Below are 576,716 nucleotides of genomic sequence, written 5' to 3' on the forward strand. Positions count from 1 at the left end.
TTTCAAAGTTTAATGTCCAGTTTATTTGTTTACAGTACAGAAATATCATTGGAGGGAGAGATGCAGATACATACCATGTTCTAAATCCACAGTGTGACGGACAATATCCAGCGACTGACGTATTCAGCACAGTTGACAGCCGGTATCGCGTCTCCAATGTCGAGATCCTGTACACGATGTGTTATTGATTTATTTTTCTGTTTGTTTCAGAGAATGATTAATAAACTCGTTATTGAACTTATCTCTTTGTGTGATCCTTCTGTATTTCGTTTGTTTGGACATTCGTTATTTGTAAGGTCCGTGTTATGTTGTGGTCGCCGTAGGCAGACTAAAAGGTGGACGTCCACGCATCGCAACGCCAGCGGAAGATAGGTACCTTTGTCATTGAATAAAGAGGGGAAAGTTTCTTTTGGCATTTAGTGTAGTTCTGATTGATTTCTGGTTTACCCTCACCCCAGGAATCCCATATGTAAACTTATGAGAAACACTCAATACTTTATGGCCAAGGCAGACATTGACTTGATATTTGATATTTTGAGATTAAATATTTGAAGTTGTTCATGTAAAGTAACACCATCGACATTCTGTGACCGGTGGCAGTATCCCTTTATTTTGTTCGATTTTTGCTTCCTTGCAATTTTCGACCAGTCTTTGGCTGTTCCATAACAATATACACAGAGTGTCATTCAATTCTGGATATTTTTTCGAACCATTTAAACGTTCATTTAAGGGTCAGCCATTGCAGTAGATTGTGCTAGTGATATGATGTGAAGCACATTTGTCAAGGCAAGACACGTGTCCGATTGTGTCTTCGAAACATGCATTTTCTGTGAAAGAAGTAATTCCTTGGTCTCTTCGAATAAAAGGACAAATTGCTGTTTTCCAACATTCTGTACACTGTGTTTCGTTGTAATACTGGGATGACAGGAGAATGAAGAGTGATATAAGAAGACTGCCCAGCACAGTACGCCTCCATTTTATGATTTTAAGCAGCTGTCAGCTTGATCATGGCACCACGGGGTAGAAGGAAACACATTTCTGCTTTATTGGTCAGACCACACACATATCAGCAAGCATGTACGCACATGCATAGAGTGAAGTTTGTATTTTGATTTCTGGAAAAGCATGTTACCATTAAACGCCGTTGGTTAACAGTCCAGTTTATATCGAAAGTCCGGATATTGGGATAGAACTTGTCATGGACGAACATCGGACACATAATACTCTCTAAACTGGGACCATAGGCCTCTCCCCGACCACTGAATGTCAGTTAGGCCACATGTAAAACTAGTCTTGTTTCTAATTACAGGCCGACCCACACAGTCGACCCGACCTTAAGATTTGTTTCATCTCTTACACTAGAGAAAATGCAACTTTGACTCTCAGAATTTTTTACGAATCTTTAATACCTCTAAACTTTGATTTTCTATTGGAGTTAAGGTGTAAATCATCCCCGAAATCAAGGAGTTTGGGGTTTGAAATAAAAGGACTGTTAAGATATAACAACCCCCATCCCCACTCCACTCAATCCATATTTGTTTGAAAACGTTTCGAAACAAGAATAATTTCATTCCGTGTCCGCACAATGCTATCTTGTACAATTTCATCAGCACCAATGCCTGGTAAATTTGGGCTGTTGAAGAAATGATTATTTACACTCGTTGTCAGCGATACGCCCCCTCAACCACATGTAATATACATTTCACCCTTTTTCTTACAAGTCTATTGACCAAATAGCGGTAGCGCTACACCAGTGACACCAGTTGAACCGATCACTAGTGGTACAAGAAACCCAAGGAAACTGAGAGTTATCTCCCTTCCGATTGTGCCGGTCGTCGCGTAGCTACCGATCTCTGCAAAACGACGCCATTGTTGTTGCTTGTACATCTCTGCCATATCACGCCATTGTTGGTCAGTTTCTACCTTGTAGTTTGACGATCACTTGAGCTTTTCTCCATACTGTCCAGCAGTTACGTTCAAGGTACCAAATGAATCACACTTTAATGAGTTTGTTTCAGTGTCTTGTTAAATCTGGCGCCCAGCCGATGTGGTATCTTTACTAACGATGTTAGCATTTTTGTTGTTCATGTTTGGAAAGACCCGTGACAGTACTACGTTGATCAATATACTTAAACGGCTTCTTTGATACAGTAAACGTGTTCCTAATGTTTATAACATCTGAGTTTAGAGGTTTACTTATGATGTCGAATCCTGATCAGGGGCTGATGTGTAACTAACATTCGTTCATCGCCTAAATGCAGGAGATTCTATTGCATCAAACAAACATTGATACAAATACATAATAGTACGTCTCCAATGCCTACTTATACATAACTATGGTAAACAGTGTGTTTTTTTATTTCAAGAATTCTCATCACATCTCTACTGCACAGACGCCATGTTTCACCTGTCGCTCACCCCTGCTGTCACTCCCGTCCAACGTCGAGTAGGTTTTCTTGGGTTTTAGAAACAAACAGTGTAAAAGTAAAATAATGAAAGAGAAAGTTGTATCAGCTCCTGTCGGGATCTAACATGTAAGTTACTCAGCATTTGTTTTCACACAAATATGCCCTGTGTTCAAGTGTTCATGTTCCATAAGGTGTTAGATCAGTCCCAGTATGCAACACAACCTTCGTGTCAGCCATGTCTGATTATTTCTCTCATTCCACTTCCCTCCCCACCAGCGTCCTTGTGTGTTCCACCCTGAACCCCTGTCCAACCTTCCCACCACCCACATCTCTGTCCCCGACCCAGTTCCCGCCTCTGTTTCTGTCAACATCACCGGCCAAGTTATTGTGCCTGACACTGACTTTGTGGAGATAGATCTCGGAACTGAGGCAGACACACTACCCCTCTCACCCCAGTCCTTCCTGAGGGCCTTGCTGTCCCGTTTCATTCGTCTGGTTAAGAGAGTCTTCACCTCCAACAAAAACGACCTTTAAAGTGACATTTTGTGGGATAGTTGTGGCAATTTAGTCACAAACAACACCTGTTATTTTTTTCCATTTGGTTGTTATTTTGTCAGTAAACCTGGTTTTGTTTGTTCAGATTGTTGTTTGCTGCATTTTTGTTTTAAAAGTAGGGGCTATGTTATATGATGGATCACAATCAAGCATAACCCCAAGCTTCCAGTGACAAAACAGAATCCGACCACTTAAATTCCCAATATATTGCTGTACGTATTGCCAAATTGATAGGTGGATCGCATTATACTGAAGTGAAGTTTATTTGTCAGTACACAGCCCGATCAAGCATACACGCTACAGTTCCAGTTATTACAAACCACAAGTGATTTATAGCAGGAATGAAGCGTTACAGTTTACAGCCTATTGGGGTATTTAGACAGTCGCTGATTGTCATCGTGTTCAGGGTGGTGCAAGATCATCTCGACCACAGGGCAGGCATCCGCTTGTTTGTGATTAGTTCAGAATGACGTTAGATTTTTAACATTTACATTCTATGGATCCGTTTCCAGTTGCTGTGAGTTCGGAAACTTTCCAGTTTCAAAGTTTAATGTCCAGTTTATTTGTTTACAGTACAGAAATATCATTGGAGGGAGAGATGCAGATACATACCATGTTCTAAATCCACAGTGTGACGGACAATATCCAGCGACTGACGTATTCAGCACAGTTGACAGCCGGTATCGCGTCTCCAATGTCGAGATCCTGTACACGATGTGTTATTGATTTATTTTTCTGTTTGTTTCAGAGAATGATTAATAAACTCGTTATTGAACTTATCTCTTTGTGTGATCCTTCTGTATTTCGTTTGTTTGGACATTCGTTATTTGTAAGGTCCGTGTTATGTTGTGGTCGCCGTAGGCAGACTAAAAGGTGGACGTCCACGCATCGCAACGCCAGCGGAAGATAGGTACCTTTGTCATTGAATAAAGAGGGGAAAGTTTCTTTTGGCATTTAGTGTAGTTCTGATTGATTTCTGGTTTACCCTCACCCCAGGAATCCCATATGTAAACTTATGAGAAACACTCAATACTTTATGGCCAAGGCAGACATTGACTTGATATTTGATATTTTGAGATTAAATATTTGAAGTTGTTCATGTAAAGTAACACCATCGACATTCTGTGACCGGTGGCAGTATCCCTTTATTTTGTTCGATTTTTGCTTCCTTGTAATTTTCGACCAGTCTTTGGCTGTTCCATAACAATATACACAGAGTGTCATTCAATTCTGGATATTTTTTCGAACCATTTAAACGTTCATTTAAGGGTCAGCCATTGCAGTAGATTGTGCTAGTGATATGATGTGAAGCACATTTGTCAAGGCAAGACACGTGTCCGATTGTGTCTTCGAAACATGCATTTTCTGTGAAAGAAGTAATTCCTTGGTCTCTTCGAATAAAAGGACAAATTGCTGTTTTCCAACATTCTGTACACTGTGTTTCGTTGTAATACTGGGATGACAGGAGAATGAAGAGTGATATAAGAAGACTGCCTTTCAAGAGACGTCCCAGCACAGTACGGCTCCATTTTATGATTTTAAGCAGCTGTCAGCTTGATCATGGCACCACGGGGTAGAAGGAAACACATTTCTGCTTTATTGGTCAGACCACACACATATCAGCAAGCATGTACGCACATGCATAGAGTGAAGTTTGTATTTTGATTTCTGGAAAGCATGTTACCGTTACACGCCGTTGGTTAACAGTCCAGTTTATATCGAAAGTCCGGATATTGGGATAGAACTTGTCATGGACGAACATCGGACACATAATACTCTCTAAACTGGGACCATAGGCCTCACCCCGACCACTGAATGTCAGTTACGCCACATGTAAAACTAGTCTTGTTTCTAATTACAGGCCGACCCACACAGTCGACCCGACCTTAAGTTTTGTTTCATCTCTTACACTAGAGAAAATGCAACTTTGACTCTCAGAATTTTTTACGAATCTTTAATACCTCTAAACTTTGATTTTCTATTGGAGTTAAGGTGTAAATCATCCCCGAAATCAAGGAGTTTGGGGTTTGAAATAAAAGGACTGTTAAGATATAACAACCCCCACCCCACCCCGCTCAATCCATATTTGTTTGAAAACGTTTCGAAACAAGAATAATTTCATTCCGTGTCCGCACAATGCTATCTTGTACAATTTCATCAGCACCAATGCCTGGTAAATTTGGGCTGTTGAAGAAATGATTATTTACACTCGTTGTCAGCGATACGCCCCCTCAACCACATGTAATATACATTTCACCCTTTTTCTTACAAGTCTATTGACCAAATAGCGGTAGCGCTACACCAGTGACACCAGTTGAACCGATCACTAGTGGTACAAGAAACCCAAGGAAACTGAGAGTTATCTCCCTTCCGATTGTGCCGGTCGTCGCGTAGCTACCGATCTCTGCAAAACGACGCCATTGTTGTTGCTTGTACATCTCTGCCATATCACGCCATTGTTGGTCAGTTTCTACCTTGTAGTTTGACGATCACTTGAGCTTTTCTCCATACTGTCCAGCAGTTACGTTCAAGGTACCAAATGAATCACACTTTAATGAGTTTGTTTCAGTGTCTTGTTAAATCTGGCGCCCAGCCGATGTGGTATCTTTACTAACGATATTAGCATTTTTGTTGTTCATGTCTGGAAAGACCCGTGACAGTACTACGTTGATCAATATACTTAAACGTCTTCTTTGATACAGCAAACGTGTTCCTAATGTTTATAACATCTGAGTTTAGAGGTTTACTTATGATGTCGAATCCTGATCAGGGGCTGATGTGTAACTAACATTCGTTCATCGCCTAAATGCAGGAGATTCTACTGCATCAAACAAACATTGATACAAATACATAATAGTACGTCTCCAATGCCTACTTATACATAACTATGGTAAACAGTGTGTTTTTTTATTTCAAGAATTCTCATCACATCTCTACTGCACAGACACCATGTTTCACCTGTCGCTCACCCCTGCTGTCACTCCCGTCCAACGTCGAGTAGGTTTTCTTGGGTTTTAGAAACAAACAGTGTAAAAGTAAAATAATGAAAGAGAAAGTTGTATCAGCTCCTGTCGGGATCTAACATGTAAGTTACTCAGCATTTGTTTTCATACAAATATGCCCTGTGTTCAAGTGTTCATGTTCCATAAGGTGTTAGATCAGTCCCAGTATGCAACACAACCTTCGTGTCAGCCATGTCTGATTATTTCTCTCATTCCACTTCCCTCCCCACCAGCGTCCTTGTGTGTTCCACCCTGAACCCCTGTCCAACCTTCCTACCACCCACATCTCTGTCCCCGACCCAGTTCCCGCCTCTGTTTCTGTCAACATCACCGGCCATGTTATTGTGCCTGACACTGACTTTGTGGAGATAGATCTCGGAACTGAGGCAGACACACTACCCCTCTCGGGTAAACTGCACTTTACGGGTCCCCGGAAGTGTACTTGTCAGACATGCGCAGAAGCCATATTTACATCGAAGCGAGCACTAACGCTGACGCCTTTTTTTGTTCAATTCGTTGACTAACTATCGCTACTTTTTGGTATTGTTTTACCTTAAAATAATTAGAAAGGGGGGTTTTAGGGGGGCAATTGCCCCCCTAATTTATTTTTATCATGATACATATTATTTATCATTTATTTTCCATTCCTATTAAACAAAGAAGGTAAGTTTATCTCATTTAATATCAAAACGCTTCACTTACCTTATAAGAACAAATCTCCGCTTGAATTAAATTCATCGTCATTTTCTTTATTTTCAGTTTCAATAATTTTGAAATATTCATGGGGCTTTTGGGGGTCAAACACACGGCGGATAAACGTAAGAAATGTAAGAAAAGGATCATCAGAACAACGTAAATATTTCTTTCTCACGATGTACTCTACAAAATAGCTGTCATACAATCCTTTCGCTGTTCCATACCTGGGCAGGGACGCTTTCACCGCTCTCCATGTACTCTCAATTTTATTAGTGCACGCACCATTCTCCGCATTCACAAACTCCTTACTGTGATTCACCGTCACATGCTCATAACCCATTTCATTCAGTCTTGAATACGCCTTCCAACAATCGGAATGAATTACTGATCCCGGTCGCACCCACTTTCTAAGCACACTCAAAAGGGTATCTGCATCACGCTTCTCCACAACTTCCAAAAACATCCTATTACTTTCTTTCTCGATACCCCCAAACACCCACACACCATCCACTCGCCTTCCTCGGTGAAACTTGCGTTTCCCAAACTTACTCTCATCAATCTCCACTTCAATCCCTGGCCCTCCTATCATCTCATTCTCCTCCTCCATCACAAACAAACACACATCTCTGCAATAATTGAACCAATCAACCAAAGTGTGATCAGAACCCAAACGCAACTGAACTTTAACAAAATTCTCTCGCACTTGATAAACCCAATAAAATGTCAATTTCATGATTTCAGTAACGGACAAATGAGACTTAAAAAACCAAGAATCACGCCTTGCTACAATTTTCTGGCTACATTTCTTATTAGAACAACGCCACACATAACCCTCACTCCGACTCGAATCCTTGCGTTTTCCCATACTCCCACTTTCACACTTCACACACTTCCCACTAAAATCTCCAATCAAACCAAACGCTTCCAACCAATCCATCAACTTTCTCTCATCCCTACACAACTCATACAAATCATCATACACCATTCTCCTAACAGCCATTGCTAAGCAAGTGAAATGAACAAAGTTTAAATCAAGCGACAAGCAATAATACAACTCACCAACCGTGCGCGTTAAAGTTGTGGCATTCGTAGTAACCCACTACCTTATTTGGAACATTCGACACGTGCGTCCAGATTTTAACCAATCAGAGAAAAGGAACGTCATGGGGATTTCCCTTCCATTACTAACGATTGCATTCGTGTTTTGGAGCTTCACCAAAATTCGTGTTTAAAACTCTCGTCTTTTAGACGAAGTTTTAAATTAAACTTTTGCCAGTAAACACGAAAATGACCTTTAAAATCGTCTAAAATGCCTCCTAACGGAGATCAGCCCGCTGTCGCGTGCTTTTCTTGTATATTGGACGCGCTGCGCGCGTCGCTTACTGCCAAAGGCAGTAAGCTCGCGCCGAAGGCGCGAGCGTGCTCTATAGAATACATTTCTACTTCCGGGAGCCTGCCGAAGGCAGGGACCCGTAAACTGCAGGTGTCCCCCCCTCTCACCCCAGTCCTTATTGAGGGCCTTGCTGTCCCGTTTCATTCGTCTGGTGAAGAGAGTCTTCACCTCCAACAAAAACGACCTTTAAAGTGACATTTTGTGGGATAGTTTTGGCAATTTAGTCACAAACAACACCTGTTATTTTTTCCATTTGGTTGTTATTTTGTCAGTAAACCTGGTTTTGTTTGTTCAGATTGTTGTTTGCTGCATTTTTGTTTTAAAAGTAGGCGCTATGTTATATGATGGATCACAATCAAGCATAACCCCAAGCTTCCAGTGACAAAACAGAATCCGACCACTTAAATTCCCAATATATTGCTGTACGTATTGCCAAATTGATAGGTGGATCGCATTATACTGAAGTGAAGTTTATTTGTCAGTACACAGCCCGATCAAGCATACACGCTACAGTTCCAGTTATTACAAACCACAAGTGATTTATAGCAGGAATGAAGCGTTACAGTTTACAGCCTATTGGGGTATTTAGACAGTCGCTGATTGTCATCGTGTTCAGGGTGGTGCAAGATCATCTCGACCACAGGGCAGGCATCCGCTTGTTTGTGATTAGTTCAGAATGACGTTAGATTTTTAACATTTACATTCTATGGATCCGTTTCCAGTTGCTGTGAGTTCGGAAACTTTCCAGTTTTAAAGTTTAATGTCCAGTTTATTTGTTTACAGTAGAGAAATATCATTTGAGGGAGAGATGCAGATACATACCATGTTCTAAATCCACAGTGTGACGGACAATATCCAGCGACTGACGTATTCAGCACAGTTGACAGCCGGTATCGCGTCTCCAATGTCGAGATCCTGTACACGATGTGTTATTGATTTATTTTTCTGTTCGTTTCAGAGAATGATTAATAAACTCGTTATTGAACTTATCTCCTTGTGTGATCCTTCTGTATTTCGTTTGTTTGGACATTCGTTATTTGTAAGGTCCGTGTTATGTTGTGGTCGCCGTAGGCAGACTAAAAAGTGGACGTCCACGCATCGCAACGCCAGCGGAAGATAGGTACCTTTGTCATTGAATAAAGAGGGGAAAGTTTCTTTTGGCGTTTAGTGTAGTTCTGATTGATTTCTGGTTTACCCTCACCCCAGGAATCCCATATGTAAACTTATGAGAAACGCTCAATACTTTATGGCCAAGGCAGACATTGACTTGATATTTGATATTTTGAGATTAAATATTTGAAGTTGTTCATGTAAAGTAACACCATCGACATTCTGTGACCGGTGGCAGTATCCCTTTATTTTGTTCGATTTTTGCTTCCTTGTAATTTTCGACCAGTCTTTGGCTGTTCCATAACAATATACACAGAGTGTCATTCAATTCTGGATATTTTTTCGAACCATTTAAACGTTCATTTAAGGGTCAGCCATTGCAGTAGATTGTGCTAGTGATATGATGTGAAGCACATTTGTCAAGGCAAGACACGTGTCCGATTGTGTCTTCGAAACATGCATTTTCTGTGAAAGAAGTAATTCCTTGGTCTCTTCGAATAAAAGGACAAATTGCTGTTTTCCAACATTCTGTACACTGTGTTTCGTTGTAATACTGGGATGACAGGAGAATGAAGAGTGATATAAGAAGACTGCCCAGCACAGTACGCCTCCATTTTATGATTTTAAGCAGCTGTCAGCTTGATCATGGCACCACGGGGTAGAAGGAAACACATTTCTGCTTTATTGGTCAGACCACACACATATCAGCAAGCATGTACGCACATGCATAGAGTGAAGTTTGTATTTTGATTTCTGGAAAGCATGTTACCGTTACACGCCGTTGGTTAACAGTCCAGTTTATATCGAAAGTCCGGATAATGGGATAGAACTTGTCATGGACGAACATCGGACACATAATACTCTCTAAACTGGGACCATAGGCCTCTCCTCGACCACTGAATGTCAGTTAGGCCACATGTAAAACTAGTCTTGTTTCTAATTACAGGCCGACCCACACAGTCGACCCGACCTTAAGATTTGTTTCATCTCTTACACTAGAGAAAATGCAACTTTGACTCTCAGAATTTTTTACGAATCTTTAATACCTCTAAACTTTGATTTTCTATTGGAGTTAAGGTGTAAATCATCCCCGAAATCAAGGAGTTTGGGGTTTGAAATAAAAGGACTGTTAAGATATAACAACCCCCACCCCCACCCCGCTCAATCCATATTTGTTTGAAAACGTTTCGAAACAAGAATAATTTCATTCCGTGTCCGCACAATGCTATCTTGTACAATTTCATCAGCACCAATGCCTGGTAAATTTGGGCTGTTGAAGAAATGATTATTTACACTCGTTGTCAGCGATACGCCCCCTCAACCACATGTAATATACATTTCACCCTTTTTCTTACAAGTCTATTGACCAAATAGCGGTAGCGCTACACCAGTGACACCAGTTGAACCGATCACTAGTGGTACAAGAAACCCAAGGAAACTGAGAGTTATCTCCCTTCCGATTGTGCCGGTCGTCGCGTAGCTACCGATCTCTGCAAAACGACGCCATTGTTGTTGCTTGTACATCTCTGCCATATCACGCCATTGTTGGTCAGTTTCTACCTTGTAGTTTGACGATCACTTGAGCTTTTCTCCATACTGTCCAGCAGTTACGTTCAAGGTACCAAATGAATCACACTTTAATGAGTTTGTTTCAGTGTCTTGTTAAATCTGGCGCCCAGCCGATGTGGTATCTTTACTAACGATGTTAGCATTTTTGTTGTTCATGTCTGGAAAGACCCGTGACAGTACTACGTTGATCAATATACTTAAACGTCTTCTTTGATACAGTAAACGTGTTCCTAATGTTTATAACATCTGAGTTTAGAGGTTTACTTATGATGTCGAATCCTGATCAGGGGCTGATGTGTAACTAACATTCGTTCATCGCCTAAATGCAGGAGATTCTATTGCATCAAACAAACATTGATACAAATACATAATAGTACGTCTCCAATGCCTACTTATACATAACTATGGTAAACAGTGTGTTTTTTTATTTCAAGAATTCTCATCACATCTCTACTGCACAGACACCATGTTTCACCTGTCGCTCACCCCTGCTGTCACTCCCGTCCAACGTCGAGTAGGTTTTCTTGGGTTTTAGAAACAAACAGTGTAAAAGTAAAATAATGAAAGAGAAAGTTGTATCAGCTCCTGTCGGGATCTAACATGTAAGTTACTCAGCATTTGTTTTCATACAAATATGCCCTGTGTTCAAGTGTTCATGTTCCATAAGGTGTTAGATCAGTCCCAGTATGCAACACAACCTTCGTGTCAGCCATGTCTGATTATTTCTCTCATTCCACTTCCCTCCCCACCAGCGTCCTTGTGTGTTCCACCCTGAACCCCTGTCCAACCTTCCCACCACCCACATCTCTGTCCCCGACCCAGTTCCCGCCTCTGTTTCTGTCAACATCACCGGCCATGTTATTGTGCCTGACACTGGCTTTGTGGAGATAGATCTCGGAACTGAGGCAGACACACTACCCCTCTCACCCCAGTCCTTCCTGAGGGCCTTGCTGTCCCATTTCATTCGTCTGGTGAAGAGAGTCTTCACCTCCAACAAAAACGACCTTTAAAGTGACATTTTGTGGGATAGTTGTGGCAATTTAGTCACAAACAACACCTGTTATTTTTTTCCATTTGGTTGTTATTTTGTCAGTAAACCTGGTTTTGTTTGTTCAGATTGTTGTTTGCTGCATTTTTGTTTTAAAAGTAGGCGCTATGTTATATGATGGATCACAATCAAGCATAACCCCAAGCTTCCAGTGACAAAACAGAATCCGACCACTTAAATTCCCAATATATTGCTGTACGTATTGCCAAATTGATAGGTGGATCGCATTATATTGAAGTGAAGTTTATTTGTCAGTACACAGCCCGATCAAGCATACACGCTACAGTTCCAGTTATTACAAACCACAAGTGATTTATAGCAGGAATGAAGCGTTACAGTTTACAGCCTATTGGGGTATTTAGACAGTCGCTGATTGTCATCGTGTTCAGGGTGGTGCAAGATCATCTCGACCACAGGGCAGGCATCCGCTTGTTTGTGATTAGTTCAGAATGACGTTAGATTTTTAACATTTACATTCTATGGATCCGTTTCCAGTTGCTGTGAGTTCGGAAACTTTCCAGTTTTAAAGTTTAATGTCCAGTTTATTTGTTTACAGTAGAGAAATATCATTTGAGGGAGAGATGCAGATACATACCATGTTCTAAATCCACAGTGTGACGGACAATATCCAGCGACTGACGTATTCAGCACAGTTGACAGCCGGTATCGCGTCTCCAATGTCGAGATCCTGTACACGATGTGTTATTGATTTATTTTTCTGTTCGTTTCAGAGAATGATTAATAAACTCGTTATTGAACTTATCTCCTTGTGTGATCCTTCTGTATTTCGTTTGTTTGGACATTCGTTATTTGTAAGGTCCGTGTTATATTGTGGTCGCCGTAGGCAGACTAAAAAGTGGACGTCCACGCATCGCAACGCCAGCGGAAGATAGGTACCTTTGTCATTGAATAAAGAGGGGAAAGTTTCTTTTGGCGTTTAGTGTAGTTCTGATTGATTTCTGGTTTACCCTCACCCCAGGAATCCCATATGTAAACTTATGAGAAACGCTCAATACTTTATGGCCAAGGCAGACATTGACTTGATATTTGATATTTTGAGATTAAATATTTGAAGTTGTTCATGTAAAGTAACACCATCGACATTCTGTGACCGGTGGCAGTATCCCTTTATTTTGTTCGATTTTTGCTTCCTTGTAATTTTCGACCAGTCTTTGGCTGTTCCATAACAATATACACAGAGTGTCATTCAATTCTGGATATTTTTTCGAACCATTTAAACGTTCATTTAAGGGTCAGCCATTGCAGTAGATTGTGCTAGTGATATGATGTGAAGCACATTTGTCAAGGCAAGACACGTGTCCGATTGTGTCTTCGAAACATGCATTTTCTGTGAAAGAAGTAATTCCTTGGTCTCTTCGAATAAAAGGACAAATTGCTGTTTTCCAACATTCTGTACACTGTGTTTCGTTGTAATACTGGGATGACAGGAGAATGAAGAGTGATATAAGAAGACTGCCTTTCAAGAGACGTCCCAGCACAGTACGCCTCCATTTTATGATTTTAAGCAGCTGTCAGCTTGATCATGGCACCACGGGGTAGAAGGAAACACATTTCTGCTTTATTGGTCAGACCACACACATATCAGCAAGCATGTACGCACATGCATAGAGTGAAGTTTGTATTTTGATTTCTGGAAAGCATGTTACCGTTACACGCCGTTGGTTAACAGTCCAGTTTATATCGAAAGTCCGGATATTGGGATAGAACTTGTCATGGACGAACATCGGACACATAATACTCTCTAAACTGGGACCATAGGCCTCACCCCGACCACTGAATGTCAGTTACGCCACATGTAAAACTAGTCTTGTTTCTAATTACAGGCCGACCCACACAGTCGACCCGACCTTAAGATTTGTTTCATCTCTTACACTAGAGAAAATGCAACTTTGACTCTCAGAATTTTTTACGAATCTTTAATACCTCTAAACTTTGATTTTCTATTGGAGTTAAGGTGTAAATCATCCCCGAAATCAAGGAGTTTGGGGTTTGAAATAAAAGGACTGTTAAGATATAACAACCCCCACCCCACCCCGCTCAATCCATATTTGTTTGAAAACGTTTCGAAACAAGAATAATTTCATTCCGTGTCCGCACAATGCTATCTTGTACAATTTCATCAGCACCAATGCCTGGTAAATTTGGGCTGTTGAAGAAATGATTATTTACACTCGTTGTCAGCGATACGCCCCCTCAACCACATGTAATATACATTTCACCCTTTTTCTTACAAGTCTATTGACCAAATAGCGGTAGCGCTACACCAGTGACACCAGTTGAACCGATCACTAGTGGTACAAGAAACCCAAGGAAACTGAGAGTTATCTCCCTTCCGATTGTGCCGGTCGTCGCGTAGCTACCGATCTCTGCAAAACGACGCCATTGTTGTTGCTTGTACATCTCTGCCATATCACGCCATTGTTGGTCAGTTTCTACCTTGTAGTTTGACGATCACTTGAGCTTTTCTCCATACTGTCCAGCAGTTACGTTCAAGGTACCAAATGAATCACACTTTAATGAGTTTGTTTCAGTGTCTTGTTAAATCTGGCGCCCAGCCGATGTGGTATCTTTACTAACGATATTAGCATTTTTGTTGTTCATGTCTGGAAAGACCCGTGACAGTACTACGTTGATCAATATACTTAAACGTCTTCTTTGATACAGCAAACGTGTTCCTAATGTTTATAACATCTGAGTTTAGAGGTTTACTTATGATGTCGAATCCTGATCAGGGGCTGATGTGTAACTAACATTCGTTCATCGCCTAAATGCAGGAGATTCTACTGCATCAAACAAACATTGATACAAATACATAATAGTACGTCTCCAATGCTTACTTATACATAACTATGGTAAACAGTGTGTTTTTTTATTTCAAGAATTCTCATCACATCTCTACTGCACAGACACCATGTTTCACCTGTCGCTCACCCCTGCTGTCACTCCCGTCCAACGTCGAGTAGGTTTTCTTGGGTTTTAGAAACAAACAGTGTAAAAGTAAAATAATGAAAGAGAAAGTTGTATCAGCTCCTGTCGGGATCTAACATGTAAGTTACTCAGCATTTGTTTTCATACAAATATGCCCTGTGTTCAAGTGTTCATGTTCCATAAGGTGTTAGATCAGTCCCAGTATGCAACACAACCTTCGTGTCAGCCATGTCTGATTATTTCTCTCATTCCACTTCCCTCCCCACCAGCGTCCTTGTGTGTTCCACCCTGAACCCCTGTCCAACCTTCCTACCACCCACATCTCTGTCCCCGACCCAGTTCCCGCCTCTGTTTCTGTCAACATCACCGGCCATGTTATTGTGCCTGACACTGACTTTGTGGAGATAGATCTCGGAACTGAGGCAGACACACTACCCCTCTCACCCCAGTCCTTATTGAGGGCCTTGCTGTCCCGTTTCATTCGTCTGGTGAAGAGAGTCTTCACCTCCAACAAAAACGACCTTTAAAGTGACATTTTGTGGGATAGTTTTGGCAATTTAGTCACAAACAACACCTGTTATTTTTTCCATTTGGTTGTTATTTTGTCAGTAAACCTGGTTTTGTTTGTTCAGATTGTTGTTTGCTGCATTTTTGTTTTAAAAGTAGGCGCTATGTTATATGATGGATCACAATCAAGCATAACCCCAAGCTTCCAGTGACAAAACAGAATCCGACCACTTAAATTCCCAATATATTGCTGTACATATTGCCAAATTGATAGGTGGATCGCATTATACTGAAGTGAAGTTTATTTGTCAGTACACAGCCCGATCAAGCATACACGCTACAGTTCCAGTTATTACAAACCACAAGTGATTTATAGCAGGAATGAAGCGTTACAGTTTACAGTCTATTGGGGTATTTAGACAGTCGCTGATTGTCATCGTGTTCAGGGTGGTGCAAGATCATCTCGACCACAGGGCAGGCATCCGCTTGTTTGTGATTAGTTCAGAATGACGTTAGATATTTAACATTTACATTCTATGGATCCGTTTCCAGTTGCTGTGAGTTCGGAAACTTTCCAGTTTCAAAGTTTAATGTCCAGTTTATTTGTTTACAGTACAGAAATATCATTGGAGGGAGAGATACAGATACATACCATGTTCTAAATCCACAGTGTGACGGACAATACCCAGCGACTGACGTATTCAGCACAGTTGACAGCCGGTATCGCGTCTCCAATGTCGAGATCCTGTACACGATGTGTTATTGATTTATTTTTCTGTTTGTTTCAGAGAATGATTAATAAACTCGTTATTGAACTTATCTCCTTGTGTGATCCTTCTGTATTTCGTTTGTTTGGACATTCGTTATTTGTCAGGTTCGTGTTATGTTGTGGTCGCCGTAGGCAGACTAAAAAGTGGACGTCCACGAATCGCAACGCCAGCGGAAGATAGGTACCTTTGTCGTTGAATAAAGAGGGGAAAGTTTCTTTTGGCGTTTAGTGTAGTTCTGATTGATTTCTGGTTTACCCTCACCCCAGGAATCCCATATGTAAACTTATGAGAAACACTCAATACTTTATGGCCAAGGCAGACATTGACTTGATATTTGATATTTTGAGATTAAATATTTGAAGTTGTTCATGTAAAGTAACACCATCGACATTCTGTGACCGGTGGCAGTATCCCTTTATTTTGTTCGATTTTTGCTTCCTTGTAATTTTCGACCAGTCTTTGGCTGTTCCATAACAATATACACAGAGTGTCATTCAATTCTGGATATTTTTTCGAACCATTTAAACGTTCATTTAAGGGTCAGTCATTGCAGTAGATTGTGCTAGTGATATGATGTGAAGCACATTTGTCAAGGCAAGACACGTGTCCGATTGTGTCTTCGAAACGTGCATTTTCTGTGAAAGAAGTAATTCCTTGGTCTCTTCGAATAAAAGGACAAATTGCTGTTTTCCAACATTCTGTACACTGTGTTTCGTTGTAATACTGGGATGACAGGAGAATGAAGAGTGATATAAGAAGACTGCCTTTCAAGAGACGTCCCAGCACAGTACGCCTCCATTTTATGATTTTAAGCAGCTGTCAGCTTGATCATGGCACCACGGGGTAGAAGGAAACACATTTCTGCTTTATTGGTCAGACCACACACATATCAGCAAGCATGTACGCACATGCATAGAGTGAAGTTTGTATTTTGATTTCTGGAAAGCATGTTACCGTTACACGCCGTTGGTTAACAGTCCAGTTTATATCGAAAGTCCGGATATTGGGATAGAACTTGTCATGGACGAACATCGGACACATAATACTCTCTAAACTGGGACCATAGGCCTCACCCCGACCACTGAATGTCAGTTACGCCACATGTAAAACTAGTCTTGTTTCTAATTACAGGCCGACCCACACAGTCGACCCGACCTTAAGATTTGTTTCATCTCTTACACTAGAGAAAATGCAACTTTGACTCTCAGAATTTTTTACGAATCTTTAATACCTCTAAACTTTGACTTTCTATTGGAGTTAAGGTGTAAATCATCCCCGAAATCAAGGAGTTTGGGGTTTGAAATAAAAGGACTGTTAAGATATAACAACCCCCACCCCACCCCGCTCAATCCATATTTGTTTGAAAACGTTTCGAAACAAGAATAATTTCATTCCGTGTCCGCACAATGCTATCTTGTACAATTTCATCAGCACCAATGCCTGGTAAATTTGGGCTGTTGAAGAAATGATTATTTACACTCGTTGTCAGCGATACGCCCCCTCAACCACATGTAATATACATTTCACCCTTTTTCTTACAAGTCTATTGACCAAATAGCGGTAGCGCTACACCAGTGACACCAGTTGAACCGATCACTAGTGGTACAAGAAACCCAAGGAAACTGAGAGTTATCTCCCTTCCGATTGTGCCGGTCGTCGCGTAGCTACCGATCTCTGCAAAACGACGCCATTGTTGTTGCTTGTACATCTCTGCCATATCACGCCATTGTTGGTCAGTTTCTACCTTGTAGTTTGACGATCACTTGAGCTTTTCTCCATACTGTCCAGCAGTTACGTTCAAGGTACCAAATGAATCACACTTTAATGAGTTTGTTTCAGTGTCTTGTTAAATCTGGCGCCCAGCCGATGTGGTATCTTTACTAACGATATTAGCATTTTTGTTGTTCATGTCTGGAAAGACCCGTGACAGTACTACGTTGATCAATATACTTAAACGTCTTCTTTGATACAGCAAACGTGTTCCTAATGTTTATAACATCTGAGTTTAGAGGTTTACTTATGATGTCGAATCCTGATCAGGGGCTGATGTGTAACTAACATTCGTTCATCGCCTAAATGCAGGAGATTCTACTGCATCAAACAAACATTGATACAAATACATAATAGTACGTCTCCAATGCCTACTTATACATAACTATGGTAAACAGTGTGTTTTTTTATTTCAAGAATTCTCATCACATCTCTACTGCACAGACACCATGTTTCACCTGTCGCTCACCCCTGCTGTCACTCCCGTCCAACGTCGAGTAGGTTTTCTTGGGTTTTAGAAACAAACAGTGTAAAAGTAAAATAATGAAAGAGAAAGTTGTATCAGCTCCTGTCGGGATCTAACATGTAAGTTACTCAGCATTTGTTTTCATACAAATATGCCCTGTGTTCAAGTGTTCATGTTCCATAAGGTGTTAGATCAGTCCCAGTATGCAACACAACCTTCGTGTCAGCCATGTCTGATTATTTCTCTCATTCCACTTCCCTCCCCACCAGCGTCCTTGTGTGTTCCACCCTGAACCCCTGTCCAACCTTCCTACCACCCACATCTCTGTCCCCGACCCAGTTCCCGCCTCTGTTTCTGTCAACATCACCGGCCATGTTATTGTGCCTGACACTGACTTTGTGGAGATAGATCTCGGAACTGAGGCAGACACACTACCCCTCTCACCCCAGTCCTTATTGAGGGCCTTGCTGTCCCGTTTCATTCGTCTGGTGAAGAGAGTCTTCACCTCCAACAAAAACGACCTTTAAAGTGACATTTTGTGGGATAGTTTTGGCAATTTAGTCACAAACAACACCTGTTATTTTTTCCATTTGGTTGTTATTTTGTCAGTAAACCTGGTTTTGTTTGTTCAGATTGTTGTTTGCTGCATTTTTGTTTTAAAAGTAGGCGCTATGTTATATGATGGATCACAATCAAGCATAACCCCAAGCTTCCAGTGACAAAACAGAATCCGACCACTTAAATTCCCAATATATTGCTGTACATATTGCCAAATTGATAGGTGGATCGCATTATACTGAAGTGAAGTTTATTTGTCAGTACACAGCCCGATCAAGCATACACGCTACAGTTCCAGTTATTACAAACCACAAGTGATTTATAGCAGGAATGAAGCGTTACAGTTTACAGTCTATTGGGGTATTTAGACAGTCGCTGATTGTCATCGTGTTCAGGGTGGTGCAAGATCATCTCGACCACAGGGCAGGCATCCGCTTGTTTGTGATTAGTTCAGAATGACGTTAGATATTTAACATTTACATTCTATGGATCCGTTTCCAGTTGCTGTGAGTTCGGAAACTTTCCAGTTTCAAAGTTTAATGTCCAGTTTATTTGTTTACAGTACAGAAATATCATTGGAGGGAGAGATACAGATACATACCATGTTCTAAATCCACAGTGTGACGGACAATACCCAGCGACTGACGTATTCAGCACAGTTGACAGCCGGTATCGCGTCTCCAATGTCGAGATCCTGTACACGATGTGTTATTGATTTATTTTTCTGTTTGTTTCAGAGAATGATTAATAAACTCGTTATTGAACTTATCTCCTTGTGTGATCCTTCTGTATTTCGTTTGTTTGGACATTCGTTATTTGTCAGGTTCGTGTTATGTTGTGGTCGCCGTAGGCAGACTAAAAAGTGGACGTCCACGAATCGCAACGCCAGCGGAAGATAGGTACCTTTGTCGTTGAATAAAGAGGGGAAAGTTTCTTTTGGCGTTTAGTGTAGTTCTGATTGATTTCTGGTTTACCCTCACCCCAGGAATCCCATATGTAAACTTATGAGAAACACTCAATACTTTATGGCCAAGGCAGACATTGACTTGATATTTGATATTTTGAGATTAAATATTTGAAGTTGTTCATGTAAAGTAACACCATCGACATTCTGTGACCGGTGGCAGTATCCCTTTATTTTGTTCGATTTTTGCTTCCTTGTAATTTTCGACCAGTCTTTGGCTGTTCCATAACAATATACACAGAGTGTCATTCAATTCTGGATATTTTTTCGAACCATTTAAACGTTCATTTAAGGGTCAGTCATTGCAGTAGATTGTGCTAGTGATATGATGTGAAGCACATTTGTCAAGGCAAGACACGTGTCCGATTGTGTCTTCGAAACGTGCATTTTCTGTGAAAGAAGTAATTCCTTGGTCTCTTCGAATAAAAGGACAAATTGCTGTTTTCCAACATTCTGTACACTGTGTTTCGTTGTAATACTGGGATGACAGGAGAATGAAGAGTGATATAAGAAGACTGCCTTTCAAGAGACGTCCCAGCACAGTACGCCTCCATTTTATGATTTTAAGCAGCTGTCAGCTTGATCATGGCACCACGGGGTAGAAGGAAACACATTTCTGCTTTATTGGTCAGACCACACACATATCAGCAAGCATGTACGCACATGCATAGAGTGAAGTTTGTATTTTGATTTCTGGAAAGCATGTTACCGTTACACGCCGTTGGTTAACAGTCCAGTTTATATCGAAAGTCCGGATATTGGGATAGAACTTGTCATGGACGAACATCGGACACATAATACTCTCTAAACTGGGACCATAGGCCTCACCCCGACCACTGAATGTCAGTTACGCCACATGTAAAACTAGTCTTGTTTCTAATTACAGGCCGACCCACACAGTCGACCCGACCTTAAGATTTGTTTCATCTCTTACACTAGAGAAAATGCAACTTTGACTCTCAGAATTTTTTACGAATCTTTAATACCTCTAAACTTTGACTTTCTATTGGAGTTAAGGTGTAAATCATCCCCGAAATCAAGGAGTTTGGGGTTTGAAATAAAAGGACTGTTAAGATATAACAACCCCCACCCCACCCCGCTCAATCCATATTTGTTTGAAAACGTTTCGAAACAAGAATAATTTCATTCCGTGTCCGCACAATGCTATCTTGTACAATTTCATCAGCACCAATGCCTGGTAAATTTGGGCTGTTGAAGAAATGATTATTTACACTCGTTGTCAGCGATACGCCCCCTCAACCACATGTAATATACATTTCACCCTTTTTCTTACAAGTCTATTGACCAAATAGCGGTAGCGCTACACCAGTGACACCAGTTGAACCGATCACTAGTGGTACAAGAAACCCAAGGAAACTGAGAGTTATCTCCCTTCCGATTGTGCCGGTCGTCGCGTAGCTACCGATCTCTGCAAAACGACGCCATTGTTGTTGCTTGTACATCTCTGCCATATCACGCCATTGTTGGTCAGTTTCTACCTTGTAGTTTGACGATCACTTGAGCTTTTCTCCATACTGTCCAGCAGTTACGTTCAAGGTACCAAATGAATCACACTTTAATGAGTTTGTTTCAGTGTCTTGTTAAATCTGGCGCCCAGCCGATGTGGTATCTTTACTAACGATATTAGCATTTTTGTTGTTCATGTCTGGAAAGACCCGTGACAGTACTACGTTGATCAATATACTTAAACGTCTTCTTTGATACAGCAAACGTGTTCCTAATGTTTATAACATCTGAGTTTAGAGGTTTACTTATGATGTCGAATCCTGATCAGGGGCTGATGTGTAACTAACATTCGTTCATCGCCTAAATGCAGGAGATTCTACTGCATCAAACAAACATTGATACAAATACATAATAGTACGTCTCCAATGCCTACTTATACATAACTATGGTAAACAGTGTGTTTTTTTATTTCAAGAATTCTCATCACATCTCTACTGCACAGACACCATGTTTCACCTGTCGCTCACCCCTGCTGTCACTCCCGTCCAACGTCGAGTAGGTTTTCTTGGGTTTTAGAAACAAACAGTGTAAAAGTAAAATAATGAAAGAGAAAGTTGTATCAGCTCCTGTCGGGATCTAACATGTAAGTTACTCAGCATTTGTTTTCATACAAATATGCCCTGTGTTCAAGTGTTCATGTTCCATAAGGTGTTAGATCAGTCCCAGTATGCAACACAACCTTCGTGTCAGCCATGTCTGATTATTTCTCTCATTCCACTTCCCTCCCCACCAGCGTCCTTGTGTGTTCCACCCTGAACCCCTGTCCAACCTTCCTACCACCCACATCTCTGTCCCCGACCCAGTTCCCGCCTCTGTTTCTGTCAACATCACCGGCCATGTTATTGTGCCTGACACTGACTTTGTGGAGATAGATCTCGGAACTGAGGCAGACACACTACCCCTCTCACCCCAGTCCTTATTGAGGGCCTTGCTGTCCCGTTTCATTCGTCTGGTGAAGAGAGTCTTCACCTCCAACAAAAACGACCTTTAAAGTGACATTTTGTGGGATAGTTTTGGCAATTTAGTCACAAACAACACCTGTTATTTTTTCCATTTGGTTGTTATTTTGTCAGTAAACCTGGTTTTGTTTGTTCAGATTGTTGTTTGCTGCATTTTTGTTTTAAAAGTAGGCGCTATGTTATATGATGGATCACAATCAAGCATAACCCCAAGCTTCCAGTGACAAAACAGAATCCGACCACTTAAATTCCCAATATATTGCTGTACATATTGCCAAATTGATAGGTGGATCGCATTATACTGAAGTGAAGTTTATTTGTCAGTACACAGCCCGATCAAGCATACACGCTACAGTTCCAGTTATTACAAACCACAAGTGATTTATAGCAGGAATGAAGCGTTACAGTTTACAGTCTATTGGGGTATTTAGACAGTCGCTGATTGTCATCGTGTTCAGGGTGGTGCAAGATCATCTCGACCACAGGGCAGGCATCCGCTTGTTTGTGATTAGTTCAGAATGACGTTAGATATTTAACATTTACATTCTATGGATCCGTTTCCAGTTGCTGTGAGTTCGGAAACTTTCCAGTTTCAAAGTTTAATGTCCAGTTTATTTGTTTACAGTACAGAAATATCATTGGAGGGAGAGATACAGATACATACCATGTTCTAAATCCACAGTGTGACGGACAATACCCAGCGACTGACGTATTCAGCACAGTTGACAGCCGGTATCGCGTCTCCAATGTCGAGATCCTGTACACGATGTGTTATTGATTTATTTTTCTGTTTGTTTCAGAGAATGATTAATAAACTCGTTATTGAACTTATCTCCTTGTGTGATCCTTCTGTATTTCGTTTGTTTGGACATTCGTTATTTGTCAGGTTCGTGTTATGTTGTGGTCGCCGTAGGCAGACTAAAAAGTGGACGTCCACGAATCGCAACGCCAGCGGAAGATAGGTACCTTTGTCGTTGAATAAAGAGGGGAAAGTTTCTTTTGGCGTTTAGTGTAGTTCTGATTGATTTCTGGTTTACCCTCACCCCAGGAATCCCATATGTAAACTTATGAGAAACACTCAATACTTTATGGCCAAGGCAGACATTGACTTGATATTTGATATTTTGAGATTAAATATTTGAAGTTGTTCATGTAAAGTAACACCATCGACATTCTGTGACCGGTGGCAGTATCCCTTTATTTTGTTCGATTTTTGCTTCCTTGTAATTTTCGACCAGTCTTTGGCTGTTCCATAACAATATACACAGAGTGTCATTCAATTCTGGATATTTTTTCGAACCATTTAAACGTTCATTTAAGGGTCAGTCATTGCAGTAGATTGTGCTAGTGATATGATGTGAAGCACATTTGTCAAGGCAAGACACGTGTCCGATTGTGTCTTCGAAACGTGCATTTTCTGTGAAAGAAGTAATTCCTTGGTCTCTTCGAATAAAAGGACAAATTGCTGTTTTCCAACATTCTGTACACTGTGTTTCGTTGTAATACTGGGATGACAGGAGAATGAAGAGTGATATAAGAAGACTGCCTTTCAAGAGACGTCCCAGCACAGTACGCCTCCATTTTATGATTTTAAGCAGCTGTCAGCTTGATCATGGCACCACGGGGTAGAAGGAAACACATTTCTGCTTTATTGGTCAGACCACACACATATCAGCAAGCATGTACGCACATGCATAGAGTGAAGTTTGTATTTTGATTTCTGGAAAAGCATGTTACCGTTACACGCCGTTGGTTAACAGTCCAGTTTATATCCACTGTACCAATAAATTGAGTTTAGTCGTTCTTTAATACTTTGTTCACACAAAAAAATAGGAGACCAAAAACGTCAAATGTTAAATAAACGATAAGATGTTTTAATGTAGAATTTTGGGGCTGATGGAAATCGGCATCGAACTTGCCCTCCTGCCTCTTTCACCTCTAGTTCTACTCATTTTCAGTAGTGATTCGTAAGTCATTCTCGTGCCGTCACGAGACATTCACATGTTTTACTCATTCATCAGCGCGATCCACATTATCCTTACTGTGTTCACTATAACCCTCTTCTGTCATGAAAGCACAGAATGATTTTTTACAAGCTCATTCCACACAACATGCTATCTTGTAGATTACGGAATTGGACGATCGTGCGAAATGATATCGGGACCATTTGGCAACCGTCATTAGATTGAAGCACGAGGCACCAAGTCTACCCGTAACCTTCGTAATTCTCCGCAGGAAAATTCGACTCTCTCCATTCATTTCCCTGACATCACAGATGACTAGCTAAATTTGCACATTGTGCAACAATGTGGACGTAGCTCAGTGGGTTAGCTTTCGGACTAACAATCCGAAGGTCGCGGGTTCGCGTCCGACGGGCTCTCAAAAACTGGTTGCCTACGACTGAGAATGTCCTCACGAGAAATTGTGGTGCTGAATTCTAAAGGTGCTCCCATATATGTTCAGGGATTTATAATGTAGAAGTATGTATTGACATGCACAATTAGTGTCACTAGCTGTCTAACGTTCTCAAGATTATCCAATACGTATGGCTAAGCGGGTACCTGAATCGCATTATACTGCGATTATTATAAATTATATTAAATATTACAGTTTACAGCCTATTGGGGTATTTTGACAGTCGGCGATTGTCAATGAGATCAGGATGGTGCGGGGTCCTTCCGACCATAGGGAAGGAATACAGTTGATTTTGATTTAGTCAGAATGACGTTGGATTTTCATAATTTGCATACATGGATCCGGTTCTAGTTGCTTTAACCACGGAAACTTTCCAGTTTTAAAGTCCAACGTCCAGTCTATTTGTTTGCAGAGAAGTGCCATGTTCTAAATCCATGGAGGGACAGACAATGCCCAGCGACTGACGTATTCAGCACAGTTGACAGGCGGTATCGCGTCTCCAAAATCGAGATCCTGTACAAGATGTTTTTCCAGTTGCTTTTTTTTATTTCAGAGAATGATTAATAAATTCGTTATTGAACTTCACCTCCTTCTTGTGTGATCATTATGTAATTCGCTTGTTGCTGCCTGAGTACGGTTCCTTAGAGGAGTGACCCGGATGAACAGATCTTGTGCAGGAGTTGTCACTTGTGGTCGTCCGGTCCGGTTTGCTGATGACGTTGCACAAGATGTGTTGAGGTACTAAGATGATGGCCAAATTGTCTAGCTACAGCTGTTGCTGAGCTGCCAATGGTCATTCCCCTCGGCTCTGACGTTAGTGCAGGCATCGATGGTGTGGCCTTTACAACCCGTTTGGCCGAATGTTTCGTGTGGACGTCAAATTGCATGACATCATCTCACGTGGTATCATTACGTCACCATAAACGTTCCATAAACATGAACGCTTACTACTGTGGGATCTGATTTTCTTAAACTCGCGTTTCTTTTGCTGATCTGTAGAATTTCCTTTATTTGGCTGTTCCAAATATACACATATTGCTAACTGATTTCTGGTTAAGACTCAGCTCAGAAATCCCATATCTGAACTAACGGGAAACACCAGTCAACTCAGACACTGACTTGATATTTTGGGGCATTAATGACTGAGACTAAGTGCAGGTTGGTTTTTCGTACGGACAGCACTGTCCAATATGTGATCATGTCTGAAAGAATTTTTAACGTAGGACTATTCTACTTCTCTTGTTCGGTTTTGGCATACAGTTGTAAAGCTGACAAATATGAGATTATACAAATACTTTGACTTAGCAATCCACACCCATATTTACCAAACCTACAGACATACAGTTTACAGACATCGAATAGAATTGGAAAGTGTGCAATACTAATTTGGTTAGAAAGAGTGAGTTAGTGACTGAGTGAGTTTAGTTTTATGTCGCAGGTATAATCCAGCTATATGGCGGCGGTCTGTATATAATCGATTCTGGACCAATCCACTGATCAACAGCATGAACATCGATCTGCGCAACGGGGAACCGATGACATGTGTCAACCAAGCGTGGGTTACTGAAGTCCAATATTCTGACCCGGACCATCACGATTGTAATGGACTCTGACATATTACATATTAATTGAAACGCTGCTTAAGTACAATGAATCTATGGACGTGACTAAAAATATTTTCATTACAATTTTAAAATCACAACTCCCCGTTCAATCGTTGATTTAAGGAAGCTGACATGTTGTGATATGTGTTTTTTTTACGGTCAACAGGTCGTGTATCCTGTTTTATACGGTTCAAAAGACCGTGTATCCTCTTTCAAAATTATTTATTGGTGTGGTTCCCTGCGTATGCTGTGCGGTAGCATCTACTGCACAACTTTAAACCAGCAAACTTGGCGGACATGACGAGTATTTACTGACAACACACACACACACACACACACACACACACACACACACACACACACACACACACACACACACACACACACACACACACACATCATCATCATCATCATCATCATCATCATCATCAACAACAACCAACAGAGCAAGGGAGGCAACTCCTACGCGTGGAGCAAGACCATCTACGACAATATCGCATCATTGAAGAACACGTCCACCTACAGAATAACGGGCCAACGGATAGTCAGGTAGGTATAAATATGTAACTTTACAAAGATAGTTTATATTTTCACATATATGAAGGGACTGAGAACATTGTCTGCACTTCATGATTTAGTTTGAATCAGAATTCAGCGCAAAATACTCAACGTCATTTTTTACGCCGTAATTTTGTTTCGACAAGCCCCACACGGGGTGCAGCCTAAATCGCAAATAAATGTCATTTTCTGATTAGCTGAGCGCTTTTATATTATTATCAATGTATCCCGCTTGCAAGTGAGTAACAACACTTCAATGTATATAGCTGAGAATGCCCAATTCATTTGGTACTTCGTGGTAGTAATTCTTTATCTCGAATAACATTGAAACACTTATAATGTAGGGAAATTACCGATGTTTTGCGAATGCAACTCGATGGAAGGGAGATAACTCTAAACCCGTTTTCTTATCGTCTGCAAAATCTCGCAATGGCTACAAAAGGTTTTGTACCTGTGCTCCAAATAATTCAAAATTAACATTGAGGTGTTCGGTGAGATAAATACATTGTTCACTGGTCCTTTGGGGCCTATGGGTTGATGTACCCTCGATATTTCTGTATTTTTCTACGGGCTTGGGAAACAAACATCACATCAAGGGTACGTCAACCCATGTGCCCGAGGGACCAGAGTACAACTTAAAATTTATATAGAGCGACGAGATGGCATACATTGTCACGCAAAGGCATTGAGTATTGAGACTTGTTTGTGTGGATGGGTGGGTGGTAGTTTTTGCATGTAAATTCTGCGCATCTACTGTACAACGTTAAACCAACAAACTTGGCGGGCATGACGAGTATTTACTGACAACACACACACACACACACACACACACACACACGCACGCACGCACGCACACACAGACGCACACACACACACTAAAAAAACCCAAAGCGACCCAAAAAATCGGGTGGTTAGATTCCTTTCAAATCAATGACATCCAAAAATCCAAAATGATATCGTCAATCCGGAAATTAAAGTACTTACTAAACAGTAATACATTCAATACTATTTATAAGATATTTATCAGACCACAGTTGGAATATGCTTGTGAATTATGGGATGGTTGCACCATAGAACAGAAAGAAAATTTAGAGAAACTCCAGTTAGAAGCTGCCAGAATAGTTATGGGTCTACCCAGATTTATCTCACGGAAAATTGTACATTATGAAACAGGATGGGAAAGGCTGAACGAACGAAGAAAAAGAACAAAACTTTGTCTACTCTATAAATTTCAAAAGAACTTAGCTCCTGTGTACTTAAAAGATATTACTCCAGATAGTGTGGGATCAAGATCTAATTATAACCTTAGGGATGCTAACAATATTATCTTATCCTCCGCAATGTTAAAACGTTCGTATGATTCCTTTTTTTCCCATCTACTGTAAGAATGTGGAATATTTCTGACACCGAAAGAAACCGACCTTCATTGCAAAAGGTTCAAGTCGTACTTAAAGTGCGAGCAACCTGTAGCTCTATCCACAGGCAAACTGTAGCGCAAGTGGGGTTGCGCAGCGTAGAGAACATGACCAGTCTTCATATATGCTTCGCGAACATCATATTACTCGTGTGGAATTAGAAAACTTGATATTATACACACGAAGTTGAGATATAGCACTAGTCAGCTAAATTATGACATGTATCGTTTCAACATGAAAGATTCTGCTTTTGTTACTGCGTCAGTTTTTGTGAAAATGTACAACATTCAAAGACATTCAACATTCAACATTCATCAATCAACATTTTGTGTGATCACATAAGTTGTGCCCCTTCCTCCCTGTATATTTCCTATCTCCTCTCTGTTTTTTAATAAGATGTATATAACTGAAAATCTCGGCAGTTCCAGGTACACTTATATGGCTACACGTGACGAGAATGATGCCAGCTGTCGTTGTCAGTTATGGGGAAGGAAAACATTAATGGAAAATATTAATTTACATGTATATTGTGTGCCGTTTGTACCCTAGTTCTAACAAATGAATAATAAATAAAGGAATTGAATAAAGGATTTTTTTAAATTAAATATTACCAGCGTTCGATATATCTGCCTGTCCGACCGCCCGGGACGCGTTATTTTTAACAGGACTGCCAGCTTCTCAAATTCACCTGCAAGACGCGGTCTGGGTGCGTGTCTGTGTGATGTCTTGACCTGCATGTGTGGTGTCATTGTACAACAAGGTTGTTTACTTTTATCTACATCACTGGACTTGCCACGGCCATGTGTTTCAGGGCGCGTTTAGGACGGTGATGTCCAGCCATTTCTCACTTTCGCTTCTGCATTGTAACTGTCACTCCACTTCTGTCCACACGCCTCAACCTCAACAAATACTGTAGATCAGACTGACAGTTATCCTTGTTTTTATATAACATATTCAAACATGAGATTAACACCGTGTATGCATATTAATCAGTGACCTTGTTTAAAGATAATCCCTTCACCCTACACAGTGCTGAGTCACCGTACATGTATTGTCTGTGCAGATCACGTGACGGTCATATGACTAGGAGTTATCTGGTACGATAAACACGCTTGAATTTTATCGTCACAAAGACAGAGTTGAGTTCACCGGTCACAGCTATGATGAAGCTTCTTCTTACCCTCGGACTTGCTGCACTGGCCACGGCGCAGATCCCTATCCCCAGACGGGAGGTAGGATTTGTGTACAACTCAGGGTCTGCCAGCGCACCTATACATTTAGATTTCTACATTGATCAGATGTGCCCCGACAGCAAAATGGCATGGCCTACCATTCTGAAGGTCGCAGATAGCTATGGGCCAAGCGTGCTTCAGCTTAACACACATTTGTTTCCTCTGCCATACCACAGAAACTCCTTCTATGCTAGCAAGGTGAGTCGGGTGGTGCATCCATTCAAATCGGGGCGTGGTTGTGATTTATTTAAAGATAAGGTAGATCTAACAAGTTAAAACTAGTTAAGTTTTCGTTTACTTAAGAGTGAGTGAGTGAGTGAGTTTAGTTTTACGTCGCACTTAGCAATATTCCAGCTATATGGCGACGGTCTGTAAATAATCGAGTCTGGACCAGACAATCCAGTGATCAACAACATGAGCATCGATCTGCGCAATGGGGAACCGATGACATGTGTCAACCAAGTCAGCTAGTCTGACCACCCGATCCCGTTAGTCGCGTTTACTTAAGAAGGATCGCTGCTATCCTGACTATAAATACACTGACCACTGATCGACATCATGAGCAAATCCACTCTATGGGCGTATGACGAAGGTGTCATTGCACTGGTTTATTGTAGATTTATAAATTATAAAACTGTAGATTTAACAACAATATAATAATGACGTTATGTATAAAGTGCCTGTTTCAACGCACGTATGCATGCTCAAAACAGTAAACCGTTATTACCCCGGATAACCCAAGTTGCTAGTGAGGCGATAGAAAACTGCCGGTCATGACTTATCCCACATGGTACCCATTCACTGCTGGGTGAACAGAGGCAATTTATGAACAAACTCACTTTCCCTATGTGACAAAAACATGTGTCACATGTGCTTAGGTGTGGGACAGGACTGTTCTAGAAACTCCCATTGGCCAAACAGTCTAACATTGAATGATGTATTGTACAACAGTTGGAGAGTAATGAGACTTTACGAGGTTAGAGGTACCCCAAGAATTCTGGGATATCAGTGTCAATATATCTTCTCTAAAATTGATTTAAACGGAGTGAGTGAGTGAGTTTAGTTTTACGCCACTTTTAGCTATATTCCAGCAATATCACGGTGGGGGATCAATGGACTTTACAGATTGTACCCGCGTGACGAGCGGTCGCCTTAACCACTCGGCTACCCTACCGCCCCCGAGATAAAGGGACACAGCCACAGAACTTTTGAATTTCACTGTATTTCTTTCTGAAATATATTACATTCAAATTCATTGTCAGTTGGTTGGTTATCGTTTTTGGCTTAACGAAAAGCTCAACCACTTGGTGGCGGTCTGCCAGTAAGCGGACAGGCAGTCCAGTGACTGACATCGTGACCATCGATCAATATATTTCGGACACCATGACGTGCATCAGTATAGTCAGCGAGCTCAACCACCCCATCCGATTAGTCGCATCCTGCGACAAGTATTGGTTGCTGAAGACGAGCTATAACCCGGATGTTCAGTTCTAAGACCAAGTGGCCACAAGGGTGGACAAAATGAGATTGGCCAAACCCGTTGGTTTTCGAGATTCAAATGTGCTGCTCGTCCAGAATGTTCCACACCTTGTAACGTCCAGACGCTGACTGATTCATTGGAGGCTAATGAAAGGTTTGTCCGCGGAAAGGTATCAAATAGGGTTATAACATGGAGTATAAGTTTATATGCACAAATAGATTAATTAAGCAGCCCTATATTTTTGCACTGATTGGTTTTCAACACGTACAGAACCACGATGGAAAAAACATAAGTTTTTCTTACCCGTATAATCCTTTGGCCCATTTGGAATCCATGTTGATGGTAGGATGCTGCAATCACCCACTGATTTTCATACAAAATCGTGTCTGTACAAGCATGGCCCTGGGGTGTTTAATGTTGAACTAATTGGTGAATTTGAACGTTCAAAATATTATTTTGAGTTATTTTTACACGATTCAAGGTCAATACCGAGCGTAACCTCTATGTGACTGTACGACAGACACCACTCTCCTCCACATACCCCTTGCCAGCCTCCCGATCCTCTCACGGGGCAGTCTACAAACCCATTTGGTTTCTTAAAGGTAGAACAGATGTAGTTCACGTGCAGTGCATGACGATGAGATTCTCTCACATGGTCAGTGTAGCAAGTCGGTAATATCCTACACTTGATATTATCCTACTCGCGGGCTACCTGAGCCCCTTTCACTCACAATGGCAAGCGCCAGTGGGCATCACTCATGCATCCTAATACGGGTCAGGTGTCATTTCAGTGCTCAACTTATCCTTGTTTGCCAGTAAGGTCTTTCAAACATTACCGTTTGATTTAAGAAAGCTGACACGATGCTGATTGGAGGTGCTAACGTTCACTGCTCGTGTATCCACTGTCAGCATGGTTTGCTTGTCCCACAGGGTACCCACATCGTCAACCAACAGAGCAAGGGAGCCAACACCTACGTCTGGATCAAAACCGTCTACGATAACATCGACTCCCTCTCTAACTTGGTCACCTTCAACATGTCGGACTCACAGATAGTCGAGTAGGTACAAATATACAACTTTACAAAAATGTTTTCTGATATGCGAATTTGTTTATATTATTAATGAGATATGAAGGAATTTGGAAATGCCGGATGTCTATATTTCATGATCAAGTTTAAATCTTAATTCAGCGGAAACAAGCTCACTGTCGTTCGTTGACGCCGATTAAGATCACGACGTAGTTTATTTACGTTTCCACAAGCTCCACACAGAGCAGTGTAACCTAAATCATCTCAGTGGCGAGGGTACAATTGTGACCGAAAGGTGATGATGGGAACATTGAAACTTGATGTTTGTGTGAATAGGGGTGACGTTAAGTAACGCGTGTAGCGGTAGAACTGTCTAATATCTTTATGTCTTCATCGTGTTCGTTCAAATTTGAAATATATGAATGAAAACATTGTATGTTTACCCATAATCTAGATTTTAAAAAATCATTGAACAGTGATTCACGTCCCTGTGAAGGGGGTTTTGGACGAAAGAGCAAGTCATGTGGTTCAGGAATTGTGAGACCACAGGCAAACTGTAGCGCAAATGGGATTGTGCAGCATAGAGAATAAGACAAGTCTTCTTATATGCGTGCGAAGCGAGCTGATGCTGGCAACGTACTACCTTCGCTTCGGATCGAACACTATTTCTCATGTCAAAATAAAATATCGCCACGGTCAAAGGTACTCTCCAATTTCCTCACTTGGTTGTGCTCTCAGATTTCCTACCCCATGTTTAACAATTACTCACGTGAAATATGTTTTATTCAACATTTAAGCGCCACTCGTTTAAACGCCTCTATTACCCCTGCTAGCTTCCGGTTGAACGATGTGACGGAACAGGAATAAGCAGAAATTGAAAAGAAATACCATATTGCCTAATTTTATCATGAACCTGTTGGAGTTTATTCGTCTTATATGTCGTTGCTATTGTTAGGATTTTCGTAACATCTAAAAACACTTCTGGCGTAATGGGCGAATGAAGCAGGGGAGGTAACTGTAAGCATTCCATATGGAATAATACCCTCCTGTCCCTTCACTCCTTTGAACCGGAAGCTGGAAATGGGAATAGGGGCGAAGAACGATCTGTTGTACCACGAGTTGCGCTTAAAATGTTGAATAAAAATATTTCACGTATAATTGTTCAACATGGCACTGGAAATGTGAGAGCACAACCCAGTCAAGTAATGGGTGTTTTGACATGAGAAACATTTTTCGAACCGAAACGAGGAAAGTACGTTGCCAGCCTTTGCTCACTTCGCTCGCATGTGAGAAGAGTGGTCATTTTCTCTATGCTGCGCAACCCATTTACGCTACAGTTTACCTGTGGTGAGACCAACTATTTACATGCTGCTGTATAAATTTCTCCCACACATTTCAGTAAATATGCTAATATCGCCAGTGGATTGGGTGTCCCGGCTGACACGTTCAAGTCTCTCATCCAAGACGAAACAATCGAGATGGACACCAGGACAGAGTGGAAGTACTGCTGTACAAGTAAGAGCCTCGTCTTATTGTCGTTTAGTGTGCGTGTATGCGTACACGCGCGTCCCCGCCCGCGCGCGCGTGGGTACGTGCATGTGTGGGTGTGTGTTTTTGCTATAGACATGGACACCTGGATGGAGTGGAAGAATTGCTGTACAAGTGAGGGGCCTGTCTTTTGTCGTTCAAGGTGTGAATATGCGTCCGTTTGTGTGCGCGCGTACGCGTGCGCGTGCGATGGAGGGCCGGTGGGGTAGCCAGGTGGTTAAAGCGTTCGCTCGTCACGCCGAAAACGCGTTCGATCGCCCAACCTATTTCTGTCGCACCCCGTCGTGATGTTGCTGGAAGTTGCTAAAAGCAACGTAAAGTCATACTCACTCACACACGTACGCAACCAGTATTAATCCGGATTAATACAAGCAGCAACACGCACATGCATGCACGCCAGAGTGTGGGTTCAATATTTTTGCTTGCTACGATTAATTGAATTTGACGTTACATATGACCTGATATCCTTGAATACTTTAACAGGGGGCGTAGCTGCCACGCCCACCTTCATGCTGAATGACATCCTGGTGGCTGCCGACCCAACCTGGACCGTAGATCAGTGGAAGCAGGTCATAGACCCTTTGCTGGTAAGTTCTGACTAGTACCGAGCCCTCCTGGACAACATATAATATGTTACATTTGACCACACTGGCATTGCGTGTAATCACCCACAGCTCATATTTTGGTAAATCGAATATAACCCATGCGTCCATTACCACGGGCCTCAAGATAGCAAATTATCCGCCCTTGGGCCTAGATTTCCGAAGCTCTCTTAGCGCTAAGATAGTCGCAAGTGCCATACATTAACATTAACTTACGGCTATCTTATCGTCATGGGAGCTTCGAAAATCTAGGTCCTGGTTTCTTCAAGTATTTGCTACGCGACACGGTCTAACGGGCCCAAATGCCTGCCTCGTAGTACGTTTGGCGGTGTCAGGAAGACGACCAATGAGTACGTAAAGCTCTAAAAACGGCCTTTTTGATGGAAACGTTGTCTTCAAGTCAACAATTGTTAATCATTTACTGTTTCCTCTTCTCGACTCTACAGTAGTGAAATGTTTCTGCTAATTTGATATCATGGGATGATATAACATCCCGTAACCGGACTGGATCCGAGTTTCTACATGTGTCAGTTTAAAGAGGATGATTAAATTACTATTGTTCGACAAAACTACCATCCCAGCTCAAACATTTGCGAATATCCCTTTCATCCGAAAACTTTATTTGTCTAAATACCCATTTTGTCCTTAAACTTTGTCTAAATATCCTTTTACTCCGAAAATCTTATTTGTCTAAATATCCCTTTCGTCCGAAAACCTTATTTGTCCATACCCGCCGTTAGTCTAAAAGCCTATTTGTCCAAATACCCTGTCAGCTAAAACAAACAACCCCCACCCCCACCCCACAACTTTGTCCAAATAACGCGTTATTAAAAATACCCTATTTACCCACATACCCCGACAGTCAAACTACTCTGTCCACAGACCCCGTTATTAAAACAGAAACCTATTTGTCCAGATATCCCTTTAACCCGTAAAAACCCCATCAGTTCAAATACCCCATACTGCACTGTAAAAGAGGCTTAATCTAGGATCAGTTTGATAGTCGTGATAGCATTATACACTGAATACCTTTCCTTTGAAGGCCAAGAGACCCTAACCCCCGGCACCAAGACGTTTGAGCATGGCTCCGAGAAGGTCGTGTGCTGCAGAGTCGGAGTGTTGATCGTACCTAAAGTTATATGTAGCAGTTGAAGAGGCATCCTGTGGGTGTGCGTGTGTGCGTGCGTGCGTGCGTGTACGTGTGCGTGTGCGTGTGCTGGAGAGTTGCGTGTGTTGGGATAAGTTCCATAAATATGTTCAGGAATAAACCATAATGTAAAAATGTAAACAAATTTCTGTCTTCTGTTTCATATCTTAGAGTATAATGTCCGTTTTATGCTACATCCCCGCCCCGTTATACTGCCGTAACATTGTTAAGATTGGCGTAAACCATACTCTCATGGGAGTTGACTGTCTCGAGTCTCCAAGACCCCTCTGATACCACGAACATCGATCCACTGATCATATCCAATTTGAAATCGTTTCGGGAGATTTCGTAAAAATCAACATAATCATCTTCAATATCACCACCCACAGAATATCCAGCGTACTAGTCTCAGTTGTGTTCTGATGTGTGTTTGTTGTTTAACACCGCACTTAGCAATATTCCAGTTACATGGCGGCGGTCTGTAAATAATCCAGTCTGGACCAGACAATCCAGTGATTAACCAAGCCACCGAGCCTAACCGCTCGATCCCGTTTGTCGCCTTTTACAAGCATGGGTGTCTGCACACCATTTGTTAAGCCAGACCTTCACGGGTCTCTACTAGATTTGCAACAAAAACGTGTTTCACTTATCGTCACTGACGTCCCAAGCACTGCTGTCACGGACGAGATACTCCTATTGTTTTTGAAAAACTGAGATATTCTGGGATCACTCGAGGCCTGACATCGAATCACACGACAGTCGTTTATGGTGGCAGGTTATTCTGAACACAACGGAAGTTTTGTTCGCAATTTGATCTGCAGACAAACCAAAACATTATGAAGTCACATTAGCTTCACGACTAATAGTACCCCAATCACATGACAGTCACATGACTAACCGAGTGTCATCTTGCGATAACAACACAGTCACGTCAGTCATATTGCAAAGTCACCGGTCGTAACTATTGGATTACAAATCCCATGATGTCCGCATGAACACCTATCATATATGCATAAACATCCCAAAGTCATCCCATTCAGGCCGAGGCAGTCACAATGGCGATTTTGTTCGTTTTCTCGCTAGTCCTGGCTACGTCTCTTGCCCAAATCCCAATCCCGCAAAGGGAGGTGGGGTTTGTGTACAATTCTGCCAACCCCAATGCTCCGGTGCACTTTGACTTCTACATCGACCAAATGTGCCCCTACAGCAAGGAAGCGTTTGGAACTGTTCTACAACTAGCGAGCGTTTACGGGCCGGAAACACTTAAACTGACGATCCACCTGTTTCCCCTGCCGTACCACCGGAACTCCTTCTACGCCAGCAAGGTAAAGGTCGCGGCGCTTGCGCACAGTCGCCAACATCACCCTCACCAAACATGTCCAGATACCATCTATTTCCGAATCGTTTTCAAAAGGAATCGTATTTATTCCCTCCTGAATCCCAAACGAACTTTTATATAAATACAAATATCAATTTTGAAAGAACATGTCAATTCTACAAAGGCATATTATCCGTACTGGGAAACAATGCAATATTTTCGTGGGATTGTACTGGGAATTCATTAAGCAGCGTTTAAACAAATCTTTTCTTCTCTGCTGATATTTGTGAGTCTTCATGTAAAAATTAGCCCACCTGCAGGGCCCCGTTCCTCAAACGATCGTAGTGCTACCACGGCCGTAAGTGTGTTAAAGTATGGAGTTACGATCATCTTAGCTCTACGATCGCTTTGAGTAACGGGATATTTCACAAGCTAGTAAAGTATACAGGGTCTAAATAAGTGACCCGTCCAATGATTAAGTACACGTTGTTAGGACGACGCTGAAACGTTTCAATCCTCTTATATACAAACAACTTTACAAAACAGTTACAATTCATTGAATTAGCACTTTCACGATCGGCAGACAATTTTGTCATCAGTTATTGAAAAGATTATTAAATTTCTATTTATATTCTTTACAAATTGCGGGTGTTCAATGTTCGTTACGAGGGATTGTCTAATAAACAATGGATTTTCATTGACACCATCCCTGCACATCTACACTAAACGCCATATGAAGTTACCCTCCCTCCTTTATACAATGACGGAAGTACCTATCTTCAGCTGAGCTTCTGATATCGATGCGTAGGCGTCCAATTCTTGGTATGTCTACGGTGATCCTATCGTCTGTCTGTAGCGCTAAATAAGTCTTATAACCGTGACACGGTTGGCAATTGCGTTGTGTGTCTACTCCGTCTACACCACCCCAATGGCTCTGTCTCTCTCTTCACCTGTTAATCGGGGCATAGTTCTCATACTTGTGTATCATATCATGCATCCTAGGCTCTCCTTATACCGGACAGAATCATTCTACTCGTCAGCTTGATGCAAATACAGCTCGAATATTGCTATGTTTTGGCGATCGATATTGCTACAATGTCTGGGCACACAGGAAATGGATAAATGCTACTTTACAAACAAAAATGTTAGCCAAAATAATTTTAGATGTTCTTAAACACTTTTTCAAGCACGTATTTCTATTTTTCTCTAATGCAAATCGAAAAGTAATAGAAAAGTATCAAATTATGCAAATTGGCAGAAATGTTTTAAAAGACTGAAATCATGGGAATGGTTGTTTTACAATTGTCCACACTCTACAACAGCTGTTCCTTGTCTTTTTGACAGTTGAAAATGGTGTCATTCTTCTTTATCTTTGTCTCAAAGCAGAATTTTATTTCAACCTATCTTCAGATCATCTAAATCACTGTTATTGGTTTATTTCGGCATGGTCGAAAATAGGACAATTTAAGTCTTCTGAAAAAAGATGCATTTCACCTAAATATGAATGCATTTGAGAATATAATTATAAATATAAATATGATTTGCACTAAGCTGTGTTGTTATGCTTTCTTGTAAACTAATACCATCTAACACATCTTTGATATTTTTTCAGCAATGCATGTTAAGTTAGGAGGGTGTGAATGTTTTGGGGGCGTTTAGTGTACACGTGCAACAACTGCGTATGCTCCTCTGTTCCAATACATTATTGTATCAACAGTGAACAGTGATAACACATTTGTGATTAATGAAGCGTCAATAAGTGTACTTTCATCGAAGGGAAATGTGTGAGGGCAAGTATTATCATGAGTAAATTACTGGGCAAACACTGTTTTAATGAAAGTAAACAGTCAAGATGTTTTTTTGGAAACGAGATCAAAGTTTCGGACAGACTTGCTGTATTGCCTTCTATAACGCCCATATATGCACTATGATGCTGGCGTTTCGGCACCAAATAACACAAAGCATATGGTAAATGTGTGAAGTATATGATCTTAGTTTACAATTTCCACACATTTTAACCATGCGGAGACTCAAAGCCGGGTACTCGGAGGTGTCTAGCGAACGCTTTAACCACAGAACTCCCGCGGCCCGACGGCACACCACTGTTCTGCATGGGTAAGTAAACGAGGACTGACATGACCCAATCATGCTGATATTCAACAGGGTTCGCACATCTTCAACAAGGTGATGGACACTGCCACGACCTTCAACTGGATGAAAACCATTTACGAACGCATGGACATGTTTTCAAATAACGCCACCGTGAATATACCGGACAGCCAGATAGTCGAGTAAGTGCTGGTACCAGTGTTACCTGACCTACACTCAAACGTCATAACTAGACTTTGAACCCACTTTTAGCAGCTTCTAATACAGATAGGGGAAGCTACTCTTCACTAAACATTGTATTATCCTTGAGCCAAGGCCTGTACTATGAATTTTGTAATGATTCACCAGACAGGGAAAGCATTGTTGAGTGCCTGTTCAAAGTAAGATAGCTTCGATAAGACGTTGACTGAACCATCAGTGCCGCTGATGAAAATATATTTTTTGTGGAAAAATCATCAGTTCCTAGGAAGCACCACCCTCGTTTGTCCAGTGAGCGAATTAATACTGCTTCATACCGCATTGTGCCTGAACCTCGACATAAAGTGTAGGAAGACGGTATTATTGAAGTTTAAAATTAAAATTCATTTGTAAATATCATTTTCTTATGAAACAAAGAAGTAGAATTCAGTTTAACCAGAGTTGTTGTGGTGTCTATTTTCACTTTCACTCGAGAAAATTCGGATCGGCTGAAAAGAAGGTCATTGACTTAATAGGTAACGAGACATCTGTTTCGGTAAGTATGATATATTACGGTGGGTTAAATTATAGTGACTGTAAAAGAGCATCCTTTAATTAACTTTCCTTGTGAGTCCTTATAATACACATCGTGTTTGTTTCAGTATGTTTGCCAATATTGCTGACAAAGTCGGTGTACCGGCATCACAGTTCAAGGCCCTGATAATGGATGAGAATATCGAGATGGACACGAGGGTCGGCTGGAAGTACTGCTGTACTCGTAAGTTTACCATACTTTCTCTTATAAGCCCGAAAAGGTGAAGTAAAATGTGATTGTTCATTCAGCAGTATTACAGCTATATGGCGACTGTCTGTAAATATTCGAGCACTGACCACACAATACTGTCATTATCAATATGAGCACCGATCTAAGCAACTGGGATACGATGACATGTGTCATCCTAATCAGCGAGTCTGACCACCCGATTCCGTCAGTGGCCTTTTACGACAAACATGTGCTGCTTTTAACCCGGATCTTCACGGGTTGTCATGAGCAGCTGGGAGTCAGTGGGTTGTTGCTTTAGAATATACATAGATGGGAAACTTTGCCCAGTTGTTAAATCTAGTGACGAATGGTCTTCCTGATATCTAACCCTCAGGAGGTGTTGCGCATACTCCGACGTTCATGATCAACGATGTAGTTGTTGCCGGGGAGCCCACGTGGACAGTGTCTGAGTGGAAACAGGTCATCGACCCTCTGCTGTCTGGGCCACCCCTTGTCCGGCCACTGGAGGTAGGGCCGGGTGTAAAGATAACATGCACCTGACTTGGTAAACAAGCTTTGAGTCTCAGTGGATCTTATCCACGCTGTCTTAAAGTTAATGCTGATATGTTAAGGAAATCACTGATAGGGTAAGAAAAGATGATGACGGATGGTGATAAGGATAATTTGACGGCGATGTCGACCACACCACGGAAAAAGGTCCAATTAATATTGACTGTATTGATGATTGTTGTTGAGGAATGACGGTAACGATGGATGATATGTGTGTGTGTGTGTGTGTGTGTGTGTGTGTGTGTTTGTGTGTGTGTGTGTGTGTGTTTGTGTGTGTTTGTTTGTTTTTATATCAGCAATATTCCTGATACATGGCGGTGGTCTGTAAATAATTGAATCTGGACCAGACAATCCCGTGTTGATGGTGGACAATGCCGAAGATTATTCTTGATAATGTGTTAGGGTGACGATTGTTGATGGTAAATCCTAATGACGATCGGTGATGATGAATAAGACGTGAAGGATTGTCAGACGACCGCTGCTGGTGGTAATGATAACATGATGATGATGATGATGAAGGAGATGAAGGTCTATGGAGATGAAGAAGATGCTGATGCTGCTGACGCCGATGATGATAGAGATGTAGGTCAATGGAGATGAAGAAGATGCTGCTGTTGCTGACGACGTCGATGATGAAGGTGACGATGACGATGGCGATGATGATGATGATGATGATGATGATGATGATGATGATGACTGTGTTGTTTCTATCTTTCAGACCACCAACACCACCTGCCCTCCAGGAATTAAGCAGTGTGAATTCCTCCCCGGCAAGATAGAATGTTGCAAAGATGGAGAGTTCTGTATCCCCAACGTCGGATGTCGGTGCTGATGTATGCCGTGACAGACATCATCATTCTAGAACTGTCAGTGATATAACTGAGCCGTGTTGTTGACATTACAATATTTGTCTGCATCTGAATTTACTTTCTTTGTGGGAAGGCTCGTTCCTATTTCTGAATTCACCAGTGCATAGGAGGGTGGGGTAGCCTAATGGTTAAAGCGTTTGGTCGTCAGTGGTTCGATTCCCCACATGAGTATAATGTGTGAAGAATATTACTGTGTGCCCCGCTGTGGTATTCCAATTATGAGACTGCGGCCTGTAAATAATCGAGTCTGGGTCAGAACGTTTTGGCCGATTCCCCGTTGTCTTTATGTTGGTAGAATGCTCTTATGTCTTTGCTCGTTATGCTCTTATGTCTTTGCTCGTTATGTTCTTAAGTCTTTGCCACTATTCTTGGGGCACATGTTTATCAGTCAGCAATCTGCTTGTTTGATGGTTTGAATGCTTCACGCGATAATCACTCGACGTGATACGGTTCTGTACATACTTGTATTATTCTGCTAATATTTGTACAGCGACAATATCAAGCTCATCTTCTCAAAGACTCTTTGTTTTCACAAGATGATTATTGGATGTCAATCTCAACGGCACATCGAGTTACCAGTCTCAACTCCCTGGGGATCATACAACGCTTGCAGCCACTATAGTCTGTTTGCAGCAAAACGAATCGATGAATTTCACTTTAAACAAAACTGTAAATCGAATATAGCAAATTATAGTAATAATGTTACCTTGCCAGTTAAACATTTAAATCTCAGAATTGTATTCACGTTAGGATAACAGTTGATAAACAAACGATCGTAGTTTCAAATCGGGGGTGGGAGAGGTGTGTGTGTGTGTGTACGTACCGCACGTGCATTTGTTTCTCTGTTCCAACTACTGCGCGCACACCCTTGTAATACAAAACAAACAGAACAGATTTGAACCAATGATCATTTGCTGAACATCTTTATCTTTAGTTGAAGTTTTAATTTGCTTACTTTTATTACTTAAAGTGAACTTCATCGGTATGTTTTCACTGCAATCAGAATATATGCGCGATGAGTTAACGTGACTTTCACATCCATACGAGGTAGCCATATGCAGCTCGGTGGGTGGGCTAAGACATATTCAGAGCAGGTGCGATTCCATGAAGTTTTAAATGGCGAGGGTGGTGGTGTGTGTGCCAGGGAGTTCGACCCCACTGAAACCAAACACTCCTGCCACCCTACACCCCCTACCCCGCTCCGAAGGGCATACGAATTGTAATCAATCAAAGTAGTTGTCATCTCTCCATTCTTGTCGAAATGAAGTTGATAAAATCACCGTCATTCGCGCTGCGGTATAAGGGAAGTAACTCGTGTGGCACTATCTGCAGGAGATGTCGCACGCCCGCAATACCTGTGCACGTGCTACTTGACAGGTGAGCGAAATATTTCTTCTGATGTTTGCTTACACGCAAGTCATGCAAGGTTGAAATGTTAAGCCGTAGCTTAGGTTCAACAGTGGGTATTCCTAACACCTGGCAGGTTGTTTTTACAGTAAGACCACCTGAAGTAGTTAATCGCTTGATTTATGCGATCCCGTTTACATGGAGACTGAGCTTGCTCTGTCGTCATGTGAAATTGCTCGTTCCCAACAGGGGTTCGAACGCACACTCTCAGAATGATTGAGAAACCTAATCTCCACATAGGCTGATACGGAGTGCGTGTGCAGGTGTGCACTTTAGACTAATGGTTAGTCTCTAAATATCTATAAATTAATTTTGATGGTAACAAACCAAGCCATAGAATGACAAAAGGAGCCCAAGGAAGACCAGAGATTCAGGAAATCTAGACTTGCTTCACTTGAGGCTTTAGCATTAGAGTAGGGAAAATAATGTGGTTCAGGGACTGGAGACAGACTACCATGTCTGCTTATACTGGCCCAAGAAGTCCTGGGTTAGAATTGATCTTCAGTAACCCATGCTTGTCATAAGAGGTGACTGATGAGATCAGGTGGTCGGGCTTGCTGACTTGTTGACACATGTCATCATATCCCAACTGCATAGATCGGTGCTCATGCAGTTGATCATTGGATTGTCTGGTCCTGACTTGATTATTTACAGGATGATCCATTTAGCAGGAATTCTGATGAGTGTAGCATTAAACAACAAGAAATTCCATGCATGCCATATCATTCAAGGACTGTGAGACAGACTAAGGTGCACTTCTTCCTATAAGTTTATTAAGTGACTCTTTGAAACTCTCATGAAATGGAATGATCACCCTCCTCTTGTCAAGAGTGTACACCCCGCAACCCTTGCATATAACATACTGTGGTAGTTATAGTCATATATGAGTTATGTGTGAAGTTTAGTATAAAACATTGGTAAAAAGGAACTTTCAAGTGCCTTAATTTCAGAGGCGTTTTTGGTTGAGTATGTTTTTGCCATGCTTTTTGCAATATTCCAACAATATCATTCCAGGGTACATCAGATGTGGGCTTCACACACTGTACCTATGTTGGGATTTGAACCCAATTCATCAACAAATGAATGCTTAAGCAATGTACTAACTCCCCTCCCTACGGACATTTGGAAAAGCTGAAACTGCATAATGGCTGCTAAAGCTTAGATAACTTGTACGCAGCGATAACTAGTCAGTATAGTTTAAGTGCAATATTAGTAATTCCTAAATATCTGACGACTTACAAAGCAAGTGATCTTAATATTAACATTATCATAACTCCCATACGGTATGGCAGTCTTAGTGGTAAAGCTGTGTTGTACCCAGGTACAGAGACTAAGGTAAAGCTGTGTTGTACCCAGGTACAGAGACTAAGGTAAAGCTGTGTTGTATCCAGGTACAGAGACTAAGGTAAAGCTGTGTTGTACCCAGGTACAGAGACTAAGGTAAAGCTGTGTTGTACCCAGGTACAGAGACTAAGGTAAAGCTGTGTTGTACCCAGGTACAGAGACTAAGGTAAAGCTGTGTTGTACCCAGGTACAGTGACTAAGGTAAAGCTGTGTTGTACCCAGGTACAGTGACTAAGGTAAAGCTGTGTTGTACCCAGGTACAGAGACTAAGGTAAAGCTGGGTGTAATGGTACTCCTAATACTGTGTTGATAAATAATTTGATAAATATGCATTGATCTTTGACATTTCTATGTTTCATTACTTACAAATTGATTTGTGTATCATACCCCCTTCACACTTTAGGTGGAATAAGCTGGAAGGCTGTCGGAATGAAAATTTTGGAGATTCCTGAAAATTTGTACTGAATCCTAAAACTTACTGCTACTGAATTGGGGTCAATTCTTGTAACATGCTCAAATGTTTAGAACATGTTCAGAACTTTCGAGGTACATCTGAAGTGGAAAAACACTGAACAGCATTTTAGGTGCATTCTAAGTATTCTTACTGTATTCTAATTCAGTCTGAATATATTCGAGGGATGGAATTCACTCATTCAATATTTACTCTAGTGTTGTGATTGAAGTTTCAGTGACGTCATGTTTGATTGTTGTCTAGTTCCGTGATGCAGATACGAGACAAAAACAAAGAAAGCACCCCCTAATGTTTTATTGGTATAGTCCTGTTAAAATGTAAAACATCAAAGAATAAGGTATTCTCATTCTTCCCTAACACAAACTTCTAAAATGCCTGTTAATTGTTGATAAATTGAAATGGAAAGGATGAAGAATATCTCTGTCTCAATGTATAACTCCTACTTGAACATTTTCTCGGTCACTATATTATGATTAACAGTGGATTAAAACTTGCTTTGATAATTTTATTTATCTTTTCTATCAGATACAAAGACAATAACTTATCAAATGTTTAGATGTGAGGAAGGTAACAGCATTTTTACTGGAATGTAGTTTCTGTTCTGTTCCTGTTAAACAAAAGTACGTAGAAAACCTGCAGAGAGCAACAAAAATGTAGAATATGTACACAGTCTCAATGAAAATAGCCCCACAATTCACAAACAAAGACACAATCCCCATGAAGTGTGTTTGAAATGAACAAAACTGCCGCATTTTCAGTGAATGCAAACACAGAGAGTCAAATCGACAGCAAGAAAATGGGTGCACATGTACTCAGTGTGTTGCGGTCTCCATCGAACATGTGATATAGTGTAATCATTATGATTCAGACTTGATAGAAATTGTGTTTTGTTTGGGTGCAGGGGTAACTAAGTGGCTACAGCATTCGCTCGCCAGACTGAACACATGGGTTCGAATAACCACATGGGCACAATGTGTGAAGCCTGTTTCTGTTGTCATTGCTGTGACATTGTTTGAATATAGCTAAAAGTGGGGTGTTGGGATAGTCAAGTGACTAAAACGTTCTCTCATCACGCCGAGGACACGGGTTCAATTCCCCATATGAGTACAATATGTGAAGTCCATTTCTGGTGTCCCCCGCTATGATGTAAGTGGAATATTGCTAAAAGCGGTGTAAAATCCAACTCGCGCTAAAAGCAGTGTAAAACAAAACTATCTTAATCACTCCCTCACATTGATTTAAATTTATATTGTAAAATATGCGAGTTGCACATAACTTGTTTAAAACAAGGATCGCTTTATTAGATTGGGACCCTGGGCCCCGTTTCACAAAGCTCTTGTAAGCCTAAGATCTCGTAACTTTTCTCGTAGCATCCGTAGCTCCTGTGTTACAATATAGGAGGCACAATGGCTACAAGAAAACGTACGAGATCTTAGGCTTACGAGAGTTTTGTGAAACGGGACCGTGGGTAGTATATACATCTGTGTAGACAGGTGAGGGACGAATGGCATTAATTGGAACAGCATGTAACCATTCGTTGGTTCACAGTACAGATTGAAAGCAAACAGGGTGCTGTAGAGCTTGGGAAGTAAAATTACTTTTGTCCAGATTTACAGTTGTGCAAGTTGTTAAAATAGTTATGTTCCAAACCCAAGTTTCAAGATGTAGACAAGTTTCCAAGCATGTTTACTTTTGTAATCACATTATGTATTCCCACAACCTGTAACTTCTGACTGGTTGATAGTGTTCAACTTGTTGTTCCAACCAACAGTGGAGCAAGTCTGTCAGCCCAGGGTACCACCGGTTTTTTTGACAAAACATTTTGAGGTGGTGGGGTTAGAGGCGGTGGAGTAGGCGGTTGAAGCGTTCGCTTGTTATGCCGAAGACCTGGATTGGTTCAGTTCTCCACATGGGTACAAGGTGTGAAGCCCGTGTCTGGTGTCCCAGCTGTGATATTGCTGATATATTGCTAAAGCCATAGTCAGTCACTCACTAAGAAAACATTCATCCAGATTACATTTTCACCATTTTCCCTAGAACCCTGAAGCCTCTGCTTCAGCTCTGCATTCCTGACAATAAAACATCTGAGGGTTTATTTGTGGAATTATTTCTATTGAACCTCATACATAATGCTATCTCAGAGACCATATGTTAGTCCAGGGCCCCGTTTCACAAAACTCTCGTAAGCCTAAGATTTCGTAAGTTTTCTCGTAGCCATTGTGCCTCCTATACTGTAGTTTTGTGAAACGGGGCCCAGGATACCACTTTTGCTCAGAAAAAGAGGGGCTTTGTAATTTTTACAGAGGAACATTTGATGCACTTAAGTTGCACTTTCAATGACATGCTTTCACAACTTGTTTTCTTCGTACAATTTAAATTTACAGCATTTTAGGGTAAGCTCATTCATACCGATCCAAGAGACAAGAAGATATCTCATTGATCCAAGTCTGAAGCTTTACACAACATGGTGAACAAATCTGCCAGCCCTTCAACAATGTCATCTGGAAGTAAAGTTACATTCTGAAAAGCACCATGTTTTTTTCTGTTCCACTGAATGCAAACTTGCGAATTGATCCCTGAAAAATGTACATAGAATGTGTTAAACTACACAAAAGGAGAGACACATTGAACAATACTCAGATAACTTTTGAAGAGCTGAAATAAGTCTAAAGCATCATATATATTTTTGAAACTACCCAGCTTGTTTTGACACCAAAAAATCCAATAAAGTAATTTAAAATGTGTGCCCAAAATGGAATAATAAATAAACTCTAACAACTTGATAGGTTTTCATTTGGAATTTTCTGATTTTTCCCGAGTAAGGACTTTGTGACCATAAATGAATTTGTAGTACTGATACTTAGATTTTGGAAACTTGTGTTTGGAGCTGACGTTTCAAGGAACTGTTCCTGTTCATCCACAGTGTTGTCATTTGAAAAAGTCTAAACATGAAGGTATAATTTATCTCTCTCCGACTCACGTCTCTGTCTTTGAATATAGACAAGTCCACACAGCTTATAAATAAAGCATAGTGTATGGTCGTCTGTATTTACATGAAGCCTGCTTGCTTTCAAGAAACACAACATTTTATCCGATACCCCTTTCATCCATCGTGGCACATGTAACACTCAAAACCCACTCGTAGTGTTTCATGGCCATTCCAGGATAGGAAATTGGCCTTGATTATAGGTTCCAAGATGTGCACTTAGGTATTATTGTATGCTCCATCAACCGGTGACCAAGGAGGGGAATAATGTTAGATTGTATGAACTAAAATATGCGTTGTATATTATACACGTTTTTCAGTGTGGATTGTATGGTGATGGTTTATCTTTACAATATCCAGATGTCTTGAGGTGCTCTGGCCTTGGAATTTTATGTTTTAAGGATATGTTGATACACCAATGGTTTATTCATGATAAAAGAATTGTCAGTATTTTATAAGTTTGTATGAAAATAATTTCAAATTACTCTTCTTTTTGTCATATGTATTCAAACATTTAGAGATAAGATCAGTTAAAAAAACAGTTCAATTTTTTGTGGTGCATTGTTCTGCTGCCATGTTAGTGAAAGTAGTGTTTTACTTGTATCTTATTCATATTAGTCTGAATGGAAATATGGTCACACTCAACAATATTCCAGCTATACGGATCAGTCTGTAAATAACCCAGTCTGGACCAGACATTCCAATGATAAAAGGCATGAGCAACAGTTATGCAACTGGGATCTGATGACATGTATCAACCAAGTCAGCAAGCCTGACCACCTGATTCCGTTAGTTGCTTGTTATGACAAGTATGGGTTACTGAAGATCAATTTTAACCCAGATCTTCTTGGGCCAGTGCAGATTTTGCTAGTCTGTCTCTCAGTCCCTGAACCAGATTATTTTTGTTACTGCCAAGCCCTCTCTGCAGTGCTAAAGCCTTTAATGAAGCAAGTCTAGATTTCCTCAGGTTCTGAATCTCTGGTCTCCCTTGGGCTTCTTTTCAGTTTGTATGGTTTAGTTTGTTACTGTCAAAATTATATATATTCAGAGACTAAGCATTAGGCTACAGGTATGTGTGTGTGTGCAAGTATCTGTCATAAGTTGCATAGCAGGAAGATTATGATATTTTGTACTTGTGTTATTTATGGATTATTGTCAAAAGTATTGGATGAAGATACAGTCCAGTATTCCCCATCCCTGTCTTCTCACTGTCTTCACGTAACAGGCGACTGATGAAATCAGGCTTGCTCACTCAGTTGACACATATTATTGTTTCCCAGTTACGCAGATTGATACACATGCTGTTGATCACTGGATTGTTTACAGATTTACAGATTATTTACAGACTGCCTCCATATAGCTTGAATATTATGAGTGTGGCGTAAAACTAAATTCACTCATTCACAGACTTCACCCATCACATCATTTCCCCAAGGGGTGGTGGGGAGCCATGTGGTTAAAACATTAGCTCATCATGCCGAAGCCCCAATATGGGTACAGTGTGTGAAGCCCATTTCTGGTGTCCCCCACTAGTATATTGCTAGAATGGAATATTGCTAGAAACACTCACTCACTCAGTATAGTATACTCACTCTCGCATCTCCACTTACAGTAGGTGATTAATGTCATTACTGTCCATCTATGCTGTATCATGATTTGAGATAATATCCTGAAGTTATGGTGTTTACTTTAGGTTTAATGACAGACTAAATAACAATATTCTGTGATTTATATATAACAGGCAAAATCACAGTAGTGTTAATTGTTGAAAATAACAGCAAGTTACAATATTGTGTGAATTATGTTTATGATGACAGCATTGTGTAAGTCATGTATGAGAGATTAAATGTCATCACTGTATGAATATTTTCTTATGACAGAAATGACAATTAAGTGTTTATTATGCACTATTTTGAGAAAGATTTATCATAACAGACAAAATCACCTTATCATAACAGACAATGTTTATGCTATGAAAAGTAACAATGTGTAGATTGTTCAGAATGATGGGCTTACTATTGTGTGAACTATCAGTGACAAACTGTATGTCACCCGTAAAGGTCCCGGGGTAGAATAGGAACCCATTCTTGCCATAAAAAGCGACTGTGCTTGTCATAAGGGACGACTAATGGGATCAGGTGGTCAGGCTCGCTGACTTGGTTGACACATGTCATTGGTTCCCAGTTGCACAGATCGATGCTCATGTTGTTGATCACTGGATTGTCTGGTCCAGACTCGATTATTTACAGACTGCCGCCATACAACTGGAATATTGCTGAGTAAAACTAAACTCAATCACTCACTCACTTACAAACTGTATGTCTCTATTGTGTGAACTCTTAATAATGACAAAATAAATGATAGTATTGTGTGAACTATAAATAATGACCAATTATATGACACTATTGTTTGAACTATTAACAGTGATGAAATACTTGACACTACTTTATGAACTAATAATAACCAATTATATGACACTATTGTATGAACTATTAATAATGACAAAATACATGACACTATTTTATGAAGTATTAATGGCCAAATATACGATACTATTGTATGAAGTATTGATGATGTCAAAACAATTGACACGACTGTATGAACTATTAATAACAAACTCTATAACAATATTGTGTGAATTATTAAATAGTGTTGTGAATTGGTTAAAGTCCCATGATTGATGATTGGTTCTTTACAACTGATAAATCCTCAAAAATAATTAGCTGTCGTTTATAGAAAATTCCTGGTTATTTTTGGTAATGCACAAAAATGTAAAGAATTACAGGCAAACAAGTATAAATTGGACTGGTGCAAAGAACACGTTTACGAGACGTAAGCAGTGCATGGCAAACCCATTTGGTTTGTGAACGGGAGAACAGATGTATCCTAGTGCATGTGCAGTGCATGATGATGAAATTGATTCTGTGCATAGCTGCACACGCCTTGTTCAGAAGACTCTCTTATGGTTGGTGTAGCAACTACACTTGATTGCAGACAAAGTGGGGCCCCTTGGCTCACATCGACAAGCGCCAAATGGGCGGCACTCATACATACTAATACAGGTCAATTGCCAGGTCATTGCTCAATGTTTCCCAGTAATTTTTATGAGTTGTTTTGCTAATAGAACAAAATTCATATGCGTATATTTCCCGGAGTGTTAAAGATAAATTCAATCCTGACCTGGATTGAGCTGGTAGTGCTTTCAAATTGTGACAGACAAAATCAACCCTGTGAAAAATATTGTTACAGCAAACAAGTGTTCCAAACTTGATTGCGTACGAATATGGGAAAACATCATCAAATGCTTAGTCACTGTGGCCACTGTCTTGATTATTTCGGTTAACTGCATCACCACTACTATCAATAACGACAAACTATACCACCCATCAAAAGTTATTGCTCTCTTGAAGCATTCACTTTGTGTGTGTGTGTGTGTGTGTGTGCGTGCGTGCGTGCGCGCAGGTGTGTGTGTGCGCAGGTGTGTGTGTGTGTGTGTGCGCAGGTGTGTGTGGGTGTGTGTGCAGGTGTGGGTGTGGGTGTGGGTGGGTGGGTGTGGGTGGGTGTGGGTGTGTGTGTGTGTGTGTGTGTGTGGGTGGGTGTGTGGGGTGTGGGTGTGGGGGTGTGGGTGTGTGTGTGTGTGTGAGTGAGTGTGTGTGAGACAGAGATTAAATCAACTACGAATTTCATTACTTACTTGAGGGAATCAGCTGAAAACCTTATGCGGATGAAATGCACAAGGATATTGTGTCAAATTGCTTAAAAGCATGTGCAAATATTGTGGATGTGAACAACTGCGTTTGGATTTAATATTTTGTTAAGAATTTGCCTGTTATCACCAAGTTTCATCATTTATTGAACTCAAGACAATAATCTTTTCAATGTTCCGAATTTTTTTTACAATACGTTGGTTCACATGTAAACAGTACGTTTAAACAGTATAAAATATCTTGCAAAATCTAGTATAAAACAATTGACGGATAAAGGTGACTACAATTACTCTACTGAGTCTAAAAGTTTGACTGCTAGTATATATGACCGAGACCATATAATTTATTATATAGTCTTTGATATGACGGTATTGTGTGAACTATTAATAATGACAAAGTACATTGACATTATCGTGAACTATTAAATAGAGACGAAGTTAATAGCACCATTGTGTGAACTATTAATAGGGACAAAGTAAATAACAATATTGTATAAATTATATACAATAATAAACCTGTCTCTCATGTTATTCATTTGTGTATTCGGAGGAGTCTCCACCAGAAGCCTCACAGAAACTACAATGCGACCAGCAACTCTGTCTCACTGCAGACATCTAATTGGGTAATTTAGTATTCTTTTACAGAAGTGAATATTGTTGCTATGCAGATGGTGAACAGCCTTTGTTGTGAACTGACTTTATAACAATAAGTGCCACAGCTGCATTGAAAGTTGACACTTGCCATGAATATGTACACGATAGCTGATGTGGCTTCGTGCAGCAATCACTCAATCATTTGAAGGTTTGACAAAGGTGGTGCATATTAAAACCATACACAGTTGGTTGTGAGAGTAATTTTATCTGATTTTGAATGTCATTGTCATCGTGGAGAGTGGCATCCTTGGTCATACTGGAAAACTGGAATTTTCTGGTTTTATTCCCAGGTTTATCAGCATTATATTTTGTTTATGTGTCTCACTGACTCACTAACTCACTTTTTCACTGACTCACTCATTCCTTCACTCATTCCTTCACTCACTCCTTCAGTCACCCACTCCTTCACTCTTTCACGCCTTCATGCACTCACTCCTTCACTCTCCTCACTAACTCCTTCACTCACTCTCCTTCACTCATTCATTCCTTTACTCCTTCACCCATTCCTTTACTCACTCACAGGCAGTTCAATACTGCCTTCAGCAACTCATGCTTGCCATAAAAGGCGAATATGCTTGTCGCAAGAGGCAACTAATGGGATCAGGTGGTCAGGCTTGCTGACTTGGTTGACACATGTCATAGGTTCCCAATTGTGCAGATCGATGCTTATGTTGTTGATCACTGGATTGTCTGGTCCAGACTCAATTATTTACAGACCGCTGCCATATAGCTGGAATACTGCTGAGTGCGGCGTAAAACTCTACTCACTCACTCACTCAGTCCAAAACTAGTCCTATGTTGTTACAAAAGAGGCTTTGAAGTCGCTTGTTTGTTAAAGCGCTCACTCATCATGACTAGTATCCAGGTTCACTTCTATACATTAGTACAGTGTGTGAAACCCATTTCTGGTGTTCCCCATGGTGATATTGCCAGAATATTAGAAGTGCATACTTACTTATTGTGAAAAGAACTGTTGGACGATGCAGACTGTTTTAGTAGGTACTTGTAAAGACTACATACAGATCGGTGTACAATTAGTCTGGAGATGCATGCATGATCAAAGCTGATATTTGGTAAATACTGTACATGTATTGCCAGAAAAGAATGTTCAAATTCAACATTTTTGTTTATTTTTCAGTGTTTTCATTTTTTTCTGTAAAATAATATTTGTGAGTGGGAGATTGCTGCACATTTCGCAGCCATTAAAATAATGCATCTGAAATATATGTTTAAAAATGCCCCTAAGTATGTTCACAACTGTCCTCTTTACTCTTAATTTTCATTTAAGGATAAATGTCTGTCGTTATGGTTTTTTTCTGCCCGGAATGTGTAGAATGAAGATTTCTTATCACTCAGTTTAACCTTTTTAACCTTTTCCATAAAAAATGCCCCCAACAACATGTAGAATAAGATGAGTTTATTTACAACAAGGGAGACAACTCTAACAGGCTTAATGTAAAGTGAGGGCTCCCTCTAGTAGCTGGACCCTTTAAGAGAGCACCATTCGGGTTTGTGCCAGAGCTTGGATGTTGTGGAGTTGATTATTGAAAGCGTGTCTTGCGGCAATGAAGTTCAACAAACGCCATTTTGTTAACACATTTCTTTCGGGTAACTTGTGCCTCTTCCCCATAGAAGCTCTCCTTTATGCTGTTGCAGTTTAAATAATGGCACCAACTGAAACCAGGGGACTAAATATCATCTTGACTCAGTTGATCACGTGATGTGTATTGGTCAATATCATCGGCCAGCATCAAGCCTGGTAACATGTTTAAATCAATTTATATGCTTAATTTAATGTATTTTTTCATGAGTTCATCTGGTTTTGATATGACCAGTGAAATACTTGTATCAGATGAAATAGAATTAAAAAAAGTACAAATTGATTTTGAAAAAATTGGTTTTGGGTTTCTCAGAAAAAGGATAATCCAAGGTAGTAAATTGAAAGATATTTTTTTTAAGACAAAGATAAAAGTAATTTAAGATTTTGAAAAAAATTAATGTAATTCTTCCAGTGCATGGCTGTTTTTGTGTTAACATTAGCATGGTGTATCTAGGTCAGATTGTTTTATTGGATTTGGAGGAAATTTGAGCTATTTGAAGTGGGTTACTGATTTTTAAAAATCAGATTACATTGTTTACATCAATCTGGAAATATTTGATTAATAATCCGAATCATACGGTATTGGCTAAAGCTTAAGGAAAAACTGCAATGTTGGCTTGGTGCATTTGATCTGGATGATCGAGATAAAAGTGAAAATTGTCTTTGAAAAAATCCAATGATTTGGCTTAACTCATCGTTGAGTGCATGCCTTTGATGATGGGGCAAGTTCATCATCATCTGCGTGCATTGCTTCAGATGTGAGGTGTTAGCTGGGTCATGAGGAGGGTGTGGGAGAGAGTGGGCGGGGACAATGAATACAAGTGGATGTGGGTTTTGGGGGTGGGAATGTGGGTGTGGGTGGGTGTGTGAGAGAGATGGAGGGAGATAGACTAATGCCTAGTCTCTAAATAGATGGAATTTTGATAGTAGCAAACAGACCTGATAAAATGAAAAGGAGCCCCAGGGAGTTTCAGAATATGGGGAAATGTAGACTTGCTTTATTTAAGGCTTCAGCATTGCAGGGAGGGCAGTAGGCTGTAGGGCTTTGGTTAAGAGAGAGAGATAGAGAAAGAACGAGAGAGAGAAAGAAAGAGAGATAGAGTTGGTAGGGGCAGGTGACTTAGAAACTGTGATGAGTATGTGTAGGGTGTGCGTGAGAGAGTGAATGTGTGTTGTATGAGTGTATGTGTGGAATTGTGTGGATGTGTGATTGTGTCTCATGCCTATCTCCTTCAATGTGTGACCCAACTGATTGTGTCTCATGCCTCTTTCCTACAATGTGTTACCCATCTGATTGTGTCTCATGCCTATCTCTTACAATGTGTGACCCAGCTGATTGTGTCTCATGCCTCTTTCCTACAATGTGTTACCCAACTGATTGTGCCTCATGCCTATCTCTTACAATGTGTGACCCAGCTGATTGTGTCTCATGCCTATCTCCTCCAATGTGTGATCCAGCTGATTGTGTCTCATGCCTATCTCCTACAATGTGTGATCCACCTGATTGTGTCTCATGCTTCTATCCTACAATGTGTTACCCAACTGATTGTGTCTCATGCCTATCTCCTACAATGTGTGACCCAGCTGATTGTGTCTCATGCCTATCTCCTACAATGTGTGATCCACCTGATTGTGTCTCATGCCTATCTCCTACAATGTGTGATCCACCTGATTGTGTCTCATGCCTATCTCCTACAATGTGTGATCCACCTGATTGTGTCTCATGCCTATCTCCTACAATGTGTGATCCACCTGATTGTGTCTCATGCCTATCTCCTACAATGTGTGATCCACCTGATTGTGTCTCATGCTTCTATCCTACAATGTGTTACCCAACTGATTGTGTCTCATGCCTATCTCCTACAATGTGTGACCCAGCTGATTGTGTCTCATGCCTCTTTCCTACAATGTGTGACCCAGCTGATTGTGTTTCATGCCTATCTCCTCCAATGTGTGATCCACCTGATTGTGTCTCATGCCTATCTCCTACAATGTGTGATCCACCTGATTGTGTCTCATGCTTCTATCCTACAATGTGTGATCCACCTGATTGTGTCTCATGCTTCTATCCTACAATGTGTTACCCAACTGATTGTGTCTCATGCCTATCTCCTACAATGTGTGACCCAGCTGATTGTGTCTCATGCCTATCTCCTACAATGTGTTACCCAACTGATTGTGTCTCATGCCTATCTCTTACAATGTGTGACCCAGCTGATTGTGTTTCATGCCTATCTCCTACAATGTGTGATCCACCTGATTGTGTCTCATGCCTATCTCCTACAATGTGTGACCCACCTGATTGTGTCTCATGCCTATCTCTTACAAGGGTGGAGTGTAGAAATCTGTGTAGGACATTCCGTGAAGACAGCCAGCCATGGTGAACACAGTGTTTGAGTCACACAAGGAAGCTGTACATATTAACCTTGTGTCAAGGAGGAGGGCAAATAGGGACACTTGTTTTCAAAATGTGTGAGGTGCTGGCTGGAACAAACCACTTACTACTTCAAACATGATATGGTTGTTGTTTTATGGTTGTTATCAGACAGGGTGGCCTCTTGAAAATGCGGATTTTTAATTACAACTTCAGGACTTGTTTTTTCACATCTTGGCCATTGAAGTGCACACCGAATGACTGGCTGCAGTGTGTGGTGGTGTCGCTGATACTGTAATGTATGTGATAACACTGAATATACATAACTATTTGTGCAGGAATTTATGGGATGCTAATTCATGCAGACTATGCGCATAACAATTGACAATGGACACAACAAAATTTATTAGCGCATCCGAAAGGATGAAGAAAAAGTCTGAATACTTTTTGTAATTTTAGTCTGCTACTAGCTGGGTTATGGTATCATTGGCAATGTAATTACCATAACATTACTAACAATATGATGATCATGATACACAATACAGTAACTGACTTGCAACAATATTACAACATGTTATTAATAATCATATTTAAGTGTCTGGGACCCCCAGTTTGTGGTCCAGGATCCCTGAAAACTAGGGGTATGTATCCCAGGGACTCTCGAATACAAGACTCAAGGTAAATCCCTCTTTGTGTCTTTCTTAAGGTGAGTCATCACTTCATTTGATTACAGAAAGGGCTGATATGTTTCAATATGAAATGTTCTAAATGAGTTTTTGAAATTGCTTCCTTGTAAATACACATGCAGAAGATGTCATGTGACACTTAATACTGATGTGGGCAGTATTCAAGATATATCAAGGTGTGGTGTAAATTATCTTGGCCAGGCAAACTATTGGTTGATGATATGAACAATTATCTCATAAGATAGGCGTAACCAACCAACACACCAAGCCTGACCAACCAACTCACTAGGTCAGACCAACCAACTCACCAAGTCAGACCAAAGAAGTTGCCAAATCAGACCAAGTCACCAAGCCCCACCAACAAGATCAAGTCAGATCAACAATCTCACCAAGTCATAGCAACCAACACACCAAGTTTGACCAACCATCTCACCAAGTCTGACCAAACAACGCGCCAAGTCAGATCAACCAACTCACTAGGTCAGACCAACCAACTCACCAAGTCTGACCAACCAGACCAACCAACTCATCAAGTCTGACCAACCAACTCACCAAGCCAGACCAACTAAATCATGAGTCAGTCCAATAAAGTTCAAGAGCCTCACCACATGTTTTGGTCATATGTGCCAAGTACACGCCTCCTGTAGATAAGTACCAGAAAATCTCCCACCCCATGAAAATATTACTGGACAGTGTCCATAAATCAGTCGTACATATTGCCCAGAGGTGGGGGGTGGCGGGGATCCTGGCCATTCACCCCAGAAGAATGACTCTCCATATCAGCATTACTGTCCCCTTTCCCTCTGTCACATTTATTGCAGTCGTTTCCTTCATGAACATGGCACATGGTCCAGTGGACAGGCACAGGTCACATACCAGGTGAAATGAAGCAGTGATAGGTGGCAGTGGTCAGCATCTTGACCACTCCGATTCCAACGTTTCACATATTCTCCACATAATCTGTCTCACAGTTTCTGAAAAGAGCACACTCATTAGTCCTTGAATATATGTAATTTGGCTTGTAACTAATTAATCCATTTAAATTGAAAAGGGCTCCCAGTGAGTTGGGAACCTGGGGAAATTAGTCTTGCTTCAATTAGGGCTTTAGCATTGCAGAGAGTGCTAGGCATCAGGGAGAGTAATGTTGTTCGGGTACTGTGAGGCAGACTAAGTTCCTGGGGCCCGTTTCACAAAGCTCTCGTAAGTTTCCTCATAGCATCCCTACCTCCTATACTGTAACATAGGAGGAACCAGTGTTACGAGAAAAGTTACGAGATCTCAGGCTTACGAGAGCTTTGTGAAATGGGCCCCAGCCCTTTCTGCTCACGTCCAGCCCTTTCTGCAATGGTAGAGCCATAAATGAAGCAAGTCTAGATTTCCTCAGGTTCATATCAGTGGGTCTCCTTTTCAATTTAAAAGAAATATATTTTCTATAAAAATTAGATATATTGAGAGACTAAGTTTTAGTCTAACACCCATGTTAACCTGTGAGGTTGAGAGTGCAACTAATAAACAATTTAATGAGGTACGAAATAGGTGTTCAATCATTTAAATTGATTACATTTATTATTTTTATCAAACTCATGTATATTCAGAAGTTAAGCATGCATGTTATTCCCCACACTGACGAACAGGCTAAGTATGTAGTCTGCCTCAGCCCCTGAACCAAATTAGTTTATCTCTACTCAGCAAGTCTAGATTTCCTCATAATCTCCCAACTCACCAGGGCTCTTTTGTAACTACAAAGGTGTTTATTTTCCTTCTTTTCAAACTTTATGTCCAGTGGGGTAGTCTAGTGGTTAAAGTGTTTCCTCATCACACGAAAGACCCAGGTTCGAGTCCCAGCGGTGGTACAGTGTGTGAATCCCCTTTCTGGTGTTCCTGCTGAGATATTGCTGGAGTGTTGCTAAAGTAATGTACGCTCTTATCAAAACCTATATATATATTCAAAGACTAAGCATGTGAAGCACATGGTGGAGATGATGTCTCTAGACTTGCACAAGCCTCTGAGGTAATAATTAATCATTTAAATGATAATTTCTAATATATTTCTAATTTTATTTCTTGTTTTAAGGATTTTTGTCCTCAGAAAACCCAAAGGCAGGAGGGAAAAAAAATAAAAATAAAATCACCAATCAGAGTAATAGTCCATTTAAGTACTCCAAGTATTTTATTTTTGACAACTTATGAAGTGTATATGGGGTAGATAACAATCTGAAACAAGATTTTCTTATCAGTTTACATTTTTGGCCAATGAGGATTTTATTTTTTGAGCGTGGGAAATTCACTTTTGTTTTTTTCTAATTCTGGAAAAAAATACAGCAGGCGGATCTGTAAAACAAGAAATAAGATTGGTCTGGCTTAAAAGATAAATATCCCTCTAACAGTTCTGAAATTGTTTTTCTTAACCACTTTTTGCTGGTACTAGTAAAAACCAAGGTTGTGGGGTTGATGCTTACACTAGCAGACATGAGTCAACCAGTCCTTTTGCAGAAAATAATGGTTCTTTCAAAAGGGAATGTTTGCATTTATAGCAGCCACAGAATTTCTGAGTGCTGCACTGGGATTCAAACCACACACCTTCTGATCCAAAGTCAGACGCCTTGTCCACATGACCAAAGAGATTAACCCTGTCAGCAAGCTGACAAGTTAAGGATGTCATTTGTTGGATGACTCAACGCCCTGCTACACATTTTTATGCTCATACTTTGTATTTTTACTGTTGAGAACAATACCCGTAAATATCTGGAGTAGAAATGATTTTCAGTAACTCGTCCTTGTTGTAAGAGGCAACTTAACGGGATCGGGTAGTCAGGTTTGCTGTCTTGGTTGACACGTCGTCAAATTACTTATGTTGATGCTTAAGCTGTTGGTCACTGGATTGTCAGGTACAGACTCGACTATTTACAGACTGTCATCACATAGCTAGAATACTGCTGAGTGCAGCATAAAAGTAAACTCAATCATTAGATTGCAGTTTGTATACAACAAACTAAATATTGTACGAGAAGTATGTGGTGGTGTGTGGTCACGTGCAGTGCATGGGTCACAATCAGTCCGATACCCTAGTCATGGCAGAAATTTAATAAATAAGTAACTACGAATGTTTGAATCACAGACTGTTCAATGATAAGTCACATTGTTGAAATTTATCAGCACCATCAGTTTAATGTAGAGGGACAGGATATGCCAGATCATATTGCCTGATGCAGTAAAACTATGGAATTTCCAAAGTTCTGACATTCAAAATATTTATACTTTATCACAATTCAAAACCTCAATATTAAGACCAAATAACCAAACTAGTATGTTATTCTTCACATGCATTAAATACACCAAATTAAGACAATAATCATATTTCTATTTAAAGAGGTTTAGTATCAACACTGTCGACGATAAAAGACTTGACTTCAAACTAAAATATTTAATTCAATTACCTTAATTGTTTGATCTTTGTTAGAGATGTAAAAGAGCCTGACTTATTCATTTATTGTATTTATAAGAAATAACTCCCACTCAGCTAGGCCTACACTCAGCATACTCAGGTAAAAGGAAACCTCATCTCAGAGGCTCAGAGACCCTAAGTTTTGGGGTCACGTGCTAATATGAAGAATGGTAATACAATGTTTTCATAGCAGTTTGCTTGTTCTGCTCTTCTAGTACAACTTAATGAATAGGGAATATTGAAATTTTGTTTCCGCAGCTGATACCCGAGGTGGGATAAGTGATATGACAATTAACCTTCTACACCTCAAAGAGCTTGGGTTATCTGGGGTATGTATGCCCTAAGAGCATGTCCCTTCTGTGTGAATTCAATGCTATATTATTATGTATAAATATAAACTATACTAGTTAGTCAATCAGAGTAACAGTAGATTGAAATATTAAAATGCCTGACATCAAATAGCTAAAATTATAAATGACATGGAGGGTTGTTCAGATGTCAGTGAATGTGATAAGGTGTACATCATTACATTTTGTAATTTATATGGGATGGGATGTGGTAGCCTAATGGTTAAAGCGTCCGCTCATCATGCCGAAGACCGGAGTCTGATTCCCCACATGGGTACAGTGTGTAAAGCCTATTTCTAGAGTCCCTCATCATGAAATTACTGGAATATTGCTAAAAGTGGTGTAAAACCATACTCACTCACTCATAATAATTGATGGTGAAAGGGTGTAATAATGATTTTACAAGGTGTGTGTAGTGGGGGTGTCACCCTTATTGTTCTAGGGAGGTATGTTAATCAGCAATTTTGTGAATAAAAATATGTAAAAAATTCTACTTTTTAAGTGTGAAAAGGTGGGTAGAGGGTGGGTTGTTGATTTCATAGATGACATGTACAAGGGTGGGATGGGTTGGGGTTGGTGTGGGGTAGTTGTCACTTACTTTGTATGTAAATTTTAGAGAGGTCATTCACATTGTACATGCTTCTCCATAAAAAATCATCATCCCTCTAAGTCACAAGTTGTGAATCGCCCTTTATTCTTGAAAGATGATTTAAGTGTGTCAGGAAAGTGCTCAGGGTTTGATAGTACATCTTAATATTACATCTTCAGCTGCTTGTTTCAAAGTATGTCTGGATGTGACTTATCACAAAATTTCAGGTCAGGGAACTATTGGGCGCAAGAACAAAGCAGACTAACAATTTGTCTCTGAAATGAACATGCTTCACAGATATAAAAGTTCTTAGTAAAAAAAATTATGATATAATGAAAAAGAACCCTAAGACTTTCTTCATTTTCAGAAAATCTGTGGAAATCTAGACTTGGATGTATTTGATTCAGGGTCTGGATGACGACTAATACAACTGGATACCATTGTACATATTGTCAAGCTTGACCTGAGCTACTTTACATATTCATGACCCGAGAGGTCAAATGGCACAAATGGCTGGTTGAGTTAATTTCATTAAATAGGGGAGCAGAGAATGTTGTTATTGTTGTGTTCTGGTGAAACATATTTATATGGATTCATAACAGAACTTGTCCTGGAAAACAACTCTTCTGAAAAATCAATCATTTCACGTTTTAAATGAATTGTTTTTACACTCATAAGCTATCAAGTTTGGTTTACTAACTTTAAAACGTAAAGCCAGTTACTTTTAGAATTTGATTCACTGCTGGTGTCCGTTGTCTAAATGCCTGAATAGGAAATATTAAACCATCTTTAGTCAATAGTTTAAAGAAAGTTAGAACATTCTTGACACTGAGATGTGAAACAGAGACTTGGTTGTTTGGACATGTTGACAATCACCTGACTAAGGCACACCCCTTCACAATAATAGACCCTACCAGTTGTGACACGGTCATGCAATGCATTAGTATTCACTCAATCAGGTCAGGCAGAACAACCAGTAGTTCTGTACAAACTGGCTTCAGAGTCCCATCTGTGAGTGAGTGAGTTTAGTTTTACGCCGCACTCAGCTACGTTACAGCAGTGGTCTGTAAATGATTGAATCTGGACCAGACAATCCAGTAGTCAATAGCATGAGCATCAATTTGCACAATTAGGAACTGATGACATGTATCGACCAAGTCAGCGAGCATGACCACCCGATCCCATTAGTCGTCTCTTACGACAAGCATAGTCGCCTTTTATGGCAAGCATGGGTTGCTGAAGGCCTATTGTGCCCCAGACCATCTTCTGTAATTTGTATTATTGATTAAGTGATAGTTATTGTTGGGTCACAGTGTTTAGTGTTTTACAGTTTCACATTTTGCATCATTGGTAAAAGTGTTTTTAATGGCACGCCTTTAAGGTAGCACTTTTGAGATGCCTCCCTTTGGTGTGTGTTTTTGACTGTTGGTAAACACGAGACTGATCGTGAACCTTCAATACTTCATTGGAATGCTCAAGATCAGTGACCATGTGTATATATAAAGGCTGGTTGTTGTGTTGACACTGACACATGGACTTACATTTGGAGTTACACTGGAGTTGTGTCATCATTTGGCCTACCTACATCTATCTGCCTCTTCGTCACTGCCTATTCCTGACTACTCACTGAGTAACATTATGCATAACTGTTTCACTGAAAACCAAGACTTTGGTGAGTTGATATATCTGTGACCCATTGCTTTAGATTTGTCTCGGTTGCATTGTACTAGAAACCTCGATTGTGAATTGTTGTATCTTGCTCTTTGGACAATACATAATATTGAATATTTTAGACTTCTCCGTGTTATTTTTTGCTGGTTCGTAGGGAATTTCTCATGCATTTTGTCGTGGCAACGTATTTACCATAACTCTATGAACAGTAGGTTTACTTTCATCTTGTTGAACATCTCACCTGTGGCAGACAGGTAGTTGACATTGTCAGTGATGCCCTCGTTGGCTCTGTCATCACGGACCAGGCTGGAAGTCTTACTCTAATTTGGCTGTATCCTTTATAAGAGAATGCTGGTATCAATACTTGCGAAGGAAGGTGAGTTAGGAGCATCTTAGTTAAGCATCAATTTCTTCTGTTGGACGGATACATTGAAATATTTCATCCCCATCTCATGTTCTGATAGTATGCCGTAGATGAATGACTGCTTTATCATCTGTCTAGAAGATAGTGACTTGAGATAGCTACCTTTTGTTGTGAAACATCTGATACAAGCAGGCAGACATAATGGCACAGGGGAGGGGAGGGGAGGTGACTCAGTGATTAAAGGATCCACTCCTCACACTGAAAACTCGAGTTTGATTCCCCACCTGGGCACAATGTGTGAAGCCCATTTCTTGTGTCCCCTGATTACTAGGGGAATATTGCTAGGAGCATTGTAAACTCATAGTCACTCACTCACCCATGCTTACTGTGAAAGGTGACTACAAGGTACAGGGTGGTCCGGCTCACAGAATTGTCATAATATCCCATTTTCGCAGATCGATGCTTATGTCGTTGATCACTTGATTGTCTGGTCCAACTCAGTTATTTACAGACTGCATCATACAGCTGGAATACAATCTAAGTAAACTTAGCCACAGTGTTACTCGTTACACTCCTACACTGGGTCTAACAAAACCTAGTAGGAGGTCACGTCAGGTAACCTTTGAGTGACCTATGACTGTCTGATCAAATGCGAGACAGCTAAATGGATTTAACCAATTCGACAACAGCTACTGTTAAGGGTTTGATGAGACTTACAAAATACAGCGGTCAATGACAATTATCTCTCAACAAACGAATATCCACATATAACACTGATATTTGACTTGCAGTATATATGCTTTTTGGTTTCTGTTACCATTAATAGGCATCTGCTAATATTTCTGCAGACTGACATCCTTGAATATTGCCCAAAACGCAATTTTCAGCAACTGTTTATTCATTGTTTTGGTGTGCCCTGTGTGCATCACCCGGAAGCGACCGTAGGGTAATTAGCATTCGTAATCATTCCTGTACAAACCTTTGCATGGGTAAAAGTTCAAAAGATATGTACGAATGTCCCATATGCGAATTTGGTAAGCTGTGCTCTCATTGGTCAATCTCAAAGGTTACCTGACGCAACCTCCTACCTGGTTTTGTTAGAACCAGTGTAGGAGTGTAGCGAATATCACTGGGGCTAAGTTTACTTAGACTGAGCTTCAATATTGTTGAGTGCAGCATTAAACGACAAGCAAACAAACCAACCTCTGGGTTGGTAGCTATCCTTATGTGCAGAGAACTCCTTACAACTTCCAAACATCTTTGTTCTCCATCTTGATCTCAATATTTCAACCTCTAGGCTACAACACTGCCCCTGAATAGTAAGAAAGTTTTGATAGTTTCTGCTTTGTGCAAAGCCAATGTCACAAGGGTATAAGAATTGATACTGAAATATCATAATATAATAAAGAAGTTGTCAGCCATTAAGTACCACGTGTTTCTTACCAGGAAAGTGTATGTACAGTTCGCATAAACTGATTGTTGACCATCTGTTCTGACAGTATGTCATGTGACATATGTACAGATATTTACATTCTGTATACACCCTGGCTATAGGAGCAAAGCTGTGGTTAATAAATAATTAATTAGATCCAGAATCTGGAGGTCTGTTGACCGGACACTTATTATAGGAAATATGGTATTTAGTAACAATTCAATCATGAGGAGCTGATCTGTTAGTAAAACAATTCTGTGCATTATGCAATATATATTGAATTAAGTATTTGTTGGTTTCACATTAACTTTTGACTCCCTGAGTGTATATGCAAAGCATGTAGAAATATCTGCTGGCAAACTTCCAATGTGGTTGTATGATTACCAATAGTGTAAATCCACTCAAAATAAAGTAATTAAATGCATGATTGTTTATGTGACAACTGTTCGTAGCTGACGACATTTGCTTATGCTTTCAACTATTGTTGTCCTATTTAGGCTGCAGCAGAAATGTGTTTTTGTTGTGAGAGGGGATGTACGGGAAGGATGATGGTGGTGAGATGTGTTTATACAAGAACTGGTTGACATAAATTAAGCTATTTATTTCACTACTCCCGATTTTTGGTTCATAAAAAACTTGAGATAAGTTGCATTTGACATAAAACTATACATTTGTTTTCATTTTCATTTTCTTTAGATTGTGTTTAGATTATCGGTAGAGCACCACCAATGTGGAAGTTGGCCACTCGATATTTTTACACAGTGAGTCGGAAATTAATGTGAAGCCAACGAATAGGCAGAAGGGGAGGTAACTGTGAAGAATACATGTCTGGTCCTGACCAAATTATTTACAGACTGCCATCACAAAGCTGGAATATTGCTGAAAGCAGTGTGAAACAAGAAACAAGAAACAGCAAACAAACTGAGCATCTGGAGGGGACTGCATTAATATATAACAGGTGCCAGTGATTTTGAAGAATGTGTCACAAATACATATTAACAAATGAGTACTACATTTTCTGCAGTCATGAATGTGAAGTGGGTTCTTTTACTTATTACCCATTCTCATTTAGACTTACACTTAGTCAGTGAATCTGTGCAATTTGGGTAGACGAAAAATTATTCATTTAAACTGAAAAGGGACCCGTGAAGGTCCCGGGGTAGAATAGGCCTTAGCAACCCATGCTTGCCACAGAAGGCGACTATGCTTGTCGTAAGAGACGACTAACGGGATCAGGTGGTCAGGCTCGCTGACTTGGGTGACACATGTCATCGGTTCCCAAATACACAAATCAATGCTGATGTTGTTGATCACTGGATTGTCTGGTCCAGACTCCATTATTTACAGACCACCACCATATAGCTGGAATATTGCTGAGTGCAGCGTAAAACTAAACTCACTCAATCACTTAAACTGAAAAGGAGCAAATGCAATTTGTGTTGAAGAAAATAATTCCTTTTAAACTGAAAAGTAGCCCCAGTGAACTGGGATCCAGAACCAGATAAAATCTAGATTTGCTTCTTCAGGTCTGTACCATTGCATGAAGTGCATGGAAGGAAAATATTGCAATTTAGGGACCATGAGACAGGCCAATTCTCATCCTAAAGGCATTGTTATGAAGAAGCAAAGCCAAACATGTTATATGTTATGTAAGGAAGTTTATTTACTTCACTGAGTTATAATGTTACCTTTGTAACTAAATCAGGTTGTCAGGGTTGCTGACTTATTTGGAACGTCTTCTTAGCCCACTTGTGAAGATTGATGGTCATGCTGTTGATCACTGGATTTTCTGGTCCAGACTCGACTGTTTACATATTGCTGACATCTACTGGAATATTGTTGAGTGTGGCATAAAACTAAACTTACTCACTCTAATATTATTTACTGTTAATATTGCATAACTTTATTACATTACAAGACCGTGAAGGTCTAGGGTAGAATAGGCCTTCAGAAACCCATGCTTGCCATGAGAGGCGACTGTGCTTGTCATTAGACTCGACTAGCGGGATCAGGTGGTCAGGCTCGCTGACTTGGTTGACACGTGTCATCAGTTTCCAATTGCGCAGATTGAAGCTCATTTTGTTGATCACTGGATTGTCTGCTCCAGGTGTAAAACTATATTCACTCACTCACTATTACATTATAAAGTGACTCCCTTCAGTTTGTTAGTTTCAACCAGCCAATCAGCTTTGAGAATTCCATGCTGTGCATTTATCAAAAAGACATTATACAGGATCTTTTTGTCTGTGTGGGTAAATAATCCAACTTAATAACTTAAAGGACACAGGAATAGGTTCAGCACATTATATCTCTTTTGGGTTCTTAGCCTGATAACCAGCAATCAGTGAATCAGTTTCTTTTGTGCATTGACTGTCCTTTTTTACGGCTTAACATGCCACACTTCTCTAAAAACCAACATTGCATTTCTCTCAATACTATCTATCAGCCCCCAGCGAAGCAGCTAGATATTTTATTCTGAAGAAAATTGCATATTAAGATTGAAATATAAAGTTTAAAAGATTGAATGACTTAATGCAACATTATATCGACCATCGCGCCCTGCACCGACCAAGCAAACCCCATAGAATATGTTTGCTTGGTATGTTCATTATGAATATGCCTTAATCCAACATGAGGTCATTTCAGCAAACAACGACAGCGCTGTGTGTGACAGTTTTCGATGTATGGAGCACTTGTTTATTTCCCATATGTGTTGTCTGGTTAGAAAATCGAAATTTCATTTATAAGGTTGTAAAGGATAATATGCTTTTTATTTTATCAATAGGTAGCTACAGTGAGTGCATATTGCCCACTATACATACATGTATTACACACCAAAATATTATCAAAAAAGTGTGACATTGTGTCTTTAATCCAAGTAACATCACTTTCTATCACTTTGGTTTCCAGCTTCTTTACATTGTTATAATTGACGGTCAGTCTGAAGTGTGCTTGTGCAATGGTGTGACATTTAGCTGCTTCTGTGTAATTGTAGAACTGACATATGACTTCACTTATCTCAGCTATGAATGTTGTGAATGGCTTATTGAATACCATTTAAAGTATATCTCGGTAATTTTCAATTTATTCTTGTATGCTCTTTTTATCTAAATTGTTTAAGACAAAACCAGCATGTGTGTATACAGGATTTAACCAGAGGCTATTATAAACAGAGTATTCTAAATGATGCCTCATGTTATTCCATATTTATGAATCGAGTGAATGGTACTTGTTTTCTCTTGTTAAATATCAAACCATTTACCCATATACAATATACTTTGTATTTTATTTATTACTCATCCAACATTAGCAATGTAATATTGAGCAAAAGACTTCTTTCTTAAAAATTCAATGAGTGTGGTGACTCTTAGCGTTTTGTGAGTCTAATACTGTTGTGACAGAGGTATTAGCACAGGGGATCAAATTTTGTTTTTTAAAAGCCACCTGCCACAGGCAATTGACTTTAACAAAGTAACTTGTCCTGACTAATTTTCCAATTGCCCTGATTTCATGACATAATCATGATGATGTAATTTTGAAAGAATAAATCAATATGGTATCTGATGTTAATTTTTACTTAACCATTTATTGAAAAGTGATAAATAGCCAAGATAGATAACCCTACTTTATTTTCATTGCAATATTTAATAGCTACATTTTGAGCAGATATGAAAGGAAATGCAAGTTTATTTGCAGTTTGAAAGTGTAAGTGTAAATTGTCTAGTAGCCCCTGGATAAGAAAGATGCCATTATTTGATTACATTTGATTACCAAAATGAAAACTGATGTGTCCCGGGCATCGGGTGATGGTTTTTTTAACTGCTGTAGCATTGTAAATCACTCCGACATCATGTGTAGGGTATCATGTGATGTCCTACGTATGGTATCTTTAACCGGTGAGTAATAACCTATAGTACCCATGAAGATCTGGGTTGGAATTGATCTTCAACAATCCAAGGTGGTCTCAAGGAGTAACTATGCTTGTCCATAGAAGAATAAAGTGGATCTCCTTTGATGTCCTTGAGGATGCATGTCAGGGTGTCCTAGTTACATGTATCTATGCTCATGATGTCAACCATTGGGCTGTCTGGTCCACCCTTGGTTATTTGTATATTACTGAGTACAACAGCCAAACTCTATGCATAATGTTAAAAAATTGAAATAATGTCTGCATTATACAATTTAATTTTGAATCTAACTCCCAAGTGTTGCATGGATAAATCTAGGTGACAAATTTGACCCTACCAGGTGATTTTAAATGATGATTAATGTGTATTTATAAACAGTATGTTGTAAACACATCATTGACTTCATAAAGTAGGCAAATTTAACATAATGCTTCAAGAACATTGTTTTGTCTCTAAAGACCCTCTTTTGCATGAAGTAGTTTACAGTCAGTATTGAAAGTGAGTAAACTGGTAATGTATGAAATTATTGGCAGTTCTCAAAAATCAAAAGACAGAATATGTTTATATAAGTCAAAGAGAGAGAGTGAGTGAGCGAGAGAGTGAGACTAGGAGGGAGTGAGAGAGGGTGAGTGAGACAGAGAGAGATGCTCATATGTACAATAACAATTATCTTTGACTTTGGCATTTAACCTGAAATATGTGCAGTTAATACTGTGGAAACTAAGATAACGAAACATTAAAATTTCATTAAGTTTTAGTACTTGTCACATTCACGTATTTTGATATGTGATGACGTTTTGCATTTTGTGACAGTGAGACTTACCTTTTCTTCATGATTAATTAAATCGTCTCGGAGACATTTCAGCACTGTTAATGATTCTGTGATGGACTTTGATGATGGCGATCAACATTAATATTAGATATTGTGCTGCTAATGTCCCTAGTAATGGACTGTTATTGATATGTCAACATTGAAGGTAGACATTTTATTGCATCTGATCATGATAGTCTATAACATAAATGATATTATTCAATACTTAAATTCATTAGACTGAACATTATTACACTCACATAGTTAGAAACGTTGGTTGTTTGGTTTGTTGTTTAATGCCCAACTCGGCAATATTGCAGCTATATGTCAGCTCTCTGTAAGTAAGTTTGGACCAGACAACCTAATGGTCAAATGCATGAGCATAAATATACGTCAGTAGTAGGATAAAAAAATATGTGTCAACTAAGTCAGCAAGCCTGACCACTGGATCCTGTTAGTCGCCCCTGATGATAAGCATGTGTTGCTGAAGACCAATTCTAACCTGGCTATCCACTGATTGCCATCAAATCCTGATGAGTCGAATGCCAGTGTCTCAAGTATTTTGCATAACTCGAAGTACCTGTCAGTCCTGACCATTTTTACTACCATCATAGACATACCCATGTCTCGAATACATCGATAAGTCGAATTTATTACTTTGTCCCCAGCGATTCCACCCATCAAGATTTAACAGTATTTAGAAAAGCATTGTCTTAACTCTGACGAGTCGTTATAAGTTGCTGAAAGAAAACTTTAATATCAAAATTGGGTGGAAAATTGAGAAAAGTGGTTAAGCTAAGTAGTGAAAGGATTTTCTTGTTATACCCAAGTTTGATTCAACAGTATAGAGTAGCTGAGTGGTTAAAGGGGCACTGATGCGGAGCAATTTCCGTGGATTGGTGTAAACTTTTGTTATTGTTTTTCTCCCGTGAGTACCCGTATGATATCCCAGAATTCGTGACCGGTTCGTGACCTCTGCTGCGCAGTCCTTATGTGCAACTGAGAGTTAAATTATGGACAGATCAACTAAGGTGAAGTCATTTTTACTTCATTACAAATGTATTATGAAAATAGATGAAACACTTTGAAGGTTAATCATCTGCCAGTGGTAGAAATGCTAAAAAACTATTAGGACAGAAAAATAACAAAGCCAATGTACGTCTCTGTATTTTGTTTCATAACCTTAATTAGTTTACTGTCATATCTGGTCATACTTACAGTAAATTTCTAACATGACAGCAACATTTAAACATTGTATAGACTGTCAATAGGGATCCTATTTCACACACATACGCAATCTAGTGTGTGTTTTCTGTCATATAGATTCTGCTGAATGCTACAACAAATAAATTAAAACAAAATGCAAATAATGAATGTAAAACAGACTAATTTTTATAGCAACAATGTCAGGCTACTGCCTTGTTCAGGAATGTACCCATCACTATCCACATAAAAGAATGATATTCAATCCATCTGCAGCTGGTAAATAATCCTGCTCTGTGTCATGACTCTTACAACTGTCTCATTTGCGAAAAAGTAACACATTGTTTCACGCCTTTCACATTGGTGAAAACCTGATAAACCTCTCATTGGTCACCCAAGATAGCACACCTGGCAACTAATTTTATGCTGTCCGCCATTCTAAGTAATTTAGTTAACCAATAATGAGCAAACAATCAATCATCGCAAGGGTGGTTAATTCTTTGAAGGGAGGATGTTGTTTTTACACTCACACTTTACGACAGGGTGTAGTCAGTATAGATTAGTACATCTACACACACTCCCTTTTGACAAATCCGCTGTAGAAGGGATAAAAGTAATTAATCGGTTAATCCTTTGATCGATGTTTGTTTTTGTAACTCAGCTGATAAACCCTCTTGCATCACTTACATGCATATATTACATAACATACAATACATTTGCCGCTACAGACCTTAATTTATAATATTGAGTATTTACTCCAGACAGGAGAAATGCCAAATGGGAACCTTTGTTGAGTAACCAAAGTGGTGTTACTACTAATTATACCTGTTATAAATTCATTAACTGACCATCCAGAGAAAGATGACAAATAACATGTGTAGGTTTACACCATCAAATGCGAGTTACAGCAAGGAAGATGTAATCTCTGTTTCGCATGCAGTCTGAGAACATTTATGGCCCGAAACTGTTTTGAGGATACCAACGGAACTTTGTTACATAAGGAATACATATAGGCACTTGCTGTGTACTTGGGTAAATAGGTGTAATAAGTTGGGGTTTTTCACGTAAGAAGATTTTCAGATTTCTCTACCAAAGGCAAAGTCATCGTTTTTAGCTCACGAATTCAAGTAAATCAACTGTGTGTTTTTAGTATCATAAATAATAAACCAGGGTAGCTACCATAGCTACCAAAATTTACGTATGATATTTGCTTTCAGAGCTGAACCAACACTCAAAACTATCTAAATATGACGCTTTGTAGTTTTTTGGACTGAAACAAATGGCTTGCTACATGCCTGTAGACGTTATTTTTTCACATAACATGATTAAATATCGAGGTTAAAAACACAGAAATAGGATCATGTAGGATCAGTCACTATACCATCCAAGCATCCGAAAAAACTACACTGCTGGGATATTTTGTTACGATCAGACAAGGAATACCATGGATATTTTTAAATAATGACATATGATGGGCATCCGGCCTCCTGACTGTGAAAAATTCTGCTAGTATGGACAGGAGCCCAGTCCCTTTGTCCGTCACGGTCGAGGGAGCGGGCGCTGACCAATTTGCAGTTTGGTTTCGAAATTAGACCATTGGCGAGAAACATTATTCACTCCGCATCAGTGCCCCTTTAAAGCATTTGCTGATGACAGTGAAGACCTGGGTTCAATTCCTCACATGGGAACAATGTGTAGAGCCCATTATCTGTGGAACCAAATGTACTATGCAATACTATGTCCCCTTGCTGCATCAGGATCTGCTGATCATAGGTTCTGTCCCAAGCATGCCTTGGTTATAAGCCTTTTTGTCAGCACAAAACTCATGTTGATTTGTTCACTAAAGTGGACAACGTCTAAAACCTGCATAGATTCAGATTCTGGTAACTCATGAATCTAAATGTTCTCAACTGGCGTCACCTATCTTACCATTGTTCTTGCATGATCCCTGATTCTTCCATTGAAATTTGTGTTTTAAGTTGGAATCCTTAATAGTTTGAGAGGTTTGTTGCTCTTTTTTCCTGCAGAATTTGAAATGGAACCAAAAAGTCCCCTGACATATACTTAAAAAAGCGTAGTGTAATATGTTTTAAAATGCGTCACTGTATAAAACTTGTGCCAAGAAATAATTGCTGATTCATCAAAACGTGGGAATAAAATATTGAGAATAGCATCCATACGTCAAAATTGTAAAAATCTAAATGTAATTTGAGATTTGTGTTGTTTTTGTAGTCAGAATTCAATTACTTTGTGACAACATCTTTTTATTCTTTGGACCCAAAGCAGTTTTGATGAATCAATAAGTGGGAACGAAGTTTGCTGGTTTCAGTACATGATAGAGGTAGTGGAATTTTTGAAAATTTAGTAAAAAAGTAATAAATAGTTTTAAGAGCAAATGGTTCATTTCTGTAGGAAATATTTGAAAACTTATCCTGGAGATATAATTAGATAATGTAACTTTTTCTGAGACAATTCCAAGAAATAAGTCGCCTTTGCCCATTTCTTTGTCTCAGCAGTGTCACAATTCCTTGCAAATATGTCAATCCCAGAGTGGTGTTTTTCTAAGTTGAAAATTACCTTTTCACCCTGAGTGATGTTTTCTATATATAAAGTCCTTCAGGGGAATTAAAGATGATCTAAATCCGCAGCAAGCTTGTATTTGTCAGGCCAGTCACGAAAGGTTGCTTAGTATAAAAATGAAGATGGCGACATATCGGAACAAATTGTGGGCTCTAATTACACTCCGTGAATGAAAAAGCAGAGCTGATTGATTTCTTGTCCCGTTTCGAAGCACTGTTCTTGTCGTGGCAATTTGTAAAGGTGTTTTCAAAAAGACTCCTGCATATTGTGTGCAGAAAAAAGTTAATGAGAATTTGCATGTGCTTTTTTAATGGTTTTATCGAACACTTGATGCCCCGCATGCAAATGAATTTCTGGAAATGCTCTCAATTTGTTTTTTATTGTACTGAAGATGAATTTAAATTTCATTGAATTTATACTTGAGCGGTTCTGCTGCAGTGCACTTTAAGTAAATCAATCGTATTTGAATACTGAAAGCTTGTGTCAATTTAAGCATTATGAAACTATGCATAGGAAAGTCGCAGAGCAGGGGTTGAATTTAGCAAGTTAATATGACATGTTTCTTGTGATGGCAAAGAATATTGAGAGTTTTTACGTAGATTATCATCGAGTAATTTGGAAAAATATTTGTTGTTTTTTTTAAAGAAAACTAATTATCGGGAGATTTTTGTGAATTGAAAGATGATGGAGTTCAAAGTATAATCATACATATTAATTGCTTTGGAATCCTCCAGTGGTTCTTTCTGAATATTGTTTCTTGACTGGAGAAATAGGTTTGTGTTGGATTGAGAAGACTGAATATGACTGCAACATGTTTGATAGAGTATGATAAGTTTGGGCATGATCACATTTTATGTAGGATGTGATCACATTAAATTACATATGGGATTGCTTATGCATGGAATATCAGTAGGTAGATACAGAAGAAATTGTGTAGGGGTACAGAACATTTTGTTAAGGGCACATAGCAGACTGTGTTAGGAGCACAGAGCAGGTTGTGTTAAGGGTACAGAACATTGTTTTAGGGCCACAGAACAAGTTGTGTTAAGGGTACTGAATATTGTGTTAGAAGTACAAAACAGATTTTGTTAGTGATACACTACAGATTGTGTTAGGGGTTACAGAATACATTTGTGTCAGAGATTTACAGAACATAAGGAGGACTGGCCCAAGTCATCACATTGAAGGGGCCTTCCTGTTGAAGGAGGACTAACCCAAGCCATCACATTGAAGGGGTCTTCCTGTTGAAGGAGAACTGGCCCAAGTCATCACATTGAAGGGGCCTCCCTGTTGAAGGAAGACTAACAAAGCCATCACATTGAAGGGGTCTTCCTGTTGAAGGAGAACTGGCCCAAGTCATCACATTGAAGGGGCCTCCCTGTTGAAGGAGGACTAACCCAAGCCATCACACTGAATGGTTTATTTGTGACGGCATTCACTTCTATCATCAAAAGATCATTGTAACTCAGATGCATGTCTACAGTGAGAATGTGCTGGCAGACGTTTCATGTTGATGAGGAAAGGATGTTGTCTTTTATTTATGTTATGACCATAGAATTTTCAAGTGCAGTCCAGGGACTCGAACATGACCAAAGAGGTTTTCTTCGCAAGCATGTACAGTGCTGATGTGACTTCAAATTTCACTCAGTTTGTTGTAAATATCTGATATACATTGAAAAGGTGAGCTTCAGAGACTTACCAGCATTTATCATAGGAACAGGGGGCAGTGGAGTGGCCTAGTGGTTGAAGTGTTTGCTCATCATGCTGAAGACCCAGGTTTGAATCCCCACATGGGTACAATGTGTCCAGCAAACTTGTGCTGTTCACTGTCATGATTTTGCTGAAACATTGCTAAAAGCGACAAAAATCCAGACTCACCTACTCACTATCATAGGAATATATTAGGTAAAGAAAACACATGGACCATGACTCTGAGAGGACGTCTGGTTGTCTACTTGCTTCAGATGTATTAGATTTAAGCAAACTAAACAGGATTCACAATATAAAAAAAGAGAGCAAAATGTGCATATGCATTTACAGTTAAAATATCTCGTTACCGTGCATCTGCCGTGCTGACTCTGGCAAACCAGCATATGTATATGGAGAAGAGTTTAACATCAATGCAAATTTCCCAAATGTGTTATTTTTCTTATTGCTTGAAGAAAAATATCTGAATTTCTTGCCATTTTGGTTCCAAATAAGTGATCCGGTATATACATAACACAGATACAAATTAAATTAACACAAATTGATAAATAACAGCTTAACATCCTGTGAAATTGACAAAATGATTTTTTTTCCTTATAGAATTAGAAAAAAATAATCTCAAATTAGACCACCATGACTCTTGTGTTTCAATGAACAGGAAGCAGAGATTTATCGTTTTAGCCTCGCAACAGATCTCATTTGTTGAATCGTGGCATGTTGAATATCAATCAAATTCAGTGTTACCGAAAAAATGAAACGATCCAGCATTGCCGACATTTAGTCGCCTTAATGGCTGGTCGATCCCAAGCTATTCATTTTTATACATTTGCTGCTCTAATAAGGGAGGGAAATACATGCAGCCATTGGAGAATACAACTCCCCACAGGGGCTTCACTGGCAGACTCCTCACAGTGTTTGGGAAATGAGATTGGAGCTTATTCATTTGCCTCAAGTTGATTGATCTCCCTTGAGAGTAATGGAAAACTCCTTATTGTTCATAAACGTGTGATGAAATAATATTGGCGATAATGCTGGGGTTGAGATCAGGCTGAGTAGCACAGAGAAAGAGTGAGTGAAGCAGCACTTACACATGAAACGGGTCACATTTGACTTTGGATATGATTAATGGTGGTTGGTTCTTTGATACTGGGTCTTCAGCACTGCCTTTTGGGTATTGTTAGACAAATGTTGTGGCAGTTAAAAATAAAATTGCATGGGTTGAAAATATATTACACTATTGGCTGAAAGTTGATTTTGTGATGGCTATTGTATGGTGCAAAGGGGAGATAACTGATGACACCATTAGTAGGGTAAGGTTTGACCTCATCAATGATGTGTAGAAGCAGTTGAGAAATATGGATCTCTGGAATGACAGTATTTGGACATGGAAGTGTATGGCTGGGTAATGTATGAATCACTGGTATACTGTGGGAAAATAATGACTCCCTGGGTAGCAACTATAGGACTAGATAAATCGGACAAGTGCTATCACATGCATGAAATATTTGTCTCAAAGACATGGGACCAGTCTGTTTTAGGAAATACTTGGTTCTGTGACTAGATATTATGTAGCTCCGTGCATAAGACCTGTGCAGATGGGTAGTGAGATATATTTGGCTCCGTGACTAGATATTATGTAACTCAGTACATGGAACCTGTGTAGATGGGTGGTCATATATATTTGGCTCTGTGAATAGATATTATGTAGCTCAATACATGGGGCCAGTGCAGGGGCCAGTGCAGTTATATAACGAAATAGCTTGGGCATGTGGCTTCACATATACAAACTATATGACACCACAAATCTTTAACATTTGAATGTGACATCATCTGCAAGTGTATACAACTTACTTATGAAACTAAGCTAAGACGAGGCAGTAAAGGCTAATTAAATATATTTGGGCAAGTGTTTTCTCACACGTCATGAGATCAAAATGGTGTTTTGACTCTTACTTCCTGTGCAAGATTAAAAGAGTGAGTTTAGGTTTATGCCACTTGTAGCAATATTCCAGCAATATTAAAGTGAGAAACAAGGGGCGGTGGGGTAGCCTAGTGGTTAAAGCGTTCGCTCGTCACGCAGAAGACATGGGTTCGATTCCCCACATGGGTACAATGTGTGAGGCCCATTTTCTGGTGTCCCCTGTCGTGATATCACTGGAATATTGCTAAAAGCGGCGTAAAACCAAACTCACTCACTTAGTCACTCACTGAGAGACAGCTGAAATGGGCTTCACATAGTGTACCCATGTGGGGAATTGAACCGGGGTCTTCAGCCTTACAGATGAACTCTTTAACCACTAGGCTTAATAAAAGCCCTGTGCTATATTGAAGGATGATATGTTTTAGTTTGAGCTAACTGCAATGGATTGGAAGGAATATTTCATGTACTCTGATTTCTGGACCTGAAAAAAAATGGAGGGCTGCTTGTGATTTGACAAGGATTTCATTTACTTTTGGAAGAAGTGAGTGAGATTGGTTTGACCTGATCGGAACTGTTTCAGCTTTATCATGGTGTATAGACTTGATGTGGGAAGAGAAATCTGAAGACTGTAGGCCTGAGACGTTTACTCTTGTTTGGTGCTGACTTAATATGAAGCTGGGATTTAAACCCGTATTGTTTCAGTCACAGCAAAGGGACATAACTCTATGCAGGAAACCACATTATGTGAAATGACTGGGCCACACATCTATAAAATTGAGGCTAATAATGCCCCTCATGTTGATGTTCAGATAATTCTGACTATTTCTGGACTGATACATTCATACCCTGACTGAAAACAGGTCTATCATACCTCAGAGAGTATACTAGCACAAGTCTCAAGGTCCTATCATAATTTATGGCTAAAAATGTGTGAGTTTAGCTTTATGCTACACTCAGCAATATTCCAGCTTTTATGGTGGCGTGTCTGTAAACAAACAAGTCTGGACCAGACAGTCCTGTGATCAACAGCATGAGCATCGATCTGCGCAACTGGGAACTGATGACAATCAACAGCATGAGCATCGATCTGCGCAACTGGGAACTGATGACAATCAACAGCATGAGCATCAATCTGCGCAACTGGGAACTGATGACGTGTCAACCAAGTCAGTTTATGGTTATTCTAATTGTGTTTGATTTATTTTCATTCTAATTGTAAATGTTTGTCATTATCATTATTATATGTTCCTAGTCATCATTGCGTCAAATGTTTATAAATCTTCATAGTGTTTAATATTTATTAACATACTAGTGTTAAATGTTTATAATCTTCCTGTCATTAAATATTTATTAACATAGTAGTTTTTAATATTTATTATGATACTGGTGTTTAATATTTATTGTCATGCTTGTCTGAAATGTTTATAATCTTCCTGTAGTTAAAGATTTCATAACATACTAATGTTTGACATTTATTATCATGCTAATGTTTAATATTTATTGTCATGCTAGTCTTAAAAGATAATAATCTTCCTAGTATTTGATATCTATTATCATAGTAGTGTTAAATGTTTATAATCTTCCTAATGTTAAACATTTATCCTCATGGTAGTGTTTAATATTTATTATCATACTAGAGTTGAATATTTATTGTCATGCTAGTTTAAATGTCTATATTCTTCCTAGTGTTAAATATTTATTATCATACTAGAGTTGAATATTTATTGTCATGCTAGTTTAAATGTCTATATTCTTCCTAGTGTTAAATATTTATTATCATACTAGAGTTGAATATTTATTGTCATGCTAGTTTCAATGTCTATATTCTTCCTAGTGTTAAATATTTATTATCATACTAGAGTTGAATATTTATTGTCATGTTAGTTTAAATGTCTATATTCTTCCTAGTGTTAAATATTTATTATCATACTAGAGTTGAATATTTATTGTCATGCTAGTTTAAATGTCTATATTCTTCCTAGTGTTAAATATTTATTATCATACTAGAGTTGAATATTTATTGTCATGCTAGTTTAAATGTCTATATTCTTCCTAGTGTTAAATATTTATTATCATACTAGAGTTGAATATTTATTGTCATGTTAGTTTAAATGTCTATATTCTTCCTAGTGTTAAATATTTATTATCATACTAGAGTTGAATATTTATTGTCATGTTAGTTTAAATGTCTATATTCTTCCTAGTGTTAAATATTTATTATCATACTAGAGTTGAATATTTATTGTCATGCTAGTTTAAATGTCTATATTCTTCCTAGTGTTAAATATTTATTATCATACTAGAGTTGAATATTTATTGTCATGCTAGTTTAAATGTCTATATTCTTCCTAGTGTTAAATATTTATTATCATACTAGAGTTGAATATTTATTGTCATGCTAGTTTAAATGTCTATATTCTTCCTAGTGTTAAATATTTATTATCATACTAGAGTTGAATATTTATTGTCATGCTAGTTTAAATGTCTATATTCTTCCTAGTGTTAAATATTTATTATCATACTAGAGTTGAATATTTATTGTCATGTTAGTTTAAATGTCTATATTCTTCCTAGTGTTAAATATTTATTATCATACTAGAGTTGAATATTTATTGTCATGCTAGTTTAAATGTCTATATTCTTCCTAGTGTTAAATATTTATTATCATACTAGAGTTGAATATTTATTGTCATGTTAGTTTAAATGTCTATATTCTTCCTAGTGTTAAATATTTATTATCATAACAGACTAAAATTTCTGTAATCTCAGTAAAGTACTGTTGGAAATTAGAAAAAAAAACTGGTGTTTTTTCACATTGAAATCTAAAACTTATGTAGTTAATATGTGAAATTGTGAAATATCTGTTAAACTAAGTTTGTCCTAAATACAGTGGTAAGGATTTAGCAAATGTAGCTAAAGTACTTTACTGAGGAAACACTAGTGCAGAAATAAGCAATGCATGGCTTTAGTGTGCAATGATATTGCATTACACTTTTTAAATGCCCATTTTGAAATTAAACTTACCTTCATTATAAATGATACCTGATATATATAAACTTTACACTGAAACTAGTAAGGATGTAGATATCATGGAGTCTTACTATCACTATTAAAAGAAACTGGTAGGAGGGGCCCTCTTGAAAGCAAAAACAACAGGCCAGGTGTCATAGATTGGGGTCAGGCTAGGGGATAGAGATAACATCTGAGATATGTTAATTATTTAGGGGAGTTAAACCAAGGCAGCAAAGTGAATGTCGTAACTATTTACAAATAATATCCAGTCCTGTCCATCTTCAGGTTGTCAAGCCACCAATATATACTATATATAAAGTAAGGGATAATGAACTTTGGATTTGAACTTTGAACTAATGAAATTTGGATTGGATGAGTAAAGTTTATCAAACGTTTCAAGGACAGACAGACATTTATGAATGCACCATCACTTCCCTCTATTACCACCCCTATACACAACGCATGATATGCAGGAGCACAACACGGTAGCCCCATACACGTGCATGGGTCCCACTCTTGATTATTATGTTTTTTCAAGAAGGTTGAGAAATCGCTTAGAACATTAATTTTGACACTCATTTTGCATCACATGTTTGCTGGTGTTTGTTTCTGGTCATTTGTTTTAAAATGAAAATCGTATGTACATGCAAATTAGTTGCCATACACCAATCATCATTCAAAAGCGACTACATTCCAAATAACTATGGTTGTAAGGAAGTGCAAATGGGGATGCACTCTCAAAACATTCAACAATATCATATCAACATTCATTGACTCTGATACATCTCCTAAATATTTTTAATTGTAAATAGAAAAAAATGAAGATCCCATACTTATTTTGAAGGATATATTTTGAGACATTTCATATGATGGCTAATTTATGCTTTTCTTTGGGTATCTCATTTTATTATCTCAACATAGACGTTATGAAAGAAAGATACACAAACTGTTAATCAATAAAAAAGGCATATTGAACACACATGGACAACATAAAATATCATGCCATGTGAGCTGACGGTCCATCGTCATACCTGGCTGAGCTACCTAATTGCCTCCTGTAGTCTGAACTATTGTTTTCAGCAACTATTCATATTATTAGCCTAATTTTATGAATAAACATGCTTTTCTGGATATCCTATTGTGTATCCCATTGAACGCGCAGTTAGACATGTATGCCATTTAAAATTGTGTGAATTTTATAAAAACAGAGTAAGAGCCAAAAAATAGGGTTTTTTTTCTATTTCTGACAGTACTTTAGTGTTTAACATTCATTATGATGCTAGTATTAAATATTTATTATCATACTAGTCTTAAATATTTATTATCATACTAACATTAAATATTTATAATCATTGTTATGTGTTCATATTCATCATTGTGCCACATGTTTATGATAATCCTAGAGCTATGTGTGTATAACCCTAGTGTTACATGTTGATACATAGTCAGTGTTGTGTTAATCACGTTTAATTTTCCCAATTCACTCTTCCAGCTGGGCGGTGGGGTAGCCTACTGGTTAAAGTCTTTACCTGTCACGCAAAAGCCCTGGGTTCGATTCCCCTTGTAAAGCCCATTTCTGGTGTTCCCCACAGTGATACTGCTGGAAGATTGATAAAAGCAGCATAAAACTAAACTAACTCGCCCACTCACTACTCTTTCAGTTCATCCCCCATTTTCTCTTCCAGCTCATATCAAGCAACAAGACACTTAGCATCACCCTCATCAAGATGGATGTGTGTGTGAGTCCCAGCAGCATCTCGTCAGGCAGGTCATTAGAGCATGCCAAAGTGTTGTAAGTAAACAAAACCCCACCAGACATTTCTGTTGTATACTCCCTGGGGAGAGTAGTGCATGCTTGTGGTGTTTTCTGCATGTTTGACATGGATGGTTAATTAATGAGACATGGCTGGTGGAGCTTTGATTTAAACTAAGCTCATCATTCATTGTTAAGTTTGAATGTTGTACTGTCAAGCCACACATGCTTAATAAAACGTGACAATATTTAAATGTGTGCATGTTGGTGATAGGAGGTCTATGAATATTTATTGCAACGATGTCCTTGTCCTTGTCACCTCTTCATTGTCTGTATGGGTTGAGGAGTTCCTGCATCAGGGATTAAAGGGACATGGGGCAGATGATGCTTCAGATCATGCAGATTGGCAGCCCTGAGGGACTGAATATCATTAATGTAATCAATGTTAACTGAAATGGTGAAGTCAATTCTCTGACAAGGACAGTCATTCTAGCCAATCACTGCTAGAAGTGTCTCTTTCCAGAAAATCTGCCTCTATAACATAATTCAAAGTGCGGAGCCTATGTTAAATAAGTTCACAGGAAACGTGTATTTTACTAATATATCAACATATACTCATGCAAACAAATAAAGAAACACATGAAAGCACAAGTGTTCCTTTATTCCCAGAATGCAATACATACCATAAAACTTGGAAAACAATGAAGGAACACTTGTACTTTTGGGTGTTCCTTTATTTGTTTCCATCAGTATATTTAAATTCAGAATTCATTGTAAAAATGTTCATTCACTCCATCCAATACATGGGTTGGTTTTTTTTCAATAGACCACTACTTACTACGTTCATTCACAGATTGGCATTTTAGAGATAACATTAACTTGAGCTTCGCTTGCAATATTATTGTTATTAAAACATGGTTGTTCAATTAAGCATATTTTTCAAAAAAATACATAAACAAATTAAAATTTATTACATTTTTACTTACATAGTTTTTGCATCCTTTCATGGTGGTCATGGATGCCAAGACCAGTGTTAGGGCAAGGAAAGACTTACATTTGTGGTTGCTGCTTCATGTTTCTATAAATGCTGTTCACCCCATATTATCTGTGTCCTGTTTTGTAAGATTTATATATAATTACTTACAAAGTATTGTATTTGCAAACCCGTGACGCTCCAGGGTAGAATAGACCTTCAGCAACCCATGCTTGTCATAAAAGGTGACTATGCTTGACGTAAAAGGCAACCAACGGGATTGGGTGGTCAGGCTCGCTGACTTGGTTGACACATGTCATTGGTTCCCAGTTGGCAGATCAATGCTCATGCTGTTGATCACTGGATTGTCTGTTCCAGACTCGATTATTTACAGACCGCAACCATATAGCTGGAGTAGTGCCGCGTGTGGTGTAAAACTAAACTCACTCAGTCACTATGTATAAATCAGTTGACATTTTGAACCCTGCATCTTGTTTTGTTCCAGTAATTATCTTGTTTAGGATCCATTTAAAATGAGAAAATGGTTGTCAGAATTGCAGATCTGTCTGTCTATGTATATGTAAGGACACTTCCCCTTTGCTTTGCCTAAAACTGTCTTTAGGACCTCCTATTGCCTGCATTAAGTGTGTCTTTAGGACCTCCTATTGCCTGCATTAAGTGTATCTTTAGGACCTCTTTTTGCCTGCATTAACTGTGTCTTTAGGACCTCCCATTGCCTGCATTAACTGTGTCTTTAGAACCTCCTATTGCCTGCATTAAGTTTGGAAAAGGAAAAGATGGGTCACTGTGCCACTAAAGGACAGAGCAAGATTAACTGATCAAAACAAGGGAGAATTTCACCTGTGAATCCTGCAGATTTGGACTGAAGAGTAGAGGAAATATAGGTTTTATTTTATCATCAACAGTTTGGGACTCTTTTAATCTTAATATAAATTTTCTAAGGGTCTTTAAGAGCATGAATGGTTATTTCATCTGCTGACCATGTTGCATTGATTTATATATCAGTCAGTCTATATTCAATGTGGGACCCTTTTTGTTTATGTTATTCTCCAGGGTCTTGGAGTATATGATAGGTTATTTAATCTGCTGACCATGTTGCGTTTATTTATGTATCAATCATTCTATATTAAATTTGGGGCTCTTTTGTTTTATTTTATGCCTGAGGGTCTTGGCAAGTGTTGATTTTATGTTGTTATTGTGTTGATTTATGTCTTTCAGGTACAGAAAAAAACATTTCCTAGAACACATTCATAAAAATATGAAGAAAAGGAGCCAAGAGACTTTCTTAATTTTCAGACCTGAAACTGTGGTGATTTAGACTTGCCACATATTCTAGATTTGAATGGCTCTCTTAATATATTTGTTGCAAGGTCTGTAAGACAGACTACCAGTTTCCTTGATAAGGTGTTTGTGTGTAAAAACATTCTATTTTTTATCATGGGAAGATGAAACTGCTAAACCTCCAGCGCTTGACTGAAGATCTCATGCATTTGCCAAATGGGATGGTTGAATGTAGAAATGGTTGAATGTGTCATCAGACTGTCAGGAAGCTGTTCCTCAACCAATAACAGTCAGAACTGGATCAGTTACATACTGCCATAACACTACAGAAATAGTCAAGACCATCATGAAATATTCACTCACTTCTTGGGTCTGTTGATCATTGATTCTAATGTGCAATATTGTCTCATTGTACTTAACATACTGTGGATTTTATAAATGGCAAATGTCACAGAGCATGGAAATGATATACCAGTATCTGAAGTGCTGTTCGTAACACAACTTGATCTGTGTGAAATGTCAAGTCACTGTATTTGTCTTTAAATTTTCCTGTGACTGGAATGCTGGTTTCTCTGGCTGACAAGGGTCTCTTTCTGTTACAGATGATCTAGTAACTGGTTTAGCTGTTGGGGGATAATGTTTGTTTTCAAACAGCTCAAACGAGGCCTGAAATGCATCCAAGCTGGATTTTTAAAAGAAAGGTAGGTATCATAGGAATTTGAAAGAAATTAAACTTAGTGCCACATATACGAGGGAATATCAAAAAGTTTTGAGCCTTGCCCTGAAAAAGCAAGATTTTGGAATTCATACTGCTATATTTTTCAACATAATCCGCTTCCAACTTCACACACTTCTCCCATCTGGTTTGCCAATTGCTGATTCCTGATCTGAAGAACTCCATATCTTGGTCCCCTTAAAGACCCTCCAGGACAAGAAACTTTATTACTGCTCTATATTCAACCTTGTCCATTTTCACATTCTCTAGGGGGTATATCTCTTCTACAAGGCACTGCCAGTGAAGAAATGCATCCAGCTATGTGATCCTACCGGGAATATGTAGCTAGGACACTAATATACGTTAGGTGCCCTGCCCATTACTGTTTGTCAAGTATACATATGCAAGACTCAAAACTTTTAGATATCCCCCCGTATAACTAGTTCAATTACTAGTAACAGCGACTAATACTGCAGTTAAGCAGTGTACAAAATTTACGCTGGTCCTGTGGTCCCTGGCTTGTAAAAATTCATCAGGACCAGTAAGTTGTAAGGTTGAGGTGGTCCTGGTGGCCAGTTAATGTTGCACTGATAGTTAGGTAAATCTACTTTTGACAGGAGTAGTAATTATTGTCCTCTCACGGGTCCTGTGCTCTAGTGGGATGTTTTGGAAAGTTTACTTCCCTGCACATGCATTCAATACCACCAGGTTTCAAATAACTTGGACTGAAGCTCTTCAACAAGCAAACCAGGTACCACAACCAAAAATGACCCAATTATAGTGTACAGGCTACAGGTTAGACTGCATGATAGAATAGTTAAATGTTTCTTGGGCACATTTTTTCAAAGGTAGGACTGTACTGATTCCAGACAGCATTAAACATTCTCACCAAAAAAGCTGTTATAAGGACTATTTGTTTGTTTGAAATATTCCTGCAGTCTGTCAGTTATTGAGTCTTGACCAGACAATCTAGTCATCAACGGCATTAGCATTGATCTGTGCAGTTGGGATACGATGTTGTGTCAATCAAGTCCGCCAGTCTGACCACCTGATCCCATTTGTTGCCCCCCACGACAACAAACCTTGAACTGAGTAGGAGATACTGTCTTTGGGACAGTAGTGTGTGGTAGGTTCCTCTTTAAGATCAGATCAGAGTTCATGTTATTTTCTGATTTCCCAGACAGTTACCACACGTTTCAGGCTAGTGATTATAGTGATATACTCATAGAAAACTAAAGAATTAATTGAGTCTGAGAAAGTATAAGTGTTAGCAAACTTTCAAAAACTGACATCTTATGAATGCACCAACCCTAAATACAATGCACTGGAATTCTTGATTTCTTGATTCCTGCACAGACAACACTGGTCATAAGAAGTGCAAGTGTTGATGCACTCACGTACTACATCAACACTAACTCCGATACATTCCCAATATTTTTTTTAATCAAAAATATATTTAAAATGAATTTCCTTACTTTTTTAAGAGTATATATATATATTATCACAAACTGTATACAGTTTCATTTGTCTCGGATTTATCAAGTCGTGACACTTGGTCCCCAGAGAATCTTAACTATCTGTACAGCATCAGACATTTTCACCACATTCCTTGGTATCAACAACCATGAGGCGTTCAGTTCAATTAATTTAAGATTTTATTAAGATGTTTCTATTGTGTCTAGAAACACTGTATACAGTATATACAAGTACATATAAGCTTCGAGGATGACCTCTGGATCAAAGGTCACCGAAACTGCCTCTCAGGAGGAGAAAAAACATTCTTAGAGCTGAAATCAGTCTTTAATATATAATGGTTTCATACCAGTATATCAAAATAAAAAAGAAATTCATTCTAACTAGTAAACCATAAATTCCTGGTGCAGTGAAAACAATATTTCAGAACACGGCGACAAAAATAATTTGTCATATTTTACAAAACTTAGTTTCACATCGATCCAGGCAGAGATTGAGTCCATTCTTTGAGACACCAAATTTACCACATGATAAATAATATAAATTATACAACTTTGCCATCTTTCAAATGTCATTGCATTTCACAACAATTCTGCACTTGGTTGCAGCATGTACACTGCATTCTGGGATTGCATATGATGCCGACCAAATCACTCAGGCTACCTCCGTAAAACAGTTATCTTACTTCGACAACCAATGGACAAAACACTTTGGCAGATACAGATGTGAGGTCAGGAATGACCAAGATAAGAGTTATCTCCCTTGAAACCTCTTCTGGTTTCAAGTATACCTGTGCCATTTGTGCATTATTAGTGCATTTTTAATGCTTAAGTTGTAGTAAAAGTTTGCACAGATGAATATGTCATATGTATCACACTTTAACAGAGGCCACTATTTCAGCCACACTCAACAAGAAATGGTTTTGACCAGTAGAGTTTGTCTTTTGGCATGAGTTAATGGAATAATTCCTGAGGGAAAATTCCTGTTTTCACATGTTTACGCCAGTGATTCGTCCGGCTTTGTAAGCACTTGATTTACATGTTGCCTGAGCACTTTCCATTAGGAATCGGTATGGAAGTTTGCATATTGTTTGACTTGTGTTGCCTTCACGACTGTGGTCGTCCCGTTTCACAATTAGCACATATCCGACCATGGTATGAACACAGACAGCACATCCACAGAGTATACACGATTCCACATACACACACGATTGCACATTTAAACTTTGCAACCAATGATTTTCTGACCCATCACAATAAAAAAGCTGACACTACCGCGAGTGACCGTCGGGATCGGTTGAACTCGTGTCCCGTTTGTCTTTTATTTCGCTCGTACTGTCAGCTGGACTGCATCCTTTTGATTTGCTGCTTGTTGGCGAGTTGTTATGACTACGAGAATGAGTTGCGGAGGCAGATGGTATCAGAGGCGGGGGAGCCCCAGGAATGATGGCAGGGGATGCCGTCTTGCTGCCGGTGTGGTTGTGGTTGTGGTTGTGGTGGGAGTGTCCATGACCACTGTGGTTCACTGCTGGACTGATTGTCCTTGAGAAAGGAGGAAGCCCCAAAGGGTCAGGTGTCCTCATAGGCAGCTTGCTTTGCTCAAAGGCGAACCTATCATACGATGGAATGCGGTCAAGATACCGGCTCCTCATCTCCATTTCTTCTCGCATAATCTGCTCCTTGAGACGTTCCTGCTCAATCACAGCCATTGGGGAAGTGAATCTCAGGGCTGCCATTCGCTCTCGATCTAAGTCTAAAGGATTCATGGATAAACCTTTCTCGAATGGATTCCACAAAGGTTGACTATGAGGTGGCCGATCCATTGGAAAATAATGTGGTCCAAGCACACGATTTCTCTCTAACATATTAAAACCAACCATCGGGTTGGCTGGAGGCACATGTCCAAGGCCAACTAAATTGTTCCTCAATAATTTTTCACGCTCAGCGTTCATGTTATTGATATTATTCATAAACTCTTCATCTCTCCTTTCCTCTTTAACTTTTATACTCTGCCTTTCTAAACTGCTAGTGTCTGATTTGGCAGAGTCTACACGGCCATTTCGCATCGGTGACCTTGACCTTGATCGAGATCGCCGACGCTCATGCTCTTTAAATCTCTCCCGAGATCTTTCAATGTCCACAAAACTGTTAAGACGTTCTCTTGACTCGGCATTCCGACGCTCCCTGGAAGTAGAAAACACAAATGAAAGCACCATACAGAAAAAATATTACCTCCTCACCTGTTTCTGAGAACATCGCAGAGTATTATCTTTGGCAGATGCCTCTTTTAAGAATTGGGTTCTCATCCTATCACAATGTCTCCAAGACCAAAAACAGATTTCACAAACTATGCTTTGCTTTGCGATGTCTTTGAATATTTCAATATCTCTCAGAAATAACCAATTCAGCTTCATAAGACTCCACAACATGGGAGATACCAAGTTTATCTCACCTTTCCCTTTCTTCTTCTCTCCTCCGCTCATTTAACTCCCGTTCTCGGTCCCTCTCCCGTTGTTCCCTTTCTCGCTCACGTTCCCTTTGTTCCCGTTCTCTCTCCCTCTCTCGTTCAAGCTCGCGTTCCCTCTCACTCTCTCGGTCGAGATCCAACTTCGGCCATGATGGGAATGATGGAGGTGTTCGATGCAGACGGTTCCATTCATGAGGGGGTGTTACACCCGGTATTGCAGTGACGTCACGACCACTACCAAATGGACTACCTCCTGAAAGATACAAAACAACTGATGATACATCAAGTAAAAAAACCTAAATGAAGGCAGTACTTAGGTATATGCTGGCTCATGTGTGTCAGTATGCCATAATTGCATTTCACTAGTATTAGATTCAGCATCATGGGCACCAGCATCTTGCGAGTCTTTAGTTTTACGCCACTTATTACCTGATATGGGCTCTAGACATTTTATCCTTTTATCCCAAGCATCAGACCATGCATAAGTGTAATTGGTATCAAAGATCTACCATGAACGTGTGATCATTCAGTTGGTACACCGTGACATTCATTAGTCACCAAGCTTGACCTCTTGATCCTGGTAGATGCATGGACTGTTGTAGATCAATTTTAACCTAGATTTTCAAGGTGTTGTCAAGCTCTTACACAAAAATGAGTTTGAAGTGAATGAACTACTTACCAAGGCTACCTAGGCTACCAAGCCCGCCAAAGCCAACAGAACTTGGATATGGGGATGGCCTGGGGAATGATGGAACGCCTGTAACAACAAATCCAGTCATCAATTATCTCCCTTTGACCAGTTCATCCATTAACAGTCAATGAAGTGGGAAAAAAATAAGCCAAAAATACTTATCAGGTTCACAGTGTTTTACCATGCAGCGGTTTGTCATGGATATATATAGTTTAATCATCCGTTCTATGCACTGACAGGCTGGCAAACAAACGTGCATTCTAAAATCTATGTCAAATACAGCTATGCTAACCTTTCTTTCTGAAACATGTTCTAAGAATCTTTAACAAACTAGACCACTTCTACATACCTATATGAGGGTTTAGGAAGCTGTTTGAACCGTGGGCTTCTAATAAACTTCTGGAGTGAGAACCTGAAAAATAGAAGAACATTATTATTTTCAAATAATCCATTAAAGTGAATCAAATCAAATCAGTGGTAGCAAGAGTTGTATACTCCCAAGGCAGTTAAGATTGATAACACGATACACCGTTGAGATTGACATCCAATGATTGAGGGATAAAATATCAGTCCCTTGAGCATGCACTAGTTGCATGGATATGTGCACTATATAAATAACCTATAATAATAAATAATAATAATGAAATGTTCAGTGCTTTGATAGCAAGACTGCAATGTATCTGAAGTATCTTCCAAAGAGACATATCTAAATCAAAAACTTTTGTAAGTAAAAGTATGAATACTGCATTGGTACCTACTTTGGATATTCAAGCGAAAGTGGCAACATACTGTGACAAATTCTTTACTCCCAAACCCAAGTGAAAATACTTACAATGCCAGACACTCATAACAAAATCTTAAGACCATGCTTAAAAGAACTCTTCGTGACTTACTCAACAGAGAACCTGGGTTGCCTCCCGCTATTTCTGGGGGTCTGGGATGGAGGGTGGGACCCGGCATTAGATGACTAGGGGGGCGCAAAGGGTCACCTGGTTTCACCTCCATGCCTTTTGTTGGGTCACTCTGCTGCTTTTGCTGATGATGGTAAATCTCCCATGCTACTCGTACATGGACTGCACACCATTTTCCGGACTTCTACAAAGAAGAATGGAAAGGGAGGTAATTATCTTGGTTTAAAAGCTGTTTATTGTTTGATAGGCATTTTAGCAGTTGGTGATTCAATAACGAGTGAGCAAGTTCAGGTTTAGGCTGCTTTTAGAAATAAATATTCCAGCATTATCATGGCTAGGAACACCAGAAATGGGTTTCACACATTATACCCACATGGGGATTGGAAGATTGAATAATGAAGCATATGACTTCAAGTGTAACAAATTACTGCATTGAGCATGACTGCATCCATAAAGTTGTGTGCTTCATAGTTCATTTGTTACATATATACTTCCACTGCATACTTTATACTACTTCAGCAGCAGGTTGAGATGAAAATGTCTCAGCTAACAGAATAATAACAACAGTGGTCCACACACTTGGTGCATTGGTACAAATTCAACCAGGTGTGAGCTGAGCAATTACCGACCAGCAAGTCTATGGAACAACTGATCCCAGTTTTCATTTCCTCCATGAAACAAATATGGCAGAAAAGGGATCTGGATCATTTAATTGTTTCTGTCTGCATTCCATACTAAAACTCAATTGTGATGCAACATTTGAACCCATAAAAACAGCCATCTCCTTAAACGTCATTACGACGTAGCCCATCAATAAAACAAAAATATTACAATAATTTGGCAAGTGAACTCATTCATCACTACGGAGCTACACCACCAAATCATTACGTCCAGCTATCACGACTAATGATGTCTCTCAAGGCTAGGCTACATTCCCCGAACGCAGACACAATTCATGATACTCTTCATGCAATCATGTAAAGTATATCAATATCTCAATACCATCAACACGAGTACAGTTGCTTGTGATCGCATAGCTTTTAACGATTTCCATTGTACTCCATTTGAGATGGCACTTTAGAAAGAACGAGTTTGGAAAATGTTAATTTGTTGCGAATCATTACTTGCATAGCCGTTGGTTCCAAAAGAAATGCTTAGCCCAACCCCGATGGTCTTTGACTCAACTTGGAGAAAACATCTTTGCTTTCAGAACGAGTTTCAAGCACTAAAAGCTATCAGGGACAGAAGGGTTTTCAAGTTGGCATAAAAACGTCCTCGACAACCATCATTTTCTCCCCGAGGAAATCCATTAAAGATTTCTTATTGATTTCCCTGTGTAACATGTCATCGTTTTCCTTTGATACTTCTTCCACGTCTATAGGAAGATAATCAAGATCTCTCCAGAGATTGGCAAAAAATAAATTTCCACCATCCTTGCTACGCAGGATTAATTACCCTTACTCAGTGGTGATAAATACCCTCCTTGGGCAATGCGTGGAGCATTCACAAGTTTTTCTCCTCCTCTTTACCATTGAAGTAAACACAGAGTGTAAATCAATATTCAAAGACGAGCTCTTCGGATAAGGAGACATGCATATTGCCAGACGTAAATTCCAGGAAGATATTCGGTAGTGTATGGACTTCAACCTGAAGGGTCCTTGCGTTTTGATTAAAAAAGTTTGCAACTCGTAAAAATGTGTTTTGTATGCAAATTACAAAGTGAATGAGCCTGAAGGCATAAAGCTGACAGTCTCCGAAGAATTCTGATTTGAAAGAAATCAAGTCCTCCTGGGATCCGAACTCCCTCTGAAGACATCTGTTGGAGAATTTCAAAGAAACTGCATCGGGATCTTTGTAAAGCTGTCGTGAAGTCGTGAAGCTTCATGCTTTGTAACCTGGACATCATGCACCCATAAATTGTATTACTTGTATTCTCGCGAAAAAATATATAACAAAATTAGACTGTTAACCTGAAGCTACTTGTGAACACAAATTTGTCTTGAAACAATGATGCCATGCCTTAGAATTGATTAGTTTGTTCTTGATCAAGTTTGGTCCATTGTTTTTCCTTCAGTGAGTTTTTACATAGATATTTTGAATTTTTTTTGGACCATTCTTGTACAAATGGTGAATTGTTGTAGCCATGTGCGAGTGACACTACTCTGTTACAGGTCCATTCTGTTGGGGGAAACTACTGTAAACTCAATTCCACAACATAGGTTGATGTCTAGAGGACTGAAAACAAAACAGGTTGTCATGGCTGGAGCTAGTCAGTGCTCTTGATGTGTCAAATAGGCTCTGTGCTCTCTTAGGTAGAGCATAGGTCAATGAGTGAGTTTGGTTTCATCCCGCTTTTAACAATATTCCAGCAACACAATGGCAAGGGACACCAGAAATAGGCTTCACACATTGTAACCATGAGGGAAATCAGCATGACGAGTAAACACTTGGACCTCTCAGCTATCCCACAGTACCTATAGATCAATGACTGCCAGGGTGGGTCATCAGAAGGATCTATGCTCTCATGGAATGAGCATAGCAGAGAATGCATGTGTTCAGGGTACAGCATGGAGCTCAGATCAATGACTGCTGAGGTGGGTCATAGAGGATCTATGCTCTCATGGAATGAGCATAGCAGAGAATGCATGTGTTCAGGGTACAGCATGGAGCTCAGATCAATGACTGCTGAGGTGGGTCATCAGAGGATCTATGCTTTCATGGAATGAGCATAGCAGAGAATGCATGTGTTCAGGGTACAGCATGGAGCTCAGATTAGCACAGCAGAGGGAAGTTGCGTTCCAAGCACTGTAGGCTGTTCTTGTGTCATACTCTTAAATGCTAACAAAGTTTGTGTTTTCTTAGTATTTGAGACCGTACTCAGCAATATTCCAGCTATATGGTGGCGGTCTGCCAATAATCAAGTCTTGACCAGGGAATCCAATGGACAAAAGCATGAAAACGGAACTACGCATTGCCAGACAATCCAGTGATCAACAGCATGAGCATTGATCTACACTCTGTTATCTGAGTAAACAAATACATCAGACTGTAGATTTTTCTTGTCCCGTAAGTCCTCTATTACTGCTACACTGCCACAATGAACTTTAGGTCCCTTCCCAACTCATTATGAATGCATGCAGCCACTCATACAGCACTGTGTGCATCTCATGGAAATTAAAGCAGTAAAGCCCAACGGAGTCAGTAAACTAGCTACACACCACTACCATAATGAGCACAACTAATGACAAGTTATATGACTGTAAGAGGAATGAAATGACAGCCTACTTTCTGCTGCGGGAGTGAAGTCGATGGTGGCAGTGGCTTGTCTCTGTCTCTCAATGGAAGTAGGACAGACGACGTTGACGGCTGCATCGACTGAAATGCAGATAGGTGAAACATACATCAGAGGTGTTTAGCAATCAGGAAGCCCTGGTGCTATACAATTATTGAATGGTGTGTGAAATAATTTTGCTAACCAAAGTCCAGCACTATCAACTGGAATTTTAACCATTGTGTTTTTATGTGCACATCTTTGTTTAAATAAATTAAAGGTTTTCCTACTCCTTTATATTTAATAAGTCAAAATTAGTAATTAAAATTCATATCCATAGCAAATTGATGTTGCAAGACCATCGTTACTCTCCTTCATAATATTGGACTCAGTGTTCGCAATTTGGAATTAACCTTTCTGAGGACAAAAATTTCTGGAATCATAAGTTCATAAAAACCAGTGAAAAGGCACATGACTCTTAAGGACACAAGACCATATTTTGAGTTATAACACACTAAGATCATTGCGATGTTGCTGGATTGTGAACAACTTCCTAAAAGCAATGCTCCCAGTTCTCAAGATAACAATCATTCTTTAAATATTTCATACAAGGATGTTCCTTGCCATGTTCAATCCCAGCAGATGTTTTATGTCAGTGATACAGACTTCCATACTGTGTTTTGTGCTCAGAAATATTTGTTTCACAATTACAAGAAGTTTTGTCAAAAAGGCTACAGATTTTTGTTTGGAATGAAGACCTCAGGGAAATGAAAATATTGCTGTACTAACAGAATTTGTTATTTTTTTTCTTCCAATAACTTTGAAGTGTCAGATGAATGGAAGTTTTTTTTATTTCCTATGAAAAACAAAATGTGTTATTATGGTTTAAAACAACATTGCAGTGTGTCCATTGACCTATTTTAAGAGTCGCTTCAGAAGATAGATTCTTCAAAACTCATAGAAAGAAAGGATTTTTGGAAACATTTTTCGCTTCCTCTTCTCTTCTTCATCATGTCTTCCTGAACACTTATTATTCTTTCCTGTGATGAGATTTAAAAAATTATTTGAAAAATAATTACAGTCGCAACTAAATCTTAATAAATTAGAACAAGATGCAATTAATTAACACTTCTTTGAAGAAATAAACATTGTAGAATGAAAATAAGCTCAGCAGAAAAAGTCGATTATAAAACAGTAATACTGAACTTGTTACTCAAGGGTTTGGATTTCATTTCGGAAGAAAAAAAAGGAAGATTTTTTTTCTAGTGTTACAACCGAGAAAACCCACGGCATCAAAGAATTCAGCAGCTTTGTGTCACAGATAAAGATAATCACGTCATGTTTTCTGAACTACAGTTCTGAATCTCTGAGCGGACATCAAAGTGTCTGGGGAGTATACGAACAAGAATCAATTTCAACTTGTCACTTTGATTCATTCACATTTTTTTCAGCAAGTCTTTGAAATTCCAAACAAAGTGCTAACATTAAAGTCACCAGTCAACACAGTTAGCATTTGATCTGCTCGGCACCGATGGGAACATCAACCAAAAACATCCTCCCCCCAAAAAATCCAGTATTTCTCAAGTTGCCAATGGAGTAGTGTTTTGAAGTTTTATCTTGCAACAAGGAACAATTATATCGCCTCTGCATCCTTTGATAATCAAGTTTTCTTTGATGAATATGTCCAGTCACTAAGCAGCAAGTGTTATGCTCTCGTTTTCCTTTGTTTTGAGATGCTATCGATGTAGGAACATTTGTAATGAATATACTCTCGTACTCGAAAGGCTCCATTGATAATTGTTACAAACATATTATGGAAGGCGCCTGTTATGTTTTCCTTTTACTCAAAAAGCTGTGATAATAATCTCAAGAAACACTTATGTCAGAAAGAAGTTAGGCAATTAAGTACTTGGGGAAGTAGGCCTTTTAATGTCATACATTCCTTTTTGAGACTCTTATTTCTTAATTGCTACAAGAGCAGAGATGTAGGAAGATGTGTATTTGGTTTCAGGTAAGCCAGAATCTCAGTTCTAAGAGAGGAATGTTTTCTCAAATTAAGGTTTCTAAACATACTGCAGTGCTGTGACTTTCATTCAAGTGTGTACCCCGTATTGTGTCTGAATTGACTGTGAGTGAATATGATTTTATGCTGCTTATAGCACTATTCCACAGTGGAGAATTTGTTGTCCAAAGGTTCCTGAGCATGTTCTCAATTATTTTGAAGAATTCTTTGATTCTTTTTGTTGGATAAGTCTTTCTTCAAAATGCCAATGATCATACAAAACATATCACATGCCACCACAGACATGACAAAGAAATAATAGAGTGACAGGCTGCTTAACAAAATAATAATGTTTCTCGGGCACATTTTGCTAAAAAAAAATTAGGAAGCCGTTAGTAATTTTTTTAAAACATAAGCAAAAGTGATTTCTTCCAAAATTTAAAATAACTGGATATATAGCCCTCAGGTCTCATATACACATAATTAGGTGTGTTTTATATCATGTGGGATATACTTCAAATATTTTAAACTGACAATAAATATATCTGATGTGAATATCTCTCTAAAATGATGATCTGATGCTTGAGAAACATTTTCTAATTTCAGCCTTACACTCCACAAACCTAGCATGATGGTATGATGAAGCAACTATACCAATGTCTTCCATTTACACGATGTTATGAGCCGCATCTAAAGGCTTCTACTGATGAAGTTGAGTAATAACCATGATGTACTCACCCTAACCTTGGGTTGGAATGCACCATGCAGCCCTGAGGTGAGGTGATTGGCAGTAGGTCCTGGGGGGAGCAGAGACGAGAACCCTGGGTAGGGTGAGGGCATCAACTAAATGAGAAAGAACACAATCATCATCTGGACTGACAAATACAAGAAAGGTAAGTGCACTGGCTTGCTTCCCCATCAACGTTGCTAAAGACTATTGGGATTGAGTGTCAGGATCAATGAACATAGGTCAAGGCTCATAACATCAACCACTTTGTTGTCTGCTGCAATATGACAACTTACAGGCCACGTTCATATACTTACAACACTGCCATGTTCTTTGTTGAACTAGAGCAAACACACCCTGGAGTGAGTTTGGTTTTATTTCACCTTTCGCAATATTCCAGCATTATCATGGCAGAAGACACCAGAAATGGGCTTCACAAATTGAGCCCATGTGGGGAAGAAAACCAGGGTCTCAAGTGTGACAAGAGAATGCCTTAACTACTGTACTCCAACACACCCTGGAGGAAACAAACTAATGTATTAACTGGTGAAGCACTTTAACCATTAGGCCATCACTACTAATGCTGGTAGATCACTGGCCCTTTAAGTGATGAAATACAGCAGAAAAATGCAGCCAGACCAGGTCAATATGGTGCCATGTCTGAAGCAAACGGCAGGAGAATTCCCTAAATGCCATTAACAGTTTGTATAAGGGAATTTAGTGATAACATGACCAACAAATAGCAGATGGCTTCTGCATCAATACAAGCACAGGGGCTTGTATCGCTTTGAAACGGCGTTCGAAAGACATATAGATGTATAGACCCTACCCTAGTACTATATAAAAGGAAAGGGATGTAACGAGGAAACCACCCCCTCCTCGATCAAAGTTACATGTTACCGCGTAAAATATTTTTAAGGCCCCATCGAGGCCAACGGATCGAAAGCCAGATGATTTCCCTACAAAATGAGCTATAAATGGTCACAATCGGATCATTCTTTCAAAAGTTATACGCTACGAATCATCGCAAACAGCTACCTCCGCAATTTCACGCCAAAATCATGGATCACCCAATACGGCGAAAACTCACCTTTTAAATTCGTTTATTAATTCCAGCCACGTTGGCAGCACCAGCGCTGGGCTGGATTCGATCGGCCGCGGTATTCCGAGGGTCGGAAAACTTATTACAACATCTACATGTCATTTTTTCGACAGTAAGCAAGCATTTTCACCAAAATAGCCGGCAATCCTACTCACATGTCGGCCATAAGCGACCTTGACATTCAAGTGAACTGAGCAGATCCGCACAAACAGACTCGGGCCATCCGATTGGCCATTTCCACTGTATATTTTGTTTCCAACCAGTCGGATGGCCCGAGTCTGTTTGTGCGGATCTGCTCAGTTCACTTGAATGTCAAGGTCGCTTATGGCCGACATGTGAGTAGGATTGCCGGCTATTTTGGTGAAAATGCTTGCTTACTGTCGAAAAAATGACATGTAGATGTTGTAATAAGTTTTCCGACCCTCGGAATACCGCGGCCGATCGAATCCAGCCCAGCGCTGGTGCTGCCAACGTGGCTGGAATTAATAAACGAATTTAAAAGGTGAGTTTTCGCCGTATTGGGTGATCCATGATTTTGGCGTGAAATTGCGGAGGTAGCTGTTTGCGATGATTCGTAGCGTATAACTTTTGAAAGAATGATCCGATTGTGACCATTTATAGCTCATTTTGTAGGGAAATCATCTGGCTTTCGATCCGTTGGCCTCGATGGGGCCTTAAAAATATTTTACGCGGTAACATGTAACTTTGATCGAGGAGGGGGTGGTTTCCTCGTTACATCCCTTTCCTTTTATATAGTACTAGGGTAGGGTCTATACATCTATATGTCTTTCGAACGCCGTTTCAAAGCGATACAAGCCCCTGTGAATACAAGGCAATAATTCTGTGCAAAGACAGGATATACTCACACTTGGCCGATACAGACTGTCATATGCCTTTGGAATTTTATCAAACTGAAAGAGAAAAGCACTAAATTAGTCAAGTTAAAATTGAAACATTTTCATAGAAAGAACAACTTGATATATGACAATCATAGCTATTTCCCGTTTCAACCTTGAGTAGTCAATGACAGAGAAGCTTTCTGCGATATCCAAGATAAAATGAAAAAGATACCACACTGTACGAAGACCAAACAGTCTCTTACATAATGCAAAGACCCAGTAATTCTTATGTGGCACTGAGACTCAAATATTCCTTTGCGTTACATTGTTACATAAACATTGAAATGGTCTCACATGATACCAAGATGAAAATCGTCTCTCACATACCAAGATGAAAATATTCCCTCAAATTACATGAAAATCCAAATAGTCACAGGTAATATCAGGATTCAAGTATTCTCTTATTTGCCACCAAGACCCAAATATCCTAACAAGATACTGAGAGACCCATACTAATTCCATGAATACATTCTGAGATGCACAAAAGCTTGATCATCAAAGATGCTAATGGACAAATGCATCTCATACCAGATGAGGGGGTGGGGTCGGCACGAGTGAGGGTGGTGGCCCCAGGGCGTTGTAGTGTTGATGCATGTGTTGATGATTGTGAAGATGCTGATGCTGGTGATGAGTTGTTTCACTGCGGATGTAGGGGGTTGGCCCGATTGGCTGACTTGTCTCACGGTTGTGGGCTAGGATACGATTATTGAGATCCTGATGTAGAAAATCTTGATCTGGAAAAAGAATGACATCATGGAATTGGCATTCAAAATCTTCAGCTATGACTAACTGTTGACAAATTTTCAGGATAGTGCCACGTGACTATCAGCTTGTAGGCGGAACCCGGAAATATGGATATGTTCTCTTTAGAGATATGATTCTGTTGCAGAAGTCCTGAACACGAAGGACGCCATGGACTCCATGAATAAACCACTTTCTATGAGAAGTGAATATTCTGAACCTTTCTGAAAGATTCATCACCTCACTGCCATGTATTAGTTCAATTTCTACTTACACCTTTCACTGGATGCATTTTACCTCCAATCAATATGGCTGACTGGCAACCATTATACATAAATGTTTTTGAGGGCTGATTTTATCCGGACAATAAATCATCATTTACATTTACTGGGAGCAAAAAAAACCCCCCCAAAAAACAACCATCCTATCTTAAGAGCACATTTTAAATAACCCATTTATACATTTGAATAAATTCCCAATGAGCAACATATGCATATCAAGTAAATAAGTTATTCGTCAAATATACCATCCCAAGGCGCTGTTATATCAACAGAAGCATCCCATCTTAATATACTGAACACATAAAAAGACCCTTCATTGTTGTTCAACTTGTGGGCTGCCACTCTAGAAATGACATATTAAGCTCTTAATTTCCTCAGGGATGTCATATCACTGTAAGTAGAAAAGGAACCAATCCAAGGCGGTGCGGTGATGAACGGAAATCTCTATCAGTCTACCGCAGACCTCGCACCACATGCCATCGTAGATAGCTCGCTCGACAGGAAAAAACAAAAACACTTTCACTCCCATTACATCCTTGTGGCAAGTTACTCCACAATAACTTCTCAGCTGTATGTAGTCGGATACAAATATAAAACAAGAAGGGTATAGTAATTCTCTTGTTCTTCTAGAAATTCCTCAAGATTACATGGGGTGGGGTTTCTATTGCTAAGCTGTCATGATATTAAACTGTAGGGTCTATTTATATATATGCTTTTATCAACATGAAATCTTTCAAAAACAGTAAAAATCAAAATAAAATATCTCAGATTCATTACCATTCCAAATCTTGTAACAAAATCTAAACTACTGCTGCTACCCTCTCCAACATTAGCAACTAGTCCAAAGCCTGAATCTACCAAGTCAAATTCAGTCTGTTTAATATCATTAAAAGAAAAAATACATGCTATGACCAAGCAAACAGACATGAATTTATCCAATTCATTTATTTCAGAATGATGATACAAATTTCCTCACGGTATATTAACACTTTTTGCATCAATCCACTATATATATGGTAAAGTCAATTGGAAAAGTCTACCTCAACAAGCGAAGTACCGATGACAATTCCAAGCTGATCTGTCCACTGAAAACAACTTGCCTGATGAACATGGAATGTCTAATACTTCAAAAAAAAACCCCACTTTGTTTCCTTCCAAAACATTTGTGTCTTAGCACAGAAATACATCAATTCTGGAAAAACACTTTCTTCACTGCAATTTATTTCTTTAACCTGCAGAATACATATCGTTAGCAGTTGCTATTTTCATTCTTCATCTCAATGACTTCCACTGTTTGTGCTGACATCTCAAGAATAAGAAGCTTTCAAGATTTCTAGACACATTATTTTTTTGGTTTGTGCTGTGAGATCGTTTTCCCAAGCTGTAAGCTATGAATCTGCATTGTTTTCTAAATACTTGTGACAACAAATCATTATGTTTCGGTTCAGTAAACGTCAAGAAACTATAGACGTGTTTCACTGGGGAAAATACAACAACTCAATTTTTTCCAAACAATTCATGGCGTGAAAACAATCACTAAAGTTGCATGACATGAATTTTATGTTCTATTCATCATACTTTCAAGTAACATGTGTTCACAAAATAGGAAACCAAGACACACTGATATGTTTCACTGCCACAAAAACGTCAAGTAAACAGTAAACTGCGAATCATGCTGTTTTGAACAATATTTCATTTCTGATAGAAACAAGATGACAACTAATCTGATTCAAATCCTGAACCCAGTTTCTGGTGCACCCAAGGGAAGTAACTCTCCATAGCAAATCATAGTACCTTAGATGACATTGCCACCTGTGCCATGGGTAAACAAGATTACTATCTAATAATGCAATTTACCTATATTGTAGGCATGATTACACACAAATTACTCAAACAACCTCATCTCAGAGTTTGGAGAATGTACAAAATTAGACTCAAGGACCCATACTGTAGGGGGGGAAAACCTCCCTTGGTAATAGTACTAATACCTTCCCCAGGGGCTAAACTTACGAGAAAAACATCCCACAACATGGTGTACTGCCAAATAAGTACCCCAAGTTGCTCTTATCCGACACCTGATCAGCAGGGGGTATTTTACACAGACAACGTACATCCAATTACTTAATCAGACTTCTAGTTGATCTTAAAAGCTTTGTTGAAAAACTAACCAACGGGTAGTGATAAACAGACTTGACTGTAAAAAGATCATGTCTGGTTACGTTGTACACACTACCAAGCACTTAACCTCAAATACTATTATCCTACCATCGCTGAGGAGAGCTCTCACCTTCAAATACAATTATCCTGACAACACTACATTATTTACAGGGTTGAGGAGGATCAGTATCAGACAAATGGATTACTGTATACGACGTAATAACTGACCCACCTCACACTCTCTCTCCATAACCAACAGAAGGTGATTAGTTGAATATTTTTTCACTAACGGGTGTAGGGTGGACGAATCACTGAAGCATTCACTTCCCACATGCTCTGATACAGATGGGTAAAGAGAGCGAAGCCCAATTCTTGCTTCCCATCCTGAGATATTACTAAAAGCTGTGCAAAACTAACTACATTGCCAACAAATTCACAAATACTGATATGCTTTCATTCAGTGCTATGGTTGTTTTTAGTTTGTAAATGTGGTCAGAGAACACAAAACATCTGATGAACATATCCTTGCAGCATTCTGAAGATACATGACTGTAGGGAAAATTATGTGTCAATGAAGTCGGTGAGTCTGACCACCCAATAATCTCGGTTGCCTCTTACAACAAGCATGGGTTACTAAAGAGAATGTCCATGATAAGACTTACAACTTCCTGAATTTTAAAAACACAATTTTGACACAAGTTTTGTAGGCATGAAAGTACCGAACGACCCTGTGTTTCTGTCCAATTACTCAAAACGAACACCAGATTGCATTTAATTTCAGGTAACATATGCTGAGGTCGAAGGTGTCGACAGGCACTGCGGACATGTGACATTACCCAGCTGTGTGTGCCACAGATAGCCCACTCTACATGGCTGCCTGCTGGCAGACTTGCTATCATTGTTTGTTTAAAAGTTTCAAGAGTGAGGGTGTGTATTCCCAGCGTGTGTGTGTGCCAAGCACTTTTCCAACCTGCCATAAGTGAGGAGGGGATTGAAAGATAGAGAGCTTTCTGTCGCCAAATGAATGAATTATTCACGCATACAGGGCCATATAGCTATGTTAGGAGCACAGGGAGTAGATGAGGACATTTTGAAAAATCTAGGAGGTGCAACAAATACGAGAAAGATCTAATAATGAAAGAAGAAAACAACGACAAAGATTTTGTGTTATAAAGTTTCAGATGTGGTAGGTGCTTTTAAATAAAAAAAAAAAAATCAAATTAATAACAAAATCAAAACTTTTTCCTGTGTTTTTAGCGCTAATTCTCTATGCCAGCATATGCAATGTGTGTCTATAATGTCTTTGAGTTCATAAAGCTGGTAACAACCAGTCTGAACCCGAATCAGTGGGATTGACCGATTCAGAACTGTCCTTCTGTCATTTAACAACAAGTCAGTTGATTTTTAATGAAAACCCAAGGTGAATCTAGACTTCAAATTGGTGGCATTAACAAGCAGGAGAATATTGCCCCAAAACCTTAAGATGACTATCAGAGTTTAAAATTGAGTTTGAACCTGTGATGCCTTCTGGTAGCATTGACAACGTGGTCACCTGCACGGAAATATGGATGAAATAAATCCAAGGATGACATCCCAGTATCAATCACCACCTCAGTCTGTTAGGACCATGGGAATGTTGTTCTAGGATTTTCTCTATCAAGGTAGGTAGGTCAGAAGAGGCAAACTGGACTGGGTTGACACACTCGCTGACATGGTTGATTGTACCTTGATGGTCATCATGTCAACCACCACTGTCTGATTATTTATCCAGATTATTTATGGACAGCTGGTATATAGTTGGAACGGTTTTATTTGTGGCATTTAACATTCCAGACATATATTCAGTTATGGTCTGTAAATAATCGAGTCTGGAGCAGACAAACCAGTGATCGATATTGTGAACTATAATCCATGACAACGTACAATGCCACGATATATCAAGGTACAATGACATGACATCAAGGTACAATGACAGAACTTTAAGGTATCATACCGTCATGCAATTCAGTGAGTCTGACAACCTGATCCTTCAGTCAGTGTCTTTAGAATCGGGCTTAAGTAACCCATGCTTGTCATGTGAGGCAACTGATAGGTGTGGTCAGGCTCCTAATTGCTGATCAATGCTGATGCTGTAGATCACTGGTTTGTCTGGTGCAGCCTTGATTATTTACAGACTGCCATCAAATAGCTGAGTGCAACGTGAAACTAATTAATTTACTCAGCATAGATTACTTCTAACGCAAAAATACAACAGGGCATTTGTAATAAAGCAGAATGTGGATTTACAGAAAGAGAGAAAAAAATATATGTGAACTCACTTCTGATGATAGGCTCGTTGGCAAAGTGGCTGGCTGGAGCTGCAACTGGGGTGAGAGCGGTTGACGTTAGCGGTGGTGGTCCTGGAGGTATGGGGGGTGCAAACATGCTGTGTGAAGGATGGGGTGGGGTCGTATGTTGGATGGGGGACTGGGCGACACTGTGAGGGGGGAATGAGGGGCCGTGGGGGTGAAGGGGATGGATGCTGGGGGAGTGAAGGCTCGGGGAGTGAGCGAGGGGATGATGGCCACTGTACAGGTGGTTGCTGACTGAACTGAAATAAAATCAGAAAACTGTTACACATGTTGCAAAATATATAACTGTTAAGGAAGATGCTGTCAAATTTTACAGCTTCATCAAAAACGTTCTAATTTGACTAGGGAGATAGGAGTTCAATAATTTATCTTCAGATAATATAAAAAATATTTTGGCTGGTCATGGGAAAATTGTCATTGAAACTGAAACATTATGGCATTGTAACAAATAAAAATTGGCATTTAAGGAACATGTATCATGACACTGCACACCATCATTACTTTAACCGAAAGCCTACAATGTCATGAAAGATACTTACGATGGCCAAAGAGATGGCTTAGAGAAGGGCAACGACCCTGGGAATAAATTATGATGAGAGGAGATTTCTCTCTCCCTCTCACGTTCTCTCTCACGTTGCTCCCGTTCCCGCTGTTCCTTTTCTCTCTCCCTCTCTCTATCACGCTGATGTTGATGCTGATGTGGGTGAGGAGTGTGTGGATGAGGATTACTATGTGGATGGGGATGGGGATGGGGATGTAGATGAGGTGCTGACTCGTCCCTCCTCGGGGTCTTCACTGGTGGAGGGGTGACCTTGACAGGTTCTCGTGACACTACCACTGGGGGTGGGGGTAGTTTCTGCTTAGGAATGGGTACAGGTGACTGGCGTGGGGGAAGAGGTGACTGGCGTGGGGGTGGAGGCGGCGGTGTTGGCGTGGGTCGGCGGCTCAACACCGGAGACACCAGAGGCCGTGATGGTGGCCGACATATGGTAGTTGTAGTCAATGCCGGTGATGTCGTTGGTGTACTACAGGTTGTTGTTGTTGTTGTTGCAGTTGTTACACTGATTGTTGTACTAGGTGTTGTTGTAACAACTGCTGTGCCGTTACATGTAGTTGCTGGTGGTGTTGGTTGTTGAGGAGGAGGAGGTGTGAGAGGGATTGTCGGTGCAAGTCGCTCACTGGATGAACCTGTGAACAACAATGATGATGTTTAATGCAAAGTCAAAGTAACATTAAAAATAATACATGCCTTCTATTCGTGTCTTCCCTTCTTTGTTTCCTAATATAGTAATCTACAGTTCCAACATTTGTCTCTTGTTTAATACCACACTCTGCAATATTCCAGCTCTAAGGCATCAGTCTGTAAACACTCATGTCTGGACCAGACAACACTGATCAACAGCATGAGCACCAGTCAATCAACTTGGACATGTGCTACAATGTGCTACAAAGCACAAGCAACTGATCCTGTAAATCGTCTCTTATGACAAGCATGGCTTACTGGATACCACAGTCTATGGAGAGCAATACTAACCAGGTTCTCTGTTTTAGCAAACTCAAAGGGGTCATTTTAGTTCTTTACCACAGTTCATTATCAGCATTTCAAGAAAACTATGCAAAAAAACATTCATAATAAAAACAGTTTATGGCCGGCACATGATTAATTCCACAAAGACACGTAGCTTAAAAGTCTTAATAATCAAATATATCTTATTTGTCGTTAAATTAGGTAAGGAATACATTTATCATGAAACTCGAGACATCTAGGAGTACACTATGCTGTTTCAACAGGCCTTGATCTAACCATGTAAAGCATGCATCAGTGATAAGTTCAATGTTTATGCCTACATGCACAACATTTAGCGACGTGGATGATGTCACATACTAACCGAGTGGATCCATGATCATGTTATGGAACAATGGATTGTCTGGAATGTATTTGATTATGGCAGACAGCTGTCATACACATGGAATATTGCTCAATGCAGCATTAAGCAACAACCAGAGCAGGTTAGTTAGCAGTTTGTCCTAATTCCAAAGCAATCGTAACATTCAATATGGTGGACCAGATGTGAGTGAATGAATGTATATGGTTTTACACTATTTTTAGCAATATTCCAGGATTATCACAACAGGGTAGACCAGAAATGGGCTTCACACATTGTACCTATGTGGGGAATTGAACTCGTGTCTTCAATGTGACAATCAGACACTTTATCCTTTGGGCTACCCCACTGCCCCTGTACAATAAAGAGGAGATCTGGGATCCGGTATAAAGTGTTAAAATGTATGATACTCAGTATCATAATTCATTTTTTGTCGACACCCCTTAGACAGACACATCTAAAGACACAAACATCGTTACAGGTTAGTTTTTTCAACAGAAACGTATCCATGTTTGAACAAATAAACCTGAAAAAAGACCTAACAACCTGCTCCTGTTACAGTACATCTCTTTAGAAACACTCCATGTTGTTCGCCCTGGAGACAAACAGGAATAATTCATCACAAGTTTCCACATAGCTCCATTATCAATCATGCTGCCATCACTCAAAACGAAAATAACTTAAAATCCGACTCCATCTCCCAAAGTCTGCGGGAGTATTTATTATTGTTTTCACAGGTTTAATAATTCTGAGAATGAACTTGTTTGAAAGGCAGTATTTATTTGTGATGCCCAACTCCAACCATCCCTTATTTGTTTGTCTTTCCTCCTACGTCCATTGCCAACCTTCTCCAGCTGCCGAGAACACCAGGCAGAAAAACACAGCATATCTCCTGTGCAACACTATAAACGCTTAAGCCGGAATGACAACCACAGACAAAACATTGCAACAAGACAAAAACGAATCTGTCGAGAGACCCTACAAGTTGAGACTTATTTATATCCGAGAAAGAGATAAAGAGCTTGGGAAAAACTTTCCCAAAAGCATGCTTAACAAAAATAGGCGCAATAGGTTGCGAGGCATTCAAAACAAGTTTGATAAAGAAAGCATAAGCTGTATAACAACTACACAAGGTAGGAAAGGGTGTAATCTGCCAACTATGCCAAACTGGCGAGAATGCCAGACAATCTCTCGTCAAGATGGGAAAAAGTTGGGAAGACATCTTTGTAATTCACATCAGTGAAGGTGAACGAAAAACATGCTATTTATCACAGAGGGGGTAAAAATACACCACCAGGGGAAGCTGCTGCTTTGGAAATTCGGTATCTTCAAGACTGTGACTTGCAGGAGATTTGGAAATTCTGCAGTGTAAAACATTATCTGTGGGCTATCTGCAATGCCGGTGTCAGTTATCTCAATCCTTCTGACGGAATCTGAACAAGTCTATCTTCCATCACCGACACCCAAAAACATGCTTTGGCTCTTGATATTGTTGTGGCATATCTTTTCCTGATACCAAGTCCATGGTTAGAGTGATAAGATGTTGAAAAAGTTGCTTGTATCCTGCTGAAATGGGAGCAAGGAAGAAGCATTTCTTGTCTCATCTAGTGCAGGAACCCATCTGGTTAGTTCATGGTTTCAAGGAAGGAAAGTGCACATTTTCAAGAAATGATGCCATTTTTTATGCCGCTAATTATCTAATTTTTCAAATAGTTTGTTTCATGATCGTTACTTTTCTCATAATCACCTTTTATTTCACTTGTCTTCCAGCAGTTTTTTTAAAACACTTGTTTCAATGTGTTGTAAAATTTGGGATTGGATGAGCCAAGTTGATACCCTATGATATTGACTTCTCTCCTCGCGACGGCAATGCTGGACTGATATGTTGGCATTGGAATGGGAATTCGCAAATTTGTTTCAAATTTCAATTGCACCAGTTCTTCCTTGATCCCGAAGGAATTATCCAAGGAATTAAAAAACTCCTTGATTCCTATCTTTTTCAAGTAATTGTTGAAGTAAAGCAAGTCTTGTGGAAACATTCAAAACAAAGCATGTGTTAGTCGGTTGGGAAAAACAAGTACCAAATTGACAGACACACAATCTATGGGCTTACGTGGAGTCAACTTGTTGTTTTTTCATCTGATGTAAGCCGATAAAGCATTTTTTCAGTGAATTCCTGAACACTGTAAATTGGATCTATAAAACAATTTTTACAGATGACTATTTTTAAGAGACGAGCTGCTGATATTTACTGTCATTTTTTTTCTCCTGTCTATTCAACTGCAGACAAAACAGAAATACACTTGTTGGAGATCTGAAAAACATACAAACCCATCGTACTGATCTGTAAGACAATGACCTTGAACTTGCACAAACTATTTTGAGTTACCTTAGCCATACAAGACAGTTTATTACCCAAACATTCCATGAACTTAGTCAAGAAGTGCTTAGTGTATCTATCTGCAAGGCATGTTTGGCGAAATACGTTTTAAAGAATAAGATTATTTATCAGAGATGTGATGTAGCTTTTCAGCTTCGAAAAGGTTCAGCTTATTCTCCCACTGGTATCAGGCACTGAGGTTTTCAGGATTTTGGTAACCATTTGAATCTATGCTGATCTCAAAATCACCAAAACATGACAATCTTGAACTCACAGTTAAAAAAACAACCCAAACTATCCTAATTGACAAGCCTAAAAAATGAAAACACAACTCCAGAAAAAAATGGCACATGCTAAAAACTTCATGTTTGCCTTATCTGCAATGCATCAAACTGAACCAACTTGTTTCAAAAGCATGCCATTTCATACAAGGCATAACAAAAGCAGAATGAGATTTATTTGAAGTGTTATAATTATTTAAATCACGATAGTGATAAAGCTGGTATGAATGTTTCAGCATCTTTAGGTTACAATGTCATTGAACATCGGTTTATATCCAAAACATGTCCATATTGAGGATATTTGTAAAGTCGCTTTCCTCTTAACTTGGTTCAATTGCAAAGGTTATCAGCATAGAGTGAAAACCCAACATCACCATCATCCTTGAATGTGATAATCCCTATATTGACCATCAACTCTCTCTCTAATCCCAACAATCCAATGAGAGGCTTTGCTGAATTTCAGCTATGTCTTGAAGAAATCTTCAACGGGGCTTCTCAGGAATCCTCGGGCCAGCTCTTGGCATTGTCAAACTTTCTTCAATCCTTCAATGAATGCAACGAGTTTAGCTCGATCCTGCTACAATTAGCTCAGAGATTACCACGGGATCAAACGAATGAGCAGGGCTCCTTATTCAAAGAGAAGACGAAAAACTGTTTCACTTTGGGTTGCTGTATGTCGAGTCCCTTATGCCGAGAGGAAATCCCTTTCGATTTCAGCAGCAATTGTGGCTTCTCATGGTGGTGAGACGACTCATCCTCTTGCCGCATGTGTCAACAACAAGCAGCTCCAAGAGGAATGTCATAGCTTACTGACATAGGCAATGATGTAACTGCAATGCGAACACTTTGTGTATCGTAATCTCACAGATTCTGCCTCGGACTCTTCTGCCAAGGAGGTAAATTCCACAATTTGAAAACTGCCAAATGCTGAGTGCTACTGGTGGCTTGCGAGTTTGATTTGAGCATTCTATACCAAGTCATTCAATGGCTCAATGTGGAGTAAAATGTTTCGAAAAAACTCCACATGAATAGAGAAACGTTAAATTCCAATATGTCTTTTTGTGCTTGATCAAAGACCTGGTGATTAAATCTTTGCCAAGATTAAAGCCTGGGGAAAAATGGCCTCAAAAGGATCATGACATATTCAAAATCCATATAAAAATACTGACCTTTGGAAAAAGTCAGGATTGTAAAAGCATCATGGTTGATGATTCTTTTGAACTTTGTTGAGTTTAAATAATATTTCTCCAAGATTGATGAGCAAAATAATTTGAAGCAGCATTTTTAAGAGGCAAGAATGCATCAACATAGCCAAAGCATTTTGCCGGCCTTTGTTGTAAATGCAGGTTGCCATGAAATGGGTTTTGAGAGCTATTCAAGATTGCCAGCAGCCATGCCTACAAAGTGAATTAATGATAAACCTTGTTAAAAGTGCCATACTACTTTGTACTGGGGGGATCATCTTCATATGGATATAGGACATATTGCTTCTCTGATGTGGGTCCAATTTTCTAAGATTCCAAACCAGAGTGGATATTTGTATACCAAATCATTAATCAAAGCACACACTTAAAAATATTGACTTCAACTATAGATATACTTGCGTGCAATGTTATCAGATAATGTATTTTTGAAATACCCTGTGGATTATGACTGTGCTGGAAATCATCATCTGAGACAAAGTACCTATAAAAGTGATAAAAATGCTTCATAAATGATGCAAACCATATGTGTTCTATGAATCATATTAACATACACTTGTTGCCAATAGCTGTACACTGTGAAATGTTAAATTACAATCGGTAATTACATCTACTGACTGCTGTCACCTACAATAAAATGCTGATGTACCACCACAGGATAGACAACTCTTATGTGCTCAGTGGAAAACAAGTCTTACCAGTGTTATGTATTATGGTGCAAACTGAGCTAGGAAGTCTTTCAGATGCTATATGAAATGTTCTCACATGAACTCCTTTCCATTCCATGGATGGTTTCCATGTCCCCAATTATGAACAGAATCATTGCAGCTTTTTCTCCATCCAGGTTTATATCCAAGATTGGCAAAAGTATCCGGACAATGGTTGCTGGCCTGTAGAATAGTCCCACCACAAAGGCAAACCAGTGAAATGAATTAAGGCAAGCATGTGCGGGGTGTGCGCTTAGCGTTCCTTGGCAACTCTCCACTGCTGTGACTTTGCTGTGGAACCATTCCAGGGACATGTAATCGGTGTTTGTTATTGAAAGTGACAGCAGGGACCCTGATCTGGTGGCAGGGATGTCAGCAGACTGACCACCTCCATGATGGACTGTCTGGCCAGGACAGGGAGGCTCAGGATTCTCCCTGTTAGGCCTATCCAGGCACCCTGAGGAGGCATCAAATCATCTCCCCAGCTTGTTTATTGACTTAGCTAATTATCTCATTACACACTGGCTTTCCAGGCTGCTGATGAGCTGTGTAAAGCTGCTGAAACAATTGCCAAATCTGGAGTCAATTAGCAGAGGTGTTGAGGCATGATTTGTTCATTAGCAACCGGCAAGGGCGGCCATCTTGAATTTGGGCAAGCTTTACCTAGGGGACCTCCTGTCTTCTCATGGTTACTGAATAAATTGGACAGTATTGTTATGAGGTGACAAGGGAGGGTTATCAAAGAAAATGTGCTCATTGGAGGGATTTTATTTGATAGCATGGTAACTGGGAGCTCTGGGGAGATTATTTGATGGCTAGGGCAACAGGGGACCTCCAATTTTCCAGCTGATTCCGGATGGTTGAACCCTGCTGGGACCAGGTGCAGGATGATTGTCAGAAGTCTCCTCACCAAGGAGGAGGCCAAGAGTAGAGGTGGCAATAAAAAGTGAAATTGAATGACAAATCAATAAATAACAGCCCTCCTCTAAATGAGGCTTGTATTAATCTTGGATAACATGGCAATTTCCCGGAGAGCTAATTGTGATGAACCTCCAGCTACTCATTTCGTCTCATGTCAGAAATTGAAATGGCAGTTCCAAAAGCAATGAATTGATGGAAATATTTGGTCACTTCTGACATCCAGATCAACATTTTCTGGCAACACTTTTTCTGCTGCTTTACCCCAAATGTTGACTAGAAGTTGTTATATGGAACAAAAGCAAAGTCGGTTTTCAATAGTCAGGCCACATACCTTGATCTGACAGGAACAAACTGCTGATCCGATAGGCATAACAAGGTCAATGCAAAATGATATATGACAACAAAGCTATGGCCTGGTATCCCTTTTCTATGGATGAATCTTTCCCTAGGTTGCTCAGACAGCAATATCTGTGAAGTCACCCTCATCAGCCATGACAAGTATTTTTACCCATCATCACTGTGATGCCATTATCAGGCTGATAATGAGAAGCTCGGTGAATTGTTGGGGGCCAGCTTTCCACTCCAGAAAGGTCAGGGGAGCGATGTCTCACATTTACACATTTGGTGGCAGCCATGGTATAGCTCTTTCCAGGGCTCCATCAAATCAAAATCACATTCCTCCAGCCCAGCGATCCACCTTTTCCATGGCTTTATCTTAATCAGATCGGGATCCTCTCCACTAGAAAATTGCTGCAGATAGTTCTCAATCAAATCAGGCTATCCCTAAACACTGCTGGAGCACAAGCTGTCTTCAACAACAAGGGGAGGGCTCACGTCTGACAACCAAGCTTCTCACTTTCTCCACTCCATTTAACTCATCTCAGGGGCCTCTTGACCCAATACAATGGCCGCATCGACACAAGCCTGGCTCTTCACAACGATTACATTCACTAAAATAACTTCCTTGGCACCAACGAAAGAAATGCTTCCTCGGGCAATTTCCTTGATTTATTTTGTTGCTTGGGAGAATTCACGTCTGGTCAGATAGTAGGGTCTACTCTTGAGCAGCAGTCATCAATGCTAGAAATGAATGGAGATTTGTTCCAAGGGTTTTCTTGTGGCTGTTCGAATTCTCCTGAGCTCGGATGGAGCCTTTTATGCACATTAGCCCATTCCTTTGATATTGGTCTCAACGCAAAGATCTGGGATTAACACAGTACGCTTGGCTACGCCCTGACTCAGAGTTTGTTTAGGCCTAGGGAGGCGAATATAATTCTTTTATATGCTTCAGTACCTCAGTGACCAGTCAAGCATAGGTTGAAAGCTTGTGTACATCAACTATCAAATTAATGCTCGGCACAAGAGCACTGAGTATTGCATTAATGGCTGTGGAACAGGGGGTACTTGACTAAAGATTAGTGACTGACATAGATAGCATTTTGTCAGAGCTGATTACAAGATGTCAATGGCACATGGTGCATAGTGCTATTCAAACACTAATAAACACGAGAATGAGGAGTTGGGGTGGGGGATTGGGGAGGTTGGGGGCAAGGTTCTTGAAGGGGGTTAAAAAGGATACAGGAGACCTGTTCTCACACATACTGCATGTTGTCACTGTGTTGAGTGTAACAGGACAACCCTTCCCACGATCACTAATCGCAGCATGTCGGAGGTGTCATGCTTGCTATGACATGCATGACAAACTGAAATGTAAGGTAAACAGGTCTTACTCATGCATATGCCCCACACAATGGTTAAAATATTCAGATACTTACGATTATGGTTGACAGTTACGGCAGTGAAGAGATCAGATCCAGATTCTGAGACCTGTAAATAAAAGAAACAATTTTGAACAAAAGAACCATGAAATACTTTTGTAAATACCAAAACAATAATTTTAACATAAACAATGCATTACTCTCTTAAAAATCTAACTACTAAACAAATACTGAAAAACAACAAAATATTCATAACATACAGTTGATTCTTAAGTGTTTCTAGGACTTAGTCCTGCCCTACAATGATGCACATGTGATACATGTGGTCTCACCTTAGGTAAGAGTTTCTAGGACTTGGTCCTGCCCTACAATGAAGCACATGTGATACATGTGGTCTCACCTTAGGTAAGAGTTTCTAGGACTTGGTCCTGCCCTACAATGATGCACATGTGATACATGTGGTCTCACCTTAGGTAAGTGTTTCTAGGACTTGGTCCTGCCCTACAATGATGCACATGTGATACATGTGGTCTCACCTTAGGTAAGAGTTTCTAGGACTTGGTCCTGCCCTACAATGATGCACATGTGATACATGTGGTCTCACCTTAGGTAAGTGTTTCTAGGACTTGGTCCTGCCCTACAATGATGCACATGTGATACATGTGGTCTCACCTTAGGTAAGAGTTTCTAGGACTTGGTCCTGCCCTACAATGAAGCACATGTGATACATGTGGTCTCACCTTAGGTAAGCAAGTTTGTTGCCTTTGCTCATCCTACTACTAACCTACTACTGCCTCATAGGCAGTTTGGGTTATTCGGGGTAATATTAATCAGATGGTGTACTTTGCGCAGAATATGAAGCCTGGAAAGGCTCTTTTGGGTTATCCGGGGTAATGATAATCAGATTCTGACTACAGCGTCCGGTGAGCAACTAGTCAGATGGATACTAGGCGCTATATAAGTGAATTATTATCATTATTATCATTATTATATTTGTTACAGTTAAACATACAACACTGGGAAGGCCTAACATTAATCTGTCACTCTTCAAGTAGCTCTGCTGATGTTCAGAATCAAATTGGCAATTTAACACAGTCAACCTCTTAATAGTTCTATATTCAGAATATCCATTGAATTGCATTAAGCTCTGTAGAGTCGTTCCTCTAATCAGACAAGTGACAGACGCAGATGTTATTTGTGAGGTGATTCACTTTCTCGAAATCAACACAATTAGATAAAACAAAAAATGTCGATATCACATCTTTGACAACTTCCTTTCGGGAACATTGCATGTGGCAAACACCAATGCTTAACACGCGACATTGGGCTGAAATCCTCTGCTCCATCTAACCAACTCCACATTCTTCAGGGTACTCAGCAAACTGACATCTAATACTATGATCTAAATGTAGTTTCTGACAGGCGATAACGAAAAAAAGTTAGCAAGCTTTTTGTGCAAATGAAAACTGAAAGTTGTCGGATTTGGTGACATGTCTCCAAATGGGAACGATCACACCTTGCTCAGTGCGGCAATTTTCTCTCCAGGTGACAAAGTCTCAAAACGACAGATAAAAAGCGATAATGTATTGAGAGAAGGCTTCCCTCAGGGTAGAATGGTTTTGTTGAGATAATAAAGGAATCTGATACATGTTGCTACGCATTAATTCTATCGTTGCAACGATCTAAATTGACTGGTTGATGCTAGCAGTCAGCTGACAAGGATGGGACAGTCTTGGAGGCAATCGACATGAACAAAAACGGAAAAAAGTTCCCTCGTAATGTTTTCTCAGGAATTGATGCAGAGAGTAGAGCTGATAACTGACGCCATCGCTTTAATTGACTGATACTGTCATGCTTACTAAATGAATAACTGACAATAAATAAACGGAAATATTAGAATTTTATAGCAGTGAATGTCAACCTTAGTTGAATACTATCTCTATTTCAGTGGTTGTATCTGAGCTGTTGAGAAGAAAACCAAATGGGGAGGCCATTTTTCAAGTGGTTTGGATTGGCGATAATCTATTGCAGTAATTCCCATGTCAATCATTTGATTGCAACATATCACAACTCGAACAGGATTCCAGTTTCTTCCATGACACAGGCAAAGGCACCGATGAGAAAAGTACAAAATGTTATCCAAGTTTGTTTTTCTGTCTCTTGACAAGAGTGAAAGATCAGCATGCTGTACGTAGATAACCACGCAGGAAGGTCAGAGTTCAAGTGTGATGGTGGGAATGCACATGTGACGATGACAACCATAAAACAATACAGTGTATGATACAGTGTTGCACGTGGTGAATGATGTGTCAGTACTTGTCAAAGTTAGTCCAGATCAGAGCCTGTTTTTGCAGCCTACAGAAGTATTTCAGCAACATAATTCCTCTTTAAACCCACCAGTGGTTTAAACAAACTCTCTTGCATTTGCACCAGAAACTATTAACACTGTTGTACATCATTAGTTTCATTTGCATAAACACAACCAGTTCTGTACCTCTTCATAACAAGGTAATGGTTTTATCTTCAGGCATTATTACATACATAGACATTAAATAAGTTTGGTTATACACTGTCTCAGACACCAGCTATTTCTGTCAAATAAAGCATAAAGGGTTTTTGATTTATATATATTTTTACATAAAAAATCTGATTCGATGAACTGGGAGGTAAACAATTTACACATAAGCCAATTTAATCAGGTGATGACTTGACTAATTCAAGATTTAGATAACGATTAATAACGTCTTCAAAATTAAGAAACATACTTGATTCAATTTGAATACTTCAAATGTGGAAGAAGTGGTGAAATATTCAGAGGAATTTACTTTCACATGACTAAAAATTATTTGCACAGCATGTGGTGCCCTCTGAAATGCCTGAATAGATAGTTTCATTGTTGTACACAAACCTCACACCTTTCAAATACTGGGAAGACATGTCTGACACTGTCGTGACATTAACACTGAAACATACATATATTTGAATAATGATTAATTTCTTAAACGAAAACTATTTCGAAGACGAACCATTCAAGTTTGAATCTTCAAATGAAGACGTCAAGGTATGATGCAACATTAAGCCGCGGGCTATCTCTCACCACGCTCATCAACACTACTACATACCGTGATATATGTATGAAAGCTAGATCCTCCAAGTCCCCGTCATGTAGACACGCACCAACAAGATCCACTTGAACTCACTCAATACACATAGCCTCTTAAGTTTTCAAAATGTCACGGGTCACGCTGACACAGTATCAAAACAGAGCTGGCCTTATTTTCTCAATGATTCTGCTGTGACAATTTACATAGCGAGCTCATGGAGGCACGCAGTCCTCTCGTTTTAGTGTGTTGCCGGCACACAGTGAAAATCTCCTAATAAAACCTGACTCACACCGTAAACACCATAGGCCATCACTGAATATTTATACCTCAGCCCAGGCCCCGAACCTTGATGCAAGAGAGGTCTACGTGAAACGTCTTCCATTATTCACAGTGTGTACCGACCAAGCTGTGTCGACAAGAGTCTGCGGTTGAACAAGTACAACTACCAAAGCCTTCCAAATAAGACCCAGTCTCCTTGTTCTAAAGCCCACGCCTCTGGGTGGTATATTTCATCCGTTATGATAATTACCCCAGTGGCGCTACAAGATCAAGGGACAAATTGGCGATTACAAGATGAAAAACTTGGCTTGCCGCAAAACAACACAGAGCTTCCACACTAGTACCTGTTGACCCTCCCAGCTATTTTCCCCTGCTAAGCTAACTGATATTTTCAGCCTTATCTTCAAAGGTCATCCAAGCAGATATGAATCTCATTGTAACTTATCCGAGCAACTGCTCTGGGTCTATAGGGCTTGCTGTGTTAGTGATAACCTCATGACTTGTAGGCTTTCAAGGGAACCCAGGATCTGCCTATAAGCCCATGTCAGTCTTCACACATTCTCCCCTGGAGAACTGTATAGGACAAACCTAAGTCAGCTGAGGACACACTTGAACAATACAAGCCACTCAAGTTCAAGGACTCAATTATACTAATAGTAGCACAGCTAGTTACATACATTATCAACAAAAACAGCCTCAATTCGGCAATCTCATTACCTTAAATTATGTAATTTATTTTCAACAGCCTTCCTTTGTACATTTTTCAACAGTTGATTTTTTTATTCACCAATCATTTAATTGAAAAAGGGGAACATTTTTGGATGGCTGAAAAAAATGTCCATATTATTCCATTACTGATACAATCTCCATAGTGAATAACAAACCCATTTATATGAAAATTACTGCCAATATGTTACACAATTAATGAATAATCAGGACATAGAGAGACAATATATCATGGAATAAAACGAAACAATTATGGAACCATCCCATAAAAAATAAATAATATACAAATACAAAGAAGGAAGGATAATGAACAAACAAACAATGGTGGGAGATTGCAACATCTGATGGTGGGATGGTGTATGTTACACTTGTTAATAGCTCCTTGTCTAAAAGTGACATGACAGCTGTGATGCACACAATATACCACTGAAATTGATGCTGTGTGAAACAGCAGTTACACCATGGCTAGTTGAAATGAAATATACAACCCCGAGAAATGAACTCGACAAGCAGTGTCAACAGTGTGCACCATCCGACACCTGACATCCACCAGGCGAAATCCACACCTGTGAAATGTAGCACAGTAGGCTCAAATCTCGTCAATTACCTGGGGTTTCAGGCAATCCCAATGCAAACTTCAACCCAATCTACAGGTGACAGTATCTGCTGGAGAATTAGCCAAAGCTGTTCTATTTCTACACTGCCTGAATATCGTGTTATTCAACATTCTTGCCCCAAACCAAAATAAAACCTGCAGCTGTTCATCAAGGCAGAGCAATTCAAAATCATGAACCACCTTCATCTACAATCATTTACTGGGAGCATGGAATGCAAGGGATTCCTCACAAACACCATTAAACCTCTTTTATATTTTTCACTGTGACATTTCACAACATTTACCGGAAAAATATACACAAACCCATTACCTTTGAAGAAAAACATCTGTTGGAACTTAAATGACAAGGTGGACATTTTTCCAAGGAGTTTTACTTTTTTCACAAACAGCAAAGCAAACTCATATTTCTAAAATATTCACAATCACATTGACTTATCTTGCCACAAAGAATTTTCAGTGTGAAAGAACCTCATCTCCATTTTGTGAGCATCAAACATGATGCAGATTTCACAAATGTCATGAACATCAAGCGTAGATCATCAATGTGAAAATAACCTGAAGATACTCTTTGAAGTGACATTAAAGGAGACATATACACAACTCAAAGTAGGCCTTTACTGTTGCCTTTGTCCATTCCGACTTGCGCTGCAGGCATATGAAACAGACTACATTCATACTAGATACTGCCCATTTCAAAACAGATGCCGTCATATTCCACAAACATTACACAGTTGCATCATGTAAAAACATTATACTTTTCACAAAAAGATCCTCACTAACCATCTGTTGCTTGTTTTCAATAGAGAGGCACCACACAATGAGGAACACTACATGAAGGATTGACTCGGATGGAGAGAAGAATGGACCACAGAAAGATTGAAATCCAGTGATATCACTGAGAGGCCACAGTCAAATATAAACAGTCACCTAATGCCTTGTTGACTCTGATGGGAAAATTTCACAAGAGTCATTACGAATCAGGCACCTGATCTTCATTATATGGGCTGTTAAACTCATATATAATAACTCATAATGGAAAAAAAAGAGAGTAGAATCCTGGCTAACTCATTCCTTCTGCTTGAGGGATCCAAGGTTGAAAAATGTTCAGAGCAGAAACGACTTTTGAAAGTTCTTACACCACTTTCTCGTCTCAGATTGTTTCGATGCCATTTGGATTACACACAACCAACCACACCTGCGACGAGAGATCAAAACAAACTTAATCCACTACATGCGGTGTAATCGGCAACATATTTTCCATGGGTTCCTTACCCAAACTTTAATTTCCCCAATTTTTCATATGCCGGTCTCCAAAGCGGCTGTGTAAATTCAGGGAGTCTGGAACACACATCATTTTCCCCTTTTGCTACTTCAGGAGGCCTCTAATTGGCAAAGAATTGTTATCTTGCCATGTGTGCTGTTGACCTGGCGAGCTGTTCGCCAACCTTCCGGAAATGGCGAAAAAGATACCCCAACACCAGTTTTCAAAGGGATTTGTGTTTTCGTCAGGCTGATTTTCATTTGTTCGCTGCAAGTGTTGTTTTCGTTACTGGAACAAATCTTAGTTGTGGGCTGACTCTTGAATTCAATATATACAAAACACCATGCATCTGGGCTGCCAACAGATGGTGCCGGTATGGGCACACGTGCGCTCTGGCCTCCTGGGTATTAGGAATATTGCAGACATTTTGGGTCTCATGAGTTCCTTTCATGAAAAAAGCTGCAAAATCTGTTACACATTTTGCTTCCAAAGACTGAACCCTCTTCCGTTTTTTTGGTAATAATCTTCTTTACATTACCACCACCAAGTGACAGAAGGTGGTTATAATGCCACATATTCCCCGGACTTGACCAAAAAACATCAAACCTAAACCAACAAACAAGCATCTATTACTCAACCGATTCTTCCAAAAACAAACGCAAAAATTCCTAAATGATTACAAAACCTGACCTACAACATAGACATGAAACATGACCGAAAACAAACAACCCCAAGGAACAATTCTTACAAACAGAAGCATCCCAAACAGAAGCTAAATTCCATAATGATTACAAAATCTTTGACCAGAGAACTTTGATGTGCAACTTGAGCAAAAGAAAACAAGCAGAGCCCTGTGAGATATCCATTCCATTTGAAAAGGTGATTTCCCGTAGACATTTCCACATCCTTCAAAGATCAGGAATCACTGGGTAAACTGCAGCTAATTCTGGGGGTATCTCGGAAGGGAATGGTTCACGGGATCCTGCATTGTTTGTTTCTTCAAGACTAGAAGACACCTTCAGGTGTTATGGTAATCTAGGATGCCAAAGCTGCCATCACCCAGCAGAGAACCAACAACCAAGGTGTGGATTTCTTCATATAAACAAACCAAGATGGCTTCCATTAGAATTTGAAAGACAAGACCTGCATTAAAAATTGTGTAACTTTACAAAATATTTGTGTATCATATATATTTCATGAACAGGGACACACAGGGCAGCCCAGTGATTAAATCGTTTGCCCACCAAGCCAACTGCCTTGGTTTGATTCCCCACACAGGTACCTCAGCTGTGATATTGCTGGATTGTAAGCTATGACTAAATCACGCATTTGAAAATGTAAATGGAGGGTAGTACAGTTGGTTTGTTATCCGAAGTAAACACAACTTGTTGGCAAGGTTTTTAAAAATCAACTTTTTCAAAAAATGAACATCTGAAAAGATGGCTATCTTGGTAAAGCATGACTACCAGATGAAAAATTGTAACAATGGCTTGTCTGTTATCCTAGATAATTCAACCACAAGTAAACAGATTAATGTGCATGGAAACCTGCACTGAACAGAGTTATCTCCCTTGTCTTCAAACAAAACTAAAAAAAAAAAAGAAAAAAAAAGGGTTAAACCAGAGACCATTCTTTTCAAAAGATGAAAGAAATGCCATATCAAAGTTTGTCATGATACGGAAATCTTGTGCTGCAATTTTGGCTAAATCTGCACTGTTTTATGACTTATCTTGTCAGACATAAATTCATGATATGATTCATATAAGCAAGCAAGTAATATATCACATTTTATCTTATTTCACTTTTCACGAGACAAAAATAGGTTTTATCTTAACTGACATTAACATATGCTCCAGTGACACACGGCAAAATTTATTAACTGAGAAGCTATATGGAATACAAACAAGGTTTGTTAATAGGCTAGCTCCGAAAGATTTATGGCATATTTGATTTAATGCTTGGCGAAACAGCTACTGCAAGGGAAATCAACATCAGTCTTATTCATATCAAGTGGCACTTGTCGATAGCGCTAGGAACTGAATGAGCTCCACTGTGATAAGCACAAGTAGCAGATGGGTCTATGACTACCATTTCAGTGTAATAAACACCAAACTTAACACTTATTTATCTTATGTCAACGACAACCAACAGTTCATACTGGAAGGTCACAAGCAGAAATCCCTGCCTTAAAACACTTTCCTTTGATGAGACACTTTTAAACACTGGACACATATCTAAGGTTTTGGCTCTAATCTTTCCACAATTGGCACATCCAGTCTAGTCAACAAGTTTGCAAGGCAAAGCTATAGGTGGAGATTTTCACAAGTATGACGGACTTAGTGTTTCCTTTGTTTCTTTCTTTATGACTGAATTAATGTTTTCTTTTGCGAAAAAATAAAGAACTTCCTTTCCATTAAACAATTTGGTAAGCCATTCAGTCCCCAAAACACCATTTTTTCCGGTCCTTAAATCCTGTTGTGGAGACAATGTTATCTACTTTCGGTAACCTTTAACAGGTCAAGAAGCATGAAACTGGATGGAATAATTTTTATTTTTAATACACACTGACACTACTTTCTAAACAGATGTATTCCACATTTCGTCATCTTCGAATTTTTCATGTTATCTTTCAGTCAAATTCAAACAATTCATCACAAATTCCAACCAGCAGCATCAAAATATCAAACAAATCTTGAAAACTGTCAAATTCCCATCAGCTTGGAGTGAAATATTACTAGAATGTTAAAAGCTCAACTTATGTAAAACGCTTTTATCTTCACGTCGATCAGTCATCAATCAAAGCATTTGGACAGTTATGCCACTGCCATTGAATGCAGGGATACATGTAGACCTCCATACAGATGTTCCACCAGGTGTCTCTTGCCAAAGGAGATGAGGGAGGGAAGCCGCTCGATAAATACCCTCCACGCATCCCGCATCGAATCCTATTACAAGATTAACAAACTGTACAAACAAGGCTTTAAAACTCACCAACAGATGGAAGCAACACTAACCCAAGGAAAACATGTTCCGCAAAACACAAACTTTTTTCTCAAAGGATTCAGAAAGCTTTTGTATGTTTCTTTTCTACCATAGCGAATAGATAACAAGTTAATTATTTCTCCCTGTTGTGTGGAGGCACAGTTTGATTCTTGTTGTTTTAGTTTGTCGGTGTTGGATGGGGCTCAATGACATCTAAACCTACTGAACTTGGACGCCATCTACACTGTCTGTATTGTAAGCATAATAAATCTGTTTGGAAATGCTTCTTTGAAGCCTTAAATTTGAGTTCTGATTTGGGGAGATTTAAAGCTATACAGCAAGGGCTTGTTTGGATGGAAAACTGCCTGTTATCGTTGTGAAAAACTGACTGAACTCTACTGTACTATCCAGTTCACTGTGCACACCAAAATTACAAATCCATTACATGTAGCTGATATTGATGTGAAAGAATGAAACGAGACAACCTGACTGACGTAAATGAAACAAGCACCAAATGGAAACCAGATTTCAAGCAACATTAGCATTTATTTTCACAACATACATCAAAAACTCAAATCCTTTTTCAAACATATAATTTACAGGGTCGAGAACGAAGATGAAAATAGTATTCTGATTGACGTTTATGAAATAGACACAAATCCCAACGCTGTTGCCAAATGGCACTCTCTTAAAGAAGAGCTTCTCCTTCAAACATGAACACTCATCCCCATGACTGAGTCTCTAATATAAGGAGGCCATTGAGAAGTGTTATGAAGCCAAGAGACTTCGCATTCTGGTTGTTCAAAGAGGCGCGAAGATGCTACCTACCTCCCATCACCTCCTGCTGCCTTCTTTACCACACAGTGACCCTCTTCTCTGCTGTGTAAGTGGAAGACTTTTATAGTTCCTTCGAGTAATTTAGGATGAGAAGCAGAGGTGTAGCATTGGAAGTCTCTGGGAATAAGAGGCACTGGCTTGTACATGTGTGTTTCCTATAATGACTGCTTGCCTCAGTGGAGGTCGTAGTGCTCTGAATTAGATCTCATCGCTAGAGTCAATTGGCAAGAATGTTGCGAGGAATGAAAAACACATCAGCTGAGGGCCTGTTGCAGCAATTACATGGAGGCAGTGTTGGGTCTTGTAGACTGGAGGCAGCCCAACTACCACAGGATAGAACATTTCGCCTGCCGACATTGTTGATTCTCCAAACATGACCCTCGAAACAATCCAGATGCATAAAGGGGCATTGAATCTCACCTCCAGCAGCTTCGAGAGTCGCCTGGGAACATTGTTGTTTCAAATGATCCCCAGTTTTGTTTTTTCCTTGGCTTGATCTACCGATAGACAAATGGCAACAGCCCAGTGCTGGCATTAGATCTGGTAACAGACAGGAGGGAGAGATAACACGTTCTCTCTGAGTGCCTGTGCGGCCGCTGAGATGTCTACACCTCGCACCTATCACTGTTTGCACATACAAAGCATTTCCAGGGGATAACTCGCGCACTTGTTCCCAGAAAGTTGCGAGATACACCATCAGTAAAAACAAGGCACAGCGGTGAGAGGCAAGCTTCGGTGGTGGGAGATAGGGCCATCTACTCGGGAGGAGCTCTGACTTACTCCAAACAAGCTATCTGGAAAGCACAGCCAATTGGATAAAAACAGGATCCGGGCAAAATTTGTAAATTCACAGCTAATGGAGATAAGCCTTCTAAACAACATGCCATTAGATTATCTAATGGGTGCTCGAGACCTGCCAACTCTGTTCCGATAATTGAGAAGATTGCTTCAGAGTTTATCTTGAGAACAGGCGGCTTTCGTGTAATTTAAACATTTGACAATCTTTCAATTACAAGCAAATCATCCCACAGAGGACATGCTTGTCTCCCTGAGTGGCAAAGGCAGGGGTTTGGAGTGTGAGACTTAAGTATCTACTCATCACAGTCAAGCGGGGTGAGGCTGCGAGGGAGGGGGGTAGGAGGTGGGGGTCCATCCTACCAGCTGCATAATGCACTTGCTTACTGCACAACTGCATGGAGATAAGGGTACGATATATACTTTTTACCCTGATAATGTCCATGATTGTCTGCCATGGCATACTTCTATCAGTGTGCCAGTACGTTGAGTTGAGGGACATCAGGGGCAAGATTCCGCAGGAACGATATGTTTTCAAGATGTGTTAAGGGAAAATACTTGGAGGGATACTGTCATAGATTGTTAGAATCACCAACGTGTGGCAGAGTTTCCTACCATGTGTTATTGCACTCAGTTGAAAGAGAATCTGATAACAGACATGTTATGCTGTGGCATGATGAAGGAAAGAGGCTTTAACTGTTGCCATTGAATGGCATTTTACAGCCTTTTACAGTCAACACTGACCCTTAAAATAAAATTCACAAGAGCTGCGAGCCAATACTTCAACTGGACCATATCCACGATTGATCATTGAAGGTCAGCTTTGTGATGGTTGCTGTCTACACGAAGAACTCTTGCCAACCACCAAGATTAGAATTGGTCTTCAGTAACCCATGCTGAAAACAAGAGGCAACTAACGGGATCAGATGGTCGGGCTCGCTGACTTCATCGTATCCCAATATTGCACAGATGGGACGTTCACAATGCTGATCACTGGATTGTTTAGTCCCGACTCAATTATCTACTGACAGTTGTGATATAGCTAAAAAAAACAGCTGATTGCGCCATTATACAACAAATACCGCTTTCAGCAATATTCCAGTAGTAGATTTTCACAAGAGATATCAGAAATGGGCTTCACAATTTGTACCCATCAAAAGTGAAATCAAACCAAGGTCTTCAGTGTGACAAGCATACGCTTCAACCACTAGGCCACTTCATCACAATGTACATTTATCTAGTGAAAGAGAATCAACAACGCCCTAGATTATTTAACAGCATCTATATCAATGTACAACAAACAACAGCATACCAAATGCACTGTGTTAACCCAGCTGTTTAGGTGTACACTGTATGTACATTTCATTATATAAGCCTGTGTCACAACATGTCAGCTCAGCATGCAATCAGCAATGTACGATTATGCATTTGGGAGATACTTATTATGAACAAAAGTATAAACTGAATCATAAATATTCATGCATGACTTACGCCAGATAATTACAAGCATCATTACCATATGCATGTATGTATGAAGTTACATTATAAATATTCATCTGCAACTTGCTCATTTCACAGATAACAATCAAATACCAACCCATGGTATCATTTACTTTGAAGAAAGGAAAGAAATCATTCAAATATTTCCATTACTACCGTGAAGCCGCAGCTGCTTTCCTTTGATATGATGCAAGATCATATGACTCACTTCGCTCATGATCAGAAAGAATACATACATACATACAACTTAACGTTGTAAATAATTATTTCTGCTTCATGCATGGAATGCTTAAGAATGCAGCTTTATAAACAAACCAGCCATATGGTTTCCAATGAAAAGCATGGCGTTTTTATCATATGTAAGCAGTGCACCAGGGTTAAAACCACAGTATTTTGTCAGAAATGTTTTTCTTCATATAATATTGTTACTGCCCCTTTCTCACACATGGAAGCAATAAATAAGAATATGACGTCCATAGAAATTCTCCCAAAATGCATGCAACCTACCGCGGACAAAACTCCACTTAAGAGGAAAATGGAAAAACAATGCTTACACATTAGGACATGTTGGTGGCAATTTCAATATGGCGGCTAATCTGACTTACATTTGAGAGCGGCCATTTGCACCTGTGAGCAATACTGACAAAATACATGAACACATTTTTCTCGTTTTCGTAAAGTCTGCGCAATGTGCGTAAGAATTCTGCCGAAGCAAAATGTGTACCTTGTTAGTTGCATCTGAACAATTTATTTGCCACATGTGGCCCTACGCTACACCCAAACAAAGCTAGCGCAATGGAGTACGAAATATTCCCATTCAAAATAATTTTTCTAAAAAAATTTGAAACGATCCCAACACTCTCCAGCTGGGCCGTGTTCAAGTTTCTGCAATTACGATTATGGGCCTTTCATGATGAGTAACAAATACTAATTGTTTAACAGGTGTTATTGTCAATTATGGAATTTGCAACAAAATGTTTGGCTACAATGGGTGATAAAATATGCCTTTCGCACAATTGCAAATCAAACAGATGATTAATGAAACATGTTCGCCCAAATGGCACATAACACAGTCCTGAAACACATCAAGCCATCCAGACAGAAATTTAAGAGTATCATAAATATACCAACAGATGCCTACATAAAATAAGCAATACACATTACACTAGTGTAGCATTTCATGCATTAATCAATAGTGTTATTCAGCTAGAGAAGCCGCATCGAGAACACATTAAAACTGAAACGTACAGGGACAGTGTATGACAAATAATACAAGAACTCCTAATTATGCTCATAACAGATTTGGTAGCTTTCAAAACTGATTCTTTCCTGAAATTAAGTTGAAAAACAATCTGTCAAAGTCTCATCTGATTTATTTTTTGATCCATTATTAGAAACAAAAGGCAATCAAAAATACTTTTTAAATTCAAAATTGAAATTGAAAATATTTCTTTGTACGGCAATGTTGAAACTTTACACGAACTTGCAACAAAGCAATAAATCACTTGGTCTTAAATGCCCAAAACACTGCGTAGCAGTTTCATGTTGCAATGTCAATTTTAATCCAAGCGAAATAAACATGAAAGGAACCTTAGCGTGGAATGCGCTTCTCCTTGATTGATCTGTCGAGCTCCACAGAGGTGATATTTTAGCATTTCTCGCAAATGAAAGGACTGGCCCAATTCCCAATGCATTGAGATTCATCAGCTAACTCGGAAATCAAATATGGCAGCCTTCTTTTTTGCAACTTACATAATGACACAGAGAAGCAAATGGGAGCATTTAAGAGTCATAAACGTGACGAAAGTAAGACAGTGTTGTGTCAGGTTCGTTTGAACGCCAGAACGTCATCGATGACCGACAAGGCTCTCGTTTGGCTCTGGATATGGGCCCATAATCCAGAAAGTGGCACTTGTCAATTTTGACGAATCGTTCCATTTCAGACCTGTCATTTGTCTACCAATGAAACCGAACAGTTTCAGATTGGTGACACAAATGCAACAGAAATTTTCATCTAAGTGGAATGACTAATCCCTTGTCAATAATACCAGAATGAACATAAAATCGCACCAGGCTTACAAAATCCTTCAGTTCCTGCACCGAGGACTGCTGGGTAATGTCTGTGCATGCATAAAGTAAAGCATGGTCGTTTATTGCTATTTGACAGCGTTTATGGCCTCCCCTGGCGGGCCTATCTTACAATGTCCATTTTGGCTTTATAGTTCTCTGCTATATGGGCCCTGGATGCCGGTCTGTACGAAGGATTAGTTTTTTGACAAGCAATTTCTTTAAAAGCCGACAATAAAACCCGTTTGTTTGCAACATTATTTCCAAGAATGTAATCCCGCCTTTGTGAAAAGAATTCACATATGCCCCTGCACAAGGCCCCTGGATTACTATGGGACATTTTTATCGCCCACCCAAAACTTTCTTAATTGAAAAGCAAATCCTTTCCAGCGTTTATGGACAGGTCTGTGTCTCTCAAGCAAGACTCAAGTGGCAAGCGGAGGATCATAAAGTATCTGGTGCAAGCAAGTCATAATCACAAGCAGAGACATAGATGCTATAAAAGATACTATTTCCACTGAAATGCACGCAAGCCTCCTCAATTACGAACCAAATAGCCAGGCATGAATATTGAAATAAAACACTATGAAACCCTGATAAAAATGGCAATAAGTGGAAGGAATAGCCGATAAAATATATTAATGTTTTTCCATTGCTTCATGTCCAATCCATTTCACTGGGGCTAGAATAACACTGTGATATCATTTTATTGATTAGCAGAGCTGATGATCTTCCTTATTTATTGCTGGAAATGAGACTGTTACTCTTGTGTGCTTAAACTGAAAAATTCAGATACACACAGCAAAAACGGAAATTCATCAATATCATTTACACAAATTATCCAACAAAATGATAAAAAATTAGCTCTGAAGAAACCCAATCACTCTGGAAAAAAAAAAGCATCAACAAAATTTGTCTTCGAATGATGGATGAACATGGTTCCCTCCAAATTCATGACATCCTCAACACATAAAACAAAATCAACACCTAACACAAACACCAATTTGCATCCTTTGGGCAGCAAAGAGTCAATAACATCATATTAACAGACTCTATCCTCTGAACTCCAGGGCTCCCTTGGGGCCAGGAATAAGCTTTGAAAACATTGCACCATCGGCTGTTATTGGAAAATAGTCTTTCCTTTCCCCATACGCTGGCCCATTACTTTTTGCTTTCATTAAGAGAACTAGATCTAACTTAATTACTCCCCAACATGCAAAGATAAACCCTTGATCTGAGAGCTCCCTAGGGGACAGTAGCAGTTATCTATCACCTAATCCAAATGCATGCATGGGATGAAGCAAGCCCCTGGAGCTGGTCCCCAGATGATGCGAGGCCAGTGAGAGACGGGGAACATTATCCAAGTCTTCATTGAACTGTTGTTGAGGACAATCCCTTACTTAAAGGGGTTGATGACTACAAGAGCCATCATTAAGATGTGAAGACAATCTGGAAGGAGTTTGCCATAAATTAAATTTAAATCTTTACAATACATCAACAGCGTTCAGTTTTAAAGTTGTACTGCATCAAATCTGTGAACCTGATTTGGCATCTGTGAGGACAATCATGGCAGTTTACATCCTACTTTTGCAACGATTTAGACAAAAGAAAAAGGTGGGTAAAAGGAAATGCTCTAGTTAAATATATGACACCAGTATCAACATAAGCTATTCACTCGTCACAATACACATAATGTAAATTCTCTGACACCAACACAAACCGCTACTCGTCACAACACACATAATGTAAATTCTCTGACACCAACACGAACCGCTACCTTCACTAAACTTCCAATCACATTAAAGTTCTGACGTCTGTAGAACATTATGGGGGTCAGATAAAGTGAAAAAATACTCTTTCTAATCCCCTTTTTGTAATCTGGCACCATTTATGTTGCATCCAAATTGCTTAAAAACAAGGACAAATCTATAACAAAACATGCTTCAAAACAAACCTATCTATTGTCATCTCTTATTATGAAGATCCTCCACTGCAATTACGCAAATCCAGAGAGTGATTATCTCCTGGACTTTTTCCCCTAGCCTAGGGTAGGATGTCTGCAAGACTGGCCTATATATCAAAAGGAGGGGTAATTAGAGGGTTTGGTGACATATCACTTCTCGGCCAGATCAAGATGGCCGAATGGGACTTGTGGATTGTTTCCTAACATTACAATGGATGGATGTACATCAAAGGAAGGAAGAAAAAATTACAAGAAAAATCTGATGCGGGACCAAGATGAAGAGATCTGGGGGTCATCTTGGAAGTTTCAGACATGAAACTGGAGCTGAAAGACAAGAAATTGGTCATTTCTGACACAGAGTCTAGCAGTCAGACCACCTGAATTAGCAGCAGACGCCATTTTGAGATGTCTCAGTTTGGTTTAACCAGGGCTTTGTGTAGGAGATTGTTACTAAAGGATCAGGACAATAAACAATACACAGACAAAAACACAACATTTTGAGCAAACAGCAAAACAAAGGGACAAAGCCTGTCTTATTCTTAATCCAATCTAGTCGTCAAAAGAATCACAGTGAAAACATGAGCATCTCGCAAGTAAAGAGAGCCGAAGTGCTTGAAGCTGATTCTGACAAGTTTTGAATGCATTCCCTGCGCTCGACAGAATCTGACGAGGTAGAGCACACAAGCTTTAATGCTTAAAGCAAGCGGAACTGTTTGTGCCCTGGGCAATAAAGGAAGAAACTAGTTGATTCTACACCTTACAAGGCAGGCAGTGTGTGGAGTGCAAGCGAAGAGGGCTGACTTGCCGCAAGCTGGGTTTTGTGGCAGTAAACATTGTGTGGATGTTACGCTAACATGGCAGCATTCTGTCTCTCGCTGGGCTTCTACACAGAGAGCCCAAGTCAACAAACTCAGATAATACTTTTATCCCAAAACAAACTTGGCCCTGATGTGTTGACCCCCTCAAGAACACAGCAGACGTAAGATCAACTAAACGTCTGTCCCTCAGGGCATGCTGTAGTCACACCTTGCAGGCAGAACTATCCAACTGGAACAAAGTACCTTTGGCCTCACGTCAAACTCCTACTTCAGAATCAAGTAGAATCCAAAAATCCCAACACTCAATATGGTCGCTCATCCAATTACAAGTAAGCTGAATACCAAACCCTTACACACAAATCTACTTCAACACTGGAACTCATATAGCTACTGCTGAAAAGTATTACCCTTACAAATTTATTGATCTGTAAGTACTTGCAAGAGTTCAAACTCTGACCTCTGCAAAGAAAATTCTCACAGTGTACAAGATCAAACTTAACTAAAAACATGACACATTACAAAATAAATACATCATATTCACTACAGCCCCAAATTTTCAAACCTCTTGTCCTACTAATACCAGACCCCTCCAAGAAAGGTAGTCCGGCAACACTTCGGTCTCAAGTCTGAAGCTGAACATTCATGGCAAATAATGAATACATCAAATCTAGCATAGCATTGTCACCCCCTGACATATGAAACCGAAGGTCCAGATTCAAGTTTGTTGCCTGTCAAACTCCAGGAAAAAAATTAATAAAATGCTGAAAAATGTCCCCTCCCCTGCTGTCATTACATAATCATATATGAAATCCACTTCCGACATATCACCTACACCTCTTTCTTAACAAAGCACTCAAGACACATCATCACTCTTAGCATGAAGTGATGTATTATGTATATCAAATACTGCACCCATCTTTATCACTGTAGGTAAAAAATCCCTGTATCCAATTTTTGCGCATTTTAATGAAATGTTTCAAGATTCCATTGATGTTTTATGAGTTTCGGTTCACCAAGGGATCACGATTTATCAAAAGCAGTCAAATTTAGCACAACAAGACCCATCCATCCAAATCCAAGATAGCCTCTATGTGGTAGGTCTTTCAGATAACATTCACTCATGATTTATCTTTAGGAATAATGAGGGGTGGCCCAATTTAATTGGGATTATGGCACGTTCCACCGACACTTGACACCATCTTCAACCAACAGCAAAGCTTCCTGTCATCCACAAGATGACACTGGGCAAGAGAAAGGGGAGATGTATGTATTAAGATCACAGGGTTGTTTGAAAACTGAAATGAGAATAATTCTATTCCTCCAACACAAGTGTCTAAGTTCACAGTTCAAGTTACCACAAAAAGAAAATCCCATTCTCATGAGAAACTTTCACAAATTCTTTCTGAAATGATTTGAATTTCAAATACAAGATATCCAGGCCTTGAAATCCCTTCAGTGTATTTTTTGCCTTTTATACTTGCAGTGTCTACAAACCTTTAAACATTATCCGCTTTTAAGATTTTCTACAAAACGACTTGAGATGTGCTACAAAAGGAAATCAAAGCAGGATCGAGTGTAAGTTATGAATAAAAAGAAAACATTTCCATAAATACGACCCTAGCGTTACATTTGATATGCACTTTAATAATCCCTCAAGGAAACGAGCAAATAAGATAAGTCAAAATCCATATCATAATGACACTTGTGACTGACGTAAAAAGACGAATATCCTTAGATTTCTTGGCAACAAATCTTAAATCAGGTAAAACTTTGAGATGAATGCTGTTACTCAGTTGCTACAGGCTATTATTGAATTTCTTCCACAAGAAAGCCAGCCAGAAGCAATGATTTTATACCAATTACAAAGTATTTGAACATAAACACAGATCAAAGCCAAACGCTAACTTCAAAGAGACATAATGAAAGAAAAAGTTGGGGAAAAAGTTCCATCAAAAGTATGATGATTGTATTTTCCTTACAGCTGTTTAATGCTTTTTGTGATGCTGAAAGTCATGGTTACGCCAGTAGAAAAAAGGCAACCTGCACTCGTCCAGGAAAAGACAAAAAGGCCTATAGAGTTTTTGTCACATTGATCAATCTTGAAATGGATGATGTCTTTCCAATAATTGTCATTAAAACTGTCTAAACCAGATAAATTATTCAAGCATTCGTTCTGCCAAACTCTGCCCGCCACATCAATTATTAGTAGTGCAAAGACTAGCTTAACTCTGCTTTGATCAAGACTTAAAAGAAAAGATTGCGTGTAACTATTTCCCAATGTTTAAAGAAAGCGTGTCGGAATCAGTTGATGGAGGAGCTAATGTAAAGATAACAACAGTGCTCTGTGAAAAATTCTTTCATTTAAAAACTGTTTTCATGAATTTTTAGCTCAAATGACGACTGTAATTTATTTATGTTCCATTATCCAGTATGAATAATGCTGTCATTTTTTAAACATTTATATTCATAAGCTGAACAAAAAGGCAAGACAAAAAGTAAACACAGCAATTACTCTGATGCACATTTTGCCTGTTTCTGAAATACGTCCCTAGTGGCAACCATTTTCTCAGAGAGAAACAGATGTCAGATGTTGTTATATGTGAACTTACCTGATGAAAGTAATCAAAACCTAGTTATAATCCAGAATTATCCAGCAAGACACCAGGATGTTGAGCACAAACTCCAATGTCAGGGCTTTGTTCAGAGCCAAGCTAGTATAGTACTCCTTGTTCGAGGTGGCCGCAAACAAAAACCACCAAAAAAACAAGTAATATCCATGTCAGAGCTGCAAAAGTTACTTCAGATCATCCTCACTGGAGAAAGCTTTAAGTTTCATCCAATTCTCATTCAGTAATTATCCAAAGGAGGCATAAAACTCCAGAATTTGTCAGAGCCCAAGTGACTCCGTCTGCCTAGGCGTCTGCTATGCATCCAATATGGCTGCCAGCTACTCGCATGGCCTAGTGTTGGGCTGGGAGTGTGTTTGAGCAGCTGGTTGTAGGCTATTCCGGAGTATTCAGCGGTGAGTGTTCCTCAACACAAGAACAGCCTCTCAGCGTGGGGTTGTTTGTGCTCTACAGCCTCTCCACGCTCACCAATTTCAATAGGCACAAACTTGCCCACAAGTGGCGATCATTTTCTCTGCTTCTACACGGACTCCCAGTGTCAACATGAGCCGACCCCCGAGTCTCAAAAAGCTGGAATAATACTATTTAGGGGCAACACTCCCCATTAAGACCTTTGATCCCAGAATAGCACCCTAGATTGTCTGGCAAAGTTGTTGGGAAAACAAAATCTGTCATGTATTCAAGGGCTGTAGGCACTCACAAGGGTTGGTCTGACAGCCTCAATGGGCCATTAGTCAAGTGTGGTGAATAGCCGAGCAGTCACCGCACAACTCCTTATCCTTCTTAACACACCTGATCATAAAATTGCAATCGGCACTGCAATAAATCTACTGGCAAACACTAGTCCAGCTTTGGAGGTAAAACAATTGTTCCCAGCTTAAACAACTACAGCGTGCAATTGAAATTTTCCAGGTACTCGAAAATCTTTCTGAAGGGTGATGAAATCTGCATGCATTCCCAAGCATCAACAAATCTCTCATCTCTGACATTTTTGTCTGGCTGAATCACCCCAGAAAACATGGGACATCCATTATGACACCTGCATCCGTTCTCTATCATAAATACAGACAAGAAGCTGTGAAAACTCCAGAGCTAATGTCTTTTTTGCGCCCATGGAAGAAAGCAATCGGAGCTGACATGCTCAATATAATAAGGCATCCTCTGCACATGCTAGCAAGGAGGTAAACAGACTCCCTAGACAACCAGCTTTACGCCTCACAGAATTTTAAAGAGGTGTTTCCACTCTTGTTTCAGAAAGAGAATCCCATTTAGGTTTCTTTTGGCCACCCAGATATCATAATCTGTCAGTGTTTGCTATGATATCTCCATGTTTGTTCACCTGGGCACAGCAAAAAAATAAAGGAATTTCACATTGATAAGATCTTCTTAACACATGGCCACTTAAGGATAACTTCAAAATGTCAACAGATGTTTAAAGATAACTTTTAACTGATCAAAATAAACCTACAGTTTTTTATCCATGTTAACAAACTTCACATACAATGACCAAATGTCTTATTATCCACATAACAAGAATTGTCATTACCAAAATCTTTCCATATTCCTTTTTCCATCAATCACAAACACAAACATGACTCAATCTGAGTTGTCTCCCTTCCCTTACACCCAAACCATACTACCAAGTTGAGAACTGGTCCAGTACTCAACAATAACAACAAAATTTCTAAACAAAACTCACTCAGAATAACATTTCTATTATAACCACACCCATAACACTAACAAATAAACTAACTCTCTCCCACACCACCCCACAAGAAGAATCAAAACAAACCTGATCTTAAAGGACAACATGACTACCAGAGGGAGCCATTTTCAAAATGGCTACCACCAGTGACATGGAGTGGATTTCTATCGTCAGACAGTAAAGCACTGAGGAAGATAACATCAAGTTAGTCTGAGCTGAGACAGTTTATCAGCCATGGGTCTCCCTCTCTGTCAGTGAAGAGACCTGCATCTTGGTGAACTAGGAAATGAAGGAGTGGAGGTGTGGACGATCCGAACAGGCTGACATGAAACATACAGGGTCCCAGATATCCTGTGCGACCTTTTGATAATGGGCTAATCAGGGTAGAGCTTGTGTTTCCATCTATACAAGCACAAATGTGTTTGTAACTGATAGGCCCATGTTACTTCCATGGCTAAAGAAGTATCCCACTAATGTCATGTTAGTGCTGACTGCAGAGATACAGAAGTATTCTGTGGGCAATTGTTTCATAATCTTGCCACTTATATTTCAGTTTTAAAAATGGATAGAATTTGAATGAAAAACTTTGAAAAAAACCCCCCAAAAAACAACCCCTAAAACAATATTTCATTATTTCAGAAAACTTCAACCTCAAACCAGTATGTATCAGTGTTGAAATATTTTTCTTCAGTATAACTCTTTTCCAGACACCTTCAGATTGTACAATTTTCAAAAAGAATATTTCTAAAATTGTAAATAATCAATCAACTGGAAACAATAGCAGTCAAATAAAGCCTCCACTCAAAGTAAATACAAAGTAGCTCACAGGATTTTTGTATGGTATGAAACGATATTATCTTGTTCAAAGGGCCATGGGGGCATTTGGGGTGGAATCATTGAACCAAACCGCCCTACTACAAATGGAGAAGGGTTGAGTCACTCAGTCGCTTTGCTATTTATATGAATTGAATCATTCCCTCTCCACCGTCTATGCTTTCATAAATTACAAACTAATATCCCATAAACCAGCTGGATTCTGTCTTGCCGCTTGACCTGATCGAAGAATCTGGAATTAATGTTTTCGTCACTGCAATTGTTAATGGTATTGCACTTTTTGATACGCAAATAACATAATAAACAACACAGATGTGGCAGTAGTTTAAATCAAATTGCCATAAAAACCTTTCGGTGCAACAAGAAAGTGGAAAGGAGATATTGGAAAATGCATTTGACCTGATTAAGAAATCTGTCGAATAGAAAGGATTGTCAATGTCACCGAGTGACTGGTCTTTGTGATTCTAACAAAAACGGTGCACTGAGCGGGTTTTGTTCTAAATTTGTCCTCGTGGACTCTGGTCGCACGCGTCGGCTTTGATATCGAAGACCCGCCATCAGGCTGAGACCAGTCTGAAGCTTTCAGCTCAAATCCCAGGGCAAATCGAATTTGCATTGACAGGAAAAAGCTTCATCAATTTTCGTCCGTATTTCCCCCGATGGCTTTCCTCCATTTCAAATAATGAAATTATGTGTCCGTAATTTCTCTCCCGAAGCATCAAAAGCTGGCCATGTCACGGTACGATACGAAGGTTCTCCCCCAGCTTAAAGCAGTGAGCAGCAAGCCCAGCATCGACACGATCAAACTGGTGTGTCTTGGTCGCAAGCCTCGTGGAATATATTTCACTTTCACCGATAGCTCCCTGATTGCAGGCAACTTCATAGGATAATATGTGAAAAGCCAGGCAATTCAATTCATACAATAGCTAGTGGCCCGTGGGACTCGCGAAACGATAAGGGGAGGATTTCTTCAGCTCTCCGCCCTAGGTCGGCCACAATATCCTAAATTGAAGTCTAACACTCAGGGCACAAACTGGGAAATTACAAAAACACGCCACTGTCTCGGGGATAATTGAATACATTTAAGCAATTTCAGTGATATTCCGACAGGATCTATCGTCACTTTCTTTCTTCCGAACAAAATCCCTTGATCGATAGACTGAGAGAAACGGATTGTCCTAGAGGATGCCTTCTGACCATGTAACCCTCTTGTCGATTCACCTCAAGTCTTCTGGGATGTACAGTCTTATGGTAAAGACTGCACTAAAAGGTTATCGATATTATCAATCCTAAACGCACCATGAATAATGATTGAACTGTCATAGATCTTTACATTTTTCTTCATGTGGCATGCTGTCATTTTGAATCATTACATGAAAACTTATCTGTATGGCTTGTTTATCCAGCATTTCAAAGGACTGAAATTCATCAGTACTCAAATTGCACCAGAAGGTTTGACATTCAAATTCATCGATCCAATACTGCAAATATATATACAAAAACATCATTGAGGTCTGAAGGAAATACCATTTGGAAAGATATATATTATTTATCTTTCTATAATCATGTACTTTTTGTTATGGTAATAAACTTGAGGCATCATCATCATCATCATCATCATCATCATCATCATCTCGATTGGTAATGAGTAGTAACAGTTTGCTCCTTTCAAAACATATCTCAATAAACTATATAATTTTGTCACTACATGACACTGCTGACAAAACTCTCAGCCATAAAGACACTGTCAACCTTACTATCATCATTAACCGAAGCCAATATTAAGAATCGTATCAGTTCAGAATTCTCCCGTATTAACCAAGTCTTTGATATTCACTCTTGTCCGCTAGCCTAGGATTATAGAATTATGCTATAAAGAGTAAAAATCCAATGTTGGTTGTCCTTACTGACCAATAGCAAGCAAAAACTATCCCCATTACTTCAAAGTGACAGAAATACACACACAGAAAACATTTCTTTTTGTTGATACAGGGGAAGCTGCTAACTCTAAGAATAGTGAAAAAAGGCTGACACCTATCCTCTGACTAGTCTAACCCTATGATGCCGACAAAGGCACATTCGTGAAGATCCAGGTTAGAACTGGTCTTCTGTAAACCATGCTTGTCGTAAGAAATGACTAATTGGATTGGCTGGTCAGGCTTGCTGACTTGGTAGACACATGTCATTGTATCCCAACTGCATAGATCACTGGATTGTCCGGTCCAGACTCAATTATTTACAGACAGAGCCCATTTAGGTGAAATATTAAGTGTGGTATTTAACAACCTACCAACCAGCCAGCCACACTGCCCCCTAGCATGACTGCTGTCCTCAAATTCTATAGCCATGTGGCTGACCAGTCTGGCCCTGCCAAAAGTGACCACAACAATTACCAGACCACAAACCCCAGATAAGGACCATTGTAGTCCCTAACACAAGATCAACAGCATCTGGAGGACTCAGACTGCCATAATGTTGCTTGCTCATCTAGTCCACACTTGGAGTGGACAGGACTCTCAGTACAATGTCTGGCCAAGTGCTAATGAGCTCAGACTAGCAGTCAAGACAGCTGAGCTCCTGTCACCAGCCACAAGCTTATGGTGTCACTAAAAGAGCTGTGTGTTCAAGGTTGCTGGATGCTGGAATTAGCCCACCTTTTGTGCAGATTCAGACTTGTTGGCAAATGGGTGAAGGGAGGATGTATACGCTTCCTCAGTGTCGGTTTAACAAAGGGAAGGTCTCTGACTCTGGAGACAAGATTATAGAGTTCACATCAATTAAGTTTATGCTGGTCTACATAGTCTGGTCTTCTGGGTGGATGATGTCATTACACTGGCAGAGGTCATCACACTAAGTGTGTGTCAGTGATGAGTCGTACTGTATAGCTTGGAACAGTTTTTCATTTCCCATACATCTTTGAAGTCAGTTTGGTAGCCTAGTGGTTACAGTGTTTGCTCGTCACGAAGATGTACCAGGTTTGATTCCCGACATGGGCACAATGTTTGAAGCATATTTCTGTTGTCTCTTGCTATCATATTGCTGGAGTATTTTGCTAAAAGGCAATTGAAACACTGGATTTGAGAGCCACAATGACTGTCCATTATAGTATGAGGTTGTTCCAACTCCACTTGTAGCAATATTCCTGCAATATCGTCATCAGGTAACTTCACTACCAACCTTCAAAAACACATCCAAGTTGGGAAACAAACCTGAGTAAACAGGGACCAATCTTCAAAGGGAAAAGTATCAATTCTGATCCTGTGAAAATTTGATAAAGTGTTGAAACAAAACAAATAGACGATTTGGAAATTCACTGACAAATATTTAGTCTCTGAATAGGAAGAGTTGCTAAATTATCTTAATAATTATAATATCTATATAATGAATATAGTACAGAGGAGTGAAGAGTAGGGCTGCGCAATATTACTGGTTTACCAGTATATACCGAAATGAAAATGATACGCATTGCAATACGCTGATAATTTGACATTTGTAACAATCAGAAATCTTTAGATATTTCCATACCTCTTACCGCAAGCCAAGTTAGGTTCGGTCTGAAGTTGTGTTCTTCACTTTCATTCAAGTGTTTCCCTAAGTTTTGGATCTGAATCTTTAAAATATTTACTCGATCTCTGTTATGTCCCGACTAGGTCAAACTACTGTCTGAAATTTTGAAATTTCAGGTGTTTTTTTTTTTTTTTTTTAAATTGAGAGTGGAGATTAGGTTTCTATTCACGTTTTATCAAGCATAGCGATGTTGTGATTCTGTTTTATAAATCAGCATTAACTCTATTATAAGTATATTAAAAAAAAAGAGTAAAAAAGCATCTTCTTGCAATATATTGCAATCCATATCCCAACATATGCTTTCGCATCGCAATATATCACAATATGAAAATTGTTTGCAATACCCACCCCTGGATTTTCCAAATCTTCATTGTAATACCTGCAGAAATCTAGACTTGCTAACTAATACAGACTTGTATGGGTGGTTTGGGATATACCTGTTTCAGGGTCTCTTGTGACAGGATTTGTTAATTCCCTCCTATAAAAAAAAAAATCATCGAGCTCTCATCAGTCCTCCAAATACTTCTAGACACGCACAAGTTGTCAAGACAAAGGTCTGATGTCTCACCTCAAGTCAGCTTCTGTCAGGCGCCATCGTTTGCAATCAACTTACCACAGTGTCTGGACAGAGAGATTAACACTGCCAGTATATAATGGATCAATTATTTTAATAAATGCATTATCCCTTGCCATTATACTTCTAATAAATAAATTTAGCTTGACAACTCTTGGCAATTACCTTGTGGTAATCACGAGGGGCCCATCTTGGGATTCCCCTTAGTGAACTTCACTTAGAGTCCAGTCCCCAATGAATGGCATTAGTCGATATGTTAGCTCCCTTGTCCTCGGCTACGCTAGTCACCACCCAAACTGTAATCACGATAATGATGGAATTACGATGCATAATGCGTGTGTCGAGTTATCCATTTGAACGGACTAATGGTATCAACACAAGGGCTGATTTTATTAAAGACTTATAAAGCAAGAAAATTTTCAAACCCCATCGCTTGCTGGGCCCAGGGGAAATAACTCTGTATGGCTGGAGGAAATGTATCATCAACATGACAATTTGAGTACGATTTTTGTGTTTTTGGGCTCCCAAGGGAAATTAATTTGGGGATCTCTATATCAAATCCGCAAGGAAATCTCCCTTCAAGAAAGATGAAACAATGTTTGCTTGTTACAAATTCATAAAGAAGCAAATATCTGAACACAGTGACCAAAAATTAATCAAATTAAACTGATGAAAATGACATATCTAAACAATTAGAAGACAGATCACTCAACTACAAAGTAAAGAAAAACATTGTCAAAGGAAGATGCCCTAGATTCCAGATAAACGAGGACAAAGTGAAAAGAATTTTCTACTTCAATATGAAAAAGAGAACTATTTGATAAGAACATTATCAAAGGACTTGGATGTTCTTTGTCCTTTTATTGGGCAATTTGAATTTGCTTTTTAAAAAACTTATTTGATAATATCATCAACAGCTTTCAAGATTAATTGATGTGACAAAAAGCAATACACCAAAATTCCATTAAGATGGAACTGAATGCAGTCATTACTATTTGTCAAATTTGTTTCTTTTTACCAAAGTTTGTACATTGAGTTGTCTTTAATGTCATTACTTTGACAAAGGAGATCATTATTACCAACTTCTAAGTGATAAAGTATCTCAGATCATAAAACAATGCTTAGGACAAAATTTCAACATGCAATTAGGGAATACAAACCTAAAAACAAATCAAGGACCTACAACCTCTGTTCTGTGAAACTTTCCAAAATACATTTTCCGCCCCAGTAAACACATTTCATCCTTTGTGGTTCTGTCACAGCTCACTCATCTTTAGATGTGTCTCCTAACAAATCAAACCCTGTATGTATCTTAATTTCCTTCAAAGCTGGCACAGAATCCATCTGTCATTGCATCAACAGAATCATACAAACCAATCAAAATCACAGATCCTCTAAAAGCTGATGTCTGCTTGTCGTAATCAGGGACTATCAAATTGCAGTCCATGAAGAGTGTGCTGTACCGGGGCCCACAAAGGCTCTAATACCATGTCCTTCTCTAATGATCCACATCACCAAACTATCAATGCCAGTGTGACATGGCGAGCGAGCATCAACGTGCCACTTGACATCCACAAACGTCATTTATCATCTTTTCATGGAGTTGACAGGCCACGCACATTTCGAAAAAACGCATTTCATCTCCAACAAATGAAACCCGCAAACACTTACACAAAATGTCAGGAGTTTAATAGTCCAAACTGACGCCTCTAAAAGCAACCGTTGGGATATTCTCCACCAGTTTCCAGTGCTAGCATTTGGCCTTTGTGGATTGTAAGGAAATGGTGTGTGCAGGGATCTTTCAATCTATGGAGGTAGTCGTGTGCATGTCCTGGCGGATCACTTGCCCGACCATCGGCCCCCACGCTCGCATCATTATCATTGATTGAAGGGGAATAAAAAACTCAATTAGCTGGACTGGGTGAGTAAACAGCATTTTCTCAATCCAACTCATAGCGAGCTCATTCAAACAAAATGGCTTCCTTTCGACCGGGTCCAAGTAATTTACACAAAATTATTCCATTTTTCCTGTGATTAAACAACAAAGTTAATAGGGAATTTGGATCAACTGCACAAATAACTGTTGCTAGGCAGCGCTTCTTCCCAAGCACATAAAAAGAGTGGCATGAAACATATTTCGTACAATTTGCGGAAGTGATTATTCTGATGCCTGCACCTGTAGTGCGGTTCTTGGATGACAGCATTACAGAGATCAACTCCCAGGGATCTCATTGGGCCTTTGTTCCCTTTTCCACATCCCTGGGTATTCCTCATCACAAATTAATTTCCATTTTGCGAGGAAGACGGATGATGTCAATAAACGCCACCCAGTGACGAGACAATGATAACAATCAGCGATGCATGCTTCACTCGCTAATTACGCACGGATAGTGGGGATGTCAAATTTGTGCAATTGTCAACCAACCTCTATTGACTCATCATCTAATATTGAGATATATTTGCACTTGAAAGCATAACTTCATTACAAGCTAATTGCTGCCTGGGCCACGAGTGGTTATGACTACGTTTAACTTGACAAGTTCAGGTCTGGTACAGCCTATTCAAAATTAGCCATACAAGAACAGAACGAAGTTAATCACAAGCAATTCAACAAAGGGAGTTTACATTGGGAAAACAAATCGGCAGGATTTGTTACAACGGGGTTTTTTTTGTTATTTGTTTCACGGTTAAACAGGTCCATACTTTGACAAAAGGTGATGTTAAGCAGTCCAGTTTTGTGAAAAGGATAAAATGGAATTTGATTTCAGCACTGAATTACTAACTAGTTGAACCTAATGCTCCTCCTCTCCCCTCCCCCATAACATTACATCAGAATTACAATATGATAAATAAAGACAGACGTTTTCATGATGATGATGATACACATAATACTCCACAACTGTGTAACATGATTTGATGCCAAACTGGCATGTTTTAAATAAAGCAACTCCAGAATTATTTTAATAATCATCACACAAGCACCTGTTGAGTAATATGCCACAAAATGAAAATGAAACCTTACCAATGATTGATAACGACCAATAACTAAGCACTGAATAACATGTTATTGTGCATCAATACTGAAGCACTATTCACCTCTCCACTTAATATATTATGTCACATCGCACTGAAGCTTGAACCTGTTCTTGTAGATGCTACCTAAATGCAAAACATTATGTTCTGACATGACTGAAAATATTTCTGATTGTGTAGAAATTGCATTATTCAATATTCAAGTGCCAACACATACATGCAAGAATACATGCACAAATGAAACACTCCATATTTCCTTGATAGTGTTGTTCGATAATATCATCCTGCAACAAACATCAGTGTTATTCCCAGACAGTCTCTTGCACGGACTACTTATCTGCTTTCCTTCCTCATGTTGTCTAGTATCCTGCCTCGGAAACTGACAGTTTGGTTTATTGATGTTTTGGGTTTACTCACGATGTCATTAAATTTTCCACACCAGATTTGATTCTTTGCAGTCCAGTTATATTTGTAAAATATTACAGAGACAGCATCAACCTACAAAACTGGGATAAGATGACATGCAACAACCATGTCCTGACCAAATAATCTTCTTAGATGCCCCTTTCAAGAAACACACTCACTCTTATGAATAAGCGGAGTTTTTTGCCGCTTTTAGCAACATTAATATCACAACAGGGGAAACAGAAAAGGGATTCAACCCAGGGATTGTACCCATTTTGGAAATCAACCCCAGACCTTAAGAGAGTTAAGTGAATGCTTTAACTACTAAGGTACCCACCTGGCAATCACTTAACTTGACACTTGACATGTGATGGTAAAACACAGTTCATTAAACAGACATGTAAGTATCAAAACATAAGCTTTGGGATTTCAGCTTAATAATACCAAAGCACACAATTTCAATGTTTTAACTCACGACATTGTCATGCCAAAGGCTTGGGTTTGATGATGGTCAGGGTTTGATTACCCACATCGGTACAACATGTGAAGCACATTCCTGATGTCACCTGACATGATATTGCTGGAATATTGCTAAAAGCAGCATAAAATCCCACTCACTCACTCACTGACGTGACAAGGAAAACAAATCCTCTGATGTGTATTGGTTACTTAGAAGATCAATGACTCTCACAAGGACAGCCAGATATACACACCAGGTGTGAGCAAGCCAGAGCAGTTAGTGACTCTTCAACAATGTGAAACCAACGATTATTAGATGTTTATATCACGGATCAAACAGTGGACAGATTGATGTGGAATTGATCTCCATATTGTCGCAGTGCGCTGTAACTCAATGTCTTTCTCTCACTGGACCACTCATTGATTGGATATTGAACACAAGTATGTAACAAGTTACATATGAAATAGACAAGCAGGATTTTCACAGCTGCTGCAATAAATGTGCAATCTGACGAAACACATTTTAAAGTGCTTTAACATCAGAGATACTGATGGCAGTGTATCATATTCATTATGCTCTCGTTAATTGATCGAGGCAATATGTTCTTGTGTGTTGAAATTAATGTGCAGTTTTATAGATTTCATGTTAAGTCCAGCTGTAAATTTAAGAATTTACATCACAAATGAATAATTAATTTCTATTACTGTCAGTGCAATTTGCTTTCAGAGCATTATGGCAAATTTATCCCCATTCTGGAACATAAAACACAATGAAATCTTCTGTTTTTTAAAGTCCAAAGGTAACAGCGAAGCATAAACATTACAAACAAAAAACTTCATCCCATTACTCAAAACACTGACAAACCCTTAACTTTTCCTTGATTCATCATCAATTATCCAAAATAACAAAATCACATACATCAAAAAGGCAAAATAAATCACTAATCATATTTTTCCCCAAACTATTATCATTTAAAAAAATTCATCAATATTTTAAGCTAATAATCCAAATCAGGAAATTATACCACCCTGAGGAAATTGATTCCTTCAAATCTGTGACACACACATTTACCCCAATTGAGTATGTTTCCCTAAAAGACCCTTGGGGATGGTACAGAAGCGATTTCACATGTGGAAAGAGATGTCAAATACGATACAGCTATCTTTCCCACTCTAACAGTGATATACAAAAGCACATCTAATCAGAAAGCAGGCACTTATCATACAATATTCATGATCTAACACAGTGTCCCTGACAAGTTCTATTTCTGTACCTACAGACTACGCAGTGCGTTAATCTCGGCTACAGCTAGCTACCTGTTGGGGGCTGTCCTGGTTGCATGGTTGACTTACAGAAGGAGAATCTTCCACAACAATGTAGTCCGGCACCTCAGCTTTGGTATCCACCACTAAATCCATACTGAGGAACACGACTCTTCAGGTCACTTGTCAAATAAGTAATAATAAACGTGGGTCAACGAAGAGCGCCCCCTGTTGACAACCCAAGAAGGCTCACAGAGAAAGCAGGGTGAACAAGCTATGGATTCCTGGATGTGGAGGAAGTTGCTGATAGATTGGCTCAGTGCATCATCCCCAGTTCTGTGTGCATCTCATCTTCGCTGAATCTTTCAACTGAGAAATTACTTGTCAGGCGAATAGCCCTACTCCGCTATCATAAAACTCAATTTATCAGTGGGACTGGTCCAGTTATTGAGCTGCCTCCAAGCATCAGACTAGCAGGGGGAAATAATGCAGCTAAACATCAGGGACTTTCATAAATGATTAAAGAAGCAGAGAAATTGATAGCAGTTAGACGCATTGAGCCAGAGTGGCAAGGGAGGTAACTCTATCTGACACAGACCACATACAGCTGGTTAAAGGGGCAGAAGGACTACAGAGGGGGGAATGGTGCACTCCATGATTCATGTAGTAATTTGTGGTGGAAAAGCCAAGGTCTACATTCCGCTGACACCAAGAGTTTTATTGATTAAGGGATCAGTGCCTCACTTGGTTTTTGTGAGCAAGCCACATTTTCTACACCATCTTCATAAATTTATCGACATCTTTTTCTGCTTGCAGCAAAAGCATGTGCCCTTACTGGCATGCCAATTCAAAATGGCCGCCTTGAAGCAGACACAGCTGTCGAGCATTCGACCCTCTTGATATTCACAAGATTTCTCGCCAGCAAAATGAGCTAAACTACGGCTAAATTTCACCCCATTGAAAGAGTGACTGTTGACCTGCCTGCTCTGTTTACTTAAGCTTCCCTTGAATGTTTGTATACAGAGCCTTGCTCTGATAATGTACAGCCTATAATTAAGTTCAGGCAAGCAAACACAATAATTACACTGAACTATCTAACTATTTATTAAATTAAAAAATTAAAAACTAAACCATTTAGTAATCATTTAGATGTGCATGACTTGAACTTCAATTTGTTTCCTTTCATTAACTTTTACATTTATGTAAAATAATTACATCCGACAATTTGATCAAATAAAAATAAAGAGTTGGGTAATAAATTCTGTTTATGACAAAAATTAATGCTCTCTGAAATGTCATATCTGAGAGTCACTTTAGCAGAGTGGTTCGTATTACCCATAGTTCCATTCATCACTTTTAATATTTATAGCCCTAATACATCGTTTGTTTTGTTCCACAGCAGATGGGGGGACTACATTCCTGTTAACAGCACATTAGGCATATTGAAATATTCTTCATACACAATCATGCTATCATCTGTTGACAAGCATTTCCATCCCAGTTCCTATCAAACTACAACATGCATGTCAAAATGAAAGCAAATTACCTATGTACATACACGTCAATAAAACAGGTCTGTTTCGATTATCGCAGTGACATGCAATTACCTGTAACAGGTAATTGTGAATTTCACTATGTCTGCAGCTAATGGGTGTTGGATTTCAACAAAACGGACCATAACAAAACGGTCCGAGTTGGCAGCATTGTTTTTCCGAATTACAGGAAATACACTGAAGTAAATTTCACCAGGACAACATGTTGTAAGTGTTGATTTCAGCTTGAGTGGCAGGAGCAGGTCTGCTATAACAACAGTTCCTAGGTGTTGATTGCGTTATGAATTGCTTATTGCAGATCTATTGCAAATTGACATCCAGGGTGCAATTTACTCCACGTTGTAAATATTGAACGAACTGACTGCCAAACCATAAATAGCGCCCACTTAATGGAAGCAATTAAACCTAGCTTCAGGGTTCGCAGTTCTTTGATACCAAGAAATACTTCTGAAATGCAGTAAAGTTAAAATAAGGTCACGTCAGTGCAGGGGGAGCTATGGGAAACCTGTTCAGGCCGCTGGCTTTGAATACAAGCGTTTGGATGGGTTTTTTTTCACACCATATGGATTTGATTTTACAAATACCAAATACTTTCTCTGCCGTTCTGGTTGGGATTTACTTATGAAGTGCACAATGTTTACAAGATATGAGATTAATTTACTCAAGTGCTGGATCATTATTCAAGTCTGCCATCAAATTGTCAAAAAATGGAAAACATATTTTCTTCAAAAGGGACAGCATGACATCAGTACAGCTAATCTTTATCTGAATCACTCAAAGATGTTGATAGACTTTTAGATGAAAAATAAATTAAAAACAACAAAGTATCTTGTCAACAATGTATCAGGTTGGTGAACAAGCAAATCTGGTTAAATTAAGGTTACTTTAGATTATTTTAGAATAAGTACCACTTTGGGGAAAAGTAAGACCATTTGTGAGTGCTGATAAACCACATAATGAGTGAGTGAGTTTAGTTTTATATCACACTCAGCAATATTTCCGCCATATGGCAGCGGTCTGTAGATAATCGAGTCTGGACCAGACAATCCGGTGATCAACAACATGAGCATCAATCTGCGCAGTTGGGAACCGATGACATGTGTCAACCAAGTCAGCGAGCCTGACCACCCAATGCCTTTAGTCACGTCTTATGACAAGCATGGGTTGCTGAAAGCCTGTTTTACCTGAGCACCTTCATGGGTCCCACATAATCAGAGTATTGGATTTAAACCCACTCTCGCTGGTTCCTGACACCTCCTAGGAAAGGGAACTCTGCACAGCAAAGAGCAACACCTCAGTAACATTGTCACTTTGATGACCAAGTACAAATAATGGAATATTCAAAGATCACAATTGTAACTGCATAGCTCATTTTTATCATCCTGGTTTGCTGGTCCTGTTGTGTACCTGCCTCCATTCAACTAGTCCAGGTTTGAATCCTTGCAAAGTACATGAACCTAACTACAAACTAGGGGCTGTCAGATTTGATGATCTGTTCAAACTTTAACTCTCCTCAGTCATCTCAATAATGCTGAAACAAGCATCAGTCACTTTCAACTCCACAAACAGTTCACAGCTTCGAGTAATTCAGCCTTATTGTAAAGACTATACCACTGAGTTAATAACGTATAACATTCCTAAATCAACTAATAACATATCATTTTCTGACCCTGCATATTTTGCCTGACACTGACATAACAACAGAAGGACTGTTACTATACATTTCCTAATATCAGTGGCAATTATTCGTCTATTTCAATCCCAGATGTGCTACAACTCTGTACCCAGTAAACTTACACACAGAATCTATAGTGTCACTTTCATGCACTATAAAACCCCCCACCATTTCCCCCTTGGGATAACAGAAAGAAGTCTACTATGTAGGGCCTGGGTATAAACTACCTTCTCACATGCAAAACACCCAATTGGGAGTCATTTATTTGCATTTCGCTACAGGTATTTATGCTTATTTAATTTCTTGTTAGGACTAAGGTAAATATTCAGTTTCATGGAGACTGAAATGTCACTGTTGCAGACAATATTCATTCAGAGGTGAATAAACTTAATTAGGCTGTGATACGTTGGGCTGTTTGTCTCAGGCCAGTCACGCCATTTAATAACGTTAGTGTAAGACGAGAATTTGATGAATAATATAGTGTCTATGATGCTGCCCCTAGGGAGTTGCAAAGACCATAAAACTCATCATCATCATCATCATCATCATCATCATCATCATCATCTGGCGTTGACGATTGACCTTAGGTAATTTATGAGTCTCACTACTGTTAATACAGAACATCATTTGATTCAATATCAGTTGTGGACCATAATTCTCATTACCCTTACGATCATGAATAATAATAATCAACACCCTTCACAAGATAACACCAGATTAATGGACGTCAACTTCATTATTGTGGATAACACGACATTTCGGAGTGTATGCTTGCTCCTTCATCAGTTCATCACCGAAATGACTCCTGACTTCACCCTCAATATGCTGTTGCAAACTGTCCTACACAAAATCAGTTTACCCTCTAAACTACATGGAGAACTTAAACATTGCTGTCACATTGTACCTTCCATACAGTGACTTCCTTCAGCCCATTGCACAGAGATGACATATTTGTCCACAAACACAAACAATACCTCATCCCAAGCATCTCTCAAATTCACCAAACTTACATTTTTCAAAATTCTTCAAACTATGAGGTCCAACAAATACTTGTAAATTTCTCCCCAACAAAACACTGTTTGAAAACATAGGTGTGAGTATGGGATCAGGGCTGACAGGGCTGTGTCTATCACTAGCGGAGTACGTGAGATACACTTGTTGTGTACCTGCCTGGCGTGTGTGTATCATTCAGAGGTGAGCGATACACATCCAACATATCATGTATGGTAAACACCTATATTGAACTCTTCTTATGAGAATCTTTAAGGTCAGTAGGTCAAAATGGAGCATAGATGAAGTATTATTGTTCTTGGGAGTCCTCTAGGTCACCACAGATGGTGACTGTGAAAGAATTCCCCTCACTGAATAGTGGTAGGACTGGGTGGCCATAGGACTGGTCAGTTCAGTATGTTGTGTTTAGTGAGGTGAGTTGTGGAGAGTTTGGTGGGTTTGGAGTGGAGTGCATCTGGTGGCAAGTTTAATATACTGAGCTGATGAGATGAGGGAGATTTGGTATGGTGAGTTTGAAAAGGTGAATTTTGTGGTGTTTTGAGGTGAATTTGAGTTTGATGAAGCAAGAGTTGCTATCAAAATACATTTAGGGATTACATAATGTAATTTAACATGTTACAATTTCAGTCAACTGAATCTGCAGCAATAACCTCACAGGCAGTTTTAACACAATAACCATCCTTTGAGCTTATTTTGAAAACAGGATCTTACCTTAATTTGGCAGTTTAATCCAGATTAGGTGTTGCCCTATATCCACAATAAAAGAGTCACAAAAAATGGGCATGTTGACCACTACATATTTAGTTGACTGATGAGGAGCAAACATTGTTTATCTTCTGTACAGGTCCAAAAAGGATGAACTTCATCTAGAGATCAGTAATGTAATCCTTCAGCATGTAAACCATGAACCAAATAGTCCTCATAAAGCAGCAAACAGAGAGTTCTGTTAGGATTAATACCATCACAGTTAAGAACGTCCCCAGCAAATGGTTCCTTCACAGGACACTATTCATCACATTACCAAACACATTGAAGCAATAAAGATCCAATGTCCAGACCTTCAGCAGTCTCCTCCAAGTACAATCCACAATGACTTACCACCGTCTGGAGTGTCCAGCCTCCTCACACTGACCAGTCTTCACCCAATTACACTGCCTCACCACCAAGGGAGGTAATCAGGGATGGACAGAGGGGCGTGGCAGTCATTCAGGCGTGTGTATCAGCAACATTCAATCTGACAGAAATTACACCCCTGAACGATGTAACTTTTCTCAAACCTAATGCAACGGTTGTAATTTTCTGTTTGACTGATCTGGCAAACACTAGGTTATAAGCTTTCCCCACGGCTGGTGTCCCGCCCTGACTCCATTACAGTCTACCTGGACCTTATGTGGCTCCCCCTGGTGGCACATCAATACCTCCGCCCTGGAATAGGGAACAAATTCAGGTGCCTCTCATTAAAGCCCATGATATACCTTGCCTGAATCTGATCGTTCACTAGCTACTAATCACCTCGCAATGGCATCCCATGGGGGATAATTTCATCCTGGTCTGCCAATCAACTAAAGGCGAATTTGATAAGATAATGGCGCAGTTATCAGTCGATGAATCACTAGCGTATCAACAAATTATAGGAATTAGTCTTCTTCTAGAGCAGCAGACAAAATTCACCATATCTAGAGATGAGAGAGCGTGGCTTGGACAGACGACCCAAATATAGCGTGGTGTCTTATTGTACATGAAACAGGCCTAGCTATGTAATGACTGATTATAGGGGCTCGTTAAGTGTCTTTGAAATTGTAGCTCGTTAACATTCAGCCCGCTTGCAGACTCTTTAAACGTTGGATTAGAGAACACACTGCTGTCTGCAGCTGAAAGTTTCTTTGAACGTGTTAAAATTGACTTTTACTTCAAATTCAATTTGGAACCGCACCGTATAATCAAAGGGCGACTCCAGAGGATCAAATTTGTTCATGTATTTTATAAAAATCTATATTTCCATCTAAAGTGAAAGATGATGGCACACTTACTTTTAAGAACTTTGAGTAACTGAGTGAGTGAGCGACTGAACATAACAGTCTACAATATCATGGCTATTGTATGGCTACCTGCAGCCCCTTGGCCCTTTTGCATAACACTATTTACTTGCATGGGCAAAGAATGAACGATAACTGTAAGTCACAAGAAACCTGAGTGGGCAGGAAAATATTTTCCCTTTAAGCCACTGAATAATGCCAAGAATGGTGTAAGCATTAGAAAGAGTAAGTGGTGGACTGTAATGCTCTGAAAATACAGGAGCTGGACTGGGTGCCACACACTGTGCTTTGGACTCAAACCCAGATTTTATTTTGATGGAAAGCCTGAACCATGTGGCTACCTTACAACATGGAGGTGAGATTGTGAAAAAACAGTAAGATCATGTTCCCTTATGAACATTGAAACAAGCATTAGTAATCATGCTCATCTACACCAACCAGTTGCTGATAATAGTGCAAATGCATACCAACCACATAACACCCCAAATAGCATTCATAGCTGGTCCAACACTGGCCCAACGTTTGCCAGTGTTGGGCGAACTATGAATGCTATCTGGGACCAACAGTGATGTGGCAGGGTGTGACATGCCATGTCAAGACCGTTACTCACTAAAAATGTACAAAAACAGAGATGAAACCTCTGAAAAGTTTCAACCAAACTTCCTAAACAAAGGAAACAGAACAATGAAAACTACCTGTTCCATGCTATTGCCTTGTTCAGTGTAAGCCACCAGGCAATCAGACGCCAACCTGCCTGCATACCCTACGCTGACATTCATATTCGCCTCAGTCTCTACATTAGCATATATGCAAACTGATGGTGTTACTGGTGTATATTGATATTCACAACACAAATGTTCATCACACCACATATCACTACACACGCTGCCATGCCCTGTTAGTTTACATAAAAGCCTCAACAACAATACAGTAGAATATTAAATAATATTTCTGAATTTTTCACCAACCATTGAATCTTGCCAAGAATAGCAATGAGCGTTATTTCCAACAAAAATGTGAAAAATATGCAGAGTAATTTATGGTGCAACAAAAAACACCTGGCTTGAAATTCAATATGGCTTCAAATACAAAGCTGATCCTCTTCATCAGATAAATTAAATTGTCAACAAGAAAATAGGTGCACCAAATCCACATGGACTAAAAAATTTGACAAACGAGGCCAGCTTTTAAAGAGGTCACATCAAGATGATAGAATCCTTTTTACCATAATTTCGCCTTTCATGCCCAATGGAATCTGTTTCAACCAATAATCGAGACTGATTATTCCACAGTGTTGACACCTTATACTTTAACAAAACCTATCCCTACAAATCTAATGTTCACATCACATAGACTTCCAATGATGAATTGCAAACAAGTAATATCATTAAAAATTATCTTCAGCATTGTCTTAGCAAACCAGTTGTGTTCCATATGCATCAAATTGGAGCCAAAGATCTCTTGACATACCAGCACCTAACTAGTTTGACAATTTTTTGGTCTATGTTGTTCAAATTATTGGAAACATTGCAAGCAAAGAGACCAGTATTTATCCTGGTGAGATATCGCTGTGCTTGCACTGTCACCCAACATGACGACGGCTGTGCAGGATGACAATTAGATGGTGCCGATGGGGTTTGTCCTTTGGGATAATGCTGAATCCACTTGGGCTGTGAAATAACAAGTGTATTTGCTGCTCAAATTATAGACCTCGGGGAAATTCTATGTGGAGGCAAATGAAATTTATTGGAAATTCTATTTTTCTTGTTGATGAGAGTTCCTCGCGTTGATTGTCGCCCCGGTGTGCAGTGTACGCAAATTGGATCTCGATTTCACTGCGAATAATGCAATTTTCATGCAAACTGCTCGGGAGTCTTGGCACAGGGTACTGTTGTAACCGTGACCCCAATCAGCATCAGCGATGACTCCCCAGGGGCCAATAGGCCCATGAATATCAGGGAGACTCTCAGCAGGCTACGATCAGTGTCATAAATTGTTCCTAAGCCCTTGGGTACATTCATACCAACACAGACAGATACCCTCAAACACCATTCCATCTCACGGCCATGGACAAGGTAAAATTTTTACAACTCCCAGTACACCAGCGAGCACCACACCGTGTATGGCAGCTAAAACAGGTTTCATGGCAAATTCATCATAAAGAGGCTACTGTGGACAAGACGGGCCTCACGAGTGTCAATCAGCCAATCAAATCGGGTCTCCTCGCCTGTGATCTCTGCATTAAAACTGTAGTCTCTCACACACATTAACATCATCTGAAGCGACTTGATGGCGATCGCTGTATCTGCAGCCTTTGAAGAGTAACAGGGAACTATCAAATCAAACACAACGTGTTAATATGTGGATCTATAAATAATGTGTTTATCAGTCGTGGCTGGTTGGCAAGTTTAACACCTAATTATCGCGTTAGTGCTAAAGCTTCGAAATCCAATTGCGCGTAATTACCTAACATAAAGGCTTGATTATCTTGTTCGGTAGTGTTAACAAGCTTTCTTATCTCAGACTCTTCAAAGAGACACATATATTACTGGCGGCTGAAGGCTCACTTTCAGGAATAAATACCACATTAACCAAAAACATCCACGATTTCTTCAGTTTCAGGAGCGGAATGCAACAGCTTCTAAAGTTCAAGTCAAAATTCTTGATTTATATCTGTCAAGCATAAAAACTCAAGCCCTGTGTAAAAAAATCAAATGAGCATCCATGTTGAAGTGCGGCGAGTGCATTTGGATGAAAAGATAGAATTTAACATTAGCTGTTCGTAAAATAAGCTCCTACCAAATCAAATTAAGTTATTTATAAAAGAACGAAAACAATCTGAGACCTTTAAACGAGATTAAAATCTCTTCAAGGTTAGGAGTTTGTCTTCAGTAATATTTCTTGAGGCTAATTCATATCCAGATTACAAGGCACTGTGAAACAAAGACTGTGACCTGCACTTTAATAACAAATTCACAGGAGCTAAATTGCTTTTATTCTTAACCTCTGTAAAAAGCAGAACCGAGATTACCGAAGCCTAAATTCCTGTTTGATTTTCAGTAATGTAATCTTGGTTGCTTGTTACAAATGTAATCATCTCTTACAAAAACCACCGAAGGTCAAAAAAGTAAGCAAAGTTGGATGAACTTGTTTAACAAGTCACACAGCGTGAAATGAACACCTTGTGATCATTCATGTCATATCTCATCACAGAATAATTATCTGTTAAAGAAATTTAAATACATAAAAATGGTTGAAAAGATCAGCCCATTTTCAAGGAAAGTTGATCATAGCACATATCTCACAATCACTATTTCAAGGGAAAAGACAAAATCTATGCAAAGAAAAAGAATAAATAAAACATACAGGCATCAATAGCAATAACAAACACACCTGTCAATAACAAGGAGTGAGACTTTCATACGAGCTAGGGTTTCACTGCCAGAAAATGTCAGAATCAAAGTACTGATTATCGATTGATGACAGAAATATGAACTTATCAATTTTTTCTTAACTTTTCTTGGGTAGCATATCTTATTAAGGTGACAATAGGACTACTCATTTAGCATAGGTAGAGACAAATAAACTATGTACACCAGTAATTCAATAATGAAAATTAGACTGATCAAATCAGTCTAAAATTAATTTTTCAGCCTACTTACTGTCAATCTTACCTAGAGGGCTTTTAATTAACAAAAAAAAATAAAAAATACAAAAGTGAATAAATGTAAACATGTCAGTGATTTCTCAACTTTGAACCATTATTGGTAAATTCGAAAAAGTATAAACATAGAAAAATTACTCACATATCAATATAGCGATAAACACTGACTCTTATATGAGCATTTAAGTTGCTTATTTCAAATGGTTGTAAACATCAGAGGTGATATATATACCTGTCTTTGACCTAGCTATAATCTCCGAACTCTACAGCTGCACTGACAGGCAAATCTACTCACAGGTAAATTCTCTTTAACAGGTGTAAATGCCATTAGGGAAGGTGTTAGGCCACAATGTGATAATAAACCTGCTGGAAGAATAAAATCGCACCCCATAATACAGAACCAAAGCTTTATGAGATTTAAAGCCATCTGGAAGATTAGGCAGATTTGGTGTTAAACTGTTCCATCTGCTGAACCGAAATCTGATCTGGTATGTGTTTGAAATTGACAAAAGCTGTCGTTATTAATGTGTAATCAGATACCTTGATTGTCTAAGCATATTTCACAGATCCATCACGGGGAATACAATAATACTATCTGTTAGCCCGATAACCTGTTTTCATCAATTCCATGACATAAAAATTGAACGTATCTTCTTTCAGAGGCCATTTAGTCTCATTACCATCTTCAGTCAACATTTTATGGGTGTCATCAGTTTCCCCTTTCTCGATGCTATCATCATCATTAATAAAAAACTAGATCATTTACAGAATAATTTTAACAATAACCCAAGGAACCAACCATCTCATTATACCATTGCAGTATACGTATATGATTTTATAACATTTTATCACAAAATGGAACCACTTGAGTACCATGCGGAGAATCAAACCCACATTCTAACTGTGATGCCTGAACAATAGGGCCACCTGATGCTCTCTTAAAGGGATAGATAAAAATAATCACAAAAAAAATGTTATCCTTCATGAAATTTAATGAAAACAATCATAATCCACATTTTTATACAAAACAAACGAAACTATCATCATCACCCCATCAAATCAAATCTAATCAGAGATACAAAAATGCAAACTTTTTCCTCTCCAAATTTGCATAACGTAAATATAAAATAGTCACGATTTTGACATTCACTGCGAACTGGCAAATTCTTCCAGAACCATGTGCCTTCATACACAACATAAGAACTAAAGCGCTCATTTCCTTCTTCCTTAAAACACTAAAGTGGTTCCAACAACTTCGTTCCTTTCATTCTGTCGTGTTTGCTGGACTCCCTGAGGAGAGGAAGAACACTCTTAGCCTCAACAACTGAGACAAGTGGATGTGCTACAAGATGTATGCTAACTGATTGCAGCACAACTTTCAGCAAAGCAAAGCATCAGGAAGCAATAGTGCTCGCACAATAAACTGTTAATGTCCAGTCATATTCACAAGTTCAATTCTCTAAGATTATTGAAACTTTTTCCACTCTATTGCAAACCTGTACATGTACTTCACTCTTTTCTGATAAACAATACAAATACGGAGATGTTAAAAAATGTCACTTCCATTCTAACAATAAAATACTTCCTCAACTTTTCAATCTTGCTTTCAAATAACATGTCATGTTTTCAAAAATCTAGCCAGTTGTTCAATATTTTTTTTCATGCACACACCCAGTTCAATCTTCAGGATATAAATAATCAAACCGGTATGTATATTTGAAAATGGAAACTCACATTCTGTTGGCAGAAACAATATCCAGGTCAGCGATGTTCCAGAAATCGACACCATGGCCAGACAACTGGTAATTTCATATTCATACGTCAATATTAGTCCAAATCCTGCAATTTGCGAAGCCAGGGCTGGGAACCTGTGATACTGACGACTGATTGACGGCAATAAGCACCAAACTGACAGCATAAACCCCTGATTCAACATGTACATGACAGTTATGCAATTCTCTTAGCTGAAATGGACGACATAAACCCCATATCAGATTGAAACTCCCACGAGCCAGCATGACTGTAACCTGTATTACACATTACAACATGGAGAAACATCGATAACAACCGGCAGATATCTGACGCAAGATGGATCAAATACATTTCACTTACATAAACACCTTTCATGAAATGTGTAACATTTGCCTGACCCTTGCTAAAGTGGAATAACACTCATATTAACCCCCTGGTCATGGTTTAAGTGATACTTACATGAACTAAACATATGTAATAGCACTTGCAACCAGTCACTCTGGACTAATCAGCTGGATCTGTTATGTACTTAATGTGCTATTGACATATAATAGGCCTGAAACGTCATAATCATTCTTGACATGTTTCCATACTTGTGACAATGGGGATTAAGAGAATTTAGGGATTTCAGACTTGAATTCCATGTAAAACCAATACAGAAATCTTTCTTATATCCTCCATTTTATATAAATATTAAACGTAAAGCATTGTAGCTGGCAATTTTTCACATTGGAAACAAATATGCACACCAGTGAAAGCCAGTAATGAATAATTTATAGTGGCAAACACATTGCCACTCAGAAAACATGCTTAACTCCAAACCAAATACAGAGATTCATTGAAAGATTAATTTTCTATATAATCTGCCCTTAAAGAAGTGTCAGTGCCCATCTTAGAAACCATAAACCAATCCATTCTTAAATTTCAAAGATCAACGGCCCAAAAAATTGTTTTCTTCCTTGAATCAAAATGGAACAAGTATCTAATGGCAACGGATCCATTACTACAGAAGAACGAGTTGCTGGGAACTCTCTGCCATAAGACAGGAATCATTCTGATGAATTTAAAATATATGAGTACTTTTCTCATTTTGTTGGAAGACAATGAAATATAAGATTACTGAGAAATAAGATATTCAAATTTATCTGCTATATAAGTACATGCTGAGAAGGAAACATATGGAAAATAATTATCTTCCAATTATTTTCGTTTTAATCAGAAATGGTAGATAGGAATGATAAAGTCTGAAGGTAATTTGACCACAGTACCATTCTGTACACTTGTGCAAATCTTAGAACATCTCTTTTTCTAAAATCTTTCTCTTTAAAAACTTTTTCAAAACTTTTCCCATTCCCTTTTCTTCTGCCATCTTGTTTTAATTTTAGACTGTCTCCTCCAAACTAGCATTATTCACCAATCATCCATTTCCCTATCTCAAAACATCCTTCATGTCATACCATCTTTTATTTACACATTTCAAAACAACCTTCATGTCATACCCTCTTCCTTTTTCTCCACGTCATACAATCTTTCATTTCCCCACCTAAAAAAATCCATCATAAGATAATGCCTTCCATTTTATCCCACCTAAAACCATCATGACATCATATTCCCCCCTATTTCCCCACCTCAAACCATCTTGACATCATTATTCCCTCCTATTTCCCCACCTCAAACCATCTTGACATCATTATTCCCTCCTATTTCCCCACCTCAAACCATCTTGACATCATCTTGACATCATATTCCCTACTGTTTCCCCACATCAAATCATCTTGACATCATTATTCCCTCCTATTTCTCCACCTCATACCATCTTGACATCATTATTCCCTCCTATTTCCCCACCTCAAACCATCTTGACATCATTATTCCCTCCTATTTCCCCACCTCATATCATCTTGACATCATATTCCTTCCTATTTCCCCACCTCAAACCATCTTGACATCATTATTCCCTCCAATTTCCCCACCTCAAACCATCTTGACATCATTATTCCCTCCTATTTCCCCACCTCAAACCATCTTGACATCATTATTCCCTCCTATTTCCCCACCTCAAACCATCTTGACATCATCTTGACATCATATTCCCTACTGTTTCCCCACATCAAATCATCTTGACATCATTATTCCCTCCTATTTCCCCACCTCATACCATCTTGACATCATTATTCCCTCCTATTTCCCCACCTCAAACCATCTTGACATCATTATTCCTTCCTATTTCCCCACCTCAAACCATCTTGACATCATCTTGACATCAATATTCCCTCCTATTTCCCCACCTCAAACCATCTTGACATCATTATTCTCTCCTATTTCCCCACCTCAAACCATCTTGACATCATCTTGACATCATATTCCCTACTGTTTCCCACATCAAATCATCTTGACATCATATTCCCTCCTATTTCTCCACCTCAAACCATCTTGACATCATTTCCCCACATCAAAACATCCTTCACATAATACTACATTCTATTTACTCATTACAACCATCTTGGCAACATATTGCCTTTTATTTCCCCAATTCAAACCACAGTCAGTTTGTCTTGCATTTTATTCCCTTCCCCTAACTGTCAAGAATCTGCCAAACAACAACTACAACTAGTACCTGTTTATCAAACCCTTTTTTCCCAGGATTCAAGACTAATTTACATCCACTGGAATTTCATAAACATGACTTCTTTCTATTGTCAGCTGACACATGGAGAAAAATATTACCCTGCAGGAAAAACATGCAGCCATTATTATAACATGGAAGTCACAAACAAGCCATTTCTTCATAACTCCCTACTAGAATAGGCATACACATAAATCATAGAAATACATGTTTAACCTTATTAATAACCATGGCTCACCATAATAATAGCCAATGCTATGTTAACTGCTGAAGAAACACGACCTTGGTTTAAGTCAACATAACCATGAGAGCAAGCACACATACGCATCTCATTGGCAATTATTATCGACACACCAATAACACGACAGGTGAACGGTTGCTCTGTCCAATATTATTCTACTTACCTGCAATGTACCAGCCATTAAGAGCAAAAGACGAGAATATGTTTCATTGCATGAACGATCAAAGACAAATTATTGGATTGGGCTATTACAGTCAACCGCCCATAGCAAGATTGAACTGAGAATAGCTGAGAAAGCCCAGTTATGTACAGATGAGAAAGCGTATGTTCGAGGGAGGTGATGAGTTATAATAGCACTTGACATGCTCATATGGACAGCTTAGCATGGAGAACAGCATTGTTTGTTTGACATCAGACAGTTTATTTTCATAAAATTATTTCTTAACTGTACATGTGTGATGTAAAAACGTTTTATCATTCATGCATCTTTTTGTTAAATTATACTGTATCAAAAGATCAGAGATTTTATCATCACTAATGTCTTATCTGTATAAGTAAATTAGGCTAGGTTGAATATAGGGTAAGGCACATAAAAAATGCAGAAAGGCTGTGAACAATAATGATTATTTCACACCGATCATGACACATTCTAGACTACACGACAAAAGCTTTAGAGCAGGATGAAAAGAAAATCACCAAAAAAGACTATCTGTCCCACTTCACTGAGGCTCCATTACTACAAAGCCCAACAATGCAAGGACTGAGGGAGCAGACGGCCTGTCCTCTGTGGTCAGCCATACAACACACTGGTCATTTAGTGGACACTCAAGCCAAGCAGGGTCAGCTTGAACCTTGCCATAGAGACGAGGAAGGGTGATTCACACGCTAGCCCTTTCACACTCGAGTAGACATGGCCGATACTGTACACACTTTGAATGCAATTTTCTGTTCATCCCCATGTCAATTTCAGAAATGGATGCGCAATACACAACAAAACAATTTCTATCTACGACGGACAAAAACTCAGCACCTACCTGGTCATCTTCACTCTCACTTTCACATTCAGGCTGAAAGAGTATGAGACAAAGCTCATTAATATTCACGGAGCACAGTAAACAGGGCAAAGCATGATGGGTAAAGCTGACCTGCTAAAATATTGATCAGCTTCTATCGGCCCGCAATTGGCGTAACACGGAGCTACGCACGGCCTCTCCAGTTGTCGGATAACATGGGAGCTCTTCATTTATGTCAACCATTTTCATCCTAATTGTTTGCCAACATCGGATGCAGTCTGATAGGAGGTCGGTGGTGTGATACTCTTCTATCTTGGTATGATTGATCTGTATCTATCAGACCCATTTACACACAAATAACCATTAATTTCTGACAATGAAGTCAATACTGTTTAGTGAATAAAGGAGCGAGATTGCAATATTGATGTGTTAAGTGTACTCCCTCGGTCTTGTTTTCATTATTTCAATATAAGCCAGGTTATTTCATTAGCATATATGGATTCATAACAATTAAGCACTCACTTGGCAGTTCAGCTTTGGAATTCTTAATAACACAATTCTCTTTCACAGAATATTTTGTACTATAAGCAAAGCCTTTATTTGTAACTTCTTTTCCATTAAAGAATACTTAGTCTTCATTGTTTGTATTTTTACTTCTAAAAACACATTGTTCCTATCATAAACTTATTAATGATTTTAATTTTATGTTACACACTATTTAAAAAGCTAGTAAAAACTTACTGAATCTTTTCTACAATATTCAAAAGTTGCATTAGTTTACACAAAGAACTATTTTTTTTTCGCCATATTTCTCATAAGCCAAAAATATAGTATCACTAGAAGATTTAATGTAAAAAATCCTATTTCAATATAAGACAGAAAACCAAATAATTGGACGCCAAATCAAAGGTCAAAGTATTAAAAGAAAATACATCTTAAAGCCCATCAATTTAACTGACATGATTCATCTCTTAAAAATCAAGGAAGAAACCAAGCAAACTTCTTGACATAAAATGATTGCGGAATCAAACTGCGGCACATAAGCGAGATTGACAACATCGTCGTGGCTCCAATGTCATTTGTCAGACTCATATCAAAGAAGAGGCATTTGAAAACAGTAGCCACGATCATTCCGCTGCTCTCACTTCCATTAACTGGTATGCTTTACTGACAAACTATCAATTTTAATCTGATATCCAATATGGTTCTTTCTCTGATCTCAAATGATTACTTTCCCGGGTTAAAAACTTCGATCGGAACATGACAGCTTGTAAAGAATCTTACATTGATAATAGTATTGCTGATTTGATAAAAAAAGTCGTAAAAGCATGTTTTGTCGGACCAAATCATTTCTCAAACCAATACTTTAAATAAATTTTTACTTTGAAAGTGAAATTTTAGGCGCACATTAGATCTCTTGGTTGAAAGATGGAAAAGTATTTGATCAAAATGTTTTGGGGGCATTATGTTATTTTTTATGAAGATTAAACAGTTTTTTAGGTGGGACATAAAGTCGGATACTTGTGAAAAGCTGGTCATGAAACCACTGAAGTGAGTTGTATGGGTTTCTTGTTACAAAAATCCAAACAATGTTGTCAGAAGGCCACTGCTGTTTTAAAGTAAAAACAAAGAATCTTACTGATTAAAAACTCAGGTAGTAATGACATACAAGTGTATCGAAAATATCAGTGTCTTTCTTTTCAAAATATCAAGATCCTTGCAGCTGGAAGTTTCATAAAGATGCTTGAAACCAAAAACATTAAATATGAGTTTATTTTTTCAAAAATTGAGAAGACTTAAAATCAACAATAAAAACCTTTACTGGCTTACTGTTTGAAAATATTATCAAATAACAAGCTCCTCATGTACATGCTGAGATGCTGAAAATTGTTTTTCAGAGTGTACGAATCAAATATAACAACTTGACACCATTTGGTAGATTAAGACCTACCATTAATTGCAACTACCATCATTGCTTTCAAAACTGGAGTACTTCATTTAAGTCATATTTTCCAATTCACACCCACAGCACTTGATCTTGATATAGTACACGTCAATTCATCAATTATCCCACCAAATACCAATGACATTAGTTAGGATCGTGTTCCCTTCAATTATCATCACCTAACCAGACCTTGCAAACATGGTCTCCTTTTGCGGGTTTGTAATGATCGTTTGGTCATGCCTGGCACCCACAACAACCAATCACAGAGCCATTCTCCTGCGCTTCCTGCCTTTGTCATGGCAACTCCCTGTACAACCGCCATATTACTTCCAGCCGGCAAAAAAAGCAATTACGTCTGCTCCTGGTGCACGGAAACGGACAAGTTTTCCAGAGTGGTGCAATTTCCTGCGATGTGATTGGTGTTTGGAAACGACTGTTTGAGTTTGTCTTGTCGCTGGCTGGATGTCTTCAAACAGACATGTCGGTGGTATAGTTGGTGCGAGATAAGGTATTATGACTAGGACAGTGCTGGTCCTGACAATCGATGCCTTCGCTGTCTGTGGAGAAAGACTTCTTTCTTGACCTTGCTCCGTACGACCTTGCATCAGTTTTGACAACTCTCCCCAAATACCTCAACAATGGAATCATAGATCATGGAATCACAGATGAGTCTGTTAGAAAAACAAAGTCTAAGAGAGCTAACTATGACTTTGCAATGTGCAACAGAACCGGCAGGCCAAACTGCCATTTTGACTTGATATGAGCACACTATCCCATCAGGAGATTAAGACCACATGGCCCCTTAGTTAACCTTGATGGCTTCTTCAAATGGGTCCAGATGTGGTGATGTCCACAATAGGAAGTGTCCTAACAAAGGAAGCATGTAATAAATCAACATATATGATATTCATCCAAATTCGTCCAAGTTGACACTCTCCAAGTAAACAAACAGATTTCAAGACTTCATAATTCAAATTTGGCAAGACTACTTTCAGCTGAAATATACCTAAGCTTTTGTTAATTCAATATCATTATTTTTCTGAAGGTTAAGTCATTAGAGTGTGATGAGCCACTACTGAGTGATAGAGTCTTGGATACAACTACCTAGTTCCCCAACCTACTACCTATTACCAAGTTCTGGAGCCAATTCCCAAATCCCAGAGCTTATTTCCAAGTCCTGGAGCCAATTCAAAGTTCTGGAGCCACCTACCAAGTTATGGTGCCTATTCCCAAGTCATGGAGCCTTACGTCAGTTGCTGGGTACCATTTGGAACCCAGATTCCCCATAGGATGACAGCAAGTTTTGGAAAGTCAACATGACAGAGTGAAAATTCTGCAGTTCACATGTATTCATATTTCACATCTGAATTGGACACAAGACTGTATTCTGTAATCTTTCACTATACAAAAATGCATCATTTAGTCTTTGATTCTGGGGCAGATTGAGAGTTTCCAGTAGAAAATGGAGGCAATATTTTATCAATATCACTGCAGGAGTCACCAGTAATGAGTTTCATTGGATTTGTGCATGTTGGGAATCAAACAAGGAACACTGGGTTGATGAGCAAACACTCTTACCACGAAACTACCTTGGAGTTGCACCATTAATTCAAAGGCTGATTGATTTAACTGGCATCTACCTTCAATATTGCGAACCTCAGCTTTACATTAATGTCAACACGTCAACAGTCCCATTACTTGTGGAATGGATGGGCTATGTATCACAGTTATAGATCAGGGGAATTTTAGTGCTGAGAAATGGACCAATGGGATTTGATAAGGGTCAGTGACAAGTGGTTTTGATTAACTGAAAAAAAGTAATAGATGACATTCATTTATCTACAGCATGAACACTAGGTACCATATAAGGAAGTTCTCTTAACACTATAAAATACCTATTTCTGGGATGGTAAAACATTTGCTGGTCTGAAAATCGATAAAAGGTGCCAATACCATTAAAATATTTTTAATTCCCATTGTCCTGATATCCATCCTCAATATCTCCAGGGTATACATTCCGATAAATCTATGGCATGGCCCGATGAATTTATTACCTCTCTTGGATATCGAGGATGGAGGAAACCCTTTTCATATGTACCAGTATGTATTTATGTTTGTCCCAAAAATGTTTTCAGTTGTTTCAGGGTATTTTAGTCATGTGTCGGTTCACATCACTAAAAAGTCTCAGTTTCAACAGGAAAAAGTGGTAGTGGGTTAGCATAGTGGTTAAAGCATTCACTCGTCACGCCGAAGACCCGGGTTTGATTCCCCACATGCGTACAATCTGTGAAGCCCATACTGGATTCCTTTGGCATGATTTTTGAGAGACATTACTGAAAACCGCAAAAAACATACTAACTCGCTTTACCAGGAAGAGAGAAGGAACGGTGAGAATAGTGAGAATAATGAAATGGTGTTCATTTCCGTTCACTTGTAATTCAGTATCGAAACACATTTTATCAACACTGACAACCAACTGTACTCGATACCCAAAACTACATCCGCGTTCCTGTCTGTAGAAAGTACAAAACTTTCTATTCACACTGCAAAAAGCTTTAAAACAAACTTGTCCTTCCTGAATAAAGCAAACTTTAAACTTGACCAAAAAAAAAATCCACTTCAGAAAAAGATCTCTCATAAAGTTTTGACAAGCTACTGTCATACTGTATATCCTCGGCAAATATCACCCAAGACCTCTAACTGAACAACATACATTGAGACAGCTATATGACAAGCAGAGAGAGGCAAAAACACATCTACAAAACAAAACGAAAAGAAGGGATATCAGTTTGTTTCTTGAATAATAATATCTGTCAAGCTCAGAGCATATTAACAATTCAAAAGAACTTGAGTGTCAGATTTCAGCTTGCTATCTCAGCTGCTTTGTTGGTTATTTTCTTATTCATCTACAAAGTCTACATCAAACTTGAACAAGTCATCAAAAAATACCCATCATATACTGTTTTTTTCCGAACCAATCGTCCTGAAGATTTGGTATGGAATATATTCCGAAAGAGGAGAATTGCTGAAATAGATTGTTTTCAGGGCATTTCATGTGACATTGATAGACAGGATGACGCACAACTCATGTCGATTTCACTAACGCAATCAATTTCTTTCTCAAATTCACCACAAATATGTCAAATTTCGCTGAGATGACTGAAAAACAGCTGCTTTAATTCAATAAAATAAAAATACCACTACGGACAAAAAAGACAGCTTTCCTGTTGAGGAATTACAAGAAACTGCCCCTTCGTCAATAGAAACCACTTTTACTCTCTAATCCCAGAACCTGTAGCTGAGATTTGTGAAATATTCCCTTCATTTCTATATTGAAAAGAACGCCACTTGCCGTCACTGAGCACAGTTTGCTGTTAATATTATCCAATTGTCTTCGCTGGCTTGATGGCTCAAGAAATGTAAGATGTTGCAAAAAAACAAGACAGGAGCCTACTTAAATCAGATGCGAGCTGAACAGAGCTCCTTGTTGGAGTGCAGGGAGTCTGCAAACACGTCGCAAGTAGACGGAATTGACGTACTTAAAGAAGACAAGTCCAAACAGAGGGTATCTGGGTAGAGGGGTTGTAGTACTTACAATGTATCCTTGCCCCGAGCTGGAATGAGTACTGGCCTGAAATGAGAAGGATAGAATATAAATACCATTGCTTTTATTCTCAAGGCTGCAGTGTTGAACGAGTGTAGAATAGAAGGACTGTTACAAAGTTCTTGAATCGTAACTGCTTGAAAGCTCTTCCGAGTGGGAGTGGGTATGCCGCCTGAATCAATGAACTGGGTAGTGTAATTGCTGTCTTAATTTTGAAAGGTTGTTTAACTACCTCTTAAGCACTGCGTTCTCTTCAAGACAAACCACTGAAGACTAAGTGGAAAGCTGTCTTGGACGTGGTTTTTCGCTTGCTGCCTATCAATGAGCATGCCAAGATCGGAATCGGGTCAATAATTGAATTTCGACAGGAGTGCTTCACCCTTCAACCCCCCTTGTTCGTTATTCGAACTGTGAGTGTTGATATGGAGGGCACACATGCACAGAATTGAAGTCGTGCGGCCATGCTGGGGCCCAAACTGACTCGAACATGACGAAACAAACGGAGCTCTCATTTGCTGGGCGGCTGGGTGAGCGTGCCATGTTTTCAGTCTGAAAGCAAGGTATTGATTGATCGATGTCTGCAGAGAAGCATTCTGGGTAATTGATGAGTATCCCACCTCTATGCTTTCAACAGAGAAATGTCCTGCGCGGAACAGTATCTTTCTGGACGATTTCGCCCAGTTACAGCCAAAATAATTACATTAATGCCCCTTGCTATTAATACCTCTCAACACATTCTCGTACAATGGAAACATCGTGGCAAGGGTTGGACGCATCCGATAGATGCTGTGAGATGTCTCTAGCCTCTAATTCCATCATTGAGAGCTGGTTCTCCCTGGTCAAAACATATCATGTCCAGCAATCAATTTCACACTGTTTCCTCCATACTGTGAGGAAATAAACATTGCTGTCGGTCATAATTTGTTGGTGATATTTTCCCCGATCAATAAGTCAGACGGGCATAAAATTCTGCATGGCCCTAATTAATTGTCAGCTCTCTCGCAAAATAACATATTGTGTGGAGATTACACTTTTCGCAGACAGTAATTGTGGTCCATTATCCATTGTAACAAAGCCAGCAAGCTGGGAGATAAAAGACTGGGGAGAGTTGATAGATGTGACCCGACAACCCCTAAGGATAACAGCTTGCCCTTCTATAAATACCCTATTCACAGCAGCCTTTTACACAAATATGGTAGAATACACTTCCATGCTGCATTTTACCCTTCATATTTTGTTTTGACATGTTAAATTTCTTCGATGCCATTTTACTGTTGGCCTATGACAGTGAAATCATCTATTACAAAAACCAAAAACGTCAGAAACTAAGCTGACAAAAGCTATATTCTTGACAACTAGTTTTCACAAAGTTAAAAATATGATTAATTCATCAGAATTGAGAACACACAAGAATAATCATTTCTATCAAAATGCACAAGTGTATTCAAAACTTATTTTTTATCTCTTAGCAAAAACGTCAGCAAAATTACTAAGCCACATTTTCAAAGCTCTCTTAGCACTAAGATCGTCGTAAGTGCCATACATTAATACATACTTAGGATTATCTTAGCTGTGAGCATTGAAAATTGAGGCCTTGGACATTAAATAGAAAACAAACTATTCTGCTGGAAACAATCTTCCATGCAACCGTTAGTGTTAGTATACTTCAATGCTGCCCAGCTGTTAACAAAGGCAACACACACTCTAGCAAATATATTGTCAGAAGAAATTGTTAATTTGTAAGTGTAACAGCTAAAATGCCATGACCAATGTGTGTCACCTTAAATCAAAGTCGACTATTTTTCACCACATGTTGCCAGAATCGTTTTTCAGTTTTGCCAACAATCAATGAACATACTGTGCCTACGTTAAAATATTCTCACACCATTTCATTATTTTCCTGAACAGCTTTTGATTAAATCTGTTTTCAAATATCTTTATCAGCCAGATCAATAAGCACGCCCATATAATAATTCTCATGGGACGCAGTGTATTATATCACATCAGGTCAACAATAGCGACAGAATTAGTGAGTGAACCTTGCAGCGACTTAAAAGCTAAACAGCAACAAACAGGGGACATCAACGCAGTGTTCAGTCCACCAAGATCATTCCTAGATGATGTTAAAAAAAACTGTGGAATTTAAAAGACAAGATAGCTGAATGAAACGCTAATTTTAACTTGAGGAGTTCATCCAGAGAAGACCCACAAATTTCAGAAATTTTTTTTGTTGATTCAAAACATTAAATCTAGCTATGCCACATTAGTCTTAAAAAAAAAAAATAGAATTTGACGTCCATTTCTGGGAAACCAGTTCCATTCAAGAATACTGATGCACATCATAATGGTGCTTATCAATAAATAGAGGGGTAATGAATATTTGGGGGACATTTTCATGAAAGTGTGTGCTCTTTCTTCATTGCAAAAACAAATATTCATGATTCATAACAATATTCTTCAGTCTACGCTATTTGCACACCAAAATACTAGATAGTTGAAATATACATGAAGTTAGCACACAATGTACTTCATATGTCTGCTCCGTGATGACCAAGCATGTGTAATAATAAATTTCAAACTCTTCCATTTTTTCCAGCTTCGTCTCGAAACAGATGTGGATATATCCATGTGTGAACTCAATGTATATTTTAGCTGGTTGGTCTTCTGTGAATGCATCAAATATTGTTTTTGAGCACAGCAGTTTTCATTTTTAGCTTCTTTCATTGGAGTGAGTGAGTGAGTGAGTGAGAGTGAGTGTGTGCAAGTTAGCAGATGTCAGAAGCATTCTTTACTCACGTCACTCAATCTGTCCCTTGATATACTCCTGGGAGGGCCATTCGTCTGTGGCTCTTCGTCCTCTGGGGCAGGGCTTCGGGTGTGGTCTACAGTCGGCGAGGGCTGATCACTTGTAGGGGATGGGGCAGTACTACAGTTCTGCAAGAAGAAATGACAATTTCAGGACAGTTGTACACAAGATCCACAGTGGAAAGTGGTTCATAACATCAGACTAAAAACATCTATTGTGATGTGTTAAACAAAGCGATTATAAGGCTACGACAGCTATAAGTTCCAAAGATGAACAAGATCTGATGCAGTCACAGCGCTAAGACTGTTTTGTGAGACTTGACCCTGCTCCACGAAGTTGTCCAGTGTTGCATAACAACTTGAACCTGTGAGTGAACATTGTGTTATGACATAGCCAATAATATCATCAAGCCTATCCATAACGAGGTATGGACTGCGTAACAGTACACATCTTTGCCACAGTTCTTCAATACAATCAGATAAACCACCTGAGATATGCATATCCTGCTATACAATTCTCCTTTATCAGCGATGTTCAATTTCTCTTCATGTTACCTTCATTAACAGTGAGAGAGTGAACTTAATTTTATGCCACTTTTAGCCATGTTCCAGTAATATCACATCAGGGAACACCAGAAATAGGCTTCACACATAGTGCCCATATGGGGAATCAAACCTGGGTCGTCTTTGGCATGACAAGTGAACGCTTTAACCACTAGGCTATCTCCCACCACTTCATAAAGGCCGGTAACATATACAAGGTTTTACTTCAGTAATTCACAATTCACTCCAGCTGACCTCATAGCCTCAACCCTCCACCACATCCTAAAAAACTCATCATCCCTGGATCACCCTTAATATTTAAAAAAAAAAACAAAAACAAAAAAAAAAAAAACAACAAAAAAACAAACTAAAAAATACATAAAAAATAAAATGTTACTAAATCACTGACCTTTTCAGCACAGGACTACCCAGACAACTCACACTATCAAATAACCTTCACAGTAACTACTTACGCCAACATTCCAACCCTTCAGCATATCAGTTTTATACTGTACACCTGATAAAAAGCACCTAATGAGTCATAAACAGAGCAAATACTCGGCATCCTTATCCCAAGATCTGCACCAAGACCCATGAAACCAGGAATTAACAAAACACCAACAAAACGGGAAGAAACGCTGCACTCCTGCTGAAACCTGTTTCCACAATCCGTACATCTACACCGAATGATGCACAAGTACTTAATCCAGAAGGTGAACAAAAATGCACATGTCTGAATTGTATTGAGTGAGCATGTATTTACACCACCTTGAGAAGCAATACTGGGGCAACTGAATCCAAAAAAAAGAAAGGACTTCCATATGAGAAGTCTAGTGGTTAAAGCGTTCACTCTTCACAGTGAAGACCTGGGTTCGATGAGTGAAGTCCGTTTCAGCTGTCCCCTGCCCTGTTATTGCAGGAATTTTGCTAAAGGTGGCATAGAGTGAGTGAATGAGGTTAGTTTCACGCCGCACTCAGCAATATTCCAGCCATATGGCAGCGGTCTGTAAATAATCGAGTCTGGACCAGACAATCCAGTGATCAACAACATCAGCATCGATCTGTGCAATTGGGAAACGATGACATTGGACAACCAAGTCTGCAAGCCTGACCACCCGATCCCGTTAGTTGCCTCTTACGACAAGCATAGTCGCCTTTTATAAAAGTGGCATAGAACCATATTCACACCATAGTGGGGAGTACCATACAATCATAGTTGCTGCTGTTGAAAAATTTCATTTATGACCCTAAGTTCTTATGAATATGCCTTTACCATTTTGTTATGATAAAAAATCTCCTTTGAATTTGAGGCCAAGTGGACTCCACTTGAAAACAAACAAATCACAGAAATGATTGAGAAATTAGTCCCCTTAATTACAGTGCAGGCCCCGCACTCACAGCCACAGGACATGAATATTCATACACATCCACTAATTTGATGGCAAATTGCCTCTTTTGTGTGGTATAAGAGACCTGCAGGTCAAACAGGGCAATTAATAACCAATGGGGCAACAAACAGACTTCTCCTGACATTCTGTAGCAATATAATCGTTGAAATGAAAGCTTTTGCAAGTGGCTGATTCAAATAAACACACTTTGCAAGACACTGTTTCACAAATATATAAATGAGTGAGCGAGTTTGGGGGAAGGAAACCCCAAGAAATGGGCTTCACACGTAGGGATTCGAACAAGGGTTTTTGGCCTGTCAAACAAACATTTTAACCACTTGGCTTCCCCACCGTACTAATATGTGCATGAAGTACCAGTGGTACTGCTGAATGAGAGATGTGGAGAGTTGTTTAAAGCTATCCTAGTTATACAGTATCATTTTGATTGACAACAACACCTGTACATAGTCATAGTAATGAAAGCTGGGGTCTGGCTCTGTCTTGTCTGCATCAAATTTATTGGTTTTCTAGACAACATTGGTCTATGTGGGATCTGTGTTGGGTTAATATGGAGAATGCTGAAACTGTAAGTGTGGTGTGAGTCTTGGAGTGAGTGTGGATTAGTGTGGGGTGGGGTCGGTCTGTGTGTGGTCTTCATGGAGAGGGGTGTCTCAGTAGAGTGTGCTAAGTGTTGGGAGTGTCGCTAGGGTGTATTTTGAGTGGTACTTTCTGTCTAGAGTGGTGAGTTGGGGGTTGAGGTTAGGAAGGCGAGTTCAGTAAAGCAAACCTTTTTAGAAGTATCATCAATGCAAAAGTGACATGATTTCTAAATCAGACTGATCAAATTTTAATGTCACAAAAGCAATAATAAAAATGCTCTTTCCTTTTATAAAATGCATCTCTGAAGTTGTAAAACCATAAAAACATTCCAAAAATATCATGATATCAAAACAGATACAATACCGAAGTGGACACACATATTGCCTCAACCCTACCAAAAATCAGCATTTCTTGACAAAGCCTCCTTAAGCCGATCCCAGGAAACAGAGGAACAATTATTGACAAGCAAAGTGTTATTCGGTGTCGGATGATCGGGGCACAACAAAACGTGAAGCCATTAATCGAGTCCTGAGTCGTGATCTGTTCGAAGCACTGCAGGGAAGATGCAATTAGATTAGTATGCACAAATACAGACCCCAACAATTCATTGCTAGCTTGTTATCGCCCATTATCACTTCAATTCCTGAAAACTGGTGTTTTTGGAAGTCATTCGGTTCCCAACGGAATGTGATTATTCTGATAATAGTAATAAAATTGCTTCCTAGCAATAGTATGCATCTCCAGGGCACTGGAGCGCTGGCCCAATCTGTTGCTTATCAGCCGAATAGCACCCCTAGGATTCGTAATCTATACCCATAATGCAATATTGCACATGGAGGTTAATGCAGAGGATGCTGGTATTTCATATGCATTTTCATAGCTGTGAAATCCATTAATCATTCTGTAACCCAAGGCTAGGCTTGGGGATCCCACTGATCAAAACTACATCAAATATTCATTACAAAGCCAGGACATGACCAACAGGGAAATGTAGATTGAAGACATATTTAAAACAGATTGCACAAGGTTTACAAATAAAACAAACGGCAGTGTTTAAGTAACACATTTTAATGCTGAAGAACAGAGTTCTTCCATGGCAAAATATGCAGCTGTAACAACTGGAGGCGAGCAACCATTTTGAATCATTCTGTATGCTCAAGGGAGAGAACTCCAAACAAAACATATGGGTACTTTGCACCGCACCATTTGACACATCCATCAGCAATGAAGCTAAGGAGTAATTTCCAACAAAAAAACATAAAATTACAAATCTTTGAGCAAATACTTTCAAACATTTACACAACTTCTAGATGTAGAGGTTCAGCTACAAGAATTAAACAATTTTATCATCCAATGGGGTGCAATACACTGGTGACAAAACACACATCAACAATCGCTACTTTACCATGAGATGCTGGAACACGACAGACAGTCAAATCCACATGGACAAGACAAAGCAAGCCATTCCATGTCAACGCATCAAACATCCTTCCATAAAGTGCTAGTCCTACCTTGTAGAGAAATATTAACACTTAAAAAAACAGTCATATAATCTCCGAATCCGTCCACTTTACAGCTCACGGGAGAACTGCCAAGCAAGCCTTACCTAACCACGATGCTAAATGCAAAATGGCGTTCACAGGCTATTAAGTCCTAGAGAGCATGAATATTCACATTAGCACAGAAACCAACGAGATAGGGCTCGATTGCTTTGATCATTCTATAAAGCTTGAATTGGGCAATAAAAGTGTGTGAAATCTCATATGTTTAAAACGTGTGGTTTTAAAACAGCAGAGCAAAACACTTGCATTCAAAGAAACGACCTCAATAAAATCGTTTTCGGACTTCTTTACAAACTAGGTCCCAGAAGCCTGCCTGTAATCTGCATATAAATTGCACATGTTAAATCACAGACTTTATCAAAACAAGATTGGGCTATAAAACTGCCATAAATCCACAGCAATCCCCATAACTGCATGCCCCATGTGTACGAGGGTTAGGAGAGTCAGCGATACCATGAAAAACATCATTCGGCACAAGGGAAATCATATAGTTCGTCTTTCATATTGATGACATGTGAAAGCATTCAATAAACAAACACATCAAAAAGAAAAAAAAAAAAAGACAGAAAGAAAGAATATACATAAAAGTAAATGAAATAATAAAAATATATAAATAAACAAAAGATGAGATCATGTTGCCTCATTTGTCATCTTTATGTAAGTGTAATTTTCAAACTCCTTCATTAATTAAAAAAACATCATTCACATTTAGTTCTTCCTTTATACTGATGACTTGCATAAGCATTCTATCAGCAAACACACAAACAAAAACATACATAAAAAATAAAACTAGAAAATATTCAAAAGAAAATTATACACAACTGACAAGATCAGGTTGTCTTGTTCGTCATCTCTATGTAAGCATACTTTTCAAATATTATCAATAACAAAATGATAATATTTTCTTGAAAACTAAGTACATATTAACACCATCAATACTTGTTCCAAACTAAGTATGAAGAAGTCAAACATTTATAATGTAATTTTTAAAAAAAGGTCTATAAGGAAGGCACAAGTAACAGTGCCGAAACCAGTGTTGAAAGACACTTGAAACTTCCTGTCAGAAGCGATGACACTTGTGGTCTCCAAATAAGTGAAGCCTCAGCTGGTTGGGCTAGATAATAATCGTATATGCAGCCCACAAATTACTCTTTAACACCTACTGTAGACAAGGAGCTCCCAATCTTGTAATTGTCGTCAATAACTGAAGCGAGGGAGTTATGTCCCAAGGCTGGAATGAGTCAATTGGCAGCGTGAGTTGGCTACATCAAGCTTTGTTACAGGCGTGTGATTAGCGCACCCCTACAGACACACAGACCCAATCAGGATTAACAACCTGGGCCATATTTGCCTGAAAGATGCCTTTGCCAGCGGCCTTTTTCACAATCAGGCATGATCCGAATCTGTCTGGTTGAAAGTAACAACGATTGACAATTTGTTCTCAAATGTAATTTTGGATTTAGTATGAACAATTGACAAACGAAGACAATTAACCTTGCATTGTGTCTTGAGGGCGATGAAGAAATCGTCATATCAGTGAGATGGCCAAGTTGTGACTTTGTTTCTTGTGAGATGACCTCAAATCGATACATAGAAAGGTCAACCAACAAAGGGCAGAGTCAAAATAGATGCTAACGGCTTCATTACTCAATCTTTCAATGTCACCTGCCAACAGATGAGCGAGTTCAGTTTTACGCCACTTTTAGCAATATTCCAGCAATATCACAGTGGGGCCCATCAGAAAAGGGCTTCACACAAAGTGCCAATGTGGGGAATCAAACCCGTGTCTTCTGTGTGAAGAGCTGATACATTAAACCAATAGGCTACCACACAGCCAATAGTTAGCAGGACTTTCTTCACTCATTTGTTTATGTAAAACTGAGTATTTCAAAACATTTCACATATTTACTTTGAGTATAATACAATTGGATGCAAACAGGTCCCATTTAAGTCCCATTGAGTAATGCAAAAATTATGGCAGTTTGAATCATGAAACTGATCAAAATCATAGATTGCATGTTGCTGATGACAGACATTTAGTTCCAGTCAGTGTTTTACAGTCTTCATTCTGATGTTGGAATCCCCATCTTTGAAAAACAGTTAAAAGCTTCTGAGCATGTGCAGTGATACAACATCAGTAAATATCTTGGAAATCAAATGAACCTCTTTGCCAGATTGTGGACTCCAGGAAGAATATGAATTACTTCAGGCAGTCCCCTGGTTAACAACACAGGCAAACCTGGTGAAGAATGTGTGAAATGGCAATCACAGCAGACATTACTTATACTTGGTATTGAACTCAGACCTCCTGTGTGACAAGCGATCCTACCTACATGAACATTCCAACAGATTATTATCAATTACATCGGATTTACAATTCAGACAATCAAATATGAATGCTTCCCTTCACAAAATGTTCTCCCCATTGGATTCAAACACAGACTTACATCAAGAACAGTAAACGCTTTATTCACATGACCACCATGCACCATGAGGAAATTGAAAGGGTTTATGAGCAGAACCATTGCCAGATGAAATGTACAATGTGATGTCTCATTAAAGCAATGTTTCATATTGGCCAAACTTACCACAAACTTACACAAAACCATAAAATCAAATAATCTCGATATAAATATATGCTTTTACTTGAATGAATGCACATTATTTATGTGAAAACAAAGATTAAAGAGAAGCTTGGATAATGTGGAAGCCTGTGTGCATGTGTTTCCGATCTGCTCCCAGCAAGAGACAGGCATAACTTTCTTTGAACACCTGCAAGCATCATGGCTCAAGCAAGCTGTGGCCATCACTTGGCGACACACCTATCTGAACTATCTGTATCAGTATCACCGCCTGTACTGGTATATTGTGTGAGTTGCATTTTACACCACTTTTAGCAGTATTCCAACAAGTTCATGACGGGGGACACAAGCAATGGGCTTCACACATTGTACCTATGTGGGGAATTGAACCCTGGTCTTCGGTGTGACGAGTGAACGAATGCTTTAAACCCCTTGGTTACCTACCCACTATCCCTCTTACATATCAAAGCACCACTACAAAAGCTGTTCAAGGTGATGCGACATGGGCAAATCCCCTCAAAACTCCCCCACCTCAAACACATTCGGATGAATCAAACCTAGCAAAATGGACAGGCTAGTCTGCTACCACTTTTATTTCCTCAGAAGCTATCATCTTCTGAAGATGTAATTTTATGCCGCAAATAACGTGTTTGTCGATGCAAGGTTCATTTCCTCTTCCACGATGCTGTTTGGTTGGAAGGAGCTATTTATTACCAATAAAAGACCATTCCCTCTTGTCCTCGATTATTTGATGATCCTCCACGAATGACCTATCTTCACACAGCTTCGCGCTCCAAACAAGGTTTCGCTTCTGCGTGTTTCCTCTATTTTAACTCTGACATTGAAGATCAATGAACGATTTCACTGATCAAAGGAGCTGGCATAAATTTGAAAAAGCCTACGACAGAATTGATTGGAAGCCAATGGTGAATAACAAGACCCAACACCTTGTATGCTCTCTCCATTAGACCCTTCGGTGCAAGGCAAGCAGTGTCCGACTACATTGATTTTCACGAATATGAATCGATGAAGGGAAATAGCTAATTATGACATTAGGAGGCAATGCTAACATTTTCCAAGCTGAAACTTCAGTGCAAGTTTCAATCAGAATCAATACTACCTTAAGAAACCTTTTTCGGACCACATCCACTTTTTAACGTTAATTTTCTCCTCGACTGTTCGACTTAATTTGTCTTGCAAGAAGTTGTGATAAACATCCTTGGCCCTTTCCCACGTAAGGATGAGAAAGGGTTATCTTAAGACAGACAAAAACTTATTCCTTTCCAATCCGATTAAGTTGATAAATGTGGTCTTAAAGTTAAAACTTTCCATGAATAAAAAACTTAAGTGACATGCTCAGAATTTCAAATTCAACTTTCATCAATTATTTTAGGGCGAATTATTAATGCTGTCAAAGATATTAAATTTTTGCAGATAAATCTCAATTAATTGAAGCTGATCAATCATGAGATTGATAGTTATTACCAATTTTTCAAAAACTAAAAACCCAACATTGATATCTTTTCCTCTTAGGATGCTAAAGACAATATCAAATGTCTTAGCTTATATAAGATGCTGCTTTATGTGTTCAAGAATGAACAAAAAGAATGATTCTCAGTTCAGTCACCTGTGTTTACAGGCAGCAAATCTACAGTCTACTCATTACAAAATATCCACACAATTTTTTTCCAAATCAGTGGAATTATTTTTGGTAACCATAGAAACAGTCCAAACACATTAGCTTAGAGACATTCGGCCTATTCTGTTACAGAAATTGATATTGCTTTTTTCAGCCATTAATCCATTTTCAACCTGAAGCAATTTATCTCTGCTAAAGAAGAGATTGTGCAACATGATTTTACAATGACAATTTCCAAGTGAATTTGAGACATACCAAAAAAAGTTCATCTAATCAAATGATGTTTTTTAACCAAACTGTTTAAATTTGCACACCCCAAATGAATGTTTTTAACAATACTGAATGGCAGCTGTAGGAGGTTGAAAGGGTTATTTTTTTATATCATTTTCTCAAACTCACCCTGACCAGTAAAGCAGAATGTTTTTCAGATAAAAATCAATGGGAATAACAATGTTTTTTCCCCACTCATAAAAATCACCTAGACTGTGAAATATTTTCAATCCCTGGTAAAAATATTATAAACATAACACAAACAGATTAAAATCTTTGCAAAAGAGAAGGTTTTACTTTTTAGACTGATGTTTTTAGCCGAACAGTCATGTAAAATAAATTGCCCTCTCTTCATAAAGTCAACCTTAATTAAACATCAAACTTGATCAAGAGATTTTAAAAAATCAAGACTTTTAGTGAATGTTTCAAGTGATATTTGCCCCACAAAAACTGTAACACCAAATGATTGAATACTCAATGGTGGTGGATGCTGTTCATGATTCATCTTGTCGTTTACTTAAAAGCCCCTCTTCCATCAATTAGTCTCTAGCTCCATTAACACTTCTAAATAACTTCACTGAAAAAACTATGATTTCCTACAAGGCACATTGTCTCATAAATATTTTCAACAACTAAAAGGAAAAGAGTGTTCAAGGACTCAGAAAAAAGATTGCTCTAATTAAGGTCCATCTGAACCAATTCTTGGTCAAAGCACAGGATGATGCAGTTTCTGAAATTATTATAAAATGAAAACATAAAGAACACTGCTTTTTTAACAAGAACCCTTTCATTTCAAAATTTGGTGTTAAATGTCATTTATCTTATGTAGTTTCAAAATGTTCATTACTTCCAAATCCAACTATTGAACCACTGGTGAACAAAACATACAGAGTTATGTCCCTTTGTTAAACTTAAAGGGCCTTTGACGGTATGAGAGAGTTCTTAAAGTGACTGTAAATGCTATGAATTCTTTGCATGCCAACAATATCTATCAAAAGGAATAGTTCTAAAGCATTATGTATTATGCATATGCACTGACTTAGTGCATGTGAATCACAGTGACAAATATATCAAACAATTTGTTGACATGGGTTGATAAGAATGCTTTCAAACGTTTGGGAAAAATATGGCAAACACGCATGCATACATGAAATATTTACTTTAGACTACCTATTGTGACGTAAATCAAAGTACCATATCTACACATCCTAACAATGCTCAATTAAACTTCAACCGAGACTGTCAACACAAAAAATTGCAACAATGACATGAAGTGCAAGCTATCTTTCAGGTAAATAACAAAATGTACATTAAATTTTAAACAATAAAAATAACACTTTTTCAGTTATCTCCCTTTATCCGTCAGAATTCTCACAAACGAACACACAGCCACTGTTAAGAAACAAACCTCCCTGTTCTGAATTTCACAAAGCTAATTGCAATACGGACAGCTTTGATTGTTCAGAATAATCAACAGGAAAAAACTTTCACATTTGAAGGGTTAAACTAGCAGTTGTCATAACTGACTAGCTAAAGGTGCACTCACCTTATCCTTTTTATCTTAAAGGTGCACTCACCTTAACAAAATGGCTGGTATGTCAAATACCTTAAAAAGGATACGACACACACTAGAGTACATAATAAATACAGAACTGAGCCGACGGTTATCAGGCATTCATGCCAAAACAACAAACATACCAGTCCAATTTATCACAATCTGACATTTGCACAGCTTGTAGTGATTTTAAACATTATCTTCACCAACTTTCTAAATAGACATTTCACTGTCAGCAACACTGAATCAAATCATCCTAAAACATCTTGTCAGAATGTTAAAAACTTCCTTCATTTCAACACTAATCACTCTTTACTCAAAACCAGTTTTGCGTTTTTCAAGTTGAAGATCACATAATAAATGTTTATTTCCCCAGGGACCTGTTTTATCTTAAATGACTTGATCTAACATTCAGCCATAGATTTTCCCATTTTTTACTGACAATTATTACTGCATTATATTAAAACATGACTATGAATTCACATCAAGGTCTTAGAGACACTGAATGCAACTTCCTTTATCCGTCTCACTTTAGTTTATCCAAACAAAGGTAAGTAGTTTTTACATGCATGTATTTACTTTTCCATGGACTTAAGTTTGTTCACATTAATGCTTACATTTCAGAGGCAAACGTAGATGAATCTTTATACAAAACGTTTTGCTTTGGCCTTGTAAATTTAGGCTACCTTGTATATGTTAGTCCATTCGTCACAAACTTGCACTTTTCTACATTTGAGTCCTAAGGTATACTCTGCAAATATTTCACCTTTCATTCAGCCTGGTGCATACCCGCAATTGAGGCTCATTTCACATGCCTCTGACCTTGACCTTGCAGCTGGGTAAGCAGCAAACAGGGTGATTCATCAATCTGCATGCACTCAGTGTATCTAGTTTAATACCGTACTTGCCTTAAAAAATGAGGAGAGGGATGCAAAAACCATGTACGAGTTAAACTTGTTTTCTGAGATTGAGTGGTATTTGAACATTGATAAAACTAAATACATTTTAGACAACAGTCACCTCTGCAATTTATACTTTTAGTAATACACTTTTCTGCTTTTAAAAAACTTGCCACATACAGATGAAATATACCATGTCATGTTAATGCTTGGTCATGACGTTTATCAGGAGGCACTAGGAGTATAGTCATTAATCAAGTAAATATGGTAAATACATAATAATAATTATTTATGTAATGCAGATTTGACTGAAATAATTTGAAAATAATGTAAGACCTTATTCAACCTTTGAAAGCACTAAAAAGGTTTCACTTGTTAAAAATAGGAGACCCTAATGAAAGTGATGACACAAGGGGGGATAACTTACATTTGAGGAATCCAAGGGAGACTACTCAGGTTGCAAGCAGCAGGGAGGGATCCATTAACTTAGCACAGAAACAAACAACTCCAGGGAGAAAAAACAGACCTCACATTTTGTCTAATGAGCTGCTGTGTCAGGAAGCCAGAATCAACAATTATTGGAGAACGGTATTTTCAGGAGTAAACTGTTAAAATAAACAGTCAAAATTACCACCATGTATTTATCTAAACATTAAAGGTGAAAGAAGGGCTGTTAACAATCCAACTCCTCAGTGAGAATAAGAAGGCTCCAAACACTGCAGGAACCCAATGCAGCAGTATACCTTCTCAAGATGGGACACCTATACATGAACGACAAGACAGGCATGTTCGGAGGGTACATGACTGGACCACTTTGCGATGACATGATTGGTGTGTTTATGCAATCTTGTACATTACAATATGTGTAGCAACATGCATCTCACATGCACAAATTGATTACATGATGGCGGAAACGTTGTATGCACCAATCAAGGGGAACATGTGTGTTTTATCAGTGCGTGCAGCTGTCAGTGACTTGAAGTGAAGAGCTGCTCTATCAGACATCGTGCTTGCATTAACTTGTCAATTTCATAATAAACCTCATACCTTGCAAAATTGAAATTGCTGTCAGTTTCCCTTGGCTATGAAATATAATTTTGGAAAGGTCACATCAGATTTATGATCTTAATTAGACATCACATGTTATTTGCACCTTGATCTTCCCAGATCTTAGTAGCGTTTTTCGTATTTCAAATATACCCCCGACATTGATAATTATAATACCTCCACATTAAGCATCAAATGAAATATCTACACGGCATTAAGAAAATAGGATCAAAACAAGGTATACACACGAACATATGAAGAGTTTACACCAACATCTTCACTCGAAATCAGCATAATTTGAATGCATAAGAAGGAATGATATTCAATATTTACTACAAATAAAGTCAACACTTCAAACCCTAGTGACTGCCAACATACACATTTTCTCTCCATAACGCCAATAATAATCAAGAAACTAAGAAGATCAAAGATAACAGATTTCCACAAACAGACCTTTGCAATCATGTCATCATTACCTGGTCTAAACACACAATATGTCTGAAGAAATGTTTCTTATAACAAAGCAAAGCTGTCAGCCTTAAAGTCCATGTTGTCCCCGGGGTAGAACATTGGGAGATGGGTACAACAGTATCTAGCTTCCGGTAGCCACAACCAATAACAATCACTTCTTCCCAATACTTGTAAATCTCTCCGCTCATCTATATCCTCGACATACTGAAATCCACAAGATTTTCCTTCTGAAATGTTTGGTAAATTTCGAGAGGGCTTATCCGTTTATGACCACTCGTGTGTGGAGGTGTAAATCTTAAACTAACATAGCTACCTGCCTAATCCTGTTCCTATGAAGATAGCTTGTAATTTAATGACCTATTGCGAACTGGAGAACTGAAGAGGTCTTCCAAACAGCGCATTAGCCTGGCGAAGACCTTATCCTAGTAGCCTCTCTTGTTCTATTGGCTGATAAGAGAGTTGGATAGGCCCCCGTGGGGAGTAAAGAGGGGCAGCTTAACAGAAGAACACATCTAACACTCTCAAGATGGCTCATGGGCAAGTTCAGACCCATGATCAATAAACGGCTCTGATAATACGGTAGTTTTGTTTGGTAATTGCTTGTCATAAACCCTACATTCGTCCCCAGGTGTACAAGGCGAAATTCAAATTTTTTGCCAATGCTGGGTGGGGGCATCAGTTGCTCTGGCAACCAATTCACATGAATAGTGGTTGTTTAAGTGCCGATCTTAAAATGCCAGGCAAGACCAGAATCACGAGCCACAACAGGAGGAGGAGGACTTTGTCCCTCTCGGCTGAATTAAGCTGGGCTCATAGAAGCGACTACTTTCACTCCACGCTTGGGACTTGTTCAAATTTCACGCACACTGCTTCATAATCTGTCTGCCCCTTGAGAGCAGCCCTTTAGCGAGGGTAAGATTGACAGAGCTGTGGGCACCGACACTTACAACTCTCACTTTAATGACGATCAATGAGAGATCTCCAACGAGACCTAGCAACGTTGGAGAGGCGTTTTGTCATAAAACTCAGCCATATTGTCCCCCGTCGCGTTCTTCCTTGACACCCTGTTCCGATCACTTGAAAGAAAGGCCCTTAAGATTCCAACCCTGGGTACGAAAATGCAAAGACAAAAGTCAATATGGTCGCAAATCGTAAGCCCACTTGCCAAAGCATGAGTCATTTCTTAATATCACAATGCACTCGTGTCCTCGCTAATACCTTTCTCCATTCTCACACAAATTTATTAAGAGTGCAAGGTTTATAGACATGAGTAACACACGGCAAATACTCTGGATGTAAGACGACTCAAATCCACATGAAACCCTGTTTTGGTTTACTGCCTATTGTAAGTCTGAAGGACCTCGACCCCACGCTGTGTATTAACTTTTAATCTCAATTGTTAAACCCATAGAGCTATCAGCCTAATAAAAGCCTCCTGAGATCAACCTGTTTCGCATGTCACTCAATGGAGGAATTTCACACTAACATGGAGAACACGGACAACTCGACAAATGTATCATATGACAAAAGCATGCCAAGTACTTGAACTGGCTTTTGTAAACAAATTGTTCAAAGTCAGTCAATCCCAATGTCGCCAGTAAAAGAATAGCCAACAAGAGGTTAGAATAGATTCAGCTTGTACAATCTGCCTACAGTTTAACAAAGCCCTTCTGTAACTGTTCCAAAAATACCTCACTTTAAATAACGTTTGTGAGTCAGCATTAAATGACATTAACTTTTTTAAAACAAAAAACCCAAAAATGTAACATAAAAAAGATAATAAATTAGTGGCACAAGCATGACGTAAGGTAACCACCAGCATCTATTTTATTCATATTTTTTCATGTTCACATAAATAACGGACCTATTTTTGCATTATAAAACAGGGTGATAGAATAGCAAGAACTATCACTTAACTGTTGTACATTGGTACATAATATTGCAAAGGTGGTTATTTAGTAATAACTAAAAGGTTTCAGTTAGTGACTTGGGTTCGATGCGGCTTTCAACAGTGTTCACAGCATTTCATCATATCCCTGTGGGCAATCGAACCAGGGTCTTTGGTGTAATCAGCAAACATAATCATTGAGCTACCCTAACACCCCTACACTTTGGGGAACCCCTGACGACGCTTAGAAATACAATTTGGGTAAACCAGGATTTGAACCCATAATTTTAAGTTCCAAGTGTAAGAAAGGGATAGAACTCTGCACTGCAAATTGTTGTATGTCTCCAGTTAAAAATAGAAAGTATTTCTTAATCGTGGTTATTCTAACCTTACAAATGGGATCTATTCTTCTTTGTGTATTCTTGTGTAACACAGCTTTGTTTTCAGCCTTTCCATCATAAATCATTAAAAGTAAATCTCTAAATTTAAGGTATAGAAAAATAGGTCCCGTCCTTTCCGAAACCTATCCCCATGAAGCGCCCAGAATAATCCTTTATTGTCAAAGATATACAAAAACATACCAACTACAAAAGAATATGACAGCATTGCCAGGTTATTGTTACAATTGAATGAACGCCAAGACAAATACGTAACTCTTGCCATGTCGCAGTAATCTCATCACCAAACACAAACAATGTTTCCACCCTCTTAACAAATGGTTACCGGTAGGGAAGTTTCATAAATGTCCTCATAAATCTATTCATGACCATAAGAAATTAAAAAAAATCAAAAAGTTCACCCAGTTCATCTAAAATTTGTACAAGTTCATCTGGTTGTTTTAAGGACAGTTTTATTGCAAAACTTCCACATGAAATGCAACCTAAATCACACCATTATGAACAACCGTAACAAATTATGGGACTCTAAATAATTCCCGACTTTTCTCATGTAATCATAAAAACAGTTTCCAATTCCTGAGCTTCTTTTTTGTTGCACAGCAACCGGACAATAAATATTCCATAAATTTCACAAAATTCAATTTTCCATGTCAGATACGAAAGGCTGTGTTCAGCACAATTACATATCTGGATCATTTCACATCACAACCATAAAATCAATCGGTAGGGAGAGTTACATTTAAAGTGATCCCAGTAACCATTTCAGAGGGAAATGCATCGTCCTTGAGACAAGGAAAATTACAGCCAACTCTCAATGCAAAGCTCAAATTGTTCATGGTCTCCTAGAAACACTTCACCACCTGCCTAACTACAAGTAAATTGGTCTCAAAACCCTGCAAGTGACTTGCATTAAGACATGTAGCTCGACCGTTTCAGTGTGCCCTGAAGGGTTCGTGAAGCTTGCACCATATCCAGCAGGTTTATCTGCTCTGTTGTCAAATCTCAGATCCAGGGATAATTCACAGTGAAAGAAGCCAATCGATCCATGCTTAGGTTACCAACCAAGTCCATCAATAAGCCATACCAGTGAGGTTATGAAATTTACTTGTATCTAGCGCACCCTGGTTATGTCAAGGTATTTTATCACCTGCTTGGAGATATGCGGGGATAATTAAGTAATGATGAGCCGTAGTTATCCTAGATCTGCCCCCTGCTCGCGCTATGCTCTCTCAACGCAGCAATCTACCCATGTCTGGGCTTGTACTGCAGTTTGCAGGGGGATTTGAATGTCAAGTTCCGAGGAGTCGCGGAGAGAAATTACATCGAGATGATACTTGCCACCTCAATTACCTTCTTGAGCTTCTCCTTACCCATACTGCACACCTAGCACCGATGCTCCCGATAAGGTATTTCACTGTTAATAACCCTCCTATAGCCTATCGGGGCTCAATGTCCAACATACACAATCAAGCGCATTGCTCAGAAACAATACAACCTTGGAGTATTTTAATCCCTATCTAGGAAAAAACAGTGACACGTATGGACCAAGTTTTGATACACTGGGCAAACAGGGCACATTGTGCTGATACAAAGATCTAGTGAATGTATGTTTGAGAGCCTATAAGCCTTTGTTTGATGGAACAAAGATACGTTTATTTGATGGAGTACTCTTAGGCTGAATAGAGGTAAATATCAAAGGCAACTCAACGTCAGGGTATTTAAATTGGCTTGTTGAGGTTATTAAGTATTGCAGGGCAATATCTTTGATATTATGGATTGAGTAATAAAATGGATGATTATTATAGCAACACCTCTACCACAGCAACCTTCAGACAAAGGAACCTCAAGAAGTGCTGTGACTTTTGATGTAATAGATGCCATTTCTGTCTGGTTCATCACAGTAATGACGTTCCCACATGTCTAACCATCCAAATAACATTTATCACACACCACCATTGTGACTATTCAGTTGCCATTTTAATCTTTTCAACATGCATGAGACAATGGACACTGTCATGTTTCAGGGTGATTGAGTCATTGCATGAACAGTGGACACTGTCATGTTTCAGAGTGATTGAGTCATTGCGCGAACACTGGACACTGCCATGTTTCAGAGTGATTGAGTCATTGTGTGAACTCTGGGCACTGCGTGCGGTGTGTGCCTGCATGTGTGTGTTCAGCGTTATGCACGATGGGTAAGGACTTGCTCTAACAACTAGACTAACCCCACCATCCCCCCATGCTTCAGAATTTCTAATTGAATGTAACCATGGGGAATGACAATGACTGGGAACATGTCAGCAAAAATTTCAAAGGTAAAAATTAGGAAAGCAGGTTCCACAAAATGCAATACTACTGGTATGTTGTAAGTTATACCTTATTCAGCAAACCCAAAAGATAAAGACCACAGTCTATCATTTTAAATCATGATGTTCATTCTAAAACAGCCAAGTTGTGATGTATCAGTCAGGATGTTGTCTATCCTGATATTGCTTGCTAATGCCAAGCACCCATTGCTATATAAATGTTTGAAAAAGTACACTTTCTTACCAAACGGACAATCAACAATCCCTTAAATCTTGGAAGTCGAATGCCTTTGGGTGCATTCACAAAATTAATCAAATTTACCACATGGGACGCCAAATCCCCTGTTATTCCAAGCGCTTAGCACTAAAAAGAAGACTGTCATCTCCCTAATCCACATCCAATTGGATGTATTGTGACCAAGCCTCTCTCTGGCACACAAAATGCCTCAGATGTAGGGGTGCCTAAATCCCAATAATCTCTCGGGGAGGTTTCTAAGATTCATGATGCATGCTGGGATCAACAGAGATCCGATAATGGAGACTCGACTAATTTACATAATCCATCGCATAGACGCCACTGAAAAAGTGAATTTTCCCTCCCCAGTGCATGAAATTTTGCCTTCGGACTCCACCAAGGAATTACGACTTGATACGAACATAATCAAACACAAAATGTCCCCTTGACGCAGGCGTTAGAGCTACAACTACAGATTAATGTTGTTTCACTCAGTTCAGAACATCAAAGTGGGACGTATTTCCTCTTAGGCTTTTTTCCCTGCAAATTTGAATCATTGCTTTTGAAATTTCAAATAAAACATTCTTTTGAAATCTCATTTGATTTGGAACCGGTTGGGAATCCAATTAAGAAATCATTTTTACCATATTCAAATCAAACAGAATCAAGCTTTGCAGATGGTTATTCCATCATCAATCCAAAGCATCAAATTGATAGTTTTTCTTCAAAGGTAGTTAGGTGAACTCTGCTGCAAGAGCAATCTCAGCCATTAAGGGTCCATAATTTTTCAACCAATCAGAAGGTCAATTGTGAAAAAACCAACAACATTGACTTGTGGCATTATTTCTAAACTGAATAAAATATATAAGAAGAAACAAATCTACCTCAAACTCCGAGAAGAACAATCCTGGAGACAGCAGACACAAGTTAATTCACATCGACTATCCACGCTGTAGTAATGCATATCAATCTCGCGTCCTTACAGTTTTTCATGACAGGAAGTAGCATGCCTTTACTGCGGAGCTACCACTGATGACCGACACCCTATGATAGGGACCGAGCTGTCCTTTTCTGATTACTCCTAGGGAGCGGCTGTGACTTTGTACACGGTGTTCAGCCTAGACAGGGGAGAGCATCCAGGGTTACCCAGCAACTGAGAACTCTCCAAGCAGCAGAGGAGAGAATCCCCAGTTTATGAAGTAAGGCTATGGGTAAATCATCTCCATAATGCTTCTAGTGTAAACACAAGAGGCATTGGGAGTCAGTGCTCTGTTGTGTTGTCAGCGTTTCCAGATCACATCTGACACCCATTTCAGACCTTTGTTGCTGTTGTCTTGATAGACAATGCCTTTTTCTTACCTCCCTGTCTTGAGAGCTGCAAATACAGCGCGCAGCAGACGCATAAATCAACAATCACAAAGCCGACAGTAATCCTCGAAGTGTGGGAAATGTTGACGAATATCTTCTGAATTAACCTGGTTTAGGGCCAGGACGATCCCCAGCAACCCTCCTGCATCAATGTTCCTATAATCCATTAATTATGATTAATACGTCGTGTCAGACAGATCACACCACTTCTGTAGCAGTAAGCCTCCTATTCATACACAATGACAGATGGCTTTTCATCAAATTTGCACTGTATCCAAAATAGCTACCCCTGTAAATTCTTCACTGCAGAAGGTGACTACAAAGAACAGTAGAATTCCTGCATGAGTCCCCAGTATGACTGTAAGCCGTGCAACATTATACATCAAGTCCCTTGTCAGGATCAGGGTTGACACAGGCCTCGTCATATCCCCCAACAAAGCTGTGTTCCAAACCCGGGATCATTATACATGCATTATGAGCAAAAGCGGGATATTTCCGCAATGATTAGGAATTAAATGTGTGTTGGCACAGAGGCAAACAGGAGAAACGTAATCTGAATGCAAGCCTTGGACCAAAATGCTTGATGCTGACTGACAAATACAACTTAACACTGAGATGACAAAGGTATTACTGGTGTCTTTTGAATCATATTACATATGTATTTGCTCGGAAACGGCTTCATGGCACATCTCCAGGATGAGTTGTTGCCGAGTTGGGCTTTATGTCAAATCAGCATTATTCTGCGAGATGAGAACTAGGAGCCCCTTGGCAATCTTTTAAAAGTGACTTTGTTCAGTAAGCTATTCTTGTCATGGGACAAAATTAGGAAAGAGTGGTAGATGAAGTTGAATTGTACAAACAGTCAGAAAGCCTGGTGCAATGTGTTCTTCCCTGGTATGGCTGGTGTTCACATCATCAACCATCGGTTTACTAGTTCCAGAATTTTGTTGGGTTGGTTGGTTGGGGTGGGTGGGTTGTTTGGGTTGGTTGGTTGGGGTGCGTGGGTGGGTGGGTGAGTTAGTGGTTAGGTGAGTTAGTGGGTGGGTGGGTGAGTGAACAAAAGCATGAACAAAATTAGTAACCAGTTCTAGTTCAACACACATGATTTGGTCGTTAAATTTTGTTCTTACAAATTACAAAATCAGCACTAGCAATAGGAAGACATTAGTTAGCTTGAGCATAACATAGTTACAGGCAGCAAAGTATTGACTTATACCTTCAGAAAATCGATACAGTATCACTGCTACATCACATAAACACATGGTATCATCTCGTGTGAATTTACATTGCAGCAATCAATCGTGACAATACTAATTAAAAATCTAGGACACAGTTTGCCAAGTGATGTAAATAAATTCAAAGTCACACATAGCACTTTGTCACAGGTTTCAAATATCGTTTGCAATATCCTGTCATTTGCTCACTAGACACTAGGAGAAACCTTCATCTGGCGTCAAATGCCAATCAAATTCTGATTTGTACCATTGTTACGATGTTCGTTCATTTCAAATCATACACCATGTTAAACTCTTTCTGACAGTCCGACATTAAGGCATGAATGTCCAGGCTTAAAAACACCTAACTAATTCACTGTAAATTTCCTTGGAGCTGATTAATTTAAATGTTATAGTAATTAATTGCAGAACATTACCAACAAAATGACATCAAAATTCACTTTAAACTTTTCATTTTTCTACAGGGCATGATAATTTAATCTGTTTCAAATATACCCTGCCAATATTGCAACAAAACATGACACATTTGACGATATAATGACACTGCAAATTCAACGCACATAATCTGAATTCTAAAACGAATGCTGACAGTCATTAATATTACATTTCACCTCGTCATCTTCATTTTGCATGCTGTAGAGCAACCTTTAGCATACAAAACGAAAGAAAAATATTGAAATCAGTTCTTAAATGTAAATAAGCACAGAGATTGCACATTGGTTTTATTATCAAATGTATCTAAAACGAAAATTCAATGCTACTTTTGTTTCTCCTACAGATCGTTTATTACAGTTCAGTCAAAGTGAGTGAGTGTGTCTTACATTGCACTCAGCAATATTCCAGCCATACGGCAGCTGTCTGTAAGTAATCAAGTCAGGACCAGGCAATCCAGTGATCAACAGCATGAGCGTCAATTTGGGAACCGATGACTTGTGTCAACCAAGTCATTGAGTCTGAGCTCATGATCCCCTTAGTCACCTCCTCCATAAGTTGCTGAAGTGTGTTCAGTCAGTTTAAGACTGTTGACCAAATATTGTTTTTTCCACATGGTATGACAAATAAAACTGATTTTTAATGACTATTTAATTACAGTGACATCAAAAGCAAAATAAATTCCAAGTAAAAACATAGCTCTATTACTGAGGGAGTTCGACTATATTATAAAAATATTTTGGTGTGTAAATGTCATCTTAAATCCAGAATGACACCGACACTGTTAAATTGGACCACACATAATGATCTTTAAATTATTCAAACTGGTTGACAGATTGACAGACTAATTGACAGACAAAACTATTATTGGACACCAGCAGCAAATGATCTAGCAGATGTTCTTTTCATGCCAACCACTAATATTCTAACATATATTACATAGTATACACAAGCCTCCAAACCACCTTTTTAGTGTAGTGGAGAGCGGATAGTCACAGGTTTGATCCTTGAACGTGTCATTAAAAAAGACATGGAAATACTTGTTGTTCCCTTCCTGGCGCTTGGTATTAATGGGTACGAGAAGGACTGGTTGGCTTGGAGTCGTGAGTAGGGTTTTCATGCGACATGGTATCAGTGAGCTAGCACTATAAAACCAGCTTTAGTCTGGGCTTGTACAAGCAGCCACACATACACATGCATGCACATCATCATATGACATTAAACCCCATTTCACCTCACATAAACCTCTGAACAACGCAAACCAGTGGTTGATACAAAGAGCCACAACCCAATGGGAATGATGACCCATACAATGCTAGGTCACACTGTTCTCACTGCTGATCACAGGCCTAAATCAGCATCCTACAAATCAAAAACTGAATTTTGTAAAAATCCCCTTACTGACATGTCACAATTACCAGAGCGTCTTATTTCACAGGGTGTCAATAACAAATCTACGCACATTTCAACAACATCCTGAGTAGATGGTCCTGCATCTAACCCTTCAAGCTGTAAATCCACGATGGAGCTGACATCAATGGGACAGGCAGTTGTATGTGTTTGCGTTATAGGGCCTATTCACATCTCAGCAGAGAGGTAATGGGTAATACTGTTTATGGCCAAGAAGGTGGCAGGTTGTTAATAGCCCTATGGACGACTGTCAATGATAAACAAGCAAGGCAAAGCTCATCAAAGTGGGTGAAATTGTGTAAATATCTCCTGGTGAACTACTTGCAAAGTAGGTGGGATTGGTCTCCAGAAGCGCTTATTTCACTTGTGACTTTGCAACAAAACAAATGCTAAATTGGCTTGTAAGAACTTTTGGGAGGTATGAGTAAGCGAGTGAGAATTCTGATGACATCTGGGAAGGTAAAGGATAACAACAATTTGTAAGAAAACCACCATTATGAGAATCCCTATGGCCTGCTAATTGTAGGTATCTTAGCCTATGAAAGGATCACATTATACGTATCCCTGCCCATGTAAGCATCAAATTGTATGTATCCCGGCCAATGTGAGGGTCAAATTGTACATATCCCAGCCCCTCTGAGGATCAAATTGTATGTATCCCAGTCCATGTGAGGGTCAAACTGTACGTATCAGAATATCCCAGCCCTCTCCACAGCCCAGGCATCTTCCCTGAACCATTTATCAATGGCTTCCGTGCAACCCAAAAACACCTCCTGGATATCCCCGTTTCCACAAACAATCTTCGTGGAGTGTTTGTACAAGATTAGTAGGATTATCTAGATGAAATCGCAGGCATCAACATATCAAAGCGTCTAACCATAGTATCCCTGGTCTGGGTATATTGACTATGGGCTCTGGTAGTTGCGAGCCTAGCGAGGGCCTCGCAATCCGTCGTTACACACCGATCACTAGGAGGTCCAGGTGTAATCTCGTGCATTAACCACAACTCCTGTTATTAACTACATGGTATGATTGCCAAGTAGCCAAAAGACAAATTATCAAAACCACTTTGTCTATGGGTGCGAGGGTGACTGTCTCGGAAATTACTCTAAGACTGAGCTTGCTGAGAGGGTGGGAGGTAAAAAGCTTTCAACATTGGCATCCAAATGAGCCATCTTAGAAACAACATTTCAAATTCTGAAATTAGTGCTTTGTGTATGATAAAAACACCATCTTAAAGCAGAAAATATTATTTGATCAATATATCATGAAATAATAACTACAAGAATTTCTCAAAAGTTCCCAAAATTGTAAATGAAGAATCTATTAAGCAATTAGCTTGAAATACAACAATGTAATGGAGGTTAGCAATGTGTTCAAGGGAATATTTCTGAATCAACTATACATGTAGAAAATACCAAGAGAACAAGCTTTGGGTGCCACAGGCTATTTCTGAGACATATTTACATACAGAAACTTCTGTTCCTTTTCTGATGCAGTGTATCCAAGAGAATTGAGCATGAGACGGAATCTGTCAAAATAATTTCCCAAGAGATCTACAGAACTCCTACACCCAACATGGCTGTCAACAAAAATAACAGAACTTACCTCAGCCTTCTGCATCACAACTAGGATCCGATGAAACAATTGATGCTCTCAAACTACCGCTTGTCAATTAAACATGACTATAGATATCAATTAGATGAATGTGTAGCATATCTCCATTGATCCCATGACAACTGGTGCCAGGGGGATTATGGGATACATCAGAGCCAGCTATTCGCCAATACAATAAACATTACTGGCAGCGATCTCACTATCCTCGCTACAGATCTCCCAACTAATGGGGTGCCAGCTTCAGACTGTATACACTGCAACAATAACACTGTGGTGCTTCTCTGCCTTACACGTGTTGTATCTTCAGCTTCAAACAAAAACGCGTTTCTATTCCTCGCATGCCTCCTCAAGCTTGTGAAATTATCCTGCACCTATATAAACCGACAGTTCTCACAAATAAGCTATCTGCGTGAACTGAGAATAAAAGATCCTGTAGGACAAGCAAAAAGGTTCCCTCAAGCTAGAAGTTCTTTTCAGGTATACTGAAATTCATTTATGGTTGCAGGTCTCAGTCCTCTTGTTTAAGGTGAGACAAATGTGTTAAAAAGAGGCAATTTGGCCCTGTTCAGAGCATAACTATTTTCCTGCTTGGGGGAAGAAGATTTGCTGGTATTTTAACTCAGAATGACCCAAACGTTAGCACCTGCTGATCTGGCTTAATGTTATGGAAATTCATACCATGATAAATTAACTTGTCAGAGTGAATGTTAGAGGAGAGGTTCCTTTGACAGAGAGTACAACTTGACAACATTATGAGAAGGACAACAGGCTGAGGGGTAGAATGTCACGTAGGTTAGTCCACAGGCTTAGGGTTTTTTGTAGGATCCAGTCAGTAATTTATACAATATGGTTCTCATGTTTCGGAGACTTCTGACAGCTATGGGACCATCTTCATGTTAAGTTTTTACAAGCAAATATTATTTCCTGTCGATAGGAGTTGTGTTCTTGGTATATATGCCTGCAACCTGCTGCTATAGGAATCTCGGGGATGCAAATTACTTAGTTGCTGAGTTAAGCACTCCAATCAAATGCATTAAGACACATTCCGGATGTTCGTGAGCTATTATACATAATATGTGTGTGTGTCTCTGTGTGTGTGTCTCTCTGTGTGTGTGTGTGTGTGTGTGTGTGTGCGTGCGTGCGCGCGCGCGTGCGCACACTTGCGTATACATAGAGTGGTGAGCACACAGTTGTTTTTAAAATTTTAAATTCAATGCTGATAAAGCATGTGGTGCTTGTGTATGTGACAAGTGTAAATGTGAGAGTGTGAGAGTCAGCAGTGTGGTAAGGGTGTGTGTGGATAGAGGGGAGCAAAGGGCATGTGTGAGGTATGGGGTGGGTGGGTGTGCGTGTATGTGTGTGTGGATAGGAACAGAACAGGGCATGCATGTGTGAGGTGAGAGTGTGGGGTGGGGGAGCGCCGGGCATACAAGTGTGAGGTGGGGGATGCCAATATTGGATGTGTGAGGTGTGGGTGTAGGTGTAGGTGTAGGTGTAGAGGTAGGGGTAGGGGTGCGGAGGTCTTAACATTGGATGTAAGGTATTGATGTCAGTAATGTATAGAGTGGTAAGGCGGCAGCTCATATTTCTTTCATTTTACACATCATTTGTGATATTTAGAAGCACTGGCCTTATTAAAGCATCATATTTCTATCCATAACATGAAAACTAGCTTGTAAGTTGTTGAACAATCATGCAAACAATATTTGGAAGATTTGTGACTGTTTATCAACTCTGCATATTCAAACTACCTCATAAAAGCATGTGAACAATAAAACAAGACAAGCAAGTGATAGATCTCGTGAGCACTGTTGGAATGTCATAAGGAACTAACAAGTTGCCATTCTGTAGTCTCTTTTGATAAGATATTAACCTCGAAACATCTACAGTTGAATGGAACATGTGAATAAAGTTAAATACTACTGTCTGACATTGAAGAAACATTCCAAAGAAACATTCCAGATACACATTTTTAACACATCAACAACTGACAGACATTCAAGCTTCATTAATGAAACCAAGGACCAGGTATGTGTTCAGGTCATAGAGAATGAATGGGCTCCAATATTAAAAAATCTTCGGTGATTTCCTATCTGTCAACAAATCCCATATATCTCAATCATATTCTGTCATCATAGGTCACATCATGTCTCAGAAAGGCTGACACCATTTCATACATAGTCACCACAATATGTTCCGTGTCATTAAGCTATTGCTTTCTACTTAGACCTGTTAGACACATGAATCCTAACGCCCCTTTAACAATAGCCATCTAAAGACAGCCAGTCTCATAAAAATATGACTCCTATACAAAGTTCTAATCTTACACGTTATACCAACAGAGCACAAGAAAACTAAACTCTTCATTCTAATGGAACTGTTGAAGCAGTGACTAAGCTCCTGCATTCAAAGACTTCTCCGTGAATACATCTCTCGGATTGTGGAACCGAATGTGGCAACTCCACACACTACAAAACTATGTAGCTAAACACTAGTATGGCCTACTGGACACAACAATCAGCACAGTCCCACAAATAACGAGTTCAGTAAGCGCAGTACATCCCTCCCTACTACACTGTCTGCCATCATAACATGCCAAACAATCCTAACCATCAAGAGCCATTCAAGAAACATTTCCAAATACCCCCAGGGAGATTTCCGTATTGTGATTCCATTCCCCGATCATAGATAAAATCCTAACTATATCCAGCAATAAATGAATTAATGCGTTCATATCTCATCAATACCATGAGCTACATGACCTGATCATCCATTTACCCCATACCGCCATGACACCAGTTGCCTGTCACACACAGGCTTCACTCTGTAACAAATGTTACGTTGAGTTATGCTTTAACCACAAAATCATTAACATAAAAACATAATTTCAAAAAAAAAATCAATGTAGCACTTTTAACTCTATCATAAGTATCAGAACATTTACAGAAGACATATTCAGCTTCACCACTATGACTATTCAAAAACATAAACCTGTAATTTTCAAACTGAAATCGAAGTAATGCTTAGAACCAGTGTTCACGAATGGTGTTTTAAAGTAACAGGCCATTGTCTGACCCACTGAAAATTCACTGGAAAAAGAATAAAATCAAACACACATTTCAAATTTAACGGTTCTCATGATTGGCATTGTTAGCATTATATGGTGACAAACATGATAAACATAAATTCATAAACAGTGAACATTTGTCTCATGCCACAAATAACAACTTCAGACAAACTTATTGGGATATATTCAGTCAGACACTGGGGTCAGCAGGTTGGCGACTTCTGTCTGACTGTTGGCAAATCTGCCGGATTTGTCAGAGAGTCAGACACTATTCATGAACACTGTTATGACTCTATTGTAATCACAACACTTTTTTAAATAAAAATGCAACATAAAGTTTAACTTCTACTGCTATTCCAAAAATACATAAAGACATTTTTTGTATCAAAACCTTAAAAAAAATTAATTTTTCTATTTTAAGCATCTTAACACTCAAAAACAAAATGCCATATTCAATTCAAACTTTACCACTATTCATAAACGTAAAAATATAATATAAATACTTAAGTGAAAACAATGATAATAACTCTATTATATATGTCTTAATACTTAAAAAACAAAATGATATATTCAGTTCAGTTACTATTCATAAATGTAAAAATATAACTTCATAACAAAGTGAAGTTATGGTTATGGCTCTATCATAAGTATCTCACCATTTCAAAGGCTACAGTATTTGTCTAGATGCATCGGTTTAATCAAAGTACTGACTATTTTCAAACAAATCAATTCAAGCAGCGACAAACTCAGCTTTAAAAGTGACATCACAAGTCCCTAGATTCCTGAGCTAATATCCTCCCAAACAGATCTTTTATTGATTATCTAAGAATAACAATAACCTAATTCTTCCCAAATGTCTTTCTTCTAGTTTCACGTTTGTTTTATTTCAGTAACACGGTTTTAATGGTTCCTTTATATTTCCAGTTTCCAAAGGCTGAGCGCAGTGACTTCATTCTCCCTCATTGCCAACCTTATGTCAATGCAGGTAATTGTCAAAAAGTTGCCATGGCAACCTAACACATGTACCCGGCTCTGGAGTTAAGTCCACAATCAGAAGTTATTAATCGCACGAGCAGCTCACAAGAAGTCGGATTAGGCATTGCATTGTTCATGATCGCTTAGACGCAGCTCACTGATACGTTTGCAAACAATAATTAATTGGCGCAAAAGTAAAACATGCGATGGTAGATATTGATTGTAGAAGCGCAAAGCAAGGATGAAAGGCTTGTAAACAGCTTTTCAAATCTGGAAATCAAGGGGGCAATTGCTTCTAATTTGGCAGATAATGGGGTTGCTTTAATACAGCTCAGCCAGCAGAACACATGAACATGTTATCGAGGATTAACGATCGCTAGACTGATACAACACGGCTCCGGATGTCAGCGCTGAAAAACAAAACTTGCTTTTTGTCTGTCCAAAGGATCATTGTTGACAAAGGATCATAATGAGCGCCTACAAAGAGCTTGTCTAATAAATCGAACTCACCACCTTCAACTAAAACGCATCCTAGGCATAAACCCTGTGAGTGAAGTTTTCTCATTGAACCAGATTGCGACAAGATCAGCTCAAACAGAGGCATCTTTACAGTCCATTAAGCTTAATTACGACAGTTTACCAGCTTGGTGCTGGCGATTTGACAATTGGACGAGTAAGAGATAAGATAAATGCCATTATAGATCGCAGAGTGTAGCTCGACATGAACAACACATGCACAATAGGATTTGAAAACATGGAAACCAGTGGGGCTTTTAACATCAAGAGCCTGAAAGCATTTTGCGCTCTTTTCTGATTTTTCAAGAACTTAAGGGCCGAGAATGAACTACGGTGTACCAGTAAGAGAGTTAAAACTCTCCTCAGGAAATCTAATCTATTGTTTTCTTTAGATATTTTATTGAAAATGGACTCGCAATGCTGTTGACTATAATTAAGACCACTTGATGCTTAACAGAGTACAATGCCAGTTTTCTGAGAATAGCTTTTCTGTGCAGGTTTTCAAGAGTGTTGGAAGGTGTTACAGTGCATGCAACTAACTGGAAGAATGTTTTTATTCACTATTGATCAATAATAAGGATATTCAAATGGATAGTCCATAAAAGAATCGCAAATGTCTCTGCCTGCGGCTTAATTTGTGAAAAGGGAGTGTCTATTGCTTTTAACAAGGGCGACTCTGTTTGTTAGCTTGCGAAAAAAGATTTAATTTGAAACAATCATGCGACAATGTTGATTAAATGTTGATGCTGACTGAAGGTAATGGGCTTTGGCATTTCACTTTATACTCTACAAAACTGTTGAGATGAGATGAAGGTCACATGTCATGTCTGATGTGGACTTTTCCCTTCTACATTTTCAAATTAATTTTGTAAAGAAATGATCAAATTTGGTTGCAGAAAGTAAAATAATGCTAAGGTTAAAAAGAAAGAAAGAGAAACATGACCCGATAGTAGAGTTTTATTGGGCCAATTCAAATCTCAGTCAAATATGGCAGTTTCTAAGGACAGTTAAAAGTGAGTCGATACAATATTTTATTTGATTTGAAAAGTTTAACATTTTTTATCACAAAATGGCTGCTCATCAACCATTATATTTCAACAAACCAGACTGCTATACAGTTGCATGATGACTTTCAATAACAGATATTAACAGTATGTACATACACCCATGACACATTGTTGGCAATTTCTTTAGCGTTTATACAATTGAGTGAGTGAGTGAGTTTAGTTTTACGCTGCACTCAGCAATATTACAGCTATATGGCGGCAGTCTGTAAATAATCGAGTTTGGACCAGACAATCCAGTGATCAACAACATGAGCATCGATCTGCGCAATTGGGAACCAATTACGTGTCAACCAAGTCAGCGAGTCTGACCACCCGATCCCGTTAGTCGCCTCTTACGACAAGCTGAGTCGCCTTTTATGGCAAACATGGGTTGCTGAAGGCCTATTCTACCCCGGGACCTTCACGGGTCTAGCGTTTATACAACCATCTCTCAATTAGAGCTCGAAGTATGGCCAACTTGAATACTACTCACACTGACAACTTATTTGTCCGGAAACCCCTCTTTCGGGTTGATGTTTTAGTGAACACAATCAAGCCTTAAGGTGACCTTACTCTGCCCTACGGTTCATTAATCCAGCAATGTGATCATACAGTTGATTGCATTAAAAATGGTAATGTCGGAGTAAACAGGATTTTACTGGTCAGTTACCGTTTTCCCTCTGTAAGAAACCGGCCGTCCAGGTAAGCCAGTTTCTAAGTGAAAAACAGAACTCAGGGTGCTGTTACACTGGGTCCCTCGTACTGTGACAACCCTGACTGTAGCTATTCAATGCTTCATGGAAAGGGTCAGCCAATGGGGTCGCCTAGTGGTTAAAGCATAAGCTTGCCATGCCGAAAGATTCTGGTTCGATTCTCCTTATGGGTTATATGTGTGAATCCCAGGTCAGGTATCTGCCACCATTATAATGCTGGAACATTGCTAAAAGCGGCATGAAACCATTCTCACTCATTCACATAAAGAGTAGCATGGTTATGCAGAAATAGGTCTAAGTGCCATAACAGTTCTAAGCCTATCATCAAGCATGTGAGGCTCTACCGTGAAATACAACAGGCATCTAATAGATGCTGGGTCAACCACTTGCATGAAAGTAATCGAGGCATGAAATAGAAGATAAAAGGTATACATCACAGCATGGCAGGTTTTGAAGTTGAAGTGAAACAAGCCTGCCATTAGTACGATTCATGAACAACGAAACTAGCATTTGCAGCACAATATTCATTTCAGAGAATAATTGTGTCCTTCCTTTTCATTGCATCAAAGCAAGTGTCTGAGTTATCTGAAAACATACAATATGTAAATAAAATGATGAAATCTTAAAATCTTGCCTTTAACTGAATGTTGGTCTGCAGCTGATTTCACTGGTTCCACAGTCATCCTTCCATAAACTAACAGCCAGGGCATTGAAATCTTTGACGCAAACTTTATTTCATCTCAAACACCCCTCCCATGAACAAATCGTCCCACAGACATGGCACACATTCTCTGTGACAATATCCTGGCAGCAAATGTGAGGATGCCACAATCGCTAGTCTGTAGCTATACGATGCAAGAATCACATTCCGCTATTATCGCACTTACTAAGCAATGTTGTCGCAAAGTTGATATTCCACCATAGTATCAGCTGTATGCTGTAAACAGTGTTCGTCCAGTTTGCCCCTCTTCAAAACGTTACCTACGTTGAATAATTCAAATCAACTCAAATTTTCTCAACCTCTCTGAGCTTAGGTGAAAGTTCATATGAAATTCCAAGGAATCCAGGTCAAAATTGGGAAGTAGAGATGTCGGCAGGCGATGCCTCCTTTACAGATTATCTTTTAATCTATCAGAAGCGTGGCAAGATTAACCCTTTGCAACACTTGGTATCATGGATATTTACAAACTCAAATATCACGAAGGGTTAAACATCTGAATATTACTCCAAAACAGCCCTAAAATATATAAACAGGGAAGGCTGAAACTGGCTCATCATTATCAAATTTATAAGGTGCAAAAGTTGCACGCCTGCTCTTGCCACCTGTTGAAAAATAGTTCAGCTAGACCTGTAATGATTCGAGTCAACTCGCATGTGTCTTGTGTATGTGTTGGCAAGTATTGACCATTTTTGCAAACAACAAAAGCTTCTGTTGTTAATAATTATTCTCCTAACATTTTTTTTCAGCAGGAATGCTAAGTAGATTTATTAAGGGCCTATGGCAGAAGGCATTTACTTTCATTTATCATCCGAAACTGTGTTCCAAAGGAGATATCGCTTTGGCAGTAGATTTTGCACAATGCCCTGTCAATCCTATGACATCATGAACTTGATGAAGTCACAATGCTATGACATTGTTGCACTGCAAATCTTATGCCAGTGCTGAGTTCAGAGATGTACAGTTTTCATTGAAAACTAATGAAGAATGATTTTGGATGATAAATAGAATCTCACCCTCGTGTCTACTAGCATAAATTATATATTTGATACCAGTAGACACGTGGGTAAGATTATCTATTCACCAATTACACTTTCAAAAATTGTTCACATTCTGTATCATTTGTCTAATAGAGAATGTCTGCAGTTTTTTTAATCAAAGATCATACTTTGGGCACATAAACAAAATTCATAGTGTAATTACTTTACTTCTTACTTCTGAAGATCTTCAGTCAAAAGTTACAAAATACTTACAACCGAAGCAACTGAATACCAGAGAAATTGTACCAATAACAGTTTCCAGGAAATACAGACAAGGAAGATAACTCTTGCCTGACAATGGTATAAGAATCTATGTTGTTACATAACATAATGAAGTTGTCATCCATAAAGTGTCATGGCTTCCTTATTATTTAGCAACTTTCATCACACAAATGAAACAGATCAAGGAATATAACAATCAGGAGTTACATCCCCTGCATCTCATTTTCTAATGGCTGAGTTATTTCAGTTCAGAATTTGGTAACCCTGTTTCAAAGCTGTCACATTTGAGCCATATCCTGTTACAATGTATTTTCAACGCCCCCCCCCCCCCCCCCCCGGGAGATCAGCCAATGATATCAGCACTGTTCCATCAATCCTCCTCTGCACAAGCACTTTTCTGCCATGGCTGTGCAACAATTTGGCAATTTATATTCACATCATCGCCAGTTATTGATCCACCATAAAGAAGCATTTTGTACTTTGCATCCCATTCAATCATCAGCTTTTTCCAACAATTAAGTTTTTCAGATTTCGTAATTTTGATTAACAAGACTTTTTACTGATATGAAGCAGAAAGAAACAGATTCTCTTGAGCTTTCAAAAACCAGTTCCTGAGAGTAATTCATAAATGTCTTTTTCAAGAGACAATTAATTGTCTTCTTTTTAAGCCATTTACCTATTTCTGAAATGCAAAAATCTCTTTCTATTTAGGTACAACTTATACGCCATTCCGACTCCTGTCTGCAAATACGTTTACTTTTCAATCAACTGGACTCGTATTTGAGAACTTAAAATTCCAATCAAGGCAAATTCAGCTACTTCAAAATTTTTGCTATTCCACTTCAATTCAACGTTCAATGTTGAATTTTTCTCATGGAAAACTAGAAGAAGTCTGCACATTTTCCTCTCTGATTGATTGCTTTAAGTCAGAGAGCATTATGGGCACTTATAAATGCTTGTATAGAAAGTTGCAAACACAGATTAAAAACACTGACTGCAAGCTCATAGTATGCTATGTGAATGAGAGCAATTCATGACATCTCCTTCAAGCTGTTGATAGCTTATCACCCATTTATAACACATTTATGACAAGCCATGTTACTGGCTCCCCCTTCAGGCCTAGTTGGGAACTACAGGCGTTGGCAAGAAATTAGATATCTCCACAGATAAAAATGTCTTTCAACTGAATTACACCATCCCTGGAGCGCATGTAAATTCTTTGAAACACATTCTTAGATGTAGGATTAACCTGTTCTCCCCACACCTCCCCCCTCCAGCTTGAGGTAGCTAAAATACTGAAATAAATGTCATGAAGTGTTAATTAACCTCATAAATTTATTACAAATCCCTGTCTTTTACATCAGGCAAACAGCAACTAATAAACCTTCAAAAACATAAAACCCAGTCATCTTTTGGGTCACTAATGCAAAGCGTAGAGATGAAAGAGTATTACTACTGTTAATTTCACCCAATCTGTAATCCCTAGCTCTAACACCATGCTGCGTGAGACAGAATATATCACAACAGTCTTCCCCTCCTCTGACCCCGACCACCTCCAGCACTGATCCTGCTGGGCTCTGAAGGAGCTACTGATACACCCCCAGTTACGTGTAACACAACCTCCCCTCCTTTTTACCTGTCAAGTTAATCCCTCTCACCATCTCCTGGGTAGGTAGTTGACAACAAATCAATGAGAAGGTGAGAATACAACATGGTGCACAAACGACCTTGGTTTGTTCAAACCTCAGGTACTACTAGAAGACATGACAGTCGTCTTATCTTTGAATTCTTAAAGGTTAATGGTCTTTGAAATATAAAACTCACAAACACATTGCCTGGTTAACAGATCCTATAGTACCATGGAAATGATTATACATGATCACTGTAAGAGGATCGAAGCCAGAAATAACGCAATATCACAGCTCATATCTACCAACTCAGTAAATGATACATCAAGCTTCTCAGATCAGATGTCTTCAAATCAAACCAACATATTCTCAAGCACTGGGGTATTCTCTCTCAAAAGGAATTTTTTTTCCTTTTTGTGTGGCCATGCCACAAGAACGGCAGCTGTTTTGCCTCTGTACAAACACAAGTGATGTACATAAACATATCAGTTTCTGCCATGCAATTTCACAGCTAATAAGATCCCTGTTTGACACAAAGATTGGATTCTTCCACCAAATTATCACTACAGCAAACAACAGGCAGATAGTATTAAATTTTAAATGAAACACAAATCCTTGTAAACGCTGTAAGTAATTTCTCAACGTGACAGAACCCCTTAAAATTCTCGTAGCAATTCAGACGTCTATGTACTAACATGAGTATCCCTCATAGATAACAATCCACTCCTGAAGGCAGGAGTTTATTTAGCGTCTCGCCAAGTCCAGTAAATCACATATCGGAAGGTAAACGATTACACCATTCTCTTTACAAGAATTAACACTTCCCCATCGCTGGGAGGCCTTCTCAAGGGGTGCCCACCTATTGGTATAAAACTCTCGTCATTGTAGCCAGTGAATCATCGTCTTGAATCAGGTATAAACAACGTTTGGACAGGACCCTCAAATATGATCAATTGTGGTAAAGATACCAGCACCAACTTGAAGAGTGATAATGAGTTGGTAGGAAGACACTAGCCCGCCTTTGGCCTACCTGCAAGGCTGTTGGTAAAGAAGTAGTGATCTTCGCTCTTTGCACCATGTATATCTTTTAAGAAGGTAACAACAGGTGCACCTCATGGTATGGTGTCATAAGTGTCGATAGGTGCTTCGCGCAAGCCACGGAGCTCGGTTTAAGCAAAGAGCTATTGATACACTTTCTTGAGGCTGTATTCATGAGCAAATTGCTGTGTTTACTTTGAAAGAACCATCCAAGGTATTGTCGTTGCTTAATGAAAGGCTTGGCCAGGTTGTCTTGTCACGTGTGTATGTCTCATGCATCAATTTGAAAACAGAAATCTGCACATAACCAGCCATACTGTTACGTTTTACGAGTAATCTGAATCAAACAAGACAAGAAATTTATTTATCCCACAATTTGCCAAAAATACTGCTGCTGGTAATATAATCTCATAATGGAAATTTCTAAAAGCCTTTCAACTCCACTTCATAGCAATAATTGTATTCTTCAATTGAGGGACCTTTGAAACAGAACTGCAACCATTACGAACATTTTTCTCTAAATAGATTACACCAACCCTCAATGGAGGAAAAATACAGAAGTGAAGCACTGGAAAACAATCCAATCCCAGTCTACAAATTTCCCAAGCACTACCTGGTGTCTGAGTTGTAAACTAATCTCCCAAACATGGGGAGATAATCATGCCAGTAATTGATATTGATCCGAGGGACCTTGTGTATGTTACAAGGGGCCCAGCGGCAAGACCAGGAGATAATTCTCATATTGACATGTTGTCAGTTGAGACTTTCATTTACACGGAATTTATGATCCATTGTCAGAGGACTCTCTTTCAATCATAAAACCCTAGGGCCTCATGGAGGGCATTTGCAGATATGTGGGCTGACGAGGTTACCTCCCCTTGGACCAATTTCATTTCCATTTGAATTGTTTAGTGATGCCTCCATAACGTCTGTTATGTAAAGCTAGACAAATGTAAGCCAAGCATTTGAATTCATTTTCAGCCCAATAAACCAGTTAAGTACAATGTCAGTATTTGTATATTAATGACAGCCGCCCATCCCTGTTGCCTAGTGTATCATCTCAGAGAGCTCTGGACCCAGGTGATGAGCTTATGTTAACAACAGCAGTCATGCAGAAAAAGAGTTATTAGATCTTGATAATGGCTTTGGCTAATGTACATGTTATTGACGAGCCACGTTCATCTGATATGGACATCGACAGTGAAATCAGATACCTTCAACAATGAACATTAATGATGATTAAAGGGCACCAACAATAAAAGTGATGATCTGTCATCAGTGACAGTCAGCCAAATTTTGAAACAAGTGGTTTACAGCCTGCCATTCTGCGGGCAGCACTTAATCGTTAATGATCATGGTGTCAAATGCCTGAATCAGATGGATTGCAGAATATGTCAGTTTGATGGTGATCATCTTTTTGTACAGTCTCTGATGGGCACCTAAGCCGGAAGTGGACAGCCATCAGGAAGAACATACAGATGTCAAACAGACATTATCAATGTCCATACAGAAATAAATTGTTTGCACACTAATTAAGAGGAACTGGTGCAATTCAATATGTTGATGTCTTGTGATCTAACATACAGTTAGAAATTGATACTAATCAATAATCACACTATCATCAATATTTTAAACAGCTGTTTCATAAGCTTTTTCTGAAAATGTACAATATCATTCACAAATCAAGTTTAATATTCAGACATATTTTTTCTGCAAAGAGTACATTCAAACACAAATAACATATTCATCAATAGCACTGCCAACAAAGAAAAACAGGCAAATCATATTTCAAACAGCAATTGATGAAGATGGGTAAGGTGCTCTCAATTGTGGGGCAAGTCTACAAAAAATTCAAAATGGCCACCAGTTCGCGTCTGCTTATCAGTGGGGAAATCAATATGCAACTGTTGTCTATGAGAAGAGACCCTCTAGGCAGCAAGTGCAGATAATCTGCAATTACAGGCAAATAATGATAGCTCAGACGCAGCAATAAAGATGCTTGAGAACTAAATCTTTCCCCCTAAGCTTCATTAGACAATGAAACATTAAAGCCTTTGCTGCTAGCCTGGTCTGTCTTGTAAATTTGAGCTGATCAGAGATTTCGGAGATGGTATTGTCTCCGGCAGACAGACAGCACCATTTCCCTGACTTGTATGTGAAGCTGAATATATTTCCACACATCAATGAGGTTTTGCATTAATATTCAATTTAGAAAATATTCGCAAACATCAAAAGCCATTGTAATTCTGTCATATGCATCAAAATACACATTTTTTTGTATTTTTTGTTAGCAATAAGGCAATGGTCGGTTGATGTTCCTGTAAATGATCTCCAGGCATATCAAAATGTACTCAACTGTGAATGTACTTAGTGCGTGAGTGAGTGTTAGTATGTGAGTGAGTGATTGAATGTATGTCCTTATGACACCGTCAAAATAAATTATCACAAGTCAGAACATGTTAAACCAGAAAAACCGACACCTGACAAGATGAATACTCCACAATTTCATAGTGTATATTCTGAATGTGTCCTGAAAACGTGTAAATAGGAAATATTTATAAATATAGGTTATCCAACATCTGAACGAGGCCTGTACTGAACTCTTTGATCTCTGACAATAAATTAACAGGTTCTGATTGTTTTTTATATACTTCCCATATTGTAATTTTTTTACACTACATTTATAATAGTAAATACACAACAGACTGTTGCTAACTTCAGATAAATACACTAAATTTACAATAGTAAATTCACAACGGACAGTTCAGACAATTTCTGTTACTAACTTCAGATAAATAAAATCTGTTGTGAGATATGCTAGAATTAAGCCCTCAGCACCTAACTGCATGTCTGAACAAGTCAGATAACTTCTGGATTAGGAAGTCAAACTCATTGACTAGGATAAGTGCAAGTCACCATACCCAGAAGGAATGAGGTGTTTATCAAATCAACCACTGGTTTATCTGTCCAATACATTACAGACTCCATCAAATGCAAGCTGCCATTGTGTAACTGGAATATATATACAAGTAAAACCACAACAAATGTGTTCTCAAAGTTCAACAATGTTTCCTATGTCAGAGAAAGGTATCACGCACCACTCTGAAGGCATCATTGGTTTGTTGTACACCACCCTCAGAAATATTCCAACTATGTGTCAGCCATGTGTAAATAACCGAGTCTAGACCAGACAATCCAATGATCAACACCATTAGCATTGATCTAAGCAACTGGCTAGCTATTCTCCAAACCTTCGTAGTCCTGTGAAGTTCTTAAGCCCATTCTTAACACATTGGCTACGATCAAAGTTAAGAATTCTTATGGCTACGAATGCTTCGAGAATAAGGGCCCTGAGATATGTTGGATATGATATCAGTGAGCCTGGCCACCCTTAAGTCGCCTTTTACAACAACGCATGGGTAACTGAAGACCAATTCTACACTGTATGTCACAGGTTCCAAGACATGAAGCCAAGATGCCAACACTGTGTTGCTGTTGCCACCATGTACTCAGATCAGATATTATGGCGAGCCCAAAAGGCTTGTCACCTAACAAGCAACATTTCAGACCTACACTCTCTGACTCCCATGATATAATACTGTTGCCCCTTGGACCGAGGTGCACACAGGCCCCTGACTTCATTACCAGCACTAGTGAGTGAGTGAGCTGGTTTTGATGCTCTTTGAGCAGTATTTCGGCAACATCACAGCAGGGGACACCAGAAATGGACTTCATCCCACGTGGGGAATCAAACCAAGGCCTTTGGCATGATGAGGGAACACTTAAATCACAAGGTTACCGCAGCACATCTAAACTGCAGCAACAGCAAGTAATACCCTGACAGATTGTGAAGCACTTTCTGCATGGAACTAACACCAAAGGGACACCTGAAATCAATGATGCATCAAAGAATACTGAATATGAAAGTTCGGTTAATTGCTTTTAACAGTATTCCGGTTCTACTGCAGCAAATAACCTCAGTGAGGGGTGAAAGCATCCAGCAATGCAATCCTCAAGTGTTTATCACTTTGGTGAACAACACAAGCACAGGTATGGCATTGAGAACCACCCCCAAAATATATGGTGTGAACCAGGATTCAAACCTACACCAGTGTATTTTCCGCTGCAATTTTAAATGTGATGACTATAACAACTGTGCCACCCATGTCTCACAAGTGAAAATGAGAAAGTTCTGCACATCCACAAAACAATCATGGATGCCAAACTTGTTGAAATTGAAGGATTTTTTTTTTTAAATAAATAAAACTGAATTTCAGAAAAAAAATAACAGTAGAATGTTATGCATTTACTTCAATTTCCTTTTTTCTCAATGTTCATGACAATTACAGAAGATGTGCAGAATTCTGAAGATAAAAATCAATCTTACCTTTTTCTGGTACTTCTTCTTAATCGGCTTTTGTTTCTCCTTTGGTGGAGATGGCGGCCTGGAATTGGGCTTCTCGGGCTTAGGCTGGCGGATCCCATTTGTGTTTTTGTAAGATGCCTGAAAGATGAACAATGTACAATAACATAAGCACATCCAGTTCTTCATAACAATGCAACTAATATCATAAGAAATTATTTTATCAAATTTCTTAAGAATTTTAAATATTACCCAAATAACACTAAAGTATCTGTAATGATACTTTTCAGCTTTTGAAACCAATCTCCTCAAAATGTCACCAAGTGACTTCTTTCATGTAATGATCAAGACTATTATAATACAATAGATCACATCTATGAATATATTAACCTATGGCTAGGCATCTCATCAATCAACAGAACACATCAAACAACACTACACAGCATTGTAACAGTATCTTGTCGACAAAGCCCTGGAACTTAGTTGTCAAACATAGCTTAGCTGGCATTAAAGTCAGGCAGAGTTACTTCCCTTGTTCAGTAGCTGAACAGGTGCTTGGCTATGATAAGGATCAAGAGTGGGCTGCAATCAATACCATTTCTGAACACTTATCTTTTAATTAACAAGTTTCCATTTGAAGCAGCATTAGGTCAATACGGGTATGTAGTACATTTTCATACCAATTTATCATGTCAGCAAAAACTGTGAGTATAATGAGATAAATGTTGAGATTGGGGTCATTAATTCTGATTCAAAGAAAATGTTAATCTTGTGGTTGAGTTTCCAATGTGATGAAAAGAATACAGATAAGATTTGCGAAATAACTCTGAAAAGTTTATGTTCCTGTGATTAAATGTCTCAAAATGTTCAAAGATTAAATCAAAACAAATTTTCCAATCCCCGTACAAGAAGCATTAAAGTGGCAATTCATGACAGTCCCTTTACCTCGTCCATATCTAGGTATAATATGGAAAATGAGACAAAATATTGAGGATACACCCTCTCACGCCAGATTATTGTCTGGCTTATGCTACATTATACATCAATAACTACATTGTAAGTCTCCCTCTCATTGCTTAGACTGCAGCTATTCCTGTTCGGCACATTCTTGGAAATTTAAAGGGGCCCTTTGAAAATCTACAAATCACTTTTAACAAACATCTTCATTCCTTGCTACTGACTGCTTCCATGACACCATTGAAGACACCATCGAAGACACCATCAGAGACACTATGGCAGAGCTTATTAATGACATCAGTCACAATCATCTTTTAACTGTCTATCTGGCAGCACATAGTATGTACTTTGACATAATGTACAGAGTGACTGACTGAATGAGGGTAGTTTTTACACTCGTAGCAATATTCCAGCAATATCATGGTAAGGGACACCAGACGCTGGTTTTCCACATTACCTATGTGGGGAATCGAACCCAGGTCTTTGCCGTGACAAGCAAACACTTTAACACCAGGCTACCCTGCTTCCCTTTAATGTATAGAGAAAGTGTGGAGTTCTTTCCTTTATTTTCATGTGCATGTTAGTTTCTCTGTGCAGATCGGCCTATTTAAGCAATATCATGCAAACCTGGGCCCTTTGTTCTCGAAATGTTTGTAGCCCTAAGAATTCCTAACTTTGATCATAGCCCATGTGTTAAGAGTGGGCTTAAGAAGTTCATAGCGCTACAAACGTTTCAAGAATAAGAGCCCTGCTTTAGTCTGGAGAACCATGTTAGATCATACAGGATAAATTTTTATGGATAGCAACTTCTTGAGTTTATTTTCACGACTTTTCGGGGCTTATCGTCGTGAAAATAAACTCAAGAACTTGATATCCATAAAAATTTGTCCTGTCAACTTCTAAATGTCTTTGAGTGAGTGAGTGAGTGAATTTAGTTTTACGCCGCACTCAGCAATATTACAACTATATGGCGGCGGTCTGTAAATAATCGAGTCTGGAACAGATAATCCAGTGATCAACAACATGAGCATCGATCTGCGCAATTGGGAACCGATGACATTCGTCAACCAAGTCAGCGAACCTGACCACCCGACCCTGTTAGTCGCCTCCTACGACAAGCTGAGTCGCCTTTTATGGCAAGCACGGGTTGCTGAAGGCCTATTCTACCCCGGGACCTTCACGGGTCTAAATGTCTTTGAAGAATCACATGTTAGATCATGATGTCACAAATTGTATAACAGAACTTCTATCTGAACTTCCCTTAAGGAAACCTAAAAGCTTGACAGACGTATTTATTTATAAGGTTTTATTATTAAAATAAATGAGCAATAAATAAAAGGTCTGGAATTTGGTTGATTTTGTTCAGTGTAGCCTGCGAACATGAGTCATAGCTCACTATAGCAATGGTTGTCCGGTCGAGATTCAATTATTCACAGGCCTCAATTGCTGAATGTGGTGTTTACGTGATATCAAGATTCCTACGGCTTACTGAATTATGCATAATGTATCTACATGAATTTCAAAAGTCCAAAGCCATCATCATCATCATCATCATCATCATCATCATCATCATCATCATCATCAAGATAAAAGAAGATCATCATTATATGCAAACGTGATCGATAACTGATAATTCCATGAATACTCTACTAATTATCCCCAATATTACATTTTACCCCAGTTAGACTTCATCATCCGTAACCCATGCTTGTCGTAAGAGGCAACTAACAGGATTGGGTGGTCAGGCATGGTGACTTGGTTGACATCCCAATTGCATAGATTGATGCTCATGCTGTGAATCATCGAATTGTCTCGTTCTGACTCAATAACTTACAGATCACCATCGTATAAATGAAATATTGCAGATCAAGGCGTAAAACTAAACTCACACCAACATTTTTCGCAGAGCCCTCTCGGGCATATTTGGTAATATCACACACATTATACTCTCACACTCCAGCATCAAGGGACATCTGCGTCAGTGTATTGGGTCAATTAGCCGTAACTGCCACCTGGTAGACTCATCCAATATGCAAGGATTTTCCTTTTACAGATACTTGGCGTCATAGAGTTGATTATCACATACATGAAGCATATAAATGCAAGTTCTGTCCTGACTGTGAAACCATTAAAACATAACACCATGGCAATGTGGAGGCCGTCCATCTCCAGACTTTCACTAGCCAAGTGGTCAATGCCATTACTAGGAGGACAGTACTGCTGTAATGTGATCAAAGTGGATGACTCCTGTTTCACTTAACTGCTTTGTAAATTTATCTGTCTTGACCTGAATGATGTCAGGGGAAGATGGAACTGTAGTCTGGTCCTCACAACAGAAGACGATCCAACAGGTCCTCACAATCACAAATTAAGAGCATGTCCATAGACTTCAAACAGGTCCTCCCAGTCACAATGTCAGTGGATGTTTGGAGAGTTGTGACAGATCATCTCGGTCAAATGTCGAAGAGTTTGTAACAGTCAGAACAAGTCTGCAGTCACAATGCTAGAACATGTCCTCACAGTCACAATGTCAGTGGACGTTTGGATAGTCATGATAAGTCATCTCAGTTGAATGTCAAAGAGTTTGTAACAGTCACAACAAGTCTGCAGTCACAATGCTGGAACAGGTCCTCCCAGTCACAATGCCAGAGCATGTTTGGATAGATCCTCAGTCACAATATCAGAGAGTGTCTTCAGTCAGAAAAAGACCACAGTCACGAGGTTGGATTAATGTTGGCTACCCCCTTATCATGAATGGAGAACACAGACCAAGACTTGTTGTGTCAGCGAGTATACACAAAGCAGCTAGTTTCTTGACTGAAGTTAGCCCTCTGGACGGGTCAGCCATCTTATTACATCTTCCCTAATTGTCCAGTCTGCTTTGGCCAACTCTCTCAATCAAATCTTTCTACAAGCACTGATAGTGAAGACCAGACCAGACTCCCTTTGGAATGCTCTCATTAAGTGCTACTACACAAAATCTTCAACAGTCAGCCATAACTTAATTATCTTATTTTCATCCTGTCTTGACCAAAACAATTAGGCTACATCATTATATTGTCCCCAGCTATCTACAAGGAAAAAAGGAAAATCATGTTTTCACATCTTTGCTGGTCTGTCTCATGTTTTGCACAACTTTTCAATTTTCAAGCTACATGGAGGCAGCCTGTGCATGATAGCTTGGACCAGACAATCCAGTGACTGACAAATTGAGCAAAGCCTTCAAAGTCCACCCAAGATTAAACCTCCACATCTTACAATCAATGATCAATGAAGACCAATTGTCATCCCTATCTATATATAGGACTTCTTTCCTTACTGGAAATACACCTCATACCTAGGAAGAGTCCTGAAGATCCTGTTAGAATTGATCTTCAGCAACCATTGCTTCTTGTAAGATAATACGTGACTAATATGATGGTCAGGCTCACTGACTCAACTCGTGTCATTGTAAAAACATTTAAATACATTGATACTCATAATGTTGATCACTGGATTGTCTGGTCCAGACAGGACAACTTACAGACTGTCGCCATATAGTTGCTGCTGATTGCTGCATAAAACTAAACTCGCTCACTCATAGCTAGTAGTCCAAGAAAACAGTCACTCTTCATGAGAACCACATCTATCAGAGTATGAACACACCTGGCTTTTAAAGCTTGTGAAAAATAAATAAAGTGCTTATTCTCCCTGAAAATTAATTCATTTACCGTTGCTCTGTGTATTTGACACAATTCAATATTTTGCCACATTTTATCTAACACAAGAATTCAGATGAGCCACGTTAGATCTTATTTGTTAGAGCGCTGAAAGTGCAGCTTCATTCCTTTTACTAATATTTATCATTACACATTTAGTCAGAAGGTTGGAGGCAAAAAGAGGAATACATGGACTCTACAAACGTTTTTCAAACATCTCAAGGATTAAGTTTGATTGGTAAGGTCATAAAAAAATATATATGATGATTTATTTGCTTCAGTTAAACAAAAATCCTTTGGATCATTGTTATCTGCACAGTGAGCTTCACCATCAATAAAAATACTCTGCCATTCTTATTCTTTCGTTGTGAAATAACGATTATTTAAGTCAGTAGAACTATGCCAAGCAAAAACAGATGAAAGACCTAATGAATAATGACATGAAGTACAAGTCGTTCTAAAGAAGACCGCATTGACATTTCAAAAGTAAAAACAGAATACCAACAAAAGTGCCTTCTATTGCTTCTATCTTGCTATTCTCAAGTAATGGCACACCCCCTTATCAAAATCAACAGAATGATATACTCGCACAAGATGTGGCATGTCAACACAAACCAATTATTAGCTGTTTAACTTTATCTAAGGAAGTGAAACACACACCCTTGCTCATAAATCAATCAATCCGAAAATAAATATTTTCATACCAACGCCTTCTCCAACCTTGTGGATCAAATTTCATAAACACGTATAAACATTTTCCAGGTTCAATTTCACTTTATTCACTGTGAATCTTTCTCCAAATGCACTTGAAAATACTTTGGAATGGGAAAAACATTCTGTTGGGACAAAAATATGCCAGAGAAATGGACGGTTAGATCACAAATGATGAAAATCACAAGACTTGTTGCATTAGTCAATAGCACAACTGACAACAGGCATCCAGAAATCAAACCTGTCCCATATGTGTCTTTATTGAAATAGACAACAAATGGGATGAAAAACATATGGTAGGCCTTTCTCCCTGCAATAAACATGATCTCCAAGGAATTCTAAACATCCTTCATCTCAGACCAAACTTATCAGGAACAGTGCAGAATAGCCTAATGTGCTAAATATTTGGCAGTTTGGAATAAGAAAAAGCTTTTTATAGCCATTTGCATTGTGGTTAAACTCCCTTGGGGCTCAAGTCTTCAACTCTTCAGAAAGAAGGTGAGAAAATCAATCTGCAGTTTCCTCCGGCTCCCTGTTCCCACTTAGAGATGTTGATTGAGAATTCCAGTGTCAACTAATAATTTTAAACGACACTTGAACAAATGCTCAGATACAGGTGAAAACAGTGAACATTGATCCGACTTCATCCATAAATGAAAAATATTTACATAGCAAGTGCAGCCTTATTGATCAGTATGCTGAGAACCATATCTGCCAAGATTAATGCAATAGTCTCAGTGTTTATTGTTTTTCCTCTCAATCCCATAATAATCCATTTACGTTCAATACTTGGATTTCAGTTATTCCATGCAAAAGAAATACATTTAAACAAAGCAAATGATTAACAGCAGAATGTTCAGTTAAGCACTTATAAAAATAAGTCGGACTATGTGAAATTTACACACAAGAGCAATACTGAATAATATTGAAAAAATTCGTCAGCAAAGGTCAGGCGGTGGCAAGAGAAGATTGGAAAAATATCAGCCTTAACTAAATCAAAGAGAATATTCAACTCTGATATTTATTATATAATGCAGACGATGAAAGAGTTTAAGTACAAATGATCTAGGAATTGCTGTAGGAGACAGACAACCATCCAACCAGGAGTGCAAGTGAAGCATTAAATCTCTTCTCTGGTGGTCTGGTTTATTTTGACAGAAGAGTACCAAATCTTTCAAACATCACAGTGTCAGGCCCTCAGCTCAAAAAAGGCTATAAATGGACAAAGAGGAGGTAACTCCATGCCATGTGATACCTAAAGGAGAAACACATGTCGGCTTGGATTGACATGTGTATTGATTTGTGAACTATTCATAGCATGTTCATTTCATTTACGCTGAAATTGGCAAGTATTTTAGCTACACTGCTAACAAGTGCGTAAACTTACACCCTCTGTTTCAGCAATTAAACTCTTTTTGCCTTTTGGAATGTGGAGACAGTTAAACTAAGCGAATTTTTTTTAATCATTCAACAAAATCAATTGTGAAATAAGGTAGAATACACAATATTATTTGAGAGAGAAAACATCCATTAACCTTTATGTAATTTCTGCAAACAAGCCAATAACGAAACATTATCATGAAAATATTGTTTCTGAAAATGACATTTTGGGATGTTATAGTAGATATAGGGTAACACTGAGCACAACAAAGAATGTTAATTTCTTGTATACTCATTTCTGCTATAACTAACTTTCATATTTCTTTTGTGCATCAAATCACTCTGGAATATAGCAGCAATTAGAGGCAATCTGTATGTCAAATTTGGACCAGACGATGCAGTGATTGACACCATGGCCATTGATCAATGAAACATTGATCACACTCTATGATCATTAATACTGTGATACTCAATCTAGTATCAAACAATACATGTATTTTGCTTTCATTCTGTCCAATATTACAGCTTTAAGAGTGCCTGTAGTTACAACTTAGTTTGAATAACAAAACGATTTACAAACAACTGGTTTAAATGTTTCAACAACCATTTTACTGATTTAAGAACCATAAATATCTTTGATAATGTCCCTATGTCTACTACACACATACACCAAATCACCTCTATTCTTCATTTTTAAATAATGACAACAAATTCTGCAACAGCAATCTGACAATGGGGATTAACACTGTGACATGCAAAGATTCTTTAAAAAAATTCTTATTACCTCCATAGTCATCTCAAACTGCAAATGACAGATTTCCCTTTTTACTCCAAACACTATATCTAATCCCCTGATATTTAAAAAAATGTCTCTACAAAAATCTACTCCATTTATGGCTGCAGTTACAAACTGATCCCCAGCACCATGCCTTGGAGGTTGAATATTCCTGACTTGTGGCGACAGCAGGCATCAAACACTGTTTTAATTTCTCATCTCTTTCTCCCTGTCAGTCAAGATATCACTCAGAAAGACCTTTAAGTGAGCTTCTTTTCCCTGCTAGACTTCCCAGCCTTACAGACTGGACTTTTCTGATTATTAGGCAAGATGTGATGTTGCCATGGAAACCAAAACAAAGCCAGGAAGAGGCTGCTCAAGGATCAATATGTCCCCAGGAGGTGTTTGAACGAGGATCTTGGATTTAAGATTGTGGCCTGTTTGTTTTCTACTGATTCATCAGAGGCGACAAAAGGAAATTACAAATAAAATCGTGGCATTTCCACACATAATTTACTGACATTTTGGCAGGAAAATTAATGAAGTCAAATTGACAAATTCTTATGAATGAAACATAGGTGAGACAAACCCCACCATAGTAAAGGTGACACAATGAAAGGGAATGTACAGAAGATGCAATGTTGTTAATGCACAACATGCTCATCTGAAGAAGATTTCTCAAATATTAACATTTCCACTTCACTGAATGGCATGAGATTTCACAAATAATCACAATGACATAAATTTTCAGTTATTATTGTCAAAAGTGTATTGACACAGACCTCTTAATGTTTGCTAAACAGGTGCTTTGAGGCATCTGACCGAGGCTCAATGTACAGCTCAAAACTAGGCAGAGAGATTATTTACTGCAAGCGCCAGCATTTGCATAAAATGAAAATATTACGGCATGACATTCAGCCGTACAGAGTGATAACATGTCAGACTGACCTTGTTCACATGCAAATTTTCAAGGCCAAAGTCTGTAATGGTGTCATGGAGTTATCTGCCCTTACATAAAAGTCACAGGAAGAGTCAGTTGCTTTTACACATTAAACTTCAGTAATAAATATCTTCTGCTAACCAGTAAAAAATTATTATGTGATAACAGTGTGTGCCCAAAAGTGCCAGTAAAGTAAATGAAATGAAATTTTGTTGTCATAAACAGATAAATTGGATATGAAAGCATTGATCGCATTGAGCAACAACATATTTCACAACATTAAGAAACGTCTCCTGGAAAATTCAATACAGTATTTATCAAAGGATCTAACAACATATAAAAAGGACTTGTTGACGGGATAATCTATTGGTAATGTGACAATGATTAATGACAGTAATGCAATAGAAATAGACAGCATTGTCAGTCAACCTCTCACAGAGACTTCAGTTCCAGATACAAAATCATTAAAGCTGTAAGGATCCGTAGGCTTTTAAATAAGTCTAAGAATTCTTTCATTGACTGTCAGTTTGTTGGTGCCTTGGAGGAGAGTGGAGAGTGAGTGAGTGATTGCGTGAGTTTAGTTTTACGTCACACTCAGCAATATTCCAGCTATATAGCAGCGGTCTGTAAATAATCGAGGGTGGACCAGACAATCAAGTGATCAACAGCACGAGTATTGACCAAAAATTGGGAACCGATGATATTTGTCAACCAAGTTAGCAAGCCTGAGCCCCCGATCCTGTTAGTCACCTCTTATTGACAAGCATAGTCGCCATTTATCGCAAACATGGGTTGCTGAAGGTCTCTTCTAGCGTGGACCTTCATGAGGCAGGTGAGCGGAGACACATTAATGGAACACAGAACAAAACAAGGGGGCTGAATGAGTAAAGTCTTAAACCACTTTTATCAATATTCTAGCAATATCATGGCGGATACATCACAAACAGGCTTCACACAATGTACTCATGTGGAATCGAACACTGGTCTTTGCCATGATGATTGAATGCTTTATCTACCAGACTACCCCTCCACATCAGTTAAATATCAGGATTAATAAGGAGCATATCAAGGGTCTTATCAAGGATCTACAAGCAAACACAAGACATGCAGCCAGGTCTCTGGCATGATAAGAAAACACTTTAATACGCATCTCCCACCCTTAACTTTAGAAATGGACACCAAGTAAAGTCATCATGGAGTAATAATTTACACAAATTAAATGATTAATTATTACCACATATGACATATTAGGATTCCAATATTAGGCCTGTTGTGACCATAATAGTCAATTTTCTTGATACAAGACTTTTATTGCACAAACATTCTATTCTATAAATTATTACTCATTGACAGAACCTACAGCTTCGCTGAGTGTTTCCCTTGACAGGTGATGAGTTTGATTGACAGGTGAGGCATAGAGGGCAACATGTGACCTGCCTAACGCCCCCACACTGGATCCAGGAGGGCTAAGCACAGTCACTGAGGACAGGAACAAGCTGGTATATGGAGCAGATTTATCACACCCAAAGACACCAAAGCTAAGGTCAAAGTCGGAGGTAATAATACAATGACAGAACATGGGCATGTACAGACAGGTTTTTTCTGTAATGGGTCTTATTGTTTTTGAATTATTTCATGGTGTATTTCATAGACTTTTATGGTTTGTGGAAAATTTGTGGCTAGCAATATTGTTGGAGAGTTTCTGGAGAGATCTGTAAAAGGACCAGAAGAATCAGTACTGCAATTATGGAGACTGCAACACAGAAAAGTAGTCACAGTGGTTGTGAATGAGTGTGAGTGAGTGAGGAAACAAAATTTCTGAGATGGTGTTCTTCAAATTTTCACCAGTCAACAAAAGAGTGAGAGAAAATACGAGACAAAAAAACAAGAAAGAGAAACACATGAGAGTGAATGAGCAAACAAAATTTCTGGAATGTTCTTCAAATTTTCACAAGTCAATGAAGGGGTGTGTGTGTGTGTGTGTGTGTGTGTGTGTGTGTGTGTGTGTGTGTGTGTGAGAGAGAGAGAGAGAGAGAGAGAGATAGAGAGAGAGAGATAGAGAGAGAGAGAAAGAAAGTCACCTATCAAAACCAAACCAAACCACAAAACCTTGGTGGATTCAATCCTAGCCCGGAAACCGTACCAGAACCTCCTCTTCCTCAAAACACAGCACGACACAACCACACACTGAAAGTCATGCATAACATCTAAACATACACAAAGCAGATGAGGAGACAGCCAGACTTTATAACCAACTGCATTCCTGATTATGTTCCAAACGGTCTTCCATTATTACTACATATACACCGATCCCACACATGAATAATTCACCAGACTCAGACCACATTCCAATTCAGTCCCACAGTCTTCCTCTTGCATATAACCCTGTGTTGAAAACAGCATAATCCTTTCTAATGATTTTATACAACAGTAGCTGAGAGCATACATTTCAAGTCTATTTCAATTTACGTGAAATAAACAATTCCCCTGCTGTGTCTTTTTTATTATCTCTGCCCTAGCTAGCAATTAGGCTCGGATGGTAAGAGGAACAGGCAGCTTGTCTTCTCTAATATAAAACACACAGTTTAAAAACATTTTCCAGTGTTGTCATACCTTGTTAGAGTGACAATGTGGTAGGCTTGGAAATAGAAAAAGTCTTAAGTGTTAAAGTTACATGAAATATTTATGCGACAAAAACACCATGCTGGCAGAGACATCCAAATTGCTTTGTTGATAATTAATTTAACGCATCAGAATTCAACATTAAACTTGATACTTTTTTTTGACATTTCAAGCAAATGTATAAATCATTTAAACATTCCTCTATTTGATGAATCAGGCATGCTTAAATATTTTATTTCAAGAGCACAGCTTACGATTTTTAACATTTCGGTGAGAGAATAGTATCGTTATTTTTTTGTTGTTGATGACTGAGTGAATAAGTTAAGAGTGTTTTGCTTTCTTCATCTTCATGAGAAGAATCATTATCTTCACTTCTGAATACAACTGAAACTACAACAGTGCAATTCCAGGCCAACTCCAGTGGTATAGAGCTGGCCCTATTGTATCAGCTACGATATACAACAGTGCAATTCCAGGCCAACTCCAGTGGTATAGAGCTGGCCATATTGTATCAGCTACGATATACAACAGTGCAATTCCAGGCCAACTCCAGTGGTATAGAGCTGGCCATATTGTATCAGCTACGATATACAACAGTGCAATTCCAGGCCAACTCCAGTGGTATAGAGCAGGCCATATTGTATCAGCTACGATATACAACAGTGCAATTCCAGGCCAACTCCAGTGGTATAGAGCTGGCCATATTGTATCAGCTACGATATACAACAGTGCAATTCCAGGCCAACTCCAGTGGTATAGAGCTGGCCATATTGTATCAGCTACGATATACAACAGTGCAATTCCAGGCCAACTCCAGTGGTATAGAGCTGGCCATATTGTATCAGCTACGATATACAACAGTGCAATTCCAGGCCAACTCCAGTGGTATAGAGCTGGCCATTTTGTATCAGCTACGATATACAACAGTGCAATTCCAGGACAACTACAGTGGTATAGAGCAAGCTATATTGTATCAGTTACGATATACAACTGAAAATACAACAGTACAATTCCTGGCCAACTACAGGGGCACAGAGGTGGGTGTATTGTATCAGTACAATTCCTGGCCAACTCCAATGGTACAGAGCTGTGCATATTGTATTAACTCCGGAATACAACTGAAAATACAACAATACAACTCCTGGTCAACTCCAGTAGTAAAGAGCTTGGTGTCGTGACTGATGATCAGCCTAAGACACTATACCAGCAACAGAAGGAAGTTAGCTGAACAAAATGGGGAGATGGCATGTCAGAATGAAATGAATGTTGTCAGGTTACAAAATCTCTCTTGTACTTTGCATGGCATGCAATCCTTAGATTACCAGAAGAGGCAAAAGCTCCAAGTTGTAATAGAGTGGTAATGTTTTCTCAACAAAACATCCACACATGAATTTTAAACTGATTCTTGAACTCCATCTGAACTGCACATTCATTCACAGCTTTAACAAAACATGGTATCAAAACATTCACAAATACCAACTTTAATTTAAAGAACCAAATTTTATTCGTTTAATCGAGCCAAATTTAAAAACTTCCACATAACTACACTTGCTTTTCATGTACATATTCTCTAAATTAATTTTGTTAAAAACAAAAACCCTAGATAACCAGATTTCTTAAAAACAGTTATTCATATATCAATTCAAACCACGACACAAAAATAATCAAGAATGAAATTAGGAGATCAAAATTTACAGCTCCTGCTAAATGGTATTTCTTGCCACATGAAATATAAAATATTGCTGTCAGTGCTCCGATAGGCTTACCTAAAATTACTATCGATTCAATGTTGTCAGTGCCATAACACGCTCCGATTTCCTGAATAAAGCCTCATGAATATTCATAAAGCATATTCAGTTTGATCAATACTGCTGAAGTAAGCAGCATACCATATCACTCCATCAATTCCTTAGAAATAGATAGCTGGGGAAATAAATATCCACGTAATAGCAACGATAAACAAAAAGCATGCAGATGATGAAAGTTCTGTCAAGTGTAAATACAATCACTGACATGCCTGGATCAATATTAAACACAAACTGATGACAAGGTATGCATGAGAACAAACCCGGCAGTCAAGGAGGTTTGTATTCTCCTTGGTAAAGAAATATACATCCAGGTAATGAACGACCTAGTAAACACTATTGACTAGTTTCCGAATCACTTGAACCTATTTCAGCAAACACTGCACATCCCATTGCCAAGACTAATACACTGACTTGAAAAAACAGAAAAGAAAAATAAACAATTCCTACAGCAATAAAAACACCAGAAAAGCAAACATGTGTTGACAGTTAGCTTTGCAGTATAGTAACAAATCCGCCTCATACAAAATCTCGATCACTTGTGCAATCTCTTTCTTGCTAAACATCCTCCTCAAATGGGAGAAGAGTCACCAATATACAGCCTGACTCGCTTTGCTTATATGTAAACACTGATCATTCCACCCACAGCAAAAAACATGCCTTTATATTCGCCCACAGCTCTTTAAGCACATCACAAGACATATGCTGATTACACAGAAGTAAGGGCACAATTATGACTTGTGGTACTACCCAATTGTCAGCGGGCTTCAAGCCCTAGCATTGTGATGAGGCAAGAGAGTGAGCTACACTCAGCCGTGTCTCATGCAAGTTTGTCTTAAAGGGCCAGTCGGACAACCAGAGCGGTCATTGTATCTCTCTCTGTTTTGAGTGTCACCAAGGAGGGATTTGCTCCCTGGTGCCATAAATAAGACAGATGACTTTTATAGGAGCTTCTTGATACAGTGTTTGGCTGTCTGTTCTGAGAAAGTGCACTGTCTGTTTCGATAAATCTTTTTTACTCTACTGCAGATCTCTTACTGATGGCACCTCCCACCTTCTCAAAGGGAAACACAGTGTTGGTTACATGTTAAGTCATTAAATTCAATATTTGCAATTAAACACTTCACCTTGGAAGACAGATAAAAAAATCATTAATTTGAAATTAATTTTAATTTAAAAATATTATACTTAATACTTAATAATGAACATGTTCAACTTGGAACTGATTATTTGATGTATCAACAATTCGCAATGACCGTAACTTAATCTAATACCTGAAAAGACTACAAGGTAAACCTCTATCACTCAGGTAGACCTGTCTAGAGAATAATAGCGTCGTTATCTTCATGTTACTGAATCCATTATGTGGTTGCAATAAAGTCAAGCTTTGAATTAATTTGCTTATCACAGTCAGGAGTACACATGAAGCAGGCACAAGTGATATACTTCTACACATTAAATATCAATGACTATACCATTGTTGTTTCGCAATAACCGTCAAATTAACAAATGTTATCAGTCAGCAAGTAAAAGATGAGTGAGTGAGTGGGTGAGTGAGTGAGTGACATTAATGTCATGATCAGCCCCACTTATATACTTGACCAAGTCAAAAGTCAAAAACATTATCCCACTGAAGAACAAGTTCATGGCCACAGAGTTCCTCAATTGTATCTCAACACTGAATTTGACTTTTCAAGTGCGCCAAAATCAAACACTTCAATTAATCCTGACTTGATAGATTTTTTTTAACCTTGTGAAAGACATCTTCATTTGCATGGATGACAAGACAAAATCATAAAAGATCTGGGATAGAATTATCAGCTTATGGTGAGAAGCAAGTAACAGGCAAAGGTGGTCAGACTGGCTGACTTGGTTGATTGTATCCCAAATGCATGGATTGATGCTCATGCTGTTGATCACTGGATTACCTAGTGCAGACTTTATTATTTACAGATTGGTACCATATACCTGGAATACTTCTTAATGCGACATTAAACAAAGAAAGCAACACACAGATACACACAAGGGGCTAGATACACACAAGGGGCTAGATACACACAAGGGGCTAGATACACACAAAGGGCTAGATACACACAAAGGGCTTTCATCATTATTGGACTTCCAATATTCTTCTTGACATGGTTAGAAACAGTTTATTGTAGCCAAATTAAGACAAATACAAGTTCAGAGCCTGATGCATGACTAAATATGCTGAGTAAGCAGATCTAATAAGACCATTTCTTCAACCACAATGTGACCAGATTAATATCTCATATCCAACATGAGCATAATTATCATCATTAAACATAACATCATCTCAATCTCTATCATCACCATCTTTATTCATTGACAAATTACCACTTTAGTGGATTGTGTAACTACAAGCTTAAGCTCTGAAAGAACAATTTAGCAATGAATCGATTACAAGGAAAGTTCATTTTTAATAGAAAATCCAGCTGACGGAACTATAAAAACATTGGTGAGATTTTCATGTGTTAAAATGTCAATAAAGAAGAGTGGTGACAGATTATCAAGGTTTATTGAGCTAATTCCCCTTCTGGACCACACTGTGCCCAAGCGCACATAAGGAAAGTGGACAACATAGCATGAATGCTTGAACACTTAAAACATCTGGGCATGTTTTGAGTAAATCCAGCATGCAGACTTAGTGATGACTTTCTCTTCACTCCTGGGGCAGTGGGGTAGCCTAATGGTTAAGCATCATCACAACGATCCAAGGTTCCATTCCACACATGGTACAATGTGTGAAGCACATCCCCTGCCATGACATTGCTGGAATATTGCTAGATGTGGCATAAAACCAAACTCATTCACTCGCTGCACTTCTGTCAACACAAAAGAACACATCAATTCTCAAAACTCCAGAATATATCTCACTTCTTTTGCAAATGCTTCCAAAGAGAAAATAATAAAGACAGTTTACCCAAAACTTTCAAGCAATCCCTTAAAATTGTTCTTTGTGTTCTACAGCAAAAAAATTACTAATATAATTTATATAGTCTGTATCAGTTATTATACGCCAAGAAACAATTCCAGGACAACTATCTGATAAACATACCTTGATCTTTAATCTGTTCTGAGCTCTTTTAAAAGTTCAGTGAAACCATTTCAATAATGAACTCAAAGCTTACAAACATTATGCTTTCCATACCACTGTTAAATAATTTATTTCAAACCCAAAGACATAATTGCTTTATTTATCACTGAATTCCCACATATCACCTCTTTATGTTCAAAACTGTATGCAAAGTTTCTACCATATAACATTACCAGCACAGGCCACCCAAAGGGTTTGTGTGCGTCAATGGTTGATTGACATCTCACAGCGTTCTTGTCAACTGCGATCATGTCATGCTTATAACCAACATGGGGGTTGTGTATCAACAAGGGGTGCTGTGAAATGTACATGCTGCAGGGAAATAAACCTGTCACTTTGTACAAGGGATATCTTGGGAGGAAGCCAAACTGAATACGTAACTGACAGTTGATTGACAGGATGGATATTGATTCGGGCTTAATTTACATTTGTTTCCTCATCTTTTTTTTTTAAAAAACGATGGTAAGAAATTATCAAAAAGTAAAAACATATTTTAAATTTATGATCTGATTCAGAGCAGATATTAAGTTTAAAACATCCCCCCCCCCCCTTTTTTAAAAAAAACCCCTGAAAAACAATTGTCAATATATATTTATATTTTATATTTATGATTGATTGGGACAGAGCAAATATTGAGCTTAATTTCTATTCTCTACCCCACCCGCACATGTAAACAATGGGAAAAAAATTAATAAAAAAACTGAAAACATTCATATTCTATATTTATATCATACCTTTGGTACCTACTATGCTTATATTTGTAGTTTACATAATAGGCACCCAACCTTCAAACATTAAATATTTCACACACAACTTTTGACTGTTTCATCAGCATAGGGCAGCAACCTATGGAAGCATTTCTGGGTTTGTATCCCTGTTACAATGAATAGAACCATTTGTCACTCATCTGCTCAATCCTTCAACATGTAGGCGAGAGTTAGATCTTCAGCAATCCATGCTTGTCGTAAGAGGTGACCAAGAGGCATGAGTGGTCAGACTCGATGACTTGGCTGATGCATGTCACCATATCCCAATGCATAGATCATTGTTGATCATGGCAGTTGCTGGACTGTTTGGTCAAGACATGCACATTAGAAGACCACCCTTGTATAGCCTGTCTACTGCTGAGGGTGGCTTAAAACACAGGCAAACCCTTCAGACATCATCCATCTACATTCGTGGGTCACTGTACCCTCAGGATGTAACACTAATTCCCTACTGCATCATGGGATGAGCTGAAGTCGAGCAAGAGGATGATTAGCCAAGTGCAATCTTAAACAATTTACTGCCTTAATCTAATCAATTCATCAGAAAAGCTAATTGCAAACTCTTAAATACAAAAAAAACTTGGTGCTCAACAGAGCATGGTAATGTATTGCCACAGACAAGGTAATTGACGCACCACAAAGGTAAAGAGGTGTCAGTTGTAATGACCTATTAACACCTGCTTTCATGTCAATACACTTAATTAAGTGTCAGTAGGAAGTAGCTAGCACAGGCTTACACTGGGAGTAATTATTGATCAGGTATTCTGGCAATTTTAATGAAAGGGTCTGTGCTTCTACACTTAATTACTGCAGCAAGACTGGGATCTGTTCAGTGGAGATTGGCTCGGTTATTTCTGTTGTGAAAGCAGTGTTACTTTAGTACAATCACAACAAAGAATGTTCAAGTGAACACGATTTTATGCCGCTTTTAGCAATGTGGGACACCGTACCTATATGCGGCTACATGACGAGCAAATGTTTTCACCACCAGGCTACCCTACCACCCTGTATGTTCAAGAGGTGCTAAGTGTCATATCCTGATGGTACAGATCAATGCTCATGATGTTAATCCCTAGTTTGTGGGGTGCAGATCTTTTACAGACTCTCAAATAGCTGGAATATGCTACTTTGGTGAGGAGTTCAGCCCAATATGACTCCACATTATTATCTTTAATACTGCTGATTGGGGTTAGACAAAAAAACAAACACAATTACATACACAAGGCTGGGGTATCTGTAGTGGTCTCCCATCAGATAAGCATCATAAGTTGCTAAAAATTTCTTGCCATAATTCATTCCTAAACATTCTCAGTCAAATAGTAACATAAGTTATGAGCAATCTTAAGCTGTCACCTCATCTTGACCCCACAGTTTAAAGAGATTAATATTTTTGCACCAAACCTTTTTGGTACATATTTCATTCTCTTAGAAAACAATACTCCTTCGGTCATTCATTGAGTCTTGACAGTGCTGTCAGGAGAAGGGTGAGGAGGCTTGCTGTCAATGATAGCTGTCAATATATCACACTGAACTGTGAATTGTTAGCAGGCTTCAGTCTGGCTCTTGTTACAAATTAGCTTTCGGTGTCACAATATGGCTGAAATAGTAACCGAGTGAGTTTGGTTTAATGCCACTTTTAGCCATATTCCAGCAATATCAAGGTGGTGGAAACAAGAAATGGGCCTCACATGATGTATTCATGTCTAGAATCGAACCTGTCTTTGGTGTGACAAGTGAATGCCTTAATCACTATGCTACCCTACTACCCCTATAGTCTGTCGTACAGACCCTGAAGTAAATATATCCAAGAAATCCCACGCAAGTCTAGAAAATGAGGTAAGTCTAGATTTCCTTAGCTGAAAATGGAAGAAAGTCTCAGGGATCCATTTCATTATATTATTTTTTTTTCTCACTATGAACGCTTTTCAGTAAAATATGTTCATTTCAGAGACTAGTTGTTAGCCTACCGCCCCTATAACAGATGAAGAAGCAATGTTCATTTCAGAGACTAGTTGTTAGTCTACCGCCCCTATAACAGATGAAGAAGCAATGTTCATTTCAGGGACTAGTTGTTAGTCTACCGCCCCTATAACAGATGAAGAAGCAATGTTCATTTCAGGGACTAGTTGTTAGTCTACCGCCCCTATAACAGATGAAGAAGCAATGTTCATTTCAGAGACTAGTTGTTAGTCTACCGCCCCTATAACAGATGAAGAAGCAATGTTCATTTCAGGGACTAGTTGTTAGTCTACCGCCCCTATAACAGATGAAGAAGCAATGTACCAGCAGCATAATGGACGACAATGTGCTCACAACACACAAAATGCCCACAAAAGTATCACATCCTCTTTCAACTCTCAAATGCTATCACCCTACCACAGTCCTTGGATATTCCCCACAAATGCATCTCTACATAATCAGTATATAATCTGGAAACTGATCACAAAAAATATACTCCAAAGATGTTGACAGAACCTTTCAAGATTATTATATCTAGCTTCCAGTAACATAAACCAGCACGGTTTTGTTGTGTTCAGTACATAAAGGCCAGGGAAATATTTGATTCGTGAGAGAGCTTGTGGGAAAATGTTTACAATAGGATGGGTGCTTTTTTCCGGCCTTCTATCATATGATAATCAAATTGCAATGATCATGGCTGTCGTGTAATGGTCAGGGGAGTAAAGGATTGTGCAACTCTTCCACACGTTCTATCAGAGTTTTTGACCAGAATCGATGAAGATATTGACTGTTACCGGAACAAAAGATGACTCAATTTCTGCAAGGAATCCACTACAACTCGAAATCAATTTTGCCAATTGAAATGGAGCAGATTTATTTCAAATCCCGCTTAGTCACATATCATGCAAAGTGACAACTCGAGAAGGCTTTCCTCAATACTTAATAAATACACGACATATGTTGTATCCATTATTTTGCACAGCTGGACGAAAAGCAAAATGCTAATTTCAATTTGAGAACATTACCATGGCTGGAATGACAGTCTTCGGGGGAAAATGTTTCTGTGAAAGTATCTTGAAATATTCCATACCACTTCCAGATCTGCAGACATTCTTTCTATTAGCACAAACTTGACTTGGGAAAAGCCATTTAAATAATTTACAGCTGAAAAATGATGATAAAACAATATGATCACATCTCATAGTTCCAACGAGTCAACAGACACATCAAATAAAATCCCATAATGCACCTCTGACTTCCACAAACAATGGACAAATCCTCTCAAATGTGACAGCGAACTGGCGTAAAGAGCAAGAAATGTCATCGAAAGTCCTCTGATGGAGAAACTTCCTTGTAGGTGTTTCCCATGATGCCTTGCATAATTCCCATGATGCAACCTGTTCTTGCTAATCCTGTGTCAAAGCAGCAATTTAGCAGCCATCTTGGCTAGATTTGTTCAAGAGATGACCCCTGCACTCTGTTGGCAAGCATGTTTGGGATACAGCAAACATTATCCTTGCCTAACGTTTAGTCAGGGGCATATGTTGCCTGCCATGGCGTCGGTGCCAAAACTTGTCTGACACCCATCTGATCACAGAGGTTGAGGGTACACTGCTTAGATAAAAGGTCGTATTAATTACTGGTGAGTTAGTAGCACCTCGCAATGGGGGTACATTAATGTTTCCGGGAATTTTTAAAGTGATTGTCTATGTTGCAATCAAAGTTTCACTTATGATTTTGTAAACAAACACCTTTTCAATTTTTCAGGGTTTTTGGGGGTTTTTTTTAAAATTTTAATGAAAATCTCAATATCATGTTTATTCATCCCTCAACTGTGCATAGTGCATATCACATGCTTCAACATAATGCAAACATTCAAAATAATTGAAAACCATTCCCTACTTTTACAACCTTCACATTTTGTCACACAGGTGATTAAAATTTTGCTACTATAAATCAAAACCAACAAAAAACCCCATGAACACAGAAATAACCCATCACTCATCCTATCACAAATTTTCACAGCAAAGCCATTTTTTATTCAGAATACTAATGTTTTCAATACAGATAATCATAACATCATTCCACTTTTATTAATCAAAAAAGAGCTTTCAAGGTGGACTGTCAAGACAGAACTATCATAAATATTATAGCAGAAAAAAACAAGAGTGGCATATTGATCGGACTGATGTTATGTTTTGTCAGCAAACATACAAGAAAGCAGAGATGTAGGAAATAAAAGATGGAATGTGTTTTTCTATCCTAAAAAATGTTTATAATATTTCACATGGATGCTTGGCAGACCAATGACTACTTCCATGTTATTGCCGTCATCGTTAAATTCATCAGGTCATTACTTTCAGCACTTATCAGCATGGGAATAAAAACAAAATTTCAAGTGGCTATAAATTTATGTTGCAGATCAAATGAAACTTCTCCTGCTTCAGCATTAACACAATAATCGTGTCAAGCAATATTTACAATCAATAAACACATGGATGAAAACATAAAGCCATAAATTAGATACTGTATCGTTTCATGGATAACTACATGCTTTAAGTACATCCATTAATTTTTTTTCACATATAAAACAATTTAAGAATGTACGTTATCACAGTGACCCATCTGTAACGACAGATAGCAAACAGAAAATCTACAATCTTTGCTTTCATCATGAGATGAAATAGGGGAAAAGACATTATCATTTGTAGCAGTTATTGCTTGTGGGTTATCTTAGAACTGCATAGCTTCCAATGGATTCTGTTTGATCCTGTATAGAAGTCTTCTTTCTGCCTTTTGTTATAAATAGCAGGGATGTTTATATTACAAAGGCCATTTCAGAGCTAGGCAGTTACAGTCCAATCCACTGGGAGTGTTCCGTTTCCTGTGAAAACGTAAAGCTGACTTTCTCTCCCTCCACCTTCTAACAAATATCAAATATTTCATGAATCACATCATTAAAATGCAAACAGTCCGAAGATTGGATTCACACTTGAAATCAAGCAATTAATTCTTGCCCTCTGAAGAAAATCTTCTAAAATAACATGAAAGACTCGCCCTTGCCGGAACTATCTCCAAGTTGACCTCTCACAAGGTCAAGGTCAGTTCACAGTCCTACAGGCTGATTGACAGATGCTGTCGAACAAAGCTAGGCCTATGGCTGCCTTGGAAGCTAAATCCTAGCAATGTTTTCAATGATTCTTGCATTAGTACAGAATAAATAGAAACTGAAGATAGGAGCTTTAAGTCATACAGATTCTTACAAAGAGTGTCTGCTCGAAATCTTTTTTTAAAACCGCATCTGTCTGTGGATGTAAATGTAAGCACATTTAGATCTTTTTCCAGCAGACTTTGTTGGATGCTTGGTAGCCCTGCCATGGGTCAGGCTCAACTGTTTCAGGAAAATCAAATATTGATGAAGATCCTTTGCTACATTGACTGAGAGGATTTCCAGTGCTGTGGCGGGATTCCTTTTCAGTAAGCTAGTCTCGCTATTCAAGGTTCACTATGCACTACCAAGTCTCTTTCCCTTGATGTAAAGCAAGCTGAAAAAGCGTGGCTAATGTTTCTTTTATTCATAAAATACTGTGTAGCATTGAGCATGACCAATCCACAACCTATACGAGTGATAGGAAAGTAGTATCACTCATAGGCCTCAATGGATTATGAATATTATCAAAATCTTCCTGTTAATATAAATTGTCCTGCTTCACAGCTTCACAAATCATTTGAAAACAGCTGAACTTTTCTTTTTATAAAATTATCTAACCACATCTAATCCCCTACTCAACATCTGTTTGCTGTTCATGGAGCTACCTGATAGTTACAACAATGAATGTGACCTGATGATGCACGCTTCATCTTCCTGTGGAATAAATATTGATATTGACTGAATTCCCTTGATGTTAGATTTTGATTATTGTCTTGATGTCAATGCAATAGGAGTTTTGATGTTGGGTATGTTTGCCAGGGAACAGTAAATGTATCTTACCTGTGTTATTTTTTTGAAAATTACCTCAACACCAGCGTCTGTTTCCATGTAATAATTTTTTAACATTGTAACTATCTAACAATATGGAGGCCTCAAGATTTAAACAAACCATCAGCAATCACCTTCTCCTCGCAGGTCAACATGTGAAAATTTGGGTAAGAACTTATCTTCTTTAACCCATGCCTGAGCTAAGAGGCAACTTGCAGGGATGTGTGGTGAAAGACCCTGGAGACCCTGTAAAGATCAGGCTAGTATTGCCATAAGCCACCCATACTTTTGATAAGTGGAGACATGTCATCATATCCCCATGAAGTTGATATCAGTCACTAGATTATCTGGTTCTGATTAGAAAAAATATACGCTGAAGTACAGCTCATGGCTTGGGCAAAACACAATGAATATAATAACAGGGTGCCACTGTGCCAGCAGATCCTTCAGCACATTCAGGCAAATGAGAGACGTCAACAAGATTGGTTGTTCGGTCTGTGGTTTAATGTTGCTCTCAGAAATATTTCAGCTATAAGGCTGCAGTCTGTAAATAGTCAAGTCTGGACCAGACAACCCAGTGATTGACATCATGAACATTGATCTATGGAACTGGAATACAATGACATCTACCCGACCCCTTTGGTCACCTCCTAATACAAGCATGGGTTACTGAAAATCAGTTCTAACCCGGATCTTCACTGGCACAGATTGACAAGAAAATCTGACATGTCTAATAACCACATATCAATCAGAGACCCAAAGTCCTACACTATGAGACATCTTCAATAAATCAGCAAGTTAGCACTCTACAATTTCAAGAGTCATCATATCTGTACTGTTATCAAGGGAACCGAGATGTACCACCAGAACTGCGTTAAGACAGTTATACTCATCAGATTCAAACGCTAACAGCAGACAGCAACAAAGCATGTAGAAGTTGTCTTGCACAATTTTTTATGACGATGAAGATTGCAGCGAACCCCAAAAAGAGACTTAATGATAATAAAACTGAATTATGAGCTTATCTTTCCTAATTACCTCATTACATTTCTTCAGAAATGTATCCAGCAGTACTTCACTCACAGCTTGTACGACATCCTTTCAACAAATACACAACCTTTATTGACAAACACAGCCACGCTTACAAAGAAGCTATCAATCACATAGTTTAATGGCGGGAAATCGGGTCTTCATCGCATAATCCAGACTTGAACTGCAGCCGTCATAAAAAAGCTGATACGACTAATATTCCCATAAAAAAACTGCAAAAGCATCAAGCCTTTTCCAAAACGCACCCATCCGTTTCTTTCCAGTCTCTAAGTGGAAAATATCCTTCCTTTGTGGACATAATAACACAGCTACTCCCCCTGTGGAGGTGGTAATAGGCTAGCGTAATATGGACTGCTGAATCAAACGGGTTCCTTCATTTTACACTTGTATGGAGCCTTCGACCTTCGCCCCATGCCTCCAGCAACCGAGACCTAATGCGCCCTAGGAAATGACATTCGCTATCCCGTTTATGACTATCTTCATGGCCGACCATGAGGGCGCTCAGTGAAAGCATCACCACACCAGGAGGATTCACTGTCATTGTTTCTCCATCAGGGCTGGGGAATTAGACAAAGCTTTCAGTATCAAGTAAATCCTTGTTGAGGATTTTCAAATTCTTCAGAAGAATTGATCACACAAGTTTTGCCTTTTGAAAATGTCTTAAATTAATATTTTCATTTATTTGAAGCTCCCTGCATGTGACAATATGGTTATCATGCGGATTATGAAGACTACAGGGGGCAACCAACTCACTGGCCTAAGCACTTCCAGACAGAATGACAAAAATGTATAGGAAATCCATTCAACTTCAGAAATATCTATTCATGATGATTTTGTACCAGTATTTTGATCTTACATTAGAGTCCTTGTTTTGTGTAACCATGGCAACATTTCAGTTTTGGACTGAAAAAGCATGAAATAAACAAAACAGTGGTTCATGTTATATGCTTTGTCCGAAGCTGTGTCAGTATGATGGGCAGTCAATGATCAAAGAACTATCTGTTTATACCACTCTATTTTACATCACTGCCGAACCACGAAGATCTGGGTTAGAACTGATCTTCAGTCACCCATGCTTGTCGTAAGAGGCGACTAACAGGATCTGGTGGATAGGCTCACTGACCTCGTCATCGATTCCCAATGGCATATATCGATGCTCATAATGTTGATCACTGGTTTCTCTGGTCCAGATTTGATTAATTACAGACTGCTATCATATAGCTGGAATATTGCTGAGCATGGCATAAAACTAAACTCACTCGCTCTTACGACAGTCATGTTGTTTTCTTTGCTTGTTGCTAAAATCCACTCCGAAATAATGCATCCACATGACAGTGGTCTGTAAATAATGATGACCTGGAGACCTTCTCCATTAAGTCCCTAGAGGGTTGTAATAGACAGAAACAGAGTGACAGCACATTGTAAGAGGAACAAGGTACTGCTTTGAGATAATAGAACCATCACATGTTCTCCACTTGTGGCAAACACAAAGAAACATCACCGTCTCCATAACAGTCGATACAAGAAGTAGAAACATATCATCTTCAAACATATTTCTGGTTTCGTACTTAATTTGAATTATAATGAATTTCTGGCAATGTTTGTTACTAACCTCATACATTATTGAAATAGTTTAAACTTAAGAATTGTTAATTCAATTTCTTCCTTTCTTGAATATACAGTACAGATTCATAGTCTCAAGCTGCATCCACACATTGTCGCCGTTAGATAACGTAAACTTGGAAATTCTTGCACACATGTTCCATGGGAATAGTTGAACAGGTATCCTTGAGAATTAATGATATATAAAACTATTTCCAATATGTTGTTCATCAATAACTACCTCCAAACAGCTGCGATTCATTCTAACACATGTCAACTTTTCCACCTACACAATAACAACAAACCAAAACAATGGTCCAAAATCGTTATTTTCCACGAAATTGCAAAAATTTCACCTGAATCAGTTGACAATAATGAGGAAATGTCCACTAAAAGTTGCAGCATCTCAAAATACTAATTTGGGGCTGAATTATTTGAATTTGAAGCTTATATGCAAATGAGCTAGCTGACTGCTTGCTATCCCACCTCCTCAGTCTGAAGAGCTCCACTGATCACATGACCTAGATTAGGCAGGCTGGAGGCTGTGAATACCAGAAATCTATACTGGGCTAGCTGTGATGGCTGCTCTGCTGCAGGAGACTTTGTTTGGTTACTCATCTATTAATCACACAGATGAATTCAGTTATTAGTTAGGTTATTCATAAACTTGTTAGCTTTGCAGTGGGATGTGTTTTAGCAATGTGGGACTTTTAATGAGTGTTTATTTCAGGCTTAATTCTTTGTCAGTGAAAGAAATGGCTAACGCTTGCCTGTAATTGTTTAGCACTTTCTGACGTGCTCATTGTTTACTCCCAATGCATTATAATGATGAAGTTGATGTTTTTAAACAGTTATCCAAAACACCATTAAAACATTTACACTCATGTTGTTAAGTGACTTACAAAGCTTCAAACAGCTGTCCTTTTGGGAATAGCTTCTATGTTGTTGTAATAGGTATTCAGTAAATTCTTTAAGGAATAGTCATTTACGTCATGGGTGTTTGTGATTGGGTGGATGCGTGGGTGCCTGAGTGGGTGCCTGGGTCGATGCCTGAGTGGGTGAATGAGTGGGTGCCTGAGTGGGTGAATGAGTGGGTGCCTGAGTGGGTGGATAGGCAAGTGCATGACTGAGTAGATGGATGGTTGAGTGGGTGCCTGGGTGGATGGATGGTTGAGTGGGTTCCTGGGTGGATGGATGGTTGAGTGGGTTCCTGGGTGGATGGATGGTTGAGTGGGTTCCTGGGTGGATGGATGGTTGAGTGGGTTCCTGGGTGGATGGATGGTTGAGTGGGTGCCTGGGTGGATGGATGGTTGAGTGGGTTCCTGGGTGGATGGATGGTTGAGTGGGTTCCTGGGTGGATGGATGGTTGAGTGGGTGCCTGAGTCGATATATGGTTGAGTGGGTGCCTGGGTGGATGGATGGTTGAGTGGGTTCCTGGGTGGATGGATGGTTGAGTGGGTTCCTGGGTGGATGGATGGTTGAGTGGGTTCCTGGGTGGATGGATGGTTGAGTGGGTGCCTGAGTCAATATATGGTTGAGTGGGTGCCTGGGTGGATGGATGGTTGAGTGGGTGCCTGAGTCGATATATGGTTGAGTGGGTGCCTGAGCGGATGGATGGTTGAGTGGGTGCCTGGGTGGATGGATGGTTGAGTGGGTGCCTGAGTCGATATATGGTTGAGTGGGTGCCTGGGTGGATGGATGGTTGAGTGGGTTCCTGGGTGGATGGATGGTTGAGTGGGTTCCTGGGTGGATGGATGGTTGAGTGGGTTCCTGGGTGGATGGATGGTTGAGTGGGTTCCTGGGTGGATGGATGGTTGAGTGGGTGCCTGAGTCGATATATGGTTGAGTGGGTGCCTGGGTGGATGGATGGTTGAGTGGGTTCCTGGGTGGATGGATGGTTGAGTGGGTGCCTGAGTCGATATATGGTTGAGTGGGTGCCTGGGTGGATGGATGGTTGAGTGGGTGCCTGAGTCGATATATCGTTGAGTGGGTGCCTGGGTGGATGGATGGTTGAGTGGGTGCCTGAGTCGATATATGGTTGAGTGGGTGCCTGAGTGGATGGATGGTTGGGTGGGTGCCTGGGTGGATGGATGGTTGAGTGGGTGACTGAGTCGATATATGGTTGAGTGGGTGCCTGGGTGGATGGATGGTTGAGTGGGTGCCTGAGTCAATATATGGTTGAGTGGGTGCCTGGGTGGATGGATGGTTGAGTGGGTGCCTGGGTCGATATATGGTTGAGTGGGTGCCTGGGTCGATATATATGGTTGAGTGGGTGCCTGGGTGGATGGATGGTTGCACGCACGCACGCACGCACGCACGCACGCACGCACGCACACACAGAGAAGACTTGAAACAGACCAGCATCCATCTTCTTCAAAAAAGGCACTCAGTCTTCTATGACACGTCCATGGACCAATTATTCTTCATAATGCAGCCATAGTTCCCGGTCCACAATATCGCTATTCAACTAGGAAAATACTTCCAGATAAAAACACATCATCTCTTCAAGCCTTAAGCCCTTCAGAAGGCCCTAATTCATTTGCTGCTAGTAGCACTTGACACCAACATCCATCCAGATAAAACCACAAAGAAACAGTAACCAAATTTATTTCATGCTTGGTAATCAAAATACTTCCAACTATACCAACATCTTCATGATCTGGTATGAACAACCGGTAGCTTGTCCTTCTACCTTGAGAAAACATTGTACCACACTATGTCTACTTCCTGTCCAAGTCAATTAACCTTCCGACAAAAGCACTGCTTCTTCCCTACACAAGACCAGGACTCCACCAACACATAAGGCCTGTCTTGAGAGAGCCACGCCAGAAATTCAACCCACTTATCTACCAAGGAGCTTCAATTTCTTTTCACACCTGCAAAAGATTTTGGCGTCTGCCTTTTGTTTGCCCGACCTTGCCTTCGTCCACTCCCACCTCCACTGCCAGCAGCACAGCCTGGTATCACAATAGGGCAACTCGTGTTTCACCCTCATGTGCCATTAGGTGAACAGATACCTATCCCTTCTACAAGATAAGGAAGCCATGCTGTGTGTGCCTCATAGTAAAAGGTATTTGCATTTTATTTGCAATAAATCTGGGCTATCTGTTTCTTTGAAAGGCCAGTCCTCTGTAGTCCCCACCTACTCACTTTTTTCTTTTCAGACGGGGGTCAATATATCTTCATGCATTTTAAGCACAGAATTACCTTCCAACATTTTGGTTATGGAAAGGATGGCTGATGAAAAAAAGTGATTTTTAATGAAAAGAGGTTTTCATTTATACTTGAACTGATTTTTCAGTCCTGTTAATGCAGCTACCAGGTCACCTTCAGGCCATGGCACATGACCTTTACCTTACCTATTTTGACGTTGGTTTCAAATGAGGTTGTATTCACATATTCTAATATTGATCAAACACACTGACACATTTACTTCACATATCTACTGATTCACATATCTACCCATCACCTACACATAACGCAACATCTCCTGCACTGATTGTAATATTGATAAAACATACCGACACATTAACTTCACATATCTACTGATTACCTTCCCAAAGATATATGCCTCTGCATATCAGATACATCACCTCTGCACATCAACATATCACCTGCACGTATCATTACATACACCTTCAGATATCTTCACATCACACTTATAAATTACATAACAAGACAATGTCAGCGAAAGAAAATATTTACCACCACCCTTCTCCTAAAACGCATATATATTCCATCCAAACAAACAGATCCTGAGCAAGATGTTCCGCAACACTGATCCTGCTGACAAATTGATACCATCCCCTCACCCAGTTGAATGGAGGGGACCTCTCAGCACTCAGACCAAGACCCGATGCACAGTGAGACACATGGAGACACGCTGGTAAAAAGTATTCTCGAGCAATTCTAAGTCTGCGATTACGTTGACGATAATCATCTCCCATATTATCTGACTCTTCCAAAGGCAGTCTACTCTCTAAATGCTAGCCACGTGGCTCAGGAGTTGTTCTCACTCTAAGCCACACAATAATTAATCCTTGTCGAAGACCATCATCAAGACCAGTGAAAAAAACCTTCATTGCTGCAACTGCCTCAAGAACCATCTCTCAAATCACACAGTCCAGCACAAGTTACATAAATCCTACACAAAAGGCAATTTCCACTGCAACCTGACCCGCTCATAACCCTGAGATCAATATAGCTGCGAGCTAGACGGCATGGTTAGGGATTCCCTGCTGCAGCAGTCCTGAATGTTCCCCGAGTCACAACACTCCATCTGCATATCCAATCAAGCGCTACCACAATGGAGAGGACTGCTTTCTCAAGCTGGTCTCAGATGGACTAGGGCTCCCATTGATGGAGATACGATTAGGGCTCTAGGGTGTTCTTGGCTGTAGTCGATCTCAACTTATAAATTTATGATTAAGTTGATTGTCTGAGAACAAAGGACTGCTACATTTACACGGCTGTGTGTTGTCGGAGGGAACACTTTGTATGTACATCTGTGAATTCAGAGAAAATCCAGCATATTTTCAGAGGATCTGATTCTGGAAATTGATCAACCACTGTTGGTATTCCTTTCTAAAATATTCTCTTTTCTATCTTTCAGCTTTCATTTCAAGCAAAGACACTGAAAGATTTATCAGTGAACATACAGTTTGTAATAGCTGTTCAAGTAGCAGAGTTGAGGAATGAACCCATATGAAAGCTGTTTTATGTCAGGGTATAGTAGAAACAATCCAGATAAACAAGAGGTTGACAGCATGAGCTTAAATCCACACCAATGGAGTATGCTTGCATCTTATTTATGGCATACAAATTTCTCATGACAACTATGCCTGGGACAGGCCATTCTAACCTTGAGGTTCTCAAACTGATAAGAGTGAGTCAGTGAATTTCGCTTTACATCGTTCTTAGAGACTGCAATATCACAGGGACACCAAATGAGGGCTTCATACATTGTACCCATGTGGGGAATCAAACTTGGGTCTTCAGAAGGACGAGTGACTTTTTCACCACCAGGGTACCCCAACACTCCCAAAATGATAAGACAATGATAAGGATTAAGGAGAATGATGATAACAGAGATGACTAAGAACAATGACACTCGAGCTGCTGATGATGACAGATTGGAATTTGGTCACTTCCACATAACCGCCCACCTCACTTAAAACAACATTACCCTGACTGGATCATGACCCAACATGAATGTATTCATAACTATTACATGTCTAATCTCAAGGTGGCAAGAGGTTTGTCAACAGACTACTCTACCGTCTCAATGACATTCATAAGCTCGCCAAGCCTCATAGTGGACTAGATATTATCTCTCGTTCAAGTAGCCTGTTCATTCAGGGTAAGCTCAAACATCCCGAATGTGTGCCTTATCTTGCCCAACTGTTTTTTCTACAGCTTGTTCACATGGCCACACTATGGCTTAGATATATTTGTGGGTAGAGGACACACGTTTCTTAGTCCAAAAAGTGCCCCGCCCAATTCTCCCACTATTGAACAGACAGAATATGTTTCCTGCGCCCCATGCTTGTCTAAAGTTGACTCATGGCGATCAAGTTGTTGAAATGTGTGACCAAGCTCCAGACCAGAAACCTAGGCTATTGACGAGGCCTGACAACCGTTTCATGACACCTGAAAGAATAACTATCAGATGCAACATTCAACAAACATCCTTCATCTATGTTGATGCCCTCAAATTGGATGACATTGTGACAGTCACAATTATTCCATGGAAGGGTTACCAGGCCATTTATCAATTATACTTATGTTTTTGGTAAATAAATCCAAATTGGTTTGATATCTTGCAATCCATTCTCTCAACATTCAAAACAGTGTGTTTAGTTTTTTGTCGCCTTCGGTAATATTCCCATAGGGGACACCAGAAATGGGCTCCACACTCAGTATCCATGTGGGGAATTGAACCTGGGTCTTAGGTGTGAGGAGCAGACACTATAATAACTAGACTACCCTACTGCCCCATTCATAACATGAACACAAGACCAGTTTGACATGGAAAATCCAGAACTGAAAAATATATCTGAAGGGTTGACATTTCTAAACTACATCTGCAAAAAGTGAAATAGTGTTTGTGATTTCTCTTGTCTTCCAAGGGCACAAGATCTCAAGAATGTGTTTCATCATGTGCCCGAGAGCTCACATTAGGCTGAAAGAGTCTTCCAGCATGGCCGTGAAAACACAATTTGTGCAATGCTTACATACAAATGTCCCTGGTAATGGGAATCACAGCAAGATGGCCTGGAGCTCAGACCTGTGTCTTTGATGATGAGAGGAAGCCGTGTGGCGGCCATGTTGTAGCATGATTCTGTATGGAGGACAAACATGGAGGAGGAAGTCTTAACATGAGATGTTTGATGGATTAAACTATCCATGTGGGGAAGCACAGATGAAGTCTATCAACAGCCATATACAGATTGTTGATGTTCCAGCAAAATCATGGGGCCATCTCAAAATCAGTCAGCGTCCGGTTCCCCTGCACAAATGGTTCTGATACTGAGACAGTGAGTGAGTGTAAATATATGATTCTGATACTCTTCCTGAGTGTGTGAACAAGTGAGCGAGCAAGTTAGCTACCTTATTATTTGAGAAAAAGACCACAAAATCAGTGAAGAAGGTCTTAAACATTTACTTTATAGCCAAAGACTACAACAGCACAGCAGCACCTGACCGCTGCAGCCAACAGAATCCTGTTTGAGTTCACTGTTATTCAATAGCTACTTTGATGAGTGGCAAAGGCTGTATTCCAGTGGAACATGGTGGCATGCAAAGAAGCATGTCTGGGAGAAGAAAACCGATGACAAGACCACTAATCCATGGTGTCAAAACAACACACAATCAGTTATGTCACACTGTCGCCACCATTTCTTTAAAATTGCATAAAGACTAGAATGAGATAAAAGGAACCTCCTTTTCCCATGTACCCCCAGGGAAGTATAACCACTAATGTGAACACTTTTACAATAGTCATGTTTGTTGTTGAACACTGCACTTTGCAATATTCCAGCTGTGCAACGGTGTTCTGTGAATAACTGAATCTGAAATGGACGATCCAGTGATCAATGTCATGAGCATCAATCATTGCAGTTTGGACACAAGTGTCAACCACGTCAGCGAACCTTACCACCCAATCATGTTAGTTGCCTTTTATGACAAGCATGGGTTACTGAAGACCACACGGATCTCTGGTTACTGAAGACCAACACGGATCTCTGGTTACTGAAGACCAACATGGATCTCCAAGAGTACAACAGTAGTGAATGAACAATGCTCTAATTAACCATTTCATTAACAACAGGTAGACTAAGCACCAATCACATAATCCTAATTCATGGTCACATAAATATTCACATAGATGCTTAAACTACCGATAATATCAGTTTCAATGATACAAGATCTAATATAAACAACATCAACTACTAATATAAACAATATTAACTCAAATAAATCTCATCCTTTCTCCAAGAAGAAAAGGCGCATCATCAAAGTTCAAAATCCAAAACACTAGCTCTTTTCAAACATGCAGAACACCTCTTGACAAAAAAACCCCAACATTACAAGATTGATTCCATCAAAACTAAATTGTGCGAACATATGACTTCTCCCCTCATTTCTCTCAAACTGACCATTTGTCAATAGCAGGCGTGTTTAAAGTCTTAAAAACTGCCAGCAGCAAATCAATTCAAGTCAAAATTTTCATGCTGTAATTTTCCCAACCTAACACAGCCATCACAGGCCTTCAAGATAGTGATAGCTTTCCTGAAGGAATTCAATTACTTAGCCGAGCCATGGCCTTCAACCATTTCTCATTTAAAACATACCAGGCCTATGGCAGCTTTTGGAAACATTTCTGTAGCTGCTTTGTTGACACAAGACGAGCAAGGGCTGCTGACGAAACAGAGAGTGAATGAAGTTTTACACCGCTTCTAGCAATATTCCAGCAATATCATGGTGGGGGACAGCAGAAATGAGCTTCACGCATTGTACCCATGAGGGGTCTTCATTGTGCCAAGCAGATACCCCACCTGTCTCTCACAATCATTGAACCACATTTATTTTCCAAAAAGCCTAGCCTATATGAACATACTAGGGCTCCTTTTTAAGTTAAATGGGTTTACTTGTTTGTATCAATATTATATATATTCAAGGACTAAGCAGTAGTCGGGAAAATGTTGTGTACTGTTCTATAGAGAACCGGCTCCTCAACCACTTATCACAGCAAATACGGTAACTATCCTCTGTGTACTTACGTCCACCAATGGCATTAGAGACCTATATTTCGTTGTCCAAGAAAGCTCACGACATACCTTGAGTGTATCAATTATCTGTAAATCTGTAAATCTGTTGACTGACAGGGTGCCTGTTACACGTCAGCTTCCCGACTAATATACTTGTACATTTAAACTGCAACTCAGATAGGAACTGACAGACTGATAATCCAGCTGTCTTGTCTGTTGTATGAGAGGTTCTTCCACAAAAACAAATCATCCTAGAGATATCAAACAATTTTCAAACTTTTTCACCAACTGAAAACCCCACACGCTCTTTTTATCCCAATTCTCCAAGTCAAATTTAAAATTGCAATTTGATAATCTCAAAACAAAGGAATTGTTTTTCTGGCAGCACAGCACTTGTTCAAGACTTCAAGTGTGTCAGAATGAGTGGAGAATGTCACTGGAATATGTGAGGAGGGAGAACAGAGAACACGTTACAATGTTTAGCTACAGGGACTGATGAAGTGCTGATAGCTGCTCATTTGAGTACTCTCTCCACACCTTAGAGTGTCGACTCAAGTTCGTGCCCTTGTTTTCAGAAATAAGTTCCTCAGGAATAATGTTTCAGCATCAGCCATGGATCCAGGGCCAGACACTACAGTACCACTGTATTCCGAAGTAAATGTTATGTTGGTTGGTTTGTTTGTCCGCAATATTCAGAAATGTGGCAGAAGTCTGTAAATAATCTGGACCATACAGTCATGATCAACGTCATGAGCACCGTTCTCAATAGTTCAACACAATGGCACGTGGGTCAACCAAGTCAGAGAGTCCAACCACCTGATCCTGTTAGTCGCAGAGATGCCAATCCCAAAGTGCTGCAAATTGTAGTTTCAAGGATCAAAACTGGTAGTTTGAGTCTTGACCACATAGTTAGTGGTCAACTACATACTTAAATACAGGATAGATTCTGAAAAAGATATCATGACACTAATCAAGAATAAAGCTTAAATTTCACAAACATCCAACAGCAGATTCCCAGTTCATCAGCAATAAAATGTATTTAATAAACAAAACTATATGTTTTTGTCTACAGATCCAAATTTTAATTAATTGTCTTCAAATTTCTAGTGGAATCATATTGACATAGTTTCAGGCTAAAATTCATAGCAACTACAATATAATCTAAGATGTTGACGTCTCTGCAGTGGTCCCTTATGACAAACAAACAGGAAAACTTTAATAATTGTTTATATCAATGATAAAAATGGAGATGTGGTTCACAAGGAAACATTTTATCAAGGGAGGATGAATTATATGAGTCCCATTTTGAATTACTTGAAAGGCGAGATAGAGACATGAACTTAGTTACAAATTTGGTAAAACAGCACTTTCACTTCCTTGAAACTCTAAGCAACATCCCTTTCCCACTGAAACACTCCCTCAAATTGAATTTTCTATCTATACAACACACTGTACCCAATGTTCCAACATCAACCCAATATAAATACATCTAACAACCAACACATATCTGTCACCATTACAAAAACCGAGCATCAAACCTAAACATTATCTGTCCATACACAAACACCCATATGCAGACTAGTGTCATTCTTAATCTAGAATATTGCCATCAAATGTAATGCAAGCCCTTCAAAACCAAATATTTTCCTCCTCATTTTTAACTTCTCAAAACATACAGTGCCAATGAACAGCGAAACGAAGCCATTGAAGTCAATAGAATGTAGTGAGACCATCTTTCACTATTGACAGTGCTAATGTCCACAAGCCTCACCTCGGGCCAGACGTTTTTGTCACCCTGCTTATGAATCAGCCACATTAAAAAAAAGATCTATCAGAATGAAACTGGAAAGTTAAAAGCAGTAGTGTTTTGCAGTAGTGTTTTGTCTTATAATTCTAAACTAAATTTAGAAAAATGATAAAAGCAACTGTCACAAAACATAACATTCTGCAATTACAACTTGCAAAAAGTTCACCTTAAAACCAAATGCATGCAATTAATTAAGTTTGTTATAAATAATCTCTTGCTTACCTGTGCTTAAACCTTCCAACATGACTATTTTGATGACAAAATTGATAAAAGCTCTAACTCTGCAAAGTTTAAAAGGACAGGATTTTCCCAATCGGTTTAAATTAAATAAATGGCTTTAATGATATTCATCAGCTTGAATAGTCCAATTATGAAGATGATTACCAATTTCAGTCATTTTTTCATTTTGCTAATGACAGGTCGATATTTAAAAATCTCATTAATCTGCAACAATTACAAAGATTTTTTACACCCAGTTCATTGCATTCAATCTTGAAATGAATTTATCATTATGTATTAAGACTCAACTTGGAGGATAAATGATTTAATCTAAAACAAACCAAGCCCTCTCACTGAAATAACATTAATTCACTTACCCAACACAACACATGGGCATTTTTTGTTAAACAAAATAATTTCACAAACCTACAATCATAAAGTTTGGAACATTGAAATGAAAGCGGTCTTTCATCAGGCTATTCTGCGAAATTACAAATATGTAGGTGTTTGCCACGAATGTGGCAATGTCCCTGTAATATTTTTAACATATTCACTACTTTTTACTTTCAGGTCACACACAGAATGCATGAAACGACTGGCGTCTGCATAATCGTCCAATGTTGGCCATCGACAAAATTGAAGATATTGGTTGCATTGCTTTATGACATGTTACGATACCATAAGTTTGGAAAGTGAACAAAATGCCGTGGTCACATTGCCAATAAGATCAAGGTCACCAAAATCAGCTGGTGTCTGTGTAATCCCAGAACGTGGGCTCTCAATAAAATTGAAGACCATGGGTACAACAATTCATACGATATCATGTTAACAAGAGTTTGAAGAGTGGTCAAAGACTGGGGATGCCATGTAGATGACGTCAGGGTCTAGGTCATCTACATCGACTGGTGTCTGCGTTTAACCCCCAATGTAGGCCGTCACCAAATTTGAAGACACTGGGTATAACAGTTCATAAAGATAACGTGTTAACAAGGGTTTGAAAAGTGATCTGAGAGTCGAGGTGACCTTGAAAATAAGGTCATCAAAATTAACTGATGTCTGTGTAATCCCCACCAGAGAGGGCTGTCACCAAATTTGAACATACTAGGTACAACAGTTTATGAGATATCACATTAACAAGAATGGGGACGTATGGACATACAGACGCTGCTGAATACATAATCTCATGGCAGGGGATATAGTATTGTGATGGGAGACAATGAAACTAAAGATTTCCAAACACAAGAATATCATTTTCAGAAACAGCAAAAAAAACATTCAACCCAGCTATAATTGAAGTTCATGTTGTTTCACAAGCCTTCACAAAACTTGAGTAGCCTTGGGGAAACCAAATCCTGTGAATATCAGTGGGTCAATCATTATAACCTGAATCCCATCCATGAGTCAACGAATACACATCCTTCAATTTGATCCCTGGTCCATCATTAAGATGTTATGAAGAATTGGAACCTCGAGCCATCCTGATGCTCTCAATAAACACTCTTTAGTTCTCTGTTTTCAATGAAATGGATAAGGGGTTTGCTACAGTCTTTCTTCCAGCATAAAAAAGTCTTCATCTCTCCATTTATTTAGGCTCTTAATCATTGGGTTGGCAAAAAATGACTTTATTTTAAGATGACTGGTGCCCATTGACTGTCGATTTCTCTGACCAGCAATTTCTTCAGTGTGTAGCTCTTTCCTACGATGGATCAATAGCTGGTCTATTTCTCCTCACAGTGACAAGAGTTTGTACAAACATGCCACCATTTAACACGAGACAATGCCAAGCTTTTGGCCTCATTAAAAACAGGAATCAAACTAAAATGAATTATTTCTTTCTCAATTTTGACTGCAAATGGGGAAGGGGCTTCCATTTAGCTAGTTCCTGTTGAATCAGGGGGTGGAACAAAATGAAGATGATTAATTTTCACCACTGGTTTAAAATCTTTCAATCATTGTGAGACCCATCCAGATGGTTTCTGGTAGTGTTAACCTAACAACTCATTGTGGTTGGATGCTGCATCAATATTTAACCAGGGATAAAAACATAAGCCCTTAAATTTAAATTTGATAGGACTTTATGCTTAATTAAATTTGTCCTTAACTATTTAAAAAAAATCTGCAAAAATTTAACAAAAAACTATTATTCAAATCTTAAAAATAAGTATCGATAATATTCATTTTTTATGGCTATATCCATACAAAGAGTAAGAAAAATTTATTAATATCCAAACATTTAGTTTCCAGATAAAGACAGATTATCATGACCATATTATAAAAAATTTAATCTAAATGAATATAATACAGAAACCCTTGATATGGACACAAAACATCTTTGAACACAAAATTCAGATAAACATAGTTGCATATAAATGGGATGGTAAACATAAGCAGTGTTCAAAATCATATAATATACAATTCAAGAGATCCTCTCAAAATGTCAAGGTTAAACTTGACCCTCAACAACCTATGATCAATCACTTGATCATCTAGTTATTTTTCAATTATTTACACTCTGATGTCAGGGAGCTGGCATATTGTTTAGTGCAGCTTTAAAAATAAAGAAAGAAAAAATCATAACCCTAAACATATAAGCATAAGTATGGGGGTATCAAGATTAAATTTGGAAACATACCTTGCAAAGCAGAAACACCCTTTAAATTTTTACGGAGATTGTATGAAACTGCATTCCACACAACTATCGAAAACTGAGACATGGACATAAATGTTTCATCTGAGCAGTGTTCATCCAAAGTCAGTATTCCTGTAAAACCAATTCCAAACAAATTCAGACATGTAAATAAGTGCTCCTTGAATAGGTGCCCGCTAGTATTCTTCCGACAGGTGACACTTTTTACGCTGTGATGAAATATTTAATGATGCCCTAGAGGTACAAACCAACCTCCTCTTCACTTGGGACATGAAGGACAGTCTCGATGCACAAAGCTAGCCAGATGTGACTCTGTACAATCATTGCCATGAATCATTGATAAAAGAATTTTGTTACCAGGTTGTCCTCAGGGGATCAGAAATATTGATTCAATACACACTTATAACAACAACAAATAAAAATTTTTAAAAATTAAATAAAGAGGTTAAAAACACCAATTAATCATTATTATTGCCATTTTCATTAAGTTTTTTTAAGCATTAGTCCTTTAATAAAACATAATCCTTTAACCAAATACACAATTACCATATTTTTCCTCTTCAAATTTCAGACAAAACAGCTGACTAATTTTCATCTGTTTACATTTCTACAAATTTGTTTATTTTACATAAGACCATACATGTGCTAAACTGCAAATACATAAAATCTTTCAACAGCAAATTATGCGATACAAAAAATCAAAGCCATCCGTTAAGAGTAATAATGAGAAACCTTGAGGACCTTTGAGCATCATCTGTTGAAAATTAGTCTAAACACGACCACAGCTGAGAGAAAATTGAGTGGAAATGCTTCAGGAGATATTAACGCGATAAGACAAACATTATCAGCCCAAAACACAACAGGGCATCCTTGAGATGGTCCCTCAACCCAGGAATCCTGCAGCGAAGAGTGGGCATGATCAGAAACAAATACACCATAGGCAATTGGACTTGGGAGGAGGTGGGGTAGAGGAAGCTGATATGTTGGTAATATCTGGGTTTTATCTCAGTCTCAGCCTCTCGCCCTCCAATCATATATATTGTCAATATCCGAACACTTCACAGTAACATGAGGATCCATTGGGTGGCCGATCAATCAAATTAGATCGGTACTGGAGACGGCTTGTTCAAGCTAGAGTTATAATGTGTGCGAATCCTTCAGTGATCCTCGGTAGACACTCAGCTCAGGCAAACAAGGGGCAAACATGGGAACAGCAGAACAGCTAGTGGTAAATGTGGTTTTCATTGCATGCAGTTTGTTTGGAATGTTGAGGGTGCTTCCTTGGTTCCCTACGGTGAAATGCCTGATCTTTATGATTGATGGGATGGTATGCATTGCAGATCTGCAGTAAGGATTTGTTGGGTCCACTGTAACACAGGAACAAGTTTCACCTTGCAGCAATTCAGGATGGATCTGTTCTGACACCAGACAGCAATAGTTCGGGAGGTTTGCATTTTTTTTGAAGATGAATCAGATTCCTCAACAGATGGTCTAAGTCAGGTGATCTTACATTGTAAGTTCACAATGCACTACTGATTGTACATGAACTGGATGCTGTGAACCGATTACTGGCAACAGTTAAAGCATAATGGTAAGATTTTCAGTTTCGCTTTGGATTCAGCCACAGTCTCTGGCAATATGTTTTTTCAAAAGTGAAAGATCAAATGAAACCACAAATCACCAACTGAATGAGTGAACACGCAGTTACGGCAGTCAGCAACAATGCATCCGTATCTCAGCAGCTTCTGAGGCGGTGAGGTAGCTTTGTGGTTCTTGCATTTGCTTATCACTCGTCGTGCGGGTTCGATTACGCACATGGGTACAAAGTGTGAACCCCATTTCTGGTATCCCTGCCGCGACACAACTGAACTATTACTTAAAGTGGTGTGTAACCAAACTCACTCATTCAGTCTTGTAGAGGTAGTAAAATTTACCTCTACGGCAAGAAAACCATCAACCATGTCCAGAAGTGTAACCAGCTGATCCTGATACTCTCCCCACCATGGGCTGCTTAAAAAAAATGAATCTCAAAAAGTAAGCAGTCATTTTTACGTTTTCTATTTAGAAACTTGACAAAGAGCTTTGGGTTGCTTTTCTTTTCTTGTTCAGTATACATGTACCTAGAACACCCAGAAGGCACTACCGACTTAATCATCTCCCAAGGACCAAGGTGCTCTTCACAACCCAGGCTGACTGACGTCTGGTACTTCTTGAGTTCAACCAGCCAACTGATGACTTATAAGCAAGTTCACTGATATTTATGAAGATAGCACAGATGCTAGTTTCCAACCAGGACCAGAAATAAAACATGCATGCTTGTTTACCAACCTTAATAATAGTGCGAATCAACTAAATTTACATCAGGCACTGTCTGGTTGGTGAAAAATGATAGAAAAAGTACAGTTTTCATGGGGAGCATTGTCAGTGTTATCTCCTGGGAACATATGTTCTGTCTTGAAACTGACTAACAAACAAGAAATAAGTGGAATTCTGATGTACTGTGATATCAACCTGCACTGTACTGCAGTCAACCTTCATGGAGACGTCACTCTTGAGCACCAGCTGCGGAACATTCTGGAGGTCAATTTGTAAGGTTTACAAGGAGTTTTGCTCATGAACATCTCGGTTAGAATTGGTTTTCAGTCACCCCTGCTTGTCATAAGTGGTGACAAATGGGATCAGGATGTTCAGACACACTAACTTGGTGTATTGATCAATGTTCATGATGATGTCAATCACAAGGTGGTCTGGTCCAGACTCGATTATTTACAGTTATCTGAAACCTTGCTTGTTGAAATAAATAAACTAAACAAACAAGGTATTTGGCAATATTCTTGCAACAAGGCAGGGGACAACCAGAAATAGGCAGCAAGTATTTTAACCAAGTAGGGAATTCAACCATTCAAAGTGGAAGCTGGTGATCAAATGAGTGAGTGAGTGAGTGAGTGAGTGAGTGAGTGAGTGAGTGAGTGAGTGAGTGAGTGAGTGAGTGAGTGAGTGAGTGAGTGAGTGAGTATTGTTTTACACTACTTTTAGCAAAAATCCAGCAATATCAAATCAGGAGACAGAAAAATGGGCTTCACAAATTGCCCTCATGTGGTAAATCAAACCCACATCGGTGACGAGTGAACACATTAACCACTAGACTAACCCTATTCTCACAAAATCACAACAAAGATTTGAGCACTCTCCCTACTAGTGGAGCAGGATGACATGCAATTGGCGATGTCTCACCACTTGTCCTGGTTGGGTCTTACAGAAATCATCCTTGAAGCCTAGCCTTCTTATACTTACATAATGCCAACCACGTACTATTTAAAACTCTAATGACTTTTTCTTTAATGCTGATCAGTTCACTTTCATTATCAATAGGACACCTCTTCAGTAAATCACGATGAGCACCACCATTGGGAATGTCAGAATTAAATTCTGATGATGATGACTTCAACAAACTTGAAACCAACTGCAGTTATAATTATTCACACAAAATGTCAACGGAGTCCTATGGATTCTGAGATGGTGAACCTTTCAATTCCACATCGTGAAGCACACCTTACAAATACATGAAAACTGTCCGAATTCAGTATCATGATGGGTCGTGCTTCAAGCAATGGCTGTTAACTTACTTACACACCCACAAAGCACATAAAGAGAATCCACCGTTTAAAACTCAAGTTAAGACAGAAATATCTAAATCTCTTCAAGCGTGATAAACCATCAAAAAGACATAAAGTGAGCTGTTCAAGACAAAATTGAATTATTATTTCTACAGGATTCATGAACTCTGGCAACAGAGGCCAAGTCCGTAGAAAGACAGAACCTATCCTATTAAAGCAGAGCTAATTTATGACACTAACTGGGAAGGGAATCCATTAACGAAATCCAATATTTCACGCAATAATCACAGGTCCCGACACATCCGATTGCATCATTTTTGCATGTACTCCTAAATCTGTCAGTTTTCTGAGCTCGGCAGAACGAACAGAAAGAATCCCGTAGGAAGTTGTGCTTTCAAAACTCACAGGAGCGTCAGAAAAGCTAACGAGAGGTTTCCGATGTTGATTCTAGAATAGCGTTAACGTCTGAGTTTCTTTGGTAGTCGATACGGTATTCTTGGGATAGAGACTGAAATTGGCTTGATGTGAGGGGCTAGTTCTCAGGAGGCTATGGGAGTAAATTAGTGTGTCAATGATGATTAGTCAACTAATCTCTTTACAAATTTGATATTGGGATCGGTGTTGCTGCCAGGCTTGCAGTTCCATTTAATGGTGAAGTAATGGCACATTAATGTTCAGCAGGATGAATGAGTTGTGAAACAACACAATATTATCAGGCTTATCACTGTCATAACAAGGCTGTAATTGCTAGCAACAAATTTCATGCCATTTCAAAAATGATTCTCAAATTAAAGTCGAACCAAAATCAAAAGTGCTTTTTCAAGTCTACTGAACAACTACTGACCTCACACAATATAATGTAACTGTTTTATTATTCATTAGAAATAGAAAAACAAACATATCAAATTACATCAGCTACAAAACATATCAGAAGTCCAAACATACATTAATATGCAATTAGTTTACTCTTAAGAAATACCACATTCAGGTATTTCTAATCTGAATTTTTAATATTTACATAACTTATCACACGTAACTTCCGATAAACCTGCCAAAGACATGTGACTACAAATAAGACAAAAAACATGGAAGAGTTATATGATAAAATCCTATGTGATAAAATAAAACAGCAGCCATTTTGTTTCCGTAGTGATGCCATAGCAACACCTACATGGACTGACTTCTCATCAGTACTGATGTAATCATTACATATCCATTGTAATAGCCAGGTTACAATACTGCATCCCAGAAGCCTCCATCAACATGAATAAATGCAAACCAGAATACCCTAACGATTCCATTCACACGTAATGGTACAGAATATGTATCCATGTGAGTTTCAAAGGAAACATTTGCTTGATTTAACATCCATTTGAGTGAAAATTGAATAAAATGCTTCATACTTCCTGAAGAAAGAATTACCCATATTTCCCTGATGATGGAAATATATTGGTTAAATTCATTGCCTCAAAGACACATAGAAACCACCCTTTGCACCAAAGACTTTCAAACTATAAGCATTATCCTATAAATTGTTCAGACTTTCTGAGCCTTTCAAAGGCTAATGGAAGCAAATTTCTATTCTAATTCAAATATTAAAGGGATAGATGTGTAATACACGTAAAAATGCAGTCTCTCGTTTCACTGATCTCATTGTGAAAAACTTTGCTTGTTTCAGACATGTGCAATGCTTTTAAGAAAGATCCTTTCTCTAATACCCATCTCTGAAACAAGCTTGCCCTGTACTACATACAACATTCAGTAATTCTATGTGAATTCTGTGGATAATCAATGGGATTTCCTTTTTTCCTATTTTAAAATAATACACAGCAAGAAATATGAATCTGTGTATATCCCACATATTTCATTTTGCTTGAGATTCGCTTGAAAATGTTACACTATTCTAATATATAATTACATATATAATATATACATGTTTATCAAATGCATGTTCTTACCATCAGCATTAACCAAAAATAGAAAATAATATGAAGAAATGAAAATACTTAAAAAGACACACATGCTCATTTTTGTGTATGTTGAAAGAAATTTCTTTTGTTAAGATTATCACACAAAACCTTATGTAAAATCAGACAAAGGAAACCAGACATAAATGATTTTCCCATGTATGTCATCATCATCATCATCATCATCATCATCATCATCCATGAGTCCATATCTATATCATCACTTTTCTCATCATCTCAATCAAACAATCAATCATGAGTCATCTCTGTATCTTGAGGATTGTTGTACTGTGCTGTAATGGTGTATTACCATAATGACTTCAGGTTGTCATGGAAACCTGAAATGGTGATAAATATCAACAGTCACGCTGACCCAGATCAAGCTAAAAATGTCACACCTGTCCCTACCTGTCCCTGACCTTGATAATAATTCCAAACACCAGCACTTACCTGCAAGAAGAAAAACAAGAAATAAGCGACATTGTTCAATACCACAAAACAGCAATATGTCAAACAATAAAATTTAATATGTGATACTGATCATAAAAGTTAAGTTTTAAAAACAGCACATAATTAAACTTTCGCCATTTACAATGACATAAAACCTATCAGGTTTCACACAAAAACTACCAAGGTAATTCCTAAAAGTGGTTAAATGTATTAACAGCACATTAGCAATATTCAATTCCCATATAACGAAAAACAGTTTCATTCAAATCACATAAAAAAATGTAAAAATTACCTCATGTTAATCATACATAAACACACAATAACAATGTACAACAGCTGATAATTTTTGTACTTTAACCTAATACTGACAATGACAACAAGACTACAACAAGTCCTCTTAAAAGAAATGAGTGTAAGACTTAATACAATAATTCAATAAAGGAACCCTTGAGTCAAAATATCTCAAAGTCTCGTAATCAAAAGACGATGAGATCAGGCAGCTGGGGCTGAGACAAGGATGGGACTAGAATGTGGGTGATTGTTTTACAAAATATATGCTTTAGGGTGTGCAAGAGAGATTAATTATCTATCAGTAAACTCCTAACAAGCCATTACCTCTGCTATCAGACTCGTTATAGTTCAAAGCATCTTCCATTAAGCACTGGGGGAGGTTTATCAAGAACCCGCTGCATCTAGACTATCATCTCATTTTCCCTTTCATTACTTTATGTGAGAAGAAAACTGGTTACTCTTGAAAAGAGAAGATGAAATGTCAACATTATGTGTCATGGTTTTTTTCACAACAGCAACTGATCAGAAGACCTGAAGATATGTTGAAAGCACATCACTGCATTATCGTCATTATCACCACCATCGTCATCAACAGCAACATCACCAACATGATATTGATTATTATAACTATTCATCATTGCTATTTTACATCAACTTAATAATACTCCTTGTATTCATTGTTATTGCTTTTACCAGACTAATACCAACATATTCTGTAATCATCATCATCATCATCATCATCATCATCATCATCATCATCATCATCACTACTATTCTAATCCTCAACACACCACCACCACCACCATTGTTATCACTCAACATCACAGACTCCATCTTATCAACAGAAGTAACATTGCTGTCCATCAATCACATCCTGGAAACTCCTCACACCCCAGTTGTCTTCAGTTATGTTTCATATCTCTACTTCAGCACATATTCTTCTGCCCATAAAACAACACGCAAATATATTCGTCAGATGAAGAGCGAGCCTCAAAAGGTCTTCACCTCCTAAAACATTCTCCCCAGTCATCTTTGTCAAGACAATACTGTCAGTTCCCTATTGGCTTCGGCCGACTACCAGCCCATACAAACATAGGTAACATCATGTATAAACAGATAGCTGGAGAGCATGACAAAAAACAATGTTTAACTCTCTAGCTGAGAAATGATCATATTAGCTAGCACTTCTTTACACACATCTTCATTGTTTCCTAACTGCCACTTAAAAAACCTGCTTCACTTCAACTGCAGTAATTAGGACATACAGCAGAAGATAAAGGCTGCTATGCTGCTAAGTGATGACGCTTATTGCCAGCTCGGCAGGAAGAAGATATAATTCAAGATGGAGGATTATTTCAGGATTGCTTCACTTTTTCCGCCAAAATAAATCTGGCACATATTGTTTTAACTATTTGTAGTTATTTGCTGTGAATTGTTTTAATTTTCTGTAGCAATATTTTAATGGGTTAATAATTTCACTGTACATTTGCATTCTGGGAAAGAAGGAACTCAAATGAGATGTAAAAAGAATTAAACATGGATCGGGTGCACGAAAAACACCAGCCATGTCTAATGAATCTTGCCTGACTGGTTTGGTAGTGGCTCTCACCAAAGTTATCTGAATATATGTTGAAACTTAAAGGCATGGGCACCATTTAAAAAATCTTTCAAAACAGATGGCTTTATTTTAAAGGGAGGTAACTCTAACATTAGGAGATTTCTTCTCATATATTAAAGAATGGATCCTGACAATTTCAGGGGATGAAATTTCATAAAATTCGGTGGCAAAGGTTCACTGTCTGGTTGAGTAAGTTTTACACTGCTTCTAGCACTGTACCAGAAATATCACGATGGGAAACACTAGAAAAGCGATTCCCACATTGTACATTTTGGGGAATCAAACCCAGGTCTTGGCTGTGAGGAGCTAATGCTTTGACCAATTGGCTATGAAACTGCCCCTACACAAAAAGATAATACTCCTTGTATTCATCATTAAAGCATTTACCAGATAGATAATAAATAACACTATGGCAAAGCACCATAATGCACGCTATGGATATAAATGTCCATGTCACTGCAACCAGATCAAAATGTTAACTGTCAAAACCAATCTGATAATCACACAAATCCTTCAGTAATAAAACAACTCTACAGGTGATGTATTCGATGATAACATGCAAAACAAGTTATAAACCACAACCTTATACAGTATTCCACTTCATCAGTGTGTGAAATATACACCTTGTCGCTGTTATCAACAACCATGGATATGTACAACCTGTCACAGACATCAACAACTGACAGATCAAGCTGGAGACAATCAATGCAGAGAGCCTGCCTAATTAGCTTGGAAGCATTATTAGCTCCAGCTCGTTATTTCCCCTCAAAATGTTCGCTGGAGTACTCAATTCCCACTGCTCAAGCATCAGAGGTAGGGAAGCCATGAGCCACCTAATGTGATATTTACGAGTCTGTGTAGATTGCGATATTCATGAGGCGACATAGATTGGGTTATTGTTCTCCTGCGATTTCAATTGCCTCATGGAAGACATATAGTGACTTAACACAAAGCCTGGGGAGCATAGTCCACAGATCCCATTACAAAACACTACAGGAATTAATTTTTTGGGTATTTATATCTGTGATGAAACACTAATGTGATTTCATAACTTTTTTGCCTTGAAGTCTTCACATTACTAATCTAACAAGATTATCTTCTTTCTTCAGCAACTCAATTGTCTTGATGTGAAAACCATCAAATAATGTGCAAAACGCATGGTTTAATACTAAATGGTTTAATACCAAATGAACTGTGGAATTATTAAACCTAATTCAATCAATATTGCACTGTGTTCGTGGGACAACTCAACCAATTTAACAGCCTATTCATTCCTCAGATTATACACGACTAACAAAATAAATCAGGTCATAAATTCCACTGAATTGATTCAGGCTAGCAACAACTGCTGCTTAGTCAACAACTCTGACTTCTGAGGGTGACAGCCATGTTGAAAAGCCACCAGGTATTCAAGAGAAACACAATAAATTTTCATAATCTTGACACCCATGTCACTTGTGGGAAAGCCTTCTAATCTAACAGCCCATTTTGGTTACCCTGAAACCGAGTATGTTCTCATCACAGCCAATGCACGCTAGTTTACACTTCCGAATGAATAATTGTCTGAGACAGAATCCTCCGAACGCACTAATGTCCTTTATTCATCCTGTCTGTAAAATAATCATAAGGAGCCAGGAATCTTCCTCTTGGTAAGAGTGACTCCTAGTTGAGACACCGCCATATCTCTTGCAGCTCTGTCCTGGTAAACTGGCGCTATGTCTCAGCTCTGGATCTGCCAGTACAATAAGCAAGTTCTATTCAAGGGTTTCAGCGAATGGCCTTCTTTATACAGCCTTAAACACACATGGCTACCCTCACTTAATGTGAGTGTAAATCACCCTGTACCTATTACAGCGGCTTATTCTGTTCATGAGAGCCCTTCGTAACTAAGAAATTGGAGTCCAGCGAGATAGTATCTGAGAAGCTAACACGTAATGTCTTTTCCCTTGGTCTGTTCCTGCTCTATTGATAACATGGCTGCCACCTTGTATATTTATGAAGTCCCCAAAACACAGCCACGATTCAACGTGAAAGTTACTGTGTGTGTGTCGCGACACTTCAAAAGCATTTCAGAGCATGGCCTCACAGCACACAATCAACCCCCCTAGATGGCGCTTTGTGACTGGAATAAAGGCCAGTGGATTTATGAGACTTGTTTGCACGTCGATATCAAATCATTGAATTGCATGTATCGTATATAGGTGATCAGTCTTGCAATAGACTTCCAATGCCAGAATTGTATGCAGCACCCAATATCATACGAATATTGCTTGTAACGTTATCATGTACAGCTAGATCATATCTACAGTTCAACCAGTGTCTTTCAGATTGACGATTTGCGAGATTGGGATCGACTGCAATTTACTACCAGAAAGGGACACACAACAGATTTGTCTGTGAAGATAACGCAATTTCCTCTACACTTGACCTACAGGAGATGAAGGGCTCAGAGCTTTTAATGTTCATAAACAAATGGCCCACTTGATCTCTAAAGCTATCACCTCAATGTTTCACTGAAATTGACAAAACTAAAACACTCTTATCTAAACACAGCGATTGGCATGTGCGCCAAAAAAGCTTATGGCCATTACGGTTTGTTGGTTGTGCTCCCTTGAGGCTTTATCTAAGACGAACTTCATATTTCACTTATGAGTTATGAAGATTGATAGGAGAACGGGACTTTCGAATCCTGCCTGTTTTCACACCCAAGTAGTTTGTATGTCTTACGACCTTGCCGTTAGCTCCCTTGGAAACTGATAGTCAAGTACATAGATCAATCTTTTTTTCACATTTGTGAATGTTCTTAAGGCACATTTGTCTACCATAAAACTTCCTGACCCTGAGTTATTTATCATATATTTATTTCACATTGCCATTGTGTAAATGAAACATACTCAGATCTCAGCAATAATACTGTTCTGAGTTGGTGAAAAAAAAAAAGAAGACAAATTATTTATGGTCATTGTCTTAAAGTATGATGTCAGAATAGAGACTTCTCAGTACAGAAACTCAGTGAACAAACACATCAATTATTTTAATCATACTTTTTCATCATACTATAAAATCCCATTATTTCCTTAAATGTGTGAACGGTCAAAAGTCTGATAGAGCCAGCCCTTGGATTCCTTAAAACATATGCTAATGAGTGAGCGAGGGAGTTTAGTTTTATGCCGCACTCCATATGCTAATGGAGTAGGTGAGTGAGTGAGTGAGTGACAAAAGAACTTATTACAATGTTTGAGACATCTGAGGGAAACAAGGAAATTTGATTCAGGTTAAATTAAAATTAAAAGCTGAATGCCATTACTGGAGCAAGTGGGTGAATGTGTGAATGAGTGAATGTGTGAACGAGTGAATGTGTCAACGAGCAACACCCTGAAGCCTCCCAGTCAACAGACTCTACAAAACATAAAGGCAATGTATGATCATGCGTCATGAAGGTCTATCTAATATGAAAAAATTTTGCTCCACACGAAAGAAGCCTGCCCACATAACCCCAACCATGTGTCAGTTACGGTAATATAGCCAGCAACGCTGCCTAATTAACAGTGCGGCCTCTTCCCCTCTCGTCCTGCTTCCCTATTGCATTCAAGACGATGGCCTTCTTCAGCTAATCATCAATCAATAATCACCTCTTACATAACCAGTACCTCTTCATAACCCTCTGCCTCTGAATCAGCCAGTCAATCGAGGACCACTTCACTGCCAACACTTCATAACAAACAAAGGTCATGCTAACAGGGGCTTCAACAAAGGGCCTATGTTGCCTAAATAAACCCCTGTTTGGTGAGCATACCAATCCGTCCTACCAAAAACATAGGCAAACATCCCTGGTTCTTTGGGGCAGGGCCCGCAACCATGGAAATAAATATTATCAGAATCCTCAGACTGAACCAAGACATAATATTTTTGTCATCTTGCCATTGTTCTGTTCTGAACCTTTATCAATATTATCACACAAGTGAATATGGTCTCAAATACCTTTCCACATGATACAAAGTGGTTGTCGTGGAACATAAAGATGTGCTTGGTGTCAGCATTTGGCTGTTCAAAGTGATTGAAACACAATGCTTCGCCTGATGAGATTTGCAATTGTGTCAATTTGTCACATCAGTGATGGCCGCCCATTACCCCCAGCAAGCATGAACCTGACTGCTTACAACACTTCCAGATCACTGGACAACATTCAGTATCAACAACTATTCACAACGACAGTGTTGGTCAATAAATGACTGCATTAAACTTGTCTTACTTCATTTGAGCAGGAAATTGGTAAGAAAACGTTTTATTCAGAGTTTCAATGAGAATCGTTGGCTTTGTTTACAACAGCAATATTTATGTATCCCTGTCAGAAAATTGTCCTACTTTCAATCGATTATACCTCAAACCTTCACATATATACTGAACAAAGATGCTAGGGATATTCAGAATTTTAAGTACACTTTGATTTGGGAAAGATTGAGGACAATATTCACAAAATATATCTCCCAAACACTGCTAGTCTGTAATTTTTTTCAGTATAATTTAGAGTCCATGGTCAATAAAATTTAATTTAATGACTGATGATATCACAACACCACAATATGATGACAAACAAAATACTTTTAAATTTTATGTGAGTTCAGTCTTCAGATAAAAATTAAAATGCAAAAAATTCCAACCAAACTATTATAAGTGATCATGAGAATCATCAGCAACAATAGACTGGAAAACAAAATATAATAAAAAAAATATAAAAACTTTCAAAGTTTCATTTTCACTATTTTCTCATATTTCCCCTAAAGAACCATTTTACCATATGTTTAACATCAGTAAAAATCATTTCAAATACGGACAAAATAATTTAAAAAAAAAAAAAAAAAAATGACCCCATTAAATAGGACTTTCAATGACTTAAGTCTTGAATTACATTGATCAAGTTTCAATTCGATTCAATTTATAATGTACATATAATTCAAAAACATTCCTGTATCTGCCTCTAACATTAAAGCATCTTCTTCACCAGCCTGGAAATGTCAGCGCATCAAAAAAATACCAAACCTGCCTGGCTCTTATAAGCCAAGATACTTCATTTGCTTTTATTGATTTTTTTGTCTCAGAGTAAGAGAGAGCTAAAGACCAACTTGAAACCAGAGACGCAAAAACACTAAGAAGATATTCAGAAATGATAAATAAGTAATAACTAATTGAGAATGTGATACAAATTTTTACCATGAGGAGCCCAATCAATATCTGCAAAATTCTGACGAACTAAATATTTCACAACACAGCTGATTGGCACAAACACTTGTTAAACATTTCACTAAAGTGCTTGTAAATAAGCGTGAAATTGTTTTATTATCACGACTATCTGACAGGCACTTCAAAGATGTTGTGCCAGCTGCCTGGAGGCAGTGAACCATGTATGCTGAGGTCTCGTGTTGTATTGGTAGACTTATGGAAGGCTACTAGTGGTAACTGGGGGTATTCCTATGCTATAATCATCCGTATCTCTACTAGATCAGACAGCTGGGAAATAACTCAAAGAGCTATGAATTCATTTTTCGCCTGAATATTGTCACCACATTGGCAAAATGTGAAGTGATGACTGATGAGTTGGTCATGTTTGACCTGATGAGTACCTCACACGTTTTATTGGATGATTGTGGTCATCAAATTTTTTCTCACCATGAAGGTGAACATGTTTTATTAGATTACAGTGGTGAGCACGCCATGTTTTATCCGGTAACACCTCATGTATTATGTGATGATAAGGGCACATAGTTGTATCTGATAATGGTTGTGAGCATGTCATGTCTTCACTGATGATGTGGTGAGCACAAATTTTATCCGATGATGGAGGTGAGCAACTGTCTTATAAAAGGACAATGGTTGGTCCCTCTTCTTTCATATAAGGATGATTGTGAGATCGGTGTTCCTTATGACCAGATTGTGTTATGGTGTTCCTAGTGACGAGATAATGGTCTTGTGACCAGATTGTGTTCTTACTAATGAGATGTGTTATTGTGTTCCTATTGACCAGATTGTGTTAGTTGTGATGAGATTGTGTTGTGTTCCTATTCTCCAGGTTGTGTTCCTCATGACCAGATTGTGCTACTGTGCTCCTAGAGACCAGATTGTTTTCCAAGTGCCCACCCCCTGCCATTCCAAACATCCCCCAACCCTCCTCAACCCACCTTGTTAGCCCGACACTGACTGAACCCACACAACACGATCTACTCTGAGTGTCATCTCCTCACTGTAAGTGCACAGCCAACACCTAAATCAATCATTTGAGAAGCACCATGTTGATTTGAAAGCAAAGCCAGTCCATCCCTATTGATCAGAAACTGCTCCTGGTATCAACAAGGCATCTTCATCCAACAGTATGTTGAACGAGCCAGTCAGACACCTCTGCCATGCCTGACACCTGAATAATGCATACCATTGGTCCTGACATCATGCTCTGTGCATACCAAACTCTTCAAAGGACAGCTGATTGGAGGGTGCACTGCATGTGAACATCCAGCATGCTGAGGTACTGTCAGTACCCCGAGATATCAACTAGGTAGAGTCTATACTCCATTAGAAAGTTCGTAAAGTTTTACGCCAGTATAGGAGAAGTCTTTGTTAAAGAGTCTTCCTTTGATATGTTAGTTAATTTTAGCACATCAGCAATATCATGGCGGGACACCAGAAATGAGCTTCATTTAATTGTATCCATATGTGGAATCAAATCTGGGCCTTTAGTGTGATGAGCAGACAGTCTAATCATCTGGCTGCCACACTGCCCCATTCGATTTATGAACATTGTGTGGTCAGAATGACAAACAAATTGCGTATCAGTGATGTTGTTTAAATGTTTGTTATTTGACTTCACTCTCAGCAATATTACAGCTATATGATAGCAGGTTGTAAATAATCATGAGGTCTGACAGAGAAAGCCAGTGACAGATATTGCATACTCATGAAGGGAACTCAGCTCTTGAGCGTAAGTTTTATGTGGTTTTAAGCAATATTACAGCAATATACAAGTGGGGAACACCAGCAATGGGCATCACATATACCCATGCAAGGAAACGATCCCAGGTCTATGAGCAAACGCTTTAACCAATTGGCTACCCCACTGCTCCTATAATACAAATACTAGACCATTTTCTGACTGGACAGTAAACAAGAATACTCAACTAGCAATCCATTCTAAGAATTCCAACATTAGGCCCTGAATTTTAGCAACAATGACTCACAGCAGACACAAAACACAACTACACTTCCCAGGTAGTAGAGGCAATCTGAAGTAATGGAAGTCACCTCATTCTTCCTGCAGGTGATAGGCAATGAAGAATCTGCACAGGTCACAGGAGCCTATTGCACAGCATGAAGCATCACAACCCATAGAAGACTCAATTATTCCTCAATGAGTACAAAGATGCCGGGAAATAGATTTCAACTTGAAAACAGTCTTCGCAGCGAATACTGAAAGACATGGATCGAATCCAATTCTGATTTTATCAATAATGAAACATTTTACAGTTTATGGTAATATAAAAGCACTTAGCTCCGATGATCTATCCGATATCGCTAATGAGCATCTAGGAGCAGAGGACAGGCAAGCTGCAGGAATCACCGATCTCACTCACAATCATTGCTGTGAACAAGTCTGACTGGTATAACCAGCGGCGGCAGTATTCCCATCATCGAGCCCCGTTCTCCGGTCGGGAGCAGAGTCTATACAAGTTGTGCGATTAACTACAGACATTGCAATAGAAACCATGAATATTTTGGTCAGTGCTACACAGTGCTGATAGATCTGTCCTTAAATTGAGCTGGCTGGGATATCGGATCAATGATCGGAAGCAATGTTCGGCAATGACATTCATCTTAGAATAGCCAGAACACGACTGGAAGCTCCGCAGCAAGGACGCAGCCACTCTCCTACTTTAGCACCTCCTCCATCCACGTCCTCTTCTCATACTTGGTCTTCCATCAGTAGTGGCCTCTCATCTTGCAGGGCCTCTCTCCCCTACATGATTCATCACCATGAGGAGACAACTCATGTGTTCACATAAGCAAGTAGCCTACATCAACTGTTGGCCTACTGAATTCTTCTGATAGCCTACTGCCTAGATATACACTTTCCTGTATCCCTGTGTAAAACTAGAGCACTGAACAAATAACTCCTTCTGAATTGAAGAATAGCCTCAGTGAGATAGGCAATTCAGTACGTGAAGAAATCTAGACTTCATTTATACAGATAGTATTGCAGAAAGGGATTGGCAGAAGGGGAAATGCATTTAGGGACTGTGAGACAAATCAGTGTGAGACTAGGATACTGTATTCACGTGTGGGACTTATAAATGGCAGCTCTGTGTTCATGTAAGAGAACAGCCAGTTCCTTCTGAAAAAAGCCTTTTCTTGTATTCGAATTAAACAACAGAATATTTTGTGTTCATTGAGGACAGCAGCTTATTCTCTGTTCCTGAGAGAATAGTCATCCTACAGAGTTCCTCTATAAGATCACCTAATCCATGCCCATGGTCAGAAGTGTCTGCGTTCATCTGAGAACAGCCTACTGTTAAAATAGCCTACTGTACTACCATGTGAAAACAGCCTACTAAGTGTTCCTGTGCGAGGGAGTAAATGACTCACTGTGTGTTTTAAAGATGGAGAGTTGTTTGCCTACTCCCTAGGTGAAATACTGGCCTCAAAGCAGAATACATCATTCTCCATGTCCTATGCAAGCATAACCTACTCCCTCAACATGAAAGGACAATTACCCTTATGCTGGAGATGAGTAAACTATCCATATATTTCTGTGCTATAAGATACCCTACTTATAGTTTCAGCTCAAAAAAACAAACCTAAATCTACATAGTTTTTCACACTTTGAGTAACTATCATTCAAATTTAACATCCAAATCAACTTCGGTACAAATCTGCCAACATGCCACGATCTTTATCAATCTTTTACACCACAATTTCATCATCAACTAAGAAAAATACTACCAGCATGTCCCAACACAGACACCAAGACAGATCAACGAACATACACGCTGTAAAAATATCAACGCAAGAAGTTAACATGCAGGCGAGTAACAGCAAATTCAGAGCTCCCATGCTGCACAGGCAACACATGTTTACATGCTCAAACCAACAACAAATCCAGGCTGTTTTCTAATGCCTTTCACCTCTTCTTCAAGGTAGCATCGCGTCTCCAGCAAGGAGAACACTCGGATTGAATTATGATGGAGGACTAGCTACTGCAGGCATCTGCTTCCAGTGTTTGCTTGTCCTGGTTCATCACTTGGTGAATCTAATGACACTGCCATCATAATTCCATCAACATCCCGTCACAACGACTTCTCCAACACTCAAACATCTTGGGCAACATCGCAGCAATTTGAACATGCTGGGGCCTATCAGGCAGATCTCGTTTTCCTCATTGCAACAAATAGCCAAAATTGCATGTTTGTTTTGTTTTAATTAGGCTAGCTTTTTATCTGCTGTAATTCTCAGTCATTTCACTATGTGAGGTCATAACAAATATTGACTTTACAGTAATTTTTGTTAATGTGTTGGTATCAGATTCATGCTACCTTTTCAGCATGTCAGTGAATGAGTATGATTTAACGTTAAATGTTACAACAGGTCACCACATAGCCCAGAATGTTCAGGGAAGTGTTCAGGGAAGTGTTCAGGGAAGTGTTCATAATGAGAGGCTTATTAATTATCCCGACAATGATGTGCATACTTTTATTGAGCTAAACCTCCACACACGAAAGTTCTGCTAAAAGCGCTAACATTATTACCCCTGTCAATGGATCAGTGAGGTACTAGAAGCTAATAATCATTGTAATGATTAGACCCTCTTATCCCACTGGGTACCCATTAACTGCTGAGTGAACAGTCATGTTTGAACAAACTCAATTGCTTATGGTAAGACCATATGTGTCACATAAGCTTGGTTGTGATAGACTGAAGTCTTAGAAACTCAAGAGTCAAGATGCCAAACACGGTCACCCATACAAGGATTCTCCATGCCAAACATTGCTCAACTTCAACTGATTTGTGGTCTGAGCACTATTCACAGAACCACATGTTGCAACAACTAGTACATCATCGTTTAACATCTAAAACTAGTTATGGGGCATTATAAAGATACGACTATTACATGAAGATCCAATATAAAAAGAGCTATGGTTAGCTCGCAAGCTGTCCTGCAACCTAGGAACTGGCCACTTGGACACCTCTGGTACCGGCTTGGCACCTCATGAGGATTCTCACCTTCCCTTCACAGAAAGCAGTTGATAGCATGTTTAACCAAAATTGACATACACAAACATTACACCCTAAAATAGCTGTGAGATTATTAAACATCTTTCACATCAAACATACATAGTCTCCATGTTGTTATCTTGAATAATAAAAATGTTCAATTCCTAGCTCAATTTTCAAAAAACAAAATGGACAAGTGTGAAGCTCTAACTTTCCACTGAAATATATTGATCAAATACGCAATAGCAATTTCCTGCTCTTGAAAAGTTTTATTGGCAATTTTTCATGGAGATATATGGAGTGCAAGACCACAGTGAGTCCCTAAAGACGAACACTGCTCACTTACCAGCCAAAACCTCTTAGACTTTCAAGTCCAATGATTTCTTCTTCTATAAACAGATGACACGAGGCAGCTGGACCTACTTTCAAAGATTCAGGCTTCAAGACAATTTAATTTCACATTTTGACTTCTGTAATAACTTTTGTGTCACCTACAGTGAAATCAAAGAAGCCTCCCATCAAATATACATGAAACACTTAAACAAAACAAATTGAACCTTTCACGAACTACTTTTTCATCAAGATACAAGATTACTGGAGTGATTTTTAAAATTACAAATGTATTAAATTAACTTTTGAGTCTTTTAGAAACACAATGTAGGATTGTTGTGGGATGATGTTTTACAGAGTTTGTTTGTTGCTCACTGCAGGAATATTTCAGCTGTGAATCTATAGCAGAATCGATGTCAATCCAGTGATTGACATCATGAGCACCTATCCTGACAGGTGAGCGTGTGAGTGAGCGAGTGAACAAGCTAGCAATGGGGTTGACAGGTGAGTGATAGAGTGAGTAGGTGGGTATATAGAAGAATGAGTAGGCAAGTGAGCGAGTAAGTAGGTGAATAATTAATCGATTGAGTGATCTGCTGCAAGTAAACATCTTAGTAATAACATATTCCTACCTGTAAACAATAAAGTCTGGACCAGCGGTGACAAGCATGGGCAACTAAAAACCCATTTAGACTCAGTATCGGTCAGGCAATTGATATAAAAAAGATCAAGAAACGGAGAACAATCTCGTCTCAGAATAGCCCCACAACTACAATCACTTGTTGAACCAAGAAACATGGTCAAACACAGACAAACAAATCAAATTTTTTATCAGAGCCATTGAAGTCCAGTGAGCCAGGAATACCAACACCTGGTGGGGTTACTCGTACAATTACAGACCTGCTCCTCCTCCTGAGTCACCATTATGGATTTGTGGCCTTCAACCTCACGCTGCAACACACAGTACTCTGGCTCCCCTGTCGCTAGTAACAGGAGACTAGTTTCCCCATCAGCTAGCCGCCAGCTAGCCGCCATCACTAGCCTCCTGCCATTGAGCTGACAGATGCCTGACAACTCAAGATGTACATTGCAGGTAGAGTCTACGCAGGGCCAGAGCCGCAATGAACCCTTTTATACAGCAAACCTGAGGGGCACTCTCATAAAATATTCAGCTTTTATCTAAAGGGGATTTTTTATTGAACCTGGAGATTTTATTAAGCTCATACAGGGATAGAACCTAACAGTAGATCTTTGATTTTTTTTATAGATTTTTTTTAAAGATTTTTTTCTCGAAGCACATGTTGAGTTTCAACAGTTTTACGACTTTTACAAACGCAAAGGGCATGTCATGACAATTCAGTGCTTTAACTGGATCTGGTATAAAGTTTACAAGCTCCTATGAAAACAACTGACATTCTGCTCTGTCTCATTCTGTTCAATTTATTGCCTCATATTAACTTGAGAATGACCAGTTGGAAGGTAAATGGATCTAAAAGATTGGTTCAAAGCTCCATCCTGACTCTTAAGCACTAATTGTGAATCCTAATTTCACCTTTGGGTTATTCCTACGTTTTTTGCAACTTGTGTTAACCTACTTATTTAAGATAGGTCAAACATTTTCAATAAGGCACACAAAGAGGTGTCTCTCTGAGGATTCAGCTTTATCTTCAACTGAAAAAATGACTTGAGTTATTAATTATTTTGTCAGCTATCTATGTATCCATCAATTCTTTCTTATTTATAAATACATTTATTAATCTATTTTTCATTTTATCTATTAAATTATTGATCTATTTATTTACTCAATAATCTATTTTCGTGTAAGTATGTGCTTCAATTTACCAACTATCATTTAAAAATAACACATTCCAAACCTTGAAATTGAGTTATTCGGGGTCTTTAATTAAGCATGAACTGAGCATGGAATATTTTTATATTAAAAACTATTGATTATTTCATCAATTAGTTCCAGCACTGCTTTTATAACCACGGAATCTAAATTCACTTTCTTTGTATCCAAGCAAGCATCAGCCTCCTACTGTGTAATAACCTTGCGCATCTTTATGTTCTTTTTCATAACAGCTATCTCTATTGTTGAGCTAATCAAAACGTTTTATTGTTTCGGTCATTATTGCCGTAGCATACTAAACAGCAGATGGCTAAACATTTGTTACATCCCTTGGGGTCTCAACAATTAATTTAATCCAAACTTAACGTCATTACAGCTCTTCAAAGATCAATAACTCATTGTTAATTGACATTTATGACAAGAGAGACCTAAATCTAACACCCATCACTTTTTTTAACTACTTTGTCAATAACCATCCAATATCTGTCCGTAGCTGTAAAAACTCTTAATTCTCGGTGTCTCACAACAATATTAAGGTTCAGTTGATTATTCCTCAAAATGAGTTCATTAAATTCAATTTCAAATCAAAAAGTATAAAATTCACGTGAAATTATTTTTATTTATAAAACAGACAAATAAAACCCCAAACTTTTCTTAACACATATTTTCAGTTATGAATTCGCTTCTTAATCCCTGAATCAAATACTTATATGGTTGGTTGTCTTTAAGTTCATGCTTGTCTGGTTCAGATCCAATGATTTACAGATGATTTACAGATTGCAGCCATATAGCTGGCATATTGCTGAGTGCGGCGTAAAAGTGAACTTACTCACTCACTTTAACCTGATGCATTTGTTTATCAGGATAAAATTCAAAGATGATGTCAGCAGCGGCAGCACCACCACCACCACCACTATCAACTTCACTAGCATTTTCTGTCTGCCTCGTCAGATGCCAAAGTCCAGTATTAACATTCTGATTGGTCCAGTAAGCTCAGATATCATTAGTCCATATGGTAACACTAAAATGTACATCAAATTATTTGCACAGCCAAGTTCAGACTGGTAAAAGATTTTTGGCAGCAATAGCACCTTTATCATTATCATCAAGATAACTACAAGACTTGCACAAGTCTCGAAGTTATAAATAACAGTATGAACTATAACTTCCAACAAATATGTATAAAGTGAGCACACTGTCCCTTTTACAGACAGGTGTTCTTAGTCCGCTTATCTAGACGTGCTTACTATACATCCATAGGGCTTAGGACTAAGTACAACCTTGAAGCAAGGCTACATCACCACCATCACAAATAGTTTTACCATTTCCCATTATCATCTGTACAGTTTCTTCTCTGGCAAAGCATATACTAACTGGAAAATAACCGTACATGCTCCACATTAATCCTATTTTCCTCAGCACCCAAAACCACCTCCATCAGCTTGGCATCCTTATCTACAGTCTCCACAAGATAGGCTTCCATCCCCTGCACCTTTTGGCATGTATTCCTACTTTTAACATCCGTAAACTTTGATGGAGTGGTATTTCTCCCTGAGCTGTACTTACCACAATCGATGTCAGCATTAAGATTGCAGCCTTGCAAAAACAAACATTCCAGTTGAGTTTAGAATTACTGTATACAAGAGGAGACTGATGAAGGCAGACATGTCTGTGGCATCTCACAGTAGCAGCAGAAGCAGCCAGAAAAACACATGTACAAGGAGCAGCAGCATAACAGCAACCACAATGCTGGCAGCAAAAAACATGTGCTTTATATTTTGTGGCACAATTCTTTAGATTAAAGTCATCATGCTGTCATTTATCACACTGAGTACTGCAGCAAAGCAATCACATAAACAATGGCCTAATATATCACAAACTATGGCAAGCTCAAAACATCACTATTAGATCTAAGGTAACCATTATCAATAGATGATGATGTCATTAGAAATAGTCCTCAGCAACCCATACCAAAGAGGTAAATAATGGGATCTGGTGGTCAGGCTTGCTGACTTGTTTGACACATCACTGGATCTCAGTTGCATGGATTGATGTTCATGATCTCAGCTGCATGGATTGATGTTCATCATCTCAGTTGCACGGATTGATGTTCATGATCTCAGTTGCATGGATTGATGTTCATCATCTCAGTTGCATGGATTGATGTTCATGATCTCAGTTGCACGGATTGATGTTCATCATCTCAGTTGCACGGATTGATGTTCATGATCTCAGTTGCATGGATTGATGTTCATGATCTCAGTTGCACGGATTGATGTTCATGATCTCAGTTGCATGGATTGATGTTCATGATCTCAGTTGCACGGATTGATGTTCATGATCTCAGCTGCATGGATTGATGTTCATCATCTCAGTTGCACGGATTGATGTTCATGATCTCAGTTGCATGGATTGATGTTCATGATCTCAGCTGCATGGATTGATGTTCATCATCTCAGTTGCACGGATTGATGTTCATGATCTCAGTTGCACAGATTGATGTTCATCATCTCAGTTGCACGGATTGATGTTCATGATGTTGATCACCTGACCATCCAATCCAAACTCTATTATTTACAGACTGCTGCCTCAAAGCTAGAACACTGCTGTGTGCTGCATCAACAAACAAAAATCATTGAAAGAACACCATAACAAATCCTGGACTAGTGCAAGGAGCTACGCTAAGTCCTTCACTTATTTGAGATCTCGTCCCATCATGAAAAGATCCAGTCGACTGCATGCCTACATGTCTGTATTAAGCTCCTTTCACTCTATAACATACAGTTTTTATACAATACAGGTTGGATATAATTCGAGACACATTGCAAGCCTCATAATTTGTAATACAAACCCTCAGTACACTTGAGCAGGTCCGACCCTGGGTGGTTGTGTGAGTCTTTGTCAACCCAGCATTCTATCACTGCACTGGAGCACTTGCGAAACATTGCTTTGTTTACCTACTGACTTCAATGGTTTGATTATATTTTTATTGTCATTGTAAGGAGTTATGATTACTGCAACCAACCTATTCTGACGGTAGGCTGATGGTTCTCACATAATCTCGTCTGTCAGAATGTTTAACATGCTGTTTGCACAGCCTTCTTTCCCCCTCTGGGCTATTAGTCATTTATTGTTGCGTTTACAGTGATAGAGTACTAATGTAGTTTTCATCTATCTCAGCTTGTTGGTCGTTATCTCATTCCACTGTAGACAAGTATTCATGTTTGTGTAGATAGCATGTACTTAGATAAAAAGACTTGAGTCAGTGTTGGATGTTATTTTGCTAGATTACATACACATGCTGCAGGGTTATATGTGTGCTGTAAAACAAACGTTCCACATGGAAATGCCAGATTTTTTTTACACTGCTCATCCATTTTAATGATAACATACAGACTGAACTGTCATAAATACTTTTTGATTGGCAATGGGAAATTTTTAACACAAGCAGTCTTCTTTGAAGGAATCGTAAATCTTTCCTAGTCTTGGGAGAGGAACATGGCTGTCTTAGACAGCCAGAGACAAACTGGTAGTACGTCTAAACAAAGTGGAACACATACTCACTCAGCTGAGATTATCAATTTGTTGTTTAATGCTTTATTTAGACTTGTACGACACTAGCCTGTATGTAAGTCAGGGCCAGACAATCCAGTAACAAGAATTCACACTTAGTTACCAAATTTGGCCACACAAACCACATGGTTGCCCCAAATACCTGCAAAAGTTTGGGACTTATCTTAACATGGAATCCCCTTAGGGTGAAAGGTTTTCCAGACAAGCAGGAATAAAGAAGACTGATGAAAGAGCTGAATACACAAAGTTCTTTACAAAGCAGTCGCTTGGAACATATTACATTTGGGATTACATTCTCTCAGCAAAGGACAGATTCTTGTACTTTTAATGGGTTGAGTTCCATCCTGGATTAGATCCCTCATTCATGGACTCAGCTCCTCCTGGACAGCTTACACAATCAGCAATCTAACCCACTCAGCCCCCATACCTTAAACAAGACATATCTTATATGCACATATATAACTAGTGCAAACTTACTGAGTGTGGTTTTCTGCCACTTTTAGCAATATTCCAGCAATATCACGGCAGGGGACACCAGAAATGGGCTTCCCACACTGTACCCATGTGGGACTAGTGTAAAAAATGGACTGTCATCATTTTAGTCTCTTGCACAATGATATGTGTGGAAACTACTGAAAAAAAAAATAATAATAATAATATCAATATTAACTTGTGGTAACAGACTTTCTATCATTTGGCCAGCAGAGCAGTTCTATTAAGGGTATATTCGAGATGCACACATATAGCAACATTTGATAATGTTCTTACAATAGCAAAGTAATTCTTGGTTAACTCTCCTCAGGGAGCTGAACAGAACCTAACACAGTAATCAACACCACTTAGGATAATGGCAAAATCTGTTAGAAACATGCTTGTAGCCAGCCATGGGAAACGTTATTATTTAATTCAATAATGTTCCTGCGATTACGGTCAAGTTGTTGGAGTTGGGGAATGGCGGGGTTTGTGTTTACAGTGTATAGCATCTGCCATTCCATCTCAGCGTTAGTACGCAGCTTGGCCATCACTTGCATAGCTGGTGGCCTCTGAATCACAACACTATCTTACCAGTTCTGGGCGAAAATAAACACGAGGAACAGCCAAACAGGTCTTAGTTCCTGAAGACATGGGGAGAGATTGGACTTCCAAAGGAGAAGGGAATTTGTTCAGCCTCTGATTTGATATACGGAGCTGCAGGCTGGGTTTGCTGCTGTTGTGTGATATTGACCTGGGGGTCTACAAGGATTTGGGTTTTACACTGCAGGAGGATGGCAAAGGCTGTTGTTAGTTCTGTGCCACAAACTGTGATCATGATATTCTTGTAATGTGGAATTCTTTCTAGTGAAGTTCAGTGCTGGTTATGGTGACTGCAAGTTTCATTATTTTTAAACATAAAAACATGCTGTTTTCCAAACAACAACCTCATGGATAATATATCCTTGCAATTACTTTTTGAACATTGTCATCAATCCTTGCAATTTCTTTTTGAACACTGTCATCAGTCTTCTTTGTTCATCTTTCACCCCCAAACAACACCTCATACGAACTGTATACATCTTGAAAAGAATCCATAACACCCATTTTATTACTGCCTTTTTTCATACTCTTTTCCAAACAACTTGATTTTTTAACTGTTTTCTTAGCAATTCTTTCCTGGCTGATATATTCTCCTACCTTTTCAGGCAGTGTTTTGCCAAAAACTTCTCATAAGAAAAACACAATAATATTATCTCAAGCACTTGTATGTCTTCTGGCAAACTTTCGTTAACGATCTTTTAGCTTATTTGAACAAGTGAGACATCAACTAAACATGTATATCTCCCAGGAATAATGCCTCACAACCACCGCAAAGACAGGGTTTTGATGATAATCCACTGAATGCAGGGAGTCTGTCAGCTTGGAACCCAAGGCGTATCACTCCAGTGCACATGTAATTTTGCAGCCTCTTTAGTCTTATTACTGTTTCAGAATAACATTAGTCATTGCTAGGTCTCAAAAAGCCTGACAGGAGAGATAATTCTGGGAATTATCAGGCAATGATCTCTTTCTTGTTGGGGGGCTTGTTTATTTCATGCTTAAGCTGTCAGTTTTACCAAGGCTACAAACATAAGTAATACCTTGCCAGGTACGTGTTATTAATACTTGCAATGGACGCAATGGAAACTTGTATTTCAGACATGTCTTTCCCCTTATCAATGAAGCTAAAGAACTGTGCTATGATCCCAATTAGTTCATCAAAATGCAGGTAAACGGTCACGATGACAAAAAAAACTACAGTACAAGATAAGGGCGATAGGACGAGCCTAGCAGTTGGAGCATTTGTTCATTATGCCCTAAATCCTGGTTTAATTCCCTGTTTGGTGCAGTGTGCGAAGCCCATATCTAATATTGCTGAAACAGTTATTAAAGGTGGCATGCGAACCAGACTTACTTGATTAAGTACATACTGTTTCAAACTAATGAAGACACTTTAAGCAGGCAACTTAACAATACATTTAAAAAGACCAATAAATCAGAGACCGAGAAATATGAAATGGATTTTCATGAGCAAACAGCTCTTGGCTCCAGTGTGACACAGATGGACAATATGGCTGACAGATGGGTTGGCAGCTGGTCAAAGGTCCATTTAAGTTGGCCAGGTAATGTTTTCATTATCATAACAAACCCCTTACTCCTGAACCTCATCCTGATCCTCATCCTGATATTCACTCTGAACCTCATCCAGATCTTCATCCTGATCCTCACCCTGAACCTCATCCAGACCTTCATCCTGATCCTCATCCACACCTTCATCCTGATCCTCACCTTCATTCTGATCCTCACCCTCACCCTGAACCTCATCCAGACCTTCATCCTGATCCTCATCCACACCTTCATCCTGATCCTCCCCCTGAACCTCATCCAGACCTTCATCCTGATCCTCATCCACACCTTCATCCTGATCCTCACCCTGAACCTCATCCAGACCCTCTTCCTGAATTTCATCCAGACCCTCTTCCTGAATTTCATCCAGAACTTCATCCAGATCATCATGCTGCCCCATTCTAATCCCTGAAAAACTATTTTACACCCACCTCCAAGCCCTTACTACTAAGCTACACTCCCAATCAGAGCAAGTTTGCATTCTTCACTGTTTTCAGACGTTCTGGAAACTGGTTCTGGAAACTGAAACTCTCTGGGATCCGTTAAATCCCTCAATTAAAATACTGTTGCCAGTGTCTATTAAAACTACTTAATTTCAGGAACTCTGTCTACTTGCAACCCAAACACAACCACTTTCCCTTCAACAAAAGGCCATACAATCCCCCAGTTCACAACAACATCCATGTTGAAGGTAGATCAATCCCAATTAACCAATCAAGAGAGAAGAGACATGCATCTCAAAAAACTGCCAGATCTCCACATTTCTGATTAAATCATATGCTTTAGTCTCTTTAGATTACTTTCTCCCAAATCACAGTTTCAAAGACAAACTTGACAAAATATTACAAAACTTAAATTAAAAAGACAAACTAAATGATAATATGTAAATTTTAAGTGAAATTTGAATTCTGTAAATGGATCAGCAACCTTATTTGTTTATCTCAACACGCACTCCAGGTACACAGGCTTCCAGTATGAGGGTAAACCCTGTACAAGCTAATACAAACGCTTGAAGAAATATGGGTATCAATTTCAGTCACAGGTATCAATTTCTGATGCAGGGAAGAATTCAATATGCGCTCCAGCTCGTACACTTAACCTTTAAAAAGTTAAGAAAAAAAACTAGTCCAAATAACTGACACTGAAGCAGGGTTCCTTCATCTCAATATGTCCCCTATTAGCTTGCCTGTCCCCTGGGCATAGCCAACCTCCAAGCTGGCAGTACTACAAATACCGACAGGTCTGACATCCATCAGGATCCACAGGCATACAATCATCAGCATCTTGACTTCACTGACAACAGAATCCAGGAACCCATTCCCCAATCATATTACTGCCTAGTCTTAAAACAGTCAGAGCCGTGTGTTTGGAAACATGATAATAATTCCATCACACCAAACAATGTAGTCCTCGTATTCTTCGCCAATACCGAGTGTCATATTTTCCTCCGAATGTCAATTACAGAAAGACGTGATATTCAGTTTTATGTTTTATGCTATCGACTTCCACATTAAACCAGCACCGTGGGGCGTTTCAAATGATGCCATTTGATTTCCAATACCTTCAAAGCTGTTGTTCTCTTTTAACAAATTGACCATTATCATCAGGACCAAATTCCTATTACCAGAATTTGGGGAAAAAATGCAATAATGACAACGTGGGAATTTATGGACCAATTTCAAACACTACAAATGATTTTGTCATGAGATCCATCAGCTAAACTTTCTTGTTGTTTCACACTTATAAGAATTGAAGGATGGTCATGTTATATGTTAGCAGAGTGACAGCTTTTATATCAATGGAGCTGGGAAGTTCCGGGTTATAATATTGATTTTCAGTAACCCATCCTTGTCACAAGAGGCAACTACCAACATCGGATGGTCAGGCTCACCGACTTGGTTCATACACGTCATCGATTCCCAATTGTGCAGATCGATGCTCTTGCTGTTGGTCACTGGATTGTCTGGTCCAGACTCGATAATTTACAGCACGCCGCCTTATAGCTGAGATATTGCTAAGTGCAGTGTAAAACTAAACACACACTATTACATCAATGCATATCATCATCTGTCACATAAAATCCTTTTTTATCAAATATATGTCACCTACAATCTACAGATCGAGTGTTTCTTATAATCATATTAAAATGCTTATAAATGAAGGCTTGATATCATCACTAAAAGGCTGAAATAATGCTGACATGACATAAATCCTTACTCATCTCAACTATAATCGCATGAGGACCCATTCCAGCCATCACTGCATCAAATAAGTATTTAAGCAACTAAAATAGAAAAAAAAAATCATTTAAACTTTACAAAATTTTTACCACTAAAATTTTCAGACGCAACACACACAGAGAAAGGATTAACGTATGTCCATATTAAAATGAACAACCAGTGAGCACAAATCCACTTCACTCAATTCCTTCCATGAAAATATAATTCTACATAAGTCTCCATTGTACAAACACAATTTATATCATAGTTAATATAGTCAACCAAGCAACCTGACACATTTTTCCAACTATTGTAGATTTCTAAATTGACATTTTGTTTGTGGCAGTTGTGGACATACAAGACAGCTGATGGTTGATTGATGGCTAAACATGGAACCTGTTTACAAAGATCAGAATCAATGGCCACCGCTTGACATTTTCTTCAGCTCAAGGGGAGTAATTTTGAGACAGACTGAGATTGTGGCAACTTATAATTCGACACCTTGCTGGAAAGTAGGGTCCATCTGAATAGTTCTTCCGCTCTGGCCAGGAAACAATTAACTATGCCTTGAGTAGCACAGAGTGTTTCCATGCATATTGCCATCACACCCGGTGTAGATTAAACCTACAAACATTTTAATAATGTGCTTATGACCCCCTGGCTACATGCCGACTTAAGATCAAAGCACAAGGATGTGCCTTGAAGCACATAATCCCAAACATAGCTTTCTCTGCATGGGTCGGACAAAACTTACCCATGACATGACTCTCAAAATTTCATACTTCATGAACCCAAACCTAAATTCTGATACTTTTCTTTAGAAGTCATTACTCCATGAATTTAAACCACCAGCATATGGTTCAAATTTGAACTCAAATAATTCTCTGTTTAATACGTAACCAAATATTTTAAACATAAAAAATACATTAGTGTGAAAACATAAAATTGATAATATTTACATAACTGATGAAGTAGTAGGATGAAAGAAATATATTCAATGTGAAAAATTAATCCTACTATTGATTATATTCGTTAAGGTAATATTGCTACTTGGGTGAGTGAATGTTCCATCATGTACTTACAACCTGCTGTGCTGGAGTGAAAGTAATATTTTTCGTTGGACAGAAATAAACCAGCTGATTGATTCTGGCTGTTTGTATTCCTTTCAAGCTGCTATGACATGTATATCAACACCATATACAAGTCTTCTCTACTGATTGTCACTTCGTGATCCAACGTTACAGGGCTGATGTGAGAGCAGCTCATGCTAATGAAGACAATGAAATTCAGACTTTGAGTGTGCTTTGTATAGAGACGTTTATCTGTATGCTTCGGTTTTGAAGCTGATGAAGAAGGCTGCATCAGGGAATCTGTTCAAAGAGTTTGACATGAAAAGCACCACCATATTAAGTAAAAATTTAAGCAATAAATCTTCAGCAATCCATGACTGTATTAAGAGGTCTAGGAAGATCTGGGATCATGACTGACTGTTTGGTCAGAAAGTCACAGATACAAGTTACACAATTTAATGCTTGTGTCAATCACTTGACTGTCTTGTCCAAATTTGATTACTTCAAACCTGAGGCAGAAAACAAACCAAATTTTCCAAACCAATATTTTCATATCCATGCCACGCCGCGCTCTGCCCTCCAAATTAAAAATTATTTAAATATTTATTCACAACATATCTTCACATATTTATTAAGACAGAAAGGATACCTAATCTTTAAAATAAAAATTACACCCAATACATGAATCTGATTTTCACTATTAGTCTGTTGCCTGAGCCTAGTAAAGTTTGGTCTTGTTAGTTTCACCACTAACAATATTCCTTATTAATAACACTATTACTTTTGAAGATGAAGCCAACAAACAAGTTCAGGCAAGTGAACTCAAGAGCGTTCTGTAGACAGCCACTCTTTTCTTCTCTTTAAGTGGTATTCGCATTTGTCTTTAATTTTCCAAATTGAATTGAAATAAATCATCCTTGAATCATTGACCTAATCGATTCACATTCATTAACAGTGATTCAAAGTTCATACAATGTTCATTTAATGGATAATTTTTCACTCAACCCTTTCACAAACTAATCTTTCGTGTTGCTAGTAGGAGTTGGAGAAATACCTAAATCTACTTCTTCAGTCAATATTTTTGGGTTGTCAGGTACTACATACACAAGCGGATATGACAAAAGGTACACGTTTGTCTTCCAAGGCAGGCGAATTACAATAGGAAGACGCCCAAATTACCCATCAGTCTTCACTGTGATGTGACATTAAGGTCAATAGGCAAGATAATGAACGGCAACACACAAGGGAGGATGCACACATGAAAATCAACGATCCTCTCAACAAAGCAATACAACTAATAGACGAGAGATTGGACTTGATAAAATAAACCTCTTTCAACAACCTGACGCATACGGCCACAGCAGCTGTGTCCGGCTAACTTGTGCACGGAATCAATCGGGAAATCCGATTTTGTTTGCATATTGTAGGGATATTGTAGCATGTGGAAAGGGTACAGTGAAATAGCTACCTCCCTTTCGATCAATGAGCCGGGAACAGTATTCATTTGTCAGGATCTTTCCATTTCCATCTGTGAATTACAGCATCAGTTTCAAATACAGCACAACCCATCATGGAATCTTTTCGTAATTTACATGTAAGCATGAATGCATTGGAAGCCAAGATAAATGAGGGAAATAAAGCGAATTTGCTCTGGGGAAAATATCTCAAATTTCAGTAACAAATCAGTTTACAACCTCCAGAACCCTGTTTTACGATGCAAACATGCTCATAAGTTAACTACAGGATGAAGAAAGGGAATTTGTTTAGAATTTGAGAACCACAGCAGGAGTGTTCAAGTTTGGTTTTACGCCACTTTTAGCAACATTCCATCAATATGACAGCTGGGGGACACCGGAACTGGGCTTTACATTGTACCAATGAGGGAATCAAACCCAGGTCTTCTTCCAGTGCCGAGGGAATGCTTTACCCACTTACAACATCCAGAAAGACAGACATCTGGAGGTGTTTCAGCCACTCAAGATGCTATCAACCAAGACTGAGAAATGACATGATAATATTCCAGTGAATTAGCAAGGTAGAAAAACATTCCATAATACATTCTGTGAACAAATCACACAGATTCCATGTGATTCAGCTATGCTGCTTATCACACATGTGATAAATGTTCTGTCAAACCAATATACATGTGAACACCAGGTAGATGTACCATGCAGAACGTTCTGGGAGGGTGGTTGTAGGTCTGGTATGGTTCTGGTACATGTCACACTCAGTGCTTATCTCAATATGGATGTTTGATAAAACTTACTAGGTATTCATTACAAGCATGGCCAACAAATAGATGTCACACACTTGCATCATGGTCTGTGTATCAAGCATGTTTCAGGTCGCTTGTCAGATATGTGTCATTAACTTACATTCTTCCATTCATGATAATGTACATAGAGATCAGCCTCGGATACGTAGGTTTAATATGGAAGAGCAATTAAAACACAAACTACTTGTTTACAAGTAATACATATGCTTCAGCAGTTCAATTACAATTACTCACTCACAGCCATACTTGATGCACTCAAAGCATTATACGTATATCAAAACCATGTCTAACAATGGTGAGTAAGAGCAGTTAGAGTCGTGGTTTCGTGTTACAAGTGTCAGATAAAGCATGTTACCTTTGAAAACTTTATGTATTTTGAAATAAACTGCAAATGCTAATTTGCAAAGATGAATATTTAACACCTCGGCAAATTCACAAGAGGGTCAACTGGTGCAGCTCACCTTTCCTCTATGGGATAACGACAGGTAACCTAGGAACCTGTCAATCCCTCAGTCAAAACCCAGCATCTACTGAGAGCCACTGATTCTGCAATAAGCCAACATTTGTGTGAATCTGACGCCTAGCAGCAGTCCATAAGACATCAGGTTGGAATGAAGACTGAAATCTTTTGGCCAGAACAGACAGATTTGGTTTTGTGAATATATGAATACTGATGCACAAAGGAAGATGTTGGAAGTTATTTTGCAATACAAACTTTCCTCATGCATTTTACTGCATTCACCTCAAGTTCTTTAGTGAAACTCCAAAGAGTAATTTAATACATTACTTATAAAGAAGAAAGTCTTGGTTCTTCTCTAAAACGGTCATTAGAAACCGACTTTTTATCAAAACTATATATTAAATCAAGATGTTCTTACACTTTTAATTAAAACAATTTAAAAAACAGGGGGAAATCATCTGCAAACATAATTCCAAAGAATCTCAACTCGTTATTTACAATTGGTGTTTCCCTAGGCTGGTGGTAAGAATTATCAACATTCATCATGGAGGTACAACATGGAATGGGTATTAAAAAAACATGACAGGCATTTTACCTTGCAATAAACTCAGGCCATGTGCACTAATATGAAATTAACATGCGACTCATTAACGTAATGCACTTCACCAGATGCTTCTCAATACATGTCACTAGCATGTTGATATCAATTCAATTTTTTCCACCAACACAAGCCACATGTAATGAGTCTAGCTGTTACATGGTATGCAGATCAGACCATCACTTTGTCAGACTTTACAAGCAATTAATCAGTCTTTCATCAAGATAATCAATTCGTCTATCGCCGGCCCGTCACATCTTTTGCTTGATCAATGAACAACCCTTGTCCATTCCCTTAGAACATCAATGATGATATTGATGAGAAATCAACACCCCATTTGTAATCAGCGAGTCTTTGGGGGAGATGATTAATATCAATAAATGAACTTGATTGGAATATTTATTTCTCTCAATCGTTAAGGCATAGTAACATGTCCAAGGTCATGAAAGAAAATCTGCACAATGTTCTTTACATTTCATGTATGCTAAGCATGGTTTGGGGAAAAGGCAGGTATACAGATGAACATTTCTTAATGAAGGATGGCAGTAGACTGAATCAAGAATGAGATTTAAACACTTACACAAGCTAACACACAGTCACTTGGCTAACCTATCACATCCACATCCACATCATCATCATCATCATCATCATCATTCTATAACTGTAACTAAAAATAGCTTATAATAAACTTATAACTTTCATATTGAAGTCTCTTTTACGAGCTTAAAACACGTTTATTCATCAAAGCAAAGACTTAACTTAAAAATCAACATCATTAAGACTCAAAACAAAAAAACACGAACCAATTCGCAATTAAGCTAAGTGTTCCACATCTAACAAGCCTCCTGACCTTACGTTATCACTGACTAGATAACATCTTACAACACAGAGAACATTATCAAAATGGAAAAAATTCCATTACTTCATCAGACCACCAAAGCCTCAGCAGGTAATGACAAACAGTACGTCCATTTCCGTTACTAGTAGCCGTGACGCCTCCCTCTGCTTCCAACCATCTTTACTCGTCGTCCAATCTCCCTTTCTGCTCATTGCGATCGCCGATTCAAACAGCCTCACATTCTCAATTCATCTGAAAATTCCTCCTTTGTTCTCGACCTCAAATGACAATCGACTAATTGATTCGATAATGGTTCTAAAATGAGAAAATAAACTATTTAACGGTGACATCCTCGGCAAAACTCTCAGCTCTCAAGGTATCTGCCAAGGCAGACAGGTAGCTAATAGCCTTCGATTATGAGAGCCCTATTTTTAACCGAGCCAGACTATCTTAAATTGATTTTCTTAGTCCTCTTCCTAACCAACTGGAGACTGACCTATTTAGCTGGATAAAGAAGTAAGAATCCTCCAAGAGAGAGGAGTGGTAATCAACTCGTAAATAGCACCTATATTAGGGCATTTGACAGCTTGAAACGTACATGCTCCATGCTGTTTTCCCTACAACATGCTATTGATGATTTATGCCGAGATGAATTTCCGCACTCTTGGTTCTGTAAATTAGTAATTGTCACACATGATTGATAAAGTAAAATAGTCATTAACACACATGATTGACGAAGGAAATGATTGGATGTGCAATTCATCAATCCATCAACAGCTCACTTGAGCCCACTTTGAAATTCAGTTTTTGACTCTAATGCAAAAATCAATTCAAAATGTATCCAAAACGCATTAAAATTACATCAACAAATCCTATGAAAATACATCAAATAGTGCAATCAAACTGCCACTTGACTAAACCTTAAAACTTAAATAACAAATTCAACACCGAAAAAAAAAAGCAAGAAAAAAACAATCCACAAGACAGTATGACTAAGATATGTACCAAATTAACCTTCTTGTAACCATAAAAATCTTTTTTAACCTCGAACATTTTCACACAAGATTCATGTTAGGCCATTCAGAAAGCATGACAAAACATCATCTTTTTAATCTTATCGCCAGAGCATGAAATATGCGCCCTATCTGCCTCTATTCCTTATCAACAATTTGTAAGCTACATGTTAACGTCCTATGCAGGTTACATACAGGTTACAAGCAGATTACAAGCAACCCAGCAAGCTGGCTACACTGACGGAATTGTTTTATTGATGTTTAACATGATTTCAGATTGCCTCCTTAAACACACGGCACTGCTACTTGGAGGTAATTTGGTGCTTATTTATCTCTTTATGCAACTGATATACCTGAGCAAGCACCTTGTGGCTCTGACTCATGCAATATGTATGGATACGACCTATGACAAAGTCATATACACGTCGCTGTATCAAGTCGTGACTGACATGCTTATAGACAATGTTATGTATATCATAATCTTTACCAGGCAGTGCAGGTGTTGCGGCCTCGGATTATGTATGCTGTGTTGTAACAGTGTAAAACATAGCTGCGGTATATTTCACATGCTGAGTGACGCTGCAATAGACGACGTACATAACGAAATGCAACATGCCTGAAGACACATCATTAGTGTTGTATACACTGAAATGTCAGAGAGAGATGAATATGATAACAAATAAGGTGTGTATAGTGGCAAATAACCACTATGTGCCATTAGTAATAGTATATATGACGATTTCATGTGAGTGTTATTATTTAACATAGCCTGTTACAAACACTTGTGCTGCTTGAACATGACAAATTCAAAATAAATGCTGAATGATAGCAAAATGTTTACATCTATTAGTCTACTACTGTGTATTACAAGATAAAATGATAAACACCAAAGATAACCCACTCTATCTCTATTCTTCCTTACTTGTTAATCTCTTCTTTCAATCATCTTTCACTCAAATCTTGCACTCAAATCACAATAAGTCAATCACATATCTTCCTCAAAACCAGAACAAATAAACTACCATTACTAAAAGTACTTGAGCAACACATTGTATAAATCATTTATACCTTAACAGTGAAAGCCACAACTGGTGTATATTTCCCTCCAATAACAGAAGGCAGGCATGTATACACTGTAACCTCCTCACATTGAAAGGGACAACTGGTATATATTTCATGTTCATTTCACTCAGATGGCAGTCAACATGAGTGTGGTATAAATTGTTACCTCTACACAGTAAGGCACAACTGGTGTATATTTCCATTTGATAGCAGTAGACAGTCACATGGTGTGTTTATGTGGTGTCACCTTCCAGCGTTGGTGACAAACGAGACAGTGCTTAGGTTGACATCTAAACCACCCTCTAGCAGATATTAAAGAAAGCTACCTGACAAATCCTAATTATCCGTTACTCATGTCGCCTGAAACTACAGTCATAACACGTTCTGTTCTAGTTATTGCCACGTTATATCTGATATGTTGATACTCTTGCCTTGAGCTTGTTCAGGGTTTACTCCATGAAATTCCAGTACATAATGGTTGACTCTGAAAGGACTGTCTTGCTGCTCATTACCAGTATGTTAATCAGAATATTTTACTAGATGTTGATTCCTACTTCCTGCTCAGGTACAGATGCCTGTTTCAGTTGTGAGTGAAAGAATGAGTACAGTTTTATGTCACTTTTAACACTATTCCACCACTGTCACGGCTGGAGACATAAAAAATAAGCTTTACACAATGCGGGGAATTGAACCCAGGTCTTTGGTGACCAGAAAGTGCTGAACTACAATGATACCCTACAAGCTTGCTGTCAGTTTGGGTTAAGAATAACAAGTGACTGACAACATCATCACGTCTTCCATGTATACTGAATGTACAGAACATACAACAGTTCATGGTACCAGAACTAAATGTTTATGATACGCCATCCACCAACATACAGTCAGTCCCACAAAGCAGCACACTATGACACTTCCACCATCAGAGTCATGTAAAGTTCTGTGATTACAGGACTACAGAAAGTATAGTTCCTCCCTTCCGGAACCCAAGAAACCCTTGCACCATTACACAATAAAACAACTTCAAAGCTGGGACAGTCTTTTTCAAAGCTTATAAAAATCAACCACCAATCAAACAGACACTCACTCTCATCACAATCAAACACAAATAATCAGATGATGACATAAATAACTTAAACATAAACTAATAAAAACAAAACACAATTAGACTTGTTTTTTCATCCCTTTGCCTAGCCATGCAACAAGCATTAGAATCACCCAGAAACCATACAACAGTTCCCAGTTTATTTACTTTGGGGATTAACTATGATGGCTGATCAGCAAAGAAGCTGGGATGCTAGTATAATGATGTTTAGCCCTGGTCGGGGGCAGGACTGAGCTGTTTGAAGATGCAATGAAATCACACCTGGGCCGTCATTGGGGCAGGTAGGTAGGATGATGCAATTATAACAGCTTTGAAGTGTGCCGTATGGTGACTGATTACTGGGGCCTTGCTTCCCGTTTGGAAATCTTGATGGCTTTGAAGTGTGTAAAAGGGTCGCAGTCAGTATCAAAATCATAACAGCTTTGAAGTGCATTAAAGGAGAATGTGAATGGTTCTTTCCCATCTCTAAATCACTGACCCTGTAAAGAACTGCATTAAAGGGACCAAACCAATTTCTGACTCGTCACTACTTTGAAGTGCATTCTGGGAGTGTGTGTCTTTCTTTGTTAACATATAAACCTGTCTTTGTTAAGATATCAGCCTACCAGTACACCGAACCAGTAAGTAAGGGATGGGGTACGGGAATGAACGACTTACTATAACACAGACACAACATCTGACAAAGGCTAAAGAAGGCAACCCATAGTATGAAATTTAGATCAACATTCCTTGAGAGCTAACTACTCATACTATTCATTCGTCAGTAACCAAAATTGCTCCATACAGAGATCCCTAAAAATATAAAATGGAGGACATTCCGTGCCTGAGGGGGTAATCACTTCCATTGCTCCCCCCTAACAGTAACACCCTCTCTTCTATATCGTAAATCACTAAAAGCCTCTTAAAAGTGTTATTAAGAGCCTCGATAAAAATGTCCATTTGTAGATGTCCAAACATGTCCATGCACCCATTTAACTATAGCCACTCCGTTGTAACCAGGGCACAAAGGAGTTTATTGACCCTTGAGAGTCTGTCTGTCTGCTACCTATGAAGGGCTCCAATACACACACAATACACAAATGTCATATCTGAAGGGCTGCATGTTCCTGACACATCTACATGTACACTGGGTGTTACTCTATTGTATGAAATGTTGGATAAAAGCTGTATCGCTTAGGGAGAATTTTATTGTTACTGCCATTACCATGATTTTGTCATCAATGAAATATGTTTTATGATTCGATGTAGCTTCTTGAGGAATGCTGAGTGAGAGGAGCTTTCTGGCATGGTGCAGCATCATTCAGAACTGAGCAACCAGTACAAGCTTCTCCTGATTTTTGCATGGTGCAAATACAATTGCAACAGTAATCTTGCTGGCATTAAGTCCATCAACTATTTTTTTACACAATAATTTTAAAATAATGGTTATAATGCTAAACTGGTTAGGCTTCCCTTTTTGGGTCATCTAAAGTGGTTTCGATTCATCTATACTTCGATCATGGTGCTTTTCTAGTGTCCAAGAATATTCATATCATGAAGAAAATTCCCTCTTTTCACGGATTTCAAGCCTCTGTTGTAGCCATTAATCTGGTGCATAATTACTGCAAATGTTTCTCTGCCCAATTGTGTAGAGTAAGATGTGATGAAGATGAGGAAAGAAGTCACCAAAACAAGATTTGGGGCACATACTGTACTCCAGAAGATTTACCTTTCCATCCCAACCCCAATCATGAATATACTCTGACTCGTCCTTACATCAAACCCTTCATCCTCCATCCAGCATCACCTTCACTTCATCATCTGTCCCTCAATCGTCACCAATCCTTCATCGCCCCCGCCTTTCATCATCATCTGCAGAGATTTAAAGGCCAGACTGGATTTTTACTAGCTGCCAGCCAGCAGGCCAAAGGCTGTCTCGACACTGATGACCCCTCCCTTCATCAACCCTTTATCCCTTAACCTTCAAACCATACCCCAAACCCTTATATCACCCAGCTTCATCTCGCAATGCACCATTCACTACCCTGTGTCAGTCTATTGTTACTTCCACTGAACTATTAATCAAATGTTGATCACACAACACCCATTTGTCAAGAACCTTTAAAGTGGATTCTATTTCACATGCGATGACAATTCCATGTCATTATCAATATCACCTCATGCAATGGCTTTCTGAAATGAACACTTCATATTTAAACAGAGGGCATAAATTGTTTACATATCTTTTCAATAAAACCTGGATCATTAAAGAGTAACGGCCTCTGGCAGGTAGAGTCTGCAGTGCATTAAGCTACAGGAATGAGATGTGTTTTGCGCATCTCGCTTAACGACAGCATTCAAGTGCAAATAGACAGCATTAATTTCCTCATTGACTGCTTAACACCTGCCTCGTTAATTACTCGAGTTTTCCCAAAGCACTGTGTTGATTGCCCTGCAAATTCACATTAATGGGAGATGATCAAGTCGTTAATACCGAACTAAAACAGGGAATAAAACACACTTGGGGTAAGTGGGGTTCTGGAGCTTTACATGCATATGTTGACAAAAGGATGTAACACAAATGTTAGATAAAACAATTCAACCAAATGCCATTATATAAAAACTCTGGAAAGAGTTCCTTCCATTCCCTCAGAGGTTGCTTTAAGGAAGTGGTTCAAATCTATATATTGTACTAATTTGGGAGGCTTTTAGTTATTTTTGTGAGACTTAAGTAAGTTTTGTGCTAGGGTTTGTTAATAATTCTAGTATATATCAATTTAAAATATTATTTGGGATGGGGGAACGGGAGGAACTCTTACCCAAACTCCATTACATATTTATATCAACCACTAAGGTCCAGTTTAGTACTGATCTTCAGCAACCCATGCCGGTCATTAAAGGCGACTGACAGGACAGGTGGTCTGATTTGCTGACTTGGATGTCACATATGAATTCTGGAGATCGATGCTCATGATATTGATCATTGGGTTGTCTGGTCCAGACTTATATACTTATAAACCACTACCATATGGCTGAAATATTGCTGAGCTCAGCATTAAAACACAAAAAGGCAAATAAAATGTATTATATCTCATGCAATCACTTCAGAAATGGGCTTCACACATTGAACTCAAGTGGGGAATCAAACCCGGGTCGTCAGCTAGGCTACCCCACAGATGCAGTCATCTGTTTTGATCCCAATAGTTGTTGAGGTCGTCTTAATCATCATTAACAAATCCTACACTTACCGTCATCCTTTGGATCAACAAATGCAGCTGTAATCGTTAATGTCATCTTTGTCATTTATGAATGCACTAATCATCACAATCATCAATTAATGCAGCAGTAATTGTCGTCATCGTCTTTATCATCCCTGTCATCTTCATCATCAATAAATACAGACGTAATACTTATCTCCATTATAAAAGCTCCAGTAATCATCTTCATCATGATTATTAGATGCAATAATCATTCCAAAACATCGTAATCATTGGAATTATTACCGCTTCAGTAACTACTACATACTATCACATAACTATAGATTTTCAGACCTCATGAAAATCTTAAATTATCAAGATAACTGCCATTCATAATACAACCTGTACATAATTAGCTGAGCCAATAGTCGCCATCATGCAGTGAGCTGCATGTAGAGATGACACCATGATGGAGGAAGCTGCTGCACAACGTCTACAACTTTATTATCATACCCTGAGTCTATCCCAGCCCAAATATCTGCCTATCACAACACTGTCAACAGCAGCTATCAACAAGCACTCAAGGAATGTCATCCAGTTCTAGCTCACCCTCTGCTAAGCTCAACAAGCACTCAGGGACCATCTCAAAAACTGCCATACAATTTCATGAGTTGAAAGGTTTGTAAGAAACAAAATACTTAGAATTTTATCAAGAAACAATACTGAGCATTTCACTATGCAATAATACTAAATAGTTTATCAAGAAATAATACTGAGCATTTCACTAAGCAATAATACTGAATAGTTTATCACACAATATGGAGTATTTTATTGATAAACAATACAGAGTATACTACCCCAAAGCAATTTTGAGTATTTCATTGATAAACAATGTTAAAATACTGAAAACAGTTCACCTCTTGCACCAAACTCTGAAAACTCATGAAACAATGAATATGAAACATGTAAGCACAATATGCACATGATGTTAAGTTACACGAGCTGTTAAGGGTTTGACACTGCTTTTATCCATTTTCCAGCAAATCAAGACATGGAAACAGGACATGGGCTTAAGACATTGTATCCATGGTAATCACTCATGAAACACTCTAAATCACTAGGCTATCAACTGCTGTCAAACAAACAACAGCTAGGTGACAGAATAGTCAGAATTCCGATTCGACAGTTTTGATCCCCACATTTCATCCTGGGCAGCACATGGAGTGAGATGACACCATATCAATAACATGTTTGTGAACATGGAGACAACTTCAGTTCAACATAAAACATGAAGTTGGATAAAATTCAATTCAGTTTTTGAGATGCCCCCTTGTATCTTGATTTGACATCAATTTTTCTAGTCTGAAAACAAAATTAGAAAACAGTAGCTGTCAAATATTTTACATGACATCTGTCAGAAGTTCAAGACCAAAGATACTTCTGTGTCCAAATAAGAAAATACCATTTGAATTCTTTTAGCTATTTTCTCTTCAAATAACACATGAAATTGTAATTAATAAACATCATGTAAATGCTTGAAATTCAATTTCAAATGTATTTTTCAGATGGAATTTAATTTTAAGCTGAAAATTAATCATGTTACATTTTCTTCACAAATGAATAACGTTTTTAAAAGCATAAATGTGTTCCTTGCTTGATGCCAATCTCTGGACCATTACATCTTTATGACAACAGTACGTAAACACATGACCAGACCACCTAGTGGTCGAAATAATGAACATCGGTCTACCCATCCAATTTCATTTTTTATTTTGAGGGTTTTTTCTTAAACTATGCACAGCTTAGTTCTATTTTGAAAAAGAGCTTCACATGTTGTTTTCTTGAAAAAGTAAACAATGCAATATGAATAATATTCTGTTAAAGGAAGCTTCAAACAATGCATACACTTTATCAAACACTGAAATATTATTAAAATCAATCAATAAACAGCTACGTGTAAACCTGAATAAATAATGTTCGTTTTTCAATACTTTTCAGTTTTCTTGTAAACAAGCCTTCTAGACAAATTAAACCTCACCGAGAATGTAAATTAAAACGCTGAATGTTGTAAACTCATTAAACAAGGACGAAGGTTTCTTAATTTGAAAGCAATTTCATTTACAGCCCACATCTTACCCAGGAGAAATCTAGTCCAGACTGGATAAATAATTTATCCTAGGCAATTATTTATCTCACTGGTTTCTTTCCTACTGGAAATCATTTACCAGTCTGAAAAAAAAATACCCTTTAATCTTGGAGTTGTAATTTCAAGAAGTGGCTAGCTCCAACATCTACAGAAACTGAGGAGAGATTGATTGGTATTAACAGAGTGAAATTATATGATGAAATATTGATGCATGAAATATCCAATATGCAATTTATTCTCCATGAACGTCTTGAGTCTGTCTATAAAACATGAAAAATAATTGATAAATGGGATCCTCAAATAATGGCTCAAAACCAAGTAATTGCCATTGGAATTGTGCAACATATCGTTTGAGGACTTGATTTAGTTACAAGAAACTTCTTATTTGATGTTAGTTTCACTTTTTTGGGGCAAATATGTAAATTTTAAATTCAAGAAACACTAATGAACTGACTGAATGCTTTTTTTTTAATTCACAAGCTAATTTCGTTATTAATGGCCATATTTTTATTAAAAATGACAACATATGAAACTCTTGTGTGTTCTTAAGAGTGGTATCTTAAGTCTGCATTGCGTCAAATGGCTAGCCCAAAACTCACACATAATTGGAAGCATTCATTAACGTTATTCCTGATATCCATTTTAGCATCTCCCAAAATATCTGAAGATCTAGTGTCTTCAGCAATGAAGGCTTTTTGTAAGCTTCAACTAAGGCAGGTACAAGTGGTCAGGCTCACTGACTTGGTTAATTTGGGTCACTGTATCCCTATTTCATTGATCATGACGTCAGCCTCTTGTTGGTCTGTTGTGAGTTTCTTCATTTACAGAGAACTATCATACAGTTGTAATATTGCTGATTTGGGATTTTTCTATAGTTGGAATATTGCTGATGAGAACCTTAAAAAAACAAACAGGGAAGTTTCTGTCACAGGAAGCCAGGACAAGCCATTAATTTGTGGAAACTAAGGACACAATACTGAATCAAGGTACCCCAAAATCTTGAGTCTTGTAAATAAAGACCACTTACACTTCGATTTTCAAAGGTTGTACAAGAATGTTATTCACCCTTGTACAACTGGACAAAATCTTTTTCTATTATTTGTACCAAAGCCCCCCAAGCACCTGCAAAATGTCATTACATGCTTGTATAGCACAAAACTGGTGAGAGGGAAACATACTACCAAGCATAACACACCTCACTCCATCTATCATGGCCAGAGAATGAATAGGAAGTCCCAACAAGAAAGGCGAGCATGACAGTTACCAACATGTGAGGTGGTGGGTCTCCCCAGGTCACAGGCAGGGATACAGGAGTGCCAAGCATGACATATATTTGTTTGGTCAAGTGGCTCAAGGCGTTATGGATACAGGTGACTGGGGGATGTACAGGTGTGGAGGATTAACAAGGACTGCTTCTCTGGCAAGCTATTCCATGATATTCTTCAACATACATCTCTGTCAATCTTCTGGAGGGTCTTCTCTCAAGAAAGCAGTCTTGAATGTGTGTACCAAAAGGGTCTGTCCCAAAAATATACTGAGGGCAACAAAAAGGGAACAACACTTCATGTTAATGTATTATGTGATTTCCTCCCACAGCGCTAAGGAACACATGAATTTAATTAGAATCTGTATAGCATGTTCCAAAGTTATCTTTGGATGTGCCCTCTACTTAGACTGAAATGTACCTGATTTCCTGTGTTAAAATATACTTTGTCACCGGAAGGAAGCATTGTAGCAGAGTAACTACCAGGGATTAGGATAAAGAACTTTCACAATGGGCCATTTTCAGGATTATCAACCAGTTTCTGTATTTAGGAAGGGCCACTGCTCATATATCAAGAGTAAATTTCAAAATTTTAATGGGCCATTTTTAATTCTAATGTGCAAAATGGCCCATGGCCCCTGCCTTTCCCAGTCCCTGAACTACTATTGAAAATGATTTCAAATAAGGTTATTCACTGCTTGAATTCTGAAGACAAATTTCATGTGTCAGATTTCAACATGCTAATGCCTTGGTATGAAAGCAACATTGGTATCCATGTTAACGTTACCACAATAAACAAGTTCACACATACAAAAAAAAAAGAATTTTTATCTTTCAAACATTTCAAAGGAAAATAGACACTACCAAGATAACCTTATCTACAAACAACAGGCTGAAAAAGGCCAAGGAGGCCAATGGGGGTGAGGAATAAACACTAAAGAACCTTATTAACTGTATTTATATATAACCTTAAAATGCCCCCACATCAATTCAAGCCAACAACTTGCAATAAAGTCATACCAGCCATTGCAGGGCCTGTTTTCCAATCACTTGGGACAAGGGATTGTTTCCAGAATAAACTTGTAATTTGACATCCAGCATCAAACCCATGTTTCCCTTCCATATGCTAAGTACACTAATCATGGCAAAAATAATTTGCAGCAAATCAGCTGACTCACAAGCTCTAAAACCCCTAGAAGGCTCTTCTAGTTCAATTCCTCCCCTTAAAACCAACCCACATCACCTGGGACTAAATTTCCTCAAGTGTTGTACATATCTTTGTTTACACAGCCTCTAAAGCCAGGGGATTTTCCCTTCAGCACGTTCATAACCCTCAATAAAAACCAATTAAACACAAATGTAGGCCTATAACATGACAAGATCAACTTCACAACGATCAACACTTTAAGTGGTTTTCTGTGGACTAATCGATTCTTAAAAGATTTGGGGCCAGTCTTGACATCATTGTCTTTAGGAAATAGAGTAAGATTTGTCATCATAATGTTACGGCTGTGTCAAACCGCTCTTGTGACTTTCACAACTGGAATAAACACCAATAAATTGAATTTTAACTGCTTATTCACCAGGGGATTTGGAATTGACAATAATCATTAATCAGCTGATTTTGTAACGAATGAATTTCCTAATATTGATTAAATGGGAAAGTAATGCAGTATGATTATTATTTTTGACCATTTGGACAAATACACAAATGCATCATAAACCCCAGTTAACCTGGCAATTGAACATATGTCCAGCTTTTATATTCATAAATTATAAGCGAAACTTATTCCCATACAAGATTTTAGATTTAAATAGAACATCACCATGAAGCAACTGATAGGTAAACATAGGTTTAAACAAAGCATCCATTTCAATGCTGAAAAAGTCTAAACATCATCCTTCCCTTATAATCTCGAACACCACATTCACCATACAGTATCAGCACTGAGATTGACTATCTACAAAACCAAACCATGTTATCTCCTCACAAGATACCAAAAGAACAAAACCCTACTCACTGTAGTTGTGAAAATATAAAGACACATCATATCAAGGCTGACATTTAGAACAACACATTTTTGTGCAAGCTTTCTGCATGTGTTTATGCTCTGTGTAGTGTGTTCATTTGAAACACAAATGCTGGACTTTTTAAAGTTAATCGAAAAGCATCCCTCATTCTTTAGCAAGACAGGTCTAAAAGCACACGCATCTGGTGTTGTTGAAATACTGCAAAGAACATGATGATATGTGAAGTGTAAGTCCAATTATCTCCAAAAAATATTTCACTTCACTGAAACTAAAAATATGTTCGTTTCCATTCTGCGCATCATTATGTCGGATGCACAAGCACAGAAATATCCATTCTGACAGCTTGCTGTGGGCACTGAAACAGGTGGCGCTCTCCCTAAAGTACTGCTTGGGAGAATCCGACAACTGTCTGGTTCCAATAGTTCTTGCATTACCATATTACAGGAAGTGAATATTCATGGAATTCCCCCCTCCATTGCAATGAAACACAACAGTGCTTGAAGGTCCAAACGAAACATTTGTATGGGTCTTTAATCAAGGAAATACAGTATGTATCAGGATGTTATTTGGAACAGTTTGGTGACCTGCAGGAAACGTCAAGGAAAATCTTTAATTTGAATTCTAAATCTTCATAAATGTCTAACTGATGATTGGCCTTTTCGAGGTGGTGTGTATTACAACTGATTACATGATAGGTGAAGAAGAAACTAAAATGCTTCGCTTAACTTTACTACACTAAATGCAATGTCATACAATATTGAAATAATTCTGAACACAGGATGATGTGTGCCCAGCCATGATATAGCTGGAATATTCCTATCAGTGGAGCAAAACCAAAGCCATTCACTCGCTGAACGTTTGAAACAATCATTCTAGAAACAATGACATTTTCTCCTATTTGCCATCCAGAGTGACTCAGTTTTGAAATTCTTGAAAAATCTCTATTTACATTAAATTTCCAAACTGCATCAACAACGACTGATTTCACCTGACATAATCAAAGAGTGCATACAACAGACAGGGTTGGTTTCAATGCCACTGTTACATTCCACTGAAAACCAATGAAAACCAAACACATCACAGATGCTAGTGTTTCTCATTCAGGTCCCTCGTAACCTGTACGTTGTCAGATGCGACAAAATGAAGCAGACTGTCTTGTGTTGACAAATACGACAAAGGGGATTGGATGGTAAGGTCAGATGAGACAAAATGAAGCAGACTGTCCTGTGTTGTCAGATGCGACAAAGGGGATTGGGTGGTACAGTCAGATGCGACAAAATGAAGCAGACGCCATGCATTGTCAGTTGCAACAAAAGGGACTGGACTGTCCCATGTCAGATGTGACAAAATGGATTGACTGACCACATGTTGTCAGATGCAACAAAAGCGATCACCCGATCATGTTTTGTCAGATGCGAAAAATGGATCAGAATGTCACATGTTGTCAGATGCAACAAAATGGATGGGGTTGGCATGGATGCTTTCAAGTCATTTTATTCCAGTTCCACTGCATGATGTTCATTATGTCCATCACTAGATACAAATAATTACAGATTGCCATAACAAAGCTGAAATATTGCCAAGTGTGGTGTTAAAACAATATACACCACTTACTGACTTACTTATGATCTTAGTCCTAGCAACACCTCAACATAACACTAAATTCGTATCTGGTGTATGATTGATTATATTTGCAGCAATTTCATATAGAATACTTCATCATGAATCACCAAATTCAATTTGATAATCCGCAACTCCCTTGATTTTCATGTTTTCATACAGCATTACTTTTTTCTATAATAAACACATGGGACTGTTTTTTCAACAAATTTTAACTGTCATCCACAGTTTGAAAAGAAATATTCTCACATCTAAACTTCCAGCTCACTACCGTGGAAGACTTAGTTAAATCTGGACACACACCAGCAAAATCCAAACCATATTCCTGCAACTTACAAAGTTGGCTTCTCCAGTGAGGATTGGAAAATCAATGAAATATTTTTGAAAAAAAAAAGCATGGTTCTTTTAATGAGCAGTTGAGCCAATCACAGAGACAGTAGATATTGCAAGCTGTCAGAGATCAATACTCTCCGCTGTATATTCATTTTATTGCAATGCATTGGAAATTTATCAATACAGATAGAGTCCATCAAAAACAGTTATTTTACATTTGTTCATTTGTTACTGAATAAACAACATCTGTTCACGACAGTGAGTCGTAATTATCATGTCTACTGGCAAATAGATCAATCAAAACTTGTTCACATCGCGGGGACATCTACACAAGCTTCACACATCACACTTCTCCTGAGTACATTGTCTACTGCAGGTTAATCACTACAATGGCTGTTTTTATTAAATCCAATTGGACACAATCACAAATTAGGAGAAAAACTGACAGAATCTTGGATCAATTACGATCTATATCAGTGAGTAAGTTTAGTTTTATGCCACTAATTTTAGCAATATTCCAGCAATATTACTGTAAGGGACACCAGAAATAGGCTTCTGTTTTATATCATTTCTTAGCATATCATCAATTCTACCGACACAATCCAAACTCATCTGTTCAGGGTCATATCTATTTTTTTCGCAATCAGTTCATAACTACAGATAAATTTAATAATTAAGATAGAAAATGGACCAACATAGTCCCCAGTTGCAGATGCCACAAGGGTTTTAAGTAATTGTCCATACATGGCAGAAACTGACTGATTTCTCAAGGGGAGGGATGTTTATATCAAACTTGTCAAGACTGTCGTCGTTAATTACAGCTTTACTTTCTCAAAACAGAAAAATACAATGGCATACTTAGAACAGAATGACTGACAGTTGTATTATTAATCGACAATGAGCCTGTGTGCAATGTTCACACAATCACTTTTCCTCGTAACTTCTCAAAACACTGTTCCCTTCCTCTACACAAACAAACCTCATGCAAACATCAGAAAACAATTTCACATAAACAAATTAGAAATCAAACCTTTGCCAGGGTATCACTGGGGATTGCGGCAAAAGAACAATCGTCCCTGTAGCACACAATGGCAATTTAAAATTATTGGTCCTCACAGGAGAGTTTTGTTCCATCACAGACCAGCATTCAGGCAAGACCTTCCAGTTCCATCTTTTAACCACTTGACAAGCTAGTCTACTGAAGTTATACCACTGCATTCTTAGTAAAGCAGAAATGTTGTTTTTTTTCCAATTAGTTCAACTGCATTAAAGCAGGCATTAATCCAATCTTGAATGTTATAGGAACATATTTCTCCCAAAAGAAATATGTAAATTCAGAATGATTCTTGTAATTTTCTGCAATGTCCACCATCCATTGCACATTGCATTTCTTCATTAGAGTGTTATTTCAACTGAAATGTCTTTGAAATTTCATACTTTTCGGACCAAACCAAGCCACATGTTGTCCTAATTAAGCTTTTCTGTAGACTTCTAAAAATTAAAAAATTTGTTTCAACATCACCTTTATTCTAAATGTCTGTTGTCAGGTAAATATATTCTGAATAGGACTTGGCATCGCGATGTTACAGTTTACCCTAATCTTAAATGCCAGTATTCTGTGTCATATCGTGAGGCCAACAGGTCACAGGCTCCACAAACTGCTGTCCTGTCAACTGATTCCAATTACAAGCAAATAAATAGCTTTCCCTTAGATGCTACTTGTGTGACCACTGATCTAGGCCCGTAATGAAATATAGCAACCACGGGGGATGAATGCTAGCACTGGGGAACCCAGGACACCAGCCGACAACGACAGAGAGGCGGCCCACTCTTCAGCTAACAAAACCAGTGAGTCAGAAAATGGTGAATGTCATATTCAGACAACATGCCCGCTCTCCCTACTCAGTTCCCACTGCATGAACAAACACCGAGTCCTCCTCTCCATGCAGGCTTCCCATAGGCTTCACGCAAGTCACTGACGCCTTTTGGCGTTTGGGTTTTTGCTTAGCACAGCTACAACAACGAACCATGCAACACATGCACTACACATGAACCAACGCTGATGTGCATCAGCAGACGCAGATGCATACTGAGCGAATCCCTTGCTGTTGCCTCACGTCCCCCTACAAAGCAAAGTGTTTCTACTGATGGGCAATAGTGGCTTGGAAATGAAAAGCCTGCTTAACAATAACCGAAATGTTAAAAGCGTTTTAGAACCATTACTGAAAAAAATCAATACTGTAATGACCCCATTAAACAATTAACGAAGAAGGAATACACTATATCATTACACAGCGCCAGAATGTTATTAGATTCTTCAAAGTATTTACAAGTTACACTGAATATCCAGCATCCATCAGGTACTCTAAAACTTCACTTTCAAAACATGGGTAAAAAGGACAATTTCAATTTCTTTCATAAAAAGTCAACTAAAAATTCAGACTTACTTATTCTTATAGAAACAGTTTAATCCTTATCTCGCTACATATATCAAAGTATCGCAAGAACGCAACATGTAAACGTCTCATATGAACAGTATTTCAATAATTAATCTGCTGGAGAAATAAAAAGCAGCTTAAATTCTTTGAAGAGATTGATATTATTGAAGATAAGTAAACGCCATTATCTGCTTATGTAGATTCCAGATTAGCACCAGATACAGTCCTTGGTGAAACAGAGAAGAAAGCCTCAGATGTGAGGGATCAATACTGAGCCCAGCATGGAATGTGCAGCATGATTGATTTACAATATTTCTTTGTTCTCATCACAAGCGAACATGTGCAATGGTGGGGGTGTGGAAGTGGGAGTGAGTGAAGGAGCGATGGATTGACTGAGAGAAGGAATTGATGGAAGGATGAGTGAATGAGTAAAAGAATGGGTGGAGTGAGTGAGGACAGATTGAGTGAATGCTTAAGTGAGATTGACAGGATGACTGAATGAAGGGATTGATATGTGAAAAGAAAGAATGAATAACACACAAGTGAAATAACTAAGGGTGAGTATTAAGAGACTGACAGGATGAACGAGGATTAGGACTAATGAAAGTGAAACGGCAGGAACATGAAGTGAAGGCAGGAAATCAGAGGGTGATTGAGTGAAGGTATGAAGGCATGAGTAAAGGAATATATATAGTGATCGAAGAACTAGGACTGAATGAGGGTGGATGTGGCTGCAGGAATGAGTATCTGACATTAACTGTAAACTACACATCCAGAGACTATAAATTGTGATCAAATCTAACCTTCTACTGCCCACAATGGAGTTCAAATTATTTGTAAAATCCCCTTAACACAGAGCAAGTGACTTTAAGAAAGCAACTTGTCCTGACTAATGTTCCACTTGAATAATTTTTATGACATAATCATGATAATGACATTATGACAGAATAAATCAACATGGAATTTGATGTTAAATGTTTAGATATCTGTTTTTTGAAAACAGCAAAGAAATATAACCCTACTTCTTTATCACTGTGAAATTTGCTGTCTACATTTTGAGCAGATACGAAATGAAATCCAAGTTCATTTGCAGTTTGAAACTGTAAACGAATGTTATCTTGTAGCCCACGGAAAAGAAAGCCTACTTGATTGCCCGAGATTAAAACTGACTTGTCCCAGGTGTAGGGCGATGGAATTTTTCAAACCCTGCCATGTAGGCAATAAAATGACCACTAGATGCAAGGATCATGTCCGATCCCACACCCCTTGAAGAATAAGCTCCATTCATCTAAAAGAAACAATCTGCAGGTAACATGAAAAACACATGACAAAACACTTCAAGGAAATAAACACATACTTCCACGGAAGATCTCCTTGGATAACCCCATACCGAAATACACTCAAGCCCTGGCCTTGAAGGAGTCAAACATGGATGATAGTGCCCCAGGTGGGTGAAAGGTCAGCTAATACATGACATGACGTTCAGCTACCAGCTTCAACATTTGACATGTACACTAGGGATTAAATCATTCAAGTTAAGCAGCTACTAGGAATTCAAAAGCACTTGATATCACATTCACAGTATTCAGATCTATCTATTCCAATAAAGTAAACAAGGATGCATTTGCAGTTTGACTTGTACTGCTTGTCTTTGGGGTTGTTTGATGCGTTTGACAGTTTGAGAAGTTACTGGGTTGTGGAGCAAATACAACATACTTAATAACTGTTGCCATTTCTTTAGATCGCTTCAGTGATAGTGACAGATATATTGCTGTCTTTTTTAAACACCACCAGGAAATTAGTGTCAGAATGTTAGACACTTGTCCTGAACATCTCAAATGCTGTCTGAAAAACTGCTCAAGCTTTTCTTGATTTTCAAAAGCTATTCTGACATGAATGAATTCCAGATTCCAGCATGATCCTGTCAGAAACACAAATATGTTTAACAATAAAAATAAACACTAAATTGTTACCCAATCAAAACCAACACTGAACTGTTACCCAGACTGATACCACACATTTTACCTATTCAGAAACAAACACTTGATGTTACCAAATAGAACCTTTACTGACATGTTACCTAATAACACAAAATGTTATCTATTCTGAAACAACCAAATCAACAACAAATCCTCAAATGTTATACAATCAGAAAGAATACTCGAATGTTACCCATTCAGAAACACTCAAATGCTACCCAACCAGAAACACTCAAATGTTACCCAATCTGAAATAACGCTGAAATGTTACGAAATCAGAAACAACACTCAATTGTTACCTAATGAGAAACACCCAAGTGTTACCCAATCGGAAACACTCAAATGTTACCATTCTGAAGTAAAACTGAACTGTTACCAAATCAGAACCCTAAAATTTTACCCAATCACAAACATTCATATGTTAATCAATCTGAAATAACATTCAAATGTTACCCAATTAGAAACAACACTCAATTGTTACCACATCAGAACCAACACACAAATGTTAGCCTTTCAGAAACAAGACTCACTATCTCTCACAATACTCCAAAAGCTCTAGTACTAATGTACACCAAACAACACATTCAAACACTACAAACACCATTCCAAAAGATCTGCAAACAAGCATTGCCTGACAACTGAAGACACAACAACTCATAAGGATTAAAGCAACCTTCCGTTTCCCTGGTACCCCTCTGCTATCTTATTCCTCCACACAATTCCGTCAACTGCTTACTACACCAGTTGAGCGAGCCAGGACAGGCTGGTTGTCAATTCATGAAGAATCCAGGGAAAGTTCACCTCACACCTGCGAGAGTTATTTGCACAACAAGTAGAAATACACAAATCTTTCCAAACAATTACCGGTGTATTTTGCCACGGCTGGCGTACAGGGCACCTCAGTGCAAAGTCGGTCTCAGATTTGGGTTCAGATTGAGGTATGTAATGTATAAGCTGATGAATAAGTAGCATGTCATCCCTGGCTTGAAAACCAATGGTTAATAGAATGAGCACCATTTAAGTAGCATGTCTTAAGTACATTGAAAACCAGTGGTTAACAGAATATAAACCATATTAGAAGTATGTCTTCCATAGCTTGAAAACCAGTGGTTAATAAAATGAGCACCACATTAGTTGCATGTCTTCAGAAGCTTGGAAACAAGTGGTTAATGGAAGGAGTACCGTTCAACAGGACAGGTTCATAATTGTTAGTGTTTGTTGTCAATCCACACATTTGAGATTCAATAATCAACAAAAGCCAGAGTCTAACCATTAATTCCTAACAGTGTGTTACTTTTCCCGACAAAATTAGGGATCTAGGACGACCCAGGTTATAATGACCTTCACAATAAGCACAAGGGTTACTTTGACCTAGCACACACTGTTTACAAGGGTCTTTTTTATACAGTCATACCCATGAAGGTCAGGGGTAGAGTATGGCATTAGCAACCCATGTTTACCAAACAGGATGGCTAAGAGGATTGGGTGGTCAGGTTCACTGACTTGTTTGACACAGGTCATTGTATCCAAATTTCCCAGATTCATGCTCATGCTCTTCATTACTGGATTGTCTGGTCCAGATTTGATTATTTACAGACCGTTGCCATACAGCTGGAATATTGCTGAGTGTGGCGTTAAACTAAACTCACTCACTCAATCCTGTAAAGTAATGACACTGCACTGTAAGGTTGAACATTTGGAACTGAACATTTCTTTGTCAAGTATTTATATACTGAGCAAAAATAATGATCTGTTTATTCATTAACAGTCTGATGAAATATCAATCACTAAAATACCAACATCCCTAACTTATTTTGTCCAGTATATTAATGTACACATATTATATATATATATATAGATATGTGTGTACGTGAGTGAACATATTCGTACATATCACCAGCACATTTCTGTGTTGAAAAGGACGTGCCTGTCAATCAACCTCACTACACCAAGATACTATCTAACTTTATCACCACTGCATCCAAAAAACCACTATCTGCCCTTTCATTCAACACCAGGCTTAAATTCAGTTTAGTTATTTCCCTTGGAAAATGTCTCCATCGATGTTACAATGACGATCCTTACCGTGCAGTGTTCATCATCATTTAGACAAAGACTGCGATACCAACAACTCACTGTATAAACAAAACCTGCGGAAAAAATGCTAACTGTTGTTCACTGTCAACAAGATAAGACTATGCAAACACGAAAGTAATCACGCACAGCACAGACACTGGGTATTTCAGGTAACTCAGCAAGGAAAATAAACACTGTTGAACAAAGCAGTGACTCTTGCCTTGCTCCTGCTAAAGACAACTCATATTGTTTTGGAAACTGATCACGTTCATAGCTCTGGGTTCAAAACGATCCCACTTCACAGACTTGCTTCCTCCAAATTGACACTTCCTGGAATGTTTAATTGACGTACATAAATTGAAATGGACATGTACAGTGAGCATCGAGGAAGCAGCTGTTTGTTCAGCAGGTTGGTCGTTTCTTTGATGTCTCCATGTACACCATGGTGAGCACTGAAGGACTTAAAACATTTCAAATGTGCACTTGTTACTTGAGTGGCAGTTGGTCTGTCAATGAAATCAACATGCCCTGAAACTAACAACTTGAGAAGAAGTGCTAGGGTTTTGCAGAGAAAGAAATAGGTGCTAGGTGAAAAAGACAAGATCCTTTGTAACTGTTTATCACAGATACATCAAGATGACACAAGTTGCATCTTCTTTGAGTAATTTCCCATCTTGCCCAAAAGAACCTAAATGATCTCTTGCTGCTCTTTAAATGAGTATAGTTTTACGCCACTTTTGTCAATATTCCAGCAATATCACTGCAGGAGAAACCATGATTACCTTCACAGACGCTCCTGCCAGGAATCAAACCCAGGCATTTGGTGTAATGAGTGGACTCTCTAACCACTGGGCTAACCACTTGCTAACATTTCAAGATCTAAGTCCAAAAAAGGACTAAAAAGATATTTAAGATTAAGATGGTTTTGTCGCTCGTATATAAGTAAGTCATAAAATAATCCAGGATAATTTAGAATCAAACAAACAAAATACAAACAAAAACAGATCTGTGAGAAAATACACAGGTAAAAGCTAAGGTTAACAGAACAGAAGCCCCTAAAATATGCCGAGTTGGTGAGATAAAATAACAAACATCCCGAAGGTGTACATGCATATCATTAAGAACTGATAAATTACTTATGACTTAAAGAGTTCAGATTCACGACCACCAGAAGGTTGTACATGTGAAAAATTAATTTATAATCAATGTTTAATAAAAAAAATAAGTAATTTGGTACACCTTATCCAAAGAAAATAAAATTGAAAAATTGAAAAAAATTAAATTAAGAAAAAGACAATCACGATGATGACATGAAAGGGCAATGTAGTGAAACCTCAACAGTACAACATACATCATTTCTGCGATTATCGAACACAAAAGGTCTCAACTTCCATCTGAGATTAGGACGTCAACAAGAGGATCATCCCTTCTGTCACTGACAGTATCATGAGACTAGCGATCCATCACAGTCCTCAATGACGGGCATTATACATAGGCTTACAGGATGGACGGCTGCTACACATCACAGTAAATGTCACTTGTTGGCTTGATACATATAAGTCATGCCATTTACAGCCTGCATCTCTACCTGCAACAAGGATACACTACATTGGGCGTGACTGGTCCCAATAAGGATTCAAGTCAGAATAGAACCCTGCCTTCACTGTGATAAGCTAAGAACTATGACCACTCACCTTCAGTTATATTATGGATTATTCATTTATCCTTCAGTCTGTTTTTCCAAGATGGGCTACAGACAAAAACTGTTTTGAAGAAGTCAGATGCATACAGTGAATACCAATATTTCAGGGCATGTATATTTCTAGGCACATAGATCTCAGCAATGGACGGGGCTGTATATGACTGGTCATCAATATTGGGGCATGTATATTCTAGCTATTGGCCACAGCTGTATGAATAGGTTTCATTTTCAGGTCATGTATATTTCAGGAACATGTGGTCACTACACTTCAATAGCCAGATAGGTTTCAGCGTCATCTGACACAGGAACAGTTCTAATCTGAGATCCCTTTAGATCTTAACCCAAACTATCAAGTAGGTCCAATTAGGTCACCATCAAGTAACTTTCACCAAATGAATATTTCATCCCTTTCCAAATGGCTGCTGGCCACACTGAAATACTTTGTCTGTACTGGAGCATACACAGCACCCCTTAATGAGACTGATGAATTGGAAATAAATACAATTCCAAGTAGTCTTAGACGGCACTGGCTTCTCAGGGTTAGGTATGGATTTTTACACTTTAATTTGCATTCCTGAAACATAACATGGTAGCAAATTGCCTTATTAAGTTAATGCTAACTTTAAGGAATGAGCCTTCTTATCCTGAAGAGGACGTCCAGGACTGTTTCTGGGCAAAGATATTTCAAACAAACATGTATTTATGTTCTTGCAACCTCACAAGGATCAGTTTCTCATTGTGCTGCTTCATGACAGGATGCCAGAATTATTGCCAATCAATAATTATTATGATAAGGAAAAGGTCTGATGGTGAAACATTCTGATGTTCTTGAAAGTAGCATAAATGTGCTTGATTCAAATCTTATATGAATGATAAAGTAATTTATGAATCATAAAGGTACAAATGCCTGATGATGTGAATAATGCATTTCAGTTATTGCAATTGATTGTTGTATATTTCAGAACCTGTAACTGTATATTTTATGTAATGATTGTTAATATCATTTGTGTACTTTATTGCCAACTGAACATTTCAAGCACCAGTGACTGTTATTGCCACTTGTGTGTTACTTAAAGCATCCGTTTATTTAATAATCTCTAATAGACAAATGTATATTGCCAGCATTTGCAAATGGCAATCACATATTCCATGCACAAGATACAGGCAAATGTAGACAAGTATTTCAACAAAGCATCTGTTTGCTGTATATTTGAATCACCTGTTATAGACAATCATCAATTTCAAACAACTGTTTAGCTGTGATAGTCAACTGTAAATTAGTATACATTTACATTTTCCAACACAAGCAAACACAGATGAACCAGCCACCCATTAGCCTGGGCCTCCTACAATGATATTATGCGAAAAAGAAATGATGCTTCTGCAACAAACTGAGCACGCTTTTCCTCTGAATCCTGAGCTACAATCCTATCACACAGCCAATCTGATTCATATGTTCTCAATTGTGTAACTTCATTTCCCACAGGTTGCCCAGCTGACATGAGCAAAATGACTTACTTCCATCCCTACATCCTCATGTCCTGTGTACAGTGAGGGACAATCTCAAGGGCATAAGAATTTGTATCCCAAATGAACATATTTGCCTTCCACACAGGCAACTGAAAAAAAACACAGCTCTGATCAATCACCCCAGTCTGATTTATCCCTCGCCAAATTTTATTTAGAGGCTTCCACATTTTTAAAAAAAACAAAACACGAGGCACGACAGAAGATGGGAGACAGTCGTGAACTGTCAGGCGATATCAATGATGGATAACTGATCCTGTCCCACTCTCCACTGCTGACTACCAGACCTGATGGATGGTCCACATGGATCGGGCAGTGTTGGTTTTCCCAATCAATATTCACCCTGAGATTGGAAGTACATTGTGGCTTTACCCAGCTCTGATGGGGCCCCGTCTGTATTACAACCAGCCAGATTGTTTCAAGATGCAGCTTGTCTGGTCATACTGTTTCAGGAAGCTTCTTGTCTAATCTGATTCTTTATAGAAACTTCCTGTCTAATCAGATTGTCTCATGAAGCATCGCATCTTGCTAAATTGTCTCATGAAGCATCTTATCAGGCCAGATTCATTTCATGAAGCATCTTGTCAGGCCAGAGTGGTTTCATGGAACATTTTGTCAAACCAGACATTCTCATGAAGCAATTTATCAAGCCAAATTGTCTCAAAAAGGATCTTGTCAGGCCAGATTGTCCTCTGAAGCATGTTATCAAGCCAGATTGTCCCCTGAAGCATCTTGTCAAGCCAGATTATCCCCTGAAGCATGTTATCACACCAGATTCTCTACTGAGGCATCTGGTCAAGCCAGATTATCCCCTGAAGCATCTTGTTAAGCCAGAATGTCAGCTGAAGTATCTTGTCAAGCCAGATGTCCAATGAAGCATCTTGTCAAGCCAGATTATCCCCTGAAGTATCTTGTCAAGCCAAATTGTTTCTAGATTTCTCATCCTGTCTGGGTAATGAAGCAACCTTTATTGCTTACCTGTCATTTCTAATCCACAGATGAAGGAATGGGGACATGGCAAAAATAATTCCTCAGCACCACCAATATACAAAGGCCTTTCAATCAGAAAAAATTCTGCAATAACAATTAAACAACTACCAAAATGAATACTACCCAATCATACCAAAGTTTTTTCAACTAGAGAATAAACTTGTCAGGAATGTACCTTGCCATGGTAGTAAAGCCTAAAGCAGATGGTAATAACCCTCAGTATGGTGCTACTGGCTGTTGGCAAGACTCAGCAGGGACTTATAACTTAGCAATGACTGCTGACCTGGATAGTCTCTCTGAAGCTACTGGTGCATAGTTCATTTACAGTTCCTGCTATTAACTCTGTAATATACAGTGAATGAGTTTTATGCCGCACATAACAATATTCAAGCTATATGGCGGCTGTCTGTAAATAATCAAGTCTGATCCAGACAATCCAGTGATCAACAACAGGAGCATCAGTCTACACAATGGGGAAACGATGGCGTGTCAACCAAGTCAGCTCGCCGGACCATCCGATTCTGCTAGTCACCTCTTACAAGCAAAGCCACCTTTTGTCACAAGCATGGGTTGCTGAATGTCCTATCCCCAATCTTCACAGGTCTAATATGCATCGACCTGTTGATACAAAATGTGCCTAATGTTATTTAATGTCTACTGAACCAGTTATCAACAGCGTGAAACCATGTGTTTATTTCACATGTGCAACAGGAAAATTGTAACAGCATGTGTTAGGGAAGACACTGATCCTTCACAGAATGCTATGCAATAAATATCTATCTATATAATAAACATCTGACTTAAACCTGTTATCGATATGTTTGGACATCTATTACACCAGTTAATTGAAACATTGTCTATTTCACTAATTTTTTTTGAGATTTATAATCTTCCATATTAATAAATAATATTATATTGAAAGAATAATATTATTTCAGTTTGTCATGATACTCGAGAGAAACATTATCAAAGATACAGAAATGATATTTTTCAGACATTTTCCCATCAATATTCACCCAATATTCATAGTTTCCATACTTGTGATGAATATCTATTCAAATGACGTTCAACATCTGTTCATCATATGCTATTGAGTTGGATCACCACTGAAAAAACTGTATTAAAATGTATGCATTTTTCAAAGCATTATATTCAGGCGCAAATTGGTAGTAACATGATTTACAGTATATAAACTGATTAATGAATACTACATAAAGCAACTAAACAACAGTTTAAAACACTTTATCTTTATATCATCCTATCAAAATGACAATTCAATTCTTAACAAAATACCACCTGAAACAAGAGCAAACTCATTATTCATTATACAGTTTTCATTTGCAATTAACAATACAAACTGAAATTGACTTATTAGTTGCCATCTATAATCAACACTGGTAAAATGAGCAATTCTTTTACAATTAACGATTCATGCAGTTGGATGACTGTCGCCTATCTATTACCCTGTCTGTGTAACTGAACAATATACCGTGCTGTCAAGACTAGCTGGGACATACATAACACTAGATTGCACAGTGCCAGCAAGCATTCGCATCAGGTTGCTTCCTTATCTTCTCAAGCACTTCAGGCTGATCGGAGATTAACCCAGCGACAGGATAGAGTTTCAATTGTTTGTTGAATTTTTTTTTGTGTTAAACATACATTGAGATTGTTTGGTTACTGCCAGGGACAAATGGCAGCTTATCTCGCTTCTTTATGGAACCTGACGAAAATTGCCAACATAGCAATGATTGGATGCCTTTTTGTAATGAAACCTGCACTTATTATTTTTCCCTTGAGGACATGTATTCTAATGCTAAGACTGTTATCAATCAAAAATCATTTGCTGGGTTTATTTTTCTGAGATTACTAATCCCAAACATCTTGATTTACCAACTGAAGAGTAAATTAATGTAAAGGTCAATCAAAGGGGAGATCACTCTAATTTCAAGTATTCCTGTTTGGACTGCCAAAGATATTTATCACTGTGGGTACAGTTATGCTTACATATGAAATCAAAAGCACAAAAGCAATGGAACCTGAATTTATTTCCTTGATGTTGAGGACATGTTGAAGAAAATGTCAAGGAGACCAGCCTGTTCTAATTGAGAGAAGTAAGTTACTCATAATTGCAGAACAAGATGGCGGTGCAATCAACAAGACCACTTCCGCAAAAACAAGATCAGCAAGTATGGCACTTCAACACCACAAGTACATGCAACTCCCAGCTTCCACCGACGCCTGTTATGTACAACCTAGAACCAATGTGCATCGCGATATGCTTGCAATATGGGCCTGCTTAGCTCATTAAGGCTTGAAGGCCTCCACAGATTGCTGTAATGACTGGTTTAGGCTGCTGACTGGAACACTGACACTGCATATACTTTGAAGGCTTTGATGCATGGGTTAAGCTGGTACTGGCCAGGGGCCCGTTTCAGGAAACCCGTAAGCCTAACATCACTTAACTTTACTTGTAGCACTCGTCCCTCCTATACTGTAACACTGGAGGTACGAATGCTTACAAGAGTTCTGTGTTTTGCTTTGTAACATAGAGGAAAGGTTGAACATCACTTTCCATGGCTGTCCTACCCCTGGAGCCATGGGGATTAATAGTTTAGAGATGTGCAACAGTATGGTGGCGACTGACATTGTCTGCGTAGAGGTTTTTATCATAATTATTTATGATCCCACTTATTGTGTAGTTATGGGGATTCATGCACTGACTGATGTTTGTCTGAATGTGATCATGGAATGAATGTGATCAAGATCTGATTGTGATCATGGAATGAGTGTGATCATGTTGTGACTGTGATCATGGAAGAAATGTGATCAAGATTTGAACAAGATCATGGAATGAATTTGATCATGGTGTGACTGTGATCATGGAATGAGTGTGATCATGGAAGAAATGTGATCAAGATTTGAACAAGATCATGGAATGAATGTGATCATGGTGTGATTGTGATCATTTTATGAATGTGATCATGGAATAAGTGTGATCATGGTATGATTGTGACATGGTAAGAATGTGATCATGGGAACATGTAGCATCTTTACACTCCTTCAAAACGTGCTAACAGACAACCATTTCAGAAACAATGAGCACACACAAAAAAATTATTTTGAAACAATCGACAAACAAATATCAAATAATACTTTTATGCCAAGTCATAAAATATTTTGACACTATTATCAAACACACAAAAACCACCAATACTTCAGAGATGTATTTTTGTGGAAAACATCAAAAGGTCGACTGAATAACAGCAAGCATGTAACATGCATAAACTACACTCCATCACAATCCCTGAACAGTGCATCTAAGCTTCTGTTTAGTGCAGGTATTTTGAGCTGGAGACAAATTGCGCTGAAATCTCCTAAGAATGACAAAACACTCCCACCACTAGCCCCCAATTACTGTAAATTCTGACCTTCTCACACACATACAACAGAGATGAAAAACCCGCCAACACAAAACATAATCCCTCCAAGACAGACTTTCAATCAAATGAACACAGCACATTCTATTCGCCAGCAAGGAGAGGAATGTTCATTTTGATCCCTGTGTACATTCTACCCTAAATTGTGACATATACAACATCAATCCATGGTTTAAAAAAACAATATGCATGGGAGGTCATTTCAAGATTATGCATCAGCCGAAGAATATACACCAGCGTTACACCTCATTAACTTAGCTTAATCACATGTAAACAGCCCCCAGGTGGAACGCTGAGCTGCAGGGATGAGAAACTGTATAGAGGCATGCAATAGAAAAGTCAATTACAACGTTACATAACAGCAACACTATATAACACAGAGGGAAGTGCTGCAATAGGGGTGATATTGACAAGTCAATGACAACATTAACCCCTGGGATATAGAAGAAAGTATGCAAGAATCAAACATGATGTTATGAAATTTATTACATATTAAGTTGCTAAATAAACTGTGACTTGTCAAGAAATAATAAGTTTTTGCAGATGTGCTTTGAATACATACTGATGAGAGCTCATGAGACCTGTCTTGCATGGCTGATACAGACTTGACAAATTCTTCAATATTTGCTTGTTTGCATTATCAACAAAAGGTTGAATCCCATTGCTATTTTTTCTATAAGCTAATTTGGCAGAAAATAAATATTAGCATAAATAACATTATAATTTTGTCTATTGTTGAGTTAAAAGTCTCCATGACTCTCCCTGTTACAAAACAAAGCAAATTCAGAGCAGTATTTCCTGTCAGTTTTAAATTTAAAGTATCCAAGAATAGAAACCAAATTCATCCTCTGATATACAATCACATAAACTGAAACAGGACACTGCCCTGGTTTGAGAGGGAATCTGTATCAAGTAATACCATTGCTCTGATCATGTTCCATTGTTTCACAGCAATATTTACATGTTGCAGCCATTGCTAAACATTACAAGATGTGTTAGGGGCAGCAACCCATCTTCAGAAACTTGTACATTGCTTTTTTGGGCAGAATCTTTACCTAAACAATAACACTACTTATTAAGTCATCAGCTGTTAAATTATTACATTAGATTATTTAAAAGATTCTGTTCATTTGTTTGTGAGGTGTGGTGAATCCAAAGGTTTGTTGCTAAACCCTGCACTAGATGACATTATCCTACAACTGTTCAATGGTACATACAAGTCACATGTGGTTGAGATACAATGATGCTCAATGACGCCCAATCAACCAAGTCAACAAGCCCGACCTCTTGGTTCATATGACAACTTACTACAAGCAGAGGTTCTTGGGAAACATCTTTGACTCAGAATATCTGTGACAGAACATCACAAATAGTGAGTTCTGCGCCACTTTTACCAATAATCCACCAATATCACACTATGGACAGTGGGAATTGGCTTCATGCGTTGTGTCAATGGAGGCAATCAAGTGGCCAATTTTACCATTGAGCTACCCCGTCTTCCAAAAATTCATTTCACTGAATATTTTTTATAATTTCAAGACAAAAAAATAAGAATGTAAGACAGTGGTGTTTCATTCCAGTGTTAAAGTTCTGAGACTTTGAACATTACTGACGCATTTGGCTGTATCTCTTCCAAAGTACACATGAATATGTTGCTATGACAACCAACATATGAGCATCTATTCAATAACATGAAGAGCAGACAGGTATTGTCCCTTGGTGATTGCAACATTTCATAACATGTCAGTAGACAATATCACAACATCAGCAATCCCTGTGAAACAATCTCGAAATGTGATCCTTCTCAGCTTTGAAAACTGGTTTCTATGAAACGGAACATTATTCAGTCATTCGTGGGCAAGTTTCAAGCATAAGCACCACACAAAACTGATATCCCGAAAGATTAATACAATTATTTATTTTAATATACTTGACTTTGGTGTCAACATTTGAGTTTCTCTCACATAAAACTGATTAGCGATCCATTTACAGAGGTCAATCTCTCTATCCAGTGTTTGAAATAAGCACAAAAGTCAAGTGGTCCGTGTCATAACCATATTGTTGAAGGTTCAGCATATTGGGGTCCCTGGAGGTCCTCCTTTAAATTTTGACAGCCAATAACCTGCAATGAGTCTGAAAGCTTCAATACCAACCCACATGTTCAATAGAATTTGCTGAAAGAGTGTTAAATATTTCACAAACAACCTGGAATCAGCACTAGGTTACTTGGAACACAAGGAAGAGTTGTATTATATGTTTGTATCTATTCCACCATTATAATATCACAACAAACCCATAAATATGAAATCTGTGATGATGTGGGTTAGTACTGATCTTCAGCCACCCATGCTTGTCATAGGAGGTGACTACTAACAGGATCTGGTCTTCAAGGAAAGTGTCGCCATATCTTGTGTAGATTGATGTTCATGATATTGATCACTGGATCACCTGATCCAGACTCAATTACTTACAGACTACTAGCATAAAGCTGGAATATTAAAGTGTAGTGTTAAACAAAAAAACAACAAAACAATTTTTATACAAAGAGCTTTCATCATTATTGGAGACCCAGCATTAAGCAACTAGCACTGCTGTTTAACTTATCTCACAATGGATGTCTAAGGCAGCCTCCTACAAACAGTGGCTTCTGACTACCAGCCTCACTAAAGAGAAAATAGTTCCTGGGGTGATGTATGGAGCTAATATGTCACAACAGTCCTCACACGGACATATTTCACATTCAGGTGAAGAAAACACTGCCACAATCAGACCTGACTGACAGAAACAATTAACAATGTACAGAGGTGTTTGTTAAACATAATAACACTCATGCACAATGCAACATTGAGGATCAGACATACAAAAAATATTCTTGTTTCCTCGACCAGGTCTATTCTAGTGTTGTGCTGTTAATATCACACACTTTCTATACAAATACCAGGAACATGCCAGCCCAGATAAAAAAGACTTCTTTTCATTATCACTCAAAAAATATACAAGGGGAAGCTGTGCAATAAATTTCCACTCTACACAAAGATGTGTTTACGGGACAGATGTTTGTGGTAAGTGCATTATATTAATAAACACTCTTTACTTCATGAAGGTAAAGAACTGCTTCACCTCATCTTGAATTGTGGTAACACACTGACTCTAACATGATAGGAACTTTTCGTGGAAACTTATTTATACCGTACAAAAAACACTTCTGCCCATAAAATATCAGTCTGAATTTTCTGAGAATGCAACCTGCAACATATTTTGTCAGAGGCAGTATGACATATACATGTCAGCCTCTAAAATTCATGCACATGTGTGCGACTGAGACAGCAAAACTAATTTGTAAAATGGGCCGAAGACAAGTAAAATGCAAGTGAGGGTTGTCGGCAATGACTAATAACACAGTGCTATAATTTACCAGTTTTCATGCAGGTCAACCTATGAACACTGAAAGGTTGAATGAAGTTTCGACCTACTCTTCTGGACTAGTCAACAAACCTACTTTTTCTGATGACTCAAATCCCAGACAGTCTCAATCAACAGACATGGCAATACTTCACTTTTAACTCACTCAATCTCTTGAAGTAGGCTAAACTAGATAAAGGCAAGCAAAAAATGTCATTCATGATTCAATGACATGTACGTCAGCTTGAATCAACAACTGAACTGACATAGATCTGATACCAGAACAGTTTCCCTGCGAGAGATAAAGCAGTAATCAACTATTACAATACCACAGCAACATACAATACTATCAATGACAAACTAATCATTTGTAAATGTCAACACAACAATTTAGAATAGATGGACTAAATCAGAAGCTTTTGTGACAATACTTTAATACCTCATTATTGACTCTCATGGTGTGGAGAAATCTGGGCAAATCATACGTCGAAAATTCTTAATCATAATAAAAAGCACTTCAACATGGAGACATTAATTGTAGAATATACCGATCCTGTAAGCGAGACAATACAAAACCATCAAACACTCACAAACAATATTGACTGAGCTAAGCAAAATGAATGCAAAAAGTTTCGATGACTATAAGATCATTATTGGTAATCTGAGAGATCATTAAATCATTTCAACACATCTCGAAATTTCACATACAAACACTCGATCAGAAAAATGTGTTCTTCAAATAACAAGGAAAAGCAAATAACTCAGAAGGAACTACACTGAAATAAAAACAAATATGCATGTAATGTACATTTCAAGCTGAAATTGACACTCTTATCAACACAATATGCCTTAGGGCACAGTGATATACACATGTTGTATTTCAAGATAAAACTTTATCATGCTGATTGTATAAATTAAAAACCAGCAATGAATAGCCTGAAATAACACCAAATAAACATTTATTGATTACTCGTTCATGTTTGGAAAAATCGTAAAAAACAGCATATATTTATTGATTGCGACTAGCAACAGATTAAAGTGGCATATTTCCAGCTGGATAAAGAAAACAGGCTATTGTCATTTCAATAGCAAGGTGTCGGATAGACTTAACAGGTTGCCACACAAAGCAAGATTTGCTAGAGAAACGACTGCTCAATAACAAGTCACTGATTCTATTCACAGGACCAATGAACTGCATACACTGCAAACAGTGGTGTGCTGTTACACAGGATAGTCGATTTCTTGCCAGTCCCTAGATTATGTATTACTGGATAAGGCCAGTTGTTGATTACAAAAGCTGGCTGCTTCACTGGCTTAGGTCTGACTGGTGGACCTTGTATCGCCATGGGTCAGTGCAAGTGGGTGGGAGGACATTATGTAATGTTAATTACTGTCTGCCATTCACCTTTGAAATAACACTTTGAAGGGGCAATACACTTGATAAACACAATTAGCTATTTGATTGGTTTATCAGAATTGGTTGTCTGAGACACTAAATGGAGAATATAGTGAAATGAAAAAGTTAAGGATAGTGAATATATTGGGGTATATACTTATGTGAACATAGTGGCTGGAAATGGCAAAATTTATTGTGGTACTAAGAAGCAAGTGAGTATAGTTTTATGCAGCACTCAGCACTATTCCAGCTGTAAAGCAGCGGTCTGTAAATAATCGAGCCTGGACCAACCAGTCCAGTGATCAACAGCATGAGCATCAATCTACCCAAATGATAAGCGATTACGTATCGACCAAGTCTGACCACCCGATCCAATAAGTCGCCTCTCACAACAAGCATGGGTTACTGAAGACCAATTCTAACCTAGATGTTCACAGGTAGTACAAAGGACCACAGTTCAGTCATTAGATCTTGTCAAATACTGTATCAAGACAGTGTATTTCTAGAATTAGCTTTGACTGTTTCTATTAATCCTCAAACAGCTTGACATTTTTCATCGATCAAACATCGGATTAAAATTATAGTTTCAAACACAAAAACATTTCAAAGTACACACTTAAAAAATTCAAAGAATCAGTTACATGTAATGCTAACCAGACAAGTACAGTATCTACCCAATGGTTAGGGTGGAAATAACCAATTGCTAGTGCACTATTAGTTATTTCCACCTGAGTGACAGGGACGTTCATAACAAATCATTCTGACAATAAGGATCAGAAAAATACCACAGTAAAACTTGGAGATGGGTGAATATATTATGGGTTAAATCTTTTAATTGGAAAGACTGACAAGATAATTTCACAGAAATATCTCCCAAACTGTGAACATTCTATGTTCAGTGTTTATACATTACCGTTTAAAAACAAAGGAATCTTATGTTGAAGATGTTGTAATGTCTCGAAGTAGGGATTCTAAATCACTTAACACTAAGGTTATGACAACCCCTTGATCTAACCTTAATGGAGGCCAAGTATGTGATTATCAACATCTTAAACAAACTTTTCGCTACAGCTAATAACGACACAGAGAGCTGGCCCGGCACTGAGGACTATACTGGCATCAACTTTCACCATGGCACTACCATAACATCATCACAATGTTTCTGCAGCTGTAGAGATAGCACTGTTTGTATTCTAAACAGTAAAAACTGAAGTCATTGTTACAGGAGAGTCGCTCTAAATAACAGTGAATTCCTGAGGCACTTACAAATAAAGAGTCTGGTCTGGGGGTCAGGGATGAGGTGCTTGGATGTGATACATACCAAGAGAAAGGAGCATGTGTGTATGAAAATTCTATTTATGCAACTAATTTTGTCAATTCCCCAAAAACTTGAGATTTACAGATATATTTAAAGACCATTGTCACTGTTTCTACATGGAACATCTGTGCAATAAATATCTCGCATCAAGTATACACCAGAGAATGAAATATCTCTGGATCACATAAATTGTTAATTTGGGCAATATGAATAGAAACTCTCCTATCCATATCATATATACAGATGTCATTTACACAGATAAATAAATAGCCAATATATCACAGATGGAAAATAATTTAGACAATAAAGATGGAAATTACAACATAATAACCAGACCCTGTTTCCATGTTAATGTTACGCCCATTTCTGGAGTCTCCTGCTGTGATACTGCTGGAATATAGTTAAAAGCCATGTAAAACAACTCACTGGGTCGTGAGTTTCAAGCAGGGTTTTCATACCAGGTTTAGTGCTCGTCCTGGCTTAGTTGAACCAAGACCGTTGGTCTAACTAAAACGGTAATAAGAAAAGGAAGTTTATTTTAAATTGCATTCAGATCAGGTTTAAATGTATTAATCATGTTTCACTGATTTTCCACTCATGAATTTGAGAAAACCCACTCTAAACTAACGAACACTATGTCAACAGGGCATTTTTCTAATTAGCTGGTGGGAATAAAGGGAAGGGGGTCATCAAGCTCATATGCTTTAGTTTAATATAGCAACCCCTAAATCTTCATTTAATCAAAGATGACAAGCACGACAGGCACCTTCTGACTTACAAACACAGGTGGTATAGGATACGATTCAACTAGCGATTTCGAGGGCACGATATGGATAATGTTACAAGTATCTCAATAGGTCTTTCCTTCACAGACCTGTCTCTACTCATTATTTACAACAGAACATTATTAATAAGCTATTTTAAGCCAACTGGAGAGCTGTTGACTTCAGTGAGGTGGAGTCTGTCAGCTTCATCCAATATTCACATACCATTTTCCTAACAAGGGTCAATGAGTCTAGTTTCACGCTGTTTTGAGTGGCTCCTTCTGAACTGTATTCAGCTGTTTGATACAATGTACAACTCAGGCAACTTGTCTGAATCAGATAAAATTCTGAACAATAAGCTCAGTAAGTCAGTCCACATAAAGTATCCAAAAGTTACCGAAAATAATGGTAAAAGACATTTTGGCTTGTATACCAACCTTTAAGCACAGACTGCTAAGTACATAGTGATTATCTTTATCAATAGGTACATGAGGACAATAAGTGAAGTGAACACTGGTTTAACATCACGTTACAACTGTTGCACTGCACAATCATGAGTGTCTGTTCATGTTAGTCCTGACTAATGCTGTTTTTATGGTGCCATCAATTCAGACACCATAGGGAAATAACTTAGGTACGGTATTCACACATTGGAGCCTAAACTAACCACTAGATTACCTTGTATTCTTTTAAGTCAGTTGAGTGGCATCTAGAAATTGTGAATGATAAGAATATGCTATACGCTATACAGCTACTCTGAAGCACATCTGTTGGGACAAATTGAGATATTTCCCTGGTATATATTACATAGTATACCACAGCGACACAACTTTGATATAAGAGTTTATCCAAAATTCTTTTTCAAAGTTACATACACATCAATGTTTAAATTAAACACGGTATAAACTAATATCCTTGACAGTCTCTGTGAAAGAAATCTAACTGAAAGATAGTCGCACTACATAAGCATTGTTACGTTATGCATGGCATAAGGTCTTATAAATTTATCATTCTAATTAATCATGAAAGTTGAAACAGCAAGGATCCCCATCATAGACCTTAGGTAAAAGATGAAGATTTTGCAGTCCTTTCATACACTGAAGTACTGTTCTTTATGGAGTCCCGGGACCATCTTAAAATACAATATTTTCTCCCTATAATACCCCTACTAGCAAGAAACACAAAGATATTTTGGATTATGCCTGTATGATCTATAGATCATTCTTGTCATTGATTAATAGAGAACACCAATTTTGAAGATGATTTTACCATTCTTCAAATACAAGATGACACTTGCAAAAAGCTCTTCAGTATCAGCACAGATCTTAAATAACGCAAGGCCTGTGATGTTACTTCATATGTTCAGATAGTTAGGATGCTTGTACATTTAACCAGATAATCTAATCATGGCAAAGGCAAGGGATTACCAGTAGGTAACCAGGATCTTTAAGATAACTAGCTTAGTAGAAAAAACACACTGACGACATGAAATCTAAATGTATATGCAGTACAGCATAAAATGTCTGTATACTAAAGAGCACTTCACAGGCAATTTGCATGTTTGAATGTTCCACATGAAAGTAAACACTGTGGCAATGAATCAGCTTTGAGAAAAAACAATTTTATGACACTTAAACCTTTTCTGTAAAATCAATTTATGTTTGTATACCTCTTTCCTCCTGGTTGACATGGCAAAATAGCAAAATACTGCAATAGCATATCCACATGACATATTCATAACTCGCTTTTTCATTTTGCCCATGAATTTGTATTGACTTAAGTAGAGTCAATACTGTTATTGCAAATCAATTTTTCTGCCTATCTGATTATGGGTTAGGCATTGCTTTCATCAAACCAGCGGTATTTGCAAAATCAATTGTTATCAAAACAAGATGTCAATTAAACGCAAATAACTGTGAAGGGTTCAAAATGGACTGAACAGTTGTAGACAGGTTCATTTGATTGATAAACATGAACACAGAGACAGGTGTGTTATGTATTGAAACTGGTTTGGGGGTCAATTCAAATTCATATACTGTCGGGAACACCTCGATAGACTATTTCACACTAGTCCCCTTGTCAATTTCATGGAACTACACACTTGTGATGTATACACGTCCAAGGTGAAATGTACAACGCCCATGATTAAACACCATCGAAATCAGACATTAATGAGGCGAATTAACTCCCCTGTTCAGATTAATGATAATTGAGGTAGTCATCACGGATGTAGAATGAAGGAGGAGATATGATTTTTAATCCTTAAGTCTAAGTATCTCTACAGCTGATCTGTTGGTCTTTGATAGACCTCTGAGCGCCTCACGAGCCAGTTGAAACGTGCCCGGAAATCGACAGCCAGAAACTGACACTAGTACACACAAAAGACGGGAGATGTGTGCAGGTGCGCTAAAATAGGATGGGGGGAAGCGATCGATGATTTAATCCAATCTCCCCCTCAGTTTATAAACAAATGTTGTACATACCAGAGCACGCACGTGTATTTCGGCCATATGGGCTCGCTGGCAATATTACCGTCTTTGTTGTATGTGCTTGCGATCTTGGCTAGAGCATTGAGTGAGCACTTACCTCCAAATCTTCTAGGCTTTTGAAGCTGACGATAGCAAAACCGTCGATGATATCCTCTTCTACCGAACTGTTCCTTCGTCTCCTGGGCTTGCCACGCCCCTTATCCTTGCTAGTGCGGGGTGGGGATTCATCCCCCTCGTCCCCACTAGCATCTTGTGTACCCTGTTTTTCCTGCTGCAACTGATATGCTCTCTCACGCCGCCTGTTCCGCTGAAAGCGCTGTGGTTTAGGTTCGGTCTCCATCGAAACTCCGTTCTAACTGGAGCCAAACCACACAAAAAAATGCCACATCAGCTACTACAGAGGTTTAGCTAGACGATACGGTACTCCAAAATGGAAATATATCCACTTAGCATGTAAAAATCCTCAGAAAACTGAAGCGATCGTATCTTCCAAGTGAACACGATTGTTCAAATGGCGGAGCACACAATATGGCCGAACAACGCAGCTGTCTCCTTCCGCTAGGGCACAGCTAGATATAGTGCGCTGGTGAATGAAAGAAGAGCCCAGTTTCTACATCGTTCCTTTGCTGTTCGCAAACTTGGCCGTTGGATTTTTACTGTTTATATTCCTTCTCTGTCACAACCAAGAGTTAGTTATAGATCGACAGGATTACCACGAATCGTGCGTTTAAAACTTAGACGTGAAAGTTGGGCGTTAAGCTATTGAGCAGATATCTGGAGACACTGTCGAGATTCGTTTAAATTGTGTCTCCTCTCAGACGCATTTTTGCAGTTTCAATAAATCTGTAAATCTTTAGTAAACCCACTATTTTATTTCTTTTGTTTATTTTGATTGTTTGAATAATTTATTGATTGTTATTATCGTATGTAGTTTATATCCATTATTGCAATCAGCACAAAAATGAGGCCAATATTTATTTAATTAAGATGAAGAAGTAATTCTTCCCAACTAACTTGAAATTTCATTTTGTTTTTTCATTTGATTGAGATGAACTAGTTATCATTTAGTCATCCATCATGAAGGTGTAATTATCTCAGAACACCACATGTAAAAACAACAAACTATTCTTTTTAAAAATAGTTCTTTTTGTGTTTATTTCATTACACCATGTAAAGTAATTTAAATCCTTACGAGGGAGTTACACAAACGGTTATTGATTACCCCGTCTGTTCAATCAATCAGTCACTTCGATTAATCAAGGGTATCGAGTTATAAACAATAGGCTGATAAGACCTAGCGAAGTGCAAATATCGATGTGATGTAAATCCAGCGTTATAATACATTACCAGTATCATCTGTATATGCAACTTGAGGATGTATCTTTCAGAGAAGATGGCGTGTGTGTGTGTGAGTGTGTGTGTGAGAGAGAGAGAGAGACAGAGAGACTGTGTGTGGCTGTTTTATACATTCAGGACAACCCCTAAACCCCCCCACCCCCCACCCCTACCCCCCACCACCACCCACCACCCCACCCCACCACCCCATCCACCCGACGCTGGACACACGAGAACAAAAATGGATGATATAAGAAGTATCTAAAACATCTATATACATATCCATTTACTATATATATATAAAACTCAAAACTATAATCTATATAATCACTTGCATATATATGCGGTCTAAAATGTAAATTTGTTTCAAGGCGAAACTATATACCACATGACTAATTATCTGCCATAAAGGACTTAAAATTGCTTATGTATCCATGATTTCGTTTGTTTGTTTTATTGAAGGTTTGTTTTGAGTTTCAAAGAGCCCGTGCTGATATTATCAAATGACACAATATTTATTGCAGCTTATTTTATTGATTTATTATTCCCCAGACAAAAGCACATGCCACATAAACGCAAGCCTCGACGGGTTCTCAAGTACTCGTGTTAACGTTCAGATGGAATATATATACAAGCGTTTTATCTTTTGCGATTCATATTACCTGTGATGTGATAATGTTTGCCTTTCTTTACTATCTGAAATCTGAATGAATGTTCGTAAGATGAGCTGTCATTGTTTACAATGACAACCATGGTATTTAAAGTGGCGTAGTAATACACGTGTTTATTTCAGAGTTGTGAGGAATGACGATTATAGTACAGGAGATTATTGCCTATATTTGTGCTAAGCTTAAAACCAGATCTCATCATACTTAAAAAAAGACTTCTTTAGATAGCATGTTAACAAATTTAGATAGCATGTTAACAAAATGCTGTGACCACTGTAAACGAACAATGACAGATGCCGGTATTTCAGACAGTGTTTTTAATTCTATCCATTTACACTTTAATACCCACGTGCGAAATTCTGTGAGAGCTTTTACATATTTACGTAAGGGTTATATCATTGCCACAAGTTTCAATATACTTTCTGGTAATTAATGACATTATTTTATTTATTTATTTTTTTTTTTGAGATGTGCCATAAACTGATAATGGAAGGGGTAATTAGGGTATGAATATTTATAAGTCTTGTCGAGGTAAAAGTATGTTGTATTCATTGTACGTGTGTTAGGAGGTACATTTAAAGCATTAATTGCCAAATAACAGTTTCGACATCTGGGTAATTGGTCACAGTTACAGTCACGTGTTCGTCAGGACGTGACATGTCGTTTGGATATTCGTATGACTTTTACACTGTTCACTTATTTGTACGTGTGAAAAGAATAACTGCTGCAGCCGGGATTTGTCGCCGCTTGTTGTTGGTTGTGTAGTGGTGATTGTAGTAGTGCTGATGGATGTAACAGCGACGATGGTAGCGGTCCTCGTAATGCTGATGACAGTTCTTGTAGTAGTGATGATGATGATGATGATGATGATGATGATGATGATGATGATGGTGATGATGATGATGATGATGGTGATGATGATGATGATGGTGATGATGATGATGATGGTGATGATGATGATGATGGTGGTGATGATGATGATGATGATGGTGGTGGTGGTGATGATGATGATGATGATGATGGTGATGATGGTGATGATGGTGATGATGATGATGATGATGATGATGATGATGATGATGGTGATGATGGTGATGATAGTGTTTGTAGTAGTGATGGTGATTGTGAGTTTAGTTTTACGCCACACTCACCAATATTCCAGTATCTCTGGACCAAACAATCCAGTGATCAACAACATGAGAGTCCATCTACGCAACTAGGAACCGATGCTAAGTTTAACCAAGTCAGGGAGCCTGACCACCCGGTCCAGTTATTCGCCTGTTACAAGCATGGGTTACTAAAATCAGTTCTAACACGGATCTTCACGGGTGGTAATGATAGTGTAATGACGATGATAATGATGATGATGGTGGTGATGAAAGCGTCTGTAGTAGTGATTACGATTCCTATTGTTGTGATGATAGTGGTGGTAGTTGTGGTAGTCGTCTTGAGATTGGATGTAGATTGCTGGTGGTCCCGGTTGTCGTTTCTAGAGTGACTGAGTTTAGTTTTAGCCCACGTGGGGAATCGATCCCAGGTCTTCAGCGAGACGAGCGAACGCTTTAACCTCTAAGTTACCCACCCTCCTCAAGAACAATGGTGGAAGCATGGTGGAATGGTGGCAGTGGTTGCAGACGTGATGGTGTTTGTAACGGTGGTTTTACAGCAGTGAAGATGATGCTGATGATATTGATTACGACTCTGCCTTTGTTTGATGGTTCTTGCCGACGGCATCAAAATATCACTGCGATCTGCAGTCAACCGAATCTAAGCCTGCAAACCGCCCCCTAATGTCTGCTGCGGTTACAGGTACGATTGGCATCAACTGCTACAAACCAGGGGCCCGTTTCACCAAACTCTCGCAAGCCTAAGATCTCGTAAGTTTTCTCGTAGCCATTGTGCCTCCTATGTTGTAACACAGGAGTTACGGATACTACGAGAAAAGTTACGAGATCTTAGGCTTACGAGAGCTTTGTGAAACGGGGCCCAGTTCGATACCGGAATACCCCAAGGTGGTTTGGCTGTGCCAGTGAGTATTCTTGCCGTGGTGATGAGTTATTGCAGCATTTTAAGTGTTTCATGTTTATCTGCCTTTTTAAACAATATGTATACAAAGTCTGAAACAACTATATCACCTGACAAGAATCCAAAAGTTAATTTACGTACTATATTTTTATATTGAAGAAGGTCGATGTAATGCTGATGGACAGTTCAATCACATCACCACTGCAATGTCTAGTATCAGCTCCACTATTCCCTTCATCACCAATACGATGGAGCCATTATCACCACATCTACCACGACGTATGTTATCAGCTCCATCGCCACCATCATCACCACCACCATCAACATCATTTCCACATCACAACTACATCATCCGTCCCCCAAACCTCACAATATGACTGCATTCTTCATCACCATGCACTTCAACCGCGACGTCCATCATCCCATCATCACCACCTCAAGCATCAGCAATACCACCTCAAGCATCACCAGCACCAGATTAATCACCACAAACCATAACATCAATACATTATCATTACACCACCCCTACAGCCATCGCCAACACTACCATCGCCAACATAACCATCACTGACACTACCATCGCCAACACAAACATCGCCAACACAAGCATCGCTAACACAGCCATCGCCAACACAGCCATTGCCAACACAGCCATCGCCAACACTACCATCACCAACACTACCATCGCCAACACAAGCATCGCTAACACAGCCATCGCCAACACAACCATTGCCAACACAGTAATCGCCAACACTACCATCACTGACACTACCATCGCCAACATAACCATCACTGACACTACCATCGCCAACACAACCATCGCCAACACAATCATCGGAACACTACCATCGCCAACAATACCATCGCCAACACTACCATCGCCAACATAACCATCACTGACACTACCATCGCCAACACAACCATCGCCAACACAATCATCGGAACACTACCATCGCCAAAAATACCATCACCAACACTACCATCGCCAACACAAGCATCGCTAACACAGCCATCGCCAACACAGCCATTGCCAACACAGCCATCGCCAACACTACCATCACCAACACTACCACCAGCAACGCTACCATCACTGACACTACCATCGGCAACACAGCCATCGCTAGCACAACCATTGCCAATACTATCATCGTCAACACTACCATCGCCAACACCAGCACCAGTATCACTAACACTACCATCGCCAACACAGACACCACCGACACTACCATCGACAATACAACCATCGCCAACGCTACCGCTTCCATCATCATCACAGTAATCACATCTATCACCTCAACCGCCACCAAGACATCCTCAACCACATCCTCCTCCTCCTCCTTATCATCATCATCATCAGCACCAGCAGCAGCAGCAGCATCACGAACATTACAACCACCAACATCATCATTATAAAAATACGTCTCACCACAACTACTATCACCAACTACATGTATTTGTCTGACATAAATAGACTGTAGACTTGGTTTACCATAGCGCTACGGGCGAGCTTTTGGCCTCTGCCACTTTAGCAATTTCTGGTGCACTGGCGCGACGACTATAGTTCTGAGTTTTGAAAGGGGATGAGTGACTGTAGCTTCCGATCCACGTTTTAGTAGCTCCGGTGGTATTGATGGTGTCGATGACGATGGGAATGGAGATAACGATAACGGCGTTGGTGGAAAGTGTAACGATGATGGCGGTAGTGATGATGGTCGTTGTGATGATAGTGATGGTGGTGGTGGTGATGACAGTGGTGGTGATGAACATTATGTAGGCGATGAGGATGGTGCTGGTGAAGGTACTAGTCCCGATTATATGATGGTGATGAGGATTGTATAAAAAGATGTGCGAATGATAATGACTAGTACTGATGACGGTGATGGCGACGACGACGACGATGACAACAAGGACGACGACGACAACGGCGACGAGATGACGGTGATGGAGTTAGTTGTCAAAGGTACAACACCAAGTCGACCTTACCTGAAACCTTAACGTGGGCATTGAATGTGTAAAACACCCTAAGACAAATAACGTTCAAGTGGCCACATGTTCGTATCTACGTATTCCTTTTGCCGCGGATGAAAACTGCTAGATCCTTGCAAGAACTGTGTATTTATTTTCCTTACACTCATGAGAGTCACAATTAACGACATGTCATTTGACACTCGGTGTGAACGACGGCCAGCTAGCTTTTCTTCAACAATTTGAACAAATTTCCTTCGGAGCAGGAGTGTCCCTCAACCGTAAAACTGTATTTTTCTACAATTCTTGTAAAAACGTTTTTTTAAACTGAAAGTAAGATAAGCAAGTCGACCCCAGCTGAAAGCCTTTATTTTTTTTCTAGCTCTACAAACACCACACCCTTAAAATCGGAACTTATTAGGTTGCACTCGGTCCGGTTACTATAAAGTCACGCTGAATCCCTGAAATGGGTGTGTTTGAATGCTTTAAGCCCACGTTTCTGTTAAACGCTTCCTGTGCGAACTCAGAGGTGTCATTTTCAACCCAAGATACATGTCACCCGAGCCGTGGGCTAACGCCATCAAGAGCGCATACCCCAAGTTTGGGTTTAAGGTCGCCATTGTCACCTTGTGGGTCAGGGAGTGTCAGCGAATAGGGCCCTCGCTGACGCGGTGACCATGGAGCGGGCTGATGATACCCAAGTATTGTTTACCTTGTATTGTTGGTTCTTCTGTTGTATTGCTGTAACCTTGATTCGGAAACGTACAAAAGTTCTTGGTGGCCGCTTTGAGTGTCAAGACATTTCTGAAACAGTTTCAAAGAGTCTCGTGCTTTCTCTATAAACTTGCCATAGACTGTAGTCATAGTACATCAGACACTGTTTGGTTCGTGTACGGAGCTGTTGAAGTACTGAAGGTTCTTGACGGTGATAGTGGATGGCGGGAGATAGGGTATGGTTTATGTACCGGTTGATGGTAACTGCTGGGCAGGAAAGTTGCTGAAGGTAATGGAGTAGGATGGTGATTAAGGCGGGATTACTTTAGGGATAATGTTGATTGGGCGAGGGGTATTTGTGGTGTTAGAAGTAAGTTATTGCTAAATTTGGTGGAATAAGAGGATGCCGGATAAGATGAGATAGTGAAACTGTGTCGGGATGGGGTAGGGGTGTTAATAGGGTGAGAGTTATGTGGGTCTTGAGGGGATGTGATGCGGGTATTGCTTGTTCGGGTTAAATGGGATCTCGGCGTTGTTGAGACGAGTGGTGAATAGGGGGTGAGGGTTTAGTTTGAGCGGGTAACGGACGTGGGTTGACGGTGTTGCTGGAGCGGGGATGAGGGTTCAGCTGGAGGGGGGCAGGGTGTAGCTAGAGCGGATGACGGATGTTGGACTGAGGGTATAGGTGAGAGATGATGTGGATATGAAGTGATGACGTGCAGCCTATAAAACAGAGAATATGAACCAAAAGTTGCGATAGAGCATGAGGCTACAATATACAAACCCTTGATGCATCTGTGACGTTGTAACCTCATGTGTCTACAGAGTGGCAGTGAAAGTGCAGCATATCAAATGATAAGATTGTTTGATCGGCATTAAGGAAGGACTTTACGAATAATTATGTTAAATGAAGCAAATGGTTTGATTAAACAACAGTCTTAGATTGCAGCTATTCCAGTTATATGAAAACAGTGTGCAAACAACCGAGTCTGGAATTTAAAAGTTCAGTGACCGACGTGATGAACATTGTTCCTTCCATTTGGGATACAATGAACTGCAATCCACCAAATCTCTCGGCCTGACTTGCCAATCCAACAAGTCTTCTCTCAGGACATGCATGGGTTACTGAAGACTTATAAATATGGGTCATTGAGTGAGGATATCAAATCCACAATTTGTCGCGTTTATCATAAACGTTTCTGGCATTCTGATTGATGGGAAAAGTATCCTGAAACGGCCATCAATTGCCAGGCACCTTTTGTACACATGATAAAACCTCGCCCTCCATCCGAAACACTTCCATTTTATGGCTTTAGGATTACCAGAATAATTTTCACATAACACTTTACCGAACAAATCCCAGACAATTTAATTGCCCGTGATCCCACAAGGTCGAAAAGGTCTGAAACACGGGGCTCAAGGCATCCAATACAATCTACACACCACCTCCGTTTAGAAAGTCACTGTCCGCTTACTGGTGTGTAGTTGTGCCACTCGTAACCCTTTTATGTACCCTCGCCCGGCAAATGCCACTTTAAACAGATACCATTCATCTCGAGCGTCAGGCTAGTTGACATATGAATGATCACTGTCCTGCCACATAACGCCTAGCATGGTGGACATTGTAAACAGGTTCAACCCAGAACGAGGCTACGACAGTACGTCACGGGACTGACCTTCGCCTACAAATACGAGTTCTCACGGAAGCGTGTAAAAGTAGTTCCTGTTTGACGTGAAGTGAACATTTAGATTTTCGATATATTATCAACACTTTTCCGTCTTGTTGTGTTTCCTGTTAATGGTACATTACTTATGGGAGATTAGCTGAGTCTTCGCAGTGGTTTCCCAGACAAGCGATGACCGCTGACCGCATCTACCGCGCGGACGTCATCACTGGCTTGTGTTAGCGAGATTACTTAGAACTACACTATCGTTGCTGTTGTAGTCAGTCTCACAGTCCCTTGAGAGTGCTATTTTCCTTCTGCCCATAATTTTAACAGCCCTACTGGTATACACTGCCCCTTCTACTGTGACAGTAATCACCTCCCTCCCATCACTACCGCTAATGTTGCTGCAGATGTTACTACCGCTGTTGCTGTTACTGCTGCTGTTTCTGCTACTGCTACTGCTACTGCTGCAGATACAGGTTAGAACTGGTCTTCAGCAACCAGCACTTATCGTAAGAGGCATTTAACGGGATCGGGTGGACAGACTCACTGGTTTGGTTGACAATCATTTCATCATATCTCAGTTGCGTAGATTGATGCTCATGCTGTTCATCAACGGATTGTCTGGTCCAGACTTGATTATTTACAAACCGCCACCATAAAGCTGGAACAATGCTGAATGCATTAACTACTACTGCTGCTGCTGCTGCTGCTGCTGCTACTACTACTACTACTACTACTACTACTACTACTACTATGTCATACTGCTACGTCATGCTACTTCCACTGACTGACCACTTCTTGATCACTGGCTTGCTGCTAAGTGTTGCTGTAACGTTCCAGTGAGACACAGATTATACCCCACGTCTTCACCCGTGACCAACAGTTAACGCCTATATTAACACCAGTCCACGTAGGCTCAGTATTATTTGTTACGTATAAAACTGAATCTAAGTAAACGCTCAGTATTATTAGTTACGAATAAAACTGAATCTAAGTAAACGCTCAGTATTATTAGTTACGAATAAAACTGAATCTAAGTAAACGCTCAGTATTATTAGTTACGAATAAAACTGAATCTAAGTAAACGCTCAGTATTATTAGTTACGAATAAAACTGAATCTAAGTAAACGCTCAGTATTATTAGTTACGAATAAAACTGAATCTAAGTAAACGCTCAGTGTTATTAGTTACACTACTCAGTAGTATAGCGAATTATACTGAGTTTAAGTTTACTTACACTGATATTAACACTGTCCCTCCAACCATATTGAAGGCAACTCGTGGTGTGCCTTTTACAATACCGACATCTCCCACTGCTGTAATATGATCATGCACGCTAGATGGATAGCTGTTGCAACTGGGTTTCAGGTATGTTCTGTCTTTGAGCATTGATTCAATCACACTGCAAAAGAAATAAGGATTGTCATCAGCTTTGTAAAAAGATGGCGCGATTGTTTTCATTATTCTAGCACCAAGTGACTCGCTGTCAGTATTATCATACTACAAATGGCTATAATCTATCTCCTCCTACTTCTACTACTGCTGCTGTTGCTGCTGCTGCTGCTGCTGCTGCTCCTCCTCCTCCTACTACTACTACTACTTCTACTACTACTACTACTGCTACTACAGACTCGGGGCTACCACCACTATTACTGCTACTACCGCCACATTGCTACTACTAATGTTGCTGCTACCACTACTGCTACTATTTCCATTGCTGCTGCTTCCATGACAACTAATTCTTCTTCATCTGCATCTGCAACTGCCATTACTGCAAGTCACACCGTATTACTGTTTGATCTAGTATTACAGTGAGACTGATCCTTCACTAAGAGCTAACGTCACCACCACAACGAGGTGAACTCTGCGTATACCACTTTGAAACGGAAATTCTCGATATTGTATGCTCCCCGGTACTCCGGTATGTTCTATCTATGGCCGTAGATTCATCACCTCGTAAAGGAAACACACAACATCATCATCTATTTAAAAAAATGCCGGATATGTAGTCCAACAGATCGTTAGATTTTGCTCAATTGTACAATTGTACATTAATCTTATCTCCCTGGATCGCAGGAGACACCATCTTCATTTGACGTGTCAGACACGGCCCCACTTGTGAGCAACATGTCTCAAGTCCACCACTGTGAATGGGTCACTGACCACTGTCAGCTAACTGTCATATTTGCTTGCTCCCTCAAGGGACAAGGGCAACTCTTTTGACCTAAGTGCTATAAACAAGTCATGCGGACAGAGGAGTTACGTCCCCTTGGTTGTAGCCCTCCCCATATATCACTCTGTCTCTCTCTCTCTCCTATTCTCGTTTATGAAAACGAACCCAGGCACTTTCTTCGTTTTCAGAATTTGACAGTGGTAATCTAAGCCTGACATACATTCTAGACATGCATGGGCTTTCTTGGCTATATTTGTGTCAGGAACTGTACAGCAGACTAGATGCCTGTATTAAAAAAACAAAACACCTGTAGTCTGGGACATATATAAGCAACGAAAGCACCAGCACTCCTCTTTAATGCGAAAATCTGGTTATGTGGACTGTTTCTTGTATATATAGGGTACGCTCCGGATTAACCAGGTTCCTTTGTACGTTAATATGCACCTACTCATCTAGGATACCTCGCTTTCTTTTGTAAGGCTATTACCTATGATTTGTTAATTCGGGGCTTTTTCAAAATACGTAAGAGGTGACTAACGGGATCGGGTGGTCAGGCTTGCTGACTTGGTTGGCATATGTCATCGGTTCCCAATTGCGCAGATCGATGCTCATGTTGTTGGTCACTGGATTGTCTGGTCCAGACTCGATTATTTACAGACCGCCGCCATATAGCTGTAATATTGCTGAATGCAACGTGAAACTAAACTCACTCACTCACTCATTTTTCAAAATATAATTTATGGTGGTGGTGTGGTGTTATTTATTATTATCTTTCCCCGTCGCCTGCAGCCTGTCTGTATGTACTACTGCAAGCAAATGTTATGCAGGTGCTCCTGTTACAAGTTGCTAAGCTGCTGATCAGCTTACCAAGTCTACTACCTGTATCTACAAAACCACCTATACTATCCCGAACACTACGACACCTGTAGCACTCAACTCAACTCCTATTGACCACAGAATCTCATGGTTACAGCGCGAGCGTATGGCAGCCGCGCCATACACAAGAGCGCGCGCGCGTGTGTGTGTGTGATATCTATACAAACATATGTAGCGTAGGCGCGATCTTACAAATATTTCTGCCTGTTCCGTTACTTTAATCCATCAGTATATGTTACACACACTATGTAAAATACAGTGCACATAACTCAATAAGTCATATTCCAATTCAGATTTATCATTTTTCAAAATTTGTGATAGACATGACGAATTAGGCACTGGTGCAGCTTATATATTGAATAAACTGTGCTACTTTTAGAACCGATGGCGTTCATAACATATGTTACATGATTTATGATATTCTGATATTGCCGCGACAACTATACTTTCGTCATACGGTATTTGTAATGTAGCATTTGCTATGCACAACAGGACGTAGTTGCATTGCCAGCAGCGAGATTCTTGTAACGAATCCTTTCAATGCCATTCATCAGTGACGTATAAGAATGATCTATTTACATTCAGTGTATGCGGAACCAACATCTGTCTCCATGAGTTTCAGCTTGGGTAACAGTATGAGCATCGAGTGGTGATTCACCACTGGCATCTTTTAAGTGAACGCTTTTGATATCATATTGGTGTTACCGGGGGGTGTACTGGGTGGGTGTGGTGTGGTGGTGTGTGGTAGGGCGTTGGCAACTACCAGGGACGCTATCAGGGTACATTGAGGTGAAATATCTGAGGTGATACATCTCAGGGTAACATCGGGAGAAATATATCAGGGTACCTTCAAGTGAAATATCGGTGTACTATCAGGATACAATCACGAGAATTATTATGGGCACTATCAGGGCACCATCGTGAGCAACATCAGGGGTAGTACCACGACAATATCAATATAAATATCAGGGGCACTACCACGACAAATCCAGAAAAAGAATATCAGGGGCACTATCAGGACACCACCAGGACAAACATCACGGGCACCATCAGGAGAAAATCAGGGTCACTATCAGGTTACCATCAGGAGAAATAGCTGGGGCACAATAGGTTAACCATCTGCAATAACATCAGGGGAACTAAACTTATTTGGACACCACACGGAGAAATATCCGGGGCAGTATCAGTACCCCATCAGGGGGAATATCTCAAACTACCATCATCAGAACTATAAGGAGTACTATCAGGAAACATATCGGGGCACTATAAGGGTACAATGAGGAGAAATATCAGGGGCACTATAAAGGTACAGCCAAGGAAAATATCAGGGGCACTATCATAGTACAATCAGGAGGAATATCATGGACATTATGAGGGTACAATCAGGAGAATAACAGCGGCATAATGAGGGTACATTTAGGGGTAATGTGAAGGGTAGACTGTACAAAGAAAAAGTGTAGTTATTAAAATATTTTTAGACTTAAAAAAAACTAGGCCAACCAGACCAGGAGAGACATAGGTGTTCTTGACGTGCTGCCTGACAGACCGCCACTATCTAATCAGTTGTTGGTAACATCTGGTTACCGATCAATTCATCGACCGCGGCTATACACTCTTTTTCTCGTTTCAGCTGAAAAATGAAATTCACATTTTTTGAAAGACTGATAAATAGTGAATGAGAAGTTAAATGCAGAACCACAAAGCGTTTTATAATCAACGACAATATTAACACGACGCAACGCGCGTGGATGTTGTCGTTTGCCTGTAATTGCTTTGGCATAAACACTTGTCAAAGCGGCCTTAAAACAATTGCACACACCCGACGCCATGAAAATTATGATATATTTTTGGCTTGTTTCTGTGTGAGTGCGTGCAGTTATATGGTATAGGTCTGGTGGGGGTCTGTAAATAATCGAGTCTGGGCCAGACAATCCAGTGATCAACAACATGAGCATCGTTCTGCGTAACTGGGAACCGATGACATGTGTCAACCAAGTCAGCGAGCCTGACCACCCGATCCCGTTAGTCGCCTCTTATGACAAACATAGTCGCCTTTTATGGCAAGCATGGGTTGCTGAAGGCCTATTCTACCCCGGGACCTTCACGGGTCTCTTTAGAAAGATGGTTGATTGTACTTCTCGTGAAGGTTCGTTACAACAGTATTTCGTGATAAGGGTGTTCTATTCAGACATGGTTCTTGTATTTCCGACGTTAGTTCGTTATAACGGTAAAAATTAATAATAAAGGGTAGTGTGACGTAAACCTAAACTGACTCACTTCCTTGTTTATACAGATAATATAGCGTTCTCTCTAGGACGTCGTCTCTCGGGGAGTCTTTTCTGTAGGCTCTGTGTTAATGTGTGATGAATTGAGCGGATGGTTCGATTCTCTGGTCCTATCAGGTCAAAACAAGTTTAAAAATGGTTCTTGGTGTTATCCTGCCAGGTGCTAGTTATCAATGTTTTTATATTTTTGTGTGTGTGTGATTTAACGCCGCACCTAGCAGTATTCCAGCTAAAGGATCGACCAGACAATCCGGTAATGAACAGCAAGACTATCGATCTAATCATCTGAGGTACGACGATATGTGTCCAGCAAATCAGCGAGCTCACGACAAGTGTGAGTTACTGATGATCTATTCTGACCAGAATCGTTACGGATCCACAGCAGTATAACCTCAGTAAAGTACAAGCGTCCACCAGCTGACATGTACCCTCTTGTCTGAAATAGTCTTGAACGCGAAGACATTAAAGCCCATGTCACCTCTTTAATCCTGCATTTGTATGGGGGGAGTATTGGTGCTGACGTCGTGGTTAACGTTGTCGACGTGGAAAATTTTTGTTATGCGTTCCTGATGTTGGGTTAGCCTGTGTACATATACACCTTAATATTGTTAAACACCTTTTGGCATGTATATCTGTGGATAAGAAAATACACAGGTTGTATTTCTTCCAGTAAGATAAAAATAATAAAATCTTTTCATGAAGCACACTGCAATACAGGTGTGGTATCAGCAAAATGCGACATTGTAACAAAAGATAGGGACGCAATGAAGACCACTGCAGACGTTACGTATGACGCTGGAAGGTCAAGGTAATTGAACGCAGCAATCTGTTTGCCCATATGCCGACAGCACGAAGTAGTCTGTTCACTGGACCCGTGAAGGTTCCGGGGTAGAATAGGCCTTCAGCAACCCATGCTTGCCATAAATGCGACTATGTTTGTCGTAACAGGCGACTAACGGGATCGGGTGGTCAGGCTTGCTGACTTGGTTGGCATATGTCATCGTTTCCCAATTGCGCAGATCGATGCTCATGTTGTTGATCACTGGATTGTCTGGCCCAGACTCGATTATTTACAGACCGTCGCCATATAGCTGAAATATTGCTAAGTGCGACGTAAAACTAAACTCACTCACTCACTCTGTTCACTGAATCGGCTCACTCGATGATCCCCCTCATGTGGCAGCTGATGACGTCGCATCCGGTTGCATAGGTGAATAACCCGCGGATGGCGATCCTCTTGGGTGTTGTGACTCTGGGACGTCCACTTCTGGGTCGATTGCATGTCTGACCTGTCATATTGGAAACGTTAAATAGCCGAATTATGGTTTGCGCATGCTCAAGACACCCTTCTCCACTTAATCTCCGGCAAATGATGAGGACATCATTTAGTCCTGAAGGGGGGAAGTATGTGGTAGAGTTGTGTATATAGCGATTATGTTTTATCATTCAGCTGTTTTACTTTAGTATGCTCAAAATAATGTCATTTGTATATTTCAGGCAATACAGTAATTAATTACCATTTGGTGTATCAATTTCAGGTATATGAACCAGTCAGCATTACTGATTTATAATAAGTAAATCTCTCATTTCAGGCTGCGTAAGATATTTCAGCAGTTGTAAGTAAAGTAATATCATTAACGCTCATTTCTTTTGTTAAGTTATTTCATTGGGTAAGTCCATTTCACTGTCGGGTAGTACAGCTAGCAATCAAAGTGTAAGCTTGGATATTTCAGTCATTGGCTGGTTTTGAATTAGGTGTCCTACATCCCAACCCTTTGTTTCCACATGTTTTTTTCTTATCACTTGCACATGGACATTTGGATCATACAGACTCTCCGGACAGTGTATTAAAAGGGTTAGTAATCATTATGTATTTTATGCTATTGTAATGTATAAAGTGCTACATGTAAATATATCTATGTCAGATTAATATTATGTCTCAACATGTCACATATACTCTGTGTGTGTGTGTGTGTGTGTATGAGTTGAGTGAATGTGTATGACAAAGGCCATATTTGATCATATGTGTGGTGTGGTTTTTTTGTTGATGTGGTAGTAGATTGTATTGTTTATCAGTGAACTGATAATGGTGTATATGAAATATATAGATATGTAAATAGTATTCATGGTATGTTTTATATCATGAACAGGTCGATACCAGATATTATTGGTCAGACGCCAGGACAACACCCCCGTGGGAATCATAGGGTATATATGTTTATATCTACTTATAGAGTACCTAGTATACATATAATTATACATATTTTTATGGCATTCCAATTAATTAAGCATAATATCAGGCATGTGATAATGCCATATTTGTATTGTATGAGCAACTGAAACTGCAATGATTATGATGTGCTAAGTTTATATTTGTATCACTTATGACTGTGTAAAGTGTTGCTTTTATATGTCACCTTGTGAGAGTATGTCAGCTTGAGTCACCTTGTGAGAATTGTACTCTTATTTTTTCCATTCATTGTTGCAGGGTGTCAGTTTGTCATCAGTTTTACTCGACCAATAAACAGTTCTCACACCCTAGCCTGTGTCACTGTGAATGAATTCGCAAGACCATATTGATGGCTGTAACACTTGTGCAACCCAATGTCCTTGCAATATGGCTGTAGGAAGCACCCGTTTGTGGTATTCCTGTGGCCCGTTCTCGTTGCAGCGACGTCAATATTTGAATTTTCATGAGAAACTTTCGTCAGGTGATTGATCAGTCTTCACAACAAACAGGTTTGATAGCCCCTGTACGACAATTTGCTCGTGCACAATAATCACAATTTTGCGAAAGTTCGTGCAAAACACGTACAAATATATCTGGTTGAATGTTGGCAAACGAAATATAATGGTTGAGTTCTATATACAATCAATGTTCTCCAATACTTTTAGTAGTTCGAAGGCATACTTGGGATTGCTGCAACATTACACTTGTGTACTTTCTATTGCTCGTTAGTTTATATGAATCGTCCATTATTTCATAGTTTTTTTTCGTGCGATGGGGTAGCCTTGTAGTTAAAACGTTTCCCTCGTCACGCCGAGGACTCGGGTTCAATTCCCCATTACAATGTGTGAAGCCCATTTCTTGTGGCCCTACCTGATATAGCTGGAATATTGCTAAATTCGGCGTTTGCTTTATGTGTCTCGGAGTGGTAGGGTAGCGCAGAGGGTAAAGCGTTCGCTCGTCACTTCAAACACACCTTTCGATGTCCAACATAGGATATGACAGGATATTTATATAGCGCATATAACCACGCAACTAGCACATGCTAAAGGCGCTTGAGTGTTTCTTTGATCAACGGATGTCTTTTTCCTGGCATAACTTTAACCAACTCAACTCTCAGGGGAGTTATGCGGGCTGTAGTGTGTGAGTTTAGTTTTATGCCGCACTTAACAATATTCCAGCTGTATGGTGGCGGTCTGTAAAGAATCGAGTCTGGACCAGACAATCCAGGGATCAACAACGTGAGCACTGATGTGCACATTTGGGAACCGATGACATGTGTCAACCAAGTCAGCAAGTTTGACTACCCGATCCCGTTAGTCGCCTCTTATGAAAAGCATAGTCGCCTTTTATTGGCAAGCATGGGTTGCTGAAGGCCTATTCTACCCCGGGACCTTCATGGGTCATGCGGGCTGTAAGGCTCAGCGAGTTATCACACAGTTAACACAAGGTATCCATTCCCGCAGGGTGAGCTGGGACATATAGTCACAGTACTTTGGCCATTTCCTCTGTACGATACCATACCCGCAACTATGTGTCTGTATGGGTGCAATGTGCGAAGCTCACGATCGTCTATTCATCGACATGGTCTCATCAGTCTACTCTCACATTTGTCTACACTGTCTCTCTCTTCCATCTACTATCTATTTCGTGTTCTCTCTGTCTATATCCCTCCCTTGTATTGTGACTTTAGTTTTACGCCGCTTTTAGCAAATATTCCAGCAACATCACAGCGGGGAACACCAGAAATGGGCTTCACTTATTGTATCCATATCGGGAATCGACCCCGGGTCTTCGGCATCACGAGCGAACGCCATTTTTTGTGTAACCCCAATAGGTCGTAAAGCTTTATGTTTGAATAAACTTGAGGACTTTCATAGCAAAAAAATCATGTGTAAGCCTGGGTTATTTTTCATAATGGTAGCTACGACCTTGAATGCTTTGACCACTCAGTTACCTCATCGCCCACCCTCCCATGTATAGCAGGCCGAACCACAAAGGAATGTTTGCAACCATCAGCCGCGAACCAACTGTGAACAGAATCAGCAGCAATAGACAGCAAATACCATAATAAAACATCGTACATAAACTTGTTTTGCATTAAAAACTATCTTTAACAAAATATAAAACTCAATTTCAAACACACCAAACATCATTATCCGGTTTAGTTGTACCTTTCCAATTTTTAATGCTCCCATTTACGTTCGTTCCGCCATTTTAACGCGTTGATATATATTTGCAAGATCTGCGAATGTCTGGAGGCGGTAAACGCGTCTGAGTTGGAACATTACAAAAACACCTAAACGACTTCCACAAACGGAATCGAATTCTGTAATTCCCCTCTACTGACAACATTTCTGACGCATATTGATACCATAATTCCACCGCGCCGACACGATATACCCTACTCGGCCAGGTGAAAATTATCATACAAGCAGCTGATCTTTATACAAACCACAGTAATCCTCTCCCGCTTCCTGACTCTTTATTGGATCCCGCACAGCCAAACAGGCAAAGGAGGGTAAAGCCAATTTAGAGTATGCCCCTCTCAGATCAACTCGCCTGACCTGGGCTGGAGGCTACTTGAGGAGATTGTAAACATAAGAGCGGCTCGTGCAAAGTCGTCACTTCATGCACCATGGGAAGATTATGCCACTAACTCTCGTCTTAAATCACGCGAGAACACCATATACAGCATCTTCAACTGGGCTTCATCTTACTGCGGCAGCGTATTCATGTTGGAGAACCGCTTAACGATCTGGAATTTGCTTGGCGGTGATTCAGTCTTCGGAGGGCAGTTTATATGTTTGGTTGACATAAGTTATCGTGCATTAATGATGCATGTAGTCGACAAAATCAGAGGTTGCTGAAGTTATCACTGTTATCGCTACCAATTATATTTGCAGCTACTGGTGCACGTAAAAACGGTGAATACATTCCATTTGTATTCATGCATATTCTGGAGGGGGTTTTAAGCATAAATGACTAGTCTGTCTTACAGTCCCTCATTGTTTTCCCTGCTGCCAAGCCCTAAACTCTTACTGAAGCAAGTCTAGATTTCATCAGGTTCACATTTTGAATCTGTGGTCTCCCTTGGACTCCTTCTCAATTTTATGGCTTTGTTTGCTACTATCAACATCATATATATTCAGAGACTATATGCGTTAATGACGAGCGGTTGTCCATACTCTCACCCTCATCATAGCGGGTGCCAATCCTTCCCACAGCGGTCCACCCCATCCGTAAATCCAGAATACCATCTATCTTTTTATTCTTGCGTCTCATTTGCTCACCCAAGAGGATCATCGGTATCAGGTGGTCGGGCTCGCTGACTTTGTTGTTGATCACTGGACAGTCTGGTCCAGACTCGATTATTTACAGACCGTCGCCATGTAACAGGGATAAAGGAAGCTTCCTTAGAAAACCAGTCCGTGACGTCTCCTCTGTGTTGACTGAAGTAACACCGTTGCTGCACTAGCTGTTCACAACCGATAATGATCTGCAGAGCTCGGAACGTCCGTAATCAAAGCTCAGGTATATCTGTTTCCCATAAACACGGACATAAACGTTCCGATCCGCCCGGCCTGCGCCAGAAGGTAAGCTTGCAGTAACAAGCAGCAACAGCAGATTGAGTTATCGTGGAATCACTGAAGCTGATACTCTTCAGACGGTCTGGAGGTAAGACTCTGCTCGAGGTATGGTGGATTACAGAGTTGATGGTGATGACAGAAGTATGTCTTAGGGATGCTATAGATCAGGATTCAGTAAGCTAATTGAAAACCTCAGAGAGAGAGAACTTTGGTCATAAATATTTTCCATGAGGATCAGATTTCGGGTTTATATAGCGGATATTTGGGTGTGAGTGAATTTAGTTTTACGCCTCTTTTCGCAAAATATCAGCGATATCACGGCGGGGCCCAGGTATACATCACATCAAACGTGAAGCTGTCGTTTCACACCACCCCCGTGAACCAGTTAATGTCGTTTGACCTTGTCCGGCGCGTGTTGCGTTAATAGTATCATTATTGGTGCACGGGCGTTAAACCAGTGTAACCTGTCTGCGCACCGTAGGGTCCACTCAAATGTCCGGAATTCAAGCATCCCAAGTGTTACCCTCAGCCAGGCGTTAATGCCTTATCCGCTCCGACAGGAACAGCAATAAAACCACAGCAGAACGATACGAAGTCGGTGATTTCTCCGCAGCGAATAGACATGAATATCCGACCCCGAAGCGGGAGGGTCCGATCAATGGTTGGTCATAGAAAGTGTAGTTGGGCACAGCCATCACTGCAAGCTGAGATCACTCGACGTTCACTATCAGTGAAAATATATAATTTTATTACACGCAAGTGAGAGTGAAAATATGACAAGTGTCCTTTAAGATGTTGAATATTTATTTGCAATTTACTCGTGGTCGTCTCCTCTGCATGATCTGATCCTTTCCTTAATACACTCAATTCCCACCCCCATTACAGTCTCCATCCGAAGTCCCATAACCCCATTTCGACCTCAGTTATCGGTCAAATATCGTAATAGAACATTCTGACGGTGCTGTGTGTTCCTAGCTCCGTTCCGACCTCAATCACCATCACATGATACAATATCTTGACGGAACTGGGATTCAAATCCCCGTTCCGATCTCAATCAACTTCATATTTCACAATGCAAAATTTGATGGAACTGCGCATGGATTCCTTGTTCCGTTCCGACCTCAATCACCAAAAAAGAAGATAAAGCTCAAGAATTCTTTCAGCAGAGTAGGATCTCAAAGTAAAGCAAACCTATATGTGGATTCGAACCGTGTATTGTGCGTAACGACGGCTGACACTGAACCGTTGGGCCACCCTACCCAACACGAAGTTTGGTGAGGTAAAACAGGTTTAAAGGAAATTGGTTTTCAAGTCAAACCATGGGTGTTGGGGTAGCCAAGTGATTTAAAACGTCGGTTTGTTACGTCGAAATTCAGGGTTCGATTCCCACATGGGCATGAAGAGTGAATGTAACGTCCGATGGCTAGGTCGTACTGTCGCTGAACTATGCTTTAAAACGGCTTAAAAATATATACACCCATTCATGTTAACCTGCGCTCCAGATATCATCAGTCAAATGTCTTCAATCAGTAACGTGTTGATTCAGATAACTAAACGTTGTTTTACTTCCAAGTGCTGCCTCCACTGATGAAACAAGGAAGCTCACCATGAGCCTGTAAGGCTGATCGCAATGACCTTTTGTTATAGAAGCCCATTGTATATTTCTTCTAAACATAGCATTTGGCAGTCGAGGCTGGTGTTACTCTAGCTATTCTCCATCGTGCCCTCCTTGCTAAACACGTACCGCTTTTCCTTTGAAACTTTTCCTGTGACCAGTGGGCCAAGTTATTTATATTAATACACACGTGTGCAGTAAACACACAGTACGTGTAAGGGTCTAGCGACGGGGGTTAGGATTCTCCTTGCTATATTGTAGCAGCCGAGTGGTTAAAGTGTTCGCTCGTCACGTCGAAGACCTGGGTTTTATTCCCCACATAGGTACAATGCGTGAAGCGAATTTCTGGTGTCTCTCGCTGTATATTTGCTAGAATCTTGCTAAAGGCGTCGAAGCATACTCATTCACTCCATAGTCGCTTAAGTAGAACTATCATATTTTTATTCCGTGATGAACTCATCAGTTGATTAATGATGACATCGGATGACAAAGACATGTATGGCATTCGTCAACACTGCCACACAAATTAACTCTATTCGCGGATAAGCATTCTCTTCCCACAGATGTTACTTCTGTCATACCTTCCTACGTAACCTCTGTTCTAATACGGCCATATTTCGGCCATCGAGAAATCCCTTTACGGCAAAAACTCGCAGCAGGAATTATCTCCCTTGTTACTATCCAATCAGAGCACGCGTTAAATAGACTTACCTCCAATATGGCGGCCTCCATGGAGTTGGTTCATCAACGTGCGAAGGAAAGATTCGGTATTTCCCATTTAACTGAAAATCATAAACTGGCAATAGAGAGTGCAGGGATCAATCGCCACGATGTGTTTGTAGAAACAAAAACTGGTAATGGCAAGTTTTCCCGATGCATTCGGAAATAACCGAGATCTTGCAATGATCACTCTTGAAACAACGCCTCTGATTGCACAACTAAATCTGAACGCCTCCAATCGCGAGTCTTGAACATCCGCACCATGAAAGGGCCGTATTAGAACAGAGGTTACGTAGGAAGATATGACAGGGGTAACCTCTGTGGGAAGAGAATGGCGGATAAGATGCTTCGGCTGCTATCATGAGTTGTTTTGCCGTAACATTTCCGTCTTCTATCTGTCCGCGGATACATTATCAAGTATGCAGGCCTATCTAGTATCTGTAAAAGTACCGCAGGCTTGTCTGTCCTCTCTACATGGATACATGATAAATTATGCCGACCCGTCACCTCTCTGCAGAAACACTGCAGACCTGTCTCCTGTGTCCGCGGATACATTATGCATTATGCAGACCAGTCACCTCTCTGCACAAACAATACAGACCTGTGGCTTTCACGAAGCAACCTTTACAAAGGTTAACCTGAAGTCCCATTCTTTACCACTGCACTAAGGTTACCTCAGTGACTTACGATCACCTTAGCGCTTTATGAAAGGAGGCCCTGCCTTCTATCTGTCTGCGGCTACATTATAAATTATGCAGACCTGTCTAGTGTCTGCGGAAACACAACCGACCGTCTTGTATCTGTCTGTGGATACATTTTATATTATGCGTGCCAGTCACCTCTCGAAAGAAACACTATATTCCTGTCTTCTATCTGTCTGGGGATACATTATCAGCTATACAGACCTATCTAGTGTCTGCGGAAACAGTACAGACCTGTCTTTTATCTGTCTGCGGATACATTAAAATTATGCAGACCTGTCTAGTGTCTGCAGAAACATAACCTACTTGTCTTCTATCTATCTGCGGATACATTATAAATTATGCATGCCTGTCTCTTCTCTCTCTTCTACATAGCTGTCTCCTATCATACAAATCTGGATTTTCACTGTCTGTTGAAACAATCCGCGTCTGTCTCCAAACTGTCTGTGAAAATGACTATGGAAAAACATTACGCAGACCTGTATCCTAAAACTGTTTCCAAAACAGGTATCCTTAAAGATCTTTACTTGTCGTATGAGCCGACGAACGGGATCGGGTGGTCAGGCTCGCTGACTACCCGTTATCGCATCCATATTACGTAGATCGATGCTCATGTTTATAATCACAGGATTGTCTGGTCCAAATTCAAGAATTCATAGACCGACTGCATATAGCTGCAATATTGCTGAGTGCGGATTTAAATAACAAACAAAATCCTCAAAAAGGTATATATACCTTTTTTGTCTGCAGAAACACTACAACTATCTGTCTCCTATAGGTTATATACTCAAATCTCCACTGTCCGTATAAACACACCATAATAATACCTTCTACGGGAACATCAGTCTGTGAGCTCCTTTCCACCGCCACTGCAATGACAATCCTCAGTATCCTATCCCCGATAGGCATCTTGATTAGCGGCCTGTCACGCTTGGTACATTCATATCGTCCATATGAAACACTTAATACTTTCTGTATGTAGCGCAAGACTCATTGCGTTTTGCTCCACTGTTCGGAAGAGAGAGAGAGCTTGTCGCAATGAACGATAGACTCCTTACCTCAATGATAGGAAGCACGGTATGCTGCAGAGTCTTGAAACAAGGCCGCTCGCAACCAATCCCATAATAGCACCGTAAATCTCGAATCAATGTTCCTCGCTGACAGACAGCACGCGACACTTAATCAAAGAAAATAGTAATTATATAAATAATGATAATCATAAACAACAGGATTTCGTTTGTCAAGCCAGTGCCATGATCGGAAGAGATTTAAGACTCCTGACTTTTGCTTGCGAGGAAAAGTACATCGTTTGCAGATCTGTGAATTCGTGTGTCAATGGAATTTGTTTCAGGTAGCGATTTGAATAGAGAAGCACCGAAAAAACACCAATGCGAGATTTCATTCATAAAAGATGGGCTGTGCTTTTGCTTGGATGAACAGATCTGATATCTTAAATTTAGTGTGGCATTCCTGTATTCCAACATTTTATGGAAAATAACGACTCTATCCGCAGGTGGAATAAATTATTACAATATAAGCATATATATATATATATATAATGATCACTACGAGTGAACAATGATTTTGCTCTTTCGATTTTGATTTCAGTAAGTATTAATAACTTCAGTTTTCGATAGTTAATTTTAATTATTAATTATAGTTCATCAGTACACTCCCATTATTCGCGAGCTAGCTATGCATATCGACATCTAACAGTAAATTTAGTCAATATACGCTTATCATTGTGTCAAAAACAATGGCGTTGGTCCTGAAAACGTGTAGACAGCAAACGTTGTATCGCTTTAGTGGCAGCGGTTTATGAAATATTGAATAAATAATCTCGTCAATATATACATGTGATATAAACTCATTGCTATAGGATACGCTTGTGAATAAAATCGATATCGACGGAACGTGCGCACATTTTGTACAAACGGAACGTCGGTTGTCAATGTTATTGCCTGTGGGGTGATTGTAAAACTAGAATTTGACGTCAATATCTACAAAAGCGGTTTCGACAATTTCAGGCACGTTACAGTGATGTCATTTACGAAGTAGAGGATGATGAGGATGTTAGACATGCTGTCTCAGTAAAAACTGCGCGAAGAATGGTTGTAGGAGGTTTAATTTTTAACGAGATTGATAAATGACGTTTCTTTGATGTTACTTCTTATGTTAACTTCCGGTTGTTTCGTGCCTGTTACTGAACTGTCGGTAGTGTTTTGTTTGTTTCTTTGTTGTTTATCACACGCAGCAATATTCACGCCATATGGCTCTTGATAATCGAGTTATGGGCCAGATAACCCAGTGATAAACAGCATGAACATCGATCTGCGGAACTGGGACCAGTAAAGGCTAAACTGATCGGTAACACAGGTAGTGTATGTTTCACGTTGCCGTCGTAGTTTAAAGGGGTTACGAGTAGCGTTACGTTGTCGTAGTTCATATGAGTTACGAGTAGCGTTACGTTGTCGTAGTTCATATGTGTTACGAGTAGCGTTGCGTTGTCGTAGTTCGTATGAGTTGCGAGTAGCGTTACGTTGTCGTAGTTCATATGAGTTGCGAGTAGCGTTACGTTGTCGTAGTTCGTATGAGTTGCGAGTAGCGTTACGTTGTCGTAGTTCGTATGAGTTGCGAGTAGCGTTACGTTGTCGTAGTTCGTATGAGTTGCGAATAGCGTTGCGTGAGTTATATGATTTTATGCCGCAACTGAACTCCATTCAATTGTTTGCGCACATTATCAGCATGTTTGGAGTCGAACCCTATCTTCACCAACAACTAGGTCACTACTTCAGCCATGTTCCATTCAGTTGGCATTGCACACTGCGATCATGTTTGGAGTCGAACCCTATCTTCACCAACAACTAGGTCACTACTTCAGCCATGTTCCATTCAGTTGGCATCGCACACTGCGATCATGTTTGGAGTCGAACCCTATCTTCACCAACACCTAGGTCACTACTTCAGCCATGTTCCATTCAGTTGGCATCGCACACTGCGATCATGTTTGGAGTCGAACCCTATCTTCACCAACAACCAGGTCACTACTTCAGCCATGTTCCATTCAGTTGGCATCGCACACTGCGATCATGTTTGGAATCAAACCTTTCCTCAACAAGACGAACCAACCAGTAGATCACTACTGCTTCGACGCGTAGAACAGGACCTTAGGATTCCCCCTGATGTTTAACAACATCCACAAGGACTAATCTATTTTAGACACAGAAAATTCTATTAACACCTTACCTTTTGGAATTTAAAAAAAAAAGTCAACCGAACTCTCCGCTAAGAGACAATTCTGCTAGGTTAGCTTCCTTCTAACATGTGCCCCACTTTCCAGGTCGATAAGCTTTTGAATAGATTAATCTCTGAGTCTGTGAACTAGACATCAGACGAACATTTTCCACCACGAAATTGCCAATAATTTTAAACATTTTTCTGGCCTTGATATTAAGTCTTCCCGGAGCCTCTAGACATCCGTACAGCAGCATGAAGGCGTTCTTGGTGTCAACGCCTCCGAATCGCCTATCAAATCTAATAATCCTATCAATATCGCCATGTTTCCCTCGGTGGAATTCTGCTGTCGACAGTGACGTCATGTGACTTAGTCACCTGTTACAGTCTCCATGCCGACTTCTTACTCAGTCGGCACGATATGAAATACATACTCTATTACCTCACAACCATCCGGATTACTGAAAGAACGGGGCGCGTTTGATTAGGGGCCTCGTCTCCGCGAGCGAGCCGGGGTCATGCCTCTGAAGTAGTGCCGTGCACGATCAAAGGAAACATCGTTTGATATACCAATGAAAGAAGACATTAGTACTTGAAGGGGTACTGCTGGATGAAGTCCTACTCATAAGTAATTCAATTCTGGCAGTACATAGAGTATTGGCTACGTTTGAGCCTCATTGGATGTACATGTAAGTACTACTACAAAGGGATCTACAACTCTGTTGTGGGTATTAAAGAAAATATGAAAAAAATGTTCGGTAAAAGCTGATACATTTCTGGACAAAAAGACACCATTGCTGCAATACGATTAGTTCATGAATGTTATTGAGACGATGCTACAGTAGCTATTATTGTTGGTCGTTGTAGTCTTCAGTTTCTGGGCCAATGAAAGTTGCTTGACGCCGCAATATTTTATCAATATAACGATTGCATGAAGTAAGAGATGGCAAGTGAAAAAGTATATATAAGATCGATACAGCAGACGATACAGCAGACGATACAGCAGACGATACTGAATCGACGGCCGGACCTACGTTAGTACAGATTGCTGTGGACCTATTCTAACCCGGAACCAAAATCGCTGTGCTTGAGTTGAGACAAGGACAGGACATCCGGGTTAGAATTGGTCTTCAGCAACCCATGCTTGTCATACAAGCCGACTAATGGGATAGGGTGATCAGGCTCGCTGATTTTGTTGACACATGCCATGTTACCCCTTATGCTGGGGATCACCGGAAAGTCTGGTCCAGACTAATACATACAGACAGCCGCCATACAGTTGGAACATTGCTGAGTGCGGCCATAAACAACAAAGACACAACAACAAGAAGAAAAAAAACCCCAAAACATTCGAGTGATGAAGTTCCTGTTGACGAAACGGAGAAGGTGATTCTCTTACCTCTTATGTTTGCCCTCGCGTAGGTAGTTTCGTAAATACACGTGTTACTTTCTATATACCCATGTATGCCCACGTGTAAGTACATAGCTCCCAAAACCACGACAAAATCAGTGCACCAGCATTTGTACCTATAGCGGGGATAAAGCTTTTTGAGAAGAGGGGCGGGGGCACAGCGCACTTCATTATCACACGAGTTACAATGGGCATTTAACAAAATGGATTCCCACAACCCCCACCGATCAGCCTATGTAACGGAAGCTCACCTCTCCGTTCTCGAACTCTCCTGTTCTTCCTCATATACCCACTCAACCCTATTATGGCGTAAACTCTATTCACCTACTTCATTTCTCAATGTGTCGTGTCGATATGTCTCCTCGTGTCTCACTCCACTGTGCCAGTGATGATTCCGTTAGAATGTTACAGTCTGTCTCTCGATTATCCAGTGTTATTTTAAGTGTCTTATTAAGTCTAGATTACCTCAGATTCTGAACATCCCACTGGGGCTCCTTTACAGTTGGAAAGGAAATGTTTGTTCCTGGCAAAATGATATACCCGTGCGACCCGAATATCCGGATACCAGATATTTGAAAAACTCGCTTTCCGGTCGGATTTCATATAAAACCAGTCTGTACATAGAAACTAAGCTTTTGTCTGTTTCTTGCAGCTGAGGAAACCACACTCACTGTATATATGTGTCGTAATATGGGCACGAAATTTTCTACACGGCACACTGTGGTCCTATACACTGAAACGGACGTAGTGAAAAACAGCACCCACTCACTCACTCGCTCGCTCATACATCAAGTCGTTACAGCATCTGAGCCGAACTTAACGTCAAATCAATAGTGATTACGTAAAGCCCCAGACGCCAGGCTGACCAGCTGACCTTTACTTTGGCGGCCATGTGTCAATTAGACTCTGGGGACGTGTACGGATATATTTGGCTACAATTTCAGGACAACCTTACAATTTGCCAGATATATCCTCAATTGACATCCGAATGACGCACGTTAGGTGACCGTTACATGACCATATACATGTACACCTCGCAGGTATTTTCTAGCACTTGTTTCCTTGTCTGTGGTTCTGATTTGTGTGTGGTATGCGCACAAGTGGCCCCGTCGTCTGAAGCCTCTCAATTAACAGCAAATTGTCTCCCTGTCATGAACTAGTGACTCGCTGATTCGAACCAAGTGCCCCCAGACTGTTATTGTCAGCTAAATACCTGTGTTCTTTTGTTTTTGTGATAACGTCTAAATTTCAGTCCATATTTAACGCTCACTGAGATTGCCTCATCTAAACTCAGTTATTGCCAGATAGCTGGAACAGTGCTGAGTGGGATGTAAAACAGCTAAAACAAAACAAAACAACAAACATTCGAATGATGGGCTGACATGAGTTAAGCATTATTCCATCATATCCCAGTTGCGTAGATTGATGTTTATGAGGTTGATCACATGGTTGTCTGGTCCAGACTCAGTTACTGACAGATAAAGTTGAAACAATCCTAAGTGCGGCGTTAAACAATAAACAATCACACAAAATATAAAAAACTGATCAGGTGCCCAGCAGACATGATTGCTTGTTTAAGGGGCGAGTACAATTTGGAGCCAGGCGCCGCAATAGCGTTTCGACGTCGATAAAACGTTGGGACGGCATTCATGGTATCAACCACTGTTTTATCTGGTCCAGATGTGATTATGCACAGACCGCTGCGGTACATACAGAAACTGTTGATGACCACAGCCTTAAATATAAAAACATGCCATATAAAAATATTCAACGTTATATATAACAATTTTGACGATAAGGCTCTACAGATCCTTGACCACACACCCTACTACTATTAATCACTGAATTGTCTGATCTAGACCAGGTTATTTACAAACCGCCGCCATAAAGCTGGAACAATGAGTGCATTAAACAACCAACTACTACTACTACTACTACTACTACTACTACTACTGCTACTACTACTACTGCTGCTGCTGCTGCTGCTGCTGCTACTACTACTTGGGCATTTGGAAGTCTGGAATATTCTGGAAATATGTTTGTGATTGCTTTGAAATACATCTGGACCTTGGGATGATATCCTAGTGTCACCGAAGAAGGACTTGCTCCATCTGAACCTCTGCCTAGATTGTCGAAGCTATCTTGGCGCAAAGACAGTCGTCAGTTAAAGTAGAGGTATGGCGCTAAGATTGCTTCGGCAATCTAGGCCCAGGTTCCGAAGGAGCAAGTCCTGCTTCTTCGGTGACACTGGGGTAGCTATGAAGTGAAAGCGTTCGCTCGTCACGCTAAACGGTCGGTTGCTATCTTTTTCTCAAAACATTGTACCTAGACTGCTTCTGACGTGACCCTCCCTCCATGTTTGAATATTGCTTAAAGGCGGGGTAAAAGTATATTCTCTAACTCAGTTCTTCAATTGTCTCTATTCTCATATCATATTCGGCACAAATTAATATGTGTTTGCGTGTTTATTAAACTGGAGGACCATTAATTTGCTAAGTACATTTTGCATGCGCAGTGTCGTCTGCCCTTTTTCTGACAGGCGTGTGTCCAATCATGAAACACTAAGGCTTTAAATATCAAAATGGATGAGACAAAATATGACACACAAGCAAATACATCATAAGAATATCCGTTTCAATGAAGAAAGCCTGAACCACAGCAGCATCTTATTGAAACGAAGATCCAACGACGGAGTAGAGATCCGCACGGTGGTACATGTAATCGAAGAACCAGAATGCGTGCTCGTCCTGTGAGGCCGGAAGTGACGTCAAAACTGTAGTCTCTAATCTCTTTAGAACTAATGTTTGTTCAATCCCCTTCAGCGGTTTGCCAATTAGGCTATCGCGCTGCAGTGTCAGTTCAAACGCAATGACTGCACGTGGACTTCGTGCAAGGTGTTCCTTCCAAGTCTCGTGGGATCTTGCGAGGATAGTATGTTCAGGGTCATTCATATGGGAAACGATTCCCGACATGTTGCGGGCGCGAAGCGCACATGTCAGTTACATCAAAATCTCTACCTTGTCTACACCTAATATCTTCGTTGGAGATCAAAGAGTGCCGATACGCCGACATGATAGAGGGCTCTTTTTGGACAAATATTTGTAGCATTAAATGACATCAATGAAGTTGGTCTGTGAAGTTTCCAACATCGCCTTATTGCTTCGTTTCAGTGAACTGTAAGTCATGCAAATGTGATTGGTTTTCTCGGAGAATGCCTGATACTGTGCAGAACGTGAGCAAAAACGATTAGGATTGATAACATGGTGTTATTAATCTTTCACATAACTTTCATTACTGAAATGTCAGTGCCCCGGGACTATTGTTTAATCTGTTATGTACAGTGCACGTGCATTTTGGGATTTAACAACGTCTTTCAAAACTATGGTCGGGGATATGACAATATTGACCTGTAACCAAACAACCGTTGCATGTAACCGTGACTGGGAACAGAGACAACCGAGACCAAGAACAGAGACTATTTTGACCAGGGACAGATACTCCTGTGACCAAGAACAGAGGCAACCACGAGTAGCAACAGAGAACACCGTGACTAGGGCCAGAGACAATTGTGATCAGGCACAGAGACAATCGTGACCAGGGACAAAGACAGCTGTGACATAGAATAGAGATACCTGTGACCAGGAATGGAAACATCCGTGACCAGGGACAGAGACAGCCGTGACCAGGAACAGAAACAACCACGACCAGGGGCCCGTTTCACAAAACTCTCGGAAGCCTAAGATGTCGTAACTTTTCTCGTAGCATTTGCACCTCCTGTGTTACAGTATGCCGGGTACAAGAGCTACGAGAAAAGTTACGAGATCTTAGGCTTGCGAGAGTTTTGTGAAACAGGCCCCAGGAACAGAGACAACCGTCACCAGGGACACAGACTCCTGTGACCAGAGACAGTCGTGACCAGGAACAGAGACAACCACGACCAGGAACAGAGACAACCACGACCAGGAACAGAGACAATCGTGATCAGGGACACAGACTCCTGTGACCAGGGACACAGACAGCCGTGACCAGGAACAGCGACAACCACGACCAGGAACAGAGAGAACCGCCACCAGGGATACAGACTCCTGTGACCAGAGACATCGACTGCTGTGACCAGGAAGAGAGGCAGCTAAGACCAAGAACAAGAGACATTCGTGACCTGGAACAGAGACCCCCGTCACCAGGTACACCGACTGCTGTGACCATGAACAGGCAGCTGGGGCTGTTGACATGGAACAGAGACATTCGTGACCAAGAGCAGAAACAGTCACTACCAGTTACAGAGAAAACCTTCACAAACATTGAAACTGCCGTGTCGATGGGAAGAGATTCACAGACAACTTCAACACCCAAAACCACATATTCACCTTCGTTCCGCAAACGTTCTGTACAGAAAGCTGCGAGCAGTTGCATTGCTCGGTAACAAGAACAGACATGCATATGTAAATGTTGTTAAGTTAAATGCCAGCATGTTCAGAGAGCAGGGTGTTGGGTTGATGGTGGTCCTATGGGATCTCTATTGGATCTTCTCTACTTGCACCACATCATTGGAAATTTATGATCGATTCCTCTGACACAAAGAAAAAACGCGGGCCGAGTACTACCGGTATCTATGCTTGTCACGGTGGAAGGATGACTTGTAACTGAATGGAAACAACGTTAAATGCATACAAATAAAAACGATCACAAAAAAATTGGCTGTAGGGAAAACGGAACGGCTTTGATGATTCAGGGCGGATAGACACTTACTTTAACATGAACAAATATTTCTATTTCATTCAAAATAGACAAGCATAAAAAATATACAAGCTTTGAATAAAAAAATACATATGATATTGTGCATATAACATACTGTAATTCGTTGAAATTAAATTACACGTCCGAATTTGACCTGAATCAGCATGACAGCGTTATCGTTATCTTCCTCTTGTATCGGGTAAGGGTTGTAACCTTTGGCTGATTATCATTATGTATTCTGTTTTACATATACTCTATAAACAGACATTGTACTGCATCAGTGCCATTGTAGACACATCACTGCGGCTAGGTTTAGGGCAACAAAGGGATGACGTATTCGCCCTCACGGGTCCGTCACCCACAATCACCCAGTATGAGTAATTTACTTTGTGTAGCATTCTCGGGGGAGACGGTATCGCGAAGGCGTTCATTCGTCACGCTGAAGATTCCGGTTCGATTACTCACGGGTACACCGTGTGAACACATTTATAGTGTCCCATGCTGTGATGTTGCTGAAATATTGCTGAAAGCGGCATAGACCATGCTACACACTCTAGCATTCTTGATCCACCCTTTAGAGGTTTACAGTTTGGTTGACACATGATACATCGTATTCCAGTTGTAAAGATCGATGCTTAGGATGATGATCACTGGATTGTCTGATCGAGACTCGACATTTTTACAGACCGCCGCCATAAGTTTGGAATATTGCTGGGTGCAACCAACAAACTGCTTCAAAATGCAACAAGAACCCGCTCGGTTAAACAGACGGGAATGTTATTCACAATCCAGGATACTTAATCACATCGTTTTGGAGAATCGAAACGTAGGTTTCTGCCAAGACTAAATGACTGAATGAGTGAGTTTGGTTATACGCCGCATTTAGCAATATTCAAGCAATGTCACGGCGGGGGACACCACAAATGCGCTTCACACATCGTACCCATGTGGATAATCGAACGTGTATTCAGCAGGAGGAGCGAACGCCTTAACAACTAGGCTACCCCAAGGCCCATCAATAACTAGAAGACAAGGTGAGTTACAACTTGGGGGCACATGGGACAAGGTAAGCACAGGTAAAAAATAATCAGTCGCAAATTGAAATAAATCACCCATGTTTTTCATAAGCCCCGCCTCCTTTTGTATACGAGTAATAAAACATTTTTACAACACTCGGATCAAAGGATAATGCAATTTGCAGAAAAAAAATCCCCATCTATCTTCTCACTTTGGAATAAAAAGTTCCAGATGGAAATAACTGATTTGTTTTTTCGGCAGCATTATTGTGTGTAGCAAATGGTAAATAAAAAACTCAGCCGCTGCAGCTGCAACCTCGGCGCGTTAAGGAGCAACAACATCGCCGATAGTTGAAGTTTCTTTAAAGCAAGGCCGATCGCCATTATCATGACAATGAACAATATGACAATTGTTGCTACGACAGCGATCTGGAATATCAAGTGAGTTTGATATTGGGGTTAAATCGTTGTAATAAAATATTCCTCTCTGTTTATGGGGATGATTCACGTCTTTGTCGCACACTATGGCGCTGGGGTTGCTGACGACGGAGACGACAGGCCAACAGTCATGCAGCATTTAACTGTGGCCATGCACGTGCTGTTTGTTTCCTCACTGTCTCGGTGTTCAAGATAAATGGCGACAGTCTGTAAATAATCGAGTCTGGACCAGGCCATCCAGTGATCAACATGATGAGCTTGGAGCTACTTAACTGGGATAATCCAATCCCATGAGTTGCCTCTTTTGACAAGCCTGGGCTGCTGAAGATCAACTTTTATTACCCGATCTTTTAACACACGTGTGACAGCACGTGATGCAACCAATTACGATGACGTCTGTGATGATGGTGATGTGGAGGATATCGATGATCAAAATGATTGCGTTAATATAAAAGTTTAATGCAAAACATCACGGTGATGATGAGATTTACGGCTCCCTGAGATTGAAATGATCATGATGATTGATGATTGGCGTTAATGCATACGATTCCTGATGAGACTGAGATGATGATGATGATGGTGATGATGATGATGATGATGATGATGATGATTGGCGTTAATACATACAATTCTCGAGGAAACGATAATAAACGAGTTTGATGATGAAGCCAATGATGGTTTAGTCTATAAATAGTGATATTGCTCAGATGTTGATCAATGATGACGTACAATTGTCAGGCACTTGTGGTGGCTTGCGAGGTTAATACAACACCCGAGGCCATTGACGTTAAAGGCTGACAGTGTTAAACACACAACTGTCATTCACGCAGATGGCGATTAGGTTTATGGAGATGTCGATTTCAGTTCAGGCGCAAACTAACGCCACCCAGAACCACTATAGCCATAATCACGATCACTTGAAGGGATTTATTCACTGGCGTGGTGTAGTCACCGAGTTAGCAACGCCATGAGTGAGTGAGTGAGTTTAGTTTTACGCCGCACTCAGCAATATACCAGCTACATGGCGGTGGTCTATAAATAATCGAGTCTGGACCAGATAATCCAGTGATCAACAACATGAGCATCGATCTGCACAATTGGGAACCGATGACATGTGTCAACCAAGTCAGCGAGCCTGACCACCCGATCTAGACTAATCCCGTTAGTCGCCTCTTACGACAAGCATAGTCACCTTTTATGGTAAGCATTGGTTGCTGAAGGCCTATTCTACCCCTGGACCGTCACGGGTACAGCAACGCCATGGCAATAACGAAGACTGAGATGACGATACTACTGAGTTGATAAGGAAAACGATGATGTTGATGATGTTTAGTTTGGAAATGATAGGTGATAATATATACGCTTATCAATGCAATCTACACCAACGATGTCCTTCGTCTTCCTGGTTCTTCCTCCGTTCCTTGTCTTGATAATTGTTAGTACAGTTACCGAAATCCTATTCTTTACAATACTCCTACATCAACAACTAAACGGTTACTGATGATGACGTTATCACAAATTCCTGTTTATTATGATCACGCTGAAGCAAGATCACTGCTACACAGGATGATGATGATGATGATGATGATGATGATGATGATGATGATGGGATCGGATGGACTGGCTGACTTGGTTGACGCATGTCATCGTATCCCAAATGCGCAGATAGATGCTCATGCTGTTGATCACTGGATTGTCGGGACTCGATTGTTTATATACCGCCTCCATATAGCTGGGATATTGCTGAGTGCGGCGTTAAACAACAAATCAACAATCCTGTTAACCAACAACACTCGGTGATGATGATGATGATGATGATGATGATGATGATGATGATGATGATGATGGTGGTGGTGGTGGTGGTGGTGGTGACGTTTATCTTCTGTGTTATAATCCTGGTCCGCTGCTGCACATAGTGATGACTATAAGGCATGTGTTGAGACTGAAGCCACGAACATAAGCGACACCAGCAACCCGCCACCACAAGGGTATCACGCCATTCGAAACATCTCAAATTCTCATTGCTCTGGCCTCACAGTGATCCTAATTCGCAACGCAGTGACCCCCTGCAAGGATCCTCCCAAATCGACAGCTGTCCTCCCTGGTCTCCACCATTGTTCGTACGTGACCATAAATCACACGTGACCCACGAACGTGACACGGGACTTGATCTTAGCCAATCGGTAATTTCTAGTTTTGCTACACTGCAACTTGCCATTAGACCTTAATGAGGCGGTTTCCGTTACAACTGCTTCTACTGGCGGGCTGCTCACGAAAAGCGATCGCGTCTTGCTGCGAGGGAAAGGGGGATATTTATAATCGGCAGAAGTAGATAGAGAGAGCACAGCACCAACATGCTCAGGCATAATATACAACTTTGTAATTCACTAGAGCGCTTAACACGAGCGACGCCAGGGAAGGAGCTATATTTCATGAGAAAATTGACGTGAGACTTCTTTGGGCTAGATATAAGAGAACGAGAATCCGCTTCTACAAAAACTAGCATTTCATATTTAGAACACATGGTTATAAATAATCACCACTTGTATATTGTTACATGGATAGCGTTATGAGAACGTGTCTATCGCCTGTGGTTGCAGCCGTGATCTACTTCAAGAATAAAGGTGGCCGGAGTGTGTGAAATGACTTGGTCGTGTAGATATCGCCATGCTTGTCTGGGCTGGGGCTATCAACAGCGTCTGTATGTCCACATGTCTGCGGTGTACCTGTATACATGTCCGCTGGAAGCCTATCTCACGCTCCCTACATTAATTTCCTTACTGTCTTGCCCTCCTTGCACTGCTAAGGCCTTGTTTGTCTGACAGTCCATGAACCACATTATTTCCCCTAATGCATTGCCGTCCTTGCACTGCTAAGGCCTTGTTTGTCTGACAGTCCATGAACCACATTATTTCCCCTAATGCATTGCCGTCCTTGCACTGCTAAGGCCTAGTTTGTCTGACAGTCCATGAACCACGTTATTTCCCCTAATGCATTGCCCTCCCTGCATATATATATATATATATATGTGTGTGTGTGTGTGTGTGTGTGTGTGTGTGTGTGTGTGTGTGTGTGTGTGTGTGTGTGTGTGTGTGTGTGTGTGTGTGTGTGTGTGTGTGTGTGTGTGTGTGTGTGTGTGTGTGTGTGTGTGTGTGTGTGTGTGTGTGTGTATTCAGGGACTGAGCGCTAGTCTGTTTCACAGTCAATTAACCGCCTAAAAAATAAAAAAATCCCTAGTGCCTGACCTCTCCAAGCAATGCTAAAGCCCTAAATGAAGCAAGTCTATGTTTCCTCGGGAATTTCCCCAACTCACCGAGGATCCTTTACAGTTTAAAGACGCTATTTGTTATTTTCAAATATACATGACCGACAATCTACCTACATATCCAAATATGCACATGATAACCTGCACCCCTGTTAAACTATCCAAATGCTGACTATCCAACCATCTGACGGTCCATATGCATGACTATCCACATACGAAACGATCGTCCGTCTAATCGACTATTTTCAACTAACCAACTGTCCCCCTGCCAAACTGTACGTGAGCCTCTATCCAACTGTCAAACTCTGCACCTGACCGACCATCTACCTGTCAAACTGTGCACCTGACCGACCATCCACCTGACAAACTGTGCACCTGACCGACCATCTACCTGTCAAACTGTGCACCTGACCGGCCATCCACCTGACAAACTGTGCACCTGACCGACCATCTACCTGTCAAACTGTGCACCTGACTGACCATCCACCTGACAAACTGTGCACCTGACCGACCATCTACCTGTCAAACTGTGCACCTGACTGACCATCCACCTGACAAACTGTGCACCTGACCGACCATCTACCTGTCAAACTGTGCACCTGACCGACTATCTGCCTGTCAAACTGTGCACCTGACCAACTATCCACTGTCAAACTCTGCATCGGACCGACTGTCCACCTGACAAACTGTGCACCTGACCGACCATCTACCTGTCAAACTGTGCACCTGACCGACCATCCACCTGACAAACTGTGCACCTGACCGACCATCTACCTGTCAAACTGTGCACCTGACTGACCATCCACCTGACAAACTGTGCATTAAATATTTCCATAGTTCCATATCACATCATCGGGTAATTGATAGTGGTTTACGAATGACATGTGAACGTATCAACAAACCAGAATCATAAGGATTATCTGAGGTGACAGAAATGTCACTGTACTTTCCTCACTGTACCACAAGCCTGTCTTGTATGAGTGAGTATCAGATAATGCTTTTACGAGGCGTTCGGCCAGTTAAAGTTATCCTGTCACCCGTTACTAACACAAACAGGGGGTGGGTTAGGCTAGTGGTTGAGGCGTTTGCTAACCACGCCGAAGACCCAGGTTTGATTTCCCACGTGGTGCAATGTGTGAAGCCCATTTCTGGTGCCCCCCACAGTGATATTGCTGGAAGATTACTAAAAACAGCGTAAAACTAAGGCCGAGTTTGTGGTTGCTGAAGACCTATTCTACCCCGTATCTTCACGGGTCGCTAAAATTAAATATGAACGTGCTCAGTTATACATTGGGCGTCAGTGTAGCGGCCATAAAGGTTTTCAGTCCCTTGCTGTAATTCGAACAACGGACCTTCTGATCCGAAGTCGGACGCCTTGTCCACATGACCAAGAGGTTAACCCCATCAGCAAGCTGACAAGTTGTCCGTCTCATAGTCAAGGAACCACATTATTTTCCAAACAGCCTTGCCCTCCCTGCAATGGTAAATTCCTAAATGAAGCAAGTCTAGGTTTCCGCGGGTTCTGAATGTCTAGTCTTCCTGTGGCTCTAGTTCAATTCAAATGGGTTTATTTGTCACAATCAAAATCACACTCGGAGACTAAGCGTTAACCGAGCTGACAAGGTAAGGATGTTATCTATGGGATGACTCCACGCTTTACTACACACGTAAACCATAAAATCTTTCTAGAGCTTTACTGAGACCTGGAACGTATTAACACATGCAAGGTCAGATCAGTTGTTCACCTGAACAAACACGGAAACATGTGGTTCGAATCGAAATGGCGTATCGTCAACCATCTCCTGGTCACTGACACGTCAAGCATAAAATTTCCAGGGCTCTGATCAAACAACAGCTGAGATAGTCGCATGACGGACTTTGAAACCTGCGTTGAAATGTAAACACCGTCATCATCATCATCATCATCATCATCATCATCACCACCACCACCACCACCACCACCACCACCGTCTTCGTCGTCGTTGTCATCATCATCATCATCAACAACAACAACAACAACGACGACGACTTCATCGTTATCGGTAGCACCAGGAAGCGTATGTATTAACTGCCAATATCACCCGCAACATCATTATCGTCACCGCACATACACCAAGTTATACCAATGTCATATTCTTACTTTTGCAGTTCTAGAAAATGTGAGTATAACCATATTTTTATGCATACGAAACACTATAATTGTAGCAACCTCACAGACAACAGACACTGTGTTCTTCCATGGCCGATGGTCGATATGGGGAATGTGAAGAACAATCCTGAACCAACCACCTGCGTAACAGAACAGACATACAGCAACATACACATATCCTAAACAAAGATACATCCGTATAGTTTGTAAACGTAGAGAAACGATACGAAGTAGTTGGTGCAGTAAGTAATTAGCATATACTAAATGTCTCTAGTTACTATACACGGGCAAACCCATTCAGTACAAAGACAACACATGGCACATAAACGACATATTAACCTGCCTGTGTGAGCCAGGGTTTATTCCACGCCTGGGACGATGTAGCCATTCTTCAAGGCTGAATGCTAAGCTCACGGATGAAAAGTAATTAGATCCCTTAAAGAGGCAAGTACATCGAACCTCGTTCTGTTATTTATCATTTTTTTCATTTACACTTTTATTTTTATCTTACGGCCTTTGCAAGTCTAGGGACGATGCATCAGTTGTTAGTTTAGTAAATAAGTATTAATGTGTGCAGTATGAGCTCACGTGAGCTAACAAAGAACAAACACAATGCTCGGCACTATTCCATTTATCACACAAACATACCTGTAGCCGACCAAGAATAAATCCTAAAGTCATCATCCACTCAAATGATTTTTTCTACAATTATTAGCATAAAAATTACTTTTCAGTTAATTGCTTACCTACATATTAATGATTTTTTCAAATATCTAAAACAGGGTTGATTTCCGAATCCACAATATCCTGTGTTCGTTTCAAACACACTTTGATGCACGCTATATTCAACACTGCTGCATGAACATTACACAGACAAATATCTAACACAATACTAAAATCTTACAATCCATATATAGAAAAAATATCCAAAGAGAAATTCTCTTTTTCGAAACGAGATCTATGGTCCGTCTGGCTCAAAAGCGGACATATGAACTGCAATGTAACTTAAAAACTTATAAGCATAACATTCTCAGTGAAACGCTGCTCATAATCAAAACACCATGCCAACACTGTGAAGTTTTTGCAGAACTTATGTCCTAATAGTGCAAAGATTGTTTAACAAACTATCATTAAAATATTGACACAGATCACTGTTTATTACGAGGGAGGAGTGCAGAGGAAGGTGAGAAGCACGTGCATAAGTGCCGAGAAAGTTATATGTTTGTTAACCTGTGCTGTGCTGTTTCCATACTTCCTCGCACACCTGGCTGTCCCTTTCTCTGCACTCATCCCTCGTAATAAATAGTGAACTGTGCCAATATTTTGATGATAGTTTGTTCAAGAACTTTTTTTATTTTAAGGGAAAATATTCTGCAAAACCCTCACTGAGTTGGTATGATGTTCTGATTATGATCAGCGTTTCAATGAGTTTGTTGTGCTTATTAGTTTCCGAGCTAGACTGCAATTCATCTGTCCGCTTTTGAGCCAAACGGACTATATCTGTTTTCCATCTAACGCACGAGTGTAGAGTGACCACAGGCCGTCTCGGTGTCAAGTATACCCCTTAAATGAGTTCCAAGCTGGGTGAGTCAAAAGGACTTGAGTTGGGAAGAAGGGCTTTAGCTATTGTGTTCAACACTGCACACCCAGCCAGCCAGCAAGTATATAGTATAGTAGGAAGCATGTTTTGTGAACTGGGTGTGAGTCATTCCCTGAAGGAGGGGAGGGGGGTTGGTTGGTTGTTGCTCAACGCCGCGCTTCAGCAATATTCCAGCCATGTGGCGTGTAAATAATCGTGTCTGGACCAGACACTCCAGTGATCAACAGCATGAACATAGATCTACGCAATTTCCAGTGTATCCGAAAAAACATATATCCAAGAATGCTCTATAATGACAATAATTATTCCTAAGACAATCCAGTATTTACCAAAACAAATACTTTTCCACCATCATGCCCACGCATGTATAATGACGCAAACGCTCACATGTCCCTAACCCAGTTATCTGAGATCGAGTCTCACGTGGTAAGTGACGCGACTTTCTCCCTCAGCTCGTGTGACAGGTCAGATGGTCAATGATCAGAACACTAATTTACCCCCAGAACGGCCACGCCACGGCAGAGAGAAATATTTGAATATAGAAAGGCTGTTTTTAGCCAACGTCAATTTTTACCAGAGCGGTCCTTTTACCTTTTGGCACTACGGCGTACATCATATTAGCTTCCCAACTTGGGAGACGTCCGCCGTTCATTTGAGATATGTACAGCTAGACTTCATGGCTTGTGTTACTTATATCCAATGCTTTGTAATTAGGCTTCGGGTTATCTTCAAAGAAGTGCTCATTTGATTTTCAACGATGTCGCTTAGCGCACACGGAAAACCAATATAGCTTGGTAATTTGATCATGTCAAAATCTGACCCGATCGAGGTATTAGTTGGAGTTCATTGTCAGATTTTGTGTATGTGGAAAATGTCGTCTTGGATCCGTGTATGAACACATTGGGACTATTTTACCACCAGTAATGTAAAAGAGCCGTGAAAGAGTAGTTGAAGAAACATCGCACTATTTTTTCAACACTAGGCAATAAGTAGCTAATGACTGTTTGAGCGACGAGACACGTAATTGGATCCTGCCTTGAAAGACGGTTTACCGCTTTTGCAAATGACATACCGCAGGCTTAGATACCCTGGGCGAAAATCGATCGAAACTCGAGTTGCTCTGGTCATCAAAGACGACTCGGGCGACGGAAAGATTAAACTGTTACCAGTCGATCAAGTGCGGAGGGTCACGGTGTTATAATGGACGTAACTGACCCTCGGCGGGCGACGGGAGCGTCATTTGGGGAGGGTAAGGAGAGGTATAGGGGAACCTTGCGTTGATATTACATCAAGTGGAGGACAGCCTCGGGGCGGCTGTAGGCGATGTGTGTAACCTCACAAAGCTGCGTGTTTGTAAGCAAAGCGACAGTTCTGAGCATACGTTCATGACACTTACGTCATTAGTGTCTATGGTCGTAGTGTGACTCTTATGATAATATTTTCATGAAAATGAAAATACATTTTCTGAGCTAACCCTTTCATAGTAATTCATTACGTCAGTGAGTAATTCTGGTCCACCGTCGGAAAAAATTGTAAAACTGCTGATGTAACAATTCACAACGCCACAATATATATCAATATTTGATTAAACCTAATCACCAGCAGTAGTACCGGTTCAGTAAACCGACCTGCTATCAATAATGTGTTATGAATATTAAGAGTAGTTTGCTCATAATCCCTGCACAAACACATGCATGTTTCATATATTGAACAATAACCATATCTAACTCAAATATATCGCAATAGATGGATATTTCGCATGAACCTGCTCTGATATTCAACATTCAAACTGAAAGCAAACAACATATGTTACATCGTTGTACCGTGTAACTGTATGACATCTGTGCTGTATTGCCATATACATAACATGGAGAATCGAGTCAAAATGCAATTATTCGCATGTGTTATGGTTAATACATTATCCTGGTAGACGGATGAGCTTAATTATCCGATAACGTCAATATGTATGTGTTTACAGACTCGATAAACACGTGGAGGACACCTTTGTGCTTGTGGTCCTTGAGCTTGTTGGGTTGCCAAGCTGTTCTAGCGTGGTGGTTCGATTGTCAGTCTGTGAAACAAGATATAAATGATCCGTTTACCCATGCACCTTCTTGCTGCTTGTTTCACACAGCTAGTGTTACCACTGTTGGTACAGCTAAATGTAAATTGTGGATATTATACTATTTACACTTCTGTTATTTTCCCTGCAACTACTTATTGTTGCAGGGAGCGTTTGTGTAGCCGTGTGGTTAAAGCGTTCGCTCGTGACACCAAAGACCGGGTTCAATTCCTTACTTGGATACAGTGTGTGAAGCCCATTTCTGGTGTCCCCCTCCTTGATATTGCTGGATTATTGCTAAAAACGGCATAAACCTCAACTACTTCGAAACCCCCTCATTCACGAATTGTTACTGATATTTGAAACAGCTGCTACGACAAACCGATGCTAAAATAGCCATTACTACATCTGCGGAAATAGCTGCTGGTGCATTTGGTACTAAAATAGCTGTTACTTCATCTGCTGCTTTTAGTGCTGCTAACAAACTAGCATGTGACTACATCTGCTGCTAAGATCGCTGTTACTACATCTGCTGCTAAAATAGCTACTGCTACATCAGCTAAAATAGCTGCTAGTACATCTGCTAACAAACTAGCATGTGACTACATCTGCTGCTAAGATCGCTGTTACTACATCTGCTGCTAAAATAGCTACTGCTACATCAGCTAAAATAGCTGCTAGTACATCTGCTAAAACAGCTGCTGCTGCATCTGGTACTTAAGTAGCTGCTATTACATCTGCTGCTAAAATAGCTGTACGTCTCCTACTAAAATACCTGTTATTACATCTGCTGCTTTTTAAAATTGCTGCTACTTCTGTGGAAATAGTGGCTACCACAGCTGCTACTATGACAGCTGCTACTCAGCTGCTGCTACTACAGTTCCTACTGCAAATGCTGATAAAATAGCTGCTACTACATCTGCTGCTGAAACACCCGCTACTATGTCTGCACCTACAGCTGCTGATAAAATAGCTGCTACTACATCTGCTGCTGAAACATCCGCTACTATGTCTGCACCTACAGCTGCTGATAAAATAGCTGCTACTACATCTGCTGCTGAAACACCCGCTACTATGTCTGCACCTACAGCTGCTGATAAAATAGCTGCTACTACATCTGCTGCTGAAACACCCGCTACTATGTCTGCACCTACAGCTGCTGATAAAATAGCTGCTACTACATCTGCTGCTGAAACATCCGCTACTATGTCTGCACCTACAGCTGCTGATAAAATAGCTGCTACTACATCTGCTGCTGAAACATCCGCTACTATGTCTGCACCTACAGCTGCTGATAAAATAGCTGCTACTACATCTGCTGCTGAAACATCCGCTACTATGTCTGCACCTACAGCTGCTGATAAAATAGCTGTTACTACATCTGCTGCTGAAACACCCGCTACTATGTCTGCACCTACAGCTGCTGATAAAATAGCTGCTACTACATCTGCTGCTGAAACATCCGCTACTATGTCTGCACCTACAGCTGCTGATAAAATAGCTGCTACTACATCTGCTGCTGAAACACCCGCTACTATGTCTGCACCTACAGCTGCTGATAAAATAGCTGCTACTACATCTGCTGCTGAAACATCCGCTACTATGTCTGCACCTACAGCTGCTGATAAAATAGCTGCTACTACATCTGCTGCTGAAACATCCTTTACTACGTCTGCACCTACAGCTGCTGCAAAGATAACTGTTACCGTATGCGTTGTTGCTTATATTGCCGCTGTAGATCTACTGTACGGATCGTATTGCTGGCAGTACATAGCCTGGTATTTACACTTGCTGCTACTTCCATAAAGGTGGCTGGTTCATTATTGACATGCGCGTTTTGGTTGTTGGTTAACACCGCAATATTCTAGCTGTACGAGGACGGTCTGTAAATAATTGAGTCTAAACCAGACAGTCCACTGATCAGCAAGGTGAGCATTGATGTACGTAGACTAACAACTAGTCTCTTAAATGAACATATTTTACTGAAAAAAGTTCATAATGAAACAAAAATACTATAATGAAATGGAGCCCTGAGACTTTCTTCATTGTCAGAAGAAGCCGTAGCTGAAGGGAATCTAGACTTGCACATTTTCTAGACTTGCATGGGCTTTCCTGGATAAACTTGCTTCAGGGCCTGTAAGACTGACCATGATGTACGCAACTGGACAGGATGACGTGTCAGCCAAGTCAGCAAATCTGACCACCCAATCCTGCTAGTCGCCCTTTATCAAGCATGGCTTGGTGAAGACCGTCTCCAACCCAGATCTTCAAGGGTCGACATGCACGTAATGGCCCTCATATCAAACCTCAACTCATGGAACAAGTATTTGCCGTTACACAGCTGGGACCGACACATGTGTGCACAGTAATCTAACACGAGCAAAACTTCTGAAGAAGCTACAGTCTAGAGTAAACATCGGTTACCTCCCTTGGACACACCTCGCCACGCTGGTGGCCTTTGACTCCGGTGTTTCTCAACCGGGACTATGACAGAATCCCGATCTCAGCCAGGAAGGCGTGTTAATACGATTTGGTAACACGAGATAATGTCCGTGTCGTCGATAAGCGCAAACGTTGTGCATCTGCAAAGCATGGCTCAGCGGATCATTAAGCTTTCTAAGTTCAAATCGAATTGTGCCCGCCCGCGACAAGAGTAACTGAGTGACAGGTTGTCTTTCGTGCAACTGACAAATACTCACGTCAATCAGTTGATCACCTTTACATATAAGGGCCAGACATTGACTAATATACATAGGTCATACGCATCTGTCTGTTACAACAGCGGGTTCGATATCATGGGACTCTCCACAGTTTATCGACCAACTGTTTCAACTGTTATGGAGAGCGGGTTATGATCAATGCAGGCACAACAGCCCGATACTTCTGTCAATTGTTTGAGTGTCAATTTCTCTGTCACTGATTTATTCGCTCAGCGTTCGTGTCATTTAGCACGCGCTCGAAATAGGCGAGGTTTACAGTTTCGTTAATTAGCATGGAGTGTATTGGGATCAATAGTACATATTTAGTCTGGTATTTTAAAAGACGGCATGAAGTCTTGTGAACGGTTATTTTTAAAATAGCATGTTATCATATTGTGCAGTTGGTTTACATAAAGACTGCATTACACTTCAAGTAATAGCAATGATACCTGTTATTTCAATATCAATATGAATAATAGTACAATACTGATGACCACGATGATGACAGTTAATTCTACCACCACCACTACTAATACGACTTAACGACATGTGCCATCGTATCCCAGCTGCATAGATCGATGCTCATGCTATCGATCACTGGATTGTCTGATCCAGACGGTATTGTTTAGACCGCTGCTATGTAGCTGGAATATTGCTAAAAGTGCGAGGGTGGAGGGCTAGCCTAGTGGTTAATGCGTTCGCTCGTCACGCTAAAGATCTGGGTTCGATTCCCCACATCTCTACAATGTGTGAACCCCATTTCTGGAATGTACAGTGATATTGCTGGAATATTGTAAAACGCGGCGTGAAACTAAACTCTCACACAGATTGTGGCTTAAAACAACAATAAACCAGCCTCTTGCTTCCCAATACATGCAACGACGGTGTGTGTCCGTCCACAAGAACAAACACAACAAACAAACCACCACCATCAACAACTGTTATTTCAACAACCACAAGACCCGTGAAGGTCCGGGAGGTAAAATAGGCCTTCAGCAACCCATGTTTGCCCTAAAAGGTGACTATGCTTGTCGTAAGATGCGACAAACGGGATCGGGTGGTCAGACTCGCTGACTTGGTTAACACATGCCATCGGTTCTCAATTGTGCAAATCGATGCTCATGTTGTTGGTCACTGGATTGTCTGGTCCAGACTCGATTATTTACAGACCGCCGCCATATAGCTGGAATATTGCTAAGTGCGGCGTAAAACTAAACTCACTCACTCACCCACTCCGGGCGGACGCTCTAACCGCTACACCACATGGCGGTCGAAACTACCGCTACGTTTTATTCCACCTCAGTCGCAACTACAACCACAACTACAAGTCCAGCTGCTGACAATACGTACATCTTCTACTGCAGCGCCTGCAACTACCACGGTTACTTCACCTGACGTTGCTGTTTCTTCACCCACTACTGCACCACTGTCAACTCTACGTGTACTGTTACGTTTTAGCCATCCTCTTTTTCACTTCCACGTGGACCACGTGGAACACGTGACTCTTTAATGTCCGGTTTGATCTTCAGTAACCCACGCTTGTCGTAATCCGACTTAGGGATCGGGTGGTCAGGCTCGATGACTTTGCTGACACATTTCATCACATCCCAGTTGCTTATATCGATGCTCATGCTGTTGATCACTGTATTATGTGACCAGACTCGACTGTTTACAGCTGTTTACCATATAGCTGGGATATTGCTGAGTGCGGCGTAAAAGTAAATTCTCTAGCTCACTCTCTCATAACGCCCTAGTAACGGTACTGGAATAACACTCCCACACTCATGTCAGCAGGTCATTATATCCGCTTTCGACGTCCAGACACCTGACTAAATATGACACATAACTTATCAAGCAAATCTCATGGCACAAACATGGCGACATATCGCATAAATATTTCAACATGCTTTGCAAGCATTTGCGATATCTCGGCCAAGTCTCGCTGATTTTGTTAGTCTCGCTCCGCTACCGCTCGCGCCGTCAGCCACTTTTAACAAAAGCACATGGCCATTGTAGTTGCAGTTGCTACCAGCTGGCAGCAATCGGGCTATTATTGTCATTATCTATAATACAAATTGTGATAGCTACTTTTCTAAGCGAGAGGCAATCAATTTATGAAACAAGCACACCGAAGACGCTCCATGGTAAATACCAAGGGTTGATTGTTCGACCCTCGTGTGTCCAGATGATTCATCAATAAAAAGAATATTGCGAGAGCAAATGTTCCGCTTATGGCTTATTGTATCTATCTATGTTTAGATCATAAAGTGAGTACGGCTTTGCTGGTCAATATTCGTGTTAGAAAGTGTTCAGACCATTTGAAAATTGGGTTTCTAGGTTTCAGATGTCCTAATTAGGATTCTGTCTGAACTGTATCTTTAATGTAACACCTCTCTCAGTTCCGGATCGGAGGAGCGGATATTGAACAAAAACCAACAATCCATGTGTTACATGAAGTGAAGGCTTATTGTTACAATTATTTCTAAAGAGTGGGTCAGTAAATATACTCGTTGAAACAAATAAGGGAACACATGAAAGTACAAGTGTTCCTTTATTCATTTCCAAGTTTCTTCACAAGGCATGTATTGCACTGTGGGTGAAATTCTGGAAATAGATAAAGGAACACTTGTACTTTCATGTGTTTCCTTTTTCGTGTCTGTGAGTATACTTTTCGCACTTTTAGCAATATTCCGGCAATATTGCGGTGTGAACACCAGAAATGGACTTCACGATGTTCTTATGGATGTTTTACCAACGATGGATTGCTTTTATAAACATATTTGTAATCGAGGTTATCAGCAAAATAATGAACATTACAATAACAAATATACCTAGAAGCCACAACCAGTGCATCAGTCAAATCAAGGGTATGCTGAGTTACCTCCCTTAGGTGCATCAGAAACCTATGGTCTTGACTTAAATTAGGTTTCACACTGATATTTCTAGGTTTGTCAGAACCATACCGGTGCTCGTGGGTTTCTTCAAGGTGGTAAATCTTCATTCACAAAAAGAGTATTCTCCAACGACTTTACATAACCGAAATGCTGTTCAAAGTGGTTTAAAGCTAAACTTATTCAATCGAAGCCAAAATCATACACGTCAGTGATCTGCAACCAGTGCATCCAGGCACAATCAAGGGAAGAAGCTTCCGATATTATTTTATTTGCTTCTCGTGACAACATACGTAAATAAACCTACGTTATCCTATGAATGTCATTCATACACACACACACACACACACACACGTATATATATATAAATATATGTATATATATATGTGTGTGTGTATATATATAAATATATGTATATATATAAATATGTGTGTGTGTGTGTGTGTGTGTGTGTGTGTGTGTGTGTGTGTGTGTGTGTGTGTGTGTGTGTGTGTGTGTGTGTGTGTGTGTGTGTGTGTGTAAAATATTGACATAGTTTATTCCCTAATCTGTAAAGTGGACTGATCACCTATGGATATGACAAAACGTAATGTAAGATGAAAAGGTATTTTAAAATATAACTACACGCGAAAATCTGTCGAGCTCGCGGAGATTGATGCTCTTGATATTGATCACTGATTGTCTGCTCCTGACCGCCGCTATATTGCTGGAACAGTGCGACGTAAAACAACAAAAATGAAAAATGCAAACCGTCAAGACCAGTAAGGTACAGATTATATCCACATACAGTGGATGCAGTGCGACCAGCAGCTCACGACCAATCACGTTCACTGTGATTAAACTGTCACTAAACTGTATAGGAATGTTTAGTTGCTGCTGCAGAGCACTCCCCAGTCTCGAGGTTTTATCCTTCTCGCTGTAGACAATTTATCTCACTTTCTACTTCTAATGTCTCACCGGTGCGGTTGGATGGCCTAAGGGTTGAAGCATCCGCTGGTCATGCTAAAGACTCGGGTTCGATTTCCTTCGTGAGGCCAACGTGTGAAGCCCATTTCTACTGTCCCCCCGCTAAAGGTGATATTGCTAAAGCGCCGTTAACTCATTCCCTCACTCACCTCGTCCGTAGATGTTTGTTTGTACGTGACCTGTTTTAGTCGGTAGTGGTTTCATCGGTCCAGACTGGCCTTAGTTCGTGGTCCGACGCTGCAGTCACGATCCATTGTAAGTGGCTCACTGGCCAAGAGGGGAACATGGGTTGATGTAGCTTTGATGTTTGTTTATGTTCCCTGAGCCCGGAGGGCGAGTGTAACATAAACAAACATCGAGGGTACGGCATTCGGGTACATAGAAATATTACTGGCTTGAAAGTGGGTGTCACTGAAAACAATAGAAGAGCGCTCAGCCAATCAGAAAGCGACATGTATGAGTGAGATAAGATAAATATATATATAGTGTCCGGGTTAGAACTGATCTTCAGTAAACCATGCTTGTCGAAGGGGCGACTGACGGGATTGGGTAGTCAGACTTGCGTAGATCGTGAACAATCTCAGAATTGCTTAGACTGCATTATTTACAAAAAATAATGTATATTGAAAAAAAATAAGAAAGAAGAAAAACATCTTCTCATCACCTTCCACGTCTTCAGACTTAAGAGCTGGTTCGCCTTTTAAGTATTCCCTCCAGATCCATTGTGGCTGGTAGGTCTAATGCATGTCGTAGGCAGGGTTTCTTCTTTTGTTTAAGGGTGATGGTGCTTGGTGAAGGGCTTGAGACATTGTACGCATGTTGGGAACTGAGCCTTGGTCTTCGGCGTGACCTACGAAAGCTATAACAAAATGGCCTCACGAAAGTCCCCGATTATATCAGGTCCGTGGTTCTGTGTGCATAATCGCTGACGGTGATTGGTCTGTCTATGCATGGGTAAGCACCACACTTCCTGCAGATGCTGTATTACCTTCTGGAAGTGTTATTGTAGACACCAAACATATTCATCATCTTTCAGCCCTTCCATCCCCAAGGAAACCAAAACACATCCTATATACAGCAATATCATTATATTTCCCCGCCTAATTAAGTAAACCCTATACAATGTGGGTAAATACGTATTATCAATCATTCATCTATGGCATACTGAAAGCCAATACCTGGGTTAGCATTGGTGTCCAGCAAGCCATGCTTGTCGTAAAAGGTTTGTTAACGTATCGTAACTGCATAGATAGTGCTCATGATGTTCATCACAGGATTGTCGGACTCGTTTGTTTGGATATAAGCGCAATATGCCGAGTGTGGTGTTGAACAAATACAACAAGCTGGAACTAAAACTTGTCTTATTACTAGGTATACAACCAGTATATTGAACCCAAATATAGGGACATAACTCCGCTCTCAGTAATTGTCTTATAACTAAATATACGACCAGTTTATCGGACCCAACTTTGCACTCGGTACTTTTCGTCCCATTGCTAGATATACAACCAGCACACTGGGCCCAAAAAATTATCATATTATCAAATATGCAACCAGTGCGTCGGGTTAAAATAAAGGGACACAACTCTGCCACCAACACGGGGGATCTTTTCCTGACCTAGGTACCTGGCCTTTAAGTGCTTCTTTCTTTCCTGTCAATCACGTGTTCGATTTCACTCCTACACTAATCAATTTCGTGCTCAGCGTGTCTGTCTGCGGGGACTGTCTATACACACAGTACACGTATTCCGGATTGGATGTCTATACAGATGAAGTGAAAAATCAATCATTAGCACAACCGAGTCAATACGAAACAGAAACAGGTCTAACGCGGTATTAAATCAACGCCAGAAAATCAATTGTGTAGAGGCATCTGGATAATTTTTATTGAAAATACGCGGAAACTAGACCTCTTTCTTAACCGTGATTGTGCTAATGTGTATTCTCAATGTACACAACGCGATTGTCACTTGACATTTGATATATACATTGAAGCTGTCTATCAAAGCAAAGAGTGGCAGTTCCCCTAGGACGTCTTGAGAAGAAATCAATGCGGATGACTGCTATGTACAAGACAATAACCTTTAAACGTCAAGACCTCATACTGTAAGGGTTCAGTTCAGCGGAGAACAAAAAGAAGCTGCTCGCGACCATGTTAGGAAATCGTACTGTTACTGATCACTCTTATGAATATACATAAGTAATGGCTGTCCCAGCAGACGTAGCGAGTGGCTTTGTGATGTGCGTGTGAATTCGAAATGAGGGCTCAAAACAAGCATCATAGTTTGTTTAAGTATCGTTAAGGCAGCGTGATCGATCTTCGCCAAACATAGCCGGTCTAAATTGACAATGGTCACGTATGGGCCGAAATTAGGCTGATACTCCGGTTGTTGAAGGTGAAGTCGATTTGACCTTTCTTTAGGAGTTACCTCCCTTGATCTGCTGTTTTTGGTGTAAATTCGAATGAGGTCCACAGCGCATATGGTATGTGATAACATGGCGCAGGGTCTGTCTCACAGTTCCTGAACCTCATTATTTTCCCCTCCACCCACCCCAAAGTCCTAAATGACGTAAGCCTCACTGGGCCTCCTTTTCGGTTTAAAAGGAAATATTTCTTTGTGTCCAAATAATGTTTATTCAGAGACTAAGTATTTGTCTTCTTGAGGCACTGAGATGGGAAAAGGTGTGTGCGTGAGTACGTTTGCTGTGTTGTTTCCATGCGTGTGCGTGTGCGTATGCGTGTGCGTAGTAATGCATGACGTGTGTCGTAATGTGTCCATATGGTTGCCTGTGTACGTGCGTGGTGTATGTGCGTGTTGAGGTTTTCAAGTCTGTGTGTCTGTGCATGCGTGCGTGCGTGCCAGGACTCTTTAGTACAACTCCCAGAAATAATCCATGGTTTGTCGCCTACACGCGTTGCTGTCGGTTTCACCAAAGTCATGAAAGTCAGCAGACTTGGTCCCCGTGGTGATTCCCCAGCAGTAATTATCGCTCTCCGTGACAAATTCATATAGTTTCACAGCATAACGCTGACGAGTCGGTTCACCCAACTCAATCGTTCAGACAAAGAAACAGCTAACTTATGACGTTAATTACATTGACTACATCAGGGAAAGATAACTTAATTTCACGACTATATGATCCCGTGAAGCACTGGGTTAGAATCGATCTTCAGAAACCTATGCTTGTCGTAAGAGGCGACTAACCCGATAGGGTGGTTAGGCTCGCTGACACGTCATTGTATCCCATCTGAGTACATCGATATTCATGCTGATCGATTATTTACAGACTGGCACCATATACCCGGTTCGGTATAAAAGTCACTCACCCGAATGGGGTGTCCCCATCGTTTGAAGCCTTACTTTGGCTGTGTAGATTATCTCCCTTAGGCGTGTGATCGCAGATTCGAACCAGGTTCGCCCACACTGTTACTGGCAGCACAATCCCTGTGCTCTTTGGTTTAATCAAATAGATATCTCCAATCCAAGCTATACGCACACGAAGATTATTTACAGACAGCCACTGTTGAGCTGGAACATTGGTGATTTCTGCGTTAAACACACCACCACCACCACCACTACTCGTATCCTACTTGTGCAGATCGATACTCATGCTGTCACTGGATTGCCTGGTCCAGGCTCAGTCATTTACAGATCGCCGCCATATAGCTGGAATATTGCTGACAGCAGCGTTGACAAACAAATCCTTCTCGCAGTGAATATCTCCAAACCTCAGGAAAGCTCACAAGAGATACTCATTTATTCCCAACCACGGGTTCGATCCTCCATTTCCAATACTTATAATTACAATCATTATATTGTTTGTCGATAATCTAACATCGCAGGCTAACGCCTTGTATGAATGTTGTCATTTGCCGTGATAGATAAAAACATTGGTAGACCTCTGTCTTCTTAGCACACGTGCACTATCCGTGATAAACGTCTGTTTCATGTCTTCGAATTGAAGTTATTTTAAGTGCCATGTGCACATCAAGCTTCCAGCATATTTCCAAGTCTTTTTTCGCTTCCAGTCGTGTTTGGAAACCATGCTCTCTCTATGTGGATCGGCCATAAAATTTCCACAGCGTTTAATATCAATTTTACATAAATGTACGCAAGGATTCCTTAATGCTGTGGAACTCTGCCACAACTTTAAGTGTCGCAATTCTCGCGAGAAGCGCGAGACTTGGCGTGATTAACAATATCGTCTGCCACTCCGACGTCGGGCACGCAAATTAATAACTAAACAAGACACGTCTTCGTCTTAATTCGTATAGTCACGAATCTAATAGAATGATGAAGATTTATGACAGATATGCGCAGTTATACCGACCGCCTTGAATTATGGCCCACCACCTCTGTAATCACGAGCACATTTCTGTCTCAATGTCTGTTTTAAAAGGAATTACGAATAAGGGCGCTGTTTGATTGTTATATTAGGAGTAAAATGTCTCATTTCTTCTGACAAGGGGCTATTATTAATCCGTTAATTCTACACGTTCCTTGCAGATACTATTTTCGCCATTGCGATAAATCTGTAAAACTGTGAAATTAGCGCTACACATTTCCAGGCGAAGATTCATCTTCACGTCTGGCCAGAAGACACTTCTGCGTGTACTGTTCGCTGATTTTTATATCTTGTAACAAGAAGTAGGTTTGTGAAAGGAGATACTGTACTCTACTTCAACACACCGAACGGTGGGTAATTGTTTGTTTACTGCCTGTCCCCTCGCTTTCCTGTCTAATGGCGACATATTGATATCGAGTCTGGACCAGGCAAACCGTGAATGTCGAGAGAACAGACTGGACCAGGCAAACCGAGCATGTTGAATCTGAACCAGGCAAACCGTGAATGGCAAGTCTTGACCAGTCAAGCAGTGGATGGCAAATTTGAACCAGATAGACCGTAGATGGCAAGTTTGGACCAGGCAAACCGTGGATGTCAAGTCTTGACCAGGCAAGCCGTGGATGGCAAGTTTGGACAGGTAAACCTTGTAATGTCGAGAGATTAGTCTGGACCAGGCAAACCGTGGATGGCAAGTTTGGACAGGCAAACCTTGTAATGTCGAGAGATTAGTCTGGACCAGGCAAACCGTGGATGGCAAGTTTGGACAGGTAAACCTTGTAATGTCGAGAGATTAGTCTGGACCAGGCAAACCGTGGATGGCAAGTTTGGACAGGTAAACCTTGTAATGTCGAGAGATTAGTCTGGACCAGGCAAACCGTGGATGGCAAGTTTGGACAGGTAAACCTTGTAATGTCGAGAGATTAGTCTGGACCAGGCAAGCCGTGGATGGCAAGTTTGGACAGGTAAACCTTGTAATGTCGAGAGATTAGTCTGGACCAGGCAAACCGTGGACGGCAAGTTTGGACAGGTAAACCTTGTAATGTCGAGAGATTAGTCTGGACCAGGCAAACCGTGGACGGCAAGTTTGGACAGGTAAACCTTGTAATGTCGAGAGATTAGTCTGGACCAGGCAAACCGTGGATATCGAGACCAGACAAGTCGTCGATTGGCACAACGTAAAGTGAACTGGGTAAGGTGAGAATGCAATCAACACAAACCACCGAACGTGTATTTCAATTAAATTCGGCATACAGTTTCTGTTTCCGACAAATTCAGCAATCTCTGGTTCTTACAGCTTTGACACGGGCCTTTGTTTCAACAAACGTGGGCATCCCAATCCATGTTTCATCCATCTTCAGGTTAATTTTTCCTCCCCTCTGAATGAGTGAGTGAGTTTGTTTTTACGCCGCTTTTAACTATATTCCACAGCGGGCCACAGCGGAAATGGGCTTCACTCACTGTAACCATGCTGGGAATCAAACCTGGGTTTTCAGCGTGACGACCGAAGCCACCACACCCCCTCATTGCTTCCGACAGCACTGACACTCCAGGCTCTGTGTCTGAAAACTTTGGAACCGCAGTGTTGGTCTAACTTTCCTACCACAATGTTTTTCTGGCTTCACACACGCTGCCAAAGTGTTCCCCTGACATCGTTCCCTATACTCTGCCAGAGTGTTCCCCCGACATTGTTCCCCATACTCTGCCCGTGTTCCTCATTATCTGCAAGTGTTCCCTATACTCTGCCAGCGTTCCCCAAATGCTGCCAGTGTGTTGCCCTGACATTGTTCTCCACAGTCTGCCAGTGTTCCCCTCACAACATGCCCAATACCCTCCCAGTGTTTCCTATATGCTGCTTGGGTGACCTCCAGACATTGTTCTCCATACCTTGCTAATGTTCCCCACATGCTGCTTGGATGTTCCCTGACATTGTTCCCTATACTCTGCCAGTGTTTCAATGGAATTGTTCCCTATATGCTGCCATGGAGGTCCCCTGACAACGTTCCGTATACTCTGCCAGTGTTCGCCTGGCAATGTAGGCCATAGGCTGCAAGGGTGTTCCTTTGACATTGTCCAGTGTCTCTACCGGCGTTCCCCTGACATTGTTCCCCATACGCTGTCAGGGTGTTCCCTACATTTCTTCTTTATCTCTGCCAGTGCTCCTCAGACAGTGCCCCCCATACGCTGCCTGGGTGTTCCCGACATTGCCCCCTTATCTCCGCCAGTGGTCTCTGATATCGTTCCCCATATTCCCCTATTAGGTCCCCGTCACACCCCTCTGTGAGATGAATATGAACATATACCCGTGACGTCCGTTTCGGCCACAACAGCATCTGTCATGAGCTGCAGCTAAAAGCTACTACCAGACAATCTACATTACTGAAGTAACATTATCGGCTTGAAACTTGACAAATTACAGAGCTCCGTCCCCGAGAGACAAAAACACAGCCGTAGCCATGTCACAATTATCGACGTACGCAACTGTTTCATATCTCTAGCATCCTTTGCGCATTTTGACGTTGCATTGAAACATGTTGATAACACTCCCTTTGAATGTTTTCTGAAAATTCAATACTTCAGTTGATGTCAAATACACAGACAATGGAAAATTCAATCCCATTCCAGTGTAAAAACACCATGCCATAGATTTTCAAAAGTCCAACGTGCCCCCTCGTTGTTCATCAGAAGAAAAGAAGCTTATCATTGGTCGGTTCCTGCTGAAGCAGATCAAATGACCAATCAACGGGAGACATATTTGTAGTTCAATCAAATTTAAGCCATCAAAATCACAGAACTTCATTATCAGTGTTTCTTTATACCATTAGAGGGCGAAAATAGGAAGCTGAATTGAAATATCCATCACAAGAACCTGCTTGATAGATAATTTGTCTCACAGTCGGCAGTGAAACTGTGAAGGGAAAGCTCTGTTACAGTGCATCTGCATTTTGGACGTTGCAAAGAGCTCGCTTTAAGAGGCTCTGAATACCGCTGTTTGAGAACAAAGAATTTAAATCAAGACAAGCTTGACAAGGGTGTGATTGAGCTACATGTTACGGCACGCAAAAACCTGGTTACGTAACAGTATTCCACGTAGCATGTTAGGATGGCGTGCTAGGGGAAGACCTCGGTTGTTCTGACTGCAATCTCAGAGATACGGAAACCTGTTAGGATCATATCAGTATTTTACTCACGTTTGTTTTTATGCACCTATCTCCGAGCGTTGGCGGAAAAGGGCGACTTGAGGCGACTGCGTTTGGTAACGATCAGCAGTGTAAAAATCTTTAGAACTAAGACAAAGCCCTGAAAGCAACTTACCACAGTGGAATTTGTGATTTCCGAACCAAAGCTATGACTTTATTTCTGGTTAAAAACGTGTATATCGACATACCGATCTGTGTGCTAATTTACTAAAAATGCTCTGTGGCTCATCGAATGTTTGGGGTGAGTGAGTTTAGTTTTAGGTCGCTTACAGTAATATTCCAGCAGCATCATAAATCGAGACACGAGAAATGAACTTCACATATTCTACATAGTGGGGAATCGAACCCGGATCTTTGGCGTGCAAGCGAACACTTTAACCACTTGACTACCCCACTGCCCTATGATTGAAAGGATCAGAATTCTGTGTGGACGACGAGTGATTGAGTTTAGTGTTACACCGCACTCAGCAATATTCCATCTATATGGTGGCGGTCTGTAAATAGTCGGATCTGGACCAGACAATCCAGGGATTAACAGCATGAACATTAATTTACGCAACTGGGATTTGATGACATGTGTTAATCCAGTCAGCGAGCCTGAGCACCCGATCCGGTTGGTCGCCTCTACCGACAAGCATGGTTCAGTAAATATCAAAATTAACCCTTATGTTTTCGGGTTTTAAAACTGTGATATCACTTATCGACACATCTGTTGTTTTCTACACCCAGGGTAGGAAAGGACATAAATGGAGGGATTCATTACTACCTTTTGTTCATTGCACCACCGTGCTCTCATGTGTACCTCATAATCTACAAGAGAGACTAATAAAAATAATAATCAGAGGCCGAGACAAGCTGCGTATCCGGCTAAAATACGCATGAAAAATTACGCATTGAAAAATAATTGTTGCGTACCAATAGAACGTTTAAAACATATTCGTACGTAATATATTTATATAAAAATAGGACAGTTCATGAAAATGACATCGATTGTTATCAATAATGGCACAACGACTATCTTAGCGCCAAGAGAGCTCTGAAAATCTAGGCCCTGGACTGTTAGTATAGGACTAGTGTTGTACTGGATGAGAGATTTGTTATGAAATTATTTCCTTTATATTTAAATTGGTTGTGATTATGTATGACACAAAGCAGAACATACCTTATAGTAAACGTAAACACAGTAAACACATAATGAGCCGAGTAAAAGCACTGAAATGCCCATGTATACTTGAAGCTGTGGGTAACAGAAAATGACACACCCGGTCAACGTTCATAATACCCGCTCATTAAACACACACACACACACACACACACACACACACACACACACACACACACACACACACACACACACGCGTGAGGTCTATTTCGTCATTCATACTGAACCAGCTAAAATTCTTTACATTGCTTCGGCAACACTGTTGCCATTTTGTCGTTCTTATTAGGGCTGGGTAAAATGACCGATAATCGGAAATGTTATTGATGATTATCGGTGTGAAAACTGTGCTATCAATAACATCGGACAATCATTTTTGAGACAGAAACAAAGGTTTTATTTTCTCACAGCGTTCAAATTTAGCACATTGTTTTGATGTTTTGTAAGGCAATGTCTTACCACTGACAAGTGATGTGGAATATATTCATTTCTACCACACGTTTTTGGCATTTTCGCTCAGTTTCACTCTATGATATATATAGATAATCGGTCCATATTTAGTACACAATTATCCATCTCGATCTGAATCAATAGCCAGTTCTAGTACTATATATATATAGTATAGCATAATATAGTATCCCAGGGGTGTTTTAAAACTCATTTTAACATCCTGTCATTGAAATGTACAAGGCTAATCGGTTTACTCCCAAAAGTTAGACGTCCCAAAAGTCATACATCCCAATTGTCAAATCAATTAGGCGTGGCTGTGATTACATCTTAATCTATTGAGCATAACTTCCATTAGGTATAAACTACGACAGTTAAGCTAAGATGTTAACAATATTAGGATAATCATCACAGATCAACATAATTATACTTATGTCAATATTTCATCCTGAAACACCAAGTAAGAATTTGGTTCTCAGGAATATATGTTTGTTATAAGAGCCGTATCGGGTGGTCAGAATAGGTGAAATGGCGCGAGTGAGTGGGCGAGCATGGTTTTACACCGTTTTTACCAATATTTGAGCAACATCAAAGCAGGGGACGTCAGAAATGGGCTTCAAACATTGTACACATGTGTGTCGTGAATCGATCCCGGGTCAACGGCGTGGCCACTTGGCTACGCCACCTCAACTGGCTTTGCGGGTCATCGCGACCTGTGGCGCTGGATGTAGCTCAGGGAAAGATATTTTTCTGTGTGTCTCCTCGACCAATCGGCTTGGTCTTCGACCTGAAAATAAAAAGAAAATCTAATAGCTTCTTTAGTTAGTGCTTGGATGAAGACTATAGACAGATAAGTAAAACACCACAAGAAATCTAAACGCTTGGTATTTTGTTCATCTCTTCATTTGATTTATTAATACACAATCATATATCACAGACCGTAAAGAAACCTCTTGGTGGCCAAGATTTCCAACTTTGTCAATGACTGAGGTTTACGCCACTTTCAGCAATCCAGCTATATGGCGGCAGTCTGTAAATAACCGAGTCTGGACCAGACAATCCAGTGATCAACAGCATTAACATCGTTCTAAGCAATTGGGATATAATGACATGTGACAAACAGGTCACCTACACCAGAAATGGGCTTCATACATTGTGCCCTTGTGTGGACTCGAACTCGGGTCTCCGGAGTGCCGAATGAAAACCCTAGCTACACCTTCGCCCCTCATGTCTTTAAGTGAGTGAGTTTACTTTTACGCCGCACTCAGCAATATTCCAGCTATATGGCGGCGGTCTGTAAATAACCGAGACTGGACCAGACAATCCAGTGATCAACAACATGAGCATCGATCTGCGCAACTGGGAACCGATGACATGAGTCAGCCAAGGCAGCGAGCCTCACCACCCGATCCCGTTAGTCGTCACTAACGACAAGCACAGTCGCCTTTTACGGCAAGCATGGCCATGGGCTGCTGAAGGCCTATTCTACCCCTGGACCTTCACGGGTCTCATGTCTTTGTCACGCATGGGTGCAATTATATGCTCGTTTCAGCTATCCCTTGACGTGATATTACAGCGAATGTCGTACGCGTAAAACAGCATTTACTCACTCACTGACTGACCAAAATTAAGGAGTCTTATTTAAAAACATGTAATAAAACTGAAGTGAAGCCCGGACCAATGTTTACTTTCAAAACGGCAAGATCATTCTGGACGTAAATAAGCTGGATTTATTCTGTAGCATACCATCCAAAAAAGTAGGGGATATCTGACTTTAATGGCTGACGAGAGGCAGCGTTTGTAAACGAGAACGGAACAAATAATGAAGAACTGTTAATTGACCATATGGAACTTTATTCCATACATTTGATAATGTCAAAGAAGCAAGAACATTCTGTGGTATGGGTTAAACTACACCAAAGGTCAATCTGCAAATTTACCATATGATGAAAACAAAGTCAATAATGGGTAAATCCCACTCTGGTGGCCAAACAGGCACGGATCCGACGTGGCATACTCCTTATGAGGCGTCGCAAGTCACTTTGATTGACATTATTCCACTCTTCTTGCAATGCATGGGGAAGTTCCTGGAGAGTAGTAGGTCGTTGTTGACGTCTCCGTCAGCACTGTCCAAACATGGACTGTCCAAGGCTGGCCATGGTAATCTGGTGATATTCTGCTGTTTTGAGGTGTTCAGTGACATTCCTTACCCTGTGACATCTGGCGTTGTCATCATGTAAGATGAGACGGCGGCCATGGCGTCAAGCAAATGGCACAGCGTGGGCTGCCAGGATGTTGTCTCGGTAACACTGACCACTGACACGACCAACAACATTAGTCTGTGCCTCCAGCAGCAGTGATAACACACCACACCATTACAGAATCTCCTCCACAACGACTAATGACGCGGACATCGTGGAAACCTCAGTTACGTCAACGCCAAACCCTGTCACGTCTATCAACGAAGTCTAACACAAATCTCGAGCATTACATTGTTCCAACGTCCATAATAACAAGTTAGCTTTCTAAACACAAAATTTGTTCCAGCGTCGATAGTCCCAGCGTTGGCGTTCTAAACACCAAAGACGTCTTGCCCTAATGTACCCATCTCTAAAGCAGGAGATGACACGAGGACGCCGTGCATGTAACTGACCACTATGTAGATGATTTCTGATGGTCTGGTCACTCACTCTAACACCAGCACCTGCTTGCAGTCAATATCTAATCCGATTGGCCGTTATGAGACGATTTCTTAAGGCTGTAGTACGGATAAATCTGTCCTAAGCTGCAGTTGTCGACCTTGGTCTACCTGAGCGTTGTCTGTCGTTCACAGATTGTGTGTCACGGTATCTAGGATCCATAATCTACTGATGACGGACTGTGAAACGATCAAACCTCGCGCCACAAGGGCCGGTGTTGTGCTGACTCGTAGCATGCCAGGGGCACGTAATCTGTCGTCTTGAGAAAGTCTGCGCATGTCTCAAAGTTGTGAAGAGAGTTCTAAAACAACCAAATTAATGTTTGCACTTTCCAGTGTCTTCTGTTAACGACGGAAAACGTCACATCCAACATCGTGCAAATGTCAGGTTCAACCTCCAAGTTACTACGTCCATGTCAGTGGGCATGTCAGTGTTGTGTATTTTGTACGGAAAATGATTACTCTCAAAGGATAGACAATACTTTCCTTGATAATTCTTTGTATTCACTAGAAAAATGCATGTGAAATAGAATTTCTCCCCCTTTTTGGATAGAATATATTAACTGGGGTCAAGGTGTGTGAGGGAGTTTAGTTTTACGCCGCTATCAGCACTAATCCAGCAATATCACCAGAAATGGGGTTTACACATTGTCCCATGCTGGGAATCGAACCTGGGTCTTCCATGTGAAGAGTGAACGCTTTAACAACTACGCTACCCAATAGACCCGAGCTGGGATCAGGGAGACAGTCTAGCTCATCCACTTGAACCTTCATTCCTGGTGAGCTAAAATCCTCCAGTACAACTGTGATCCTATACCTTTAACATCTCATTGCGTTCATTTTCTGATCGAGTAGTCATGCACACCGTACAACGTTCAATCCATGCTGGTCATGTTTTCAAAACGGTGAAAGGTACCGCGGACTCTCCCTCCAATACAAATCTTCGGCAACACGGGAGCCGTCAGCCTAATGAGTTCACCACTGCAAAGTTACACCGATTTGTTAGTGTCTCCCTCACAAATTGTACCTCCTCTGTGTATCAAGTCTACTTCAGTCCGAGACCAGCGGGTCGAAGGAAATTGAGCTCATCTGGCGGTGATGAAGATGTCTCCGAAAGGCTTCCATACATAACGTTTTTCCGTTGTCTCCCATCGGAGTTGACTAATCCCGCGCAAGATCGATCTGCACCAAGGCATTCCGCTAAGAAGGACGGAGTGGGTTCGAGGCAGCACGTCTCCGACAGCAACACCGAAGAGAGTCGTTCGTGTTGTCTCAGATGCACGTGCATATCGTGAAATGCCAGCAGCCCATCAAAGCATCAGGTGAACTGCACGATTCGTTGCAGGTGCACGTTGTAACCGGGTTTTATGTGGTACTTAATTTCTGGTTTGTGAGCGTCCTCTTTCACATATACAACTAGAAAAAGTTTAAGAATTCTTTTTACATTTATTGCAATAGCCTTCTAAATGTAGGTGGTTTTAACAGCTGTATGTAATAAACATCCCTTGAAAACTGCCACATTTTGACACATTTCCACGTGCCTCCCATCTCAGATACCTACCACCTTCTCTATAAACGCGCTATCTGCTGCTCCACATGCCTTCAATCTCGCCCATTTGTCTCACATCTCACCCTAGGCCTCCAAGCCAGTACTCATGCGTCTCGTTTCCTTACTATGCATCCCGTCTCTTCTGTATTCCTCCAGTCTCCTCTCTATCATCTAATCTCCTCCACCTGTCTTCCACCTCCTCCGTATGCCTCCAGTCTCCTCTATATCATGTAATCTCCTCTATGTCATCTAATCTCCTCTATGTCGTGTAATCTCCTTCATATGTCTCCAGTCTCCTCTATATCATGTAATCTCCTCTATATCATGTAATCTCCTCTATGTCATGTAATCTCCTTCATATGTCTCCAGTCTCCTCTATATCATGTAATCTCCTCTATATCATGTAATCTCCTCTATGTCATGTAATCTCCTTCATATGTCTCCAGTCTCCTCTAAATGCCTCTAATGTCTCCCATCCTCCTACTTATGTCTCCCACATGCCTCGAATCTCCTCTATCTCCGCCCACAAACACATCTCCACACCCCATCTCATACGTAGGTTTCTCCATCTCCTTCATATGCGTGCCATTCATTCATATTTGCTCTTATTTCCTCTATATGCCGCTCAACCCCCCGCATACCTCTCATCTTCCGCGTTGGGTACCCAAATCGTAAGCCTCTCCGTGAAAACACAGGCTCCACTGTTCCCAACTAATTAGACTCCACTGTTTCCCAACTTATTAGGCTCCACTGTTTGCCAACTAACTAGACTCCACTGTTTCCCAACTAATTAGGCTCTACTGTATTAATACTAATTAGACTCCGCTGTTTCCCAACTAATTAGGCTCTACTGTATTCCTACTAATTAGGCCCACTGTTTCCCAACTAATTAGGCTCCACTGTTTCCCAACTAACTAGACTCCACTGTTTCCCAACTAATTAGGCCCACTGTTTCCCAACTAATTAGGCTCCACTGTTTCCCAACTAACTAGACTCCACTGTTTCTCAACTAATTAGGCTCCACTGTATCCCAACCAATTAGGCTCCACTATATTCCAACTAATTAGGCTCCACTGTATTCCAATTAATTAGGCCCAGTGTTTCCCAACTAATTGGGTTCCACTGTTTTGCATCTGACGAGGCTCGAGGTTTGCAAATGATTAGGCACCACTGTCTCCATCTGATTATGCTCTGATTTGTTTCGCAAATAGCGAGGCTGAACATGATCTCAGACAAATTTGGCTCCACTGTTTCCTAAATTGTCCCCCAAGCGTTTCCAACCAATTAAACTGGGGTGTGTCAAGACGAAACGATGTCAGTGTTTATTTTGCATGATTTTTTGTTCCTGAAAACGTATTGCGAACGCGTGACCCCCTATTCCCTCTCGTTCAATCATGTCCCCACTCCACGGCATCCATAGTAGCGCTTTAAGCTGACCACACAGAAACACGGTTACCCAACACAGAAACAAATTGGATTACCCGACGTATAGCCAAGCAAGAGAAAGATTTGACGTGACCCAAATTACCACAACCTGATGGACAGTAATAGTTCGACACTAATATAATGTTGTAAAAGCATACTCTACAGCCTCACATGGCTATTTAGAGGATCAAAAGAGTCTAATAGAATTATCTGGTCTCGAGAAGAAGGACATTTCTCGATGCATTTGATGCTTCAAACTACATTATTTTTAAAGGTGTAACAACCAAACAAGACGAGCGTTCCCTCCTCCCGACAAAGTACGGTGAAATGAAATTACAAGATGAGGAGACAGACCACGAGCATTTAAGTGCAATGGTCAAAGTCACTATTTGGGAACCAATCAAGTCATAAAGGAGCTTTAACTGCCAAAAGTTTCATCAAGAATTAGTGATAATAACGTCTTACCAACTGCTTTTCAATATCGAAGAAATGTGCCTCATGAACCCTTTTAACCTAAATCCTTTTGAAATTTCTCTTCGTAAATCCCTCGTTGCCCAACTGATGCGAATTTGAATTTGTCTCATTAAGAACGATAATATCATGCCCCTTGAACTGGAAGCGTTTCCTGTGAAGGGCGATGAAGGGCGTTAGCTCTCCAGGCACTTCGTCTGTTGGGAATCGGATTATAGAGGGAAGAAGGACCGTCTGGACGAAAGTACATGTCATCTCATTACAAGGGCATTACCTTATTTTATATCCGGGTATAATTACGTTGGATAGTCTCAATGTCTTGGGGTAAAGCGTTCGCTCGTCACGTAGACGGCTCGTGTTCGATTCCACGCAAGGGTACAATGTATGAAGCCCATGTCTCCCCACTAAAAGCTAAAAAATGTCGTAAAAAACACACTCACTCACTCAAAGTAGGCCCCTGTCACCCAAACAGGACTACGTACGTCTCCCATGTTGTAAGTTGGTCTCCCGTCTCTTTCGTTCCCGTGCATCTCATACGTACGTCTCCCTTAGCTTGAGTTGGTCTCCCATGTCTTGCGTTGCCCTTTCATCTCTAAGGTACGTCTGCCATAGTTTGCGTTGGTCTCCCATGCCTTACATTACCTTTCCGTCGCTTACTTGCATCTTCCATATATTAGAATGTCCCCTGTGTCGGTGCCCTGCTATCAAGCGTTTGCAGAACTGTAATTTGCCAATTGGCTATCAGGACCTGCTGTCGGTTGTAGGCTTTAAAATTCTACAGGCCCTGGATGAAATCTGCTGGCGCATTTTGTTAAAGTCAAGTCAATAAAAACAAAATAGACTACAATGTACATAGTTTCACTCTGTTCCTGCTAGATCAATTATCGAAGCCTGTGGCACAGGGAGAGGTTTTGGTGTTGGCTTTCCTACGCACCAGGCGCTGAAATAACAGGAAGTGGAACTAAGTTATCGCAACATGATGGATCACAGGTGGCTCCCGAACGTTAATAAAGAAAAATAACGAAAACAATTATGGGAAAAGATTCCAGTTTTGTTCAAATGACAGATAATTTACCGAGGGCCACAAGGGCCTGCAGACATACGACTCTCATCTCATACGTAGGTCACCCATATATTATGCACGACTCTCATCTCATACGTAGGTCACCCATATATAATGCACGACTCTCATCTCATACCTCATATCTTACATACGACTCCCAACTCGTACTTAGGTCACCCATATCTTACATACGACTCTCATCTCATACGTAGGTCACCCATATGTTATGCACGACTCTCATCTCATACGTGGGTCACCTATATATTATGCACGACTCTCATCTCATACGTAGGTCACTCATATCGTACATACGACTCCCATCTCGTACGTAGGTCACCCATATCTTACATACGACTCCCATCTCGTACGCTGGACTCCCCTTTCCACACTGGACTGTCATCTTCTATGCAGGACTCCCATCCTCACCTTGGACTCTGTCATGTTCCCTGGACTCCCATGTTCTATGCAGGACTCCCATCCTCACCTTGGACTCTGTCATGTTCCCTGGACTCCCATCTTCTATGCAGGCCTCCATCTCCACACTGGACTCCTGGTTCATACGGTGGACTCCAGCACGTTCGCTGGACTCCCATCTTCTATGAAATCCTTCTTGTCTCTATCGTTTGTATTGTATTTCGGCAATACGGTAAGGCTGTATTACATTCTGATGAATACTCGGTGCTTCTCGCTCGCGAGTGGAAGTAATTTGTAACGACACACGCCGAATTAGATTTGTTATCAATTTTTCATAGCGTTAGATTGATTGACACAGGCCGAGCTAAATCGTGTATATAGCTGGCATTCAACAGATGGCCTGCGCTGTGGGAAGGGAAATGGTCAATTATTTAGGTTCTCAGGTAGGCGGTTGGACCTGCCCCCTCCAACTTCTTTCGCGGGGGTCAGTGGTGGGTCAAGGCAATGGACGAACATAATCTATTGTTATATTTCTGGTCCAAACAAATCCCAACACACGCTTCGCTCAAGAGGATATATTCGATAAAAGCACCACCTCTCATCCCCTTCTCAGCTCCAGCAACATATATTGATTCTACTTTCAGCTGAAGGAAATATGAGAGTTGAGGATTCCTTCATATTAGAAGGTTATCTATCAGAATTATTTTATTCGAACTTTATTTCATACATGTCAGCATATCGTTACTTCAGGAACAATACGTTAGTGTAGCTTTATTACAGGCACATTATGTTAGTGTAGCTTCATTTCAGGAATAATACATGAGTGTAGCTTTATTTCAGGAATAATAGGTTAGTGTAGCTTCATTACAGGAACAATACATTAGTGTAGCTTTATTACAGGAACAATACAATAGTGTAGCTTTATTTCAGGAACAATACATTAGTGTAGCTTTATTACATGAACAATACATTAGTGTAGCTTTATCTCAGCATTTCAGGAGCAATACATTAGTGTGGCTTCATTACAGGAACAATACACCAGTGTAGCTTTATTTCAGGAACAGTACATTGGTGTAGCTTTATTTCAGGAACAATACGCTATTTCATGAATAATACGTTAAAGCTATATTTCAGGAACTACATGTGAGTCTGTCCTTTGTGTGCCTCAGAGTTCTCAAACCACATTATGTTCCCCACTGTGAAGCCATCTCTGCAATGCTGAAGACCTGAATGAAACGTGTAGATTCCATCAGATTCAGAATCTTCCATCTCACTGGGGCTCCTTTTAAAATTAGGAGGAAATAAATTTGTGCTCAAAATTTATATTTTTAGAGATTAGTCGTTAGTCTGTACGACACCTGTTGTAAAGAATACAACACAGTAAGTGAATGAGTTTAGTTTTACGCCGCGTTTAGCAATATTCCAGGATTATCACGGCTGGGAATACCAGAAAATGGCTTGACACATCGGTTATATTTACCTGTCGGTATATGTAACGTAAGATTCACTTCACATGGGAGCAGTTGGGTAGTGTAATGGATAAAGCGTTCGCCCGTTGCCTCAAAAATCCGGGTTCAATTCTGCGCACGGTTGCATTGTCTGAAGCCCATTTCTTGTGTCTACTGCCGTGAAATTGCCGAATTGCTGAAATACTGCTTAACTCGACGCAAAACCCAACTCGTACATGTTTCCTCGCATGGTAGCGGATACAAGGCCAGGTTTGAACTTAAAATAACATTGAACTCTAAAACATTGTCAACATACGACACCAAATACAGGCACCAGGTTTCTGTCGTACCTTATAAATCGAATTTTGATATTCCGGAAACTCTACTCTCTGAATCTGTCTCTGATATTTCTGGGGCGGTTGGGCAGCCTAGTGATTAAAACCTTCACTCGCCATGCTGAAGACCTTTGTAGATTACCCACACGGGTACAGGGTGTGAAGCCCATGTCTGGTGTCACTGATGTTGCTGGATTATTGCTGAAAGCGGCGTAAGATCAAACGTATTCACTCACCGTGATGTTTCTCCCGTCTTTACCCAGCCACTGTAAGATAGCTAATGGCGTTCACTTGTTCAAGTTCAAACATACGTGAAGTCAAGCCTTACCTAAACCACAATTTCGGCAAATATTTCCTCATATTTGTTTTAGAATTACAAAGATCATTTCATGCTAAACACACCGTTTTTCTCACTCCTCAGTACAATGTATATCCCATGGTTTTATCTGCCAAGTAGACTACGTTTTAACGACAGTGATTTTTCAAATGCCTGCCTTAAAAATGCATTTCATCAAATACGAATTCGGTCGTTAAAGTTCAATATACCACACAAAATACTAGGTTTGTGTCATGCCTCTAAATTAAATTGGATATTCCTAAAACTATACCATCGAAATCTGACCTATTTTGATCTGACCAAGCAGCAAGCACACCATATTGGAACCTCAGTTTTCTTCCTCTTCCTGTCTGTCTAGCTGCTGCTGGCTGCCCAATCCTAAATTGAATTTCTATCCTGTCTGTTGCCATGTTAATGGCGGCCCATGTCTTTCTTGTACGGTATTAAATCATAACTCGTCCGTCATTCTACGTCCGCCGTTTCGCAATAAACACACATAATAATAGACTTCCCATCAGTGCCGGTGAAAATCCTGTTGTAAGAATGACTGCAGGGAACTTGAAGGGTTCAACGCTGTGTTGTCATTTGCTACCTCCGGGTGAGCTTCTTTAAACTAGGATGAAACTGTTCGACGTTCAGCCTGAAGCATAGCGGCTGCAGTCCTGTACAATGCTTTGAAATAATATGGCTAGAAGATGATGAGGCATGTTAGAGCGGGAGGTGGATAAGTTCAAATTTGAAAAGTCAGAGAGAGATTACATCAACATCACGCCAAGAGAGGAAAGGCTGACATAAAGATTATCGCGCGAGGCGTGTCAATTATTACCCCAACCACGAATATTCTGACGAAATAATATAAGAACCTGTGTTTGTACATTCCGTCTGCGATACCGGTAATGGTGACTTCTCTTTAATGTAACTAACTGCTTCACGTCTGTAGTCTAGGCACGTGACTTTTATGTTGAGATATAATTGCTCAATAGGAAAGGTAGACTTATGAAGATTCGCAGTCTTGATTTCACTTTACATTTTCGCTTACAGTGAAAGGTACTGGAACGTTTTCACAGCAAACAGACTAGAGTAACTGTACTGAGAGTGATAGACAGACAGACTGAGGGTAAGAGAGAGAGAGAGTGTGTGTGTGTGATAGTATGAGAGTGTGTGTATGTGTGTGTGTGTGTGTGTGTGTGTGTGAGAGAGAGAGAGAGAGAGAACGTGGGCGAGAGGATGGCGTTAGAGAGAGAGGCATCAAGGGAGACAAAAATTCGAGAGAGGGAGCGTAAGAGAGGGAGAGGGCGAAATTAGAAAGAGCGTGAGAGAGAGAAAGAGGGAAAGGGAGGGTAAGAGATTGGAATATTTGAAAAAGGACTGGAAAAGAAAATAGAGAGCGAGAGAAACGGGAGAAGGGAAATTTGTGAGGGTGAGAGAAAGAGAGATTGGAGAGGGTGAGAGAACGAGAGGAAGAAAGAGTTTGGGAATCTTTGAAATCTGAGGGAGTTAAATTTGACAGAGAGAGAGAGAGAGAGAGAGAGAGAGAGAGAGAGAGAGAGAGAGAGAGAGATATGCCAAGAGGGTGCAGTAATCACGTCTATGCCAAACACAGATAAAGACAGTGGGATGTGATAGAAGAACAACAATGGGAAACTTCAGGCGTGGGAAACAATGAGCCATGATGCTACAAGACACAGAGATGCAGGACATTAAGTCTAACAGTGCTTAAGACATCGTGAAGACAACACTGAAAAGACAAGACGAGTTTGTGATGCAATGCTCCACTGCAGTCTAATTAGAAGAACATTCCCAATAACGTCCCTGGCTTCTTATCTGAAGAATAAATCATTACCTTGAGATTGCCCGTGGACCAATCACCCAACTTAAACAATGGGGACAGTTTATCATTGCGTGAGATTAAAGGTGATTAAATACGGTTAAGCTTTTAATTATTCAGATGCCAAATAAAGCGATGCTACACGGCATGAATTAATCATTTATTTGCATGGTGTCGGTTGTTAGTTGGCTGGTAATGACAGCACGAAAGAGCGAGGATTATTGTAACAATTTACAATTTCTGAAAAGTAGGGATAGGGGACATTATCACTGAACCCCTCCCCCTAAAATACGACATTACGAGAAATCATGAATCACGCTAGAATTATATTATGATGGGTCGGAATGTTAATATGGAGATATTATCGTGTGAACGTTATCACAGCACCGTATTCTGAGAATAGTCGGAGAGTGAGTGAGTATGATTTTACGCCGCTTGTAGCAAGTTACACCAGTACACAGGACTGGGGACACCGGAAATGGGCTTTACGCATTTTACTCAAGTGGTTGTCAAAATATTTATGGCAACTGACACACTTAACGTGACAATCTTCTCTCTGTCTCTCTCTCTCTCTGTGTGTGTGTGTGTGTGTGTGTGTGTGTGAGTACAGTAGTTACCATGTACGTACTCAACATAAGAGCCACATGCTTAAACTACTGACATGTAGTCAGTGACATTAAAGAGAATTCACCTTTACTGGTATGGCAGACGGAATGCACAGATAGTTTCTATTCCGTCAGAATACTCGTGGGTTGGGGTAATACTTAACACAACTAGAGCGACAATCTGCATGTCAACCTCTCCCCTCTTGGCGTGGTTTTGACGTAATCTTTCTCTGACATTTCAAAATATAATTAATCCAGGTCCCGCTCTAACATCTCCTGTCTTCCAGCCATATTATTTCAAAGCATTGTACAGGACTGCAGCCGCTATGCTTCAGGCTGAACGTCGAACAGTTTCATCCTAGTTTAAAGAAGCTCACCCGGAGGTAGCAAATGACAACACAGCGTTGAACCCTTCAAGTTCCCTGCAGTCATTCTTACAACAGGATTTTCACCGGCACTGATGGGAAGTCTATTATTATGTGTGTTTATTGCGAAACGGCGGACGTAGAATGACGGACGAGTTATGATTTAATACCGTACAAGAAAGACATGGGCCGCCATTAACATGGCAACAGACAGGATAGAAATTCAATTTAGGATTGGGCAGCCAGCAGCTAGACAGACAGGAAGAGGAAGAAAACTGAGGTTCCAATATGGTGTGCTTGCTGCTTGGTCAGATCAAAATAGGTCAGATTTCGATGGTATAGTTTTAGGAATATCCAATTTAATTTAGAGGCATGACACAAACCTAGTATTTTGTGCGGTGTATTGAACTTTAACGACCGAATCTGTATTTGATTAAATGCATTTTTAAGGCAGGCAATTTCAAAATCACTGTCGTGGAAACGTCATTTACTCCTTGGCAGATTAAACTGTACGAAGGATATACTGACGCGGGGAAAAAGGGAACGTTCTGTGGTTAGCAGGACATGAGCTATACCATTTTTGTAACAGATAAGGAAACATTTTATTTGCCGAGTTTGGCTTTATTTATACTAGAACGTGAGCAAGTTTTAGCCCAATAAGGCAATTCACAGTCATTAGGCAACACAGAGAGGAATGCTTCGACTGAAATAACAAACCTGGTCCTCGGATTTCTCAATAGTTAGAGAATCGCATCGCTTCAAGTTCGACAAATTAGAAACTTTTACTCATTTTCAGGCATATTTTAGTTAAGAAATAAAAAGAGGGTTTGTTGTCAGCCCTTAACATGTCTGAAGTTTCTATAGATGATATTTCAAAATGATTTGTATCCTGTTTTCATGGTACTTACAACGACTGTAACTTCACCTTGTCATTTCGTTTTTTTAATTCCAGGTATAGTCAGTGTCAATGTATTAATGTCGTGAACCATTTTCAGTGAGCTATCCCAGCAGTTAAAGTGTTCGCTTGGCGGGTGAAGGTCCTTGTTTGATATCCCACTTTGCGTGTTAAAATGTCTGCACCACACACTCCAGTGATCAACATCATGAGCATCGATATACGCAACTGGGATACAATATGCGTCAAGGATGGGTTACGACAAGCATGGGTTACGAGAAGCATGGGTTACGATAAGCATGGGTTACGATAAGCATGGGTTACGACAAGCATGGGTTACGACATGCTTGGGTTACGATAAGCATGGGTTACGACAAGCATGGGTTACGACATGCTTGGGTTACGATAAGCATGGGTTACGATAAGCATGGGTTACGATAAGCACGGGTTACGACAAGCATGGGTTACGACATGCTTGGGTTACGATAAGCATGGGTTACGACAAGCATGGGTTACGACATGCTTGGGTTACGATAAGCATGGGTTACGATAAGCATGGGTTACGATAAGCATGGGTTACGACAAGCATGGGTTACGACATGCTTGGGTTACGACATGCTTGGGCTACGATAAGCATGGGTTACGACACGCTTTGGTTACGATAAGCATGGGTAACTGAAGATCAGTTCTAACTGGGATCTTTACTTGTCCACAAATCTGAAAACAATCGGCACAATTAACATTGTGCACAAGGAACAAATTACAATAAACCAGCGTATCGTAGCTATCAAATACATCACGATAGAAGAACTTTCCTTTTTGTTCCAGTTCTATCTACCACCAAAATCTGTGTTTTCCCACTTAATAACTGTTCATTTTTCGTAAGACTTTCTTTTGTTGGGTACCCTCGTGATTAAGGCATTCGCTTGTCGCGCCGAAGACCGAATTCGATTCCCTGTTGGTAGAATTGTTAAGTTTATTTCTGGTGTGCCCATGATATTGAGATGACAAAACGTTATGGATGCTCAAGGCGACTAAAGAGATCGGATGGTCAGACTCGCTGACTTGGCTGATACATGTCATCGGTTCCCAATTGCATAGATGGATGCTCTTGCAGTTGATCACTGGATTGTCCGGTCCAGATTCGATTATTTACAGATTGACGCCATACAGCTGGAATATTACTGAGTACGGCATAAATCCTAACTCATTCTCTCGCTCAGGCATTTTAACCAACCGATCCTCATTTTACTTCCAGTTCCTCTTTATGACCCACCCCAAACCCAATAAGACACTGTCGATTCGGCAAGTAAATGAACTTAAACATAGAGGTCTTTCAGTACACCAACGTGACTATTCGTTCGTATCAGTTTCAGTAACAACAATCAACGTCATCCAAGCCCAGCATCAGATTCTCATACTGCCCTTGCCACATCAACGACGGTGTACTAGTCGCGCTTAATTAAAACCAGGAAATTGATGATCGATCACCAATAATTAACCAGGCTATGAATCTGGATAAGGGACTTGATGGCAACGGAGGATATAGTAGTCAGTTAACATGTCTCATTAAACAAGCATCAATTATTTAGAGGTGCCGTCATGACACTAGATAGGGAAAGGCAAGCGCATCAGTACAGTTGTATGAAATGGCTAAATCGAACGTCAACTCAGGACAATCATACAAGATGAAAATTTAATGTTTTTTACACTGATTACAGAGACCCTGGGACACATGCTATGTAAATATAATCCTTGTTTCTTCGCGATGTTTCAGATTGGTCGCTCAGATCTTACCTAAAATGCACAGAGAACGGCAAGAGGACCCTTTAACAGAACAGTTCAGAAACATAGACTTACAGAAACGTTGAGTGAGTGAGTGAGTAAGTGAGTAGTTTTATGCTGCTTTTAGCAATATTCCCGCAATATCACGACGGGGGACACGAGACATGGACTTGTACCGCGTGCTCCCCATGTTTTTTCAGGTGAACAGTTGACAGGCCTTAGCATGTGTTTATGACGGGTGCCACCTGGGGTGATACCATAAGTTCATCTTTTCACGAACACTTAATATTATCATGATTTCACACTTTGTTTCATAAAGAGATACTCCGATATGCACCACAATCGACTCTGCTCTTGGTCAAGATTTCGTGTGGATGTGGAAAGGCTTTTATTTACTGTCGACCCCTAAAATTTCAAAGTTTCAATGAGCCTTTGAATGATATAAATCAAACAACTTTGGAGAGAGACTCACGTGTGGCTGTATCTCAGATGTTATGAACTGTTGACGTCGAAGGTTGAAGCTGCGGACATACTGGACAAGGTCGGAACCAACTTTTGAAAGGCAGTTTTTCTTCCACTGAATTAATCTGTCGTACAAACAACGCCATGGTATACATATTTAATCAATGAATACAAAATACATACAGCGCTTTACTGAATTCGGCTGATTGTTTCGTCCGGTCAGTTGAACATGCCATTTTTACATAGCATCAATATGCAGTGTTTAAACGTATAGTGAGTGAGTGGCCTAATGGGTAAAGCGTATGCTCGTCATACCAAAGACCCGGGTTCGATTCCCCGTATGGGTAAATCGTGTGAAGTCCATTTCTGGTGTCCTCTGCCCAGCTATCTCTGAAATATTGCTAAAAGCGACGTGCAAACATACTCAGTTACTCACTCACTCATCCATGGACCATTGGCGTAAATTATTGCACAGTTTACTGGAACATTATACCCCTGTAAAGTTTGAGGGTCAGATGTTTCCTGAAACTGCATCTCTAAAAGCCCACCACCCTTCTAACAATAACCCGAACTGGAAATCAATAAAAAAAAAATGAAAATAGACTCTAAGGCACATGCTTTGAAGCAGATTATACCTAAGTGATAATGTTGTGTTTTTAAATATTGTCAGTAATTGCCTTTCTAAGCATCGGATAAAACGTGCTCGACGTGTGACCTTGCACGTGTGTATTCAAAATGGCGACTCGACGTCAGCTCATAATTACTTTTTAACAAATTATGCAAACTTTTTTGCTTCTTCTGATTAGAGGGTTCATTACAACTGCGCCTGTCGACAGTGTGTTTAGGCTCCACCATCGTGGTTGCCATAGACACCACGTCTGCATCTTGCCGCCATTTCTAAAGGAAAATCGATTGCAGGCGCGTGCGCACGTGGACAGATTACACGATAAGGAAGGGAGATAACCGCGGAACACAACCCTCCATTCTTCTCGCTAATTTTTCACATGCATGAGCGCGACATCATAGCACAACTACTGGCACCAACATATCTCCTTTCCTTGCAAATTGCCAAAGTGCAGGAAACATTAAGCCGGATGAATATGGCAATGCTGGCTGCATAGGGGCCATGTTAGTTTATATTGATTCCTGGTCGACCTCGGAGCCACTAGAGGTAGTCAAGACGAGACTTGGTTGTAGAGGATGTGTTCAAAGGTCTATAAATACTATAAGTGGGGTATTAATCTAATGAGGATCTACCGCCTTATAACGGGGAGGAATCGCTACTACCGTCTGCTCCGATTGTGTCGTCAATACAGGTGTCTGGAGTATAGGTCCTCTGTAAACCCAGCCACGACAGAAACATTAGATGGCAAGTTTAGATTTGGTCCAGGAGTCGAGACGACTTCAGTCGAATCACAGCTGACCCCGTCGACCCTTAGAAATGTAAAACGCTTGGGAGCAGATGGGTAGCCTAGTGGTCAAAGCATTCGCCCGTCCCACCAAAGACCGAGTTCTGTTCTTCACAGGAGTAAAATGTGTGAGGCCCATTTCGAAATGCTGTCAACAACTTGTTTTTTCTGCAACATCCTCGCCGTTACTCAACAACTCCATATATAATTAAGGGTGGGGTAGCCTAGCTAGCAGGTGAAGCGTCCTCTCGTCACACTCAACAACCGGGTTCGATTCCCCACATGGATACAATGTGTGAAGCCCATATGTGCTGTCCCCCACTGTGAAATAGCTGCAATATTACTAAAAGCGGCGTAAAATCATACTCACTCACCCACTCACCCATCAAGATAGACCAGATGACATAACTGCAAGATGCAATCATCTTCGTCCATTTCTGGTATCCCTGTCGTGTTATTGCTGGAATAGTACTGAAAGCGGCATAAAAAATACTCACTCACACAAATTAGAAGAGATAACATAACCCCTACATGTAGACCTTCTCCCATAGGGATTACATATTTGAAAATTGCATGTTGATTCGCACAGCCATGATTATTCCCATAATGTAAATATTTAAGCAACATAAACAACATGTTACGGAAACTGACAACAGATGAAGACTGACTGCCAAAGACATGTTTACAAATGATGAACAGCGGTTCAGTACTTAGCGCCCATTCGTAAAGTGCGTTTATTTCAAGCCTGTTTGACAAAGGATGCGTATGGTTGCGCACCAGAGGATTTCATTTAGACACAGATTATACGGCTAATTCGTCTTCACAGCGTGATGAGATGTTCCCTCTGGAATATATCTAATCATAATGACTCATAATTCATTTCTGTTCCGCCTCACCTGTTTGTAATGAAATAATGGGAATTCATTTTTAAGTGTTAGAAGTGATCATATTCTTAATGACGTTAGATAGGTCATATGTCTCACTCGCTTGGTTCTTTTTCTCAAAGGCGTTAAATAAATTGATTTTGCTTCTTGCATGTTGGTGATTGTTTTTTAACACTGCCGTTTGGAATTGCCCTTGTTATAAATAAAACAAATTCAATTGGTGGGTTCTTGGTAGTTTCTTGAAACGTGTCTCTTGATTGGGCACTGTTTTCGTTTAGGAGGTGCATGTTTTTGAATGATTCATCGGTCAGATAAATGTACAAAACAACGCTTTCATATTTACGTCACAATGTCGCATTTTTGTTAACATTCACAGATTTGATGGGATTTATTGTCAGATGTGTGTATTCATTATCGTCATCATAAAGGCTGGATACAATGTGTGAAGCCCATTTCCTGGTGTCCCCCGTCGTGATATTGCTGGAATATTGCTAAAGTCGACGTAAAACTAATCTCACTTTCTCACTCACGATTTGTGTTTGCGTCGCGAAATGTAGACATCGAAACAAATGAACGTGCAAAGCATTGCGCATGCGTGCGTGAATGCGCGCGTGTGTGGGGTGCGTGTTTGCGTGTGCACAAAGTAATATTTAAAACAACAGCTTTTGTCAACAGTGGAGGAAAATGTTAGATCACTGAGTGACTTTGGTTTTACTCTGCTTTTAGCAATATTACAGTAATGTGAAGGTGATGAACACCTGAATGAGTGAGTGAGTTTAGTTTTACGCCGCACTCAGCAATATTACACCTATATGGCGGCGGTCTGTAAATAATCGAGTCTGGACCAGACAATCCAGTGATCAACAACATGAGCATCGATCTGCGCAATTGGGAACCGATGACATGTGTCAACCAAGTCAGCGATCCTGACCACCCGATCCCGTTAGTCGCCTCTTACGACAAGCTGAGTCGCCTTTTATGGCAAGCATGGGTTGCTGAAGGCCTATTCTACCCCGGGACCTTCACGGGTGGATGAACACCTGAAAGGGTTTACACATTGTACCAATGTGGGGAATAGAAAACGGGCTTTAACGAGCGAACGTTTTAACAATTTGCTCACCCTCTAGATCTTATGCAACATGTTGACACGGATACCTTATATTCGTCGACCTGTGAAGATCCTGATTAGAACTGATCTTCAGTAGCAAAAGCATGTCGTAAGAGGCGACTAACGGGATCGGGTGGTCAGACTCGCTGACTTGGCTGACACATGTCATCGGTTCCCAATTGCGCAGATAGATGCTCATGCTCTTGATCACTGGATTGTCTGGTCCAGATTCGATTATTTACAGACTTCCGCCACATAGCTGGAATATTGCTGAGTTTGCGTAAAACTAAACACACCCGCTCGCTCACCTTATATTAATCAGACACACCATACTGACTTCTTGCCAGACAATCATATGCATTGTTTCATCCTCTCAGTGCTCAGCACGAGGCATGTACAAAAAGTACCACCTTTCAACGTCTCGTGGTGAACCGCCGCTACGGGATCGAACCTTCCACCCTCAGGACAGACACTCTATCCACCGCACAACACAATCCGTCTCGTCTGTCTGCCTTTTCTTTTGATTATGTTATTTAAATTAAAAATTACAACTTTTTCTCAGATTGTTTTACAGGCTGTGTAGCCCAGAGGGTCTATATTTCTTTGCCACTGATGAAACGACTGGGTCGCATGACACCGCCTACAGCATTGCAAGGAGAAACACAGTCAACATGATGAATATATCCTTTTTCAAGTCATTCTAGAATTGATGGCGGTAGCAAGGACCTTTAACTATTACAATGCACCACAGTGCCTTTGAATGACATTTATCTATTGTCCTACGATAGGTCTGCCGTTTTTCTTTGAAAGTATTTTACGGTCTGGTAAGTAATTGCCTTCAAATTTCATGACAAGAAAAAAAATGGAAATCGCATTTTACGCGGGCGCATTTCAGAAAAAGCTTCAGGAAACGGCTGTAGCTCTACCCTAAGGTGACTACAAATACGTCCGGGAGATTAATTCTCATGCATGCCACGTACTTTGCGGTGTTAGAGATGAGCATGTTCATTGCTGGTAAATCACACTGTTAGACAAGGGAAAGGACGGCGGTTTCTGATGTGTAGAGTCGACCTGCGCTTCGCTCCGGATGCTTTCTCAACAGATCAAAGATGGTTGACAGCTGATTTAATGCCTCAAGAGTCATAAATGGGCGCATTTGTTTCGGAGCATACGGATTATTCGTGCAATTCCACTTCAACTGTTTGTTAGAGTAGTTTTATTATTCTTTTCATCTTTCCGCCTACTTCTCATATCTGATTGGTTAGATTAAATCTAGACTGCTTATTTTGCAATAATTCATGAAACTGCGACCTTGATGTTTTGTTCAAAGCCTCTTGGTTTATTATTGATTTATTAGACCATGCATTGTAACCAGCATACCCATGTTGGTGGATTGTATCGTGGTTTGTAGAATCATACTCGTGTTGGTGGATTGTATCGTGGTTTGTAGAATCATACTCGTGTTGGTGGATTGTATCGTGGTTTGTAGAATCATACTCGTGTTGGTGGATTGTACCTTGGTTTGTAGAATCATACTCGTGTTGGTGGATTGTACCTTGGTTTGTAGAATTACACTCGTGTTGGTGGATTGTACCTTGGTTTGTAAGCAGCATATCCGTGTTGGTGGATTGTACCTTGGTTTGTAGAATTATACCCGTGTTGGTGGATTGTACCTTGGTTTGTAGGATCATACTCGTGTTGGTGGATTGTACCTTGGTTTGTAGAATTATACTCGTGTTGGTGGATTGTACCTTGGTTTGCTCGCCATAATATAAGCTTAACACACAGAAATTGAACAATAATTTGATATGCTGGGGACAAACTTCAAAGGAAGTGACCTTTTTTGGTTCACTGGTAAGGGTCAAATTTAAATTTGATGAAAGGGTTGAACATTATGGATATGTATATGTATAAATGCCTAAATAGGAATTAAAACACAGATATGAAAAACTAACTTAAGTCTATTAACATGAGTTTTTTTTTTACCCAAGATGATATTTTTACTATCTGGTCGTAATTGGTTTTAAGTAAATCTCCTTTGGAGATGAGCGTGTGTTAAAGGCTTGCCCATGCTCGACTGTTTGACCACTCCATGGAAAGTGGAGTTGTTTTGGACACACCCTTTAACTGTTTAATTAGATTCGTCATAATTCTCAAACATTTAACTGTTGACAGCTAGACACAATTTATGGACTATTTCTTTATATTTATTTATATTAGATAATTGGTGGAGAATGTGTTTGACACTTATTTTATCTCGAAGGCATCAAGACCAAGCGTTCCCAATACATTTCCAAAGCGCGTTGTTCATACACAGTGTTTTTAGTCTGTCATCCTCTTAATCAAATCCAATCAGACAGCTCATGTAAATGTAGAGTTACAAAGTTTGGTTCTCATTCACATGGTATATATATCTAAACGTTCATAACCAGGTCTTAAACGTTCTGCTTACTGGCCATTGTCCTACTGTGACCTTCAGGGATTAGTCAAACCAAGTTCCATTTCAACCTAACGTAACTCAATGCGCGTAACCACACAGAACACCATTTTCCCTGCCTCAGTCGTAATTCCAAGTGTCAGCCTGAGTAAACTTAGTCTCAGTGCTTTTCATGACACTCCACCACTGAGACTAAGTCTACTTAGACTATTCCAAGTGTGTTAGATGTAATGTATTGCACAGTTCGAAGCTATTGTCTACATACTTTGGAGCGAAGCTCCCCGTGTTCAACTGGCACAATGATCCGCCGTTCCAGTCAGTGTACACAGCATTAAGTACTCTACGCATCTCAAGAGTATGGTTTCCTCAAGCTTTTAAAGAATCATTCATTATGATACTGGTTCGAGTCCAGCTCAGAAACCTTCAAAGCCACTACGGATAAAATAACGGCCCATTTCAGTGACATCTACTTTGCATTTTAGGATCGAGTGCATGTTTCATAGCTGACATCACCCTTAATGGCCGTGATTTACACGATGCCTCCTGTAGTGTGTCGTATATGTCATCTGAGGCGCGATACGCATTTCTCGAGGGCTCGGCACCGAATCTCTGTCACCATTTGAGAGAAAATGCCATAATTAAAGCAGAAGGACAGCTTAAACACGTTTCCGCCTCACTGCGCATGTGCCACAATGACACTACAAGATGGCGGACAATGATGCGATTTGACGTCGAGCTCCTGACATGGAAACTAAAGACTCTCGTCAGCTGTGTTAAAACAGGATAACTGGGATTTTCGTCGATATTGTTTGACTTTGAAAGATCAACACCGAGAGTCGTCACTAATTCAAGAATAAAGGTTCTATCACTTAATGTATGATGTATTGATTCCATGCACACGATCTTCGGGTCATAAACATCTGTCGGTGTTGCTGAGAAATGACTTCCCTAGAGATTAAAGGATTACCTTTCTTCCTCAATGCTGAGTGATCTTTGATTCCTCTTACAGGGGAGGCTTGGGAAACCAACACCGTTGCACAATTTGCATCGCTTCACGATGGACGTGACGTACATAGTGACGATAGATTTCGTATGTTCAGGCGTGTAGTAGGTCTTGGAGGGGAGCATGCTATTGGGGATTCAAATGTCAGGCAGCGCGGTTTATACAGGAGAAATCCCAAAGCGATGTGCAAGAGACGTGGTATGGTAATGATATACCAAAGATAACGAATCGAGTGTTTCGAACCCAGGACAGGGTGACTCATGTTTGATTTATTGAGCGCTGGACCAATCATTTGGCGTCTTTGCTACCAGGAATAGCAATAGTCACGAACTGGGATTCGAACCCAGATGACGCAAATCCGGGTATGTATGTGACATTTGCTGAGGCTGTATTATGGGTGCCGTGTCCATCATGAAATCATGTCTGCGAAATGAAATAATAAGTGGATATCGGATTGACTGATCGAAAATTAGCGAGGAAGCCAAATGTAAGATGTGTGGATTACAGCAAGTATATGAGGCGTGGAGATTGACTGGATGACTGCTTCTGCATGGTGGTATGAGATGCTGAAAAATTGAGGGTTTCTGTATCCGCGTGTGAGGCATGGAGATTTTGTGAGGGTTTCTGTATCCGGGTTTGAGACATGGGGATTTTGTAATTGTATCTATATCCGGATGTGAGACATGGAAATTTTGAGAGGGTGTCTATATCCGGGTGTGAGACCTGGAGATTGTGTGAGGGTTTCTTTATCCGGTTGTGAGACGTGGGGATTGTGTGAGGGTCTCTATATTGAGTGTTATGAGACGTGTGGATTGGTTGTTGGTATCTAGATCAGAATTTGTCATACGATGAGTTTAGTTGGGTATCAACACCATTGTATATGTGAGACGCAGAGGCAGAATGAAGGTATCCACATTAGGGTGTATAAGATGTTTAGAAATTGGGCGAGGCTAAGGATGTTTTGTGCACGGGAACCCTGGACGGAGATATCCACATGTAGGATATCAGCATGTTGTTGCAGGTTAACTGACAACATCTCAAAGCGCAAACACAAAATACAGTTGTGGTGAAGGATGGAATGTTGTCAGCGAGATATATACGTTTCCCAGATGACAACTTTCCCCAAACACCGATCCAGTTCTCAGATACGTAAGGGAAATAGAGATATTGTGTTTGCTACACTGGAGGTGATGGTGATTACCTGATCAAGATCAGCTCCAAAACCTTGAGGCTAATTCTGGAGCCTATCATGTTCAAGACGGATCAAATTCCTCTTTACATGTGCCATGTGTAAGGGGAAACAAGAACGGAGGGAGGCTATCGCGCTTCTAACCCTAAAGACATCAAAGTGTAGAGTGAGTTGTGCGAGACCACCAACAGCGATTCTGAATGTTCAAACTCGCCTTCAAGAACAAGCCCTTGACTGGGAACATTTATGGATATAAGTGCTGAGGTAAACAGCACAAAACATTTACCTCTTCTCTTGACCTACTCGAGTTCGACGTAAATATTGCACAATTAATGACAATACAAACTCGAAAAGCCCTTCCCGTTGACCTCGCCTGAAGGTTCTATGCCCCTTGACAGCCGCTGGGTACAATGAACGATAATGTGCACTTGGCCGAGTGAAGCCCTCTTTCAGTGGCGTGTTTGCTGGGCATTTGATGTGTGTAATTCATGTAGATTATTCATCACCAGCATGTCAGATGGGTTTCTTTGATCAGTGTGGGTTTCGACCTCGGGCTCGGACGGTCCGATGATTTGTTCTATGTATTTGCTGCAATTGGGAACTTACATCTGCAGTAACTTAATTGGTGGATCGATGGTAGCAGATGCTTGTGGGTGTGTGGAGGGTTGAGAAGTGGAGTGCAGGTTAGGATGCCTTGTTGAAAGAAGGGAGGAATGGTTACTTGGTATAGCATCGCTGCCGGGATATCGTGGAAAGGATGGGGGAGGTGGACGAGTAGAGTTGCAATAGTCTGTATATCAAACAATTAATTAACAATAAGCAATTAATAATTCAAATGATAATTTCTAAAAGATATAAATATACCTCTAACAGTTTGGCGCCATTATAGAATTGATATACATCCTCGGAACAGCATTCAGTACAGCCCTGGAACAAGGCCATCCCAGGGGCAGTGGTTAACATTGGCGGTTGTAGCCATTGTGAGTAAAGTGGGTAAAGTCTACTTCTTGGTGTCTGTCCCTGTTTGTTAAATGGACAATTAATAAAGGCTGAAAAGAGCAGTGACCGCGACGTTTGGGGTGGGGGCGACGCTGGGTGGAGGCGTTTTTTTTTCTAGTATGTGTGCGTGTTGTTGTTGTTGGAGAAAGAGAGCGAGAGAGAGAGAATGAGAATTTATTTTAAGTATAAAGAGAGAGCGTGTGCGTGTACGTGTGCGTGTGCGTGTACGTGTGCGTGTGCAATTTGGAAATGGGTTTGCTGGTCGTTGGTTGCTGATGCCTGGTTGAGATCTCGTACAGGAAATGCAGTAGCAGTGATCTCATAGATGCGAGCTTATGGTGCTCTGTGCTTCAGACAGAGGTTTTCCAGCCATATCAGCGCGGCCTTTAAATGTGTAATCACGTCTGAAGCAGGTAGCATTGATCTGGGCTCCAGGGGAGGACGATAACCTTGAATTCGTTTGGTCTCGACAAAGATTCCGTACTTCCACCACATACAGGGAAGTGGTTGAAGGATGGGAGATGCACTATGTGGACATACTGCTTGACATAAGGTCTTCAACAGCACCCGTACACAGCGGAGGTGATGAGGAATGTATATGAGGAGGTAGCGAATGAGTGAGTGCGTTTAGTTTTGTGCCGCTTTTAGCAACATCATGTACATAACGTAAACATGCCACATAAATATGTACCCCAGGTACGCTATTTACAGAAACGTACCCTAAGCAAAGTCAAAATACAGACACGTACCCGGTACCCAAAACGACAACCAGGACATATTCCGCGACCGCAATGCGAAACCGTGTGTCGTTGTTCCCGTTCAAATGATTCTAAGAGTTATCGTGCATCGCGAAATACTAGTTACTGTGTATACTAGTGTCTTACGTAACGCAGTCAGTTGCATCCAGTACAACAGTATGGCAGTTCTCATCAAGAAACCGACATGGAATGGACTCGTCCTAGAGTACGTTTCTTATTCTGATTTTGGGTGAGGAACTTTTCTGTGTACAGAAACATGCGTGAGGTACACATCTGTCGTACTCTTTCAGACAACGATCTCTGCAAGTCAACTGATAGTCTGTTGAACAGACCCTGAAGCAAATATATCCAAGAGAGCCCAAGCAAGTTTAGAGAGTGTGGCAAATCTAGATTTCCACAACTTCAGTCTGAAAATAAAGAGAGCCTGAGGGATCCTTTTCATTATATTCTTCTGTAAAAACAAAAATTATGTTCACTTTAGAGACTAATCATGACGTCAGTGGAAGAGAGGATAGTGAGGGTCGGGTATCAAATTCGTTGAAACATGGGGATTGAGAGAGGGTGTCAATGTCGGGTGTGTGAAATGATGAGAACTGTAAACGAGGAAGGAACGGGATGTATATTGTGTATTGGGTGGTGCATGTTAAACTACATTTTGAAAGGTAGTCAACTGGTTTATTGCGTCGACGGAAGAGAACGTGAGTTGAAGCGGAAGTGCGGGGTCAAAGGGTAAAATGTCTCTCGGCTGTCTGTGGTGCCAAAGATTGGGAGGGGTTTCATATGGCTTGCCTTAGTGAGAACGCCGATAATTAACCTTTCAGACAGTTCAGAGTTCACAAATGGCACCTTCTGTAACGGAGAAGATGAGTGGATCTACTGATTGAGATTCTGGAATTTATGAATATTATTTTACACCTTGGTCAGCAATCGCTTTCTGTTTGTTGTTTAATACCATTCATCAATACTCCAGCTATGTGACGGGGGTCTGTAAATAGTACCAGACAACCAGACAATCCAGTGATCAGCAGAATGAGCACACCTGAGATAGCTATAGGATGACATGTGTCAAACAAGTCAGCGAGTCTGAACACCTGATCCTCTTACGAGAAGGATGAGCTACAGAAGATCAGTTCTAACCCGGATGTTCAAGGATCAGCAATAGTAAACAGATATCGGCCAATGAGTTCCATGGGAAAGTAGCGGCTGACAGTATGAGAAACAATCTGCATCGCCAGAATATCATGGCACACAAAAACCTGTATCTCTTTGTAACCACCTGATCCGCAATGTGGACCACTGCAAGCAATGGTGGTTCCGTTCCAGGGCACGTGAGTGAGTTTAGTTTTACGCCTCACTCAGCAATATTCCAACTATATGGCGGCGGTCTGTAAATAATCTTGACCAGACAATCTGGACAGAAGGTCCGAACGAACCCAAAACATTCGCACGAACGCACCACTTGAACACGGTGCCCAGCGATTCGTGAAAAACGTGCATCACGCGCAGACGCCTGCCTCGGCGTACACGGCCACTGGGCAGGGAGAGTTTAGATATGTTTTTGTCAGGGCAGCCACGCTGTCGGTGACTGTTCCGCATACAGTGCCAAATGAGGGCACAATTTTTAGAAGTCAAATAAGTACTTAAGTTTATACCGCATGGTGGTTCAGTGGTCACATAAGGACCGTTCAGACCGTTGTCTGTACCGTGTCGCGTACAGTGTCAAATTAGGACATGTTGGGGGATATGATGACGTTGAAATATTCGTTGATTCAAAGGTATGCAAGTAAAACTACATGAACTTTGAAAATTGTTGAGTTATATTTAAGTCTTCCACTGCTGCTCAACACAATCCAGTGGTCAACATGAGTATCGATATGCACAACTGGGATTCGATGACATGTGTCAACCAAGTCAGCGAGCCTGACTACCCGATCCTGCGAGTTCCCTTTTGCTGCAAGCATAGTCGCCTTTTATGGCAAGCATGGGTCGCTGAGGACCTATTCTACCCCGGATCTTCACGGGTAGCCGGGGTACGTAGTATGACTGAACTGGACTTTTTTCTCTCAGGCTGCAAATTGCAGAAGAGATACCTAAATATTTCCGTTTATACAACATAAAAAGTATATACAAACGGTCTGATAGGTGCAATGTACATTGAGGGAAGCTACATATTAAGCTGTTTCTTATATAAAGATATGATTATTTTACAAAAGGATCGAAAGTTTTCTTAAACCCCCAAGCTTATTGTTGTTAAATGGGATATTTATTTTATACATATTTAGTCTAATATAACATTAGGGTCTCCATGGTTCAATGTGACATGGGTGCACATGTGCGATTGGTTTGTATGACTTTGTGAATATTTTGACAATTTTACCTAGTTCGGAGCTGTCTATGTTGTTGGGAGTCGAATGAACGCATTTTACTCGTGAAATGCTCAAATTGCTATCCTTTCACAGCAATCTCAACAAGTTATGTTAATCATGCGTGGCCTCCTTATGTGTTCCGTAATCATGGTCATCACTAATTAATGCTTCTCAGCATTTCAGCTCAGGCTTTCGGGGAAAATATTTCCATCACATCAAAATACATTATGTAAAAAATATAGCCGTGAAAATAGAATATACCATTAACGTCTCCTGATAACTAGCGGGTTTTTTGTGCTCCTTTCAAGCTTTTTCAGTGGAATTCCCAGCGGCAGATTTGCAGAAATCGACAGCGTAAATTTCTTTGTAGGTACAAAAAGAAGATTAAATTATGATGCCAGCCGAGAAACAAAGAAAGCGTCTAAAAGAAACTAGTGAGGTACGTTATTAGAATAACAAAGTGGTGCTTTCCTACAGGCAGATCTGGAGCTCTGCTTAATCAATATATCAGGGGTGCTTAAAAAATCAAGAATATTCCTGATGAGGTTTTTTCTCTCCACACGGCTAGGTCAACGCATGGAAATCGGGGATGCAGGGACTATTGGGGAGACGTTTTTATTGAGCAGTCCTAAAGTCAAGCCTTTTGGCGAAAATGTTTTTAAAAAAACCTCGAAAATAGTCGATTTGAGAATCGAAAGACTCGAGTTACTTGCCCCTTGCGTATGCAAAAGTTGGATGACGAAAAAACGAATTCAGGAATATACATAAAACCGACATAGTTGCTGAAATAAAGACGTGTGCTGCTGTGACTGTTGTTGAGATAACGGGAAAATAACAGTGCACATATTCATCGAGAAATCGTATTCACAGCGAAACCTCTTTAAATAAGTGGGTCATCAGGGAACATTTTGTTGAAGTCCGAGTGAGTGACGACGCATGTCTGCATAATGACTTCTCTTCTAGGGAGTTAAGTCAGTCACAAATTCCAGATAAGTTTCCTAAACCTCCAGCGCACGCATTAAATCTTATCTACCCTATAACTGTTTACTAATAAATTATGACTTAAAGACATCTCTATAAGGATTCCAACAGATATCCATGATCCAATGCAAGGAATGCCTGTCCCAAGTGATATTGGGAGACTTGTATATGACTGGACGTTATCACGTTATATGAGACTCATGATATCGATCGCTGAATTGTCTATTCGACAATATTGCTGGTGCGGCGTTAAATAACAACCAGCCAACCAATCAACCATCGAAACAACAGACCATACAAGCAAACAAACAAATCAGTCAACCAAACAACCAACCATCCAAACAACGGACCAAACAAACCAACCATTCAACCAAACAACCAACCCTCCAAACAACAGACCAAACAAACAAACCATTCAACCAAACAACCAACCATCCAAACAACAGACCAAACAAACAAACCATTCAACCAAACGACCAACTATCCAAACAACACACCAAGCAACCATCCAGGCAACCAACGTGTTAATTAACCAATCAACCAAACCAGCCAACTAACCAAACAACCAAGCAAACAAGCAAGCAAGCAAACAAACAAACAAACCAAAACCATGATCAGTTGACAGCATGCATTTCGACCCTCTCGTAATGGCAGTCTATTTAACTCTTCAAGCGTTCACGTAAATTTGGAAACCAGAAGGCTTCAAGCCCCTCATAACAACAGGATCAAGAAAAAAATGCATGAAAACCTCAACCCCTTTATATGCTTGTTCTGTGTGCATGTAATCTCGATAACAGGCGACAACAATCAGTCGCACAGCGAACTAAATATGTTTCAAGAAAGAAAAAGTCCCTGCATTCCTGCTAGGAATTTATCATTGCCTCCACTGGGCGTTGAGCGTCCAACCAGGGCGTAGGTATAGGTTGTTTAATAACATTGAAACTTCGGCGATTCCCAACACTAGCCTTTATTAGTACGTAACCTTAATTGTGAAATAATTAAGAGTGATTCAGTGAATGGACGAGTTTGGTTTTATGGCGCTTTTAGCAATCTTCCAGCAATATCACGGCGGGGACACCAGAAATGGTCTGCACGCATTGTTCCTGTGTCTACTGGGGCGGTGGGGGTATCCCAGTGGTTAAAGCGTTCGCCCGTCACGCCGGAGATCCGGGTTCGGTTCCCCAGTAGATATAATGAGTGAAGCCCATTTCTGGTGATATTGCTGGAATATTACTAATTAAAATACTCACTCACTCACTCACTGAAATATTGCTTAATCCAACCAAGTCAGTTACATGTAATTAATTACTCTTTAAACAAGCCGCGAGTAATTGTTGTAGTATCACTTGAATGCACAACATTCCAAGTTCTTCACGAAGTAGACTTGCACAAACCTCTAAGGTAATAATCAATAAGTGATAGCTTCGGAAAAATGTAAACAGAAACAGACTGTTGTCCTAAGACTCAGTACTGTACACTTATCTAGACTTACCTCTATAAACCTATGGTACCTAGTATGGTGATCCACCTTCTAACAGTTGTTAGCGATCTATAGCCTGTTGTATCATGTTGTATCGTCCTCTGTTGTTAAAGTATTTCAGATTTCGTTAGTTTTGAATATATACACCTGGAAATTAATCAAGCAACACCCCAATTTTTTCTATTGGAGCAACTTTGAAGTGTTCTGACAATCAAAATATGCCGGGTTGATATAGTTTGACACTTTTTTATTCAACAGACGATCTCTGACAAACAACTTAAAGGGAAAAAGTATCAAGACTTTGCTTTATTGCAACGAAATCCAAATTCTTAAAACTGTCTTAAATTCATGAAAAAATGGACACAATTTACTATTCATCCACAGACGTTGTTGTCAGGTGTATTAACACAAATGTCACATGGAAAGAAAGAACAGTCATCTGAGAGTCTGCACACCGACTTTCATCAATATCTAATGTGTCCTCCCTGCGCACGCACCACCGATTCCAGACGCCTCCTCATTCCTTGGATGAGTCTCCGGATCTGATTCTGGGGGATCCTGTTCCACTCCTCATGCAGGGCAGCCGTCAATTCGTTGAGATTATGGACTGGTGGGTCTCTCTGCCTCACACGACGGCCAATAAAGTCCCACAAATGTTCAATGGGGTTGAGGTCAGGGCTCATGGCAGGCCATGGAATTCTGTCAATTGCATTTTGCCGCAAAAAATCATTTACAGCATGCGCCCTGTGAGGTCTAGCATTGTCGTCCATAAATATGGGTCTCGTTGCCAGAGGATGGTTCTCAAAATGAGGTACCACAGCCCTGTCAAGAACCTCCTGTTGGTAACGAACACCGTTAAGGTTGCCACGGATGGTAATGATATCCAACTTGCAGTTCATGGAAATGCACCCCCATACCATAACGGAACCTCCCCCAAAGGCCACAGTCTCCTGGATGTTCCGTGGAGCCATTGCTGTGTTCCTCTGCCTCCAGACCCGAGTACGACCGTCCACCATGTGCAGCAAGAACCGGCTCTCATCTGAGAAATGGACCTTCCTCCAAGAGGCAATGTTCCAGTGCAAACGGTCATTACACCAGGCCAGTCGGGCTGCCTTATGGGCTGGAGACAGTCTGGGTCGCTTGATTGGCCTCCTTGCCCGGTATCCTGCAGCTTTCAGACGATTCCGAACAGTCCTGTTCGAGATGGGTCTCCCTGGAAGCCACTCCTGTCTCAACCGAGAGCTCGAGTCGAAGGACCTGCGCCGTACAAGTCTCAGTAAAGCTCTGTCCTCCCGGACTGTGGTCTTCCTGGGTCTTCCTGGTCTAGGCAGGTCTTTAACTTCATTAGTGGCCCGGTATTTTTTCAAAAGTTTTGAAATTATGGAATGATGTCGTCCGATTTGAGTCCCGATTTGTCTTAGAGACATACCAGCATTCCTCATGCCGATTATTTGCCAACGAGTGGCCTCTGATAATTTCCTACGTGCCATGACATTGAAATGAATGAAAAACCGAATGCAATCGACAACCTGCGCTTGTAAACACCCCAGGGAAAAAGTGCATTTTTCGAAAGTTGAGGTTAAAGCAATGCACGTGCGCTGTGCAAGCTTCACGCGCGTCATATCAACCCATGAAAAGCTCATGCTGTATGTCAATACATCAAAATTGAATAATCAATCATCAAAATTACTTCGTTAAACTTTGTTAAGTTTTTATGTGTCTTTGAATTTGGTGTTGCTTAATTAATTTCCATATGTATATATCTTTGATATTCTAGTTAGTTTTACTGTCCTTTGTCGACAGATATTTTAAATTGATAACCTTGTTTTCATCTCTATATGGCTGTAATATTGCGGATGGTATGTAAAATTTTCACTCACTCACTCACTCACTCACTCACGTGCCTCTTCAAAGGTTATAATTATTATACATCCATGTATAGCCGTGGAGCAAGGCTACCCTAGGGTCAGTGGTTAACCTTGATGGTTGTATCCTCGATCTGATTTGGGTAAAGTCTACTTATTGTGTGTCTCTGTGATATATGTGACTACTAGTATTAATAAACAAAAGGAGTCGTGGGACAACATTTATTGTGGTGTCCATAACTGAGATACAGTCTCGTTCACGTTCTCTACAGCTGTAGAGACAGCTACCTATCACACTTCGAATTACTATTGGGGATTCACACAGAGGAAATGGCTTTTTGTGTGGTTTGAGTGAGTGAGTGAGTGACGTGGAGCTTCATTTCAAATCATACAAACTGTGGTTGCGCACCCGCAAAATACGAAATATATCACTTCAGTAATATTGAAACATGATGTGAGTGATTGAGTGATTGAGTGAGTGGGCTTTGGGTGAATGAGTGAGTGAGAGTGAGTGCATTAAGAAGACACGGTGTGGTATAAACAAAGTACTCCAGTTCTGATTAACACGACGTAAAACACAAAATGTTCCCTCACCACAGTGAATGTTGTAATAAAACGGTGTTCTTGAGAACATTGGGAAGTCAATTGTCACACTTTTTAATCCGGTAGCTCCATAATTTGTGTCTTTTAAACCCTTGCTGTGAAAGCGATATTTCAAGGAACGCACGCATCATGTTAAGGTTTTTCAGCTAAGCAGATTTTAAGTATTATTTACTAGAAAACCGCTGTTGTTTGCTGCTGTGGTTCTTTTAACACAGAAAGCAGATGCACTGAATGCAAACGAAAGCCATGTGGTTAGCTCCGTGTAAAACAGTGCACGTCAGTATTGCCTTTCAAACTGTGGCCAGATTGACAGTAGACTTCACATGATAGGTGTGAGTGAGTATAATTTTACGCCGTGTTTGCAATATTCCAGTAGTAACACGAACGGGTACATCAGAAATGGGTTTTTCACATTGTACACTTGTGGGAACCCGGGTCCTTGGCTTGATGAACCAACGCAATGTAACGCAAACAAGCTACTCCATCGCTCCGTGTTTACCAGAAAACCACAGTTGTTTGTTGCTTCGGCTCTTTTAACACAGTGGTTTGGGACACCAGAAATGGACTCCAAACTTTGTACCTATGAGAAGAATAGAACCAGGTCGTCAGCGAAATATGGTACTTGTTGGTCCCTGCATGGCGCTCGGCATTAATGGGTACAACAAGGGCAAGGTCAGTGTGATCTGTATTCATGCTTATGACTGCATAGCTCTATATTATCGGGATTAGTCTGAGCTAGCACAAGCAGCCACACATAAACACGCATGCACGTGGTCATATAATAGTCTTAAGTGAGACATTAAACTCAATTTCCCTCTCATTTCACCTAGAAACCCATGAGGGTCGCCGGGGTAGCCTGTTTGGTAAAGGCGTTCGCTCGTCACGCCGAAGACCCGGGTTCGATTCCCCACATGGGCACAATGTGTGAAGTCCACTTTTGGTGTCCCCCACTGTGATATTGCTGGAATAACACAATTTGTGAAGTCCTTTTCTTCATGGAATATTCCATCAATATCACGACCATCTTTGCATAATATCTTCAGCTGTGTTTGGTTTATCTTAACACCAACCATTGTCGTTTATCGATGCTCATGCTGTTGATCGCCGGATTGTGTGGTCCAGGCTAAATTATTACAGACTGCAGCCAGATGACTGGAATAGGGCTGAGTGCGAAGGTAAACAACAAACAAAACACACAAATCTTAACGCCACCGACGACACTCAAGACAATCCCCCGGTTATCAGGAGCGCTAATATTTGCAGCGCTGTCTCCGTACATCGGTAGAGCTCCCAGCCCTACATCCACAAAAACCACCGAGTCGCGTTGAACAGATAAATATATACCACTATATCATTTGTCCTCTCCGAAACACGAGATATATTGTCTTCCTTACAAAGACAAATCTTCTGTACTGCAGGTGCTGGTGAGATCTACTGACTCGATTCAAGTCAGATAAATGTTGCCATTTCTAAACTATCGTTTGTAGTTGAATGTGAGATGAACTCAACTTGAGATGATCTTATACTTTTATTCACACAAGTACGATTTAAAAAGACGTAATGGTTACTTTATGCGTCACTTGGGAGAACCGTATTTTCCGTATCAAATAAATACCGTATATTCTGTATCTATAATAAACACCTTATATTCTGTATCAAATAAGCATCGTATATTCTGTATACAAAAACAGCGTGCATTCTATATGAAATAAATATCTATACATGTATGTATTCTGTATCAAATACATATTGTATATTATATATCAAATAAACATCTTAATTCTACATCGAATAAATACCGTATATTCTGCATCAAATAAACACCGTATATTCTGCATCAAATACATCCCGAAAATCCTGCATCAAATAAATAATGTAATTATGTATCAAATAAACAGCGTATTTAATATCAAATAAGAACCGCATATTCAGTATCAAATTAATACCGTATATTCTGTATTAAATTTATACTGCATATTCTGTATCAAATAAATAAGGCATATTCTGTATCAAATTGCAAATCAAGGTGTGGAGATGCCGTTGATTTCCTTACAGCATCTTCTTCATCATCATCTTTATGAAAACATCCTCGTTACAAATGATCTTCAGCAACCCATGCTTGTCGTAAGAGGCGACTAACGGGATCGGGTGGTCAGGCTCGCTGACTTGGTTGACTTATGTCATGGTACCCCAAATGCGCAGATCGATGCTCATGCTGTCGATCACTGGACTATCAGGTACAGACTCGATTCTTTACACACCGGCACCATATAGGTGGAATATTGATGAGTGCGGTGTAAAACTAAACTCACTCACACATTCTTTATCAGACTGTATGGCGAAGGTAAAAGGCAGATGTACATGACTGTGTGTCTTCGTTTAGGTGCGCGTGTTGGATGTTAGGAGACGCTGCTTAACTGTTTCTATAGTACCCAGTCCATTGGTATACTGTATATATCTGATTGTAACCACTGTATCTGATTGTAACAAGGGAATATAGCATGATATACTACTGACTGTACTTTATGTCGTTAAAATCTTATTACAATCAGGGAGTTTAGGAGGAACCCATTGTAGCATCGTATCATATCTGATATACGAACAGAAAGATAGACTTGCTTCTAAATATGAGAATGAAAACAGTACCAAGTTACCTACTATTGATCAATCTGGGTAGAACTGTTAAAATACTTCTTTAAAAGAATGTCAACAAACTCGTACAACCGCGCCATTTGTTCCGAAAGCTCACGTCCGAGTTGAGTTTGAACAAGAACACGAACAGCCTCGACACTTCTTGAATTATTTGTTACACAAACCATTTAGTTGCTCACGTGCCTGCCCTTTTAGGAGTAAAACAAGATGAGGATTTAATCATTTATCATTATTGATTAAACAGCCTGAGAGTATATGATACCATGTGATCACGTGGATTGAAACGATGAAGCTTTAATAAATGTTACCCCCACCAGCTTGTGGGGCAGAATCTCTACCTAGACATTAAGCGTTCATATGTTACACCGTATACAACAAAACCCCGCTAATCCGGAGGACAAGTATCCTTTGACATCGTCCAATAGGACATACAACTGCATGGCGAATATTCCACAGTTGTTCCAGACAGGCTGAACTGGATATACCTTTCGATATCTGCAAGGCCGGAGTTCATCAATGCTACCCATTACAAGACGGCATTTCATGGTGGACTCATAGATCAGCGACGGTGGGGTATCCTAGTGGTTAAAGCGTCCGCTCGTCCCGCCCAATATCCGAGTTCAATTCCCTACATGGGTGTGTGTGTGACGTCCATGTTTTGTTGCTGTGACATTGCTGGAATGTTGCTAAAAGCGACGTGAAGCTAAACTCACTCCCAAGTATCAAGGACTATTTATTTACCCGACTTTCCATTTAACCTATTTCTCATTTCACTCTTTATCGGTTTAGTCAAAAAGCAATGCCAAACAGCAGATCCCCTCAAAAGTACCTACGGCTGCAGCACATTCACATCGACACAGTCTTAATGCTAAAATCACTTTGTGAAGCCGGTCCAGACCAGTGGTCGCCGCTCGCTGTTACATGGTTTTTAAACAAGGCAGAAACAGATACACATTTTGACCCGCCGACTTGGGATACTCGTCTCGCCTGTCACTATATATTTCCATATATTTTCTTACAAAACACTGCATTTGCATTACACTGCTGAGCGTTTATGTCAATCATAGGCTCTTATTTTTATTTTATTGACATTATGTAGCACTTTGGGCATTAGCGAGTCTGTGGAATTGTCACGCTAGTATGACATATTATTTTTACATACTGTGTTTCCTGCAATGCCCATCTCTTGTTTTCCTTGGAATGAGCGAGTTTTAGTTTCAATCCGCTTTTAGAACTATTACGATGACGGCGGGGACACCTGAAATAGGCTTTACATATTGTATCCATGTGGGGAATCGAATCCGGGTCTTTGGGGAGACGAGCGAAAGCTTTAACCACTAGCTAGGCTACCCCGCCGCCCTCTTTTCCTTGGAACTTGATTGCCGTGAAGATCCGGGTCATAATTGATCTTGCTTGTCAAAAGAGGTGACTAACGGTGGTTCGATTCGATGACACACGTCATCCTATTCAAAATGTCTACGTGGATTCTCATGCTGGATTGTCTGGTCCAGACTCAGTTATTATCAGACCGAAGCCATATAGCTGGTATATCGTGCGGCGTTAATACAACAAATAATCAACCATAATTTGTTGGGCTAAGCGAGCTCGTATCTCCTAATAACGTGACGTGAGATAACATATCCGTGCTTATAGTCTATCATTCAGATTTAGGATTTGTTTGTTTGTTGGTAAAAAACGTAATCAGCAATATGAGAGCGGTCTGTACATAAACAGGTCTGGGCCAGACAATCCAGTGACTGACACGATTAGCATCGAACTCCGCGTTCGGAATCTTGACCATCCGAACTAGTTAGTCGTCAAGGACAGTTGACTCTTATGAAGATCATCTCTTGCTGAAGACCTGGAGTGAAATCCAAATAATAGTTAGAATTTTTTATAGCATATTTTTTATATTCTTAAGCACTCTAAGAATTTACATAAATACGACCCCAGTTCTAACCCTGATCTTCAGGTGTCAGGTTTGTTGCAATCATGGCTCTAGAATGATTTCGAGAAAATACGCAAAATCAATTTCGAGATTAAAATATTGCTCGAGTACACCTCAATGGGCTCACTGTTAGCATTACTTCGATAAATATATTGAATCTTTTCATTCGAAATTCGACATATATATATATATATATACCCCAAAAATCAATTCCAATTATTTTACATAAAAAAATGTTCAGTTCTTCAGACTGTCAGCATTGAGAAACCACTTGCACTATAAGGAGAAAACCCACTCCACGAAAAGGGTACACGTTTGCCAGAAGAATTACTGTTTGATCATCATCGGTGAGTTCTCAACCACGATCAAATAAATAGTAAATACGCCCAGCCGAATGAGAAACAGAAGCCACCCGTTATTATCACTATTGATCTAACCATACGCCGCATACAGAAGGAATCTACTGTTGAGTTCCACGATGGACCCGGGGCGCACTCAGCGCCAAACATTCTAGCCTAGAATTGGGTGCCTTGAAGGGTCACTGGCATCTAAAATGTTAAAAGTGACACCACAATGAAGAGTGACTAAGGGGGAACAACTGATGAGCAGCAATGAGTGCAAACTTTAGACAAAAAACTGTTTTTTTTCCTCTCACTGTCAAAGCAGCCCGAAGGGGATTGGTGATCTCAGAATGACGCAAAGAAGCGCCCAACGGCAGAAGCACTCTTTGCGGCTGGAAAGGGATATTTTCAGAGGTCTGATTATTACTTTGTGAAAAAAAATATATTGCACATGAATAGTCATGTTAGGATTACCTCGAATATTGTCAACACATTTACATAATCGACAGATTAGGCGCAGCACAAAATGATTTTTTTTATATCGCGTCAACCACCTGTCGCCGCAATGGCGCCGTGCCTGTCTGTTCATCCTTAGAGTCCGTAGCTGCTAAGCAAAGCATCTCAAGAAGCCTTCAGTACAAATTAATCCTGCATAGTGCTTGTCAAACAATGTCTCTTTATAGCCCTCCTCAAAATATTACTTTCAGTCACCCTTACCAAACCCCTTGAAAGGTTCTGCCCAGAGACACTGGAAGGGCTAATATCCCCTTGCTGATAATCATTATTTCTTCAACTAGATAGATAGATAGATAGATAGATAGATAGATAGATAGATAGATAGATAGATGGACATCACACATACATTCATATACATACGCACACACATATGTGTGTGTATATATATATATATATATATATATATATAAGTATTACTGCACAAAGTCAGACATAGTTATTTTTTAACAATCTTGAAAAAAAAATCCGAGAATAAACTAACACGAAAACGACAAGAACATGTCTCATAGATAAAAGACTAATACTTAAACCGAACAGAAGACAGATCGTTTACAGATAAACGCTCCACTTGCCTTGAAGTGTCAACGCTACATCGTGACTATTAATCCTTGCGTTAAGACATTTACCAAGTTTACACAAGACGAAACAGCGACAGAGAAGATCAGTTAACATAACACTTTAATTCTGTATGAACTCGAGCGCAAGCACGCGTGCCTTGCTGTACGCTGTAGATCACACGGACGGTCATCCCAACGAGCCCCTTTAACGCTGGCAGGATCCTTGAATTTATGACAAACATATAAACACGCGTCAATTAGTAGCAATCGGACACCGGTACAATATCAATCCTTACCATCGGCAATGTCTGGCACCTGCCCTTTGAACTGGGTAGAATAGTGACCATTGTCCAGGAGGCGCTTCGTGAATTGGAGTGGTCACTTAATCCAGCAGGTGTCCTCGAGTGGTCACTTCGTGTCATCAAGCACTGATCAAGTGGTCAGTAGTTTGCAGATAAGGCGTGTAAATATAGCCTTCATCGACCGTACTCGTTGGCAGGAACGATCTGTGAATGGGGTAATTGGATTGGATGTTCAAGACTCACCCTTGGGCCACCCCAGTTCAAACATGTGTAAAATGAAGGTATACAAGGAAACCCGAGCTAAACCAGGGGATCAGTTTAATTTAGTTAAGGATTAGCTTGATAGATTGCAATGAATTGGAACACGGGAGATGGCGGTCGTGCGGAAAATAATGTACATTTGCCTCTGTTTGTTTGACATTAACTTGGTTGTTTCCGCAAATGTGAATTACATTGCGGGGACTTTGATTTAAAAACGAGCAGGCAGCTTGACTGTCGTATGAATATTAGAATTTGGAAGGGCATAGCTCCGTGACTCCTTTGTAAAAATGCTGGGGTTATGTCTGAGGCGATATTTAGCACATATTAAAGGATTAGCTTACAGTGTTTTTGGCCTACGTCAGATATACTTGGATTGCCTGACAAAAGCCCCACAAGACAGAAGCCCCTTGGGCAAAAGTCCTATTGGACCGAAACCCAAGACATCTCAGACAAAAGCCTCAGATCATATATAGGAAAGCAATGCTGGTTTAACGAAATTTATTTATATCTTAATATAAAAAATCAACGTAGCATTTGAACACATATTTTCTGAGCAGCACTGCCTGATTCTGATACTTGTCACATCGTATATTCTTAATACAGCCCATGTTGCATCTCACCCTAATTTACAGAGTGTTTGACATGGTTGTTCTCATTATACAGTGTGACAAGTCCCATTTCTTGTATTTTTCGCCAGGAGCTCTGGGTAAGATGGTAGAATCAACCTTTGGTCTTCAAATGATTCCCAAATACAGACTAAACTCCTCTCAAGGTGTCCATCTCAAAGTCAACGATTACCGTCTTGACATTGCCCATTGAGCAGATCTTGTTAACACTGAACGCTTAATTGAATGAAACCTGAGAAGACCCTGTTAACACTAACTATATTAATTAATCCTTCCTCCTCAAGACCACCCTTGAAAACAAACAACACTTAAGTGTCTTAATTAATCCCTAATTTCTCAAGACCAACCTCCTTCTCAAGCCCCACTTCCCACTCAGACTACCTTGAGAAACCATAATGTGGTACTTCTGTCTCATGTCTTTTTTTTTTCCTATGGGGCTTTGTCCAAAGGGACTTCTGTCTGAGGGGTTTTGTCTGTGGGATTTCTGTCCTGTGGGGCTTTTGTCCATCCACCTATGCTTGTGACCAATATGTTTTGGCAAGATAATTTTATTTTGTCAGTATTTCTTTTTATCAGTAAATGTGGTGTATGTGTGCTGCTGGTACTGCTACTGCTGTTACTACTACAACTACAACTACTACTACTACTACTACTACTACTACTACTACTACTACTACTACCACCACCACCACCACCACCACCACCACCACTACTACTACTACTTCAGCTTGTCGTAAGAGGCGACTAACGGGATCGGGTGGTCAGGCTCGCTGACTTGGTTGACACATGTCATCGGTTCCCAATTGCGATCGATGCTCATGTTGTTGATCACTGGATTGTCTGGTCCAGACTCGATTATTTACAGACCGCCGCCATATAGCTGGAATTTTGCTCGGTGCGGCGTAAAACTAAACTCACTCACTCACTCACTACTATTACTACTGGGTGAGTTTAAGTGTACGCAGCTTTCAGCTATATTCCAGCAATATCACACCAGGAGACACCAGAAAGGGGATTCACTCATTGTGCCCATGTAGGGAATCGAACTCGGGCCTTCGGCGTGACGAGCGAACGCTTTAACCATGGGTCGTTCCAGGTTTAACATATGGATCAGAAGTTTTGGTGTTTAAACCAATACTTAACTCAACAAGTACATCTAAAATGTCTGAAGCTCGCTGCAAGCGTACGAAACTCTACACCAAATTTTAGGGTACATGGGAAACTAGGAAGAGAACCTCTATATATCAAGATGTACAACCGTATAGTAGAAAATTGACATGAGTCACAATTCCATACAGGTGTGACTACGTTCTCTCAAATAATGACTACCCATGGCTAACTTGTTTGTATACAGAGTATCTTAAATAACATTGGTTTAAACCATATTTGGAGCAATCCATCAGGGTACTCCACCTGGTTAGTTTCGAACGCTGAAAGAAATCTGACGGACCAGTTCTTTCAAAACTGGAAAGGAGCTATCACTGCAAGCCCTAAAGGCTTATATTATTGCCACTACAAACAGTCTTTTGGATTTTTGGATCCATACCGTCTTCTGCCTAAGACGCTATCAATACAACTGATAAAACTGCGAATATGACACCTTAGCTTCCCTGTGGAAAAAGTCCGTTACTACAACAGATGAGTTTCATTATCGTTTCAAGTGACGAAACTTTCACCCAAAGGAGATCTATGTATATTCCTCAAAAAATTCTGCCAATTCCCCAATTTATCTCAAATGGCCATTCATCTTCAATCAAAAGAGACAAGCATCCCGCGATACCTCAAATTATAATCATAAAAAAATTAGGAGATAATTCTTACACTCCATAAAAAACGTCCATCCGCTTCTTGTTTGCATGCCTGGTTTATTCGCATGACACCTGTTTATATCTGATATGTTTGGCTTATCCCTGAAGTTGTATTCATGTTCTATCTGAGGTTTTACAAATGATTTATAATTTATATCCATGTATATTCAGTCATCTTGATGTTTTCTGCACATATATATCAGTGTATCTTATGTACCACCGTGGGTGGTTTCGAGAAATTATTGATGGTGAGGATGATGAGCTAGCTACCCCACCGGTCCAGTAGTAGTAGTGGTGGTGGTGGAGGTAGTAATAGTAGTAGTTGTAGTAGTCGTCGTCGCCGCCGACGTTTATACTGGATCTTGGGTATGAGGAATCCTTAGGCCCAGTCAGGCTTGAACCATGAGATAAATTATCACGTAACATGCCAAAGCAAAGAATGTAAACTCCCATATGTGTAATGTATACACGAGACTCGGATTACCCGACCTATGACGCTTGCAGGAATGACAGAATCCTTGTTAATCTTCTAAACGCACAATGACTGTCCAGTAGCGCCAATCCTCTCAAGTGTCTAACAACCATGGACGCGTATTTACAAATAACCAGTCAAAACCCTACTTCCGCCAAACACATATTTCCGCAGTGAAATCCCATTTCCTTGGCGACGGCAACTAAATAGACTGTCTTACCATGTGACCCTCTGAAGAGGCGATTACAGCGTATTACAGCAGAGCGCCTGGGGCTTCTGTAACCGTTCGAGCATGTTTCAGAATCTTTCTGTCTCCGCTGACATTGAGATCGCGAGTAATGGCGGAGCTCAATTAGACGTCGCAAGACAACTGTCCTCTTCTGAAGAAATGTATGGCCGTGTGACAGGACACAGAGCCATTCGTCTTCATGCCTGATGCAGAACGAACCGCCATCCACCAGCGCTTTTAACAACGCTCCGTCTGCACCTCCGTTCCTGCCCATCAATCGTGCCAGGACTTGGATCCTGTCTACATAAATCTGCAATCACCGCAACTCGGAAATCAGTTAACATATCTATGGGTTCAAGCAGTGATTACTGGTTTAATTCCAATGTTGCGCATGTGTACTGGTTTCCTGTCACTACTGCGTTTAATTTGTAAGCTCGACTGTCATGGCTGCAGCGGAGCCTTTCCAGTGATTTGTGTTCAGTGAACAATGTAGTCTCGCAGAGGTATGCTTAATTTGGCGGAATGGAATAGATCACACAGTTTAAGAAATATTGATTCTGCTAATTACAAACGTGTGGGTGCGGTTTGTAGATCTTGCCTATTGCATGGAAAGCAATCCTACGGCGCAGTATCGCGTATAAATATCATTGAGTTGGTAAATGTGTCTAACGCGACAGTCAATAGTGTTCCAACAATATAACGACGCCCTGATAACCGAGACTGGGAAGTCAGAACGCTTTAACACAGATTCACCGCCATTGGACACGATGGCAAATTATCGGCCTGTAAACATCGCCTCAACACATATATAACACGTCTACATAGCTAGCTAATATACAACAATGAGTGAGTATGCTTTACGTCGCTTTTGCAATGTTCCCGAAATGTCATGACGGGGGACACAAGAAATGGATTTAACACATTGTAGCGAATCGAACATGGGTCTTCAGCGTGACGAGCGAACTCTTGAACCAGTTGGCTATTCCACCATCCCTACACACAACAGTGACGTACAGAGGCCCTTATTCGACCTGCACACTTCCGATAAGTCGAAAGTGGTTAGACAAAACGACATCGAGAGGTCAGGCTCGCTGACTTAGTTGACACGTCATCTTATCACAATTGCATAGGTCGATGCTCATGCTGTTGATCACAAGACTGTCTAGTAAAGACCCGATTATTTATATAGTTTGAACATTGCTGACTGCGACGTTAAAAACAAATCAGAAATATAATCCATACATCGCACCAATGATGCGCGACAATTCCTGCGCCTGAAACGACGAACCCGCAGGATGGAAGTTACGAGCAAAAATCTTCGCGCAACTGTTTTGAACCAGGGATCTTTATTGCACGGTAGTGTAGTGATATTGTCAAGAACGTCCGATTGGGATACACGCAGGATGGTGGACAAGAGACCGAAGACGAAGTCAGCGGTTGATGAAGACAGAAGCTGCCATGTTTTTATGATTGTTTGGTTGAATAATGGTCGAAGTTGAACATAAAAGGATAATCACTTGACACAAGACACACCGGGACCGAGTGGCCAATGCTACTGACGTGGAGACCAGCTCTGTCACTTGCAGGCATAGATAAGTAGTCGGACGGTGATTCTTCATCGCTGACGAAGTCTTTGGTGAGGCGACGGACTTGGGCAACGACCCGACTAGCCGGACAATTCGTCCGCTTCTGTCGATTATATGGGCTCGTCTCGTCCCCCTGACTGGTCTCCCCGAGTGACCATGTCATTCAGCTTTTATACATAAGGACATTACGCCACGTTATGCAAGGTCACTGGCCTGTGCACACGTACGATCCGCCGAGGTAGGGATGTGTTAATTGTCATTTACTAATAGCATTAAGAATCAAGGGCCCTGCCCGGAAGGGGGTTTATTATAAGAGGACTACACCGAATGATTGCTGAATACATTAAAAGGACAAGAAGGGATTAGAATTTCGGTGCACTTTTGATATATCTTCAAAGAGTTATGTTGTTTGAATATATGAACTAATACAGAAACGTATTGAAAATGGTTTACTCTATGACAATATTTTACGCTGTATATATCATTTACTGTTGATATACATCAGGCACAATGCCTCAGTCAGAATGCGACATGAGGTCAATCAGAAGCCAGACCTCGCTTTAATGAATAACATTTCCACTCATTTTTCAGCTTCTTGTAAGCTTGTATTATTGATTCGCCCTTTGGAAGATCGGGTGTAATTGAATATATGGTTTGTGTGATAGCTGATTGTATATTGTGAAGCACTTATCATCCAAACCAATAATAATTCTACACGAGCTCTTAAATGTCAAATATCAATAAGAGTTATTACAACGACAAGCTGCATGATTGTAGATCTCTGCCAGAGACGGTAATTATTGGATGGTGTCTGGGGGCAAGGTTGAACTGTTCTTCACAGACAGGGTGGTACAGAAGGGATGCATGAAGGACCTGTGGATGAAATTAGGGAATACTGATCTCGAAATGTCAATATGTTCCCTGCTCTCGGAATATTATCGATTACTTTAAAGGGCAGGATGTAAGGGCACTTTATTGTCCATTAGAGACTCTACATCTCCATAACATTCAAAATGTAGTCACATATACGCGTTACTGATATTGCTATCGGTATTGGCATTGCATTACTATTTAATGCTCGGTTTCACGTTTGAACTTGTAACGACTGTTATTCTCTCAGGTCGCAAATCAGAGGGGGATGAATGGTGACAGGAGGTTTACCATCCTCGGTGATGAAGGGTATTATTTTCATTATATTGTGATAAATACATGATCTCAGGATTGCCTCGTTTTGACCCATGTTTAATTCATAAGCATAGAATCATAATCGTATTATCACTACCGATGACTGACAAAGATTCCTTCGAAAAGGTTTGTGGTTTATTTATTGAAAGTGGTTAAAATAGCCGTCCAGTGACACTAAATGCACCAAAGTGCTACTAAAACCAGCTGTTAATCTTGTGATAACATTCTAGCTGTATTGCGGCGGTCTGTGAATAATTAGCTCTGCATCATTCAATCTAGTGATCAACATCATGAGCACCCATCTACACAACTGGGACACGATGACATGTGTCAACCAAGTCAGCAAGCCTGACCACCAGACCCCGTCAGTGGCCTGAACTGCTGAAGACAATTGTAACCCGGATGTTACCGAGTTAATCCCGTTATGACGTGTTGTGGCAGGAAAGTGCGGAGTGATTAAGGTCTGTGACGTTTTTGAAATTTTGAATTTTGAAATTTTGAATAATGATCTATTGTTTCATTGACTCTGATAAAAGATCAATAATAAAATACAAATATACCTAACTTATTTTGTCCAATATATTACACTCGCATGGATATATAATACACTTTGTATCAGAAGATTGGAAAAAAATCTTTTTCAATATTTTATCACGAGTAAGCCATTGACCCGAGATGACTCGGTCAAGTCAAGGTTCTCCATCAATTCACACAAGACGAAGACAATCTCGTGATATCCCGCGCTTAATCAAATAGACCTCGTCATGGTATCTCGCAATTAGGAAGCTCCATGTCCGACCACCATGATACATTAAGGGTTTACTTGATGAGCCACTCGGCTTACTTCCGCGTTCACCATCTCAGCTGAATGATATTTTCCAGCGCCCGAGCCACCGGGCCATCGGAACCCGACACAACATTCAGGAAGTAACGGTATGAAGTATGCCAGTCTGTTTGTTTCTTGCACCGCCAAACGGTGTAGTAGCATGCCCGCCATGAAATACTGTCAGTTGAAAGGCAGGACGTTGATGATGTGTGATAGTGATTGAGTTAAGTTATGCGCCGGTCTTTAGCAGTATTCCAGCAATGCGCGAGGGCACCAGAAATGAGCTTCTCATATATCCATGTAGGAAATCGAACCCGGGTCTTCGGCGTGACGAGCGAACGCTTTAACTGCAGGGCCACCCTACAACCACCCTATGTGATAGTGAGTTGTATAACGCCGCATTGAACAAACATTCTGTGATATATATTGTGGGCTGTATTTAGATTTAGGAAGTGATGTAGGTGTAAGATACAACCTAGAAGTCAAATGAGATTTCCTGATTGGCATCAGAGTCTGTGACTTGCATCATTTAGTACCTTCAAAATACGCGCTATAAAGGAACGTCTTTCTAAATATATCTGCTTTTGATCACTGGATTGTCTGCATTGTATGATTGTCACCCGTATGCATGTGATGAAAGAGGTGATATGTTCGGCAGAGAAACCAGATGTTGAACCCGTCATTGTATAGACACATGACTGTGTGTATTTATCACACGGTTAGATAGACGGACACGCGGAAACGCAGACACACCCGATGCAGGGAAACAACAATTACCAGATTTTTAACCCCATTTTATGTTATGACGCAGGCGACTGAACCGCCGACCTTCTACTATCCGGGCATCAACCCATGATGTGGTAAAAGACAACAAACGAGATGGCGTGGACAGGCTCGCGGACTTGGTTGACATATGTCGTCCCATCCCAGTTGCTCATGATGTTGGTCACTGGATTGTCTGGTCCAGACACTATTATGTACTGACCGCCGCCATGAAGCTGTAATATTGCTGAGTACAGCGTTAAACAACAAACAAACACAGCTATCCGGGCAGACATTAGCCAAGCTGTGGGGCAGGTGAAGTCCATTTCTGGTGTCCCCTGTCGTGATCTCGCTGGTATGGTGCTCAAAGCGGCGTAAAACCAAACTCACTCATTGAGAGGCAGGTCGCAAATGGATAGAAGACAGGTCGTTGTATAACGGATGTCTTAAAAATGCGAATAAGCCGATCGGCCATAAATAATTCATCACGATGATAAAATATGACATTCACATTGTTCAACGCCATTGCCCCTTTAAAACCCCCTTGAAACATTCTCAACGGCAGCTGCACACAGTTGTGCTCCGGCACTAAAACTTAATCCACCGTTAAATTTAACACAGTATGCCCACCTCTCTGTTTGACCATTATTCCATGTTCAGTGAACACTGCCCTAGATGTCATTGCTGAACACAGCGGCTTGAAGGAGACTTCCCCACCGCCGCCAGTCGTTGCTATGAATAACAAAGATCTCCGACTCAGCCGACATCGAATCACAAACACTCGTTAACCCTGGACTAAGAAGCACGTGCACGTCCATACATTCGCGGGCTTTTTCCTTTGCACCACAAAGTGTCGTCTGCTTGCTAAGCACGGGGTGCTGAGATCCGACATCTTTAAGAAAACTGTAGGACAACAAACTTGCTTGCCGAGAAATGTCAACGGTGTTGAGCTAACAACCGACTTGCCCTCGACTGAGTGGAACGAAGCGGGAGCTGTATATGTATATGCTAAGCAACCAAACTCGTCGGTTGTATTTCGGGTCGTGGCAGTTGTTTTCCGTCAAGAGTGAGATGGTGTTCCCTGTGTTGGTTTGGGGAGTTAGATTCCCTTTTTTTTGTGGTATATAGAGCGATAAACACGTGAAGTAGCATTCCAAACTGTTCGTGTTCTAGTTAACCGTGGAAGCAGATTTATTTGTCTTTCTAAATTTCAACTTTATTCAATTAATGGAACGTGTGGATGTTTCAGATCCCGTGTTCAGAGTGCAGGAAATTTTAAAATAATATACATGATAACTTTTTGTGCTCGTTTTATCACAGACACCGTTGCATAGAAGATCATGTATAACTTCCTGCAGGAGTGGATGATGTCGGTCACACAGGAGGAAAGTAAACATGGGACAGGAAAGAACAAGCTCCGACTATATCGCCGTTTTAAGGCTAGTTTTATAGTAGAACGTTACTTGTGGCTTCCCCGACCCCGGTCTCAACGCCGTGCTCTAGCGTTATTCCACTGTAGTGTGGCCCCGCTCCGTGTAGAGACAGGTCACTACAGTAATGTGCCTTTGAGGGAAAGACTATGTTTTAATTGTCAGGAATGCGTGGAAGATGAACACCATGTTTTATTTCACTGTCCTTTATATACAACTATTACTGATAAGCTTTTAAGTGTCTGTATGAATATCCGTGATAATTTTCAAGTTTTAGATGATGCGGATAAGTTCGCTTTTATTATGTCCAATGATGAGCTGTTGTTTTTAACGGCCCAAACATGCGAACTCTTACTTGAATAGTTTCTCATAACCCGATATGGGTGCCTCGGTATGCAGTTTATCATACCTGTACATATAATGTATTTATGTTGTACACGAGGTGAGACTGAAATATAAAAGATGATGATGATGATGATGATGATGATGATAATGATGATGATCATCATCATCACCATCATCATCATCAATTATAGAGGGTATAAATGAAGTTCCAAATAAATGAGTGAGTGAGTTTAGTTTTACGCTGCACTGAGCAATATTCCAGCTGTATGGTGGCGGTCTGTAAATAATCGAGTCATGAACAGGCAATCCAGTGATCAACAGCATGAGCATCGATCTGCACAACTGGGAACCGATGACATGTGTCAACCAAGTCAACGAGCCTGGCCAGCCGATCCCGTTAGTCGTCTCTTACGACAAGCATAGCAGCCTTTCATGACAAACGTGGGTTGCTGAAGACCTTTTCTACCCCGGACCTTCACTGGTCTCCAAATAAAGTGGGAGGCTTCTGTGACTGAGTGAGAACAACGTTCGAACCTGATGTCGGTCCTTAGACCCGAAGCCGAGTGAAAACCACTCGGACTTTTATTTTCCGCAGGTCCTTAATCCCCGACAGCTTTTTCATCCCTAACAAGTAAGAGAATTATTTCCGTATTGAAATATAGGGCCTACACACTCTGACCAGAATCTGCAACTTTTATGTTTCTGGGTCCCTAGGTCCCTAGTGCCTGCGACCCGTGAAGGTCCCGGGGTAGAATAGGCCTTCAGCAACCCATGCTTGCCATAAAAGGTGACTATGCTTGTCGTAAGAGGCGACTAACGGGATCGGGTGGTCAGACTAGCTGACTTGGTTGACACATGTCATCGGTTCCCAATTGCGCAGATCGATGCTCATGTTGTTGATCACTGGATTGTCTGGTCCAGACTCGATTATTTACAGACCGTCGCCATATAGCTGGAATATTGCTGAGTGCGACGTAAAACTAAACTCACTCACTCACTCACTCCCTAGTGCCTGCAGCTTTTCAGTGTTAAGGGTGAGTGAGTGAGAGCTAGATAGGATGGGTGAGTGGGAGGTAGGGTGAGTGAGTGGGGGGTAGGGTGAGTGAGTGGGAGGGGGGTGTAGAGTGAGTGAGTGATCTGGAGGTAGGATGAGTGAGTGAGGTAGGTGAGTGAGTGGGAAGGGGGTAAGGTGGGTGAGTGACCTGGAGGTAGGATGAGTGAGTGAGGTAGGGTGAGTGAGTGAGGGGGGGGTTAGGATGGATGAGTGAGCTGGAGGTAGGATGAGTGGGTGGGAAGTAGGATGAATGAGTGAGTGGGAGACAGGGTGAGTAAGTGAGAGGCAATGTGAGTGAGTGGGAGACAGGTTGAGTAAGTAGGAGGCAGGTGAGTAAGTGGGAGGCAGGGTGAGTGAGTGGAGGGTAGAGTAAGTGGAAGGTGGGGTGAGTGAGTGGGAGGTAGGGTGAGTGAGCGGGAGGCAGGGTGAGTGAGTGGGAGGTAAGGTGAGTGAGTAGGAGGTAGGGTGAGTAAGTGGAAGGCAGGGTGAGTGAGTGGGAGACAGGGTGAGTAAGTAGGAGGCAGGGTGAGTGAGTGGAGGGTAGAGTAAGTGGGAGGTGGGGTGAGTGAGTGGGAGGTAGGGTGAGTGAGTGGGAGGTAGGGTGAGTAAGAGGGACGCAGGGTGAGTAAGAGGGAGGCGGAGTGAGTGAGCGGGAGGTGCGGTGAGTGAGTGGGAGGTGGGGTGAGTCAGTAGGAGGCAGGGTGAGTAAGTGGGAGGTTGGGCGTGTAAGTGGGAGGTAGGGTGAGTGAGCGGGAGGTACGATGAGTGAATCATGTGAATGGTGGTTAAGGTGGTAAGGTGAGTGAGTGAGTGGAAGGTATGGCGAGCGATTTGGTTATTGGCTTCGTGAGAGGTAGGTTGCAATAATCGAGGATTTCGTTCAAGACAAATACAATTTGGAACATTCTGTAATTACAAATGTTTATATGTCACAGGGGATCATTCAGTCCATCCCTCCCTCTCTTACATTGAAAAAAAACCGTACTCAGCTGTTCAAATCCAATAATCCTTCTTAAGGAGATATTAATGTATACCACTTTACAAGTGATTAGGTTAAGTCTGGTATTAGGGAAGGCATGGTATGATAATTGCACATGTTTCAAATAGACCAGCAACGAAGCGGAACTCTGAACATGCGTGGGGTCAGCCAATCGCCTCCCTCTGTTGACCTTGCGGTTAGCCTGTCCATTATCCGCCATGTTTACGACCAGACTGCACGCGCTAGATGACCACCAGCTTGGTATCAGGTGCGCTCTATTAGCGTCCATTCATGTACAAAATAGCCACTTATAGTTGCCACGTACAATGATGCTTTGTCTGGCTGATTTATAGGGTGCAGTATGGCCCTATTAGGGGCTGAGGGTTGTTAGGAACTGCGAGTAAGGGGATTACCAGTATTCGCCCCGAATGCAATGTTCGTTTGATATAGCCGTCTCTGCTCCCATGCCCCCTCCCTCCCTCGCCCCAACTCCACGATATCCAGCCTCCAATGCTCCCACCCGCACGTAGTCAACGCCTGACTAAACTGTCTGAGATATATTTTAATATCAATTATTTTTGCAATTTATCCTAACTCTAAGGTCACTGTTGTTATGTAATTCCGTTGAATCAGATTCTGTATGTGCCTGGTGAGTGTGGTTTAACGCCGCTTTCGGCAATACTCTAGCAATATGACAACGGTGGAAACCAGAAAGGGGCCTCACACATTGTTCTCATGTGGGGAATCGAACCCGGGGTCTTCAGCATGACGAACGGACGCTTTAACCATAACCCCAACTCCCCGTTTACGCCTAATGACACTGCCAGAAATTGGTCAGCTAGTGAGGTTGACAAATCCTTCAAATGACCAAAACTAATGCTTACGTTTCGTCGCCAGAGACGTTCATCGGTTCTTACCGATCGCGAACTCTTGACCATTAAGTAATAATTATAATAACCAACAATATATGGCTGTGGCGGTTGGGTAGCCAAGTGGTTAAAGCGTTCGCTCGTCACTCGGAAGATCTAGGTTGGATTCCTTAAAAGGGTACAATGTGTGGTGCCCCCGCCGTGATATTGCTGGAATATTGCTAAACTCACTCACTCCTCAAACTGGCTCAGCGATACACAGCAGGAGACTAAAGTCATGCTCTGAATCAATTTGTGAAAAAAAGACACAACGTTTTATAGATGCTGCCTATTCTTAGTCCGCCAGATAGACTGGAATATTACTATAAAACAGCGCTCAGCGTTTCTTTAAAACACAGCGTGTGAAACAACATGTTTGAAACAAAATATTCATTGCATTTAAAACTTGCAGAGCCGGACGTTTCTTTTTAACTCGGACGTTTTGAATGTCTGAATAAAGAGAATCCTCTGTTTGAAACCGATGTTATTTTTATTCCCACGACACATAAATCATACGAACACGAGGTTGAAGGCACTGAATATATTAGAATAGCACTGAGTCTTTGGAAACTCAAATCTAATTTTAAGGAAGGCGCGTATAACACACGGGAATGGAATCTAACGCACAATCAAATGCAATCGACAGTTAAATGTCTTCATTTATATGCGTAGTATTCAAAGAACAAATATACATTCTTAATGCTTGCAAGGTGACAAGTCGGCGAGCCCTCGACAGATGGCGCTTTAGATGAAGGTGCGCACGACACACACGTACGACAATGGCGGCAAACCTGCAGCGCGTTTTCAATACAAAAGCCGCCATACTCTACCTGCCGCTTGATCGGTGTGGTCTCTTTGTGCGAATAAATAAATGATTATCTTTTGCAAATTTCTGTCAATTGCTGGTGTCATTTTGATAAAGTAGTCACTCCTTCATAAATAGGACCCGGAATAGGCTTAATTTATGGACCGCTTTGTAGAGCACGACTCGGCATAGACCATCTAAAATCGTTCATAGGGCCTGTGTCATTACCAGAAGGAAGCATCACATATTTAATAATAGACCAACCCAGGGGAACTGTATAAGCGAATTTCATGAAATGGTTGATGTTGCATGCATTTAATTTAACAGCTAAAAGTTAGTTTGGAATTCTATGTATTGTCCGTGATTTCCTTTAAAAACTGTGATAGTTTTTAAGTTACAAGCATACCGTCGATGTCACAGCTGACAGATGTTCGGTTTATCCGAAGACGTGGTTAGTTGACCACAGCATGGATCAATTATTTATCTGGTAGAAATCAACCTCTGCACCATTCCACATAGAATCTCCGGGATAGAACAGGTCTTCAGCAACTCATGCTTGCCATAAAAGGCGACTATGCATAAACTAAACTCACTCACTCACTCCACAGGAGAAGTCAGCTGGTCTATTTCCGGTACGATATGTATGACCATATTCGTGAACAGTACTTATAGCCTTGTTAGAAGGAGACGGAAAGTATCCACTCTTTGATTTTGTTTAGAGCCGCTTTCACCTACACACAATGAGTGAGTGAGTGAGTGAGTGAGTGAGTGTAGATTTAAGCCGCCTCATCGATATTCCAGCATATCACTACGGGGACACCAGAAATGGGCTTCACATATTGTATCCATATGGGAAATCTAACCCTGGTCTCATGCTTGACGAGCGGGGGCTCTAACCACGAGGCTATCCTGCTACCCGAACGACTCTGCAAATGGTTCCAAGACCGCCATTCAGTCTGGAAGCAGGTGCCAAGTATTCCAAGTATCGGTGAGCACATTCGAATGCTCTACGTCTGCTAACAAGCCACAATGCAGATAACATATAAATATGGCAATGCCATATTTCCAATTAAACTTCGTGCAGTTAAGTGTTTGCCTTGCTAGATAAAAGCGAAGCTCAGGAGTATTAGCACTAATATGCCGAGGATACCTGAATTTTATGGGCTTCAGACATTGTAACCATGCAGGGAATCGAACCCAGATATCAGAGTGACGAGTGGCGCATTAACGGCAAAACTATCGCCACTCAGGACTGTCATCAAAATATTCTTCTTCTGGGCCCCTTTTCGCAAAACTCTCGTAAGTTTTCTCATAGCCATTGTACCTCATATAATGTAACAGAGGAGCCACGGATGCTACGAGAAAACTTACGAGATCTTAGGCTTGCGAGAGTTTTGTGACCAATAGTCTGTCCTACAGGTCATGAAACAAATATTCTCACGCGGCCCATGAAAGTCTACAATGTGTATAGACTTATCCCAGCATAAGTTACTTCAGTTTCTGAAAATTGAAGTGAAATTAAAGTTTCATTGTATTTTTATTTCAATTTAAACTTCTATTTTCTGGTAAAAGTGTTCATTTCAGAGACAAGCTTTTAGTCTACCTGACCAACATAGTGATCACTAAATGGACAAGAGGATTAACTTGTGCTTAATTCAGTGTCATGTGTTATTTATTGTTGTCGCACTCAACAATGTTTCAGTATATTAAATATATGATTGACGCACATGAACATCGAAGACATGCAGTCACGGGGCCTAAGCATTCGATCTCATGCAAAAGTGGATGGTGGGGTAGCCTAGTGGTTAAAGCGTTCGCTCGTCACGCCGAAGGTCCGGGTTTCGATTCAACACATGGATACAGAGTGTGAGGCTCATTTCTGGTGTCCCCCATCATGATATTGTTGGAACATTGCTAAAAGCGGTGTAAAACTATACTCATTGACTCACTCATCCGAAAGACCCGTTTGCTCGGTGACAGATCTAACCTGACTTCCCCTTGGTTTCCCTTAAGAGAGCTAGACAGCGTTTGAACGGGGGAAACAAACACCACCTTGCTCTGTTCACCTAGTCATCGCACCTTTGTAATTACCATTTAAATGACGTGGATAGAACAGGACATCTATCTTTTAGGTTCCTCGGTGTTTAACACAACACTCTAGACAGAGATGTACATGACCCGGTGTATACGTATGACTGATACTTGATTGGTTTGTTGGAGACGCACATGGCCCGGTGTATGTGTATGACTGATACATGACTGGTTTATTGGAGACGCCCATGACCCGGTGTATATGTATGAATGGTACTTGATTGGATTATTGGAGACGCCCATGACCCGGTGTATATGTATGAATGGTACTTGACTGGTTTATTGGAGACGCCCATGACCCGGTGTATATGTGTGACTGGTACTTAATTGGTTTATTGGGGACGCACATGACCCGGTGTATATGTGTGACTGGTACTTGATTGGTTTATTGGAGACGCCCATGACCCGGTGTATATGTGTGACTGGTACTTGATTGGTTTATTGGAGACGCCCATGACCAGGTGTATATGTATGATTTGCTCATGATTGATGTACTGCTTTGCTTCCGTCCACGGTCCAGGGTCATGAATGTGCGCTGATAACCTTGTCTGTGATTGGAACGTATGCATCAGTGCACTCTGCATCCATGCACTGTGTTGCCTCGACAATGTTCCACGGGTATAATTATATAAATTAAATATAATTATGTATGTCCCTCGTCATAAATATAGCGCCTTTCATTTTTTTCACCATTTCTTTCAATTGGATCTTAAACCTCGTAAAACGTTGCTTAGAAAAAGCATATTTAACTGTTTATATGGCCTCATGTGGGCGTTTAGTCAGAAAATTGACAACGCAAGACCGAATTGGAGCATTAACTGAGGGTTTGATTGTAACAAACTAAAGTTCATTACAATCACCGTAGAATAAGGTAATAATTATGGTTCACATTTTATTTACGTCAAACACACAAGTAAGGTCCACAGTGACTGGCTGATTCAGTATCTGGTGTAACGGCCTCGCACTTGGATAACATTTTCTATATTCCGTATCACGCTGGTCACACGTGTTATTCTCCATTAGGAGACCAATGCATTGGTCAGTTCCTGAAGTTCTGAACTGCTTGCTCCCTCCATACGTCCCAAATGTCCTACAAATGTTCAATAGGATTCATGTCTGGAATCTGGCTGACCATGGTAGTATCTCAATGGCATTGTGTTGGAGGTGCTGAGCAACAGCTCGAGCACGATGTGGTCTGGCATTATCGTTCGTGAAGTCGCGAGAGCATGGTTATCGACATCAGCAGCGTGCAGGATCAGGTTTTTATATCTCTGTCCATGCACTGTCCCAGGAAAAGTGATGAGGTCAAGTTGACAATTATAGGAACAACACCCCCATGCCATGACGGATATACCCACAAATGAACATCAGCTTGAATGTCCCTCTGATCATGTGCTGTGCTTCTTTGCCTCCAAAGGAGGCTATATGCATTTTACACTTTTCGCAAACCCTTGGAACAAGACTGCTCAAAGTAACCATGCAAATGCAGGTAGATATTACATATTCACAGATGATGTGGTATATTACATACGTACCTGTAATTTAAAAAAATACCCACATGCTAATTACATGTACTAATTTGACTTTCAGATGGGTGGTGCGATACATTGGACACATTCCTTTTATAAGGAAAAGGAGCCCCAGTGAGACGGGAGACTAAAAACCTGAGGAAATCTAGACTTGCCTAATTTAGAGCTTTGACGCTGCAGAATGGACTGTGTGGGCAGGAAAACAATGCGGTTCAGGGACTGTGAGAGAGACTAGTTAAAAACATGTACACCTGTGAGTTTCAGTAGGCCTATCCATAGTCTACTGGTGAGCTCTGATAGTTTTTTCCATGATACAAGGACATGCAGCTATGAATGGTCCATTACCAAAAGGCAAGTATCCATCAGTCTGGTTAACTTGTCGAGGGTCCATGTGTGTGCATCCATCTCCTTACAGCATTGTCAGTGATCCTAATGATCCGCACCGATTAGTGAGTAAGCATGGTTTCACGCCCCTTTCAGCAATATTCCAGCAATATCACGGCGGGGTACACCAGAAATGGGCTTCACACATTGTACCTATGTGGGGAATCGAACCCGGCCTTTGGCGTGACGAGTGAACGCTTTAACCACTAATTTATTTCACCGTCCCTCTGCATCAATGAACATGGTCAAGTCGAAAAACATTTTTACCGTGTGCGGTGTGGTGCTTTGTTAGACGTTTTACTTCTGGAGAGGAGTTCTTCAGTTCTATATAACAGATACTTGTCCGGACGCTGTCTGGTCTGTTTGTGTGCGTAGCCGCCACATCTCCAGGACTGATTGCCGAGGACCAATTTCCAGTGCTATCAAAAATGGCCAATCTGACGAAAACCTCGCCATGACCCCAGCAGAAATTAGGTAATGGAGTGTCACCATCACCCATCTCTGGTGATCCCCCTCGAGCGGTGGTGGCTACCCACGGCAACCTCTGACCGATACGGCAATTATCTCCCCTTTAATGATCAATATTTAATGCTTTCTTATTGATTTTGGAGGATAGGTTCAAGTCTTCAGGCCCCGTGCACCAGCAAAAACTCATTTCCGGAATTGAAAACAACGTATGTCTGCTTGGGCGATGCTGGAGGCGATCCTCCTCGCCGACCGTCGCCATTTTGTGATAGCTAAAACGAGCAATGCAAGCGGACATGTATGTTAATCCATTTCGTGTTAAAAACTCACCGAATCTTTTTGAAAACAATCTCACTAGAACAGGATACGTTGGGGGTGATTTAATTGCGTGTTTCTAGGTCATCTAACACGTGGAAGAACGTTGGAGTATTCGCATCATGGGGACTGGGGACGTCAGACAATCCTCGTTTCAGGCTAGACGTGGCTTGAAAAAAACATTGTAATTTGATTTATGCTCGGGCAGCTTTCACCGCCGAAATCAATTTTCAGAAAAAAAGGATTGAATTATAAAGTGAATAAGGAGTTTTGACCTAAGACTCTTGGATCAGTTACTTTACAGGAGCGCAGCCTCAGGTTAGATCGATATTATTGGTTAGACTCTCAGCGGTAGGAGTAATTTCTATGTACCAAGATTTGGGGCTCCATGATATAAAGAGAATTAGCCGGTGGCACTTATGTCGGAGCAAAATAGATTACAGCATTTTTCAGCGCTATGGAAAAATAAGGGTTTCTATGTTCCGGGAGAGCAATGACGATATGACACATGTGGTATCCTATGGTTTTTTTTATACAGTTTCATTGGCCAAGAATTCGAAATTGCCTACTCTGTAAAACGTGAAATGTCTCTTTTTTTCAAACCACTTTCCAATCTAAATCATAGCTTTTAACTGTGAAGTTGTCTGATCGCATTGTCTATGCATGGCTGGAAGTAACATTTAAGACGCGAAACGAACGAGATTTCGTACGAAAATGTCATAAGGGCTGCGATTGACTTAACAGAGAATTAAGAGGGTTGCTGACAATGGCCGATTCAAAATCAAATTGCTAACATTTTTTTATCAATGCCCTTGGCCCAAACAAACAAAGTAAGAAATGTTACTGAAATTTAATTATGCATGTTTAATGATGGATAATTATTGAGCAAATAAAATTATTGAGTTTGATACAGGAGGAGTCAAACCAAAATGTATGTCTCTTGACTTTGCTGTGTTTGGTATAATATGATAAAATAGCTTTTTGAGCAATAACGGTTGGTATCAGTATTTACGGCTTGTGTATTCTGTCAGAAATAGCTTGGACACTGGACACTTTGAACACCGGCTTTCACCGTGACAAGCGAACGCTTTGACCACTGAACTTCCCCAGCTGCCGGTCTCACATTCTGATGATGCATATAAACATAAATCCCCAATAACACAACGTTTGTTATCTGTAATTAAGTTCATCAAATCCTATCTAGATAATAGAAAATGTTTTGGAGTAGTGAAATGCATTAGCTTATAAATGCACCGTCATCTCGTCTTCTTGGACAAGAGTGAGTGAGTGAGCTTAGTTTTACGTCGCTTTTAGCAATATTCCAGCAATATCAAGGCGGGGACACCAATTGTGAGCTCCACACGACGTACCTTTTTAGGGAATCGAACCCGGATCTTCGGCGTGAAGAGCAAACGCTTTCACCACTAGGCTACTCAACCACCACTTTGTTTGCACGGACCAGATGAAGCCTTATTTACGATCGGCACATCATGGAACGCAGCAGTTTCAACTGTATTACTGACATCGACAATCACCTTTTGGAACATTTTGAAAGTGAGGCTCTCAACTTCCCTCTTAATGTATTCACCTGTACATGCTGCACATGACGCACGTGCTAAAAGGGTATTACGTTTTCCTGTGGCCATTAACGCCTACATGCGTTTGTTGTAATGCGACAAAACCATTGACGTTTTGAGATTACATTTAAAGAAACACACAAAAAAGCAAGAAACAAAACAACGTTGAAAGGAAAGCAACTTGACTAGCGAACCCATACATGTCTTTTTCAGACCTTTTAATTTAAATGACTACGCAATATAGTTTAACGTGTAGCCACCACATGCCGTAAACGCAACACTTTACGACATCATAAACCGTCCTGCCGAAAAGCATACCAAGCACAGTATTCTCTATAGAAATAGAGAACTGTTTTTACCCATCTCATCTATGGTCTTTCTATATAATTCAATTTGCCTCGTAAAAAGGGAAGGTTTATCGTATCAGCAATGCAGGCAAACACTGCCAGTGAAGTCCAGGACGTGTATGTGTGGTGAGATCGATCGCGCTTGCAGGCCACTACATCATCGTAAAGCAATAAATCCCTAGTCTCTATGAACCGATAACATGTTTTTCAAGTGGCGAAACTGTCAACACTTGTGTTATATACTGACACGGGTCAGGATTTCCTTATCACAACTGCGATAGATGCATCCACGGCGTCGGTTTTGAGATTGATAATAAGGAGATTCTCTTGAGGATAACGTGATGTTAGGCACTCCTTGGTGGCTCTAAATAAACTGATTTTGATGCAAACTAGATACTTCTGACACCGGAGATGCCTTAAAGAGATCCTTTAGCTTTATTTCAAGAAAATGAACTCTTTTTAAAATCGGGGGATTATGTCTTGTTTGGTTAAAGTTGCGTTCAACCACTCTGCCATGTTGAAGGACAACGTGTGAGGGAGTCGATAACATAGGAGACGTCCCCCTGAGAAGTTGTCGCGTGATATCGAGGTAATTGCTCACGGTGCAAAACACTCAGATGTCAACTGCCGCACAAAACTGACGCTTAGTCTCAGAATATATATTTATATAATTTTGATAGTAAAAAACAAACCCATTTAAACTGAAAAAGGAGCCCCAGGGAGACCAGACATTCCTGAACCTTTGGAAATCTAGACTTGCTTCATTTAGGGCTTTAGCATTGCAAAGAGAGGTAGACAGTAGGGAAAATAAAGTGGTTCAGGAACTGCGAGACAGCCTACTGCCACACCCACGGCTCTCCCTGACCGACGTCCTCACTATAGATCACGTTCGCTTAGTTTAGTCAGTTTATCATTGGATGTCTGTGCGGTATGGCGCGTTGTGTAACAGAAGCTTTAAAATACACGAACAAATCAATGTCAGAATGTAGCCATTTTGGAGACACTGTTGACCCTTGACTGTCCTGTCAGGATGACTGCGACAAACGGGATCGGGTGGTCAATTTCACATGTCATCTTATCCTAATTGTATAGATCGATGCTCATTATGTAGATCACTGGATTGCCTGGCCCAGACTCGATTATTTACATACCGGCGCCCAATAGCTGGAATATTACTGAGTGCGGCGTAAAACTAAGCTCACTCACTTTGGACGTTAGCAAGTCTATGGTGTGACCTGATGGTACTAGTCCAGCCCAGTACCCAGATGATCAACCTAGTCCCCATCCCTTTTTAGCATCTACCACTCATCCAGTATACACAGAAAGCATGTAACTACAGCCTATATCAAACCTTTTCTACCGATTTCAGATCATAGAATATATCCATATCCAACTACCCCTATCGCTTTACGAAGAACATCCGTATTTTGTAATATTCCCCTACCATCATACACAAACCATTCCAATTAATTTCTACCCTACACCCTGTGAATGAACAATCCAATGTACCCTTATACTACATCCTTCAAATGAACATTCAACCAAATATATCCTTACACCATTTCCTCTCAATGAACAATCCAGTATATCCTTACACCACTACCTGTCAGTGAACAATCCAATATATCATTACACTACATCCTTCAAATGAACAATCCAATATATCCTTACACCACATCCTTTAAATGAACAGTCAAATATATCCTCACAGTACACCCTTCAATTGTATAATCAATATGAACCATGCCACCACAAACATTTCAGACCATTCTATACACAGAACATACCAATTTACTACCTTTTTATATACCCTGTGTTCAGAACATACCACCATCAAACATCCTACACGTAGCATAAACCAACATACCGCCATTATACACCCTACACACAGAATCTACCAATACACCACCAGTATACACCCTTTATACACAATATACCAACATATCACCATTATACACCCTACACACAGAATATACCAATATATCACCATTATACACCCTCCACACAGAATATACCAGTATACCACCACTATAAACTCTACACGCAGAATCTAGCAATATAACAACCATTGTAAACCCTACACACAGAATCTACCGATATACCACCATTATACACCCTACACATAGAATATACCAAAGTACTACCCTTGTAAACCCTACACACAGAATACATGTATACCAGTATCCCACCATTATACACCCTACACACTGAATATACCAATATATCACCATGAAACGCCCTATACACAGAACAGACCAATTAAACAACCTATACGCAGAATACACCGATATCCATCTTTTTGTACACACTATACACAGAATACACCAACATTTTACACCCTGTGCACAGAATATGACCATATACCAACGCCCTAGACGCACAATATACAGATATACCACGACTAAACATCCTACATGCAGAACATACTAAAACGCCGCCATTAAACACCCAATATACAGAATACGCCAAGATACCAACACCCATAAGCAGAACACATTATTACACCAACACCCAAGGCACTGAAAGTTATGACCACCCAACCTTTACATCAATTTATTTTCCTCCCTATTACAAAGGAATATGCTGCCACACACACACGACATTCCATGTGCCCCCATCCAGCACCCATCCTCCCGCCTCAAGCACTGCTACACGCAGTTAGCCCTATTTCCTGAGCCAACCCTTGGCCATCAATCAGGAACCCTTTCCACTATATTTGACTCGGCGTACGCGGATGAAGACGAGACCTCTTTGTTCCGGCGCTCCGTATTGATCCGCGACTCAGATCGGACTATTTACATTCTCAGGCTGTTAGAGGCAACATCTTCAGCGAAGGCGACTCCCGACCAGATTGAAAGCTTATGCGAGGAGAGTATTGAAGGCGTCTTAAGCATGCAAGCCACCTGTCTACACCAAGCCGCTTGTTTTGTATCAAGTTTTCTCCCTTTGTGTTTCGCCGGCTCATCTCCCTGGTGTCTTATTGTACGACAAGGCTTGCTCTTCCCTCCTTAGATATTCGACAGAACATGCTGCGCGAGGCTCTCAACACCGGCCTGACACTGCTTGACGTATGAGGGTGTGCTATGTAACGTTCTGCTAAGAGCCTGACATATCGTACACCATACAAGACTGAATGTCTTGGATGAAATTGGCAGCGGTTGCAGAGGAGGAATGTGGCACGAGTCGTATCTATGATGTACTTGCTGATGAAACTGGCGGATAACGGGATAGGATATATTTATGATACGGGCTGGTGTTTACTCTCCACATTCCCACTGTTATTATACGGACTTGGCGCTGGGTTAGGAGGCTTGGGTTGTGTCAGGGTCGTGTTTAACCCCGATCCGAGGTGTTGTCCAAACACATGAAATACTCGCAGTAGCGGTTCCAACAGCTTCCTGTCGTCTGTGACCCATTGTCAGTTCATGCTAGCTAGACCTTGAAGTGTTTCGTTTATTGACAGCGATGAAGGAATTGTTGTTTGTATAAACACTCTCCTGTTACATCTTCCATATCATCATCATCATCATCATCATCATCGTCATCGTCGTCGTCATCGTTGTCATCGTCATCATAACTTTTATTGCAAATTGTAGCGTCCTCATTGATGTATCCTAAATGTTGACAACACCTCAGCTTAGATCACCATCATCATCATCGTCGTCGTCGTCGTCATCGTCGCCATCATCATCATCATCAACAACATCATCATCGTCGTCGTCGTCGTCACCATCATCGTCATCATCATCATCATCACCTTAATCATGAATACTAGTTATCTTTCGAACCGTAACACAACTGTCACCGTCACTACCATCAGAATCATCAACATGGCAATCGTCGTTACAACGCTCCTAATGTCCCTACATGTACTCGATGTAGTCTAGTAGAAAGAGCGGCTGCCCGGGGGTCCTTGGTTCGATCCCCGACTGATTCATACAAAATACAGTGGAAGCTGTCAACACCGGCATAAAATCCAAGTCCCTTCCGTGGCTTGTACATCTATCATCAGCTCTGTAATCCAGCACATTGTCTCATATGGATTATTTCCCCAGTCCCAATGAGTGCCGGATTAGACAGCTTCCACTGTAGCTTGAAAGAAGGTATCTGTAGCCTGTGATTAAAGGACAGTGAACAAAGACTGATCAGCATGGATTAGATTGGTTTGTTGTTTTACGCTGCACTCAGCAATTCCAGTTAAATGGTAAGGGTCTGTTAAGTATTCAACTGTGGACCTAACAATCCGGTGATCAAGCGCATGAGCATCGGTCGACGCAATTGATGACACGATGACATGTGCCCGAATATATTTGATTTGGGTGTTAGGTTTGCAGCGAGGGCGGTGCGGAAAGGGAAATAGACTAGATAGAGCAGAACATGGCTTGACTTCCGAACGTGTTAGCAATAACATAGAACCGTCATGAGCCACCTGGCGGCAAGGATGCTGCTACTGCTGCTATAAACACCGCAATCTGCCTGGTAAACAATAACTATCCCTACAGGCTTCATTTCTGCAGAAGTAGAGAACTTCCCTAACTGGACCAAACTAGGTACTGACATCATAAGCATCGACATACACGTATTTCGGATCAGATGAAATGATTCGCCCAAGTCAAAAGGCGAGGCAACCCATTGCTTTAGTAGCATGGGTTGTATTGGATAGACTCCTACCCGGAAGTACTATTATTTACGGGGCAGTGGGGTAGCCTAGTGATTAAGGCATTCGCTCTAGGTTACAATGTGTGAAGCCTATTATTGGTGTCGCCAGAACATTGCTAGAAGGCGTAAAACCATACTTACTGACTACAAGCCCCTACTTCCGGCGCCCCGACTTCAGGAATCAAATACAACCCTTGTCAGGCCTTTGGACTTGATTGAATCGTGTCTTCTTCCCCGAAATACGTATACCCCGATGCTCTTGATGTCAATCGCTGGTTTGACCCAAATTCGAATATTTGGAGTCGAATATGGCTGAAATTCTGCTGAACCGGGCGTTAAAGAAACAATCACGTGTTTCAGAAGTTGGGAAGAAGTTAGAATCTATGAGATTTCAGTACAAACCCCATCCCCCATCTTCATCCACTCCTGCACTTTGTCACCTACGGTACCTCAAGTAAATACTCTGTATCCTTGTGTCTTGGGTGAGGGGGCCCGGGGGCAGAAAGGCTGCCAGCGGGTATGAACCTGGCCTTCGGTGCTCCTAGGATACAAAGACATCAAAGACTGGAGAGAAATACCCCGAAAACAAGGCAGAAGTAATTGGCTCGACTTCGTTCCGCTAAGTGGGTTTCTTCTATCACGGGAGTTGATGTCGTCTGCCACAACGTTCCCCGGAGACATCGCTCCTGGAGTGCTATTGTTTTTATGGTGATTTTTTCTCACTTCCACACAAAGTAATGGACATTAGGGAAGAAAGATCGATGGTGGAATTCGTGTATTATTGCCACAATAACGGCTTTTGCGTTTCTGATTTCGACATTTTTATCCCATTTTCTGTTATTTTATGGATACCGTCTGTAATTGGTTGGTTTTGATAGTAGTTATACAAGGATATGATCCTGGTGAAAGCATATGTAGTGGATAAGCCGGGATATAGGAGATTATAGTCCACATGGTTTAATGTACAGGAAATTGTTCAGTTTGCAGGGTGACACTTTTGTTGCTGCAAAAAGCTGGGTGACGTCCTCTTGGTGTCATTGCTCTGGATGAGCTCGTTTCATCTTCCGCTCAAGTCCACTGAGAGAGTTTGATCAGTTTGTTAGGCTTTGTTTTATTGGTGGACGTGAAGGTTGGCAGTCAGTTTTGTCTCTCCTGCAGACGAAGATTAAAAAGTATTGTGCTCCAGCAATATCACGCCGAGAACACCAGAAATGGGTTTCCCGCAGTGTCTCCATGTGGGGAATCGAACCCGGATCTGTACTTGTACTTAGCACCCGATGTCCATCAGAGGCCGGGCTGTGTATTCTAGTAGTTATATCGTTCGCTTGGCCGGGTTTGATTCCCCACATGGACTCAGTGTTTTTGGAGCCCATTTCTGGTGCTTCTCGCCATGTTATTGTGGGAATATTGCTCAAAGTGAATTAAAACCTCATTCACGTGTACACCAACACAGACTCGATCTCTGTCTAACAGGGAAAATCATTAACTGGCAATAGACCGGGACATAGTCTCAATTATTTTGATATTTAAACTAGTGAGATGGTAAAGCGTGCTCTACTCAAAGTGAAGATCTGGGTTTGAATCCCACATTGGTGCAAAGTGCTATTCCGATTTCGATATATTCCTTGAACATGACAAATGGCGGTTAAAGGCGATAACCAGCCAATTAATTTATCTGTTACTGGCAGTAACATTGACGACAGCAGCAGTAACAGCACTCCATAAATAAGAAAGGTAACAGTATACATCCTTCCAGCTTGCGTAACATATTCACAGAGAAACAGGTTCACAGCGAGTTCACGTCTAACATTTTTTTTATTCAGCCCAAGGTGTCAAAGGAACCTCACAGACTCAACAACCATTATAAAACAATTTATTGCCTGAATAAAAAAGTATGTGATAAAATATATGTTTATTTCACATTACCACACCGACCTCACGACCCGTTCCACACAATGGGGTGAAAAACGGAGACATTTAAACACGGCTGTGTGAAAGAACAGTAAGCTAACGCTCAGACCCCATGTCGACCCCTCTCGCAGCGCAGTTTGTGTTAATCTAATACCGAAGCGATAGAAATTGTGGATATCGCATGTCACCAACCCCAGCGTCTCAACGCAACGGCGCTGCGAACAGGTCTGCCTGGTATTGTGGTTCGTCTGAGGAACATGACGAATGTGGTGGCCCCGTGTGGAAGGGAGCATTCATTGAAGTCAAACGTCAAGTGGAGTCATTGCTTCAGGTCGACAGTACCATATACAGGCTGTTACCCACATGTTCGAGTTGCGATGTCAACAATGGAGAACTTGTATGATGTACAGTGTATGAGTGTGGTTTGAGTTGATACATGTGCATGTGTATCAAAATGGTTTGGGAATACTGAGCGCTTAACACTTGCCTTTGGATTCGAACGAGGCTTTGTGTTTCCGGGAGAAAGAGGTTCATGGTATGTCGGTAGTGATTCGACTGACTTTCACATTTGTTTCCTCAACTCTTCCACTTTTTACGCCCAATCTGTTTCGACAAATATTAAGGAGACTGTTTACTTTCTCATGTTGCCATTTGTACCTTCATTTTGTTAAAAAAAACCCAACAAAACACCCCCCACCCCCACCCAAAAAATAAATAAATAAATAAATAAATAAATATACAGTATGGTTCAAAATTATTGAGAATAGCTAAAGCATTTCATATTATTAAACGAGAACAAATCAGATAAAATTGAATGTATTGTGAAAGTGAACTGACCTTTTCATGTTGTGTAGGTAACAATTTAATATTTTATCAAGTCTCCTTGAGCTTCACGGCACAGTCTAAGACGGGTAGGCATACTTCCTATCAGAGAGGTTAGTGTCTCGTGAGTTATGCTGTCCCAGTATCAGACCACTTCTCTCTTCATATCTTCAATGTTTGTCAACCCCTTTTGATTCACACATTCCTTCATCATCCCCCAAATGTTCTCAATGGGATTTAAGTCAGGACTATATGCAGGAAATGGTAATGCAGTCACATTTTTTCTCCTGAAACCAATGCTTGGCATGTTTTGCGGTGTGTTTAGGATCATTATCTTGCTGCAAAATCCAGTCATTTCCATAAAACACGTGCACTTGGAAGGAGAAACTTATCTAATATGTTAGTGTAGCGTTGACTTGTCAGATTTCCCTCAAACACACACAGCGGGGTCGTTCCTAATAAGGATATCCCTCCCCATACATGAAACTTTGGGCTGTATTTAGGTCGTCGATACAACGGTGCTGACGCAGACTTTGTCCATATTTTCACATTATTGGGATATACCCATATTGAGCTTTCATCAGTAAAAATCACATTTTCCCAGTCAAAGTTTTCATGTGCCAAACACCACTCAACACGCCTGTCTTTATGTTCTTGTCTCATGAGAGGAGAAGGAATTCCAGTCTTTTTCTCCCATCCAAGATCAATCAAATTTCTTCTAACTGTAGATTTTGATACAACTGTTGATCCCCTTTCTATCATTTCATACCTGATGTTGGAGATGCTTGCCCTTTGCTTTTTAGACGCTAAAATTCCCAGCCGGACGCGATCTGAGAAGTCCAATTTTCTGGGTCTCCCGGCTCCTTTCTGGTGCCCAAAATCCTTTCCCTCTTTAAAATTCTTCCTAATCCTATACACAGTAGAAAGAGGAGTTCCCGTTCTCTCTGCCAATGTATTTACATAATCAATTCCTTGATTACACAACTCAAAAATCAACCTTCTTTTATCTTCAGCAGACATTGTTGACAGTGCTGAGGAAAATGACGTCTGCTACAAATTCAGGGGAGGTAACTCTAATTGTACTATACTTAGTAGGCCAAGATGAGTTACCTCCCTTATACCATTACTTAGTTTTAAGTATCAGTGAATCAGTTGAGGTGTGAGGATAGCTCAAAGTAAGAAGAAAAATTCTCAATAATTATGAACCAGACTATAATTCAACACATATAATTATCTGTTTTAAGTTCCATTTTGTAGTTATGATGGGGATCCACGTGTTTGAACATGTCAATAGAAGGCAGCCCACCAGATCAGATGTTATCACAAGTCCTCTCGACTTCCAGCCTGACGGCACTGACGATGAACTTGGCATATAGGACCTTTTTCAGGGGCCCAAATTCAGGGGGAAATAACTCCTATGGGTTCACAATACTAGATTCGCTAGTAAAAGAAAATATCCCCTTAAAAATGTGAGTCCACAACAAATTATCAAAACATTAAATTATTTATGGATTGTTGAGGAAAATACGACGTAGTTTAGAACTGTGATATAATCCCCAAACCACTGCAGACGTAACGGTAAAAAATACAACACCATCGAATAACTTTTCTCTTTTTTCCTATTTTGAGAAACCACGAATCATGGGTTTTTGGTATTTTACTCAGACAGTTTAGTTTTTTTTAAATTGGATAATATTCAGAAGTATTTCTAATCAGTCTGTTAAGAATGAGAGTGAGTATGGTTTTACGCCGCTCTAAGTGAGTGAGAGAGTTTAGTTGTACGCCGTACTCAGCAATGTTCCACCTATATGGCGGCAGTCTATAAATAATCGAGTCTGGACCAGACAATCCAGTGATCAACAACACGAGCATCGATTGGGAAGCGATGACATGTGTTAACCAAGTCAACGAACCTGACCCGTCGATCCCGTCAGTCGCCTCTCACGACAAGCATAATTTTGTAATTTTATGTTACTGAAGGCCAGTATTCTAACCCGGACCTTCACGGGTCGCTTGCACCCATAATGCAACAATATTACGACGGGGAACACCAGATGGAATTCACACATTGTATCCATATAGGGGAATGGAACCAGAGTTCGAGTACACATGTCCTTGTGTGTGTGTGTGTGTGTGTGTGTGTGTGTGTGTGTGTGTGTGTGTGTGTGTTATTTAACAAAAACGTAAATATCCAAAACCGTTTTGATTGTTACATACAACTCACAAACATCGCTATGTATGTTTTAAAACATTTTTCAAAATATTTATGTTGTGTTTGGGATAACAGTCCCAATGAAGCAGTTGTATACTTTCATTTGTACGTCAGTATACCATGGACCCGTTGAATATCGTAACTACGTTTACAGCCTGATTCGATCAGCACTATACAAAGAAAACTGTCCAATCATATTACTCACACGAGCGAGAGACATTCAGCGCAACATTCAGCGCAGTTCAGAGCGATGAGGTGATTACGTCACTTCCGAAACGAATCTCCCTTTTCCGAATTGGTCCTTGGTATTTATCATAACAGAATGGAGACAATAATAGGCTGGAAACCAAGAGAGCGCGTGTCAGTCAGTCATGATGCTGCAACGTTATGTCAAAGATGCACATTTTAATTAAGTTTGGCCATACAACAGTCACACAGTTTGATTGATGGATTCCACAAAGCAGTCTAAATGGATAATAACTGTTTTGCATAACTTGACGTTTTATTAATTTCAGTTTTTTCACAGACATTGTCTCTGAAAACGTATAATTTCAATAAGAAACAAGCAATTCCATCAAAAATGAAAAAAAGACGCTCAGTGAACCGATGGCAAATCTAAACTTGCTTCATTTAGGACTTTAATATAACAGTAAAAGACAGGCGGAAAGGACAATAATATAGTAATATGTTTCCGGTACTGCGAGACGGACTTACAGAGACGCCTGGCCATCTATACATGACGCATTACAAAAACTGGTATCAAGAGAACAATTCTCGATATAATAGGAAAGCAGTCCTTTGTCTGGTGCTCAATTAGATTCTATGCAGCTAAGAATATGTTTAATCATTTGGAAATATATGTTCTGGCATCTACGCTGCATGTGTTTGATGTGTGTCGTCTGGGAGGACTGACATATGCCTCATGTACTCGGAGAAGCCACAGCAGACGGCACTTGTGCCGCTTCTGGGCATGGAAAGTCAGCAATGATGTAAGGCTGTCACCCAGATCATAAAGCCTCAAGGGACACAAGCACAATATATCATAAAACGTAGTCTGTTTTAAATGCGTCTGTGTCAAATTTGCGAAAATGATTTACCGTTTCGCTTGATAAGAAAGACGTTCTGTTGTTGAGTGTTTTATCCATCATTGTGTCATTTTGAGTTCTTGTGTGGATGGATTTGTCATTAGGAACATGATAATATGGTGCAAGGAAATACTGGGTGGCGGATATTAATTTATGGGCAATCACGAGGTCATTATTAAGAATGATTATCATCAGTTTTACCACAACTATCACGATGATGACCACGTAAATTTAATTAGACACCAGCAAAAAAATGAACATCCTCATACAGTAGACACCAGCAAAGGATGGACATGCTCGTCTGTTACATACACCAGCAAAGGATGAACATCCTCATACCGTAGACACCAGCACAGGATCAACATACTCGTCTATTATATACACCAGCAAAGTACGAACATCCTCGTGCTACAGACACCAGCAAAGAATGAACTTCCTCGTCTCACAGACACAGGACAGAATGAACACCCTCATCCTACATACACATCACAGGATGCATTTAACAGAAATGGGCTTCGCACATTGTACCCAGGAATTGAACCCAGGTCTTCGGCATGACTAGTGCCTGACCAGGCTACACCACCGTCCCACGATACACAGGCTGTCGTTCAAAGCGTTCCAGAGACTCCTAAGGTCAGACGGGCCACACCACTGATACTATCGTGTTTATTTTTCCGATTTGCGTCAGGCGCAACAGTTGAGTAAACCTCCAGAAATAATTATTTATTATGTCTACAAAAGACACATTCTATCTTCTCCCAAAACATCGCAGCTAGCCAGTTTACATGAAAAATAAACCGTCGGCGTTCCACAGTTATGATACGGAAAGGAGATATACGATCGACACATTCCATTTGTCAGAAATCCCTACACTGTAATGATAGAGTTAGGATGATTCACTTCGCAGTAAAGTCATGCTGCATATGTGACGGGTCGAAGCAAGGGGTAGCCTAGTGGTTACAGCGTTTGGTCGTCTGACCGAAGACCCGGGTTCGCATCCCCACATGGAAGCGAAATCCATTCCTGGTTTCCCCTACCAATATTGCTGGAATATTGCTAAAAGTGGGGTAAAACTAAAATAACTGAAATACGAATCGGTTAAGTGTCTTTGTAAATGATGAGGACGGGTACAATGACGTTTTGTCTCTGAACATGTATAGCTTTGTTCGAAACATCGTTCGTTTTGGATTGAAAATGAGCCCCATTGAGGTGAATCTTCCTATCTGGGGAAATCTAGACTAGCTAGACTAGCTAGACATGTAGAGCTACAGCATACAAAAGCCTGGTTTGTTTTAGTTTTTACAATGAGCTTTTTTTTATCTTCAAAATATGTTCATTTTAGAGACTAGTTGTTAGTCTAGCTGAATCTCCGAGTGAAGCAAGAACAGATTTTCCTCAGGTCCTTTTCAAGTCAAATTTCGTTTCTATTAAAATTGTATGTTTGCAGTATCCAAGCGACAGTCTACCTAGCGATACAGAAAGCATACAGAAAAGTGAGTGAGTATTTTTTACGCCGCTCACAGCAACATTCTAGCAACGTTACATCGGGGGACACCACTGTACCTCTGCATATCGGGAATCGAACCCGGATCTTTCGCGTGAAGAGTGAACGCTTAATACAATGCTGACGGTGTCTAAATTAGAAAATCTGCCAATCGATCAAAGTACCCAATAAGGAGGATCAAATGGTTTTAATGTGTACTGATTAAATCATCCCGCCATGGAACTTTGCTCATGCTATTGACCATTGGTGTGCCTGGACAAGATTAAAACATCTACCCTATAGTAGCTGCCCAGTCGTTTCGCTATTAATAAAACTGCCTTGTATTTTTCGTGGCTGGAAACGATTTATAAAAACATGTGGTTTGGATCTTTTTTCAAACAAAAGTTATGCTAATGAAATGAATAGAGATACATGGCGTTATTGCGCGTAGAAACAGTAAATACAAGAGATAGATGAGAAACTCACATTCTGCAATAGGAAAGTATATTTCTTCAAAACTGAGACCAGTACAAGTAATGAAGCTCTAGCCGAACGTACTTTGAAAGCCCAAATTCTAAGGTTACAAACCAAAAGTGGCCCGGTCGAAAAAGGATTGGATAATGTCCTTCTATCGTGTCCCCTTTCAAACTGAATGCTGTGCAAAGCACAAGGAGAATGTTCTCAGACGTGTACATAAAGAATAATGACGACACTACACAATACATTCAGCAAAATCGCTACTTCTCTGTGCCTCCTGTCAGATTTGAACTCCTTAATCAGGTCTTCGCTACTCTGTTGTTCACGGTGGTCCCCAAGTCTGTGTGGTATCATTCTTTGCCATATACATTTACCAGATATTCCTTATGATAAGGGAAAATATTTTGTTGGTCGTATAAAAGACGTCCATCAGATTACTGTCCCTGAGTCTAAGCCATCTCTAAAATCAGCGCCTTAATTGTAGCCACCTCCCAAATTACTGCCCCTGAGTATCAGCCATACCCAGATTAGTGCGACAAAGTATGAGTCATCCCTCAAATCAGTGTCCCTGACTATTTGGCATCCCTCAAATCAGCGCCCCTGACTATTTGACATCCCTCAAATCAGCGCCCCTGACTATTTGACATCAATCAAATCAGTGCCCCTGACTATTTGACATCCCTCAAATCAGTGCCCCTGACTATTTGACATCAATCAGATCAGTACACCTGACTATTTGGCATCCCTCAAATCAGTGCCCCTGACTATTTGACATCCCTCAAATCAGTGTCCCTGACTATTTGGCATCCCTCAAATCAGCGCCCCTGCGTATTTGACATCAATCAAATCAGTACACCTGACTATTTGACATCCCTCAAATCAGTACACCTGACTATTTGACATCCCTCAAATCAGTGTCCCTGACTATTTGGCATCCCTCAGATCAGTGTCCCTGACTATTTGACATCCCTCAAATCAGTGTCCCTGACTATTTGGCATCCCTCAAATCAGTGTCCCTGACTATTTGACATCCCTCAAATCAGTGTCCCTGACTATTTGGCATCCCTTAAATCAGCACCCCTGCGTATTTGACATCAATCAAATCAGTACACCTGACTATTTGACATCCCTCAAATCAGTGTCCCTGACTATTTGACATCCCTCAAATCAGTGCCCCTGACTATTTGGCATCCCTCAGATCAGTGTCCCTGACTATTTGACATCCCTCAAATCAGTGTCCCTGACTATTTCACATCCCTTAACGCAGTGCCCCTGACTATTTGACATCCCTCAAATCAGTGTCCTTGACTATTTGACATCCCTCAAATCAGTGCCCCTGACTATTTGACATCCCTCAGATCAGTACACCTAACTATTTCACATCCCTTAACTCAGTGCCCCTGACTATTTGACATCCCTCAAATCAGTGTCCTTGACTATTTGACTTCCCTCAAATCAGTGCCCCTGACTATTTGACATCCCTCAGATCAGTACACCTAACTATTTCACATCCCTTAACTCAGTGCCCCTGACTATTTGACATCCCTCAAATCAGTGTCCTTGACTATTTGACTTCCCTCAAATCAGTGCCCCTGACTATTTGACATCCCTCAGATCAGTACACCTAACTATTTCACATCCCTTAACTCAGTGCCCCTGACTTTTTGACACCCCTTAAATCAGTGCCCCTGGCTGACTTTCCATAAAAAGCTCCGAAATCAGTACCCCGGCTACTTGTTATCACCAAACCAGTGCTAAAGGATGTTTGTGATTTCCCAGTACTAGTTTATGACATGGATATACAACCAGTCACTCACACCCTCTTGCAGGGGAAGACCTTCACACACGACTTCCAACGTTGCCTGCAGTTTCCACCAGAAGCCCCTGCGTTGCTGATTTCCACGTAAGGAGCCCCGCGCGGTTGACAAGCTTCCCCACCATGGATGACGAGCTCCCCACATCGTATTGATTTGTGCCAATGCCTCAAAAGTGAACCCAGGGCTCCAATGACGCCATACATCTACAGCTGTAACCAGACTGGTTCTGTGTATTCACAACGAGGATGCATCCAATAACATTCCCCAATAAAAGGCACTTTCCTCACCTAATGGGTCTGTTTCCAGGGGCTAGTAAATGAAGATGCCGTCCCATATATGAAACAGGCAGTGTTTATTTTTTTTTAAAGCGGCACTGCAGACCCATATTTATTTTTACTAGACGAGTATTTTGGTCCAAACCAGTGCATCTGTCTCAATAAATAGCGAATAAAGAAGTGGGAGTCAGCCGTCCCGGAGATGTAATCAGTCTGCTGAGTTGAATGACGCCTTGGGACTTGGGGGCGGCTTAGTGTGGCGCACCATATACCTGTATTCCAGGCACCATTTATCACATGGGAACGTTGTTATTATAAGCTGTTATCCTCCTACCCCTTTTCATTATCATCATCATCATCATCATCATCATCATCATCATCATCACTGCCATCAATCACTGCCATCAAGACTATCAGTATCATCATCATGATCATCAACATCATCACCATCAACATCAATAAAATCATTATCATTGCCTCCACCACGACGACGACTATCATCATCATCATCATCATCATCATCTGGACCATCAATATCATCGTTATCACCACCATCAACATCATCATTACCACCTCGCCATCATCACGATCACCATCGCCAGCAGCAGCAACAGCAGGAGCACGATAGAAGTTGTCCTCCAAACACAACCATGAATGACTGAATGATGTAAAGTGAATGACGAATCAGGAAGCCCTTCATTGCATGCTAATTATCCGTGTCATTTCCTGGAACGTCACTCAGGACGTCAAGTAGTGTTGCGTGTTTTATTTACAGTCGAAAAGAAAGTTTGATGTTTGCGTGAATGAACTACTACAAGAAATAAAGAGACATATATTTTAATGCTCTATTTATTTACTCAGTACATATATGATATACTGTTATGTGCAGGTCGATGTCAGGTCACGTGCCCTGATCACCAAGTCGCTATTTACTGTGACTCGTCTCGAAGATGACCAGGACAGATTTGATTGGTCCAGGACATAGCACTACTTGTGTTCGCGTGGTCATTTCGTTGTCATGTTATTCTAATAACTTTGCCAGACAGTATGTCAGACAGTACCAGGAAAACGGCTGTCGTATTCTCGATATCACACACTAACACGCGCACGTACATACACGCACATGTATCTCTCTATATCTCTCTCACTGCTACATATGTCATTTTTGGGATTTCACTTTCTTAGTAAAGTACAAATTCTAGTACTTTTTTTGGTTGAGTCTCATCCGGGATTCGAACCCGCACCTTCAGAGTCAGGCACCTAATCGCCAGCACACAATGTCAGCCACCTAGCCCCCTCAGCCACCGTTCCACAGTCACTGATGTCTAAATGGCATCCTGTAATCATGTCTCCCTCACTCTCTCCAGCTTTTCTCTCCCGCCTTTGTCGTTCTCTTCTGACTACCACCCCCCCTCCCCCCCAACACTTCTCTTTGTCCCCCCTCTTTCACCTTTGTCCCCCCTCTTCCTCCTTTTTATCTCCCCCTGCGCACACTCTCACTCACTCACTCGCTCGCGCACGCACGCGCGCACTTACGCACGCACGCACTATGTGTCTAGGCACAATGCTCGTGGGTTTCACCAACGTTGTAAATATCCTCATTCCGTCAGCCAAGTCAGGTCACCCACTGATCGTGTTTTGTGGTGCGAATTGCGTTATTTTTATTCAAAGCTGTATTTTTCTGACAAATGTACGTCTCCATATACGGAGTCTATGATCTGTTTTTAAAACACATCAACTACTTCTTTTATTCAGATCGTTTTTCAACTGATCTATATCCGTAAAATTTTTCATACATGTTACAAATCATTCCACGATTATTTATTTAAACAGAACACGCACATGTAAATCTTCCATTTTTTACCAGATGTACTCACAAAGTATCACCATAAACAATGTATATTCTGTTATGAATACGTTTTTCAACTAAATCTAATTTCACCGCCAAAACAATGTTCACGTTTCTGAGAATGTTTTATACAACAGATCATTGCTTATTCAGCACGTCACTTGCGTCGCGTATGGAATCAAATGGAATTTCTGTCATAAATCACATGATTTATTCGTAAACTGAAACTTCTCAGGGACTCTTAGGAACAATTATGTTCAAAAGGATTTCCCATAAACAACGTGAAAAGAATTTTAAAAATATGAAAAAAGACGTGCCAGACTATGAACCGTTGTTGAAATAAGGTTTAAAACACAACTGTATACGATACTCCTGTCAATATCATCACCGACAAAATATTTCTTGTTAGTTTGAGTTTAGCCTCCATCAAGTATGTATTCTGTCTCTAGTCCGGCTGATTACAATTGTAAAAATGTGCGACGAGGTAGCCTCGTGGTCACAGCATTCACCGAAAGCTCGGATTCAAATCCCCACATGAGGTACAACGTGTGAAGCCGATTTCTGGTGTGCCCCGCAGTGATATTGCTAAAATCCAACTTAAAAACTCACGACAACTGCAAATGGATAATTACTGTCGATCTTTTATACATTATATACTCACATAATTACCCCCAATGGCCGTGTTTTCTTTCATAAATTGCATATTTTCATTACAATTAAAGCAGTGTTGGTAGTAATATGTGTTTGTCGTGGTGTTTGGTTACTATGCAATGAATAAATGACTGATAGAATGATAAACCGATATTGGGAGTGAGTTTAGTTTTACGCCGCTTTTAGCAATACTCCAGCGATATCACGGCGGGGGACACCAGAAAATGGGCTTCACACATTGTACCCATGTGGGGAATCGAACCCGGGACTTCGGCGATAAACCGTTATAATTGGTTATAATGTAATGTATGAATGAAAAATAGTTACAGAATAAGTAGTAATTGGCTATCATGAATGTATAATGAATAATAATTACAGAAAGACGAAATGTGGTATTTTGGGGTATTATGAATGTATAAATGAATAATAGTTACATAATGACAATACATAGTTAAGCAGACAACTGCTGTGACTGTTTGTTCACTCAGCTACAGGGCAGTCACTGCAATCGACACCTGGCAATTGAGTGACAGGTCTCTCCACTGCAGGTGCTTGCAGACGGTAAACAAGTCGATACGATGCGCAGCGACTATTTACATATACAGTTTATGTCTTATACAAATACTTCTGCTCAAATCTCAACGTTTACCAAGGACTTGAGTGGTAATCAAGCCTAGGACGCGTTTATACTTGATTTCCTACATACGTGATTAAACTGTTTACCCACGTGGGGGTGGGGGGGTTCAATAATTTTACAGTTTACATCTCAGTTTAATAACCTTCTTGAGTTTCGATTTCGGGTTTTTTCGCAAGACAGATCTGAAGATATTTAACATAGCTTGAGGGTGCATTTCAGTTCTATTTGATAGTGTGGTTAGTCGTACATCAAAACCAGAATATGGGGGATTTTGCATTTGAAACACAATTACCGTCGGAAGAGGGGTTTAATGTTGCTTAGTCTGGTCATTTTTATTTAGATAGTTAAAGACATGCTGAGTCTGGGTCCTGATGTGGATCTCGATAACCTATGCTAGTGATACGAGAGGCGAATAAAACAGATCGGGTGATACGGCTGGATGGAGCGTTGCGTCGTTAATCAGTTACTAGGGTGGGTGGAAACATTGCGGTATGCTCGTATCAGTTAAGGTCCTGACTCCACGCCCTACATGGTAGTCTGTCATTTAAATCACGAAACAAACGTATCCAAGAAAGCACAAGGGAGTCTGGATTTCCACAGCTCATGTCTGAATGTGAAGAAAGCCCCGGGGCTCCTTTAGTTCCTATACATTTTTTCTGTTATGAACTGTTGTTTTTTCTTTAAAATATGTTCACTTCAGAGACAAGTTGTTAGTCTACCCACATGGGTACAATGTGCGAAGCCCATTTCTGTTATCGCTCGAAGTAGTATTGCTAGATTGTTGCTAAAGCACAGCTCACTAACTCACTACAATTGTAACGGGATAATTTCAGTCGATATCCTATACATTATGCTCATTGTACTCACAGAATTACCCAGATCGCTGCGCATAGTGAAGCAAAACCACTTACTCAGTGACTTTCTCATCAAACACTGCCTCAGACACGAGTATTTACAGACAGATGTCATTTACCTTGAATATTGCCATGTACGACGTCACAAACAGCATTTTGCTTGTTTGTTTGTTGTTTAACGTCACAATCACAAAATTCCAGCTATGTGACGGCGCTAAGATAATCGAGTATAGTCCAGACAATACCGTAATCAACAGCATGAGCATCCATATAAGCAATTGGGATACGATGATAATGGGCGGTTAGTATGTCTGGGATTGTTTATCAGCCTATCCTGTTGGTCATGGACTGGTTTGCTGTGCCCCAGATTCGAACACCGAAAGGCAGTCGTGATACATGTATACCAGTAGTTATGCTGAGCGTGGCATATAACAATATTCATCCACTAACTGTCCGTCCGTATTATACATGTTCACCCAGTATAGGTGGGGTAACCCAATGGTTAAAGCGTTCGCTCTTCACGCCAGACCCGAGTTCGAGTCCCTACATGGGTACAACGTGTAAAGCCCATCTGGTGCACCCCACAGTGATCATCATCATCATCATCATCATCATCATCATCATCATCATCATCTTCATTTACAGACTGCAATAAATAAATAAATAAATAAATAAATAAATGAAGTAAGGTTTGGTTTGGCTCATCATCAGCTCAACTACTTGCATCTCAGAAAGTGAACCATGACAAGAACTCCTTACAGCGTGAGAAGAGTCCCAAATCAACATCATTCTGCAGTACCCGGGGTGTCAGAAGAACCATGTTTGAGGCAACATATCCGGACACTTTCCCAGGGACAGTAAAGTGCTTTCAAACCTAAGGTAACGAGATTGAGTTTAGTTTTACGCCGCTTTTTGCAATATTCCAGCAATATAACGTCGGGGGAAACTAGAAATGTGCCCCATCCATTGTACCCATGTGGGAAACCAACCCGGGTCTTTGGCGTGACGAGCAAACGTTTTAACCACTAGGCTACCCCTCCGCCCTTAGGAACCAGGAATAGTTGGGAGTGTTGGAAATGTGACACTGAGGTTCTCAATTTTTCCCTCCAATCTGATTACTATTAATTCATAACTGTAGTTGTGGTAGCAGCAGCAATATGATTCATAATAAAAATATGAAAACATGTCTTTCGTACATCTATATCTAATAACAGTGAATTGTGAACGCCAATATCATTTATTGTTTGGACGTAGTTACAGTTAATTCCAGTACGAAACATTTTGTCAAATAATCAGGGATCAATGCTTCTTCAAGCGTTTGATCAATACCAGGCCTCGCCAACATGGTCATTTGTCAATAAAGTATGGAACCCTGTTGGGGTTATCATCAGACGTTATGGCTGTCGTTCAATTAGCCTGTAGTACTAACCTACAGTGGTCAATAAACCAGACGAATCACTCACACGGCCGTCAAAAGAACCAGTTCATTAGAGGGGAAACTCGATCAGTCAACACCAAGGCGCACAATCAATAATGTTGACAGTCTGAATGCTCTCAGTGATGTTTACATTCGGAAAACATCGGATGTTTCCGTGAGGATTAGACAATCTGTGGACGCGGCAGGAAGGTGCATGTTCTTGAATTAATCACCTGATATCCATCAAAGTGCACCAAAGCAGGATTTTATTAGGTTGAACGGTGTAATTTAAAAGGTTTGGCTGTTGAGGTTTGATTTCGTGAATAAAATGTAATTATTGGATATCTTCAGAGCAGGTTGTTACCCTCTTTGATGGTAATACGGAGAGCAAAGAAGCGCGGTCCAGTAGCTCACCTCAGCTAAACAAGGTTAATGTTGTGAGTAGACTCGGCATTTACAGTTCATCTAGCATTAGCTAGGCATGAATTGCGTTACTACAAGCAGCTGCGTCCTTAGCTGCTTGTTAGTCGAAGGAGAGAGATAGACAAACACACAGATCGAGAGACAGGACGAGTGCGAGAGAGAGATATGGACAGGCAGATGGAGAGAGCGAGATAGACAGAGGCAGATAGATAAACAGATAGATAGATAGAGAGATAGAGATAGATAGATAGATAGGTAGGTAGGTAGGTAGGTAGGTAGGTAGGTAGGTAGGTAGGTAGGTAGGTATAGGAGAGGTGTGTGTGTGTGGAGGGGAGAGAATCTGAAGGACAGTAGGATATGAAGTTGGGCGGTAAGAAAGTGACATGTGACAAGAGATGGACGAAACAGTGAGATCTGACAAAAGAACGGTAAAATTGTGAGACGAGATGAAAGTATAGTGAAACCGTTAGACAAGATAAAAGAACGTAGAAACAGAAAAATAGTGAGATATGACAAAATAATGGTAAAACTGTGAGATATGACAAAAGAATGGTGAAACGGTAAGATACGACAAAAGAACAGTAAAATAGTGAGATATGACAAACGAATGGTAAACTTGTGAGATATTACAAAAGAATGGTGAAACGGTGAGATACGACAAAAGAACACTGTTAGTAAAATAGTGAGATCCGACAAAAGGGTGGTGAAACGGTGAGATACGACAAAAGAACACTGTCAGTAAAATAGTGAGATCTGACAAAAGGGTGGTGAAACGGTGAGATACGACAAAGGACACTGTCAGTAAAATAGTGAGATCTGACAAAAGGGTGGTGAAACGGTGAGATGCGACAAAAGAACAGTAAATTAGTGAGATATGACAAAAGGACGGGGACACGTCAAGACAGTGAATAAAGTCAAACACTGTTAAAACATCGTGAAGACCAAAAGCGTAATTTGTGATGTAATATGCAGGTAAAGGTTTGCAATGTAATGTATGACTGCCGAGTAATTAGAAGACATTTCCTAATAATGTCATTATCTTCTTATTAACACATTCACAATGAAACGCACGTAGTGGTTGGCAACTGGCAGTGCTTGAATTGGTCGTTGTTTAACGCCACAAACAGCAATATTCCAGCCATATGGCGACTGTAAGTAATCCAGTCTGGACCAGACAATGCAGTGATCAACATCAATTGGGAATCCAAGTATGAATCAAGTCAGTGAATCCGACCGCCTGATCCTGTTAGTCACCTCTTACAGAAAACCAATGCAGAGAGACCGTCAGGCATACAAGAAGAAAGGCATGTATTGTGTGTTAGCGTGTGCGTGCGTGTGCGTGTGAGCGTGATTTAGTGCGCTTGTATGAGCGTTTGCGTGTGTGTGGTAAAATTAATTTCACAGGGCAACATTTGTCCTTATGCCTAAGCAGCAAAACACTTTTGGGACAATGACAAAGCCACACATGCGAGTGAAAACTCTGTGTCTGTTGATGATTAAAGCATGTCGCTCACGCATGGTCATCTAATTACACGTATCGTTAGATCTTACACCCACGATGTGCTGAGAAAGTCTTGAACAGAGAATCAACATGATGTCATTTCCGTACCGCCCTCAATTTGAGTTTGATTGTCAAGGTTTTATAACATCATGTGTCGTGGTCATCTAAACACATGGTGTTACTACAAGAAGAAAGAACAGACACCCTATAAGTTTCAAAACACAAACGCAAAGTACATGGCAGCAGCATGGTTGGTGAATCATTTTACTTTCAGTAGAAAGAATTTTACAAATCAGAGGCGAGTCTCCGATTATGGTAACATGTGAGGAAACACACTTCACGAAAATTCAAGCGTGCACACGTGATGGTCAAAGGGAGGTAATCTATTGTATAAAGCGTAAAACAGCGAAGCGCGGTGGTGTAAGGGAAGTAACTCTGCAGAGCAAATCACGATCGTTAAGTTATGCTTATGTTGCATTACTGGGTTCGAGACACAGTTTGGATAGATGAGGTGTTTGAATGCATTTAAAATTGAGAGAATTTTTATTTATATTTGAAAGCTAAGTCTCTAAATTTACAGGTACAGGTACATTCCGTGACTCTCTTGTCATGGCGATCTCTCTCCAAAGACATCAGTCCAGCTGTCATCATTTTACATGGCTTAGTCAAGAACTCCCATTCCAGGACAGCAGTGTCAATCAGAATGAAGTACTAGACCAAGTATTTCTAAATCAAATTCCTAGACCCGTCAAGATCCGGATTAGGAGTTGTCTTCAAGAAACCATGCTTGCCGTAAGAAGACACTAAGGGATCGGGTGGTCATGCTCGTTGACGTGGTTGACACGTCAACGTAGTCCATTGCCAGTTGCGTAAATAAATGATTATGCTATTGATCACTGTATTGCCTGATCCAGATTCGATTATTTACAAACCACCGCCATATACCTGGAATGCAACAGACCCACTCAAATTCATCAAGAGTTAGAGCTGTTATCCACGCATAAAATAGTGCTGTGCAGGGACTGCCAGAGCCAGTATATCCCACAGGTCTGGCTCATAGATTACAGGTAAGGGCAAAGTCAATGCATTGCGCCCAGTATTATTGTACGTATGTATCTGTGGATGCATGTGGCTGTTCCTACTAGTCCATACTGAAACAGGATTTGTAGAAAAAAGGACATCAGGATGCAATTCCGCTGTTTGAAATGAATACCCCAGTGCCTCAGACACAGAGCCTACCCCAAACTTGATGATGCCCAGGCAGGGCTACAACAAGTACAATCTTGTTGTTGCCTAGTGGGGTAGCCTAGTGGTTAAATCTTTCGCACGTCAAAGAAATGGGTTCGATTCCCCACATGGGCACAAAGTGTGAAGCCCATTTCTGGTGTTTATATTAACACGACGGTCTTACTGATGCACTATTGTTAAAAGCGGAGCAACATAATACCATAGCCACTTGTAATTAACACAAGCTTACGATCTTCGTTGTGAGGTTGTCCCTATACTTACATCTGGCCCACAACTGTCTTAAGTCCGAGAGTTGAACCCATCTAAACCCATGGAGTGAGTGAGTGAGTTTAGTTTTACGCCGCTTTTAGCAATATTCCAGCAATATCACGGCGGGGGACACCAGAAAATGGGCTTCACACATTGTACCCATGTGGGGAATCGAACGCGTGTCTTCAGCGTGACGAGCGAACGCTTTAACCACTAGGATATCCCACCGCCCCTAAATCCATGGAAATAATTGGCGTTACTTACAAATTAATCGATTGTAGTTCTAATTAAACACCACTGAAAGGTCTAGTTATATCCTTTTGCGTCGTCATGATCTTATGATTCAAACACTGACCATGAGCACTCATTCCACTATACCAGGGAGGTAATCTAGAATTCATTACCGTCACTGACAAAGCAGTAACATTGCATTAAGAGATTTCACAACACTAATATTTAAAGGGAAGACAACCGGCAGTGAAAACGTTTATTGCCGCAAAGACCAAATATACAGCTGCAGCCACTACAATAAGGGGTCCACTATCTGCTGCCAGTCATCCATAGACATGTGCTCCGGCCGACTGACCTGTAACAGTACCCGGTTGACTAACACCATCGGCGTGGAATGGATGCCGCCTGTGGAAGAAAGTACTATCGTAAGCAGATATGATACAAAGCTTGTGAAGACACTTGGTAAAAAGGTAGGGAACGCCTGTGCTTTCATTTGATCCCTGATTTGTTTCCCTAAATATACATCATTTTGAAAAAAGAAGAAGAAATAAACCTATTTAAATTAGCAAGGGCGTCAGTGAGTTGGAGATTAATGGGGAACCCGTGGAAATCTTGCTTCCTATATGGCTTTAACATTGCAGGGAAGGCTAGGTATAGGAGAAAATGATGTGGTTCAGGGACTTTTAACAGAAACCAGCTGCCACAATTATGTACCAGTGAAAAGACAAGATTTTACGACTGCTTCAACCTAAACTGAATTTACATTCAATTCTTTCGCATTTGCGAAACTGTCACTCCTTTACAGTTTGAAAGGAGGTAGTCATGCCTTGCAACAAACTAGCCTTGACCAATGACCCCACTCACTCATACATTGTATTCGGTCTACCAAAGAACTCATTCAACCCACTTACTCACTCGCTCACCCATCACTCAACCCACGTACTTACTCGCTCACTCACTCATCACTTCAAGTAACCCACACACTCTTTCACTCATCCACTCACCCATCACTCAGCCCACGTACTCACTCACTCGGTCACTCATACACTCACCCATCACTCAACCCACGCACTCACTCGGTCACTCTTCACTCAACCCACGCACTCTTTCACTCATCCACTCACCCATCACTCAACCCACGCACTCACTCGGTCACTCTTCACTCAACCCACGCACTCTTTCACTCATCCACTCACCCATCACTCAACCCACGCACTCACTCGGTCACTCATCCGGTCACTCATCCACTCATCCATCACTCAACACACGCACCCACTGACTCATGACTGACTTGGTTGACAAGTGCCATGACACTCCAAGTGCGCAGATAGATGCTCATAAATGCCTGGATTTGACTGTTATGTGCAGACCGCCGTAATATACCCAGAGCATTGCCTAATTCCCTCACTCCCTCAGTCGGGTCGTGTTAACCAGGTCAGTGAGCCATTGTTTAAGATGTGACACTCACGAGAAGCACCATACTTCCACGCAAGACGGGCGTTCTTCTCCTGAGTGTTGTATGCCAGCATCAGATTTGAGAATTCGCCCCTCGCAATCCCCATAGTGGACGCAATGTCGGCAAACTTGCTGAAATTCATCGTTGACGTCAGTTCATTGACGTATTATTCAAACAAATAATGTGTGTCATCGTACCGCGTAACATCTTGTCACTGAAATGAACATATTTTCCGGAAATACACTGTTCATAAAAATATAATCATAAAATATAGTGAAAAAGAGCCAAAGGACTTTCAGATCTAGACTTGTCAGCTATTCCAGGATATTTCTTGGATATATTTCTTTCAGTGTCAGTATAACTACCCAACGGCATAAATTGTTCCTAATATGAAGACTCGATCGCTTTACACCAGTGCGGTGTCAGTGAAAACAAGCTAGTGAATGTCCCTTTACGCCGCTTTCATCCGCGTAAACAGTTGTTTTCATCACTATATACAGCGTAAATTTTTACAGCTGTTAAATCTGAAATTCTGTAATAAACGTCAACTTACTTGATGACATCAGCTGTTGTTTCGTTTATGGTTGCGATGTTTTGAAAGTCATCCATCCGATCAAACACCGCTGAGAACCAGTCAAAGGGGCTGCGACTTGTCAGATGCACGAACACAAATGCGCCCTGTTCGAACCAGTTGATGAAAATAATAACAATGATTACAGATGTACAATAACTGACTGCTTGAATGAATGAATGAATGAATGAATGAATGAATGAAATTTTCTTTCATACATCTCCAAGTTTGATCGTTCCAATATTGCGTTGGTGGTTAGAATAATTGTTATGTACTTAATGGGTCACAGGCGATCGCATTGAAAACAGATTTAAAAAGTAATTAACAACATAAGTGATAGAAACCGAATAATATGTATTGATACATGCAAACTGCTTTATTAATGGTGTGTCAGTTTTCTAATCCATCGTCACACTGGCTCCCACGAAGCCTGTGATCAGGAAATGATATTCTCTAAGGTTCCAGGGTGTCAAAACGAAAGTTATAGACCACAGGGAAAATCGTATGTTCAGATGACGTCATAGACAAAAACAATGAAATGACGTCATAGAATGGTTCCATGACGACGCCACTTTCGTCTAGCCACCAGTCGCCTTCACGATATCATTGTGAACAGACATACATTTGCTGCTCATTTGAAACTTTGGAGGCTGTTGCTGTTGAAAGATCAATTTGTCAAGAAGATTTCTGCCTGAGTCCAGAAGGTAAGGAAACTAATCTATGTGGATTACTTGTTACAATTATATTTGTTGGTTTTAGCGGAATTGATGTTTTCTGGAAGAACAAAGCATAGAGCTTTATCAAGACAGTCTGGGCTAGACAATGCCATACAACTTGAATATTGTTGAGTGCGGCGTTAAACAGCAAACAAAACGAAGAAATTACTGAGCTGGTGTCGTAATCGAATTATCATTTATCTCCAGATGATCGTTGACCCACAAGAACGGTTGAAACGACGGAAGCTTCTCTCTCCAATTCCTGAGTCGGCGGAGAGCGAATCAGATCAGCCAAACCTTACACCTTCACAAAATGTCAACTTACTTGGTACGTCGTCAGTGTATGCTCTTAAATTCAACAGGAAATATCTGAAATTCTAGATGTATGACGTATTTTCCGTTGTGAAAATTAAACAAAAACTGTTTTGTGAGTTTTAGATTCAGTATACTGTCAGTCAACAAAGTGTCACTGAAATCAAACCCGCTGCAACAAGACTCGGACATGATATCGCAGTACCTATACAATGTTCCTGTTTTGTTCACAGTTCAGTATGTGGAACTGAAGTCCCGGGTCGGGGATTTGGAGGAAAGGTGGGTATAACTTGGTTATTTACTAAGGGGATCGGATGATCGTATGTCATCGTATCCCAGCTGGGAAGATAATGCTCGTGATGTTGATCACTGGATTGTCTGGTTCAGACTAGATTATTTACAGACCGTCGCCATATAGCTGGAATATTGCAATTGGTGCACGCGGCGTTAAACAGCAAACAAACATGACTAAATTAACGTGGTCAACTGAGTGGATAGAGTGTCTACCGGGAGGTTCGATCCCCGGATGCGTCTCACTGAAAAATGGTACTTGTTGCCATCAAGGCAAGATTAAAAAATACGTCAAGGACTAGTCGGCTCGGAAGTCGGAATCGCTGTGACAGCTTTCGAAATACTTGCCTGCCGGGACGGCATATTTTCAACACGGACTGTCAGATTTTCAAAGTCACATATCGGGATAAAATTTATACATTATATGAAGATAATAAATCCCCATTAACGCGTTAGAAATACATGACGAATTCCAATTGGATGATAAACTGCGTCGATTGTCAAACCTAAATTATTTGCGGACAGGTTAGTTTAGGGTTGACACGTTTTACACCTAACCAGTCTAGGTGAGCTTCATACCCTGTACTATAATCTGTCTGTATCCTATATCCATATTAAACGTGGTATCTTGTTTGGCTAGCACTCTAAAACAGCATCTCACTGGCGAGTATGCATGGTTTTACGCCGCTTTGAGGAATATCCCAGCAATATCTAGGCAGAGGACACAAGAGACCATACGACACACTCTGTAACCGTGTGGAGAATCGAACCCGGGTTTTAAGCCTGACGAGAGGACGCTTTAACTACGAGGCTACCCGAGTGAGCCTATCAAGGCAAGGGAATATTATCAGCCTCGGCTCAGATACACACTGGGCTTAGAAGGCAAAACAACGATGATAAACACACACATGAGTTCAAAGTTAGAAATGACACTATGTCTTCACTGAAAGGGTAATTATGCTCCGGGCATTTTAGATGAACCACTTCCACAACCCCAGCAGTAACGCTAACAAGAGCGTTTGTATTTATTTAGGATTTTATGCCAGGTCAATGAGTATGCCAAATCGTTTATCACGAGTTGGTGTCAAAATGGCGTTTAACTTTCAAATACAGCCGGTATGTTGTTTGTGCACCACCCTATAACACACGTAGATAACACTTAGTCAGAGGGATACATTGAACATCGTATGTGTGAACAAAGCAAGTACACAAAGAATATCAATATTGTCAAGGTTGACTGGTTTCCGATAAGTAGTATTTTCAATACACACACACACACACGCACACACATATGGACTTCAGGACATGAAAATTGAAACATGTAGAAAAAGATCCGTGTCGTGTAATTAAGGAACTATTTGTTGTGTATGTAATATGTACTCTCTCTCTCTCTCTCTCTCTCTCTCTCTATATATATATATATATATATATATATATATATATATATATACACACATATAATATATATATATATATATATATATATATATATATATATATATATATATATATATATATATATATGTGAGAGAGAGAGGAGGAGAGGAACATTACAATAATTAATAACGTAATTCTGTGCTTTTGTCGATAACCTATGATATTAAAATTATATAAATTGCACCAGAATTTAGTCATTGACCAACGTCACTCCCTTGAGGATATTTCCTGATCATATCTCCGCCTATTCAGTTCCAGTAGTTTGTTGTCCGCGAAGAGTAATGGTTTTTCGCTGCTAGAATTGCACCTGTACAGATCCGAAAAGGTTTACAACATAGTTCTATCGTCATGTTTTTGGTAACATGTTAGTATTTACACTAACACGACTCTTTTCTTCTACAGCTTCCTCGATCATCTCCTGAACGAGAACAAGAAACTCCGAGAAGAGAATGAGCGATAGATGCGAGAACTGAGCCATGAGAGAGAGTTGAGGCTGAAGGCCGAGGTGGAGAGACAACAGTTCCGACTAGACTATTATAACTATAAACTGAGTTTCACAATGGAGCAGGCCGAGCTCCAGGAAGTGAAGAAGACACTGGAGGAACTGACGGAGACGCGGGAGACGCAGAAGAAGGCGGAGGAGGAAAAGAGGAAGAAGCTGGAGGAAGAGCTGAAGCAGTTAAAGGCTGACCATCAGCTTGCTGTGCATGAACTCTCAACCCTCCAGCGCCACGCTGCTTCTCCGACCTGTCAAACTCCAGGCAAGACACAACCCAGTCTCCACACCGTAGCTCCTCCAGTTCAGCCGAAGAAGTCACACAGACCCTACACAGGACGATCTAAGAACAATGTTCCATATGATACCATCAATGCCAAGACTGATCTGCTCGCATCAGGGGACAATTTGATCAAGGCCAAGGTTACAACTGCAAAGAAGAACATAATCAAGAATGTGACAAACTATTGTAAGCAGGGTCGAATTGCTGCCATGAAACCAATCCGAGGAACCAAGCTTGTTTCTGTTACAAAGCAGACCCGGAAAATGCGTTAGTAAACTCAGACTAATATAACCACGAGTGTATGTGCGTTACTTGCATGGCAATTGTTAATTGTTGTAAACTATTGTCTAGTAATTTTTATCAGGAAGAATATATTTCATTGCTGAAGAAAAACCGCGTTTCGTTATTTCTGTGTGAGTTAGAAAGGTTATGGTACGGTCTGGTACGGAACTGATATTTTATCAATCTCACTGTGCGTTACAGAACTACACTTAATAAGCGCAAAGAACACATAACAGGTATAACCAGTCAGCCAAATGCATTGTGACTGATTTTACGACTTGTCAAACAGGGGCAGTCTGTGATTTCTTAGCCCAAACGTCGATATAAAATATAGAATTATTATAATAACTGAGTTATTAAGATTTAAAATTAACATTCATTTGTAAATGCCATTTCAACGGGAAATTGGAATTCAGTGTTGCCAGTGTTGCTTGTGGTGTCTATTTTCTTTTTCGGATCGGTAGGCCATTGTCTGAATTGGTTAATGAGACTCATGTTCCGGTATGTCATCTCATGGATCACTTAGTTCTACTTTACTTTATCAGCATATATAGAACTGGCACATGTTTTGCATGAGACAGCACATGTTATACTAGGCTACATTCCAATGAGTGAGTATGGTTTTACTCTGCCTTTCGTTGTATTCCAGCAATATTACCACAGGGACCACAAGAAATGGGCTTCACACATTGTAACCTTATGGGGAATCGAACCCGTGTCTTCAGCGTGACGAGCGATTATTTTAACAACTTGACTACCCATGACACCCCTACATACACAAAGAGTGTGTGAGTATGGCTATACGCGGCTTTTAGCAATAGTCCAACACAATCACGGCTGGGGACACCAGCACGGAAATTACCGATGGTTTGCGACTGAAAATCGATGGAAGGGAGATAACTCTAAATCTGTTTACCTTGTGTCGTCTGCAAAATGGTGATTCGCCTCGCATTCAACAGAGGTGCTTCAAACAGTTTAAAATTAAAACTTATGTGTTCGGTAAGATAAATACGTTGTTCACTGGTCCCTCGGGGTCCATATGGGCTCATAAACCCACGAGGTTTGTTTATGTAACACACACAAACCTCGAGGGTACATGAGCCCATGGACCCCTCGTGACCAGTGAACAACTTATATAGTTGCAGTATTAAAGTTATTATTCTTACGTCAGCTATCATTTGTAATGGCGCTATGTCTAAATTCAAAATAGGCAATTAAGGAGTGCCCTTCGTAATGCAATATCAATGCACACTCATTTTCATGAAGCCATGGTCTGTAAGTCGCTAAATTAGACTTGAGGAGAGAACGCACTGCTCATTTTTGCACTAATCTCTCCTCAGTGAAGTCCCGTTTCTAAGGTTCTCCCAACCAATGAGACTGTAGTTAGGCTTAGACTTAGAACTTAGTTTAACAGATATTTCACACGGTCCCATATTAACTACATAAGCTGTAGATATAAATGTGAAAAATCAGGGTTTTTTTCTATTTCTAACAGTACCTTAGGCTACTTCTCGAGAGACTAAACAAGTTTGTGGTCTTTGAATACATTTAGAAGTGCTCCACATAACGAAGGGGGTTTATGGATGTCAGGTTCTGTGTTACGTGGGACACAACTTTTCGGACTGTATCCTTACCCCATCATCGCGGAAACACAATTTCACCTCACCTTACCATGTGATATTTTGTTTCATCCTTAAGCAAAGATTAAATGACATATTTTCACAGATCTGACACTGTCAAATAATATCTTCAAGATTTGTCACTATGCAAATATAAAGTCATTACTTGTTCCTGAAAAATATGTATCCGAACTACAGTATAGGAGAGATTTCTGTAAATTCCGAATATCACTAGACAATTTTAATGTTAAAAATCTCAGAAAGAAAAATATACATGATAAAAATAACAGATACCTCCCTATGATCTCAACTGTGTACAGAGATGAACAACACATGAAAATCCTGTTAAACTCAAGATATATAAATATAATATCTGTTCAATATTCTTGGAAGATTTTAGACGGTAATAGATCTATATGTATCTATATTTATATTTACACGTGACTGCGCAGTGTAAAAATATAACACAACTGCCCTATAGGTCATATGTCCTGAAATACTGAGTAAACTTCTGTCTGGTATTTTTTATCAATCTTTCTGTGTTGTCGAGGGGAGTATAAACGGCTTGACTGTCAAAGTCCTGTTTCTATTTTGGTGTGACAGATGATAGGCGACTGCTCTAATTACAAGCTATCGAGATAACGTTAATTGAACTAGACGTATTGTTAACGAGGTAAAAAGATATTATAGATATGTAGACCGAATTCTCTTGGCTGTCTTTCCACGAACATATTCTACACGAAGCTGTTTCTCGACGCCAACCATTGACAAGATCCGATGAACGTAAAGCTGCTGCTGACCTATGCTATACTGTACAATAACAGTCGCTTTGTTTAATGGAGCATTGCCCTGAGGTCTGTGTCTGTTGCATATTCAAGCACTGTATTCCAGCATTTCGGGTGACGCATCTTGTTTTGTCTGTTTTTTGTTTTACGCCGGACTATCCCAGCTTTATGGCGGCAGTCTGTAAATAATCCAACAGCATGACCATCGGTCAACGCAGTTGGGATACGATGACATGTCAGCCAAGTCAGCGAGCGTGACCTCCCGATCCCAGTAGTCGCCCCTTACAACAAGCATCGGTTGCTGGAGACCAATTATAAGATCTTCACGGTTCTTATTGTTTCACGGTTGCGGGAAATTGGTAGATGTAATTGTTCTATGATACAACAACTGTGTGTTTTGCTCATTGGGGTCCGTATAAAAAAAGTTACAAAGAATGTATTATAATACTAACTTAAATATTCTTGAACTTATTTTTTCAAACTACCTTTTCATTGGTGTGATATCAAATCATTTCATAATATGGAAACCTATTTCATCTTGGGATATTTAATTCCGACGAAGAAATTTCTTATCAATAACAACTAAACTCTTGTAGAAATCACATGTAACAGATGTGAGGAGATTACACTTTCTTGCAGAGAATTCTGTTTCCTTTGAGGGCAACATGCACTAAACCGTCAGTTAACAAGGCCAGTGCTACAACTCCATTCAGCTCTTGCGGCAGTAACCTTCAGCAACCCATGCTTGCCATAAAAGGCGACTATGCTTGTCGTAAGAGGCGACTAACGGGACTGGGTGGTCAGGCTCGCTGACTTGGTTGACACATGTCATCGGTTCCCAATTGCGCAGATCGATGCTCATGTTCTCATGATCATCGATCTCTGGATTGTCTGGTCGATTATTTACAGACAGATATGTACAATATTGCTGAATGCGGCGTAAAACTAAACTCACTCACTCGCAGCAGTATAATGAAATTTCTGTTCATGGTGCTTCCAGGGTCTCATGTCATGTCTCATTGTGGCTTTATGAAAAGTGAGTGAGTGTATGAAAGCTTAACCCCAAGCAGCGTTCTAATAAATAATAAAAGTGAGTGAATGAGCGTTTAACCTCAAACAGTGTTCTAATGTAATTTATGGCTCTATAAAGATTGAGTGAGCGAAGGAAAGTTTAACTTCCAAATAGTGTTCTAATATCATTTTTGGTTCTTTAAAGAGTGAGTGAGTGAAGGTTTAAACCTAAACACTGTTCTAATTTGAATTTCAATCATTTGTGGCTTGAATGAAAAGTTCGTTTTTGCATTCTTTCAAACACTCGACATGTATGTATGCAGAGCCTTGTAATGGCGGCTGTTGACTGGGAGAGTGAGTGTGGCTTTACGCCCCTTTTAGCAATATCAGAAATGGTCACCTCGTAAAGAAAGCTAAGAGTTGTCGATATAGACGTTATGGATAACACCTTCTTTTCTCGTGAAAGTGACGTTTCGATACAGATTGTTGTACAGCTTTTCTCGTGAAAGTGACGTTTCGATACAGATTGTTGTACAGCTTTTCTCGTGAAAGTGACGTTTCGATACAGATTGTTGTACAGCTTTTCTCGTGAAAGTGACGTTTCGATACAGATTGTTGTACAGCTTTTCTCGTGAAAGTGACGTTTCGATACAGATTGTTGTACAGCTTTTCTCGTGAAAGTGACGTTTCGATACAGATTGTTGTACAGCTTCCTAGCAGAAACAACCCTTACGACTAAAGTTGCAGCAACCTCCTGACTTATGCAGGATCTCACTGCATCATTCTCCTTCGAACGGTTTGAGTGAGTGAGTGGGTTTGGTTTTATGCCGCTTTTAGCAATATTCCAGTAACATCACGACAGGGGACACCAGAAATTAACTTCAAACTCAACGGTTAGAAATACACGAACATATATAAATGAAGATATTCCGTTGCATATAAATGAATATAATCTTGTATGTATAAATGAATATAATTGGTTATACATAAATATATGAATTGTAAACGGTTGAAATAGTTTATTCGCACATTTGATTTATCATTGGTGTTGCATGCTTGACAATGACGACACATAGACGACACTAAGCAGTTGAAGAAAACTGGGAATGATGTTCCATGTGTGAACCAACGCTTGTTCCAATTCAGCATAGTGAATGGCTTATTCTGGCTTTGACGTAAACGTCGCTCCACTCATCCTAAGCAAGCTCAAAAGGGAACGGGTCCGGAGAAACAACTGACAAAGCAAGTACAGGAGTGTTCTCGCTCAGGAAACCATTCACAGCACAAACGACATGTGAACGGGCATTACAAAGCTGAAGCGTGAAGTTATATGAAGTTATCTCCTCATGAGACTCAATAATCTAGTCTCTGTATCGCAGTCAGATTGCCACCCGACAACAGTAAGTTGTGTCGGATCCTGAGATGTGTTGCTACGTCATACCATGGACTTTCGCGACCTGTCGAAACTGTCGACGTTGAACAACGCACGCGTCAGTATACCGTTCAGCATCGCAGCCGGCACACCTTTGCCCTGCCATCTCTGAGCTGTCCAGAAGAAATCTCGACTCGTCAGTGAACAAAACACCACCTCACTCCTGTCTGATGTGAGGTAAATGCTGTCTGCACCATGGGCCAGATGTTGTGCTCCCTCAGTCGCTTCCGTACAGTTCAGGAACTGATTAGACGTAAGCCAGGAGTGGTCCGAGGAGTCAAACTGACAGTCTGGAATCAGCTCCTTAGATGTGTCAGCGGTTGTCTAGCTAACGCAACATCACGTGTGGATGGCCGGTCCGAGGCAAATTTCTCGTGTTGTCGAATAGGCAACAGACAAAAGAGTCGTTCAAAACCTGATTGTGTGAATTAGAACTGTTTCACTGCCATTTTATGTTGAAAACGTCTCCATAGAAATGAGATCGTGTTTCCATGGACACCAAAATCTCTGGCCACTTCATTTTGGGCCATTTCGATATCCAGCTAGTCTGTCGTACAGACCCTGAAGCAAATGTATCCAAGAAAGCCCATGCAAGTCTAGAAATGTGACAAGTCTAGATTCTCCTAGCTTCTGAAAATGAAGAAAGTTTCAGGGCTCCATTTCATTATATTATTTTTTAACTAGGAACATTTTTCAATGAAATATGTTCATTTCAGAGACTAGTTATCTAGTCTCCAGCATACCAACTGCGCCAAGACGTTGATTTTCTGAAAGCCGTGGCATGGCGTACACGTTTAGAGTGAGTGAGTGTGTTGGAATATATAGTGGGAGGGAGAGTTAGGCTCCGTCCTTGTCTGAAAGTTGCTGACGTGAAGTAAGGTTAAAAACGACGAGAGAGCCTACTTTACTGTGTGATTTATGAACTGTTTTAGTTTCACCTTACCAGCTTGATATGGGAGAAAAGTCACATCAGTATGACACTCCTCAAATTTTCAGCAAGACCACACGGCTGGTTAGATGTGAAACTTGCAAGCCCTGTCAAAGCTTCCCTGCCCACAAAACATACTGACATACATGTAAAAATTTCAACCCGACAATCGGGCAGGTGAATTTAAGAATCTGGCAGCCTGTGCTGAAAATAACCTGTCCCGGGCGTTCGAGCAGGCAGGTATTTCGAGCACTTACTTTGGGCGCTTACATTTGTCAAGTTTAAACCAGTCTACAACAAACTATGAATTGGATTGTGAGTTACTGAGTGAGTGAGTGAGTTTACTTTTACGACGCACTCAGCAATGTCCCAGCAATATGGTCTGTAAACAATCGAATCTGGACCAGACAATCCAGTGAAAACCAACAAGAGCATCGATCTGCGCAATTAGGAGCCGATGACATGTTTCAACCAAGTCAGCGAGCTTGAACACCGTTAGTCGCTTCTTACGACCAGCATACTCGCCTTTTGGAGCAAGCATGGGTTGCTGAGTACCTGTTCTAAACCGGACCTTTACTGATATATACTCGATTGTAGTTTACACACATGTAGCATACAGTTGATTTATTTGAGAGGATGGTGACTGCAGTCGAAGTTTAAGATCACGATCTAACAGATTTACAATAATTGTAGGGTGAAATCGTTTAACCAACGTGGGCGCTGGTGGACGTGGAATTGTTTGTTAGTTTAGTTGGTGTTGAACGCCGCAATCAGCAATATTGCAGTTGTATGGCGGAGGTTTGTAAATAATAGAATCTGGACCAGACAATCCAGTGAGTAACAACATTAGTGTTGATCTACGAAGCTAGGATAGGATAACATCACTGTGTCAACCATGCCAGCGGGCTTGCCAACACGAACTCAGACAAGCATGGGTTGCCAACTTCTAAGGCCAAGCTGACTATGATACATGTGGCACTTGGATTATAAAAGGTGATAACACCAGTATACCCTTATGAAGGATGTGGTTCCTATTGTTATATTGTTATAGTTATACAACACACTAAGGTGACGTGACACGGTAGATAGGTATTACCACCAGGTATTATTAAATTGAATACCGCCTACAGGCTTGAGTGGAACATATGCTTATGACCATTATTCTTATCTTCACCGTGACGTAATATTCAGTTAGAGCACAGTATGAGTACACAAAGCCCTTTATAAAATAGTCAGGTGAAACAGATGTTATAACTGGGCGAAAGCTTTCTCATTAAAGTATACAGATTCTAGTACTTTTGTTATGTTGAGTCACATCCAGGATTCGAACCCACACTCATACAGTCTGTCAGTGATGATCAGATCTCTGTAAGCCCTATTATAGCATATGTCCGTACACAGTTGTTCTTTAGCATAGACAACATACAGCTATCATTGCAAGTCGCAAGATAGTAAATTCTCAAATCATACAGATATCCAATACCCTACCTCCCCAGTACAAAATTGGAGACACAGCAACCCAAATAAATAAATAAATAAATAAATAAATAAATAAATAAATAAATAAATAAATAAATAAAGAAAAAAAAAAGAAAAAAACATAAAATCAACACACGCCACCCCACCCCTCAAGCCATACATTACAACCCTTCGTCATTATGTTCCCTTAATCTTCTAATGGAAAGGGTCGCCCCAGCTTATTTTATGTCAACGTTCTCAACATGTTTCAATAACTTGTAGTCTGTCATTCAACAATCATACACTTTCAAGTAGCATATCTTGAAAGAATGATAAGAAAAACAACACGTTTTACCGACAGTTAACTCCTTTACGTGTGTTTATGAACATAAACGTCATTAGCATGTTAAATGTAATACTTAGGATGGTTTTTTTCTAAGCAGGTATTCTATAATCCAAGGTTATATCTCAAACTGTGCAAAAGGCGTGTCTAGGTCATAAGAGGTTATATTCCTATTCAACGGACAAGTGAAATAATATATACACAGGTCTTTATATACACTGGAAACATGTATTTATTAACATGTTATTATTGTTATTTACTTGACACACTTTTTTCCAACGCTTTTAACGTTTTTCCAATGTAACACTGCTGAAAAGGGCGGTGGGGTAGCCGAGTGGTTAAAGCGTTCGCTCGTCACCATTACTGATCAGGCTCGAGGACTAAGTTGACACATGTTATCGTAACCCATCTGCGTAGACTAATGCTCATAGTGTCAATCACTGAATTGTCTGGACCAGACTTGATTCTGAACAGATGGTAGCAATATTGCTGAGGGCGGCTTTAAACAATGAATAAACACATTAAGATGTGTGACCCTTAATACTCTGTCTGTCTCGAATAGGCGACAGACACAAGAGTCGTTCTGAACCTGATTGTGTGAATTAGAACTGTAACTAAACGAATCTTTGAACTTTCTTTTATGATTTGCCTACAGGAGACATCAGTATCGAGTGAGTGAGTATGGCTGTTAGACATATTCCAACAATATCACGGCAGTTGACGCCAGAAATGGGCCTCACTCACTGTACACATGTATTGAATCGACCAAGGTCTTCAGCGTTGCGAGTGAGCGCTTTAACCTCTAGGGTACTCCATCGCACTTTAGCAGTCTCGAATAAGGTCAAAGTCAGCCATTACCAGTAATATACTTTTTTTAAAAAGTAGGGGAACCTGAACTTTGAAGTCTGGTAATGCATGTGTGTGTGTGTGTGTGTGTGTGTGTGGGGGGGGGGGGGGGGGGGGGGGCATTTTTCCGATAAGTTTCTTGCATCTGTGCATAGTAAGGTTTTCAGAGTCAAATCACACACTACTGACTGAAAATTGTAAACCTGAAATTTTCATGTCATACTCCAGTCACCTAACAAGGGGGATAACTGAACGAACAGCTTTGCTTTGAATGAAATCCATGTGGTGATGCATTCCCAAAACATCCATTATTATTGTATCAACATTGATTCAGTGCCATATATCTCTCAATTTCGACAATCGTACAATGAGTACAAAGAGTATTTAATATACTTTCCTCAGGTTGTACTTCAGTATGAATGGGCGTGTTGTTTAATCGTTGTGAAAAGATATTTCTTTCCGTTGAGGCTTGGCAAAGTCACTGACCGAGTACACATTTTAATCTGTATAGGAGTATAGGACATTAATACTTAAATTTATCAATTCCGCATAAAAATGGCTTTTTAAGGAGGGTTTTAAGCATTTAAAAAATATTTGACCACGAGCACCGTTACCGCAAGCTGATTTTTATATCGATAGCAAAATACGGTATGGACATTACCCATTGTCGGTGTTAATTTCGAAGCCCTTTTCGAATTTTAGGGAGCCTAACCCACTCTATTTTGTCATACGTATGAAAGTAACAATTTGAGGAAAAAGCGGAGGACACTTGCCATATCAACAAGTCCAAATGTTGTCGTATCAGTTTCACAATATGAATGGACAAACAAAAACCCCTCCACCACCACCACCACCACCAACAACAACAACAGCTCTCCCTAATACACTTAAATACTTCACAATGACATTATTCAAAGCTCACCTTTCCTGCATAAAACGAGTAGGTGTGATATGGCAGAGGATACATATGCACACGAAGTTGCAAGGAGTTCTGGCCGTAATGGTCCGCGAGCTGAAGCAAAGGTTCGTATATTGTTCTGCTGTCCGAACACAAAAGATTCAAGAACGCGTCCACCTTTACGGGGGCGTCTGCATTGCCTCCCCTGTAAACAAATCCTGGTTCGTCCTTAGGTATCCATATTTGTGCGACAACAGTCACCAACAGCGAGAGAAAGAGTTGGCTCTTCACAGCGTCCATGGTTGTCGAGGGCGGATGTGTAGTGCGAAGAGACGACTTCATCAGCTTATATACAAAGTGTTTTGCGACTTACCGTATAGTCTCGAAAATGCTTTCAATTGTCAGCCGAGTGTCTTCTGAAATCGTTTTCTTACGGACAATCAAATAATTGTTTGAATACTACCGTTTTGAAGTTTACTTCAACATGTCGTAAACCTGTGTAAGACTTAGTATGGGGTTGAGTAGATCTAATACAACAAACCCTTCGTGAACCGAATGGAAGAAGTGACGTTTTATCAGCCTGTCAAAATATCATGTGATTGCTGAATGAGAATATAAGCTAAGAAATATACAAACGAAGCGTGGATCATCGTTAATCTATAAGCTTTGTTTCTGAGCATGTAGCGCAGATTATTGATAAGTGCATGTGTTGGGGGCACGTGAACATAACGATGAAACGCGGGTCACGCCCCTCAATGCGCGCGGTACCAGTACGATTACGTAAAGGGAACTAAAACCCATTTCATCGCTCGACATTGAAAAAACAAGTAAGCATGCCGTTTTATCAGCCTGTCAAAATATTTGATTGCTGAATGAGAATGTAAGCTAAGAAATACACAGACAAAGTGCGGATCATCGTTAATCTATGTTCCTATAGATGTTGCGCAGATTTTTTATAAGGGTGTTGAGGGAACATTACAACGAAGCACTGTCGAGTGTTATACACGTGCAGCTGTACCGGTACAATCACGTGATCGACATTGAGAAAACAAGTAAATATGTCTGACAATGATTCAAAGTTACGGATGCTGGAAGAGAGAATGAAGAAACGTTTTTTAAAGACTTAGAAGACTTCCTGATAAGATTTGGAGAAAAGCAATGGAGGGCGTAGGTGGTCTTAGCTTTTTGCCGCTTTTAGCAATATCCCAGCCATTCGTCACTACTCGTGTCATTCCGGCAAGCCGGGTGGCGTCTCGTAATCCTCTCGTGGCAATGTTTACGACTGGTTCCTGTCTAAGCACAAAAGGGCATGGAAATGAAACAGTCCAGTACTATTATCAAGGAGAGATAACTCTGAATTTCCAAACATGACTCTAAGAATATCATACATCCTGTGGGCAAAAAAGCAATACGGTCATTCCCTTTGCAAATATGTTTCAGTGTTGAAAGTTGTTCATACTTTAGCTCCACGTTTATGCTTAAATTGTGATTTGTATAGTTTAGCAAAGTTTCAAAGTTCAACGGTTCCGCCATTTTCATGTTTAAAAATGCGTTTTACAACGTGCAGTTTGATTGGTTTGCCACGATTCTTGGCAATAATGGCGTATGAGACAGGTACGAGACTTCTTGTAGGTCACGGGATGAGACGAGTAGTTACGAATGTATCCCAGCAATATCACGGCGGGGGACACCAGGAACGGGCTGCACACATTGTAACCATGTGGGAGATTGAACTCGGGTCTTTGGCTTGACGAGCGAACGCCTTAACCACTAAGCTACCTCGCCCAACAATAGAGAAAGATGTTGAGCAGACAGTGAAGAAAAATGTTACAAAAGTAACCGTTGTGCAAGAATGCACATTAGGCCTTAGTTTGTCTTAGAGACGGCAGGGGTAGTGCATGCATACATCTGAGAAAATGTCAACTTCCCAGCTGCGTTATATTCTTGAGATAGATCTTTGTTCATCTTGTTTATCTTTGTTCAGCCAATATTCCAGCTATATGGCGATTCCGGGAGCATACAATCCAGTGGTCAACGTTATGATAATCGATCTCCGCAACTGTTAAGCAATCAGCGAGCCTGACCATCCGTTCCCGTTTGTCGCCTTTCACGATGAGTGTGGCTTACTTAAGACCACTTCTAACTCGGATCTTCACAGGTACATGGCTAAATAACATTTACAATGTTTTCTTGACCAGTATTTGACCAAATTTAGCTCTCAGTAACAATAACTGTTAATAGGTTTAGGTTGGGCTCATGTCTGGAACTTATGGAATTGGTGATGTTGATTGCGTGTCCTCGTAACCCAACAGTGTGCATTGATGCTCATTATATCAACCACTGGATTGTCTTGTTCAAGTAGAATATTTACAGGATATTCATATAGATTGCAATACGCTGAGTATGGCTTTTAAGAATTGACGTTCACTTGGTGTGAGTTTATTGAAATGTGAACCTTCACAGGTGAGGGCCAACCTGTATGAGTGAGTGAGTACAGTTTTACGTCGCTTTCAGCAATATCCCACCTGTAAATAATCCAGTCTGGACCAGACAACCTGCACGAACACTGGGCACATATTAGTTGAAAAGAAACAGGTGTGCACCAGTAGATTCTAAAAGAGAATCTTACGAAACAAAATGTGCAACAGTGACTGATAGTGATGACGAGTAATAGTCCCAAAGTGACACTGTGGACCAAGCCTAACCCTAACGCCAGATAACAACTTTCGTCAGGTTGAAAACAAACCCACTTCCTGCAGCTTCGTCACGTCGTGCCATTAGTCGGTTAAACCGTCTGTCGATGAGACACAGTAGGATGATGTCGCTGTCGTTGTAGACCCCCAACATGATGTATGACGTCGTACTGGCATGTCTGCACGGGCCTCATGGCGAGGATTGCAACGGGATTGTTTCAGTCTGTGTTCAGACAAAAGGCTTTAGACATCACGTATTATAATTAGCTCTAAATGACTTTTCACGAATGGCTTGTAAATTTGGCTGCTGAAATCTCGCTATGACGCTTCTTGGACGTTATTATTGTTGGTCTTATAGTGAGGTCAATAATTGAATATAAATGGGATAACTAGCACGTGTCGTCAAATCGATGATTCATTCTTCGAAATGAGCTCGTTTCACATTTTTGTGGTGAATTTTGTTTAGGGAGGGTCTTGTTATGGGAAATAAAGGATCTATGAATAAATATAACCATCGTGAATTGAAGTAATACAATATAGATAATTCGAAGGCAGCATGCAAGGAAATATATAATTGAAACTGACGTGTACGACCAAACACCTCTTCATCGGTAGGGTAGCCTAGTGATAAAGCGTTCACTCGTCACGCCGGAAACCCGAGTTCGATTACTCACACATATGTACAATGTATGAGGCACATTTTTGGTGTCCCTCGCCATGACATTGCTCGAATATTGCGGTGTAAAACTAAACTCACTGTCTCATCTAGACGGGAGGTAGCTCAGAGGGAAGACAGTTATGTACAATACCTTCGACTCCATACGACTTATGTTAGAGTTGAGATTGCAATTTCTCAAACAAATATACCTACTGCTATATTTTAGTTGGGTTGAGTCCCGTCCGGCATTCAGACTCTTATTCTAAGAGTGAGGCATCTAATCGCAAGGACCCAAAGTCAGCGATCCAACCCACTGAGCCACCACGGCGTCAGTTTACGTCACGTTCAGAGCCGTGCAAGTTATATTCGGACACTTGAAGTAATTCCCCTCGACTTACATGTTAATTTAGTGTAGCATACATGATTTTCATGAATTTAATTTTCGTAAGACCCAAGTCTAATTTGGAACAGTTTGGAGAAATCATCTTCCCTACAATCACATAATTTCTGTTTAATTTTTCGTTGCTTATTTATCGAATGACAACAGCTTAATTAACATATGTGCAGTACCGTGTACTCCTTTAACCGTATCCTCCCATGTGTCACACATGCCATTTGTTACACACCCCAATACACATAAGGTCAGTCCACTGCACACTCCTATTACCTTTTACTGAAGAATGGGATAGTCCATACTCGATACAGACATAGAAAGAGAGCGCAACACAATAGATTAGCACTATATATTACATGATTGCATTTATATGCATTTGTTTGCAATTGGCTCAACTCAGCACATAGATTTCACATTAACAGAGTTTCATAAATGCTTGATCAAATGTCAGCTGGCATCAAGGAAGTCAAATGGTGTCCTGGTACCATGGTGAAGTTGGTCCTTCAGTCTTTGGATTCGGTTCTCCAACTTCCTGTAATTCGCTTTCTGGTAGGAGGAGCTGCTAACGGAAGTCGATCTGAGACAGGTTGACTCAGTCTGCGGACTCAATCTTACGAACGACGGTGACGAACCTGTATGTATTTCGGTGTTCGTATGGCAGGGTCCGGTTTCGTTTGTCGTGGAAGCCCGTGGGAGTGTTGTTAGTACTCGGTACTCTGGTCTGGTGGTGGTTCCATATGTGCACTGAACATCTGGCGTCGTCACTCACCCCTTTGGTACCAATGTATAGCCACTGAAGTCCACTGAATGAGGGGTGTCAGGAGTTGAGTTCATGGATTCCAGCCACGTGTCTTGGACCAGATCTATGGGAAGGGGTGGAAGTACTGCAGCATGTCGAATCCACTTCGGAACACTGGGGTCATCCTTGTTAAGTCAGGCTAACCCCAAGCTTTGTGCCTTGCGCAATATGGCTCGAGTGAAATGAAAGAAATATCCCTTGATCTCGGCATTTGGACACTCAGCCTCGACAGCCTGGATAGCTGCAAGGTCAAGGTCTGAACCATGGATGGAGTTAGGTCTCTGTAACTTCTCGTGAGCTTGTGTCTTGTGTAGACTGAAACATTTCTGTAAGTTGCCATCTGTCTGTTCGGAAGCAGTGCATACACCAGGACGTATGCAGAGTTACCAGCTCCAGCATGGACGATAAACGCAGGGCAAGATGTGGAAGCACCGTCCATGTAAATGGTATCTGCCCTTGCAGGTCTTAATAACGCTGACATGTCCGTCGTGTTGTGGACTTGTTGTAGAGAAATCCTTTAAAAAGTTAGTGTGCAAGGGCCATCTCCTGCCATTTATAGTAAATGATGTATTTTCTCAGTTTCTCATCTGTCTTGAGAAGAAGAAATCATCTCACGATAGAAACAACAAAATGTAAATATCAAATGCTAACTATAAACACATCTTTAATCAAACAAACATTTCTTGAGTAAATACATCAAAACAGCTTGCTGTTAATCCCTTCGATCCATCTGACAGCTAGGCTGCTTTACCAGAAATCCTTCTACTGACCAGTTTGGGCGTGTCCATTATTGTTGTAGGTATAGCAGGAATTAACACCCAACCTGGCTATGTAACAACTGGCAGTATCAGAGTGTGTTAAAAGTGTCATGTGTGACAAGTGGGAGACAATCCTTTTAACACTACGACCTATAGGGTTGTGCATCGTGGAAAGATGCGTAAGTTGAGAAATGTGATGTCTTTAATTAATAGTGGTCGGAAAACTGAACTGAAATTATGTGCATAGAGCAGAGAAGATTTCATATTTGCCAGTGAAATTTTACAAAGATCCATCCAAAACTTATTTCATGAAATTATTTATGTGACACTGAAATAACATGTAGGTCTATGGAAATTCCGTCAAGTGTCCGAATATAACTGACACGAGTCTGTGTAGCTTTCATTTGTCAGAGGAGTAGTCAATCGTGATCTAGACCTCTTTCTGAAAGCCATGGTGTGTTTATAGCGTCAGTTGACTCTTGTTAAAACATATATAGCTGATTGATGTTACAAGCTTCTAGACTGTATTCTTTTCTTTTCTCGCAAGTTCTGTCGATTCCGTAATGTGACAAGTATGTTACTTGTAGTACACAAGAAACACACTGTAACTGATGAATAATAATATTTTTTACTGACAAAGTGGTAACTGTCAAAGACTATGAACAGTGATATTTGATTGTTTGAGGAATTATACGTGAAAATTACTTATACACGTATTGTTCAAATACTATTGATCAAGTAAATATAACGGCTTAAATAATAAAGATAATGAGTATTTATAAAGCGCTGTATCCATCCACAAGGTACATGCTCAAAGCGCATAAACTACTGGAAAGAGAAGAAATGGCAATCAAAATAATACTATTTACTATCTGATATTTGGTGTAAATATTTTGCATCATTTCAACAATGTTTGCAGTCGTGCTGCATTATTTTGACATTGCAGTAATGTATTATTTGGACAGTTGGTGCAGTAGTGTTGTATTACTTGGATAGTGCAGTAGTGTTGTATTATTTGGACAGTTAGTGCAGTAGTGTTGTATTACTTGGATAGTGCAGTAGTGTTGTATTATTTGGACAGTTAATGCAGTAGTGTTGTATTATTTGGACAGTTATTGCAGAAACATTGTATTATTTGGATAGTGCAGTAGTGTTGTATTATTTGGACAATTATTGCGGATAAAGATCATATTGGATAAATAGACGGAAGTCCCTGACGTAGATGGGAGCAGGTTAGGAATTCGCCCAAACTCCGGTGATGGATCCTTCCGTGTTGTGATAATGTCAGGGATGCTGCAAGTATGTCAGCTGAAACAAAAATTACACTGGTGGGCAACAATAGCGAGTGAGTATTTTACGTCGCTTTTACAAATATACAAGCAATATCATGGCCGGGCACACCGGAAATGGACTTCACACATTGTACCCAATAAAATCGAACCCAGATATTCAGCGTGACGAGCGAACGCTTTAACCACTAGGCTTCCCTACCGTGAAATATTCGGTATATTTTGGCTGAGATCATCCATGTCAGGTTTAAGTGAAAATCATAAGGAATAAAATATAAACATTTGCAGTGTGCTTAAACCACCAAACCAAAGTTCGGCAGCAGATAAAAGGTTTCAAAATATGAAATGTATAGACTGGTGAGCGCTTACAATAACACCGAAGACACAGTAAAGTAAACCAAACTCTTGTCGTAAGAGGCAACTAACGGGATCAGGTGGTCAGACTTGCAGGCGTGTCATCGTATACGAACTGCTTCTGATGTTGATCACTGGATCATCTGGTCCATAACTGATTATTTACACGCCACCACCTAATATGAGTATTGATGGGTGCGACGTTAAACAAACAAACAAAAAACAACACCAGACCTATCTAAACAAAATGCAACATACAAACACAGTCATTAATTGCATAATAAAGGTGAAAAAAACAACTGCCTGATACCACACTCCAACACCTTGAGAAGGGCAAGAAAACTTACTCCACACTTACCAAGATATATCAATTCTCCTTACGAAGTCTAATTATTTTTATTCCAGTGTTTGGCCTTGGTCTGAATGGACAGAAATGGTGTATCAACAACTTAGTCAGATTTCGTCAAGATGAGTGAGTGAGTACGGTTTTACGTCGCTTTTAGCAATATCCCAGCAACATGACAGCGGAGGACACAGAAGTTGACTTCACACACTATACCAATGTTGGGCTTCGAATCCGGGTCTTCAGCATGACGAGCGGACGCTCTATTCAACGGGCTACCAAACAACCCCGAGTAATAATGAAGCTGATCTGCTTGTTCTGACTCTCTAGCTATCTCTCCCTTTGGCAATGAAATCGGTTGGGTCCCATTTCTCTTACAGATATCATGTAGGCGAATAGGGAATAGAAAATACACCCCTTTTACGAGAATGGACCTGACTTACTGGAATTCAGGAAGGTCCGTTCCACAATGTATGAGTACAAAGATAAGTACATCAGCCGTTGTCTTCACCTCATTCAAATGCTTGTTGAAAACCCACCTGTTTCCCTCTCATTAAAGCTAACTACATTTCCCTCTTTGTATATATGTATATAATTGCATTAATATGCCAGCGCTTTGAGCATGCGCCTTGTAAAAGGGCGCGTTACAAATGCACGTTTATTTTTATCATCACTCCGAAGATCTGGGTTTGATTCCTAACGTAAGTACAATGCATAAAGACCATTGTCGGTGTCCCTTCTCGTGATATTGCTGGAATATTGCCAAAAGCGGTCTAAAACTTAATTTCATCCACGCATTCGCAAACTGGAAATATTTTAGTAACGAGACGGTGGCGTGGTGAGGTCCTCATGTCAGACAATAATGCGAGAATACCAAGATTTACTTACTTCAGCAAGTCATCGATGATAGCTACCCACTGATCATATGTTAGGCTCTCGGGGTGCTGGACGTTCACAAGAACATCGTTGATCATCACCATTGGAGTAGAATGTATAGCGCCTGCCAAAAAAAGAATATTCTAATGCAACATTTTCAAAAAGTGAATTTTACGAATATCTCTTTCCCTCATACATCGGTCATACAAAACCATCAGTTGAGACTAACGTTAGTCTGTGAATATAAAAAATGTAATACAAACATTTCTTTTAAATTGAAACGGAGCCTAGCTAGGGGAATCTAGACTTGCTTCACATAGCGTTGCAAATAGGACTTGGTGGAAGGTTTTTGGTTGGTGCGTTGCTTAACGCCGCAGGATCCTGTAAACAATCGAGTCTGCACCAGACAATCCAGTGATCAAAAGCATAACCATTGATCTACGCAATTGAGATACGATGTGTCAACCAAGTCATTCAGCCTTACCACCCGTTAGCTGTCTTTTACGACAAGCATGGGTTGGTGGAGCACAATTCTAATCAATTCTAACCACGGATAGCTGGGTGGAAGGGAAAAAAATGCGACTCAAGACAGCAAACCGAAATATGAGACTTTTTAACCAACTCAGACAATGACCTACTTTTCAGCCTATCCGATTTTTTTTCGTGTGAAAGTGAAAAGAGACACTAATCCAAAGTTTAAAGTTTAATAAAATCGTATTTCTATATTTTATGTTGAGGTTTAGGCAGCATGTTGGTGGTACAACGATTCACAGTTCACCTGGCTCACTGGTTACATGTACCTTTACACTTAATAAGTGTATTTTTGTTACGTTCAAAGTGATTCACATAACATCAAGGCCGTAAAATAACGCCAAACTTTTCTTGCGGCCGAGTCTCGTTTTGAGATTTCTACCATTTTAATATTTATATTTTTATATTTCAGTTTGTCAGACCACGCTGTACGACAGATCACGTTGCACGACGTGTTTGGATTGGAAGGAGCTTACTGTTGCAATATACACGAGATTAGATGCATCAAATAATACTGATTAGTCTGGACCAGTTATTTGTAGTAGGTCGCGCAATAGGACGGAACCCAGTCAACAGGAAACGAGACAGTTGTGTGACAGTTACCATCTATCAGTCGAGTTACATGTATATATGGTACGCTTCCACGTGGTAACATCACAACTGACATTGCTTTTATTTACTGTGAAAACAAATTGTATCTCAGCTGATAAAAAAGAAAATTGCATACGCTCAGACCTTGTTAATCAAGACATAAATACAACTTCCGGGTTAAAGGTAAGAAATGACAAAACTGTGGATTGATGATTGGCAAAAGAAAAGGGTAATGGTAGACGTTGCTGACAGAAAGGCGTGGAGACCGATTTGCGGATGAATTTGTACAGCTACCTATATCAAACCAAGGCCGTATAGTTGACAGTATGAGACTGACCATATTCATATTCAAAGAAATACACAACCTGGTTCCATACGAGTGTTGTGGTAGCGATACACAAGAGAAGATTTTCAAATAAACATTTTTCGAAACAGCAGCGTTGTATCCTTACAAGAATGATGCCCATTGTTCGTGTAAATGAAGGAAAATATTATTTGAGCTATTTCGAGACACGGAGGACAGATGTGTGTGTAATGTAATGTAAACAACTGCGTATACCCATTTTGCCATATGGACGTGTGTGTTGATATTTCTTGTCAGCCTGCCATTGTCTCGTAATCGTACACATAATTTAACTGAAGGACTACGTCAATAAAATATTGTTCGAGTCTTTCAGCACACCCGGTGTCTCAAATTTCGACTAATATTTCCTATTTTCTTCCATTATTATCATTCGTAATTACTCGTCCCTTTCCGTGACTTGAAAGGGACGAGTAGTTACGAATGTATTGTTATATGTTGAAAATAAACTGACCCACCCTATAATAACTATGAAATAACACTTTTGATCATGACAAAGTTGTTTGTTTTTTCAAATAATAGGTGATGCCACTGGTTCTGATATTTGGTCTTTAGATAATTACAGTTGAAAGACTTCAATGAATTGAAATTGTTAACAGCCACAAGTATCAAGGAACTTTCTTTTCCTCTAAACTAACGTTGAACAACATCAAACAATAAAACAGTATCAAATATGTGTACAAATTGTGCCAACAAAGGTTGCTTGCTTGAGACCTCATGTCAATGTAAAGTTTATTCAACTCGCATGGGCGTTTTCAAATATATGCTCCCAGTATATCTGGTCTCTCAATCAGCACCATACGAAGGTGGCTCAGGTCCGCAGAACTCCGTGCATGTCGTCCGATCAGACGTCCCTTAATCACTGACAGACACAAGGTTCAACGTTTGGCGTGGTGTAATCAACGGAAAAACCACAATCTGAGGACATGGCGCAGGATCCACTGGCCCGATGAAAACCGTTTTCTTCTTCGTGTTACTGATAGCCGTTGGCGAGTTTGGAGAAGGAGTAATGAGGCTTATCAACAGCAGATGATCCATGCAGCTGAACCCTTTGGCGGTGGTTCTGTAATGGTGTGGGGGTGTATCTCCTATGACTGTAAGCTGAATCTTATCACCATTCAAGGGACACTCAATGGTCAGAGATACCAACAGGAAGTACTGGAAGCTGCTGTTGTCCCGCATTTTGATAACCACCCCCTCGCCAGTCGGCCAGTATTTATGGACGATAATGGGTCCCATCGTTCCAGAGCTGCTATCGCATGCTTGCAGAACAACGCAGTTGACCCATTACCTTGGCCTGAGAGAAGCCCTGACCTCAACACAATTGAGCATTTATGGGACCATCTGGGGCGTCAAGTTCAAGTAAGGGATCCATCTGTGCAAAACCTAGGCTCTTCATGAAGAATGGCAGAGGATTCCAGTGAAGTGCATTCGGCGTTTGATTTCCAGCATGAGGAGGAGGGTTGCAGCAGTTATCCGTGCGAGGAGAGGATACACCAAATACTGATGTCACCTTTACTGTTGGCTTAGGATTGAACAGTGAACGTTTTTGAGAACTTTGTGCACGTTGCACCACAGACATTGTCTGTGTGACCGTAGTTCTGGACATGATTATTGATAACGTTTTAGCGCCCCCATATGACCGTCAATAAATTACAGCCAAAAGTAGCAGCAGTGATGGTAGTTGATGGATTGACACTTTAGATGGTTCAGCTATCGACATTATAACCATGTGTTTGGTTTCCATATCATGAATGACCAGTGTGTTGTGTTAGACACAATCTTATAGCATGAAAATGGGTGGTGCTTAATTAATGCCCGTGTGTATATATTGACTTATAATTTTCTGGGTTGGTGCAACCTTGCTGGTCTGGGGATAACAACGGGCGAGAACAGACAATTTCGGATCATTCTTTGCAACAAACGACGATGCGGCGACCTGAACGTTGACAGTCATTAAGTTTGCTGATGTTTGTATAGCTAGTCACTGACAGTCGCTTGAGTTTAGTTTTACGCCACAGTGAGCAGTATTACAGATGTATGGCGTCGGTCTGGAAATAATCGAATCTAGACCAGACAATACAGTGATCAACAGCATGAGCATCGATATACGGAATTGGGATACGGCGATGTGACCACCCAATCCCGCTAGCTGCCTGTTATGACAAGTATGGGTTTGCTGAAGACCAGTTCTAACTCGTAGCGTTACAAGCTGATTGAGCACATTATTAGTTTATTTAACTGAACACCCGCTTCGGCCAAGCCAACCCCACCCCTAACTCAAAAGGGTCATCGATCACGTTTGTCGTCTCGTACAACTAGCATGGGCTGCTGAAGATCAATTACAGCCCGAATGTATAACGTGTGAGGACAATATTACCATACCCACCATAAACATCTATTTATTTAATTTCCTGAATACAGCTTGGCTTGGGTGTTCAGCTGTTTGGTTACGACATGGGTCCGCTTGCACAAAGTAACCTTAACTCTACACCATACACAAACCTTGGCTAAAGGCGTCAAAGGACTAAGTTCATTTTGTGCACACGGATCACTGTCGTATTATTATCATGCATAACCAGTGTCCAAGGCGATATACCTGTGAGGTCGTACTTACGTGAGCAGCCATATTTCCATGCTAAACGTGCATCAAGCTCCAATTCTTCATTCTGAGTCATGAGGTTCTCGAAGTCATTTGTCTGGATTCCGAGCCCGTGCGCCAAAGTGCCTAGGTCGCTGAAAAAAAGTGTCATTGTCCCAATAAGATTTGTTTTATGTTTCACGCCATATAATTTCCAAATTTAGGCTTGCTTGTTGTTTAACGCAAAGTTACTGTATATTTAAATTTATTTGTTTTTCAGCGCAAAGGCATTGTATACTTAAATTTGTTGCTTGACGCAAGACTATTGCATATTCAGTTATGCGTGACCTTTAATAAGTCATTCTCGGAATCAAATTTTTATCAAGAACACTACTGTTACATCACTATGGTTTGTAAATATTCGAGTCTGGAACAGAGACACCATACAGTAAATGCATGAGCAACGAACCACGGTGTCACGGTGTCAAGTCACAGAGACTTACAAGTGGAGACTCGTGGTCAGTCACCATGGCAACCATGTCATACTGAAGGCCCATTCTTCAAAGGACGATTTTCAGGATTTATGCAGCATTTGCCGCATGTGTCACATATGCCTGACAGAACATTGCATTCTGCATCCATGTTAGTCTGTCTCACAGTCCCTGAACCACATTATCATCCCTACAGCCTAGCAGGGCGGCGAGGTAGCATAGTGGTTAAAGCGTTTGATCGTCGCGCTGAAGACCCGGGTTCGATGCCCCACGGGGGTACAATGTGTGAAGCCCATTTTTGGTGTTCCCAGCAAGTGATATTACTGGAATAGAGCTAAAAGCGGCGTAAAACGAACGTCACTCACAACAGCCTCCTTACAAAGCTGCAGCTCCAAATGAAGCGAGTCTAGATTTCCTTTCTGAATCTACATCTTAAAGATTTGGTATCAAATCATTAACTCGTTTAATAAAAATGGTATTAAACGGAAGGTCGTTTAGTATCCTCTATGTTTCTCACATGAGTTATCCTTTAGACAGTAGATTTTATGTACAACGTTCTAACAATGAACTTGATGACGTCACAATGCTCTGACATCGCTGCACTGCAAGTCTAATGGCTGTACCATGTTCAGAGCTGTACATTTTTCACTGAAAACTAACGAAGAGTGATTTGTGGTGATAAATGGAATCTCACCCTCGTGTCTTCAGATATCAAATATATCAAAGATAAAAGTAAAGTTATGCTAGGCAAGCCTCGGATAGGATATTAGTCATTTTATCTACTCGTTGTGATGCATTTGATGTCAAAAGACACTCGGGTGAGATTCTCTATATATCCTCCTGTTATAGATTTGCAAGAAGCCCGTAATGTAAACAATTATATAAAAAAACCCAATTACTTAACGTTTTCAAAAGACGTTATGCAAATGAATTCTGACAGTGTGCATCATAACAATTTAATTTTTTTTGAAATGATAAATCGGAATTTAATGGCATACAATACACCAAAGAAATCTGTGCATGTGACTTGTATTGAGTCAACACAATGATGATTTAACGGCCCGGACGAACGTGATGTAACAGGTGGGCTTGTACTACACACAATATCTAATCAATCACGGTGGAGAGAAACGAAAAGTACTGAGAGTAAGTTTACTTAGACTGGAGGTCACTTTTGCTGAACGCATATTCAAATTAGGGCTCAGAAATTCTGAAAACGAGAAACAATTCCGTTATTATTTTGCCTATAAAAATCTCTGACGGCAAATCAATTCACCAGGTCTGGGAAACATAGCAGTACCGTAGTAAATATCGACTTTGTGTCTTTCAAGACATCATCTGTTAAAGTTTTTTTGTTTGATTGTTGTTTAACATGCACTCGCTCCGGGGTTCCACGACCCCAGTCACATCGAACTTTCTTCCCCACTGAGCCTGCAAGCTGTGATATTAAGGGACCGTTGTTTAAAATGGCGTTGAACCCCACTCACTCCTGTAGGCGTGGCCGCACTCAATCGAATTTTGAATGCGAGTGAACTTGATTGTACGTCGCTTTTAGCCCATATTCGACCAATATCAAGAGGTTGACACCAGAAATGGGCTACACACACTGTAACCATGTGGGTAACAGAACCCGTGTCTTCGGTGTGACGAGCGAACGCTTTAACCACTCAACTACCCTACCGCCGAGCACAGGGGTTACCGTGATTTGAAACCTCTGACGGGTCATATCGACATTTTTTCATATATGTGAGGAGTATGTATACTTTGTCTTGCTTAATGGCCAACAATAAATCGCATAAATCGCATTAAAGTGATAAGAGCATTACAGTATTATGTGAAAAACTCACTGACAATTTTAAAGAGCACAATGAGTTAGTCCAGTTTTATGAAGCTTTTAGCAATACTACAGCAATATCATGGCGGTGGACACCAGAAATGGGCTTCTCACATTGCACCCATGTGGGGCGTGACGAGCGATTGCTTTAACCACTAGACTACTCCACCACCCTGAAGAGCACAGTAATAACTGATGATTTAACACACGTGAGCACTCTTGCTCCTGTCTCCCCGTGGGTGAAGCCGTTGGAGAACATGCTCATCTGGTCAAACACGTCGTGGATCCAGTCGAATGTCCGGCTCCCCCCTGTCAACTTGTCCACGGCAAACGCTCCCTGAAATGGATGTTTAAATAAACGCTATATTTTCGAACATTTCTTTATATTGTAACATTGTATTTTCAAGTAACGTGGAAATTGCCTTTAAATAGTTTTGTTTACACCGGCGGGCTTTCTGATGGGAAAACCGACATGGTGTTTTTTAACCTGTTTTTATGCCTGTCTCCGCGTTCATGTCAGCGGATACGCGTTTTCTTTTATAGATTCTCGTGCGAATATGGGTGCGTGTATGAACATGGCTTAAAACAATGACAAAATCAAGCAGCTCGTGATCCATTACTTGTAGCTCCATCCTCGAACTCCCCTACCTCATATACTCGAACTCCCCTACCTCATATACCTCATATACTCGAACTCCCCACCTCATATACTCGAACTCCCCTACCTCATATACCTCATATACTCGAACTCCCCTACCTCATATACTCGAACTCCCCTACCTCATATACCTCATATACTCGAACTCCCCTACCTCATATACTCGAACTCCCCTACCTCATATACTCGAACTCCCCTACCTCATATACTCGAAATCCCCTACCTCATATACTCGAACTCCCCTACCTCATATACGAAGCCAACGCTACTTCTGTGTCGTAAATTCTATTCACCTTTCTTATTGTTTATTTACTGTTTAACGTTGCACTCAGCAATATTCCGGCTATATATAGTTGGGGTCTGTAAATAATCGAGTATCCAGTGACCGACATCATGAGCATCGATCTACAAAAATGGCTTCAAACAATGTTTAATGGAACGTGACTTTGCATTCCACCATCAGCGTGCATGCGTCTGTCTGCGTGCGTGTGCGTCTGCGTGAGTGTGCGTGTGTATGTGTCTCCTCGGGCACACGGTGGTCACACATTCAGTGAACCATTGTGACCACCCTAAACTACCCCCCAACCACCACTACGCCTACCCGCCCCACACCAGCCCATCCATCTGTATCTAACCACAGTTGTCTCGTTACTGTGCCTCGGGCAGTCAGTTGGCCTCATGGTTTCACTGTTATTCCGAAGATCAGGGTTCGGTTTCCCTCACAGGAAAGCCCATTTCTGAAGCCCCTATATGTTATATTGCCGGAAAATAGCACTGATAAATGCTGCATAATACCATATGCACTCGCTGTTTACTGGACAAAGCTACCTAAATGGACTTTCAGTGATGCAACGCGCAGACCCCCGAGGTGCCCAACGTTCAAACCACCATTTGTTTTACCACCTGGTTTTACAAACAAAGTCTGTCAACTTTACAAGTTTATATAATTGTTTGTTATCGTTCAGTGGAGAAGTCGCAAAAACGCTCGTGGAAACATACTGTTTTGAAATCTAACAAACAAAATAAACATGTTTTGATTTTCTTGACTAAATAACATCGAGCGTGCTGCCCTGGTTACATGGAAATGGTTTGCTGACGTGCCAAATAAAAGGGGCAAAAACGACAAGGTTACCGAGGAGATTTTACATGCGACCATCTTACGTTAAACACATTGCATGGGGAGACTCTGGAAACTGGTAGCAGGCCGACAATAGAGTAGTGACTGAATGTGGTTTTACGCCGCTTTTAACACTATTCAAGCAACATCACGGCGGGGACACCAGAAATGGGCTCACACATTGTACCCAAAGGGGGAATCGAACCCTTGTCTTCGGCGCGAAAAGCGAACGCTTTAACCACTCGGCTGCCACACCACCTGAGGCAACAGAGTAACTGGGTTGATATTATGTGAGGTTTTGAAATGGATTATATTCTATTGTTCATTAAATTGACGATCCCTTCAACATCCAAATCAGCATTGATCTTCAGTAACCAATACTTGTATGTTATTGTATTCCACCTTCATGGATCGATGCTCATGATATCAATCAATCGATCGACCGGTCCATCTCTCGACAATTACACTGGAATATTTCCTAGTTCGGCTTTAAACAACAAACATAAATAAACAAACAAATAATTCAGTTTCCCCCATTTTATTTCAAAATCCACCCCACCATCCACCTACCCGTATGAGGTGAGATAGTTTCACGCCTCTTTATGCAACATTTCAACACTATCACGGCGGGAGACACCAAAAATGGGAAATATTCGTATGAACTTTGTTTATCACTGACATTTGTACCGTGTGATGCGGATTGATTTTGAACACAGATGTCGCTGAGTGAAACAGGACCTTGCGCATTACACCTTCAAAGAGACGCAGACATATTGATTCATAGCTGAATCGCATACAACATAGTCAGATGATTGACTGAGCGGGTGAGTTCAGTTTTACTCCGTACTCGGCAATACTGCAGCGACATGGCAGCGGTCTGGAAATAATCTAGTCTGGGCCAGACAATCTGGTGATCAACAACAAGATACGATGATATGTGTCAACCAAGTCATTGAGTCTGACCCCCGATCCTATAATTTCTCTTATGACAAGCATGAGTTACTGAAGATCAGTTCTAACCCTGATCTTCGCGGGTCACGGGGTCAGTTGACATTGCGAACAAATTTCAAATGCATTAGTAGAGATTGTCGTCGAGGTAATCTAATTAAATAACTGCAACGAAATAATAATAATCCATACAAAAAGTAGTAATGTTTATATGTGTAAATGTTCCAAAGTTATTATCCGTCTTTACGGTCGATTTGCCGAAGAACGGTGTTTCATCATATACGAAAATTTGACAATAGAAATATGAAAGTATTAGTGTTCTTTTATTCGTTTCCAGGTTTCTTCACAAGGTATACATTGCACAGAGAGGGACATTCTGGAATTAGATAAAGGAACACTTGTACTTTAATATGTTCCCTTATTCTTATCTATGAATATATAAAGTATTGCACATTTACTGCAGTTATCAAGGTCTTTCGTTGTCAACTCTTAGTAAAAGACCAAATGTCTCTGAATTAGTCATATACCATTAAAGAAGAAAGGGGACATTTCCTTTTGCGAGTATACCAGTAACCAGTGCCAGTGCATATGAGAAACGTAATATATATCCATAAAGATATGAAACATTTCCAAAGGAATGGAATAAATTGTCACATTTTCCCTTAGTTTTTTTCTTCATCATCTGTTTCCCACGTGGATTCATCTTCAGCATTTTATCAGTCTTGTAACTCCAATATCCCCTACTTTAAATGTGTAATTTCATCAGTCTTGTAACTCCAATATCCCCTACTTTAAATGTGTAATTTCATCAGTCTTGTAAATCCAATATCCCCTACTTTAAATGTGTAATTTCATCAGTCTTGTAACTCCAATATCCCCTACTTTAAATGTGTAATTTCACCAGTCTTGTAACTCCAATATCCCCTACTTTAAATGTGTAATTTCATCAGTCTTGTAAATCCAATATCCCCTACTTTAAATGTGTAATTTCATCAGTCTTGTAAATCCAATATCCCCTACTTTAAATGTGTAATTTCATCAGTCTTGTAACTCCAATATCCCCTACTTTAAATGGGATATATGATTAGCATTTTCACGGTTACAGTTACTGCCCACATATGTACACTGTGTGAAGCCCATTTCAGGTGTTCCCCGCCGTGGTATTGCTGGAATATTGCTAAAAGAGGCGTAAAACCATGCTCACTCATTGTGCTCATTATACTTGTCAGTGAGGTTTTTTTACGTATACTATGCTCTACAACGACTTCTCGTAATAACTGTCAACTCTCTATTTCTCTATACCGCCCCTCATTACGTGGAGAGATGTGAATGTTGTTTACCTTTCCAGCCATGAATGCATTTCTGTGATACGGCAAAGGGAAGATGTGAACTCGCAGCTGAACCACATGGGGTCCATAGTGATCCACCACTTGTCTGATGACTCCATATGCTCGTTTACTGTCGGGGCAAAGAAGATCTAGAAAGGCGTCGACTTTCACAGGGGCATTTGCGTTACCTCCGTTGTATATAAACCCCAACTCGCGCTTTGGGATTCTGACTTGACAAGATGATATCCCAAATAATAGAAGCCCTGCCAAGCTTCCGATCAGCTTCATAGCGACACGACGCACGGTGCGACCAGGTGTTGTTGTGATATTGACAGGTAATGCTGTGGTGTTGTACCGGCGCTGGGGGTCTGGCGTCACGTGGCGGGAGAACATTGATCAGAATACACAATGGTAGATAAAGTCTGAACACACAACAGAGTGTATGGGGGTGTGGTGTGTGGTTTGCTGCGGGGTGCCGTTTTCTTGGGTGGGGGTTTGGGGTGTGGGTCAGTTTTCGTCGGGAACACATTTTGATAAAGGTAAGAGGACGGACTCTACGTATTGAGTTCTCTGGGTGTGTGTGTGGTGGTGGGGGGGGGGGGGGGGGGAGGGGGGAGATGGGTCATCAGTTTTGCACACAAGCACTAGGGAGCTGGAATATGTCTGGGTATGGCATAAAACTTAACTCGCTCAAAACTCGGGAATGTGGTTTTAGCAGTTTTGTACATGTGCGTATAAGATAATTATATAAATTCTGAGAATATTGTTGGGGTGTCATTGATGTTGTATATGGGGAGTTGTCACTTATTAGTTTGTTTGTTTGTTTATTAAATTCACATTGTACATGCTTCTCCATAAAAATACCTACCCTAAAGGTAGATAGACATTCAGAAATAGGCAGATTTCCTATCAGACATACAGGTACAAAGTTACAATAGGCTACACCGTGAGGGACACAGACACACAAAGATTAAAACAGGTAAAAACAAAGAGTGAATTGAGTGAGTGAGTTTAGTTTTACGTCGCACTCGTAACATTCAATCTATATGCCGGCTATTTGTAAATACTAGAGATCAGACAATCCAATGATGAACACAATCAACCTACACAACTGGGCAACGATAACACGTGTTAACGTCTTAACCAAGTCAGCGAGCCATAAGTGGAATAATGTTGAGCACAAGCAAATCCCGTTTCATCTCAAGTAATCGCCCCTCGGTAATAGAAGTTGCCTGACATTCGACATGTGGATATGGAAGTACTGACTCGTAACGCACGGGTAAATACAGCGTGGATATCGCAGACATGTACAAGACACGTCGTGGCGTGGGTACATTACATGTATTAGGATAAGACTACTCCATATGACCACACGGAGACCTCACAATGGCGTCTAGCTGTACGACCCGTGAAGATCCGGGTTAGAATTGATCTTCAGCAAACCATGCTGGTTGTAAAGGGTGACTAACGGGATCGGGTGGTCAGGCTCGCTGACTTGGTTGACACATGTCATCGGAAACTATTAATGCAGATCGGTGCTGTTGATGTTGATCACTGAATTGTCTGGACCAGACTCGGTTATTTACAGACCGCCGCCATATAGCTGGAATGTTGCTGAATGCGGAGTAACACAAAACTCATTCACTCACTAGCTGTGCGTTCGAGACTAAACGATGACTGATGATTTATGTTTCACAAGTTTACAAGCTAAACTGTCGATAGCAAAGTATGCACAAATTACATACTTTTCCTTAATTTACTTAAATGGATAAAATCACCTTTTGGGCTTTGGGCTGCAATTTGTATATGAATAAAACAACTTTCCGTTTTTAGCAAGCGTTATTTTTGTTTTGTTTTGGGGAGGGGGGGGGGGGGGTTCTGAAACATTATCACAGTATCAGTAATTGCAAAAATGTTAATTTAAAAGTGATGAGTTTTCCTTTGCAATGTAGTTTTTTCCCGGTTTCACCCGTACCTCGATCGTGGGTTATTCTCGAACTGTCCCAGCCAAAACAGACTGGTGTCACACAAGGACTTTAGGGATTTAGAGTTACGCCCCTTTGATAAATGTATTATGTCTGCCAGTGCTAGACGCGCAAAGAACAACAATAACAAAATAACAGACTGCACCACCTTCACATGTGATGTAAGTATGAATGTACTTTAGCGTTTTCTTCAAGTTTGTGTTAGGATGCACACAAAGCGAAATGTTTTTCAGTCATCTTGGTGTCGTCAGATTAAACGTGTCTCAGAAATCGCCATTTCGATTATAGCTCTCTCTTTTCGATATTGTTATCCCTTATTTATGGAAAATTATTTCCGGGTTTTCATGGTATAAATGTGAATATGGTGTTGTAGATAAGATTGTGGGTAGAATGCAGTTTACCGGTCCAGCACGATCCAGCGCCCCGGAACAGTTATCTCACTACAGCGCCCTCTCAGTCTTGCTTTTCTTCATCATGTTCCGCTAGTACTGATTTCTTCATAAGCGGCAAACTAGATCTACCCCTTTCGACCCCTAGGGTTTTGGGTTAGAGTTTGGCACAATTTACGATGCTTTTGGTTGGGGTGTGGCTCCCTTCATGGCCTTTAGCTTGAGGGTTTGGGGCTATGGCCTCCTTTATGATCCTTAGTGTTAGGGTTTGGCCCTTTAAGATCCTTAGGGTTAAGGCTTGGGGTTGGACCTTACATTAGGGGAGTATAATCCAAATGAATACTTTTCGTGCCATCCAGGTCTCATCAGTACAGTCCCAGAAACAAAGGAGTGAGAAAAATGAATGGGAAGTGTGTAGCATAGTGAGGCAGAAGCATGAGAAACAAAATAAACCATTGTGCATGCACATTGGTTTGTTTTCATATCTGGTGCTTCTGGCTCAATGCTGTACTAGTGACCAGTTAAACGATTCATTTACTGTGATTCTGCTTATGGACATGAGGTAGAGGGTCTGCTAATTTTTTCACCGCAAAGTCAGTAATATGGGCGAAGCAGTTCTCAATCAGATAAGATAATCATGCACAAAATAAATATCACAGTTATAATATGGTGCCTTCAGTTTACGTGGCTATTGTTATTTTCTTCAAATGTTTTTTGTGAAAATGTATGAAAAAAAAGCAGTACCAGTCACTAGCAAAGTTCCAAATCAGACAATAATACTCTGCAATAACATCAAATGCATTCACTCTCCTAAAAGGCTTACTATATCTACAAAGCCTTGGACAAGTCATGTGATTGTCTAACACCCAACACCCAACACATAATCTATTTAGAGAATAACCCACGAAGTACGAGTGAGTATGGGAAATATGTCCCGAGTGAAATTAAAGTTCGCTGTCCCGAGCTTTAGCGGTATTTATAATACCATTTATATGATATCCCCTAATGTAAAGGATCAGGGTATATAGGATATCTGTTTATTCTGACTTCTGTTTTACTTTTTATGAAGGACAAGAAGTCTGCCACAATTTTTTAAAACATTTGAAGTTCCCAAGACCTTCACTTGATGGCCTCTGTTATTATGTTGGCTTTATATGTATAGTTATCAGTTTATGAGTATATGAGATGTGTATGAAGGTAGTAACCCAAGCACGTTGAGGGTACATTAAATATTGATTGAATAAAATTCCCAGGTTATGAGGTAATGCTTTTGTCACATCATGTCCACTGATTTCTCTCTTGCTTCACATTTGTAGAAGGTATTTTGAGTCTAAACAAATTATTTGTTTATTGTGCCATATCTGTTCAGGGATTGGGAAAAGCAGGGGCCATGGGCCATTTTGCACATTAGAATAAAAAATGACGAAATTAAAATTTTGAAGTTTACTATTGATACAAGGGCAGTGGCCCATTCTAAATCCAGAAAATGGCTAAAAATCATGACAATCTCCCATTGTCAAAGTTCTCCATCCCAATGCCTACTATTGTTAAAATGTTGAAGGAATCTGTCCTTTTTCGTGTTTACTTGTACAATTTGTTATAAACATTGTGAATGTACAGAATATCTCTCATGTGTCCTGCATCAAACAGAGGAAATGTTATCGGAGTTGGTGATTGATTCTCTTTCTCATACTCAATTTCAGTCTCAGATTCTGAAGTATGTTTAAAGATGAAGTCAAATGACTATACTTTTCTTGACTTATTGAAGGCTAAATCAAGTACTTTTCAAGAAGAATAGTTAAGCCAATGGTGTTCTCTGAAATGTCATGTTCTGATAAGCTTCCAGGTATAAATCCTCTTTCAGGACCGATGAAGATTAGATTAACAATTGGTCAGTCTTGTAACAGTGAGTGAGTGAGTTTAGTTTTACGCCACTCTCAGCAATATTCCAGCTATATGGCGGTGGTCTGTAAATAATCGAGTCTTGACCAGACAATCCAGTGATCAACAACATGACCAACGATCTGCGCTAGTGGGAACCGATGACGTGTCAACCAAGTCAGCAAGCCTGACCATCCGATCCCGTTAGTCACCTCTTACGACAAGCATAGTTACCTTTTATGGCAAACATGGGTTGCTGAAGGCCTATTCTACCCCGGGACCTTCAGGGGTCCAGTCTTATAACAGGTGATGGGTGGTAAGGCTTGCCAACTTGGTTGACACTTGTCATTGTATTTCATTTGTGTAAGATGATGCTCAGTTTCATTGGGTCATCTGGTCCAGACTCTATTATTTATAGACTGTCGCCACGTAGGTTTGATACTGCTGAGTGCAGATTAAAACTAACAACTCACTCAGTCAATCATCCTTTCAACATGTTCCACAACCATGAACATGATGACAATACCATCTCACAAACACTTATATCAGTAATTATTGAACATCTGCTGAACAACTAAGAATGTTATTAAGAGCCACTCAGTGTTAGATAGAACATTGATGCACCCCAGAATACCCAGTCTTGACTATTCTTAGAGACAAATTCAATGATTCATGGGGTCTTGACTTTCGCTGACGTTACCAGAAACAAATGGCATAAAGACATTTACATGATGTTGTCAACTTTAAAATACATAAATCTATGGAACATTCTGAGTAACTTTCAGTCCTAGAAAATGAACCATCCTGAAACCCTGGTCCTTTGTGCCACTTAGTGTATGCAGGGGTTTACCTTGACATACAAAATTAAGGGACTATTCTGATTGCTAGGATACAAGAAATAAGGGGTGAAGAAATGAAATAGTGAAGTGAACTCAACTGTACAATTTAGTAACTATTTAAAATTCAGGAACCTTCTGTGTCCTGTCAAGGATTAATTGTAAAGAATACTAGCGTGTATCCACAGGGAAGCTGCATGTTATGTTTCCTGTGTGTCTGTTGTGTTTGTGAGTACTGCATGCAAATTTCTGTGTCTTGTGAAACTCTGATATGATATTATTAGTTGTCAGACTATCTGTTCTCACCAACTCTTTTTCATCTCCCTTGAAAAGTACAAGTGCAGGATGGATGTCCTAGTGTCACTGTATACAAACATCACCTCTAACAGGATTCTGGGTTTAAAGTAGCCAACAATATCAGAATTAGGACTTGGTGTTTGTACATGCTGTTGTCAAATATAAGTTTGTCTGGTCCTTTAAAATGTTTAATATTAACAGGCAGCTCTCATGTAGCAGGGTAAGGGGTGGTGCTTAGAGATGACCAACGCCTGCTGGGGTGTGAGTGGTGACTTGCAGCCACAATTTATTAAAACATAATCTGTTTTGGTTTCACCCAGATATGTGGTAGTCAAGTGATGGAATAGTGTCTACCCTGAAATTATTTTCCTGCTGCATGTCCCATCTGAAACACAGAGAAGTTGCAGCTAGACAAAAATGGGAGAAGAAATTAGCCGTCCATCAAATAAGCAGAAATGTAATGCAAAAGTGCCCTTTGTACGGCTGTATGTGGTAGACTAAGTAAAATGTGCTGATGTTAGTAAAAAGGAAACATACAACTTTAAACTAACCAACTGGAGATCAAAGAATAGCTTGCCCTGTGTGAGTTGTGAACAATAGAACGCAATAGAGACAAGGTCCAGCTTGGGAAATCAAGCTAGAGACAAATACTATGTAAACTATAAAAAAATCTACTCCAATAAAACCACAACCAAACTGTTTAAAGATTGATACCATATTTACACAAATAAATAAAATATATAAATATGACTCAACCACACTCATACAATTTGAATATTGCTATGCATCCCTGTTGTGGCCTCAACCAATAGAATTATATCTTCTTTTATGGAGGAAGTGGATGTCTCAAAACTCAAAGAAGTATAGTTTTATGTGATATGTATGTAATTATCAGTTATCATTCTTTATCGGTATCTGGGAGAATAAGCCTTCATTTATGTAAAATTTCAACAGATTAGGTGAGCCACAGAGCTTTACAGCTCTATCTTTCTTTTCAGATATGTACACATGAGTCAGATAAAATCAGGGTACTCATCTTTGTTCGCATGGTACCTCTTAAGTGCAGCTCATTGACCTGTTCCAGTACCTTTAATTACTAGACCATTATAATGGAGCCCAAAGGCCAGATTCTGAAAGATGGCCATGATAACAATACCACTGAAAAGGATAGTCTTGGGACAAGTGTTAAGATACCTAAGTCGTGTCCAAGTGGATGGAAGTGTCAGGAGTGTGGCAAAGAGTTTTCAACACCAAGTAACTGCCGGAAACATATGAAAATTCACACTGGAATCAAGCCTAATGTGTGTAGAAAGTGTGGGAAATCATATTCAACATCAAGCGACCTTAAGAGACACTGGATTACTCACACTGCAGTGAGTGTGAGAGAGCATTTGGACAATCAAGTGACCCGAAGACACACATGAGGTGCCACAGTGGAGTCAAACCTTATCAGTGTAAGGAATGTGGGAAAGCATTTGCTCAGTCAGGGGGCTTGCAGACACATCTTAGAAGTCACAGTGGAACCACACCTTACCAGTGTGCTGAGTGTGGGACGGCATTTACACAATCCAGTAATCTGAAGACACACATGTGTGGCAAAGACTTCGCTAGATCAGGGAGTCTGCACTCACACATAAAGTGTCACAGAGGACTCAAGCCTTTTGTGTGTGGTGAGTGTGGGAAAGCTTTCACGCGATCAAATGATCTTCAGAGGCACATGAGATATCACAGTGGCATCAAGCCATATCAGTGTGGTGAATGTGGAAAAACCTTCACAGAATCAGGCCATCTGCAGATACACATGCGATGTCACAATAGAGCCAGGCCTTATGAATGTACAGAGTGTGGGAAGCCATTCAGAACCTCAAGCCATCTGAACAACCATACAAAGTGCCACAGTTGACTCAAGTGAAAGAAGGAAGACGTTGAAACAGCCTGGTAGTCTTCTTGAAGTGTCGTGAGATGGCTACTGATGTTCAGGTACACATCACTATTCTTGAATCATGATGTTTAAGTTGGTTAATTTCATGCTTCTTTGTCTGGTCCGGACTCAATTTACGGAACGCTATCATATGGCTGGAATGTTTCTTATTGGCTCATAGAGTCATTTCCTATGTTGTGTTCCTCTCAGATGATTAACTGATTTTCAGGGCTTGGGATAGAGAACTTCTACAGTGGGCCATCTTCAGGATGATTAGCCATGTCCTTAATTTAGAATGGGCCCTTGTATCAATAGTAAACTTCAAAATCTTATTGGGCCAATTTTCATTCTCATGTGCACAAAAGTCTATGGCCCCTGTCTTTCCCAATTACAGGATTTGGGCTCATTCAACATATTCAAAAAAGATAATGCAGTTTTATCACTATTCTGTGTTTGGCAGGAAGGTATGCAACAAAATCAGACTGGAATTTTATTTTGGCCTGTGGTGATTTTAAGGGTCCTGTGTAAGGATGTACTGGCAAACTGTGCTCATTATTGGAGGCTTTGTAGTCCAACACCTGGTGAATGATTACTTGGAAGGCGTCCTCTCAGCAAGCCATAGTGCAATGTTGTCTAAACAAGACCTTTTTGATTAGACTGGCTAAGCGAGAGTAAACCACTGAGAGTCATCAATACACTTTGGAGGTTGCTTCATGAACGTTTAATGCAAGCAACTGACAAGCACCTGTCTAAAATGTTAGTAAGCTCATACCCTAGCTTATTTTCTGTGCTGAGATTGTCGCAGTTCTGCCATTTGCTTTTTGTCCAAACCGGTGGAGGTGAAACGTTCACTCACTCACTTATTTACACAATCACTCACATTGGTGTTTGAACGTTTGTCAAAAGGATTTGGATGTTAATCATAACCACCAAGGCAGTCATGTTTTAAATGTCATTACAGTCCATTTGAGTCAAAATCTCCCCAATGAATTGCACTCTAACTCAAAAACAAATAATTGTAATTGACTCAAACTAACACCAAAGTAAATAGGAAAAGCAAACCAACTCTGCAAAATTTTTTGATAATTTTTGTCAACAAAATATGAAAGTTATTTAACAAACCATCATTATTATCATTTGATAGTGCAATATTTGTGACGTGGGTGTAGCTACAGCTCTGGTAACAGCCAGGTAAACGAGAGGCATGGGCAAATTTGTCCTACTGATTGAGTGGTAGAGTTTACTACTGATGTTACAGAGAATGTGGGAAATCATATTCAACATCAAGAGACCTTAAGAGACACTTGAAGACCGTCAGTGGAATCAAGCCATATCAGTATGTGTCAGAAAGTATGTAGACAATTTAGTGACCTAAAGATATACATGAGGTGCCACAGTCGAGTCAAGCCATATCAGTAAGTGAGACTAAGCATGTGGACAACAGAGTGACCTAAAGATACACATGAGGTGCCACAGTCGAGTCAAACTTTATCAATGTAAGGAATGTGATCATTCACTGGTGTCAAGTCTTGAGAGTATAATAAGCAGTTGCTCAGTCAGGTACTCTGAAAAGGTGGTTTAGCCACAGTGGAGTCAAACCATTTCTCCGAACTGTATGTACGAAAGCTGTTAAATATTCTCAAGAAATACATGAGGTGTCACAGTGGAGTCAAGACTCAGTCCAGTTGAAGAGGTTAGGTATTAGATGATCAGATATTAAACCTTCACAAAGTCACTTGCTCTGTGAAATACCCAGAAGAGCCATACTGCATTTACACCTCATGAGTGTAGAGAATCGGAAAGCTTTTACAAGATCAAGTTAACAAAAGAGACACATGCTTAGGAACAGTGGATTCAATCCTCATGAATGTGAAGAGAATCGGAAAGCTTTTACAAGATCAAGTAAACAAAAGAGATACATACTTAGGAACAGTGGATTCAAGCCTCATGAATGTGAAGAGAATCGGAAAGCTTTTGCAAAATCAAATAGCAAAAGAGACACATGCTGAGCTTCAGTAGCAGAGATGCCAACCATCCCGAATTTATCAGAATCATCCCGAAAAAATGCATGTTGATTCCTCCATTCCAATAGTGTCAGATTCATTCTGATAAATATAACAAAGATATAGTCTCACTTACTGGAGGGCTAAGATCATCTTTGACAATAAATAGTGATCATTAAATAAATATAATGCTTTATTTACAGATCTTCTTGTTTACACAAGAAAGTAATCTGGAAGTTGAGTAGGCTGCACTATGAATTCCACACACTGTTTATGTTATTCAGAAACACTGCATACTGGTTTCCATTGTATAAGGATCGTGATGTGTTATGGCATTGAAAAGTTTCCTTCCATTGCAACAATTTATACGGACCTCTGGTTTGCTTGGAACATTCCACGTTTTTTGTTTATTAGGGAGCTCAAATTCCTGATTGCACCTATTCTAAATTTGCGTCTTTGCAGTAGATATAACCTCATGAGTAGTGACACATGCTCAGCCAAAGAGTTCTTGGAAAGCTTTTACACAATAAACTAAACTAAAGAACGCATGCAGTGTCACAGTTAAGTTAAGCCTTGGTATAGTAAATGGGAATTTGGTACATATATTTGGTGTTGCCATAAAACAAAGGATTCTAACATACGATACTGCGAGAAATGATGATGGAAAATTAACCATGATAATTTGCGAAAATACAAGACCTACAAAACACACACTACAGACAGCCCTAATTGGATATCCGTGTCTGATACGTCAGTAAGGACAGTTCCAACAATGGCAACTGTAATGGCTGCCTCATCAGCCATACTGGAAAGGTCAAATTAATGAACACGCTGTTGGTACTATTGTCTGAGCATAGTTTCACTACTATGCACATGTCATGGCAGATGAAAGCTGGGCAAAACCTTGGTTGTACATTCCTGAGAAAAAGTATTTTCCTTTACCAACTTTTAATGAAGGTTACGGTTGAACCTCCCAAATATGACAAATGTTGCATCTGACCACTTTCCATATGGCATCGTGTAATCATAACTTTCGGCCATGGAAGCCGTGCCAATTTACACTCATCAAAGGGGTACACAAAGTACGCAGTCTATACTACCAGTTGTCCGACTTTCATTTTGTGGAAGTCGCGGTGGCTGAGCTGGCTAGGTGGCTGACTTTGTGTGCTGGCGATTAGGTGCCTGACTCTGAAGGTGCGGGTTCGAATCCCGGATGGGACTCAACCAAAAAAGTACTAGAATTTGTACTTTACTGAGAAAGTGAAATCCCGAATATGACAAATGTTGCATTTGACCACTTTCTAAATGGCATCGTGTAAACCTGTCACACATTGTCCAAAGCATATCTCCTAAACTATTTGTGATTGCTTTACCAAACTTTGTACACGTGTCAAGCATGATCCCTAGATGTGCCTTTGGAGGGTTACACCCAGATATGAATTTTATTTTTTGTGGTTTCCATGGAAACATCAGTAAGGCTGTGACTATGATAATGTCATGTTGAACAAAGCAAATCTCCTAAACTATACATGCTTTGTCAAACTTGGTACATATGTCAAGCATGATCCCTATATGTGCCTTTGATGGATTAGATCCTGATATAAATTTTACTTTTTGCAGTTTCCATTGAAACATGACTTAGGCTGCAACTATGAGGATGTCCCAAACCTTCGCTTTGTCAAACTTTGTACACATGTACCAAACATGTTCGCCATGATAACCATGATCCCAAGATGTGTCTTTTGGGGGTTACACCAGTGTGAGATTTTTATTTTTTGTGGTGTCCATGAGAACAAGTTTGACTTCATCTGAAATTGGTGGTTGTGCTCTTTTCTGGAGCAGAACTTTAAAACCGTTCACTATTTCTTTACTAAACTTGGCACATAGATAGGTGTAAGGCTATACTGTTGCATTTTGGTACATTTTAATATTTGAATAAAAAAGTTTTTGCGTTTCCATGGCAACAATTTTTTACCTTGACTGAATTTGGTGGTGGTGTTCTTTCCATGAGCAGACCAGTAAAACCTTACAATACTCTGCTTCCTCTCTGCCACATGCACACCAAAACATTTACATGCTGTAATCATAACTAATAGACAATTTCATGAAGAGTATTTTTCTGTTGTTCTGGACATTGATGACTTTGCCTTCTTGTGTGATTTTGAGGTGCACTACAGAGCCTTCTGGCTGAATTCTCTGATCCTGTATTCAGTATGTACAATAGCTATATAGTTTGTAAATGCTGCATGTCCTATATTATTATAGATATCATTTATGATATTTAAGTATCAAGAATGATAACTACTATTTACATTTGAAAATTTACTGTTCAGATTCCTTATAGATCTTTGTATCTTTCTTTTCAGATATATTCATTGCTTCTCCTGTAACATCAAAGGGAGGTAACTTCTGATTCATCATAATGGAACCTGAAAACCAGGTACCAAATGATGAGAGCATCTCCTCATCAGACAGTTCCACTGAAAAAGAGAATACAAGATCAAGTGATGTTGAGAAACGTGTATTTAAGTGTAAAGAGTGTGGCAAAGGATTGTCAACAGCAAGAAACCTGCAGACACACATGATGATCCACAGTGGCATCAAGCCACATCAGTGTGATCAGTGTGGTAAAACATGTTACACAACCAGTGATCTGAACAAACACAAAAGGGTTCATACTGGTCTTAAGCCTTTTGAGTGCACTGTGTGTGGCAAAACATTCACAGAATCAGGCACTCTACGGATACACATGAGACGACACAGCGGCATCAAGCCCTACAAGTGTAAAGAGTGTGGTAAAGCCTTTGTACAGTCAGGTGGCCTGAGCAGGCACATGGTCAAGCACAATGGAAGCAAGAACTACATGTGTAATGAGTGTGGAAAAGCTTTTCCCCGGTCCTGCTCCTTGCAGCGACACATGCTGGCTCACAACAAGATCAGATGTTTTGAGTGTAAAGAGTGTGAGAAAGCATTTACCACAGCAAGAAACTTGAAGCGACATATGAAGTGTCACAGTGACATCAAAGCGTATGTATGCAACGAATGTGGCAAAGAGTATGCACTGTTAGGTAGCCTGCAGGCTCACATGAAGACTCATAGTGGGATTAAGCCTCATAAATGTGTCGAATGTGGGAAAACTTTTACAGATTTATACAAGCTGAACACACATAAGAAAATCCATGGCGGAGACAAGCCTTTTGAGTGCACTGTGTGTGGGAAGGCTTGTCTAGAACAAGGTATTCTGAATGCACACATGAAGTGGCACACTGGTGTCAAGCCCTATGTGTGTGGTGTTTGTGGGAAAGCCTTCACACGAACCAATGACCTTGAGAGACACATGAGGCATCACAGTGGAGTCAAGCCTTATAAGTGTACTGAATGTGATAAAGCATTTGCACAGTCAAGTACCCTGAAGAGACATCTTTTGAGCCACAGTGGAGTCAAGCCTTTTCTCTGTAAAGTTTGTGGGAAAGCTTTTGCACGGTCATGTAGTGTGACCAAGCACATGTGGTGTCACAATGGAACCAAGACTTTCCTCTGTAAAGTTTGTGGGAAAGCTTTTGCACGGTCATGTAGCTTGACCAAACACATGAAGCGTCACAATGGAGTGAATAGTCCAGTGGAAGAGGTTAGTTATGGGTCGGAGGTGATATCTAATCAGTTATCATAATATGTACTAACTTTGCCAGCGACAAAAGTTTTGTGGTGTGTTTTCTAGTTCATTGCTAAACTGGCTTTGTTTCTCTTTAGTAATGTTGTTTGGGTCCCATCTTTGGTCCCCTGGGGTGTTGTCCTAAAAAGGGCACTGATCGCTCAGAGTTTCTGTAGCCCCTGTTTTGTTGACTTGCCTTGCTATATTCCCCTTTCTTTGAAGTTTGGTTCTGCTGAGGGTAGTTCTGCTGTGGGTACTGCTGGCGAGGTGGGGCATATGGTTTGGTCTGGATTTTCCACCCTGCCCATTGGTATTTGATATTTTCGTAACAAGATCTTTAGTATCTTGAAGTGCCTTTAGCTTTTTCACACAGTCATCTCCTAGGAGGGATCCTGTTGTAACAATCTTCCCAGAACATATCCGTTTGTTTACACCAAAGAGATCTGCTTTCACTGACTCTCTTCTCTTTTTGTTGGTTAGATGTCTGTATGTGCCCCAACAAGCATTTTTGTGGCATCCATAGCTAGTCCCAATAGCTGCCCTGCATCTGGCGATTTCTTATGGGTGGTTCTTATTAGTAGTTCCACTATTCTCAGTACAGGGACAATACCCTGAGCCAGTATTTGTTGGGAAAATTGCAGTCTAGAGTCTCTGTGCCAGGTTGGGATTGTCATGTCTGATGGTGCTTCCTCGTCACTCACCCCTTCATAATAAACGTCTTTGGGCGACATATCAGTAGATTTGCCAGTGTTTGTTACAGCGGAACCACTGTGCATAGTTTGTGATACCTTAACAAATAACGTTTGTCTGTTTTGGGTCAGCGACCCCCTCACCCGCTTATGTCTCCATTTTCCCCCCAGGCAGTACCCTCTGTCACAAGTTTCCAAACTTAGAAATAGCAAAGCTACGGTGTTTCTAATAATATCCAAGATATACACTCCTGGTCACTTTCCAATCCCTCTGACAAATTTCCAGCTCAGTTTTCTTCTTGAACACAACGTATCTTGAAAAACAAAACTCTCAATTTTAAAACAATTAGTAACTGACTCACATAAACTGATGACTCGGCACATGCGCACATCTCACATGATCATGATAGTATGGAATAGGGAGGTGGAATTATAAAATTAAATGAGAATTTACAGTTAAGCGAGACTTACCTGCAAGGTGATGATTGACTATGATTCCACCAACCTAAGAACTGAGGGATTACGTGAGAAGTCAGATTTTGATAATAAATGTAAACCTTAACACCACCAAATTGGTGGGAATCAACATTATGGGTGGGCACGTAATCCCTCTGTTCTTCTTAGGTTGGTGGAATCTTCACCTTACAGGTAAGCCTCACTTAACTGTAAATTCCACCAACCTAATCAGAACCTCAGAATTCCCTGAGATGTTTAGAGTAAGGTTTACATTCATTCAGTTTTCAAATGAACAGTATGTCATTCAAAACAGAAGGTTTTAACTGAAATTGTGATATTTACAACTATAAAGATGGATGACAGTGAATTTAATGGGCTGATCTGATTGGTCGTAAATACATCGCTAGTCTACAATACTGATAGTCTGTGAATAGACTATTAGATGCTAGCTAAATTAGTTACGTATGTCACATCTCCCTTTTGAAGGAAAATTTAAAGTTGTATTGTATTATGATAAACAATGTTCTGCACAACAACTGTGATGGTCCTGAGTGAGAATAAATGTCTTTGGTACATTTGACAATTAGTAGTCAATTGATGTTAAAATATTACAGTTCTTTGGCACAAAATGATAATCACAATATTACAGTCCATTGGGAGAATGCTGGTTGCTAGACATGATACTGATAATCATGGTCATGTCTGTGTTAATTTAAAAATTAAACGAGACATACCTGTAAGTTGAAGTTTAATTCTAATTCCACCGATGTATGGAGTATTGAGGGATTACGTGCAATGTGCGCATGCACTGAGTAATCAGTCTTTAAAGTAGAAATGCTGATTCCTTGTGTCCAAGGGTTGGGAGTGGAGGGCACGTAATCCCTCAATACTCCATACATCGGTGGAATTAGAATTAAACTTCAACTTACAGGTAAGTCTCGTTTAATTTTTAAATTCCACCTCAGTATTCCATATTTCGGAATCACGTGAGCTTTTAGAGAAGGAATCAAATTTCTGTAAAGTATCAGTCAAGATGTCATATTCAACTATTTAATGATTTACTGGAGGATCATGTGTCTAAAACACGATTTACCTCAAGTCACTACAAACATCAGGTAGTATAAAAATGCAAAGTTATCAAGAGAAAGTAACAATCTTTCAGCATACTGTACACTGTAGGGATAGTAATGTCAACCACTCTTAGAGTTCTTAAAATCATGTTCACATCCCAGTATAGAGATATATACCTTCAGATGTTAATACATCTACTCAGATAACATAACTGCCTTGCTAAAGTTGCTTGCAAGAGAAACTGGCTTGTTACAGAATTTTGCAAAAGTACAGTCATTACTCCATCCAGCAGTATGTAGGATAGTTTTTAGTGGTACTTTGGCAGCGCTTGCTTTGCTGGTTGATGCAGATCTTATACTGTGTGGTTTAAAAATGTTCATGTCAATTCCAGCATTGTTCAGTATTGTTTTTACCCATCTGGTTATGGTGTCCTTAGAAACTCTCCGATAGGGCTTTTGTGTTGTAATGAACAAAGCTGTTTCACTGCCACAAATGTGTCTGGTGAGATTAAGATATATCCTCATCAGAGTGACAACACACAGTTCTTTCTCAGGGTAGCTGGCTAGAGACAGTTCCTCTTGGTGGTATCCTGGGCGGCTCTGCTTAAGAAGGTCTCCAAACCGAATCTTGACGCATGTCTCTGATATGTCCACATTTCTACAGTCAATAATGTGAAGTGACTGAAGTCTTTGGCCTGACAACAACAGGATAAGTGTAGTCAACTTCAATGAAAGGTGTCTTAATGATTCCGCTTCATCATAAGCCTTTAGAAAATTAATGACTTGCCGAACATCCCATGTGACGTTGTATCGAGGTAATGCTGGTCTTATGTTGAATACACCTTTAATAAACCGTGCCACAGTGACATGTTGTCCAAATGGCACACCCTGAATCTTTACAACAGTTGACAAAGCAGATCTAGCCGTATTAACTGCAGAATAGCTTAACCCTTTCTTGTATAGTGATGCCAGGAAGTCGAGGCAATGCCTTAGAGAAGGTGAAAAGGGATTAACATTTTTTCCATTGCAAAAACACATCCACTTTTGGAGATAACTCCCATATTGCTGGGGTGTTGAATTTCACCATGACTGCAGGATAATGTCCTCAGCTGGTTGTGAAAAGTTTTCACTTTGCAGACTTTCCCTGATAATTTCACGGCTTCGAGCTGAAGCTTTCTGTGGAGTGAATGTGTGATTTCTGGCCAATTGACCAGTCGCAGCAGATTCGATGACTTGGGGAGCAATCTTGGACAGTCTGTCAACAATTGAAGCAGCTTGGTGAACCAGGGTTGGGTTGTCCACAGTGGCATTATCATCAGCACATCTGCCTCTTCTTGCTGAATCTTCCTCAGAGCTGCTCCAATAACACTAAAGGGACAGAAAACATAGCAATATGAGGTGCCCCAAAACAACGAGAAAGCATCAATTGCCTCAGCACCAGGGTCATAATGCCAAGAAACATAGCGTTTTATCTGGTGGTTTAGGCGAGAGGCAAATAAATCTATACATGGAACACCAAATATGTTTGTAATCTCTCCAAAAACATTGTGATCTAGTTTCCATTCCTTATCATCAGAGATGTTCCTCGAATGCCAGTCAGCCTCAGTATTGCTAACACCTGGTAAGTGTGCTGCTGAAATCATCAAATGTCTCTCTATACACCATTCCCAAAGGTCCCTGCTGATAGAGTTACATTCCAATTTGGTACCACCCATGTGGTTGATGTATGCCACAGCGGTTGTGTTGTCTAGCATTATTCTGATGTGAGAGTGAGATAAGTGTCCACACAAGGATCTTAATACCATAGCAACAGCAGTAAGCTCTAAACAGTTAATGTGCATTGTGCTTTCTTCTTGTGACCAGTGACCACTAGCACTCTCATCACCACACACTCCCCCCCAACCTGTTTTGGATGCATCTGTTTTAACAACAAAGTCTGGGTGATGGTAGCCAAGTGATACAGGTAATTTTCCCACATTTTGTATCCACCACTTTAGGTCCCTCACACAAGTTTCATCCAAATTAACAGGTCCATCATAATTTCCCTTGGCCTGTTTTAAGGCAGTGTTTTTCACTATTTCCAAATGTTTGAAATGTAAAGGTGCGTAGTTCACACCATGTGCACTCGCATTCATTTGGCCAATCACTACCGCTAAGTCTCGGACAGTCAGTTTTGTCGCTTTTAGTATGTCATGGCACATGGTCTTGATTTTGTTGATCTTCTCAAAAGTCAAATTTACTGTCATGGTACTACTATCTATAACAAAGCCCAAATAAGTGATCACTTTGGTGGGCTGTAAAACTGACTTCACAGGGTGCACTGTAAATTCCAAATTGTCAAGTAACTTGACAGTGGAACTCACATTTTCTGAGCACTGATCCTTGGTCTTACCCATGAGTAGAGAATCGTCAATATATAGGCAGTATTCGCAAACCCCTGCTTCCTCAATGAAGAAAAAACTGGTTTCAAAAGCTTAGTAAAGAGTCTTGGGGCAGAAGCTAGACCATTTGGCAAACATGTAAATTGATACAAATCACTTCCCCAATAGAACCGAAGGTATATCCTGTCTCTAGTACAGATTGGAACAGAATAATATGCATCCTTAAGATCAACCGATGCAAAATAACAGTCTTTCTCAACCAAATATAGAGCTGATTTAAAGGTGTCCATCTTAAAATGAGACGAATCAACATCTTCATTAAGGCTGCGCAGATTGAGAATAATTCTAAGTGAATTGTCCTTTTTTACCTGGCAGAAAATATTTGAGATGTACTCTCCAGGTTCATGACAGCATTTTTCAATTACACCTTTTTGAAGCATATCCTTTACCTCAAAATCAATCTTTTCCTTCTCTTTGGTATGAAAATTGAGGGGAGTAGGAACACTGGTTTGTAGAGGCATATTGAGGAATTCAATGCTTGCTCCTGCCACACAAGACAGGGTCCAAGAGTCAGAAGTTAAACATTCCCAAGTCTCATAATGTTTACTCAGCTTTCCCGCTGTGAAATTGAAAGGAGTGTTTTTAAGGGCTAAATTTTGATTTTCATATCTCACCTCATTGAGACAAGTGTCACCCTTTATCAATGTTTCCTCTCTTGTCTGGGCCAATTTGGACGTTGCCCTAAAAAAGGACCTGACTTGTTGTTGGTTGCCATCTTCCCTCTACCCATTCCTGAAAGAGTTTACTTGCCTTTCCCGGAGTCACTTTTCCGGTTAGCAAAAGGTTCATATGGTTTAAATCTGTTCCCTGGAAATCTTTTCCCACCATGTTGGTACTGGTAGCCTCCCTTACTGTTGTAGTTTGGCTTCACTGATGCATGTAACTTATTGCCGAGTTCTTTACTCTCTGTAATGTCTTTTATGTTCTTGGGCAATTCATCACCAAAGAGACTGGTTGTTGTGACAATGTTTGGCCCACATAAGCGCTTGTAAGGTCCTTGTAGATCAGGTCTGAAATTATCTCGCCTTTTCACATTTAAGTCTGTCTGTGCTCCAATCAAAATCCTCAAAGAATCTTTAGCTTGGCCAAGAATTTCGATTGGGTTAACTTGTTCTTTTTTGACAACTGCCGTCATCAACGTGTCCATGATTTGGACCACCGGGACGATAGCCTTTGCTATCATTCCTTGAGTATTTTGCAGTTCAATGTCCCGAGTACGTGTCCGTGCACGGGCTTCCTTCCAGATAACTTCGTTCACTTTTGGTGCAACGAGATACTCAAGATTCTTTGGTGTCTTGTAGGTTTCTAAAACGGCCTTGAGTTTGTCCATATTCGGTGCCTTTGATAATCCATCATTCACGGACTTGGCTAGGCTATCCGAGATCATCGGACCTGTGCCATCATCTTCTGCAAAAAAATCTGTCATGTCCATCAACAAACTGTCGAAATCGGTTGTTTCCTCATTGTCGTCAGCATGAGAATCACAATCTCTACCACTGTCTATGCAGTCGTTCACAAGAGAGTCAATCATGTCTTCGTTGGACGATCCGCTGTCATGTACATGGGCGCCGCCATCTTTCTTTCGCTCGGAAGCACTTGCTCGTCCTCAGCCTTTCTCGCTGAGCTCCGGTTTGTTTCTAAATTTAGCGAGAGATTCACTGATTTCACGCATGGCCGCTGTCTGAGCGCTCTGTCCCGCAAGGATCGCCTTCAGGGTGTCTCCCAACTGGGATTGTGCGACGGAATCTAGGTCACTGCCTCCCTGACCACCCTCAGCCTGAACTGAATAGGAATCTCGTTTAGAGATAGACATTCCTCCAGTGGAGGTCGTGTCTGAAGTTGATGCACCACAGTTTACCTCAGTGAGGTTTTCAATGAAGTCAAACATGTCTCTGTGCTCTTTGGCACCGGGTCGCCCGCTGGGTCCTTTTACCCCTGACATCGCCATTTTGGCAGACCACGACCAGTGGCCGTATCGGTCAAAACAATTCTTGAAAACTCCAAATCCTGGAGGTTTTCTGTCGAAGTTTCACTTCGTCGCAGCAACCCTTTGGGAGATGAGCAAGCACTACGTCAAATGGATTCTTCCAAAACTTCTTGAAAACGTAGTAGATGACAAATTTTCACCTCATTAACTCAAACAAAGTAGACTGATTAAACAACTCACACGAACTGATTACTCAGCGCATGCGCATGCACACATCTCTCACGTGATTCCGAAATACGGAATACTGAGGTGGAATGATAAATATTAAGGGCAATTGCCGGGACCAGAGAGAAAGGTTTACATATCCAGGGTTGCAACCCGTCACTAGTTTACTTATGTGGGTGTCACTGCATATGGTGGCAATCTGTAATGAGTCTAGTCAAGACAACCCAGTATGAGCAACCTAGCCAGTAGGAATCAATACTGTTTGTTACAGTACTGTTTTTGTCTGAATGTCATTGACAGAAGGGCATGTCCTGAAATGCACTTGTTATAAATGACCCTTCAGCACAACTTGAATGTAATTATTGTACCAGTGTGTGATGGAACTTCAAAATTTCACTTAGACCTTGAATGTTGAGAAAGAGTTTTCTGATGTATTTGGAGCTTTTCTTTCAAAGAGCATGCTTGATTGTAACTCAGATGTGCTGCATCAACGTCTTGACACACATGAAGAAAAAGTGTTTGAAGTTTTATCAAGTTTTCTGGCACTGTGAACTAGGTGTGGAAACCTTCCACTGTCAGATTTCGGTTATGGTTCACCTGATGTCATATAGCTGTCATGTTACCTACCTCCAACATGTCTTCATGTATTGTGTTTGGAAAATAAATGTTATGAATATTGTGAGAATACAGTTTTGTGTAAGAACATATCCACACTAGCATCCTATGGATCATTATGAAGTGACACTTGGACATATTCATACATACTCCTCTCAAAAGACTTGACCACCTCCATGACCTTATCGGTGAGCAAGTTAGTTTAGTTTTAGGCCACTTTTAGCAATATTCTAGCAATATCATGGCGAAGGACACCATGAATGGGCTTCTTATGTTGTACCCATGTGGGGAATCAAACAGGGGTCTTTGAATTCAGCAAGACAAGTGAATGCTTTGACTACTTGGCTATCTCTTAGCATGGTCTTGTGGCTAGCACAGTCTCATGGTTGTTACCCAGATCTGACATTCAGTCTGTAGTGCTTGCTGACTTGGAATTAGTATGTGTCTGAGTTGGGTTTCCATTGTTAAACTTTAGGATGATAAATCTGTAGCTTTAGACTGAAGAACTTGCTGTTGTCACATATGAATTGTATTAGATAGTTGATTTGAAATAAAGAAAATAATTTTGTTCTCTTCAAAAGTCAAAGGGCTCCACAAAAGGGCTATTTGAAAGAGGACTAAATGACTGAAGAAGCGGTCCAGACAGAGCAGGGCAGGTGACCCAAGACCAAGCTCCATACCAAATTATACTGGTTACCATGTTGGCTGCTGAGATATGGATTGCTTTAAGCTGGAAGTGAGAAGAAAGTTTTTCCAGTGCAGTTTCTGAAAGAAAAGGAAGTGCAATGTATTCGAAAATGTGCAATTTATTATTCATAAATTCATAACATTTCCCACATTTATGTGGGAGAAACGAGCAGCCAAACATTCAGCTACATGCATGTCAGAGCATATTTGTTGTCTTTCATCTCACCTCACAAGAGATAAAGAAACAGGAAATATTATATACTATCTTTATCAATTACAACAAACTGAAATGTATACCTACAAATACAGTATTTTAAAAACACTGAAGGAGCCGTGCGTCACCTGGTGGTTACAGCTTCTGCTCATCTGCCAATATGGGAATAATGTGTGAAGCCAATTTCTGGTGTCCCCTACATATATTGCTGGAATGAAACAGCGTAAAATCATACTCATTCACCTACTGGCTTAAAAGTTTTGGCTCCCTAGAGTAATGTTTGTCATGATAGCTGGTACACAAGCATAATATCTGGTACGTTGATTGCAGTGGATAGGCTTAGAGAATTCGTAACTTTGATCGTAGCCCTTATTCTCCAAACGTTCGTAGCCCTAAGAATTCATAACTTTGATCGTAGCCAATGTCTTAAGAATTGGCTTACGAAGTTTGTAAGATTACGAACGTTTCGAGAATAGCCTGGCTGATTTCTTATGTCTCATACTCAGCTGACCAGATGGTTTGTCTTGTTCAGTTTGGTGGGCTTTTGACGGAATACTTCTATGTCATGCCGTGGTCAGCCATATGTTTTCTTTAGTCTCTCCTAAGGCAGACCCATGAATATCTGAGCTATATCTGATCTTCAGCAAATTATGCTTATCGTAAGAGGCCATGTTTGTTGACTTGGTTGACACGTCGCTGTATCCAAATTGCGTAGATATATGCTCATACTGTTGATCAGACTCGATTATTTACGGATATAACCATCATATAGCTGGAGAATTGCTGAGTGCAGCGAAAACGTAAACTCGCTGAGGCTGCACCTCCACTATCTTTACATACTCTTAAGATATTGGGATCATCGTAAGAAAAAGCACACAAAAGAAATGCCACGTTTGACAGCAATTGGGAGAGTCTTTTTAATGGTCCAACATAGTTCAGCTAGCTAAAAGTCATGTTCCTGCCAAGGCATACACCTAGCTGAACTAGGTCCAACAGCTAACAACCCACACGGACATCGTCAGAAGGTAAAGATGCACGCACACAACCGTCACAAGGTCAAAGCAGCGTTTGGGTCAAACAGGTTGGATTTGTCTCGGTAAGAAACTGAAGTCTGCATCAAAACAATATTCACTCACTTTGCTGGGTCTGGGGCCGTCTCTGGGGAGGTACAATGTTCAAAAGGTACACGGGTACAATGTGTGAAGCTCACTCATTCACATGTCCCAAAGTAGTCTGTCATACAGACCCTGAAACCCATACAAGTCACAAATGTGTGACAAGTCCAGATCACCGCAAGTTCGGGAAATGAAGAATTTCTGTGGGGCCATCGTTATTTTATTTAATTATAGTTTCAAAACTTTTAGTTTCTATAAACTACAATGAACACCAAAAGAATCGTTACCCTTCTACCTTTATGAATTACTGAAAAACTATCGAAGGTGTGTTAGAAGGCATTAGTTTACAAGAAAGCTGAACAACACAGTTTTATGCAAATCACAAAAGAAATTTCTCATATTTAGATGAAGTGAATGTTTTTCAGAAGAATTAAATTGTCCTATTTTCAACAATGCCGAAACAAACCAATAACCATGATAACAGTGATTTGGATGGCCAAAAGAAAGGAAATTCTGCTTTGGAACAAAGGTAAAGCATTTAAAGTCACAATTTTTCAACTATCAAAACAAGAAACAGCTGTTGTAGAGTGTATAACATTGTAAAAGAATCATTCCTATGATTTCACTGTTTTAAAACATTTTCTGCTGATTTACATTAGTGAAAACAAGTAAACGTAGCTATGATATTGTGAAAAAAAGTGTTTACACACATCTAACATTTTTTGCTTGCAAAGGATATTTTTTCCGTTTTCTGTTTACAAGTAGCAAAATCAATCGCCAAAACGATTAGAGATCAGAATGATATTACGAAAAATATATATCAGCTGAAGAGAAAGAACAGATGGGTAGTCGTACAATGTTGTTGCCAGAGACCATATAATAGATATGGTCTCTGCTGTTGCGAACGCACTCGGATGCCACCGTATCATGGTTATAAGGCTTATTCAGCGCAACATAGAGACGGGCATCACCGTAGACACGCCAAGAAGTGAACGGTCATGCATCACCATAGGTGAAGATCGGTACCTCCGTCAATAAAGCAATAGGTACTTTTCATAGAGTTTTGGAAGGATCTTTGTCAGATTTCACAATAAATTTTGAAATCATCTCTGCTCTTCGCACATAGTTTCAGTTCAATTCTCCGACCACTATTTAACTAATGACACCACATTTATCAACTTACGTATGGTTCGACAATGCACAATCCCACACAGGTCGCCATGTTAAAGGAGGTCACCACACTGTATACACGATTAAATTGTTCCCATGTGATAAAAACAACAAAGGAAAATTATATAAATTATGTCACTGAAGGTAAGATGATTACTCACAAATGTGTAAAATTTGACTTGGATCTCAAGAAGATTGAATTTAAGAAAATCATTTATCCTACGCTAAATTTACATGTAAATCTATGGAAGTCACGTCAAATACTCATTGCACTTTTTGTAGGTACAATGTGTGAAGCTCGTCGTGATATTGCTGGAATATTGATAATATTGATATAATATTGATAAAAGCAACTTAGAATGTACATTACTCACTTTAAATGTAGTTGTGTATATAGATCAAGGGCTACAACCATACATTATTGACTGGTGGAAATGTAAGACTACTAACATTTGAAATTAGACTGAATAGACTATATACTTCCTGCACCATTTTATCTCAATGTTTTTTGGGGGGCGTAAGAGACGCTTGAAAATCTGACAAACATTCTCAAAGAGAGAGTAAGGTTCGAACATGGTTTCAAGAAGCGACAGACCGAACTATGCATTGATAAGGAGTCATGTAGAGTGACTTCCCTTTGATGGGTGAACTCGATCGTCAACGAAGACTGACTGGATTCTTCCAAACTCGCCTTTGTTGCAAATTAGTAAAGTGCATTCATCAATGGACATGGGCATGGTCATGCTGGTAACTATATGGTATTAAACGTTTATAAAGACGAACTTATATGCAAGTGTTTGTTCATGTCAGATATTTACGTGTATGTAAATAATGTTCACGTTATCTTCTGTTTTGAAGACAGCTTGGGCAATGTCTCTATCAGACTGAAAGTAATACGTCCTGGGTCCAACAAGCGTACACTGATATCCATACATATATAAAGAAGGATAATGTGTATGGATATCAGTGTACGCTTTTTGGACCCAGCAATACAAGCCCCTGTGATACAAACATGATCAAAGAAACAGTCGTAAAATCTTAAAGATGTAAACGTTACCCGTACCTTCGATCCGATTACTGATCTTCTGATGAGAACTTGCTTCGCAAAAAGACGAATTAATGACTACAGTTCCATAGGGATCATATGTTCCGATTTCAATATTTAAAGGCATGTTCGTTTCCAAGAAATGTGACAGTTATAAAAATTAGCTTGAGGGATTGACAGAGGAAAAGAGTTGATTTCTTGGGATTTGTGGATGGTGGGGTGGTATGTATAAACATTGCTTTTAATTTCTGAATATTTAGGTAGGCATAATCATTTGTCATGAGAAGGAAGAAATTTGGTTTTTGCAATCTAAACATAAGTCATATCACATGGCATAATGATCCCAAGGTTAAGCTGGCATCCAGGAGTGAAAATCACACGTTAACTGGTTCTGTGTCTGCTTTGCAGTTGTGTCCTGAGGATGTCCAAACAGAGGATGTACTGACAGATCTCTGATGGTCATACTTGAGACGCAGCTGTCTGAAACGTCATGGAACTACAAAGTCAAATACTGACAAGTGCCACTAACAATCACAATTCTGGATGTGAGAAAGAGTTTCTAGAAACAAGTCATCCCTTGAAGCAAGTATTAGATGAGCATGGTATCAAGTCATATGAGTGCAGTGAGTGTGGGAAGGCATTCAACAGACCAGGGAACCAGAAGACACCCTTGGTGTGTCAGACTGGTGATAAGCCGTACAAGTGTACTGAGTGTACTGAAGGATCCACTCAGTCAAGTAACCTGCAAGAGAGGCTCAAGCCTTATGTGTGCGTAGAGTGTGGGACAGCATTTACTCAGCTCGAGCACCTACATACTCACATGAAATGTCACAATGGTTTCAAGCCTTTTGAGTGTGGTGAGTGTGGAAAAACATTCGCACGACAAAGTAATCTACACATCCATATGAGGTGCCATAGTGGAGTGAAGCCTTACAAGTGTAGTCAGTGTGATAAGTCGTTTACGATATCAAGTAACTTAACAACACACATGAAACGTCACAATGGAATCAAGCCTTTTGAGTGTAGTGAGTGTGGGAAAGCGTTTACAGCAAGTAATCAGCTTGAGCGGCATATGCGGTTTCACAGTGGAGTCAAGCCTTATCAGTGTGGTGAATGTGGGAAAACATTTGCAGAATCAGGTAACCTGAATGCACACATGAGAAGTCACAGTGGAGAGAAACCTTACAAGTGTACATTGTGTGGCAAATGCTTCACGCGATCAAGCAGTCTCAATGAACACATGAAAACTCACAATGGAATCAAGCCTTCTGAGTGTAGTGAGTGTGGGAAAGCGTTTACAACACGTAGTCAACTTGAACGACATATGCAGTTTCACAGTGGAGTCAAGCCTTACCAGTGTGGCGAATGTGGGAAAACATTTGCTGTGTCAGGTAACCTGAAGTCACACATGAGGTGTCACAGTGGAGAGAAACCTTATAAGTGTACGTTGTGTGGCAAACACTTAGCGCGATCAAGCAGTCTCAAGGAACACATGAGATCTCACAGTGGTGTTAAGCCTCATGCTTGTAGTGAGTGTGGGAAAGCGTTTTCGACAGCAAGTAACTTGAAGGTTCACATGAGGATTCACAACAGAGTGAAATAGATGAAGGCTTTCACATGCAGTGTGTGTGGCGATGAGGTTAGAAACTCACCTGCAAAGACACATGAGGTGTCACAGCAGAACATTACCTAAGGACAACTTGTAAGATTTAGTGTCCAGTAGCTGTGTTTTATAACAATGCATACCTGTTAAGATGCCGGTTAGAGTTGATCTTCCATAACCCTGCTTGTTGTAAAAGGCAGCTAACTGGATTGGATGATAAAGCTCACTGACTTGTTTGACACATGTCATCATATTCCAGTTGTGTACATTGATGTTCATGCTGTTGATCACTGGATTGTCTGGTTCGACTTGATTATTTAAAGACAGCCGCCATGTAGATGGAATACATGTTGCTGAGTGCGGTATAAAGCTAAACTCACTACATCAGTGAGTCCTATGTTTAACCTTTATTATAGGCTAGACTGCATTGTGCATGTTTAGTTCGAGCATTTGGGCATTTTGTACTACTAAAAGTAATCATAAATTTTTGACATAACAAGGTGATTCCTCTGAAGTCTGTAAATGTCAAAAGTGCCAATAATTTGTAATTGCCAGATGTCAATGTAATTCATTTTTGAGAATGATTTTACTTATGCTTTGATCGCTCATTTGAGGTCAAACATTAATTGCAGTATTGCATTCATTAAAGCGAGGCACTTCACTGGTTACCAAAGACCTCGTGCTTGATGTTTTGAGCTATTACAGGAACTGAGAATCAGTCACTGCTATAACAGGATATATATGTCTTTATCATGATATACATGTTCACCTGCAAAAACTGGAAGTCCAGTCATCTCAGGAGCTGAAAATTGCTTGGCAGAGTTGCATCCCTTTGTCATGCTAGAATACTATGATCATCCCTATCAGGGGCTCAAATCCTGCTTCACCCTAATTATGTTTCTGAATTTATCAGTAAGGTTCAGGTTCTTGTTGGTTTCATCAAAAAGATAACTGTTAGATTGTGTTACCCTTAAGGCTTTCCTCCCATAGGAGCTTCTTTGCAAAGTCACTGGAAAGTCAGACATATAGTAATAAGCATTTCAGTACAATTTGCATGACAATTTGTACATGTTGTATCATCATGTCTCGTGCGACGGCATATTGTCTGTAGTGTGTTTATAACAGATGTTGATTCTTTGCTAAAGTATACAGTGTTTTCAAACCATCCTGTTGTGTCATGTATCTGATCTGGGTTAGTACTGACCTGCAGTGATCCATGCATGTCATAAGAGGCAACTCATGAGATTGGGTGATCAGGTTCGTTGGCACATTATCGTCTCCCAATATTGCATAGATGTTGTTGATCACTGCATTGTTTGGTCCAGAGTTGATGATTTACAAGGCTGGAATATTGATTGCTGTGTACAGGGTTAATCAAAAACCAAAACATACATTCCTTCTGCCTGTGTTATTGGCAAATATACTTAGGTTAGAGACTAAGGGATCATGACTATTTTGGGGGATCAGCAAGACTGAGCATGCAACACCAAACTTCATGCCAGTTATGCAAAGGAAAAGAAACAAATAGCTGACAATTTGACTTAGCGGAACATTTCTGATATTAAGCCATAAAAGTTATAAGCTGGAACATGAGGAATAGTGTACATGCAGCTCATCTCCATGCTCAGTGGCTTAGTGTTGTGCGCCAGTTAGGTAGCCAGATGGTTAATGCATTTAACCATTTAAAAATAACCATTTCTTGATACTGGTAAAAAAATTAAACCTAAAGTCGCTCACTAAACGTACGTCATATTTGTCATATTTTGACACCAGTACTGGTTCACTTTGTAGATCTTGATGGGTGTGGTTGTGTCAAGTGACTCAGTGTTAGTCTGAGACGTGATTTGTTTGTGTGGCGTTCTGAAAGTTGCTGGTATAGAACATATGCTTGAAAACAGTTTAAGAACCTATATCAAAACCCTGCAGTTGTTAAAATAAAGAAGTTGATCATACATAAAGTTGTGTCATCACAATCTGGGACATGTTGATAGATTAAGCAGTTCATCAGGTTAGGGAATAGGTGTTCTCACTATGACTGAGTGAGCCCCAGTGAGTATTATGCAATCAAGAATGACTGGAAAGTACTGTCGTGAAAACGTACTGACACATTTTTCTGAAGTGTGTTGCTCAACATTTTGTCTTTCAGGACAATACATGTGTACAAATCATAAGTTTTCATCTCACAGCAGACAGAGTACCATGCCTAGCAAGAGCTGAGGCCCCTTCCCTCATTGTTTGTGATGTGTCTGTTAACCTAACAGGCTGCTGACCGCATTTACTGAACTTGGTCATGCGCTGCAAGAGGAGTGAGCCACCTTCAAATCAGGTTGCCGCGACTCGTACCAGGTGAATGAATGTTTGACACTTTGTTGCAGCATTACGAACAACTGGTCCCAAAACGTCAAGTTTGAAATGCCTCATCTTACAATTATCGTGCTTCAAGATCATGTGAGTGATTGTTGTTTAACGCCAAACTCGGCAGTATTTCAGCTATATGACGGCTGCATGTACATAATCGAATCTCGACTACACCGCCCAGTTTTCTATCCCCGGCCCAATGCTTTTCACCATAGATGCATGGCTGTGGGGTAGCCTTGTGGTTAAAAACTCTGACAGCCAATAACAGAAAGACTTCAAAACAACAGGAGATTAAGGGATTTGTCCACAAAATCAAACACGACTTCGACGAGCCCCATGTTTTCAAATGAAACATTCCGCACCGTAAACGACAGCAGGAAAGGTAACATAACATCGACCAGCAAGCATAATCGAAAATTCAACCATGTCTCACCAAGTCATCAACTGCCATGACCGAAACAACCACATGTAAGAATGTACAAATCTTACCTCCATCATTTCACGAAAAGAATCCAGAAACGGTTCGAACTGGTCGACACAAGCCCACAATCCACAGGGACCAAGGTGACCCACAAACTTATTAAAATAAGAGAGCACTCTCATTCAGTCTTATAAACAATGTATATTTTGTACCACCCAACGCACCGTTGGCTTCGGCAAGCTGGGATTGTAATATTGTCCCTTTGGCTCAAAAGCGAACTCGAAAACTAATATATACTACCGACAAGAAATAAGGGAACTAATTCATAGCGAATTTGAAACTGCTTTAAATATCCACTAAATTAATTTTAGGCGTCAAGTTCAATATCTAGTGTGTCCACCATGTTGGGCAACACATTCACGGCACCTTGATGGCATGCTGTTAATGAATTTCCGGGTGCTTGCCCGTGGTATTGCCCGCCATTCCTCTTGGAGAGCTGCACCAAGCTGGGCCAGGTTGGCGGGTCCTGGGTCCCTGGCGTACACCCTTCGACCAAGAACGTCCCAGAGATGTTCAATTGGGGACAGGTCTGGGGACTTAGAGGGCCAGTCCAATGTCTGCATACCTTCTTGTCGGAGATAAGCGGAGACCATTCGGGCCCGATGTGGTCTGGCATTATCATCTTGGAATACAAAATTTCGGCCGATAACTCTAGCCAATGGAGCCACAACAGGACGCAATATTTGGTCAACGTATCGCTGACCAGTCATGGCTCTGTTAATGATGACCAAATCTGATCGTCTGTCATATGTAATCCCACCCCACACCATGACATTACCACCTCCATATCGATCATGGTCATGAATTGCTGCTCTGGCATATCGCTCCCCGCTCCGACGCCAACAACGTTTTCTGCCATCTGTGAATCATAGGCAAAACCTTGACTCATCAGAGAACATGGTGTAACGCCAGTGGCGCATAACCCGTCCCTGATGCTGCTTAGCCCATGCCAATCTTTGTCGCTTATGGTGAGCTGAAAGGGTGACACCCTTAAAAGGCCGTCTTGCTTTCAGACGAGCTTGATAGAGTCGGTTTTTAACGGTTGAGGTTGAAATGCGTCTTCCAGTGAGTGTGCGGAATTCTCTATTGATGGCAGGGGCCGATTTAAGCCTATCGCGTAGAGCAATTAACGTAATGAGACGATCCTGTCGTGGTGTCGTTGATTTGGTCTACCACGCCCAGGTCTCGTTGCAACCCCACCCGTTTGACGGTACTTATCCCACAGGCGTGAAATTACACTTTGTGATTTACCCATCTGCCGGGCAACTTCACATAATGATGTCTTCCCCCCTCCCCCCCTCTATCATCCCCTCTATCATCCCCACAATTCTCCATTTTGTTGCTTCACCGAGATACTGCCTCGGAGGCATTTCTGTCAGTAAGTGTCAATCTCTATTGCATTAGTGATTGCGACTTCTCCAGTACATTTACAGGAGTTAACTTCTGTATGCACGTGTAGCACGTGCTGGGCATGCATTATGCGAAATTCCATTGTCATTGGATGTTGCGTTTGGGAGATACGCCACGATAACGGACCCTGTCACAGTCAAAGTCATCTACATTCAATTTCTTGGTTCCCTTATTTTCTGTCGGTAGTATACGTATAACACTCAATGAAACGCTTATCATAATCAAAATATCAGAGCAACTCTGTGAGGTTTTTACAAAATTTATGCCCTAAAAATGTAAAAGTTGTTTAACAAACTATCATTAAAGTATTGACAAAGTTCACTTTTTGTAACGAGGGAAGAGTGCAGAGAAGGGGACAGCCAGGTTCTCGAAAAGCTCGTGCAGTTATTGATTCATTGACTTATAATGTGTCGTTTCAATCCCTACTCACACACCTGACTGTCCCTTTCTTTCAAAAAGAGTTTCGCTAATACACTTTGCAACAATTAACAAATTACTTGTCTTATTAGATGTTAGAAGAACTTGAACATCGGATGTGAATTGCACTAATAATCATAATCCAGGAGCAGTATCTTTTAATTAGCAGAGCCAAGGTGCAATGCATTTATCTGTCTCTACGGATGTTTGTATACCGTGTTGGTCACATCATGCTCCATGTGACCCTGTGCCATACTCGCAACTGGTCATCCAAGAGCCGGATGCAGCATTTTGAGAAAATGGGTGCACTCTTGAGAAAGACACCACAGGTCCTCATGTCACTGCGAGGATTACAGATTTTTAAAAAATTATATAACGAATTTGAGATGGCCCCCGACTTGAAACGTTGCATGGTCACAATACAATGAGAAGCGTTCAAGTCGGGGGATCATCTCATTTTTTAAATATTTTCTAAACAAATCTGGGAGCCTGTGGCGCACACATCAGTATCTCCCCTCTCAGTGGTCCTACACTCTGGATCCACCTGTGCATCCATTGTCCATATCTAACATCAGTGCCTCAGTCAAGTTGAATGACATAGTCTCAAGTACACAATAACAGCGTTATCGTAAGGATTATCTCTAAACGTGGTTATTTGCACTAGTTAGAATAGTCACAAATCATGTCGAGCAACATTCCAACAGATCAAGGCTTTTGGTGTGTACAGTTCCCAACTTTTACGGTAATATCCAGCGTGCTTTCTTCAAAGAGCGTCATACAACTATTAGGAAGTTGTTTCAACAAGCTTGGAGAGTACAACTTTCAAGGCCTCAGTAAAGTTTTATCGTAGATATACTACTAACAAATAGAAACGAATAGCTGAAAATTGTTAGCAATTTATACACGTAATGTTCAGTTATACAGGGCAGTCATGAAGAAAAACTGAAGGAACATTAACGGTCCAATGCTGCAAGAAACTGTACGTCACAATTGACAAGTGTTCCAAGGTCAAGGTCGCAGAGCAGTCTGTATTTTGTGTGGCCACCATTAGCATCAATCTCATAGACTGGACCAGATTCCGGATGAAGTGCCTGGGAATGAGCTGGTACTCCTCCCTGAAGGCCACAAAAAGAGCAGGTAACGACTGTGTCTGAGGGACACGCTGTCGCACACCACGATCCAATTCGTCCCGCAAATGTTCAACAGGGTTAAGATCCGGTGATCGTGAGGGACGCATTCATTTGCCCTGCAATCGCAGACTGCGACTCCCCAACCTCAGAATGACCAATCGCATTGTTGCGCTGAGCATCTGTAAGTGTACCCATGACTTTAACACCAAATTCAAGGTTGTCAACTGTCGCAAGAGCATTGAAATGATGCATGGAATGTGCATGCAAAAGAAAACGCGTGAATTTCTTCACGTTCACAATTTATTGCATTTATTGATGAAAACAGATTTTGGTGCGTTTTGGTGAGTTGTCCTCAATGACAATGGATTCAAACTCGGAAATGTTTGCAGACAGCATTCACCATAGATAAACTGATTACATAGACACCAATGATCCAGTGATTCAAATTCGAAAAGTTACTACCTCTGCGTTTTTGGGTTTTTTTTAAATTTTTTCTTATTTTATTTATTTATTTATTTATTTATTTATTTATTTATTTATTTATTTATGTGGTGAAATATCCAGATTTGATGCATTAGTCACAGAAATGGTGTCCGATACAGTTCCCAATTTGACTTATACCTTACGTTACCGAAATATACACATGTGCATCAATTAAGCACCACCAAAAATAATTGTCGACTGTAACAAAAATGAATCAAAACAGAGAAGTCAACCAGTTATATCTAAATACACTTGCAGTTAGCACGAAATTCACGTTCCGACTCAAACGCATGCTTTTCATGCTAAAGTTATGTCATGGTGCAAGCGACTGAGGGGTATGAAAAGGTGAAATGGAGTATTCTCGTTGCTTTCTTATCGACGCATCAATAAGTGAACAGGGCTGAAATTGAACTTTTTTGGACATGCCGAGATGTAGACTTTCTGAAAATACCAGATGGCAAATTATTGGTGTGCATGAAGCTGGGCTGGTTTGCGCTGTCGCAGCATTGGGTCCAGATTGAATATCAGTCACACTGTCATTAGTCACTTGTAAGGAAACATGCGGCCACTGGTGACGTCAATGATCGTCCACGATCAGGAAGCCAGAGAAAGACCACTCCCCATGATGACCGTGCCCTTTTTGTACGTTGGACTACAGACATCGTCTGTGTGACCATAGTTTTGGACATGATAATTGATAACGTTTTAGTGTCCCCATATGACCGTCAATAAATTACAGCCGAATGTAGCAGCAGCTTTGGTAGTTGATGGATTGACGCTTTAGATGGTTCAGTTAACGAAATTATACCCACATCTGGCTAGCTATTCTCGAAACGTTCGTAGCTCTACACACGTCTTAAACCCATTCATAACATACAGGCTACGATTTAACAATTTTTAGGATTACGAACACTTCGAGAATACGGGCCTGGTATCATCACTAATTATTGGTAATTCATAAACACATGCTCTCTCATCGTAACGCATGGTGGCAATCACTGGATTGTCTGGTTCACACTTCATTTGTTTACAAAACAAAATCATACAGCTGTGATGCTGCTGAAACAAATAGATTCTCATGATATTGTCTTATTATTCAATATACTGTTTAGCAAATATTTTTTATGAATGTTGAAAGGGTTTTGTTACTTCCGTTGCGACTACACCGCACTGTAACGGGTATTTGTGTTTGGGACAGTTCTCATGAACTAAAGAGCAGCTGTATGGGACAGTTCTTATGAATTAAACTGCAACCATTGTAACAGCTCCTGTGAATTAAAATACAGCTGTTCAGGACAGTTCTTATGAATTAAAGTGCAGCTGTATGGGACAGTTCTTGTGAATTTAACTGCAGGCTTTTGTGCCATGAATTAGAGTGCAACTGAGATACAAAATTCTTGAGAAAAAAATCAACAGACCAAAGAGAAGTCGTGAGACTTATGAAGCCGATCAAACACCCCTAGCAGTTCGAGGAACGCCCAAGATGCACGGCTGCTGGATTTTCCAGAAAGCAAGACCTGTTCGTAGATTTTACTATTTTACTTTCTTTGGTCAACAGGAGTCCTATCTGAACTTCAAGACCCAGCACCAAGCATTTGCACAAGCCTACGTCTGAAAACACATTAGAGCACAATTTTGGAAAGGGCATTCTATAAATGTCTAGGTTAAATTGATGAATTAAAAATAATGGTAGCGTTTTAAATCTTAAGCAAAAGATTTGTTGGTCAGTGGATTCAAAAACCTCATAGACATAGAAAAGTGAAGTAAATTCAACAACATAATTATCTGATGAAAACGTGGCGATAATTGCCGTTTTGGTGACGCACATAGCGCCGTTTTGGATGAAGCCGTTATCACACACTCTCTTCGTGGGCGGGCAATAGATCTATTTGTCACACAGAGATAGAGGTATGCTGTCGCAATGATGTGGCATTTGTTGTGGAATGTAAGTATCTGTTGCACTCGTGCGCTAATGATATATATTGTATATTTTCCAGACCACTTTGATTGTACTTAAGGACTTTAATTATGTCCAACAAAAATGGCAAGTTATTATAGGGTCTTTCTAAAAAAACTAAATATAGGTCTACCATTAAATTGAAATTTCATTTTTCCTGATTTCTAGCTAAAAGTTGAAAACCAAATGGATAATTGCAATGTCCCATGATATGTACTTTTTTATATGAGAGTTTATTACCGAAAGCACCCAAACCATCTGTTTTGGACAGACCCTATCTTGGTAATCGGAGAGCCGTAATGCAGACATACTCCGTCAAGTATAGTCCAGCATATAACTAGACGACTTCGCACAATACCAAGGTGTGCTCATGTAGGCCTTGGATGGAATACGAGTTTATTCATATGAACTACGTCAAGTAGGGCGCATGGACCTAGGACCTCCTGATAAACACAGTAATGTTGTTGAAGAGTCACTCATTTTAAATAGGAGATTAAAGCATTTATAGAGACTGATGGACTGCCACGTTTTCAAATTCCAATCAGGTTGATAAAGGTCTTGTGGCCATAAAAGTATGGACTGAGTTCTGTTCACTGACTTGAGCAAAGGTCGGATGCCTTGTTCACGTGACCAAACAACTGTGTTGTTCACTTGAATGATATTACACCACCAACATTAGATGTATGAAAGTAGTATGATAATTCACAGGTAGTTGCCGGTGACAAGAAGAAAAGGGCAGAGCAAAGTCGGAGGAAGAAACATGGACACAAAGTAGAAGGACAATAAGGCGTTTTAATTTGTATCACCGCCCCTCCCCACACTTTTTGAATATTACCCCCAAACTTCTAAACCCCCATTAAACGCTTTAACCCCCCCAAAATTTATACCAGCGCCCCTTTTTGAAATATTACATCGGTTATAAATCCCCGGGACTGCATTTCTTACTGAAAAAAGAGTGGGGATACGGGCGGAACTCCTGGCGGGGTAGCCAAGTGGTGAAAGCGTTTTGTTCGTCAAGCCAAGACCTGAGTTCGATTCTCTAAATGGGTACAGTGAGTGATGTTCAATTCTGGTTTCCACCGCCATGAGATAGGACTATTGGAATATTGCTAAAAGCAGAGACCATATAATAGACTTTTAAGGCAGCATTCTGTAATGTTCCAGCTATATCAGAGATAATCATATCTGGACCAGACCCAGTGATCAACACGAGTACCGATCTGCACAACTGGGATACAATGACACATCAACCAATTCAGCGAGCTTGACCACCCGATCCCATTAGGAAAGCATGGTTTGTTGAAGACCAATTCTAACTAGGGTCTTCAACATGGAGTTACCGTCATAGGTCTAACACTCAGTATGCATCTTATGTTCTAGATAACAGCTAGTCTCTGAAATGAACATATTTTACGGAAAAAACGTTCATAGTGAAAAAAAATAATATAATGAAATGGAGCCCCGAGGCTTTCTCTCATTTTCAGGAGCTAAGGAAATCTAGTCTTGCCACATTTTCTAGATTTGTGTGGGCGTTTTTGGATATATATACATCAGGGTCTGTACGACAGACTACTTATGTTCAAACTCATTTCAGATATTAACCATAAATGGTTCATGGTCTTTCTTTGTCTAAAGCTTATCGTAACTGCTGGTTTGTGCTTATTTCATTCTTTATTCTTTTACTTCCAGAGAGCTTTCACATCAAGAGTAAGAGCCAAGTTATTCAGTCAGTTTATGTGGAGTGGTCTCCAGGGAGAAGATGGCAGTGATTGTATGACTTCACTATAAAATATCCAAGAAATCTTTTTCCGTCACCGTTATGGATGATGAAAGCAGAATACAGAAATAAAATTTTACTCAAAATACCTGGTAGCAATTATTGAAGTAATCTTGTGAAGCATATGATGTTAGGATCCCTCAAGCCTTGTCTGTGGAAATGTGTGAAGCAGTGACTAAATCAGGGTCCTGGAGAAACACCCGCAATAGAGACAGACCATATCTGAGTCTGAGAAATCCTGTACAAGTGGCCGGAAGAGGCACAACATGCGTCAACAGGGAATCAAGACCATTTTTCAGTGAACTGAGTTTTGGAAAGCATGCTCACGATCACATTATTAGCTTTTGACACAATTGAGCCTTGTCAGTGTAAAGAGAGCAGGAAAACATGTCCATGATCAAGTTTTCTGCTGGTACATGTGGACATGCAGTGTCTAACACTGGGGTTGAGCCACAGAGTAATGAGTGTGCAAAAGAATTACCACAATTTTGTTACTTGAAGTCGGATACTGAAGTAAACACAGTGAGGGATGGTTGTGAATGTGAGGAAGACTCTGCCACAGTTGATCTGTCTAGAAGTCAGGGTGATGTCAGTGCATATGAAAAGACTGAGTATGAAAGAACTTTGACACAGGCAGACGACCAACAGGAAGGTATGATGTTTCTGAGTGAAGATAAGTCATACAAGTGTAGTGAGTACAGGAAAACATTCATGCAATCAAGTGACCTTCAAGGGCACCTATCATGTCACAGAACTTTGACACAAGCAGACGGCCAGAAAGAGGTGATGTCTCAGAGAGGAGACAAGTGTCACAAGTGCAGTGAGTGTGGGAAAACATTCATTCGATCGAGTGACCTTCAACGGCACTTACGATGTCACAGTGGTATAAAACCTTATGGGTGTAGTGTGTGTGGGAAGACATTTGCCCAGTCCAATGACCTTCACAGACATATGATGAGTCATAGTGGTGTGAAGCCGTACAACTGTAATCAGTGTGAGAAAACATTTGGACGATCAAGTGACCTGCAGAGACACGTGAGAAGCCACCGTGGACTCAAGCCTTTTGAATGTAGTGAATGTCAGAAAGGGTTTGGACGGTCAAATGACCTTAAAATCCACATGAGGATTCATGCTGGAATCAAACCCTACCAGTGCAGTGAGTGTGGGAGGGATTTCCGAACGTCAGGTGGTTTGAAATCACACTTGGACTATCACAATGGTGTCAAGCCCTTCCAGTGTAGCCAGTGCGAAAAAGCTTTCAGACAATCAAGTCAGCTGCAGGCGCATGTGAGACGTCACAACGGCATTAGACCTTTTGAGTGCGGTGAGTGTTTGAAGACGTTCACAACGTCAAGAGGCCTGAAGACTCACATGAAGTATCACAGTGGAGTCAAGCCATTTTCATGTGCGGAATGTGGGAAAGCATTTGTCTGTTCGGGTCAGCTGCAGATACACACTAGGATTCACACTGGGGTCAAGCCATATCAGTGTGGTGTGTGTGTGAAAGCATTTACAACTTCTGGCAATCTGAAGGCTCATATGAGGAGTCATACTGGAGAGAAACCTTTCCAGTGTCTAGAGTGTAAGAAAGCTTTTTCAGAATACAGCAGTTTGAGGACGCACATCAAGAGTCACATTCGGGCCAAGAAAGATGGATGTCAGTCAGTATCGGAATCGGTTGTTTGACAAATAAATTTTACCACTGCTGGAATCACATGAAGAAGAATAATAGGGGTGAAACAGTATGAGCTTACCACTGTACAGTACGTATTGCAGTACAAAGCTCTCAGTCTCGTCTGTTTTGGTTCGGTATACGAGAACTTATTTCAGGAAAAAAGCGTCTGTCTAGCAAAGAATCTATAGAATTTGACAAACAGGTTCAATTTCTATACATTTTAAAATTTTTTTTTTTTAAAATGTCAAAATTTACAAAAAATGAAAATACTGACTTTGCATTACAGTATACTGAACCGAAGGCAAAATACTGCGGTTCCACTAATACTTTGGTATAGCGTTTCATCCCTCGAGAGCAATGTGTATGATGTATGTGAATGACATGTTTTAGTTCATCTTTCTGTTCAAGCTGTAGGTTGAGAGAATTTGACAAGTTTAAACATATTCAGTTGATCATGTAGTTTTTACAAGAAATTAGGCAATGAGGTAACTTAGTGGTTAAAGCATTCACTCATCACGCCCAAGACTCAGGTTGTTTTCCCACATGGGTACATTGTGTGCAGCACATTTCTGGTGTCGCTTGCCATGATATTGCTAGAATATTGCTAAAAGCGGCATAAAATCCAACTTTAACACTCGCTCATATGAGAAGTATCCGTTTAGTTTTTGACATATGTACATGACAATATGTACATCAAACATGCTTAAAGCTTTGATGGTTTCAGATCCTAAGTTTCAGTCTAAATGTAGTTATTTGTTTGTATTAGAAACTGTGAAGTATCACAGGATTATGTCAAATGTGTGCATACTGAACCATCAATCTTTAGGTTAGAAATAAGGTTCCCAGCTGTCAAGGGTGTGAGTGGGAATCTCTCACTACTTCACAAGTTGGTGAAATTAATTTCAGGCGTCTCCTTTGAGGTAACTTTCATAATATATCTCAATCTCCCTACACTGTACATTCCAAATCACTCAAGATTAGGACCCATAATCCTTAAAATGGACCTCTGTCCCAAACAGAAACAAAGAATATAAATGCCATTTCTTCATAACATCATCTTTGTGTTTCAAAACAGTACATTGTAAGTTTATTTCTTGAACACACATCTCATGACTAAATCGAAACTAAATCTAGAAATTTTAATGGTGTAGATCCAATCAAGATCTGTATATTCTCAGGCCATTCTTTAAAGTGTACTTTGTTCGGATTCTTCCGGAATGTGAGTTCTTTCTGTTGACATCCAGGCCCTGTCGGTTTACGAAATCCTGAGTTCTTTCTGTTGATAGCCAGGCAGTGTCTCTTTTAAGTAAATGCGGATTCTTTCTGTTTGTGGTTGATTCTTGGTTGTTGCTTAATTCTTTACTCTCTGTTATGTACTGATGTTGTTTTGGGAGGTCATCATCTTGGTGGCCACAGTTTTCATTGAACACAATATTTCTGAAAGGTAGAGAAGGTCCTGTTTAGAATGTTTTTCTCTGGAGTTGTTGCCACCAAGTAACCCAGATTGCATCTTTGGTAGTACTAAGAAGTTCTTATGCATTTACTTCTTCTTGTTGACAACTGCCAGCAAGGAGATTGGATATTCTACTGGATATACGACTGGGATTGTGGCCCTGTCAGGTAAACTTTGAATGTGTTGTATATCAACCTGGTCATAGTTGTGGCCTCTGTAGCATGATAATGCAACTATCATGAAAGGTTTCAGTAACTTCTTTAACTACAGTGGTATAACTCTAGTAGTCACACTGACTACAATAAAGGCATGGCAAAGACTGAGAGAGAGGCAAGACACTTTCCACATGCTGACCAGATTTGTTATTCTTGCCAAATGTCCCACAGAACAGGAACACTTGGAGATGGTGAAAATGGAGCTAGTGGTCCAGGAGATGTCCTTACTTGACAAAACAACCTGTCCTGCAGTTGTGGACTCTGCATGGCCAGAGTAGCCTCTCGCCTTCCAGAAATTCTGCTAATTCTGATGCATTGGCATGGATTTCCATGACTTTATCAGTCCGAGAGGTAATGTGCGTGAGACTTTGCGCTCCGCGGTACTAACCGAAACACTTCACTCTAATATATTCAGTCACCATGGAACGAACTCATTTGGGTGCAAACACAGCAAATGGTAATTAAATCATCCCTAAGTGTGGTGGTTACTTGACAGTCGTGAAGAAACAGGTTTCTTGATCTCAGATTTCACGCTTTCATCACTTGCTCTGAACCTTGTATTCTGCAAGTTGTCAAGTTGATTACTTCTAACATTAGTTTGATCGCTTAATCAATCTTTTCTCCTACAAAATATTAAAAAATCATCCAAGGTTGATACTGGGTCTCCATAAATTTGTGGCAAGTGAAAACCTTGGTAAAGCAGAAATACCACTCCTAGGGAGTGGTTTGAGGTTTGAGCAAGCATGCCTTCTCCACCCATATAGGACTGCTGAGAGGTTTGAGCTAGCATGCCATCACTACATGTTTGTCTAGTGTTCTCCCAGTCTCTATCTTCACTTTCACCATCAGACAAGCGGGTAGAGCTGAATGGCGACTTCAGCATGGCGTCAGCCATCTTGAATTTCTGATCTCAGAGCGCGGCCAGGGAGCTGGAGAAGCTCCACCACATAGTTCCAGTGACACTTTGAAACATAGTTTTCTTCTTCTCACAACTGATCAGAGGTCTCTTTGTAAAGGTATCAAACTACCGCCCAAAGGACACAGAGTATCTCTAAGAAGTGTCCAGTAACTGTCCACATAGCAGCATGTTTTCCTGTAAGGCTCAGAATCGCAATGACCCCTGCTCGCTTTCGCTATCTCATGTGATTTTGTCCTACGACATGTTTGGTTGAAATACAATTATAAACGAAACAATATTACCAAGCTAATCATATCTAGTTAAGGTGTCTGACATCGTAAATACCCATAGTTAATTACCATGGACCACCCCATACCTGGTAAAAAGTAAATGTACTGTGATATTGAATCTTTTGATGATAACAACAGGTCATTTTGGCTATTTTAAGAAAATATGCTGGTTAAAATTACAATTATTTTCACACATCACCATTTTCAGTAAAGATGATAAGAACTGTTGTGACTTCTCAGCTTCTTTTTCAAGTGTTGAAGGAATGAGTGAACATCTGGAGTATTGTGGTCTTACTGGTGGCTATGGGATCTTACAAACTTGACGGGGATGTCATTCTCGGTGATCAAAGGAACAGGACAGCTGCTTGTTTGTTCTTTACATCTCCAGTATTTCATTTCCATCTGCATGTAACTGTTCTTTGTGTATCCATAACCAGCATGGAGTAATATACGTCTGCTGTTAAGGTGAAGTATAAACATGAAACTCTGTGCCAGCTTTACCTAGTGTCCATGACCTAGTTCCACATTCTTAACCTACTTTTTCAAATGAAAAAAATGTAACTTCGTTAGAAAGGGGTATGTAGTTTCCTTGCATGTATCGACGTCTAGTCCTATTCCCTGGTCTGTTCAGTCTCTCGTCTGAGCTGAGCTACTGCTATGAAAGAAAGTGTACCTCCATTGTTGAGACGGTCCTTCTCTACCCAACTCTGAAGTAGAATTATCATCAGGTATCCTTTCAACATGATCTGGCTTCCGTCCCTGACTTTCATATCCACTGCATCAAACTCTATTACTTATGTTACATTTAGGTCCTTTGGAAACCATGGCTTGAAGAACAGTCATTTTTGCTCTAAGGAGCAATAGATAAAATGGCATCACCTAATTACTCTAAGGAAAGCATTTTTAATTTTTATTGATTTTTATCTTCGTAGATCTTGTACTTTATAACAAAAACATTGTCAAAAATTGTCAAAGATGACACTAGCTCAGAATCAATTAACAATTTAAGGAGATCAAATCAAGTAACGCTTATCCTCTTCTCATATTTTTTGGTCTGCTGGTATAATGAATTAGTGTTGTGCCTTTATGTTCTTGCACTTGTTGTTAGACTTGTCATTTATTCAACTTAGGTCCATCTTTTGACCTTGGACTTTGAGCCTTAGTCTGTGTCTGAAAATGTAATCAATAGATGTTTGTTAGATCTTCAAGAGTATATCTTTAAGGCGACGGGAACCTGTTAGAAGTTGAGGAACACTCAGAGTTGTTGGCAAAACGCAGGAACTCGACTAGACTCTTTTGTAAATATGTCACTGCAACAATATAAATAAATTGGTCCACCTCATGTGAAGGCTATAAACTTGTGTTTTAAATAATGCCATCTTTACTAGGTTTGACAGTAAGTGTATTGTACCACGATAAAACAAAAAGGTCCATGAAATCCTCCCCAAAACTCAACAAGAGCTGGTCAAGCACCTTATAAATGAAGGTTTCGTTCGTTATGCTAACATCAGTATCAGTCACAGGAACTCGGTTCCAAACGTGTCTTGTCCCAGCTGACAGACGGTATTGGGAAGATGAGTTTAGAATTACACCACTATTTGATAAATTTCATGTGAAGGACACCATGTGGTAATGGTACGCAAGACATTCAGTTCAAAGATCTACATTTGGACTCTTTGCACCATTCAGTTGTGGATCGTTTTACAAGCATGACTCATGATGAACCTCAGTACATGCTTGCATAAACATAGCTAATTAATCATGTTGTTTTTTCTTTTTCTGGAAAGGTATTTGGCCATTACTTGTTGATGTTAGTGTCAGAAGCAAGCCGTTCATGAACATCCAAATTTGTCTGTTGTGCTTCTGGATGCTCAGTCTGTTCCTTTGATATATCAGCTACACTCATAATGTCAACATCCTACATTTCTCTTCTTCAGGCCTGGGTGTCATCTTTGATGTTGTCAACACAGATGGTCTGGATACTCCTGTGATATATCAGCTTTGTGTGAAATATTAGCACCCTACGTTTCTCCTCGTCAGGCGTAGGTGTTGTCACTGATGTTGTCATCTCAGATGGTCTGGAAGCTCCTGCGATACATCAGCTTTACTTGAAATATCAGCACTCTACGTTTCTCCTCTTCAGGCCAAGGTGTTGTCTTTGATGTTGTCAACACAGATGGTCTGGGAGCTCCTGTGATATATCAGCTTTACTTGAAATATCAGCACCCTACATTTCTCCTCTTCATGCCTGGGTGTCGTCACTGATGTTGTCAACACAGATAGCCTGGATGTTCCATGTGACATTTGTTATCAGTTTTGATGTTTCTGACTGACACGTCTCCAATGTCTTGATTTTCCTGATTTCATCTTTGAGATTGGCAGTGGTAGCGTCACACTTCTATTGTCTATTTCCAATGTATGCTTATCTATGACACAGGAATTCTCTTGATTCCAAACGTCTTCCTTCTTCTGGACAAATTTGTGTTACGATTGTTTGGTCCTGGAAGTCTTTAAGTGATCTTGAGACATGTTGCAACTGTCTCTTCACCTGATGGTGTCCCTTTTTCACAAGCTGCAGCTCCGAGTCAACCTGCCTTTTCACCATGTCTTATGAAGACAATCCTTGTTGAATCTCAACCATGACTCACTTCATGTCATTGAGTTTCAGTCAGCTTTGATGTTGACATAATTACAGTTTAATGGAGGGACAAAAGTTCCACAGTGTTGTTATTCAATTTCCAATTTGCTTCATGAGATTGGCCAGGAAAATGTTTGATAGTGATCTGGTGTCGATTTTCACAGCTCCTCAACTGAAGCTGTTTCTGGCCAACTTCCAAGTCAAAAAGCTCTGTCACCGCTGTTATCTGAAAGAGACAAGCAACTACACAAGTTATTATAATTGGGAATTCAACATTTGTAATTCCCCACTTAAGTTAAAAAAAAATCTGAAATTTAATAAGGCAAAATAGAAACAAAAATAGCCTTGAACCAATGAAATGCACGCACGCACGCACGCACGCACGCACGCACGCACGCACACACAGATAAAGTGTAATGTTAACTCAAATGGTATGTTCCCCCATACTGAAAGTGTATTTCTGGATGCTCAGTCCTGACTAGATACATGTACTATTGATGTCTTTGGTCATCATCATAGGATAATAATGTTAACCTGCTCAATGCTGTCTTCAAATACTGTAGTTTTCCTAGTGTAACAGGCATGGTTTTGTCTCTTGTGAAAACTACCATAAAAGTGTTTGTGGCTCCACAGATGCCGGTAAGAAAACTCCATTTAGTATTAACAAAGTTTATGAATTATACTCCCAGCTAACTCACTAACACTAACCCACCCCTTTCTAGCATCTGTAGGACCAGTTATAATCAGTCCCCATTACACTAGTTTCCATCAGCGAAAGAACATGAGAAGTAAGTCAAGCCTATTGTGTTTTTCCAAGTTGGCGCATGAATTACAGTTCAATGCTCTCACTGTGTCAGTAATTGCACGCATATCAATAATATATCAAACCATACAATTTACTAATTTCACAGTCATAACACAGATTTCTTACTTTCGTAGGGTTTGTATGTACTGATACTGCATGCAACATTGTTATGTTACACTTTAACTTATATTTAACACATAATCAAAGCAAGGTCAGATAACTCAAATGAATTAAACTGACAACTGCTAAAATACAAAGTATAGCAGACCACTAAGAAAATGCAACATTATAAGAACAGTCCATGAAAATGAGATTCACAATATCACATGCACAGTATATAGCGACGGGTGTATTCAGGTGACAGAATGAAAACAAAAAACAGCTGTTTCCTTCACAGTAATAAACATTTGAAATGCATAGGTAAATAATGGTTTAATGAAGTAATGTGCAGCTAAATTCAGAGTGATATAGTCTAAAGTCTTGTATTGATACAAATTTCATTCCTGAAATATACCATTTAAAATACATTCCTAGTAAAGTGTCTAGTATAATATCTATATTTGTAACAAAGTAAGGACAACAAAGGGCCAGAGTGGTAACCTGGTACATCCAGTGCCCTGATCTAAAACCTAGAGTTGTGAAGTACTTTGCTTCTTATAACTGTCTAAGTATGTGAAAGGAAGAGGTGTTAAGATGGGACGACCAATTGTTTGAGGTGTCGTGGCACATACAGTCTGGTACATGGTTCGTCATCACAGTCAGTAATGTAGCAAAGGAAAGCGATGATCATCAGAAATTTCTTGAGTTAAGCTTTGCTATCAGTGCCTGTCTCAAGCTGCTCCCTGATATTCTGGATGTCGTCATCCTTACCTTGTTCCACCACCATGTCAAGGTCAACGTCCATCTTGAGGAGTGGTTGGACTTCTTCAGGTTCGACTGAACAACCTGCATAGTCCTGGACTGTGAATTTGCTTGTGTCGAAAACATTGATTAGGAGGCTGTTGTCAACCCTGTCAATTTCAACCTCCTAATCGTCAGTTTGGACATCATTAGATTGGGTAGGTATCCACGACAGCTGGTCTGCACAGGTGTTGTTTTCTCCTTTAATGTGCTCAAAAGTACAGTTGTATCCATTTATCCCCAGTGCCCATTGTTGCACCTGTCGATTCTGCATCTGTGATTCTGACAGATAGCGGAATGGCTGGTGGTCTGTCTTGATCTTGAACTGTGCATTGTGAAGGTAGTGATCCAGTTTCTGCAGGGCGTAGTGGATGGCATATGCCTCTTTTTCAATAGCTTGATATGCGATTAGTTTGATTTGTCTATTCTCCACACCTGACAAGACTGCATACTTTTCGGCAGATTTTATCGACTCTTTGAATTTCTTTTGTTCTCCATCAGATGGTTTTATTGTCTGTGATACCCCCTGTGCACCCGGGGCTTCAGTCAAGTTTTTCAGCTGCCCAGTTATTTGATTTGCTATCCCTTGAAGAAAGTCCCCTTGTTCCACCATTTTGTTAAGACTCGGTATATATTATCAAAACCACTTACCTGACTTGATTTGTCTATTCTCCACACCTGACAAGACTGCATACTTTTCGGCAGATTTTATTGACTCTTTGAATTTCTTTTGTTCTCCATCAGATGGGTTTATTGTCTGTGATACCCCCTGTCCACCCAGGGCTTCAGTCAAATTATTCAGCTGCCCAGTTATTTGATTTGCTATCCCTTGAAGAAAGTCCCTTTGTTTCATTAGATTGGGTAGGTATTCACGACAGCTGGTCTGCACAGGTGTTGTTTTCTCCTTTAATGTACTCAATAGTACAGTTGTATCCATTTATCCCCAGTGCCCATTGCTGCACCTGTCGATTCTGCATCTGTGATTCTGACAGATAGCGCAATGGCTGGTGGTCTGTCTTGATCTTGAACTGTGCATTGTGAAGGTAGTGATCCAGTTTCTGCAGGGCGTAGTGGATGGCATATGCCTCTTTTTCAATAGCTTGAAATGCGATTAGTTTGATTTGTCTGTTCTCCACACCTGACAAGACTGCATACTTTTATGCAGATTTTATCGACTCTTTGAATTTCTTTTGTTCTCCATCAGATGGTTTTATTGTCTGTGATACCCCCTGTGCACCCGGGGCTTCAGTCAAGTTTTTCAGCTGCCCAGTTATTTGATTTGCTATCCCTTGAAGAAAGTCCCCTTGTTCCACCATTTTGTTAAGACTCGGTATACAATATCAAAACCACTTACCTGACTTGATCTGGCTCCTTCTGACTCCTAGAAATTCCAGATCCGGGTCAAGGCACCAATTCCGCAAGACACCTTCCCCTTGTGTAACACTACACGGTCTCCAGCCAGGCTTTCCAGGTTTCACAACCAAATGACGCACTCCAGAGGTGGTTTCTTGTGTCGAAAACATTGATTTTGGAGGCTGTTGTCAACCCTGTCAATTTCAACCTCCGAATCATCCGTTTGGACATCATTAGATTGGGTAGGTATCCACGACAGCTGGTCTGCAGAGGTGTTGTTTTCTCCTTTAATGTACTCAATAGTACAGTTGTATCCATTTATCCCCAGTGCCCATTGCTGCACCTGTCGATTCTGCATCTGTGATTCTAACAGATAGCGGAATGGCTGGTGGTCTGTCTTGATCTTGAACTGTGCATTGTGAAGGTAGTGATCCAGTTTCTGCAGGGTGTAGTGGATGGCATATGCCTCTTTTTCAATAGCTTGATATGCGATTAGTTTGATTTGTCTATTCTCCACACCTGACAAGACTGCATACTTTTCGGCAGATTTTATCGACTCTTTGAATTTCTTTTGTTCTCCATCAGATGGTTTTATTGTCTGTGATACCCCCTGTGCGCCCGGGGCTTCAGTCAAGTTTTTCAGCTGCCCAGTTATTTGATTTGCTATCCCTTGAAGAAAGTCCCCTTGTTTCATTAGATTGGGTAGGTATTCACGACAGCTGGTCTGCACAGGTGTTGTTTTCTCCTTTAATGTACTCAATAGTACAGTTGTATCCATTTATCCCCAGTGCCCATTGCTGCACCTGTCGATTCTGCATCTGTGATTCTGACAGATAGCGCAATGGCTGGTGGTCTGTCTTGATCTTGAACTGTGCATTGTGAAGGTAGTGATCCAGTTTCTGCAGGGCGTAGTGGATGGCATATGCCTCTTTTTCAATAGCTTGAAATGCGATTAGTTTGATTTGTCTGTTCTCCACACCTGACAAGACTGCATACTTTTATGCAGATTTTATCGACTCTTTGAATTTCTTTTGTTCTCCATCAGATGGTTTTATTGTCTGTGATACCCCCTGTGCACCCGGGGCTTCAGTCAAGTTTTTCAGCTGCCCAGTTATTTGATTTGCTATCCCTTGAAGAAAGTCCCCTTGTTCCACCATTTTGTTAAGACTCGGTATACAATATCAAAACCACTTACCTGACTTGATCTGGCTCCTTCTGACTCCTAGAAATTCCAGATCCGGGTCAAGGCACCAATTCCGCAAGACACCTTCCCCTTGTGTAACACTACACGGTCTCCAGCCAGGCTTTCCAGGTTTCACAACCAAATGACGCACTCCAGAGGTGGTTTCTTGTGTCGAAAACATTGATTTTGGAGGCTGTTGTCAACCCTGTCAATTTCAACCTCCGAATCATCCGTTTGGACATCATTAGATTGGGTAGGTATCCACGACAGCTGGTCTGCAGAGGTGTTGTTTTCTCCTTTAATGTACTCAATAGTACAGTTGTATCCATTTATCCCCAGTGCCCATTGCTGCACCTGTCGATTCTGCATCTGTGATTCTAACAGATAGCGGAATGGCTGGTGGTCTGTCTTGATCTTGAACTGTGCATTGTGAAGGTAGTGATCCAGTTTCTGCAGGGTGTAGTGGATGGCATATGCCTCTTTTTCAATAGCTTGATATGCTATTAGTTTGATTTGTCTATTTTCCACACCTGACAAGACTGCATACTTTTATGCAGATTTTATCGACTCTTTGAATTTCTTTTGTTCTCCATCAGATGGTTTTTTTGTCTGTGATACCCCCTGTGCACCCGGGGCTTCAGTCAAGTTTTTCAGCTGCCCAGTTATTTGATTTGCTATCCCTTGAAGAAAGTCCCCTTGTTCCACCATTTTGTTAAGACTCGGTATACAATATCAAAACCACTTACCTGACTTGATCTGGCTCCTTCTGACTCCTAGAAGTTCAAAATCCGGGTCACGGCACCAATTCCGCATGACCCCCTCCCCATGTGTCTCCAGCCAGGCTTTCCAGGTTTCACAGCCAAATGACGGACTCAAGAGGTGGTTTCTCCAATAGCAATGTTATTAGTTAGTTACATGACATATATACGAGTAAACAGTCGATACAAGAAGTTACCAGTCCATAGAGCCAAGGTACTGGTTACGCCAGCGAACCAACCTCTACGTCTTGTTAGGACGGCAGAGAAGCTCAGTTCTGTCTGGCCCTCATACAAGGAGGCTTTTATACATAGTTCTCTGTTTATGGTCTTGAAATCTGCACACAGACATTTATGGTCACAATGGGTCCCGCGCAGTGGCCCTTGGTTGAACAAGCCTGACAGACTTCATGTTTCTGAATTTGACCACTAGCCGATCCTTGTGACCGACTTCATAGTGAATATTACTTGGGACAGGCTTAACTTTGTTACAAGTTTTACCCACCCTTACAATGCCAATATTGAAGTAAATTGTGAAACCTGTCTGTGTCTGCCAGTCATGTGGAACATGTGTCTACTTTGACATTACCTAGGACCACTAGGGGGGTCACATGTAGCAAAATATTTTTCTTATCTAACTTGTGGACATTTTTCAATGAATCGAAAATCCTTTTGTGCATGATGAGAACTTCTGCACTAGAATCTACTGGGCATCTGATTTTTTGTTTCTCTATCCTAACAATAATGGAGTTTGGTCAGCCATCTAGATTAATGGAATATGCTCCTTCTTGTTTGTCTTGTTCCTCAGTGGCTTCACACTGACGAAGATCCTCTAGTTGATATTGCTCTTTGAACTTGCTCCGCTTGAGACAGCTAGGTTTGTTACAATGCCAGCGTAACTGAGTCTTGTTTGAGGACCCTTATGTCATTTATGATTGTGGCTAGCACTTAATAAGTTTGTTTGACATGAGGCATGCCAACTCCATCGATGATCTTGTATACACAAGTCAACTTTAAGTATCCAGTTTTGGTGGTTTACTGATTGAAATTCATTGCACACACAGTAAGGCAATGTCTCATTCGCCAGGGTGTGAACCGTCAAAAACTGTTCAAATATTCATGGAGATGAGAGACACATCACACCTGTCCATTTTAGAGGACAGACCCCCTTACTTGACTACTTTTACTGAAAACATGGTGCAGGTATACATGGGACCAGGTTACATTACATGGTATAAATGACAACCAACATCGTCAATTTTCACTAGCTTGCATGGTTTAATCTTGTGAAGGGTACAGTTAGGCCAGTGCCTCATGGACTCCGCCATGTAGCTTTATTTACAAAAACTTGGAATCATACAAAACATTGGTTTGTAAATGGAATTGGAATGCAAGTGAAATAGGATTCATAAACAATGTATTGACCAATTAGGCCTTAAAAGGACTTTGTAACAGTTACAATTAGTTTTGTCTGCTGAACAGTAGGATTGCCTAATTTTCTGTACTTTTATTCCACACTTTGGAAATTCCGGTGGCTCCTAATTGAGTAGATGAATTTGCTAATTGGCCCATAATTTGATTAACCAGCCTTTGCAGAAACTCACCCAACTTCTGTCGGGCCATTTTCTTCAAGCAACTTCAAAAACACCACAAGTTACTTACCTCTTTTTCCATTGGTCTGGCTAGAGTTTGCTTTAGCTTCTTTCTTTATCATTGAGGAGGGTCCATGTCATGGCGCCAAAAATGAGGAATATATCCATCCTCACTTGTAGCAAAGTTAGGACAACAAAGAGGCAGAGTGGAGTTTTCTCCACTGGCAATTCCAGCAGTTTCCTGTCCACCTCTCCTTATATACCTTCCCTTCAGCCATCAGCTGTGTACCATATCCTATCTATCCAAGGATAGTTTAAGTGTTTTGGGTTTACTAAAAACTGCAAGTATGTGATCTAGAAAAATATGTCAGTATAATAGATAAAAAAACAAACAAAATAGAGTTTCACCATATTCTCTGAAACACACTACATACTGTACACAAATCTTAAGTACCAGGTGAGCACAAACAAATATCTAAATAACATCACCAGAGCTTGTAACTAATCCTTCACCAAATTAAGAAGTCCCCACACCCTGAGGCAAAACCACATGGCTCTGGTGAGGCTTCACAGCAGAAGTTCCGTCACCATCCCTCTCCTCTAAGAACTTTGATGTTTTCCTACCCACTGGCACAAGCATGGATCACACTATCGACGACAAATCAGATCCTTGTTTGTCACTCACATTTCTCATGATTACAGTCCATTTCAAAACATCTGCGTGTGCATTCTGCTGGCTCGAGTCAGATCTATGAACCATTTCACACATGGTAACCCTTAAGTCGTCACAGTACTCTCTGAGTCAGCAAGGAGAGCTAGGTATCAGTGCTCTTCCTTGACTAAGCAGATTGATCCTGACAGCCTTTTAAACTGTGATGGAACCTCTGTCCTCTTCAGTTGACATGTTGTCACTGTGCCACCTGCTGTCAAGGGAGTCAGAATGGAAACGGATCCAGTAAACGTACCAAGAACAAAGCTCGACTGTGAGATTAAAAACATTCATTGAATGCAGTGAACCACTGCATCATAACAAGAAACTAGAAACCAAAAATATAACTAACTGACCAAGACAGCTTGCCTTAACAGACAAGGCCAGGTGTCAGCCCATAGATTGCTTGGTGCCCCCTACTGAGTGAAGAAGAGTGATAAGGGTCGGACTGCAGCCTCTAACAGGGCAGTGGTCCGAATAAAACAATTATTAGTAGTATCCCGGGTGACCAATAGACTGAACAGACAAATATAGGTAGAAATACCATCACAGGATCCTGTCTTGGGCTCCCAAGATCAGCCTTCCAGTCGTCCCCCATGCAGCAATTTACAGGAAGGTAGCCGGTCAACCTGCGCGCTGCAGTCTTGTCTTCCCCAAGGTGCCGAAAGTCTGTCCATGTTCAGCTATATCTCAGCCACACGGACGTGGGGATGGACAGTACCCAACGCGATGTGAAAGATGTGCATATTGTCATGTGTATATATATATATATATGAAAACTAAAACTGATATTTGTCAAGAGTGAGTGAGTGAGTTAGATTCTATGTCACTTGTAACAGTATTCCAGCAATCTTTTCGGGACACCTGAAATGTGCTTCACACATTTTACCCATGCAGCATATTGAATCCTGTCCTTGTGACAAGCAAGTGCTTTAAACACAAGGCTACCCCACCAGCCCCGTCTAGAAATGATGTAGCTCAAGACTGGTCATCAAACAATGGTATTTTCCTGTCATACGAAACCCACACACGCAATACCTGGAAGAAGTGTAGATTTTTTTGTTTGTTTATTTACAAGTACGGTATTTACAGTCAATAAGTGGCACTGATAGGTATAATTGTGCTGATATACATGGTATATAAGACAATCAGTATTTCTATAGGAAACGGTAGCAAGAAGTGGATGGTAGTCACTGGTGTATTAGTGTGGTATATTTCATATATATTGCGCATATTTACTCCATTTTCTTGTCTGATTGTGAAACAAAAAGTGAAAGTTCTCTCGATGTACGAGAGCTGCTTCTGTATTCTAGGGGTGAAATATTGTACTGCATTATTAGTAGAAGCGCAGTATTTTGCCTTCTGTTCAGTATACCATAATACAATCCAAAGATTAGGTATTTTCAGTTTTCTTACCCTAATGTTTTTAACCTTTTTAAGCCTTTTTGAAAAATGTCTTGAAATCGATCGACACATTTCTTTGCAAGACAGCTCTTGTGAATTTTCTGCATTATGCTCATATTTCATACTAAACTGAACCAAAAGCATCGTACCACAGTAAACACAATACCATGACAAGAACGTACCATTTCACCCCAACTATATTCCTTATGCAATGGAATCAACACAGAAGTAACTGTCAACCATTTTCCTGGTGCCAAGGATCACATAATGCCAATGTCCTGTTGTACTGCTCATGTAACAGGTTTATATGTTCCATATTTCAGTTAGTCTTTGCATAGATGTCCATCTGCAAGGTGATGCATAGTCAGCTCATGAATTATATGCAACAGGACATACTTTTGTATTCCATATTATTTCTTATTATTTATTATGGTTGAAATACATAAATGTGATACCAGAGATTATGAGAAGAACAAACTGTATTTGTTATCAAGTGAAAGGGGGCATATGGTCATGTGACTCAAGCTTTGTAGAAACTGAATAAAATTTGTAAAGTAAAAGTTCTGTTTTTGTTTTCTGTACCAATTCTATTCCTTGGATTGTTTACAGATTGTATTCAGCCAGTGTGCAAAATACCACTGGACCGCTAGTGTGAGTGAGTGAGTTTAGTTTTACGCCGCACTCAGCAATATTCCTGCTATGTAAATAATCGAGTCTGGACCAGACAATCCAGTGATGAACAACATGAGCATCGATCTGCGCAACTGGGAACCGATGACGTCAACCAAGTCAGCGAGCCTGACCACCCGATCCCACACTGGACCGCTAGCTAATGGCCAGTAGAAATCCGGTGGGGCTAGTAGATCTTCATTCACTAACCTGACTCCCAAGTGAAGTTACATCGTGGTGTTTTGTAAATATATATATTCTCTCTAATTTGTTACGTTATAACACACTTTTAAATCATGCGGGATTATGGTCTGATGTTAGTAGTTTAATGATAAAATGTGTGTCTTCATTCAAATTTCAGGCTTCTGAATTATTTTGTGGACTTGTAACTTTCAGTCATAACAAGGCCCACTGGCTGCCAAATTTGGAAAATATTTTACATACTGTACTCTGCTGGGCTAGTGTGGTCAGAATTGTACAAGTGATTCTGCTTTCCCCACGTGCACATTCATGATGTCCTCATGACAGCAATTAAACATGCACTGAAGCAGGACTTTATTTCGTCCCAAAGTCAAAAATAGATAAGTACACTGACACTGGTCAGGTCTAGCCCTGAGAGGGTGTAGTGACTCTCTGTGGCCACCCCACTTATTACACTAATACTTAGCCTCTGAATATGTATTTTTTTGATAGAAAAAAACAACAATTTCTTTTAAATTGTCTGAGAGATCCTGTAAGATGAGAGTTCCAGGACTTGAGGTAATTACTTCATTTTTAGGGCTTTAACAGTGTAGAAAGGACTGGTCAGAAGGGAAAATACTGCCATTCAGGGTCTGTGAGCAGAGGTTAAAAATCCCATCATCCGATGCCCAGGACAAGTTAGTTCTCATTTCAGACCAAAAAGTAATGGCATCTTACTTATCCGTGGGCTACAAGATAATAGCCGCTTACAATTTCAAACTGCAAATAAACTTGGATTTCATTTCACATCTGCTCAAAATGTAGCTATTAAATTTCACAATGATAGTAAAGTAGGGTTATCTTTCTTTGCTATTTATCACTTTTTGATTGATAGTCCAGTAAACATAAACATCAAATACAATGTTGATTTATTCTCTCATAGTTTCGTTGCCTGGTGGCAAGTGGCTTTTAACAAACATTTTGAACCCCAGTGTGAGTGAGCGAGTGAATTTAGTTTTACGCCATCCTCAGCAACATTCCAGCTATATGGCGGCAGTCTGTAAATAAGCAAGTCTGGACCAGACAATCCAATGACCAACAAAACATGAGCATCGATCTGCGAAATTGGGAACCGATGAAATGAGTCAAGCAAGTCAGCGAGCCATGCCACCCGATCCCGTTAGTCGCCTCTTGCGACAAGCATAGTCGCCTTTTATGGCAAGCATGGGTTGCTGAAGTTCCTATTCTACCTGGGTTCCTATTCTACCTCGGGACCTTCACGGGTCAACCCCTGTGTGATTCAGACTACAGCTATACATGTGTATGTAATCCATTGTAATCCTGTAAATGGAATTGTAATGGGCCTCTTAAAGTCTGTTTTGTAAGTTTTTAAGTGTGAAAGAGAGATAACTCCCTTTAATCTCAGCAGATGGTGTCAGTGAGTGTTATATCAGTCACTGAGTCAAGGTGGCATCAGTTTGTTAACATGTTCTGTATATGACCTTACATGTATGAAACATCAAAGAAGTGAAAAACACTCAAAGAAGAACAGAAGTAGTAACATAAGTCCATTGTGTGTATATTCATGCTCCTTTGAAAAAAATGAACAGCACTAATCTTGACATCAAATGAAGTAGTGTAGTTTCAAGGAATAAGAGTAGGTTTTTATGCCGACAACGCAGAGAATCCAGTATTTGTCCATCATAAGGGAACACATGAAAGTATACTGGACAAAAATAGTTAAGGGTATTTGTAAATTGTGACATTATGAATGATTGATTCATTCATTGACACACTGATAAAATATCAGTCATAAAAATACCAATATCCTTAACACATTTTGTCCAGTATATTTGTTCCTTTATTCTTTTCCAGTTTTCTTCACAAGGTATGTATTGCTCTGTGAGTGAAATTTTGAAAGTATAGGAACACTTGACCTTTCTTGTGTTCCCGTACTTATTTCTATGAGTATACTGCACTGAGCAGGGCTACAGCAAAAGAAACAACTCTGTTCATTTGTCTAGATTTTGTAAACTGAAGACATACACATGAATGCTTGCTTTTGTGAAATTTCATTTTTTAAACTTGCATTTCTTTTGCTGCCATTTCTATTTGTATGAGAATTTAGAAAAAGCGTTCATACTCCATAATCACTTAAGAAGTGGGTATGGGGAAGGAGGTGAGTGAGTTGGGTTTTACCCTGTTTTTGGCATTGTTCCAACAATATCACAGCGGAAATGTGCTTCACTCATTGTACCCATGTTGGGAATCGAACCCGGTCCTCGGCACATCAAAGGATGGTGGGTTTGTTGTTTAACGCTGCTCTGGGCAATATACCAGCAAAATGGCAGCAGACTGTGAGTAATCAAGTCTTGGCCAGACAATCCAGTGACCAACATAATGAGCATTACACAATTGGGATATGATGAATTGTCCAGCAAGTCAGTGACTCTGACCATTCGATCCCGTTAGTCAGCTCTTACAACAAGCATTGGTTGCTGAAGACCAATTCTAACCTGGATCTAACACATTGTACCCATGTGGTTACCTGATCTGCATGACAAGCGAACATTTTAACCACAAAACTGCGGAGTGGAAGGAGCCATGGTGAAATATGATTGTTTGAGTTAATCGGATGACATGAACTGTTGTCTTCACTCTCAGGGACCCGTGAAGGTCCGGGGAAGAATAAGCCTTCAGCAACCCATGCGTGCCATAAAAAAAGGTGACTATGCTTATAGGCGACTAACGGGATCGGGTGGTCAGGCTCCCTGACTTGCTTGACATATGCCATCGGTTCCAAATTGTGCAGATCGATGCTCATGCTGCTGATCACTGTATTGTCTAGTCCAGACTCGATTATTTACAAACCGCCGGCACATAGCTAGAATATTGTTGAGTGCAGCGTGAAACTGAACTCACTCATTCTCAGACATTATATATATCATCATATTTTGAAACGCAGTTTAGTTCCTTGTGAAAACGGAATAATTCTGAAATTACCCTCTGGGATATTGGCATTATGACTTGAGACGGTTGGTGTTAAAGGTTAAATCAAAGTTATACAGACAGACACCTGAGGTTTATGTCAGTATTTATGACCTGGGTCCCGTTTCATCAAGTTCTCGTACGCCCAAGGTCTCGTATCTATTCTCGTAGTCATCGTACCTCGTGTACTGTAACAGTGTCCGAAATAACTGCCTGCCCGCTAGCAAAATGCTAGCTGACCTTTGCTTGGGCCTGTCAAAATCACTGAAGCTGGCCCGCCTGGCTAGTGATGATGTAGGATCTGATTAGGTTTCCTGAATTCTGAATTGCTAATTTTAGCGGCAACATCGTCCCCAAAAGGAGTCAAATGCACGTTGTTACAAATAACTGTCTACATCGTAAGCAGTAACGTCACTGGTCAATTCTGAAGTGCCTGAGTATGATCCCAGTGATCCACCACTGGTTGAAAACAAAACTCCAGAGGGCTAAGGAGGATTCTCCAAACCCAGGAATCTGAGGAAGTCAGAGATGATGAGCAGATAGATTCACATGCATATGAGGTAGAAGGTGGAGAGGATGGAGAGCAGAGATGCCAACCTCTACGATTTTATCATAGTCGCTACGAATTTTAACTTCAAACTACGCCAATACGATTCCACTAGAAATCCTACGAAATTTGAATAAAATGCATTAAAGTAGATATATAGACAGAAACATATATGTTCAACAATGAAATACATTTTCGGACTTCACGTACCTTCCATTCATCATATTTAATGACATATTTGAACTGGATTGATTGCAAGTAACAAAGCTGATTAACACATTTTAGCAAAGCTGATTTCAATACCTTTGCAATTTGACACATTTAGTTCCTGCGGAAATGATTTAACCACGTGACCGTAATGGCAATCATTTTTTTCTCAGAATCCATCATGATTTTGTTTATTTAGTTGACTACGAATTTTATGGTCAAACTACTAATTTTGAACATTGAAACTACTATTTGCAACACTTTGGGGTTGGCATCTCTGGGTGAGACTCAAACAGCTCAAGATTCTGACAGGACAGCTGCTATGACAGTGATGGCAGCAACTCAGATGCAGACAATTATTATATGGAGTATTCTTCAAGTGATGATGATTGAATTCCTTAAGATAATTTAATATGAAGGCAGTTTGTATGGGTATTCTTAGAGTGTGTCCCATCAATGTCAGAGGTTCAGAATTGATAGTCGGATGCACATATTCGAGCCAGTAAGGTGTCTGAAGGGCCATTGACATTTTTTAGTCATTAGCCCCACTGGCTAGTGACAGTTTGAATCTATTTCTGACACTGTACTGTAACATACTTGTACACTCTGAAATATGGAGGAAGATGCAAGGTCTCATTAAAATAAAACGCGTGGCCCCAAATCTTTTCTTTCACAATCAGCACGCGATAAAATGTAGAGATCAAACGTCGGTATGTGGATTCAGACTTGTCATGAACCATTATCTTCATTACTATTTGTGCCACGTACCTCCATCCCGGTGAGCTTTGGCCGTCTGTGATACAAAAGAAGATCCTTTCTCTATGGTCTTGTTGGAACAGCCTTCAACGCTGTAAATACGTTTACCCTACTGTATGTTCTACCTGTATTTTCTACCCTTGAGGGTCCAGGTTAGAATACTTTATGTTGTTATTCACGGGATTGTCTGGTCCAAACTCGATTATTTACAGACTGCCGTCATATAGTTGGGATATTGCTGAGTGCGGCGTAAAACTGAACTCACTCAAAATGTATTTTACAGTTTGAGTCCAGGATGACTGTCGTAATGCCCTCTAGATGTAAATGAACATTACTGCATTTGCCTTGTAACACACCCTATTCCAAGAAGTGGCCTTTGATCAACTTCCAGACCATACTAGAGACACCAGTGGCCAGGTAGAAGTGTGCCCATAAATTACAAAGTTGCCTCCCTTGTCTACCCTGACCTTTGATCAACTTGCATACCATACTGGAGGGACTAGTGGCCCTATGGTTTTCAACTCATGAATTACAGAGTTGGCCATCAAGAAACCGATGATCATTGTTTCGGTCGTGTCTTTGAATTCTTGTTCCCTCTGGTGATTATATGTCCAGGTGTGTCAGTACCATTTCACCAAAGTGGTAAACTTCTCAGTTTACCTGCGTTCATCTTGGACTGTTCTTATATTTAGTATGACAAGTCACAACTTGGCAAGTGTTGGAAAATCCTACTCACTCACTTAAACCTAAACTCAGATCTTTGTGTAACTACTTTATATTTGCAAGCTTTAATGCTTCATTCGTTTATATGCCTTTTGAAACGTACGCCATGTTTCATTAGTATCATTCTTAATTTTATTTTTCTGACATGCACTCTTCAAAAAAAGTTGGGGAACCTGAACTTTTAATTTTGACAGGAAGTATAACCGTTAACAAACCTTTCAAAGACAGACATGTAATAAACATATCATTTCTCTTTATTTAGGGTCCAGACGGGCCCCAAAAGAAAAGGTGAAAAGGGTTGAACGAAAGTCCAAAGGGCCGCAAACAACTCGACAATAAGGCCGCATCAAAAAGTCAAACTGGTTGCTAGGTTTGTTGTTTAATGCTACACTCGGCAATATTCCAGCTGTATGACGGCAGTCTGTGAATCATCAAGTCTGGACCAGAAAATCCAGTGATGAACATAACTGGAATACACTGACACGTGTCAACCATGTCAGCGAGTCTCAACGATCTCGTTTCTCGCCTCTTGCGACAAGCATGGGTTGCTTAAGACAAATTCTAACCCGGATCAAGCACATCCATACGTGGGGAATCGAACCCGGATCTTCGGGCAAATGTATCAAACCTTATGTGACATGCATGTGGATGTGCAGCAAGGAGAGGAATTTTCAGCTGAATTTAAAACACCCATCGATCTAAATTTCAACTCATAGTGTATTGACTGCTAACTGATATCTTGTTCAGTGGATTTGTTAGAAGTTTGTTATAAGTGCCAGAGTGAAAACAACTTTCTTTGTTCAAAGGATAGTGAGTGAATAGGATTTTATGCCGCGTTTAGCAATATTCCATAAATACCACGGCGGGGGACTGTTCAAAGGATAAACGAATAAGTTGACTGATTGTTCATTGTCTTGTAACAAAATATTATTGTTAGATGGTGTGTTTTGTTTATCTACAAAAGAATCACGGACATCTTGAAGGTAGATGTCACGTGTACCATCTCAGCCGACCATTGAAGGCATATGTGAAATAACTGAAACAAATATCCGTGTCCATGTCCCGTTAGGAGTGAGTAAGTGTAGTTTTACGCCTCACTCAGAAATAATTCACTGATATGGCTCCGGCCTGTAAATAATCGAATCTGAACCAGACAATCAAGAACAAGAACATGAGCATCGATCTGCGGGGCTGAACAGCGCCAAGACTCATTACGTCGTTAATAGTACCGGCCTTTCATCTAAGGTTAATTAACACATGACTGAATAATCATGTCAGTAGATGGTCGAAGCAGATAAAAAGAGGTAATTTGAAAACGTCGGCCCCATTTCGTGAAAGTAATACTATCACAAAAACTTAACAAGTTTAATGGATGGAAATAAAAATAAAGGTCTTGAGCCTGAACCCAAATCCCAAGAAAAAAGGGTTGCTTATATCTATGATTGTTTTATAATATTTGCTTTTTCTATCACTGGGCATTTATTGTATAGCCATTGCGGTTGGTTACGTTTTGGTACTGTACCATGTTATTTCGATACTGTTTACACTTTCGACCATAGGCTTGTCAAAACGGGTAGTTAAAACGGCTCGAGTAATTCAGTTTAGTCAGTCATTTGTGTTCGTGTGAAGATGTGTCTACGTAAAGTAATAAAGCAAAGTGTTATCATTTAGCTTTTATTTGTCTTTACAATATAAACGTAAACTCTGGTTGTTCGAACCAAAACTCCAGCGGCCGTTTCAAAGGTACCTTTTAGCCGCTTTGGCTGTGTGCTACTTTCGACCGAAACCTTGCAATGCATAGCATTCAGACTGATGAGGTCACTGGTGATGTATTGTCTTCTGTGAAATGTAAGTATGCTGAGCTATGTTCGTGACCAGTTTAGTTCAAATATAGTATTATTGTCACAGATATTATTTTCAGAAACATGTAATGCTTTGCGGAGATGTTGATGTGGTAGCTTGTTTATTATACAGGTAGTCTTTTCAATATTCTGATAAGGCCTGCCGGGCGACTTCGGGCGTTAGCTATGGTCACTGTTGCCGATCGCAGGTCATACGAGCTCGACTATGGTGACATCATATCCTGACTACAGTCGAAGCCCATTCATTCGGTCGTGGTTTCTAGGGATGTTTTCACGTATGAGACTCGGTATTCCGTCGACTTTTAATCTATAATGACACTGGTCTCATTTGCACCAACTGAACTTACTAGCCTTTGTCCGTTATTGGTCGGTCATCCTCGCTGTTCCCGAGTGCCCGGAGTGGCTCTCCCAAATCATTAGACAGATCAATAAAATATTCCCCCACGTCTATTATGTCGTTGGATATGGTGAAATATATGGTATGAATATTGTGTATCCATAATGATGTGGACAGTGATTTCTGTTTACCAAAACACACACACATTCCTTGATGATAAGTGATCAATAGTTCTCCCCTGAAACCATTGATCTGCTACAATCTGTTGACTGTCGTTGATGTTTAGGAAAATGCAATTTGAAATTTTCAACTGAAGTAACAGAAATGCTGACAGCTGTTCCATATAAAACTTCTGCCAGAATTCGTCCTAAAATTTAAAAATGGGAGGAAAAATATATATATTTAGGAAATATGATTTGACTAGAAGCCTTAAAATAAGCGTTTGGTTTGAGCCTTGCAAAATGAAATTAACGTTAAGGGGGATACAAGCAAAGATGGAAAGAATGTGTATTTTTGTTGAACAATTTAATATGTTTTAACTCTGGATATATTATCAGTGAACCACATCATTTGATCAATTGGGACGGTGGCGGGGAGGGATTCTAACATGAGTGACTGTCAGTTTGACACTTACTGCCAACTATGATGTTTACATGGTGTTAAACACAAGAGACACACAAGTTTTTAGTGAAAGTGTTTATCAAAGCCATCCATATTAATTTTCAAGACTTTGTTTTAGTGTGTTGTGAAAATATACTGACAGTACAGACACATGCAGCACATGTGATGCTATGGCTCTCAGAGGCATGTCTTTTGTCAATGTATTATAAACACTCACATGCATCATTCTGAATTTTGTTGTGGAAAATACATATAGGAAGATCATTATGCAAGTTACCAACAGACACATCCTTCTGCCAATTCTGGCTAACATCTAGGCCGGACAACAAGAATCGTTATCAGCGCCTCAGTTTAACAGATAGTTCTTACATGTTTTGACTTCAGGACATGGCTTTTAGCATATTCAGATAAGACTTATGCTATTAGACTTGAAAAACCATTGAATCAGAGTTGCCAACGTTAACACTTAAAGTCTACGTCCACATTGGTCATGAAGCCTAGACACTACGGAGACATTTCACAAAGTAAACATAAGCAAACTCACTGAAAATCTGTTACCCATGTTTTATCTCAATCTTATATTCATTTTTAGAATAAAATAGAAGTCTGACTATTTCTCATGAGATTTGTCAGAAGTCGTAATGAATGGCTTCTTCACATGATCTGGGATGGTTGGAGATTGGTCTTTCACTTCCTTTCAAGTCTAGAATTACAAAGCATATTTCACTTGCAATCAATGTGACTGCTGCAAGGAAATTCACTGCTGAAAGAAGGCCAGGAAAAGCAGTGAAACAGGATGCACTCGAACGACACAAATCATGAGATAACAAAACTTCAACAGTGTTCAAAGACAGTTGTGTTGGTTATTGTCATTCATTCAAAGGAAGATTAAATGTCCAAAGAGCAGATTGTTTTGAGACATGCAAGAAAGACATTTACAGAAGGATAGAATGCTCCTTTTTCAAGAAAAATTCTTCCAAGGCAGGTACTGCTGAAGTACCACTTCAGAGTGCCAAGGAATATGAAGAAGAGACGTCCATCTAGATTTATATGACGGCAAATTATTTTCAGGATCTATTTCAGCTCAATAGTCAATACATAACTTCAGTGAACAGCACTGGGTGACGAAAGAACTTAAAAGGCCTGACATTCAGACAGGTAATGTCCAACAGCTGAAATTGTCATCACTCTGCTTGCAGAAAGTTGTCGGATCGCCAATAAGAGAAATATCCCTGGAGCTGTCACCCAATGTCAGCTGTAAACTAGGCCAATGAGGAAGTAATGACTGACTATCAGTCATTCTTGTTACAGCTCACTGTATGCCAGCAATCAAGAAAACATTCAATCTTTGTACTTCTATAATCTAACATTTTGTTGATGCCTTTTATACCTACAACCATGTTATGGTATCTGGATGATGCTTACATTGAGTTTCAGACACTGGTATGATCTGGTTATGAATGCTTGTTTGGTACTAAGGATGTGACTACCCATGTTGCCAGGTTCAACCATGGGGAAAAAAAACAGAATTGTATTCAATACTTTTGATGGATTTGACATTCCTGGTTGGCATGTCACTTGTCAGTTATTGGTTATGACTATGAGTTTGAAAGTTTTCGTACATTAGGTAAAGCAGTATTCTTGTGGGTTGGATGTACTGTCTGTTTTGATGATAATCATCATTTATGAGGCTGAAAATGTGTGTTTTTGATCCCATCAAAAGTTTCTGTAAAATATGCTTCCATGATTCTTGCCATCGTGTTTACCATGTCAATTTTGTCTTTTCTTCAGCCACTGGTGCTGGTGTCATTTTGAAATCTAACATAAAGATCATGATTTGTGATGTCTGTCTTACAGCTGGAAATAATTACCTTTTATACACAGTAACATATCTTAAATTCTGCAGTGTATGCCGTTTTAAGTAATCTTTCAGACAGATCATAAGCTTAGCATCAAGGTCAAGGTCACACCTTACATACCATGACTTAAGCATACACATTCAAACAGCTTCTTGAAGGAACAACATGAATGATGTTTCAACAGGGCTTTGTCAACTCCATCCCCCATTGTGGAAGTGGGGTCAGTGGTAGAAATTTAAATGACAGAACTTCATTTGTGGGATTGCTTTTGCATCATTGGTTGGAATACGGAAAGGTACATTGTTGAATGATTTCCGAGTATTTCTTCAGCTGTGACCGTATTTCTAAGGGTTGTGACAGAGAATGATGACATCATCGTGTTTATAGGAGCAAGGAACAATGCTCCACATGCCGATATTTCTGCTTCTTTTCTTGACGGAAACACTGTCACTATATCATGTTCAAATTTTGATAATCGTGGCAAAACATGGTAGTTACCTCATAGAATGAACCTTTCATACTGCTTTCAGTCATGTTACATGAAATAATCGAATTAATGTACCAGTCACCATGCAGAACAGTTTGTTTTTTCACTTTGAATATCTTTTACAGTCTTGACCTGGGCTTTCCATCTTTGTTCTTGTGAAACATCTCAAGGAATCTGAAAGAAATGTGTCATCTCTTCTAGTGTCCTGATATCAAAACATCTTAATTATGGGCATGATGGAGGCAGAAAACAAAACAGACAAGTAAATCTGTCAAGAGTAAATGACACTGACAGTGGTCACAAGGATGTGGGATGTGTGAGTCAAGACCAGCTTAATGTGTGGAATGCTAGTGGATAGGTAGAAAGTAGCTTGCAGCTTCACATGGCATGTTACAAGCCTTTTATGTGTAGTGAGTGAGGTGAAGCATTTGCACTGTCTGGTGACCTCCAGGAACACAAGAGGTGCTACGATTAGTCCAAACACAATGATGGTAGTGGGTGTGAGGAAGCATTTCCACTATCAAGATTCAAATGACATGGAGACCAATATTGGTTCTCATGTTGCTGTCAAGCCATATGCATGTGGAGAATGTGAGATTGTGACAGCATTTACTAAAAGAAGTGAGCTGAAGGCACACATGAGTTGTCATGGTGATGTCAAGCCGTCCGAGTGTATCGAATGTCAAGAAGTATTTGAATTCTCCTGTGACCTGAAGGATCACATGAGTTGTCATGGAGAAGCTAAGCCATATGAGTGGTTTGTACAGTAAAACAATTGCAGAATCAGCCTACCTGAAGACACATATGAAATGTCACACTGGAATCAAGCCATTTGAGTGTGGTGCATGTTGTAAAAAATTTGCTAAATCAGCCTATCTGAGAAAACATATGACCATATGAGTGTGGTTTGTGCAGCAAAACATTTTCAGAGTCTTGGCATCTTGAAAGGCATATGATGCTCCACACTGGCGTTAAGCCATACACATGTGCTGAATGTGGTAAAGCCTTGAAAATATCAAGCCACCTGAATGCACATTTGATACGTCACAGCAGATTGAAACACTTTGGGTGTTCTGAGTGCCGGAAAGCATTTTCACAATCAGGCCACCTTGTTGAACACTTTAGGACTCACACTGGTGTGAAGCCTTATGAGTGTGATGAATGTGGGAAAACATTTGCACAATCAAGTCATCTGCAGGAACATAAGAATATCACAGTGGTGCCAAGCCATTCAAATGTGAAGACTGTGAGAAAGCATATGCAAGGTCTACTCACCTGTGGAGACACATGATTAGTCACAATGGAGTGAAACCTTACAAATGTACATTTGTGGCAAGGCTTTCACGATATCAGATACTCTTCGGTCACATGTGCCTTATCACACCAAAACCAAGCCCCATCAGTGTACTGGTTGTTTAAGAAAATTTGAAACATCAAGGTGACATGCAGAAAAATATATGAGGCTTCAGTCTGCAGCATTTTGAATCTACGTTTCTATTATTTTATAGTAGGTGTGTAGAGGACATTTCCAAATTTGGTGCATCAGTGCCCAGAATGGAGTTGGCTACTTGGAATTTTACCGTTTTATATGTTCTCAAGTGGACATGATGTTTGTTGATGTATGTTTTGGATGCACTTAGTTGTTTTTAAGGGTGAGTGTGAGGGAATATAGTTTTACTCCACATTCGACAATATTTCAAGCTATTACAGTTATATGGTGGCAGTCTGTAAGTAATCAGGTGTGGTCCAGACAATCCAGTGATCAACAACATGAGCATCAGTCTATGCAATTGGGATACAATGACATGTATCAACCAAGTCAGTGAGCCTGACCACCAGGTCCAGTTAGTAACCTCTTATGACAATTATGAATTAATTCTAACCCAAATCTTCAAGGTTCTTTATTCCAGGACCTGGTTTCATCACTTTCATTTGGTGATGCATGAACAACTGAGTAGATACTGTCAGAATCATGCAGTGTACCTGTCTTTAGTCAGAGATTTCTGCTGTGTTGTGACAGAGAGTATGTGATTGGAAGCCTCTTGTAGAAGGCAGGACACCTTAACCTGGTGTCATCACTCACAGTTGTCCATTCATATTTTTTCATTGTAGTACAGTACTACATGCACTGCATTTTATTCTCAATAGAATGTGTTTTTGTCAAGTGATGAAGTCTGGTATTTCTCTGATGCTGATAATTTATCATTTTATATTATGAATGAAGGAAGGTTTTTGTTGCTGATAGATACATTTGAATCTGTTTCTGTAACTAAGGGAAGGAGAGGTTTGTTGATTGACTAAGATCAGGAAGACCACCTGCTCACAAAAGATAATGTCACCTGCAAAGAGGGCAAAGTCTGTCCAGTCAACTGGCAAGTGTGATGACTGACTTGGATTTTGGGGTGTTCCCTGAGGAATCCTTTAGATGGACTACCTTGTGAAAGGTCAGACCATTAATGACCAATATTATGCTATGTGTTGTCAAGGAATATTAAAGATAAAGGTTGTGAAAAAATACAATAACTTCAATAAGGGTGTGTTGTTCCTGTAGGAACAGCTCACGAATAATGTCTGACCCTCAGACAAATCCAACAGATTCCTAGATGGTTTGGTTTAAGTTGGCAACCCACCAGCCTCAGTGTTCAGTGTATATGTAACAATGACTTTGTCATATACTACCCATCAAAAGTTTAGACTCACTTAAAGCATTTACTCTGTGTGTTGGGATGGGGATGGGTATGAGTGTGAGTGGCTACATCGAAGATGAATTTATCAACTAACTTGGGGAAACCAGCTACAAACCTTATGCCGTATGCAGATGATTACACAATGCCCTTTACATCGTGGTCATATGTAACATGTAATATTTGGGATTACACTTTACCCTTTCTTAAAATCTTAGTAAATTACAAATAAAGGCCAGAGGAACTTCCGTCCAGACTCAGTGATACACCTAAGAGAGTTAATCTAGAGCTGTCTTGCTTGGTTACATATCATCTGCAAAACACTTCCCGCATTGTCGCCACATTCTTACTCTGTCATACCAGCTTGCATTGGAAAAGACTACAGTTTGCCACTCCCGGTGACACCAGTTCCGATGATGTGTGGCCCACTGGAGACAAGCTTGATGTAGAACAGTGAGAATCAGACTTTGTAAGGCCTGCAACATCTGACGTTTCCCTGTACTGTGTTGGCACCGATTGTTCTCTGGTGATTGCAAATGGTTGTCCATGCAGTTTCTGTGACCTTTGCGAAACGATTTTGCATGTGATGATGGACAACCTGCTGATTTTGCCTCAGCATTGTCACAGGTGGTCTTTTATTGTGAGGAGGGTTGGCTGTAGTTCCAGGGGCTAATACTCATTGCTGGAGGCAGCTTATTGTTCGAGTATGAACACAAAAATGATTTGTAAAATGTCTTGCAGTCTGGCCAGTATTCAGCCCTCCTAAAGCTTGGTTCCTCTGTTCCCTTGATAATCGTGGCCTATTGCTGCTGTCAAACAGTGATTGATTCAGTTTATGTTTGGTGGCTCTTCTTAGAGGGATGACGCATCATGATGCATGTGCATTGTCATTTTCATGAAATACACACATAAACCTTGTCCCATCATTACTTTAAGAACTGCGTTTTGACGACTTGTTTTTTGTATCAAATATACAATTTGAAACATATCTGGCAAAAGTTTTGGTAGGGGTATGTTTCTTTTGCAGTTCAGTATATATTTTTTTGCTTCTACTATAAATCTACCAGAAGAATATCATTACATTTAGCATCAGTAAGGATCCAACATGGCAGTTTTTTGTGCTCAATAGGGAAATAATCAAGTGAGTTCTGATGTTTGTCATGATCAAGCTTGAATTTTCACAAGCTAGATTTCACTTTCAAAACCTATTTGAAAGGTTCTTTGTGATACAACTGATAAACTCACATTTGGCATTAGTTTACCTGGTGGAATACACAAAAACACCAATGTGGGGAGCCCACAGAACCAAGCCTTTCCAGACCAAAGTGAAGAATGCAATTACATATTGCTTCAAAAGATATCACTGTTACTGTTAATTCACATGTTAAAATTCATTTCTACTTAACTCACTTTGAATGTTCCAAGGGTGAAACAGTGCCCAGGGACTGTATTTCTTTATCTTTCTGTACAGTTGTGCATTTATTTTCTTTTTTATGATGTTTAAAAGTCAATAGCTGGACTCAACATTGGAATGTAATGCAACCATTTGTCAATGTTATAATTCCATTTCCATGGTTTCTTGCATGAATTCAGGCTTGAGCTGTTATTTTGTACATTGAAGTTAATGTTCAAATTACCATTTATGATTAACTATATGTGATTTAATTTTCCTTTACAGTCTTGGGGGTTTCCATCTGTGGTGTTCTTATGAAACATCAACAGAACTGTGAAAGAAAGGTAACAACTCTTCTAGGTTTCTGATCTCATCACATCAGTCTTTATTATGGAAACAAAAGGCCATGCACAGACAAATACACCTGTCACTATACATGATACTGAAAGTGAGAAAGCATTCATAGAAGAGAGTGGTCACAAGGACGATACGAAGAGTGGGAACAAAGATCAGTCCAATGCTTGTAATGTTTGTGGGCAGGTTGAGTGTAACCTGTTGTTACACATGATGTGCTACAAGGGTGTGAAGCCTTTTAAGTGTACAGAGTGTGATGAAGCATTTTCACTGTCTGGTGACCTTCAGGAACACATGAGGTGTCACGATGAAGCCAAGTCTGACAAGAGTAGCGAGTATGAAGAGGCATCAAGTAGCATGATAACCAGTATTGGTTCTCATGTTGCCGTCAAGCCATATGAGTGTGGAGAATGTGACAAAGCATTTACTGAAAGAAGTGAGCTGCAGGCACACATGAGTTGTCATGGTGATGTCAAACCGTATGAGTGTAGGGAGTGTCAGGAAGTATTTGAACTCCCATGTGACCTGAAGGATCACATGAGTTGTCATGGAGAAGCCAAGCCATATGAGTGTGGTTTGTGCAGTAAAACATTTGCAGAATCTGCCTACCTGAAGAGACATATGAAGTGTCACACTGGAATCAAGCCATTTGAGTGTGGTGTGTGCAGCAAAAGATTCACCCAATCAAATAACTTGCAAAGGCACATGTTGTTTCACAGTGGAGTCAAACCATATGTATGCACTGAATGTGGCAAAGCCTTTGCAACATCAAGCAACCTTCAGATACATTTGAAGGTTCATAGTGGAGACAAGCCATTCGAGTGTACAGAGTGTGGAAAAGCATTTTCACGATCAGTCTACCTCCAAGTACATATGAGGTATCACAGTGGCGTGAAACCTTATGAGTGCAATGAATGTGGGAAAACATTTGCCCAAGCAAGTCATCTCCAGGTACACAAGAGGTGCCACAGCGGTGTCAAGCCCTATAAGTGTGATGTGTGTGAAAAATCCTTTGTAACATCAAGTCACCTTCAAAGACACATGAGGAGTCACACTGGAGTCAAACCTTATGTATGCACTGTGTGTGACAAGGCATTCACAACATCAAGTCACCTTCATGCACACATGAGTTGTCACACCAAAGCCAAGCCCCATCAGTGCAGTGGTTGTTTCAAAAACTTTAAGCGTCTTGGAGACATGCAAAAACATATGAGAATTTATTGTGAGGTCCTTGTTGGCAAAACTGAAGTCTTAATTCCTTGAAATGTGACAAGTTGATCGTGCTGTGGGTTATGTTTTATGAGATGCAATTGTACACAAGACTTTCACAATATGAAGAATGTAGACTTCAACACTACTTTATGGGGAAGCTGGCTTACTCTCAGTACCATTAAATATACACACACTGTTTTTATTATAATAAATATTCAGATGGTTTAGTCTCTTAAAAATACCAACCTTTAAGTTGACATTTGTTGTATATTTCTTATTTATGGCCATTTTTCACGTTTCCCATGTGAATTATCAATGTTAAAGATCACAAATTTGAACACGTCCTAGCTTAGCTGCCTCCAAAAGAACCCTAACCTCCAGTATGTCTACATGTATGAGGCAAATAATGATTCATGGATGTTGTGTCAGTATAGGCGTTTGTTACGATCGTTATAGGTTAGGGCTGGGACAGGTAACCTGGATACATGTGACAGGTGGGTAAGTTGCACCCGGGTACCCATCACAATACCCAGACCTGTTTCGATCATATGACATGTAATATGTTATTCAATTATGATTGAAAGATTGTCTTGTCTTTGAAGATTTAGACATAATTTACTGTCAATTCTTTAGAATTTAATGCATGGTCAATATACTAGGAAAACTCAAAAGTTTAGCCTCCGACCTGAAGAATATATTGCCATTTGCTGCACATTCGATGTCAGGATTTACCACCATTTGTATCCGGGTAGGGTAGGGTAATACTAATTGGGAATGGGGATGAAAATTAGCACCAGTCCCAGCCCTATAACAGGTGTTTCTGTCTCTGTGTCTGATATCTACAGTGTGTTTAATCTGTTTCTTGTACTGTGTCTCTGTGAACAGTTGGCCTGCCATTGCATGTGTTTGTGACCTTTGATATAGTCAGAATTGTACATGAAGATGGGGATTTCTAACAATTAAGTTTTATAGCTATACAGTATTTTCTTTTATCATTGTTAATCTCAATGTCATGTCAACTGTAAAGCTGGCTTAATATTTGGGTCTTTGTCTAATTATACCTGGATGCTGCAATAATGTACATGGTTATAATGCTTGACAATATGAACAATATAGACTTCATCTGATTATTGCTTGACTGTACATTTGTTTTGCCCCTTCAGAGGACGATCATAGGATCAAGTTCAACATCATGGTAACTTACAATAAACAAAGTCAGCGCATTTCCATTTGTCAGTGAATGTGGTTAAAACATGAGTTCTACATGTTACAGAAATCGTTGTCTTTTTAATTGAAACTTGTAGACTGGGGTTAGAAATGGTGTTCGGCAGCTCTGCATGTTATCATATCCCATTTGTAGAGATTGATGCTCATGATTTCAATCTCTGGATTGTCTGGTCCAAATTCAGTTTTATACAGAAACACGTCTTGCAGCGGGAGTGTGTGAGTTTAGTTTTACGCTGCTTTCATCAGTATCATGGCAGGCATCACCAGAAATTGGCTTCACACGTTGTACCAATGTGGGGAAGTAGGGAATTGAACCCGGGTCTTTGGTGTGACAAGTGAACACTTTAACCACTGGGCTTCGTGACTTGTATAGCTGGAATACTGGTATAGCTGAGTAATGTGTTAAACAAAAGACAGCATATTTAGTAAAAGTACTAAAACATCTTTTATGAGAATGAAATTATCTTAAGTAAACCACTTAATATGATGAACTAAATGTTTGATTGGTGTAAAAATGCTGATGTGAACTTTTGTTTCAATAGATTACAAATTTGTTAGATGGTTTTATTCTGACTTTCATTTGTTGGTTTTTTTTAAGTCGAACAATTTAATCTCTTAGCCATATTGACTTCCTCTTGAACAGATTATATATGTATTGTTGACATTTTTGGTTACTGTGATTATGATTAATAAATACTGCTTAGAAATATTCACAGCAATGAAATATGTTTGTTTTTATATTCACATTTAACATGCTAACAGTGTTTTAGTTTTGAAAATTTTAAACCATTATTGGATCAAAGAATTTACTGATTTAGCACAAAGTCAATTAATTCCCAAAGTTTAGCACAGACATGAGAAATTCAAGGCAAAAATAAAAGAACAAGTGTACTCCTTAACAGGAGTTCCTCGGGAAGGAAATACCATGATGACGTGTCTGGAATATGGCTACTGGAAGTGAGTGAGGGGATGTTGTGTAGCACCACATTAAATAGTATTTGAGCTGTATCCTGGTATTGTGAAGGTAGTCACGACTTTACCAGACAAACAGGAACTTAAACAGTTGGGACATAGCGTGTCAGTGATGACATGCCTCTAACCAAGAATAGGATACATAGTAATCCATTGCTGATGACGTTAGAGGCACATTTGTTTTAATCGTTAATTACAAATACAATGGAAATATGAAAATTCTTTCAACCAGTTTCTAAAAGAAGGTATGTAATATAATCTGTTTGTGCCAGACAATTTCAGAATTGAAAATTCGCCACAACAATCTGTTTACTTTAAATGTTTGGATTTTAATACCCCTGAAATGGTTTGACATGAGTGAAATTTTTAATTTTTTAAAAAAAATATTTATCCCCCCAGCATGTAATGCGAGGGAATATAGTCGATGCCTCGTCTGTCCATCCGTAATCATTTTGTTTCCAGAGCATAACTCAGAAACTGTTCAATATTTTTAGACCAAACTTGATAATAATAAACTCAACCTATAGTTGTGCCTTTTGCTATTTACTCAGTTTTGGCATTTTTATTTATTTTTTTGTTTTTCCATGGAACATTTTGGTGTTAGTATAATGGTGAGGTGGCCTTCGTTTCCAGAGCAGAACTCAAGAAAAGTTCAATATTTTTCTGCAAAACTTGGTAGATATGTGTGGCAGACCCCAAAGTGGTGCCTTTTGCTCTTTACTGGTTTTTGTGATTTATTATTTTCTCGTTTTCCATGGAAATGTTTTGGACTTAGTCTCAAAATGGAGGGATGGGCTTCTTTTCCAGAGCATAACTCAAAAACCGTTGAATATTTTTCTGCAAAACTTGTTACATACATCAGTCAGACCCTAAAGTGGTGTCTTTAGCTACTTACAGGTTTTTGTGATTTATTATTTTCTGTGTTTACATGGAAACGTTTCTGACTTAGTCTCAAAAGTAAGAGGTGTGTTTCGTTTCCTGTGCAGAACTCAAAAACTTCTTTATAGCTGTCAGGAAAACTTGGTAGATATGTTTGGCAGACCCCAAATTTTGCCTTTTGGTATTAACAGGTTTTTGTGATTTATTATTTTCTCGGTTCCATGAACACGTTGCGGACTTCGTTTCCGAAGCACAACTCGAAAACCATTTCATATCTTTCAAAAGATCTTGGCAGAAATATGAGACAGATCTTGAAATGGTGACTTTTTCTGGTTACAGAAATATGGCATTTATACTTTTCATGAATTCCATGGGAACAATTCAGACATGGTCTAAAAACACAATAAGTAACTGTCAGATGATTTGTCCTTTCAAATATGTTGGGGCCGGGGGGATATGTCATCTTCTGATGACTGTTTTTTTTTTTTCTGAGAAAATGTTACTGAAATTTAAATCTGAATATTTTTGGAAAAGGACAGAATAAATAGCAAGAAATTAAGAACCAATGGAACTATCAGAGAGAGAAACATGGCTTTCTGTTGAATTATGGTGGCAATTCAAACATTACTTTAGCATCTCGTTTCCTTGATAAGGAAAGACAAAAATATTACTGGTTCATGCTAAAATATCACATGGTTTATCCAATGTGGTGACATAGTATGTGTAGAATACATACGCGTATTTACAGTTGACTGCCACATGTAAATCTGAAAATTAATCCCTGAGTATTCATCGTCAGTTGTCTGTTGAACAGATTCTACTTGGTCACAAAAGGCAAAATCAGTGATTACAACATGTGTTTGCTTTCCCATGAAAGTCAATGGTTCCCATTGTGCAGATCAATGCTCATGCTGTTGATCTCTGAATTGTTTGGTGCAGACTTGATCATGTTGATTATTTACAGACAGCATTCATATAGCTGGAATATTGCTGAGTGCGGTGTAAAACTAAATTCACTCACCTTTCCAATGGTCATTGATGGTCAGAGCAAGAAATGACACCTTTAATAGTTTATGAAACTAAAGACAACCTGTTTTCAGGTATCATGTACATATCTTACATGGAAAAAATGTATAGCATCTTACCAGCAAGGTTCTAAAGACAACAGTATTTCATACATGATGTTTATCTATCATAGTACCTTCGACCACCAAAGGAAGATACCATTAAGTATATTCTTCTCATATTTTGTTAATATTTATATAACATCCAGCTTGGCTGCCCATAGGCTCCCTCAATCACTGGATGTCAATCTCAAATGGCACATTATATTTTCAATCTGAACTCACCTCTGATCATGCCTTGCTTGCAGCCACTGGGTGCACCTGGTTAGTGTGGTTTTCCCATTTGCAGCTTTGTGGACTGGGACACATAGTCACAGTACTTTGCCCAAATTTATTGCACATTGATGTGCTTGCAACTGGGTGTTTGCACGATTTCATGTGGCCACCATCTGGTCATATTGCAACAGATTGTTTTAGGTAAGTGCACAGGGTTGTGTACTGTACACAAGAGGTTGTGACAATGCTGAAAGAGTCTGCAACCAAAGCTGACTCCAAGGTCTTTACACCCAGTCACAGGTGGGCTCGAACCAAGCACCCCAAGCTTGCTGGATCCCTAGCCTGGTGCCATAGACAGCTTGCTCACCTCGCCCCTAGCTAGCCCACCACACCATTTATTAGATATAATAGATATAATTGTGTGTAATATTTGGGCTGAAATATAGCTAATTGCAGTAATACAGATGTGCTGTAAAATATTTAACTTTTCTGATTTTCCTTTACAGTCTTTACCTGGATTTTCTTCTATGGTCATCTTGTAAAACATCCTCACAAGTGTTAAAGAAAGGTGACATCTCTACAAAGTTTCTGATATAACATCTTTTATCATGGAAGCACAAAACCAAACAGAGACATGTAAATCTGTCACAATAAATGATACCGAAAGTTGTCACAAAGAAGATGGGAAGAGTGGGAATGAAGATCAGTCCAATGCTTGTAATGTTTGTGGGCAGGTTGAGTGTAACCTGTTGTTACACATGATGTGCTACAAGGGTGTGAAGCCTTTTAAGTGTACAGAGTGTGATGAAGCATTTTCACTGTCTGGTGACCTTCAGGAACACATGAGGTGCCAACATGAACCCAAACCAGATGAGAGTAGTGAGTATGAGGAATCCCTCTCGGTATCAGGTGGCATGGAGACCAATGTAGGTTCTCATGGTGATGTCAAGCCATATGAGTGTGGAGAATGTGACAAAGCATTTACTGAAAGAAGTGAGTTGCAGGCACACATGAGTTGTCATGGTGATGTCAAACCGTATGAGTGTAGGGAGTGTCAGGAAGTTTTCGAACTCCCATGTGACCTGAAGGATCACATGAGTTGTCATGGAGAAGCCAAGCCATATGAGTGTGGTTTGTGCAGTAAAACATTTGCAGAATCAGCCTACCTGAAGAGACATATGAAATGTCACACTGGAATCAAGCCATTTGAATGTGGTGTGTGCAGCAAAAGATTCACCCAATCAAATAACCTGCAAAGGCACATGTTGTTTCACAGTGGAGTCAAACCATATGCATGCACTATATGTGGTAGAGCCTTTGCAACATCTGGTAACCTGCAGGTACATTTGAAGGTTCACAGTGGAGACAAGCCCTATGAGTGTACAATATGTGGAAAAGCATTTTCACGATCACCTTACTTGAAAGTACACATGAGGTGTCACAGTGGTGACAAGCCTTATGAGTGCAATGAATGTGGGAAAACATTTGCCCAGGCAAGTCATCTGCAGTCCCACAGCAGGTGTCACACTGGTATCAAGCCGTACCAATGTGATGTGTGTGAAAAATCCTTTGTAACATCAAGTCACCTTCAAAGACACATGAGGAGTCACACTGGAGTCAAACCTTATGTATGCACTGTGTGTGACAAGGCATTCACAACATCAAGTCACCTTCATGCACACATGAGTTGTCACACCAAAGCCAAGCCCCATCAGTGCAGTGGTTGTTTCAAAAACTTTAAACGTCTTGGAGACATGCAAAAACATATGAGAATTTATTGTGAGGTCCTTGTTGGCAAAACTGAAGTCTTAATTCCTTAACCAGGCAAAAGGACCATTCTGTGGTTCATCTTTTCTCAGATGCAACAAGTATGGGATGCAACTGTGTTGGTGATATGGCCATTTACAGATTTGTGATCAAAATGAAAATTGTCTGAAATATGAAGCTGGTATCCTATCAATATCATTAAAATCAGTAGCAGTTTATTGCAGTATGATCAGTATTACATGAAACAGATTCTGTCTGTTCTGTTCTGCTTCTTTCTCAATGTCCATGTCATCATTGCCCCTGTCTTTACATTCAAGGTCATTACTTGAAGAAGTTTGTTTCCCTGTATAAACCCTTACCTCATTTATCAAGTATATAGCAATTGAATGTTCATGAATATTGTGACAATACTGTTGTTTGTGAGTGTTGGTGTTTGTTATTTTTCTGTCCGTCCTTGTGTCTGTACCTTTGCTGTGTGCATGCAAGTTTCAATTACAATGCAGGTCACCTGTACATATTGATTATAGAGTTAACTCATGAAAATAGATCCTTATGCTGATTCAATTTGAACAATTCAAAATGGAAGCTGCAGAAATTATTGTGGTTATGAAGACTTGGTTTTGTATGATATTCTTGTGAAACAGTCTTCTTGCCTGCTCTAATTTTTTGGGACAAATTCATGTGCTGGCATTTGAACAGTATGTTTTTAAGATCCTTTTAGCATTTTTTACCAAAGGTATTTTTTGATGTTCACTGTTTATACAGGTTAATGACATGTTGATAAGATCTTTATACTGTATAGAGTGAAAGAATCATATATAATAAACATGATTTGATGATTGTCATGATGCTGTTCACAGCATACAGCTAAATGTGATAATTTACTGCTTTAGTTTATGGGGAAACGATGTTGTCTTATTTTGACTGCTTGTTAAAACATTGCACATTTTGACTTTTTCTCTTTCTTGAATTATTGAATCTCACTGACACCCTTTAAATAGGTCACAGTTTTAGTATATGCAGATACACCTTGTATAGTATAATTAATAAATACCTCTCTCAAATATGCTGTATCGGTTGACTTTTGTTTTCTTTTTGTCTCAATATTCCACTGTATCAAAGTGACCTGGAGACGATTAAGTTTAGCCATCACATGACAGACTATTGGACTACAGTGACATACATGTACAATCAACCATGCAAGTGATCCTTATTACATCATTACAAAGGATTTATTACATACCTCGTTACTTGAGGTATGAAAGAAATACAAAGGACTTATAATCTACTCTAAGAAAAAATGTTTGATGGTGATAGTTTGTCATATACCCCATCTGTTTTCACAACAGTTTATCTTTGACAACCTATGGAATCCGTATCGCCATGTCAACAAGATTGGTGATTATCTGAGATCGGCATTTGTAATCATTTTGTCTGATCATATGAGATGAAATTTAATATCTGTTTGTTTAAATGAGTATTGAAATCAGCTGAACATCAAAGGAAGACAAGATCATTCTAGTACAGTGCAGTGACAAATGATACTCATTTCATTTGCATATTGCTTCCTTGAGATGTTTAAAATTGCCATGAGTTTGTACTGCTTCTTCAAATCAAATTTGAATTATTTGCATTAATGAGTGAGTGAGTTTAGTTTTATGCCACACTAAGCAAAATTCCAGCTACAGTATATGAATGCAGTCTGTATAACTTGAGTCTGAACTAGGCAATCCAGTGATCAACAGCATGAGCATCGATCTGTGCAACTGGGAACAGATGATGTGTCAATCAAGTCAGCGAGCCTGATCACCCGATCCTGTTGGTTGCCTCTTATGACAAACATTGTGGCCTTTAGTGCCAAGCATGGGTTGCTGAAGACATATTCTACCCTGGATCTTCACGGGTCTATTTGCCATGAGTATTGTTCTTGCATGTATAAGGAACAATTTCCTGTTTTGACATTGTTGTGATCATGTATATGGACAGCTGCAGAAGACGTTTGCTACATCTTTCCAATGAAGGAAATGACCAAGTGATGTAGCGATTGCATTGCAGTAATATCCTAATGTACAGCAGGTCTCAAATTATCTTTAACATAGTTTTTATCTTGATACCCTCACTGTCATACAAATGTGTTGTATGAATATAACTCATCATTACAAATTTGTATAGGGCTTCTTTATCAAATGAGGTCAAATAATACATCAGTCTTTGATGTCTCATCGTAGCACTTTCATAGTATACTGTATTGTCACATTAATCAAGCCTTATCACAAACCACACTTACCTGACTTGTGTTCACTTAATATGACAGTCAGTTCACTTTGAATATACCTGCTACAGTACATCAGATGCAACAACTCTAGAGCTGGGGTTTTTTTTCTTATTTATGCAGTTCACTAAGGAAGTATGGCAATGTGTTCATATACCACTTCTTTATTACAGAGGGATTGATGTTTCAATGCTGGTTCTAACATTGTTATTATCACTTGCTTGATAACAGTGTAAGAACCTACAATGAAACTTTTTCACTGTTCTAAAGAAGTTGTTCATCCATCCATATTGTCATCCTTCCTAATTAATCCAACTTCTGCCTCTCAAAGAAGAAATCTTGTCCACATTTTTTTGAAAACCAAAGAATAGCTCGTCTTTTTAACCATGTTAACCACCAAAGCTAGTTCCATTTGGCATGAAAGGCAAACAGTCCTTTATGGCGAAAAGAAAAGTTTTTATTTGTTAAAGACTGTTGTTGACATTGCTATGCACAAATGCCAGGAAGTGAAACTTTCAGTTATCATAACATGATGAATCATTGATGATTCCCGAATGTTAATAAAGAAAACAATTATGGGAAAATTAAAATAAGGGTCTGCCATAAGGGCCAGAGAATATTTAAAACTTAAAGCTGCCGGCCCAATACGATAGCAACTGTCCTCTTGGCTGGTGATTGTTTCAAACACTGCCTGTAGGTTTTGTGAATTGAAAATCCTACATGACACAGGGATTTGAAGAAGGTGGCTCGGGATGTCTTGCTTTATCACCAGCAGTCAGGACAACAGATGCATTTGTTGGACAGGCGTGGCTGTGTTTTGATACCCGCAGAGAAAAAGTGATAAAGAATCGTGACCAAAACTTCAGCTGCTATAGGTCTTTCCACTGAAGGAAGAAGTAACAAGTTACAATATTATTATGTTTCAAAGTGGATGGAACATAAAAGCAAGGCTCGAGATTGGGATATTCAGTTATTTTCATGATTTCATAATATTATCATCTCTTTATGATTTGGGCAGAAATATCTGTCATTTAAAGTGAGATCTCATTCATGAAGTAGGTTTAATCAGATGTAACCATATTCATGATTTCATGCATCCTGTACTGTTACATATTGAATTAACTTGATTCTGATTTCTTTTACAGTCTTTGCCTGGGGTTTTGGCTGTGGTGGTCTTGTCTACAGAACTGTGAAAAAGTGTGACGTCTAAGGCTCTGATATCATACCTTTAATATGGAAACAGAAAACCAAATGGAGACGAATGTATCGGCCATTACAGATGACCCAGAAAGCAGTCACAAAGAAGATGGGAAGAGTGGGAATGAAGATCAGTCCAATGCTTGTAATGTTTGTGGGCAGGTTGAGTGTAACCTGTTGTTACACATGATGTGCTACAAGGGTGTGAAGCCTTTTAAGTGTACAGAGTGTGATGAAGCATTTTCACTGTCTGGTGACCTTCAGGAACACATGAGGTGCCAACATGAACCCAAACCAGATGAGAGTAGTGAGTATGAGGAATCCCTCTCGGTATCAGGTGGCATGGAGACCAATGTAGGTTCTCATGGTGATGTCAAGCCATATGAGTGTGGAGAATGTGACAAAGCATTTACTGAAAGAAGTGAGTTGCAGGCACACATGAGTTGTCATGGTGATGTCAAACCGTATGAGTGTAGGGAGTGTCAGGAAGTTTTCGAACTCCCATGTGACCTGAAGGATCACATGAGTTGTCATGGAGAAGCCAAGCCATATGAGTGTGGTTTGTGCAGTAAAACATTTGCAGAATCAGCCTACCTGAAGAGACATATGAAATGTCACACTGGAATCAAGCCATTTGAGTGTGGTGTGTGCAGCAAAAGATTTACCCAATCAAATAACCTGCAAAGGCACATGTTGTTTCACAGTGGAGTCAAACCATATGCATGCACTATATGTGGTAAAGCCTTTGCAACATCAAGTAACCTGCAGGTACATTTGAAGTGCCACAGTGGAATTAAGCCCTATGAGTGTACAGAATGTGGAAAAGCATTCACACGATCACCTTACTTGAAAGTACACATGAGGTGTCACAGTGGTGACAAGCCTTATGAGTGCAATGAATGTGGGAAAACATTTGCCCAGGCAAGTCATCTGCAGTCCCACAGCAGGTGTCACACTGGTATCAAGCCGTACCAATGTGATGTGTGTGAAAAATCCTTTGTAACATCAAGTCACCTTCAAAGACACATGAGGAGTCACACTGGAGTCAAACCTTATGAATGCACTGTGTGTGACAAGGCATTCACAACATCAAGTCAACTTCATGCACACATGAGTTGTCACACCAAAGCCAAGCCCCATCAGTGCAGTGGTTGTTTCAAAAACTTTAAACGTCTAGGTGATATGCAGAAGCACATGAGAATTTATTGTGAGGTCCTTGTTGGCAAAACTGAAGTCTTAATTCCTTAAAATGTGATAAATTGAACCTGTGGGTTATCATGTTTTAGAAGATGTACCTGTACATTTGACTCTGAACAATTGTTGGGGTTATCATTAGTTAGTGTGAACTCTGAGCCAAAACATATGGCAAAGAGACATTCGTAATACTGTCTGTACCTTGAATGGTGTGTACCCCAATTTACCACAGTTATTTGGAACTCATATAACATGTTTACAGTCATAACAAATGTAAGCCAGAAGGTATTTTCATTTCTGATGTGTTACATGCCAGTTCTGTGAGTCTCTTTTTGTGCTCATGTTCTTTGTTCCAAGTACATTGTATTAGGACCTGTTGAAACCTGTTGTTATTATCTCATGGCTCTTATATACCATCTTGATAATCTCGAGGGTATATATTACTATAAATCTCCACTATACCCACTATACCCCTGCATCTGTGGCTCAGCCTGATGATGTTATTACCTCGCTTGGATCGCCTTTTCCAATCAGGTGTCTCTTCTGGAAAGTTGAAGATACCAATCACTATTGCTTCTTAAATTATCTAACCTATTAAACATGGCAACACAAATGAGTTTTTGCATATATTTTGTTAATGTTTCGGTCCCGTCAGTTTGTCTGTATGATTTCCCCCACTGCAAACAAACCTTCATGGCTGCAACCACTGTCTTCTTGACATTGGCAAGCACGGTTATAACGACTGCTTAGATGATTGGCTAGTGTGAGAATGTGGACCCAGCAAAGGGAGGTAATAAATTTACCACACATGCATCCTTCTTATAGTGGATGCTTATATACCAAAAACACAGAAATGCTTTCATAAAAAATTGCAGCTGTATTATTCTGCAGGTATGTCATATTAACATTGCTGGTATTTGTGTCTGTTATTTGTCAGTGTTCTTTGTGTCTGCTATCGGGCAGCAGTATGCAGGTATTACCTACTACTGCACAGATCACATACCCATTTCAGAGTTCGCTCAGACTAACATGGTCATGTTGATTCCATTTGAAACATTCAGAATGCAGATGTAATGTATACATGTTCTCCTGCATAAGAATGCTACCATCATGTGGTTTGTGTCCATATCAGTGTTTGCAATGCATAAAATTTCCAGGTGGTCATCAAGGCCTGCTGTTACATGCAGGCTTTGAAATCTACAGGCCCATTTGATTAAAGTCAAACCAATAGAAACAAAATAGACTACACTGTACAGTTTCATACTGTTCATACAAAATCAAGCAAAGCCTATCGCACACAAAGGAGTTAATATTTGTTAGACTGGTGTTGACATTCTAAGGCGTTGATATACTGGGAAGTGAATCTGTAAGTTTTCGTAACATGAGGGATCATAGATGATTTCTAAGCGTTAATAAAGGAGAAATGGGGAAACATTCCAATTTAAGAATAATTGACAGATAATTTGCTAAAGGCAATAAGGTCCTGCACATTTTTTAAACTGCCAACCTGATACAACTGGCGCTGGGCCTCCGGGAAGGCAGTTATTTCGAATGCTGGTCCATATCACATGCTGATAATTTATGCTGTTATGAAATCATTTCATTTCAATGTGACAGTTGAAATTTGTGGTATTTGCTAGTATGCTAGTCCAAATCTTGTCCTGCCTGTACAGAGATAGTAGGTCAGTGGTGATAAAAGTCTGTGTGATGAGGCTTGAGGCTTGGGTTTCATGTGTACATCTGTTGTATACTTTGTTTTCATGATTTACATAATTTGTGACTTAGAACATTATCCATTCGTATGATGTTTCCTTTTGGAACATGGGTGAGTGAATCTTGTTAACAATTTTGGCTTTCTTTTGAATATATAGAATTATAAGTATATGTTGATACCTTGTATAATGTCAGGATTTTGATGAATAAATATTACTTTCAAATTAGGAGTGTCTGAGTTATATTGTTTTACAATATTTACAAATGAAACATCAGTATTTGATAGATGTATACAGTAAACAACAACAAAAGACATACCTATTACTTTGACTACACTTTTCATTTTCCAGAATCATGTGGTATTGCCAAAACACATGATTAACTCACAGAAAGAAAGTTGTGCAGAACATCTGAACAGTTGTCTTGAATATATACAGATGGTAAAGGTACAGCCAACATATAATATGAATATGGTTTGAGATATATGAATGGTTTTGCTGAATTAACAGTTTAGTGTTTGATTCACTGTATTTGTGAGGAATCATTCTGGTGGCACTGAATCACATCTAAATGGAATGTTCCAGTCTAAATCTCTTTCATGAAAACAGTCCTAGGTCTCTGAAAGGTCTTTAATGCCTCTCACTGAGACAGTGCAGGTGACGCTGACTGTAGACAAAGTAGTGGTAGCACCTCTGCAACAAGGAGACGTAGACAAAAGCGGAAACAAAGCCTCCACAGCATCCACCATAATCCAAAATTGGCAAGCTTAGTAGAAAATATGCAACATTCAGATGTCACGTAAAAATACACACTGAAATGAAAGAAGACTCGTCAAAAATGCTGAAAAGCACGTCCCTGAGCTAAGTTCTCCCTGTTTTAAAGAAGAATCAACTCCACATGGAAACTGATCAGCTGCTCGCATGAAGAAAATGAAAAGGAACAGTCGAAAAATATGTAAAAAGTATGACATGGTAAAGTCGCATCAGTACCCAAACAGATCGCACAGATACTGGTATTCCCAATCGATGTGTGCATCCTCACCACTCATATAGGAATCCCAAAGAAAGCCAGATTGATCCAAATTCCTGAGGTGGAAGGCCAAGCTCGGACTGAAAAGGAAGTAATGCATAGTGAGTAACTTTAGTTTTATGCCGCAATCAGCAATATATGGCGGGGGTCTGTAAATAATCCAGTCATGACCAGACAGTCTAGTGAACAACAGCATGAGCAGCGATCTACGTGATTCCACGGGAATCGATGTCGTGTCAACCAATTCAACTTAAGGAAGATCCAGATCTTCACAGATCCTATCGTACCAATACTATTTTTGACCTTTGACTTTCAAGACATTACGATGAATGACTGGATTTTGTGTCGAGTGATCAATAATATTCCTCGATTCTTCTTCTCAAATTGAAAATTAAAATTTGTAAAAACAGGTACTTATCGCTTGTTACGGAGTTGCCACAACTTTTTATGCTATACCGAGAATAAAAAGCCTATTTCAAAACTAAGATGTGAAATTGTGGAAATTTAGGCTGAACTAATTGGGAAGACCAATCCATATTTAGAGAAGGTTCATCTGGTCTATCGTACCAATACTATTTTTGACCTTTGACTTTCAAGATGTTACGATGAATGACTGGATTTTTTGTCGAGTGATCAATAATATTCCTCGATTCTTCTTCTCAAATTGAAAATTAAAATTTGTAAAAACAGGTACTTATCGCTTGTTACGGAGTTGCCACAACTTTTTATGCTATACCGAGAATAAAAAGCCTATTTCAAAACTAAGATGTGAAATTGTGGAAATTTAGGCTGAACTAATTGGGAAGACCAATCCATATTTAGAGAAGGTTCATCTGGTAACTGTTTTAGGGACATCATAATCATTTGTATTTACAATTAAAGAAAATATTGTTACAGACATGATGACACTGCTTTTTAAATCAAAATAAGTATTCCTGTTGTGCTTATACACGACTATTACTTTAGATTTCGCTTGTGACAATCATGTTACCATATGACAGTTATTTCGGGTTTTCACTTTCCAAAAGAAGGTAATGATGATAGCTCGTTCTATTTCTGAAATATTTCCTTTGTGCCAACCTATATTTTAGCAAAATATACTGGGTGACGCTTAACGTTTTATTCACGGTAAAGTTCTGCAAGTGACACAAACGTGTGATACTGACTCAAATTGTAGTTAACTTTCTAACCGTCTTTGAAACTTCACATATTTAACCTCCCTTACTTTACAACCCTGTCCCGTGTGTATAGCAAATGTTACAATAATCTTAAGTGAAATAGCAAATCGCAAGTAAAACTGTTTCCAGCCTGTCCGGCTAGCTCGTGTTGATGAACAAGTATTTCACGTTGTGAACAGGATACTTCATCTTCTACGTCAACGTACAGCACTTCAACTCGCGCCTCGATAAATCACACGTCCCTTGTACTTTCTGTATGTAATGCAAAAGTCACAGGGGGAAGTGTACTGCAGTTAGTGAATGAGTTTAATTTAACGCCGCTTTTAGCAATACAATGGAAGCTGTGAACATCGGCAGCTTTCCTATCCGGCAAATTGTCAGCAATGCTTGAAGATGATTCTCATGATTTCCATCACGGGATTGTCTGGTCCAGACTCGAATATTTTTACACCACCGCCATATACATATGTAGCTGAAAGAGTGCGCTAAACACAAAAACAACTGTCACGGGTGATTCCACAAGTCAGTCTCCATGCACAACAAAGAGAGCTCACAGAACAATTTACAACCAGTTTAATTTCGCAGGTTAAATACATTTACCCTAGGTACAATTATTAAAGCAGGTTTTACGTCTTGATAAAATCATTGTTCATTTCCCAACGAGATCCACTGAATATCAACACACAAATCCAATCCATGATGCTAAAAGGCACTCGGCCTGGAACTCGGGTTTATCTGCGAAATACATATATGGAACGTCACACTAGTGCATTTGGGTGTTTTGTCATGGGAGCAGAGACAAGACGAGTTCAGTGCCCGGATCATGAGTTTAGAGCAGCAGTAGTCTCTAGTTTCAGGACCTCCTGGCACATTACTCTCCAGAAAGAACTCTGCGCTCATCACAACAACTGTTACTTACTGTCCCAAGCTATAATCTAATATCATTTGGCTCAAGAACCTTTTCATATGCAGCAGCGTCTTTGTGGAACTCTCTCCCAGTTGAGTTAAAATCATTTCCTTCCCTAAGTACATTCAAACTACGACTCAAGACTCATTTATTTCTCCGTTACAAGTGACTTATACCATTTGTACCTATCAGCTGTGTGTATATTTCAACTGGAGCTCAAATCTTGGTTTACACAAACAAGTAAATAATCTGCAAGCTACATAAAAAACGTTTGTGATAAGCAGCCTCTGTCACATCCACACAACTCAGTGTCTTTTTTATTGACACCTATGTGTCTGCCTGTCTGCTAATGACAGCGTCAGTACCGACCAATCAACAAAGACCCGGCTGAGCGTATCGGCCATTGAACCAGTCAATGAAAGTCTTTGTTATATTTGAGTGCTCGCCCACCCGCACTGACTGGGTTCGTTATCCCGGGTTCTTCGTTTCGAGAGGAGCACTTTTGATTTGCGATCATAGGCTCATAATGATTTTTTCATAATCAGCAATGTATATCATATGCCATGAATAAAATATAATTGCACTTTAATTCTGTTTATTTATTATTGTTGTTGCTCTGAGCTTTAATAAAACAAACAAAGCAAACACAAGTGCCAAGTTTTGGAGAAAGTATAGAACCGACCATGTTATCCGTAATGCACTCCTGCATCACTATCCTACGTTTACATGGGCATATGATATAACAAAACGGTTGGAACCACATATTGTATCCTTATAGCGGGGGCTTTAACCCACAAGACTATGCTTCCTGAACTGTTGGCAAGACGGAACAAAGTATTAACACGAAGTTTTATTATAGTGCATGTTGTATGTATGGACACACTGAAATTGTTGATATTAGTTGTGGATACGCCCAGTTCCCTACAAAATCTGTTCACCCAACACTCTTAGGTCCGTTTTAGTACAATCGACGCGAAATAAAATTGGTGTTGCTGTTTTCAACCGTTACCATTTCTTGTTTGTACGCCATCTTTAAAACTGGTTGTACGGTCGGAACACTGCGAAAACTTAGTGCTTTACTTGTTTGTGTATAGACAGGAGCCTAGTCTTGTATTTCCAGCGTCGTCATCATTCGTAACGACTCGCTCCTTTCCGTGACTTACGGCGTGCCGGAATGACACGACAAGTCACGGATACGGTCACTCGGCTTGGCCCGGAACAACGACTGACCACGCTTTTACCTAACCAGTAACAGACGCACAAGGATGGACTGAAAGTGGGTGATGATGCCGTTGAGCG

The 576,716-nt window shown here is 40.0% G+C and overlaps 13 protein-coding genes across 17 annotated transcripts; 9 read left to right on the top strand and 4 right to left on the bottom strand.

The window, feature by feature from the left end:
• Positions 1-6,668: 6,668 nt before the first annotated feature.
• LOC137275857 (uncharacterized) lies at positions 6,669-7,720 on the bottom strand. The gene has a single exon (XM_067808195.1). It carries the CDS (start codon positions 7,659-7,661, stop codon positions 6,669-6,671), a length of 993 nt encoding a protein of 330 aa, XP_067664296.1. The 5' UTR covers positions 7,662-7,720.
• A 21,623-nt stretch (positions 7,721-29,343) lies between these two features.
• Positions 29,344-35,425, top strand: LOC137274981 (uncharacterized). Its single transcript, XM_067808150.1, has 5 exons — positions 29,344-29,673; positions 31,886-32,013; positions 33,383-33,498; positions 34,015-34,118; positions 35,176-35,425. Exons 1-5 carry the CDS (start codon positions 29,404-29,406, stop codon positions 35,188-35,190), a joined length of 633 nt encoding a protein of 210 aa, XP_067664251.1. The 5' UTR covers positions 29,344-29,403; the 3' UTR covers positions 35,191-35,425.
• A 910-nt stretch (positions 35,426-36,335) lies between these two features.
• LOC137274711 (uncharacterized) lies at positions 36,336-41,049 on the top strand. The gene is made up of 5 exons (XM_067808084.1): positions 36,336-36,605; positions 38,762-38,889; positions 39,547-39,662; positions 40,042-40,175; positions 40,936-41,049. Exons 1-5 carry the CDS (start codon positions 36,336-36,338, stop codon positions 41,047-41,049), a joined length of 762 nt encoding a protein of 253 aa, XP_067664185.1.
• A 44,636-nt stretch (positions 41,050-85,685) lies between these two features.
• Positions 85,686-316,472, bottom strand: LOC137271872 (autism susceptibility gene 2 protein-like). Of its 3 annotated transcripts, XM_067804291.1 has the most exons (17): positions 316,047-316,472; positions 206,351-206,467; positions 167,547-167,684; positions 164,742-164,777; positions 159,223-159,255; positions 112,273-112,324; positions 103,660-104,308; positions 103,088-103,359; positions 98,119-98,324; positions 97,558-97,602; positions 95,601-95,705; positions 92,875-92,964; positions 89,572-89,773; positions 89,028-89,090; positions 88,667-88,744; positions 87,973-88,240; positions 85,686-87,704 (listed from the first exon to the last, which is right to left on the bottom strand). In XM_067804291.1, exons 1-17 carry the CDS (start codon positions 316,287-316,289, stop codon positions 86,792-86,794), a joined length of 3,510 nt encoding a protein of 1,169 aa, XP_067660392.1. In that variant the 5' UTR covers positions 316,290-316,472; the 3' UTR covers positions 85,686-86,791. The 3 variants fall into 3 exon arrangements, with proteins under 3 accessions (XP_067660392.1, XP_067660456.1, XP_067660521.1); XM_067804355.1 differs by lacking the exon at positions 159,223-159,255; XM_067804420.1 differs by lacking the exons at positions 159,223-159,255; positions 164,742-164,777; positions 167,547-167,684; positions 206,351-206,467; positions 316,047-316,472 and adding an exon at positions 143,685-144,196.
• Positions 316,473-317,846: 1,374 nt separating this feature from the next.
• LOC137275873 (probable dual specificity protein phosphatase DDB_G0281963) lies at positions 317,847-320,864 on the top strand. The gene is made up of 3 exons (XM_067808196.1): positions 317,847-317,881; positions 318,751-318,863; positions 320,506-320,864. The coding sequence occupies exons 1-3, from the start codon at positions 317,847-317,849 to the stop codon at positions 320,862-320,864; spliced, it is 507 nt and encodes a 168-aa protein (XP_067664297.1).
• A 38,500-nt stretch (positions 320,865-359,364) lies between these two features.
• On the top strand, positions 359,365-360,228 carry LOC137275889 (antifreeze protein Maxi-like). The gene has a single exon (XM_067808197.1). It carries the CDS (start codon positions 359,365-359,367, stop codon positions 360,226-360,228), a length of 864 nt encoding a protein of 287 aa, XP_067664298.1.
• Positions 360,229-457,233: 97,005 nt separating this feature from the next.
• Positions 457,234-472,508, bottom strand: LOC137274820 (uncharacterized). The gene is made up of 4 exons (XM_067808140.1): positions 472,180-472,508; positions 459,001-459,125; positions 458,460-458,578; positions 457,234-457,396 (listed from the first exon to the last, which is right to left on the bottom strand). The coding sequence occupies exons 1-4, from the start codon at positions 472,495-472,497 to the stop codon at positions 457,284-457,286; spliced, it is 675 nt and encodes a 224-aa protein (XP_067664241.1). The 5' UTR covers positions 472,498-472,508; the 3' UTR covers positions 457,234-457,283.
• LOC137275301 (uncharacterized) lies at positions 460,236-462,856 on the top strand. The gene is made up of 2 exons (XM_067808165.1): positions 460,236-460,325; positions 462,177-462,856. The coding sequence occupies exon 2, from the start codon at positions 462,235-462,237 to the stop codon at positions 462,823-462,825; it is 591 nt and encodes a 196-aa protein (XP_067664266.1). The 5' UTR covers positions 460,236-460,325; positions 462,177-462,234; the 3' UTR covers positions 462,826-462,856.
• A 4,830-nt stretch (positions 472,509-477,338) lies between the features above and the next one.
• Positions 477,339-491,106, bottom strand: LOC137274584 (uncharacterized). 2 transcript variants are annotated; one of them, XM_067807892.1, is made up of 6 exons: positions 490,772-491,104; positions 486,918-487,045; positions 484,420-484,538; positions 480,332-480,443; positions 479,459-479,519; positions 477,350-478,765 (listed from the first exon to the last, which is right to left on the bottom strand). In XM_067807892.1, the coding sequence occupies exons 1-5, from the start codon at positions 491,045-491,047 to the stop codon at positions 479,468-479,470; spliced, it is 687 nt and encodes a 228-aa protein (XP_067663993.1). In that variant the 5' UTR covers positions 491,048-491,104; the 3' UTR covers positions 477,350-478,765; positions 479,459-479,467. The 2 variants fall into 2 exon arrangements, with proteins under 2 accessions (XP_067664079.1, XP_067663993.1); XM_067807978.1 differs by lacking the exon at positions 479,459-479,519 and having other exon boundaries at positions 477,339-478,765; positions 490,772-491,106.
• Positions 491,107-497,256: 6,150 nt separating this feature from the next.
• On the top strand, positions 497,257-499,426 carry LOC137275905 (zinc finger protein 239-like). The gene is made up of 5 exons (XM_067808198.1): positions 497,257-497,520; positions 497,685-497,982; positions 498,298-498,321; positions 498,529-498,532; positions 499,327-499,426. The coding sequence occupies exons 1-5, from the start codon at positions 497,257-497,259 to the stop codon at positions 499,424-499,426; spliced, it is 690 nt and encodes a 229-aa protein (XP_067664299.1).
• Positions 499,427-502,437: 3,011 nt separating this feature from the next.
• Positions 502,438-518,143, top strand: LOC137273352 (zinc finger protein ZFP2-like). 2 transcript variants are annotated; one of them, XM_067806002.1, is made up of 2 exons: positions 502,438-503,699; positions 515,786-518,143. In XM_067806002.1, exons 1-2 carry the CDS (start codon positions 502,494-502,496, stop codon positions 515,831-515,833), a joined length of 1,254 nt encoding a protein of 417 aa, XP_067662103.1. In that variant the 5' UTR covers positions 502,438-502,493; the 3' UTR covers positions 515,834-518,143. The 2 variants fall into 2 exon arrangements, with proteins under 2 accessions (XP_067662103.1, XP_067662195.1); XM_067806094.1 differs by lacking the exon at positions 502,438-503,699 and adding an exon at positions 514,998-515,079 and having other exon boundaries at positions 515,786-517,221.
• A 7,014-nt stretch (positions 518,144-525,157) lies between these two features.
• Positions 525,158-529,184, top strand: LOC137273282 (zinc finger protein 658B-like). The gene is made up of 2 exons (XM_067805872.1): positions 525,158-525,204; positions 526,906-529,184. The coding sequence occupies exon 2, from the start codon at positions 527,381-527,383 to the stop codon at positions 528,677-528,679; it is 1,299 nt and encodes a 432-aa protein (XP_067661973.1). The 5' UTR covers positions 525,158-525,204; positions 526,906-527,380; the 3' UTR covers positions 528,680-529,184.
• Positions 529,185-550,719: 21,535 nt separating this feature from the next.
• On the top strand, positions 550,720-572,527 carry LOC137275921 (zinc finger protein 721-like). Its single transcript, XM_067808199.1, has 4 exons — positions 550,720-550,781; positions 558,462-559,784; positions 564,733-565,965; positions 569,421-572,527. The coding sequence occupies exons 2-4, from the start codon at positions 558,567-558,569 to the stop codon at positions 570,642-570,644; spliced, it is 3,675 nt and encodes a 1,224-aa protein (XP_067664300.1). The 5' UTR covers positions 550,720-550,781; positions 558,462-558,566; the 3' UTR covers positions 570,645-572,527.
• Positions 572,528-576,716: the final 4,189 nt, after the last annotated feature.

This window comes from Haliotis asinina, chromosome 1, assembly GCF_037392515.1.
Source record: "Haliotis asinina isolate JCU_RB_2024 chromosome 1, JCU_Hal_asi_v2, whole genome shotgun sequence".
Lineage (NCBI taxonomy): Eukaryota > Metazoa > Mollusca > Gastropoda > Lepetellida > Haliotidae > Haliotis > Haliotis asinina.

Coding starts and splice junctions, on each gene's coding strand:
- LOC137275857 (XM_067808195.1), bottom strand. CDS start 7,661: ATGGCTGTTAGGAGAATGGTGTATGATGATTTGTATGAGTTGTGTAGG.
- LOC137274981 (XM_067808150.1), top strand. CDS start 29,404: ATGATGAAGCTTCTTCTTACCCTCGGACTTGCTGCACTGGCCACGGCG. Junction 32,014..33,382: donor TCGGACTCACAGATAGTCGA/GTAGGTACAAAT, acceptor CACACATTTCAG/TAAATATGCTAATATCGCCA. Junction 33,499..34,014: donor GTGGAAGTACTGCTGTACAA/GTAAGAGCCTCG, acceptor ATACTTTAACAG/GGGGCGTAGCTGCCACGCCC.
- LOC137274711 (XM_067808084.1), top strand. CDS start 36,336: ATGGCGATTTTGTTCGTTTTCTCGCTAGTCCTGGCTACGTCTCTTGCC. Junction 36,606..38,761: donor ACTCCTTCTACGCCAGCAAG/GTAAAGGTCGCG, acceptor GATATTCAACAG/GGTTCGCACATCTTCAACAA. Junction 40,176..40,935: donor CCCTTGTCCGGCCACTGGAG/GTAGGGCCGGGT, acceptor TCTATCTTTCAG/ACCACCAACACCACCTGCCC.
- LOC137271872 (XM_067804291.1), bottom strand. CDS start 316,289: ATGGAGACCGAACCTAAACCACAGCGCTTTCAGCGGAACAGGCGGCGT. Junction 92,965..95,600: donor CATTCCAACCCAAGGTTAGG/GTGAGTACATCA, acceptor TCTGCATTTCAG/TCGATGCAGCCGTCAACGTC. Junction 87,705..87,972: donor AGAGAAGAAGAAAGGGAAAG/GTGAGATAAACT, acceptor TTCTACTTCCAG/GGAGCGTCGGAATGCCGAGT.
- LOC137275873 (XM_067808196.1), top strand. CDS start 317,847: ATGCCACATAAACGCAAGCCTCGACGGGTTCTCAA. Junction 317,882..318,750: donor AAGCCTCGACGGGTTCTCAA/GTACTCGTGTTA, acceptor TGGATGTAACAG/CGACGATGGTAGCGGTCCTC. Junction 318,864..320,505: donor TGATGATGATGATGATGATG/GTGATGATGATG, acceptor CCACCCCTACAG/CCATCGCCAACACTACCATC.
- LOC137275889 (XM_067808197.1), top strand. CDS start 359,365: ATGTCTGCACCTACAGCTGCTGATAAAATAGCTGCTACTACATCTGCT.
- LOC137275301 (XM_067808165.1), top strand. CDS start 462,235: ATGCGAGAACTGAGCCATGAGAGAGAGTTGAGGCTGAAGGCCGAGGTG.
- LOC137274820 (XM_067808140.1), bottom strand. CDS start 472,497: ATGAAGTCGTCTCTTCGCACTACACATCCGCCCTCGACAACCATGGAC. Junction 459,126..472,179: donor ACTCGTTTTATGCAGGAAAG/GTGAGCTTTGAA, acceptor TGGTTCGAACAG/GGCGCATTTGTGTTCGTGCA. Junction 457,397..458,459: donor GTGGAAGTATGGTGCTTCTC/GTGAGTGTCACA, acceptor TTTCTTCCACAG/GCGGCATCCATTCCACGCCG.
- LOC137274584 (XM_067807892.1), bottom strand. CDS start 491,047: ATGAAGCTGATCGGAAGCTTGGCAGGGCTTCTATTATTTGGGATATCA. Junction 487,046..490,771: donor ATGCATTCATGGCTGGAAAG/GTAAACAACATT, acceptor CATCCATTTCAG/GGAGCGTTTGCCGTGGACAA. Junction 480,444..484,419: donor ATGGAAATATGGCTGCTCAC/GTAAGTACGACC, acceptor TTTTTTTGGCAG/GCGCTATACATTCTACTCCA.
- LOC137275905 (XM_067808198.1), top strand. CDS start 497,257: ATGGAGCCCAAAGGCCAGATTCTGAAAGATGGCCATGATAACAATACC. Junction 497,521..497,684: donor ACTGGATTACTCACACTGCA/GTGAGTGTGAGA, acceptor ACACCTTACCAG/TGTGCTGAGTGTGGGACGGC. Junction 497,983..498,297: donor TAGAGCCAGGCCTTATGAAT/GTACAGAGTGTG, acceptor ACTGATTTTCAG/GGCTTGGGATAGAGAACTTC.
- LOC137273352 (XM_067806002.1), top strand. CDS start 502,494: ATGGAACCTGAAAACCAGGTACCAAATGATGAGAGCATCTCCTCATCA. Junction 503,700..515,785: donor TGAATAGTCCAGTGGAAGAG/GTTAGTTATGGG, acceptor TCTGCTTTGCAG/TTGTGTCCTGAGGATGTCCA.
- LOC137273282 (XM_067805872.1), top strand. CDS start 527,381: ATGTCCATGATCAAGTTTTCTGCTGGTACATGTGGACATGCAGTGTCT.
- LOC137275921 (XM_067808199.1), top strand. CDS start 558,567: ATGGAAACAAAAGGCCATGCACAGACAAATACACCTGTCACTATACAT. Junction 559,785..564,732: donor TTGGCAAAACTGAAGTCTTA/ATTCCTTGAAAT, acceptor AAAGAAAGGTGA/CATCTCTACAAAGTTTCTGA. Junction 565,966..569,420: donor TCCTTGTTGGCAAAACTGAA/GTCTTAATTCCT, acceptor AGGCTCTGATAT/CATACCTTTAATATGGAAAC.